Genomic DNA, 553576 nt, shown 5'->3' with positions numbered 1-553576 from the left:
GTTCCTACGTTTTTCTTGCTGTGTATTTCGTCGTGACAAAACTGTCTCCATTTGGGGCTCTGGAATGGCTTCCTTGGCGAACGAACGAACGAACGAGTTGAGCTTGTGTTCGCTTGGCTAATTAAACATTTGACAATTATTAATACATTTCAAATGCTTGCAGCGAGAACGAAAAAAGAACTGAGCAAATATTTAACAGCTGCTCAGCGCTCACACTCACGCACCCACACACACACACACACACACACACACACACACACACATGCCCATGTGTGCAGCCATACATATCACCACTCACCACGCCCCCTTTGTGCCAAGTGGGTCGACGCCTTCCGAGTGTTTGCCACTGCGTCATTAAAAGCGGGAAATGGTGGCAGGATCACTGGGAAAAGCCTCAGTTTTCATTACCAATTGGTATTTGAATCCAATGAAATTACAAATTAGTTCAAAGTTACCGCATTAATAGGGAACAAATCTCTTTTCAAACATTTATTTTCAATTGAAAATACTGACGACTACAAATTATACCGCCCTGCGATTTCGTGCAGTGTAAGGCCCAAGAGAGGTAAGTTTAGAGAATGGATGACGGCTTTTCACTTCTGTTTTTATTTTCATCGCATTCCTATTTGTTGTTGCCGCCATTTTAATTGCTGTTGTTGGTTCTGTTTCTTATTATTATTATGCTAGCCTTGCCTTTCAGCCCCCACCCAAACCCCCTTTATCGCCACCTCATGTTGTCTTTCGTTCGCATTTGACTGGTAAAAATTCCTGGCCAACGAGGCGTATGAGTAACAATTCTTATGTGCACTGCTTGCAAAATATTAAATATCCTACATTAAGTCACATGACAAAAACTCTGGTTAATTAATAAGTTTTTTCACTTTGTTATTATATTTATAGGTTATTTCAATTAATTTTTTATTTAAATTTATAGCCATGTGTACATATTAAACCAATCCAATTACCGTGTTTTTGCCAACTTGAAAGTTTGATTTTCGGTGGCAACATTACGAAGCTAATTTACCTGGGCCACTTGGAGTTCCGTAATTTCCTGGCTCATACCCATTCCGCATTATTGTTTTATCTGCTCGTTTCCATGTCTGTTTCCATTTCCGAGAGTCACTTTTATGGTCGCGCTCTTTTGCTTGACTTGACTTGGCCCCGCTCCAAGACCGGGCCAACAGCAAGGTCACCTAACCACCGAACCACCGAACCACCGAACCAACCAACCGAACCACCCACAGCGACCAACACCCACATGCAACCACATGGCCACCACGCATGGGCTTAGGCACACTTGGAGTCTAATCAAGCCCAAAACCTAAACAACAAAGGCCCTGGACTGGACACTGGTCCCTGGGAGGAGTGAGGTGGCAGGAGGGAGCCGGAATGTGCGAGTCCGGAGTGGGTGGTGGGCTGGTGGCCAAAGGACAGGTCGGTCCTCTTTGTCAAATGTGTGTCACGACCTTACGCACAAACGGGCGATGACAACTGCCGTGGCGATGAGACGCCGCCCAAAACGAGGCTTAAACGTTGAATTAAGCCAGCCAACAAAAATGAAATAGAAAACCAACGGAAATGATATATTTTTATAAAGGTTCAAAGGAAAAGGCAATAAGCCAGCGGCTAAGAAAACTGAAAAGGTCTTTGCGTTAAACTAAATTAAACAAATTGAAATGCATTTTTGTTTAAGCCCAACAATTTCTTGCATTCCAGCCACATAAAAATTGTGCAAAATTCAGCTAAAAGCATTTTGAGAAAATAATTTGATAAAATTGATGTGCCATTAAAATTGAATTATTAGTTTTAACTTTAGATAATATACGATCATATATGTGTGATAAATTGAATTGTTTAATTAATCACAGCAAAATGGCAAAGGAATTTTAAATTGAATACAATACAGTCGGGTTGGATAAATTCCTCTTTGACTGATTTGTGATTGAGGCTGAAAATTAGGAGCGCACACACACAGGCACACACACACAGCCGCACAGGCGCAAGGACACCTAATAAAAGAAATCAAATATTCAAATATGCTGCCATTTTCCCCACTTGGCTTTTCCGCCACCCAGTTTTTCCGCCAAGCCAGGCAAGTGTTCAACCGCAACTAAGATGGCACTCAGATCTTAGACGTCTCGACCGCATCCTCGCCGACTTTCCTTCTGGCCCACACAAGTGTGCCATAGATCCTGGCAGAATGTTAATCCAATCCCAAATGCGGTTGCTTTGTAGTATCTTCGGTGAGATGGGCGTTTTGGGTGTCGGGATGTGTTGATTTAAGCTAAACAAAATCCAAAGCCATGCACGGCTTAACCCTCGAATGCCCACGATTTCAAATATATGCCCGTGTGCTAAATTGTTTTAATACAATACAAATATTGTTTTTAGCAATCATAGGACTTAAAAAAAGAAAGTTGATTTTGATATAAACAAATTGGAATAACAGCTAAAGTAAACGTTAAAACCCGAATTTGTATCTCTTCCTGTTTTTTTTTTGTCATAACAATGGAAATAATTGTGCGAATACGGAATGTCATACCTCGCTGAACTCGTAATAAAATTGTCTTTCAAATGGCATTCTCAGTTAAAACGGTAATTTTTTGCCAATTTTTCGCAAAAAATGATGATGTTACCCCTTAAAAAAAATCAGAAAAATTGAAAAAATTTAATTTTTAAAAATTGACAAAATGGTTACAGAAATCGTTTATTTGGATTATTAGCTGTATAAAACAGTATTTTTTTTAATGTGTGACCATTTTTGGCCAAGTTATAGAATATTAAATTCCTCGAAAAAATCTTAATTTTGCCGAAATTAATCCGCAATTTTTGAACAAAAAATAATCCTATTTTTGTCCATAGCAATGAAAATACTAATCCAAATACTGAGTGCCATACCTCGATGAACTCGTAATAAAATTGTCTTTCAAATGGCATTCACAGTTAAAAATGTAAATTTTTGTCCGTTTTTCGCAAAAAATGATGAAAAAAATTACAAAAAATCAAAAAAAAATTGAAAAAAAAATTATTTTTTTAAATGAAAAAAATTGTGATAGGAATCGTTTATTTGGAACATTAGCTGTTCAAAACAGTTATTTTTTTGTATGTGCGACGATTTTTGGACAAGTTAGAGCAAATTGAACTTTTAAAAAATATAAAATTTTTGCCAACATTTTTTCTGTAAATTAATAAACGAGTGATAGTGATCTTTCATTTGGATCATAAGCTGTACAAAGCAGTCGTTATTTTGCCTGTGTAATCATTGCACTAGTAAAAATGGCTTGTTATTCTGTGCAGTGATTAACGGGTTAAGCGAATCTTCTCTTTGGGCTCTTGCTAATGAAATAGTCCCTTGTTTTGCTGTATGTTCGTATGTGTTTGTTTTTGCAGACCCAACAAACAAAAGCGGCAGGCGAAAAAAGGGTTACTCTGCTTCTTAGCCATGTCTTTCTCTTATGGGCCGCATTAAAATTCAAAATACGTTCGCCAAAAGGCAAAAGCCAATTTCAACCTTCGCTGCCTGACAAAATTCATTTGGCAATCGGCAGCGAGGCAGGTCCGAGTTTTTCGTGGGTGGCTTTTCCGTGGGGTACCGAGGGTTTTCCGGAGTTTCCCGAATTTCTCCAACTGAATTGCGGTGTCTCCGCCTCATGCATAGTCAACAAGCGAATGGCTGCTAGTCCTTTTCCGCAGTACTCCGCCACATCAACATTCTTCGCATCACACTGAAAGAAAATGTAAGATTAATTCCAATTCCTTTCTTAAATATATTTTTTCAAATGCCACTACAAATGAAAGTATACTTCATGTTTAAATGCATAATTTGAAATAGATTTATTGTATATTAAGGAAGTACAACTTTTCATGACTTTTTAAAAATGTTTAGTCTTCAAATGGAACCTCTGATTATATAAAAATGTATATTTCTTCGCCACATTAAAGTCAAAACTTTCAGCTCTACCTATTATGAAATTATTAAACATTTTTTTCATTTTTTTTCCGTGCACCTTCATCTTTTTTATACCATTTTGCCTCCTTTGATTTGCCCTTCTGATTCGATTCGTTTGCAGTCCACCAAATTGTTTGGTTCGTTTAGTTTTCCCTCTGTAAATGTAGTCAGCTGACAGCTGTAAGCTAAAAATTGCACGCACCAGCGGAAATACCAAGTGTTGAGTTCTCAGCAGGAGTAATTTCGATACGAAGTAATTTACGTATAACTTTTACATAACTATAATTACTATAACATTACTATAATAACCTAACAAATAATTGACTGCGTTGTTGGCCATGAAAATGTAATAAATAAATGAATATATTGCGCACAGATATTGTTACACAGAAGACTTTTAGGAAAAAAAACGAAAAATTCTTACTTATAACTAATATATTGATCATATATTTTATGTTATTTTTTTGTACAGGGTATTCGTTGGTTGCATCTTCATATTCTAGATAGTGCATGTGTGTGTGTGAGCAGGCTTATCTGACATTTACGCATTGCAAAAAAATAAAAGCGGAGGCGATGAGAAAAAAGTTGGCTATGCTTCATGAAGTTTTGCCATCAATATTCCGCCCACCGCCCTCTTCTTGCCCTTTATACCCCCCACTCCCCCCTCCGCACCCATCACCACCCTTGCAAACCCGTAACCCCTTGAACCCGGCATATATTTACGCGTTGATTGTGTGAGTGCCGCTGTCCAGACTGTGTGTGTGTGTGCGTGTGTGTGTGTGTGTTTGTGCGTGTGTTATGAACACGTTGTGGCGATAAATTTTGTCATGCTGCGTTATTGAACCCCCTGAACCTTATAAAAATTTATAAATGTCAGTAAACTGTTGAAGGTCATCAGGCAGAACTACAAAGATCTCCCCACCAAATAAACTGATGAGATCCCCGAAATCCCAAAACGTGCGTAGCCTGTGGCCCCAAATAAGTTCATCCGTGAATGGAAAACTATGTGGCATCCTGGGGGAATGAGTCTTGAATATAAGTACATCATTCTTACTACAAATTATACAAAACAAACTCTTTTATTATATTTAGAAGTCGATCAAAAACATATTTGAATCCATAGGAAAGCCAAGGCAAAAAATCACTTGACAAAAAGCTAGCGAATGGAGGACACTCAATTTCATTGTTTGCCGGCCGCCATGGAAATCGAGTAATTTCTATGCAAAAGTGACCAGAGATATTCAATTTGCCGAGGAGTGGCCGAGAATATCCAGGCACTCCTCGGACGCCCGGGAAACCTTTTACCCTCTCGGAAAAGCCAGCCGGCTAAGCTAGTTAGAAGCTATTTCAGAACACTATAAATATGGAAATACTCACTTTGGTGCCGCAATGCCAGGCAAAAAGAGCAGAAAAGCGTTGCGAGAAACATATATACATATACACTGGTCAACAAAAACGGATCAACCATTTATGTAACATTATGCATTAAATATTACTGACCTGCATTTAAAAAAAAAACCCATTTCAACTTTTGAATTCCCCTCAGTAAATGCTTTTGAATGATCACACATTTCGGCTAACAATTAGCCGTGTCATTTCTTTCTCTGTGGTTCTAAGTCCAGCGCGGATTGCCGGCCAACAGGGAGGACTGGACTAAAGAGGACACGGATGCGAATGAAGATGAGGATGGAGATGGGTATACGACACAGCTGTCGCACCACGCCACTTGAATGCGCAAACACAAAGACTCGCATATGAGGCGAGGTCGGACTTGGCTTGGATTTTGGACCAAGTTGGGTTCACTTTTTGAGCAGGACCAAGAAGACTGATGGCGATGAGGACGAATGAGCTGCGACTCGAACACAATTCGCCGCGTTGGTCTTGGCGTCCTTGCCGGAATCCTCTTTAGCTGTAAGCTGCCCGGAAGACTAGGATAGCCCAAACAGCTGATTATACATGAGCATACACGCTGAGAAAATCGTGCACACTTCTTGCATCAACAATTGGATATTTAATATTACTAATAACCAAATACATACCAAACATCATTATACAATAATTACACTCTTAATTGTTCTTTTGTTTCTTTTGCAACTTGTTTGACAATTTAATTACTTACTTACGTACTAAATAAAGTTACTCTTTTTAAAGTGCTTTTTAAAGTTATATGTCTTTTGAACTGCCAACAATACTACTCACATACGTTTTCGTGCCCAACTGTTAGTGCAGGAGCTTTGGACCTCTCACATGCTAGTCTCCCCAGAGGCTTTGGTTATTACAAATGGTCGGACAGTCAGTTCGGAGTCCTCTTCCTGTTTCTGCGTTCCTGCAGTAAATTTTCGCTCTTACTTTTTTTTCGCCTGCACATCGTTAAAGATGTGAAACCGCCTGCTAAAGCTCACTCAAGTGAAAAATTTGAAAACGTCCAGTAAAATGAAATGAAATGAAATGCGAGAAAGTAAAAACACACACAAGGCCATTCGGGCAGGCTGGCCAGGATACAAAAAAAAAGAAAAAAGGACGAGAATCAGAGTCAGTGGCCATAAACGTGGGCTGAAGAGCACAGCAAGCGGAAGCTCACGTACGGCATATTAAATAAATTGGCATGGCTATGTGATGCGGTAAGAATCCACGCTCCAAGGCACCAAGGAGAGACCAGAAATCCGCCCAAGAAAATTCCACCGAAGCGGAGTGATTAGACGGCAGTCATTAAGGGGTTCACCGCAACTGGGCTTAACTACTAGCCCAATATATTCGGATTCACTGGATTTTACCACTGCAAATTAACATTATCGAATGTTGGCTCTGACTTGACAAACGATACTTGATATATTTTTTTTCGGTTTTTTTTTCATTTTTTTTTTCTTTTTTTTGGCAGGACTAGAGCTTCAAGACCCCACTCAGTCCGCTCGAGTTCAGTCCATTCGAGGGCCATCAATTGACGCAGAGAGCAGCAAAGTCAACTGGTCAGTGCAAACAACAAAAAAAAAAAGGTTGGGAAAAACTGGTGAAAAGCCTGTCCTCAAAGTCGCAACGCCGATGGAGTGAATACTCTGGGGAAGGAAATCGGAGTATTATGTTTGCATATCAGGAAAATAACTATTCAATCAATAAAGCAGATTCATATAGTTTTAATATACAAAAGGTAAATTTAAAATTCCACTTAAAAACACCTTGGAATAGTATTAGAAACAAATCCAAAGATTGAGATTACTTTTCAATTCTTTTAAATACAAATAAAATATAAAACATAAGGCATTCAATATTTTAGCATTGATCGAAAACTTCTTGAAAACAGCGCATATCCTGCAGGGAAATTCAGGATCGTGAGCGGAAAATGGGAAAGTGCGCCGGGTGAAGGCGGGATGAGACAAATCGGTTTAGCCTAACTGCACTGACAGCCAAACACAAACACACTCGCAGCGGCGCACAATTGAATTTATGTAAGCCAGAGTTCTACAAGCGAAACACAAAAAAAAAGGAAATCGGCGAGGAGAGAGGAAAGAGTTGGGTGTGGGGGGGGAGGGGGTGGCGAAAAGCAGGAAAAGCCACGTGGAAGGGCGGGCGAAAATTGCGATGAAAGGGCGGGAAAAATGGCGGGCACACGGAAAAAAGTTCAACCGTTCGGAATCGGTGCCTGGGCATTTGTGTTATCGGTAATTATTTTGCCACTTTTTCAAGTGCTCTCACCACTTTCACCCGCCCGCCCGCCACTTGCCCTGCAACTATCCCCATCTCGCTCCCGCCATTTGCCATTTGCCATCCCGCTCCCACCCACCAAAGTCGCCACTCGAAGTAGAGTTGAACTAAGCTTATTTACCCATTTTTGCTAATGGCATGGGAGGAAACCCATGGCGAACAGACAGAGGCGGAGAAAGAAATAGGTAGATGTGAATGGAAAGAGAGAGAAAAAGTGGTCCACCGGCTGTAGTAATGCGATAAAACTACACTGTGCTACAGTGGTGAAGATTTACTAAGAGGAAGTCATATAAATCTATGGGTTAAGTTCCATAATTTATGAAGCTTGCTATAAATTCAATACTGCTTTGCATACATAGTCTCAAAGACCGAATTAACTTAGTAATTAATCTGTAAGTCAATTTTTTTCCTTACTATATTTACTTTGTCATTTTGGCTCACTGTGCTGGTCCTTTGTCCTTTGCCAGCTACTTGAATGTTTGCTGTTCCCAGCCAAAACAGAATGCAACTGCTAACATATTTGACCCAAGTCGAAGTCCCCCACCCCCCTCGAGACGCTTCGCCTCCTTGAAGTCCGACTGTGGTATGCGTTTGTTTGCAAACTTGATGAACTATGCTATGCACTGGCCTCTTTGTCTTCCCGCTTTACCCGCTGCCCTTTTCTAGTTACCAGCTCGCCAACCCAGCTGCCCTGGCCCATCAGTCTCCCATCCGGCATAGTTGGCATCACATAATTTGGAATGACCCAAGGTCAGGCGTTGAAATATGAACTCAGTTGATCACTTACAGCGCTTAAGACACGAAAAACCAGAGGAATTCCAGCATAATTTATATTGAGACAAATTTCTTTGCACAAGAAGTGCACAGTGTGTAGTCATAAATAATAGTATCGGTTTAAATAACTTCAATTTTATTGCAATTTAACTACTATATAGTTAAAGTAAGAACCTTGAATATTAAAATGTGCTGGATTTTTCTTTCAGTGCACCAAAGCTATGTGCTGTAATTTTAATTTTCCCACCCAGCATTTCGGTTAATCTTCGCTGTGTTTGTATATTTTTTTCTTTTTTTTGCGCACTTGTGTCGCACTTATGTATCATCATTTGTTTGGCTCTGATTTAATACTAGCAATGACACAATGTTGACGCCGGCCGAGGACAGGCAATTTAACTACGTTGTCGCCACTGCAGCGCGTCAAGGACGTGGGCATGACAGTCGGATGGTCACCCGGCCTTACAGTCATCCAACCATCCAACCATCCAAGCATCCAGCTATCCTGCCATCCGGCCAACGCCTCATCATCGCCCCTCAGTCGTCATTCCGTGTCCCATTAGGCGTGGGCCTTTGTCTTTGCTATCATTATCAACACCCTGCCATGTTGCGTTCTTTTATTTTTCTCTCAGCTTACTGCTTATTCTTCATATTCGCAGGCACAGTTAAAAATAAAATGCGGCCAACGTTGCGTATACGCAATATCAGCATTGAATATTAAGCATACGCAATGTTGAAACATTTAATTCCTTATTGTCAACTAGAACTATAAAGTAATAATTTATACTGTACATTTGTTATATATGTATATATTTTTAGTATGAATTTTCTTTCACTGCATCTGGTTGGTTTATGAGACATTTTGTTGTTGCTTATTTTGCTTTCGCCTTCGTTTTCACTCAGTTCAAGTGTTTTGCATTTTATGCTTGGCACAAGAATCAAGTGGAATGTGAATGGCCAAGAGGGTGAGAACCTTAAAAATACCGTATTTAAATGCCAATCATGTGTGAATCAAAACGTGTTAGATGGGCTATAAGATCAAGTTGAAAGTTAAACACGAAATAGCATATAATTGCTTATATTTGCCAAAATGTTCAATTACTTTAATCGAATTTAATGCAGTTTTATAATTGTTTTATAGTTAGCAAAGTAATTAGATGCACAATGTTTTATTTCTATTTTATGGTACCAAGTCTTTAATACCCATTTAATACCCAGTGTGTAAATAAACGTTTGTTGCCGCGTCTTCGTCATTATCATCTGTGCTGCATCACGACAGTTGGCGTCCTTTTTCAAAAATTAAACACAACGCTGGCCATGCCACGCCCCTCGGTCGCCCACCGCCCCCATTTTCCGACAAGGCTAAACCAAAAAAAAAAAATCATAGAAATAGGAATCAAGACTCAAGAGCAAAAAGATGAAATGAAAATAAAAAGAAATGTCATTTATCACAATATAAAATTGTATGCTAAATAACACGGAATGACCTGAATTAGAAGCACAAAAACCTTTATGAACAATCTTATGTCAGGTTAATAAATCAAATATTTTACGATGATGTACATATATACTATGGTAACTTATAATTTGCTATTCAAAATATTTAGAAAATATATTTACTCTTAGGCATTTTATGGAAGAGCTAAACCTAAAATATGTGCCAAGGTAAAACAATCAATTTAATATCGTATGTATTTTCATGGCCAACTGCAATCGGTCGAAAAAAAATTTCCAAAAATTTCCAATCAACATATCCATGAAATTAAATGTCAAGCCGAAAAATCGAGGTACCCCAGCCGGAGCTCCAGATTATCAGTTATATTTTAGATCCCAAACAGTAAACACCGTTCAGCGGAGCAAAATTTTGTACAACTTTTATTTGGTCAAAAAAAAAAAAATCGAAAGAAAAACTGTTTCTTTTTCACCACTTTCCCAAATTATTTGTATTTAGGATTTACTCAACCGCAACTCACAATATGTCGAATTCGTTTTCGTACTGGAATGGCCAGCCGTTGAATGCTCCCGTTTATCCGCAGATGGGTGACTTCATGCAGCACTCTGCCGCTGGAGCAGCCGCTCCACCACCACTATCAGCAACAGCAGCAGCACCAGGATTAGGATCAGCCGGCGGACTAGGAGGTTGGCCTAGCCAGGGCGCAGCTCAGGCACACTCCATGCTACCATACGCCGGAGGAGCCGGTGGCATGCCGGCTGCCATGCCGGGTGCCATGCCGGGCGTCATGCCGGGTGCCATGTCGGGTGCCATGCCGGGTGCCATGCCGGGTGCCATGTCGTGTGGCATGCCCATTACAGGAGCCCAGCATATAGTGCCGCCACCCGTGGACCGTTCAATATATGGAGACATACCCGGACGAAATGAACCGTGCATCGACAATGGCGAAGCCTTCTGCGCCTACAACGGCATGGACATGAGCATGAACTACGGCGGAGGCAGTGCATCCAAGGGTGGCTTCTGGTAGGATCGATGCCACGAACAATGACAGCACGAGCATCTTCACCGAACGACTAAAGTGAATCGCATATGGGCCATATACATACACAATTAGTTTTCGAACCAAACGTCCGTTTTGTGCAGCTCAAACGACTCGTACTTGGCGAAAATGTATAAAATAAATGTCATAAATCCATAAGATATGAAAATAATCAGTTGGCACAAATCGGTGGGTGGGTTAATTGCATTAATAAATACAGAGATGAGTTAACGTGCGGCAAATTGAATGTGAGAAGAGCGTTGTAAACTCAAATCGCATATATTTTATATGCTAATTACTAAATAGGCAAAATGTGATGTATGGCAAAGGTTACTATTGTTATTTTCACTCGGCAGTCAAATATTGAAGTTTTATTTTTTATACAAATAATTAAAGCACAAATCAAGCTTACATTGTAAATATTTCGATTTTTCTATTTAGTTTAAACAAATCAAATTTAAATAACTAGGTGCAAACCATTTATAAGATTAATAGACCCAATTTTCCACCGTATGATTATCTTGAGCACTTCGTATAAATATATGTTCTTGAGATTCGCATTGTAAAGTACAAAAAACAATACAAGTTTCATCGTTTCTAACTATGCAAATACAACGCCTGCCGCCCCTTTTGTCGTATCACAGGGCGTGGCTGATTGTCACAGTGATGAGATGGCAATTTCTCAACACGCTAACGAGATGCACTTACAAAAAAATGGGTATGCCCATTGGGAAATTATTCTTAAAAAAAGATTCGATGATTTATACTAAAATTACATGAATTTAGCATAATCGTAATGTTACCAAGTCATTATATATTTATTCTATTGTTTGGCTCGAACTTTTCTCTCAGTGTACTAGGCTAGAACTCGTTTGGAGAGCGCACGCAACCATCGCAGCGATATATAAAGTGGATCTTCTGGCCGAGATTCGAGTAATCATCGTTGAAATCGCAATCGAAAATCATGGAACGCTGGCAGAATCGCGTGGCCGTCGTCACTGGCGCCAGTTCGGGCATCGGATCGGCCATAGCCAAGGATCTGGTCCTAGCCGGAATGACGGTGGTGGGTCTGGCCCGACGTGTCGATCGCGTCAAGGAGCTGCAGAGGGAGCTGCCGGCGGAGAAGCGCGGCAAACTTTTTGCCCTCTACTGCGACGTGGGCAACGAGAGTTCCGTAAACGAGGCCTTCGATTGGATCATCCAAAAGTTGGGCGCCATCGATGTGCTGGTCAACAATGCCGGCACCCTGCAACCCGGCTATCTGGTGGACATGAATCCGGCCGTAATGCAGCAGGTATTGCAGACGAACATCATGGGCATCGTGCTGTGCACCCAGCGAGCGGTGCGTTCCATGCGGGAGCGCAAGTTCGACGGCCATGTGGTGCTCATCAATAGCATCCTGGGGCACAAGACCATGACGGCCACGGAGGGCGTGGCGCCCGATGTGAACGTCTATCCGCCCAGCAAGCATGCAGTTACAGCGCTGGCCGAAGGATATCGCCAGGAGTTCTTCGGCCTGGGCACCCGCATCAAGATTACGGTTGGTTCGCTTTCCATTTTCCACTTTCTTCGGATTGAACATTTTTCTAACCCCTTTTTGGCTTTTTCCGCCAACGTAGAGCGTCAGTCCGGGCGTGGTGGACACGGAGATCGTGCCGGACAGCATTAGGGAGGCCATCAAGGATCGAATGCTCCACTCCGAGGACATCGCACAGGGAGTGCTGTACGCCATCGCCACACCGCCACATGTCCAGGTGCACGAGCTGATCATCAAGCCACTTGGCGAGACCATGTAGGCGGAGGAGCTTCAGGAGCTCTGTTCTTTTTTTTTTTTGTATTTTTCCTCTTCATCTTAATATTTTTGCCGTGACAGAAAATATGAAGCACCATATTCACACAATTTTCGTAGACAGTTTAATATTCACAGTTAAGCTATACACGTTGCAATAAAACTATTTAAATTTAAATTTAGTAAGTCGGTTTAATTTACTTAAATTTGAAATTGAAATTCCCTGTCTTGAGCAGTAACAACACATGCAATGAATGCGATAAATAAATGGGAATGCATTTCCATGGGTAAACGGAAAATTGAAAATCCAGCCGTAAGTGAAAAAGTATGGTAAACATATATACGTATGTATTTACTATATAGGAAATGCGAGCAATGGCAAATGACTTTCCGCATAATGGGGCTGGCTGGCAACTAATTGCCAATGGCCCTAATGGCTTTAATTGACAATTTTTGTTGTTTTTTCTTTTTTTTTTTTTAGCTGGCCAAAAAAGAGCACAATTGAAATTTGACACAGAAAAGGCGAGCAATAAATGGGAAAATAAGGCAAGCAAGCCATCCTGCACAAATGGAATTCTCTGTGGTCAAAGAGTGTCATGTGCAATTGGGCATCTTCGAGCAATAGCTTCATTCGAGGAGGAAACCGAGTCATTAGAGCGTTCCGCTTCTTCCAGCTTCCTGTGCACTGGGAAAAAATACTAATCGCTCTGCGAATTTTGTTCGAAGAAAAACCAAACTGCTATGAAAAGTGCCTGCCTGAAACTTGGCACAGCAAAATCGAATATTAACAGGAAATGCCCAATGATTATTTAGACTATTTATGTTACAGTGTATTTCTTGCTGCCGGCCACACACTTGATTTTATTTGCGCTTTTTCCGAGTTGGTGTCCGTCCGGAAACTCAATTTGTCAGACAAATGCGATGGAGCTAGCTGCAGCAGGAGAGCATAAAACAGGACCCCAGTCGCTTCAAGGACAATGGAGCATCCTTGGCCAAGTCTATTAAAGCCAAGTAAACACTGCTCTCAATGAATTGCAGCTGCAAATTCCAATTGACTTCGATCAAAAGATGACCGCACTAAATAATTAAATGAAACAATTTCCTCGGCCTTTTCGCTGGCAGAAAATGTCATTGGGAAACCTAAAAGGAATGTGTTTCGAATTGCTGAAGTTAGAAAATGTAGCATTATTAATTGCAGTTGTTTTTTAACGTTAATAGGTAATAATAAAATGAGAAAAAATTCCTTAAATATGCGTAATTCATTTAAATAAATATTTAAATAATACTGGCATTTCTATTTGGGTAAAAATCAAATATTCCTAGCCATGCAAATGGCATGCAAATAATTTATTGGCTTCCTCATGGACTTGCCCTCCCCCTCCCCCTCGCCCACGATTATTCAGCCATTTGTTTTTCTTGCGAAACTTGAGATTGATAAATTTTCATCCTCCGCGCATTTATTTGTTATTTGTTTGCCTCGTTCGTCTTTTGGCCGCTCTTTTATCAAACTTGTTTTGATGGCCTCGACAGCTGTCAAAAGTTTTACATACTACCCCCTTCCAGAGACTCCAATCTACACATCCCGAGCGATTCCGCATCCGAATCCAATTCCAATTAAGCTGTCATTATGAAAACTCAGCTAGAAAGACGCGTTCGTGTTGGAAATGAAAAGAAAAAAAACAACAGCTTGGATGGATATTATTATAATTAGCTGTGGGATTATCGCATGCTTATCAAACGCAAATTGATTAATTGGTTTAACGATTCAAGCGAAAAGAAATGGGTTCGCACCTAAAAAATGCAATATATTTAAGATTTTGCACAAGAATTTATGTATTGTAAATGCATTTTGTTCGATTAACCGATACACACATCTCTGGCATGCTTAATTATTATTAGATTTGTATAGAACCAAACGAAAACAACAACAAAAATGAAAAATGCAACTTAATTACATTGTGTAAAATTTGATTTGCATTTTATTCGCTGCAGCGCCGTCTGTGTATGCATAAATTATTTGCCAATTTATTCGCTGTCCATCACAAAAAAACAAAAAAAAAAAACAAAAAGCCAGCGCAAATCGAAAAAAAGTGCAATAAAATTTAATGAATGGCAAATTTAAAAAGCTGGTTAATTTTTATCAAATTACACGTCAGAATGCATTAGATGTTTATTAACTTGTTCGCAGTTTACATGGTAGATCTAGTTATATATATAGTGGACCACATTAATCCATTATGCATACTGAAAGTTACAAAAGTGGAAAGTACATTTTAATTTAATCAACAAATTACCAAAGATACATTCTAGCATCCATCTGTAATTTAATTTAATATATTTACTTTAAATATGCACCAAATTGGCGGATTTAACTTGCAGTTATATCAATTTGAAATGCCCAAAAGTGGCATAAGTATTGAAACTCATATAATTTTAATATGAAAAGTATCTTTGATACGAGTTTGCAACCAGCTCGCGGCATTTGGCAGCTGGTGCAGCAGAATCCTTTGTTACTGTGTGGCACACACAGTGAAAAGTAGATGGTAAATGTTAGATGGTATGGCATATGGCATATGGCATATAGTATATGGTATATGGTCTATGGTACGTGCAGGAGGCAAGCCATCAAATCGCAAAAAGGAAATCAAAATCAATGTCAATATTTTTTTGAGCCAAATCGAGGCTGGCAGAAAAGGCGCTAAGTCAGGCTGGGCAATAAGGAAAATGAGCACGTGCGAGGGAAAATCCAGTGGTGGGAGGAAGGGGATGGAACTTGGCAAAACTGTCGCCGGGCACAAAGGATGCGGGCTGAAACAATAAGTAAGCCAAAGGACCCAAAAGGGCGCAGAGATTGAGGTAGAATGGCGTCATCATTTATCACGCGCTCTCTCCAACACACACACACACTCAAGCTCACACACATCCTGGGAGAAGGTCAAGCAAAGTGTTATCCTTGGAGCCATCAAGGCAATGCTGGCAGGGAAGGGCAGGGGAGCCAAGTCAGCTGCCAGCTGTTCCTCGCGGTCCTTGGATCCTTTCGATAGACGCATGCACTCGGAGCAAATAGTCAGAGGAAACTGGGAGCAATGGGGAATTGACAAACAGGTGGAGCCACCTCATCATCACTATCCAGAATCGCTCACCATTCACATATTAAATACCTTACCATAAGGCCTATTTACTCATTACCCAATTGCTGATCACATAAACTATACTACTTATACTAATTTTAATTAACTTCCTCTTCATAGCTTTAAATAGTTATCAGCATAGATGTGGTACACAATTTAGCCAAGTGTATAAAGGGGGTAAAAAAATGATTGTAGAAATCACTTTCAAAATGAAAATACCTAGCTGCATTTTCTTTCTCGTTCAGACGAGCCTTTCATGACTAATAAAAGTGCAGCTTATCAAAAACTATTAGGTCCCCTTCGTCACTATGCAATATATTGCATCTCAGAATTTATTCAGTAACTCACAATTGAAACAACCTTTTGTTCGATTTATTTTTTTGTGTTTTTGGAAAATTTATTTAAATTATTTTACTTTTTTGTTGCAATTTTCGACGCTGATTTGTTGTCTATATTTTGTGTGTGTTTAATTTACATTAAGTTAGTTTTGTGTGTGTGTGTGTGTTTGTGTTTTTTTAGCTTTGTTCTTTGTTTGGGAGTTTTCGAATACCGATCAATTTGTTTAAATAATTCGCTTGCACAAGGTTTTTAATTTGCTCTGGGTTTTCTTTTTATATATTTATATATAATGTTATACAATATATTTAATATAATTATTTTGTATTTATACATAAAAATAGTTTCTGTAGCACAAATCATTCAGTTAATTTTTTCCGTTTTTATGTATTGTTAATTATATATATTTTGCTTTTTGTGGTTGCTTCTGACGACACACGGCATAGAGCGAGAGGCAAAGAGTTGAATGCGGTAGGAAGAGCAGTGGAGAGGATATGAAAAATTGTGGAAAATTGTGAAATATTATGGAAATTATATCTCCAGACGAGAAGAGCATACATACATTTGGTGGAATACATATGGCAAAAGGAAAGCTACTTCTCGTTTCGAATCATATATGTAAGTAAATCATAGTAAAATAGAGTAATCTTCGCCTGGCGATATGCGATCCAGCCTTGGCCTAACTTGGTCTCCTCGATCAGGACACATGCATGCGTACCCGCTCGTGGTGCACGCTCGTTTAAAATGGCTTAAATAAAAACTGGCTTTAAAATAAAGACGGACTGCGGTTGCTCTTCTGGGGCGGATAACGATAGAGTTCTACATTAAAATCGAAGGGATTGAGGCATAAAATTAATTACAATGGGCTTCGTTGGTTGGTTGGTTGGTTGGATCGTTTGGAATAGGTTTGGATTGTGCTTGGATTTGAAACAAAAGCAAACTTAAAATGTGCACACGACAATTGAGGAGCGCCTCAAAGTCTCCTGGTATAAATACTAATGTAAACGTCTCGCCTACCGAATCGACACAAGTGTGAGTGGGTGTGTGTAAATAATTAATATAATTAAAAAGTACATACAGGCTAGTAGCAAGCCATACTCATCATCGCAGGGATCTTGAATCGTGTTCGAATCTCTCGTTTGTCTGCCATTTGTTAATTACATTTTACAGCTCATTAAATAATTTATTATACAAATGTGTGTGTGGACCCGCGAACGAAAAAAAAACCTACTTCACTTTATACTTATCCTTAGTGTTATCATTATCGTTACCATTATCATTATCATTATCCTCTCTCTCTCTATCTCTCTCTCTCTCTCTCTCTGTCATCTCGCCAAGGCCCTTTAAACACATGCAGAGCGGAGCTAGCTGCGCTGGGAGGAGCACAACAAGATGCCTCGCAGACAATTTCCCTCCTTCAAATAGAAAACATTTTTCCTAAGCTTATCCATTAAGTGGCGAATGTCTCAACTCTTGTTCAACGTTATGTTTCTCATTCCTAGTTTTCGTTTTGTTTAGTTTTCCCTTGGTTTTTTTTTTTTGTTAAATTTCTTATCGAAAGTGTTTGAGTATAAAGCAGAAGGCTCGTAAAAAGAATCACTAGTGGCTATGGAACCCATCAAATGAGTACCTTAAAAGTTTTGAATTGGTTATGAAGAACAATCTCTGGGCATTGATCACGTTCCGTGGAACAACTTAACAACTTAGAAGCTAGCCCCTTGCGAAACTGATAAAAAAGCCCGTACACCAACTACCGGACCATTGAATGATCGAGCACTGCTGTTCCCAATGATGATCCCTTTCGCGGCTATCCAGCTATCCTGCGACTCTCAACGAGTCTCTACGAGTCTCTACCCTTCACTTGATGCTTAAATAACGTTCTCATGTTGTTGTGGTTCTCTTGTTGCTGTTCTGCTGTGGTGTGTGTGTTGCTGCTCCTGGTTGACTACGGCTCAACACTCACTCTGCGACATGTCAATCTCTTTTTTCACACTGCGCGATAATCGATCAAGCTCGGCGGCCGCATCTGTGCGCACGGCCAGCTTTTCGGGCGTCATTACTGCATCCGTACCGTTGGCAGTGCGACCCGGACCCGCCGGATTACCCGCTCCGCCGGGACCTCCGGTACCCGGACTGCCCGACTTTTTGTGCAGCAGCGAGTTAAAGAAGTTGGCTAGAACGCCTTCGGCGCCGGGCGTTGCTGGCGTCAGCTTGGGATCAATCTGAAAATGGGTCCACGAATGAGCTAATTATGTACTTTTGATGTGCATTAGGCGTACGTACCTTTTTGGGCGAACTCTGTCCGGTGGTGCCGGGCGTTCGGGGTCCGCTCTTATTGCTGCCTACGCCCTGCGATCGCAGTGGTGACTCACCGCGCACCTGGTCGCCCTGCTTTAGGATCTCCTGCTGGCGTGCCAGGAATGCCTGCTCATCCTCCGTCTGCACTTCCGCCTCGCGATTGGAAACCGCCTGGAAGAGGGGTAAAATATGTAAGTTATGCTTCATAGCATTTTAGCAAATGAATGAATGAAGTAACGTACCTTTCTAGTTGGTGGCGATTTGATAATGTCTGTGTAGGGATTCTCGGCCTTGACTCCATGCATATTCTCGTATAAAATACTAATCTTCTTCAGGCTATCCCAGCCAGCCGGACTGTTGGGATACAAAGATAAGTAAATTGCTTATTATGGCAAACTAGTGCAAAACAGAGTAAAGGGACACCCACATGAGTACCGCATCCTTCTCAACGACTAGCGCTGGCGTACGGAATGGTAGACCATAAATTCGATGCGTCAGATACTTGTAGAGGACATCACAGTTCTTGTCTTCCTTGACGCTCGTGTAGAAGAGCGAAGTGCCATGCCGCAGGCAGAAGTTACGTATCCACTGCTGGATGAAGTCAAAGTGCTCGTCACGATACTCGTACTCCTTCTCTAGCGTGGTCATGTAGTCCGTCTGTAATGGCAAATCCAAAGATTAAAGATCACAATAGTTTTCAATATTTCCATGCCGCACTCACCTTTGTGACCACAACAACGATGTCGAGGCCCAGATTTGTAATTAGTGCATCCTCCGTCAGCGGCAGCAGGTCATCCTCGTCGATCGAGTTGTTGCGCATCGTCCGCTTGACGGGGGAGCCTGGATCCAGATCGTCGCCCACCTCACAGTAGCTCTGCCACGTGGTGGTCAGTCGCTGGCGGGCCGCCTCCTTCTCTTTGGCGTCCAGCTGCAGGCTATCGATGTGCTGGCCGAGGACCTTGATCCAATGGTTTAGCTGCTCCAGCCAGCCCCACGGCTGCGTCATCGAAACGGTGAGGATGACGAGTGTGTGTGCATAGTTCGTTTCGTTGAGCGCATAGTGTAGCAGGTTTGTGTGTCCTGGATCACCGTCCAGGACCCAAACGCCTAAACGCGTCATGTCTGCAATAGAAGCAACATAAGATCAATTACTAGTTGCAAAACATGAACAGATATCAAATCACTCACCGTCTCTGTACTCATCCTTGACATCAATGTAGGCATACTCCAGGCCGGAACCCTTCTTCGGATCCTCGACGCCCTGCAGTTTGGCAATGAGTGTCGTCTTTCCGGTGGCATTGTCGCCTAATACTAGTACAGATTTGTTTGATGGAAGTTTTGTGCTGCCCTGTGTTTGTACTTCATTCAATATCGCCGACCTGTAAGAAATAAATTCGAAATTTATCAATGCAACTTGCTTAGTTTGTTCAAATTTAATGAGTGGGTTGTTCAGCAAAGTAATCCCCCGAAAAACATAGTTTGACCTATTGAAAAAAGCTATGTTCCTAGTCTTTCATATCTCCAGACTTCTGGGCATTGCCCGAAGTACACTCATTTTCATAGCTTTTCCGCTGACACACGTAATCGTATCCAGGTCAGAGCTCCGTCACTCATTCGCATTTCCCTTTTCGCAACATTCCGGCCATCAAGTTAATTGGCGGACCACCAAATGGAGCCCCCCCAGCACCATTATTATATGCTCAGCCACGCCTCTCAAATTTATACCCCCCCAAAAGCCATTCGTGCTCGATTTTAGTGTTTCGAAACTGCGTCAATATTTGATATATAGTTTTGCATGCGATTTTCGAAACGTTGCTAGACAATGTCTGGCAATTCAATTAGACCAATTAAATAATTTTTCAATTGTTGTGGATGTTATGGTTAGGAATACTGCTGCTCCAGCACAATGTCCGGTCCTGTCCCATCCAGGACATGCAAATCGACCACAGAATGTGCTGCTGTTCCGCGCACGTTGCCGCCGTATCTCCCGCTTTCTCCACAAGACTACGACGACTATGACTATACTATGGGGAATATCGATTGCCCAACCGAGCAGCACTTTTCGAGTTCGTGGCGATTGTTTTGTTTTGGTCGGTTCCTTTATTGAAAGCGGCGCTTTCTCATTTACGTACGAATATGGCACAGTGGTTCGGGATTTATTATTTCACATACATATATAAAGACATAAAGAGTGTGTTTAGTTCACTCTATTCTTGTTGATACATGGAATGCCTTTTAAATATATACTTTTTCATTAAATAAATTCCATCAAATCTTATTAGTTTCTACCATTTCCTATCTAAATTTTCGATTATTTTCGAGAACCAATCAAAACCCACAGCCTTCCATGCAATTACCCTTATCCTTTCCCATTGCGTTGACCCACTTTGGGACAAAAGACCACCTGCGTGCCACTGTACAGGCAGTGGTAAGTGAACGCTTTAACGTTCTCCATTTGGTGGTGGCTATTTGGTGGACTCCTTCGCTGGGGCAGAGGTGTTGGCTGGGGTGGAGTGCTAGCCCGTTGGCATGGTGCACGCGAAAAAGCCAAACGAAACGTAAAATTTCCAGGCAAACCTCCTCGCTGCCTGCGAGGAGTCCATCGAGAACTGTTCGTCGCGCTGGTCGAGAGTTGCACAGTTTTCCTAATATTAACATATTGGAGTATTACGATCCAGGATGAGTTTGCTATTGAGGCGACGTTCGCGCAGCGAGACACGTCCTCAGGCGAATCCGGCGGAGATGGCCAAGCAGCCGGCGGACTCGGACAAATCGGACAGGCAGCAGCAGCTGGCGAAGCACCACCAGATGCGCCACCACCAGCCGCATGCCAGTGAACAAAGTCTAAACAAACTGGGCCTGGTTTCCAGTGGCACCAGTGGAATGGGCAGACGCAAGACATCCGCGGAACTCATAAGTGAGGCCAAGATGTTCCTCGGCGAATCGGTGAACGCCGTTCCACTCTTGGCCACCGGTGGTGCTCGTTTGGTCAGCACTCGACGACCCATTACGCCCCGTGAATCCGGACGAGTTTTGTACGGCAAAGTTGCCCTGGCTGGGCGGCCACCAAGTGCCTTTTCGTAGGTTACCCATTGCTGGATTCCATGGCACAGTCATTCATCCGTTTCCATTCTTCTTCTGGCCTCACATAGCATGCGTTATCTGCAAAACGAGAAACCATCGACGCCCCGCCAGTTGCCGGCTCTATCGGGTTCCGTATCCGCCACACCCATGCCCACCCGGAATGGAGCTCTGCTCTGTCAATCCAGCACTGAAACACTGATCGAACTGCTCAAGCAGCACAGTGGTTTGAAGGATTGTAGCGACGAGACAGTGCAGCACATTAATGCGGTCAGTTAGTATTTCATCATTTTGTTCAATAGAGCAAGTGGTTCGACTATTAATTGTATTGCTCACAGATCCTCCAGGAGCTTTATACACGCGTGAGAAAGCAGGAGCGCAACTACAAGCGTGGCTTCATCCTAGGAGGACTCTACGGTTTGGTGGAATGCACTTCACCACGCGTCCTTTTGGCCGTGGCTCGCGTGGTTTTGGCTGTGAGTCATCATCCATTTAGACATTCCACTCTGGATTTCCCCATGTTATTTGATTACTTTCAAATCGCTTTAGCTTCGGGTGACGGGCAGTAATCTCACGGGTGCCTGCAAGCTGATCTTCAAGGTGGCCAGGCACGAGCAGCATGACGCCCTTTTTCACGAACACGACGTGCTGGAGCTGCTCATCGATGGTTTGGGACACGCTTCGCCACTGGATGAGCCAGAGGCTTGCATTTATGCCTATGGTTGCATACGCTTCCTGACCGCCAGCAGTGCCCAGGAGCGCGATGATGCCCTCAACCGCAATTGGATTGGTTTGGAGACCTCCGGCGAAAGTCAATCGCTCCCCATTCCTGCTCTAATGCCTCCCGCTCTATCGGCCATATCGACTTCGCTGTGTCCCAGGAAATTGACGGGTCAGCAAACGTTGGTGTCCCGCCTGGCTCGCCATGGCGCCGTGGAGCTGATGATCCTGCACCTGCAGATGTTGAATGAGGCGGGAGCCACCAAACGCTTACAGGGTCCACCGCTACACACTCTCTATCAACTGTCGGCGGCCATGAGGGCTCTGGCAGATGTTTCCCAGCAACAGCAGCGTCTGCAGCTCCAACTGCAATTGGCATGTCCACATCTCATTCGAGCGGCCGAGGTATCCATGGGCGAACTGGAGGTCCAAGCCAATGTGGTGCGCACACTCAGGTGGGTTTCCATCTCATCCTTTTAGCGAATGATTTAACTGAGTTGTGATTATTACAATTTTTAGTGTGCTCTCGGAGGACTCTGATTGCTGTGAAACGCTGCACAACTATGCTGCCAGAATTGGCCTGCTCCTGGGTCCCTCGTGTGCCGGAGGTGGGCAGTGGAGTGAACGTCTCTTGGCGGTTCTAAGTCGTTTGGGCTACATGCTGGGCAATATACTGGCCAAACACGAATCCGCGCGCATACAGGTGGGGTTTTTAACTACTTTAAGTCACAGTTTGAAGTGGAATAAGCTCAATTTACTATTCCATTTTAGTACTTTCACAACGATGTGGCCATGGAGTATCTTCTAAATGTCCTGGAACAGCTGAACGAACGCTCACCCAGCAGTGTGGCCCATTTGGATGCTCAAATCAAGTTAATACGAGTGGTGGCCAATATGAGTGTAAATCCGGAGGTGGGCGCAGGCTTGGGCAATGTCCGTTCTTTGGGCGCCGTGCTGCTGCAGCTTTTAAGCAAGACCAGCGAGGAGTTGACCAAGAAGAAGGTGAGTTTGTGGTGCATAATCCTAGCCAGAAACTAATAGCTTTGCTTGCTTATCTATGGTTTAGTCGCCGGAACAGCAGGAGCTTCTGCATGCCACCTTGGGAGCCCTGCACAATCTGTGCTTCTACCAGGACAAACAGGCAGCTGTGCAGCCGTTGGCCGAGGGATCTCTGCAGAGTCTGATCGACGATCTGTCCGCCTCGTTGGCCAAGGTGTTGGGCAACTGTCAGACGTCGGTGACCAAAGTGGAGCTGGCCCGTGTGTTAGGTAACCTTACGAGGAACGAGCAGGCGCGTCGTTGTTTCTGTGCCGCCGGTGGATTGCCACTGATGGTTCAGCAACTGACGAAGCAGGCAGCTGGCCAGGATTATGAGCTGCGCACCTGTGCCATTGGTGTCCTGGTGAACCTCTTGGGCGATGGCGAACAGCGAGGTCCCTTTCTGCAACTGCGCGGTGCCGAGCTGCTGTCGCTACTGCTGCGTGGATCCCTGGAGCAGGAGGATTGGTTTCTGGCCAACATTGTTTGCCAGGCCCTCTGGAATCTTCTCATCGACGGCCATTGTGCGGCAAATCTCTGCCAGAGTAGTAATATACTCGATGAAGTAAGTGATCTGCTGGCCGATTATCTCGATGAGGATCGATTATCACCCGGCGATGACGATAACGATAACGACGAGGATGATCCGGAACGGGAAGCTGAGGATTTGGATGCATCGGATACGGATCCGGAAGCGCACGATGCCTTGTGGGAGGATTTCGCACTGGTCGCCACTGATTTGCTAGAACGCATCCAAAACAACTTCGATAGGCAGCAGCAATCGCTACCCCAAAATGCCGATAACGAAGATGATAACGATGTATTTATCGAGGAAATGTAGTATCAGTTCGTTTAATAGTTTTTAGTGTTTCTATGTGGTTTGCATCATTATTCGATAAATATCTTAAAACAAATTATTAAAGCCAATAAAAAATGTTTCGAAATGACATGCCCTTTGTAGCATCATTAACAAGTAAAACATTGATGTTTATAGGATTTCGAAGCGAGAACTAATTATATGCTCCAAAACATAAACAATGATGATTATCTCAAGTTCTTAGTGTTTCGAGACACTATGCTACAAACTTGGGCTTTTTAATGGAAACCTAATGTATTCGAAATGGATCGAAATACAATGCTACTACCGATATTTTTAAGACAGTAGTTAGTTTTAATTAGAAGTACGGTTTAATTTGAAACCTAAATATCAAATGATTTCTAAAGAAATCTCGATTTCCATCGATTTTTTGGACAACTGCTATTCCGTATTTTACTGGTAAATTATGTTAACTAGTGTTGTTTAAGCCAAACGACATATTCAGGTGATGACAACATCGTTTGCACTCACTCACACACGCACACACCAGCTGAAACCAATACACGCACATCTTAGAGCCGAGTTTGGATTCCAATTGGAATCGGTCTTATTGGCGGACGGCCCATTAAGCTGGGTTTTATTTATAGGTATGAGTGTAGAAAAACTGATAAAGCGAAAAAAATGGTAAACGCTGCCCTCGATTTGTTGCTTTTTCTTGTTGTTCAGTGAATTTATGAATCATCCCCGCACATTGTTGCTCTTTTCGCCCTCTCTCCCCTATCATTTTCCTCTCTGTTTTTCTTTGTGAGCCTCTTTATTTCGCCTACCGCTGTCTTTGTCGTTTTTTTATAATACTATTTATTCGCGCATTTTGTTTAATAATTAATAATCGCTAAAAAGCTTGCAAATCTCTTTTTTGCAACATTTGAGGTTAAGTAGAGGAATATTGGTAGAAAAAGAAATGACAACATGCCAATGAAATCAGCTGGTTTGCGGCTCCAAAAAATAGAATAAAAAAAATGGGAGTTGCCGGCTATCGGAAAGCAAATTACAAAGTGTAAGACGAAAAATTGAGTAGTATTAGTTACCAACGGGCACAAGTTGAAGATAGTAATAGTAGTAGTAGTGGTGGCAAAAAGCAACTAGCGAACGTCATTTTAAAAGAAAGTTATCAACAAATTGAAGAGAAGTATGGAGCGCCCTCTCCGAACTTTGTTTTTGTTTATCTTCTCAGATTCTCTCGTTTGAGATTAAATTTTATTGCACTTTGCATATTGGGTAGTTATTTGTCGATATCATATTGTAATGTACAGAGTTACATGCTCTGAAAGTTAAGTATTATTACAATAATGGTTCAAATTTCATATTTTTCCACCTCGAACTACCTACCTACTTATTTGTTCTATAGTTTCTGTTTTTTTGGTAACTGATCTTATATCTTGAGTTATCTTGGTGCTTGCATTTTGGGGGATTACGCATATGTCAATTGGGGTTGTGTTCCCTTTTTGGGAGGTTTACTTGCTGAAGTAGTCGCTACTACTGCAATTGCACTCACCATAGGTTCTCCTTTTCCGCGGCCGCATCCTTTTTCTTCATGGTAAAGGATGATGTCAGCGCATTCGTTTGCGTCCCACTGTTCATCGCCATGTTGTTGTTGGTGCTGCAGCTGCGGTGCTCCTATTGGAACGCTCTCCACTCCTGGCTGGGTCCAATTGGGAAACGGGATGTGCTGGCGCTGCAACAGAGAGTGCTAAAGAGAGAGAGGGAGAGTGGAAGAGAGGGAAGATGAGAAACAGTTGGCAAACAAAAACAAACACATGCGCGACAGAGCGAGACGGCTGCCAGGTGTCGGCTGCATATGATTTAGCAGTCTATTTAAATAATTTTACTGCAAGGCTGCGCACTTGTATTATTTTTGTTTAATTCTCTATGCATTTGTCACCACGCTCTCTCTCCCACCCACTCTCACTTCCAATTCTGTTGCTTTAGTTACGACGCACAGCTGCTGACAAATTCGCAAAATTTCCTCTTCTACTCAATCTATCTCTCTCGCTCACTCTATTTTCTTTCTTTCCTCCTTTCTGATTGCCCACTTTTTTTATTCCGTTTCCTACGTACGCAGTTTCTCACGCTCTTCGCTCTCCTCTCCAGTGAAAACTCGCGCCCTGGATTTTCACGCACGTCCTCTCCGCTGGACAGCCTTTCGATCGTTTCAATTAGACAAGGCAAACTTAAATAATATAATGTATATTTATGTGGAGAAGAGCCGCGTTCGTGTGCGTTTCCACTGGAGTTTTTTCAGCGCCGTTGCGTCGTCGAATCTGACTGCCTCTCCTCTTCACTGCTCTTCTTCTTCACTTCTGCTTTGCTTTGCTTTTCCTTTCGCACCAATTATTCGTGTAAAAATACTGCAAAAAATACCGATACCAAATGGTGACCCGGGTATGGTCACACTTGGCACTAGCAGGTGCGGGAAATACCGTTCCCACAACAATCACTTTTGTAACTATTCTGTATTTCTTTTTGTACTTTTCTCCCGGCGTTTATTTATTTATATGGCTGGTAAAATGATAGCAAGAGGGAACGCTTTAGTGGAGGTACTGACTATCAGATACCCGTTAAATTACTTCGAATAACGAGTAACTAATAATTAAAAAGTAAATATTCCAATAACGATTTGACGCTGCTCATAGATGTCGCTTTAATCTCATTGTGAACTTTGATCGCATTTCCAGCAGATGGCGCTGTGGCAAAGCTACTATTTCTGGTATCTACTAAAATTCTAGCATTTACTTATGCAAGCATGCAATAGTATCGATACTATCGATAAATTAATCTAGCTAGCATTATTTTGGAATATATTTTTGAAATAATTAATCGTTGATAAAATTGTAATTTTTGTATATATGTATATACATATATTTATATTAAATAACGTATTTATTTATTTTTGCAGAGCTTTTTACCTTTTGGATTCGCTGGAATTCCAGCGCCTGGTAACACTAATTCACGATTAAACTTCCTTGACTTAACATTTACATATATTTACTATTATTCATTATTATCATTATTGACTAGTTAGTAGGCGAAATAAGAAGACGGGACCATGCAATTTACGAGCCTTTTACTGGCTGTGATTTTTCTCATAAGTCTGGTTTCAATCGATGGTGAGTTCGTGTTCTCGTTGAAGTCTTTTGTTTAAGTTGCATATGTGTTGTGTGTGTGTGAGAGAGATATAATTCGATTTTCACATGGGGAAAACGGCGAAATCAAATTAAAAACTAACTTTTTCCGTTGTATTGTTATTTGCTTAATTGTTCCATTTGCATATTATTTAAAATTTTCATTTTTAATTCACTTTTAGATTTAAACGCTCAGTAAAACCATGTTTTAAATTTTAAATATTTGAACTTTCAATTGTAGGCCTTCTGCGCCGCTGCTATCAGTGCCGATCCCGTGGCGAACTGGGCAGCTGCAAGGACCCCTTCACCTTCAATGCAACGGACGTGGAGCAGGAACCGGGAGTGGCGGCCATCCCGTGCGCCAGCGGCTGGTGCGGCAAGGTGATCGAGGGCGGCGGCACCTATGCCATCGACGACTACGACCTGGCCATCCAGCGGATGTGCGTGCAGCGCGGTCCGGACGACAACATGGATCGCTGTGCGGACACCATCTACAACTATAAGAAGGTGTACATGTGCTTCTGCCAGGGCGACCTGTGCAACGGCGCGAGGAGCTGGTCCAGTGCACCCCAGATGATCCTCATCACCATGCTGCCGCTGCTCGGCTCCTGGCTGCTCCAGCGGATGCGAAACTAGACTGTTTGCTTTCTGTGCTCTTAGCCGGCAATGTGTATATACATCTTCCAATACTCAGCAACACTCAATGTAATATCAACAGTTCGATAAATACAAACAATTTTTTGTTATTACTTAAAATCGAATGTTCTTGCTCTGCTTAAGATTTTATTGCCGTTTACTCGTGCATTTTTTCGTATCATTTTTCCGATCGCAAATAAGGTACTTACATTCAATATGTAACCATTGATTATGGCTATATATGGCATAGATCCCGACTTCGGGTCAATCAGCTATCAGTGGAACAGACTCGATTGTTTGCGAAAAAGAAACAATATGAATATTATTCATATACCTAATTAAATCACTCCTGCTGCGTAACACCATTCTCTTTGTTTGCAAATAGAATATCCATTCGTTTTAATTAGTATATTTATAAAATAAGAATATAATAATCATTTATATAATCATATAATCATTTAAGTAATAATAAATTTTAATATAAAAACACGAACTCAGCATACCAACTAGGGTTGATTCAAATATATACAATCCTTTATGCAAGAATGAGAAACATTTAACATCAATGGCTCACTTGGCAACGCACTACTTCTCCAACTTATCTTTTTCGCGCAAGCATGGGGGGCAGCGAGAGTTCTGCAGCTGCATCAGCTGGCGATTTTTGGTGAACTCGTGGCAGTCCATGTGGTATAATCCGCTGCACAAGTGGCAGTACATCGCTTCGGTTTCTGGGAAAAAAAAAACAAGCAAAACAATAAAATATTAATAAAATCATTAAATGGGTAATACGAATTTAAGAAAACCAACTCAACAAGTTTGTGGTTGGTGGATGACTCACCCACACGACGTTTGCATTCACGGCACTCGCGGCATTTGCGGCACTTGGAGGCACCGCCGTCTTTATGCTGACAGGCTGATGAAGACGCAGTTCCCGATGCGCCAGATCCTCCTCCTGCGCTGCTCTTCTCCGAAATCTCGTCCGGCGACTTGCTCTTGCGTGTGTACGTCCTCTTCGAGTTGGCCTGCAAACGTTTTTCCGTCGGCGAGAGCAGGAATTCGGACTTCTCCTTGGTCTTCTTCTGACCACGAACGCCCATGACTAACGCGTCCACGGCATTCAACTGCTGGCCATAGTGAAAATCCACTCCGCTGGCATTCTGAACGGTGCGACGCTTGCGCTTCGAGTGGCGCTGACTGAGCTTCTTGAGCACCTCCGGCGAGTAGAGCTCAAAGAGGCCGAGGAACGTCTCCTGGCCGTACTCCTCCGGCTGGGTGCGGCTCTCGCGCGGCTCATCGCGCCACTGGGCGGCGGATGCGACGCGTCTTTGCTGCTCCTGCTGCAGCTCGGCACTGGAATCATCGGAGCTGCCGGATGACGATACCGCTGGCTGCGACTGTCCACTGGATGTGGGCGTTGGCGAGGATTTCCTGCACGTGTTTTTGCTCTTCGCGGTATTATTCTTCGCCATCCCCTGACTAGACATTTGTGGGATGGTCTTCTTGGCTGCCTGATTGGCGGCAGCATTCGTTGGCTCCAGCGATGGCGGTGTCCCCTTGCCATCGCTGGTTCTGTTCTTGTTGCGATCGTTCTGCAAACTGGTGATCTCCAGGTCCTCCTCGTCGTCGAACAAACGTGGCTGCTGCTTCGTCTTTCTGGCCCTTCTCAATGCCTGCTGCAAGTTCTTGCGACTCTGGGCCACAACGTGAAAGTTTACTGGTGGAGATTCTGCTTGTGGTGATGGAGGTACTTGTGACAACTCAGCCACTACGGTTTGGGTTATAGGCGCCAAGGGCGGCGGTGAGCTGCGGCTGATATTCTCTCGCTTGGCCGGGGTCGAATCCAGCGACCCTTTCATCAGCTTCGACTTCGATTGTGGCGGCGGCGGTGGCACTGATACTGTCGCCTCATCGCCTTGGAGCCACTCTGGCTCCGGCTTAACGGCGGCGATCTGCTGACCCAATCCCCTAACCGGCGGAGCCAGCATCAATGGTATATTCTCATCCAATTCGCTGAGCTTAAGCGGCGGCATACCAGAATCATCGTCCTGGCTCAGCAGGAAGTGCTTGCGAATAAGCATCTCCTCGGTATCACGAGCCATCACCGACTGTGGCATAATCTTATAGTTGGGATCGACGATCAAAGGCACTACCTGGGCGGAAACGTACTCATGGGCGATGTCCGGCAGGAACATGATGTTGTTCTCCTTCAGCTTCACGGAGAATTCCTGTAGGCTATCGTTGAGGCGTAGCAGAAGGAACTGCTGCTCGGCATTGATCTCGTACACCTCCTCCTCCAGTTCGTCCAAGATGCGACGCATCTGCACTGGATCCTAATGACGACAAGAACGTGAGTGTCACATTAGGTGTGGCTGGGATTGTTAGGTGGAAGCTGCACAGGTGCTAATGGCCATTAAAAACGCTAATGACCACAAGCACTGAGCAAAAAAGGGAATACATTTCAATCACAAATGAGGTTGAGATTGATGGATAAGGATGCACGTTGGAAAAATATTGAAATAAAGCGGCATTAAAGAATATGCGCATTAATGCTGTTAAGAAATCAGCAATATTTGCTCATATAGATGATGGATTTCGTCATATACATAATTCTCATATGTCTTCTTTTCAAAAAAAAGTGAAAGTAATTTCGAAAAAATTCAGAGATGCGAACGTGGTTCCTTTGGAAATGAAAACATTTGACCCAATTTTTGTGCATTATTAGTTTTGCTTAAAACGCAGTTGCCTCTTTCATGTTTCTAACCCAACTCTAGAAAATTATCGCGAGTACATCAGTTTCTTTGAAATGAAAAAACTAAACTAAGTACTACGTTTCATAGCTTCATCTACATACAGTTCTTTGTTTTGGTTTTTTTTTTGGTTGTGTGTAGTGGGAGGGGGGTTGGGTGGTGTTCTACGGGCGAACACCTTCACCCTGGGGAATCGGGAATTCTCGTGGCGTAGAGAACAAAGGACAAAGACTTGCAGTCTTCTGGCATTAAACCCACCGCATCCGCCTGCTCATCGAAGACCTCCGAGACCAACTGCGTAAGTGAGAGAACAGAGACAAAGGAAACAAATTAACTGGTGTTCGCCAAGGAGCCATGGTGCACTTACCGCGTGAACCTTGAGGAAATCGCGCAGCGATCGCTGGCAGTAGATGATGTCGTTCTTCAGCTCCAGCGGCAGCACGTAGTACTTCTCCATGTAGTACCTGAACTTGGCGTACTTGCGCTCCTTATGGTACTTGCTCATCTTGTTCCGATTATATTGACGCTATATATATAACGACGGTTATCGTACGAATCACGCACGCGACTGATTTCGGATGCGTTGCAATTGATGCACTTGTGGGAATTTTGGGCAAATTTTCGAAAGGGAGTGGGGTGGGAATTGAAACCGAATGTGGTTAGAAAATGTGATAGATTGATCACTACATTCGTAACTGATATCTGGCCGAGGAACTTCGCAATTTAAGATAAAAATGTGTTGCATCAACTGGTGGCGTTGCCAGATAGATGAATACATGTGCTCGTTCTCGTAGCGAATTTTTAATCTTAATATGCGTTTAATTATGAATTTGGAGAAATAAGGACGATGTGCGTCAATAACTTCGATGACGGAACGGTGGAATTTTTGAACATGGGGAAGTTTTTTAAAAATTAATTTTTCGTTATTTAGTGTTCCAAAATGCACGCAAGACCATCAAATTAGCGTCGATGAGTTAGAGTCGATGGCGGAACGGTGAAATTTTTGAACATTGGAAAGTTTTTTATTATTTTTTTTTTTTTTATGGGTCAAAATATGAACAAGCCTATACAAAAAAGTACCCATGAAAGTCATTTATGTTTGGTGTTGTTGACAGAGCGTGTTCCGGAATGCCGTGCTTATAGGCTTATGTAGGCCTAATTAAGTAATGATCCTTAAAAAATTCATCAAAAATTTATCTACAGTTTTGCAGAAAATCGTCTACAAGTGGAAGGAGTTTAAATGCCACCTTCTCCAGTACTACAGCCAATAAATATCATGAACCGCCCTATTAACGATAAGAGTTCTCCGCTGACTTTATTTTATTATTATTTATTTTATTACATTGCACTATTATTTATATTTATTATTTAACTCAGCTCACAGAGCGTATTCCGTCGTACGGCATCTCAAAAGTTTCGTAATTTTATTTATTATTTATTCAAAAAGTTTCATTACAATTTGATAGACAGTTTTTTTTTTTGTTACTACACGTGTTCTGTATATCTACTAAGCCATATATTTAATATATTATATTAAATAATTGCAAATGGTGTGGATGGTATATAAGTAAGCGCCAGAATTTGGAACCTCTCTATGCTCGCACGGTCACACTGGCCGATAACGAAAACATCGAGGCAACAGCTATACTTCATTTATCACTCAAATCTGGCAGCACTGCATTGTGTTTCGGCAAAAAAGAAAGTTGTGGTTTTCTAGGAATTTCGAGCAAAATGTAAGTAGAACTACAAAATGGGCTTTAAATTGTGTGCAAATTCGCTGCCAGCCTGGCTAATTCGCCACCGTGATGTGAATAAGTGCTGTGCGGCATGACGCCAGTGACGCCCCAAATTCGCATGCAATATGGACGACGGCGTCGCTTCGCCTGGAATTGTGTGCTTTATTCCCGACCCAGCGGCTTTTGCTGTCTGTCCACCCGGCCACCGCCCACCCGGCTTCCGGCCACCAAGTCCAGCCGGTTAACAAGCCCGATTGCCGGCTAGAGTTGTACAAAACAAGTGGCGTATAGAGCTTCCAGAGATTTCGCTGACAAAAAAAAAAGAAAAACGACGTGGTGCCGCCTCGTGCTGTTATCCCTCCTTTTCCGGCTCATGGCAAGCTCTGCAGTGGAAAAGCGCCGTCCAATTGGGACTGTCAGCTCCTCCGTACGCCACACCGAAGCAGGACAAATGTCCTTGTCCTTTGGCCATCGGAACATTCTCGCCGACTGCCATGCCATTCGCATTTTGTGAGGTTAAACATGAATCGCAAAAAAAAAAAAACGGCAATGAATTTGCTTCATGTTTCTTCTGCCGGCGGCGACGTCGGCGTCGTCGTCTGTCTGCGTCTGTTCGTCGTCCGTGTGCGTGTGCATGTGTGGGTGCGTATGTGTGTTAGAATTCGATTTGTTATTTAGAATATATAAATGCGATTGGCGATTTTCACGTGAATCGCGACTGCTGCGCTGTTCGCCAGCCAGCAAATGAGCTAAGAAAACGCTGCACTATTTGTATGTCGGCATTTTTATTTTTTGGCGCGCTTCGCAGCGTCCACAGGTTCTCACCAATACGAGTGCATGCGTGCGTGTGTGTGCTTGTAATTTGCCGGCGTTACAGGCGGCACTCAAAATAAGGAATTTTCCTGCTTTTATGGGCAGCACCAGTGGTGTGATGCGCAGGAATTTCACAATCTTGCCATCCTTAAAAAGTTACTCATTTCAGTCTCCAAAAGGAATGAGTCATCAAATGCCTTTTTCAGCGTTTTACGAAATATATCCATTCAAATTATTCACCTCATTTCAAATTGATGAAACTGATCTTGATTCATGCTGAAAATATGGTCATCTTTATTGATGAACTTGGTAGTTTGCTTTAATTCTTTTAAAAAGTACTTCTATTTGCTATATGGCCATTTCATTCAAAACCTATATTTACCAATATTTCTTCTCTATAACTTCTTAAATTTGTATATATCTTTGATTACAGTTCGCAGTAAATCATAAACAAATGTTATGCTATATACAGTACAAACACAATAACGCGATCAAGTTTCTTTAGTATGAAAATTTTGTTTACACTGCGCTTTTCTTCGAATGTTTTGAATGTCTCCAATTCTACGCTTAATATTCCGAAACTTATGCCAAGCGTTTATGCGCGCTAATTATTTGCGAACAGAAATGTCAGCATTTATTATTCACTTTGGTTTCCTATGCTCGGGTTTAAATTAGTATTACCCAGGTCAATTGTGGGTCAGAGCCGCCGTGGGTTTTCCGGGTCTCCTTTTGTGTGGCAAACTGTTTTGGGCTGCGCATAAACGTGGTGGGAATGTATGTGTGCGAGTATGCAGAGTATATCCTTCCGCCTCCCTGCCGCCTTCTTGTTGTTGTTGTTGTTTGGTGCGCCTGGCATTTCTGCTTACCTGCACACACAGCCAGCCATACCCTGTGGCCATCTCGCTCTGGCTCGGCATCTCGGCCTTCTTATCCTTGCGGGCTCAGCGGGAGCGGCAGCTGCAGTGTCCTTTGTCGTTATCCTGCTCGCTCCTCGCCGAACAGCTGGTCGCCGTCCTTGGCGGGCTTTGACGCATCCATTGTGCACGTCACATTTTGGACGGCTCGCAGGACGGGCAGTCAGTCGCCTGGCGCTCGCCGAACCAACAACATCCTAGCCAACACATTCCGCTCCTGTTCCTGTTCCTGCTCAAGCTCCGCTATATATATATATATTTAAATATATAAAGTAGCATAGTAGTTGCAAGTTGCTAACCAGCCAAACGCAATTGTTCCATCTGCAGCTCACCGTTCCAGAAATTTTGCATTAACGAAGATACCGAGTGCTTAGAAGGATGGCTCAGGAAGGTCAGGATATACCCACATTCAAGTGCGTGCTAGTCGGCGATGGCGGCACCGGCAAGACCACCTTTGTCAAGCGGCACATGACCGGTGAGTTCGAGAAGAAGTACGTGGCCACACTGGGCGTGGAGGTGCATCCATTGATCTTCCATACCAATCGTGGCGCCATCCGTTTCAATGTGTGGGATACCGCTGGCCAGGAGAAGTTCGGCGGGCTGCGCGATGGCTACTACATTCAGGGCCAGTGTGCCGTCATCATGTTCGATGTTACCTCGCGTGTCACGTACAAGAACGTGCCCAACTGGCATCGCGATCTAGTCCGCGTCTGCGAGAACATACCAATCGTCCTCTGTGGCAACAAAGTCGATATCAAGGATCGCAAGGTGAAAGCGAAGAGCATCGTCTTCCACCGAAAGAAGAACTTGCAGGTAAATAAAGAAAAGCTGAACTTTTATTTGAAATTTTGTTAACGTTATTGTGCTTGTGCCTTCTTTTTTGTCAAACAGTATTACGATATTTCTGCCAAATCGAACTACAACTTCGAGAAACCATTCCTTTGGCTGGCGCGCAAGCTGGTTGGTGATCCCAACCTGGAGTTTGTCGCCATGCCAGCCCTGCTGCCGCCCGAGGTTAAGATGGATAAGGATTGGCAGGCGCAGATCGAGCGTGACTTGCAGGAGGCCCAGGCGACCGCACTGCCCGACGAGGACGAGGAGCTATAAGCCTATTTGTAGTTAACTTAGAGCGAAATCCGACTTGCGCGAAAACACAAACACACACACACTCAAACACAAAACCACAACACACAACACCACACCGAACATAGAACACTGAATCACAGGCACCGTATGAAAAGGCGTGGCAAGAGGGAATGAAGGATTACGGATTAGAGGAAGTAGCATTAGCAGTAGTGTACTATCCGTACACTATTGGATTTGCCAGCCTATGTTCTTCGATCGATCGTTGGGAAAATCTACAAACAAGCCCTTCTTAATACGTCGATTGTATTTAAATTTTAGATCCCCAATTCATTAATAAGTCGGTTATAATTGATTTTTTTTTTGTTTGTTTCCTTATACGTTGGCTCTTGGAAAAAAAGGAGTAAGTAAGTAGTATTGTCATTAAAGTGCTAAAGCAGCAGGCAACAGCAACTTAATCGAAAACCAAGAGAAATAAATAGTCGCAGAACGTATTTTTTTAAAACTTGCAACACCAATGTTCTTTTCCACCCAAAAAAAAAAAGGAAGAAAAAACCAAGTTACTTCAACAAAAGTGTGAATGTTAGAAACGAGCGAGACGGCATGCTCGGAGCGAGCGAGAGCGCAATAGCTGGCCAATGAACTGAGTCCCCCCAAAGGAAAATTAATACTATTGAAAAAAGAAAAGAAAGGAAAACACTGGAAACTATGAGAAAATAACCTATAGACAGGCCGCCGAATTCGCATCCACATGTTATTAATCTAAGAACTAAAGAAATAAAAAATAAACGTCGAAGAAAAAAAAACTAAACGAACGGAGCTGGATTTGCATTTGAAAGATGATAAGGAAATGATGCTAGATTATAGTTATCGCATACCCTGTAATTGAATGGGTAGCACATATATTCCGTTAGCTAATCGTCTACTGTTTACATTTCTACATTTGAATACACTGTTCTTAATGAAACTCCTCGGATTTAGGGACACTTGAGGCAGCAGGCAGGGAAAACTCCGGTGAAGCGATCCTTGTTGCCGCAGGTGACCTTCTGCTGTCCACAGCTGAAAAAAAGATATTGTAGATGGCTTGGTTAGAATCATGTGGAGATCGGGGCAAAGTTCAGCTAGGAAATATTTTGTTTTCTTCATGCAACCTAAGTTGCTAATTAAGATCGCTGTCATGATGCACTTACTCCTCCACGATGGTCTTGAAGGTGTCCGTGCAGATGGCCCGCTTGAGGCACTTGCCATCCTTGCCGAAGTCCACGTAGTCCTGTCCGCGTCTCAGCAGCGGCAGATACTTGAGAAAGATGGTCTCATCCTCCGAGTTGCGGTAGGAGCACACGGGTTCGCTGGCTACGTACAAGATACATATGATTACATATGACATATGGAACAGTAGTAGGAGATCCCATGGCCAGCTTACCCGCATCGACGGTAGGCAGCAGTGCCTGCGGAAGCAGGAGCGCCAGCAGCAGCAGGACGGCCGCCAGCAGCCAAATGGATCCGCAACGGTTGTGCATCTTTGGAGCGCGGTGACGAGACTGAACCGAGAGCTGGCCCAGCCCGTTGCCTATTTATAGGTTGCCCAAAAGAGCCACTTGGAGCGCGGCTCGTTTGCGAATCAGCCAGTCAGTAGTCAGTGGTGATTTGCATTTTCAGCTGCTTGATTGAGTGGGATTCCGCGAGCACTTGCTAATTGCTTAATTGCCAGGGAGGCGGACTGATCAGATGCGTAGTTTCCACAGAGAGTGTGCTCTTCCAGATCGTACAAAGGTGTCCAAATGGATCATCGTCTCAAAGGGAACAAAATTAAATTAAAAATTAATCATTGCCGTTTACTAACATTCCGTTTTGAATTTTGAGCACAAATCCCAAAAATATCCGCATAAAATGCAAGAACATACAAAAGTTTAGTTTAAAGCAAGATCATTAAATTTATTATAAATTATTTCTATTTTATATTTATTATATTGACTTTACTTTTCCACAGTGTTTTTGTGCGTTTCTAGGCTGATTTTAAAGCAACAAATTTTGTGGAGAACCTACTTGAATTACAATGAACTTATCATTTGGCTGAAAATATATACAATGAATTTCATTCTTTGGGTTTTTGTTAGAATAGATACATATATATTTCCGGCAAGAATATCAAAAACATAGAACAATAAACCTATCAACATAAATACGCAATGAACTTACAAGTAATATTTAACAAACATTGTGCCAAAATAAAAATGTACAATACTAGGAAGTATGTTTTTCTATAATAATACTTAGCAGCCAGGAGTCTAAGCTAGATGTAGTTGCTCTCGGACTCCTGGCACACCAGCTTGGGACAGCATTCCGGAAAGGTGCGTCGCATATCCGAGGCGATCCTGCACTTCTCCGTGGGCACCAAATTATGGCGACCGCAACTGAAGTAAACGTAAGTAAATATGCATTAAAAATATATATTCATAATAAGTGTTTTTAACTTACTAGCTAATTTCGAGGACATAGTCTGGTCTGCAGTAGATGGACTGGCAGTAGCCCTCGCGATTGATGGGCTTGTAGGACTGTTTCTTGGGTATGGCCTGGTTGAGCTCCTCGTAGTAGCACTGGCCAGGATAGTCTGGAAACATAAAGCACATAAACGATCATTATCTGGTTGGAACTATAGTACTATATCCCTTTGATTGATATGATATTACTACAGTATCTAAGAGACATTATAGATACTATAGTATCTGGTAGTCATTATAGATACTATAGCATCTGTATATCTGGAATCTATAATATATTCCTTTGATTCATATGAATTTGTTCATATGATATCATTTTCTAGTATCTAGTTTTCACTACAGTATCTAACTACTATCTAGATAGTATAGTATGAATACAGTATCCATTTCTTAATGACCTGGATGCACTGCATTTCCGCGGTAGGTAAGATCCGCCCGAGCGGCTCCACAGATGCCCAGGAGCACCAGGAGACAGGCGACTCCGGCTCGCATAGTCGCCGAATGAGCGGAGGAGCTGGAGGAGGAGGAGGAGGTGATGGTGGTTTTTTTCTTTCGGGGGGATAAGCTAAGAGGCAACACCACGATTGCTCGAAATCCAAATCCGACTTGGCTGTTGAGCGCTGCCCGTGCGACTGAGTCAATTACAATTAATTGTTGTTGCTTTTATATAAAATTAATAATGAACCATGTGCCGTACTACCACGAGTATGTGGCACACATGTGTGTGTGTGCACAACCAGATAGCGATAGCATCTGTGGCTTTTGTTTGCCGACCGACTTAAGGCGTTCGCTTTGCGCCGCCCGCCAGCTCTAGTTTAAATTAAGAATTTAAATTAATTAAGCCAGCCCTGAAAGCGAGAGTGAGTTCTGGCGGGGATCGGCCAGCAGCGGAGGAGTGAAGTTGGCAGGCGGAATCCCCGACAGCCAAGTGACACGGTTCGAGAAACTGTGGCAAGGTTGAGCGGTAATCACGGCACGCAAATAACTCTTTTGTGCCACCGAATTTTGGGCCAGCTACACTTGGAGAAAGCGGACTGTCAATTATATTCTATAGAATAAAACAAAGTAGTTATATACTTAAAATGCCTGCTTAATCCTCAATCCTATGTCAAATCTTCAATTCAGATGTATAGAGATATGTATGTACTATGTACCCCATTCATTTATCGCAGTGTACGCTGAGCACACAACACTTGATTCCCGCGTACGTAATATGTACCTAGATACATTTATGCAAATTTAATGGCACTCACGAGTGCAAGTGCATTGTGATTTCGTCTGGACTGTATTTGCATTAGTTAATTCCGCCGTGATTCGATTGGGATTGAATGGAATGGAGTCAAGTCCACGATTCCCACCAGAACTCGTAAGTTAAGATCTTCTAAGCATAGATCTTCTATAACAAATCGCAAATTAACCATCTACTTAAGGTAGATACAGGATAGATAGTTAGTTACAGTATATATAGATAGATAGATAGATACATTGTAGATGGATAGATACAGTATAGATATATGATAGATATATGATAGATATATAGTTACAGTATAGATAGATAGATTGATAGATATAGTATTGATAGATAGATATATACAGTATGAAGTGATAGATAGATACAATACAGATAGACTAACTAATTATGATAGATACATTACTTGGTATGCAAATTGGTAAGATTGTCGTATTACTTCTTAATTACATATAAGCTATAGGTATAGTTATTAACTTTTGCTAAAAAGTTGACTACATTTTGGGTTCCTCTTCTATTAATCCTACTAGAATTTCCTGAAATGGTTTACCCAACTAATAATTAGTTACCCAGCTCCCAAATGGCTTAACCAATATTTGTTGATTGAAAAACTGAATTACTTTTGCAACTATCCCATGAGTGGAATGGCGAATACCTGATAGCATTTGCTTGGTGCATACTTTCCTGGTCTAGGCCAACATCCTCGAGTGTCAGCAAGTGCGATAACGTGGTGCGCCACTTCCTCCACTTCCAGATGACGAGAGCAAGGCAAACGCAGCCGAAATCGGAATCACGAGAGCGTTGATAGCCAGCTGATAAGATGGATGGCCCGCCGCCTATAAGAGATGAGTTCCGGTGACGACCCAATGCTATTCCACAACGAGAGCAACCATGTCCGGAGCAGCTTGGATGTCCCTAGCTTTTGTGGCCTGTCTGCTGGCCGCATCGGTGGACGGCAATGGGTTCAGCACCCAGTATCGTGGTCACACGCAGCACCCTAGCCTGGCGGAGCACTGCCTCTACGAGGAGTTGGACCTGGCCGTTCCACTCAATGGCTACGTTCTGCCCTCCGGTCAGCAGGGCTACTGCATTCGCTTGGAGTGCACCGATGACTATCTGCTGTTGATACGCCAGTAAGTTTCGAGATTTGATCGCATGCCCTCACTATATCCCATTTCGCCCAATCCCTTCCAGCTGCGACAAACAGCCATGGCCGCGACCTGGCTGCCACCTCTCACCCAACGACTATGATTTCAAGTTCCCCGAGTGCTGTCCCCAACTCGAGTGCTCCGACGAATACTAGATACAAGATACTAGATCCAAAAGCATCGATCTGTTCGGAATTACTATTTCTATTTAAACTATAATCCATTGATCTTGTGGCAAAGTTAGCCAAAGTACTAGTAACAAGTATAATCTTTAGTTAAATAAAAACATATATAGTTTAAGAAACTAATGATGTTATCACTGGAACTGCAGCTGTTTCGCCAGCCTCCGGAACGAATCTGTATGTAACGAGAATTTTCCACCTATTTGATAAACCCGAGGACCCCTGAGACGCAATCGCACGGGAGCACAGGGATCTTGACCTTTCAGTCTAATCGCTGGCGCACCCCGAAACAAGTGGAACTATATAGTCGCCCAGCCGAGCGATCCGTTGATCAGTTAGCTACATAATATGAAATCGGTCACGTTCGTACTCTGCCTGCTCGTTCTGGGCGCCCACTCGCTGCTGGTGTTCGCCGGTAAGTGGATGCAGTGCATCGTCGCCACAAACCATTCAATCCCGCATGTTCATCTTGTTCATTCGTAGTGGATTGCGAGATCGGTGGGCATCAGTTCAAGACCGGAGAGAAGTACACGCCGGAAGGTCGCTGCCTGCAGTACACCTGCCAGGCACCCAAACAGGTGACTGCCTTGGGGTGAGTAGCTTCTACATGGATTGATGACTCCTTGACTCACCCACCTTGCCACTTGTGGCCATCCAGATGCCCGGCCATCGCCTCCTTGAAGCCCTGCAAAATGGAAGAGGATCTGAGCAAACCCTATCCCGGCTGCTGTCCCAAGTTCAACTGCTGACAACGCCTCCCTCGCAAGTCGAACTGCAAATGTGAAATGAACTATGAAAACTGAATATATAACTATAGAAACATACATACCTTAAATGAGAGATGCAGTTGGATGGATGGTTATGAGGGGTTCATACATAATTAGAATCAAGTTTGCCAGTTCTGCGTTTACAAAAACCAAAATAGCGCATTTATTTCGATTTCGATTTCGGTTTCGGTTTGGTATACATGCTTGAACTTAGTCGTATTTGCTCTCATACATATAGTAAATAATGTGTATACATATATAAATATTCTCGTGTCAATTGCCACTAATTCACCATTCACTTGGACATGCACACTGTTCGCTTGCATAACAAGTATATATGTATACATATATCTCTGCTTAACTACATCTACATATCTGCATTTGTATAGTTCTCTAAAATAACGAGGAGCAGCTTTATCCGGCAGTGACAAACTCGCACAAATCCTGTCCAGATACATCCGTATCTGCATCTGCATTTGTATCTGCAAATCCTCGACGGCGGTTGCCATTAGATACTCGTAATTGATTGCATTCACTAACGCAGACACAGGAGCAACTGGGTCTTGCATTAACGGATACAAATTAATGGGTATACGGTAGAGATACACAAGTCCAATAACTTGGGCTGCAGCTATACTTGTAGCATTGTCGATTTAACCGATTGTAACCTGAGCTAGTCTAAACATTCTTTAACTATGGTCCGGCGGCCCGAGGGCCATTAAGTTGATGTGGGCTTACAAGTTAGTACAAATTGCTACACTTTAATGCTTAATTGGGACAAAATGGATCTTTGCGTTTGCTATATGTCCGTGTTTTTTTTTGTTTTTTTTGTTTGGGGGTAATTAACCTAGATGAGGCCGATCCTCGCCTCCTGGTCCATTTCACTCCGGGGTCGCCAGCTGCGGCGCCAGCGACTCCTCCTCTCATTGGCGCGCCGCACGCTCCGTTTCCATGAGGCATTCGCGCACCAGGATGCGGGCATGGACAATGCCCCGCTTGAGACGCTCCGTGGAGCTGCGCGAGCCCGTGTACGTGGGCCGGATATCGCGGCCCATCTCCTCAATGACGGCCAGCAGCTGGGCGTACTTGGTCAGCCCATTGCCCGGGCCCACTGAGGGCAGGCTGGCCGTGGAGGTCAGCGGCGTGGTGATATTGGCCGAAGTTTGGGTGGTCACCACCACGGGCGAGGTGGAGGGTGGCGGGTACTTTAGCTGCGATGAGCTCAGATTCAGGCCCATGCTCTGGCCATTGCTGCCAGAGGAGGTGGAGGAAACGCCGGCACCGGAATTCCGCTGACCACCATTGCTGGAGCACATGTTGGCCAGCGAGAGGGCCGCAGCGGCGACGGCTGCCGGCGTGGCCGTCGTGTTCGACTGCTGCTGGAGTAGCGCCAGCTGGGCCTGGAGGAACTGCGGGGAGTATTGGAGGGCAGCGACGGCGGCGGCAGCTGCTGCTGCATTGGCCGCTGCAGCGGAGCTCTGCTTGCTGGACGAGCTGCTGTAGTCGCTGGCGGAGGAGCGGTCCCGCTCCCGCTTGCCACCGCTGCTCGTGGAGTAGTCGGTGGCAGCGTTGGATGAGTTGGATCCGCCTCCTCCGCCAACGGATCCACGCGAGTGGTGGATGGCCGATATCTGGATTTGGGGCTGCTGCTCGCGCTGCTCCCGCTGCTGCTGGTAATTGTAGAAATTCTGCACTTGGCTGCGCGGTATCGGTGTCACCGTGACGTCACTCAGCTTGGACTCTACGGCCTGGATATCCATGATGTCCATGGTGGCGCTGGGCGATGTGGTGTCTGGAGTCGATATCCGTCGGTTGTTGTGGTAACTTAACTATGTCCACCTTTCCGTTTTCCTGGCACACAAAACTACTAGTTTTTAGCGTTTCTTTTTTGGTTTATTGTTTTTTGTGATATGATATCGATATCGATATCAGGAGGCGTTATTACGCTTTCCCTTCAACGCACAAACAAATACACCCCCACCAACAAAAGTCGATGGTTCGGATTATAGTATCGATAGACAAGCGCGATGCAAAGTGCCCACCTATTCGCGTCTCGAATGTGGGTGTTTCCACTGTACAAGCAATTTGTATACATGTGGAAAGCTCTTTGTCCAAATTGGTAAATGGCTAAATGTTTTTGAAAAAAAGATAATTAACAACCATAAAACTACAAGAAAATTACAAAATTTAACCCAAGTGCATATGTATACATGAATGACAAAACGGTAAAACCATGCAAATGAATAACCATCCACGTCGAATAATACCTAGTTCACCCTGATAAGGCACTCCCAATTTGTCTTATTAAACAGCTAATTTTGTTAGGGCTTAAAAATACCCAACGTTATGTATGTCTAGTGTTGTCTAGTTTCGGGGGGCGGAAAAGCCAATTGCACACAAATATACAAAGTATTGCCGAAACGTTGATTCTTTCAATAAATAAGGCACATTTTAATGAACTTATGCTTATGCCAACAAAAGCGGTCGCTTATTTTTATTACTTATTGATATAAATTCCAAAACAGCTGACATTTTTAACGGTTACTTTGCCTAGTGTTGGCCAAGACATCAATCTTAATAATAAACTCTCAAGTTGTCAAAATTATACTTGTATTTCTACTAAAAAGTCATAAATATACCCAAAAACTACTTAGCCAATAGTAACCCTGCTTAATATGGATTTTATTCACTTATTAACACGCCAATTGTCTCACTTTTCAAACACAACGGCTGATTGCCAGCACTGTTTGCGCTGCAGTCCAGTGCTGCGCAACGCGGCGGGGACAAAAAACAATGGCGAGGCGAAACTAAAAAATTGTGTTGCTGACATCTGGTCGCTTGCAAAACTATTTCTAGCAGATTTTGTGATATTTCGTTGTGATCGGTCGATAAATCCGCCAGTTTTTTTTTTAATGGAAAGTGCTAACACATTGTAGCGGTTGGGAAGATAGCAGGAAAGGTGAGCGAAAGGCAGAAGATTGCGAAAAATTCAATTAAATTTCCGCGACCGTCTGTTTTCTGCATCGGTGTGTGTTTGTGTTTGCTCGCAAGTGTGTGTGGGTGCTCTGTGTATGACGTAAAGCGATAAAGCAAACGCATTCCCCCCACTCCTTGCATATGTGTGTGTGTGCAAGTGTTGTGTTTCTCTCTCATCAGTTTTGCATCTAATTAGGAGCGGAAAGCATTGATTGGCTGCCAAACGCCGCGGTTTGTTGTTTTTTTCGCTGCATTTCGGCCAAAAGGCTTGCCGCAGCTGCATATGTGTCGCTATGTGTGTGTCAGTGTTGCACAGTGCCGCCAGTGCCCACAAAATGGGCGCACAACAACAAAAGCAGCAACTCGGTTGGGATTTTCGCGATCCTACGCTGGCTCGGAGCTCCCCTTTTCCTATTTCCAATTCCCAGCCAGCGGGCTGCCGTTTTTCCTTTTTGTTATCCGTTGCCAGACGCAACGAAAACGACAGTTGGCATTTGAATTCAGCACAAACACACATACTAACGCCGACCCGCAAGCAGCACACACACACACACTGGGACACTCGAAAAAAAAAAAACAGACGCTGTCGGCGACCTCGACAAGCAGTTGGGTTCGATTTAGTTGTCAATGCCTTGAATTCGGTTCGGGGCTTAGTTTCCACAAGTTTATCGCTCGTCAAGAAACAACGAAATAAAATTATTTTCGACCTAAAAAATCTGACTAAATTGTGTTTTTTGTTTATGTATTTATTTAGGCACATTTTGCACACCACAACGTAGTTACTACATCTACGACTAACGGAACTCCTCCTGCAAGCAGTGGAAGTTGCTGTCCATCAAGCAGTACTCGGAGTTAACGCAGGATAAGCCGGGAGAAAGAGAAAGAGATCGGTGGAGAATAGAGATATACAGGTGGAGTCAAAGAGGAAGGATCATGGACATGATTACGGTGGGGCAGAGCGTCAAGATCAAGCGGACGGATGGCCGCGTCCACATGGCCGTGGTGGCGGTGATCAACCAGTCGGGCAAGTGCATCACAGTCGAATGGTACGAGCGCGGCGAAACGAAGGGCAAGGAGGTAGAACTGGACGCCATACTCACGCTCAATCCGGAGCTAATGCAAGATACTGTCGAACAGCACGCCGCCCCGGAGCCCAAGAAACAAGCCACCGCGCCGATGAACCTCTCGCGTAATCCCACACAATCGGCTATCGGTGGCAATCTCACCAGCCGTATGACCATGGCCGGAAACATGCTGAACAAGATCCAGGAAAGCCAGTCGATTCCCAATCCGATTGTCAGCAGCAATAGCGTGAATACAAACAGCAACTCCAACACTACGGCCGGCGGAGGTGGTGGCACCACAACGTCGACGACCACTGGATTACAGCGTCCACGGTACTCGCAAGCTGCTACCGGCCAGCAGCAGACAAGGATCGCCTCGGCGGTGCCTAATAACACATTGCCCAATCCCAGCGCGGCAGCCAGTGCTGGTCCGGCGGCACAAGGAGTCGCCACTGCGGCCACAACCCAGGGAGCTGGCGGCGCTAGTACCCGGCGATCGCACGCATTGAAAGAGGTGGAGCGACTGAAGGAGAATCGCGAGAAGCGACGCGCCCGACAGGCCGAGATGAAGGAGGAGAAGGTGGCGCTGATGAACCAGGATCCGGGCAATCCAAACTGGGAGACGGCGCAAATGATACGCGAATATCAGAGCACGCTGGAATTTGTGCCGCTGCTCGATGGCCAGGCCGTCGATGACCATCAGATCACAGTGTGCGTGCGCAAGCGTCCCATTAGCCGCAAGGAGGTCAATCGCAAGGAGATCGATGTCATTTCGGTGCCGCGCAAGGACATGCTCATCGTGCACGAGCCGCGCAGCAAGGTCGACCTCACCAAGTTCCTGGAGAACCACAAGTTTCGCTTCGACTACGCCTTCAACGACACGTGCGACAATGCCATGGTATACAAGTGAGTATCCAATCCAAATAACAAGCTCCAAAACAACTCCATATATGGTCTGTTTGAATTACTAGTAGTGATTCTAAACAAACGCTCGATATGGTGACCACACATTCCAATGTCTTGGGGAGGCTTCTTCAATTACTAATGCGTATCCTTGCTAGCAAACGGCTTTATTTCAATTGAACTGAACTATAGAAAATCTTATTTCGTTATAGATGACCCTCTATAGCTATCATTCAATCTTAAACCTAATTTGTTGATGCAGTGGAATCATATATAGTATAAAGCAGCATATCCTTTAAAGAAATCATTGCCCCATTTATCAGATTTCCATCGAGTAACCAAATGTGCCAGTCACTTTTCGAGCTCGTTTCGTTGGCGCATCTCTGTTAGAGCGACCCATTGAGTCATGCCGACAGAGACGGCAACAGAGCCACACACATGCATCATGAAAGCGGTTGCTCCCGAAATAGCCAAGTTCGTTGAATGACTAACTTGGAAGCCCCAGACGCTTCACCTGCCCCCGCCCGGCCACTCCGTCCGCCGATCTGCACACGAGCTCTCTAAACCCAATTCTCCAGCGGAAGAGATTTCGAAAAAGTAACTGCCTTGTGGCCCGGCATTTGTCCATTAGCAATTGTTTGGCTTCAATTGAATTAAAGCTGCTACGGCTGCTGCTGCCCCTTTCCTTTCTCCGCCAACTTCTTGCTTAGCTTCTCTTTCCGGTTTTCGCACTCGTATGTATTGTGTGGCTGTCGGGAATTGGTAATGCCATTAGTTGCGTCACGGCAATCGCTTAAGTATAGCCCAAAAAGTATACCCCATGAGTAATATAGCCCGGCATTAATGCACAAAATCTCGCCGATGATAACGTAGTCTCGTGTTGACAAATCCAAATGGGTGAATCAACTGCTGACATCGTGCGTTATCAATACTCAGTATTGGCAGAAAACAATGCAACTTACACATTTATTGATTACATTTCAATATGCGTTCCTTAATTAGTCGTATGTATAATTCTTATCGATAATCATTTTTACTAAGCAACTGCTAACTTTGAATGCAAATCGATGTATTTATCTATGATTAATGCTAAAGTCTGAAACACAACAGTCCATATAGTATTGAATGCTTGCATATAGCACATATCTGCATTGAATAACCATGCTAATCTATAATCTTGCACTTCATCCGCGCAGATACACAGCCAAGCCGTTGGTGAAAACCATTTTCGAGGGCGGAATGGCGACGTGCTTCGCCTACGGCCAGACGGGATCGGGCAAAACGCACACCATGGGCGGTGAGTTTAATGGAAAGGTGCAGGACTGCAAGAACGGCATCTACGCCATGGCGGCCAAGGATGTCTTTGTGACCCTGAATATGCCGCGTTACCGCGCCATGAATCTAGTCGTCTCGGCCAGTTTCTTTGAGATTTACAGTGGCAAGGTGAGTGAGACAACATACAACTTGGCATGATTATCATACTTAGCTGTATTAATCGATCGTTGTGTTGTTGCCATAGGTCTTCGATCTTCTGTCCGACAAGCAGAAACTGCGCGTCCTGGAGGATGGTAAACAGCAAGTGCAGGTGGTGGGACTCACCGAGAAGGTGGTCGATGGCGTCGAGGAGGTACTGAAGCTCATCCAGCACGGCAATGCTGCCCGAACATCCGGCCAGACGTCGGCCAACTCCAATTCGTCGCGTTCGCACGCCGTTTTCCAGATTGTGCTGCGGCCGCAGGGCTCGACGAAGATCCATGGCAAGTTCTCGTTCATCGATCTGGCGGGCAATGAGCGGGGCGTGGACACTTCCTCGGCCGATCGGCAGACGCGTATGGAGGGTGCCGAGATTAACAAATCGCTGCTGGCCCTCAAGGAGTGCATTCGTGCGTTGGGCAAACAGTCGGCCCACTTGCCCTTCCGTGTCTCCAAACTCACCCAGGTGCTGCGCGACTCGTTCATTGGCGAGAAGAGCAAGACGTGCATGATAGCCATGATCTCGCCGGGACTTAGCTCCTGCGAGCACACGCTCAACACGCTGCGCTATGCGGATCGTGTCAAGGAGCTGGTGGTCAAGGATATCGTCGAAGTTTGCCCTGGCGGCGACACCGAGCCCATCGAGATCACGGACGACGAGGAGGAGGAGGAGCTCAACATGGTGCATCCGCACTCGCATCAGCTGCATCCCAATTCGCATGCACCGGCCAGCCAGTCGAATAATCAGCGTGCTCCGGCCTCTCATCACTCGGGGGCGGTCATTCACAACAATAATAATAACAACAACAAGAACGGAAACGCCGGCAACATGGACCTGGCCATGCTGAGTTCGCTGAGCGTAAGTATTTGCATATTTCTCACCTAGAAGTTACACACAAGGCCATAATATAATATATATTCTATAATATATGTTATATAGCTTAGTAGGCTTAGTTTAGGGCATTTGGCATTGTCACTCACTTCCGTCAGTCAGCATCTAGTCCCAGCTCAGTTTGCAACTCCCTTTAGTTCGGGTTACAAGTTATATGTTATAAATACATGTCGATACCATCACCATCCAACACAATGCTCCAGCTAGGCAAAGACAAGGCAAAGGCGAGAGCACGCGATAGCCACACGCCAAATGTGGCTGTTTACACCAATGTACAGACCCTGCGATCCGTGTACAGCATGGTCAGCCAGGCGGCAGGCAGGAAAGCTGCTGCTGCTGCTGCCACCTCGATTCCCATGGCGCAAGTCAAAGATCACGAGGAACCGTCACGCGTTTGGAACTGCAACAAGCCCAAGAAAAAGGAATATAAAACATATAACGTCTACTCCAAACAAGCGGACAAGTTAAGCGGCGAAGAGGGATCCAAGATGGGCATTCGACAGTGGGTCCATCCCCCGTATCCCGTTCATCGTGAGCGCAAGAAGCGCGACGGCCCGGGCAACTACGAATCCTTCTATGTGCCCTACGAACAAGACGATGGGATAATAGTGAAAGACAATCCCTGGACCGAGACAAAGGAGCTGGCAGTGAATCTACGTAGCCGATCATTTAAGCGCTTGCCGACGGCGGGCGAACGGTATGCGCTAAATATCACCAAAATGGCCAGTCTGATTGAGAAGGTCAAGTCGCATCCGAATCACGACGGTGTGTCGAAGGCTGCGAGGCAGATGTGTCCGTTGTTGCCGCCGCCGCCGCAGTTCGCCGAGGATCCCATTGATTCCGGGCGGCGCTTCGCCCTGCTTCGCTCACGAACGGAGTTGTGCTTCTCGATTTTGGATTGCGATGACTTGCTGTACAAGTACGCGTGTCATCTGCCCTTTGTGCGCGATCCATTGCAGCCAGATGCCGTGCGGCCAAAGATGAAACGATTGTCGTGCTCAATTGGGGGGAATTCGTGCACCATACTCAACTAGCCATCAATGATCTTATATATTTTATAACTTGTTCTCGTTGAATTCCAGTAAAATTCACGTGTTCCCCTTTGGGTCATACTCGTATGGAAATAAGTATAGGGCTTTTTCCCCATAGACAGATCCCTAATGAAACATACAACCTATAATGTTCATTTATACACACTGCACATTGCCATTTTGCAGGAACACGAGATGTCCGACGAGCTGATTGTGCAGCACCAGGCCATCGACGACCTGCAGCAGACGGAGGAGATGGTGGTGGAGTATCATCGCACCGTTAATGCCACACTGGAGACCTTCCTCGCCGAGTCGAAGGCGCTGTACAATCTGACCAACTATGTGGACTACGACCAGGACTCGTACTGCAAACGGGGCGAGTCGATGTTCTCGCAGCTGCTGGACATCGCCATCCAGTGCCGCGACATGATGGCCGAATATCGCGCCAAGTTGGCCAAGGAGGAGATGCTGTCGTGCAGCTTCAATTCGCCGAATGGCAAGCGTTAGTTCATTCCCGCATTCGACCCGTTCATCCACAATCACCAACAATCATCCACCACACCCAACCAGGCGTACACTTTACATTACAAATTCCCTCTGGCTTCCCAATGGACGTGTCTGTCGTGCAGTCCCCTAAAACAATCTCTCTATCACCTTTGCCCCAAACCGTCGAGTTTATGTCGCTGCGAGTTTATGGTTTATTAAGTTTTTAACTGATAAATAATAGTCGAGAGCCTATATTTTACAAACGAACTAAGCACGGGAACAGACCAGATACCACAGCATTAATACCATTATGAGAGCAACGCAAACCAATAAAAAGGAACTCAACTGAAAACTGAAGACAGGCTAGGCTGGCTGGCCACGACTTTGTTTGGATTCGCCGTGAACTATGATTATATGAATATAATTGTAATTTCAGCGCAGTCGATACTCTAATTGTGTAAAAGAAAAAGACATTTACTATACAATATATATATATTTACTACTTACAAACATACGTTCTACTCTAAACAATGATATGAGATTCCATTTAATTTTTAACAAATAACCTTATGCGATTCGATTCGATGCGATTTGTTTCCCTCATTTTTGTTCATTTTGTAGAATTACTCGACCAGAGTTGTTTGTTCATGCCACGGCACAAATCTACTAGTTTTTAAATTACGAACTAATCGCGCATTGTATTTATTTAAAGGCCACAAAACTGTATTTAATTTGTATTAATTTATTAAAGTACTACTGCACCAAATCCGATTTACATACGTATTCCCATAGCCAGTAACTATTAATGATTTTCACACGCAAACCGAACTGCAATCTTAGACAGCAAGTGTTTTTTTTTGTGAAACTTTTTATGCCCCTTCTTTATAAATTTATATATCTACATATAAATTATTTACATTATATTTTTTTTTGTCATTTTAAGCGACTTCGGTGAAGAATTTAAAATGCAAACTGTTTTTGCTATACGATTATTATGATTTAGAGATGATTTGCATTTCATTTTGTACTAATATTTATTGCATATATTTAATTATGTTTACACGACTAAAAACTAAACTATCGAAAGCAAATCAAACGAAACTTAACCAAATCATGGATTTCCACACACTGCTGTTTGTGCTGCGATAAAAACGAAACAACAAAGCAAAATACACTGAGAAAAAACACACACACAAATCTGTTCCAAATAGCGGAGAACCTAGTATCGTAGCCTTAAAAAGAAAAGTAAAAAAGAAAGCAAACAAAGCAAACTAAACTAAATCGAAAATGTGAACGAAACATACTCACGTGCTTCTCCTAAAGTATTTATCCAATCAAGACGTTTAATCTTTTTGTTATGGCATTTCCTCAGAGCACTTTAAAAATGAAAATACTAAACAAAACCCAAGGCAGGCGAATGATAATGATAAACCATTTTTTAATCCACCAAATGCGAGTTTTTAAAACAATGTTAATATGGCAAAACCAACTGAATGAGTGCTTCGATATTATGCGGTATAAATAATGAAAGTGTTAGGACTTGGACTCTAATAATGTATTATTAAATATAAATAATAAATTATATTGTAATGAAACGTGAACATACACAACTAAATTTAACATTAAAGATGTGTAAAGCAAAAACAAAGGACTCTTCATTTATTTTCGAATGGGAACTAGTTTTTAATCATAAAAACAGGGAATCCTCTAACTGCTGCCCTACATTTGAAATGTATAAGTTAGCTTGGAACTACTGTATTTGCATTTCATATGAATAATAGACTTCTAGTGAAATTAATATTGCTTATTGTTTTTTTTTTTTTCAAATTGAACTATTTGTATTTAACGGTTTTTCGGCTTTCAAAAGTGACAGCTTTCGATATCGATAACGCGCGTAGCTATCGAGCGCGCTGCCATCGCTAGGCAAGTGACGTGGAACGTGTGGCAACTTTTGATTTGATGCAAATGCAATGCGAGTAGAGTGCGTTGTTGTTGAAAGTGACGACGGATCGGAAGCGTAGCTAAAATGTTGGACTTTGTGGTGATATTCACCAAGGGCGGAGTGGTGCTGTGGCACTCGAACGCGTCCGGTAACAGTTTCGCCTCCTGCATCAACAGCCTGATACGTGGCGTCATTCTGGAGGTAAGTGCATGCACGGATTTGGTTGTGAATGCACCAATGGACACTAATGTGCTTTTGTGCGGCTGCAGGAGCGCAACACAGAGGCCAAGTACTACGAGGAGGACCACCTGGCCGTGCAGTTTAAGCTGGACAACGAACTGGACCTGGTCTATGCGGCCATTTTCCAGAAGGTGATCAAACTGAACTACCTAGATGGATTCCTGGCCGACATGCAGGCGGCCTTCAAGGAAAAGTACGGCGACATACGTCTGGGCGATGACTACGACTTCGATCGCGAATATCGACGCGTGCTCAGCGCCGCGGAGGAGGCGTCCGCCAAGCAAGTGAAAGCACCTAAAACCATGCGCTCCTACAACGAGTCACAGAAATCGAAAAAGACCGTCGCCTCGATGATACAGGACGACAAGAAGCCGGTGGAGAAGCGGGTGAACATCCAGGAGGCCCCGCCACCATCCAAATCACAGCCGTCGTCGCCACCGACGGGCTCCCCAATGGACAAGATCATCATGGAGAAACGGCGCAAGCTGCGCGAAAAGCTCACGCCCACCAAGAAGACCTCGCCCAGTGATTCCAAGTCCAGCAAGCCCGAGAAGGCCGGCAAGAAGCCACGCGTCTGGGATCTGGGCGGTAATTCCAAGGATGCCGCTCTGCTCGATCGCTCCAGGGATTCGCCCGATGATGTGCAGTACCAGAACATCAACAGCGAGGTGAGTACTAACTTTCACTTTCCCCGAACGCGACTCGCATTCAAAGTGAAATCACGAACTCATTATTATCATTTTTCATACTCGCAGCTGGTGGGCACAATGCAGGGCGTCATCCGCGACTTGGATGTGGAGAGCGAGGACGAGGCTGACAACGAGGATGCATCCTCTGAGGGGGAGGCCGAGGAGCAGGTGCAGTCAAAGAAGGGCAAGCGCGGTGGCCTGCTATCCTACTTCAAGGGCATTGTAGGCGCCAAGACCATGTCGCTGGCAGATTTGCAGCCGGCGCTGGAGAAGATGCGCGACCATCTGATATCGAAGAACGTGGCCTCTGAGATAGCAGCTAAGCTGTGCGACTCGGTGGCCGCCAGTTTGGATGGCAAGCAAATGGGCACATTCGACAGCATCGCCAGCCAGGTGAAGGAGGCGCTCACGGAATCGCTGGTGAGGATACTATCGCCCAAACGGCGCATCGACATCATACGCGATGCCCTCGAATCGAAGCGCAACGGCCGCCCGTACACGATAATCTTCTGCGGTGTCAATGGTGTCGGCAAGTCCACCAATTTGGCCAAGATCTGCTTTTGGCTGATCGAGAACGATTTCAACGTTCTGATCGCCGCCTGCGATACGTTCCGAGCCGGTGCCGTCGAGCAGTTGCGCACACACACACGCCATCTGAACGCACTGCATCCGGCGGCCAAGCACGATGGACGCAACATGGTGCAGTTGTACGAGAAGGGTTACGGCAAGGATGCCGCCGGCATTGCCATGGAGGCCATCAAGTTTGCCCACGATACGCGAGTGGATGTGGTGCTTGTGGACACCGCCGGACGCATGCAGGATAACGAGCCGCTGATGCGTTCCCTGTCCAAGCTAATCAAAGTGAACAATCCGGATCTGGTGCTATTCGTGGGCGAGGCACTGGTGGGCAACGAAGCCGTCGACCAGCTGGTCAAGTTCAATCAGTCGCTGGCCGACTACTCATCCAACGAGAACCCGCACATCATCGACGGCATAGTGTTGACCAAGTTCGATACCATCGATGACAAGGTGGGCGCCGCCATCTCCATGACCTACATAACCGGCCAGCCAATTGTGTTCGTGGGCACGGGTCAGACGTATGCCGACCTAAAGGCCATCAATGTGAACGCCGTGGTCAATTCCCTGATGAAGTAAGCCAGCCGTCGATCCGGCTATCCTTCCAATGCTCCTTGTTTGCATCCACTCTTTTCACCGAATCAAATATATGGCTTTTGTCTAGTTTGTTGTTGCGTAAATGGAATGCTTTGCCCACTGTTGGCTGTTGGTTCGTTTAGGATTAAGGATCGCTTGGCACTTCGATTACAAGTTGTTTTGTTTTTTTTTATTTTTTTATTAATGTTTATAACTTTATGCGTACAAAGAAGAGTTTAGTGTGTTGGGGGAAAAAATGGGGCGGGAGTAGTGTGTATGAATTAATATAATCTATTTGTAGAACTCGTGCTCCTGCTCGTCCTTCTTGATATTGTTCTTGTAGCCCTTCTCGAAGTCCTTGGCCAAAACGATGTAGCGATTCTCACGCACCGCGTGCATGCCCGCCTCTTGGCAAATGGCGTTGATATCGGCACCGGAGATCTTGTCCGGCCGCGCCACAAACTCCTCCAAATCGACATCCTCGCTTAGGTTCATCTTCGAGGTGATGGTGGAGAAGACGAGTCGCTTCTGCCGGCGATCGGGCAGCGGGAACTCAATCTTACGATCCAATCGACCAGGTCGCAGCAATGCCGGATCGAGTGTGTCCGCCCTGTTGGTAGCCATGATCACCTTAACGTTCGTGGTCTGATCGAACCCGTCCATCTGGTTGAGCAGCTCGAGCAGAATGCGCTGCACCTCGCGATCGGCGCCAGTCTGCGCATCGAAACGCTTCGTGGCAATCGCATCGATCTCGTCAATGAAGATGATGGCCGGCGCGTTCTCCTTGGCCAGCCTGAAAACGTCGCGCACCATGCGCGGTCCCTCGCCGAGGTACTTCTGCACGAACTCCGAGCCGACGACGCGTATGAACGACGCCGTCGTATGATGGGCCACCGCCTTGGCCAACATGGTCTTGCCGCAACCGGGCGGACCGTACATAAGCACGCCGCGCGGCGGATCGATGCCAATCTGCTTGTACAGCTCGAAGTGGGTCAGCGGCAGTTCGACTGCCTCGCGGATCTCCTGCTTCTGCATGTCCATGCCACCAATGTCCGCATAGCTAACGTCGGGCTTCTCATCCGGCTGCAGCATCGAAATGGAGCTATCCGCCTCTGGTGGCAGCACGTCCACCAGCGCGTTGCTGTGCTTGTGCAGGGCCACCGAGGCGGAGGGCTTCAGCAGCTCGCGATCGATGGTGGACAGGATGCGCACATAGTAATTGGAGCCGGTGGTGGAGCCCACAATGCCCGTGTTCTGATCGACGGCCTCCAGGAACTGGCCAATCACCAGCGGCACCGACTGGATGCGCTTCACCTCCTCCTGGGCGTGCAGATACTCCTTTTTCAGGTTTCGCTGCTCGTCCTTGATGTACTCCTCCTGCACTTCAATGAACTCCAGTGTCTTTTGCAGTTTCTACAACACAATGGCCGCTTAGATGGGTGATCAAATGGAAGACCAGTGGACGACTCACCTTGTAACGCACGTAGAGATCCTCCATGTCCAGTTCGTCCAGGGAACTGTGCGCATCTTTTAGCTTCAAGTCGGAGAGCTCGTCCTGGTGGAAAAAGTGGAATTGGGAAAGAGGTAATTAGTACGCATGCCAGGCGGCGCAGAGAGGCAACTACGCACCTTTTCCGGTATCAGTACGTCCATGTTGTACGGCATTCTTTTCGTTCAGCAATGAGTCTCGTTTTATTAGTTTGCGTTTTCTGCGAGGCGACCAAAATGACTCGTCAAAAACAAGCCAGCAGTGCGTTGTGGTGGCAACCCTGTCCGCAATCGATTGTGATCTATCGATGGGGCCATTTATCTATCAAATTGTGCTGCTCTTTCAATCGGTTTTTTTTTTCGATATATACTCTTTCTGATAAGAAAGCAACTCCTCTTTATTGGACAATATCCTATACCAGTTAGTCTGTAAAGCTAAAATGTTGTATACAAATAAATCTAATATCACATGTCATGTTTCTCACTTAATATCCGGAAAGTATTTTTTAATACGTTTCAAAGCATCTGGTGATGGGAAAAAATCAGCTGTCTGATAATTGCCCGATATATACCAGCTCTGATTGGAACAAAAGCTGATAACAGATTTATTACTAACAAAAACTATTTCGAATGCAGATCGCTTATAAGTAATTGATAAAATCGCAAGTTATTCTAAGCAATTCACGTAGAACCATGCCAAAGTATCGCTGCTCGAGACGCAACTATCGATAGTTCGAGTACCTTTCTCGCCAGCGGGTACAAGTGTGTACACACTGGCAAAACCCGACCATTTTGACGCGATTTCGATTTCCCATAAGAAAAAAAAAGAGTAGAAAAACACACACATTTAACATTTCGGTCGCTCCTGCTGCTTCTGTGTGTGCTATGTGTGCGTGTGCGAACGAACCAAATATATACACACACGAGCGCTGGTAGGACAGTGAAATCGAATTTGCTGTTTATATAGCACAATTCGATGGCTGATAATGCCGCCGCCGTCGCCGAAAAATCGTTTCCCCAATATCGCTAGCATCAGAACGGGAAAGAGAACGGGTACGAGTACGATTCCGATTCCGATTCCGAGTACGTTTCCCACAAAGTATCGTTGTCGTTGTCGTCGTTGTCCTGCTGCCGTGCCCCGCCCCCTCTGGCCGCGCCGCCGCCCCCTCTGCGCCGTACGCACGCATCGATTTGGGCTAAACGTTAGATACCTCCTAACGCAGTTGTTAGGGTGGAAAGAACGGCCAGGGAAAATTGAATGCGCTACACTGGTGGTCGAGCTGCTGCAATGCCGTGCTTAAATTTAAGTGCAAGGCACTGATACGGATCCGTTGGCGCTCCTGGTCTGGTCCGTATCCAAGCGAAAAGAACAAAATATACAAGAAAAAAACAAGAAACAAAACAACAAAACGGAAAGCAATCCCGTGAAATCCCGGAATACAGTGCAATACAACGAACCGAAACACAGAACAAAACGAATAGAACGAAACAAAACGAAACGTATTTAGATACGCAGGAGAGACCAAGTCGGGATATCCAAGTGGACAGTGTGGTCTTGTGCAGTGGAGTGGTAGTTATGCTATATATAGCTGTTGGCCAAAACAATAGTGTCCGATAACAGAGCGAGATCAATTCGAGGAGTTGAAAATGTTTATTGTATAATTTCCAATTGAGCAGGTGTGCGTGCGAGTGTGTGTGCGTACGTGTGTGTGAGTAGTTTTTGTTTTTCGCTGCTTCTTCTTGCGGTTTATTTGTCAACAAAAAGAAGAAGGAAGAACGAAGCAGTGTGCGTGCAGCAGTAAATTGTTGTCCGCACACCCCGCACTGCTTGCAGGAGTGGCGAAGCAGTTAACTTGTGCAACGCAACCACGGACGACCCAGTGGCCTCCACATGAAGACCATGTCGCGCTTCGGCCTGCGCCGTGGCTTCAAGTTCTCGGAGGAGCAGGTCAACGGCAAGAATCCAATTGGACCGGCAACGGCACCAGCCACGGCCGCTGCCTCATCTAATCCGCGCAAAAAACGACAGACCCGGCAGGAGGAGGATGTGGACGCGGAACAGGAAGAGGTGGAACCGCACGAGGATCAGCTGGAAGCGGAACAAGAGCCGCTCTCGCTGATCTGCAGCCTGCCGCTGGAGCGGCTGCCCCGTTTGGTGGAGAAGCTGCATCAGATGACGGAGGAACGGGAACGAGAACGGGAGAGGGAGCGCGAGCGCGAGCGGGAAGAGGCCGCCGGCCTGGGTGGAGCCGCGCACTCGAAGGTCCTGTGTCTGTACTGTGATAGGAAGTTCGCCTCCGGCAAGCTGCAGGCCAAGCATGTGGACAAGTTTCACACCGAGCGGCAGGAACGACGCTGCAGCGGTCGTTCCACCAGCTCCAATTCTCATCCCGCCGGCGGCTTCCCCGGCTGCCAGTGGTGTGGCCAGCAAGGCAATCGCCGCCAGGCCACGCCCCCGCAGATCTGCCTGCCGGCCAAGCATTTGGAGCAGCTATTCCAGCACCTCAGCGAGCAGCATGCAGATAAGTATTTCGCCTGCCAGCCGTGTCGCCTGCGGTTCCAGGACGCAGATCACCTGTTGGGACACCAGCGCCAGCAGCATTCGCTTCATCATCCGGAGGATGGCCATGCCACCAAACCGGGTCTGATGGGCGCCGACGAGCCGGTGCTCTTTCGCCTCGGCCTTACCCAGAACCGTCTGCCCAGCCATCGGAATCGAAACCAGCGCAAGGAGGAGGAGCCGCCGCCCCTGGCCACGCCCAGCAGCAAATCCCGGAGCAGCAGTCGGGCGGCGACGCAGCGACAGCAACAGAATCAGCATCAGCATCAACAGTCGCAGTCGCATCAGCAGACTGCTGCAGCGGGTAACATGGCTCTGCAGGAGTCTGTCAATCCGGATGCAGTCTTCCGGCTGCCAGCCAGCATGGCCTGCGTCTCATCATCCGCCTCCGTCGCCAACTCAGTGTTCGATGACAAGTTCTACAAGGATGTGATCTCTAATGTACGGCACAACCTCCAGAATCACCTCGACGGACGGCTGTTCACCTCGTCTTCGACGTCCACAACGTCAGCCACATCGTCGTCCGCATCCCATAAGTCAGACCTCATTATGCTGCACGGACCCAGTCAGCTGGGGCCTGGCGGCGCCTCCTATCCCACTCTACTGACCGCGGATCAATTTGGCGGCACGGGGGAACTGCTACCGCTGGCCAAATTCCGCCGGAGACCGCACACGAAGCACAGTTGGAAGTGGAAGTGGGACTACGTGAAGAAGTTCACGCTGATCAACGAGGGCGGACGGCTGGTCAAGAAGCTGAAGCAGCCAAACTACCTGGGACTGCGCGATCTCTCCAAGTTGGACATGTGGACGCAGCTGACGATGCGGCAAAAGCACGATCTCTCGCTCTCATTGACGGAGGAGCAGAACCAGGAGCAGCGCCGCCTGCTGGAGCAGCTAAATCTCATCCTGGACCACCGCCTGCTGCCGCACATCATTCTCGAGCAGAACGAACAGGCGGTCATCAAGTGCGAAAACGAGGAGGAGGACGAGGGCCTGGACTCGCATCCCGGTGACGATCTGCTGCCGCAAACGTTCGCCGACGAGAGTTTTCTCTCCCTGCTGCAGCTCCAACCAAGAGGCGGGAGCAGCGAACAGGAACGACAGCGGGAGCGGGACCAGCGAGAGCGTAGCAGGAACCAAAAGGCCGTCGTGCTCAGCGGCGAGTGGGCACGGCCGCGTCTCTATTTGTGCATCTGTTGCGGCGCCAAGTTCGACCAGCGCAAGTCGCTGGAGGAGCACAAGACCTTCCGCCACTCGCACATCTACGCCACGCACTACGAGGTCGTGGGACGCGAGCTGCTGGCCGGCAATCTGTTGCGCCACCTCTTCATCCCGAAACGGGCGCTGGGTCGCTTTGCCGCCGCGAGCAACTGCATCCGATGGCCGCAGATTGCGCCGGCAGCCACAGTGCAGCAGCCCAAGCAGGAGCAGGTGCAACCGGAGGAGGAGACCAGGTCGTCGGCCTCGTCACGCTCATCATACGAGGTGTCCACACCCACTCCGCTATCGGCACTGGAGCAGCAACAACCATCACCTGCTTCGGGATCGGGCAATGCGTCTTCATCGTCGTCCTGTTCGCCCAGCTCATCATCCGCCTCCACGCTGCTGTCCACCGCCACCCGCACCTCGATGTCCAACTCCACCTGCACCTCCTCCGCTGCCACCACGACGGTGTCGTCCACCTCGTCCGCTCCTTCCAGCTGCACCAAGTGCGGTCGCAAGTGCAGCGGCCTCATGGATCTCTATCGCCACATGCTGGACTGCTCCGGCGACTATGTGTGGTCGCTGGCCAAGAAGCGCAAGTATCGCTACTACTGCGGCACCAAGAAGCGACGAGCCTTCTCCAAGAAGCTCAAGCAGCTCTCCGCCCGCAAGAAGGAAAAGCTGGAGGTGGAAGTGGAGGAGGGAACGGGCGATGGCGATGGCGATGCCGAGGTAGATGGCGATGGCGAGGCGGAGGCGGAGGGCGAGGAAAGCGTGTCCAGTTCATCCAAGTTGAAGAACTCGCCACGCCAAAGGCCCAGCGATGGTGAGTATGCTGTGAGTTTCCAAGTTCCCTTGCACACATTTAAATATTACCCAATTTGTAGCTGAATCCATTCGGAAAATGCTGGAGAATCTGCCCGCCAAGCGCATCTGCAAGAAGATATTTCCCGTGGACAATAAGGCCAAGCGCAAGGCCAAGAACAAGGCGAAGGCCAAGTCTATGGCCAAGTCGCTGGTCAAGTCGAAATCCAAATCCAAGCAGCAGCGCAGCAGCACCAAGAGAATCTACAATCAGCACCTGCTGCGCACCACCAGATCCCGTTCACGTTCATCTGTGGTGGCCACCGGCTCCTCGGCCGCTGCTGTCGCCGCACAGCAGCAGCGCAGTCGCCGCAAACAGAAGCAGCAACAACAAAAGCAGCAACAACAAAAGCAGCAGCAGAAAAAGCAGGAACAGAAGGCCAAGCTGGAGAAAGTAAAATCCCCGCCAGAACCGCCGGCAGCAGTCGAATCGGATCAAATGCCAGCCAAGACGGAGGCCAGAGCGCCCGCACCGACAGTCACTGCCAAGTCACGATCTCCCGCTGAGGAAAAGCCATCCCTGCGTCTGGAGCTGCCACAAACTCTTCCGGAGGCAGCCGCTCCAAACGTCTCCGTTCATGAAACGGAGCCCGCGTCGCCCACGCCCAGCAAGCAGCTAATGCCCACACCGCCCACTACTCCAGCGCCGGCCACCAAATCCCCGCCAGCTGCTGCAGCCGTTGCTCCACCCTTCTGCGCCGCCAATCGACAGACGACGCCGAATTCGACTGTTAAGCGCAGCAAGAGGATTAGCGATTGCATAGCCATGCTCACCGGCAAACTGGAGGAGAAGCTCAAAACGGAGCAAGTGCCTCCGCCTGGGCCGCTGCAAAAGGAAAAGGAGAAACCCCAGCAGGATAGGCCGGCTGAGAAGCAGGACAAGACACCGCAACCAGTCGATCACCAGTCACCTGCTGCCGCTGTGGTCGCCGAAAAGGAGCGGGTGCAGCCAAAGACGCCCAAACGCAAGGCGGTGTCACGGCGCATAATCAAGATGGATGCCACACCAGAGACCTTGGCGGAGCCGATCCAGGAGCGGAAACCAGTTGCCATGCCACCTGCAGTTCCACCGCCTGCCGTTGCTCCAGCCATTTTGAATGCCGCTCCTGCTCCTCCAGCGCTGCAGCCTCCCATATTTGCCAGCATGCCAGTGGCAGTGCCAGTAGTGCCTGCGCCAGTTCCTCCGCCACCAGTCGCAGCAGCAGCTCCTCTGCCAGTCGCTGCCATTGTTCCTCTGCCCGTCGCTGCACCTGCTCCGCCGCCAGTCGCCACCGCTTTGGTTCATCCACCGACGAGACGAACGCCCACCAAGGCGGCGGCCAAACAGATGGGTGCCCCACCACCAAAGCCACCAGCTTCGTTGGCCGCCCTCAAACAGTATCCTCCGCTGGAAGCGACGTTGCCAGTGCCGCCTACGAATTCAGCGCCGCCCGTTCCTGTCGCAGTTCCTCTGGTGCCTGTGCCGGTGCCTGTGCCTGTGCCGGTGGCAATGCCGTTGGGCATGCAGGGAATGCCAGTGCCTGTGAATGTTAACATGCTGCCCAAGCTGCCGCTGTATATGACACAACTGCAAGCGCCAGCGAATCCCAATCCCAATCCAAATCCCGCACCGACAGCTATGTTCGTGATGGCGGATCATCAGCCCCTCAATCTGACCAGTCAGCGCGGAGTGCTACAGAAGCCATTGATATCCGGCACCACGGGTGACCCGGGACTCGTCGGACTGCAGCATCATCGTGCTGGTGGCATGCCCGCCAGGCGGCAGACGATCTGTGGATTCGAGGCCCGGAATTTGATTGGCTTGGACATGGAAATGGAGCCGCTGGATCTGTCAAAGAAGTCGAGCAGGAAACCGTCACCGGTGCCGCCGCCGAGGATGCAGCAGGAGTTGCCGATGCCACTGGTGCCACTGCCCTTGGTGACGAATGCAAATGCGCTGGCGCCGCAATCGCAGCCAGGTGGTGCACCACTTCCTACGCCAGTTGGTGGTGCTCCAGTGACCTGCCAGCTGCCCATGTCGGGAGTGTCAGGAGTGCCAGGAGTGCCGGCACCGCTGGCCTCGCACTATTACTCCAATCTGGATCTGCTCAAGATTCCACAGGTGCGCAATCCCGGCACTGGCGTTGTGGTGCCCTCCAGTGGGCCACCAGCAGTGTCGGCGTCCGCAGCGGTTGCAGCGCCCGTTCATCCCGTCAAGAGTTCGGGCGGCAAGAAGCGCTCCACCGAGGGAACGGGCAGCTCCAAAAAGGATAACGGAAAGGGACAGGCCAAGGCGTGTCCTCGCATGGATGAGGTGGTCAACAATCATATCGACGATGCCATCAACTCGGTCATCATGGCTGTCCAGGCGAGTTTTCCGGACGACGATGAGGAGGAGCAGCAGGCCAAGAAGGAAAAGGAAAGAGAGAGAGAACGTGAAAGGGAGAGGGAGAAGGAAAAGCTGGAGGAACCGCCTCTCAAGCCGAGCAACTGCATCATGCCGTTGCAAGCCTGCGCGGAAGTGCTCCCCTCCGCTGTCCTGGAGAAATCCCAAGCTGTAAATGCTATTCCAGCCATTGTTGCTCCTCCCGTTGCTGTGGTGCCAGTGGTACTTGCTCCGCAGCCTGTGCCTGTCAAGAATCTGACGCCCAAGAAGCGTTCCATGCGCTCGCGAACCATCGACTGTCGCTCCGCCCTGCTCGCATTGGAGGAAACTCTGCCGGCGGCGTCCTTGCCGCAGTGCATCCCGCTGCCGGTGAATGGCGATGCGAAGGAAGAGATGCCATCGCTGCCGGATCCAATCCCAGCTCCCACACCCGCTGTCGTCGAGCCCCAGCTTCCCGTTCAGGTTCAAGGTCCAACAACGAGTCTCAGGGATAAGAAGACGGAAACTGTAATGCCGTGCACCAATTCGACGACCATTCCGACAGCTACTCCGCTAGCGGAGTCTCCGGAATCGCCGGATCCTGTGCCCGTAAACCTGCCACAGGCGGAGACGTCCGTTCCGGCACCAGTGCCCGTGTCCGTCATCTCGGTGGCGCCCGCCGTGCTGCCACTACCAACACGCACAGCGACACCACCGCCCACCACGATGGCCGAGACGAACTGCAGCTCCCTGATGGAGGAGCACAGCAGCAATCTGAACAACAACACCTCGTCGGGCTTCCACAGTCTCGCCCAATCGGAGCAGCCGATACCAACGGCAGCGACGACAGCTGAGGAAGCGCCGCCGGTCAAGGAGGACGAGGAGCTGCCCGCCAAAAAGAAGCAACGTCGTCGGCGAAAGAACGAACTGGCCGCCATTGTGGCCGATCAATTGCTGGAAAGCTTTAAGATCGACAATGCACGCAGGGATAACCTCAAGAAGCTGGAGAATCTGGCGTACGAGAAGAGCGAGGATTTGCTGCTCACCGGAATGCTGCTGATGCCCAGCACCAAGCGGAATGCAGCCCTAGGACCATCATCCGCGGCTGCCGCAAAGCTGGCGAAGAAGGAGGCGGCCGACACTGTGGCGGAGTCACCAGCCAATTCGCCCGTGCGCGGCAGGCCGAAGCGTCGCCAGAGTTGCTACTATCGAAGGGGAAAGGCTGGTGGTGTTGGTGGCGTTGGCAAGGCCACCAATGAGAATATAAGTCTGCTCAAATCCTCTCTAGAGTCCTTCTCCATTGGCATCGAGAAGCAGCTGCTGGCCAAGGAGGCCAGGGAGGCCAAGGAGGCGCAGCCGGCGGGTGGAAACAATCAGGCCCAGCTGCCGGTTAGTTCCATCCTGCGGCCCAGCATCCTGAGCAGCGCCGTTGCCAGGGAGCAACAGCTGACGAGGCAGCAGCAGAGTAAGCTGGATAAACAGGAGCAACTGCCACCGGCGGCCACCTTTAGTCGAGATCCGCGGCTTAACAAGAACATACACAAGGAGCAAGCGGACCACAAGGCGGCGCCCAAGGAACAGTCAGCGACGGCGACAACAAACGAGAATCCCGAGGAGGATGACAACTACCTCACGGAGATTGCGAAGAACGTTAACGAGAAGATCATGTCGGCCACCACCAACGAGGACTTTGAGTTTGCCCACGACGAGTTCGATGGCGAAGGTGATCCCGACCAGGATCAGGATCAGGACCAGGACAAATACTATCGCCCGCCCACCTCGATGAGTGTGCGTAGTGCTCCGAATCTGAACGATGAGCATTCGAACTTCGGTTCCATGTGCGACGACAACACAAACACCGAGGTGATGGACATGGATCTGGACGATGAGATGAGCGTGTACACTAGCTACTCGCAGGATCTGGGACGTGGCGGTCGCGGCCGCCGGAGAAGGAGGCGTAGGAGTGTCCTACTCACGCGTCGTCCCAAGAAACGGACGCAGCGCAGCGAACTGGATGCCGAGAAGTTCGGTTGCAAGCTGTGCGGCAAAAGCTTCTTCACCGCCACCTCGCTGTCCAAGCACAACATGACCCTGGCCCACGTGTCCAAAGTGTCCGCGCAGGAGTACCTGCAGTCGCAGACGGCGCCGTCTAGTCCGCAGGATGGGCACGATCTGGAAAACAAGAGGGAACGCCAAGCGGAGACCATGCTGCAGCATCAGGAGGAGCAGCCGGCGGCAGCTCAGCAGCAGATGCGAGCCTCGGTGCTCATGGTGCCCGCTCAGATGGCCCATCAGGAGAGGGAGCGGGTGCGGGAGCTGCAGAGGGTCCAGGAGCAGGAGAGAATGCAGCTGCAAAGGGAGCAGGAGCATCGCCATCAGCAACAGCAGCTGCAGCAGCAGCAGCAGCATCAGCAGCAGCAAGAGCAAGTGCATCATGTCATCACGGAGGCAAGTCTGCGGCTGCACGACAACCAGCACAGTCCCACAGCTCCGACCGCCTCTCGTCTCAATCTCAATCCCGACGAGCGTCTCTTCTACGAGTGTTGCAATATATTGAAGAGTGCAGAGACGCCTCGTCCGCATCCCGGCGGTGGAGCCGGTCCAGCCCCCACATCGGTGATCGTGACGGCGGGCAGAAAGCAACCACCGCCGCCTCCAGCATCGCCCTCGCCATCTCGGTCGTCCTCGCTGCCGCCACCGGCATCACCATCGCCATCGCTTCCTCCGCCCGCATCTCCATCGCTTTCCCTGCCACCGCCGGCATCGCCATCGCCATCACCCTCGCCGCCGCCACCCGCCGAGGCAACTGCTCCGGCGCCAGTTCCTGCTGCTGCTCAGCCAGCGGCTAACGTGTGCCACCAGCCGGTTATTCAGCAGCTGTTCCGGAACCCGCCAGCAGTCACCCCCACCACCACGCCCACGTGAGTTACCATAGTTGCATATAGCATAGCACATATCATTCATCCTTGAATCCCCCTCCATCCACAGCAACCACAATCGGCTCTCGCCCAGCTACTCGGCTGTGTCGCAGTTTTCGGCCACCACGACGTCCCGCTTCAAGACGAAGGCCGCGATGAAGGGCTATGAGAACGTGAATCTGCAGATGGACATGCTGGAGCTGGCCAAGTCGGGTCGTGGCGTCTGCAAGCTAACGGAATTGGCGGACATTGCGTTGGGTAGTGAGAAGCCCGGTGGCGAGTTTCTGCCCCATTTGCCGCCTGCACCGGCGGCTCCAACGGTGACATCACTACCGCCAGTGAATCAACAGACGCCGACGCCAACACCCACGCCCACGGGCACGCCAACAGTGACGCCAACGGGACCGATGGAGCAGCAACAGAGTTCCACATCCTCGAAGACCATCATGCATGCGTCCATTATCAAGGCGGCGGCGGGTGTGGCCAGTTCGGCCACGCTGCCACCGGCATCCGGTAGGATTATCATACCCGACCGGCCGTTCAAGAATATTGGACTGGAGGAGAAGGCGCCCATAACGTTCCAGAAGCCCAAGACGTGCGTCAATCTGCTGCAGGAGCAGGACAACAACAGCGTCTCGACGGCCAGCTACTCGGATCGTGATGACTACGACTTCGGAACCCTGAGCTGCGATGGCGATGTGGATCCAGAGCCAGAACCAGAGGTCAGAGGTGGAGTTGTAGCCGCCGGGCGAGTGGCTCAACCGCAGGCAGGAGGACGTGCCGTCTCCACGTCCAGTTCATCGTCCTCATCATCCTCGTCGGCGGATAACAGCCGGACGGGCAGTCGGAGTAGCAGCAGCAGTTCCAGCCGCGCCACGGCCAAAACTTTCGAGAACAAGTCACTGATCATGGGACGGATATTTAAGCACGCCAGCAGTGCCAAGGCGGCGCCAGTGATGGCTCCATCTGCGGCACTGCTTCCGGGTCCCAGTGTGGTGCCCGGAATGGCGAAGATCAAGGCGTTGCCCAAGAACCAAGCGAATCTCGACCAGATCTTCGATGAGCTGCGTGGCGGTAGCGGAGCGGCCAAGTCATCGGAAATGGAGGCTCCACCCACAATGGTGCAAGAGAACTGGGATCGGCATCATCCGCAGCAGCAGCAGCAGATGCAGCCACACCACCACCACCATCATCATCAGCAGCAGCCGCAGCATCATCAGCACCATCATCACCCCCACCACCACCATCATCAGGTGGAGCCCATGGCGGCGCCAGCAGCACCGGCAGCGCCGGCGGCCATGCCAGCACCCAGTGCATTGCCACCGGGCAGGAAGCCGAAGAACTCCACGGCCAACACGGCCAAGAAGCCAGCCAACAAATCCGCACCGACCAAGACAAAGGGGAAATCAAAGGTGGAAGCCACTGCACCTGCTTCCTCCTCGTCCAATCGCAAGCCACGCAAGGATTTGAGCAAGCTGCAGTCCGAACTGGGCATGAGTCACGAAGAGATCGAGCAGCTGATCGACGAGGGACAGCGCAAGTCTAAGCGTCGCTGTGCCACCAATCGTCCCAAGAAGCTGGTAGAGACTTGGAGCTCCGATGAGTACGAGGAGTTCTTGTGCACCAAGGACATCATAGCCCTGATCGAGCAGAAGGAGCAGCAGGAACAGAAGCGCAAGCGCAAGACCAGCGAGGCGAACACCCAGCCGGAGCCAGTTGCTCCGCCAGTGGCCAGCAAGAAAGCCCAGACGCCACAGGCGACTGCAGGTAAACGAAAGAATCGCGCCAGCGAAAAGAAGGCTGCACCTGCCGAGCCGGAGCAACCAAAACCACGTGCCAGGCAAAGGAACCAGCCACCGCCGCCAGCACCAGCACATGTGCCTCCTGTTGTCCAGGCACCGCCAGCGCCTGCGCCAGAAGTGCTAACTCCGCCTGCAAGGGGAAAGTCCAAAGCAGCGGCCAAGAGCAAAACTCCAGTGACCAAGGCGACAAACAATCGCAAAAAGCGATTTAATGAGAAGTCAAGGGTGCAGGAAAGTAGGGAGGATGAGGAGGAGGAGGAGGAGCAGGAGCAGGCGGAGGTGGAAGTTGAACCACCAGACAGGACGCGCAGCTCCAGGCAGCAGCCTAAGGTGAAGGCCAATGAAACGGAGAAGGAACCAATAGCGCCAACACCACCGCCACCAGCACAACCACCACTGCCCGCAGCTGCACCGGAAGCGCAAAGAGAGAGGAGCAAGGTGCGGCAGCACGGCAATCAGCAGCAGACACTGCCGCCTGCACCGCATCCGCGGAGTAGCTCTGTCGCCACCCCCAGCAGCACCACCAATAACAACAACAACAGCAGCAGCAGCAATAAGAATCTGAAGGCCAAGCGAAAATCGCAGACCAGCCGCCAGTCGCCGGCGCGCAGAAAGCGGCCAGCCAGCGAGAAGCAGCTGTACTACTGGAGCAGCTCCAGCGACGATGAGTTCGGACGCCTGGACGACGAGACGGAGGCCGCTGACGGTGAATCCCGCGGCGCTGGAGCTGGCAGCGAGCAGCGGGATGGCGAACGAACGGAACTGGAGCCGGAGGAGGCGTCACCGTCGCCGGGTAAACACTTCGAGGAGAACGAGACGTACCAGAAGCACGGCTGGATCGTGGGCGATTCGCACAAGAAGCTCGTGAAGCTGCTGGCCATCGCCAAGGGCAGCAAAAAGGTGGACAACTGCGGTGTCAAGCGGCGCACGCCAAAGCGCAAGTGCTAGGAGTGGGTGGAGCAGCGTCACCAGACGTAGCAACAGCTGGCGTAGGAGCACAGCACAGTCTCCTCCCGCCAGACAAGTCATAGCCATAGGCCTCGAGGGGCGGAGTCGGCGCGGGCAGCCGACGACCCATCGCCGCCATCGATCACATACGTACTGCCATTGTGTCATCGTTAATCGTTAACGCCGGCGCCAGGAGGGGATCAGGATCAGGATCAGGATCTGGTTCGGGATCGGGATCAGCTGGAGTAGGAGCGGCAGCGGGAGCACCCACTTGGCAGAGGCCACCTCCTGGCCCCGCACCCATTAACCGTATGCGGAGTATATGCAACATATTTTTCTTTCTTTTAAACATCTAAGCGTTACATTATTTAGGTTTTTTTTATTAAATGTATTTATAATTAATAAACAAAAGAAACAAAAAAGCGAAAGAGCAACAAATATAAATTTGAGCACAACAATTCAAAGCGGACGACCGATCTTCTCATTTGGGATGCCAGTAACCCAGTAGCGAACCGCCAGAGATACAAGCCGTCCAGGTTTTTCCTCAATTTAACTTCGGATTTATTTAATATATTTTACAACTAGCGGTATCTTTACATATATAACATGTAAAAAAAAATAGAGTTAAGGAATAGTTAAAAAAACGTGGAGCACAATGGAGGCGACGGCGTGTGGCGGAGCGAACGCTGCAGTCTCGACGAGCTCACACCCAGCCGGTTGTGTTGGATTTGTGTGCTGATGTTGCGCTGCTCTTGCCAAAGGATAAATGCGAAGCAAAACAAAGTTCCATCAAGGATTAGAATGCGTGTCAAATGGTGGGTGATGTGTCTCCGGCTGGATGCACCGATGTAAGAGATATTGGTGGGTCTCGCTCCGACTGCTGATGACTGATAACTGATGAGCTGCTTTCGCCGCCGACCACGCGACGTCATCGTTCCACATCGTGACTTAAACAGTATGCTGGTTTCGGTTCTCATCACATCTCCCTCCCCCTCTCCGGCTGTCGACCAGTCAGTGGCAGTCGCTTACATCATGCCACCCATGCCGCCCATGCCTCCCATGCCGCCCATACCACCCATGCCGGGCATGGCAGGAGCGCCATCCTCCTTGGGGATCTCGGTGACGACAGCCTCGGCGGTGGTCAGCAGTGAGGCCACACCGGAGGCGTCTGTGATGGCGGTGCGCACCACCTTGGTGGGATCGATGATGCCCTTCTCGATCAGGTTGCCGTATTCGCCCTTCAGCGCATCGTAGCCGTAGTCACCGGCCTGATTCTCCACCTTGGCCACCACCATGGCGCCATCAACGCCGGCGTTCTTGGCAATCGTCATGCATGGCATGCGCAGGGCACGACGCACAATCTCCACGCCGAGTTTCTGTTATGAGATTTCATAGACATTAATACACGAATAACAGAAAAGAGAGATAGATAATCGTACCTGATCCTCGTTGGTGGTCTCGACACCCTCGAGCTTCTCAATGCAACGCAGCAGAGCGGTGCCGCCTCCGGGAACGATTCCCTCTTCGACGGCAGCACGGGTGGCGTTCAGGGCATCATGGACGCGATCCTTCTTCTCGTTGACCTCCACCTCGCTGGAGCCGCCAACGCGCAGCAGGGCAACGCCGGAGGCCAAGCGGGCCAGACGCTCCTGCAGCTTCTCCTTCTCGTACTCGGAGGTGGTGTCCTCGATCTGGTCCTTGATCTGATTGGCGCGACGGAGCACATCGTCCTTCTTGCCCTTGCCCTTCAGCAGCAGGGTGTCGTCCTTGGTGATCACCACCTCGCCGACCTGGCCCAAATCGCTAACCTTGACGTCCTCCAGCTTGACGAGATCAGCATCATCGCCGAAGACAATGCCGCCGGAGGCGATGGCCATATCGGTGAGGGTGCTCTTGCGGTTGTCGCCGAAGCCGGGTGCCTTGACGGCAGCCACCTGAAGGCCGATCTTGAGGCGGTTCACCACCAGGGTGCTCAGGGCCTCACCATCGATATCCTCGGCAATGATGACCAGCGGCTTGCGCTGCGCATTGGCCAGCTCCAGAGCGGGAATGATGCTCTGCACCGATGAGATCTTCTTCTCGGACAGCAGGAGGAGGGCATCTTGGAACTCCACCTTGGCGCCCTTCGAGGAGTTGATGAAGTACGGCGAGATGTAGCCGCGATCGAACTTCATGCCCTCGATAACCTCCAACTCATCGGTGAGGGTCTTGCCATCCTTGACGGTGATAACGCCATCGCGTCCCACCTTCTTCATGGCCTCGCTGATGAGATTGCCGATGGCCTGATCACCGTTGGCCGAGATGGTGGCCACCTGGGCGATCTCCTCGGGCGTGCTAACGGGGCGCGACATGGTCTTAAGGTTGTCCTTGACGGTCTCAACGGCCAGCATGACACCGCGACGAATCTCGACGGGATTGGCGCCCTTGGAGATCTTCTCGAAGCCCTCCTTGGCAATGGCGCGAGCCAGAACGGTGGCCGTGGTGGTGCCATCACCGGCCTCCTCGTTGGTATTGTTGGCCACATCCTGGACCAGCTTGGCACCGATGTTCTGGAACTTGTCCTTCAGCTCAATGGACTTGGCCACAGTGACGCCGTCCTTGGTGATTTTGGGCGAGCCCCACGACTGCTCAATGATCACATTGCGACCCTTGGGGCCCATGGTCACTGCCACAGCATCGGCCAGCACATCGACGCCCTGGAGCATCATGGCGCGCACCTCGGGTCCGAAACGCACATCCTTGGCATAGCCGCGCATGGCCAACTGGCGGCTAATGGAGGAGCGAGCAAGCGAAACTGGCAAACGGAACATCTGTGGAAGAGCAGAGAGGATTGGTATGATGAGAACTGGCTGGTAGCAAGAGATGAATCAAAGCACGTGTTCCGCCTTGGGCAGAACTAAGATGCGGTTTCTTTGAGTTGTTTACCCCGGAGTTTCTTAGTTGATAAGCTTCCAGCGGGTCAAAGGTCAAAAATCTTCGTTCTTGAATGTGAAATTGGGAATACAACGCGTGAGCACTGTTTAACACACGCAGTTCGCTTGACTTTTCCGATAATCAGAGCTGTAAACTTCTCAGATTACTGACAGCAAAAGCCAATGGAATGTTATTTACACGGATACTTATGGAAATTACATAAACGCACAATGCTCCAAAAATTGGGAATTTTCAAAGAGTTATAAAAAAAATAATATACATTTTTTTAATAAAGCTCAATGCAAAAAACTCATTATCAACATAATCATTGAGCTAATTTATGGCATATAACACGTGGATTAGATAAATACAGATGTACATACATCTAGTTTCGGTTTATAAAAATTACAATTTTCGAAAATTACATAAACTAATTAATATCTCTGTGAGAATTGCATAAGCAGAAAGAATGTTTTTTTTTTAGGTTGTTATTAATGTGAATACAATAAAATAAAATATAAGACGAATTTAAACAGTAATCACCTATTGTTTCTATCTAATTTAATGATGAAATAGTTCTAAAAACACAGGCAACATGAGATATTTACATGGATTCTGCTCATCCTTATAAACATCATTATTTTGAATTGAAAAATTAAACCAAATCAATGAGTTTAGGTATTACTGATAGTATTATGTAAACTAATTCGTTGCAGCAGCGAGGCTCCACTGTACCGGCCAGGCCCCCTCATTCCAGTGCCCACCCCCACCCCCCGGGGAACGAACAACATCTTGGCACCGAGCATTCCAGAAGAAACGATTTATGTAACCAGCACTTGGGCAAAAGACTAATATGTAGCTCCCAAAATGGGAGGGAATGTTATTCAATGAATCAAAGATTTCCGCAAACGAGAGTGGAAAGAAAGAAAGGAAGCAGGGCAAGCAGTAGCAGCACATGCAATGCCGTCTGATAAATGTGAAATTGCCGGCAAGCAGTGGAAAACATGTGCAACTGAGTTTCCACCAGCTTTCCAATGTGCGCGCCCGTATGCGTGTTTGTGTGTTTTGAGGTGGATTTAATAAATTCTTGTTGGAATGTAATCATTTACTGCACAATGCAGACATCGTTTACTTTTCCAGTTATCAATGAACAGAACATTCTGGAAACACGATTTGCCGGCTATCGGCCAGATTGTTCGCTCTTATATAATCGCCAATGGGACACACACACTTGCACACAAACTTGAAATGCAATTGGGCAAATGGGAATGGCTCTGGAAATTGTTTAAAAGTTTAGAACTTACTGTGAATTAAACTGGTACTGCGAATTATTGACAAGACAGTTAAGCGAACGCTTCCGATTCTATTTGATGTGAAACAACAAGCCCACTTCACCACAGTTTACTCGCTTCGAAATGTGCGCACAGGCGGTCCGAACTTCCTAACCTTAATGTGTATCGGTGTGACCATTCGTTGGCCATCGAAAATAGCCGGCGCTTATCGATTGCTTGCGTCGGGCAATCGAATATTATCGGCAGCCATATGGGGGACTCGCATTCAAGTAATATTTATAATAAATTGAGCTTTCGCCGATAAATAAGTTTTCTGGTTTCCATAGAAAAGAAAACAATTTAATATATTAATGTATTAACAGCAAATATGCAAATCCAACGCAACTATTAATAATCCAATTATATAATAATGAATAACTATCGCAGCAAGCTTTATACGTTATGCTAGAGATGTTAGATGCGGAAAGCGATAGTTTCGCGCCTAAGTTTTTTTTTTTCAAAATGAAACCATACATATGTATATTTTATTATATAGGTTTACTACATTTTTCGACCATACTATAAAGTCTAAGTAGTTACAAACTGAATCCTTTGCTCGATTGCAGTCGTAATTGGCCCGGTGGAGTTCATGTAGTCCATTAAGGCGTCCAAGTCGAAAGGACCAAACCTGGCAAAAAAAGCTTTTTAATACTTTATTCAAAATCAACATTGTTTAACATGCTTACTCTGGATCTTCTGCATTTTCGCTGATTACGCTAAATCCGTTCTTCCCATTCGCCAGGTACTCCATGACGACCACGCGGTACTTGTGCTCCAAATCGAGTGGAATATACCTGGGCACCAGGCACTTGGAGCATCTTACTCGCACACTGAATACTCGCTGATCGGCGTTCAAATCGTAACGGATACGGAGACCGGAAACCTGGAGGAATCGGGAGGAACGCGGCGTGGCCGAACTGGCATTCATGGGCGCCACCACATGCTCCAGCAGCTCCACAATGTGCTTACCACGCAGACTGAGGGTCACCAGTCTATTCTGCCATGGGCACATGGCAAACAATTGCTTGTAGGTGATGTCTGTAGTGATATACTTAGTCTTATTGTTCGATTAAGGTATACATGTTGTTTTCAGGACTCACTGCCAGCTGGAATAGGCACTCGAAAAGTTCCCGTTGATGTCAAGGCAATGGTCACGTTACTCCAACTCTCTTCAGACGACGATGAAGCATCCTTGACAAACTGAAGATTCTCATTGGACTAGGTCAGTTGCAAGTGGGTTGAAGCCACCACTACTTACCGCATGAAGCATAGCATCGGTGAAGAAGTTACCCAGATTGCATTCCCCACTGCTGCACTGACTCTGCTGGAGATTCACGCGACTCTGGCCCACTGTCCGCTCGGCAATGGGTTTCATCTCGAGTTGCCAAGGCACCATGGCTTGTAGAACGATATCATCTTTGGGAGATTTTAAATGGTATATGATTATATTATGCAACCATTGCCTCCAAACATATTCCCCAGCATCAATAATCTTCCAGAGAAAAGATATGTTTGTGTACTTTCCCTGATAAATTTATTGTGGAAAATGCAATTATTGCACATTATGGATATAATACATATGTATGTATAATCAGTTGAGCACTGTGATGCGTCCCTCGAGGCCCTGGTAAATGGGATTGATGTGATTGCTGTACGAGATTAGGGCATCCAAGTCCGTGACTCCCCACCTGAAATCAGTAAATAATCAAATGGTATTACAACATGGGACACAAGATGAGCTGCCTGTATGTACGTACTGGAGGTCAGTGCCCTCGGCGAGCATGGTGTAGCCATCGCCACCAGCCTGCAGGAAGTTGGGCGATGTGAGGCGATAGAGCTTGTCGGATACCAGAGGCTCGTACTTGGGCACCTCGCAGTCCGCACAACGAATCGTTACGGATATGACACGCGATCCCACCGGCTTCGTGTAGTCGTACTTCGCCCGGATGCCCGAGAACTGCAGATTGATGTACGATCCGGTCACCCCGTTCTCGAGGTCCACTTTGCTCAGGGCCCACTCCATGGCCTCCACTATCTTGCTGCCCGGCAGATTGTAGGAAACCAGCGTGTTCTCGAAGGGCGACATGCTGACTATATGGGCGTACGTAAGATCTGAGGGATACATTCAATTGAAGATTTTTAGAGGAGTTTTTGCTATAACGCGGTCAAAAACGATCACACAACCAAGAGAATGACTTTTTTGTGCAGCCTATGATCCACATAAACGATCCCGAAATTCGTATATTTATTTCTGGAAAATTTTTTTTTTCGAATTTTCCGATTTTTATAATCTTAATTTTTTTGCGAAAAATGGACAAAAATTTACATTTTAAACTGTGAATGCCATTCGAAAGGGAATTTGGTGACGAGTTCAACGAAGTATGACATTCCGTATTTGGATTAATAACTTCATTGCTATGAACAAAAAAGGATTAGTTTTTGTTGCAAAATTGGGGATTCATTTAGCCGAAATTATGATTTTTTCGAAGAATTTAAAATCCTATAACTTGGCCAAAAATGGTCACACATTCAAAAAAATTACTGTTTTATAAAACTTATGATCCAAATAAACGATTCCTGTCAACGTTTTCATAATTAAAAAAAATTTTTTTTTTTTCGAATTTTCTGATTTTTTATAATCATAATTTTTTGCGAAAAATGGACAAAAAATTACATTTTAAACTGTGAATGCCATTCGAAAGGGAATTTTGTGACGAATTCAGCGAGGTATGACATTCCATATTTGGACAAATAACTCCATTGATATGGGTTAAAAACTAATCAATTTTGGCATACAATCGGCATTCTATTGTTTGAAGAATTTTGAAATTTTTTAAGAGCATTTCTACTGGAAATTGGCCGAAAATGATAACATAGCAAATATAATTTTTTGTGCAGTTTTTGTCTTAAATTACCCTTCGGTATACCTATATTTTTATTTATAATAATCAATTTTTTTGTTTTGTGTTTTCTGTTAACGTTTTTTCGAAAAAAGCAAGAGAAAACTTCAAATTTGAATGCTACTTGATTGGGAATTTAATAACGAGCTCAACGAGATGTTCCACTCATATTTGCATCATTTTGATCCAAATTATACTTAATACCAAATCTGCAAGTCGAATTTTCTATTAAATTCCAATACTTACTGCCTCTGTTGAGCGGCACACGGAGTCCTCCGATGTTCATGAGTCCGGCGGATACATTCGTCCAAACCTTCTCTTCATATGAAGCCATTCCGACGAACTGCAAGCGAAAAGATTGCATATACTTGATCCATAGAAGGTTTCCCCAACTTACAGAATGAACCATGGCGTCGCAAAAGAAGTTGCCCAAGTTGCACTCTCCGGCGGCACAATCGTCCTTGGTGAGATCCACCTTGGTGTTGCCGACCACCACCTTGCCCGTCTCGTCGATCACCTCCTTCCACGGCTGCATGGCCACCAGCACTTCCTCATCTACGGGGAGCACAATGCACAAAAACACATCAGATATACAATCCTTCTGCAATCGAGGACTTTCACATGGCACACGGCAAGCAAGAGCAACTGATTTTTCAGAGTGTAAAATTAACTAGTTGCACGAGGAACTTATAACTTATAGTTACACAGAAAACAAATCACTTGTAGTTCACACAAAATAACAAAATTAAGCACTAGTAAAAATCAAGCACTGAAATAATAACATAAAAACAAGCAAATAAGGAAATAATCGAGGGATTAGTTCTTATAGATAAACAACTTGGGAATTATAAGGCCGTTCGAGCAGTAGAGGTACAGTTACGAATTGATCTTAAGAAGCTAAGATACCCTACTGACTCAATCGTACTGACCTTCTGGCACGGATTGGTCCATGTAGAGCGGATCACCCTCGTAGTCCAGCACATCGCCGTTGTCATCGAAATAGACGATCAGGTTGCCCACGTAGCGGGCATAGGCCGATGCCTGGACAATGAGCACGCGGTGGCCAGAGCTGTGGATAACCTCGGTGGGATAATCACCGGATGGCGTGTGTGGCCCAGGCGGATCACCCGTGTAGAGGAAGGTGTGCGAATGGGAGCCAACGATGACGTCGATCCAATCGCCGGCATTCGCAGCGATCTGCTGATCCACATCGTAGCCGCAGTGGGAGACGACAATGATGATGTTGGCACCCTGGGCCTTCAGCAGCTGCGCCTCCTCGCGAATGGTGTCGCTCTCGTTGCGAAAGATCACCTTACCGGTATTGGCCAGATCCTGCAGCACAATAATATCCATTCAATTCATATGGCATCTGGATGGTGGAATCACCCAAACTCACGTAGGTTGTCTCCAGGATAACACCAATCACACCAATCTTGCGGCCCGATCGCTCGATTATCATCGACTTGTTGTACTTGCCCTCCATGGTGGGCTCGTGGGCGCAGTCCATGTTGGCCACCAGCATATTGGTGTCCACCGTCTCTAGGAATGGCACCACGCCCTCCACACCGTGATCGAACTCGTGATTGCCGAGGGTCTAAAAAGGGTTGGTCAATTGTGGATATCAAGCAACGCATATGGATACCATCACTTACCATCACATCGGCGGGCAGAAGGTTCAGCAGCTGCTGCGTAACGTTCCATCGACCGATGTTGTACCACAACGTGCCCTGAAAACTGTCGCCGGCATTGATGTAGATGGGATTGAGCTCCGCTTGCTCCTGAAGCAGACGCTTCACGGTGTAAACGGTGCGCGGATAGCCACCGATGCACTCCTCGCCCTCGTCGCAGGTGCCACCGGAGGTGTCCGTGGCCTCGAACCTGCAAATGGAACGGATCGCAATCGAAGCGGGGATTAGCTCTCGAGATGGCTAGTGCTCGTCGAATTGCCATGGCCCATCGTCCGTATCGTTATCGGGATCGGGAAATCGTCAAATCGGCACACGAAACGAAATCAGTACGTGGACCTGATAGTGGGCCATGGTTTACGGCCATGTGATGGCCATAAAACGATCCAATCCGATCGTGCCTCACCTGGCGTGCAAATCATTTATGTGGATTATGGCCACGGGAAAGCCCTCCTTGTCGGCAGCCTCCGCGGATGAGCACATGACCGCCATCACCGCCACCACCACTACCAGCGACCATGTCAGTCGATTGCAAGCGGTTGCCATTTTACTCCAACGCACCAGAATCTGCACCTGCACTTCACCTCACCAGAAAAAAAAAAAAACAATTAAATTCAAGTGTAAACACATCCAGCGCGATGGCTGTCGATAAGGCAACTGAATGGCCAAAATAGCGAAATCTGAATGGGCCTCGCGCACCCGATCCGATCTGGACTGGATTGTGGGTACCCTTCCTCCGCTGATAAGCCAAGTATTTGCGTTATGCATAACCTGTACATGGCGAAAAACTGGGTCATATTGCTCCGTACCGTAAACAGTGCAAAAACGGATATTTAGCCATATTTAACACAAATAAACTACTTATTCGAAATGTTCTTATGTTACCATACAACAAATATGGAATTTTAAACATTTATTTATATAAGTTAATAATTACAGTTATCGATTTGATTTTGAAGATCGCAAGCGACCGTTTATTGCAATTTATCATTTGAAACTAAATCTAGCGTACAAAATGTTTCCCTAAGTCCCTAGCAATCAAGTGAAGTCGTCGGCAGCGGCGCAGCAGGCGTCGGCCGCGGCGCAGCGCAGAAGTGTCGATGTCGCGCTTAACCGTTCGTTGGCGTTGATGGCAGCGGAGACTATGTGGAACCACAAGATGTTAGAGAATCAATTGCAGGGCAATAACTCCTCCCCTCTTAATTGACGCTTGTCCTCGAGCGGTCATCATAAGGATGGGATGTTTTTGAGTCGCATCGTTGGTGGGGTGATTCGTGGTAGTTTGGGCACAGCATTAATGGTTTGAATGCCAGGTGTTTATTGTTGCGTGCGTTCGAGGTTTGTGCAACTCGGATGTGTTCTGCATTGACAACTTGATTGCTTCTATTAAAATTCTGGTTTTTACTAAATTACTAATGAATTTATATCTACATATTTTTAGACCATTGGAACCTTTGCAGAAGGCATTGATTCCGTACATTTCGTCTTTAATTGGTAAATTTTATTATTATTCAAATTAAATTATTATTTATTTATTATTATTAGTTTCCTTTACTGATCATGTTTTAAAATATAAGAAATAAGGAATTAACTGATTCAATATGGAGATTTCAATGGCATTCAAATTGTAGTTCCGTTGTGTAAAGCGAGAACGTGTGAAAGTTTTAACATTTATTTGACCGTCAAGGCAGAAATCGGTATATTGTTTTCAAGTAGGCTACTGGTCTCATTCAATTTAAACTCGCTCCGCAGAAACGCATTCACAACGCAATCTCTTCTTTCACGAGCCCAATCTAATTCTGCAAACCTATGGCCAACTCGTCTGTCAAAGTCGAATCGTTTCAAATTTAATTCTCGTGGTTACGTTAATCAGTATGTTTAATGTTTCTATGTTCTACTTGTCTATCGATGTGGCCACAGTAATTATTCTGAAGCAATCATGATCTTATGTTACTTTTATGTACTAATTTCCCTGATTCTGTTAATATTGTGGTACTTCGGTCTTCCTTAACTAGTTCCTTCCTAAATCTACTTGATAACTTAGAACCTAATCTTGTATTAACCCTAACGAAAATTTCTTGCCCTTTGATATAGGTTTTTATGGGCTTTCTTGTCCGGTTGTGGTATTCTATGTCGGTTTCCTGTTTTTGCCTAAGTCGGTCTATATTGTCCAGTCTAGCTTGTTCATATTTTTCTGGAGCTACGGTAGCTATCCTGCCGAAGAACACCTCTAGAGGTCGTTTTTTTGTGACAGAATGGACAGTGTAGTTATATTCATAGATGGCCCTATCGAGAAGTTCCTCGAAGCCCCTATGTGTTCCATCTCCTTTCAAACATCTCATTATTTCAGAGAGTGTGGAGTGAAATCTTTCTATCTGTCCATTTACTGTACTCTTATACGGAGGTGCTTTGTAGAGCTCAATACCCAGCTGGTCTGTCAACATGAATTTGATAGAGGCTGAGTTGAGGGACTTTTCATTGTCCATTACTATTAATTTAGGCACTCCATAATAAAACACGATATCTCTTAGGGCTTTCCTAATGTCTTCTACAGCTTTGGATTTGATAACTCTTCCCATGGCCAGTTTGGAAAATTTATCAATCGCCGTGAGCACCAGATGTCGTTCTGTCGAGTAGATGTCAATATGAATAATTTGTCCGGGGTATTCTGGCAAGGGAGTTTGTCTTATTTCTGGATGCGTGGGATGTCTGTCATATTTAGCAGTCTTACACACCAAACACTGATTCACGATAGCCGAAACTTTTTTCCTCATTTTAGGAAAGTATACTCTTTCGGACAACTGAGCTTTATTTTCCACAGCATTTCTGTGTGCTCTGTTATGTGTCCTAAGTATTTCTTCCTCTTGTTCGGCTTCGTTAACAAGGTCTTTGACTTTGCTTTGGCAGAATCTAATCTTGAAACCCTGAAAATGGATGGGGTAGAGAATTTGAATTTTCCCCATTACATCCTCGGATGTGAAAATTCCATTAATCACGGATGGGTTAAGATATTCTTTCAAATCTGACAAGAGACTATCGGGTGTGAACAAGTTGCGATCTACTAAATGCCTTTGAAATGTCGGGAATGGAATGCTAAATGAGTAGTTCTCTGACTCGGACTCCCTGAAGAAAATTTGATTCTTGAATGCGTTTATCGGGGCTTCAACGCTAGGTATCAGCCCATGGCTCGAACTGTCAGAGCTGTGCATTGTTGAGGCTACTGTGTTAATTTGTTCGACTGTCGGTCCTCTGGACAGAGCGTCGGCTACAGTATTTTCTCTGCCTGGCTTGTAGAAAATTTCGTAGTCATATTCCTCAAGGTATGCTTTCCATCTCTTAATCCTCGCATTTCCATTCCAACTACTGAGAGAATGGGTCAAAGGCTGATGGTCAGTAAAGATTTTCACCTTTGCTTTACCGTAAAGGTAAATTTTTAGCTTTTTTAGAGCCCAGATAATGGCTAACATTTCCTTCTCATTCGTGGCATAATTTTCTTCCGCCTTCGAGAGTGTTCTCGATAAAAATGAGATGGGTCTGTTCTCTTGTGAAAGAACAGCACCTACTGCGAAATTGGAAGCATCCGTTGTTAGGTGAAATTCTTTCTTAAAGTCCGGGTAGTGGAGTATTACGTCTGGAGAAACCAAGCTGCTCTTCAATTTCTTGAAGGCTTCTATTGCTTCGCGATTAAGGGAGACGGATTTTTTTGACGATAATGTCCTGGAAATTCGACCATCCTCCCCTCTCAAAAGCGAGCTAAGTGGTTTTGCTAACTTAGCGTAGTTAGGAATAAATCGCCTGTAATATCCGGATAATCCCAAGAATGATCTCAGTTCTTTGAGTGTCCTTGGAATTGGAAAGTCTGAGATTGCCTGTACCTTGGTTGGGCTGGTTTCAATGCCCTTGTCGGACACGACGAAGCCTAGGAACTCCACTTTTCTCTTCATGAACTCGCATTTATCCAACTGACATTTCATGTTGGCTTGCTGAAGAGTTCTGAAAATAGTGTCAAGGTTCTGGTAATGTGTTTCATCATCTTTACTAAAGATGATGATGTCGTCAATATAAATGAAACATATCTTACCGATATGTTCGTGAAGAATATCGTCCAGTGCGCGCTGGAAAATTGACGGTGCATTTTTCAGACCGAATGGGAGTCGTGTAAACTCATATTTTCCATTATTGATGGAGAAGGCGGTCTTTTCGATATCAGATTCCTTTAAAAGAATCTGATGAAACCCACTTTTCAGATCGAGCACTGAGAAAATCTTGTTGTCTCCCAATTGGGCCAACACTTCATTAATGTCAGGGATAGGGTATCTGTCCGCTACCGTTACCATGTTAAGTTTTCGATAGTCAATTACCACCCTGTATTTTTTCTTGCCAGAGGAGTCGAGTTTTTTTGGTACAATCCACACTGGTGAATTGTAAGGTGACCTTGAGGGTCGAATGATTCCATCGTGTAAAAGTTCGGAAATTTGTTTGTGTACCTCGTCTTTAAGAGACATTGGGTACTGATAGAATTTTGAGTATATTGGCGTATCCGATATAGTTCGGATTGCTGCCCTTACACTTGTTGTGTAGGTTAGTTTTTGATTCGGGTCTGCGAAGAGACCTGGATACGAATCAATTATTTTATTCAATATCATTCTCTGTTTTATTCTCGGACTAATTGTGCTAACAGCCTCGAACTGTTTTTCTTTGAGAACAACTCTTTTCCCGTTTTCCAGTGTCATGGTTAGGTTCTTCAAATCAATTTGCGCTCCCATTCCCTTCATTGTGTCTTTGCCAAGTATGGCGTCAAAAGTCTTCAGCGTTGGTAACAAAAAAAATTTTATTTCGAAATCGAAAAGGCTTGCTCTTTTGTAATGCGATATTTTTACATCACCGCCTGGAGTATCAGCTATGTAAGGCTTGTTATTTGGTATCGCGTTCGTCACCAAATTGGGCCGGATGTAATTTTTATTAGAGCCTGTGTCAATCAACACCCTTAAAACCTTTCCACTCCCCACTCTACATTCGAAGTATGGTAGTGAGGAGTCTTCTACTCTAAAAAATGCAACACGTGGTCTCGTTGTTCGCTGTCCAAATTGTCTATTTGTCCATCACAGTATTCATTTAGTGTGCCGTTTATATTGTTCTGGGTTTCATAATCTTGCATCGACCGTTGATAGCCTGTCATGCTTGAACTGGACCCAGTTACTTCAATACTTGGCTGTCTCATGTTCACTGTTTGGATGTTGTAGTTCTTTTGTCGTTTGTTTATGTCCGAGTGTGGTCTATTCATATAATTAATGTTTCGCGTCTGTACACTGCCGTCCACGTCCATTGGTTCTGGTCTTGGTTGTGGTTTGGTCGCAAAGGGACGGGGTGGGGCATTGTATTGTTGCCATTGCTGTTGATAGTTTTGTCGGGGTGGAATGAACGGTGCATTACCGAAGTTAGACACGTGTTGCCTTGGCGCCGGGAATGGCTGGCCTAAATATTGTGGAGGTCTCCTCATGGGATGTCGTGGAGGGACCGGTGGAGGCTGTCGATGGCCAAAGGCATTCGACGGCTGAAAATTGCGGGGTGCCGGAATGGGTTTTTCGTTTCCTCTGAAACTCGACTGTTGACCCTTATTCGCCGCATGGTTTGACCTGAAAGTTTGATTTTCAAGTTTAAGGCAATAATGTAAAGCTGAGGGGAGATCAGCTGGCTCTTTTATTGCCAAAAGGCGAGGTAAATCTCCTCGAAGGCCTCTGATAAAAGTATCCAGAGCTTTTTCTCTGTACATTTTTGTAACAAAGTGCTCGGATTCTCGGCTCATTTGCATGCAGCCGACTTTATTTAGAATAAGCGACAGATTTTTGTAGACGTCTTGGTGGAAGTCTTCCACCGACTGCTGGTGGCCTTGAACCAAAGTTGACATTTGGTATTCCAAGGTAGTTATGTCCCGTTTATCTGCGTAATGCAGAGTGAGACATCTCGACATGGCCTTCCAGTCCAGCGGAATGCTGTAGGACTCGAGTGCCACATCAGCACTTCCAACAATTTTATTTCTTATGGTATGAAGTATACCATAATATTTTGGAGTACCCACAAATGGGGTATAAGTCTCCATGATTCTATCAACGCTCTTTTTCCAAGACCCGAATTCTGCTGGATTTCCAGAGAATTCCCTGATCGATTTTACGATATCAGGCACCCTGTCAAAGTCCGCTAAATTATTTCTGTATTCGGGCTCGACGACCTGGTCGCTCACGTCAGTAAAGTCAAGAGTATTGTTGTTCATTTGTTTTATCAATCCAGGTAAAACTTGGGCCACCGTTTGGCCAATTAATGCTGTCAACTGTTCGACACTCATGTCTACGCGATGCTGTTCAGGCAGGTCGTGTCTTTCTGAGGGCACCGGTCTTTCGTTTGAACTAAAAGCTGATGGTCTTATTATATTATTAGGATTTGCCATACTGATTTTTAATTCGGACAACACCTGCACAAAACAAGCCTAAACCAATTTGAACTTAACAAAAGTTGTGGGCAGAAAATATGGAATGCGTGTGTATGTGTTTGCTTATTTATCTTTTGTTTTTGTTTTTTTATTTTTTATTTTTATATTTTTTTTTTTTTATTTTTGCATGCAATAAATTTTAGCTCACCGCGGTTATTTTGCTTTGAGAACAGTGTACCAGAAAGGAACAGTAAATAGGAAAATTTTCCTTTCAGAAGATCTCTAGGAACTGGGTTGAAAATATAGTATTAATAATAATATCAATAATAATAATAAAATAATAATAGTAATATAATAATAATAATGTAATAATAATAATATAATAATAATAATATAATAATAATAATATAATACTAATAATATAATAATAAAAATATAATAATAATAATAATATTATAATAATAATATAATAATAATAATATACTTAAAATTTTTTTTTTTTTTTTTTTTTTTGGTATACTTATGTTTTATTATGGGTGGATGCCTGAATTTCAAATTGCTGATGTTTTTTCCAGTGTACTTTCCAGGTTCTTGTAGTCTCTCTGCCTCCTCTTCGGTTGTTTCAGCTTCAGCTTCTTCGTCGTCAACGTGTTCTTATTCCTGTTCTTTTTGGCGGGCTGCTGCTGCTGCTACGGCTGTGCTGTTGTTGTTCTTTTTTTTTCCTTCTTGTCTGCACTTTGGTTCACGCAGCCGTTCTCTGCCGTTCGTCGTCTTTACCTCTGCCGTTACGTTTTGGGTTGCACTGTTAACTGTTATCCGTGTTGCTCTTCTGTAGTTCCGTTATTCTCGGCGTTCTACTTCTACTTTTCCTTCTCCTTTTCGATGAAATTGCTGTTCTTCGTTTTGCATTTATTTAACATAGAATTGTTGCGGTCACTCCTCCTGGCTGGGTGAATGTTGTCCTTTTTGCCTGGGCTACTGGGGAATCCACGTCAGCACTCCAAAGAAGGTTTTCTGCGGGCTGGCCTGACAGAAACTGTGATCCACCAATGGGCAATGCTATGCCGATAAGTATTTTCCTCTTCCGGAAAATCTGTTTTTTTCTCAAACAATTTTATTTTATAGCCGACCGTGAATTTTGTTTGTTAATAACTCGCGGGAGTTTCTTCGGCACAATTTAACCAACGAATATTTTTTAGCAAAATTTTGATTTTGCTCCGCGACTTAGAATTTTGTCTTTCGTTCGCGTTTATTCGCTGGTCCCTGTTCGGGCGCCAGTTAATAATTACAGTTATCGATTTGATTTTGAAGATCGCAAGCGACCGTTTATTGCAATTTATCATTTGAAACTAAATCTAGCGTACAAAATGTTTCCCTAAGTCCCTAGCAATCAAGTGAAGTCGTCGGCAGCGGCGCAGCAGGCGTCGGCCGCGGCGCAGCGCAGAAGTGTCGATGTCGCGCTTAACCGTTCGTTGGCGTTGATGGCAGCGGAGACTATGTGGAACCACAAGATGTTAGAGAATCAATTGCAGGGCAATAACTTATATTTTAATGCTTGAAAATTCGATTTTCCTGGTAAACCAAAAATTTTATTTCTAATTTACAATATAAGCTTTGAATTGATTTTATTTACAATTTCCTCTTTAAATTACAAAGTTTTTTTGCACTGTAGCACACTTTAGTATCCTGACTACAGTGTACCAAATCAGGTTTAGTCGGTTTAGATAAAACATTTGGTATGGTAATAAAGAAAGATAGCCGCAATTTCAAGTTGAAAAGATTTTGTTTTAAGCAAATCAAAACAATGAGGAATTTGTTTGCAATGTGAGTTTTGTGCACATTACTCATACGCCTCGTTGCCCGTTTTCTTTGTCAAGTGGCCAGCAAACTGGATAGACTACAAATATCCCCTTACTGCTGGCACTTGCTTGGGTATCAAAACACACTTAATGATATGCACCTATAGATCGCCGATAAGCCAGTATGGCTGAGATATGGCCAAACGGATACGACGGTCGCTATTCCGGTGATACTCAACTGCTGACACATGTTACACATGCACGGCACTTGATGTATGGTATGAAGTGGAGTGGAGTGACCCTCCTCCTACAAGCGATCGTTTATTACGTTCTGGGCCAAAATAAAATATATATATGGGCGTGGGATCTGGACAGCCATCGCACAGCCATGTAATAAACAGGCAATCAATTTGGTTTATAGCGCCAAAAGCGAATTAGTTAAATTACAAGTAGATGGAACCTCCCTTTTTAGCGAACTACAAGGTTTAGTTTAGATTACACTCGATACGGACCCTTAACATACGTTATCCTAGAAATATTCGCATATTATTGGAACTTACTTTAATGCCACAAGGCAATCCATTAGATGTATATTCATTCGTATCAGGTTTATAAGACGCTAATAAACCAGATTTCAATCAATTTCTATCCGATAAGCGTGCTTTTACATCAGCCAAAGTACTTAAGATAATGCAGATAGTGAATCAAATATAAATAAAACCGCAACTTGGCAATAATCCGTACAAGGAATCGGTAAGCTATAGGTTCCTGAAAGTAAATATATAATATATAGATTCCCTCCTTTACCTTAACCATGCCAAAGGATCTGAATAAGAGTCATTTTTTTTGGGGTATTTACCCGTATGACCATGGATTCGATTGCCGTGGTGGGATGGATCGAAACTGGTCACGGGATTGTACATATCCGTATAAAATAGTACAATAATTTATTTCATTCTCATTGACAAATAGATTGAGAGCTCGTCGTGGATTACTCGTAGGTATAAAGCACACTATGCATGTAAGTATTATGTTTGTCTGTATATAAGATGTCAGCGCAAGTATGTATATGTATATATATATATGTATTATATGAAGTGTATATATATATATATACACATATACTATAAATTGTATATAAATATAATGTATATGTAATATGTCTGTGTATAAGTATCAATGTATTAAGTTAATTGCTTAGCGTAAAGCACAGAGAATTTTGATATGAGAATGACTGAGAACATTCCAGCAAGCGGTGCGCTCAGAGATCGGATACGGGCTCCATCGGGACCTGGGATCTATGCAGCACCTAGCATCCTTCTCCATCTTTCACTCCAACGTCCCAGTTCGCTGGGTGAACGCAAAGGCAACAATGAGAGAAAAATCGGCAAACAAGTGACTAGAAATGATGATAACTCTCCCTGATTCGAAAGTATGTTGTGTTGAGCATTGGTCGGGCTGAATAGGTGGAGTGGGTCGCCGCCTACGGGTTTAGTGAAAGACATCCATGAACGGAAAGTAGGCCTGCTCCGGCTCGAGCAGATCCACGAGGTAGCAAACGGTGCCGGCCACACCCTCGTACAAGCTATGCGGACGATCCGGTGTGCGGGCGCGCAGCTTGAACTCGGCATTGGTTAGCAGCTCCATAAACTTGTGCGCCCTGTACAGGTACCTCATCTCGTTGGTCAGGCGGAACAGGAGCAGGAAGACATAGCCATTGCCGGCGACGCCATGGCAGATGCCCGGTCCCTTGCGCAGGAAGCCCTTCTTCCACACCATATCCGCACAGCGACGCAGCGAGGCCAAGTACTTCTCCTCCTTGAAGATCAGATAGGCCTTGGCCAGCACATAAACGGCGCCGGGTGCCCCATGGCACCAGTGCACCAGACGCTTATCCCTGCCGGAGCGCAGATCCTCCAGGGCCACCGGAAAGTTGCCATCGCTGTCCTGCAGCTCCAGAAAGAAGTCAATCGAGCGCTTGATGTCGCGCAACTCGGCGGCCGGCGCCGAAATGGGAAGCGTGCGGAACCACGGGCTGTCCAACAGCATGTGCAGAATGGCGCACAGGCCATGGGCCGCACCCAGGTACTCCGTGCCATGGTATTGGTACATTAGCGGACACGGCGAGTTGTTCTGCTTGCTGTACTCGCGGCCGCTGGTCACGATTAGCTGGCATATGGATACCAGGTCATCGTCGGTGATCTTCTTCTCCGGCAGTACATCGTTTAGCCAATAGCAACCGGATAGATAGCCGGCACGTCCAACCAGCACCTCATCGCAGCCGTATTTGGTGTGCATGAACTCCTTGCTGCACGGGATGCCCGACTTGAAGTTGGCCAAGTCGTCGGAAAGCTCCTCGGTCTCCTTGAGCGCCTGCGATATGGCTGCCGAGACGGCATAGATACCAGCATTGCCGCACAGAAAGGAGTAGCGCTCGGCGGAGCGCTTCTTGTACCGATTGGCATTCACCTTGGCATTGCGGATGAAGGAGGCCGCGTGATCCAGTGCCGGATAGAGATCGCGTGTCTGCTCGCAGCTGTTGAGCTTCCAGAACATGAAGGCTATGCCGGCATTGCCCACATACAGATCACCGCGATTGTCCTCATCATCGCTGTTCGGATGACAGTGCTCCAGTATGGCGTCCACATAGGTGCAAATCAGATTTTTGATGTGCTCCTCGTCGCTGGCGAAAGGTGTATTCTCCCCGCCGGCGAAATCGGGAAAGGGATTCTTCAGGTAGCGGCGTTCCATGGCAAACTCCTGGCCAGGATCGATGGTCAGTTGGCCGGTCTGCTTGACGTCTGCCTCTTCCACTGGACGACTTGCAATGGCACCAGCTGAAATCGTGCAAACATGCGGTATGTGGTGAGTGCAAGTTAGGAAATCGATTTGCCGGCTTTAAGGGCGCGGTCGGGCGTCTGGCAGCCACCACCTCCTCCTCCTCAAACACTCACCTGTCTCAGGTGGAAATGGCAGTCGTGACTTCGTCGAGCACCTTCTGGCAATGGGACGAAGCTGCGGATTGACCAGAAAATTAAATATATGCAGTATTTGGCTAACTTTTGTTGTATTATCACCGAAATACGAGTTGTGTGTGTTTGCAGGGACGAGAATGTTTGTCAAGTGTGTCTATGAAGTGGAAAGTCGGCGTGGGTGTTTTTCTCACAGCCACCTAAAATCCGGAATCTTGGCGCTTCTGCGGGAGAACTTATTTTCGAACTGTCGACCGGCTCGACTCGAAATATTTAAACAATTCTTGACAGGAATGCTTAGGTCCTGTCGAAAAAAGCTGAATGAAACATCGATTGCATATCGATACATCCCTAGAGCCCAATTTCACTTTGCCATCGGTTTTTGAATTAAAAAAAAAAAAACAGAGCTTCTGTACGACCAATAACAAATATTGCACGAGGTAAATTTCTAACTAATTAGGTAATACGGCAAACGATCCGTAATAAAAGTAATTAAGCTATCGATAACAACGAACCCAACTGCTATAAATATCGGTTAAAAGCTAGCTACATTTATCGCTATCAAGCTTAAAATTGACTAACATTTTAAATTGATCTTAAAAAATGCTTTCTTTTTAGAGATTGTATATAATATATGGACAATATATTATTTAATTTCTAGGTCTGGAGTGTATTAAGACACTAATTGAAATTAGCCAAATTGAAACACAAAGTTCGTACATTTTGCTTCCTAACTCGATCGGTTTATTTTAATAACAGTATAAATATGTATGTATATTTTAGAGGGTATAATCCTCGCATCACATGTTCGTCTCCAGTGCTCACTTCCTGCGCTGACCACCACTCAGAATGGTAACGATGCGGATGAATATGTTCAGCACGTCCATGTAGATCGACATTGAGCTAAAAGATAGAACCAAAAAGTATAGAGTTTCAGAGCACGGTATGGATGAGGAGTGAACTTACGCGTTGATTGGATCGTAGGGAGTGTAGCTGTACTGGGGATAGACCTCAGCGCGACGGACCATGCGCTGAGTGTCATAGAGCAGGAAGCCACTGAAGAGGACGAGGCCGCCATATAGGGACATGGAGGCCAGACCTGCGAAAAGAGAGTTGAATGGGTTAACTCCGCTTGACAATTCATAAAATATAATGCGAAGTGGTGCTAGCCCCAGTGGAACTTTCTGGCAACTCACCTGCGCCCAGCGCCGTGGTGGGCGGCAGCCACATGGATGCCAGCGAGGAGGCGAACACCACGCCCAAGCCAATGGCCAGTGGGCCGCCCATGTAGAGGAACTTATCGCTGGGTGCACACGCGGCGATCGTGGACAAGCCACCAACAATGCCGCCCGTGTAGAGAGCGGCGCGCGTCAAAATCGGTCCGCCCATGAAGCAAATGGGTGCGATCACGGCGCCCAGAATGGCGCAGTGCACCGCCCAGGCCAGATGCTTGGCTCCCAGACCCGGCTGGTACTCAATCGAGCGGGCAACTGCTCCACTACCAATGACCAGCGCCAGCGAAGCAATGGTCGCCTAAGCGATTAAAGGCAAATGAAGAGGAAGTGTTATGTTCTGTTGTGTCTGTTGGTCAGGTAGGCGGCAAGAACTACGAATTGTGCAAGAGGACTCACCAAGATGCCGCCACGCGAGGCCAGCTCCAGGAGACGGTGCGAACGGAAGGTGGCTGCTGCTGCGGCCGCGGTGAGAACGCAAGAGCCACCGAAAAAGGCATAGGTGCTCTGGATACGATCGCGCACAAACTGGGGCCACATGCTAAACGGAAAATATAATCTCAGTTATTAAAGTCCCTGTATTTCGCAAGTGAGAGACTCGTGCTATCACTCACATGGCATTATCCGCGATGCTGGTTTGTTTTCCCAATCCCACGCCGTAGTAGCACAGGGCGCCCAATCCCACGGCGGCTGCTCCGGCGGCAGCGCCCTTGCCCATGGAGTATGCTGCACGCCAGAAGAGTACAATTAGACGACCGATATACATAGATGGGGGATTACACAAGAGACTTACCATTGGCACTTGGCGGACCCATCAGTTTCTCCTTCAGCGAGGGAGCACGCATCTCTTCGACGGGCTCACGGGTGCGAACCACCCTGCGGGCGTAGGTGCGCACCGTGGAGAGATTCAGATTGGGATTGGCATTGGCCCGGAACAGCTGGGCCGGAGACTGGGCCAGGATCTTGATAGCCCCGGCTGGACGGGCGGTGGAAAGTGCTAGACGCAGCAACATTGTGTTGTTGTGGTGAAATTCGGTTAGAGGGCAATTGGTTGTCCTTCGGTAAGTGCTGCTTGATTCGGATTCCTATGTGGGGCACTAGCGTTTCTTCCAACTGATTTTAATTGCTCACTGCGGCTTTATAATTTGTTGATTCGTAGAAATTGTTAAATATTTTACTGTCTCTTGTGCTTTATTATCGATAAGTGGTGCAATCGTTATTCGATGTCTGGCTACGTGATAACTAAATGCCTATCGCAGACGGCCACAAATACCGCTAATATCGATATTATGCTAAAATATAATATTGAAAATCCCGAGAAAATAAATAGAAATATAAACTCAACGATCCTGAAGTAAGGAATTCAAATCGTAGCCCGTTGTCTGAGATAATTTATTTGATAAGCTAAGCAATGCTATCGATAGGGCGCCAAGTTTGAATAGCGAGTACAGTGGAAAAAATACACTTCTTTAGACAAAAAAAATGTGAAATTTAAATTTATTTAACATATTCAAGTATTCCGCAATAAACTCCATTTGTATTTGTACACATTAGATCTGCACTAAAGACTAAGTAGTCCTAGGAACAGAGTACCAGTTCACTTCTCACACCTGATACTTCCTCGCCGACGCCGTGTGAATCTCGCCACGAGGGGGTGTCCGCCCGTCGATCACTATCATCTCAGTGAGATGGGATGATCGCAGAGTACCATAGTGGTCATATATGTTGGTCTGCTCCAGAGTTCCCCCCGAATTCGACTCGTAGCTCTTGCACTCATACAGTGGGCAGCATCGGGGATATTCGGCATGCGGGTTCGTCGATGGAACTGGCGTGCAATTGCCCTGCGTCAGTTTCGGCACCTGGCAGCTGGACCATGGATGAGTACGATGATCTGTTACCCGATGCTATGGCATACTAGTACGGCACGCTTACCTATCCTCCCAGAGTTGCAGCGTTTCCAGGCATTGGATGCGGACGCACTGATCCTCTCGCGTGAAGACTTCACCGATATAAAGCTGCCGACCCGTCAATGTATCCATACAGTACTGCTGATTGTACAGATACGCCGAGGCTATAGGGTGAAAGGGAAAATCAACGTATATTACTGGAAAATATATGTGTTATTTGGAAAAATCGTACGTCGATAAGGAATCGCTTGGCTGCCACCGATGATCAATGACATCATGGCCACTAAATAAATCATGCTGCTAATTGACTCCATTTGTGAAAATTTGCTATTCGAAAGAACTGAGATCGGCGGACAGAATTTGGCCCGACGTTTGCAAAGTTTAGCGCACAACTGAAGTCCGTTCGGTTAATCTTCGTTCATTTTTATATTAAAAAACCTAGAGTACATTGTTTATTTGTATGGAATCACACACTTACGACATTTGCGCGCTTTCTCTACAATAAATTTAACAAATTTTACTCGGATCTGTTGAATGTTTATGCGTACGAGCCTGCGAACAGTGCGTTTCATAGGTGTTAAAACAAATGTTTATGATATTGAAATAGATCTCAATACCGTTGAAAAATTCCCTTGCTTTGCCAAAAATAGATTCAATCATACAAATTTAGCTATATTTTCAGTTGATGAGCAACATCATTTACATCTTCAGACTCTTACGCCTTATAAAGCCATCAACTTTCAGTTTATATTACTAAGTGAATTTCTGTTAATTATTGGATTGACAGTTTCGGAACGCAACTTACGATGCTCTGCTTATCGCGCTACAAAATAAAATGGAAGGAAAACGATTAATAGCAATATGCAAAAAGAAACAAATATCGATCCATATTTTGTGTATTGTATATAAGTCCGTCTGACCTGCCTAATCAGCATAATAATATATACCTATATTCGCATGATTGAATCCACAAATATAGAAAGTACTTTCATTGGCATAATTCAATTAATAATAATGATAATTATATCACAAATAGAGCAAAATGTATGCAGAAATTAATAGAATACATCGATTTACTGCTAGAAAATGCAGATTTTATTAAAAATTGTATTTAAGTCGACTGTCTCAGTAATTGTTTGCTTCTGATTTTGAATTGGTTGTACCCATTCTCTTGACCGTTGATGTATAAAATTGTATAAACATTTGAGTTGAGATGCAAAGAATTGTTTACGTTTCGATGTTTTGGTTCGCGCCGGACGATCATGATCATCCAATGCCACCAAGTCCATTATGCAGACAGTCGGGCACTGGGGCATCGATTGGTGGTGAATCATCCAAAAACAGTTCCCAAATCGACACAATACACCATTTAATATAATATAATTTTATGTTACGTTAAGCAACCAATTGAATTGCTTTACAACGTATAAACTAACTCTAGTTTCTCTTCAATTGTCGATATAAATAAAACCTTTTACTCAATAAACTGAAAAAGACTAAAACATCAATGACTAAACTGAGAGAAAGAAATAAATATTTTTATGCAAGACCAATTTGTAGTGCTACAAAATTGCAAATTTCACTACAGTTCAAGATTGAAAAGAGTTTGCATGCAAAATGTGCACAATACGTCAATCAGAAGGTGAATTTCCGGGGTTGTCCCTTTTTTTTTCGAAAAAAATGCGAAAATCTGATTTTCACGTGACAGTCTGTGAAATAGGTATGTAGCACCTAGTCCGCCGGCGAATCCATTGAGAATCGCTCGGGTTGATAAGCCGCATCTTCCGTCAAGTGTGTGTAATAAGTTTGCCGTCTAATCAATTCCAGAATATTTCAAACGATTAGTACGAATTCGATGATCCCAGGCGGGAGATTGGATTTCCACAGATTATTCGGGCCAAGAAATTGTGCGCACGAGTGCAGTTTGGATGTCTGCGGCACATCCTTTCCGTTGGCCAAAAAATCCATAAGCGAAAGGGATACTTGGACTTGATGGCGGAACCGGAAACGGAAGCTGTCACGCAAGCCTTTCACTCGCCGCTCAATTTTTCATCCCGCAGTGTCAGTTGTATGAGTCACGAGTCATGTGTAACCGGAAAATTGCCTACTCTTGTGTGCTTCAAATGCTCGGAAAATGCTTTAAAATATTGCATATTTCTTAGCTTGCGAGTTTTTGATTCTACAGAGTAAAAAAAAAATACCTAAATGTTTGTGTAAATCAATGAAATTAATAGCTTAACTTGTTTTCTTCATATTTCTCGGTTAAAAAGTTATGGAAATATGATATTTTGTAGTTTGATAGAAAATTTTTAATGAAATTTCTATGACTTTCCACATCTCGTTTACTTTTCATGGAAATACACTTCTATTCACCCCAATTGATGACTTTATTTTCTGATTGTGTGGGCTAGTTCCCTATTGAATTCAATTATTTTCAAGCGTTTACTGCTGCTTGCGATCAATTAGTTTAATAATCAATTTAGGTGTGCTGTTAATGCTTAGCTAAATGTAAAGAGTGAGTCAGCTAAACGATTTAAACAAATTTTCTGCCACGTTTATTTGTTGGCGAAAAAGCGCGTTGATTTGCGCTATTCATGTGACGATGTTTAGAGTAAATTGAGTTGTATTTTAAATTATTTCTGTTAACATTTGTAAACGAATAAAGTTTTTTTCCATTGCAAGAAGTTGAAATTTAACCCTCTTTGGATGTAAGCTTTTCAATATATTTAGTCTTAATAAGTCTAGCTCAAAAATAAGTACTATAATTTAATAATTATATACATTTTACATAGCCTCGGCCCATTACCTTAATTTTAATGATACAAAGATGTTACTATGTAAGTCGGAAGCTTATTAAAAACCGAAAATCATCAAATCAACTAGATGCACAATGTTAAGATCATGTTTTTATTAAGATTATATTTTAGATAGATACTCTTGAGGTGGCATTGGTTTCTTGAGATGGAAAATACATCTATCTATCTATGTATCTATAAGAACTTAAATATCTGGCGGCCTGCTTGCGATCTGCGATCAACCGATTGAGTTGAGCTTTGACCCATGGAAAGAGGAGCGCGGTGGGCTATCTACCCATGATATCCAGTTTAGGGGTTGCCCTGCCAATGACGTCATAGTTGCTGCGTCAACGAAAAAGAAGATCAATGGTCATTTAAGATCGGTTCGGTTCAGTTCGGTTCGGTTGCGGTGCGCTTCGTCACTCATCGTTCATCGCATCGTATGGTATCGTATGGTATCGTATGGTATCGTATCGCATCGCATCGCTTCGGTTCGGTTTCAGTTCCGTGCTCAAGTTCTCCAGCTGGGGGGTTGGACTTGGACTTGGAGCTTGGGGCTTGGTTAAAAAGCCGCCGCTCGCCGGCAAATCAGTTCTGCTGCGATCGCGCCACTGCGCACTACGTAACGCTTCGGGAATCGCACATCCAGATCCAGATTCAGATCCACATCCAGATATCTGTGACATTTTGTCGAGTGAGTTGCGTTCTCAAAGATACAAGATACATCCGTGCGCGTATGTGTGTGTTTGCATGAATTTCGGCTCTTTTAATACCCTTTTTTTTTCGCGTGCACTAAGTGTTCCTATGTGTGTGTGTGTGGAGTTGCTTTTCAGTTGGGGCCGCAACTGCAACAATAAAATGCAATTAAGCCGCTCAAATCAACAATAAATTGAATTAAAGCGCGTGAACAGCGCTTAACAACTTCAACAGCGGCGATTCGAGCGAAATGTGGGTGAGAGTTTAAGGCTCCATCGGTTTTGACTTTCTGATTGTACAAATATGTATATATATATACTATAGCATACATACCTTCGACTAATTAATGCAAAACGCTGGCCGGCAGCTTTTGCATAATATTCTCTGAATAACTTTAATGCAATTAATCCCGCTGTGATCTTTCGTGTTTTCACTATTTCGCGCGGTTTATTCAATTTGAATTTCAATTTATTTTCGGTTTTTCTGTTTCATTTTGTTTATACATATATATATTTGTTCGGTCTAGTCTGCTCATCGGGCGATTTAATTAACATTTTCCGTGCTGCTGTGCTGTTGTTGTTGCTGGTAAATATGAAATTAAAGTGCAATTAACTATTATATATACATATATATATATATACATATATATATGTATATCTATGGTTTTGCTGAACTTGCGGACAAAAGGGATTTCCGTTTTTGAAAGTGCGACTCCGCTCGATTATTCTCCGTCCGTCGAATGTGTTTGCATCTTAATGAGGATAAATTTGTTATGGCCACTTCCCGTTCGCTATTGTTGTTGTTGTTGTTGTTGTTGTTGTTGTTTTTGCTGTGGTCGGTCGAAGGGGGCGTGACTTATTGGCCATGCATTACGCCATGTTAATTGAAACTTGTCGCTTGGCTAGCTGATTATGCAGACGCCATATTAATTGGACCATGGACCATGAGAGCATGGACCATCCATGTCCTCTAATCGAAATCCCGGCGACATTTGGATGAGTTGGGCGGTGGAAGCTGGCCAAACCAGTTACGGAGATCATTGGGATTTTGGCTTATCGATCCGGACTTAGATTGTGTGTGTGTGTGTTTGTGTTTACCCTGTTTATCTCGCCGGCAATGTGCGTTGAACCTTTGAGCTGCATCTGAAATAAGTAGAATGCAATGTAGTTAAGCTTTTTCTTGGGGTATATTCACTTGCCTACTTATTTTTATTAATTATTTTCCAAATATATCAAATATATATCAAATATATCAAATATATTATATACATCAAATTTTCAAATATGCAAATATCATTTAATGCTATTGGTACAGCTATTAATCAACTATACATGTAAATTGTTTATGCTTGTTACACTAAATTGAGTAATAATCCGGAAAACTCATGATAATTGACGGTTTGACAAAAATGATAGTAATATAGCATTTTGCAAGGGCAGAACTGCCACTTTGTAAATACAGTGATTGGAGTATCTATTAATTAGACAAAACTTGGCTTGCTGATATACTGCAAATATTTGTAAATTACTAGGTTCGGGCCTTTTAGCAGCTTTTTTTATGCCTTTAAATTGCAACTGCAATGAATTGAAGTACAAGAAATAAGTCATTCTGTTTAATGGAAAGTTAACGAGACTCATTTCTCAAATTCGCTAAATAAATTATATAAAAATGTATTCATATATTTTAACATTATATGACATAATGTTGAGTAAAGGGTATCCGTAAAATATCACTTGCATTTAATTTTTTGTAACTGCCTCGTTTGCTGCTTCTCGAATTTGCATAAAATGGAAATTAGTTTGTGTACTTAAAATTTCCAATTGAATTGGTTTTTTGACTCTGCTATTTGAAATCTGATTTTTATTTGTGCGTTGTTCAAATTCACCCCTCTCTTTCTATTTCTCTTTTGATTTACACTGCGGTGGTCACTGTGTTGTGTGTTTCAGTTTCGTTTTCAGTCAAATGCGGCACTAAAATGTTAATTCAGCCAAAGCAAACAACGATTATCGAGTGAAATAGGAATCGAACGCCACAAATCGCGAACTCGGGGTGAAGATCGAGTGCCTCGATGACTATGTTTTGGCAACAAAATGTAGACCACCAGTCGGATGAGCAGGACAAACAGGCGAAGGGTGCGGCGCCCACAAAGAGATTGAACATCAGCTTCAATGTGAAGATCGCGGTGAATGTGAATACCAAGATGACCACCACCCACATCAATCAGCAGGCACCTGGCACCTCCTCCTCCTCGTCGAACTCCCAGAATGCCTCACCCAGCAAGATTGTGGTCCGCCAGCAGAGCAGCTCCTTCGATCTACGTCAGCAATTGGCTCGCTTAGGCCGCCAATTGGCCAGTGGCCAGGATGGCCATGGCGGCATATCCACCATACTGATCATCAATCTTCTCCTGCTCATTCTACTCTCGATCTGCTGCGATGTCTGCCGATCGCACAACTATACGGTGCACCAGAGTCCCGAACCCGTCTCCAAAGACCAAATGCGCCTGCTGCGTCCCAAGCTGGACAGCGATGTGGTCGAGAAGGTGGCCATCTGGCACAAGCACGCCGCCGCAGCTCCGCCAAGCATTGTCGAGGGCATCGCCATCAGCAGCAGGCCACAGTCAACGATGGCCCATCATCCAGATGATCGAGATCGGGATCGTGATCCTTCGGAGGAACAGCATGGCGTCGACGAGCGAATGGTCCTGGAACGCGTGACCAGGGATTGTGTGCAGCGCTGCATTGTTGAGGTGAGTTCTAGATTTCTAACATTACCTAAGTTTTATATTGTATTTACATACATTGTGATAATGCACATTTCGTGATGGTGTCAAAAGAGCATAAAACATGCATAAAACATGCATAAAACATGACTTTCCCCAGGGCAAAGCAAAGAAAAAAAAGGGTAAAGCGACATTCGGGTGCGAAATGTTTATTTTTCCAGTTTTGCTTGTGTCAACGATATAATCAAAAAACAATCTAAACAAGTGCAACTCGAGCTTGCTAACTCATCACGTAGACCAAGTTATATATTCCAACGATTATTTATTTATTTTTTTTTTGGCTTGGTTTTTATTTCTCAGACATTTAGCTGACTAGCTTATTGAGTTGAATGAATTTTCCAACCATTCCAGTGGCCATTAATCGCTCACTCGCACTCGGCTAATTAAATTATATGTGTAATTGAAGATCGTCGAGTTAAGTCGGTGATTAAACATATGTACATACATATGTATGCATGTGGGCTGGATGAAGTGACATTTCAATTTGCTGAAACAGAACAAACAGATCGGGATTAGAATCTTGCTCATTATTTGGGTTACCTCCTCGTCTCGGCTCGGCTTTATTGCAATTTGCATACTGAGTGGGTGTGTGTTTTATCTGGCTTTTGTGCCATATAGACATGTCACATGTCACATGTCACATGCTTTGCACAGAAAATCATCACCATGGCACCCATAGTGTGTTATATGTTTATTTCATACATTTTTATTTACGCACGTATATTTTTCATTAATTCCCCCACTAGTTTCATGTCCTGGTGAGCTTAATTAAAAATGCTTTTAATTAGGCAACCGATTGACTTGTTTTATTTGCTGCACTTTGTTAATGCTTTAATTGCGGCTAAGTGAGTGCAGAGGTTTTTGTAATGCGAGCTGTGAAATGCGTCAAAGGGGTGATGAAAAAGTGTGCCTTTAATTAATTATAAAATATAGATAAGGGCATATACATTGAGATATGGTGTCAAAGCTTTGGAAACTGCTAAACATATTGATTTACAATTACAACAATCTGGGGAATGTTAATACATATTAAGTTTAAAATACTAATTTGTATTAATGAAATTGATGAGATTAATGTTTCTTATGGAGGTAATTACTCCAAGATGCCCAGTATTTCCCCTCAACAATGCAATTTACCTGCTAAAATGCTCAACTACATACACATGCTATATAGTCATCACTTCAGCTGGCACATAAGTACACACATGTGTACATACATCTTTTGCAGTACAAATTTGCGGACTGTAATTACTATATTATCGCAGAGTGTGTAATCGGAGTGGGCCGCATGTAAATCAGTGACTTGGCGGGTACTTCATTCATTAGGAAAGCGCCAATTCAGTAATCCACAATTCGACACTCCAGTTACACAAAGCCCCATTGCGCCAATTAAAATTAATGATAAGCGAGCGCCATCTGGCGTTCAGAAGGCGAGTGGATTGAATTTAATGATCAGAGAGAAAGAGAGAGACAGAGAGAGCATTGGTGTATCCATCAAAAATCAGTTGTTCGCTCATATGTCATGTTAAATTATATATTCACTCTTAAATTATAATTTGTGTCGTTTAACTATTTAGTTCAGCTCTCATGCTGTACACAATTGCCATTTTAATCGATACCTTGATTACGCATTTCAGTTCTTCCTATCACTCTTTTCTAATCGCTTGAGCTGGTGATGATTTAGCTCCAGGAATAAACTAGACCAAACCAAACCTTCATTTTCCAACCAGTAACTGAATTTCGCATAGCCTAGAAAGGCGAGGCGAACAAAAGAAATTTTATTAAGATGTTTTGCCTTGTTGGAATCGAGAGTGAGCAAAATGTTTAGTCAATTTAAGTGTACGGGTACGTGTAGGCAGTGCTATAATTGCGGTGCAGTTAATAGCAGTGCTGTTGAAATAAAAAAATATATTGTTAACCCAAAATTAACAAATATGTATGTACTTCATTCGCACTCGCGGAAGTTGGGTGGCTCATGATTAAGGTTAGTTTAAAATATTAAAGAGACATAAAGCCTATCAATTTGCGATAGAATACAGTACTAAGGCTTAAAAACTCTTTTATAGGTTTCATAATTAATTGTATTTGCAATTAAAGTACTATTAATTTGGGCGCTGCTGTGCGTTCGTAAGCACACAAGTGTATTTTCTTTGGCTCGCTTTTCCAGAGCCTGACGGCAGCAACAACAATGGGACAATAATGGTGTCAATAACACACCAACCCAGTCTGGCGGCCTTCCCTCCGGCCCCGCCCCCTTTCTAATGTGTGCCTGTGTGTGTGTGTGTGTGTGTATGGGTGTGCCTGTGTGTGTGGGTCGGTTTCCGAGTTAATGTAATAGAAATTGTACAACAAAAGATGAGCAATGACGACATGAAAACCCCCAACGCCAATTAGTCTCGGGCCCCAGGCTCAATCTTTCGTCTCCCGGGGGGTTCTTCACCAGCTTCACCAGCTTCATGGATTTTTTTCCTCGTTTTTCCGCTTGGCGAAGGGAGGAGCTCTCTTTCGCTGTGTGAAGAGCTATTTCTGTTTGTGAAAAAGCCAATCAAGCTAAATTAATAAAATATTACGTAGAACTCTAAATTAAATTGACGCGTGTGCGAATCACAAAAAAAAAAAAAACAAAAATAAAGAACAAAATGGAAAGTGCAAGCACCAGAAAAGTACACACACTCGTGTTTGAGTGTGAGGAAATCCAAATCCACGGCGGGAAATCCCCTTGTAATTACTTGTCCATTTAGCAAGCTGGAGCCACACAATTAACAAAGTTGGCCACTTTAAGGAGTTTCCAAATGGCGCAGGGGGCAACTCAAAGAGTGCCAAATTGGATTTTAAGTACTGGCTTTCCATTTTTTTTTTTTTTTTTTGGGTAAAGGAACTCAAAGGATTGCGGATTTGCGAGATACAAACGGAAGTAGAGATTTGACTTGAGCTCATGTGAAGTTTAAAAGAAATATTTAATGACCCGTGGGATTTTGCTTAAATTTATGTACAACTTGAAGATTTACTCGTAAAAAAGGTTAAAGTTTTCTTTAGCTTACAATCGAATCTCAGTTACAGTTTGTTAATATCTATACATAACTTTTTATGACTGCTAGCCCTCTTTAAAGATACTTTTTATTAGCATCTGGCAAATGGGTTTGTTTTGTATTTAAGCCACAAGCATCGAGTTTTGCATGGATGACCCCGTTTTAAGCCGGTAGCCCTTGATGGCTCAAAAAGTCTAGTCTATGCAAATGGCTTCTAAACTCGGTAGATCTTCATGGCTCACGTGGCCAAAACGAGTTTCGACCAAATTTATGCAGCATCATTGGTTCTCGGAAACCTAATTTCAATGCAAAAATAAAACGAAGGAATACATTATGTGTGTGTGTTAACAAAGCGAACTTAATCGAGAGTATATAACATATTTGTGTTCATTTTATTAGCGAGATGCTCGAGGTCTCTCTCCCTGCTCCACAATGATAATTGATCGAAATAATTGAACCATCGGCATTGGCACAGAAATCGCGTTTATATGGCCATTGCTATATTGTTTTATATATGCACATATATATGTGTGACGACTTCAGCTTTTTCCCACGCAAACTCACCGCAACTTCCGTTCCCAAGTGACCAAAATAAAATACTAAATGCTTTCACATTTTCATTGTAATTATTTCCTTTCCCCTTTTCCAGGAGGATCTGTTTCTGGACGAATTTGGAATACAGTGCGAAAAGGCGGACAATGGCGAGAAGTGCTACAAAACACGAGTAAGTCGAAGACATTGGGGAGCCGGCATTGAAATGGGATAGGATCGTTAAGTCGGGTAATCCGATACCATTGTTCGCGCTCTGGATTAACCACTCCAGTTACCAGATCAATTGGACACGAACTCAAAGTGCATAATCCTCTGCCAGTCGTTCTCCTTCTCCAAGCAACTGAGGAAGCCATCGAAGAGGATCTTCATGAGCTCCCTCTTGCTTGTTTTCGATCTTGTCGTCCTGGGCTCCTTTCCCATTCCTTTCCCTTTCCTTTCCTTCTGTGGTAATTTACACTTGACCATCAATGAGTGGTTTTGACTGCAAAGTAACTAAGAACGGGAATTTTTGCGCAGCGGGTGTTTTAAAGATACAAAAATATATTTAAATGCTGCCAAATTGACAGATATTCTATTCTGATATGTTCTACCCGGTTTCCTTAACCATTTTTCGCCCTTTTTTTTTTTGCAGTGCACCAAGGGCTGTGCCCAGTGGTATCGCGCCCTCAAGGAGCTGGAGTCCTGCCAGGAGGCCTGCGTAAGTTTTAGCTCATCACCAATCATCCCACCCAGAACTAAGTACCCAGCTCCCATTACACAATCCATATTCAGATCCAGTTTGACCCCTTTCGTTGTTGTCTCCCCTTTTGGCCCGTCCGCAGCTGTCCCTCCAGTTCTACCCGTACGACATGCCCTGCATCGGTGCCTGCGAGATGGCCCAGCGGGACTACTGGCACCTCCAGCGACTGGCCATCAGCCACCTGGTGGAGCGGACGCAGCCGCAGCTGGAGCGAGCTCCTCGGGCGGACGGACAGTCCACGCCACTGACCATCCGCTGGGCGATGCACTTTCCGGAACACTACCTGGCCAGCAGACCCTTCAACATTCAGTACCAGTTTGTGGATCACCACGGCGAGGAGCTGGATCTCGAGCAGGAAGACCAGGATGCATCCGGAGAGACGGGTTCCAGTGCCTGGTTTAACTTAGCCGATTACGACTGTGACGAGTATTATGTGTGCGAGATACTGGAGGCCCTGATACCCTACACACAATACAGGGTATGTTTGTTTTGCATCATTTTCATTTTTAATATATTATTTATTTATTTATATACATTTCTTCAGTTCCGATTTGAGTTGCCTTTCGGCGAGAATAGAGACGAAGTCCTCTACTCTCCGGCCACGCCCGCCTACCAAACGCCACCCGAGGGCGCGCCCATCTCGGCTCCGGTCATCGAGCATCTGATGGGTCTCGACGACAGCCACCTGGCTGTCCACTGGCATCCCGGTCGCTTCACCAATGGACCCATCGAGGGTTACCGCCTGCGTTTGAGTTCCTCGGAGGGAAACGCTACAAGTGAACAGGTGAGAGATGGTCATTCAATCATTTCAATTATCCGTAGTAAACATATATACATATACATATATTAGCTGGTTCCGGCCGGACGAGGTAGCTACATCTTTTCCCAGCTACAAGCCGGCACCAACTATACCCTGGCGCTGAGCATGATCAACAAACAGGGTGAGGGTCCGGTGGCCAAGGGATTTGTGCAGACTCACTCCGCTCGAAATGAAAAGCCTGCCAAGGATCTGACAGAAAGTGTCCTGCTCGTCGGACGAAGGGCTGTGATGTGGCAATCGCTGGAACCGGCTGGTGAGAACTCCATGATCTATCAATCTCAGGAGGAATTGGCTGATATCGCCTGGTCAAAGCGGGAGCAACAACTGTGGCTGCTCAACGTCCATGGAGAGTTGCGCAGGTGCGAAGGATTAGATATATAGACAAATTATTTAGCTAAATCCGATGAAATCTTTTCAGCTTAAAATTTGAATCCGGCCAGATGGTGAGTCCAGCGCAGCAGCTCAAGCTGGATCTGGGAAACATATCCAGTGGAAGATGGGTTCCTCGCAGATTGAGCTTCGACTGGCTGCATCATCGACTGTACTTCGCTATGGAGTCGCCAGAGCGAAACCAATCCAGCTTTCAGATTATCAGCACAGATTTGCTGGGTGAATCAACGCAGAAAGTGGGCGAGTCCTTTGATCTGCCCGTTGAGCAGTTGGAAGTGGATGCCCTGAATGGCTGGATTTTCTGGAGGAACGAGGAGTCGCTGTGGCGTCAGGATCTGCATGGTCGAATGATCCATCGCCTGTTGAGGATCAGGCAGCCCGGTTGGTTCCTGGTGCAGCCACAACACTTCATCATCCATCTAATGCTTCCACAGGAGGGTAAATTCCTAGAGATAAGCTACGATGGTGGGTTCAAGCATCCACTGCCGCTACCACCGCCTTCGAATGGAGCTGGAAATGGACCTGCATCCAGCCATTGGCAAAGCTTTGCCCTGTTGGGTCGCTCCCTGCTCCTGCCCGATTCTGGTCAGCTGATCCTGGTTGAGCAGCAGGGTCAGGCAGCCAGTCCCAGTGCCTCATGGCCTCTAAAGAACTTGCCCGACTGTTGGGCCGTGATACTCCTGGTGCCGGAAAGCCAACCACTGACCAGCGCTGGAGGAAAACCGCACAGCTTGAAGGCCTTGCTGGGAGCCCAGGCGGCAAAGATCTCGTGGAAGGAGCCGGAACGCAATCCCTACCAATCGGCGGATGCAGCACGCAGCTGGAGCTACGAACTGGAAGTGCTTGATGTGGCCAGCCAAAGTGCCTTTAGCATTCGCAATATTCGTGGACCCATCTTTGGACTGCAGCGCCTGCAGCCGGATAATCTCTATCAACTGCGAGTTAGGGCAATAAACGTGGATGGAGAGCCGGGCGAGTGGACTGAACCGTTGGCTGCCCGCACCTGGCCACTGGGTCCACATCGCTTGAGATGGGCCAGCCGGCAGGGAAGCGTCATTCATACCAACGAGCTGGGCGAGGGCTTGGAAGTGCAGCAGGAACAGTTGGAGCGACTACCCGGACCCATGACCATGGTGAATGAAAGCGTGGGCTACTACGTCACTGGCGACGGTCTACTGCACTGCATCAATCTGGTGCACAGCCAGTGGGGATGCCCAATCTCGGAGCCACTGCAGCACGTGGGCTCGGTGACTTACGACTGGCGGGGCGGAAGAGTTTATTGGACGGATCTGGCCAGGAATTGCGTGGTGCGCATGGATCCATGGTCGGGCAGTCGGGAACTGTTGCCCGTCTTCGAGGCCAACTTCCTGGCATTGGATCCGCGTCAAGGCCACCTGTACTATGCCACCAGCTCTCAGCTGTCGCGACATGGTTCCACGCCCGATGAAGCGGTCACTTATTATCGTGTTAATGGGCTGGAGGGAAGCATCGCCTCCTTTGTGCTGGACACCCAGCAGGATCAGCTCTTCTGGCTTGTTAAAGGCTCTGGTGCACTGCGTTTGTATCGTGCGCCCCTGACAGCTGGCGGGGATTCACTGCAGATGATCCAGCAGATTAAAGGCGTCTTTCAGGCTGTCCCGGACAGTTTGCAGCTTCTGCGGCCCTTGGGCGCACTTCTTTGGCTGGAGCGGAGTGGCAGGAGAGCTCGCTTGGTCCGCCTGGCTGCTCCTCTGGATGTCATGGAGCTACCGACACCGGACCAGGCCTCTCCTGCCTCCGCATTGCAATTATTGGACCCACAACCATTGCCTCCGCGGGATGAGGGGGTTATTCCAATGACCGTGCTCCCGGATAGCGTGCGTCTGGACGATGGCCACTGGGACGACTTCCATGTGCGCTGGCAGCCATCCACTTCCGGTGGCAATCACAGCGTCTCCTATCGTCTGCTCCTCGAGTTTGGCCAAAGACTACAAACCTTGGATTTGAGCACACCATTTGCCCGGCTGACCCAATTGCCGCAGGCTCAATTGCAGCTAAAGATCAGCATCACACCGCGAACCGCGTGGCGAAGTGGAGACACCACTCGGGTGCAGCTCACCACCCCGCCGGTGGCTCCTAGTCAGCCTCGTCGTCTGCGCGTGTTCGTGGAGCGCTTGGCCACTGCCCTGCAGGAGGCTAATGTGAGTGCTGTGCTCCGCTGGGATGCGCCGGAACAGGGTCAGGAGGCGCCGATGCAGGCGCTGGAGTATCACATCAGCTGTTGGGTGGGCTCAGAGCTGCACGAGGAGTTGCGCCTCAATCAGAGTGCCCTGGAGGCCCGCGTAGAGCACCTGCAACCGGATCAGACGTACCACTTCCAGGTGGAGGCACGTGTGGCTGCCACGGGAGCGGCAGCGGGCGCAGCTAGTCATGCCCTCCATGTGGCACCGGAGGTGCAGGCGGTGCCACGCGTACTCTACGCCAATGCAGAGTTTATTGGCGAACTGGACCTGGACACACGGAATCGCAGGCGACTGGTGCACACGGCCAGTCCGGTTGAGCATCTGGTGGGGATCGAGGGAGAGCAGCGATTGCTGTGGGTCAACGAGCACGTGGAGCTGCTCACCCATGTCCCGGGATCAGCTCCAGCAAAGCTGGCCAGAATGAGGGCCGAGGTCTTGGCACTGGCCGTGGACTGGATACAGCGTATCGTCTACTGGGCGGAACTGGATGCTACTGCACCGCAGGCGGCGATAATCTATCGCCTGGATCTGTGCAACTTTGAAGGGAAGATCCTGCAGGGCGAGCGGGTGTGGAGCACTCCCAGGGGACGGTTGCTGAAGGATCTGGTGGCCCTGCCACAGGCGCAATCTCTGATCTGGTTGGAGTACGAGCAGGGATCTCCGAGAAATGGTTCGCTCCGGGGCAGAAATCTAACCGATGGCTCGGAGCTGGAGTGGGCAACGGTTCAGCCGCTAATCCGTCTGCATGCTGGAAGCTTAGAGCCCGGATCGGAGACCTTGAACCTGGTGGACAACCAGGGCAAGCTGTGTGTCTACGATGTGGCCCGTCAGCTGTGCACGGCCAGCGCTTTGCGGGCACAGCTGAACTTGCTGGGCGAGGACTCCATTGCTGGTCAGTTGGCCCAGGATTCGGGATACCTTTACGCCGTGAAAAACTGGAGCATTCGTGCTTATGGTCGCCGGCGCCAGCAGCTGGAGTATACGGTGGAACTGGAGCCGGAAGAGGTGCGTCTGCTCCAGGCACACAACTATCAGGCCTATCCGCCCAAGAACTGTCTGCTCCTTCCTTCATCCGGCGGATCCCTTTTGAAAGCTACCGATTGTGAGGAGCAGAGATGCCTATTACACTTACCCATGATCACAGCCTCCGAAGATTGTCCACTGCCTATTCCTGGCGTTAGATACCAACTGAATCTTACGTTGGCCAAGGAGCCGGGATCCGAGGAGCACGATCATGGGATGGAGCCCCTGGGACAGTGGCTGCTCGGTGCTGGGGAATCGTTGAATCTTACAGACCTGCTGCCCTTCACCCGTTATCGCGTGTCTGGAATTTTGAGCAGCTTTTACCAAAAGAAGTTGGCATTACCCACCTTGGTGTTGGCACCACTGGAGCTCCTTACCGCCTCTGCCACGCCCTCGCCTCCAAGGAACTTCAGTGTTCGTGTGCTTAGTCCCAGGGAACTGGAGGTCAGCTGGTTGCCGCCGGAGCAGCTGCGTAGCGAAAGTGTCTACTACACGCTCCACTGGCAACAGGAACTGGATGGTGAAAATGTCCAGGATCGGCGGGAATGGGAGGCACATGAGCGGCGACTGGAGACGGCGGGCACTCATCGATTGACTGGAATCAAGCCGGGATCTGGGTATAGCCTGTGGGTTCAGGCCCATGCCACGCCCACCAAGAGCAACAGCAGCGAGCGGCTGCATGTGCGTAGTTTCGCCGAATTACCCGAGTTGCAGCTCCTGGAACTGGGACCCTATTCTCTGAGTCTCACCTGGGCGGGAACACCGGATCCACTGGGATCGCTGCAGCTCGAATGCCGATCGTCGGCTGAGCAACTGCGTCGCAATGTGGCCGGAAATCACACTAAGATGGTGGTGGAGCCATTGCAGCCACGCACCCGCTACCAGTGTCGCCTGCTCCTGGGCTATGCGGCGACGCCGGGAGCTCCACTGTACCATGGCACTGCAGAGGTGTACGAAACTCTGGGAGATGCGCCCAGTCAGCCGGGCAAGCCACAATTGGAGCACATCGCTGAGGAGGTTTTCCGTGTCACCTGGACGGCGGCCCGCGGTAATGGAGCACCCATTGCTCTCTACAATCTGGAGGCACTCCAGGCGAGGAGCGACATTCGCCGGAGGCGCAGAAGAAGGCGCCGCAATAGCGGTGGATCACTAGAGCAGTTGCCGTGGGCTGAGGAACCGGTGGTCGTGGAGGATCAGTGGCTGGACTTCTGCAACACCACCGAGCTGAGCTGCATTGTGAAGAGTCTGCATTCGAGCAGGTTGCTCCTCTTCCGTGTGCGTGCGCGGAGCTTGGAGCACGGATGGGGACCTTACAGCGAGGAGAGCGAACGGGTGGCGGAGCCCTTCGTTTCGCCGGAGAAGAGAGGATCACTGGTCCTGGCCATCATTGCGCCGGCTGCCATCGTTTCCAGCTGCGTTCTGGCATTGGTGCTCGTTCGAAAAGGTAGGTCAGAAGCTTGGGACTTGAAAGGCAACATATTGTATTGATTATATCCGTTCAGTTCAAAAGCGACGACTGCGTGCCAAGAAACTGCTTCAGCAGAGCCGTCCCAGCATCTGGAGCAACCTGTCCACCTTGCAGACGCAACAGCAGCTGATGGCCGTCAGGAATCGCGCCTTCTCCACCACGCTGAGTGATGCGGACATCGCTCTGCTGCCCCAAATTAATTGGAGTCAACTGAAGTTGCTCCGATTTCTTGGCAGCGGTGCTTTTGGTGAGGTATACGAGGGTCAGTTGAAGACGGAGGACTCCGAGGAGCCGCAACGAGTGGCCATCAAGGTGAGTAGTCTTCGGTAGCCGGAAAAGGGGCAACTTTTGAACTGCTTTCGATCCTCCAGAGCCTGCGCAAGGGAGCCAGTGAATTTGCCGAGCTGCTTCAGGAGGCTCAGCTGATGAGCAACTTCAAGCACGAGAACATTGTGTGCCTGGTGGGAATCTGCTTCGACACCGAGTCCATATCTCTGATTATGGAGCACATGGAAGCGGGCGACTTGCTAAGCTACCTACGTGCCGCCAGGGCTACCAGCACCCAGGTGGGTTAAGTTTTATAGGTGGTATTAGTTTAAGTTTACTAAAGATTATGCCCTCTAGGAGCCACAACCCACTGCTGGACTCTCGCTCTCCGAGCTCCTGGCCATGTGCATTGATGTGGCCAACGGCTGCAGTTATCTGGAGGACATGCACTTTGTGCATCGCGACCTGGCCTGCCGGAACTGTTTGGTCACGGAATCGACGGGCAGCACGGATCGTCGGCGCACCGTGAAGATTGGTGACTTCGGATTGGCGAGGGACATCTACAAGAGCGACTACTACCGAAAGGAGGGCGAGGGCCTGCTACCGGTGCGCTGGATGTCGCCGGAGAGTCTCGTCGACGGGTTGTTCACCACACAGTCGGATGTGTGGGCCTTTGGAGTGCTCTGCTGGGAGATCCTCACACTGGGCCAGCAGCCGTATGCGGCGAGGAACAACTTCGAGGTGCTGGCCCATGTCAAGGAGGGCGGACGGCTCCAGCAGCCGCCCATGTGTACGGAGAAGCTGTAAGTCTATCGTTGCTTTCAATTTCATCATTTTCATTCATTACTGAGAGATTAATTCTTTGATTAATCCTGTCCACCAGTTACTCCCTGCTCCTGCTTTGCTGGCGAACGGATCCGTGGGAGCGACCCAGTTTCCGGCGCTGCTACAACACACTCCATGCCATCAGCACCGATTTGCGGCGCACCCAAATGGCCTCGGCAACTGCGGATACGGTTGTCAGCTGCTCCAGGCCGGAGTTCAAGGTGCGATTCGATGGCCAGCCGCTGGAGGAGCATAGAGAGCACAATGAGCGGCCGGAGGATGAGAACCTGACGCTGCGGGAAGTGCCGCTCAAGGATAAGCAACTGTATGCAAACGAGGGAGTCTCGCGACTTTAGAAAGGTGACTCCCATGTCCTTCACAAAGGTCGTCTCAAAACGATTAGCTTTCCATTTAATCTAAGTTCTAAGTTTAATATGTACGAGAATATAAAATGGTCGATGAGGATGGCAAGTTTGTATTCTATTTCAGATTAAGATACTTTTTTTTTTCTTCTCAGATACAGGAATTATGGGCAAGCGCATTGCCTATAAGTTTTATTTGCACCGCTATTTATTTATTTTCTTTAATATTTCAATTAATGGATAGACTTAAATATATTATAAAATTTTTGGTACTAGCTAATGTTTTTTAATGTTATTTTTTAGCTGTAATGCAAGTGTTTGATATCCATATTTTCAACCAAATTGAAATTGTGGTGCTCTCTATTTATTTACTTTGCAGTTTTATTAAATTATATTTTTATATCAGCGACTTGGGACGGCGTGCCCGAAAAATAAAAAAAAAACTTCTTTCGAAAGTAATTTTCATTGTAATTCCCAATCTAATGCCACTCACGACTATGCTTAATTTTATTGAATTTGCCGAGTTTTTAATGCGTGTTGGCCAGAAAAAGTTTGCTTAGCCCCGTCTTTTATTTTCATCATTTTCCTTTGTGTTTCCTTGTTTTGGCACGGCTTTTCCCCGCGAAAATACAATCAAATTAAATGTAAGCGTCGGTGGAAAAGTTTGGCGATACTTCGGCCAGGGAATAATGGCCGGGTTTTGGTAGGCCTATAAATAGAGCTGAGTTAAGGTAATGTTCTTAAAGGTCGCCCTTTCAACTAATCACCGCTGGTGAAGGAATTCTGAGCGGAAAAAGTAAGGTGAAGGGAAAACACCTGACCAAGTTTCTTCCTTGCACGCACGCACGCACATCCACATGCACACGCACCACCCACATACCCATTCAACCACCACCCACTCACGCACCACCCACTTACTCACAACCATGGCCATCCATTTACAAACATGCAGATTTGTCAAATGTTTTGGCAAACTTTTTCTCCCCGCATCGCATTACACAAAAGGCTTCGAGAAAGTGGGTTTTTTTTCGGGGAGGAGGTTGGTGGTGGTGGGGATAAATCAAAAAGTGTAAATAGCAGAACATAAATCGATTACCTTGTGGGGCTCTTGTTAACCCACGAAGAACGGAACATAAATAAACCATTTTTAATATGCGAATAAGCAGCTTAACTTTGTGCAATACCCTGACTTTTGGGTGACAGCAATTCGTCAAGGGATTGCACGCTATTATTGGAAATTCTTCAATCCACTGCTGGCAGTTACTATGTTTCGATAGAAAATGTTAACATTTTAAAAAAATTATACCTACATTTGAGAGCGTATTTAAATTGCGTTTAAAGTCGCCTTTATTTGCCAACAATACAGCTTGGTTTTTATATTTTTCCCCTTAGTTATTGCCATTTGCGTGCTTTTACCTTTGGTCCGGAATTTTGATTCGTTGGGTGGGGGCCAGTGAAACGGGAGCTGCCTTCAAGGTGACTTGCCATTGATTTCGTTTATTATTATGGATGTTTTTTTTTTTGCATTCCCTTACTTTTTTTTGAATGGCAAGGTGCGCCATGCTCCACGTTCCTTGCTCTTTGAGCTTTGAGCTTTGGAGCGCGGCAAGGATTTAATTTTATGGCCCCCGGGAGCGTCGCCCCGTTGACTTATTGTGCTGATATGATTAAGTGGTTCGCTGGTTCCGAGCCGCTGACTCCGGCTTTATGACAAGTGCAGGATCCGAGAAGATTGGCCCTGGAATCCCGACGTCCTGGGTCCTTTCGCCAGTCGATGATGCATGCGAGTTGGTTGCCTGTATAGCTTGTCAAAAAGTTTCGGACTCATCCGGCCATAAAAATGGTGACTCTTTAAATTTCGCTTAGATTCGATTTCATATGATTTGAGCCATACAACTCGAAGTTTAGTATACCATTTAAAATTTCTAACCCAGCCCAGCCCACGGACTGGTGAAATTGATTGAAATTAGATGAGCTTTTCATAATACAAGACCTAAGCCGCAGGTTTTCCCCTAGCAGCCATCTACTAGGATGTGTGTGTGTGTGTGCGTGCGTTTTCCATTAAGTTAGACCCGTTTTTCCCACAACCCGATGTCCACAACTACCAGGTAAAAGTTTGTCCAAGTCGTGTACTCCAGTCCTGGCTCCATACGCCATACTCCGCCATACGCCTGACTTAGGACTACGAAGTACGGGCCACGCTAATATCCCTCAAGTTACCACCGACTTTGTGCCAAATTGGTTATTAAAAGAGTCAACTAGTGCGAGGCAGAAATAAATTGAGAGGCAACAGCGCAAGGAATTCCCTCGCACAAGCAGTTCGAAAATAATAATAATAATAATAATAAAAGAGGGCAACTTTGAGGGCCATCAGTATGTGTTGCAACTGCTTTCCGATATTTCTTGAGGGCATTCGGCGAGCGTAAGTATTCCCAAGTATTCCGACAATGTGTTAGCCTTAAATGCAGTGGTATTGTATTTTATGTGAGCTTTTGGCTATCAATGACTTTGAGAAAAATTTCTAAAGTTATCAGCTTTCTCGATGAATGGTTTTTGGAAAGGATAAAAATATAAGGAATTACTTAACGGAAGTATAATTACATTTCCCTGATTTAGCAATTATGTTTCAAGGTGCAGTCGCAGTAAATGTTTTTTAAGTAACAGCTATTATTGTTAGCTTAAGAGCTTTTAACTCATTGACTTGGAAGTAAAGCGCAGCATCAGCCTGATTAAATTAGTAGAAATAGCTCTCGCTGAAAAGGTCATTATCAGGAAATGTAAAACGTGAACATTTCAATTACACCATTATAGGAAATAGGACATAAGGTGTGCATCCCTCTCTTTCACTCTCTCCCCAATCTAAAGAATTGTCCTGGAAGAAGGTCATTAGAAGCTTTCGAACTAATTGAGTAATTTGCTCACCTTGATTGCTTTCTAGGCTAGTTGTATGTGTATGTGTAGCTGTCAGGACACTCGGCACACGGACACGTGCAGCACACACACACACACACACACCCTTGCATCTTACCTGGCGCACACACACATACAGAGCACCTCACACTTACACACACACACACATGCTTGCGCCGCCATTTGCTCGTTCATTATTTCGCACTAATTAACGTTTCGCGACAAAAGGTGGCGCTTTATTTTTACAACTGCAACTGCGCTTTACTGCTGCTTCTCGGCTGCAACAGTTGCTGCACTGAGAGAAATGCTGCCAAGAGAATCAGAGAGCAAGCATTTAAAGTGATTGAGTGAGCTCTATGAATTATACACAATTTTGCTAGTTAAATAAATCAGAAATATATATTTAATATCTCCAACCTATACCTATTTCAGTTGGTTAATAAAATATTCTATTATTATTATATTAAGCGTATGCGATTTTTTCGAGTGTACTGGTGCTGCTACGGGTATTGCTGCCACTTGAGGAACACTCGAGGGGGCGGGCTTCGCCTTAATTGCTGTTTATGAGCGGGTTGGCCCAGTAATTAAACAATTTCTTTTGGCCCGGCGAAAACAGTTTCACTAACGGCGCCAAGTGGTTTTTGTGTTGCCCACAACTTGGCTGCATCTCAAGAAACACGAAAGCCACCCACGAAAACACATCGATTAAAAAAAAAAAAAAAACAAAACATGGTGCTTATTGAGAAGTACAAGATGACAAATAAATTAGCAAATTGTTGATTATATGTACGTTGCAACTAAGAAAGATTCATTGCATCCTTGGCTTCGGTGGTCCTCTTCTCCCGGTGGCTAATCCTGCATAATCCCAGCTAATCCCACTAGACCTTCTCCGCCGTATTCCGCTCGATGTAGTAGGGTGCCGCTCCGATTTGCTTGCACTTGTATCTCAGCTTGCAGCATTCCGGAAAGGGTTCACCCGGAGAGATTCGCTCGCCTCGGTTGCAGTTTTCGATGCGCAGTTTGCCGCAACTGTAAAAAATTTTAAATTAATAAAATATATGTATATATATATTACAAATAGAATTTACAATTTCATAATACAAGATTTTCATTGAAAAAGGTAAACTATTTCGCTGTGGAATTTTATAAGACTAAACCTTGAGATTAGAATAAATCCCGCCAACTGATTATGATTCAGGCAAATGGGCCACATTCTAAGGAATGAGGTCTTTGAATTTCAAAGATTGCTAAAGGCTTGCTTAAAGAAACTCAACGTCTTGTTAACTTTGTCATTGCTAAGAAGTGTTACCAAAAAATGAAAAAAAAAAACACTTAACACCTCAAGAGCTAAAGCCATTTCAAATCTGGGGCAAAACTTTTAGTTTCCCTCAATTTAGTTTTTTGTCTACTATCCTAGCAGCCCCCTTCAACCAAAGGATGTGAAGTCACCCCTCGCCAACAGCATTAATTTAGCTTTCAACTCTTTAGCTTGACCTAGAAATTACAGCCTCATCTTTTGCGCCACTTGGCGAACTCGAAACTCAAACTGAAACTAACTAGAAACTCGGTGAGAAGTCGCAGTCGCAAGTGGTTGACATAGCGTCATCTTCGTAGTTGGGTGTGCGACTTATCAGCGGCTGGGATGTGCCATAAAGTACACTCGCAAAAAAAGCTTGTTATTTTGTTAAAATTTGTTTAATTATATGGTAAGCTTAAGATGGAGTTAAAGCTCAAGTTTGGGTACCACTTTGACATTGCTTAAAAGATCTTCTAGCAGCTTGCAAACAATTTTCCCACAATATTTATACTCATGATTTTTTCCAGTCTATATGTTAGATGGTCCCGTGACCGGGTCAAGGTACTCTGGAACTCACCCCTCGATAAGTATTGATCCATCCTTGTTGCAAGTCAGTCGCTGGCAGGGAGCGATGCCATTGTTGACACCCAGTTCCAGGACGTCACCGCGGTACATGCACTTCCCGGGATTATCTGATCATAATATGAACAGAACATATATATAAATATATAGAAATATATTGAAATATATATATGGGAAACACATATCCGCTCACCTGCATCCGGTGGAATTCGTCCCGAGTAGCCGCTCACCTGCGAGAGCATCGAGAAGAGCAGGGCGCCTGCGATTACCAATGGTATCAATGGATTTGGACTGGCGTAGCGTTCCGGATGCATTGCGACCGCCTTGGTGTTCGAAACTGGACTGAATTGGTCCCGGACTCCGATCGGCGTTGTCTACACAGGGCATACTTATAGAGATTGCCGGACTGAGTCGTCGCCGTTCCGTTTAAACTGAAATTCATCAATTGTTTCGATTCAATATGCTCAATAATGAATGGGGGAGTGCTCAATCAATTAAGATTAAGAACTGCCAAGTAAGGAAAGTTACTTCAGGGACGCAAGTTCAATATTATCAAATTTCGGAATTAGGTACAATCTAAAATCATAGGGTATCCCTTGGTCGAACCAGAGGCGTTTGTTTGCTTTTCTTGTTTTCGGGTCTGTTGATTATTGTGTATTACTATTTAATTGAAGACGCCACTCCGCGCGGCAACTCATCTCTTGATTCCATTCGCTGGCGAGCGTGGCGGGGTCAGGCGGTTTATCAAATCGGCTTTTGGGGCGGTGCCGGCCTTTTATTACAGCACTTTACTGGCTTAAATTGTTCTAGAATGTTTGCACAATTAATGGCAAAAGCGGGACAGAGAGCGGCGAAATCGAGCGCCGCACTTGGAGATAGAAATTGAGATAGGGATAGAGATGGAGTGCCGACGCGCTGATGGCTAGGGAATCACAAATCGCTAATCTAGGGATGGCGAAATACACTGCAACTTCAGCTTTTTCCCAAACTGTTCGGTCTAAAGTAGTTTTTCGGGGAAATTTGGCTTAGTTTTTTTCAATACGAATGGAAATACTTGTCTAAATACGGAATGTCATACCCCGTTGAAATCGTCAAAAAATTTCCTATTGACTGGCATTTATAGAAAAAAATGTAATTTTTTGACCATTTTTCGCAAAAAATGATGATGTAACCCCTTAAAAAAACAGAAAATTTTGAAAAAAAAATTTTTTTTTCAAAATATCAAAATGGTTATTGGAATGGATTATTTGAATCATTAGCTATATAAAACAGTAATTCCCTTAAATGTGTGACCATTTTTGGCCTAGTTATAGGGTATTAAGTTCTTCGAAAAAATCATAATTTTGCAAAAATGAGTTCCCAATTTTTCAACAAAAATTAATCATTTTTTGTTCATAGCTATGAAGCTTTTAATCCAAATACGGAATGCCATACCTCGCTGAACTCGTCATAGAATTGTCTATCAATTGGCATTCACAGTTAAAAATGTAAAATTTTGTCCGTTTTTCTCAAAAAATTATGATATAAAAATTGAAAAAAAAAATGATTTTTTTCAAATTAACAAAATGGTTATAGGAATCGTTTATTTGGATCATTAGCTGTATAAAACAGTCATTCCTTTGAATGTGTGGCCATTTTTGGTGAAGTTATCGCAAATTGAACTGATCGAAAGTATCATATAAATATCATATATCACCATTTTTAGCCAAGCTATTAGTAATGTTATCTTGACTTAGTAACATTTTCGATTTAGTCAAGTCTGAATAGAAATCATTCTAGTCCGTGAACCAAAATAGAATATGCACATTTAAAACTTTGAAGCATAAAATCTATTTTAATTAATCTGATTTTCGCCACCATTCAATTAGGGAAGGACAAAGTCGACAAATGTATTGGCCAGACTTAATTTGCGCATTTAAAGAACTAGTTCGGTGGCAAATCTTAATGAAATGCATTCGTTAGCTTAACCCGCACACAAGAGCAGACAAATGTTGTGGCAACTTGTGCAATCCAATTGAGACGAGTCCCTGCCCCTTAACTAACCCCTTATCCATCCATTCGCACAATGTTTGCCCTGCTGGCTATTAAATTTTTAATCAAGTTAAAGTGTTGTCAAACACTTCATTCAGCCAGTTCGTTTCATTCAACTGTTCAACTCGGAGTTCCCATTTTTGGCGGCAGTCAGAAACAGCAGGCAGACACGACCCAGGGATATCAGATATATGTGTTATGTGGTGATATGGGAACATGTAACTTGCCGCTCGTAACACTCCACCCATCCCCTCACCCAAAAAAACCACCTACCACTCCCCGACGACCTTCTTTTTCCGTTCATTTGGTGTCGTGTTAGTTATGCATGCATTCATTCGTTCATTCAGCGACATTCATTTCGTTTCATTGCATTTTCTTACAACTTTGCACTGGCGTATGGTGGCACCACCGCCACCCACTAACCACCAACCATCAGCAACCCAGAAAACCGCCCACTGTAAGCCACAGCGGCATAACCGCATTGTAGGAACCACTTCACCCACTATCGCTTCCTTTGGCTGCCGCCAATCCCTGTGGACACTTGTTCGTGTACTTCCTTTTTATGATGTAAGGCTTTCTTTGCCGGTTTCTTTTTGTGCATGCTACCCCTAAATGATGGGTTGGGTATAATGGGTCCTCAATCAAGTCAATCCATGTATATAAATTACTCTTTCAAGCTTTATATCGAAGTATAAACAGCCTGGCGTAACTCTTATATATTAATAACTTCTAACATAAATCAAATTGGAAATAAGAGCTGATCACTACTCGCACGGTATTGGATATTCGAACCCGAAAATCTTGTGAGTACTATGCCTTTCCTGTTCGCCTTTGTGGTAAATGAAATGCAAATAAATTGTCAACTGCAGCTAAATAAAATTTTAATTTATAACGGGGTTTGACTAGCTTTCCATTGTACAAAGGGTGGAAAATGGGCGAAAAGGGGGCGGAACTAGCGAGGGAAATTCTGCCCCAAGAAAGGTGAATGCTGCTGAAAAACCATCTGAGTAATTGAAACGGAAGAACGATTTCCTTTGTCATTTGAATGCCGTAAATATTTATTGAACTCTGGGATTTTCCGAAAGCCGTAAACGATGTCTTAAGCAACAAATAAAACAATATGTACGCCAATGCATATGGTATTGCATAATATTTAAAATTGAATGTAAAATGACTGTACAATTGCAAGCAACAATCTATTATTTTTCGAATTTCCAACAAAGGAAACATTATTAAATATATCCTTGATTTTGTACTTGACTCAGTGGAACTGTATCTTTGATAGATATCGATTGACCAAGGCCTTTTGGAAAACCAAGAATTACCCACCTGTTTTCGGTCTGCTCGCTGGTCAGCAAAGTCGCAACTGCAGGCGTTGGATGACCAATTGACCACAAAGTGCGGGTTCGTAGCCCCCCTATTTTTGATTTTTTTTTTTCCCCCATTTTTGGACTGGACTTGCACACAGCATGAGCTTCACCATCAGTTTCAGCTTCAGCTAATTCGCATTTGATTATTTAAATTAGCGAAATGAGTGACAGGCAAAGGCAGCGAGTGAGGGAGGAAACACGCGCTCAAATTGAATAGTTTGTGCGGCCGATGTCCGAAAAGATCCAAAAATAAATGGCATCTGGGCATTTTGGTATATGGGCATACAGATACATATACATACATATACAGATGTGGAGCGACCTGGAGCAAATCGGACCATCGAGCAAATCGGCAGTGCTTTGTTAGACCGCCGAACTGCGAGACCAGCAAAGCCAGCGAATTCAGATTTCGCATTTTTAGAAAATGTATTCAGTGCAGGGGCGACATTCGCAGCGGCAACGAAAGCGACAGCCATAGCATACCCATCCATCTACCTATACACTTGCACATTGTCACCTGGCACCTGGCACCCATACATACGCAGATCACCAACACAAACGCAGACACTGTTAAAAAGAGAGAGTGCGGGAGAGAGAATTCAAGAAAGTGATCAAGAAGGAAAGCTAGAAAGGCGGTGTGTGTGCGTTTGTGCGTTTGTGTGTTTGTGAATGCACGCCGGAAATGGCCAAATTAGTGACTTACATCTTCATCGTCAGCTCCCTGGTCCTCTGGTACCTCCTGCTTTTCGGTGGCAGGGGCGTCAGAGGCGTGGAGGCCACCAACGGGCACGGGGGTCAGCTGGAGGGACGGGACTTTCATCACCATGGCGGCAGTCACCACATTCGCCGTAAGTACACTGAGGGGAAAACCCACCGGATGTCCAAAGTTACCAGGAATTATGAAATGATGCAAGTGCATACCCATAAATTCGATTGTAAACATTCAAGAACTTTTTATTCGCTATAAACTTTTACTAAAATAGTATCTAAACGATAATTCGATGCTTTGGTTTAATCAAGTCCTTAAAAAGTATTTTTAATTCTAATTTTTAATGTTTAAGGTAACATTAACCATTGCTGGCGCCGTTACGATGGCTACAATCTGCAGAACACTGTGGTCAACAAAAAGGAGCAGCTGAAGAAGCCCTATGGCATATTGTGCAACTTCAAGTGCACCTGGTTCTTCACCGTCAGGTGAGTTCGGCGAACTCGTTATCCAATTGTTTATGATTCATTTCTAACGCGAATTGTTGCAGCTTCCCCACTTGCGAGTTCATCTACGATTATAAGTTATCCTGCGTGCTGTTCACTTCACTGCCCGACTGTACCAGCGTCCAGTGTACGCTTATGAATTACTTCGATTAACTATGTTAGTGTATCTATTTAAGTATCTTTTTTTTGATAGCCTAAGTCTGATTAATACTAGATTTTATATGGACATGTAGTGCGATTTAGAAAGAAAGTATTATTAAATCAAAAGACCTAATTTATGAGAACGAACGAAGTTGTTTATTTCAGTATGAATTCTAGAATGATTTGTAACTTCTGGAGATGCGAAGGATTGACTTGTGTGGAGACTCTTAGATAAATCGACTAACCATTGTCTATGCCAATTCTATATCGAATCGGATTCATTTTATGCTGGTTACATATTCGGAGTCAAAGTTTATCTCACTTAATGTTGGCGTAAGGCCAAAGAGTCAACAGTGTTGTTCGCACTCCATTTGATGGAGAAGTTGAAAAGCCACAAAAGCTATCAATGGACCCATCCGTGCTGGCCAAACTTGCCACGCCCCCTATTCGGAGAAGGCGAGCCACGCCCAATTACCTGGCCACATACCTGTTAGATGGCCAAAAAGCAATCCACTTTTTGTAGTAAACAAATTTGAAACACTTTGTTACCGACGTCATTTTTTCCACCAGCTTTCAGCCCGGTTAAAAGCGATATATCCGCTTAACTTGATGGCTAAAAACGTGGCTTAAAAGGGGAAAAAGGGGAGCGGAGAGAGATAGAGAGGGGTGGGGAGGGGGGTGGTAGAAGTTAACCAAACTTGGTTAGTCCATGGCAATGGCGATGCCTGTACCTGAACCAAAACTTCTCGCCCCCGCCAAACAGCCGCAAATAAATCGTTCGACATTTATAAGCCAGTCAAAGTTATGCCAAAGCGTTTCCTGAAAATTTGTGTACCTACCTACCTACCTAGCGAGTTTCTGTGAGTTCTCAAAGGAATGGATGGGCAGAGGGTTGTCAGGTGCTGGCTAAAAATAAGATAAATTATGTGGCTGTAGTCAATGGAGCTGTTAACTCGCGCACCTGCGCCGGAGGCCAAAAGGGTTCGCACTCTCACCATTCAGCATTTCACCATTCCGCCCAAACCCTTTGACCAACTAACTGCTCCAGCAGAATCATTGAGTGGGTTTTTCGAAATTGAAGAGGGGAATGTGGACGAAATGGAAGGAGAGGAGAGCCACCAACTCACACGCCTCAATTTTGGTACGGAGCAGATGGGGCCGCACTTTAATGGAATCAAACGAAATGGCATTGATCGCTGAAGGCCAACGGACCCGCACCCGCAGAATTCAGAAGATCAACTCGATTCGGCTTGGTTTGGATCTGTCAGTCAGACCGCGTATTGTCCGAGTATTTGTAACTGGGATTTGGGTCGTGGTCGTTGTGCGTTGTGAGTTGTGCGTTTATATCACTATATAGATACATATGGATGGGATTGGATCACTTGGGGAAACTACGCGTAGTGCGTAGTTTGCTTTATTGCATTTGGTGCGTTGGCGGTGGCGGTGGCTTCTATTTCAATGTTGATTGGCAAATTACGGCAATTTCTGGGGGCTGGGAATTAGATTATTTTTAAATAGTTATAAACAAATTAATTGCGCATTACGAGTAAATTGTGCAACCATCTCTTGGGGCAAACTGTAAATGGGCATTGCGTAGTGCCCATGTAAACAGATTATAATCAATTATGGGAAATCTGAAATATGCGTACGGAAATAATTCTACGTTAGTGAACCAACATAACTTTTTAGCTAACATATTGAATTATTGAAAATATAGGATATGTAACATAATCTGAAGTGAGAATAAATCAATTTATGTAGAGTTCACTTGTAAATGTGATTCAAAGCGTAATTTCATCTTGAATTTGACATTGTGTATGAATTTATGCGATTGATTGACTTATTAACTGATTATTCTAAGCTTAAGTGACCTGGTAAATAGATTGGCCATGTTGCATTCTTTGGGTTTATGCACTCATAGCGCCCCGTCCCATTTCGCAGACAGCCCCTTCACCTGATTTGTCACACAAAAGGTGCTAACCGCTGCAACTACAATCCCATGAGATCCGAAACTGAAACCGAAATGGAAACCGAAAACGAAACGGTAAACGGGGAAGGCAAAGTGTGACTGACTCTCCCTATTGCTTTGAGCATATACTGAGAAAAACAGGAGCTAAGTAAGGGACTTACTGAATGTCTGTAAACATGTCAAATTCAAATCTCATTTTGTCTAATAGTAACAACTGGCGCCCAACGTGGGGCACCTCTGGTGATGATGCAGTGCTCTAGCTATTCTGCTATTTATATGGCACAAGGTAAAATCTGATAAGTAATACGTTTTTCTCCGTGTGGTAATCACATACAGAGCAAGAGGTGCAGAAAATGTAGAAGAAGAAGGAGGCAGATGGGGTCGCATACCCACACAACGGCATGCGATAATTTATCAATTGGCATCAATTTAGGCGCACAACAGCTCAAACTCGTGGCATTTCTTTGCCGTTTGTTTATCTGTATCATTCCATGTATACATATACATATACATATATATATATATATATATACACCTTTTTTCGTCCCAATCTGTTTCGCTGGCCTGGGTGGCGATTTTCGGCACACTCGCGACATCCATCGCTGGCGGCAGTTAAAACCGCGCCGAGACAGCCACGTATCGCATTCGAGGCATCCGAAGGCGTCCAATAGCCACTAGATACATGGCAGGCTCAGGTTCCGAATCAAATTTATCTACAAATTCTGGCCCAGAATTCGATTCTGATTTTGGCGGCGGCGGTTGTGTTTACGATTGTTGTGCAATGGCCAAATCGATAACAGAAACGAGAACCACAAATTCTACGGCGGCAACCATAACTGCAATACACACTCGCAAAAGCACCACAACAATCGCATTTGTTCTGCTGTTAATCCTCTGCTGTTTATGTGATTACAACCATGGAAGTATGTAGTCCCAACCACCACCTCCATATTCCTTTTTTTTTTGTTGTTTTGATCACGTTCTTTTTTTCGAGTGGGTGTTTGTGGTGAAAATTCGCTGGTAGTTCATATTGCTTATACGCCATGTGGCCAAACAATAATACATAATAAATAAACTGACTTATCTACTTTATTAAGCTCCAAACTAATACAACAGAGAAAATAAACAACACAAACACAAACCATAAATTGTGCTATGATTCGTTTATGTTTTTTATCAAAGTGAAAACCAATTTAAACAAGAGTTTAACTTCAAAAGACACAATGCAAATGCGTAGTACTTCGAGTAAATTAATATCGCAGTGTAATTAACTTACATTTTATTGTAAGATATAAATTCGTATTTGATGAATTTGAAGACTCCTTTCTAAACTACAACCGATGTATTTAATAGAATTTTTATCAACGAAGAGAGTGCTCTTGTGATTCAATATTTCCTATAGTCAATCAAAAATAATCCAGCTGAGCTTCAGTTTTCTGAATACGATATCAAAGTACTTGCACCCCACTGCTTCGAAAACAAGCATTTTATTTCGAATCGAATTTGTCGAGTATCCCAAAAGAACCAGAAAAGTGAAGTTGAGCAAATGAGTTGGGGAATGTTTTAGGCTTAATTGGCAGTCGATGTCCTTACGCAACAAGGACCCAAGGCGCAACCAGATTAGTCACTACCATACTCACATATATATACATTTATAGCCCAATACAATTGATACTGGTAAAGGATAAGTTCTGATTCAAGTGTTACCCATTTTCAGGCTGGGCATCGCAATGCTGGAAAAAGCACAATTCCGGCTCGATCCAAACGCCAGATGGAGAATTTAAGCGACCCTTTGGCATACTCTGCACATATCGCTGCTTTCTCTGGTTTCCGCCAATGTAAGTTATACAATCATTCAACCCACCCAGTAACCAGCCATAAAAACACCACCAAACACCATCACACATTTGCCATTGAAATGCCCAGCCAGCACTTGCAATTTGCAATTTATGCATGCCTCTGTTATTTTGTAGTGTGAATTGCATTTTAAAATAAACTTGTTTGGCTTTTGCTTGGGGTTTGCTTTTCGGACTTGAGCTTGGGGCCTTCATGCACGTACAATATACATACATACATATGTACATATATATAGTATATATATGTGTGGCATTTGAATTGCATAACAATTAAAATTGCTGGCAGCATTGTTTCGATTCGTTTTGGCTCCTTTTCATGCTGACCTGCCTTCGCCATCGCCATCGCCATCGCCATCGCAATCGGAATAAATATTTTATCGTCGATTTCTTGCAAACCACACCGTGCAATGCATCACCTTACCATTTTCATCCTGGCTTCATTGGCATCCAAGCATCCTGGCTTCCTTGCATTCTGGCACCCCATTGCATTCAAAATGGCTCGTTTGCCGGCATTCATTGTTTGTTTGCCTTCTGTTCGACTTTCAGTTATCCGTACTGTGAATTCATATTCGATCTGCGCTTATCGAGGCACTTCACATCCTTTCCGGACTGCTACGAGATTCGCTGCAACGAGACCTTCTCCTTTTTCGGCAAGGAGCCCCATTACTGACCTCCACCACCTGGAGGGTCAGTTGCTCAGCGTGTGAGCAACTGACATTCCACATCCCCTTCCTTTTTTTTTTTTTTTGAGTACTATCTGTGACTAAGAATTGTATGCTTCAATAAATATGGGTTACTGCATAAAACAATGCATTTGTTTGTCTTGTTCGAAAGTGTGAATATAAAGAGCACTTAACGTTTTGGTTTGGAAAGAGTTGTAGTCGCTTTGGTTATATTGTAGATTGGTTGGTTTGTATATAAATTATTTGAATTTCAGGTGAACAGTGCCCTGTAATCAGGCAATCATTGGGACTGATTGCTTTAAAATCGCACATCTCCTGGATGCTGGTGATGAATGGTCCTCGCTTTCTACTCAAAGGACTCGAGATCCTGTAAGAGGTGTTCATCGCCTTGGCGCCAAGCTGCAGGCAATTTCCATCACTTTCGTTTTCGGCTGGCTTTTAGCTTATTTCCGGTTTCGTAATAAAGGACAAACAAACAAATAAACAAAGGGCATGGGACAAAGGACCAGCTACAGATACTGGATGCTAAACACTGAATACCGAATACGGAATACTGGAGTTACACCCGCCCCCCACACACACACACACAACCTCATTCAATTCACAAATATTTGCATACAAATTAGCATTCTAATTGACTCGGGCCCAAAAATAAAGTAACCAACTGGGCCTTGGGGGCGTGGCCTGACGGGGGCGGACCATGTGATTGCCAAAAGTGTCCGTGTAGGGGGGAAACGGAAAAGGAGGCGTGGGAGCAGCGATATCTGTTGTCCATTGTCTTGGTTTTCATCGTCCATGGTCCCATGATTCCATGGTTACCTTTACACGCCTTGTGAACATTCTATACTTACCGAAATTAATCTATTTTATGCCGAAATCTTTAAAAAGTTTTAAATTAAATGGTTCTTTTTATTATTTTAGATTTTATTTCATGTTTTATTGGTTACAATCATTAAATATTTAATAATTCTTTTGTTATTTTTTTATTTATATTTTTAAATTATTTTAATAAATTATTCCCGGTGTATATTGAGTCCCCCTCCCTCTTTTGCTTAGCCGCTCGAGTTAATTGTTTGCTTAGTGTCATAAAAATACAGTTTACGCCTTCCACAACAACACGTACAGGTGGCCCCCATCCCAACGCACCAAGGAGGAGAAACCACTGCTCCCCGGGTGGTTCGTAAACTCTTCTGGTGGCCTAGCAGCGATGTGGCTTAGTGGAATTGGCCAAGCGGAATGGGACTGGAATGGGATGGCATGGGATGGGATGGAAGGGGGAATGGAAAAGGAGTGAGATTGGCCAGGAGATGGAGGTGGAGCGAGTGGATAACAGCCACGTGCAAACAAAAGGTCGTCGCAGACAATGTTGTCGCTGGAAAACTTTTAACTTTTACAAACTTAATTGTTGCCTGCTCTAAATATATAACACAGCAGGATCTACCAGTTTTCGTGGGCGTTGGGGGTGGACATGGCACTTTGGTGGGTGGAAATCGCCTTTGTGAACTGGCGTTTCTGAATTTATGGCACTCTGCCCGCTTAAAGTTATGTTTAATACTTTAACAAAGGTATAATTAATAAGAATATTTTATGGGCGAAAGCTTTAAGTTTCTTCAATTAAATTAGGAACAACCCATTTCGATCAAAACCTAAAACTTATGCTTGTGAGCGAAATGACAAACCTAAACAAAATGCAATTTTTCAGATTTGATTAAAACAAATAAATTGAATCACAGCATTTCATTAGAATACGCACAACCCAATTTGGCCCAAGCATGTTTACCACGGCGTATTCGTGATATTAAGAACGTAACTTCGCGAACAAACCCGAAATATGATTAATTTCAAAAAACCGCCGCAAGTATCCACATAAAGTGCATGGAGTGAAGACCTAATAAATTAAATTAAAGCGTCTCCCTGGTGATTTCTGAATGGCAGCTTCACCTGCGTACTTCACAGCGCAGCTAATTCTGGCGTTTTGCCGTACAACCCGGCGTATACGTGACATGGGCCACGACTTTTACCAGAAGAATGGGGAATCTTCCGCAAAAAGCGTCAGCTTTGAATAATGCAGGGTAAATTCGAAACTGAAGTTGTTGCAACTCAACTACGTCAAATAAATATTCAGAATGCAATTACGCATGGAATTTGCTAGCACTTAGCGTGTCGTTTTGCCCACTTGCTGCATTTTTGCCCTCGCACTCTGCCGCACTGCTGAAAACTTATTTAACTTTTTACGATGTCATTTGGGGAAAGTTTGTAATCATTTTCGTTAGTGCATGCTTCAAAAATGGCAAGAGAAAAGAAGCCATGAAATTATTTATACGATTTTCAGACAGTTGAAAGTGTACGACCGAGTATAAATAAAGCCCTGCTGCCCGTCCCTTTACTTTCCATCCCTTTCAATCCGGAGTGGAATACGAAGTACCAAGCAGCTAGAGCCGGGGAAAACGCCAGTTTTCTTCAACTGCCAGTCGAAGTTTTCGAAAATGTTGTTTTCCACTTCTCCCGCGTTTACTCGCACTTTACGTTTTTTTTTTTTTCCTTTCATTTTAACTTGTGGATCTGCGCCAAAGTTTTGTAGTATTAGTGCGTGCAGCGATTCGAGGCGGCCGAGTTGCAACTTTTACTTTTCATCCCGCTGCAGTTTGTGGTCGTATCCTGCAGCTCAGCTCAGATGCAGTTCCAGTTATCCAGTTATCCAGTTACCGGTTCCCAGATGCCGCGGGCCAACTGCTGAAAGCAGCTGCCACAAAAAAAAAAAAAAAAATACTTTGGGGCTAATCCCAAGTCACAGTCCTCGTTGATAATTTCCGGAATGTGCCGCGAGCACATGTGGCCCAAGTAAGTGAAAGAAATCGAGGAAAGGGCAGCAGTTTTCTCACAGTCAGGTCTAGGAATATAACTCATGGTCAACAACACATAACCATATACATTGTTATCGGAATATGCCAACTTATATTATTTCCTTGAAATGCAAACCATTTTGATAATTGGGAAGGTATTTTGCTAGCTATTTTCATTACCGAACACAATACTTTCAATAGTTTTCCCTAGGAGTGACAAACAAAAAGCAGACGCAACTAAGACATTATTTTCTAATGCATCGTTGACGTTTTCCTTTTTGCACTTCTGCAGTTCTTGCGTCTTGCATGGGACAGCACAGGAAAAAAGCTTTTAAGCTACTTAAGGTTGTTGGCAGGACGATGTTGCCACAAGAAGCGAGTTGGGGATAAAGACCCAGCTAATGAGTTGACAGACCACGCCCCGCAAAATACAGTCGCAAAAAGGGAAAACAGGCAACGGAAATGGCTGGGGTCAGAGGGCAAAGGACATGGAACAGATGGTCCTCGAGTACTCGCATTTCCGAGAATGCAACGAGGAACATTCCTCGACAAATGGGTCAAAGTGAGGTCAACCCCACAATAAATCAGCAAAGGACTTGTTTATCAAAATAAATTCTACAGAAGCAGAAGATTGAAATAAACATGAACAGGTTGTTTTGGCAAAATATTACCAGATTTTAGTCTCCAAATTATATTGTTGATTTATACCATTTTTAGATACATTGCTTTTTTTTATCAATACTAATTTTATAATTTATAGCTTTGCTAATGATTTCAGGCATTTTGTGATCACTTTCAAAAACAATCACAGCCTAAAACAAACAGATCACCATTTCCATGGGCTATTGCTGTTCTAGTGGGTCACACAACTTGCACTTGACATTATTGCGATTGCTGGAAAACAAACGATTATTATGACAAACTGTTTGGGTCCAATCTGGGTTTGTTTTTCTCGTCGCACAGCATCGCCTCGCATGTACTTGGATTGGAACGGTTTGGATGTGACGGGATGGGATGGGATGGGATTGGCTTGGATCGGGGGCATTAATCATGGGCGAGAGCTTGGGGCATGGACATGGACATCGGCCTGGGCAAAACGCAAAATTTGCATTGCAATTTTATTCTTGATTTAATCAAGTGCCGTGGCACAAACGCCAATTTAACTACCCACACACTACCCTCACACATACACAAACGCTCACACACACCCAAACATCCGCAGGGCAATGAGAATGCCGTCAGACGTTGCGTATACGTAATGCTTTTGGTTTGTGTAGCATTATGGGATGGTGTGAGCTTAGCGCGTAGTTTGCACCCGCCAGCCGAGTCACCGAGATGTACCAGCTGGAGAAGATCTGGGTCCTGCTGTGCCTGGCCCTCGTCGGTGTCCTTGGCTTCGGCCAGTTCCACATGAAGCACTATCAGCTGCAGCGTAACTACAATACGCAGGAGGATTCCGGCGAGAATGACAATAGTGTGCTGCGTGAGTTTTCTTCTTCTTAGATTCCACTCGATACACAGAGGAAAAAAGTTGGTAACTTGCAAATATGGGCTGGCCATCTTGCTATTATGCATTTATTCTAGCAGTTTTTGAGTTTTTTGAATATTGATACGTTTATTTTTTTCCATGCAGGAACCTTTCGCCGCTGCATGTGGGAGCAGTCGAAGTTTCTGCCCCGCCGCCTCGTCCTTTTGAGCCTGTGCTCGAATCTCTTCTGCGAGAACAATCACATAATGCCCCGTTCCAGGTCTATTTTCGTAGTGGAAAAAATGTCTAGGCCGAATGAGTAGTTGACCAATGCAATTCTATATAGCTAAGCATGTGCACCCATGCCCACCCTAACCCAACCTAGCATGCCCTAGAAATCCACCCTCTCCCCCCATGAAATATCCCAAAAAAACGCCCGTTGAAGGGAACCTGAACTAATGCCCTGTCTCTCCCGCTGTTCTGTGTCTCCTCCAGCTGCCTGGACATCCTGCCCGAGCAATGCGAGCAGGGCGATGAGGAGGAGCTGATGTACAAGCCCTTCCCCGACTGCTGTCCGGTTTATTGCAACCTGAAGCGTCGGATGCAGCGCCTGCGCACCATGCACTTCCGGCACCGCCTGCTGCGCAACAAACAGGACGGCTCAGCGGGATCCGCTGGCGGTGGATCCGCTGGTGGCGACGGTCCCAATAACTCGCTCCTCAGTGAGTTTGTCTACAACAACTACTAGGATGACAGGATGGTTTTGCTCGGCAGGATGGCCAACTAGGACGACGCGACGAGGACAATCCAGCAAATCAAATTATTCTGCGATTTGTGAACCAACCGGTCAAAATGGACAAAAAAGGAAGTCGCGTCACCGCAACACTGAGCGGAAGTGGATCCAAAATCAAATTATTTGGATTGTGTTAATCTCAATATGTATGTAGGCTATAATTTAGATTGTAACATATATAAGCTGGTATTCATCAAACTGAGCACAAAAAAAAAAAAAAACACAATCAAATTGTTTCAATGTTAAACTAATGAGCAAAAGTTTTTAAGAACATATAATATAATATTATATATATTATGTTTCAAGTAACTAGCTGCTATCAATGTGAAATTAAGTTATAATTTACAAGTTGCTTAACGTTTTTGTGAAAGTAAACAATCAGATTTATTATGTTCTGGAGTTTAAGGTTCCCATTACGCACTTTTTCTCAGTGGAATCTCTCCAATATCCAATTGAAACTGTCACTCGTTTGGAATTCGTCTAGACAGGCTCTCGAAAGTCCAAGTTGATGGACTTTTTTCTATTGCTATTTTGAGGCCGTGACCAAGTAGCTGCAGCCCTTTTTTCCCAGGTTTCCTTCATTAGGGCTTTTTCGGAGTCTCAAGAGCTGTGCTCTGCCCAAACTGCGATTTCTTATTTTTTTTTTTTTTGGCCAAAGTGGGCGGTGAATTGTGGTGTGGTGTGGCGATATATCCTGCAGCAGTGCTTCCTGTTTCCGCTTATCGTTTTAACACTTTTATGGAGCAGATGCAGCTGCAGAGCTTCGGAGCTTCGTGCTGGTGCCTTTGTCTTCATTTTTATCTGCAAACAAGCAATAAATTTTATTTTAATAAGCAACACTTTTGATAGCCAGTGTCGAGCTGAAAGTTCCTTCTCCTTCTGCCACTCGTTCCCTTACCATCGCTTCCCTTCCTGTTTCTGCACTTGTTCTGTGGCTTGTCCTTGTCCTGGCAGTCGCTGCCATCCTGGCTGTATCCTTGCTGTGGCGCAGCAGTAAATACAAAGGATACTTGGCATCATCGGCTCACGGTTAGCTGCCATAATGTTGCGGTACAAGGCAGGGGCGTAGTAGTGGTAGTAGTGGGGGTAAGAACTAAGTAAAGTGTGCAAAAAGATATTCTATTGTAAATAAGAACTATAATATTTATTATTATAAAAACATTAGCTTAGAAAATATCCCCAACATAATATAAAATCCAAAGACATTGAATCCAATTGAAACTAAGGACAAACTAAATAAAGGGTTTATAAAAAGATTAAATGAAATTGATTCACAACTTTATTAGCGTAAATGGCAAGGTTTCCCTTTTCGACCGATAAACGGATTGCATCTGCCTATCGAGCACAACTGTACCTTGTCGACCTTTTGTTTGAATAGAAAAACAGGTAAACGAACAACATGAATGAAAAGTGAATGGAACATTGCAAACAATTGCCAGTCATTTGGCTGGATCCTTTTGCTCGGTCTTTCTGGCTGCCACGTCAATGTCCTTGGCTTTGTGGCAAAACATTATCCCAGATCCAGTCCAGACCCAGACCAAGACCCAAATCTGGCATCCAGAATCCAGAATCCAGCATCCAGAGTCCTGGGTCCTGATAATCCCCCTGGACCATGTTGGCCACCCACCGCCTCGTTTACTTTTTGCGACTATATCCTGGGATATATACGTATGTATGTATATATGCTCCTGCTACCTCCTCTCCCGACCATCGTCTTATTTTTTATGTGGCTTTATGCGGCAACATCTCATTGTGCCCCACACGCGTGTGTGCCTGTGTATGTGTGTGTGTGGCGCCTTGTCGTCCTTCTTGCTGCCATTGTTGTTGCAACTGCAGATGATGTTGTTGTTTTTCTTACTTTGTTGCACTTTGAAGATTATTGCACAATGCAATTTATATTTATCGTACGCTTTTAGTTCTAGCCGCTTTTTGCCTAGATTCTGGCGTTGCAACAGGGCATATGCATTGGTGCATCAGATTTGAGCCGAGTCCTTGGAGAATCAAGACTAATGACTAAAATTTTAGGAAATGGTAAGCTTATAAGCTTCACTGTACATTTTAGCCACATATATATTCCAATAATTCTGAAATAATCATTTCGATTTCAAAGGGTATCCAATCTTCATGCCGCGCTGGCCTCTTTGATGTTTTTGTTTCATTTATGTCCTTGGTGATGTCATACACATACATGCTTCGGTGCTCACATATACTTTTGTACATGCTTGTATGAGCCTGGTGATTTGTGGGGCGTGTCACAGCCCCTTTTGTCGTCATACCTGCAGAATAGTGCAGTTGGGCGTATCTACTTTATCTGCATGTGGCCACATTGTGGATGATTATAAAAATTCAATGCATTCATAATAGTGTTGTTGCTTCTGACAGGAGCCATCCCAGTTCAGCGTTTTTCTTCAGGACAATGGATTGCAAGTTGCAAGTTACCATCTTAAATTCCCGACATTGTTTCGTCGATTTGATGTATTGCAATAATTTAAATGTCTGAGCACCATGGTGACCTGCGATGAATCGAGTGAAATGCCAAAATGTCCATTAATTAACAGTGGAATAGAAGAAAGAGATTCGTTTCCATTCAATGACAACTCATCCCAGATTTCTCAACCCAGGACTCCAGTTTTCTTTGTCTCGTTTTTCCGTCGATTTTTTTTTTGTATTTTTTTTTGAGCGTACAATTAGGCGGCGCGGGCCTTTCTGGTCTGAACTCAAAACTGTTGAGTTGTCGGGAGCACTTCGAGTTTTTCCTTATTGACATTCTTCAACAAAAAATGGCCAAGGCGGATGAAAAGATGGCGAAAGATTGAGTGGGAGAGGGCACCAAATAACTTTAGCACGAAGTTGAAGCGGAAGTTTGGAATCAATAATGACGAGACAGATTTGCTGTGAATGGTTTAACTCTGTTGGTTGGGGGATGTATGAAATGGAAATACGATGAAATCTTTAATGAATATATCAAAAAGAAAATTTGCAACCACCTTTATTGGGCTAAAGAAAGTCCATATTTCATGTTATTCCTTTGAAAATCATATATATTTTCTAATTAACCCATACCGGACTATCTGGTATTTTAATTTTGAGATACATTTGGTGTTAAAATAAACTCAGTTAATTTACAAATAGTCTAAAGAGCCCCTTTTGACTAGCAACCCATTTTGCTTAGCGCATCGGCTGCAGCCTGTCCCATTGCATTTTCCGTAGATCCTTCGGGTTCCATTAGCAGGATATCCCTGCTGACTTGGAGCAGCTTGACGACCTCTTTGAGTCGCCGCTGGAACTCCTGTCGTGAGATCTGTCCGCTCTGGAATGCCGACTGAGCCAAAACCATTACGGGGGCATGCAGCTCGTACATGATGAGTCCTGCGATGGAAAAACGTTTCCTAAATATTCCATGATCTGTAGAAGGAACACCCACCTCGCAGACGGGTCAGACCCGGATCGAGTACATCTACGATTTCCAGAAACTCGCGGCAGTAGCTCTCCTTGCGGGCAATGTCCTCTGGGGACATCTGTGGCAGTAAGTATCCTTCAGTTCGACCGTAAATCTGGCACAAGGAATATTTGGCCGAGAGCAGGAGGTAGTGATTCGGTCGCAGGACATCCCGATATCTGCAGGACAATGATCGATTGGAAGTCACGAAACAAAAGGAAAGTGGTAAGATATATTATTATCCTTCTGCTTTAAGTCTTGTTCATGCGTAAACCGATGAATAAATAATAAAATGAAAGGAAAGAATAATTCAGAATTATAATGCAAAATATTAAAACTGTCGCACTCGCATTAGAGGTAGCCATATTTTTTTTTCCATTTTGTTACTGATCGATCGACCGAATTGGGCTAAAATGATTCTTCAAATTAGTTAAAGCATTTAGATATGTATGTGAAGATATTTTTAAATATATGTATGTATATTAGAAGTATGCCTATGACCCGTGAATGCAGACGCACCTAAGGAGAAAGTTCTCCAGTCCTGGAATATCGTGGACATCAATGTCCTCCAGGTCGTTGTTGATACGATCCAACTGGCGCTCCACTTCCGTGGCTCCCATTTTATGGGCGCAACGGTCGCAGCTAATTGGAGTAAGATAAGTATAGGGTTACTGTACAGCCCATCTGGCCCAAGGACATCGCTCAGTGAGTGGGGTGGGGTGGGTCAAAATTTTGTGAAAGGATAAGATGCCATAAGATTATGGCAGATTACGTTGACCCGCCCATCACTGCCCACCATCGCGACTGCCCGCTACACTACTCACGCCCAGTCGCCGGTCTGCTGCAGTGGATCCACCGCTCGCACCGATCCCGTCCGACAGGTGGCGCACACGAGGGCGCTGCAGTCGGTGCCCAGCTCGCGGGGATCGGAGCAGCGCCGGCAGCAGCACCAGAAGAGCTTGCCCTCGTGCATGAAGGCGCGCCGCTTGAGTGTGCCCTGCAGCGTGTACGCATAGCTGAGCGTCAGCGCTTCCCGCTCGCGCACGCGCCGCGAGGTGCGCAGCAGGATCTCGAAGGAGCTCGGGTCGTCCGTGTGCGCCGTGTTCGGTGTGCAGTCGTGCGCGAGCAGGAAGGCGCTCGGATATAGCGTCCGCGCCTTGGCGCCATTCTGGCCGATCTCGAAACAATTGACGTCCAGTATGCCGCACACCTCGTGCACCTGTTCCGCCTCGAGGTCCTCCAGCTGCCAGGTGACGCGCAGTCGCTGCACCACCTTCTCCTCGTAGTGGCGCCACAGCACCGCGTTCTGTCGTCGCTCCTCCGTATGCGATTCCATGCGGGCGATCAGAGCGAACTGCTCCGGATCGTGCTGGCGCAGGAGGAGTATGCGAACGATCATCACCAGTTCGTAAAGGTCACGCACTTCCGCCGGACCGGCGCGTTCCGTCAGCAGTTCGCCGGCGACCGCCCGTCGTTCCGCGTACAGTTGGCACTCCGTTTCAGTGTGACCATGTCGATGTTTGAGGCCAGCGCAAGTGCTGCCGCAGAGTGGCCAGGCGCAGCCGGGACAACGATATTGATCCGCCTTAAGGGACACCGGGTGATAGCAACCCAGGCACACGGGATCACCGCTCACACACGGCCCAATGGCCAGTGGCTCCTCGCGGATCAGCGTTTCGCCCGCCTCCAGTTGGCGATTGGCCACCAAATATCGTCCATATATATCGGAGTGTTCTACGCGATATGGTAACTCCTTCTCCTCCGTTGGCGAGGGACTCTGCTCCTTGTCCTGCTGCTCCTGCTTATCCTTCGACTGTTGACCACCCCGCTGGTGTCTGGCTCTGCTGTTGTTGTTGTTTTTGTGGTGGTTCTGCGGGGAGCACAAGCACAAGAGATGAGAGCACTCATTAGTGGCGGCTTCCGTTGCTAATTGTATTCTAATTGCTGTCCCCTGCTCTCGCTCATTAATCACCAGTTCGGCCCACTGTCAACCCCCAAAAATGGCTCGCTGACCAGCCTTCCATCTGCCCATCTACCCAGCTATCCAACTGTTCCGCTGTCCCAAAGTTCCACCTTCCCACGCCCACCAGCACACGCCCAGTTTCGGCCGTTGTCAACAGCTGGCAATTAAATGCCACTCAGTTGGCCGCAACAGGTGCTTGTTTTGTCTGTTTTGCACGCCCACACATCGAGGTGTCCCAATCGATTTGGCCCAAACGCACTTGCATCGAGTCGACATGTTCGAACATTTCATATCTTGGCTGGCTTATTAGCCACCTGCTTAAACCACGAACTTAAAATGTCTAATAACCTTTCCCGGCTAATAAATGTAACTCTATATTCTTTATACTTTTCCAACATAATAGCTTAGATTTGTGACAGACACTTCTTTGGAATGTGCTGTTCGAAACTAGTCGCATTACATTTTGCTTGAGATTTTATTGTTTGTTGTGAAACGCTGCCAAATTCTACTTTTAGCTCGACAATTGCATTCGATGCATATGCAAATTAGCTTATTCCATATAATAAACACTGGATTGTTGCCAATTTTTCGCAATGTATTTTTAAATTGATATTTCTGGTGATCTCAATGCGTGCTTATAGTCATGTAATTATTTCATTATACTGTTTTATAGACTTATTCATTTTGAGGTTTTGATCTGGTTTGCTTAAAGTATTTCGTAAAACAAACAAACAGGCTATCTTTTAATCATGCTGTTAATGGACTCAGGACTTACACAAATAAATCTGTACAAATTTATCGGACAATTAAAAGCACTGGTTAATCCACTATAAATTGATTAACTTCATTTTAATACGCTTTCCGCGGGTATTTTAATATTATTTGCTACCTGCAGTTATCTATATAAATTATATGCAAACAACTTTGATTAATGTTTAAGGTAGTTTGCTTATAGAGTTATATATTGTTATATAGGGTATATGCAAATCTGCTTGGCATAGTTGATTTCCTTTCTTGTTTAACATTTAAAATGCCATTTCGACATTAAAAGGCTTACAAAGCTCTCGTATGCAATTGAATCTGATTACTTCACGGATATTTGATTTAATGGAATGTCTTCGGTAATTGGTGGGATATTTCCTTGGCTATAATGGATGCGAATGCAAACTGGCTACCGGGATATCCAATGATGTATCGTCGTTCATATTGTGAGCTCCTCTAACCGATCGGATAATGATTCATGACCACCTCATGTGTGTGTGTGAACTATGCTTGTGTGTGTGTGTGGAAAATCAATTTCCATACTTCTGGCTTCTCTCAACGGCTGCATATCGGATTCATTCATATCCGACTTATTTATAGGCGGCGACTCTTTTGAAAATCGCCGAGCACACATTGCGTTTCGTTATAAATAAAACAAAACATAACAATGTGGCATCACACCACCCCAATCGCCCCAATCGCCCCAATCGCCCCAATCACCCCACCACCCGGCACAGTGGTTCACTCTCCGATTTCCTTTTCATCACCACAACAAACAGGAAAAAACTGAAGGAAAAATGTCGGGGAAACAGCGAATACAGAATATCCAAAATAGATTTCTGTTGTTTTGTCGGGTGGTTGTGGTCTTTTAGGAATTCTCATGCGACTTGGGCTCCGATTATAGTGCACAATTCGAATGAGAAGAGCTTGGGATCGCATCTCACTAGCCAGGTCAATAAATGCCATTCCACATGCACATACACTGATAAATAATCCGTACAGGGAGAACAAATTCTAGAACTCCTAGAAAATCTTTCGAAAGGAAACATGGAATATATATTTCTTTAAATATCCATAGATTGCAAGAGGCATAAGAAACATAGACCACATCCGTTTCTTTGTGTGTATGTAATGTGCTTTTCATTTCACTGTGACTATTTGCAGTTGTCTCTGTGGTAAATTAATTTTTAATTATGCATTCGCCCACGAACTGCCACGCCCCCCTCCCCTCCACCACCCAGCGCTACCTGCGGTGTTTACTTTTTTTCTTCCCGGCATCGCTTTTATTTGTATTTAAATTTGATTTTATTTTATTTCCGCGGCACAGCTTGTTAATTGATTTTAATTGATAATTTTAACGCGGTGCACACGAGTTATTCAAAAGGCCGTTCGCATTTAATAGATATGTTTAACAACTCGTCAATTAATTGCGCCGTGTAAATCGCGTCGGATAAATGTGTCAGCAGATTGCACTGGGAAAACCAAACAAACAACCAAATGGGAAATGGAATTCAAGAATCGAAGATAACAACAAATAAAAAAAAAATATATATATATATATATGTGTGTATATATATTTGTATATAAATAAAAACTCTGGCCACGCGTTGTTCGAACCGCGAGGCACAAATTGCAACTGTCGAGTTGTCGTCGAACGTCGGACGTCGAAAATCGGGAGACGGCGCTATGCCCAACTTGTTGGCACACATTCAAATTCAAAATTAACAGACCCGGCCACCCCTCACGCACACACATACACACGCACATTGTCTCACACACTGACATACAGTTGGTATATATATTTTTAAAAATTTATGATATTGAAAACATTTTGGCCACAAGTCCACCGAGAGACCCGCCATCTGATTAAAAGTTCGCCGTACTTCAATGCCACTGTCAAGATGAGTTAAACAGCTCACATACATATAGACTCATTTAGATATATAGATAAATATATTTTTTGGGATACATTTCGAATTTGTTTGGGTCCTCGGGCAGCACAGAAATAAATCAATTTGATTTCGATTCGACGAAACACACAAATTAAACAGCACTATTAAATCGGAAGAATATTGCATATTGCATTGGCTGAAAAGATTGAGATACTATGCATGCACACATATTTTGATTTATTTTAATTTCTCAAAAATATGTATATCTGATCGCAAGAGATTCATATAAATTCTAGATGTCTAAATTATTCGGAATATGATTTAAATATAGCTCATTTTTTAGTGCAGCTGCATGTGTGTATATTATGCGGTTAATGCGTTGTACAAAAAATAGAGAATGTCAGTCCAAGCAAATTAAGATTTTCAGATATTTTTTATCTACTTTCTAGCAAGTCCAATTATTCCAACCGAATATGTGCAACTAATCAAGTGCTTTCACGTGAAAAACCCTATCCAAAATAATTACAGAAGTATTTGATTTCTGGTATTAAGGTCGTATCTTGCAATTAGCATTAAAAGCCAGTCGGATAAATGGGAACACATAGATATGACCTTTGGTTTGTTGAGATCGAAAAGCCTTGGTTAACAAGTCGTATTTTGAGTTTGCGCCCATGTCTGGCTATTTAATAATTTACTTAAGCCCGAAAGCCTTCAGATGTGGCCCAAACACATACATATAGAATATTTGCAGATATGCAGGCCAAGTGCCATCACCTGCATCGATTTGAAGGCCTTTCTAAGCCATAACACAAGCTACTACCCAAAACCACCCACTAAACCAGCTAGAAATCTGTGTTGTATCTGCGGGGCTAAGTTTTGATTCTATTTGGCCATGAAGTGTTTTTGGGAGTGCGGAGTGCAATGATAAATAAAATTGCTTTTCGACCAACTCGGTATGGCTCGAAATTCTGGCTGTCAGTGGCAACTTAAGCCGACTTAACAAAGTCCCGGGTCTGTTTCCAGTTGATATTCCCCCAAAAATGCTGGCGATTTATGCAGTTTTGTTTTCATGGTGTGTCAAAAGTGTTCATAGAGTCGTCATCGTTATATCCATATACCCCGCACATCACCTCCTCATTCTCTCTGCCACCTTTGTTGTTCATCTTTATGTGCGAGGGCATTTCAATTAGTTTTGAAACGTTGCCGCCGGCCAGCTTTTTAGTTGCAGTTGATGATGCTTCTTTTTGCTGCTGCGAATTTTAATTGTTTTTATTGCTTTTGCCTGCGGGCAGAAAAAAAAATGGAAAAAATTGAGAACAGCATCGAAAATGATCTAGATTCGAATAACAGCTGGAACTGGGCATACCCTGCAGTCGGTACAAAAAAAAATTGGTATTATTATAAATTGCAATATAAAATCCAACAAATTAAAGGGTATACAATTTTAAATTATAGTAAGTGAACGGTATGGCAAGTATAAAAAGAGCCGCATCAAATTCGAGCAGCTTTCTGAAAAACTTTAAGCAAGCTACATTGTAATTATATTTTTTAATATTACCTTGCCAAATTATGTTTAGCTAGAAGTTTTTTTTTATTCAGCATTATTAGCTTTTCTCTATGAATATTAATTAAGAGCCACAATTAATCAAACAAAACTGATTGAAAAGCGAAAGGTCAACGGTTAGATAATTACCGAACCTATTATGCGTTATTAGTTTGCATAGCGTAATTTTTGCAAACATTTTGCGTAATTTATTTGGAATTGATGTCCAATTCACTGTGATATTTGCATAAATTAAAGGATGTTTATTTTCGTATTAAGTCTAAGGACTTAAACTATTTGAGGGAATACCCTTCGATGCTGCTGAGATGGAGAAGGGCAGCCGAAAAGTATGCAATACTGAATGGCCGCAGGTGATGCATCATGATAGTGTGGGTGAGAGTGTGTAAGCATGTGTGTGGGCGCCATCTTCTTTGGTCGTGCACAAGTATTGGTGACTATGCCGCACGGAATGACATTAAATTTGCATGTATTTATGTACATAACCTCGCACGCGTCCGCTTTGTTTATGATCTGGAGCGGAAACGAGACGCATGCAACATCCATGGGAGGACTCGCTTCGACATCCTTCGCCTGCCACGCCCCTGCGACGCCCAGGAAACACTTGCCTCACTTGCCCCCCGGAGGCGCGCCAAATGCGCGACACCCAAAAACAAAGTGAACCCTTCGACAAAAGCGGCCGAATCGGAGGCCCATGTGGATGTGGACGTGCAAGTGGATAGATAGGTTTGGAACGGGATGGGATGTCCTGGGGCAGTGGCACAAGTTTGCCTATGCGGCAAATATTTGCCACTCTGCTGGGGCAGGGGGGTTCAAGCCTTTGATAGACGGAGAGAAACTGGTGGAACGAAGATTGCTATCAAGTGCAAATCTTTAATTAAGTGATGTGAACTTGGATAATCTTTTCCGATGTTTGGTACTCAAATTGCAGTGTATATATTTATTATGTACTTATTTGTGCAAAACTTGTCTCAATTTCTTTCTCTGCACAACGACTGAAACTGTGTATTGTTGTTGATGACTTTCAGTGTCAGCATAAACGTCACTCCAATCCCGCCTGTTGGGCCTTCGTTCTGCCTTCTTGTCCTGCCCACCCACCAATTCTGCTCCTCCAAATCTATGCAAGTATGTCGACCCGAATTCTGGGTTGTCTGGGTCGGGCCCAGTTAACTGCACTACCCAATTTCACACACACACTCAGTCGAAAGGACCAGAGTGCCAAGTCTAACATTAAGTTGGCTGTAATTGACGCAGGTAAATGCAGTTGCAATCGCATTCGCATACGCATTCGTCTTCGGTTTCCAAATTTCACATGGCTCGCCAGCTCTTTATTTGGATTAATCTGACACATTTCGGTGCAATGCATTGCATTGCAATGGCAACGCTGACTCACCACTGAATAGATGATTACGATCTAAAGGATTCTAATCATTTCCTGTAATGACAGAAAGATGCAATTTGTAGTGCAGGGAAAGGCATACTTGCGTCATGTAGTAACGCTGTAATCGAGATGAAACTCTGAATAATACAAACAAGAAAATACGACTTTGGGAAGGGTTTGCTTATTATAACCTTGCCTAAAACGTTCGTAGAAACAAACTGTTTGCAATTGGGATTAAGAAAGCAAACTCAACGAGGTATAACATTCCATATTTGGGCCATTATTTCCAATGTTTTGATCAAAATACCGAATGTTTTTTTCACCAAAATTAGGAAAATGATTTTGGGTAAAAAACTGAATATTTAAGTTGGGTTTTTGAGTATAACTTGTCCAAAACTGGTCACACACCTAAAAAAAGTACCTTTTTTACTCCTAATTACCAATTCTAACCATCCATATCACTTTTTGACGGACTTCGTGAAAATAATTTTTGGCCAAATTTTCGCATTTTTTGTAAGGGGTAACATCATAAAAATTTGCAAAAAATTGAAAAAACCTAGATTTCCCAAATTTGAATGCAAATCGATTGGGAATCAAAAAACAAACTCAACGAGGTATAACATTCCATATTTGGGCCATTATTTCCAATCTTTTGATCAAAATACCGAATGTTTTTTTCACAAAAATGAGGAAAATGATTTTGGGTAAAAAAATGAATATTTAAGTTGGGTTTTTTGAGTATAACTTGGCCAAAAATGGTCACACACCTAAAAGAAGTACCGTTTTTTACTCCTAATTACCAATTCTAACCATCCATATCACTTTTTGACGGACTTCGTGAAAATAATTTTTGGCCAAATTTTCGCATTTTTTGTAAGGGGTAACATCATAAAAATTTGCGAAAAATTGAAAAATCCTAGAATTCCCAAAATTGAATGCAAATCGATTGGGATTTAAAAAACAAACTCAACGAGGTATGACATTCCATATTTGGGCCATTATTTTTAATGCTATCGACAAAATACAGATTATTTTTTACCAAAAAACCCAAAATAAATAAATTGCAGAAAAGTGATATTTTTCATGGCCAAAAAGGTTACTTTTACATCAAGGTAATGCATATCTTGTTTTTAGTTACACTTGCATTTAATGCTATACCTTAGCCTTTGCTTTTAATATGAAATCACCTATAAAGGTGCTTTAGAGTGTGCATCGTAAGCAAGGACGACCGTATTCAAAATGTTGTTGCATAATTTCCGTGGTCCTTTGGCCTGCCTCATTGTAGCTGGTTTTATTCGGACGCATTATCGCTGTCGTCATCACCATTTGTTGTGGGTTATCGCGGCAGGTTGTCGCCTGATATTACGGCCATATGGCGATGGCCTGCAGCTCCGAAAGGAACTCACCACTGAGCATAGAGGTCCTTGCAACCGAAAGGATGTGGGAAGCATGTGGGCTGGGCTAGGCGGCTAGTCTAACAAGTACCGCTAGCAACAAACGGCGCAGCGGCGGCGGCGGCTGCGGCGTCAGCTGCGGCGCAACTGCAGGGATAATGCCGAGCGGTTCCGAAGGATAATGCCGAGCGTAGCCGAAGCAGCGACGTCGCTGCCTTAGAGGCTTTATAATTCACCACGCGACGAGAAGAAGGCACAGTCGTCGACCGGCTTTCGCAGCGTGCGCATCTCGTGACCGGCAGTTTTTTTTTGCTCAGTGTATCTTAGCCGAAAGTTTACCAACCGACCAAACAACCAACGAACGTAAGCCAAACGCTGTCAACACGTGTGAGGACTTCTCTTTTTGTTTACGTGACAAGGATCGCCAGTTGTTGTTGCTCGTGGGCGGCTTATTGGATTTTGATATGGAACAGGATGTGGGATAAGACCGCCGATGTTTTGTATTTCTTTTTTTGTTGAGTGAAACTTGAAACGCTTGTGCGCGCGAAAAGGAGTGAAAAGTTATTAATCATTAAAGGACATTTATGTCGCGTGCTGTCACACACACACACACACACACGCACACACAAATGCACACAAGGGAAAATATTTGCCGCAAATTTAGTTTGCCTTGTGGTTTTCTGTCCTTCTCTTTTGTTTTGGGGCTACGGGTCGTCGACGCTTACGAAATAATTTATTTGCCCTCATGCAGACAAGCAGCGCCGCATAATATTTATTTTTGTACCCTTGTCCCGTCCGAAAGTCCATAGAAAAAAACTCATCAAAGTCCTGCGCCAAATTTAAAACAACGCGGCAAGTGGATGTTTTGTGAATGAGTGGGCAAGTGAGTGGGTGAACAAGTGACTGTGAATGAACGAATGAATGAATGGCCGAGTGCAGTGAAAAGTTGTGAATTTTGTAAGATCTCCAAGTGCAAATATTTAAAAATTAGACAAATATTCCAAATACTTGCACTCCTTATTACTATTTTATTGCAATTGTCTAGCAATCACTCACAACTTTCTCAGAGACAAAGTTACCTCTTGAGATTTGTATCAACGGAAAATTGATTCGAATTTCGATTGGGTCAGTCGGAATCCTCCGTGCTCCACGCGATTTTCAATTCACTTTGCACCCATCGAATTCACGCGCTGTTATCCCCACTTTCCCGGCTATAAACAGACCTGGAATCACTCCGATCGAATCCGAATCCCCGCCAGATTGAGTGCGACTGTTTAAATCACACGGCGCACAGTGCAAGTGGAGCGCCACTTTACGAGTGGATTGAATCATCCGGGTCACATGGAGACGTGAAGGACTTATGGGCATCGCGAGTTCCTCCGGAGGCACAAAACGAACCAGGACAGCACGGAGGAAAAAATCCTTGATTCTGATTTACGTGTATAATTTTTGCATATCTTTCGGATTATACGGAGATTGCTATTATTCAATGATAGACTCATTGTCTTATTCCTCGGATAGAAAGATTCAAGTAATTGCTGCTTTAACATGCATTGAACAGAATGCAGTTTCAATCGTTTATGTGTAATTTCTGCAAGTGTAGGATTTGCGACTGGAAGTGGAACTGGATTGGACTTGAACGCCCCACTTGGGTGCTGACACAGCTGTTAATATAAATTCTCGCTGTCTGTTGCGATTCGCTTTGGCAACGATTTATGAAAATTGAAGTCTTTGTTTTATTATCCCGGACACGGCAATGGCAACCAAATGGAGGCGGAGATGGATTCGGATTCCGATTCGCAGTTGGAGCTGAAGTCGGAGTAGGAATTTGAATCGGAAGTGGAGTTGGAGGCACGTCCTCCTTTGTTGCCATTTGCTCAATATTTTATGCAAAGCAGCAGGGCAGCACCCACAACGCCCCTCACTTTTGGCGGCATTGATTTACAGGCATAAGGTAGCTGGCTATAGTATTACAGGTCACCCTCCCTACGAATAACCGACCTACTTTCCCACGATTTTAGAGTCAAGTCGAGTCGATACGAGTTGAGTTCATATTTGTGTGTTGTCGATTTTTGTATGTAATGTCTTTCGTGTTGTTTGTTTTTTTTTTTTTTTGCCGTTTGTTTGCCTTTTGTTGGCTTTGATTTGGCCCCCAGAAATTTCGCTCCATTCGAATTGCTGCCCATAATTCAATTTTAGTTTTAATTTCCGCTCTTGGGCGTAAATTGCATTTGCATACTAATGCATCACTGGGTGGGTATTTGAGTTTTGGCTATCTGAATACATGTGTGTGTGTGTGTGTGTGTGTGTGCGTTAGTGTATGTGTGTATTACACACTAGTGTATGTGTGTATTACACATTGTGTAACACAGCACAAACTCAAATTCAACAAATCAAATACGCAGGGTTAAATCCGCACATAGACCGCATTTCGATCCGATTCGGTGAGACGATGTCGTTGCTGCTGCTCCTTTTGGCCGTCATCCTGCCGCAGCGGCAGCTTCTGCCCTTCGTATCCGGAGGGTCCTGCCGGGAGGCGCAGCTCTGCTGCAACGGCCGCGACTCGTCCTGCGTCGTCCAGAAGGCTCCCATCAATGCCATCATCGAGGATCTCAGCGACAAGCCCTGCTACTGTGACCACGCCTGCCTCAAGCTCGGCGATTGCTGCGACGACTTCAAGGATCACTGTGGAGGTAAGTGGTATTATATGTTGAATATATTGATAGGATTCGGTTGAGAACAACAAAGTACAGAACAACTAAGTTTTGGACAAAAACTGTAGAACTCAAATCCATCAAATAATTCCCACAGCTCGTGCAAAACGAAAAGAGTTATAGTATAGAAACTATATAGAAATTCTATGAATTCAGAGGCAACAATAATGCATCCTGGAGGTTCCACAACAACAAAACAACTATTTGGTAAATCCGTGTGGCTAATACTTAGTAACGAATTTGATTTGATGATTTATTTCCCATTATGTGCAAAGTTTTTATTGATTGGACAATGTTTATCTCGCCCACTCTTTGCATTTCGGCCCATTTTCCCGAATTGAAGTTGCAATTGAAGGGGCTGAAAACCAATTTTGCAAATTGCAAAACCAATAAACTCGCTCGTAGATCTCAAATTGGATTGAACAGCGTAATTATGATGGTAATGATGGGCAAGAATTGAAATATGCAGCTGTTCTTTCCTTTTTTTTTTTAGATTCATTCATTATAAAAGCGTAGACTTAAGTGATGGGCAAACTAAATATACAATGTGATGGGGTCAGATTGTAGTCAAAATCCCCGACCGACTGCGGTGTTTGGGATGCATATGTAGTGGGCATAGTGGGCATGTCCTGGCCGACAGACATACGCACCATCTAGGACTACTGTGGTCGTAAAAAGGCCAACTTAATGGCCATATCCCGGGCTAAGAGTCTGCATTCATGGCTCGTTGGGTCCACATGGCCTCCCTGCCTGCCTGCTCCTCTGCCCGTGTATACAGACACAATTTGTTCTTTTGCCCTGCTTTTGGTTTCTTTATTTTGTTTTTTTTTTGTTTCTGTTGGTCTTTTCTTTTTGGAAAGTACAATAGCTAAAGGGCTTTAATTTTATTACATACGGCAAATAAAGTCAACGAACATGCGGCGGCCTTTCCCAAATTAAATAAGACGCAGACACGAGAGAGATAGGCACTCGGTCTGAAGTTGGAATTTTTCGTGCCAGCTGCGGCTACAAGTTGAAAGATGCCAAAAAAAAAAAAAAAAAAAACAAAAACAAAAAAAGAACACAAAACTCCTAGCCAAACAAAAAATGAAAGTCCCGAGCAAAAGTGCGAGGACAACTCTGGCGGTCGGAGAGGGAATCTCCAATTCAAAATCCGGAGCTGGTTCCGCCGCAGAAGGCGCCACCGAAAGTTTACTTAATTTTGCATTAAATTTGACTTCACCCGTTTCTCATTCTCCAATTTAGGAGTCTTTAGGCGCCGAAAACTGAAGTCCATCCATCTGGCAGCCGGAAACTGCCATAAGCACGGATCCGTTAAGAATGCAGCTGCAATGGCAATGATTTGATTTGTCCGTGGGATGGTGAGGTTCTTAGGATAACTTTGAGAAAGGATACCACCTCGACATCCTTTCAAGAAACATGCGACTGACTCACACAAGTGCCAGAAGCAAAATAAGATGCATTCTCACGGATACACTGAGGGGATATTAACTTTGATATAACTTAACTTTGATATGATATATTATAATAATATATTAATAACAAGCCAATTAGCTACAAAGTGATATGTTGTGTATGAATTAAAGCGATAAGTTAAAAATCCTTTCTTACTAATTTAATACCCTGCTGAAAACAATTAATTGCAATTAACTTAAACAACATGCCTAAGGTTTTAGCATGTGAATTTAAGCAAGTGTTTAGCAATTTAAGTGGGGCTTATTCAATAAACCCTTAATCGGATATAATAGGTTTTTGAATAAGTTCTCTTTAAGTCCCAACCCCCCAACCGAATTTCTGTGCGCTCCTTCAGACTGCCTCTTTGTTTTTATTTTATTGCCTCATGGTCTGCCCGGCTCAAGGATTAAAGTTGAATGTCTATAACTACCAATTAAGTTGGTTAACATATAGTATAATAAACATGTGAAGCGCAGACAGGCAGACAGCCAGACAGAGAAAGTAAAGCGAATGCGTATGATGCTATAAATGTCAAGTTAAAAAGGAGCGGGGTCGTAAAGATCCCGAGCAAAGGGTCCAGGGACTGGAAACCCGGCCTCCGGACTCACAGATCCTGATAATGGTCCATGGATGAGCATCCAGCCGCTGGCTGGCAGTTACATATGCTCCACTCCGCCGGCGGCTCAATCAATCAAAGTCGTCTTTGTGTGTGGGAATAAATGAATGTAACTATGGCAGATAACATTCGCGTTACGTCTATTGATTCCAAATCGTCCTCGAATACGTACATACATACATATATATCCATCCCTCAATCGTCCATTAATTCAGCAATGTGGGAGTGGTGGTATTGGTGTTGGGGCTGTTGGTGGTGGCGTTCAACAAATGGTCAACAAAACTGTCGACCAGCCCATTCATTAGGGCCGTGGCAAGCAGGGCCAACCCATCAAACTCCCATAATTCACGCTAATTAGTTCGACGAAAGGCAACAGGCGAAGTGCTGGTGTCCTGTGTCCTGCGTCGAGGATATCCTGCACTTCTATGTTAGTTTTTTCCCCATTCCCATTCGCAGCCCTCGTTTTTTATTTTCGTCTTTCACGCGTAATTGATGACAACCATTTGAATGTGTCGGTCCGTCTGCTTTTCTGTCTCGGCCTTCGTTTGTGCGACCTTTTGACGTCAGTTGACCGCATAAAAAAGTTGTAAAAACTAACTAAAGAGCATTTGAGTTTCAACGGTTAACAACCATTTTTGGGCAGTTGGAGCGTACATGGCATATAGGAATTTAATTGCTGTATTTAGAAGACCTAAAAAGGCGAAGCATTAATTAATTAAATGCCATTAGCAGAACCTTAGTTAGAGATAATAAAATTAATTTCATTTTGAATAAAATAAGATAAAAACTATCTATTTCAGTTATCGCTTAGAATTGTTAAACTTTAGTTAATTTTATTATTCTTATTTATAAAAGGAAAGCAAACAGAGCGAACAGAGAGCCCACCAAGGATATTTTCATTATCCTTGCCAGCAAGTGAGTCCTCAATCTTCGTTTTTCGTATTTCGGTTTTTGGGTTTGTTATTAAGTAGGATTAGGGATCACATCGCTTGAGCGATGACAGTGATCAAAACTTTCGACAAGCCCATCGGCCCGTTGGCAGGAACAAAATTGACAGCCAGCTGGGCGTAATGAATGGAATGGCTTTCAAAATTGGGATTTAAGTATTAATTATAATCAAACTGCCAACACTCGTGACGACGTGCAAACAATGGGAGGGTGGGTCTATGCGGAGGCGATTTGGCATAGATTTTCGAGAAATGGAGGAATGGGATGGCTTGTGCGGGGCTTAGTGTTAATATTGTAATTATGTATAATTGAAATGTTCGCAAAATGCCATACACGCGACTAGCGATAAGCGGATGGCCATGAACCAAATATAATACTTGGTCAAGTCCTTTTGGGCTCCGACAAACTTTGAGCAGCTTATTAATTTCATTTAGCGTCGATTAATCGCACTCGATACTCATCAATTTATGGGCCATGTCAGTTGGCCCAAAGTGCCTCGTTCTGGGTTAATTGCCATTATAGAGATTATATACATTCATACATTATAGACTCGTTTTCGCATGTTATTGTCGTAGTTAACAAACGCTTTGACATGCAGCTTACATAAATTTCAAAATCTCATGGGAAGTGTGTGTTTTTATTTGAGGGGCATTCCATTGGGAAAGTTTGTTTGCTCTCATCGGCGAAGTTTAAACATGCTGCGCAAATTAATTTGGTTTCCTATGTGAAATATGTATAGCAATTTTTTTTTTACTTACGCAGGACATTAACAAAACTTGCTTGTCACTAAATTAAGATGTTGTCAAATGCTTTAAATTTAAATTAAATGCTAAATTAGTTTTTATCTAAAAATCTTAAGAGTGCATATGTAATTAATTCTATTTAACGTTGTGTCACCTTCAGAGTCGTCCCTATTTTCCAGGGGGATCCTGTATCAGGATTAAATTCTGCGATATCCGCTCCTCTTAGCTAGCTCCCATAACTAATAAGCCGAAACTATTGCGACGGTAATAGAACGGTGATGGAGCACTCTTGACCTGGTCGATGGGGTTCTGGCCTCTGGGACTTATGCCCAATACTACCAACTACACAGCGATGACTGGCCTCTTTTTAATTTTTTTTTGTTTCCTTTTCTTTTATATTTTGTTCACCTGGGCCGCCGGGTCGCTTACTCACCTTTTGCGTCTGTGTCAATGTTGATTTTTTGCAACTTGCGCTGCCATCGTTGCCAACGACAGCCAAAGTCAAACCCAATTTAACAAAAAATCAACGTGAATGTAAATTGAAACTCGGGCTGACTGCTTCGCATTCGAGGGCGGCGGCGCAAGGACCCGGGTACAGCAGGACACTGGGACATTGGGACATCGGGACGCCAGGACACGACACTTAAGCCGGCGAACTGCATCACTTTTGGTCCGATCCCTGGTCCTTGGCCGCCCTTGCGACCCCTTCACGCACATCCCTTTGCCGCTGAGTGAGTGTGCGTTAAAAAGCAATTTCTTGGCTCGTATGAGGAGAGGATGATGATGGTGCTGGTGGTGGTGGTGGTAGAGCCTGGCGCATTATTGCCACCACCCATCGACATGCACACCCACATCCGTATCCGCATTCACATCCATTTCCACATCCAGTGGCACTTGCAACAACCTTTCTCCTTTTTTGGCATAATAAATGATGTCAGATTAATTAAATCGGCGACAGTCGCTGACTGCAAAGGAAGATGCATGTTTGTTTGATGGGATTGCTGGGCAGAGCTGGAGCATCCTCTGCCCCCCAGTATTCACATCCTTGTCCTCTGTGCCGCTTATTCAAAAGTGTCTCAATTGCACTTGAAGTCGGATATGAGCGCGACTCTGATTAAAAGCAAATTTTATATGGATTTAATTAAAGCGAACAGTGAAAAGCGAAAAGGTTATCCGGCACACACGATCTAACCGGCTGTGGGCGGAGTAGACCATTCCGATAAGCCATGTTCCCCGGCCACTTGGCCCCAAAATGTATGCTACGTTTTTTTGCTAGTTTCAGTTGGTGTAAATCAGCACTTTTAGTTTTATTATTGGTAAATAGAATTTTGATAGTAATTCACAGGGCTATTTCGTAAATAAATAAATGAAACATATGATTGATTGTTTATTTGAACATTACAAATAATTTACCATCTTTGAATTGGATAAAAAGCGGGGTATCAATAAAACGAAACCACATCCACAGCTCGTTTCACATTGTTTGGTTCGGCAGACGCTTAATTGGGAATTTTCCTTAGCAAATGCTTTGACTAATGAGTTTTTGAGCAAGTGGGCAAGACAAAGGAAATGGGAAATGGAAAGGGCATGGGCATGGGAAAAGCAGAGAGTGAGAGTGAAACAGAGAGCTGGAGAGAAGAAGAAAAAGAAAAGAAAGGGAAAAGAAAAAGCAATGACAATGGTAAGCAGGGATTGAGCTGGCCAAAAAGAAAAGCGGAGCAGTGTTTCCCGCCCTTTCGAAATAAAAGTCGGCCGGTAAATGCACAAACACACTCACACACACGTGTACAAAGCGAAGGCACACATATGTAAGCCCACGAACGACCTTGACTAGGCACACACACACATACACAGACACAAATCTGTGGATGTTGTTGTCCTTTTTGGAGCCAACTTGCTCTACTCTGTTGGCCCACATATTGTTGTTGGCGCAGTTGTACTTGTAATTAGTCCATGTTACATTTGAAAGGATATTAATTATTTTGATGGCGTGCCAGTTCTAGGTTTTCCCACCCCTCCTCCCTTTTTGACATCTGGTCCCCACTTGCAGCATCCCCATTAAGTGACCCACTTTCGGGAAAAATCCACACTCTGCCACCCCTCTGGGGACCATGTAGTTTTGAGCATTATTTTCATTAGTTTCGTTATTCTGGCTTCCCGCTTCTTACTTATTTCTTTATTCGGTTATTTCGGCTCCATTTCCGTTTCCGTTTTGGCCCAGCCTCGCGTTGGCACTCGGCCAGGATGCCCGGGAGCAGGTCCTCGAGAGCACGTTATCCTGCCACGGAACTGGGCCAAAGTTAATTAGGCAAAGCACATGTGCCCGCCAAATCACTGACCAATACTAAAGTGACTAAAGTATTGGAGGAAGACTTTTGTAGAGCATTCAATAGCCATTAACTCGGTCTTTAAAGTATAGATTTTATTTGATTTTCTTTTTTAAATAACCCTTTAAATAACCTTTTTATTTTTCGGTGGACATTTATGGCAAAGTTAGCTTGCATGTGCGTACTACTTTCAATTAGCGAACAAAGTATTTATTGTGTATTCTTTCGGGAAACTCGTTGCGCCAAGCAATCAGGCAGCCAGCCACTCTGGCTAATGGTCTTTTTATGTTCCAGATCCTGCGTCCTGCGTCCTGCGTCGTGTGCCCTGCTCCTGATTGCGATCCCTGAATCCCGATTCTGTGCCACATGCGAATATTACTTATTTGCATCGCACTTGTCATAACATGCACCACCTACAAAATTAAAAATCCACACCGCAATGGCGAACGCAAACAGAGCGGGATGAGTATGAATGTATGAGTGCATGAGTCCATGAGTCGTCCATGAGTGTATGAGTGTATGAGTGGATGTGTTTGAGTGTATAAGTGTGTGAGAGTGCGGTTGAGTGGCGGTGCGAGATAACGATGATAACGACGAGTGCCAGCAAAAACACACGAATAATTGTTACTCAATCGCAATTGGGCAAACACTATGGCGCCTGCCAGCGAAAATGCCACGTTTCATTTGCACATCCCGAACAATTGGGCAAACATTCGCTATTCGATTCGAATCAAATGGATTCGATTCGTTTCCATGCGGCTCCAATCGATTCGAGGCGAATGGAGCCAGCAGTTCGACGGGGACGCAGGTGAAAGTAAACGCACTCAGAAAGTTATTAATTTTAAGCAAGTGCTCTACGGTCTGCGAAATAGCAGTGTTATTATGAAAAACATTGCTCACGTGCAAATAAGTAATTTTCGTTGATTGAAACTTAAAATGCAGAAATGTTCGTGAATTATTTATATATGAATTTCGATCTTTCATTAAAAGGAACTGAAACTTAATAAAGTCCTTGGAGTAATGCTTATTTTGTTCAATAAATATTTCCCTAAGAGTATTTAAACGTGACCTGTAAAGTTTTACCTACTTTTTTTTCAAGTTTCCGCTTGCAGGTCCTTTTGCTCCTTTGGTTTTCTGGCTCTCTACTTTAGATTCCAATGCTTTTGTCGAACCAAGACCACATTCCTCCTGCCGTCCGACTAGATAACTATTCAAAGTTCTTTTCGCCATCACATTTCCCAGCTGCCCCATTCTAATGAGGTGCAAGTGGCATTTGGTTCGCACTTCTTAGCCTTGGTAGCCCATCAGGCTCTGTCATCGCCACGTTTGAGTGCACAGTGCTCCGTCTTGCTCTGACCTCGGTGTAGCCGTCTCTTTCTCGACAGCCTAGTTCCGTCTCTTTCGACGGGCGCCGTGTCTTTGCCCTTTTGCACTGATTCCTGTTGTTCGAGAGCAACGATGCGTGGTTGCCGTGATAAAAATAACCGAAAAGTGTCGCCCCAGACACCGGAGTGCGAAAAGAAATGGATGCATCCTGCAGGATGCAGAGCATTCAGTTGGGGGAATCTCGAGTCTTGATTGGGAGTGTTGCAGCCAAACAACTGTGCAGATCTCATTAGGCGAAACACTCGTATTTGGCGATGCAATCGTCTGGATGAATAATTGAAGTGCCTATTCCACCCACATTCACGTTCACATTCACACCCGCATCCACAACACTCACATCCTCCATGCCGATGGATAGCAATAAAGTTGCCGACTCGACGAAGTCGCATTAATCATTCGCATGTGTGGCACACTTTCTGCGGCAAGCGGGACAAACAAACTCACACACACTCGCTCACACACACACACACTTGAGCCGGCAAATTGGGATGCGGCATTAAATTAATTGAAAACATGCTCGGATTATGTTTGCCCAACCTGCGAACAGCAACTCAGCTCATACAATGATGGATAGAGAGATGCGAATGATGTGGAGTTGGGAAGAGATTCGAGAAACCAGGAGGCGAAATAAATGATGGCTGTCTGTGGGAAAGTGGCAAGGTGGCATCTCAAGACAAGCACAAGTACCAGAACGAGATCAAATGAGTCATCGTTGCCAACTGCCAAAAGTTCATAAGGTTATCCACGTTTGACTTGACCTTTGCTCAAAAGTCAGCCTCATCGTCTACTCACGGTACTTATATATCTGTAGAATGTAAAATAAAATCAGATATAATTCCAAAGGGCTTAAAATATATTTATTATTTCAAGACTCTTAGTACTTATATTAATTTTAAACTACCACCATATTCCAAGAGGATTTGCTCATGTGACACTCTTGCTGCAAAGTTTTCAATTCGTGAAAAGTTGCCATGCTCTTAACATAACTTTATCCTGCTCCTTAATGCGCGGCAAAGAGAACGAAAGGATAACCAGCGAGCATGACTCGTTAATGGGGAAAATGCTATAAATAAGCAATTTTCACAGGATGCCAAAAGGGAAAAGGTCATCTCGGGTAAGTCTTAGCTGATTAATCGGCTGGAGCATCTAAACCGATATCGAGCTAATTCAGCAAAGTGACTGCCCAAAGTGAAAGGTTTACAATTAGAGCGAGTCCAGCGAGAATGGAGTGTCCCCAAAGACCTTTCGCCCATGAATCGAACCAAATTGTTGGTAGCCGGGAATCATGAGAGCCGATCTGGCCATCTGCCCCGATTCTCGCACTTTTAATGGCCAATCCCGTCGATGAGTTGTGGAAAATCACGGAGACCACTCCGCTCCACGGGTCACCGTCGAAGGTTGAATGGGGAATATTGAAATGAGGCGTTGCTGTTGGGGGAAAAAAAATATGCCCAGTCAGCCATCTGATGCTCGGTTGTCCCGATGGCCAACTGGCCAGCAAATTTTCACCAGCTGCGTGACGTGGCTGGCCAAGATGACCCAACTCCCCTCCTCTTCACCAAAGACATGGACATCTTCCGCCTCCGTTCGCATCCTTTTGCCCCGGCTGCCCAGCATTTTCCATATATTAAAAACATCAAAATGCAAAATAACGTTCAGCGAGGAGACACAAAAAGTGGGGCCAGAAAACGAGCCAAGCTACCGATAAACAAGTGGAAGCAAGAAGTCCTGGCCAAGGACAACCAGGTTACTCTACAAAAATTCAAGATTTATAACATATAACTTGGTTGCAACAAAATGAATGCAAATCCGACAATTTAATGCCTAATAATTGTATGAATAAAGACGTTGTTGCTAATAAATACGGTTACATATTTTCCTTACCTACATCGTAATATATATCTGAGAAAAGTTGAAGTTTCCGAAAGTGCAAACTAACTTGTCCTGCCTTTGAAGCATACTCAATGCCAAATCCCTTTGACCACAAAAAGTTGCTTTGTGCTGACCGAAAAATCGAGGAAATGGTTACGGCAAAAAAGAGTGACCTTTAGGACGAGCCTTTATATCATACACATATCCAATTAGCATAACATAATTCCGGCTTTGGGGAGCTTCGAAGTCCAACCGCATGGCACAACCGATGGACATCGCGGTGGCCATGGGAGGGTGTGCGTGTGTGAGCGAATGGCTTTCTACATATTTATTGTATGTTTACATAGCAACAAAAAGGAATAAACACCCCGATATTCTCTATATATATATATATATGTAGATACATACCTACATATACATATGGGGAAATACACACGCTACCAATACTTTTCGACCATCCTTTTCCGCAGTGCCATTCTTGCATCTGCAACGGCATTTTTATGCAAAACAACTGTTTGCTGTCAGCAGCACAGCGGGCGTCGTCAGCAGTTGAAAAAAGGGGGCTTCCAGGGGGTCTTTCCAGGGGGGCGGCATTCCAAAGAGGGGGGGAGGGGCTTAAAGTTAATGGGAGTGGTGCGTTGGTAAGGGGGTGGTAACTGAATTGGCCAACGCCGACAACAATGCCAACTTTTGCCCAGATTCGCACTCTTTAAAGTGGCCAATTTAAAGGGGATGCATTCCTTTGGAAAAATTTTTTGCGAAATTCATTAGGAAACATTCTTGTTATTCTTAATTATTCTTAATGATCTGAATGTTACAAATTTCCATATACACAGTTGCAGTGTTGCAATTTTTGGCAATACAATCGAATACTTCGATTTTATCACAGAGAATCAAACCATTTTCTATGCAATACTTCTCAATTTTTCCCCAATATTTTGCAATTATTTGCAATTTGTATATAAATAAAAAGTTGTGTATGGGCATTTACATCTTCAAATATTTATCCCTTTTGAATAATTGCTAGAATCAGACATCAATGTTTCCTTTTGATAATTCGCCCATGCGAAAGCGCCTTTTATTGGAACAAAACTGGCTTTCAACTGTCATTTACATGCATTTGCAAATATTTCATTTCATTTCATCATTTTGCCTATTTTCGAATGCCGCAACCCGGGGGGGAAATTCTACGGAAAGCGGGTGGAAAATTGGGGAAAGGGATCAAAGTGTCGGGGAAAATTGTGCGAGTAAAATACGAGCTGGGGCCAGTTGCACATGTAACATGATTGTAATTAATTTCCCAATGTTGCCTTTTAACATTAATTTGGCTTATTTGTTTGCGAGGCCTGGTCTAGCAGTGTCACGCCCCCCCCCCCCACACAAAATACCCCTCTTTCCACGCCCCCCCTCTTAGTTGCCCGTCGGAACTATCAGGTATACGGACTTGTAGCAATTACTGTGGCATGTCCTGCCAAACGCCGAAAGGTCCTTTGAAAATAAATATCTGTTCAGAGATATAACCTCTTGCCATCACCTCCTGTATGTCAATAAGTCCTTGTTATGTAACAATAAGAATATTATATACCTAACATGCCTATTGGCCACACAATGTTGCTATAGACAAATTAATTCTGAACTACCTATGCAAATTCAATAGAGCGTTTCTAGGTGTCATCATTGGATAGTAAATATGTGCAACAGGGCTAAAAGAATGTTAAATGTTTTGTTAGTTAATGAGCAAAGCGAACTATTCCTATCACTAATATTCGTAATTATCTTTTTCGATTATTTTTCACATTTTCAAAAAAGTTAGCACAGCTAAAATAAGAACTGTTTTGTACTGCTAATAAGCTCTGCTAACTAACTATACTTTTTCGATTTGCAAAATTATAATAATTTTTGCATTTTGCATTAAAATTTGCGAGAAATTAAAACCTCCAGGTCTGAGTGTGTTTTTGGTGTATTGTGTTAATTGTGGTAGACCAAATACAAATTTTTTAAAGCAAATATTGGGAATTTGGCTTTTTGGATGTATGATAAGTAGTCGTCCAGGTTACCATAATAATTTCCTATTGATAAAATAAACGGAGTATTAATGAGCCTAAGGTATAATTCCACTCCATTCACAGAGCAAACCGTATTGAAAGGAAACTAATCCATTTCCAGTGAATAGTTGGGAAATTGTCGATCCGGTCTGCTTCTCGGCGCCTTTTGGCCTCACCAATGCGTTTAAGCCTTCGTAATTGGCTGAAATGTAAGCCAACGTAGACGGGCCATTAAGAGTAGGGAAGTAGGGAAGTGGGGGTTGCACATTAAAGAGCTTATGCTAACAATTAAATTATTTTAAGCGCTGCCAAAGCAAAGTACACACAAAGCGCATAAAAACATAAAAACACACACAAAATACAAAAACACGAACACTCACAAACACACACACACACACAGTTGCTGTGCAGAAATGTTTCCACTGTGCTCGTTTCAAATAATGCGCATACGCAGCGTTGTACGTTGTACATTGCTGGTAAAAACGCGGCCAACGTCAAAGGCAAATGGCTCAAGTGGTGGGCGTTTGACAAGAGCGGGCGTGGCAGTGGGCGGCGGGGGTCCTAGCCATTGGGTTCATGGCCAAAGCAAATGTTGTCCCAACCCTCACATGTGTGTGTTTGTGAGTCTAATCAATTTGCTTGGCTTGGAGTTTTCCTCGACATTTCTTTTTGTGTGCTCGTCTCGAAAAAGTATGCTACAGTTTGCGACACACACACAACAACAACAACACACACAGGCGAAACGAAGAACACCTTCTGACATTTATCGCGACCCCCCGCCCTGCGAATCACACGGTCTTAAGCTGATTTTCAACGTTAATGATAAAAGTTTTAGCGCTTTAAACTCGGTTTGTGCGGGGTTTTTTTTTGGAGGAGGGATGAAATCCAAGAGCAATCTTCATCTTCATTGTCACAAGCACTCGGTGATACGCAGAGAAAGCTCGCATTTTGTTCCCAATTAATTGTTTACCCTTGTCAGTCAGTCGTCACTTGTCCTCGTCGTCCCTTCTCGACTTTTCCGCACATTTGCCACCATCCAAAACCCACGTCACGAGTGGGAAAATCGTATTTGTTTCGATGGCTCTCGCATTTTGTTTTCATTCGGTTTTGTAATGGTCATAAATGACTCTTGGCCTCCACTCTGCTCCGTCTCGTAACGGAAAATCCACAGCCACAAGGCCATCCATCACCAGATCAGAATTGAGACATCGGCTTATGCTGGAGAGATTTGCTAAAAGTCCCTGGTATGCGTTTTGAGATGGATGACTGAAAAGTTGCCATGGGATTGGGAAAATTTAAAGAGTGTAATGATATCCGAATGACCTGTAATCACAATTGTGTTGGTAAACCGAAAACTTATGTTGCATAAAAATTAAAACAGAAACCAGTTGGCAAAAGATGACTACCGTGCCTTATCCATACTTAGCTGCATCTTAACCCATTTGTTTTTGGAACGCTGCCCGCTTTCGAAATCCACTTCTACCAGGTTCCGGCTCCAATTTCAATTAGTGCCCGCATGGGCGAAGTCCAAAGTACCAAGTCTGAAAGCTGATAGTCGAAAGTCCAAAATCTGCTGAATGGCAACCAGACGGCCACAAAGCTGCCAGCAATTGCGATAAACATCTGCACACATCCTGGGGCATCCCAGCAGCATCTTAGTATCTGAATCTGTATCTGTTTCTGTATCTGTATCTGAATAAGTCTGTGCATCTGTATCTGTATCGCAACATTTGTATCTGTGGTTGTGCATCCCTCTTCATTTGATTCCGTTTTGGTTTCGCTTTTGCGGTCTGTGGCCAAAACTTTATTTTGCTTTTTAATTTTTTTCTCTTCACCCTTGATTTTTATTTTTATTTTTATTTTTCTTTTCTTTTTACAAGAATTTACGGTTTGGCAAAGGGCGCCATGGCGAACATGTGTAAATTTGACAGTTAAATAAACGCCAGAGTGTGTGTGTCTGCTATAAATTTGCGGTGCAAAGATTAAGCTGTTTGATCGCAAAATCAACAGCCACATAAAATGGATTAAAAATAAAATGCACTTTTTTATTGCGCAACCGACAAACATCTCTATAATTTGTACACACACACACATACATACGCATGCCGTGCTGTCTGTGTATTGGTCATGTGCCAGGATATCGGACAGGAATCGCACTCTGATTGCTTTCTGTGGTGTCCATTTAATGTTCCTTTCCGTCCGGAAAAGGGATGTGCAAAAATGTCTGTGGAGTGGGTCGAAAAAGCAGCTGCCGATTGCCGGACAGTGTGTCAAGCCGATAAGATATCCAAAGGGTCCGTCCAATTCGGGTCCGTCTGTCATTATCGGGCAGCAAAACGAGTGGCAGCCACAACTCACCGACTCCCAGCGCCCTCAGTTCGATTCCAATTGAAATTCAGTTCGAAATACTGACAATTTGTGGTTTAAAATACCCAAATGGCACCCTACTGCTATGTGCGGCAGATACGAGCGACATAATCACTAGCTATTAACACCATTCATTGGCATGGGATACATCATATAATTAAAGACATTCTCCCGGGGATGAAAAGTCAAGAGACGAACTTTTGACCAAATTCCACGATTTTAAAGGGTTTATCCTCATAATTCCGCTTAAAGTTGTTCCAAGCCTAAAATATGAACTTTTTTATATTGATAATAAATATGGTTTACCATCCCTGACACTTTCCTGCTGATTTTCAAAAATGCATTTTTTGACAAATTTTTGCATTTTTGGTAAGGGGTAACATCATCAAAATTTGCAAAAAATGGTCAAAAATAAAAAATTTAAGTTGAGAATACAGTTCGATGGGGAATTTTGTTACGATTTCAACGATGTATGACATTCTATATTTGAAAAATTATCTTGGTTGCTATGGAAAAAAGAACACTAATTTAAAACGCGTAATTGGTAATCGCATTTTTCGTTCATAGCATAACTTTTCCCAACCATCTGGTATTTGAATGAATGTATTATTATGGAAATAACTTTATTTTATTTATAGCAGAAAGAATGCCAAAGCGTTTATGATCCAAAAAATAAGCACTACAATCAGATTCCCCGGAAAAACTTACCTCTCGACAGTTAATCCGTCTTAGTTGAGCAACTGGGAGATTGCAAAGCCAAACAGTCGGACGGCAAGTTGAATGCATAAATCATGATACGCTCAACTCAACCGATTCCTTCCCTTACCCCCCCCTGGATGTTATCATCTGCGTTGCTGTTATCATTATATACAAATTTACATAATTTGTGTTTATATTTTTGCCATCTGCACTGGCAGTTTTTTTTTTCTCTTTTTCCGGACGAAACCGAAACGAAATGCAAAGCGGGGAGGCATTTGATAAACATAATCAAAGTGCTCGAGAAAATAACAAGGAAAAATTTGATGCGAAAGTAAGGAACTGCTTCAGTTGCCTCCGTTTTCCCATTTTCCCCATTTCAGCAAAAGTTTTTCGCCGAATTAAAAACAAAAACAAAACAAACAATGATGAGACACAGAAAGTTGCTGTAGTCAAAGTTGGGAGACATAAAACAAAGCCGGTGCTGCTAAAATATGTTTACTATTTCCACTCCCCTCGAGCTGCGCAAAAACTGCAACCAGATAGCCCCCAAAAAGGGTAAAAAAAAAAACCAAGAAAAGCCAAGAAAAACCTTAAAAAAAAGCCGAGAAAATGGGGGGGGGGGGAATTATGAAAAAGTTTTGGACATAGCTTTGTCAATTTGATTGCATTTCAGCTGGTTGTTTGCGAGTGGTTTTTAGCTTGTGGGCTGGCATGCAAATTAAAGATGCACTAAAATGTCTATGGCTAATGAAAAGTGCTTTTATATGTGGCCGGAAAATTCCGTCAAAAGCCTGATTAAGGGTAAATCTTGGGCTCGCAGATTGGTTGCTAAATGGAGTTAGCAGATTGAATTGCCAGGCAACGTCACTTACATTCCATCCTAAAAATCCCCTGTCTGCACTGCGGAAAACTTATTTCATTATATTCAATAAGACTCTTACGATTGGGTCGTTAAAAAATTAATTTATTCTAATGCTCAAAAGATGTAGTATGAAATGAGAAAACTGTATGCCATTGATTGAATTGTACGAGCAAAGAGCATTAGCAAAACAATATTTTAAATAATTACTTTCATATTTCATTTGCTAAAAATCACTTTGAAATTCTTAAACGAATTTTGGTCAAATAATTATCGCATACAACATAATCGTTGGTTTTCCCTGCACTGTCTGCATTTTTGATTACAATTTCTATGCACTTAGCACACAACTAAATCTGTTCATTTTAAATCCTTACCATGATTGCACTCTCGACTTAAGCTTTGTCTTCTTTTCCTCGTGGCAAGCCAAATTCAAACCGTAAGTGAAAATTATGAATTTATCAAAAGCTGAGCACACGATTTTCAGCCAAAAAGGCAAGGGGAAATCTGAGTCGGATGTGAAGTAATGCTGTACTACTTTATGGAATAGTACGTATGTATTTATGTTCGCATGGTGAGAGGGACACAGATACAAATCGTAATCCAAAGGCAACGAAAAATCCGCATAATAAAGTGGATCCGCATGTATCCGCCAGTGGAATCTGTTGCCAGGATATCCAGCTCCTCCTAAGCCTTGGTTTGTCACTGCCGGAATGTACCACGAGCATGTGGGTATAAGTTGGTGGAGCAGCAGAAGCGGCGGAAGCTGTGCAAGCTGCTGGGACGAAGGACGAGGCAATTCTCATGAATATTATTACGCATACGCCCCGTGCGCCCTGTTACGTATACGTTGGTTTTTGCAGCGAATTGAATGCGGATTCCACTTTAATGTGCGTCTAAAAAGCGCCCCATAAATGGCAACTATTTAACTAACTTGAACTTGCAAATTGAGGCTAAAGTCTGGGCCAAGAAAAAAGCGAAAACTTTTCACTGCCCATTGCCAAAACAAGTGTCAAGTGGTCAGACAGACAGACAGATAGACAGACGACAGACAGTCGGGCAGAGAAATGGAGAGATGACTGGCGATGAGAGGAAGAATGAAACTATAAACTGTTTTTGAAAGAGCTTCATCAAAATTTATGTGTTAGCCAACGGAGAGGAGACAAAGTTGAAATGAAATTTGCGCCAAAGAACAGGCATCCACAGAAAGGCAGGCATTCAGACAGACAGGGCAAATTCACGCAGACAGACAGACAGACAGACAGAGAGGAAAAAGGACTCAGACGGAGGAGCAGACTGCATTGAAGGACAAGGTGTTGACGGCTCTTTCCCACTTGTCCTTCGGCCCGCCTAGAATTATAACCATTCCCCCATTGCGGCATATTTCATAGAGATATATTTACAATAAAGTGGCCGGAAGTCGGGATCGGGATAGGGATTGGGATCGGGATTGCGATTGGGCGGAAGCCCGATGGTATGGAATGGAGTGGAGCGAAGTGGACTGGACTGGAATGGAATGGAGTATGAGGGATCCGTGTAGGGGGACATGCAGCGCACAAACTGGCTTATTTATTGCGCTCATCTCAATTGGCCACTCGTCGTGGGGGAATGCAGCCCAGATCCAGTGACAAAAGCTGAGAAACTTTCTCCTCCGGCGCACATCGTCGTAAACTGAAGAAATATTTGAGCTACTCCCTGGAAATACTTACCCCTTCTTTGGCCGGAGCAAACGGATTGGTGATTTATCTTGCTGTAACAGCAGTGCTTTCTATCGCAATAAAAAATTAGATTTGCTTAGAGATGATGTAAATTCTTAACTAGGGTTAAGTACTTGTTTAAACACAAATCTTTGGGTCTACAAGGGATGAACACTAGTTATATTTGTTAAGCAGAGACTAACTTATATAAATCCCCTGCACTATAAAATAATTGGTATTTCATAGAATTTAGTAATCTTTTAGAATCTAAATCATAATACTGGAAGATATTCATTATTCGAACTTGTAATTGACCAGAGGTTGCATAATACATGTTGCTTATTCTATATGAGTACTGAACAATGACAAGCAGCTTTCGTGCTACTTAAGAGCTAAGACATCAGCTGAGAATAAGGTTAATTAACCCCAACTTATCCGCGCCATAACTTCAAATCCGATACTTCGCATTCGCGAACTTAAGCATACCTTCTGTTTATATGCGCCTAAATCCTCGTCTTACAGCTGCAATTCAAGTGCCAGTCGGATTTGGATGAAGGGTTTTGTGGATTGTGGAGGGCGGCAGAAGCTGACAAATGCGCCCAAGGTGGTTGACAATGCCTTTTCTTCGCCCCTTTTATTTCGGCACTCGCAGCCTCCTGCAACCACCTGGCCCACTTCCACATCCGTTCTGCATCCGTTTCCGCTGCTTTGGAAGCAAACGTTGCTCATCTTCGCCGGTTTCAGTGGGCTGTGGTGGCTATACCATCTAGTACCACCTCGAAAATAAACGCGACGTAACCCAGAGAGTGCCATAATCATCGCTCTGCCGGCGGCGGCAGTTTATTGTGTCGCCTCGCACTGACTTTTTATGATTATTGCGCCAATGTCTCATTCGAGGAGAGCTCCACTACCTCCTCAACCTTATCCTCATCCTCCTTCTCATCCTTATTTCCATCGCAATCTGCTTCTACTGCTCATCCTGCAAGCCCCACTTCTTCATTTCCTCTGTAGTTTTTTGCGCTTATGTTTCTGGACGTGTCTGCTTTTGGGTTTGCGTCCTGTTTTCCCAGTTTTCCCTGTTTTCCTTGTAATGTTAAGTGAAAAGAGCGGGAGGGGGGAAACATTTTCCCTTTCGTTTTGTTTGACTTCATAGCAGTGAGCTGTACTGTGCATATTTTAAGTCCCGCTCTCAATTGCTGGTAATTGTGGATGCAACCTGAAGCATTTTGAATTCCTCGAATGAAATTCGGAAATATATTTAAGAGCTCGTTGAAGAACCAAATCCTTTGGCTGGTCTATCCGATAAAAACATGAAGCTCTCTAGCTGATTCAAATAGAATGAGCAAAATAACGAACAGGCTTAAACAACAACATTTGAGCAAGCATAAAAAAAATGTTGAACATTTAAATTGAATTTCCGCTTAAGCCAAAAAGTCAATATCGGAATAAAAGAAATACCAAAAAAAAAAAAAAAATAGAAAAATAAAAAATACAAAAGTAAACAACCCGTGAAAGAGCGAAAGAGATAGAAATGCGGAAAAAACATGTTCCAAATGCGGCGAACATTTTGCAAATATTCTTCGCCGGAACAACTGTCGAATGTGGCTCAAAAATAAATAAACCAGGCAAAAAAAAAATGGAAAAATATAACATTTGAGTTCACAACGGACAATACGGAAAGCGCTTAATTTAATCAAATTTGGCATGCGCTTTAATAAAATATGTCAATCCGCAGCGGAAAACGCGATTGCAGGTCTTTCCATATAACGATTAGCGCATATTGATGCAAAAAAAAAAAAAAAGCTACTGTCAAGCTAAATATCCGAGTGTCAATCTAGCTAAGATAATCCTCAACGGCAAAGCCTTCACTTTTCACTTTTTCTATGTGTCATATATCGGAGTCCTCATATATGCACATAAAAACGCCATGCACTTTTATTAAAGACTTGGCGTCAAAATTCAAATGGTCTTAAATGATAGTGACAGCGTGATATTTGGGTGTCAGTTTTTGCAGAATAATGCAAATAGATTAGCTGTGAAATCGGATTAGCAATATAATAGATATTTCAGTGATATTTCGTTTAAAGTTTGGGTTGAAGTTCCATCTGATAAATATAATATTCCTATGAAAGGAGCACAAATATCTTATCCTTTTCAATTTTCATCTCTGTTCACCTTCTTTCGAATTTCGTTTGGAATTAGATGCCTTTGTTGTGGCCAAATCTTCGAATGTCCTTCGAATGGGAAGAGCTTGGCTTAAAATTTACAGCGCGTCAACGGGTAATTGTTACTTATTTACACTCGGAGACATGAACGTGCATACTAGCAAGGATATGTGGGACATGCAGACAAATGTACATTAAGACAGTCGTCCTTCAATGCCACTCAGGCGGGTCAGAGGTGGTATAGGGAGTGAAATCAGAACAAGGAGCGAGAAATGGAAGGACATGCCAGTGCCAGAAGGATTTGCAGCTGCCTTTGCCCCCTTGTATTTTACTTTATTTTTTTTTTTTATCGATTACACAATGCATGCAGTTTACCATTTATCAGGTGAGCTACACCAACATACATATATGCACATATATATGAGTGTGTGTGTGTGCTACGTTAGCTACCACAATTTATGCTGTAATCGAAAAAAAGGACATAAATGGCAGCGATAAATTGAGGTTAACGCGCCAAAGTCACGTTAGCGCCAGGAGAGCAAAGAAAGGCCACACGAAAGTCGAAATGGCCAGCAGAGCAGAGCCAGCACTTGCCCCGTCTCTTTCGGCTCACGTAGCGCCCTCTCTTTCTCGCCAATCAGCTGGCCTCCTCTCTCTCTCTCTCTCTCTCTCTCTTTCGCCACTCAAATAGCCCTACCTTTTCTTTCTTTTATTCGCTTTTGGTTTGAGTGTTTTTAAGTGAAATTATATTAAGTGTGCGGACGCTGAAATTTGCATGCGATATTCGTGTTGCCAGCCGCTCTATCTCCCCCTCATCCGTCCCTCTCCCACTCGCTCACGCTCTTTGCCAGATTTTCCCGATTTTCCCACTTTTTTTTTATTTTTTTATTATTCTCATTTTATTCCGTTGGCCCGGGAATTCATGAAATTTACTTTTGCCAATTGGTTTGACTTCGCCCTGTGCACCAACCAACATTTTCACCTATATCCAAACATCCATATATAGTAGTTTTCAATATTGTATTTTCTTATGTGCATGCATACGTGCATGTTTTTCGGCCAACTGTCCATCAACGAATTGACTTTTGACTGATCAATTTTGTATATTTTGGCATATTCGCCATGCTCCATTTTGCATATGTAACAGTTTTTCATCCATAGGGAAAATATGGGAAATATGTATTTGCCTGATTGTGTTCGTTCCGCTGGTTTTTGCCCAATGCTTGCTGATTTAACAAGGGCAGATTGTCTTGGAAACAAAGTTCAATTCATTTTGAATATCCCCCTTCCTAGAAATGCCCATTCACAAATCCTTAATGATCATTATAAATTAGGCACTGCCAACAAATAAATCAAAATTGTTCTCAACAAATTACCGATTTACTTTATTTTCCATTGGCCAAGGATTAATTAAAATATCATAGCAATGACATTTCGAGCTGAAAAGACGTGAAGTGTGTGCCATATAAATTGCATTAAATAAATGCTGCCAACGATTCTGATAAATATCGCTTCGGCATCCATTGATATGAATGAATATAATTAATTAATCAGTTTACCCCCACTCGATGGGGCCAATTAATCACCGGAGTTTTTGGCATTGGAAAGTTTCATGGCTTAATCCATTTTCGGAAAACTCACGCTCATTTACGGGTAATCCGTTAACCGCTCGAAGCGTTCGCTGAATAATCGAGGTGAATGCCTACTTTTTTTGGGCTCTTTAGCTATAGTGGGTGCCTACTGTACATGCATGCTATACATATACATATATATATATATATACTATATATGTTTTGCCTGTCAGTCGCTGTGCGCCGACTTTTCATGCTGCTACTATTTGTGTGTGTGTTTTTGTTTGTGTTTGTATTGGTTTTGTGCAGCCCCTCTCACAGTTTTGTTCACTCCACTCACACAACCAAAACACCCAGACACCCAACCACCCACACACTCGCACACACAAACACATGTGTACTGGCGCATTATTGAGTCGATTTTGCGGTTTTTGGGCAAAAAGAAGCACAGCGAAATAAAATAAATAAGGGAAATGTGCAAAAAACCGACTTAAATATTTTATAGACCTTGCGCCGGCAGTTGAAAGTAGCATCCTCGCTGGCAGAAATGGTGGAAAAATTATAAACTTTAGTACATGGCGCCCAAAAGTTCGTGGTTCGCCACTTTGAACACTGGGTGATTAATGGGCGTTACGGCTGAATGGCACTGAGTCAAGAGGTATTAATATCGGCGGTTTAAAAACACTTTGAGTGCTTAAAAATGCCTATGAGCAATCGCATTATGAATGAAAATAATTAACGAGTTAAAGGAGAAATTAAAAAGTATCTTAACAAGCATTTCGTGTGGTTCAGAAAGTGCATCTATGGAGCTGCAATATTCGAGCGGCTTATATGACCAAAAAAAAAATCTTCGAAAAATACCGCATTTAACCCCAAATAATAAATTGTAATATCATGTGAACTAAGTCATTTGCAGAGCTATTCAAATTTAAATGCAGATAGGTGGAAAATGGATTTACATGATTTTTCTCATCTCAGATGTCCGAATTTCCCATTTGCGACAATCGGGTGTCCGTGCTTTTGTTTGGCCAACTGCAAATTTCATTACTCGACCTCCAATTTTGGGTTTGTGTGGGTGCTAATACACTTATAGACTCTCACGCACACCCACTCATACACACACACACACACACGCAACCTGACACTGCAAATGTCATAAGTGTAATTGGGTTTTCCGAGAGAGAAAAGCAATCGGTGGGTGGAGGGCAGGCAATTGTATACATATTATGTATTATGCTGCTGGGTGGCTTGCTGCTCGTTAATTTTCACATAATACACCCAACCCTCTGCCCAAAACAAATCGTATTTATGCGGAAGTTTGGGCAGGGAACTCTTGACTGTGGTTAAGCTTGCATTTGCAGCCATTACATTAATGCCACTTAATTGGTTCGCCTTGAACATCGATTACTCGCACGCACCTTAATCCATATGATAAACGCCCAACCAAAACCGAAAACCGAGAATCCCCCCAAAAGCCCCAAACCCCCCCCCCCCCCCCCGAAACCGCCAAGCCGAAAGCCCAAATCAGCCAAAAACCGCCCGCCAATTCCACACACCATAACCGTAACCACACCTCATCGGCTTTGACTTGGCTAATTGCGTTTCGGAGATTAATTGATTTATGACGATGGCGATCCAGCGGCAAGTGGTCGAACATTTAATTGGCCTTAAATTCCTCGGGTTAAACACAGAAAAACTCCAGATCTCGATTGCTGAAAACCTAATGCCAGAAGATGAATACAAAATCAAAGTCGGGCAAATATGCCAGCTATGTGAGGACGACAAAAGACGAAAGGCAAATGTAAGGACACTCAATTAAAGGAGCCATTCATGAAAACTGGCACATTGGCTGGGGGTAGAAGGATTTTTCCTCTATGCGCGTGTGTGTGGGTGTGTGTGGGGTGCGCCAACTGTGGCACAGGATTATGAATTACTAATAGGCAAACTGCTGGAATTTTCGCACGCCCAACACCTTGCAGCCGCCTCTTTTGCCTCAGCTTTTGCTCAGCGGTGTGGGATGTTGACGCTTCTGTAATTATGTCTTGTGCGCTGGGGAAATTCCCCATCACCAGCTCTATCTATTCCCAAGCCACCCCTATATCTATGTAAATCCCACCCAGCGACTTTAAGATTTAAGGGAAAATCGGTACGGGGAATGTCGGCTAAAGTAATCACAGTTAAGTAGCGTTAAGCCCATCGATATTGAATATCTGGCGGGGCTAGTTAAGCGCTTCGCTTCGCATGGAGTTTCAATTATTGAAGTTTCCATTTGGATTAAGCCAAGTAGCTAGAGACGTGATTAAAAAAGTTTTTGGTCTACAATGTCTGGAAATATTTTAAACAGCGTATTTAACAGCATAGTGATGACGTCCTGGCTCTAGGAGAATTTCATACAATATTTCTTCAGATTTCAATCAGCTCTGAATGACTTTTTAAAGTTTGCAATCGGATTAAGCGAAATCTTAGCTATTTTCATAAATTTTGATTCGACCTTGGCGCCGGAAAAGGAATAGTATTATCTTTCGGTGAGTGTGTAATCAGCCAATCAATCAATCTCTCAATTCGCTAGCGTAATCATAGCCATCCTGGGCCCAAAAAACCAATTGAGTACTCATTGTCGAGCGTCTTTGGGGTTCTCCGCCCATGGCCACGCCCCCGCCATATCGGGCACATATTGAATGGCCAATCGATCTGGGGCCCAAATCTTTGGCCTTACCGTCTTACCATCCACGCTGTCGTCGTCTGCCAAATAGCAAATAGGCTTTCATTTATAAGCCAATTGTATTTCAATTGAATTTATCCCACTGTCTCTGTTCTTCGTTCTCTTCCCTCTTCCCTCTTCCTTCACCCCGCCACGCCCCCCTCTGGGCGGTTGAGCTCTATATACGTGTGTGAGAGTGTATGTGTGTGTGTTGGATTTTTGGGCGGAACAGGGGCGGCATAAATCAAAGATGGCGTTAGCCGGAAGCGATGAATATACAAATTGTGCATTATTCCCATCCGATTTCCGATCGACAGATAGCCCAAAACGAACAAAACGCTTGCCACTGGCCATTTCGCATTGAGTTTGGCTTTAATCGCCATGTCTGGCGATATGCCTGTGCATTTTCCCTGCTCTTAGCCACAATGGGACAAACTTTTCGAAAGCAATTTTCAATGTGAACAGCTGAAAAACATCCGATGGTATTGCCCATTTTGTTTACCTTTATTTTAGGCACTGAAAGAAATGCAATGCTGTAACCAAATACAATGAAAGGGTGGTTTATTAAACCAAACAAATACACTTAAAGTATTGTTATTACATTAAAAAGGCAAACATGATTCATAAAAAGGCCATAACGGAGTACATTTTTATTCAGACATTTTGTCATTCAAAATGGCCCAAGGCCGACGTTTTCTATGAGCATAAAATTGCTAAGTGATCAGAAGCATCGCCTGGGGATGCGAATAAATTTGCCCACTTATTTGCAGTGCATCACTTCGAGCTCTGTGTGTTGCAAGTTAAATATTTGTTGGAACGGTCTCTGAATAGTTTTCCCTCTTTCTATGTCCAGTTTTGACAGAGGGCTCAATTTAAGCTCGCTTCGGACGCTCTCACGTGAGGCAGGAAAATCAATCTTTGACAGCTTTTCCACCCGCCTGTCTGGCCCTCCTGGGGATTTTGTCTCCGACTCTGTTTTCCTCCTCCATTTCGCTTTTCTTGTTGTCGCATTTTTTTTTTTTTTTTTTGCTCTGAAGGACTGGCCAGCGAAGGAGTTGCCATATTACGTATACGCACGTTACGTATACGCAGCGTGGACAAGCAAGTTGACGAGCTTCAAGGGCAAAGACAGGTTTCGGGTGGCAATTTGTCAGCAGCAATGCATTTGTGATGGTTCTTAGGGGTTTTATTTCCCCCCCCACCCCCCACAATTTATTTATTTTTTGTTCTTAAAAATATAAAAAAAGACGGGGAAGAGGGAAAAGGCTTGTCCTTGTCCTGGTTCCGGTTTTTGTTCTCAGCTCTTCAGCTGCTCAGTTTACATTTTTAAAATGCAATAAATCATTCACAGCTCTTTCACTTACTTAACGAACTTTTACCAGAGTTGCCAAACTTTACGCTCGGCTGTGGGTTGCCCTGTTTTGCTTACGCGTTCTTGTCGGTTTGATAAAACGCTTTTGCTTTCGTAAAGCGAACGGATACGGATACAGATACGGATGCGGATGCGGATACGGTATGGCTATGGCTATGGGGAAAAAGTTTGCTATTAACCTTTTCGCCCATGCCTCTGTATTTGGCTCCTTCGAGTGGCCATAAAACATGCCAAAAATAGCAATTGCCATTTGCGGGCGTTTTAAATTTATTTTACGCACGTGAAAAGCCAGCTAAAACCGGTTTCAGTTCGGTCGGTTTCGCTCCAACGAGGAGCTGCTGTACTCAAAGGGTCCCCGGAAATTAGCATAAATAAAAAGGCTTGAACGAGAAATACGGTTGTGAATTATTGCAGAAATTGGGTAATTGATAGTCGGGACAGAGAGTTGGACTTGGACCATCATCGGCACCTCGATAGTCGATAATTAATGATTTCGTTGGAGTTCGGCATATGTCATTAGATCAAAATGGATTCATAGATCCATCAGAGGTCAGGGGTCAGCGACCATGGGTAGAAGCAACTAAGCTCCACTCGCCTTATGAGGACCGACGATAACACACACAATTGGCAGCAGCTTAGCAAATAGTCCAAGCAAATAGAAAGCAAATAGAAAAATTCTCCCGGGCATCGCGGGTGAGGGATGGGATTCAGAAGGAGAATGCCCTGGACAATGGCTCGTATGTATGGATAGCACGTTGCCGGGTCCGAACCAGAAATAGAATCAACAAAGGCGGCTGAGATAGTGACGAGAGGCAGCCAGAGGGGTATGAGTGCCCTGTAGAGGAAGCTGGTGCTCATTAAAGCGTTTCAAGATCTGCGGAACATGAGCTTGGGGCATGGAGCCAGGACGAAGGAGCCAGGACCAAGGAGCACCTGCTGTGCCCGGTGGCACTGAAGCGTTTAAGTAGCTTCGTTTATTTCTTATTTATTTCGCCTCGTTCTCCCAACTTTTCCTCAATGGCTAATGTATCGGTTGGAGAGATTTGGCACTATGTATGCTTCATATTTTTTGGAGCTGCTAATCGCCTGATTTCCCCCGATGACTGTTCATTGAGTTTTATGAGATATATGTTCTATTATTCCAAACTTTAAACACACTTTTAGCCAGCAAATTGATTGCATCGATGAGCAGGTAGTTAAATGAACTTTTGCATATTTCTAATATTATTAATATAGTAAACCACTTTTTGTTAATAACAATGTTTACCATTACTTCTTACACTTAATGGTATGCATTCTGTTTATTTTAATCAGCTTACCGATAAATGTGACTACTGACTTTCTTCAGTGACATTTCAATCCGCATTTCGCTTGTCAGCATTCGTGCATTGACAGTTCATCTGTTCGACGCTTTTCCAGCTTTCCCTACTTTCCGCTTTCCCCAGCGCTTTTTGTTCCAACTCCGTTAGCCATATTACGTATACGTACGAGTGACAGTCGCACGCGCAAAGTAAAGAAAAGGGCCCACAGCTTGCTTTGTCTTGCTTCCAGTCGAAGGAATTCGCTTGGAGGCGAGTGTAACTGCACAAGGAAAAATGTTCACATAATTATCTAATGATTTATGATGATATTTTAAAAACATTATTGTAGATTAAAAAATTGAAGAGAGTAGGTATTTAATAAGAACATATAGCTCCAAAGAATTATTCAATACATAAGCGTTTCAATATAGTAGCTACAAAGTGAGTGTCACTTTGGACCTGGAATCATATGTATCTGTTTGAACAGAGGGAGTCCTTCCTGTTGACTCGTTACTTGATGTTCCTTAATGAGTCCCCATGCATGAGGAGCAAGACAAAAAGTCGCAAAAATGAAGCAGGAACATGTGCGAAAAACCCAAAAAAAACCAGGGAGTCTAGCGCTGGGAATTGCGAGTGTCGTGGTGTTTCCTCCAGCAGAAGAGAATTCCAGACATTTGTCACACATGCTACGCATTCGCAGCTGCATTCGCTGCTGCACTGCGACAAATCAGTACTCTGTTTATCTTAGTAAGAATCGTTTTATTTGTATAGCACAGATGTAAATGAAAACAACAAAGTTTTATTTATTATGCAACTCTTCGGGTTGTTTAAAGAACACGATTTGTGTAGAGGTATACATTTTTTCTCACAGTGCAATGTCGTCGTGTGGAAACATGGCGAATATTTGTGTCCAGCGAGAGCCAAGAAAAATTGCTTTGGTCCAATCCCATTTGTAGACCCATCCCATCATTTTTGGACTCGACTCCGTCGAGTTCGTCATTCAGTCGAGTTCAGTTCATTTGCTGCGGAGTATGAGGATGCGGATGGCCATCTCCGGATCTCCGGATGAACTGGCTCCGTTCTGGGGGACATTGTCTAATAGATGACGGCACTTTGCTTAACAAGCAGCCGCATTAGTTTATTTACTGCCATCTCCACCCAGTTGGTGCTGTATGTGCCCGGCATTTATATCAAGATATTTCGCCACACTGCTCGTTGCGATGACACAGAATGCGTGTAAATTGTGTGATTATTGTAAGTGGACAATGTCCTTTTTTGGGCAGGGATATCATCAGGCATTCATGCGGCGATGTTAAGCGCTTAAAGCAGTACGGACTTTAATTTGTAAGGCCATTAAAACCATCATTCCCACACACGCACACACCCACTAAATAATAACGTAAATAAATTTTAGAGCGAATCTGCTTTTCAAATCTCTGAGGCGCAATCGTTGGCAAACATTAAATTCTCGTGCCGAGAACAATGGTGGAGTCACGCACAAGGACTCGCAGGATGGGATGTCCTGGCACTAAAAAGCCAGGCGGCCCAGGCCAATCAAAGAACAGCCAACTGTAACAAATAACCGCCAACAGCACACAAAAGTGTGCTTTAAAAACCATATTTGGCCGGGCCCAAAAATATTTGTAATAAATTCGATCTGAAATGGGGAGTGCGAAAATGCCCTTTTGAACGGAGTGTACTTCGAATTTGTAATATATATTTTTTACTTTGTGTATCAATTGAATTACAAATTATAGCTAAACTTCTTAAAATAAATTTTTATCTGAGATTTTCCTTAGATTAGCAGAGAGGATTGTCAATAAAAGTATTATTATTTGAATTACGTTTATAATAAAACAGTAAGCACACATTATTTTAAAATATAAAGCATACATTACAATCAAAGTACGAGGAAGGGAATTCCATTTCTCGGTAATGTTAATCCAATACACTTATCTCATTCACCGGAATTAGTTTGATTCAAGTGCGTATATCACATTTTTATATAATAAGTGTCCCTGGAGCAGAAAAGTGATGAAGACCATGAAGGGCAGGAATACGGATAAAAACCAGCCGCAGGTCCTTCGGCAAGTGGCGTAAAAATGCTGAACCTTTCAAACGGTTGGCCAAAAGGGACAGCGGTCGCATTTGCGATGCTTCACTGATTTTTAATGATTTTTAATGACGCCCTTTCAAGCCCTCCAAACCACAAAAAAAACCCACTCCCACACAAAATTCAGCTGTGGCCCAAACTTTCGGCACAAATCCTGCAAGGCCAGGACAGAAAAGTGAGATTATCCTTCCAAAATTCGAAACAGTGAATGCTCTTTGAATGTGGATGTCTGTACTCCTAGCGATTTAATATTGTGGTCAGGAGAATAAAAATGTATATATTAATCTGATTAGGTGGGGAAATCAGCCACTAAATAATCCCATTAAAAGGGCAGGCGCCCACGGAAAGTTTGGAGACTCGACGAAAATCGAATTAATAAATAAGTAATGAAGGAATGAATATCCCCAAGCCCCTGTAAATCGATAAATTAGTCATCAATCCATTTGACATAAATGGGCAAGGCATAAATAAGCAGCTAATAAAAAAAAAGTGTTTTAAAAAACCGAGGAAAATCCCTTTAAAAAGAATGGTTTACTTAGAGAATAAATCAATAAGCTACTTTCCTGTTCAAGTCCCCGTTGAGCGGTCAATATATATATATTGTAGTATGTGTTTTGGATGGTACTTAAAGGCAATCTCCGCACTCGTCCCGCCAATTTGTTTATGTAAGCAAACTTTTCACAACCACCTCTTCCGCTCACTCTGTTGTTTGCAAAATATGAAAAGTTATTATCTTTATATGGGGGGAAGAAACATGGTGGGGCAGAACGAAATAAACCAATGCATGAAGGACAACAATCGCCGAACTATTCAAATATATATATATGGTGGCTAAGTATAGAATGTACATACATGCACGCAGACACTTTATTTATTTACATTCCAGCCAGATTGAAAGTGACATCACAAAGTTTTGGGGCCAGAAGTTTTCTAGTTGGTAAATGGTAAGTGGCAAACGGTTTGGGTAACAGGCAAATTCCTTTATTTCGCATACAAAACAAAATTCTCAGCTGAAGCTGAGCTACTTTATTAGCGGTAACAAGTTTTCTAAATAAGTACGACTTTTGCAAAGAAAGCATTAGAAAGTCTTGAAAAACGGGTAGGAAATTAAGTTTTTCCCCATTACATTGCTACATTTAATTGCTTGCACATGACATGCAATTTTTTTTCGCCAAAATCAAATTGCTACTGCAAATTCAATCACAAACTCTGGGACTGAGTGTATTTAAATCTGCGCTCATAGAATATTTTTTTGGGTGCTGGAAAAAGAGTTTTCCACTTTGTTTTGCTGCCTGCCTGTCGCACCAGACAAAGCAAAACAAGACAATAAACTGGCAAAAGCATAAGTTTTTAGCTTTTGGCATAACACATTGGGGTAGCGGAGCGGAAAACTAAAGGACTGCTGGGAGTCGAGTATTTTCAGGGCGGACCACAAAGAGTCTGGCAAACACTGAGACAAAGATACCTGTAAGACAAAGATAACCAAATCATAATATGATTTTAATATTTATCTAAAAATAGATAATAGATACTTAACATCTGCTTAAGTTAGAAAAAGAAAAATTTCTAATAGTTTATGAACCTGCATTTTGAAAAGTGTAGAATCACCTACCTTTGACTGCATTTTTCCTATTTTTTTCCACATTAAAGCAGATTGAAGATTTGAGAGCAGCGAACATAGAACTATGCAGTTGAAAGCTTTTAGGTCAGCATAATCGAATCCTGGACTTTGAAAATCCATTTCAACTGTTTCTACGCTACGACTTGCCGATAATGCTAATGGAAAAATCAATCTGCGATCTCAATTGTGGCAAAACTCAACAAAAACCATGGCTGTTTAAATTGCTATATTTGCGTTTTGCCAATGGCAAACAAAAATCTCACCATTTTGGTTCGACAAACAAATAATCTGTAACTGCGTTGGGCGGTGCGGGATGTGGTGGAAAATATTAGTAAGTATTACAGTTTACAGATTTGCGAATTGGCCCATTGTTTTTGCTCAAAATGTTGATGTTGTTGTTCTTGTTGTCCCGCGGGAAATGAAGTCGCCGCATTTTAGATGGTACACAAAGTGGAAAGCTTTCGTTTTGACAGCCTGACTGGCAGTTGACTTTCCTTATTTGATAGCGAATTGCACTTTATTTGTATTTATTTGGCCCGGCGACATTTTTATTTTCGCCAGATAGATTTTTGCATCCATCTCTGTCAGGCGCGCTGACATTTGTCAAAAGGAAGCCCCCAATCCCCGCCAGCCCGCCATCCAACATTGACAAATGAAGCCGCATTCTGCTGCCATGAAATTTGAAGAGCAACATTCAGTTTCAGTTTCACTTGCAGATTCTGATTCTGATTCCGATTCAGATTCAGATACAGATACGTATACGAATTCCGGATCTGAATCCAAGCGCAGAGTCACACACAATGTCGCTGCGACGAAGTTGCCAACGTGCAACAAACAAACCGCAAAAATCCATCAAACCAAGGAAACCGCAGCTCGGAGAAGCCAAGTGGATGTGGCGGTAACAAAAAGTGGGCGTCGCAGTGGCATTGAGGGTCGTAGGGGGCGTGGCAGTGCGTGCGGAAGTGGAAGCGATGCTACAAATTGGCAGGAGCAGGTGGCACAAGCACCGGAAGAAATCGTTATAACACACTTATCTTGAGTACGCTATGACTTAAGAAGGAGCAAACTAATATTAAGTGTTCGATCTACTTTCTACATTTTTAATTACAAATTCATTGTATTAGATGATGCTGTGTGTATGAAATTTTCCAAAGATCAAATATTATATCTTAGTGTATGGCATTGCATTTCTTTATAAATGTATATCTCACACAGAGTTTTAAATTGGTTTGTTTTTGCTCCGGTACGTTGCGGTACCGCTTTACCTGTTTCAAAAAGTAACTTCACTTTAGCAGTTAGAGCAGTCCTTTTGCCAGAGTGAAAGCGAGTTGTTGGGAGAAAATATCTGTGCGTGTGTGTGTGTGGCAGTGGGTGCAAAGTGGGTGGAAAATGGGTGGTTCGTTGGGTTTGCTGGTGCGAAGCGTGTGATTTGGCTCGCCACAAAACTGGCAGCGATTCATTTGGCAAATTGCACGAGATTCGCGTCGTCTTCATTAGATGTGCGCCCAAATTGGTTAAGTTTCAGATTCCGGAGTTTCGCCATTGATTGGTTATCGATTGCATAACTCATAAGCACGGCTGCAGGCTAAATTCAAATTGGTTAAAGCTTTAAAATGCATTCAAATGTTAACTTATAGCATTTCTTCATTGCCATACGATTTGAATGAAAAGCAATTAATGCTCAGCTTTCTTTAATGTCCAAACTATAACCATTTAACTAATATTTCAAATAATTCTGACATCTGGCTTATCTCTTTTCTTTCAGGTAAGCCATTTAATGCGAGACATGCGGCAAATGTCTGAAAACTATATAGTACACTGGAAATTAAACCGGAAAACAGTCGGCCACCGCGGGGACAGGCACTCGATTAATTTAATCAAAAGTATTATAGAGCTTAAGCTGCGGGAAAGTTAAAGCAGAACCGTCTCCAACTTGATAATGCAAAAAACTTTTCGGTGGCACCGACCCCACCCACCTCCCCCCCCACACTACTTTTCATAATCATCACCATCCTAAACATCGTTATCATCGCGCGGCGATTATCATTATTATCATCCATCGCGAGAATGCTGAAGATACTTGGATGGCCCTGCATATTTAATCTGCACTCCGAGATGGCGAAAAACTTTTTTGCACTTTATTAAAACGGAGCGCAACAATGGAAATGGAGCTCAAGGGGCAGCAGTTGAAACTGAGAATAATGCCTAAAATTGCCTGCCAACGAGATGGTCCGTCCCCTCTATCACCACCCACCACCAGTTCGTAGTAGTTGTGGCACTCTGGCGGCAAACAAACATTTTCCCTTTCATCGGCGTTGAGAATGACTGCACTGAAAGCTAAGTGCGGTGATCTATGCCCAAGCTGTGAAAGTCCAGGCGTTCGCAAGTAGCGAATTTCTTTCCAGTGCAGCCACCGTGTGCTAATGGAGTTGAGTGGCCTTAACAAGCGCGCCCCAAGTGCTCTGCATTTAGAGCCAAGCTTGTGGCCACCTGTCTGCCAGCAACCCCCGGTTAGCACCTGCTCCACTCACCTGAGACTCGACGACTGCGGCAAATGGCGTCAATTTCATTCTATAATCAAGAGGCCCGCTTGCTTAATTACCAAATGAATTCGCCGACAAACCAACCGCTCCCGATAAAATAACACCCCATTGACAAACATACAACATGACAACTACAAACGGATAACATATCGTAGGGTTCTGTTTGTGGATGAATTTCTGAGTCAGGAAAGATACTCCACTTTCCACAGATACTAGCTATGTATCTTTTAAAACACACAATTAAATCCGTGGATCTTATGCTATTGAAAGCACGCAAAGTGGAGAATCTAAACTGTATAAATAATTATTAGGCTACATTTCAGTTCATTACTCATGATTATGATAGGTACCATTAAGGCCGTATAAAACTATTCCAGTCTGTGTCCTTGTTCTTATTTATTGCATTGCCCTTAATTTGCATAGTTCCCTTTGGGCCGCGGATGGTCTATATAAGAGGGGTCGCACTAAGCCCGGCTAAACTATGCGGCTTACTTGGGCATTAGCTGGTCATTCGGTCATTTGTCGGCTGCCCAAGGAGTTCAAGTGGATTTCTAGCAAGGCGACGAGCAGCTTTGTGGTTCCATCGGCACAGAAATTCCGCAAATCTTGAGCAACAATCCCAGACATTGAAAAATGGTCGTGGAATAAGCAGAGAGAGAGTTTAGCTTTAACTAGAATATAAAATGGAAAGCTAATCCTGGGCTATGCATAAATTAATTACTTGCCATCTATGTGGACTATGTGGCTCGTTGGCTCTTTTAATATTCCCAGCTATTTAAATGAGGCAAACTCATGTGCATGTGGCATTGATTAGATCCCGACGTGGCTCCCAAACTCAGTTGTATGTTTTAACATGTATGCACCCCTGTAGTTTTTGGCTAATGTCGGACATTCGTCAGGACCCGGATGAGGAAAAAACTTGGCCGAAACACCAGCGAGCTTATTTATCTTTGCTCGCCGGTCTCGGCTTCATTTGTTGGCCATTTAATGGCTTCATTTTCGTTTTGTGCCTGCTTTGTTATAGTTGTTTTTCGGCTTTATCAGATTACAAAACATTAATTTAATTTACTTTACTTTGCACTGAGCTGAGCTGAGTTGGTCGTTTTGCTGGCGCTTTTTGGGCCACCGACACGATGCGCCGCAAAACGACGCGAAATTTAATTAAGATATAAAGTGAAATAATTTTTTAATGGCATAGAAAACGCACACAAAAGCAGCACCAACGAGCGGGGGCATTTTGAATTGATTTCCCAACTGAATTGTAGCCTCACGTCCTGTCGCCCATTCCTTGCTTCACGATTTTCCCAGGACTTTACAGCTTAATATCATAAGCGCCGGCGGAAACGGAAATGGGCAGCACGAAACGAATAGCGATTACATTGCTCTTTCGTTCGCTCCTCTTCCTTTTTTCCTTTTTTTTTGTTTTTTTTTTTTTTTTGCCCAGGTCAGGGTGCCAATTGATGGTGGGAAAAGGTGGAAAGAGGTGGGTCAGGGTTTGCCATCCTAGTTCGTTCCCAACAACAATTACAACTTGTTCCGCGCTCCGGCGAACCGTCTGCATTTGCGGTCTAACCCAGACACGATGGCCACATCGCCCACACAATGAGGGGAAACGCGGAAAATGGCGAAAGGGGAGCAACGAAAGGGGTCGTGATGTGGGCGTGGCTCGCGCATGCTGGCTTTTAATTAAAATTAAGCAACGCCAACGGCGGCCGCTAAAAACATGCAAGTGCAATGCATTTGCTTATCATCAGAGATATGGATACACTGGCACAAAAATCACTGATATCGGATAAAGCCGCAAGCTATTTAAAATACGATCTCCATGAAAGCTGAACGCATAGTATTCTTATTTGAAAATGAAATTCCCGCTTAAAGGTTAGAATATTCAAATATATTTCCATATTAAATGTTCATCAATTTAATGTAATTTAAGAGAGGCTTCCTTCACACTAGACCTTCGAAATTCATTGAACTTTTGCGATATCATTGAGTGCCACTTGGCGGCGAAACAAAAACAGTTCCTGGAAATATATTTGTGATGTATCACTTCTCGTTTGCCCCCCTGGCAATCAGCACAAATCGATTTTGGGATCTCACTTTCTTTTTTTTTTTGAGTTTCCTGTGGGTGAGGAGGAGAAATTCAGTTCACACAAGGCATTGGCGTATGGTCGATGGCAATGACCGAGCTCAGCTTGCGGTGCGGCAAACTTTTCAACGTAATAGACTGCCTATTAAAACATAATTTTGACAAGGGAACGGTAACCAGGAACGACAGCATTTCGAAAATACCGAAAGTAACACTAGCTAGCATCTAGCATATAGCGACAACAAAGTGCTTTTATCATTTTGCGGATCCCGCATTAATTTGATTAGTATTTAATATCGCATTATAAAGTGATACAAATTTTGGGCCGCAAATTGAAAGCGAATGGGTGTGGGAGCGAAGCAAGTTCCACTTTTGGTTGGCGACCAGACAATGGGGCGTATGCGCAATGTCGGTTTTAGCAAAGTTTTGCGTTTAGTTTATGGCTGCTGCAAATATTATTTGATATTCAGATACAGGTGGGAGTGGGGAGAGGTAGAAGGGCAAGCCTTGAGTCACGCTTAACTCCCCAGAGCGCCGGAAAGTTCGTCCTGCCTGCCCTGTCCTGTTTATCCTTGCTTCAGTGTATTCGTATTCGTGTGAGCATGTCGCACATATCCGTAACTAATTAGCAACATGACTCACCTGGGACTACACTCAGTGCACTGTCTCTGTGTGTGAATGTGTCTCAATGTGTGAGTGTGTTTGCTACTGTGCGTGTGTGAGCTCCGGTGTGCGAGTGAGTGTGTGTGTGTGTGTGCTCAGTTGATAACCCGCGAAACGCTTTTGTCTGCGATGAGAAAATGCTTACTTGGCGCTGGGCTGCAGCAAATGAATATGACAGCAGCAGCAAGAGCGGCAAAAAACCGCTAATTAGTTGAAAATAAATAATGAGCCAAATGCGGGCTATCCGAAAAGTGTGAGCGATGAGCACGAGCGGAAAGCCAAGAAGAAGAAGAAGAAGAAGCGGAAACGGTGGCGGCAGCGGAAGCGGAAACGGAAGAGGAAACGGAAACGGGAGCGCCGGTTTTTCTTTTTTTTTTTCTTTTGTATTCTTGTCACCCGAAACATGTTCAACTTCAGTACTCAATTCCAAAGTTGCCTATCCGCTTGCCAACTGCAGCAGGTCAAAAATATCGCAAAGGGTATACAAAAATATGTCAGAAACAAAAATAAGATTAAAAGGGCTTAAATATAACATTTATGTAAGTGAATATTTGTTACCCGAATACGTGGATCTCTGATAAGGGCTGTCATATACTGTATTCTTGACCAAGTGCCAGCAGTTTTCAGCAACGAATGTAGACATTAGATCTCAGGATTGCAGCTCATTTCTTGTGTGTCGCCAAAATTTCCATTTGCCCATCGAATTTGCATGAGTTGGCTCAGAATTAGGCCGGCTTATTCGTACGCGCTGAAAATGACAGATGCAGGACATAGAACCGATTGCGAACGTAGATACAGACACAAACACAGATGCGGATACGGATTCAAATTCAGATTCAGATACAGCTGTCAAGTTGCGTTGCAGATTTCGAGCGGCTAAAACTTTTATCGGGCAAAAAGTTTCTGTGTTGCTCATTCAGATTCAGATTCCGATTCCGCTTCTGTTTCGGCGTTTTCCACGCTTTTCTGCGTCCCCTTATCTCTGTCCTTTATCCCACATCCTTTTTTACACCATTTTTTTGTTCTTTGTTAGCCACGTCTAAAAGCATGCAGGCCATTTTTATGCAAATCAAAACCGCTTTTAATCTCTTTAAGCAGCGCTATACGTGCCACGAGCCAGAAATATGACACGAAAGCGAAATGGACACGTAATTAAAACCGCACGGTAATGGACTTAGTTGCCCCGGGGCCAACTCCCAAAAATCGTATCCATCCGAAAGAAGGAAACTATTCGAATTTGCCGTTGTGCACAGAGGGAATCCTTTCGCGGCCTTAATGTGCTAAATGCTCCCTGGCCATGCCCACTTCGCCCACTGGTAGGACCACTCGCACTTCTGCTGCCGACAAAAAAAAAAAGGGATGCGCCAATAGCCGTCTAAAACTATTTCAATATAAAATTCATTTCGTTTGCAGCGTCAGAGGCCAGCAAACAAACAGACCGCACAGATCGAGTGGAAAAACAGGGGAAAGCTGGAAAAGCTGGCAACTGCGAGGGGGAAAATCGAGAAGAGGAAAATGGAAAAAGGGAAAAGGGAATGCGGCTGGGACGACAGTGCGAAATGAATGAAAACGAATGAAGCCGAAAAACCGCGCTAAAAGTTTTCTTGTTAAGACCCAAAAACTGACGCTTTAAGCCATTCTGCACTGCAAGAAAATAGCTAAATTAATGCTAATGAATTGATAGGATATAACCATTTGGTTATTATTGTAGATAGATTATGCAATGTTAAATATTTCAGTTGACATATATAATCCCTGATTTTAAGGAATATTTTTTCATTTAAGCATTACTAATTATTCGAGTGTATTCTCGGTGTCTACCTCCTACTTGCTCAAGAGTTTGAGTCATGCTGGCTTCAATTGAAAGAAGCCGCCGAAAACGGACACTTTCCTGGAGACAGTTCCTCCGGCTGCAAGTGCAATTAGAGCCAAACATAGGTCGGAGCTACAATGTGCCCATGGCCATGATGTTCCATTCTATCCATATCTAACATTTTCAGTTTGCCGACTTAGACTACAGAGGAAACTTCGAGCTGGAGTATTTTGCATTTGAATGCAGCTTGTTAGTGAAGGTGTCATCGAGTTGTCTGAGTTTGTCTGATGCTGTTCGGTAGAGCGGAAGCAATGCCTCTGACTATTATGCGTTAGGAATTGCTCGATAAGTGGGCTAAGTTGGCAGATAAGTGCCGTAGAGACTGCTTTGATACCCACTTCGATATCAAGCATCAGTTTCATCCTGATTCGTAAAGCTAATGGATTTTAATTAACGTATGCTTTCAGTGCAAGTACTCAAGACGTTTTACTTACTTAAAGTGTTACGTCTGCATAACTTTTGTCAACATATGCATTTTATCCATGAAATAGTTATATATTAAAGTCGTATTTATGCACTCGTTCGTATGATGTCTTGGGTCAGGGCATCCGTTCAGTTCCACTTCTTCCTTAGATTTTCCCCAAAGGACCTTTTGCCGGCAACGCAGCTGGAAAATTTGTTTCTTATGCTTTGCAGTAACATAAAAATGAAAATTTTATTCCCTCCGTAGGCTGTTCCGCCGATCGATGGCAGATATGCCTGTCACACTAAGTATATCAAGTGTAATCAAGTGCATATATGTCTACAGATATACATATAGATATACATGTATGTATACTCGTATTTGCTTGTGGGGACATGACTTGGATGTTGGCTACATTTATTTAAATCCCAGTTACAGGCCATTTGTCGTATTAAATAAAACTTATACGGACATATACGAAAATGCGGCCGGAAAAAAAAGGGACACGAACGGAATGGACAGCGGAAAATAGTGGAAAGGGCGGAAGAGCCGGGCCAAAAGACGACGCAAGAAGGAGGTCGAAAGCAATGTAAAGACAAAGTGCCGGCAAAATGAAACGTGCAAAGCAAATAAACACATAAAAGTCTAAATTTAATGCTAAAAGCTATTGAAGCATGTTTGGGTCCAAAGAAAAAAAGAAAAAAAAAATGGAAACAAAACCTTAAATCGACGAAGAGACTGGGATTCACGGAAGAGGTAACGACGAGTGCTGAAATATTCGGCACAAAGGACCAAGGACCAAACAAAACCAAACCAAAACAGACTTGACATCAACAAATCGGTCGGTCGGTCGTTTGGTCGGTCGCTTGTTGATGCTTCTTTTTAGCGTTTTCCAGTCCTTTCAGTCGTCCTGCCCTGCTTTGTTTACACTCTGCGCTCTCCGTATTCCATAGGCGACATTTTTTATGGTCCTCATGGTGGGCCAACATGCGTCCCGATAAGCGAAATCAAATGTCAAAGTGAGAATGTAAACACTCCCAAATGTTCCGCTGGCTGTGTGGACGGACGTGCTGCTCCGCTGTGGGCTTGTTGAGGCAGTCTGTGTTAGCCGCAACGTGTGAGTGATACTAGCAATGTAAATGCCATAAACAACGTGTTTCTCGCACAATTGATAACGCAACTTGGGGGGGATGCATAGCCATCTATAGGTGATTTAAACACGCAACAAAAACATATCAACCATTTTTATATCTTTCGAGCAAGAAGAAGGTTCTTATGAATTTTTTGTAGAAAGCAAATTATAGCTAGTAGCTTGAGAAATATCTCGAAATATGTAAAGCAATAACAATTGTGTGTTGCTAATTAAGATTGTTAACATTGTCTCGGAGCTCTATTATTTGTCCAATTACCTATGCTCAATACCTATGCCAAAAATTTAAGTTTGAACACAGAATAGAAAAGAATTCTGTTACAAATTCAACGAGGTATGACATTCCACTTTTGGACAACTATTTTTAGTGCAATCGAAAAAATAGTGATTATTTTTGCACTTTGTGCATGCTGCTGGCCAAATATCCAAATTGATTGCGGAGTATACTGAAAGTGAAACCTTTTTAAACTCGACGGCTGCGGATTCAATGTTAAACTGAAGTATTGTTCCAAACAGGCTCAACTGGCATTGATTCAGAACATTGATTGCTCATCAACACTAGACCTAATCCGATGTACCCATGCCCTTCTTCAATTTTTGGCCCACAGCAAATAGGTGGTGAAAAAGCAATTCCAACTAATTTTTGAACAAATTTGCTTGCATAATGTAAAGTGACCATTTGAATGCCACCACAAACAAACAAGCTAGATAAACACACACAGTGACACAACTACATGTGCACATGGACATTCCGGAAATTGGTTTCATTTGGGCCAAAGGTTTGTATTTGTTGGTTGGCCGGCCAGCTAGCAGCGGAAAAGCAGCCAAACAAACAAAGGAGAGCTCAAAAATGGGGGAAAAAGACAAAATATCTAAAAGCAATAGCTGGGGGGTGGTGGGCACAACAAAAATAATGAATAAAAACACAACAAAAAATACAATAACGCATTTTTACAAGCAATTAAAACTTGAATTAAAATTGAAATGTTTGCAGTCATTACAATCGGTGGCAAAAACGCCAAAGAAAATTCCCCTCGGTCTTGCGTATACTTAAGCCCATTTAATTCCACGAAAAAATACGCAATTTTTTCGGTCCGAATATCTCAATTAGCGAAATTAAAATTCGAATCGCGTTACAATAACGGAAATTGTAATTAAAAAGTGAAAACTGAAGGTAAATAAAATCAATCTGTGACTAACCATCACATATCCGAAATTTATGCTGGTCACAATGAGTTCCTTAATGGATTAAAAATGTTTTTTTTTTTTTGGTTTGATTATGAAGCAAATAGTTGTTAGTTGTAACATACCTAAACATAAAACATGTGTATGGTATATAAATTGTCATTTTTTGGTCGTTTTTTTGTGGCAGTGCACATCCAAACGATACCATTTGTGGTTAGCACAACGATCCAGCTGCAACTGTCTGGGTCAACTGCTTTCAATTGGATTCCTCGTTATTGGTCTATGGCAAGTGCTGACAATTATCCACCCATGGGCACCAACGTCCATTTTTTTTTTTTTTTTTTTTTGGGATTGGCAATTTGGGTCGCTGGTGGGACGTTGGGACGTTATGGTGGTTCGACATGGCCGCTAATCCCCAGGAAATGGCCAACGCCAACTATTAGCGAGTGGCAAACGGGCTAGTTAGCTGGGCTTTAGCTCTAGCTTTGGCTTTAGTTTTGGCATTGGCATTGGCTTTTGGCCATTTCCCATCGCCCATGTGCCCGTTGGCTTCTGGCCACTTCAATCCACTGGCAATTCGTCGTTGGGTGTGAATTGTTGGGGGAGGGGGGTGTTCTGTTCCGGGGGCTACTCCCTTTCGGATTAATTGCTTTATGAGCTGCAATAAAAGCCGCAGCGGCTGTGCGCCAAACACCAAGCCCGAACCCTCATCCTTCGATCCTTCGAGCTTGGTCGGTTGGTCAGTTTGGCATTTGGTGAACTGCAATTAGCAGCAAATAAAATAATTTACGATTGTAATGACCAAAAATTCCAGTACAACCGGGGGTGCGAATGGGAAATTGGAATAGTTGGCCAAAAGCAGGGCGCAGCCGTTGCCATGTTTGTAATAAAAACAAATTGCCGGCCGAAATGAAAAAAGAAAACAGTTGGCTGCCAGCATTTGACTTGTGATTTTTTTTGGCTAATCTGTAGCTTATTAAGCCACTGGATATTTATAGCTTGCACTGCCAATAAGTGAAAGTATTAGCTAGAAAGTTACAAATTAAGTTAAGTTAACTACAATGCGTACATAAAAAACTAACAAACTAGATACTCAATTGGATTAGTACTACTGTTTAAGTTTAACCCTCTACTCCAAGGTACAAGTACCGTTTTCCTAAACTTGGTTAAAGTTCTTTGAAAAGTTCAAAACTGAAATTAGTTGACTTTGTAGTTTCTGCCCTCTTATTTCCCTCAGTGTGGCGTTTCACGTCCCTCGGCACTTTTGTCAACTGGTCTCAAGCGATTGCTAGAAGCGAGAAAAATGTTTACAGCAAATGAATATGAATGAGTTGCAAGCCAGTCCTGAAGTCCTGGCTAGACCACACACCCAATCCACCCACATCCACATGAACTGCTCAAACAACTTTCAGCTCCATTCAACCAACTGCACTTTCTATGCCCGCCAGTTGGTAATACACGTAAAAGTGTTGAAAAGTTTAATAAATCACAGCCGGACCGGCCAAAGGATTTGACCTTTTTTCGAGCAACGAGTCGACTTGCCGAATACCCAGCAAGTAGAACTGGCAAATACTTGCCTGATTGATTGATTGCTCGATTATTGCGATACATTAAACTCGGTCGCAACGCTCGATCGCTGTCGATATTTATCGCCTCTCGTTGCGATTTGCGATAGGGGTACACTTGTGGCCACACAAATGGTACTGGTACTGCTTCTAGCGAGGAGGAACGGGCGGGGTGGTTTTGGGGATTTTTATGTTTAGGGGTTCCGGGGTGCCGAAGCATGCATAAATAAAAATGTGGCATGTTGGGTCAGAAATAGCATGACATTTTGCCAGCCGGCCGACACAAAATGGTGGCAGATACACAGCAATGGCCAGCGGTAGCATAAAATGAAATGTTCAACAAAGGGTTGACTCCACAAGACCCACGGGAGAATGTCTCCCCGGGGGTAGGACATTAGAGTAGAGGTTGGCGGGTGGTGGGCGGTGGGCTGGTGTTCGGTTTGCAAGTGGGCAAAAGTCCAGTGAGGCATAAAAATCAATAAAGTCAACGCCAACGCCCCTTGGCTCCGCTCATCTTTGTGTTGGCTTTGTCGGTCACCTGGTTAAGTCATCAATGGCCAGGTACGTAAGCAAAGCAGCCACCCAGCCACCCAGTCACCACCCACTCTACCCCCAATGCAGCCTTTCAGCTTAGCAAATTTAAATTGCTCAACAATTTTCCAACTAACAAGCAACCAAAATTCATAATCAAAACTGCCGGAAAAAGGATAGTGAAGTGGTGAAAAGCTGTAGGGGAAACTAACCCGTATGCACTGTCAATAAATGTGAAGTTTCAATGGGCAACAGGAAGATAATACAATAAAACATAATGATTAAAAATATAAAGATTCAAGACTTGTTTTTATACATTTAGCAAGCCATTAGGCTATGCAACACATTTAAAACTTAAGAAATATCCATAGGGGAAAGAACTTTTATTAAAATAGAACTCAGGTGGGTCCCCTCCGCACTGGCGTACTTGTCTCTGAAGAACCACTTCGCATTTCCCACAGTGCCTTTTCATATGCGACCATCCTTTTGGCAAATATGTCAAAGTTCCGTTCCAACAGCCCCTCATTCCGCACTCTCCACTGTCAATTGGCAATTGTACAAACATTTTTTCTCCTTTTATAATGCGATGGTGGGGCTGGCTGCTGCTGCTGGTGGAGATGTTTGTGGGATTGGACTGCCATGGGTCTCCATGAGGTTTGGGCACATGTTGTTGGGCTCTTCATTAGCAGAGAAATGATTCAACTGACATGCAAAACCCCGACCCTTTTTGCCCTACTGCCTTCTGCGGCTTGTTAGTGTCCATCGCACATCGCACACAAAGAGCAACAATTTGCAGCACCGACTGAGAGTGGATCCTTTTCTCCTTTTTAGGTCCTTCACCGCCAGCCTTTTTTCCATCTTTTTGTTTTTTGTTTATGCCCGTCGACCGTCGACAATTTGTTGTGCTTTTTATTAGGACAATGGATGGAGAGGATGAGATGTGGGGGCTGTCCAACGAGTCCTGGCATAAATGTTTCATAACTGTGGGTTTTTTTTGTAGAGGGGGCGCAACGGCTGCTGGCCATTGAGAAATTATTGGGGAACACTTGGCCGGCGGCACACAAAACACACACTCCTTACGAACCCCTTGTGGGCTGCACTGAAAACTGTGAGGGTCCGTAAATAACAAAGGATTCATTATAGTAAATTATTTTAAAGCATTAAAGAATGCTGCTCAATATTTGATTCTCAGAGAAGGGAAGCACAATTTATGAGTTTTGTAAGGTGTGTTTAAGCATCTTTTCATTCCATAATTTCTAGTAGTGTATTATACCCCATTTCGGCGTTTGTTCTATGCAAATCGTTTGTCTTGCACCGCCTGTCAGCACAGGAAACTCAGACCCAGTGGCTAGTTGGCGCAGTGGTTATTGACTTGGTCCTGACCCTCCATTAAGCCCCATTAAGGGGCCGACCGATATTACAGTATGTTTATAGCAGCTCAGAGGCAGGGATTTCAGTTTGCCCGAAAATAAATATAAAATCGCACACTTTCGGCCATAAATTTGGGTAATTTAAGGTAGCAATTCGGGGCACTACAAAACTGTGCAATCAAGTGGTGAAAAACATCTTTGTCATTAGTTGGGCGCAACCAACTGAATCGGAGAGGAAATAATTATAAAGTAATTTTCTCCCCAACATCTGTGCTATCCCATTGATATTTACGCAACCCCACTGAGGGGAAATCCCCCTACCACTCACTAATTTTGAAACATTTTACAGTCAATTGATTGGACGAGTCGTCCTTGTAGTTCTGCCAGTCCATTTGGCCAGTCGATTACATTTGACTGCCACTGTCGCACTGGGGCACACAGTGTCTCCCAAAAGTGTGTTGCTGCGGACAGTTTTGAATATGCTCGTCGTGGAGAAATATGCTGGGGGAAAAAAAAAAAAAAAACATAAATTGAGCGCATAAAAATCAATTTGCCGTAACCGCATCGAGGCAAATAAACTGAGCCCAGTAAAAAAGAAGATGGAGGAATTTCTGTATCCTTGGAGCATGGTTATTCCGAACCCGGTTGTGAATACGCATCCGGTTACCCCAACGCATGTTGCTGCATAAAGTGGACGATGGCAATCAGAGCTCCGCTTATTTGCACACTTTTCTGGCTACTTTGCATACTCGTAACGAAAGTGTGTGTATTAATAACCTATTTATGCCCCCAGCAGTAGCAGATCCGAATCCAAATCTGGATCCGAATATGGGTCCCAGGAACGGTGGTCGTACGGACACCTAAAAGTCCAGCGAAATTTATGCGAGCTTAGAGTGTAATCTGCCCCTCAATGATTTATACGCCATTAGGCACTGAGAAAAAATAGCACATATATTTTGGCCAAATCAAGGCGCTTTTCCGTTGAGATAAACATTTAGATCAGAGGATTTACTTAGTGAAATCAAAGGACCTACATTTCTTTATGCCAATGACATTAAGGTGATGTATAACTTTTTTCGCCGTGCACTCATTGCTCGAATTTAAGTGGCAGCAGGAGCTGAGCCAACTTGTAATAGTCGTAATAATAGCAATAATAATTTGCACAACCCTTTCGGCTTTTGTCGATTTTACTGCTCAATTTGACGACCGGCCAGGGGAGAGAGAGCCAACGCAAAGGAGCCAGCTTCACATCCATATCCGCATCCAGGGTCCAGAACTCAGGATCCCAGAAACCAGAAGCCAGGGAACATAAAAGTCAATTGTCTGCAACAAATTGAACATTTTTGTAGCAGCTCCCACTCGGGTTCAATACATTAAGCTGCACTCGTCGGATGGAAATGGAAGATTTTTGGATGGAGGCGGTGTCGTATTTGGTACTGAATATGAAACTGAAACAGAAGCTGACGGCCTGAGGTTTATCATTCGCATTTTCCGAGAAGGGACATCGATGACGTTACATTGTCATTGTTAAACTTTTGATCCAGTTATTGGTACTTATGGGGTTTCCACGTCCTTCAGATGGGGCTACTTTTAAACAGGTGACACATATAATCATCTTAAAAGAACATGCCGTTTGCAGAAAATAAACTGTATATATACATTGTTAAATGGTTGTGTAAAATGTCACAGAAAAGTTTATATAAAATATTTATTTTAGCAAAATTTACAACACGTGTACTAACCGTGCAGGAATCGTGTTTAGTAATTGACTAAAAGTTCACTGGTTAACTTCAAAAATTAAACTGGTTCGCGGTCGTGTAATTCAGTTCATAGCCCCGTGAAAGCCATTGCATGTCGAATTCTCCCAAGTTGTTGATCAAATTCCGCCTGTTAATGGATTGCAAACTGGTGGCGCCCAAAAGGCATACGAAATATCTACATTGGGGGACGCATTCCCATTTATTGCGACGCGTTGGTCCGTTGGGTTGAAAGGTTGGCGTGGTGGGGCATGGGATTTGGACACCTTCGGGTTGGTGGCTAACACTCGGTGGAAGCGCAAAAAGCGATTTTGAATTTTTCATGCTTGGTATCGATTTGGGTACGGTTTTGAATGGGGAATGGCCTGACCCTGGACTGGACTTGATTTAGTCTTTGATGCCCAAACTCATTGCAATGCATTCAACTGCTAACTTCAGCTCGCCCCACACACTCGAGTCCCGAATCGAAAATTTTCAGTGAGTATATGGGGTAGATTTCCCACAATTTGTGCGGCAAATGGACCATCTGGGTGCGGATGCGAATGCGGATTGTGAGCTGGTCTGAGCCGTACTTAGCTCATTGAGGGCCAAAGTCATAGCCAAAGCCAAAAACCCCAAGTAGTTGGCCCATGTTGCGGCAATAGTTGGTCAAATTAGTTGCACACTCGCACTCGCAAGTTCGAGCACAAAGTTAAAGTTTTTTTGGGCCTTTGTGCATGGCCAACAAGTCTATTAGGCAAATTGTAATTGCTGACCTAATCCAGAGATTCCACTCGCCCCAACCTACCAAATGTCGAACCACCAACATCGAATATCGATGTTTGGCACATGTTTGCTCAGGTTTCATTATTGTGCAAATGCATTTGGCTACTTCCGACCACTGACCACTGGCCTTGGAAATCTGCCCAAAAGCTGGCCAACCCACATCGTACATTCCATTTTCACCTCCTGTTTTTGTTTACTTTCTGGCTATGTGGGTGTGCAATGCAACTATCGATCCAAAGTAAGAGATCCTACTATGATTTATATCCATTCGGTTAAATGTTACCTATAGTCGAAAAACCCAATATTCATTTTTTTGCCAAAAATCATTTTCCTAATTTTTGTGAAAAAAACATTCAGAATTTTGATCAAAACATTGGAAATAATGGCCCAAATATGGAATGTCATACCTCGTTGAGTTTGTTTTTTGATTCCCAATCGATTTGCATTCAAATTTGGGAAATCTAGATTTTTTCAATTTTTTGCAAATTTTTATGATGTTACCCCTTACAAAAAATGTGAAAATTTGGCCAAAAATTATTTTCACGGAGTCCGTCAAAAAGTGATATGGATGGTAAGAATTGGTAATTAGGAGTAAAAAACGGTACTTCTTTTAGGTGTGTGACCATTTTTGGCCAAGTTATACTCAAAAAACCAAACTTAAATATTCATTTTTTTACCCAAAATCATTTTCCTAATTTTTGTGAAAAAAACAGTCGGTATTTTGATCAAAAGATTGAAAATAATGGCCCAAATATGGAATGTTATACCTCGTTGAGTTTGTTTTTTGATTCCCAATCGATTTGCATTCAAATTTGGGAAATCTAGGTTTTTTCATTTTTTCGCAAATTTTTATGATGTTACCCCTTACAAAAAATGCGAAAATTTGGCCAAAAATTATTTTCACGGAGTCCGTCAAAAAGTGATATGGATGGTTAGAATTGGTAATAAGGAGTAAAAAACGGTACTTCTTTTAAGTGTGTGACCATTATTGGCCAAGTTATACTCAAAAAACCTAACTTAAATATTCATTTTTTTCACCCAAAATCATTTTCCTAATTTTTGTGAAAAAAACAGTCGGTATTTTGATCAAAAGATTGAAAATAATGGCCCAAATATGGAATGTTATACCTCGTTGAGTTTGTTTTTTGATTCCCAATCGATTTGCATTCAAATTTGGGAAATCTAGGTTTTTTCATTTTTTCGCAAATTTTTATGATGTTACCCCTTACAAAAAATGCGAAAATTTGGCCAAAAATTATTTTCACGGAGTCCGTCAAAAAGTGATATGGATGGTTAGAATTGGTAATAAGGAGTAAAAAACGGTACTTCTTTTAAGTGTGTGACCATTATTGGCCAAGTTATACTCAAAAAACCCAACTTAAATATTCATTTTTTTACCCAAAATCATTTTCCTAATTTTTGTGAAAAAAACAGTCGGTATTTTGATCAAAAGATTGAAAATAATGGCCCAAATATGGAATGTTATACCTCGTTGAGTTTGTTTTTTGATTCCCAATCGATTTGCATTCAAATTTGGGAAATCTAGGTTTTTTCAATTTTTTGCAAATTTTTATGATGTTACCCCTTACAAAAAATGCGAAAATTTGGCCAAAAATTATTTTCACGGAGTCCGTCAAAAAGTGATATGGATGGTTAGAATTGGTAATAAGGAGTAAAAAACGGTACTTCTTTTAAGTGTGTGACCATTATTGGCCAAGTTATACTCAAAAAACCCAACTTAAATATTCATTTTTTTACCCAAAATCATTTTCCTAATTTGTTGTGAAAAAAAGAAAAAAAAAAGGATAGGTAAAACACGGAATTTAGCATTCAGGTCCCCCTTACAAAAAAATTTTTCTATTGAGTTAAAAACAAAAAGCCTGCAAGAGTACTGAATTCGTCGAAAAAGAAAAAAAAACATTGAATCCTTTACCTAAGGTAATAATAAAGAAATTATCAAAAAGAATAATGATTATTTGGTTTTATATGCGAACAACAGATCATTTTAATTAATAAAATATGTCTTTTTTTTTATAGCTGCCCATTTTAGCAGTATCGAAAATTCATTTGAATTCTATTTATTCTTTGCTCGACTTTTTTGCCAAATTCGTTGAGAGAAGTTTGTGTCGAGGTCGTCTAGGTAATTGGACTGCCAGGTGGACTGCCCTCCGTGGTTCCCGCTGCTGTGGCTAGCAAATTGTAATTTGCATTAAGTGCTGGCACACTTCCCCGCCAAAAACCCCCACAAAAAAAAGAAAAGCCATTGCCATCCGCACGCATTTGCAATTGGAACAGCCGTTACGTATCCGCCGTGTTGTCGTCGACGGCTTGCAACTGTTTTTCCACCCCACTTACATGCTAGCTTTTTGTGTGTTTGAGCCGCTTTTAGTACACCACAGCCCCCACAACTCCGTATCCCCCTTGAAATTCTGGCTGCTGCAAAGGGCTATTATAACTTTGTCGTGCTGGAAGCCAGAAGCCAAGCCAAAGTAATATACTTTAGCACATGGAGTGTCCAGAAAACAAAGTTCAGCACAGGCTAAAGGGTCTGAGCTGGCAGCATATCAAAGAGTTTTATTTTAGTTGCTTGTCAGGGATTTAATTAAGTGCAGCTATGCCATAAATATTAAGTGCTAGAAAAATGCAGCTGCAATTTTCGCAAATTTAATTTCATATTTCTCAACGCCACATTGCCGAATTTTATCCTATTGTTCAGGTGAATCGTCTTTCTTTCTATTCACTGAGCGAATAAATTGCGGGCCCCTTTAAATCGGAAACATATACATAAAAAAAGTGTGACAAGGCCTTGACTAAATGCATTTATTAAAAAAATATATATATATATATACTTACATATGTATTATCTGTTATTTAATTAGGTATGAAGAAGAACAAACTTAAAATTAATTTGGCTTCTGATGGCTTATCTGCTATTTTTCGGTTTTAGCTCGAACACATTACCTTGAATTTAAGAGGATTTGACCTTCTTTAAATGAATTCAGAAGTCATTAGCCTATTATATGCATATCGTTTTATTTTGTAAACCATTGTAATGTCGGACATTTCATATTTTGGGGCGCTGCCAATTGGTTAGTTGGCAAAGTGGCAATTCATTGAGGTGGCACGCCAATATTTGCCACATTGTTAAAAACCTTACTGCACACTGCACACGAGCAAATGAAATACGACTGCCATACGACGGCCAACTCCACAAAACCCAAAACACCCATACACCCATAAACCAATATAGCTCCAAATATATTACCATTTGTTGCGTGAATGGCTGAACGGCTGGCACACGAGGCCAATTTTCGGCATATTGGCAGTTGCCCAACTCAGTCGCATATATAGTATATATACATATATATGTATGTACATATATTAATTGCCATATTTTTCGGATGTGGTAGTGAACGGGGGGGGGGGGGGGGGTTTGGGGAAAATGTGTGCAGAAGTGCGTATAATTGTAATCTTGAATGCCAAATCGCTGAATGGCAGCCCGGCAATTGTAATTCGTAATTGAATTTAGCTGCGTGAATTTATTGCACAACAATTAAAAAACAATTTGATGATCGATGAAGAATGGCCGCTGGTCGTTGTCAAATATTTTGGTTAAATTCTTTTGGTTCACGTGAAGTTTGGCAACCAATCACGTGCCACAAAATTCTAAGGGGGAATTTTGTGGGGTTACGAGGCAGCGGAATTGCCACAAGGACAGTAACTGGAACTCCTCAACTTGCTGCCACTGAACTTCGCAAAGCCAAAGTGTTTGGGGCAAGTTTCGGTTATTGTTATGACAACAGTCGATGTTCTTGCGGCTGCATTAGTGATGGCAAATGTACTTACAAGTTGCGAAACATTCATGGCAGTTGGTTTTTAAGGGCTTACTGCACCTGTGATAAAACATTTTAAATTCGGTTGTATTTGTTATTTATTCTTTAAATTCCATATAAAAGATGCTCAAACTTTGTCGCTAGATATTTGTATCTTAGATTAAAAACAATAATTAAATTTTCTTCACTATCGCAAACTACAATCCTTATTCCCATTTCGTTTACATGACAATATCGGTTATTGAAATATCTTAGGCTAAAAACTTTTCCCGTATACCGCGCAACTGCGTTTCTGTCTTTGTGGGCCGAAACTTTTGGCAGTAACTGTTACTGCCGGCTGCTTTGTTCTGCGGGATTAGCTGTGAGGCAATGTCGTGCGAATTGGCCCGACTTATGCAGAATTCTGGGCAATAACGATAATGCAGCGGAAGCCGATTACCGGGGTAAAGGGCCAAAAGTGAGTGCCAACTGCCTTTGTTACGTAATTAGAGTCGGGCCGAAATCAGAGTTCCAGCTGTTGCCGCATTTCACTGTCCATTCTTTGCTTATCTGCGGCTCTTGAGTTTGTCAAAAACAATTGTTTGACTAGACTTGACCGGGCCCAAAGCCCACACACACACTTTCCTAAGTATATATACAATATATATATATCTATAGATGTAGCATAACACAATGGCGTGACCAAAAAACCGGAACAAAGAGCTTCAGCATCAACACACTGAAAAAGGATAAAGATAAACGGAATATAACTAAGGAGCTGCTTAAAATACGTTTTACAAGAACTTTAATATGCTAAAGTACGCTTTATGGTACTTACAAATATTACCAAGTGGAATTAGCTTTTCATAAATGGCCATTATGTGCTCTTATCACTTTTTATACCTATGAATATAGATGTCAAATTGATAAGCCATTTTTTCGAGTGCACTGTGAGCCACGACAGCCGCATTTGACGCCATTTGTTTTACTTCGCTGACCACAAATAACCATGGCCCGATGCTGTGCTGTTTTGGCCAGCTTGCAGCAGCATTTCGTGGTCCAAACATTTTGCAGTTGCCAACGCGTCGCGTCGCTCAACAACCGTTCGTTGTTTGCCCTTTGGCCACCGAGCGAGTGGCGTTTGGTTCCCTCCGGAGTTTGCTGGTCAGTTGGAGTCCCAGTCCCAGGCGCATCTAGCTGACCCACCACACGCCCACCGTCGACAGTGAGTTATGTTGTACATATGAGCCCCAAGGAAATACAGACCCAGCGGCAGCAACGCCTGCAGCACGGCAACATGCAGCAACATCAGATGCAGTAGCAGCAGCAGCAGCAGCAACATCAGCAGCAACATCAGCAGTCAGCAAGAGGCATGCAGCAGTAATGGCATCGGCGACATCGCAGTGACAAGTACTCAAGTCGGGTGCAGCTGCTGCGACTCGAGGATATTTGTGTCCTTGCTGTTGAATTCTGAATTCTCGTTTAAATTCGACATATTGCTTTAGCTAGATGCTTAGATCTTCGACAGGATTTACTATAAGCCCAGATTCACAATACAATTTGTTACTAGCATAGTTCAAAATTTAATAAGGTTTTCAAACAACTAGAAACTCAATCATTACTTTATCCATTTGTCATTGTCCAGATTTTTCAGATCTATAAACTTAATTTAATGATCTGCCAGCAAAAGTGTTGGCTTAAATTACAGCTGACGGTGAATTAAATCAAAGTGTGTCACTATTAAGACCATCAACCACCAGGCAACGTAGCTGCCATCATCATTCGCACTCTGAGTCCCATTTCCATTTCCGTTTCCACTGTCATGGCCATATTCATTACCATTTTCAGTCCGGTCAGCATGGCAGGCAAATTTGCCAGCCTGGGCAGCCAAATGCCAGCCAAGTGCCAAGTGGCAGGACGAACAGGACGAACAGGACGAAGGCATTACGCGCTGAACTAAACTGGCTGCAACCCGACGGCTGAAAGCAATGGACCTGCTGCTGCAACAGCTCCTCTGGCTGCGACTCCTCCTCCTCCTTCTCATCCTCTCCAGCTGGTGGCCATCTAATTTTCAGCTCCTTGTCGCCGCACCACAACAATCAAGTGGCATGATTGCTAAGCAGCATAATGCCATTTATTGCCACAACAAGCTGCGCAGTGCCGTTGAATCAGTGCTGCACTGGCATCGAGGAAATGCTATTTGGCGGGACCGGAAAACAGTCCGCATGATTGACTCTGATTGAACCATACGACTAATATTTAAGCTCATTGAATATCAAATGACGCGCTAAATTTCCGTTGCAACGGTAATAAAGTTGAAGTAATATATTTACTTTCGATATGTGCAAGCTGCATCCTCAAAATTAATTTAGTCATATTGAAAATATTCTTAAGAAATTCAAACCAACTGAAAGCAAAGCTTTAATTTCAACGATCGTCTTGAAGATACAACAAATGTAAGCAGAAAAACTATGTTCTTACCCTTAGAGAGAAACAAAACATGTTTTAATTAAACATGCCCCTATTAAAACCTCTTTATTATCAAAAAAAAAAAAAACTAAAAGAACATTTCCAGTGTAAGCGCGGATCTGGCTGCACTGTCTATTTGGTCCAAGCTCCGTTTTCCTTTGCGAAACTTTCCGCATTCGCATTCATGGGCTCCTCCACAATATGCTAAACGCGCAGCTATCGTGGATCGGGGAAAAACCGGTGGGAAAATCTTGGGAGGTGGCAGTGGAAGTGCTAAGGAGCCGTTGCTGGAGCCAATGCAATCATAATTTTAACTACTTTAGTTTTATTCCACCCCCAGCCAGTCAGCCAGCCAGCCAGCAGCGGCAGCTCCTTCTGCACTTAGTTCTATTATCCTGGCGCTTTGTTCGCGAATGGCGCCTTCGTCCTTTCCGCCCGAGTTTCTTTTTCCTAATTTCGCGCGGCCACAATAAAAACCCAATGGCATGGGGTGCCAACGACAGCCGGGAGTCGATGTGAAAATGAAAATGAAAATATAAATTGCCTTTGTGCACTGCACAAAATGACCCCCCATAGAAAACGGGCAGCCTGGCTATCGGCAAGATTAATTGCCAGCAAGGATAATTTGGTGACAGGCGATGAATAAACATTTTGCAACCAGCATTAAATTAAAAGAGAACCCGCATTAAAAGCCAGAGTAAAAGCTAAAATTATGGCTCAAAGTGAAATAGGAAGCGTCTTATTTGGCTAAGCAAATATGGTATTGTTGTCTTGTAATTTACAGCAAAATAAACGAAGCTTACATTTCATATTCTCATTTAATATTAAGTGGTAAATACATGGACTAATTTTGCCACAAATTTCTTCCCTTGGAATGTAAATAAATTGTTATATGTTTGCATTCCAGTCATGAATCAATTTATATATAATTAACAAACATTGTGCAGGAAGAGTATTACAAAATGGCTTGAATTATTTACCATAACGATTTTTTTTTTTCGCTCAATGCAACAGCTAAACTTCAATTCGTTTGCGGAAAGCTTTTTGTGGCTTCATTAGCGCCTTACTGGCGTCTCAGTGGGTCAGTGGGTTGGGGCTCAAGGGTCAGCGGATTGGAAATGGAAATGGGCATGGGGATGAGACTTGGGTGTTTGATTAACAATAATGCTCGGCAGCTACCCGAGGGGCAAATGGAGAAGGCACAAAGCCAAAGCTTTGGGCAGCGAGAAGCGAGATGCGAAAAAGCGCAATCAAGGCGTATGGATTTTAATTAATTTTCCCTGCTGCTGCATTTTTAATTAAAAAACTTGAGCGTGGCCGGGCATGTCAAATGCAATTTGCCAGCATCCTTGTCTATTGTAGGCTTAGGCTTACATATTTCAAGGATATTTGGATGGCAAAATCTTTGAAATAGAGCTAGTTGTTCATGTATTTAAGTTATACGGATGCAAACTGATGCTGACTGATATCTTTCTTAGTAAGCTAGTAAACATAAAGCCAATTTACGAATGTCCTTTTTTCCATTTCAGTGCTGGACTGCCAGGTGGGCGATTGGGGTGCCTGGAGTGAATGCGACCGAAGTTGCGGCACGGGCATGATGACGCGGAACAGGCAGATCCTGCAAGCGGCTCAAAATGGTGGCAAGCACTGCCCCACGTTGCAACAAAAAAGGAGTTGCCAAGGATACCGATGCCATGGACACCACGACAAGAAGATATTGCGAGGTGAGTGGAAATCCCTTGTCTGTCGGCAACAAAGTCCATTTTCAGGAATTAAAATGACTAATATATATATTAAACGTACACAAGAACTGCTTCGGTTTTTGCTTAATATTCTTTGTTCGCATATAATTAATTTTCATTTTGAATTTCAATTTATCAAGGCAACAGTTAGTTCAAAACGATAAGCCACGTTGTCAGGCTTGCCTCTCACTTTATCCTTCAAACTTTGGACGTCATAAACACGCTGATTTGATCATCGCACAACCCTTGACCCCCCACCTTGCAGGATATTCGGGATACAGGATACCTTTTGTGACGACGCCACATTGCAAGGGCAAACGAAGATTTGGGGCAAAAAGCTTTTGCACCTAAACCAGACTAAGTAGACTGACAGCGGCATCAAGGACCTCTGATGCACTCCCGCCATTCATTGTTTTTTGCTATGGGGGTGGGGGTGGGTTTTGTGGGTGGTTGGGTCGGTTTTGAGGGGGGCGTTTGCAGAAAGTTGAAACCCTTTCAAATTGCCTTTTGCATGCACACACACACAGGCAGGAAGCGCAATGCATATCAGTTCTGTGTCGACTATGCAATTTGCTACATATCTAACCACAGTAATCCACTGCATAGGGAACCTTATAATTATTTAAGCAAGGACACATTGCGTAGAGAAATTAACTATTTTTAATTAGCAGCAAACATATAATTTCTTACTTAGATCGCACAAAAAGGTATCATCATAATTTAAATCAACTTTAAAGCTATTCAATATTAGGAATTAGATAACTGAAAGATCCCAGCTAGAACTAGAGAAGCTAGAAGCTATTTCAAAGTATTAGATGTTTTTATATTATCTGACAGCATTATTTTGCAGATACCTGATTATTTCGCTCAGTGCACTACCTTCCGCTCATCGAAAAGCCAAGGCAAAAAACGGATCTGCCAAACTCCAAACAAGAAAGCCAGAGTACGTGAAAGAAAGCAGCAGGAGCAGAAGCAGAAGCTGCTTTCTCTGCAGGAGAAAGGGCGTAGAAAGTTGGGCGATGAGCGGTGGGTGGGAAAACTGGCAGTGGCAAAAAATGTCATATAGCCCATCCCCTCCAGCTTCACCCCCCCCCCCCCCTCAATCCAAAGCAATTTTCTGCAAGTGGCTGACATAAAAGCCATATTATATTTGGCTAAGTGTCACCGCCGGCTTAAAAACACAGACAAAGGGGGTGTGGGGTGGAGAAAACTATTAAAATATCGCTGCGAAAGTTTTTGTTTATGTTTTGGGTCGCCTGCGCTCCATTAGCCTTGGACGTGCCCACCCACTATGCCACCCACTTTGCACCCAACTCTTGTTTGGATTTAGTTTTGCCTTCTGGTTTGCCATTTTTGTTATTTTTGTTCTCAGTTTTTTTTTTTTTCTGCTCGGCACATGTGTGCATCGCACAACTCTTTAAGCGTTTAATTAAAACTTTGATTGCTGCCATTAAAATATTATTTAACAGCGTGCAGAACGAGAAGAATGGAGCTGCCAACTGCATAGATGAATGCGTCTGATTGGAGCAAGAAAATGGAGCAAAAAAAGGGCATTATTAATTGGAGCAAGGAACAACATTGTTGTTAAACATTATTACATTATTATATATGGAAAACCGGCACTTGGGCACTTTAAAGTTAGTCATTCGAATAGCTGAAAGCCATTAAATGGAAGGAAATTGAATGTGGCAAACGTGCCAAGCTAGAAATATGAATATATATATTCATATATATATATATATACCTTTGCCATCAAAAATTATATGCTGAGTGGCATTTCTAAGGTGCCAGCACAATTTATGGTTGTATTTACCTGTTTGTGCACATAAAATTAATATTTTATATTTAAACTGCTATTCATATTATTTTTGAATACCTAATTTTTAATTTTACCTACCCAAAGCCAGCCCATTTAATTAAGTAAGTTTATTATGGACTGCAATCAATTAAAAATATTTACAAAAACAAAATTCTAAAGGGATGTGATTAGCGCAATGTCCCCTATAATTTATGCACTTATAATGTTTTACCGAAACTATATATGCAAAATAAAATCAAACCCTTAATAACTTGCCTAAAATATATAAACATCACCTTAAATTGGCGAACTGATGTGGAATGGAATGAAAAACTATCAAAAAAAAAAAAAAATGCGGTCATCGAAATTCGGAAATTTAGCTGTTCGTTAAATTCAATGTTGTTTTTAATCTAAGCCCGCTTTTATATAATTACATATTTAATTATATTTATAATCAGAACGTGGGCTCATGCTTATTTTGAATTAATTAATGAGTTTGATAAAAACTTCTCGTGCAGTCGGAAATTTTTAGTCACGACATAATATCTCGTTTCAAATGGATTGACAAATATAAAACGTAAATGTGCATAATTATGTTGATTTGTTTGTTGCACAGAGAGGCAAAATGAATGGTCGCTTTGTTCGAATGTTTAAAATATTATATGTTTTGAAAAGGTTCATAAAAATGCAGATAAATTCAAGCTTATGTCCCCACAAACAAGTGGGCAAATGAGCTAAATTTTGGCTGAAACACAAAATCGTAGACGACAAGATAAATATCACATTCCAACCTGTTTCATAATTGGTCCGCAATTACGTATATCCTGGCAAACACATACATTTGCGGTGCTCAGGGTATCTGGGAGGAAATGTTAATTAAGGCGTTTGCTCCGCTTCCTTACTGTGAGTGTGTGCATGTGTGTGTGTGTCCGGCTGTGGGCATATCCTCGCATATATGTATATGCATACACATACATTGACGCGTGTGCTTAACGCTCATAATGCGCTTAAGCTGTTTATTGTTTTTAGCACTTCCCCCGGCTCCCGCCAGCCACGCCCCCGCCTTCGTGTGGGCGGAAGTGCGGTTGTGTTTATGCTGCAAATAGCCGACAGACAATCGCCGCAGGACTAGCGAAAGAGAAACAGATACGGATGCGGATGCGGATATATATGTACACACATATATGCATACACACACACAGTTGGAAAATCGTCTTGTGTTTCCCCCACTAATTACAGGGCATTAAAAGCGTCGCTTAAGCCAAATGTTGCGGCAAAAATCAAAGAACTGCGCATCTGTGGTTTTTAGTTGTGTTAGAGAAATGAACCAAACGATTGGGAAAGTCTATCTGTGCGTTTGTTATTACCCACTTTATTTAAGAATGCAAAAAGTAAGTAACTTTCGCAAGTAGCTGGGATTTTCATAAACCCCCAACTTGTATGTGAGTATGTATGTATAGCTACTCAAGACAAATTCAATTTGCCGCGTGTTCACAGGGAAGTCGGAGCTGTGCATCCTTACGTTTCCTATTAAAAATTGTCTAATTCCACCTTAATTGCCAACAAACAAGCTGTGTGTGTGTGTTTAAGGGCAATAATAAAGGTAAACAGGGCGTGGCCAGAAGGACAAACAGGTTAAAGGTAAAGCAATAGGACTCACAAGAACATCCCGAAAACCATAAAAGATGTATGATCAGAATGCCTATAGAAAACCGAAAAACCAAAAAAATTAAGCGCTAATTGCCATCTACATAATTCATAAGCTCTCGAGCTCAAGTTGCACACTATTTTCGGAAGTTTTCGGCTTTCGCCTTACTGCTTGAATTTTGCTTCAATTTTTTTCCTGTTTTATCGTGCGACATTTGCCACACGTACACGTACTTTTCGCTCTCACTGTGGCCTTGCTGCCCGCTTCCCCCCAAAAGCTCAAGGACCCAAGAGCCCCTACTTTCCGCCAACCACAATAATGCGCCGTGCTCATTAACGTTATAAAAATAATTGCTCAGCACTCACATACACAGTTTCCATGTCCTAAATTCCAATTAACTGGCGTTAGTGTGTGTGTGCGAGTGTGAATGTCAACTCGGCTGCTTGGCCACCAAGTTGGTAATCGTCCGGGATGAACGATGAAGTGCCAGCGCCACACTTTTGGCCAGTAGCCAATCAGTCGAGGAATGTGGAGTACCCTTTATACAGATTGCAATACACATAATTGAAAAGGGACTCTGCGCAGCTCTTTTTTTTTTTTTGTATCTGCACTCAAAGCAATCTAATTTGCATTGTTTATAAAATGCTAATATACCGGTTCCAACATATTTTAATCCAATTATGCATCTCTAATGGACTGAAAGTAAGATTTTTGATCTGATCATATGCAGCAGCACCTGCTGTTCGGTTTGAAATGGATAACTTTTCCATTTTTGCGTAGCAAAGTTTTTTCTTGAAGTTAATATGCCCAAGGCGAAGTCAAAACGGAAGGACCTTGAAAGGAATAGGCGGCTGAAGCGGGATGAGGGGCAACAATATGGCATTTGATTATGCAAATTCCCATTCTCCTTACCACCCCTCCCCTCCCCCTCCGAAACACACACACCCCCAGCGTTTAGCACTTGGCTCGTTAAATTTGCATAAGTTGCTGCGGCGCCTAAAATTATGCAACGCATATGGACCAGCCCTGAAATAACAGACACCCTCCCTCGTCCAACAACTCGCACAATTTGCACAGAGAAACTCGCTGTGTTTGTACCAAAATTCCATTTGCAATCGAAACCTAGTCCAAGGCAATTCTGTCTCCGTTTACCATCTTGTACACCATAACGCCATACACCATACACCATACGCCATAATGCTATTGCTCAATCTAATGGATCATCCATGACTTGCCGCTTGTTCTAGGAGCTATCCTGCGATCCTGTTGAATAGCCCATTATAATCCTTTCGCTCGACCACCACTGAACTTGTACTTTTTACAGCTTCTGATCTTTGGTAGCTAATAGGATAATGCATTGGGCGATGCATCTCTGTACTTTTGCAGCAGCCAATGCAATAAAGTGGAATAGAGAATTTCAGGATTGGTAACATTCATTACAAACGTCTAAAATGAGCACGGCTTTCCCGCAATCCTTGCTGGCATCCGTCTCTGACTGACATGGCAATGGTTTCGCTGGGAGCACCCCTTTCTCGATGCGGCGGAGGATCCTTTGAGTGCTCCGGAGTCACTGCGCAAACAGTAAACAAATCGCACACGTAAATTATATCGGGTAAACACAGTAGCGAATCAAAGGAGAGCAGTGCACTGCGAGAAAAGGAATTATATATATATATATGATTTTAAAGCGCATAACTTTCAAGTTTGCTATGATCTATATTATTTATTTGAAATATGTAACAAGCTAATTCTCCCTGACTACCTTTTGTGCCACTGATTTCTTCGAGTGTCTGTGGCATGTGGCATCGTTCTGCACCCGCGGCACGTCGGGTCATCCAAGGTGTTGGTGCTGCTGTTGTCGCTGGCTCCGTGACAGAAAGGGACTCGGGGCAGTAGGGTCTGGTTGGAATGGCAGTGCGGTTCGCATTTCTATGCAATCTGTGGTCGGCTGAGGGGCGCAACCAGGTGGAGGAGGGGGAGGAGGAGGAGCAGCAGCGCGGATCCAGCTCATGCTGTTTGCGTGGCTTTTTTATTTGGTCGCCTGTTAATGGCATGTTTTGATTCCGCGCTGGAGGAAACAAAAACCAAAAAAAAAAAAACAACAAGCGAGAAAAGAAAAAGAGCAAACGACAGGGCAAACAACAAAATGGGGGACACGGAAAACGTAGCATACTCCCAGGCGCTTCGGCACGCATACTTCCGGCTTACATACAAGTGTATATACTATGGGTTTTTCGGGGGAGTGAACAGCAATTGAATTATGGCAGTGTATGCGTGCGTTACGAAACAACCACAACCTTGAGCTCTTGGGATTCCGAGCATTGAAATTGATTTCCCGCGAATAGCAAAAGATTTGCCCAAAATAACACAACATTCTCCACATTATTCTCTTTCAGAAATGGCCCTTCTTCTGCCAGCTGCACTCACGCACAATCATCATGTCAACGAGAGTGGAGATTTGCGGCACAATCTGCGCACGCGCTACCGCGACACCTACAAACACAACCATGATCAGGAGTAAGTATACGCACCGTTGTACGCAATTTTAGAGATATTTTAGATAGTGCATTTTAGATAGTAAATGAAGCACTTAAATAAATAAATTAATTACCTTAACATATGATATTGTGCAGCACTCTCAAGAATATTGAGTAGAATGGTTTATGCATCGCTTAATTTTAAATATCAATCGATATATCAAAATTTAGCTGGCAAATCTACCAATTTCGCGTACAGATGGCTCTGGCTTGTCGTTTATGGGAAAACTTATAGCTCAACCCATGTGATTCAGCCTGGACATTACGACTTGGGGGATTTGGGTGGGTTTATCCCAAATTTGCTAGCCGTTCAGTTTTTATGACGCGCGATATGCAAAATAATTTCATGTCCCGAAGGAAAACATGGCATGGCGGTGAAAAAGGATGGAAAACATAAACGCTGGCAATAAAAGTCCATCATAAAAAACCAGAAAGTAGAAGGGGGGGGGGCGGAATTTTCCCATTAAACTGTTCTAAGCTGGCCCTGATTTGACGCGTTGTTAATTCTTTCGACTTCTTTCGTTATTGCTCGGCGTTTTTTGTGCCGTTTGTTTGCCTCCTTTGATTTTTTTATGTTTTGCTTGGCCAGGTTGGCCAGCCAGCTTGTGTTTTGTTGGTGTTATGTGCGTTTGATCCAAGTAGTGCCTGCGACATGTCCTTAAGTGTCCTTGATATCCTATTTGTGGCGTGGCCAAGGCAAACACGGGCAGACAAAACAAACAAAGGAACAGTCCTTACTCTGCTGCATCTCAAAAGCCCTCTTATTTTATAAATTTCATATTTTACTAGACGCCATCTTTTACTAGTTTCCAGCCAATTTCTTTGTGGCTTCTGAATTTATTTCTTTGTGATTTTTTGTGTAAGGATTTGACTTGTTGATGGCTATTCACTTTCTATATGTATTGAGTTTTTTCCATGGCCAGATATGCCCAATGTTCTTACCTTCTAAGAGGTAGCTGAAAAATCTGTCCAACATCTTCTGCTCTCCCATTATGGATGCCACAATAAGCGCACATCAATCACGTGCCGAATTCGGACAGAAGCGTTCTTTTTTTCCAAGAACCTCCTGAGCGGTCCTTTTTTTTTTTTGATGTTTTTATGTTCCCACTCTCCAGCCAAGTGTGCTTTTGGCCCATCAAAAGCCGTTTATTGTGATACGACTCGCTTTTGTTGTTTTTGTTATTTCCCGCCGTCGAAAAGTAAAATTAAATCAAATCCGCATTTTATTATTTTACGATTTTTCATTTTGTGCTTTGTTTTTATTTTCTTTGACCATCCTTAAATTTTGTTTGGATTTTAGGTTACATTTGGGTTTCATTTTCTATTACAAAGATGAACAGATTTTTGATACGACGCAAAAATGATCTAATGTCTAGTGATACCAACATTTAATTAGGTGGCGTTGAAACTTTCTTGAATGGGATTTAGCAGTAAACTTAGCCCAAGCCGATAATTTACATTTTCTCTTTTCTGAACACACACATATGTGTATGTTTGTTCGAGTATATCCTGTCTTCTACTCTAGCCTTAATTAACAGAGGGGTCGTTTGATGGTTGGTCAGGACCAAGGACGAAAAGGAAGTCGAAGTCGAAACGAGTTTGCTCATTGAAACGGATGGATTGTGGCTTATATCAGTTTGCACTGGCACTAACTCGAAATCCATAAGTAAATCGGTAAACATGGCAAAATGACGAATGGCCAGCAAGGAGTTATGGTTGATTTAGAAGCTGAATGAGTTGAAGATGCTAAAGATAGCTAGCTGCTTAAATTGAAAACGAACTTTTGATTCAGCCTCTAAAAAATAACATGTTCTTATTTCCGAATTCAAGTTAAATAACGCTATTAAGCAGCTAATTTGTATGATGCCGTAGTAAATATAGTTACCCAGATTAAGTCTACTCCTTTTTCTCGCCCCCTTGGCAACAGCCACGCCCCCTTGAACAGCCTCTCTGGTGATTTGTTAACTTGCTGGAGAAACTTTTATTGCTTTGTCAGCGATTTGAGGAAGAGGAAGAGAACCGCAAATTATGAATTATACACTTGAACAACAAAAGCTGCGACAGGCGGCAGATGAAAGTGGTGGGGAAATAAATAAACATATACATAAATTACAGCAAAAGTGCGTGTGATGGGGGGGGGGGGAGGGTGGTGCTGGGTAGGCAAACAGAAAAACAAAAAACAAACGAAGATGGCCCAAACCGAAATAAAAATAAAAACAATAATTCGCCACAATTTAATTTACATAATGACAGTGTCAAGTGGCGGCGTCTGTAAGGTGAAGTAGGTGGCTGGGTGGCTGGGTGGCTGGGCGTATCAAAGGCAGCTCAAGAGGGCCAGAAAGAAAGAAATTAAAAAGGGCGAAGATGGAGCAGGATGTGGCAGCAAAGACAAAGAGGACAAAGGAGAGTGGGCCGTCGACCAACAACAGCGTTGTTGAAAATTCACACTTTTTTAATACGATAAATTTACAAGGCAACTGGGAAATCTGCAGTCGACAGCCGTGTGTGCCACGCCCCCAACTGCCGTCGTCGCCAACCACGCCCACTGTCTGCGCCTACGTGGGGCAACAATAAAACGTTTTAAGCCCAAATCCCCACGAGGATTAGCCTGGACCGCATAAATTTGCCAGCAGACGCGAGCAAACAAAGCGGCCGAGGAAAATGCCAACTAGCCAGGGACGGACTTTCCACTCGCATGTCGCTGATTTTTCCCTCCTGAAAAGTGAGGCAACAAGGCAACAAAGAAAAGTGAAGTGTGAGGACCGCAACGATCGATATGTGGTACTCTAATGCCAATGTACGAAATGTACATTTCGATTGGATGGTCAAAATGTTGGCACAGATGAATGATACATGGATTTTTTTGATTGATTGCCATATTGTTTTTTATATTATTTAGTTGCTCATTCATTTTATTAAATGCAAGTTTGGAAATTTTAGGCCCAACTTTGCCCGCAATCCGCTCCCAAAAAAAAAGAAAGATGCCTGCTTGATTGCTCGCTCCTGGAAATTAAAGACAATGCGTCTGCGAATTGACAGATTTTACGATTTCATACCCATGCCCCACACCATTTTCACCTTCCTCATTTGCATAGAGCAGGTGCGTCGGGGTCGTTCTTATTGCCCAATCCCCCACCTAATATCCTCGTTCCATTTCCTTGGCAGCCCCAACACATTCGCATTTATCGCGCATTCTGCTGTTGTTGTTTGTTGCATACGGTTGACAACGGAATAAGAGCCATAAAAATGCGTTAAAGCTGCTACTTTATTTTCATTACGACAGAACCTCTTACACGCACATATATAAATATATATATATATATATATATATATATATATAATATGTATATACTTTTATATGTTTATACACCCTCTTTGTGCCCGTTGATCTATGCAGGCGGCTTTTTACTGAGAAAGGAGTTTGCGGATTTTTCTGTTTGTCCGTCTGCGGCTGCTTTGCATACTTTTAGGGGCACTCAAAGTCGGCGGCTTTACAAATTGAATTATGCACTTAATGGCGGCCAGCTGCCAAGCAAAATGCGGCAAAATGTGGCCTGACTAGCTGGGTGGGTGGTTGGCTAAAGGTGGGTTAACTGAAGATTCCAGGACAAGGCTAAGCATCTCAAAAAGGGGCCAAATGAAATGGTTAAATGGAAAAATTCCCATTGAGCGACGGAGCTATTTAAACGAGTTTTTTTTTCCAGACAAGGACAGTCCGTTTGCCATTTTCAAGGGCCACTCACTGTCAGTTTTCCATTCAATTCTTATAGATATTGAGTTTAGAGTAATATATTTTTTTTACAAACGCTTCAAATACATTTATGCACTTTGATCCACTTTCCATTTCACTATAGCACCATCCTTACTATTATCGCCAGCATTTTCCGTTCGTTATTATGGCATTTTTTTTTTTCAATTTTTAATCGGAAAAGCGAATGGCAAAGGAAACAATCACCTCTGCACCTCCGACACTTTCTTTCCATATCAATTATTTGGTCGAAAAGAAGAAAACAGGGAACAGAGCAAAAGCAACGAGGAAACTAGAATGTTTCAGTCTAATCTACATGCCGACAGCTTTATTTGCACAAAGCTTTTTGCTTTTGCCTCGCGGTGGCCAGCGATGCGCAACTGTCACAGTAATCCCACCAGCCGCGCCCACCCAGATACTCAACGCCCAACCACCCCACTGTGGCGCCACCAAATCAGCTTTTGCATTGACTAAGCATGCAACAAGGTTTTCCGAGCTGCGGCCAAATCTGACTTTCCTTCTCCCAGCAACGCCGTTCTCAATCATCATTAAAACGCAAGAAAGACCGGGTGGCTGGCCGGGATTGGGCTGGATACGGCTGGGTGGGCCAGTGGATGGACGAAGATGGATCACGACGACAACAAAGACAACCAGCGTCCAGCGGAATCCCTTTAACATTTCCCTTCGGAGGCGACTCACTCAAGCGCTGCAAAGTGCTTCCTCTCACTTTTTGGCCGGGCAAAAAACCAAGACCACGACGAAGACCAAGTCCGAGTCCAAGAAATCCCTCCTGGCCTGCTGCCTGTTGCTTAAGGCATGCACCGGGAAAAAAAAGCATAGCAGGAGCTGGTCAGAAACACAATTAAGTGTTTTTCAAAGTCAGTTGCCTAATTCCTAAATTAAAATGACAATAGTTAGGAAAGCCTTTCTATAAAATATTAGCATAAACTGTGAAAGAATATTTAAAATTATCTAAGAGAATGAAATTTTGCACAGTGTTTATTCAAGTCTAAATTGCAATGTCGCCTGGCCCTTTTTGTCGTCGCCATCGTTTTCGTTTCCGGCATTGGCGGTAGGCAAATGGAAAGCGAGTGTTGTGCAAGGTGGGCGGCGTGAGGGGAAAGGGGCGTGGCAGCGGGACATCGTGTGGCCATCCAGCTGTGAGCCAACTTTGTGGAGCAATTATTTTTAGCACAGCTGAAACGGCGCTTACTTCATCTTGTTACCAGCTCTTGTTTGCCTTTCATATAAGCGAGTGCAAATACTTTTTTAAGTGACTGTATGCCGCCGACCGATGTCGCTGTTCTTGTTGTTGTTGTTGCTGTTGACAGTTGTCGTCCTTTGAAGTGGCAAAATATTTGACAAGAAAATGACTTTCCCGGACAGAGGGAAGGGCGACCAGAAAGAGGGTACCAATTGTCGTTCCGTGTATATGTTAATGTTTTGACCGCAAATTTGCTGGCCAAGCCGCAAAAGTTGATCCATTGTGGTCCCGGCACAATTGCCAGTGGTCTAAATTTGTTGGAGGGTCACTTTTCATGCTGCCATTTCAAGGATGATAAATAGCTGGATTCCCTTTTAGATTGAGAGCAAACCAAGTGCCTCATTCTGAGTGAATTTTGGTGTTATTTCTGTTTTTCTATAAAACTATGAGCTAAACAACATTTTCAATAATTGGGTGTTAACAATGTTTTTCAATTGCCCGTATTGATTTTTAATAAAGACATTAATATTGCACATTATAAGTAATTGAATTTAAGTTTGTATTTGTTTTATTTAATAATCCGAATTCGTGTTTAGTCATTATTATGGCCAATTAACGCTTTCAAACGTGATTTTTGCCATAACTTGGCCCAAAAAGGTGGCACAGCTAAAATAAAGACTGTTTTGTACTGCCAATAAGCATAGCTAACTATCCCTATCACTATTTTTATGATTCCCAAAAATAAAAATTTTGATAAATTTTCACATTTTCGATAAGGGGTACCATCATCAAAATTTGCGAAAAATGGCAAAAAATTAGAATTTCCAACTTTGAATACAGGTCGATAGGGAATTTTGTTACGAATTCAACGAGGTATAACATTCCACATTTGGACAATTATTTTTATTGCTATTGAGAAAATACTGATTATTTTTTAGCAAAAAATAAAATTTCCCAAAAAACGGATATTTACATGCGGGGTTTTCTCCATAACTTGGTCAAACAATATATCACCGCTAAAATAAAGACTGTTTTGTACTGCCAATAAGCATAGCTAACTATCCCTATCACTATTTTTATGACTCCAAAAAATCAAAATTTTGACAAATTTTCGCATTTTCGATAAGGGGCATCATCAAAATTTGCAAAAAATGGCAAAAAATTAGAATTTCCAACTTTGAATACAGGTCGATAGGGAATTTTGTAACGAATTCAACGAGGTATGACATTCCACTTTTGGACAACTATTTTTATTGCTATTGAGAAAATACTGATTATTTTTTAGCAAAAAATAAAATAATATTATGGCTAAAAATCGGATATTAAAAAACGGTGTTTTCTTCATAACTTGGCTTATTTACTTTAAAATAAAACCAGTTTTGAGCTGCTAATAACAAAGCTAAATATCAATGTTACTGGCAATCATAAAAATTTGCGAGAATTTTATAAATATTTTAAACGCAACTCACATTTTCACAAGTGCAAGATGTTTAGTTTAGTCGAGCAATAGTCTAAAGATTAACATACCTTAACATTTAAAAACTAATTATGAATTGTTTCATAAAAAGGCCTCGAATGAAATTCAACTGAATGTGGTAAATTGTTGATGGGACAGAATGACCGACTGACTGAATGAACTTAATTCGTTTTTACTTAGCTCCATTAACGCGCTCAATCAAATATTTTCTTTGATGTGTGACTTTAAAATGATTATAATGTTTCAATTATTTGTAATTGAATTACTGTGCTTTTGCATTTTTTGATTTGTGTGCACTTTAAAAGGTTAATCAGTTAATAAATTAAAAATTCTGAGCTTTGTGGTTCATTTTACATTTTATCCCTTCATTATCCGTTTATCGCTGACAACTCGTCACATTTTTTTTTTTTTATAAATCAGTGGGCTTTTAGAGCGAATTTTTAGCCAAGACCGCCTTCCTGGAACTGGCTAATAATAAGTGGCTATTCCTTCGCTCACCGCAAGCCAAGCATAACAATTGCTTTTTATTTTATGATTGCCGTGGCTGTAGGACCTCGTCCTGCTGCTGATTTTGCCTCCGTTTCCTGGCCAGACAAATACCCCCGGCCCAAAAATTGCTTGTCTTTAATTATGTTTTGGTCCTCGAGTTTTGTGCATTGCCTTGTTTATTTTTATTACTCGGCGCGTCGTCGGCGCCTGTTTATTTACATTAATTTTTTCAATTTACCTTTATTACCCGGGCGCAGAGGGTCCTTCGGTTCGCTTTATGCCGGGACTTAATTAAGCTTTCAGCTGTTTCCCCTGCGCCTCGCACAATCTCCAATGGCGACTCCCATTTTAATACAAATTCTCTTTATTTATGACTCGGCATTGGGGGGGGGGAGTCTTGTTTTCTGCGGTCTGAGTGCGACGTCAATTTCCATTTCCGCTGCATCCTGGCTAATCTGCCTTCATCATTGGAGCAGCAGCAGCAGCAGCAGCAGCAGCCAGCGTATATTAGCTATATATGGCTATATCCACGAGTTTCCCCTCTTTTTTATTTTTGCCCTGGGGTTAAGTGGCCTGGCTTTCCGGTGGGTGGGAAAGTGGTAGGTAAAATCAAAAATGCCCCAAAATGTCGGGCACTTTTGAAATTTCCTACGCAATTTCCGTTGTCAACACCTTGACAGCTGTCAGACGCACACACAGACACTCTCGACACTCTTGCACACTTACACACGCACACCCGCACACCACACACTCAAAGGCACTTGTCAGTTCGATTTTTCGCCTGCCATGTTTGTTTTTGCTCTTTTTTGCCTAACGGAAACGGAAATTGTTAGGCTTAATAGACAATTCGCATTTCCTCTTCCTTTGAAGTCCTGTATTCAGCAGCCCGCTTCAGTCCGCACAATTGCACAAATCAGTGCTCCTGCTGCTGTTTCTGTCTACTTTGCGTCCGTTGATGGAATCTGAATCTGAATTACAATAATTGTAATATTTAACATCTCAATGGCCAGCCAGATCCTTTGCTCCTCTAATGAGGCGTCACCGAAGGACATGCATAATCAATGAAGGACCAAACGGACGAATGAATCGCTCAATGAGCGACTGAATGAGTGAATACCCAAATAAGCGAGCGTTTCGAAGGCGTAGGATGCAGATTATGAGGATGGATTAATTAATTAAGCATTATTTAGCCAGTGAAACCGATTTCATCTTTAAATCTATTTGAATGTTTTGCAAATTATTAAGATATTCGCATCTCTTCTTTGTATAATTATTAATAATTTGCGCTATTCTTAAACTTTCTTTATAGATACTGCGTGGAATTCGAGGTAATAAAATCATCTAAAGCCTGCAACAAGTTGCCGCCATATAACCTGATGACAGAAGGTAAGAAAAATCAAAGTAACTAAAGTAGTATTTAATATTTATGCAATCAAATGTGTAAAATAATATTTTGACTGTCTTGTGTTTTATTTTCCAGGCGATCGCATCACGGTGCGCTGTGACCTTGAGGCATTGATCCAAGACTCAGCCGGCAGCTCCACCACCGCCAGGACACCACAAGGACCCACTACGCCGTCCACGACCACAGTTTCATCCGCAGCCTCTGCCTTTGGCCAGCGTACGGATGACCTTGAGGAGGAGCGACTGCAGCGTGAGACCAGCAGCGAAGAGGAGGCGACCAATCAGGATGGCGAGGCGGAGGAGGAGGATGAGGAGCCGGAGCAGGATGAGCAGGATGACCTGCAGAATGCCCTGGACTCGGACAGCAACGAGAGTACCGACTACCGTCACCAGCGGCAGTCGCAGATGTCGCAAATGTCGCACAGCCGCCGGACAGCGGGAAAGCGCAGCGCTGTGCCGGCCACGCCCTCGCCCACGCTGCCGCCCACCTACCATTGCCGGGGGGAGGGGCTGGCCGGACGCACGACACGTTGGAGCGCGCTGCCGGCGCCGTCGTGCCGCGGCAAATGGCTCCGTCTGACCGTCGGTCCGCCCAAGAAGTGCGGCCACGCCCAGTTCATCTTCGTCTAAGGCGACGTGGTCATGCCGCCCACTCAAGTTGCGGTGTCCATTTTTTTTTTTCTCCGTGTAGGTTATGGTGTACGGTCTCCCCCACTCATCATATCATATCATATCACCCGCGCCCCTGCCACGCCCCCTCACTTCCGGCCCAAAATCAATAAAGTACCCCATCGTATGTAAGCGTTTAAACATTAAGCCAGTGGATTAAGAAGATCATAGCATATGTATGTATATGTATGTGTGATGAGGTCAGGATTTTTTTTTTTGTTTGTCTCGCTAGAGAAGAGAACCGGAAATAAAGGATACACTGCCAGTGAAATATAGGGTATATATGGAGGAATATCACATATTTCTGAAGTTTTCGAGGGGTTCTACAATTTCGGACTACTAACTTCTGCTCTCTTAGATACTTTATAAATTTAAAAAAAAACTTCCAAAGACTTATGATCTCCTCCACACACATGATATTCATCATATAACCATATTGATATCACGGCTGCTGTGGACTTCCTTCGGTTAGCATTTCTCTAATTAGTTAAGGAAACACTCGCGTGTAAGCATTTGGGCTCAGGACCCAATCAACAACTCAATATAAATGCTGGGGGTCTGTGAAGACGCTCGGATCTCGGATCGGATAATACTAGAAACTAGAGACTAAGTCATCAAATACCGCATAACATCTACAGTGAAAATGGAGTCGAGCTGCGTAGTGAAAGAACCTATATATACATGTATGTGGATGTGCACGAGTGTATCTGTCTAATCGTTAGTTCCCCCCGACTCGCAAGCATATAGCACACACACGTTCTACACATAACATAACATATATGATACATTTGTCAAAAGCAAATGATTAAGGCCCACAATTTTTGGTTACCCAACTGGCAGACAACCCTCTGGAGTCGGAATTAACGTTTGGATCTTAGTATTAATCTGGATTTTAGGTACACACGAATGTCGAAATAATTATTATAATTATAATTAAACCAATAATGAGATCATTCAATAAAGAACGAGTATAATTTTAAAGTAAACCAATGTTGTCTTTGAACATTTACCAATCTAGAGTCTTGAGCCATCCTGGTTTATCTACAACTTGTTTGGTGACTCGATCGTCAGTGCTGCACAGTGGGTCGAAAGTAATTGTAAAATAAAATAAAATAAATAGTTTTTGGGCATATAAAAAGAAACATTTAATAGTTAATGCTATTAAAGCATTTAATAGATTGGATATGTAGGCATATAGATCTTTATAGTATAATTACATTATTAATTTAAAATTGTTTCAGATTTTATTTATTTCCTGATTTTGTGGTACAAGTTTTCCTAGTTTTCTTCTTTTTCAAAGTGTAGAGTGGTCCATAAAAACCATATCTGGACCCACTGTGCTTGAGTACTCAGCTGTTTTGGGTTTACCGGTTGACCCAATTACCACCAATGGTCGGTTAGGTGCCTTTCAGCGCTCTTTCTCTGGCTTTGCCTCTCGGCTTCGAGGCTTGAGTTCACGGTGAAGGCCAGAAGAATGACAGAGAGAAGAGCGAAGACTTGACTTGACTTGACTTAAAGAAAGAGTCGAGAATCGGCCAGAGGCAGCTGGTCCGACGAGGCGGCTACTTGATTAGTCCCAAAGCGATCGCAGACCGAGACGGACCGACGACAAGAAGCTGCAGTCTTAACCGTTAAAAGTAATTCTTTTGCATTTGCATTCTTCAAGTTTCATTTCTTCTCGCCAGTGGTGATTCATCAAGAAATCGGTTGTTTGGTTGTCGGGTTCTCTGTCGGCGGTGTGATTCCCGTTCTTTTTGGTTCGGCCGCGAAGAAAGTTGTCTTCAAACATGTTAATTGCGACGAGGGGCCGTGGGCCGTCGATTTCTTTTAACGGTCTAAGTTTGGCCAAACGAAAACACTTTTCGTTTAAGCCGATAATCGAAAACATCTAGACATTTGACAAGGCCTACACTTAGGTTTTCTTTATTCAGTCATAAAGTTCAGCACATTAAGTTGGTTTAAAGTCTAAGAAACTTTTTTTGTGAAGAGGTCGTTAGATCCGACTTAGATGATCTTGCTTTTTATGTACACATAAAAGCCATTATTTGCAGGGAATTTTAACGGAGTAGTCAAACGTATAATATTAATAATATTATATTTATTAATAGAAACAACAAACACTTATTATATTATTATTAAATCGGACTTAGATATGTTGTCAGACAAAAAGGCGGCTCTCCTGCTGGTGACCGCGATTACCGCCCTCAAATTGGAGGAAATGAATGCCTATAGACGCAACTTCGATGCGCGGCAAAGTAGTAATTCGAATATTCCACTCTGGAAACAGCGAGTAAGTTGGAGAACCTAACGTTCATAATTTTCTCGAACCAATTCCGAAAATATTCGATTACCTAAGGCCTGTGAGAAATCACAGAAACAGCGGCAAAATGCACACTATGTTTGCGATGAAAAAGGTGACTTCAAGTGCCTTCCTGGGTGGCAGGGTGATCTTTGCCAGGTGCCTATGTGTCGAAGGGGCTGTGACCCGATGAATGGTATGTTTACTCCTTCAGATGATTCCCTATCTTGTGACCCCTGAACTCACATTCACACAGGTTATTGCCAGCGACCCGGTGAATGCAGGTGTCGCATCGGATACAGCGGCGAACTCTGCGACAAGTGCATTCCGCTTCCAGGTTGCCAACATGGCGGATGCACCAAGCCATTCGAGTGCATCTGTAAGCCTGGCTGGGCGGGACTCTTCTGCACGGAACGTAAGTAGTTACCGGAAAAGGATAAGCCTGATTACAATCTTACATTTAAAGAACGGAGCATTTAGAGAAGGAGTTAAAACATAGGGAACTAATATCGTTTTGGGGGTTGTACTTGTTATATGACATTTCCAATCAAATCAAACATTCCTAACTCTGTCCAATCCGATTACTCAATTGCCTGTTTCCTCCAATCCGCGCGCAACCAAAGCAAGTTGCCGTACCGGATGCCACAGCACCCGTGGATATTGCGAAGCGCCTGGGGAGTGCCGCTGCCGGATTGGTTATGCTGGACGCACCTGCTCCGAATGCGCCACGATGCCGGGCTGTCAGCACGGCACCTGCAACAAGCCACTGGAATGCCTCTGCCTACCCGGATATACCGGACTACTTTGCCAGACGCGTAAGTCCTGCAACCACCAAAGGAATCCGCCATTCACCCTACTAATCCCAAACTCCATTCCGCCATTCCAGCAATCTGTGACCCAGATTGCAGCAAGCAGCACGGATATTGCCGCAAACCTGGCGAGTGCCGGTAAGTAGGAGCAGCATTTCAATAAAGAAAATGCAGAAAATGTGGTTTCGGCAAGCTGGAGTGCCCCTTTTCGGATAAGTCAACTATTTTTATCCTTAATTTAACATTCCCAAGCATTATGGCTCAGTTAGCTAACAGCAAACTAACAGCAAAACGAACCCATATCTGTCATCAATTTTCACGGACATCCCCTTCTTCTCCAGCTGCAAGGTGGGCTGGACGGGTAGCCAGTGCGACAAGTGCTTCCCGTATCCGGGATGTGCCAATGGGGATTGCGAGGCGCCATGGGAGTGCAACTGCCATCCCGGCTGGGGCGGAATGCTGTGCGACGAGAGTGAGTATATCCGTATATGTGACCATGCCAACGGGAAATTGACCGAGTTGACCCACAGAGCTCACCTACTGCGTGGAGCATCCGGATACGTGCGAAAACGGGGGCAAGTGCACATCGCTGAGTCGCGAGGATGGGAGCTACCAGTGCCAGTGCCGGCAGGGATTTCTGGGCAAGAACTGCGAGATACGCGATGACTTTCTGCTGACCTCAGAGGCGCCACCGCGAATCACACCGCCCACACCCGCTGAGCTCGTACTGGAACTAGATGGCGAACTGGACCAGAACGGGCAGCAGGACATCGGTGCAGGTGTGCCCGATGACAGCGAGCCAGGAGGCGGGCTGGTTGGAGAAAAGTTGCCAGCGGGTAACGAGCCGGAGCGGCGGAAAAATGACACGGTAGCCAACGTGGCAACCGCAGGAACTGGAGCTGGAGCAGGACCCATGAATTCACTACCCGGCAACAGCAACGCCACAAGGACGACATTGGTGGTGGCAACTGAAACTGGCAGCGACAATGCGACTAATGAAGCGTTAAGCGCCGTTACAACGAGGCGTGCCACCCCGATTCCCCTCACATCTGGCGAAAAAACCGTAAAGGGTAATGCAACAAGCGTGTCGGTAGCGACAGGACCTCAGCCACGCCCCCCGCTGCCCATCGTCGCTAGCCAGGAGCAAACAATAGCAAATTTGGCGCCAGCTGGAACAGTAACAGTAACAGCAACAACAGCACCAACGGCTACAACAGCCGCAACATCCGTGACCAGCCACAAGGATAAGCCAAATGTGGCAGACGAGGAGGAGGACGAAGATGACGACGATGATGAGGAGGATGAGGATGGCGAGTACGATGAGGAGGAGGATGAGGACGAGGACGACGAGGAGGATGACAGCGATCAACTCATACCAAATATTATATAGTTAAGAACCTGACAAATGACAAGTAATCCCTCTTATATATATATACACATTGTTCAGTTAAGGGCCCACATATGCAGCATCTCAAAGCAATTTTTTTTTTTTTCTGAATATTTATTATTAACTAATGAATGAAACATCCAATTAAAAAACTCCATCCATTGCGATAGATATACATATATAAATTGTATTTATTTATGATAATTTTAGGGATTAAGCTAAGCAATTTTCGATTTAACAAATGTCAAAAAAAAAAAATGATATTATTAAAGTTTGCTAATCTTAAGTGCTACAAGAAATCGTTGAATCGAAATATGAATAGGGGACCAGAGGATTGGACTCAGAGCCTGTGGGAGTTCAATTCCTGCACTCGGATTGCACTTGGTTCGCTTAAACTTAAGACAAATGGGGGACTACGAGCTCGGGTTTGAATGGGGATCTATATGGCCATCTTAGCGCCACCGAGTTGGGGGTAGTACGATTGGATTGGGTATCGAAAATTGGAATATGGAAACCAGCACATCATAGACATCTAAACATACATATGGACTCTTGCATATGGGCGTTAATAAATATATGTAGTAACTGGTATGGGAGACTTACGAATCGACAAAAAAATATGTAGAAGTATGGGAGAGAGAGAGAATGACTCAATACAATATCGATACGAATAATAATAATAATAATTATAATAATAATAATGGGTATTGCAAGAGCGAGTAGCTAAGCAATCCTGGTTGCCTTAGTTGAGCTCCCGCTTGTCGCGCTGACTGATCTGCGCCATGGTGATATACTGGCGCACCAGGCGCGAGATCTCGTGGGCCTGCTCCGTTTGGACACGGATCACGCGCTGCTGCATCAGATTGCCCACCTTCATGTCCAGGAAGAGGGCGCCATCCTCCGAACGAACCTGCCAGAATATATTTTCAGTAAGCAATACAGTTTGCCATTGGCAGGCAATTTCAACTCCATACCTTTCGCGTGGAAATGACCTCCATGAAGCTCCAGTGCTGCAGGGTCTCGTGTGTATTGGGATCCAGGAAGAGAACGCCACGTCGATTGAGCGCCAGGATGAGATCCCGCCACATGGGACTATGGTTATCCTCCACATGCGGACCCTCCTCCGCCCAAATGCGCTTCACTGCGAAGAAGCTGCTGCCGAAGAGCGGCCAGGTGGCCAGCACGTTGAGGAACTGCGCCTTCACCTGGCCGGGACTTAGGTTGGCCACCTGCGGCCACGCCGACTGAACGAGACCCACCCACTGGGCAGGTCGGATCTCACGGATACCCAGCGCCGGCTTGGGCAGCAAGAATTTGATCTCCTTCATAGCGGGCACGTGACTTAGATCGGCAGCCCGATGGAGCAGGGCAGCAATTCTGGCCATATCCCTGACCATTTCCGGTACGGGCACCCCATTGCCGGGCAGTTCCAGCAGCAGACCCTCCAGATAATCAGGTGCCACCTGGTTGAAGAGCACCTCCACGTAGAGCGGCATGGGAGCCGGTTCTCGTTTCAAGGCAAAGTGCCAAACGGATCGGCAGAAGATCAGGTAGAAGGGCTGTCCGGACTTGAGCAGCTCGGTGGTCACATCAAGGATATACTCATCGGCGGCCAACGGCATGGTGAACGCATCACCCTGGACGATGCAGTACAGCGAGAACTCCTGCTGCTCAGCCTCGGATTCCACGCCCAGGAGGGCGCACAGTTCGGCAATGACATCAGCCACCACGGTGGAGCAACGGGTGTTGACCACACGCTCCGCTCCGCCGGGCAGGCGGTAGATCTGTCGCCTGGCTGAACGTCCAGCGGACACGGCCGTCACCTCCTCCACACTGGGCACATTCTTGCGGCCGCCACAGCGGGCCGTCTTCCGGAGATTGGTCAGACAAACGGCCGCAGTGCCGTGACAGGAACGGCGACGATCGGAGGCCGCCGAGGTTAGGTGCTCCATCAGGTAGGGACGCAGTGCGTCCGAGCAGCCAAAGTATGCCGCCAGGATGCTGAGCAGACGCCAGGCACGCTGCGAGCTATCCGGACATGGTGACCGGTTGGCCGTCGTCTGCTTCATCAGCTGGCAGTAGACCTCGTCACGCAGGGCCAAGTATTTGTGACAATGCTGTTAAGGAAACATTTCGAAAAAATGAGTTAAATAAGTTGAATATTATTATTACAATATAATTATCCGACTTGAAAGTCTTCTTCCTTGATAACCATAAATCAAAAGATATGTGTTTAATACGGAAGCTGATAGCTTAGTTTGTTCAAGATACAACTTAAGAGACTTCCGATTGCTGACTTTATATAACAACTCTTCCTGTTTGCAACTCAAATCAAGTTTTGCAAAACTGGAACTTGTCTCCTTTATCGATATTGCTACTTGGAGTCCACATCCTTTATCTTTATACTATATAATAACCATATATGCTAAGTACTCTCGTACTCTGACTTGCAAAACGATCTTCATTTCCCCAGCGAATTTCTGACTTTGAAATGTCCACATCCAAACTATTTCCGGTTCGGGTGCTTAAGTCGAATTTCTAGGGCAGCAGAACGGCCTGCGATTCTGTTGTCGCCCGAAACCAGTTGCACATATCTGTGGGATCACCTCCAAGACATCGGATTCCAACCGGTTTGGCTAACCCAGAATCCAGAATATAGAACCCAGAACTAAGAACTATGAACCAAAAAGCCGGGCACAACACTCACCATGAGCACAGTGTAGACGCACTTGACCTCGGTGAGGTCGGGATCCAGCGGTATATCACCGCAGTAGCGCAGGATGCAGTCGAAGCACTCGAGCGCCAGTGGCGCCAAATCATTTGGAAGTCGGAGGAGCGGCAGGCGTATGGCGTGGCCCTGCCACTTGACCAGTTCCGCATAGGAGCGGTTCGCGGCGGACTGGTGCCGCTCGTGGTGGCGGTCAGCGTCCCTCAGTTGGCTACAAAGGAATCACAGATATACACATTAGAATCATGTCTCTTGGCCAAATCAACCCATGCCCCATCCCACTTGAAATAGAAACTCACTCATTGCGGAAGTGCTGCATGGCGAACTGGAGCAGCGAGTACTTGGTGACCGACGGTGGAGTGCCACCATTACTCTCGTCCTGCAGATAGTTGGCATCCAGGTCGTGATGCGGTAGGGACTGTGATTGCTGCTGTTGCTGCTGCAGCATCTGCTCCTGGTGGTGCACCTGTCCGTTGGTCAGCGAGGAGGGCTGTTGGCCAGCATTCGATTTTCGGGCGGAGTGCAGGTAGCTCTGCTGCTTGAGGAAGCGCTGCTGTTGACCCTGCTGCTGACCCAACTGCTGCTGCTGCTGCTGCTGGTGATCGGTGGCCATGTGCTGCTCCTCCATAGCGTCCTCCAACTGCTGCTGTTGCTGCTGCTGCTGATGGTGCTGCTGCTGCTGCTGCTGCTGCTGCTGTTGCTGCAGGTGATGATGCAGTTCCGACTGCTGCAGCTGCTCATTCTGTCGTGATCCGCCATCCACGCCGTGCTCGTTGCGCTGGGCGTGCGCCTGGCGGGATTCCAGGCGCTCCAGCGGCACATTCAATGTCTGGGCGGCGGCTCGGGCACCCGACGACAAAGTGGAGGCCTTCGATTGTGACTGCAGGGGGAGAAAGGATCAAATATTTTATTATTTAAATCTTCTTACTGTTTGGAGCAATCTTTAAGCTCTTAAATAAGTATCCTTAGACTATATTGAATATAATATACCTATATTAACAATATAGGTATATTGTTAATATAGGTATGATGATCAAACATACATATATTACAAAATCAATGTTACCATTAGATCATCAAGGTGTTTTAGACCAGGATAAGTGTTTAATTATTGTTAACGCTGCGGTTTTTAATAGCTGATTAATCAATTTGCAAAAAAGATGACCGCCAATGTTTTACACAGAAATAACTTTCAAACTCAATTGCAAGATGGCATGTTCATTTGAGCTAAAACACTGATAAAAAATAATGCAAAAAAGAAATAAACTTTTCTGTTTTTGTTGTTAATATCAAGGCATTTCCTAATTTTGATTACAAGAATATAACCAACAATGCAACTCAATTAAAATATTTAAATACACAAATTAAAAAATGATTTATAATTGGTTGTGGAAGTCGTAAGTATAAATTTCGGTTGAGATGCGACTTAAGGATTACAAATTAGTTTCGAAAGTCGACTTTTCTGGCGATTACAATTATTTTTTTCCCGTGCAGAGTTGAGAGAGGCAGCAATTTGTTAATTGACTTGCACCGTGCAACTTGCAACTTGCAGCCCGCCAATCGCATATATATTGTATTTTTTTTTTTTAGTTTTGCTGGCCATGTCAATGGCATGTGAAAGTTGCTGGGTGCCTTTTTGGCCAACTCGATGACCAGCAACCAGTTGCCGCCGTTCGGCTGCCATTTGCTCGCATTGACGCCCATCCCGTTGCTGTGCGGGAAGGGGGCGTGGCCGATGATTTATGCTCCCATATTGCCCGGTGACAGCTGGCGGGGATTGGATATTGGCGATCGTCGGCGATACGAGCGATTTTGGCAACGAAAGTGTTTGCTGGCATTGGTGATTTTTCACTTTTATTGCTTGCATTCAATTATTTGGTGCAATTTGTTGCAATTGCTTTCTTTTTTTTCGCTTTTTTCTTCATCTTTCCTGCACGCCCCCACAGGCACGCAGCCATAAATATTTGGCTATATAGATAAGTACGAACATATACTCGTATATACTCGCAACCAGCCCACAATTGCATTTTGCACGCTCATGCGAGAAGAGATTAGTAAAAGTTGTTGTTTATGAAAGCGGAAATCTTTCACCAATCAATCAACTTGCCATATGTGAAAAATTATGCGCATTGTTCAAATTTTGGCCAGCAACGTGAAAAACCACTGCAGGAAAATTAAAAAAAAAAAACACACATAAAATCAATACGAACTCATCATTACACCCAACTGGTTGTAGATGAAGATTGATTTTGGTATTGCAACTATTTTTTAATCAAACTAAAATGCACCAAAGATGCAAAGATGCAAAGAGAGAGAGAGAGGAAAAGTGGATTAAAAGGTGATATCATTTCCAGAGCTACCAAAATCAATCTGACGACTCGCTTAGTCAATCAACCAGTAAGTAAGCATTTCCATTTCTTCATTTTCGGATGGCTATCAATATTTCATGGCAGACCAACAGGTTTCTAAACATAACAGCGGTTTTTAGTTCATAAATTATGCATGATTTTCGGCCATTTCCCAGTCACTATTTTCAGATTTCTTAACTGCGTCTAGAAACCACAAAAAGTAATGTAACGAAAGCAAGTTGAGTTACCATACATTTTCACGCATCTCTGTTTTTCTGTGGTTAATTTCATGTGCAATAACTTTGGGCCAGTTATGTTGCTTAATATACTCCAGAACGGTATTACTCTTTACCAAAAAAAAAAAAAAAATGAACAACAAAATCAACTATCTGCAAGTGACACAATTTCTTTACCAAGACAGAGCTAAGAAACATGCAACTTCATCAATGGCGTGGGTGCACCAACATGCTCAGCAGGATTCATCGTTAAGTGCTAGACATCCAATTGAGATCGCCTTGGGAAGCGGAGCACCCACGTCCAAGTGCCTAATCCCGGCCAGAAGCTTTTGGGGACTCGTCTGGCTGTCTGGATGCAATCGAGAAGACTGTTAGCTGTTAGCTGTCAGCCAAAAAAATAAAAAAAAAAACACGAAAAAACGGGGCCAAGTCTTATGTTAACAGCAGAAATGGGTATGTGGGTATGGTACTATATTGTAGCATACTAGAACTGGAACCGGGCTACCAACTGGGTCAGATGGCCTGAATCGGTGGACTCTAGATGCTCCAGTTACCGTGGCACTCGACTTGCAGCGCGATAATTCTCGCACAGTCACAGCAAAAAGCACTCGCACACGCATGTGGTGGGCAAAAACAAGAGTTAAATTTGGACTGTAATTTCTATGTGACCGCTAAAACTTTCTTTTTGGCTGGCTAGCTGACTGACTGGCTTTGTGTTATTTCATACGAATTTCATCGTATGTGCCGCGGTATTTCTTTTGTTTTGCCAGAGCTTTAGTTAATTAAAAATTCGAAATTAATGCCAGTTGTCCGTCCGTTTTGGATGGATTTACGGCGGACCAAACTGCAGCGGATGGTCGAAAGAAATTAAAGTAATTTACTATTGGCGCAGCTCGAAAGCAATAAAGACGCACAATACGAAACAACAACAAAATCACACAAACACACACACGAAAAGAGTGTAATTAAATTATTGAAATCAAATTACGGTTAGATTATAATGCGGTTTTTTTCATGGCGTTCGTATAGAAGTATAATAACCCGTGTTGTACTATCGTACAGCCTGCATCTTTGTGGGTCACCATCCATCCAGCCATCCATCCATCCAAGCAAGCAAGCCATCCCATTCAGCAGTTCTCATTGTCTTTAATCTTGTGTTTTTATGGATCGCACACCGAGTGGTCATCGAACCCGAACTATAAACGTGATGGCATCTTTTTGATCCAGCACGCTCCTCATTTTCCGGGGGCAAGAAAGTTCGCCAGGGAATTTAGAACGTGCAATACGCACATCCCAGCCCATTCCCCGTGCTCAACTCGATTCAACCTCTTCCAGTTGGACAAGATCGATTAAACACAATCAGGGGATTCATTAAAACCACTATTCAGTGAATCGAAGACTTCGGAACATTCTCTACTTTTAGGGGATATCATCCGATATAGGTACATAAAACGTCGGATTCCTACTAGATCTAACTTTAAAATCAAACCTATATATCATATATATACCATATCAATTGGTATGGAAAAGAAAGAAAAGACTGCTGATCCATTGGGAAATTCAATGAGTGCCCGAAAAAGATGATTTCCCTACTCCTTCTTGTTGCCTACTAACAATGTTGACACAGAGGCTACCGTAAAGTGGAGACCCCGACTTCACTGTATCACTCAGTCTTATATAATCGAGACCCGAGATCGCCACTTTACCCGCTAATTAGCCCACCAACCAGGTTGCCCAGCAATGAGCTTCGTGATGTAAGAGACTGCTCAGTGGGCTGATGGGTTGGTGGGCTTTAGACGGTTTTGTGTGGACGGACAGATAGACGGGCCAAGACGGAGTGTCTGGCCACGCTAATAATGCGATTATGTGTCGACTTAATAACACCGTTAGACTTGAGTACCACGATCATTCATCTCACACCCCGATTACCTCCATAACCGAAGCTTTGAAAACGGGCCCATGATTTGTGGTCTTTTTACTTTTTGTGTTTTTTTTTTTGTGGGCCACTGAAAAGCGTTAATATTTGATTAACTACTCGTTTGTTTTTACCTCCGAAATTGGGGGAAAAATTGTATATAACCGATACAATTTAAACGGTTTGATAGATATAAGTAAATGAAAAGATTTCGAAGAAATTGCGAAAAACATTTCCCTGACTTGTAGTAATAAAAGTACTATACCAAAAGGATTCGATGTAGATACAACAAAATTCCTGAAAATGTTACCTCATTGGAGTTCATGGTCTCGAATCGCGCCAGGATCTCCTTGACCGAGATCTTTGACTCCGTTGGCTCCTCAAGAATGGTCTCCATGCGACTGACGGATCCACTACTGGCATTGCTGACCCGCCGCGTCTTATTTCCACCTGGGATAAGCATGGCCGTAGATGCCAACGGATTGTTTCCGCCTTGAAAGGCAATCAAATTGGAGGTGGTGATGGGAGAAGGAGCAGAAGCAGGAGCAGGACCAGGAGCTGGAGCAGAGGCTGGTACAGAAGCCGGAGCTGGTGAGCAGCTGGAACTGGAGGTGGGATGTGACTCCATGTGGGGCATATCCTGCTCCTCGTTGTTGTTATTGTCATCTCTTTGGCTCATTTGCATCTTGAAGTTGAGCTGCTCCTCCAGACAGCACTGCTCGCACAGACTGCCGGCGGAGGAGTTGGATGTGAGGGTGGCGGTGGTGCAGCACTTGTACACGATGTCCTCCTCAACGCTCCAGGCATTGTCGTTGGCCATTCCGAGATCTCCGCCAGATCCGGATCCACATAGATCCCCGCCAGCCTCGTGCATTCCCATCGAGGCGCAGCACTGTTCATTCAGCTCCCGAATACTCTCGTTGGTCAGCTGGTCGAGATCACTGCGTCGGATGTGCTGCTGTTGCTGCTGCTGCTGATGATGCTGGTGGAGCGACTGCATCTGCATTTGGGCATGGTGCACCTGGGCCGCTGTTGTGCCCGTAATGTGCGCTATTTCCGCATCATCCGAGTCCGTATAGAGCATCTCATGCTCCTCATCCGTCAGATTGTTCAGGGAGTCCAAGGAGGCGCATTTGCACTCCTGTTCGCCATCATCTTGAGCTCCTCGATCCCTATCCCTATCTCTATCCCTCTCTCGATTCGGGTCCTGATCCTGCTGCTGACCCTGCTGTTGCAGCAACTTAAAGTTGTTAACCTTGTCGTGGTGCATTTTGCTAATAAGCGACTCCACCTTGTTGACAATGCTGCTAAACTTGTGGGGCACACTCCCGCCACCGGAGTTCAGTTGCACCGCCTGGCAGGATGAGGATTTGCTGGCCCGCACGCTCTGTGACATCCTTGGCAAACGCTTGGCTCCGTGCTCCGAAGTTCAGGATCAGGTGGCGACTACAGTCACGACCATTGCCATAAGGCCGCCGTCTCAGTGAAAGTTAATGCATTGCGATGGACGGCCTGCAGGCTCTATATTGCACCATGGCGAATGCTCAAATATATTGTTTGCACAGCGGTTCGGTTCGTGCAAACAAACAAAAAAAAAAAAAAACAAGAAAAACAGAAACAGCAACAAAAAGTCGTGGAAAACGCGGACGTCGAACGGCGAAAAATGAAAAGCGAACCGCAGCGGCCAGAGTTTCCCGCACAATGAGTGTTGAATGGAATGGATTCGATGGTCGAACACACACATCAAGCCATACGTATACGCGATTTTTCCTGCTATTGGTTGTAGTTCATATTATTATTTTGTTTTTGTATTTATTTCTATTTGTATTTTCTTATTCGATGTGTGGAAATTGGCAATGCAGTTAAATGCGTGCCGTATTTGTTACTTTTTCTTGTTATTTTTTTACGCTTTTCTGCCTCAATTTATTTTAATTTGCCATTTGCAGTTTGTCTTTCCACTTGATGGACTGGCGAAAATCCGCCGATCGTCGCCTCTGTTTTTTGTTATATATATATATATATATATATATATATATATATATAAATGAGTTATCTCTGTAAGAGCAGTTCGAAAATATAATTGGAATCAATGCTGAGTTGCGCGTTTTTCAGCCACCACGGATGGTTGGGCAAATTGTTTGCCAATCTACGATCGAAATGAAGTAACCATTATAATAACAAGCCATTGGGATGGACAATGGGAGTGCATTTCGATCCAGTCATCCAATATTTTGGTATTACTACATTGCCTCTGTATAAATTACATGTGTATATGATTTGGCAACTAATCAAATCGAATGAGGATCAATATGATGGTAATAATTTATACACCAAATTGAAATTATGATAAAAACAATGCAGGTGCTTTGTTTAGTAAGATATAAACAATTATTATTGTATATCACAAATAATTAACACCACTCAATGAGCCTGCTTTACTCATCCGATTTCACTGACTTTTTAGCAACAGCTCGCTAACTGTTAGAAAACCAACTTTTTGGAAAATGGTAATGGAAAGTGCATTTCTCCAAACGGATTGTCTGTTATCTTTTTGAGACTTTTTCGAACTGAACCCACAAAATTTCGGTGGCTTATCTGTAGTCCGGTTATGGCCATTCAATCGAAACCACTTGTTTTGTCATCATACATTTGTTTACGATATTTTCTGGGTCAGTCAGGGCCAGCATTGTTTTGTATTGGCCCATGGGAAAAGCATTTTAGCACAACAGAGCACAAATAAAAAAAGAAGAAGCTATCGAAGCTTAAACTTGGTCAAATCGAAGGCGGCAAAAAGGCGAAAAGAATTCGAGACGAGAGCGCGCTGCGTGATGCCGTTACCGCACATTCGTAACAACTAACGACTGAAAACTAAAAGCTAAAAACTGAAAACTGTCTTGGCTGAAACTGGCCACTGCAATCTGGTCAAAATGGAAAAGAGCCAACTGGCCATTTCACTCGCAGCCGAGCAGAACAGAGAGCAGAGCAGAGTGGCAGAGCCGTGGAGCGGCTTTAAGCCAAGTTAAAAGCCAATACCAAGACCAACTGAGCGGAGTGAAAACCGAAATCTCTTGGCTCTCGACTCTTGGCCAAGCCGAGCGTAAAGCCCCTCCGGAGAAAGAGCGGGAAAGTCTTTCTCCGGCTGCGATTCCCATTCCCTGCTGAGCTAACTGTTCCGACTGCTCTTCGACCACTCCAAACTCCTCTCCACATCTGCCACTCCGATTGGTCAGATGGGTCAGTCTGACTGGGCAGCTTTGGCGTTTAACGAGTTTTCACGCATAAAATGAATTGAATTAAGAAACAACTTCAAACGGCAAAGAGCTGATGGGGAAAAAGGAGTGAAATGTGGGGGAAAATGGAAAACATTTTGTTGATCAAACAAAATCTGAATGCACAACGCGTAGCGGAAATACCCTGGGGAAGTATGATTAAAGAAAGTTTAGTTCCTAACTATGCAAAACTAACTTAGCATTTTTAGTTTTTTAGAATAACTAAAGGGGCTTTTAATGGCTTTTTTTTATCAATAAAAATGTACACAAATTTCACTTTGAAAAAACGTTTCGCTGATAAGCGTAATTAATGATTTCATCAAATATTAATAATGAAATTTGAAAACTCTTTACCAACATCTCATTCAACTTTGATTGGCGAAAAGTGCATACCCGTTGCAAGAGTCAAACGAAAAGAGAAAAGAAAAGTAAGCACTACACCTGAAGCTCCATACGAGTGATGGACGTGCGCCAACTATGAATATCAACCATGCGCAGATGGTGCTTATATGGCGCTGGAATCTCGCTGGAGCCACTGAGACCCACTGAGCTTCAAGGCGCCGAAAAGAAAACCAAACCAGGTAGCTTCCAAGAAACAGGCCTCCGATATATCAATGTTTCTATAGCAAAGATACAAGACCAAGGACACACTGACTAAGACGACTACAATTGATTTATTTTTGGACGGAAAATCAGGGGAACATGGTATTGCCATAACGCGACATTTACGAGCGGAGTTTTCATCACAACTTGAGTAAAAAACGTCGCACAGCAAAATTAAGGACTATTTTCAGCAGCTAATCAACAGGACTAACTATCCCTATCACTATCGGGCGAATATTAGAAAAAAAAAAATTTTAACAAATTTTCACATTTTTGATAAGGGGTACCATCATTAAAATTTGCGAATTATGACAAAAAATTTGAATTTCCAACTATGAATACAGTTCGATGGGGAATTTTGTTGCGAATTCAACGAGGTATGACATTCCACTTTTGGACAATTATTTTTATTGCTATTGAGAAAATACTGATTATTTTTTACCAAAAGAAAACAACAAAATAAAAACATGGCCAAAAATCGGATTTCTCCATAACTTAGCTAAAAACGTTATCACCGCTGAAATGAAGACTGTTTTGTGCTGCTAATAAACATAGCTAACTATCCCTATAATTATTTTTACTTTGAAACGTTTTATTGAAACATTCTTTCTCAGAAAAAACAGAAACAAGCCAAGCTAAATTTGTCACTTCAGTTGAATCGTTTTACATATTAAACCAAACCGAATTAACGATGAGCCAATACGACTATCTGTTTAAGATTCTCGTCCTGGGTGACATCGGCGTGGGCAAATCCTGCCTGCTGATGCGTTTCTCGGATAACCGATTCACCGAGAAACACGTGTGCACGGTGGGCATGGATTTCAGGGTGCGCAACGTGGAGTTGGCCGGTCGGATGGTTATGCTGCAGATCTGGGATACCGCCGGCGATGAGCGCTTTAAGTCGCTGCTGCCATCCTATTATCGCGGTGCCCATGGCATACTGCTCGTTTACGACATAACGTCGTCCAAAAGTTTCCGAAACATCGATGGCTGGCTGAAGGAGATACGGCGCATGTCTTCGGAAAGTGTGAACGTCATGCTGGTGGGCAACAAGTGTGATGATCTGGATAATCGTCAGGTGCGCATGGAGCAGGGTTTCAACTATGCCAATCATCGGGCACTCGGCTTTTATGAGGTTTCCGCCAAGAGTGGCGCGAATGTAAATGACGTATTCAACATGTTGTCAGTTGGCATATACAATCGTCTTGTGATTCATACCCCAAATCGCTTGTCAGGTGGGCAAGAAACGGAGGACACTGCAGAGCCACCGGATGAACCAATCAATTTAGCTGGCAAAGATCGGCAGAGGGCCAAAGACAGCAATACCTGCTGTTAAGCATCTCGACTTCATTTGACATTATTATCATAAAAATAATATTTTAAAATTTCTATACTTGCACAACAAGCTCCGTAAACTTCTTGCCCAATGAAAAAATAAAACATTTGTAATGTGAAACGGGAAATTTGCGAAAAATTAACATAAATAAAACTTTCCCAGTTTGAATGCGTATTTTGTTACGATTTCAACGATGTATGATGATGTTCCACTTTTGCACAAGTATTTTTATTGCCATCGAAGAATTGCTGATACCCACAACTTGGCCAAAAAAGGTTGCACAGCTAAAATAAAGACTGTTTTGTACTGCCAATAAGCATAACTAACCATCCCTATCACTATTTTTATGATTCCAAAAAAAAAATTTTAACAAATTTTTACATTTTTGATAAGGGGTACCCATCATCTAAATTTGCGAAAAATGGCAAAAAATTAGAATTTCCAACTTTGAATACAGGTCTATAGGGAATTTTGTTACGAATTCAACGACGTATGACATTCCACATTTGGACAATTATTTTCATTGCTATTGAGAAAATACTGATTGTTCTTTACCAAAAAAAATAACATAATACAAATTGTGCCAAAAATCGGATACTTACAAACAGGGTTTTCTCCATAACTTGTAACTACTATATCAATTTAAAAATAATGTTCCAATCGCAATTGATGGACCTATTTAAAAGTAGACTACTTTGAAACATTGTGTTGAAACATTCTGTCCCAGAAAAAACAAAAACCCAGAACAAGCCAAGCTAAAATTGTCACTTCAGTCGAATCGTTATACATATTAAACCAAACCGAATTAACGATGAGCCAATACGACAATCCGTTTAAGATTATCATCCTGGGTGACAGCGGCGTAGGCAAAACCTGCCTGCTGATGCGTTTCTCGGATAACCAATTCACCACAAGACACCGGAGCACTGTGGGCTTGGATAGAAGGGAGTGCAGCGTGGAGTTTGCCGATTGGAGGATGGGGAGGATGCTGCAAGTCTGGGACACCTCCGACGACGAGCGCTTCAAATTGCTGAAGGCGACCCAATGTCGCAGTGCCCATGGCATACTGCTCGTCTACGACATAACGTCGTCCAAAAGTTTCCAAAACATCGATGGCTGGATGAAGGAGATACGGCGCCTGTGTCCGGATAAGGTAACCGTCCTGCTGGTGGGCAACAAAAGTGATGATCCGAACCATCGCCAGGTGAGCATGGCGCAGGGGTTCAACTATGCCCATCGTCAGTCAATCTGCTTTGAAGAGGTTTCCGCCAAAAGTGGAAGGAATGTATATGACATATTTAGCTCGTTGGCAATGGACATATATACATATCGTCGTGTACATTGCAACCCGTTCAGCTTGACATCTTGGCAGGAAGAGGAGGACGCTGCAGAGTCACTGGATTAACCAATTAATCGAGCTGGCGCAGATCGGCAGAAGGCCAATGACACCAATACCAATCATTTGACATTATTATCATTAATATAATATTTTAACATTTCTATAATGTCTACAAGCTCCGTAAACTTCTTGCCTAATGAAAAAATAAACTATTTGTAATGTGAAACGGGAAATTGGCGAAAAATGTACATCAATAAATTACAACAAAAAATTACGAATTCAACGATGTATGATGATATTCCACTTTTGCACAAGTATTTGTATTCCCATCGAAGAAATACTGATTATTTATTAACAAAAGAACAAAATAAATATGACGTCTAAATGTGATATAATGCAACGGGATTTCACCCCATAACTTGGCCAAAAAAGGTGGCACAGCTAAAATAAAAACTGTTTTGTACTGCCATTAAGTATAGCTATTTATTTTTACTACTATTTTTATGATTCCCAAAAATAAAATTTTTTAACAAATTTTCGCATTTTCGATCAGGGGTACCATCATCTAAATTTGCGAAAAATGGCAAAAAATTTGAGTTTCCAACTTTGAATACAGGTCGATAGGAAATTTTATTACAAATTCAACGAGGTATGACATTCCACATTTGGACAATTATTTTTATTGCTATTGAGAAAATACAGATTATTTTTTAGCAAAAAATAAAATTTCCCAAAAAACGGATATTTACATGCGGGGTTTTCTCCATAACTTGGTCAAAAAATATATCACCGCTGAAATAAAGACTGTTTTGCACTGCCAATAAGCATAGCTAACTATCCCTATCACTATTTTTATGATTCCCAAAAATAAAAATTTTGACCAATTTTCACATTTCATCTAAATTTGCGAAAAAAAGCAAAAAATTTTAATTTCGAACTTGAAACACAGATCGATAGGGAATTTTGTAACGAATTCAACGAGGTATGACATTCTACATTTGGACAACTATATTTATCGCAATCGGTAAAACAATGATTATATTTTACCAAAAAAAAAAAATAATAATAAAATTAAAATATTGCAAAAAATCGGATATTTACAAAAAACTATATCACCTAGCTAACAATCTTATCAATATTTTTTGGGTTTTCGGTTTCAACAGATGTGGATGGATACTCAATAAATTATAACATTTAAAGGTAAAATATCATACTGATCAGTAAAGTCAACCGTTTTTATGCTTGAGGTGATATTACAGCTTTTGTCTGCGCGATATAAAAATAACACTTTGAAATTGCCCAGCTGCCGTATTATTATCTTGAGGCCGTAAAAACATTAGCAGTTTCATTAAGGCCACGTTATAATGACCGATGCCAGCAATTATTCACGCAATTAATGCAATTATTTTTCTATTTACGCGAAGTAAAGTCGCATACAAAATAATTGCTATGCCAAAAATTGCAATTGGCGCAAGACGTGTTTTTTTGTGATTTATAAATAAATATCAATGTCAACATATCTTTTGAATTTAATTAGCAAATTTAAATTCGTGTAAAATATATATTTATGTGATATCAAAACATATTTCTGCAGTCTTCGATTGAAAAGCAAATATAATTCCTGCTATTTAACTATCAAACAGTCAAGCTTGTCTTGTGAGCTTTGAATGCTTAAAAAATATTTCTTGCATACTTTTGGTAGGCAAAAAAAAACTAATAAAATGAACTAAAAACAAAACTTGCAGATTTGTGAGATTAAATAATCATATAAAACATTTGTCAAATAAATCGCACTTACCTTGCGGAACTCCTGGACAAAAGTGGTGACCATCGACTGGATGGCGGCGGCGCGGGCTGCATGGAGTGCCAGATGCTTTCCATTCCTCAGATTGAGCTGCAGTGCAGCAGGACGCGGCAGGGTGACTGCACTCTGGATTTCGCCAAAGGAGATGGCCTGCACCACGATCAGATAGTCGGCATCTCGACGAGCCAGGTAGAGTCCACTGTGCGAGACGCCCATGATGCTAACATCCGGATAGAGCGGCGCTCCTTGTACGGCGAACAGTCGAGCGAAATACAGCGGCCAATCGCGAGCCATATCCACCAGATGCCGCTTGACCAGGGCACGCACCTGTCCTCCATTTCCTCCACCGCCGGCTCCCGATCCGTTTCGATTGGACAGCGTGTCCACACTCACGCCATGCCCGTGCAGCATGTTCAGGGCGGAGCTCTTCTCCTGCGGCGTAATTCGCAGGCAGGGAGTCACCCCGAAAACGTCGCCCAGCACCTGGGCAAAGAGCAAGTCCAGCGCCACCGGTGGACCGATGGGTTCGTGTGGCTGGAAGACCTCCTTCCGCACGCGCAACTTCCACGGCACCCGGTTGTAGGTCAGGCATGCAGTGCTGCCCCCGGAACCCGATCCCATCAGAACGCCAGACACCACACCCAATCCCGGGCTGGTCGACGAAGGCGGTGGCACCGGAGCCGGCACAATAACGGGCGGCGGCGTGGTCATGTGCATCGAGTCCAGCTCCTCGCGCATTCCGGAGCTGGCCGAGCTCTTGCGCTTCCGCTCGTGTTCGTACTTCTGGGCCATGTGGGTGCGGAAGGTGGCCAATCCGCCGGTGCGGTCCTCCCGGCGATGGCCACCGGTGGTGTCCATGCTAGCCTGGATGACACGCGGCGGCGCCGGCTGGTAGACCTTATGGCTTTCCCGCTCCCGTTCCACTTGGCGAATCTCGTAGAGACGCTCGCGTTCACGCTCCCGCTTCTCGCGCTCCTTTTCACTGCCACTTCCGGAGGCGGGTCCCTCCACTTCCGCCCGATCCCACACCGACTCCGAGTAATCCTCACGATCGCGACTCCTGCTTCGGCTGCGAGATCTTTCCCGTTCCGCCTGCTCCCAGGCGGCCACCGCCGGTGAGGAGGAGGCTGAGTGGTCCTCCAGATGCAGATGGTGACTGCTGATCATCTGCTGCTGACGCACTGCACCGAATGTGTCGCGCTCCTGGCGCTGAATAAAGGCGGGCACATGCTCCTTGACCACCTGACTGCTCGAGGTGCGATAGTCGGGCTCCGGTTCGGGACTCCTAGCCGTTGGCGGACTCTGGGGAGCTGGCGGCGGGGCAGGTGGCGCCATGCTGGGTGGTCTGATGGGTGGCGGCGGAGCCGGCACACTTGGAGCCGGTGGCAGTAGCACTCCAGGCCAGCCGCCCGACGGCGGAGCTGGTGGTGGCGATAGTTTGCCCTCCATCCGCTCGATCTGTGTGCGCACCGTTGCATGGGAATCGACTACTCCACCAGGGCCGGAATTTCCACCAGACACGCTGGCAAAGAGTCCACCCAGCTGCTGCTGCAACATAAGCTTCCGTGTGTCCTCCAGTTTGGCCGGAGCTCTTTGCTCCGACTTGGTGGAAACGGTTGATCTAACCGAATGGCCAGCAGTTACTTGCTCCAACCGCTGTCGCATCTCGGAACTGAGCTTAAGTTTACCCACACTGCCCGGCGGCGGACGATCCGCACCGATCTCGAAACTCTTCTTGGCCAGCTTTGTGGTGACCACACTCTGCATCGGTTGTCCCACATCCTGGGTTTCGCGGTCTCTGTCCCTGTTATTCACCGCCGATGTGGTTGTCGTTGTGGTTGTCTCCAGTCGGATGCTACTCCTCATTAGCTGACCACTCATGGGCGGCGGTGTGGGACTCTCGATCTCGAACTCCTCCCACTCGATGGCCGTGGCCGAGGCACCACGTGCTCCAGGACCCGACTCCATCATACCTCCATTGCTGGTCATCTGATGATGCTGAGCCTGTGGCGTCGTCTTGCGCTGGTGCTGGCGCATCTTGAAGGCGAAGAAATCCTCTTCGGTCTGGAACTGGGGCTCATCCTGGGGCGGTGGCCAGCGCCACTTGCCGATACGCACGGTCTTGGCCCTGCCGTAGGGATCCAGGAAGTGTCGCGTCTCCGAGGGATCCTTGCATTCCAGTGGCGGCGGCATTGGCGGCGGTGGAGGTGGTGGCGGTGGTTGCAATGACTCCATCACCACCAAACTACTCCGGGTGGCCTTCATGCGCATTGGGGATTGCGGTGGCGGTGGCGATATAGAAAGGCTACTCAGGATCGGAGGAGCTGGTGGCGGCGAAGTGGAGTTATTGGCCGCCGCCGCTGCCGCCTGCTGACTAAGCAGCGTCTGCAGAGCTTGATTCTGGGCGAGCAGTTGCTGCTGGATCTGCAGGTTCTGGGCCATTGCAGACTGCAGGAAGGCGCGCTGCACCTGCTGCTGATACAGTGCTGGACCTGACTCCGTCTCGCCGGGCAGCTGCATCAGTTGGTGGAGCAGCGGATCGGCTCCATTACTGTCCGTGCTGCCGCCTCCACGGATGCTAACAGCTAGGTGCTCCTTGCTGGTCAGTTTGTCTAATCCCTCGGCCACTGGAATAGGTTCAAAGAGCTCATTAATGTAGTCATCTAGATCCTCGATTTCCGATTCCTCATCCCTCTCCTCGGGTTTACTGGCCACTCCTCCACCCTTGATGATAGCCGCCAACTGATCCTTGCTGGTCAGCTTCTCCAAGTTCTGGACGAGTGGTATCGGTTGGAATATATCGTTGATGTAGTCATCCAAGTCATCGATTTCCGATTCCGCTTCATTTTCTTGTTCATAGCTGCCTCCTCGGATGCTCGCTGCCAAGGATCTGGCATCAGATAGCTCATCCAAGGAACCATCCAGCACTGGACTAAATAGATCGTCCAGGAACTGATCCACATCTGATGCCTGCGATGGGACCCTTACCCTCCTCACATGGGAAGCCAAGGATGGAGCCTCACTCGTATCGGACATGGCCGAGGACCTGGTGGCATACTCGGCCTTGTCCGCATATTTACTGGAATGCGAACCATGGGAGGCAGCATGGGATCGGCGTCCTGCGTGCTGGGACTTCTGGTAACGAGGACCCGTGTCCTTGCCGACTGGAGCCAGCCGCTCCGCCGAGTGATAGCGATCGTTCAGGCGACTCTCCGACAGACCCAGTGTGTGCAACGGCTCCTGGGAATCGCAATCCGTTGGCACGGGAACAATATCACCGGCGAGCAGGTCATCCAGTGACTTGGATCGCGACTTCGCCTGACCCGTACTCGATCCCTGACCCGGTCCCGGACTGGGCTCACGTTCGAAATAGCGTTCATTGAGCGCCGAGCTTCTGGAGAGTAGCTCCCGGCTGCTTCTTCGTTCCCGCGGCACATCCTCCTTGCCACTGGAAGTGGGTGGAGCTGGTGGCGGAACCGCTGGACGTTTAACAGCATCCGGCAGAGTGGTTCTTGCAAACTTGGCGCCAGAACGCAATAGATCACTCCTGGGAGCAGGAAATGCGGGGCACAGCTCCTTCTCTGCAATCAAATCCATCACGTAGTCTAGTCCACAGCTATCGGTGAGCTGTTGGCCATCGTCCAGCACCAGGGTCCATCCACGACTGGCCACGCCCAAAGATGAAACAGCTAAAGCTGCGGCCTCCTCGCAACTGGTCCACGAATCGACGGCGACCGTTTGACTGGCCTCGTCCGGCAGAGTTAGCGGTAGTGCCATGTCGCATCCTCTGGTCCAGGCACGCCACTCCAGCCAGGCGGGCACGAAGCTCCGACAGGCGCCAGCGCCCACTGCGCCGCTCGACGTTCCACCGCCCTGCTGGCGTAGCAACTGGCGCAGCAGTAGTGGACGCAGTGACTCTGGAGCCTCATCGTCCACGAATCTCATCAGATATTTGCTGAAGGCAGCACTGGGCTGGAAGCAGCACAGACACTGTCCCAAAAGTTGCCACAGTCGAGTTGCCTCTCCGGAATTGGGCGGCAGGCCATGAACTTGGTTGCACAACTGCACCAGAATCTCATCCCGCAATCCTCTGGAGCTCAAAGCCTTGTGCACAATATAGTCGGCCAATAGCTTTTCCTTGGCGCCTTCCAATGCTTTATCGTTACTCCAGCGAAGGATAAGCTTGAACACGGCCAATGCATCCTGGAAGTCCTGATCCCTCGAGGCAGCTCTTGTTAGCAGGGGAGCAGTGATGGGTTCCCTCCGCGGCTGCAATCTCAAGCCATTGCAGTACACGCTGCTGAATTTTCCAAACGAAAACTGACCCAAATCCTCGGGCAGCTGAACTGCCGACGACGGTGGACCGGGAACTGTGCCCAATACCTTGACCAGATGACGATCACCGTGCGGCGGTGACCAGCCCTGCAGTTTGGAGTAGATGAATGCCAATTCGGCTGGTATGTCCAGGTAGCTAAGTTGACTTCTCTCCAGCACGGCCTGCTTGGCCTCCCGTGCCTCGCGAGCTCGCTGAGCTGCCTCCCTGGCCTCCTGCCTGCGTCGGTGATCGGATCGCAGTTGTTGGACTCTCCTCCTCGCCTGGCGTCCTCGCCACAATCGCTGGGCAGTGAGTGCTCCCTTGCGGAGACGCTCGTACCGTTGCTGTGCCCTCTGACCTCGCCAACGGGCCTGGAGACGGGTGGCGGCCGCCTGGCGACGCGCCAATTGCCGGCGGACAAGCATACCACGCACATGCCTCTGGACACTGACCGCCGCTCGGCGCAGACGCTCGGTTCGTCCACTTTCCAGAGCCCGATGCAATGCCTCGCGCAGGAAAACCCGCGTAGCTCCCAATTGATAATCCGGACCTTCCACACCAGTTCGCGGCATGGCCTCCAGCAGAGCTCGGCACAGCTCGCGGTAGGGTGTACCTCTGGCCAGAGGCGATGGCAGCAGGTGACGATAACGCTCCACAAAGTGCTGGAAGCGCAAGCGCACCGGATAGCCTCGCTGCCGGATCTGGATGGTGTCCAGCATGCCCAAGTAACGAAGTTGTTGCAGCACACACGGCATATCCATGCGGAGGGCGTGCTTCTCCTGATTCGGTTTGATGCAACGCACGAACCATGGATGACACCTGCCCATCGATTGGAGCAACTGCTGCAGTGAGTCCGCAAATCTGGCTGCTACCGTTGGGGTTCGCGGCTTCATCGTGACGAATCTTCCATTGCTGCCCTTTGGCAAAGTTTTTCCAGCGTCTCTCTGGGCACGAAGCTGTTTGGTCAACTCACCCACCAAGGGCAGCCGGCTGGAGGCCAATAGCTCCAGGACATCACCCCTCAGCGCATCGCGATTCTTGTCCAAGAAACCGTCCACACAGTACCACACCTGACCCGCATAGTGGGTCACCCCAAACTCCTGGGCACCGATCCGCGGACGAGCGTATAGCTCGCTCAGCGCATGATTGTAGTGGCACTTCTCCAGGAAACTCAGATCGGTGGCACGCGGGAAATTGGACTCGTCGTCCAACAGATGGCAAATGCCCACCGGCTTCTTGGCCAGTAGATGGATCACCGGCAGATTATCGTCCCAGGCCAGCGGAGTCCACTCCAGACGCTCGCGGGCATACTCCGCCTGCTCCAGCTTAAAGACATGCTTATTGAAGTACAGCTGCAGGTTCTCATTCGCATAGTTGATGCACAGCTGCTCGAAGCTGTTCTCCGCCAAATCCTCGAACCCAAAGATGTCCAGGATGCTGATGCGATGGGCATCGTGGGTTCCGCCCTTCTGAACAATCGAATTGATCCGCGAGACCAGCCAATTGAAGAGTCCCGCATAGAGAGCCTTGGCGAAGGCATCTCGGGCATCCAATGCCTGATCGATGCCAAGTGGCGTGTGCAATCGTTCCGCTCGAGCTTCGGTGGTGCGACTGGTTAATGCCCGATGCAGTCCATCCGCGCTAATGTGCAGCAGGTGGGCGGCCCATTTGATCTCTGCATCGGAACCGACCTCCACGCCCTCCTGGCCGTGTCTCAATTGCCGGCGATGGAAGTACACGTTTCCCAGATGAAGAACTGCCGCCAGGACACGCACGATGCCCTCTCGCTCGCCCTCGGAGACTCCAAGAACCTGCATGGCCCCTTGCAGTGACTCCCAGTCCACTCGACCACTGGCACAGTCGGTGGCGCCCTGGTTCAGATAGAAGTACTTGTCCGCCTCCAGCAGACCGTACTTGGATCTCTCCGTTTCGGATAGTCCGCCTAGGAGTTCGTAAAACACATGGTAGTTCCGTTCGCCCGGCGCCTGTGTCACGATACGCGACTTCTCCAGCAGGTACTGCGTAATCTTGGCGCCCACGATGGCGCCACTCTTGAAGTACACCTCCAGATACTTTCCAAACCGCGAACTATTGTCGTTGCGCGCGGTGCGGGCATTGCCAAAGGCCTCAAGAAGCGGAGCAGCCTCCAGGATCTGCTCGGTGATGACTGCTGAGGCGGATCCACCGCCGGGCACCACGGCCGCCAGGTACTGCATCACCAATTTGGTGGACTCCGTTTTGCCGGAGCCACTCTCACCGGAGATGACTACCACCTGCGGCGATGGTAATGCGGCATGTGCAGCCGCTCCGATAGCAAACAGATGCGGCGGCAGGGATCCAAGTGGTCGGCCGGCATACTGCTTGGCCACCTCCAATCCGTAGGCATCCGGGAACATCTTGTACGGATTCACCGCGATCAGGATGCTGCCGGCGAATGTGTAGATTAGACCCTTGTCGTAACGCAGACGAAGATTCCACAGCAGCGACGCCTCGTGCAGATCGTCCAGCAGGGTCATGTCCTCCACACCGCTGCTGCCCAGATCCTGGCGAGCGCGCAGGCTGCCTTCTCCTGGTTGCAGGGCGAATGTTTGTGGCTGTAATTGATGAAATGAAATTAGAAAGAGTTCAAGCTTAGTAAACCATATATAAAGGCGAATCCCAGGGGAAATCCTCTAAAGAAACTCTATGGAACATATCTCTCACATGGCGTGCTATCACATCGCTGCAGAGCGTGGACAGTCGCTTGACCACTTGTGGATATCGACACTTGAGGCGACGCAGGCGACTGGAGGGCAGAGCCGGATGTTTGGCCGACAGATTTGGAAGATCTTCGAAATCCTCGAGACTGGCGGGACGCTGACGACGCAGGACGTGCGGCGAGAGGAGTGCCAGAGAGGGCGATTGGGCTGGACTGGGAGTCACCGATCCTCCGCCGCCGCGTTGCCACGGCTCCAAATGAAACCGTACGATGCGCATCTATTGACGAACACCTCTTTAAGTCTCAACTCCCACTAATCCCAAAGCGACAACGTTTCTGGGCCAAATAATGGGCCCGAAACCCGAATCCACAGCGAGATCAAGAGATCAAGAACTAGTATCACAAAAGACTTTTGTGGCCGAGGTCTCGAATGCAACTGAAAGGAATCGGAATCTGGCGGCTTCATTGCCACAATTTCCCCAAACGTTTCTAAAACGGTTTTCGCTGCATCCAAACACGTTCTTTCAAAACGATGGAAGATGGGGGTTTCAGTATGGGTATGGGTTGTGGTATGGCTATAGTAGACCGGATCACATCGAACCCGGCCAGACCAGATGACACTCCTGTTAGCTACCGACTACTTAGTAGTGTGGGCCACCAGAACGCCACAAAAAAATAATAATACGCAAGTGGTGAGAGGAGGAGAGGAAAAGCAAAGAAGGAGAGAAAGAAAGAAAGAAGACACCCGATCGCATTGATATTGATGCAGTCTTTCGATGGCCATTCAATTAGGCGGCCAATGTGTGTGGGGGACTTTCTCCCCAAAGAGACGAGAGGCCCAACCAGTTCAAGTTCGATGGCTTGATGGGTTCTTGGGCACGTCTTTAGTCTTCGAGTCATCGAATCTTCAGTCTTCGAATCTTCAGCCTACCGTCTTCAGTTTTTAGCAGCTTCGTGTGGGGCAGGGGATGTTGTCATCTGATAGTTGGTCAAAACAATGCCGTGAAATACCTTCTTTGGATCGCTGAGAATGCATTCGCCTCGGCAACTTCCCCATTCATATCGATGGGTATCCGTATCAATGACAGCATCAAATTATATGTGTCAATTGATTGAGGGAATGGCGCGCAATTGTTTTTTTTTAAATGATAACTAAAAGTATGCTTTAAAAAACCTACGCAAACTTAGCTGTGCATTCCTCAAGAATATATATAAGATATATATATCCCTACAGCTTTCAGGCTAAAGTTGCTGATTTAATGCTGATTTAGCACAACTATTATGATTACCTAACCAATGAAAAACAATATTATATGCTACTGAATAAGACGTCGACTCAAATGCCAGTATTTAATCAGAATTTAATTTATTTTAAAACTTGCTTAACTGCAATCTGTAAAGAATCTCACAGATCCAAGAAACTGTTGAAGGAATAGCATTTTGTATTGTTCCAGGCAACAAAATAACCGATAATTGATCCACATCCACGATTACGCCTCCAGAAGCGGATTCTCATGGCCCAGTGGCCGATCCCAGTGCAACACATGTGCTACCAACTGGTTCTCTTGTGCAACAGGATACGAATCACATGTGGCAAGTTTTTCTGATTCTGGTACCGCTAGACCAAAAATTACAAGCACTGTGCAGAGCGCAAAAAAATTATTATATTTGCTAAGAAAGAGAATAACAAAACAAGAGAGAATGCTATAGTCGAGTTCCCCGACTATCAGATACCCTTTACTCAGCTAGTGTAAATGGACCTAATAGCTTTTATAGTTCGTGATAAAGCTAGTTTTTTTAAGGTGCACCTGCTATTTGCAAAATAAAACACGAGGAAGGCGCTTTCAGTGCCCATTTGCTTTCTTTATATACCTAAAATTACAAAATAAACATTTGGGTGCTGCAAAATAAGCGCATTTTTATGCAGTGAAATCGGACATTTGCCAAATGTTTATCTACGAATAAAGAGTGCCCACAAATGTTATCATCAAGTTTTGATTTTCACTTTTAACGCGAAGAAACCGTAAAGTCGAGTGTTTGGACATTGGCACACCCTTTAAAGAAATTGTGTTACTATTTAGTATCGCCGTATGTATCTGAGTATGTATCTCAGTGTCTCTCAGTTTAAGATGTTATAAATTATATATTTTCATGCCATGTTTTTCTAAATTTTGCTCCACTGTGCTGTCAGTCGACGACTTGAGACTAATTGCCGTGAGTTCTCAATCTTGATACCGCCAGCTCAACAGCTCAGCAGCTCAGCACACGGTACACATCTCATAATTGCAGCGAGTGGCAGAAAGGAAAAAGGAAACGCTGCCGCTGGCAGTTGCAATTAGGTGCATTGCACAGATGGTACAGTGTACACTGTACAGTAGGCACACGTGCCGATGGTCGAAAAAGAAATCCGACTGGGCATCGTTGCCCAACACACTGTTCGTATTTTGTTTGCTCCATGGTTGCCCATGCCCAGCAAATCGGCACATAAATCCAAGCGAGCACATTCCATAAATTCCGAGACCCCAAATAGCAGACCAACCTGCTAAACACTCGAGGGTAGCTCGTGGAAACCGAAATAAATAAATAAATATAAACTGTCGGGCAAACAGTTCATGTCGGGTGAAAATAGTGAAAAGCATTCATGGGCCACGGCGAAACCGAAAACAAATTGAAAATTCAAACAGTAAGCTACGGAAACCGAACCAAAAACGAGACGTTGGTGCAAACTCGCACCTTTTTACGAAGGGTGCGAAAATGCACTGAGAGAAATGCTTCTTCGGTTTAAGTAGCAACATAGAGATAGGGAACTAAAACTAATTTATAGCATTCCCATTTATAGCTATTTTAGTGCACTTACCTTGCCTTTGATGAGCGCCTGCACGACAATCACCTGGGCAGCGCGGTGCACCTCCTGAATCTCGCCGGGAATGGGATGTCCCATGCCCGGATCGAACCAGACCAGATCACCCTCGGCCCAGTCCATGGCTCCGCTAAGTTAGCGTTCTCTGCTCTGGACTCACTATCCTCCGGTCAGTTCAGTGTGGCAACGATACTCTTCCCGATCTTCCTCTCCGGCGCTTCCTCTTTAGTGTTGACAATCTGTGGAACTCACTACTGATGGGAGTGGTGCGGTATGGATGTGGTCTTCAAACCGGTTGATTCATTGCTGCAATAAATATACGAAATGGGAATTTACTAAGTAAAATTTACAATTTTTCTCTATCAACACCCAACAAAATTAAAAAAAAATTCGTTTAATTACGGTGCCTTTCTATAAAAATTCCTCAGTCTTTTGCATTATAAAATTGTTGCTTATTAGAGTTAAGTCCAAAACCCATGGGTGTGATTTTGATCGTGAGCAATGGTGACTGTTTGCAGTCAATGACGCGAAGGCCGCTTTATTAATGAAAGTACAGATTTTTCGCTATTTCGCATCTATGTGAATATATATATGCATATATATATACATATATATTTTTTTTTTGTCTCTGTGGAAATGTTTGCCAACCGAAACCGGGGTGCAATGAAATGCAACGGCGAAGGAAAAAGAAAAAAAAAAAACTAAATCGTGAAGCGGTAACAATGACAGTAGCAACGTTTGCATCGTTGCAAAAGATCCGAGAGAAGCAAACTTATTAAATAAAGCTCGTCAGAAATTCACGAATTGGAAGCTGCAGTGGTGAAGGGACATCCCAAATTGAATTAACCACAGATTTCAATAATCATCAATGCAGTGAGATAAAGCTTAGAGGTTTCAAAATAAACGTTATTTATTCGAATGGAAAATTCTTAAAGGCAGTGAAAGCAAGGTAAACTAGTATACATTAATTTATTTATTATATCTAATGAGTTCACGCTGCTAAAAGTATTTGGTTCTTTCGTACCTATGATAATAATCTAAACCAGAAGCAGTTCAATATTAAGAAGTCCAAATGTTCAAACATGACTCGCATTCACAATTGGCCAATCGAAACCAACCACAAGACAAGATCCTATTAAAAGCAATTAATATGCCAGAATGCGTTTAAAATTATGATCGTTTCAAAAAAAAATATATATATATAAAACTGGGAACGGCAGCGAAAGAAGCATGAAACATTCAAGTTCATTAAGAAATTTCCAAAAAAAAAAGCAATATCGTAAAATATGAAATGCGAACGCCCAAAAAGCCCCGAAGTATATAGGTTGGCCAAAAGAATATTAAGCAGATGCGGCAAGACCGAAACAGAAAAGTGGGAAAAAATGTTATGATGTTGCTGTTGTTGTTTTTGTTTTGTCTTTGCCTTTTCTCAGGCAAAACTTTCACCTGATTTGCGGCAAATGCCTTTAGCACACACACAGACATAAATATTTATGCCCAAAACAACAGAAACATCAAATGAAAATAAAACAACGACGGCAGAAAGAGAGAGAAGTTGTCGCAATTTGATTTGATTTGATTCAATTCGAATTGATTCATGCAGTTGTGGCTTAAGTGAGTCAATCGGATTTGGATTTGTTTAACTGGAAGTGGATTTGGAGTTGAAGTTTGGGCCTGGCCCAGTAACGAATCTGTGCGATGCCAACTGGCCCGGCAAGTGCTCACGAATTAACAGAGTCAATAGAGGAACTTGTTTTTCGAGACGAAATGGCTGGAGGGAGGCTGACACTCCGTCAGACATTTTCATTCAGCTTGCCGCTTCATAAGGCCAACACGTACGCACCAGCCCTCTCGTTCCGTCGTGCTTTTGGGGCAACATGTCATACACTGAGCGAAGTAAAGACTAGGAATGATGATGAAAACAATAAAGTAATCCCCATCACAAACAACCCAATATTTTATTAGAACTATCTCTTCTTATCTGTCACAATGTATTGTAATTTCCATGTTATTGATTCTAAATTTAAATTTTCCACTGTGTAATAATAACAAAAACAATGACTAAGGCAGCCAGCAAAAATCTTGGCTAGCTACGGGTTCGACCGCATTCCAATGCTAAGACGTCGCTGCCTGCAGTCCATGTTTAATGCTAAGGTAGCAACAAAACCAAAACGGCAGCAAACCAAAATAGCAACAACAGCCTCGGCATTAACATCATGATTGTGCGACAGAGTGTTTGTGTCTGTGTGTGTGTGTGTGTGCGTGTTCGTAATCAATGAGCAAATAACCAACAATGTGGAATAACAATCATAAGAATTTCATTTGCAACTAAGTGTTGGATAAGTGAAGCCAGGTTTTTTTGCGGCATGGGTTGGGCACTTCAGGTTGGTAACGGAAGTTGCGCAATTGAAGGCACTTGAATTGAGATTCATCTCTCAATCAATAGATTAGTTAATATAGTTCACTGAAATAATTGATTTATACACTTGGACTTGGAAATCACGCAAGTTTGTCGCCTAAGTCTTTTGTTTTGCAGTGCCAAGAACTGCACACCAGCCCGAAAGAACATAATCCTTAATTCGAATATATAGCAAGCATACAAAAAACAAACAAGAAGCTACGCAAGTTCGTTGCCTAAGTCTTTTGATTTTCATGCTCTTGTAGGCCAAAAAATCCAAAATGAATAATAACTTCTAAAGTTGGACAACAGACTCTTTTCTTATTTTCATCTCGGCAAGGAAAATATTTCTGTAGGAACTGCGTTCCCATGAGACAAAATCGGATTCTTAAGATGATGTTTTTGTTCGATTTCTAAAATGATTTGTTATCAGCTATGACACACACACACACACACACATACGTATATAAATACCAGACCGCACCTGCTTAAATGCTTAAATGTTAAGTTATGCATAAGTTGATGTCAGGTGTTGCTGTGCTTGTGTATGCGTGGCTAAAGAAATGTGTTTCTTGTGTCTCGACAGCTAGTTTCTCGTAGTTTCGAGGGTATTGATACATTCTTGGCATAGCTGAGAAGTCGGAATGGCCCTATAAAACATGTGGCTAGATGAAACACATGGAGCGGTGGCAGGAGGTGCGGTTTTTGGCTGCCACGAAGTGAAACTCGATAGAGTGTTTTGGCTTTTGTTTTTTTTTTTTTAATCTAAACAACACCTCAACATCTCGCACACACACAGCCAAATACGATCTTTAATTATGTTGCTCTGGCTGTTTAATTTTACGTTTTCGTTTACGATTTCGATTTTGTTTTAATTGAGTCGGTTTGACGAACTGCAATTTGCAATTCGAGCTGCAATTAATTTCGGTTTACTTCGGTTTACTTTCAAGTTGCGTTTTTGTTACCCACTTAACACATTCGCTCGCAGCAATTATGCATTATTTATTATTTATTGTTTACTGTTTTTATTTATTTGAGTCTATTGCTATTCGATATGCAAGTTGCTTTCGTTTTAGGTGCGTGTATTGTTGATTGATAGATAATGATAATGAACATTTAATTATTGCTAAATCCACATGCGTTTGGATTGAAAGGGTTCACAAGATCTACTACATTAAATAATTAAAAATGTTTAATCAAGAATAATTTGTACCTACAAACTGGAGCTGATGAACGATATGGTCTTAAAAGGCCATATCCAATTTAATGGCCGGCAAGCTTTCGGTTTCTGGTATCACACAGTTTCCCAAAGTGGATCTGGCATACCAATCTGGCTTACAGAAAATTACCTCTCCGTATCTGGCTTAAAATCGAGAGGAAACATACGCGCGATAATCTGCAATCCGCTGGCCTGTGGCTTCGCTAAAAATACCTGGCTAATTCAATTTGGACTGCAGTCCTCCCGTTCTCCCCCCTTCCCCTCGAGCCCAGCCATTTCAATTAAACCCAACGGCGACGTCAACAACGTCTGGCTGCGACTGGCTGACTGACAGTTTGACTTATTGGCTAAAAGCTTTGGCCAAAAACAGTCAACAACAGCACGCACTCACCGCTCTTGACTAGGCTTGTCTAGGGAGTGACTAGTCATATATTATTTTGCTGTTGTTGCAGTAAGCGGCTTAATTGCCCTGCTGCTGCTGCTGCTCACTCTTCGTTCGTTCGTTCGTTCGGTTTTTTTTTCGGGTTGGACAAATAGAAAATTTCATGTAGAAAGAAGAAATATTTAGCAAGAAGTTGAAGTCGGCGCACGATTTCACTAGCACCAGGGCCAAAACCAAAACCAAAACCAGAGTCAAGCCAAATGGTATAAGCCAAGTTCGAGCTAAAATGGCGACACACACACAGGCGCGTGCAGAGAGTAAGCCAAAAGGCCAATAAACCTTTGGTAAAAAAAAAAAGAAGAAAAAAATATGCGCGCCATGTTGCCAGCTTTTGCTCATCGATCACAAACAGCACACACATACTCACAGAGAGACAAGCCCACAATACAGCAGATAACTTTATGCATGCAGAAAACAAAAAGGGAAATTTTCAAAAGTCTATGCCGGAGACAATTGAAAGTGGCGGTGCATAAAGTATTCTAACAATCAACCAAACTCAACTCAACTAAAATCGAATCAAATCGTTGGTGTCAGCCGAAGGAGTGCCGCTCGATTTGTTTTTTGCAATCGTTTTGCGTCTATGCGTTGCTGCCGCACCCGCAACATTGATTGCTGCAACAAGGGACGCCAGATGCACTGAGGGAAAATATAAATTAATTCCAAAGAATCTCATTTCATCAACCAACTACTGGCATCCTTAAACTGCAATGCCTACTTTCAATTGAAAATTATACTTAAGCTTCAAAACTAATGTATCTGTAGTTTGATTTTGGGCTTCTAGTGATTTTTTTTTGTGTGTACCAATTGGAAGTACCAATTGGAGCTGGGAAACAGCTGCGTCTTGGAGGCGTTGCGGAATGTGAGGCAGGGCGGTTCGTGGCCAAAAAGGTATTGCAATACTTCAAACGGAAATCTGACGGAGGTGCCGCCGCCAAAGATGGTACTTTGACTCCAGGGGCGGCATATGTGTATGTAGGTTAGAAGATATTGATTTGGAAGTCAATTACATTTTTAGAGCTAAACGAAAATCTAAAAACGACTTGCCTAAACACACAATTCCATTCAGCCAAGCTTACATATTTTCTATAAATACACTTGCTTTGCTGAACTTCCATTGCGCGACTTTCTCAATCCGAACTCAAAACTTAGCCCACAAAAATTAAATACAGCCTTTTCGATTTCATTAAGCTTAAACTAAACAAAATTTCCCAGGCGAAATTGATTTTTGATGCCTCCAATTATCGCATCATCCAAATCGATTAAAACTTAATAACAGTGTGTAGGGTTTCAACCGAAAAACGAAATCGATGACGACAACAAAAGAAGTATCTGTCCAAGATGATGACGAATATGCGGGAATTTGCCGCGAAAACCGCACGAAAATAAATTAATGAAAAACGTAAATTAAAAATTTCACTCAATGGAGATCGGAGATCGTTTTTGTTGTCGCCTATGCTGGCTGTGACTATTTTGTTTAAATAAAGTAAAAGTCAATTAACATCTTTGTCGCATTAGCATGAATGTGAGTGATTGTGTGAGCTGGCATCCGTGCTTGTGTTTGCTTTGGCTTTTGTTATGCATTTTTAGCATTTGTGGCTCGCTTTTTTCTTTGCCAGCGTCCCCAGCATGAAAATGAGCACGAAAGCGAAGAGCAAAAAAAAAAAAAAAATTATCGATAGCAAAGTGGGAAAAAGTTTGCTCTAGGAATATCAGATACTCTTGTCAACCCACCGAAAGTCAAAGGGATTAAATACAGATTTCTTAGAGTTTTATTATTAGTAAGAATATTGCATTGAATCGTTTGAAATAAGGAAATGCTTCAGTCACATGGCACCATAGAAAACCAGTTCAAAAATCGTCGTTCCCCCATAAAATCACTGAACTATGGCCTTTGCCCAAAAAGACCTTGATAAATTCTTAACGCTGACCCTCTTGGCGATGCAACAGTGGAACCCTAATAAAATCACCCTCCACCAGGGTATGGAACTATACCAGCGATAAGAAAACACGGCAAAGAGCTGGGAAAACAAAAGACTCAGGCAACGAACGCGAACTCGGGAGAGAGGCCAACTAAGAAGGGGAATAATATGGGGGAGGGGTGGGGGTCTCAGGGCGTTGTTGTACGGAAGTGGCACGCATACACCAACACAAGCACACACACATGGATATACTCCAACACACAGAGACATTCGGACCTGGCCAAGTGGCCACTCTGCTGCGGCATTCTTCGATGGCCGGAACCAGTTTTCTTTTGCTCCACCACCAATTTTTTATTTTTTTTTTTTTATAGCATTTGCGTCGATTTTTTCTTTATTTTTTTCTGGCTTTTTGCACGCCTAACTGTTTGCGATCGTATACCGTTGGCAGCGCAGCGTTCTTGGCTTCTTTTGGCTTGCCATGATTTGCCAAAACGTCGCCGATCGAAACCAAACTAAAGCCAAATCCAAAAAGCGATACAAAACGAAACGAGACGAACCGATCGTAGGGATCGGTAAAAAAAAGAAACCGAATTATAGCATCGAGAACCACTCGAGAACCGTTAGGACGAGCTTATGCAACTGCATCGGATCGAGAATCGGAAAATCGGAGGATGGGGCTGCCCAGGTGCCGTTATACAAATTGAAATCGATCGCCTTTGGAGACGAGAACAGGTCTTGATATCTATTGGCATCTGGACCTCAGGTGAGCCCGAAAGAATCCGAACGCGAATCCAAAAAGTTTCATAGTTGCACACGTGCAATTGGCTAGAAATCGAATGTATCTTCGATGAGCTCACCGCAATACCGAACCTTTATTACCTCTATAATTAGCCATGATGGGGGTGGCTCAAACTCAGAGTGCTGATTGTTGCTATTGGCATTGACATTGGGCAGTCTGATTGATTAATTAACTGATTGTGATTATTTTTTTTGGCGATTTCAATGGGGAGTTTTTAACATTATACAAGTAATAAATTCTTTCATTCATTCTGAGTTTATAACTCGGAACAGATTATAAATGATCACTACAGAGAAGTGTATGAAAAACCAAAAAAAAGAACGAATCCCGCTTAATAAGAACACAACTTTTTTGAATTTTTTGGTATATAAAAACCCTACATTCATCGAAGATAAATTTGGGCTTTTCAGTAGAGTGACGATCCTGAAAGTCCTTCAATAAAAACGATCTTTTAATGGCGCCTGGCAATTCTGGTCTTATTGACATTCTTCTGCTATTATTGTTGTTGTTGTAGACCAAGATTCAGATTCTGATTTGAATTCCGAGAGAGTGAGAAAAAGGTTACTGCTATTTTCGCTCTCTCTCGCTCTCTCTTTTGAGCGTGACTTACTTGCTTTGTTGTTGCCTTGCGTTTCAGATAACCGTTCTGTTCTGCCAGCGTGTGAGTTTGTGTTTTATGTTTTTTGAGCTCTTTCTACTGCTGTCTTTCTCCTTGCCCCCTTCTGTCTTCTCTCGGTTTCTTTTGGCGTCACTTCGTCACCGCACACAGAACATTAGAAGAGGAAGAATTCTGCTACATTTCATCCGTAGTGTCTTCTGATACTCTCTTCTCTTTTCTTCCCTCTTTCTCGCTGCTTCGTTGTTTGTGATTCTTAATATTTTTTTTTTTCTATTTAACGCCGATTTGCTTGTTGCGTTGTTTGTCAAAAAAGTGTCGACGCTTTTAAATTTCGGTTAACAAAATTAGAACAAATAATTGCACGGCACTTGCGAGTTGGGTAACGAAAAAAAAAAACAAAACTTAATTTGACCGCTCAGTATGTACATAGGTATTTGTATAGTTGTGGTTGTAATCCGTGGCACGCCGCGCACCAAAAAAAATGCTCAACAAACTCCTCCGGCAGTCAAACAGCAACTGAAATGGCCGAAACCACTGGAAGTCCAATGGAACTACGGTCAACTCAGATCACTTGTTGCCGACAGAGAGAGCACAACAAGAGCGCGAGAGAACGAGAAAGCGAAAGAGTGCAACTGCAGGGTTGTCAAAGGCAATCGCCTATTGGAATTTATAGGTGGAATCGTTGTCAAAGATACGCAGTCAGTTACTTGCCTCTGCGATCTTCAAAGCCATGTTATCATGAAAAAACTTATCGGGATTATCGAGTCTTATCGATTTCTCCAGCAAAAGTTATCGGAATTTTACTTACAAAAACAGAATTCGTTGTCCACATAAAGATTTTCTTACCCAGTTGAACTCGTTATAAAATTTCCGATCAATCTGTAATTCTACAAAATAAATTTTAAAGATTGCCAATTTTTGAAAATTTCATTAATCCCTTTTTACCCCTTATTAAAAATGCGAAAATTGGTCAAAAATTGGACTTCCAAAAATCAGCGGAAAATTAAAATGAATGGTTGACTATTAGCAGTACAAAACAGTCTTCATTTTGGTTGTTTCAACTTTTTTGGCCAAGTTATGAAGAAAACCCCGCTTGAAAAAATCAGATTTTTGACAAACTTTTTTTTTTGGTAAAATATAATCAATAGCAATAGGAATTGGTGTCCAAAACTGAAATGCCATACCTCGTTGAATTTAAAACAAAAGTTTGTATGTTTTGTGTCCATTTAAAATCATTCAAATATATTCGTAAAGTAATATATTCGTATTCAAATATAAAAATAAAAAATATGAGGCTATAATCTTAAAAAAATCGAAAAATCAACATTCTTCAGAATAGAAAACTACGCCATGTACGATATTTAAAAAAAAGTATGACAACTCTAAGTGAGAGAGAGAAAGAGCCACGCTTTGTGGCTGAAAACAGGTTTTCCATCTCACGCAAGTTCATTTTTTAAGTGCGAGCAGTGTGGCCAATTTGATAATATTAACAAAAACACTACATTTTTCCTTACCATCTGTTATTAAAAGCGAAGCTGACTGATATGAAACTTAAAAAGATTCGATAGCCTTGTCGACATCGATATCTTTTTTAGCTATGCAGCAAACTGATTGAAAGGCCCGCGAATTTGAAATGAAAATGAAAATATTATAATTTCACACATTAACTTTATTCATTAAAGCGACAGAAAAAAAATTCTACGATGACTACGAGAGGCACAAACGTTAATCGCTGCCTCAAATCTCCGGATAGGCGCTGCCAATGAGGTTCTTTCCCCGGTAGCGCCACGAATAGGTGACAATGCCGAACTTGCTATTGCCCAAGGACACTGGACAGGTGCGATCCGGTCGTAGCTGGAAGCAGACGGTGTACAGGGCGAGCTCCAGTTCCGGAGAGGTGCCCACAAACACAGTATTCACTGGCTTATTGAGTCCCTGATGCGAGAAACGGATCTTTACGATTTTTCCCTTCTGCAAAGGATTACAATATTATTTTCAGTTGCATATATTAGTTTCGGATTGACGTGCACATTTTCAGATATGTACCACTGTGTTCCCTAAGATTTTAATAACATACGCCTCGAGGGATCACTTACCGTGCCAATGTCCTGCTCCTTCATATATCCCTTGTAGTCAAAGCGACCGTCCTTTTCCTCATCGCCAATATAGACCCAGTTGTGGAATCCGATAATGGTGCCGTCCTTCACCTCGTAGACAAAGACGTGCTCGAAGCCGGAACTGCCGATCTTGCCCTGACCGCGCGAGTACTGTGTGAACCACAGCTCCTTGACCAGATCGCGGTGGGTCTTTGGATCGGGACTGACGACTCCCTTTTGTTGGAGGAAGAGCATGGCCTGTCGCATCACCGGCGTGGCCATCACTGCGTCCAGAAAGTCATTCTCCTCCTTGCGCTCGTTGGGCGTCACATGCTCGTTGACATGGGTGTCGTGCTCGTAGTTGTTGAACAGCAGCCGCATCTTGACGATCGTCGGGGATTCAAGGGCTTTCGAGTCCACAGTCAAAAGTCTTTGGAGAAAAATGTAACAAGAGGATTTGAGGGATATTTTAGTATTTGTCTATGTATCTATGTATGATCTACTTACGGATTGGGTGCCTCATCTGCGCTGTCGATGGAACGCGTGCGTCCCTGCAGATTCACTTGGATGTTACCGATCTGGCTGTTGCTCTCCTTGGTGTACAGTAGCTCCGTCAGCTGGCGGATTTCGTCATCAGTGGCCACCGAGTTGCCCGACGACTGGAAACCGGGTCGCACAGTAGTTGTGCCGCCTCCACCACCTCCACCTCCGTCCTTGTGTGGTCCCACAGACGATCCGTGAGCGGGAGTGGGCGTTACCGAGGAAGAGAACGAAGGCGTTGGTGTCGGGGTAGGCGTGGCCGCCGAAGTAGCCTTAGTGGGCGGATGCACAGGATGCTGGGGCGTTGGCAACGGTGATTGCCAAGCCGAAGGAGATCCCGGTGTAGGCGTTGGCGAGCCTGGTGGAGTTTTGGGCGCGGGCAGAGCTGGGAAGTCCTCTTTTTGGGACGGCCGCCGAGGTCCTGGCAGTGCCGGGAAATCCTCCTTCTGCTGCGGTGTCTTACCTGTGGTGCTGGTGATGGGCTTCGCGGTGGTCGTGGTGCTCGTAGTGCTGCTTATGCCCAGTCCAAAACCAGGACGTCCTGTTCCTGCTGGTGCCGGTTGTGGACCGCCACCGTAGCTAAGATCGTAGCTATTCGGCTGCGGTTTCTGTGGCCGATAGGAGGCGAAACCAGGCAGAGGTGGCTGCTGAGATGGCTGCGAGGGTTGCGATGGATGCGATGGCGTTGCTCTGGTGCTCGATGGCCACTGAGGTGGCGTTTGAGGATTTTGGGATGCGCCGAAAGGTGACGATCCCGGCGTATCGGGTCGCGGTCCCAGCGGCATCAATGGAGCATGCGAGATGACCAGTGGCGGTGGCTTGTTGGCTGCCGTGGGTGTAACCACCACCGATTTCGGACTGGTGACCACCGGTGGAGCAATCGTGCTGGTGGTAGTTGTAGTGCCATCGCTGCCAAAGAACTTCTTGAATCCACCAAACCAGCTGGACTTCTTGGTTGTCGTCTCCACCGCGTCTAGCGGATCCGGGGTGATCTGTACCTCGTTCTTGTAGGCATCTAGCGGGGATTATGGATCGGAAAACAATGTTATGACTACCTGCATGGGTTTAGCCATTTCGCCTACCTGACAAATGAAAGTGCCCGGCCAGAGTCAGGCACAAAAACACTGCGCTCAATGCCAGGCAGCGCATTTTGCTCGATTTATTAGCACTTTGCCTTGGCGTACAACAATTTTTTTATTTCAATTTCGGCTTTTTTCAAAATTCGAAGACTGCTCGACCAGCTGAACGAAGACTCGGCAAGCGACTGACGAGAGACTCCAGTTCGCCATCCGCCTGATCTTCGCGATCGCAGCTGATGTTGCTGCTGTCGCCGGTGTTGCTGTTGTAGCTGCCGCTGTTGTTGCTGCAGCTGCTGTTGTTGTTGCTGCTGTTGCTGCTGCTGCCGTATGAGCCGCTGTTGTTGTTTGTGGTTTTATTAATGAGCTTACGACGCGATCGTCGGCGGCGTGGGTTTTTGCCTCTATACAGGTACTCTACAGCCACTTCAATAGGCTATGTTAATTTTGAAAAATTTGGGGTTATTATAAAAATAACCAATAAAAATAGCATTAAAAGCTATTAGAACTTGGAAAGGAAATGAAAGAGATATGCACTACAAAAAGGCTTTGCTTAATGTAAAATATAATCATATCTCTATCTCTATATCGAAACCCAAAGATGCACACATGTTACTGACTAACAAAACTAACTACTAACTAAAACAATGTCATTGTTACTTTATTTTATGAATTTACATTCATATGATATTTACCTATCTATTGTATATTAATTGTAGATATAACATTTAGTAATTGAAGTCGTAAGAGCTGAATCAACCCAAAAATCGCCGGTAAGTTCAGAAGCTGAGTTCTGAAGGGACCTTCATCAGGGGCTGATCGAGGGTTATAGTTCATAATTACCTGGACAGAGCTCTAATTGTCAAACAAAAAAAGACTCGACCCGACCGAACGAAAATAGTCGCAGGCATCCAAGCAAATGGGGGGTAGTCCGAAATTGTATTTGCCTTCGGAAATGGCTCACGTAAGCGATTAAAGCGAATTAAGCTTACATAATGCCTTGGAATTCAGTATTGTTCTGTTCTGTTTAATTCTGGTCTGGTTCCCTTCCCTGGCCCTTCCCCCAATGGAAGACGACTCTATATAGATGCCGATTCCATTCCCCGACCCATTCAACAAAACTAATTAATTGCACTGCTTGCGAAGGAGTGAGCAAATTGGCCTAGCTGACCGTCCCGTTCTAATAAATAATAATGAAACTGAAAACTCAGTGCTTAAATCTGGGGCTTATCGCCCGAGAAAAAGGCCACTGGCAAAGGTTATGTTTTTGTGTGCTCTATTTGAGCAAACAGCGATAGTCGATTTGGAAAGCTCACCAAGTTCCAATTGCAAAACTTGAACGTTTAGAAGACGATAAGCAACCTACATGTGATCTATTTAAAATTCTAGCCATTTAATAATTAATTATGAATTTTGTATGATTAATTAGGTTTTAAAGTCGGGTACAAAATAAGTGTTCGAAATGACAAAGCATTTTGGGTTCTGATCTCTAAACATTTTCTTTAAATGGTTTTGCATCTTTTTATCTTAACTACGTAACACTTGATGTGACCTTCTATGCTGAAATTAATGGTGCGAATTTGGTAATATAAAAAACTATTAATTATGATTATCCCAAAACAGGGTATTATAATCTTAAAGATTAATTATAGTTTCTCAAAATTATATATTATTTTTTTATAAAATTTGTATCTATAATAATAATGTTTTGACTATTTATATATTGAGACCCATTTAAAATTGGTATTCAAAGCTTTTTGTTTAAATCGGTATTTTGTAATTAAAATTCACTTATACCATTATTATTTTGACAAGTATTGCCACACAATATTATGGAATTTAATTTGCTAACGAACTAATAGAAACGAGCGAGAAAGACAACCAGAATATATATGGTCTACTTTCAGGCTGCTGACTCACACATTCCCATAGAATTTGTTTATGTCTGAAATATGAATATTTATTTTGTTATGTTATATGTATTATATGTCAGACATAAAGAAAAGGAACACATCAAATGTGATAACAAAGACTAAACAAGTAATTTTATTACACCAAAACGACAAAACAGTAGGCAGAACAAACAACGCATAGCCAAACATTGACCAATTGGATACCCTGCCGATTGTCAGACACTTTTGTTGATCAGTTTCTTGCGAATGGTCTCGTCCAGCGGTGGAATCGCCTCGCGGGGAATCAGAAAAGTGGACAGATTGAACAGATCCAGAAACACCTTGTACCGATCACTGAAACCAAAAAAAAAACAAAGGGAGAACAGTTGGAGTTCATTGATCCCCGATATAATCACATCTGCGATGATCACCTGAGAGTGGAGCGCAGATATTGATATCCAGACGAGCCACCAGTGCCCAACTGTTGGGATCCAATCATGCGTTGCACCATGATCACGTGATTGTCTGCGGCGGGAATAGAAAGTATTTGGTTAGGAAAACCAGTCTTAAACATAAGATATATTTATAAAAGAGTATCAAAGAATGCAATACTTACATCTCCACTTGGTTATTAACGAGTCGATGTCCATGAGCAGGGTGAGCAACTGGTGTGGCTGGCTGAATCTGGGTTCATCCCTATAGAAGGTGATCATGATGGCTCCCTGGAGGGCACGATGGCTAAACCGGCGATCCCCACGTCGCACCAGTGCATCGTGCACTGCCGGATCAAAGATGGAGCGATACACCTCGCGTCGCTTCTCAATGTCCATGAGGCGGTAGTTTTTCGCCTTCTCCACGGGCTCCTCCATGGCGCTCTGTACCTGCGCCTCCAGGAATCGATCGACGCTCTCCTGAAACTTGGCCCAGAAGTTGAAGCCACTCTCCTCCAGTCCGGGCGTCCTCTCCAGCCATCGCTGCACTAGCTCCAGTAGCGAGGGATCTTTCTCCGAGTTGCGAATCGAATTCCGCGCCTCCTCGTCGCTAAAGACATCCGAGTACTTCTGGTTGTATCTCACCCGCTGCTCTGTCAGAACTCCCAGCTTGTTCTCGATCAAACGGAACTGCAGCGACTGGAAACCAGATGCGGGTGCCAGGTACTTGCGGAAGTCCATGAAGTCAAGCGGGGTCATGGTCTCCAGAATGGGCACTTGGTCCACCAGGAGCTGTACAAAGGAAGTTATAAACGGATTTTGGTAAGAGATTCAGAAAGCACTCACTTTTAGAATCAGAACCACTCGGTTCAGTCGCTTGACAATCTCCAGCGTCTTGGTTTCATCGATGACCTCTGCATCCAACATGTCTCGTATGGAGTCGAACTCAAAGATGATCTGCTTGAACCAAAGCTCGTAGGCTGTGGCGAAGGTACTTAAATGCCTTTGAGTGTTGTCATCAAAGTTGTAAACCTACTCACCCTGGTGCGTGATGATGAACAGATGCTCATCGTGCACGGGTCGCTTGTCCTCCTCGGAGAGCATACACTGGGCATCCAGCAGTTTGTCCAGCATCAGATACTCTCCATAGATTTTGCCCACTTCCGTGGTTAATGGCACCGCCGAATCATCGTGATCGTTTCTGTATGGGTTTGAATTGAATCGCAGAACTGAAGATCGATTGGCATTCCTGGACAGCACGTGCTGGTGCTCACCCGTTTCCTGCATAGGGACAGCTCATGGTGCACAGCTCAGATCAGATCGTGACTCCTCGAGCGGCGGATGCTGGCGAACTGATCTCCGCCAGCGGACCGGAGATGAGACCCCAGCGAACCGATAACAGAGCGAGAGAGCTCCAGTTCCGACTGATTGCACAGTCGGTGATCTGGGCGATGGGCACTGCCAGATAGGCTGGGAATTATCAATCACTTGAGGTGAAAGTGCGGCGCACACAAATATTTTCCTGAATGGAAGGTAGTCTACAGTAGTACAGTTCAGTGAGAAATGCCAAATCAGAGTTACCTAAGGTGTAGTTAAATAACTGAGAAATTAACATTTTAATTTTTTGATTAACATAGTATAATAATAAATAAACCCTGCGTAGGAATAAAATTGAACATGGCAAGTATTGTTTTCTAAGTTAATGTGGGGTCCAATCTTATTGGTCCTTGAAAATAGGTCAAGGTTGTATAAAAATAAATGGAACCAATTTTGATAATTCAAAACTTGTTTTGATACAATCGCACCATATGCAAAAATAGGTAAACAAACATTTCCATACAATCAATAATTTGCAGTTCCCAAAACCCAAAAAAGAAAAAGAGCTTTCATTCACTTGCTTATCGTTTTTATATTTTTCATATATTTCTGGTTTTCCCTTTTATTTAAAATGTATTTTTGAGTCATTGGCTCAGTCATATACTTGTTGAAATTTGTTATATACTTGTGCCGTTCGCATCAATTCTTACTTCGATCCATCGCTTACATAATCTTGGTTGTTTCATCCGTTTTGTTTGTTGTTAATTACTTTGTTTTATTGGATTTGTTGCTGTTTGCCCCAGCACATACATATAGCGTAATGTCGGGGCATTAATATCCGACCTTATTTATACTATTTCTTACACATTTTCTGTTGTTGGTTTTACTTGTCTTGCTGCATATCCAAAATCGCAAAATCAAAGTTCTCAAAGAAATCAATTGAATAGGATACTGTCGATGTGTGTCTAAATATATATATATATTTATATATATATATATGTATGTTTTGTTTTTCTAATCGGTTTTTATTATATAATTTTCAACTACTTTTGCATAGAAAAAATTGAGTTACAAACGCAAAAGGTACGGGGCAATTTCATGCGATTTCTTTGATTTGGGATTCTTGCAATGTGCTTGGAATTCGTTCAATGCCATTTATGTATTACATAAACATCTAGTATATATCCATGTATATATATATATATGTATGCCTGTATGTATATATATACATATATATTTATTTATAATTTATCGCTTTACTCTCGCTCGCTATCTGGCTCTAACTGTATTTATATAATATGCAAATCGCGCTGCGTTTTCTAGTCAATTTCTAGTGTCGGAATCTCTCAGTGGAACCGCAAAAAAGTTCAACGAAAATATATAACCGAAGAATAAACAAAAAATAAAAAAAATTTGAGTATCGAACACCTAAGACCACGCTTTAGTTATCCTTTATAGTTAATCGTTAATCGCTCTGTAAATGTCTGTGTATTTAAATCTATGACTAAACTGTTTCGTTATGCGCGCTATCTCTGTTTGTTTCGGCTCTCGCCATCTCTGTCTAACTGGCCGACCAACTATCTAATTCGCTTGCGCGCTCTCACGGAATTGCGTTGTCATTTTTCATCATTTTTGGCTTCCGTTTCCGGTCAGCGGTAATTTCACTTTAACATTATTGCACTCTTAATTCGTGTTTGCTTTCAATAGTTTTCAATATGTTCGTTATAGACATTAACACAATATCTGAATCGAAATACATTATGCATATTTTATATATGTATGTCTGTATATCATCTTAATGTTTTGTATGCGTGATGCATGCACTAATGCACTTACATCTATGCGTATGTTTCAGTGTGTAGACCTATGTTTTTTTTTTTTTGTTTTTAAGAGATACGATATTTCGCTCGGTTCAACGTGACTTTGTGTGGTATCTTCTAACATTTTTCGTATGATTGCACGATTTAAATGGTAACTCTATCGACTAGGTGAGATGACTGGGTGGTATGGGATGATTGAGTTAGGTCTGGGATGCAAGTTTTTGGCACTGATGCTCTCACTTTGGGAGAAAGGCGATCGGAGATGCGTGGTCTTCCCCGCAGATTTCAAGGCAATTTGTTACGTGCTTAAAAGTATGCCTTAAGTTGGGATGATCCCCGTTTCTTGCATACTTTTAGGCACAATCGTCATGAAATCTTCCCGGGTTTTAACATATGTACATCTCTTAGGGTGTGGAATGTGGAAGATGTGGAATGCGATGCCGGCTGATCGATCTACAATACAAATGAAACCCAAACAAACTGTAGCTCACAAAGCATAAGTACACATAGATGTGTGTTCGTTCGCCTATAGATTTTACATGTACCATGCTAAAACATTTCTTAAGCGTAGAAAACCAAAAATTGTTGAAAATTTCTTTTAATTTATTTTACATAAAGAAAAAAAAAATAATTAAAACTAAATTGTATATAAATAAAGCCTAAGCCTAAAAATAGTCCTATAATTTCGATACTCATAAAATATATATATGTTTGTTTTTATATAATACTCTCTGCTAAGAGAACTTTTGGAGTTAGCAACAAATTGCACTACATTGAAAATACCTTATAATATCAATTCAATGAAATATAATTAATTATGTATAATTTAGTTAAGCATTCGCATATGTAGATATATAATAATGTATGTTAGTTATTAAATATATGTGTTTAAAATCAAATGCACTTTTCATTGAGCAAAACTCGGTTTCCTTGGCTAACAGCTCTTAATTAACTCTTTCTTGGTTTTGTTGTGTTTTTGTTGCGGTTGTTGTTGTTGTTGTTTTTGCATTACTAGCACCCAGCATGTCCATGCTCGAAATAAATTCATGTGATTTGGTTGTGTTTTGGTTTAGATTTTCATCCTTTCTTCACTACACTCGACTAAATATTAATACCTATTAAATAAAATCCTCGACGACAAGGCTGAACTTAAACATTACTTTTTGGAGCATTGCATAACGTGGAGTGATTCACTTTGGATCTCGTTGTTGAAGCTGGTTGTAAACGGTGCAACCGCTGTTTCGTTTCCATGATGCACATAGTATCAAAATTATTTTGATGCCGCTGCATCGTTTACCACCAACTTAAGATGTTTAGTTTGTTAATTCTATTATAATGGGCGTATTAAGAACCTCAAGAGCTTCGAAACCACCTCAAAAACGCTTTAAAGTGTGCTATACACTTCAAAACGAATTTGTATTGCATCTATCAAAGAAACTTAAATGATTTGAAGCTTTGAAGGATCGTAGTGACAGACCGTACTTGAGTATTTGTGACACACACGTCCACCGACACAAAGATACTGACAACACGGTTACACGGATACAGATAATGATAATCATACTGACGCGAAAACATATACGGGTACGCTTACAGATACAGATAGAGATACAGATAAAGATACAGATACACTGGATAAACGGAAGATCAAACTGATTCAAAAACGCTCGCTAGGGTCAACTGAGGGGCAACTGAAATCAGCGGATGGGACCTGATGGTAACTCGAGGACTCAATCACGGACTCGGTTTCAAATTTGGAATACCGGGGGGCGGGCGCTCATCTGCCGCCCATGCCACCGCTACCCAAATGCACTGAAGTCGCTGACATTTCGACAAGTTGACACTGGCGGCGCTCGACAATGACCGCCGCTGGCATCGACTATTCGAGCGCGGGTCATACGTTCATCGCATAGTACACGGATCCCTGGGCCTGGGCGCCCACACCCACTCCTCCGGCGACCTGTTGCTGTTGCTGCTGCTGCTGCTGCTGTTGTTGCTGCTGCTGTATCTGCTGCTGCTGCTGTTGCTGCTGCTGCTGTATCTGCTGCTGCTGTTGTTGTACCGCTGCTGCTGCTGAAGTTGGCGACACCATGGCATTGCAATCGCTGTGCGATACGGCGGCCGCTCCTTCGGGCACTCCGCGCTCGCTGAATCCTGGCATTCCGCCATCCGGTCCAAATTGATAGTGTCCCTGCATCAAGCGCTGCTGCTGCTGCTGTTGCTGCTGCTGCTGTTGTTGCTGGTGCTGCTGCTGGTGCTGGGCGTAGTGGGCGGCATGGCCACGCCCACTCACCACATGCAACTGCATGCCGGGCAGGGCATAGCCAATGGGCACACGAATCGTCTGCTGGGTTACCTGTTAACGGGTAGAAAGTAAATAGTGTTAATAGGTTCTGCTCTCCAAATATTATCAAAAATAATCAAAATTGTCGTCAAAATAGTGGATGTATATTCGGTATTTTGATCAAAAAAATGGAAATAATGGATCAAATATGGAATGCCATATCTCGTTGAGTTTGTTTTTTAAATCCCCATCGATTTGCATTCAAATTTGGAAATTCTAGGATTTTTTATTTTTTCGCAAATTTTGATGATGTTACCCCTTACAAAAAATGCGAAAATTTGGCCAAAAATTATTTTCACGGAGTCCGTCAAAAAGTGATATGGATGGTTAGAATTGGTAATTAGGAGTAAAACGCGGTACTTTTTTCAGGTGTGTGACCATTTTTGGCCAAGTTATACTCAAAAAACCAAACTTAAGTATTCATTTTTTTACCCAAAATCATTTTCCTAATTTTTGTGAAAAAAATAGTCAGTATTTTGATCAAAAGATTGGAAATAATGGCCCAGATATGGAATGTCATACCTCGTTGAGGTTGTTTTTTGATTCCCAATCGATTTGCATTCAAATTTTGGAAATCTAGGATTTTTCAATTTTTTGCAAATTTTTATGATGATTACCCCTTACAAAAAATGTGAAAATTTGGTCAAAAATTATTTTAACGGAGTCCGTCAAAAAGTGATATGGATGGTAAGAACTGGTAATTAGGAGTAAAAAACGGTACTTCTTTTAGGTGTATGACCATTTTTGGCCAAGTTATTCTCAAAAAACCCAACTTAAATATTCATTTTTTTACCCAAAATCATTTTCCTAATTTTTGTGAAAAAATATTCGGTATTTTGATCAAAACGTTGGAAATAATGGCCCAAATATGGAATGTCATACCTCGTTGAGTTTGTTTTTTGATTCCCAATCGATTTGCATTCAAATTTTGAAAATCTAGGTTTTTTCAATTTTTTGCAAATTTTGATTACAAAAAATGCGAAAATTTGGTCAAAAATTATTTTAACGGAGTCCGTCAAAAAGTGATATGGATGGTTAGAATTGGTAATTAGGAGTAAAACGCGGTACTTTTTTTAGATGTGTGACCATTTTTGGCCAAGTTATACTCCAAAAACCCAACATAAATATTCAATCAATCTTAATTTTTTCACCATTTTCACACAAATTATGATTATGCAAAAATGATATGCAAAAATTAGTTCCAAATGGATTTTCGAAAAATTGTCATCTGTTGTCAAAGTGATGACAAAATCCGTTCAAAGTAATTGAATACCCGATTATACACTATTTGTACCATGGATATACCTTATTTGTAGCAACTTCACTCACCTGCTGGTACTCAAGGATGTTTTGGCGCTGGATGTGCGCCAGCTTGGGATCGCCGCTGCTGCTGGCGGCGAACTGGGAGTAGGTCTCCGCGTTGTACGGGATGAGGACCATGGTCTGGTGGTAGTTGCGCAGCGGGGGAGGCGACTCTGGCCGCCGGGTGGGGCTCCTGGCGAAGTGGCTGCTGTAGCTGCTGTGCTTGCTCTGCTCGATGGCCGTGGCGGTGGCGGTGGCCGTTGCCGTCGCCGTGACACTCTGACAATTTTGCGCAGCTGCAGCAGCGGCGTACAGCAGTGACGCATCATCGGCACCGCCGGCGGACGTGGCACCCTGCTGGATCATCGTCTGGCGGAACATGGTGCCGGCGGGCAGGGTCTGGTAGTAGGTCTGCTGTATGGCAGCCGCATCCATGGGGAAGCGCTGCTGTTCCCCGGTCTCGCTGTAGAAGCTCCACGTTCGCTGCTCCGTTTTCTGCATCGCGGCGGCCATTTGTTGCTGCAATTGCTGCTGATGTTGCTGATGCACCGCCTGCTGCTGCTGTTGCTGCTGCTGCTGCTGTTGTTGCTGCTGCTGCTGCTGCAAGTTCTGTGGCACATTCTGCGGCGAGGGATTCTGCTTGAGCGTATTGGGCATGGCATAACCCTTGACCGCATGCTGCACCGGCTGGCTGTTGACCACCGTGGGTATCGCCGCACTAAGCTGCTCCTGCATCTGGGCCAGGATCTCGTTGGTCGAACTGAACTTGGGCTTGATGCCCCGCACCGAGGGACGCTTGTTGAACCCATAGTCGTTCTGCTCGTCATCGTCGCTGCTGGCCTGCGATTGACTGGGCTCGGAGCCCGCTCCCGTGTACCGTTTCTTGAGCTGCTCGGTCCGCTTGGCGTCCGCCTGGGCAAAGGCGGCCAGTTCGTCCTGCTCCTGCCGCCCGGCGGCCTCCTGACCCGGTGTTCCGGCAATCACATCGGGTGCCACCTTGCGAGCATCCTCTCCGGCACCAAGTCCTCCTGCTACCACACCACCTCCGGCGCCAGCCAATCCTTGGGCCAATCCCTGTGCCGCCATTGCAGCCGCATGCTGGGCAGCGGGATCTCCAGAGGCGGCAGCGGCTGCAGCCGCTCCCAGTAGCTGTCCCATATTGAAGTCAGCTGCCGCAGCGGCGGCGGCATAGTGGGCGGCATGCGCATGCGTGTGGGCGTGGCCATGGGCATGCGGATGAGCCGCAGCTGCAGCGGCCAATGTGTAGTAGGAGGATAGATCGTCCTTATTTCCAGCCACACAGGCGGTCAGGGGGGCCAAAGTGGAGGAGAGGAACTGGCGCTTCGGCTCCGTTTGGCGGGGCGGCGTGCGGTGAATCTGCGTGTGCACCACCGGCACCTGGATGCCCATGCCCAAATCCGGAGCAGCGGGACAACGGCACTCCTGCAAAGAATATAGCTTAAGAACTTTGTATGAGCTAGAAAGGAAGAGCGCTCACCTGTGGAATGATTACTATGGGATTCTCCTCCATCTCCATTATCTTCTCCTGCTTCTTATCGCGGTTGAAGATGTCAGCGATCTTCTTGTAGGCCGACGATCCGCTCGAGGAGCTCGACACGGAGCTGCTCGGCGAGAAGCTCTTCTCGCCATTGACGAACTTGTGAGCTTGTCCAGAACCAGGCACCGGATTGGGATTCTCCTCGCCGGCGGGACTGTTGCGCTGGGCCAACTCATCGGCACGTTCGGCCACAGATTCAGCATCCTCGTCCACAGCTCGCTGCAGTTCCTCGGCCAGATCCTCGTCGATGTCACAGGTCAGCTGCTTGATGCGCTCCTCCAGCGAAATGTCCGATTTGACAGCCTTTTTTCTAAAGAGAAAATAAGTTCAATGAAATTACTTAGTTACCTTGTGAATATCTATCACTTACTTAATCAGCGATCGTCGCAGTATATTGCGCTCCATGCTCCTCCGCAAGGTGTCGGAGTCACCACAGCTTCCCGGCAGGTGTGTGACCAGGCAGCCAGCCCGCTTGGACTCATCGAAAGCCCGCAGTGCCTCCGAGGTGAGCACTGGTGCCTGATGAGCCGAGACGCTCGGGAAGAGTTGGCGCACCGCCGAATTGGGACGCAGGGCGTTGTTGAAGAGCGTCGAGTGTTTCTTGATCGGGATCAGCTCGTTGATCTGATTCTCACTGTCGTCCAGATCACCGGCCAGGGATTGAGCATCGCTATCGGTGCCGGCATTCGCCTGATCCTCGGTCACAAAGCGCACCGAACGCTTGGTGCCACCGCTCTCGTCCTCTGATGTGGTATTGTTCTGGTCATCCGACTGCTGCTTGAAATGGAAAACATGGAATATTAGTAGATATCCCTCGACAGGTAAGCCCACTTAGTAACTCACCTGTGAGATCGAGTCCTGCTTCCATAGCTTGCCGCCCTTGAGAATGCCGCTGATCTGCGTGGGTGAGGTCTCCTTGGGCGGAATGGGTGGCGGTTTCTGTGCCTCGAACTGTTGCTGTTCCGTTGCAGATACTGATGCGGATGTGGATGTGGATGCGTTTGACGCTGCTGCTGCTGCGGCGGCTGCTGCTGCTGCTGTTGCACTCGCCTTGGCCGGCAAGGCGGGCGGTAATGCATCAGCTCCAGTGGCGGACGCAGCTCCAACCGTTGGCGCGGCAGTGCCAGGTGCGGGGGCGGATCCAGCGGTTGCCACATCCTCGTGCGCCTCGCGGATGATCCGACGCTCGGTCACTGTGGTCATAGTGGTAATGGTTTCAACAACAAATCGCTTATTTTTCGAGGACTGATGGCTACTGATGGCCGTAGCTGGAACTGGAACGGGGACCGGGACTTGGGCGACTGTTCCATGGGCAGAACTGGAGCCTGAGCCGGAGATGGATCCGGAACTGGCCTTGCTACTGCCCGAATCCTTTCTAGCTTTCATCACTACACGTACAAGCAGATAGCGCCACGCAAAACCATTGGAAGGCATTGTTTTTTTTTTTTGTTTTAAAATTGAGAATTTTTATTGGAACATTGAGATCGATCGATGTCGACATGGAGATCGTGAATAACGAATGCTTGATATGTACACGATAATCGAATAATTAAAGAAGCGAATTATGGGGCTGATACTCAAATACTATACATATCTTGAATGGAATCTTATTTTTGAGGTAAGGCGTTTTATGAGAAATATACACACATTAATAGCATTTTAATTGGGGAAACTGGATTCAAAAGCTTAAGCTGCAAATTTATAGCTTCTATTGGTTGTCCTTTCACATTTTCTCGATCAACATATTTTCAAAATAATTATAGCTAAATAAGCTAATATTATAATAAAGTTTAGATATGTGTCAAGCATTTTGGGCATTTCAAAGCCGTTAATCGTAGATTTCTACATTGTTTTGGGTTAAAATGAAAAAAACTCAATGTCCAATGTTCAATGGCCAATGCTCGGATGGGAAATTTTTAATAGACCTTGATGGCATCCCAATCGAAATCGAAGATCGAATATGAAATGTGCATTATGGCCATGTTGCGCTTGCTTGCTGTGCATAAATGCATGATAAAGCCAATATGAAAACTTGGATTCGGATTTGGATTTGGATATGGATAGGTTCGGGGCTCTGGCTGATATCTTACCTCCAGTGGGCGATGGCTTGTACTGCGATTGCAGAACGTATTTGGGCCGCTCCTCGCCGGCGATGATCTCCTTCTGGGTGATCCGGCGCTCCGGGGAGCTGGTGTGCAACGGCAGAATGGCCACAGCGGGCACACCCAGCGGTGTCATCTCCTCCGGACACTGTGGGGAGCTGCATTCTGTAATGTGAAATGAATTAATTAGATACAGCGAGTTAAAGAATGATAAAAGTCATAAAGTGTTTGGCCATATGTTTATATTTCAACCATGATAAAGTTATCATAGTTATTATTGGCATGAGTTAGCAGTAAGTAACATGCTTTTATTCCAAGTTAAGTTAGCTTTCAATTATATAATTAATACACAGATAGGGCTTAAAGTGTGGACACCTATGCATGGCTACCTCAAGTTACTATATCACATCAAATAAATGATAAATTGGAGCTCAGATTCGGGGAACTTCCGCCTGTTGCTTCTGTAGCGGAAGTGCGCTTGAAGGATCGGTATGGGCATAGCTTTTGAGTGGCCAGCTCTCAGTTTTCGAAGTTCGAAATGTTTTGGGCATTTGTATAGGGGGCAATCTGTGGGCTTGTCGCTGTGGGCTTGTCGCATTCGCGGTTCGTTAGGCGCAACAATTAATGAGTAGTGCTCCCTACGGAGCGGGAAGAGGAAAACCCCGGCAAATGCCTTGCCCGGCAAAAAAAAACCAGAATACGAATATAAAATAAACAAAACTCTCCCCTATTTCCCCCCTATTTTCTGCCGCTTCCCGTTTGTCTCTTTGACAGCCAATAAAGCGTGACCACCGACATTAATGCAAATGCCTGCCATACGAAACATCCTTTTAGGGAGTTAGCTATCCGATTCGATTCGATTCGATTCGAACCGAAGTCAAGTTGCCGTAAATCAATCAATAGAACCGATTCGATGAAAATGCGGGCGACTTGGGCAAACAAACCCCGAAAATGCCATTCGAATTATTTATGGCGCAAACCCGAAACTTTAGCGATTTCATTTGGTTGACTAAATGCTTTCGTTGCCGATACGGCGTCACCATGGAATTATACCAATAGTTATGGTATTATTATATGGCCAAAGTGGCAGTCGTTAGCCATTGATGGGCATATCGGATATACCGAAAGGTGTTTTTTATTTACTTTGATTAATTGCCAAGTTGGAGCTGAGTAAAAGCTAAGAATATTTAAGTAAATAGTGCCGTGGACGCTGAGCAAACAATTCCATCATGCAACCATTTCGAGTCCAATAACTTTGACGATGTATACATATACATACATACATGTTAAGGACCTTGGAGTTGTGTATATCTGTTGTGTGCTCTTTTTATTGACACTCCACTGTCCACTGCCTGTCTGAACGTCTGTGAACCCGACTGCCCAGCCAACAAGCACTCTCCCCCAACCCATTGGCCATCCAACTTTACCGAATTAAATTAACTAGAAAATTACAAGAGCAAGTGCAGCGAACCAGCGGCGGCGTAGCAGGAAGCATTAAAAATGGCGTCCAATTTAAAGGACCCCGAGGCCGTTGGTCGCAGGACGAGAAGCTGCTCCCCGAGCCAAGCTGGGCAGGATGTCAACGGGCAACGAATGTTTGCATAAATAATTCATAATTAGATTACACAAAGGCAAACGAAAGCGTTTGTGAATGAAAAGAACGCAACGCGTCCTCGTTCCCGCGGGATTCCCACTAATTGCATTGCGGCATGGAGTTGGACTCGGAGTTGGAGTTCTAGTTGGATGTGGATGTGGATGTCGATGGTGTCATGTACCCCCACAAAATACGGCATCTAGTCATGTATAACAGAGCTCAAATACGGTCGTAACCCTTGATTTTGTGCTCTATGTGCAAACCAACCAACAGCTGTCACATGACAAGTTTCACAATATATGTAGATGGAACTACTACCCATGAGGCACCGTTTTCTCTCAGTGCAGCCACTCACCTGCTTCCTGGAGCTGTTTGGCCGCACATTCGGCGCACTCGGCACACTCGGTGCAAACGCCCTGGAGGTCCTCCTCCGACTGCTGCTGCTGCATGGCTCCATGATGCGGCTGCTGATGCGACTGTTGCTGCTGTTGTTGCTGTTGTTGCTGCTGCTGCTGTTGCTGTTGCTGTTGCTGCTGCTGGGCAGTGCCAACGGGCGGGGGTGGTGGCGGTATCTGACCGCTTGTGGTGTTGCGGGCGGCCAGCATTGCGGCACGCTGCTGCTGCAGCCGCTGGATGACCTGCAGCTGCTGCAGGTGCTGCGCCCCAAAGATGTGACCGCTGAGGGCGCCGCCGAGCGTGTTCTTCAGACTGCTGTCCTTGTAGCCATCGGGCGGACTGAGTGCCGCATCGTCGACGAACTCAATTGGCGGCTGGTATTTGGGACTCTAAGACAAAAACAAAAAAGGATGATAAACATAACCAAATTAGTCGGAGGTGGTCAGGCTAAGTGAATAATGCTCGTAAGCCGAGTTGCATCACCGCAAATTAAGCTAATTGAGTTGTTTGGTCGTCAGCAGCATCGTGTCCTTGCGCACATGCACGTACGTGTATGTGCATCCTATATGCAAGTGCTTGTGCATGGACAGGATCTAAGCACTGGGATGACGAAGTGGGCGCCATAAATCAGCGTTAAGCCCGTGCTTTCTGCTCCTGCCACTGTGTAATATATCCATGCCCCTAATGGCATAGTTAGTTAGCCGCATAGCTGATGGATATATTTCAACTGCTGATATGGCGAAGCCTACAATGCGAGTGGAGTGCAACTAAAGGCGATAGGACACACTTAACGATATGGGAAATTACTTATTTTCATTTTCAGTATATACTTTATTTTATGAAAACCGGCTCTATACTTAATATACCTCATACACTCCACAAGTAATCTTTTACCTTTCCATAATATATCATTTAATATGACACCAGCAAGTAATGCACATAGTTCCCTGTAATCTGTGCACTTTTCCATCTGAAGAAGTGTCAGCGGAAGTAACAAAAGGCCAGGAACTTAATTCCCATGGAACAGTAGGAAAAGCTGGAAAAGAGTTGTGCTGCACATGTAAAAGTTGCCAGCGATTTCGAACTCCATTCTGCCGGAATTCCCCCGGCAACTGCCAAAATCCTGTTTATTTGCAACTGCAGCCAGCTGCAATGTCTAGACAAGGATCTCACTGTTCTTCTTCTATGCATTTTCAATTTTTTTCGTATTTTTTTGGGGTGATGGGGGGCGTCGGTAGTTCTGTCATAACTCTGCCTTGAGAGGCGAAAACTTTTGCATAAATACGCCGTATTCTTTCTCCGGCCAAGGATGTGGCTAGCTAACTGTCTGTGTGTTATGCAACGTGCTCGGCAAACTTGTTACACACACTAAATGCATATTAAACTCTTCAGAGAGCCCACACACTCACACCAACGCACACACCGACGCATCGAGGAAGGGACATGCTCAAGAAGCGCCAAGTCAAGTGCATTGGGCGCCCACACTGAGGAAAATAAACACAACAAAAAGTGGCCAAAGTTTACCTAGGCAAAGCGAGCAAGAAGTGAGCTACAAAACACTAGAAGATTAAAAAATAACAAAGAATACATTATACTTTTTAGACACCTTTCAGATTGTGAAGCTTTACAGCTTTTTATAGCCATTCGAAATACAGTACGACCTTGCTTAAAAACTGATCGATCACATTACTTTATAAACCCATCAAAATTTCAAGAGATTTCAACTTTTTAAAGTCTTTTATTCGCATTCCTAAGAGGAAAGGGACACCTTCATATGAAACCCATGGGATTCCAGAAATGAATCTTTCTTTTTTCGCGATGCACTCTCGGCCGAGGCTCTCAGACAGGACCCTGCCAGGACATCAGGACATGGGGACATCAGAGGCGGGGCGAAGTAGATAAGCAAAAAAGCGGCGCACTCAAGTGTCGCTTATGTGGCAGCAAATTGAAATTTAAACGCAACTCGAGGGCCGCTCAGGATCGATACGAGTGTCGAGGTGAGAGTGGCAATGATGGCATATTGCGGTATGGTTTGATAAGGGGTGGGTGTTGTGCGGGTCATGTGGATGGATATAATGATTGCTGGGATGCTGGAAAGGAAGGAATGTCCGAATATTGGCGGCAACTTTCCACCATGTCCTTAACACATATAACCAACGCCCCCCACACATGTTCATCACGATAGGGCGCAATTCATAAAACAATCTATCACACAGTCTTTGCATGGGTTGCTTGGCTGGGCGTTTTCTTATTTCCCATAAACGGGTGGGGATGGTGGGTTGGTGAAGTGAGTGTGGGGCTCGACAACAATGTCACTGGTTGTTACTGCAGTTTCGAGTTACTGGCACAAGAAAAGCATTTTGTATAAAAGTTCTTAAGTGATTTATACACACTTGCCAATAGAGAATGCGAGGACAAACGCGTAGCTATTATGTACGTACGTACACCCATACATCCTGACGACTAGGATGTGTATCTCAATGGATGATGTGATGTAGAAATGTGGGCGTGGACGGGGTGTCCTGCGGCTTGACTCCTACTTGACTGCCACTTGGGCGGGTGAAACGAGGACACTGTGGCTGCTCTGATGTCCTTTTGTTTTCTTTAAATTCTACATCCCCACAAACCTCCCCAAACGCACACACTCACACACATACACTGTGATAATACACAAAAGTTGGACAGCGTTTGGCGTAATTAACATGAAAAGCGGCTTGGCTAAGACGAAGGCCCATTTCCACATCCACCATGTCACACTGCTGGCTGGGAGATAACGAACAAATCGCTGAATTGAAAAGGAAAATAAACTTCGGGCTCCTCCTAATTGCGAATATTGTGCGACGAGGATGTATGAAAATCTCAGAGTTTTTGGAGTGTTCTCAAAAGCAAGAGAGCCAGTTAAAGTTCTCGTTCCTAAGTTCATTATTATCATTATTTTTCCCAGAACGCATAGCACATCAAATCACGAAGCTGAACTAATTTAAATACCAAATCATAATGGGAGGAGTACAAATCGATTTAAGTGGAAATGGTGCGTACTTACAATTTGCAACCTATTAAAAAGCTGCCTTGATTGGCCTTCCGAGTATTCCAAGACGAGACGTTACTACTTTCCCACTTTGCAGAAAGAATAATGCAGTTACATGGGAAATACTACGTAAATATATGAAAATCAACCCGGTTTGAAAAAAAAATTCAAATTGACAAAAGCACGTCATCAGCCGACGAAGAGCCCTGCTCCACAGCCAACTGGCAGTTGCACACGAAGTGAGTGTAATAAACCAATTTAAGTTGGCGACCCCCAGTGAAATGGGATAGCTAAAAGACCGAGGTCCGTTTCAGGTTGCCCTCATTAGCCAAGGCAAAACGATGGCCCAGACCACCACCACCACTAGCTACAGCAACCGGATCGAAACTCAAACCCAAACCCACGTCCATTCCAAGTCCAAGCCCAGCTAAGCAACTCGAACTCGACGAGGTGGGAGACAGCTAATCGGCTTATACTCGGAATCGGACTGGTTGTCCGGAAAGGAAATGCAATGGGCTTCTTGAAGGCTGAAATCGGTAAAATTGCAGCTATTACTCATATCGATTCTGTGGCCTATTATGAAGTTAGAAACGCATTAATAATCCAGTTAAAATATAAGTCACATCCTTGGCTACCCTAAGCACTGTCGAATAACAAAGAGAACTAAGCCTAAAACCTAAAAGGCACTACCCACTGAGATCCTTGGAGATCCCGTTCCGCCCAAGATCCTTTGGGCGCACTCACCTGTGGCGTCCTGCCCTCACCCGCTTCGGCAGGATTGACGGCATAGTTGCACTGGCATCCCTCCTCGCAGCACAGACGCACCAGCTCGTGCTCGCCGCAGGTGCATGGCTCCTCGTCCTCCTCGTCATAGGCGCAATCCTCGCGTATCAGGATTATGTAGTCCGCTTCGAAGAACTCGTTGCGCGTCTCATCGAAGACGACGCGATTCTTGCGTGCCGGCGGCGGTCGATTTGGCTTCTTGAGCAGGCCGCGCAACTGACCATTCACCTCGCGCATCTTGTTGCCGTTGGTCAGGTGGGTGGGATGTGGGATGATTCGATAATCCGGGCGTTCTAAATGGGCTGCTGTAACGCTAACGATGCCTCTGGCGGCGCAATTGGACGTGTTCTGATCCCGACTGGCTAGGCACTCATGGCACTGGCAGGCTCTTTCACAATCAAACTCTTCCTGGCTATCCGAATTCGAATTCGAATTGGAATTCGTATCGCAATCGGAATAGCTTTCGTATAGCAAGTACTCCTGTTGCTCGCTAACGAATTCGGCCAGCAATTCGTCGTAGCACTGGAAACTACTGGTGCCAGCGATATCCTGCTGTTTCCGGTTCCGGTTATTGCTATTCAAATGATGCCACTGCAATTGGCGGGCGACCTTTAGATACTCGCTAAACCGCTGCACATCGAACTCGCTGAGCGATGTACCAAAATCACCGGCCTCCTTGCAACTCGGCTGCGCTGGCACAAAGGCAGAGCGCCTCAAGCAATCCTCCGTGGAAGCGACGTGCTCCTCGCTATCCGTTTCGATTTCAATCACCACTTGGTCCTGGTTCTGGTTTTGGTTGTGGGTCTGCTTTTGGTTCTGGTTATGGCTCTCCGCCTCTGCCTCCTTCTCCGCCTTCTCGATCCTGCGCACTGGGCACTCGGAGTGCGTATTCAGCACGAAATGTTGCTCCTTGGGATTTTCAGCTGTTTGTCTGTCGCTGTTGTCTGTTGTTTCGCTTTCATTTGGCAATGGCGCTACGAGAATGGCATCCACATTTAATTGAATTGCACTTGGGTCCGCGATAATTGCTGCAATCGCCTTATTGTCTACGCCTTGAGTGGATTGGGTTTGGGCTTGGGTTTGAGTTTGGGTTCGGGCTAGCTGCGTTTGGCTGGAGCACTGGAGTTGGGGTTGTTGGCTGGTATCGCTATCGGTATCTGGGGGTAGTTTCTTTGTTATGCTTATTGTTTGTTGCTCCTGCTCCTGCTCCTTCTGCTTTTGTTGTTGTGGTCTCAAGGATGCCTTTACACAATCAATGTTACTACAACTGGCCACGCGTCCCTGAAAATTATATTGCAGTCGCTTTAAGCGCTGACTGGCCACAAAATCCTCGCCCAAATCGTGCTCAAAATCGATGAGATCCTGCTCAATACAGCTTGTTGCTACTGCTGCTGCAGTTGCTCCTGCTGCTGCTGCTGCTGCTGCTGCTTCTGCTGCTGCTGCTGCTACTGATGGTACTGTATCGCCCACCAAGGACTCGCAATCGATGAGCTTCTCCTCGGATGTTGCACTTAAATCGCTGGGCTTTGACTGTTTGCCGTTGTCATTGCATGTTGCTGCTGTATGTGGGATGCTGCTCCTCACGTAATCCAGAGGCCAGGAACTTTTTTGTGGGCGGACAGCAGCAATGCCAGCGACATTATCAACGCCACCACATCCAGTCAAGGATGAGTTGCTGCTGGCTGGTGGCTCGTGGGCTAGCTCGTGGGTTCGCTGGTTGTCGTGGGAGCAGGGAGGGTACTGAGAATATGGCAATGACAATGGCGCCTGCCCCGCCTCCTGCTGCTCCTTTTTGGAGCTTAAGGTTGCTGCTGCTGCTGCTACTCCTACTGCTGTTGCTGTTTCTACTGTTGATGCTGCTGCTGCTGCATCTATTTCAACACTTTCACTGGGATAAAAAAAATGATGGGGCCCGCGAGCAGGCAACGCGCTTTGCCTGATTTTTTGCACAAATTTTTCTGTACGTCGCGCGTCGTCGTCGTCGTCGTCGTCGTTGTTGGTATCGTTGTCGTCGTTGTGACTGCCAATATCGTCGCCAGTTTGGCCAACGTTTTGCGACGACTTTTCGTTGGACTTTTGGCCACTTTCTGTCACGTTGCGTATGCCACAAGGACTGGGGCAATTGATTTCCACTGATTTTTCACTGGACTCAATCAATTTGCACAGCTTTTGGCCAGAATTCGTTGACGGTTGGCTGCTGCTGCTGCTGCTTGCTGACTTGTGTAGCTGCTGCCTCTGCTGCTCAGCTGCGACGACTGCTGCTGCTGCTGCTGCTGCCACAAGGTTGGCTTTGAAAAGCTCACTGCCAATTGTAGGTATTGAGCAGGCGCTGCTCCCCCTCTTGCCGTTGTTGTTGTTGCTACTGGTGCTGCTGCTGCTAACTGTCACATTGGGTGGTTGCAGGTATGCGCCTGCGCTCACGCTCTGCCTCTCATGCTCGAGTTGCGCGTACTCACATTTCGTGGCCACTTCCGTTGCTGAGTTGTCGCCAGTGTTGTCGCTGTTGCAGCTAGTGTTGCTGCTGTTGTTGCAGCTAATGTTGCTGCTGTTGTTGCAGCTATTGTTGATATTGTTGCTGCTGTTGTTGCAGCTGGTGTTGATTCTAATGTCGCTGTTGTTGCTGCTACTAATGTTGTTGCTGCTGTTGTTGCAACTAGCTTTGTTGCTGGTGCTGCTGCTGCTACTATTGTTGTTGCTGTCGCCCTTGTTGTTGCCAGTGTATTCAGCACGCGCACGCGCCTCCACCGCAACTATCGCCGAATGGCACTGCTGACGCAGCTCGTCATGGACGGCAGCAACATTGTCGCGTGAGTTGCGTGCTTCGCATGCCAAGTGGCCCGAAAGCCCGCAGTTTGGGCCTAGTCCACCGCCAGTTGTATTGGCCATAGATGATGCTGCTGCTCCAACCGCCTGATTATCCTTGCCACTGGATCTCATTTTGCCACCGCCGCATATCGGCTCATTTGCCAATGCCAGCGTCAACATGTCCACAATCAGCATGATCGTGTGGCACAAACCATGGACGTAAATGTGGGCTATCAGTTATTCCAGCTTATGGCTGGGAGTTTTCACTATGGCCAGTTCCCACCAATAAAGGAACAAAGCCGCCCAAAGAGACACCAGTTGAATTTTCCGCCTTCGCTTATGCTTTGCATAAATTACAAGAAAATTTCACACAAACACACACACACACACACACACACTCGCAAACGAGGGCCCGGGAAATTTCATTATTGTCCGTGGCACTTGTCGTTGGCGAACAGGTGCGCAGGGTCACTCGAGCGCATCCTGTTTGTCCCAGGACCAGATAGTAGTCGTTATTATCTCTTTTTTTTTTTTGCTGTTTTTGTTTTGGGGGTTGACTGTGGTGTGTTGAACGTTACGCGCCACTGCAGCCAAACAAAAAGCCAGCAAAACACCACCGGCACAAAAAAAAAAACGGAACATAAACAAAATACGAACAAAAATTATCAAGCTATTTATTTAATTTTCTTCCCGTTTTCGGTTTCTTGGTAAAAAATGGGTTGGTTTTTTTTTTTTCTTTCTTGTTAAGCGCGCGACGCACGTCCGAACGCGAATCGTGACGGAAGTCGACTGAGCAAACGCAGAGCGACTCGGCGACAGAAAATTAAGCCGTCTTCGTCGCGATCTCGGCCTTTTTCTCTGCCGAGCGAAGCACAGTGGGTTAAAGTTCTACAAAGCCTATAAGTAAATTAGGTGGGGTATGTTCAAAGGAAGGATATTAACGAGCAGGAAAGGTGGTGCACATATCAAAGCTCAAGAGATAATCAAGATATTTAAATCTTATACCGTTTGAAGGATGAAAGCTATTTTGAGTCACTGGTAATCTTTTTTTTACGCAAAAATTTTCAAACAATATGAAAGCTGCCTTCTCTTCAAACTCGACCTGCATATACTTTATACCCATTTAAAAGAATTTTTTTTTTTAGAAACTTTTTGATAAATGCATCCCACTGTGCTGTTTCGCTGTCTCGGTGGCGCATGCGCAAAAAAACCGAGCAGAATGACGAAGAAAGGTAGCGGAAGAAGCAGAAACAGAAGCAAAGGTGGTTGCTGCATGTAAGTCGAGCAACGGAAACGGGTGTCCAGTGATGCCAGCCTAGCTACCTTTCCGATCAACTGACAAAATGCTTCCCATAACTGATAGTGAACATAAAGCCTGATGCAATTAGAATAAGCTGAATTCAAAACGACTTTGGAAAAGATTCAGCTGACATATCTTCTTCGAATTGAAATGGAATGCAAAGAATTGTAAAATATGAGGAAGAGCATATACTCTGCTCTCTGCACATTTGGCTACCTTTCAGTTGACATCGCTGATGGGCGTGGGGGTTAGAGTGCGAATGGCAATGTGGGGAGACTCTACCTTTTTTTTTTATTACGTTGGTGCGGGGACAGAGATCGCATGTTCGTTGGCCTGGCTTAGAAGGGAGTGAGCATTACGGATTTACTGGGATTTCTTTTTAATGGCCGTAAGTCGCACAACACTTCTTGGCGGTTACTGGCGATTGCTCGGACGCGCTCATGTCATAAGCTTGGGAAGTGGGAAGTGGGGATGGGGATCGAGACGACGATCGTGATCGTAATGAAAGTGATTAGACAAATTCGTTTCTACATGCTCGTGTGACGATAATGATACCAAATCACACATGCATACTCGTATAAATGTGTCATCGTGATTACCGTGAGATAGAATCGTTTTCTTGGTGTTAACAGAACTCAGTCACGATAATGTGATATGATCTGGGTTAACTATCTTTATCGAGTTCCAATTGAAAGATATGTATGTATCTCTGCACGAATGAAAGCCAAACGAATATTTGCTTACCAAGAAATAGACTTGGATTTTGTAAAATATTTATTATGATATTTTCAAATTTTATTATGTGCTTTTAGTTTTTATGTATCGTAAACAAATATCTAAACTGTTTTTAATGTTCATTCATGATGTAAGGCCCTATTGCCCATTCGGATGTTCCCAAATCATAATTAAATTTCTATAGGCGGCTTAAAAAGGGTCATTACATGGGGTGTTAGCAAGACAATCGACCATCAAGTGATCTGATTTGGATCTTTTCCATGGGATCGCGTTGCAAGTGCCCTCGAGACTGCTCGCTGTACATGTATAAGTATATGGTATATATAGGAAAGAGTTCCACGTACTTGCTGTACTAACCTCATCCCCGTATAAAACATACTCATTACCCCGGCGAATTGGACGGTGATGTGATGATGTTCATGGCTCCGATGATGATGATGAGGATGATGATGACAGGGGCTTCTTCGGATTTTTTATGTAGATGAAGGGTATGGTGGGGGGAGGGGGTAGGGGTAGTGTAAGGTGTTCAGATCGTGTGTTTTTATTCCGGGCAAAACTTATTACTAAGTAGGAGCAGATCGCGAGCAAACTGAATGAATGGAAAATTGTGGGAACAATGGAACGTTTGCCGAGCGTGAGAAATTGCCACCGCCGACGCGTCAGTGGCGGCTGCTGCTTCTCCTTCTTCATCATTTACTCCGGTGGTGGTGCTAGCGTTGCTGGTGGTGCTTTAAAGCCAAAGATCTTGGCGTATGGAACTGGAAGCTCCATGGCTGTTTAGCACACAATGCCGCCATAAAAGGTCGCCGGTATTTCCGAGACTCGGAAAACTCCCAGGCCAGAAACGCCATCTATCCATATGTATTTACTATATATACTAGCATCGCGGATTCCATGGAAGTTGCGCAGATCTTATGCCAAATTGCCGTCTTTAAGTTGACTAATTTTCATTTTGGGCCGCTGCATTTTCCACTTGCCATCTGACATTTTCATAAGCAAAGCCCTTCAGATATATATGCGCATAATTCGAATGCGATTTAATGCGAACTTATGTACATACATATGTATGTATGTATGCATGAATTTTCCTCGTCGACCCGCGATTTTCATGTTTTCAAGGCAATGCGAAGCGATTTGACGATGGGTCGCGCGGTTCAATGTCTCCGCTTTTCCATGTCTCCATGTGCGTGACTCGGCACTTTTGGCTGGGGGTCAACTGGCGGGAAGATCATGGCTTTAATGCGACTGACTGGGCAATTATGCAATTGCAGTGCAGTTGCAGATACTTTTCCATTTTAAATCGATGGGAAAGCCGCTTATAGAAATTAACAAGTCTAGGAATTTTCTTTGATTTTTACAAATTACGAAGTTATAAAACGATAAGAACAATTGGAATTGGTACAATTTTTATGGTTTTTTATCGCAGCATAATACCCAATTAAATTTAATACATAAAGGCCTAACCATTTCCGAAACACGGCTAACAAAATTCGCTGAACTCGCTCACTTTTGGCGCACTTCAAAACGACAAAGTGAAAACGTGAAAATTAAGACCCGGGCGAAACGAGATCATTAAGTGAGTTCCCCTTAAATGGAGGCCATAAAAATGTTGTCGGCAGAACCGAAAAATGTAGATGTAAGAATTGTCATTAGAAGGAAATCGCTTACAATGTCTTGGCTTAAATCTCGCCTTTAGGCCTAAATGAACACTGAAAGAAATCGGCAGACAATTGAAAATGCAATGCAAGCAAATGTGTGCTTTTAATAATTTACAAATATAATATTTTGAAATATAATAATTTGAAATCTTCATTTTTTTCCCACCACTTAACATTCTAACTGGTTGAAAGCCAATGATTACTCATCATTATTATTATTATTATTATTATTATTATTATTATTATTATATAATTATTATAAACAACTTCTTTTTTGACCCGTCCCGCATTAAATTCACCTAACTGGCTTTTAATTGTCCGAGACGGTGGGCAGCTGGAGGAGGAGTGGCGTCTGTTTCCCTATCATTTCCAGGGCTCACATGTCTCCTGGTGTCGGTGACAAAAAACAAACAAAGAAGCTAAGAAACCAAGAAACAAACCTCAGTTTTGCCATTCCGAAGTGGCATGTAACTCTATTTACGACTAAACAAGAGTCGCCCTTTGTTGTAAGCCGGAAAAGTTGGTGTGTTTACCTGATGGCCATCATGATCGCTATCATGATCACGGCCTGAAATTTCCTGGTAGCTGCAAACCGAAACTCATCTGGCCAAAGACGCCACGAGCTCAGCTGGCGACAGTAATTACCGAGCCAAATGTCGAGCGCATTCCACGGACTTCCTACTTTAAATATTGAAATTAATCAATCAAAGAAGAATGAGGTACATATACCTATCACCATTTGAATCAGAATTTCCGAATGTAGGAGATTAATTTGCAAAATGCGAATAGCTGCCATAAATACATGGCAATCGCATTTTATTATTTACATACATATATGTATGTACAATGTTTATTTGGATATATTTTAAATATATATTTCATATAATGGATATATTGTGGAGCATTAATCAATAATCATTAGGGTTTTAAGATCACGTTACAAAAATTAATTTTGAAAATTAATTAAGTTGGACGAACTGTTCGATGATGGCGAGGACTAGAGTCTCCAGTTGGGATGCGTTCATATCTTGGATGAGTAACAAAGCCGCCGACAAACTGTTATTATGCCGCTCCAAAGTTGTGGAATTAGCGCCATTCAATGCTAACCCAGAGGATACATTGGGCAACAGATGTCCGGGTGGGGTCACCACATCTTGGCGTCGCGAATTGATCAGCTCGATAAGATTTTCGGCTAAAGTCGAGGTAGAAGCGGCAGGGCTGTCGGCGTTCCGATCCGATGAAATTGACTGAATACCCTGAACCTGTTCGTGCACAGCCTGCGGAGTCATCGTAAACTTATGAGCCTGCTGAACCTGCTCATTATGCCAAATCGGCTGATTCTTTTGCTTCCGAAGCGCATCCTGAGCTTTTTGAGCCTGACGCACCTGACGCAAATCGGACGGAAAGAACAGAGGCAAGCGTTCACCATTCACCAACACCGATCTACTTCTAATTCGAGCTAGTTCGTCAATATTTTTGGCATCCCCGCTAGCGAATCTTTTCCTTTGCTGCTGCTGGACCTGACGGATCGTCCGATCGCACTGTTCGATCATATCGCGGTATGCCATGTCATCGGGACTGCAGTTGCTTAAATCCAAAACAGGATTAAGGATCGCACTCCCTACGTCCGGGTAGTAATCGTATCGCAAAGCGGATTCCAGCTCCTCTTCGGCAACATCTACGTTGTCCAGCTTCTTTAGATTCGGCAGCATTCGTAGCACAGATGCCCGATAGTTGGAGCCAGCGGCAATAGAGCATGGATTGTCCAGCAGCCAGAGGGATGTGAGGGATTTGGCATTGACTAGATATTTCAGCTCATCAAAGTCTGCTATCTCGTTCTGGCGCAAGTACAGCTCCTTCAGTCGAGTGCATCTCACCAGGCTTTTCAATGAAGTGATCTTGTTCATGCTAAGCGAAAGGACCTCCAGGTACGGCATCTTGAGGCAGAGACTTATGTCATTCAGGCCGCAGTTACAGAAATTCAACTTCAAGGCCTTGGCATAGTCCCTGCACCTGGACATGCTTTCCACCATGTGCTCTGTTAGTTGCTTCTCCATCTCCGCGAGCTATGATAATTTCTAATGATATGGGGCTTTTAGAGTAGAATTAAATTTTGATTTTTAAGGAAAGAAGAGTTTGACAAAGAAGTGTTAAAATATGTTTAGAAAAATTTCCATGAAAATGTTCTGTACAAAATCGGGTCGAGTATCCGATGTTCTCGTGAACAGAGTATGGAGCGTACTGACTGATGTGTGTAGATCCTCGCTTTCAAATGAGGGTTACACATTTTGCAGGGGCTACTTTTCATAAAAAAAAATTTATTTTGCTAAGAAGTAAATTTTTTCTTTAAATCATATGTAGTTGGCGTAAACTTCAGATTCTCTACTTGGCCAAGACCTTATCTCATTTTCTCATTCATTCGAACTGAAGGCCAAGAAGCCTGCTGGCAAGCGGGGCTGTAAAAAGACATAAGATTGAGTATATTGTTTTTGGTAATACTAAGTTACAAACCCGTACGCTTACCCTACGCTTAAGGAAATTTAGCTTATTGTACGTTAAGATCTACGAACTGAATCGTGTTAAGTTCTTTTTATTTTTATAAATAGATGCCCGCTTATATCTTACAAGTCTGCCAAAAGACGAAAACTTCTTTATCAATCCATCTTTATTATATGTATGTATATATTCGTTCGCAATACGAAGTCGTAGTAAATTTGTATTTGAACGCAAAAGGAAACTAGATGAGATTTATTTACAAACTAAAAAGGGAATGTATGGATGAAATACAAATTCCTCTGCTGGTGCCCATCGAGGAACTCGTTCAGTGTGACTTCAAAGTCAATCTCTATATATCTTTAATTAATTTTTGCCCTTTCCAGATCCTTTCGGGAGCTCTTACGTTCTTACACTCACTGGGGCCGGTAAATTTCGGCTAATTGTAACAGAATACGTCAAATTTTAGGCGTTAACAAGCTACGATTCAAAGTAACTTTGAATCTCGCGGCTTATCAATAAATTTCTTCAGCTGATGGTACCGATAATATATCGAGCTCGATTCATATGCTGGTCACACTTTCGCGCCATTTGGTATCGGAGGTGCCAATTTAGCAATTGTGTAGCCATATGCCATCTTTGACAGCCGTCTCACAACGGCATCAAGTTGCATATTAGAGTTATATATTTGAGGTTACAAATATCGTTTATTTTTTACTTGGAATTTATGTTTTTTAGTGTCTTGACATACAATATATTTTATCTATATATTAGAGAGTTTATATATTAGCTATTTTAAACATGTGACCTAGCTACATTTTAAAAGCCAGACTGCACAACACTGCCTAGCGTTTGTTGTGAAATTTACTTACCTGACTTACGTTGACGATTGCCAGTGGCCATGGACGAATCCTCGAGAAAGCACATGGAGGACTGCTTCCTACGCAGTCCCAGCGACATCCGTACCACGTGAGTACGCCGCTAAACTTACATTCAGCTTTTCTTACATTCCCAATCCCTGACCAAAAGCAACGTGCCCGCGGCGCCTAAATCGCAGGCGGCTGACAACAAGTCTCGGAAAACGGAGCTCCACGTCCTTCGGCTCAACGATGAATCCCGCCAGATGACCATGGACACGCTGCGCCAAATCCACGGCCCGGAATTCCAGCTGGACGACATCAGCAAGTACAAGGATCGTGGACGCGGAGGTCATGGCGTGAAGCACTCCTACTGGCAGGATCGCGGCACCCTGGTGGTGCAGAGTGTCCAGGGCGTGAGCTCAACGCGTGGCAACGACAGTGATGGTGATCGCCTGCGCCGATATGCCTTGGCCAAACTGGAGAACTACGGATTTCAGGCTGTCCACTGCCTTGAAGCTTATGAGCACTGCTCCGGCGACACGGAAGCCGCTCTACTGCTGCTCTACCGTCGCTATATGAGAATTCCCGATGAGGAGCAACTGACTCTCGAGCCACCCAGCGAGCAAGAAATACTGGACATGCGCGCCGACGAGAAGGAGGCCCTGGAGTCCATCTTCGATAAGGCGTACGAGGAGCGCGAGGCGAATCGCGTGTGGAACCTAAAGTTTCGCATCGACCATCTGCTGGCCCACAGTCCGTCGGAGGTGCGAAAGGCCAGGGAGGCGGTCCTGGCCGCCGCTGCTGCTGCTGCCCAGGCGGCGCTCGACAAGAAGAAAAAGCCTCCTCTACGTTGTCGCAATTTCGATCGTGACGGCACCTGTAAGTACGGTCCCAAGTGCCGGTTCGCTCACCTGCCGCAACAACCCACTGAATCGGACACGACCAAAAAGGGTAAGTGCTGTGGAAAGGCTTATTATTAACTTTACTTCACTGAATAGCATACTCCTTCAGATAGCGTTGACGAGAACGATAACGAGCTGTGGTTTCACGTGGAAGTGCGCTTTCCGCCAGGCAGTCGCTATCCATATGAGGCGCCTTTCATCTACCTGAAAACCACTTGCCACGACATACCGCACGAACTGCGCCTCCGGTATGCCCGCCATCTCTACAAGGAGGCCAAAGAGATATGCCGGGATGGCATTCCCTGTGTATACAGCATATGCGACCTGCTGCAGTCCAATGAACAGCTGGCCGGACGACTAGACACGTCTGCTTTTCCCTCGCCCAAGCGATCACTCTTCTACGATGAGCCGGCGGGCGGTGGAGTGAATCCGGATGCCGAGCATCATCAATCACCGAAACCATCGCACTACGCACGTGGTCAAACGTCGCGAAATGATGGAGGCCACCAGCGAAACGTGGAAGCGCAGACGAGAGAGAACCGTCGCCTTTTGCAACAGTTCGTGGAGCGACGAAAGGAAGAACGCTACCAGAAGATCATTGATGGACGAAAACAGCTGCCCGCCTTCGCCGAAATTGAACGTATTCTGGCGCTAATAGAAAGTTCGCCGGTAGTGGTAATATCTGGTGAAACGGGTTGCGGCAAGAGTACCCAAGTGCCGCAGTTCATTTTGGACAATTGGTTCTTCCGCGCACTTCAACTGCCAGCAAAGGAGAACTTGCCCCACGTGGAAATCATCTGCACGCAACCGCGACGACTCTCAGCCATCGGAGTGGCGGAGCGAGTGGCTGCCGAGCGTCTGGATCGCATTGGTCAGCTGGTGGGCTACCAGATCCGACTGGAAAACAAGGTGTCGCAAAGCACGCGACTCAGTTTTTGCACCACGGGCATCTTGTTGCGGCGACTGGCCTCGGATCCGCTACTAGGAAGCGTTACCCACGTCATAGTGGACGAAGTACACGAGCGATCTGAGGAGTCCGATTTCCTACTGCTAATTCTCAAGAATCTGCTGCGAGAGCGCAAGGATCTAAAAGTTATTCTCATGTCGGCCACGCTCAATGCCGCCCTCTTTTCGGATTACTTTGGCGGAGCTCCCGTGCTAGATATTCCTGGTCGAACGTTTCCAGTACAGCAGCTCTTTTTGGAGGATATCCTGGAGATGAGCGACTTTGTCATGGAATACGACACTAAGTACTGCCGCAAGCTTAAAAAGCAGGAGCAGGAAATACTGGAGCGTGAGCTGGAGTACGCTGATGTGCAGGCTTCGGGAGAAGCGCCAGGCAAAAAGATCAAGGATGAAAAGCTAACTCTGGCGGAGACTTATCAGCGATACGCGGGTAAGTGACTGCATACGACCACATAAATTCAAGCGCCTATAATTTCTCTGTGATATTCCCCTTAGAATATAGCAAGCCCACGTGCAAGAGTATTTACCTGATGGAGCCCATGACTATAAATCCAGAACTGATCGAATCCGTACTGAAATACATTGTTGAAGGTTCTCACGATTGGCCGCGCGAAGGAACCATCCTCATCTTCCTGCCTGGTTTCGGGGAGATCCAATCCGTGCACGATTCCTTGCTGGACAATGCACTCTTTTCCCCACGCGCCGGCAAATTTATCCTGGTGCCATTGCACTCGGCCCTTTCTGGCGAGGATCAGGCGCTAGTCTTCAAAAAGGCCCCGCCCGGTAAACGAAAGATCGTGTTGAGCACAAACATAGCTGAGACATCGGTGACCATCGACGACTGTGTGTTCGTGGTGGACTGCGGCCTGATGAAGGAGAAGTGTTTCGACTCAAACCGCAACATGGAGTCACTGGACCTAGTCTGGGTGTCTCGTGCCAATGCAAAGCAGCGCAAGGGTCGTGCCGGCCGTGTGATGCCGGGTGTGTGTATCCACCTATACACCAGCTACCGCTATCAATACCACATTCTGGCCCAACCGGTGCCAGAGATCCAGCGAGTGCCACTCGAGCAAATTGTGCTGCGCATCAAGACGTTGCAAACGTTCGCCTCACGCAACACGCTCTCTGTTCTGCTGGAGACACTGGAGGCGCCAACAGAGGACAGTGTACTAGGTGCATTGACACGATTGAGGGATGTGGGCGCGCTCGATGCAGAGGATCAATTAACCCCGCTTGGTCATCATTTGGCAGCCCTTCCTGTCGACGTGCGCATCGGCAAGCTGATGCTGTATGGAGCGATCTTCCAGTGTCTGGACAGCGTGCTGACCATCGCCGCCTGCCTGAGCAACAAGTCGCCCTTCGTAAGTCCGCTCAACAAGCGCACGGAGGCGGACAAGTGCAAACGGATGTTTGCACTGGGCAACAGCGATCATTTGACCGTCCTGAATGCGTATAGGGTAAGTTAACCTCTCACAATAATAAAAGGACATGCAATTATGTATACTTATATCAAACAGAAATGGCTGGATGTTGCGCGAAGGGGAAACTATGCAGCCAGCAGAAACTACGCCAGTGAGCACTTCCTGTCGCTGAACACACTTGAAACGATAGCTGATCTCAAGTATCAATACCTGGAGCTACTCGTTTCCATTGGCTTTGTGCCGATCGATGTGCCGCGTAGGCGCAAAAATGCCTGCGACAATATACTGACACTAACAGGTATGCATGTGGTGGCAAATAAAACGAAACAGAATAGTTTAAAAACAATGCATTTGAATCCTTTGCAGGTGTGGAGCAGAACCACAACGGTGATAACAACAGGCTGCTGACCTCGCTCCTCTGCGCCGCCCTCTATCCAAACATCGTGAAGATTATGACGCCGGATCGCGTCTACATCCAAACAGCTGGTGGTGCTGTGCCGCGTGAGCCGAGCCACCATGATCTGCGCTTCAAGACGCGCGGCGATGGTTACGTGAAGATTCATCCGTCGTCGGTTAACTCGCAGGTGTCCGTCTTCCAGGCGCCGTTCCTCGTCTTCCAGGAGAAGGTACGCACCAGCGCCATCTACATCCGCGACTGTTCGATGTTGCCGCTCATCGCCATGGTCCTGTTTGCCGGCAGCGATTTTAAGGTGGAGCTACACGATGGGGACTTCCTTTTTCTGCTGGAAAGCGGTTGGATTATATTGAAGGCCCACGATCTAGAGACTGCTGAGATGGTACAGTGCCTGCGGGCGGAGATGATCAAGCTGCTCGAGGAGAAGATTCGCGATCCGTGCCTTAATCTGCTGCACCACAAAAACGGCTGCCGTATGATCGCCAACATCGTTCACTTGATTAGTAAAAACAGCTGAGAAGCCACTTATTTCGCAACCATCCAAATTTTGTGTTAGAGCTGTTATAGCAAATATTAAAAAAAAAAAGAAAGCCTGTAATATATAAACGCCAAACGAGACAAATAACGATTTACCGAAACGATGGCTTTAAAATGGGACAACAGGAATGGATTTAACAATAGATTTCCCATCTAAAACGATATTCATTGAGTAGAGAAATTTTATCTGCTCTATAATGCATCGATATTAATTGTATGTATTCCCCCACACCTCAATAAACGATCATTATTTATAACATGTGTGCTAAAGCCTTCATATTATTTGCTCTCAATCAATTTGGCACTTGTAGCAATAATTGATTGATAAGTATACTATATATATTTCAATAATGACTCAAGTAAAAGGATTCCGAAGAAGCAAGTTGATTGATACAACGCAGCTCTCGTAGGAGTCTCTCATTACCATCTATCATCAATCATGCAGATGATTGATTGATTCAACCGGAAGGGCGCCCAAATCATCACCAGGTGTCAACCGCAAATCGATCATTACTGTTGGGTTGTCCACGCCATAAAACGGCGGCATCCAAGACGATAATTTTTGGAGAACCGGGGGCCTGCCTGGTGCCCACCCCATCAATTACAATTCGTTTGAATTTATTTAAATACACTCGGATTTGTGGCGGCCACTTTGGGAAGACAGTTGAAATACCGGGGCGGTTCCGTCGATACATCAAAGCTGGTTAGCATTTCGTGGCTGCAGCGTAATTAATTAATTATGCTTATCAACATTGGCTAATGCAGCTCGTATATGTATTTTACGTATGAATCAGTTGCCAATTTGAATAGGGTTTACGATTCCGATTCCCCGACTCAACCTTGAGTTATTTCTCTCTTTCGACTTTGGCCCACTGCGGGAATCTTTGTACTTCTGTAACGAAAACTAGCACTTTTCGCACTGAGGCAGCTTTATCTTTTCAATTAAAGGCTCCAGCGATCGAGCACAAATGGGATCTTTTAGCACCTCGTTGAGTTATATTTGCCCGATCTGATTTGAGGAGCAAACCCCATCGCATTGAGTGGATGGTGGAGCTGGTCAAAGACGATCGATGACGTGGGAAATACGAGAAATAGCCCAATATAGAAAATATACACGCATGCCTTCCGGGGAATGCGGGTAATGAAGAAGAACACTTGAAGAAATGCACAAATATGTATTATTGCCTAATTATTTCGAAGAATACCTTATGGGTATCATCGCGCTGCTTATCGTTTCCCATTAAATGATAACATTCTTTATATGAATTATATTTGTAATCATATAGATATCTTATTTTATATCACAAATAATAACGATTTTTTATTGGTTCATTAAACCTCTTGAGCTTATTGATTCATTCATTTACACACAAGACAAAATCCTAGAAGTCATGGTCCGCATTGTTCTACATTTTAATCTGAAAACCGTAGATCACAGCGATGATCGTGAGTTGTGATTTTTACGAGCGCCGGCTCACAGTGGGCCTTAAAACATAACCAGAAGAGAAATAATATTTGAAACAGATATTTTTTAACATTATATACACTCACATTGAGTTTTCCAAACAAAAATGTATTTAATGCGTGGGTATTTGAAATTTAAAAATTTTCAATTAGAATTTCTTGCAGTGCAGGGCTTTCGGGTTTTGGAGAAGATTCCCATTCTCATATCCAGTGCAAAGCACTTGTTATCAACACTATCATTGTCCCCGGCGATCCGGAGCCCCCCGGGCACCGGCTATCTCCATCTCTGCGCTCTCTTGAGCTTTCTCCGCTCTTTCGCAGTCGCCAAATCCGAATCGATCTGGGGGAGACTGCAAAAAAAATGTGGAGCGTGAGCAAAAAAAAAAGGGGGGCGAAAAAAACGAGGCGATAACTCAATTCTGATCGTCAAGTGTCAGGCGGTTTGAGTTGCACTTACATTGATGGCTCTCACATCTTGAGTTCCCTTCGATTCGGCTCCCTAGGTATTCCACATGCACAGTGGGCCACAAGATCCTTTCTGAACTTTCTGAATTTTTTTTTTTTTATATTTTTTATTATTAAACCTAATTGTCTATTAGCTATGAGTTCATAGAAGGATAATATAAGATCTTCGATCTCTTTCGTAAGCACCTTGAAATCAAAGAACACACCAAAAACCTATGCTTACCACTCAACTCAAGTGATCTTGAACATGGTATTACTGAACATATCTATGGGTACCTAGAAATCAAATTCCCTTTAACCATCAATGCCGATCGACGGGGGTTCTTCTTTATTGACAATGGCATTGACAGTGAATACTTTCCACGATGGCAGAATCAGGTGGTTTGAGCCCCAAGATCAAGGTGGGATGATGGTGGGTAGTAACGTGCTACCAGGTGATTGTTTTGGTGGCTCGCTGGTTCAGCGGGTGGGTGTGGATCGGTCTATTGGGGTGGCTCGTCTGCCGTTTGACGATTTAAGTTTGCGCTCGGCTAGTGCCCGTCGTAAAGCACTAAAATCCGTAGACAAATTATTTACGTTGGTTGCGATTGTGATTGTGGTTGCTTCGGTTGTTTCTTTTTTTTTTGACAACGCACGTTTAGGTGTGTGTTTTTTTTTTTTTTGGGCTTGACGGTTCGTCGGTGGGCGTGGCAGTGGCGATGGCGTTGGCGCCATGGGTAAGGTTTTTATGCGCCCAATTTTGGGTGGGGATGTGGCCCATGCTCCGTAGATTCTAAAAAAGGTCGCTGGTCAAGCTGATCAGCAAAAACAGAGCACACAGTGGGCCGTGAGAAGTGATCCTCACATCCGAAGCACACAATAGCAATAAGAAATAGTGTCTTTGATCAAGATGATTTAGTTAGTTTTCAATATATGAATATCCTTCCCACCTATCTATCTATCTATCTATCCTATCCTTAGGTTTAACCATTTAGATACAATAAACGTTTTCCTTAAAATCAAACCATTTGCAATAAAGATTACTGTAACAAGAAATACCCAATGAGTGCACATTTTCTTAACCGTAGATATCTTTTACTAAATTGGGTTGTATAAAATCGAGTTTTTGACGTTAATTAAATGGGCATGTCAGGGTCGAATTTTATGGCTTATAGGAAATGTTGTTGAAATGTTATCAATCGAAAAATATATTTTTATTGTTATATTCAATGATTCATAGGATGGAATAGGGAGCTCAGAAAGTTTTATAGAATTATATAACAATTAAGAATTTTATTAATATATTAAGTTTAACATAATCTAATTTTCATTAAGATCTTGAGATGTGTTGTTCAATCCTGGCGACGATTTGCTCCACTGTACTAAACCCATATTCCGTTGGTTACTACACAGTATCTCTTTTTTGCGACGATCGATTTTGGTTGGTTTGAGGGGGGGGGGGGGTGGTGTTGGGTGGAGGTGGAGGGAGAGGTTGGGGGCAGGCAGTTAGTGGGCTGAGCACTGCTGGCAAATTTCGTAGTTGCCGTTTGTCGATCGGCATTTCAACTTGATTTAGTTTAGTTCAGTTCCGTTTAGTTAGTTCAGGGCTGGGGGTGGGGCTCCCCCACCCGCACACTCGAAAAAAAAGCCACTCACACACCTCTTTGAGTGATTCCCAACAGTCTTGTTCTTGTTTTATGAGCGAAGAGCTCAATGTGAGTGAGCACTGGATTAGAGATCACACGTACAGTGCACACAACCCCATACATACACATCTATAAGTGAACTAACTCACCGATCGGCAGTTAAAGGAGCTGGTTGAATTGTATTAATGCCGCTTGTTCGCTTGCCGTGCGCTTTTGAGCTCTTCGCTCTGATTTCTTTTTATAATTTAAGTACCGGACTCCGAGGAGAGCTCGTTTTGAAGTAACCAATTGGTAGTAATGTAACGGTGAAGCTCCTTCCGGAAAAACGGGAAACGGGCGGAGAGAGAAGGCGACTTTAAGTTTAAAGCTCGGCTGGAAATTGTCGAAAACGAAACGGAAAAGCGAAAAAGAAACCGAAATAGCGGTTAGCGGGCAGCGACGTCGACGCCTACGCCTACGCCGGCAGAGACTGGAAACCGACGTGAGCTTGGAGCAGAGCGTTCCATTTAAATCAGAACGGTTACGGGAATCGAGAAGCGACGGAGCGATCGTCACCGTTAACAAAAAGTGTCAACCTTCCATTTTTCACATCAAATTCAGCGAGCACCGGTAACGGTAACGGTCCTGCGACGCGATCGCCGCGAGTGTATATTTTTTTTTTAGCTCAGTCTTCAGTGTTTCGCGATTCTCTTTAAAAGAAAAAAAAAATAATAAGTCAAAACTACAAACCACACAGCGAAAGGCGAAAGCCAACGGTTCCTGCGAGTGTTTATTTTTTTTTTCAACAATTTTTGATCGTGGGTATCCTGAAAGTGAAGCATAAAAGTTAAGAGGATCGGAATGGAACGGAAAGAATAATTGCAAATAAATGAAAAAGAAGGAATACCAGAAGGAATTCAATTTAATATCAGTGCACTTGTAAACAACACACATTATCGCCAAGCCACCCAACCTACAAATCTCTTCCATCCGTGTGACTGTCATTAATTTTTGGTGTGGTTCCCGTGGTCACCTTGCACGGCGTTATCTGAGTGGGCCACGAAGAGAGGAGCAAGAGCGCGATCCATTGCACGCCCGGAATCGAAACGATTACATATAGTGCACAGGTTAGAGTTCTTCTGGGCCCAATCTAAACGATCGGATTCGCATGTGCGCCCCACTTCAGACGCGCTGTCTACACTCGCGGAAAAAGTCCATGTGCATCTCTTAAAAAATTAAGTTCGATTCTACATTTACAAAAATAGTCTTTTTCTTACATATCAGAAATCTTAGCCAAACTCAATGATACTATCACACAAGAACCTTTAATGACATTAATCTTAAACATTCTGTTTAACTCGGATAGGTTTTGTTTTTTTTAGAGTGTTTTGTCAAAATCCGGTAAATCAATCAGTGCCGCACCTCCGAAACGGTATCTGTAGTATGAATGCATTTAATTAACGAAATTGTTTCACAGTGCAAAAGTGTTTGCTTAACTGTTGTTACCATATGCAAAAACGTTTTACGTACGCCCGCTACGAATGTACCGTTAGCAGTAGTCAGCGCAAATAACGGCAACCAGTTATGTATCTGTTATCGATCAGTCCGATTGGCAGAGGGCTCAAGAATGTTAGGCCAACATCATCCATCATGGGGCATTTGGTTATAAGCAAATATGGCCCAAACTATAGATCCGTTCGGTTCGTCAATCAGTTCAGTTAGTTGGTAACTCTGTTAACTCGGTTGCTGGATAAAGGCCAATCGGCAATACATGTATAGGAATGATATTAAATACTAAATCCATGTTAGTGAAATATTTCCAAAATTAATCGTAATGTTTAAAATTAATAACAATTTTCAAAGTTAAAAAAATACATATATGTATATCACAAAAACTATATCACTTGCAGACAAACACAAAACGATAGAAAGTCATTATTATAGTTTCAAGATTTGCAAGCTAAAAATTAAGAATTCTATCCAATCTTTTATGCAGTTATGGACACATAACTGTCGCCTTTAATTGCCGTGTATAGCTCGAAGCTCTGACGTAGTCTTATCAAAGGAAGGAAAACCAGAAGCACCAACTAAGACGATGACGAGACTGACGGAGGAAACGAGACATTGATAGATCGCAATTCAATTAATCATCTTGCCGCGCCGGCTTGTAAAACAATGTCATCATTAGCACCCAATAGGCTCATCAGGCCCGCCTGGTATTTCCACCCAGATTTTTCAGACTCCGGACACAATGCTTGCGATTCTGTGCCTTATTCGACACCCCTCTCATCCCGCCCTAGATTTTTACTCATCTTTCTCCGGGAAGAATTGAAAATTGGAAAAGAAAAAAAAAAAAAAGAAAAATAACGAAAGAAAAGCACAGCACGGCTTTTGACGCTTGACGACTTTTGCGATTATTTACTAAACGTGTTCATTTTGCAGTTGCTGCTATTTATTATTGATTATACGACTATTTAGCGTCGGTATATGTAAATATTTTGTTATTTATTAATTTTGTTTCACATAATATACGACCGTAGTCCGTACGACTTCCCCGCCAATTCTGCACGTAACACGGGCTTCTCAGTTCTCAATTCTCCGTTCTCGATTTTTAATTTTTAATACTCTGGGGATGCACGTGCCCCTGGATCGTTGTGATAGTGATCTAGCGATCCTTCGGCGATCTATCCAAAAATACCCAACGATCACCATGAACTGGAGTATGTGGGCTATCAATTAGTAAATGCTTTTATTGTCATATTAAATGTTCTGTTGTCTACACCACTTGACGTCAAACATTGACTTAATTCATTTACATGATCATCGAACATGATTATCAGGGTTTTATTTGGGTTCGTCTTGGGTTCGGTTCGATAAAGAGTGGCTCCATTTTATGGCTTTACGACGGGTGTGTTGTGAGTTGTGAGTGGGGGTGTTTGTCTGCGAAATTTCCACGGGTCTCGTGAAAGTTATGAGCAAGCCTATACACTTTTGGGATTAATATTAACCTTCTGCCATATTTGGTATTTTATGAAATAACGATCCTAATTTACTGTTAACCCGATTCGATTATCAGTTATTTCCGCAAACTTTTTGGCAGAATTTTCCACTCCAAAAGAATTCCAAGAGGGCAAGCCCAAAAAAAAAAGAAACAAAAAAGGGAGGAAAAAAAAGCGTTAAAAAGATCGCGTTTGGGAACACACAGCGTCATCGAAATGTTTGTTCGGAATAAATAAAAACATAAAAAAAAAAGGAAACACAATAAATGAAAAGACTTCCATTGAACGGCGTCATCGCCAGCCAGTCAGTGCTCGAGGAACGAGCCCAATAGACGACTTTTTATTTTATTGTTAACAAATTATTGTAGTCGCCGTAGTTGCTTTTTAGTTGCCAGCGGGAATACAGGCAATAGCCAAATAGCCATCATGTAGCGAAAAAAACAAAAAAAATAAATAAACAGAAAAAAACACAAGACTACTCCATAGATAATTTAATAGAAATTATACAGTAAGAAGCGATAATAATAATTAAAACTGTTGCAGAACAAAAGGCAGCGTAGCGTAGAATCGTTATCAGCGATCACTTGACTTGAACAACGGGAATAAACAATTCGAATTGTCCCAATGTAATCAAGCGTGTAATGAGAAGACTTTACCGATACGCGGCGATAGTAGATCAGCGTTGAAAATAGAACCAATAGAGCCCATAGAACCAACCCCCACCTAAGGAAGGTATCGAAAGACCAAAGCAACTGAAGGAAGCATAGTAGTATAGCTCGATTAGTTGATTCACGTGAATTGGCGGGGGATTCCACGCGCGTAAAGTCCACAGGAACTACCCCAACATGAACTCATTAGGGCGAACACGCTGGCAATGCCATCTTTATCTTTATGATATTGTAAGAGTCACAAATCTGCACCCGCCCATTGATGATGATGACTTGAGCGGCCGCCAAAGCTTTTATCTTTATGATATTAACTAAGAACTTTCACCATCAATTACCAATTAGCCACCAATCACCATCGCATATCTTTATGGATGGCTTAAGACTTGCAGTCCACGGACATAAATAGTATTTAACACAGGTGATTCAACAAGTACTTTCACAATTGTCTTCAGCTATGACAACAGGCTCTTTGGGTGACTCTATAGCCTGTCTGTACGTTTCTCCAATAACTCTAATCACTGGGAACTCTAATGAGTAAGTAGAGTTCGCACCAAACTTATGACACCTGATGATTTTGAGTTTGCATTTGAGTATTTGGGCTTGTCAACTTCGCTCTGTGTTTTGCATTCGCGATCGCTAATTGGCAGCCAAGTGCGGTCGGTCGATTCACATGGCGAGTTTTAGGTTGACACAACACCCACAGCAAGCACCACCCCCCTGAATACCCCTGGCCACCTTTGTGATCCCCAGACATTCGCACACACTATATTTTCGTAGATAAGAGCCAACAAGATGGGGACCTGAACTGCTGGGAGGGCAACGTCTGCGACGGTCGCTAATCGTTAGCGGACTACTTTGCACCGCGAGAAATCGTGGAAAATTAGCGTTAATGCCCTGTTCTGCCCCGAGCGATATGATTAGAAGTTTCAATAGGTGTAAGCCTCGGAGCCTCGATGACGTCGCCAACCTGGCGATGGCAACTCCAGAAACGATCCAGCGATGACGATCATTCGGCTAAGGAGGCCACTTTTGATACGAGCTGCGCGTGGTTTTGGCCAAGAAATGCGGCCAGGGGAAAACGATCAATTGCAACGAACACGGCGGTACTGTACTTCGCAAAAGGGCTTAAGCTACCGCCTAGAATAATAGTTTAGATGCGGTTTTATGATGGCACTTTATTTGCAATGAGTGTTGGGAGATGGCTAACACATATACATACATGTATGTACATACTAACATGTATGTTAGATGGATTGTCTTGGGGATGTGCCAACGCATAACGCATAAGACCCGCAACTTTGGGCGGAGGGCATGGAACCGTATAGTCCGGTATCTCTGCTCTCTCCTATCGTGCACATATAGACAACAACTAGAGCGACTGGCCAGCACTTGGACAATCGCAATCAAGCTTCGATTAGCGGCGATACAACCATAAATAACAACAGACAACACAAGAGCGGCGCGATCACACCGAACCCCCCCCCCCCCCCTCCCCATCCGAAAAAAATAATAATAAAATAAAAAATACACTGATCCACTGATATTCCGATTTGAAAACAACTTCCCATTCCGATCCGATTGCGATTTCTTCGTTACCAAACTGGAATCTTTAGCTGTATTCGCTGTCCTTTCAGGTAGTGCGACAATCCGTCGAGCATGTCGCCGAATCGATGGATCCTGCTGCTCATCTTCTACATATCCTACCTGATGTTCGGGGCGGCAATCTATTACCATATTGAGCACGGCGAGGAGAAGATATCGCGCGCCGAACAGCGCAAGGCGCAAATTGCAATCAACGGTGGGTGAGCTACCAAAGAAATCAATAGTATTGCACTACTCCCTCTATATCCACTAGTCATATAGTCATAATTAGCCGCGTGATCCGCACCAGACGATCCATGAGCATGTGATCCCGACGCCGACGAACCCAACTAAATAGTCGCCCACGACTTTGATAGAAAGTCTAGAGCCATGTCCGCGAATCTTTTGATGCTTTGACACCCACATGTTGAGGTTTCTCGACGCGTGGTTCACTTTTAGTATAGCTTAGAGGTATTATCTTACAGAGTCGTAATATTTCAATGGTTAGTAAAAAGAAGAATTAGTTTCAAATGGGTTCTTCTTCTGGAGTATGTAGGGCAAAAAAAAAATCGCCTAATTAAAGATATACATATCCTATATATATATATATATATATATATCTGGATACGTATTTTATTTTTGGCAAAACGTGCGTAAATGTGGGAGCAAAGTGTGAGGTTTACGAATCGACACGTCTGGGGCAATCACAGGTCTGTTTGCCTTATAGACAACGCGACCTCTATATTCGATCAGTGTGAATATATATATATATATATATATATGTGCGAGTATGTATCGGGGTGTGAGAGCGATTATATCTACGCTAAATCGAGCTAAATCGGCAGTCTCGGATGTATTTATTTTAATGCCTCTTCAATTGCAATAAATCCGGATTTAAATAGCACATAAAGTGTGCTAATTATGCAAATAAATAACCCATAAACGCTCTAATTAGTAACCATCGACCCAAGACGTGTGTGGATCGTAACGGATTGAATCAGAGGCTAACCCGATACACTATCGTCGTACAGCTCAACTCTGGTCAACCTAGGTCACTCCGGTTGAATGAGTCAAGTCGTTCGATGGTCAATCGATGTGATATGAGATAGGCCCAGTTAATACCCTAGATTCTCACATGGCATTAACTATGTGTCTCCGTTTTGTTATGCATATTCAAGCAGGCAAAGCCAGTGGACAAAGTCACCATAATCACTCCTTAGCACTTCAATTGGCTATGGGCTATGGACGATGACCACAACCGTGTGCCGATGACTTTCAAGTGTCCACAAACACGGTGAGATTAGGTTTGAGCTGTTGACACCTGATAAGGTGACCGGGCCAAATGACACGGCCAAGGGATCTTCCACTAACAGAATTCCCAGGAATGTGAGTGATCAGTGATTCGGAATGTGGGGTATATTACTTTAAAGTTTCGCCCAGAAGATATAAATGATTTCCTTCATTTTGAAAAAGCCTTGAATCTGTAGGCATTGATTACTGTTTTTTTTTTTTTTGTTAGCATTAACTAAATTAATAACTTGATGCACTTTGCAATGAAGCTCATTATACCACAGCTTAATATGAGGGGTATTAAAATGAATAATTTATTTAAATAACTTAGGCTTTATATTCGCAAAGACTTGTCGCAAATATATAGCGAAGTCAGCACGATATTATAATGCAAGGTCTATTTTAAAGCGATGAGTTAACTTAAAGACAGGAAATGAGAATTATGGACATTAAATATTTAGAGTGGCATATTAATTAGTGTGGCTTTCATTAGGTATTATAAAAAAAAAGAAAAGTATTTAAAAAAATAGGTACTGCTACTCTTCAGATGATTTTTGTATTTGAGAATGTTTCGAAATCTCGAAAAGATCGTAAGATCATAGTGATCGTAGGGACCTAGCTGCATCTGCATCCACTGACCTCGACCTCAGTTTGTTTAGATGGACTGCCAGCGGACTTGCTGCCTCGCTTGGGAGAGCTTTAATTAAATTAATTTATCAATTTGTTTGCCACAAACTTTTCCGGGCCGCACTCAATCATCGAGATAATCAGTGTAAGCCAGAGAGGCGAGTCGAGAGGATTTGCAAGAATTTGAGATAATGATCGACTTCTATGAACAAATTGCCCGCAATCAAGATCCACAAAGGCGATTAAATTGTTCCCGTTCGTCTGTGTGGCATATACTACTCTATATGGCTGTTGTTGTAGCTGTTAATCTCTGAATTGCCCCCAATTGTGTCCCGTTGTGATCAGAGATCAGCGATGAGAGCTTGCCAGATGACAGATGCGAGATGAGATGGGATGACACCCAGATGACTGCAAATCCCTTTGTTGGTGGCCACTTGCCTTCAGAGTCCGGACGCATTTATTGAATTATGCAATTCGTTAAAAGATTACGAGGAGTAACTCAAAAATTGCTTGCATTTGCACAAGGCTCAGGGTTTATTGAATGATTGCACTTGCATTCGAGCAATCTGCCAAATAGTAAGTAGAATGCTCTCTCGAGACTCGAGTCCGATAAACTTGGCCATAAAGGTTAGACAGCCGATCATGAAAATCTCAACTGATAGGTGTATGGCACTTGGTTTTGATAAGGAAAAACGATGGACGAACAGCAGTGATTAGAGAGCATCCGTTCCGATTGGAACGGTTCTCTAGACATCAATCAATCTGGGAATCAATCAATTAGCATAATGGCCATTCAATAGACTTTGTCATTCAATAGTTGAATCATTCAAAGATCAAAAACAAGTGATAGATTACAAACAAAATTTGATAATCTCTATCTATTCATAGATTGTGTAATCGTTTTTGTTTCAGTTATATCAGAGCTGATTGATAATCGCGAATACTTGAAGATTGTATATTGTTGGGTCTTGAAAGCAAACTGGGGGGTTTATTGACTCAATTTCAATTGATTACTTCCCATAGTTAATACAATCACTTCAGAATTATTGCATAATCTGTGATATCGTTCAATGTCTCGTCGTTTAATTAATTCCCAGAAATCAAAACCGATCGAAAAAGCTCTACTTCTTACTACTGACCTACAGCAAGATTCGCTAAACTCATTTTCCGGCCACGATCTCAATTTATGTGCCTGATAAATATCTTTCAATGAAACCGACTGGTGTCGTTCATCCAGCGCATTTCAATTACCCGGAGCCGCATCGTCCGGGTCAGGTCATGAACGTGGTGATTGCCTATGGCGATCTGAACACTGCGAGAAAAACAATGTTATGTAAGGTTTTCCAATTCGGAATGTTTTTCGAAGGTTGCATTATTACAATACGTATATAATTAGCGATCTCTATAGCATAGTTTTCAGCAGTTTTATTCAATTCGATTCAATCACCATAATCAAATCCGAATGGCAATTGTTTCAAGTGTAATAAATAGCACGATGGGGGAATTTTTTATTTAGGTAGCCACTCCACTCAGTGACGATCGATGATCACCGGATTCGTAACGGATTTCTTTTGTGTCCATTGTTTATGGACATCGGGAAGCGGAAGGTCAGCGCTCGGTGGCACATTCACATCCGGATCGGATTCGGTTAGACACGTGAACCACAATGGCGGAGAGCAATTAAAATTGATTTGATTTCACGCTCAATCGGGCATGAAAGTGCACTAATTCCATGCTATCCCCCAAATTTATTTCGCTACAGAATATCTGCTGGAGGAGCTGGGCGACAAGAATACGACCACACAGGATGAGATTCTTCAACGGATCTCGGATTACTGTGACAAACCGGTTACATTGCCGCCGACATATGATGATACGCCCTACACGTGGACCTTCTACCATGCCTTCTTCTTCGCCTTCACCGTTTGCTCCACGGTGGGATATGGCAATATATCGCCAACCACCTTCGCCGGACGGATGATCATGATCGCGTATTCGGTGATTGGCATCCCCGTCAATGGTATCCTCTTTGCCGGCCTCGGCGAATACTTTGGACGTACGGTGAGTGGGGAAATGTAATTCAATATGTAACCATAAATCATATATGTATATTGGCTTCCTCACCAGTTTGAAGCGATCTACAGACGCTACAAAAAGTACAAGATGTCCACGGATATGCACTATGTTCCGCCGCAGCTGGGATTGATCACCACGGTGGTGATTGCCCTGATTCCGGGAATAGCTCTCTTCCTGCTGCTGCCCTCGTGGGTGTTCACCTACTTCGAGAACTGGCCCTATTCCATCTCGCTGTACTACAGCTATGTGACCACCACAACAATTGGATTCGGTGACTATGTGCCCACATTTGGAGCCAACCAGGTGAGTTGCCCTCAAATATGTTTAACATCGAGACTCCGTGTAACTATAGTATATCTTAAATTTGCCATTAGCCCAAGGAGTTCGGCGGCTGGTTCGTGGTCTATCAGATCTTTGTGATCGTGTGGTTCATCTTCTCGCTGGGATATCTTGTGATGATCATGACATTTATCACTCGGTAAGTGTTGGGCTGCATCAATATCCATTGCATGTCCTACGTTTCGTGTCTTTTGCATGATCTAACCATCGAACAATAATCAACATCATTTAACATTCGCGCATTCGGCATGAACAGGGGCCTCCAGAGCAAGAAGCTGGCATACCTGGAGCAGCAGTTGTCCTCCAACCTGAAGGCCACACAGAATCGCATCTGGTCTGGCGTCACCAAGGATGTGGGCTACCTCCGGCGAATGCTCAACGAGCTGTACATCCTCAAAGTGAAGGTAAACGATTCCCATCATCCATGTACATCACACAAATGGGCTAGCACTCAGTGTTTCAAAATGGGATTGCACTTTAACTTGGGAATTTTCAAATAATATTAGAAGCTTAATTAAGTCATTCCATACTTTAAAATAGTTATCCTTATATTCTTATACCTAAAAATTTGAAAAGTTTTCACAAATAACGAATTAATAACCATTAGGTATAAAACATTGCTAACAAGCTAAATATACATATAAGCGGAAAATTTAATATAAAGATTAAGGTTGATTACAATATAACTGGGCAACCACATTAACTATACTATTATTAACTATATAAAATATTCCTTGATATGATTATGCACTCGTGTCCAATTGTGCACCACCACACGGGGCTAACTAACCATTGATCTTGCAGAGAGATTTTCACTGGGAGTACCTTCAATGTTTCGTGTCCGACTAAGCGGTATCCTCGTATCCACGTTCCAATTAGCCAGTATTCTTAGACGTTAACCAAAATCTTAAATAGCCGCTGTTCTCCGTTCTAGTTTTGTCGAAAGGGAAATAGAAAGAAGCCGAAAAATAAGGCTAAGACTGAGCAGAAAAAGAAGAGCAGCCGATGTAAGTAATACAACCAGAGATTTCCAATGGACCCACATCGAGTTTATATAGACAGTGCTAGCCCAAAATCAGTCCGACAATTGGATGATTAACTACTGCCCACGATGCAAAGGTCGAACACTAATCTAAACTATTCTCTTTACATGTACGACACCAAATCAACATTCTACACTTTTTGGAACTGCAAATATGACTACCAAACTTTAACACACATGGACTGGAAATCGAAACTCTTACATTACATTGACTATACATATATGAAACCGAATTTGTTATATCGTATTAATACTATCAGCCTGTGTACACCGATGTAGATATCGCCTACACACTGCCACGTTCCAATTCGTGTCCGGATCTGAGCATGTACCGCGTGGAGCCGGCTCCCATTCCCAGCCGGAAGAGGGCATTCTCCGTGTGCGCCGACATGGTTGCCGCCCAAAGGGAGGCGGGCATGGTACACGCCAATTCCGATACGGAGCTAAGCAAACTGGATCGCGAGAAGACATTCGAGACGGCGGAGGCGTACCGCCAGACCACCGATTTGCTGGCCAAGGTGGTCAACGCACTGGCCACGGTGAAGCCACCGCCGGCGGAACAGGAAGATGCGGCTCTCTATGGTGGCTATCATGGCTTCTCCGACTCCCAGATCCTGGCCAGCGAATGGTCGTTCTCGACGGTCAACGAGTTCACATCACCGCGACGTCCAAGAGCACGTGCCTGCTCCGATTTCAATCTGGAGGCACCTCGCTGGCAGAGCGAGAGGCCACTGCGTTCGAGCCACAACGAATGGACATGGAGCGGCGACAACCAGCAGATCCAGGAGGCATTCAACCAGCGCTACAAGGGACAGCAGCGTGCCAACGGAGCAGCCAACTCGACCATGGTCCATCTGGAGCCGGATGCTTTGGAGGAGCAGCTGAAGAAACAATCACCGGGTGCCGGTCGCGTCAAGAAGTTCTCCATGCCGGATGGTCTGCGACGTCTGTTTCCCTTCCAGAAGAAGCGCCCCTCGCAGGATCTGGAGCGCAAGTTGTCCGTGGTCTCGGTACCCGAGGGTGTCATCTCGCAGCAAGCCAGATCCCCGCTGGACTACTACAGCAACACGGTCACGGCGGCCTCCAGTCAATCCTATTTGCGCAACGGACGCGGTCCGCCACCGCCCTTCGAATCGAATGGCAGCTTGGCCAGCGGCGGCGGCGGGCTAACGAACATGGGCTTCCAGATGGAGGATGGAGCAACCCCGCCATCGGCATTGGGCGGTGGAGCCTATCAACGCAAGGCGGCTGCTGGCAAGCGCCGACGCGAGAGCATCTACACCCAGAATCAAGCCCCATCCGCTCGCCGGGGCAGCATGTATCCGCCGACCGCGCACGCCTTGGCCCAGATGCAGATGCGACGCGGCAGCTTGGCAACCAGTGGCTCTGGATCGGCGGCCATGGCGGCAGTGGCCGCGCGTCGTGGCAGCCTCTTCCCAGCTACAGCATCGGCATCATCGCTGACCTCTGCTCCGCGCCGTAGCAGCATATTCTCGGTTACCTCCGAAAAGGATATGAATGTGCTGGAGCAGACGACCATTGCGGATCTGATTCGTGCGCTCGAGGTAGTGCACACCCATGCCGTGCTTGATGAACAGCAACAGGCGGCAGCGGCTGGAGGAGCTGCCGGTGGAGGCGGAATATCGAGGGGTAGCCGCAAACAGCGCAAGATGGGCAATGCTGGACTGGAGCCACCGCAGCTGCCGCCGATCCTGTCGCTCTTCGCTGGCGATCAAACGAGGACACTGCAGGCGGCGGCTGCCAATCGGCTGTACGCGCGTCGCTCCACTATTGTTGGCATATCGCCCACTGGTGGAGCAGCCACCGCACCGGCAGCCAGATCCCTGCTGGAACCGCCACCCAGTTACACTGAGAGAGCCGCAAATCAAAGCCAAATAACAGCCGGTCCATCGAATGCGCCAACTGTTCAGAGCAAATTCCGTCGTCGCTTTAGCGTGCGACCGACTGCTCTGCAAATTCCACCGGGACAGGCGCCGCCACCAGGTGCCAGTTTGATGGAGCAGTCCTCACAGACGGCGCTCCAGCGACGCCTCTCGCTGCGACCCTCGCCACTGGCCCGCGAACTGTCGCCCACGTCGCCGCCCGGAGGAAGTGGAAGCGCCTTGCCAGCGGGGGCCATCGACGAGTCTGGCGGAACGTCCGCTCAACGGCTGCTGCCCTTGCCCGCCGGAACGAGACCCAGCACCAGCAGCACCCACTCGCCGCTCTCGAGGATCGTGCAGATCTCGCAAGCACAGCGCAAGAGCAGCATGCCCAGTGCAGCGGCCACGGGATCGAGTGGTGCCCCCGCCGAGAAGTAGTTAGGTTTCCTTGTCCGAAAGATGTATTACCTGTATCGTATACATATGTATTTCCACGTCCAGCGGAATTGCTTTGCCAATTTCACAGCATGTATGCCACAAAGTCGATAAGGCTGCCAAAAGTCCTTAGTTGTTATGCTAATGTTATCCTTAAACCTATTTACATACGTATATCCAGTTATCCTAGTTGTATGTATTGTTAAAACTATCTCTCTATCTCTCTCTCTCTATTGTTATCCTGTATTTATACCCATATACCCTAATCTATATATCTATATATATATTCTTCTATGTTTATTGCTAAGAAGGCGCTTATATGAACAAAACGATCCGCATGTTTTCAAGCATTCAATTGGGACCGACAAAGGATCTCGAATTGTGTGTAGTTTCATTTAGCTCTTAGAGGGACTTCATTCCCCAAAACATTTCATATGCTGTTATATAATAAAGATATTCTGCAATAATGCGTACATTTCTAATTGATTGATTTAATTGAAATTGAGTAATTGGTCGAAATGTATTAACAATAGAATAACCAATTGAGCTGTTTTGAATTTGAAACGCTATTTCATTTTTATTCAAACAGCTTTAGATAAATTTGTCATTTTCACGTAATTTATTTACGTATCAAGTTCAAATCGCGCGCTCACTTATCGCTTTCTATCGATAGTTGTCGCCAGCGTGCAATCGTTACCACTGGCATTTGCTGTTCGGCGGCCAAGGTCACACTGCACCCGGATTGTTTTTGTTGTGGCTGCGCTTATAAATTGCTGGATATTTCCATATTAGTGCTCATTTTTTGTTGTTCCCGCAAGCGAATTTGTCGATTCCCCCGTTTAACTCCAACGACTCCCCGAGCCAAGTGTCCCCACTTTGACAACGACGCAATTGTGATTTGGCAATGTTTTTGCTGACTGCGTTACTGTGCAACAACAAACACAAGTAAATACAAAACGGTAAAAATGCAGAGACTGCAATTCGCTCTGCTAGCGTCGCTGCTCCTGCTGGTGCTGCTTCTTCCGGGGATTAGGAGCACTCCCATCGACCAGGACGTCGACATTGTTCACTATCAGCCGGAGCAAGTGCATCTGTCCTTTGGAGGTGAGTGCGATCTTCTTTACTTTTCGCATTATGTAAATTGCTCACCTGCAGCGTTGCATTAGTGTTAGAATACACTGGGAGAAAAATGATAGCTTGGCATATAAGTTTCTAATATTACAAATCTATCACGTAGGAAAGTTTATTTTATTTACATTACCTTACATTGTACTTACATTTTCCTTTATGTGTATTATCACATATGGTTTTGAAAAACATTGATCGTATAGTACGCAATTCCAGAGGCACTTATCGAGTGATATCAATACTTGCTTTCCAATCCCGCCCAGAATCATTTGCTACATAAAATGATTATCAGTGTCGTCGCCCCTATAAATGGGATGAACAAATGCAAATGCACCCACAATAACGGGCGCAATGCATAGTTATATTTAATTGTAGTTAATATCTATACGATCGTTAGTTACAGCCTACAAATTACAACAAGGTAATACCTAAGGTTTCCCCAAATATTGTATAAATATAGCTTTATATTAATAATCGAAAGTCCCATAAAACTCCAAAACTGATAACATCTAATTCCGAATTTTTGGAAGCAGCAATAAATTCAAGCTTATTTAAGGCCTGATGAGGTGGCAGGTCAAACACAAAAACATTAACAAACAATTTAAGTATGCCACTGTGAATGTGTTCGTGCACAATGCTAAAATTAATCGCTGTGTAGTGCGATTGGCGAAAAACTGAACAAGATTAAAAACGTCAGCCGCTCGGCCAGTCTTTTTTGTAATCAGGTGATTCCCCCCCAAAAAAAATAGCATTATTCCGCCATATTGGGGTTCCACTGTTGTCTACGACAACGCGGGCATTGCAAACTTCAAAACCCTGAAATGCAACCCAAAGATTGATAGACTTTGGCTCCCTGTGGGGCCTCATATTTGCCGATACGGTCGATCGTCATCCCACCGGCCATTTGGCTTTGTGTTCTAGTTTCTAGTTTCTGTTGGGTTGGCGATAAGGATGAAGCAAACAATGGAGCGTCGCTGCAAAGCAAAAATATCAGGGTTTTATTGGACAATAACATTTGGTCATGAATGACTGGACGACCCTGCACCCGTTACAGATTCAAATTCAATTTGGCACAAGCGATGCTAATGGGATTGAAGTTATTCATTAAAGTAACCAAGTAGCACTTGTTTCAATCAACTTTAATTATGCGAATCATTATCGTGGCAAATCTGGAATTCGAGTTCATTGTTTATATTATACTATAAATCTATACATTTTCATGTTTAGTAATCAGTATTAATGCCAAATCTAAATGATATTAGATGCCGGATGGGGGCTAATTGTTTGTTTTCCTTTCATTTGAAACGTACCAACATTGGACCAACGAAATTGCTCAAGTTTGTTTTTCTTTTACTCTTCCCCGTTTCTCGATATCCGCTTGTCCTCTGAAGCAGAACGCACCGATAGCGAGATAGTCGTCACTTGGTCCACGCGCAGCCTGCCGCCGGATCAGGAAGTGGGTGCGGTCAGCGTGGTGGAGTACGGTCAACTGGTAGACGGACAGGTCAGGCTCACCCAACAGGCCCGGGGAAAGGCTACTAAATTCGTGGACGGCGGTCACAAGCAGGCCACGCAGTTCATCCACAGGGTATGCATAGAGTATGCAACCGATCAAACGATTCAAGTAGATTGATGTGAGAATGTAAGAGGAATGCAACCTTGAATCCGGCTCTTAGAACCAAATTAAGAACCAATGAGCCAGGACTGCTTGCACTCCATCTCTTAACAATCAATCGATCCACCTTGACATCGCAGTTGATGTACCAGAAAGAGAGAGAAAAACTTATTGTTTACTTTGCTTAGGTGACGCTTAGGGACCTGGAGCCAAATGCCACATACTCTTACCATTGCGGTAGCGATTTTGGCTGGTCGGCCATCTTCCAGTTTCGCACAGTGCCCTCGGCATCCGTTGACTGGTCGCCATCGCTGGCTATCTACGGGGATATGGGCAATGAGAATGCCCAATCCCTGGCCCGATTGCAGCAGGAGACGCAGCGCGGCATGTACGATGCCATCATCCATGTGGGTGACTTCGCCTACGACATGAACACGAAGAATGCTCGCGTGGGGGATGAGTTTATGCGGCAGATCGAAACGGTGGCTGCCTACCTGCCATACATGGTGGTTCCCGGCAATCACGAGGAGAAGTTGTGAGTAGCTAGTAGAGCAGAGAGTAGAGTGTTTTTTGGTAGAAGCAGGATCTAATTGTTGGTGTTGCAGCAACTTCTCGAACTATCGTGCCCGCTTCAGTATGCCGGGAGGTACGGAGAACATGTTCTACAGCTTCGATCTGGGACCCGTGCACTTCGTGGGCATTAGCACGGAGGTCTACTACTTTCTCAACTATGGTTTAAAGCCGCTGGTATTCCAGTTCGAATGGTTGCGTGAGGATCTGGCCAAGGCCAATCTGCCAGAGAATCGGAACAAGCGTCCGTGGATCATCTTGTACGGTCATCGACCCATGTACTGCAGCAACGAGAACGACAATGACTGCACCCACTCAGAGACTCTCACGCGGGTGGGCTGGCCATTTGTACACATGTTCGGATTGGAGCCGCTGCTTTACGAGTTCGGCGTGGACGTGGCCATTTGGGCGCACGAGCACTCCTACGAGAGACTCTGGCCCATTTACGATTACAAGGTGCGCAATGGAACGCTGAAGGATTCGCCGTACAATGATCCTAGTGCCCCTGTGCACATCGTCACAGGATCCGCCGGCTGCAAGGAGGGAAGAGAACCATTCAAGGGCAAAATACCCGAATGGAGCGCTTTTCACAGCCAGGACTATGGTTACACACGGCTCAAGGCTCACAATCGAACACATATCCATTTCGAGCAGGTGTCCGACGACAAGAACGGCGCCATCATCGATGACTTTTGGTTGGTGAAATCCAAGCATGGAAGCTACCGAAACTAAATAGTCATTCCCAATCTGAACCATAACCTGAGCCGAATCAATTCAAGCTAAAGGAGTCTCTCGAGGCATTACACGCATCAATAGCAACAGGCAGTATTAGTAGCGCACATTCGCCTCGACCTGATTCGATCACAAACTATAGCAATAAGCGTGGCACATTCCTTATCCAAATATCTCAACCCAGCCCGAAACAAACTACAGTTTTATACTTAGCCAATTTAACAAACGCAGCATTTACACATATGCAAGCGCTTTTAAGTGTGCATTTAACATAAGCTGATAAGAACGTAAATGAACTTAGTTTCTTATCTCTGTCGCATGTTACTTGATGTTCAAAAACTGGTACTCGGTAACTGCTGTCTTAAGCAAATTGTTTTTAATGTGTATGGGATGTACTTGATATACTTATTAGGATCAATGTTAAAGGACTAATGGATATGCACCCGATCGGTTTTTATTATCAATAAGTACATGAAATCCGATTACCGGGTTTATTATAGTCACGGCAATCCGATTGTACACTGATTGTTGTTTAAATGCCTAGTATCTTTACAATAAATGTCTTGAACTTTTCATTGTGCTTATTGTTTTGGGATAAAACAATTCAATATCATAAAACTGGGAACAACTCAATTGAGAATTCAACGATCAATCAAATGGTTTGTGAGTGAATCCATTAATAGTTGACTTCATCTTGTAGACAAGTGTTGTAAATATGTGACATGCTCAGTGTTAAGCTCCTAGTTAATCAGTGTGCTTGTGCAGAAACCGTGCTCGACATTGTCGTCACCTGGAACACGCGCGACAACACCAACGAATCAATCTGTGAGTTCGGCATCGATGGACTGCATCAGCGAGTGAAGGCGACGCAAATGCCCACGAAATTCGTGGATGGTGGAGCCAAAAAGGCCACCCAGTATATACATCGTGTGAGTAACGACGCAGCAAGAGTCGCAAACGAAGGCATCTAATCCATGAACCCATCCGAATGCAGGTGACGCTGTCCCACCTGAAACCGAATAGCACCTATCTCTACCACTGTGGCAGTGAGTTGGGCTGGTCCGCCACCTATTGGTTTCGGACGCGATTCGATCACGCCGACTGGTCGCCCTCGTTGGCGATCTACGGCGATATGGGCGTGGTGAATGCGGCATCCCTTCCAGCGCTGCAGCGTGAAACGCAGAGCGGCCAGTACGACGCCATCATCCATGTGGGAGACTTCGCCTACGACATGGACTGGGAAAACGGAGAGGTCGGCGACGAGTTTATGCGCCAGGTGGAGACCATAGCCGCCTACTTACCATATATGGTGTGCGTGGGCAACCACGAGGAGAAGTAGTAAGTGCTACACCACAAGCCAATTGCGATGATGATAATGATGATGACTGATATAAGGACTTTTCCCTTTCAACCCATAGCAACTTTTCGCACTACATCAATCGGTTCAGCATGCCGGGTGGATCGGATAACATGTTCTATAGCTTCGATCTTGGACCGGTGCACTTCATCGGTTTTAGCACAGAAGTCTATTATTTCACTAAGTTCGGGATCAAGCAGATCGTGATGCAGTACGACTGGCTGGAGCGGGATTTGATCGAGGCCAACAAGCCAGAAAACCGGAAGAAGCGTCCCTGGATTATCACATACGGCCATCGGCCCATGTACTGCAGCAATGACAACGGAGATGACTGTGCCAATCATGAGACAATCGTTCGAAAGGGTCTGCCCATGCTGGATTTCTTCGGGCTGGAGCCACTCTTTTATCAGTACGGCGTAGATATTGAATTGTGGGCACACGAGCACTGCTACGAGCGGATGTGGCCCATGTACAACTACACCGTGTTCAATGGATCGCTGGCCGAGCCGTATGTGAATCCCGGTGCACCAATACACATCATTTCGGGAGCTGCCGGCAATCACGAGGGCAGGGAGCCATTCTTCAAGCGCATGCCTCCGTGGAGTGCCTTCCACAGCCAGGACTTTGGGTATCTTCGACTGAAGGCCCACAACGGCACCCATCTACATTTCGAGCAGGTGTCCGATGACAAGAAGGGCGAGGTCATCGATAGTTTCTGGGTGGTCAAGGACAAGCATGGACCGTACCAGTCTGATCTCAACTCAAAAACTTTGTGATATTTTATGTCGTCATATACTAAAGTATTTTAAATTCGGGCACAAATTCGAATGATTTATATTCGCAGCAATCGGACCAAGAAACTATCCTCCTTCTAAACATATATATTTTAATGAAATGTAATTACAGTTATACGCTCAAATAAAACAACTATGTATGAGTGGCAATGATTGTGGCCTACTGATTCTATAGTCTTAAGTACGAAATTCGAGGGGAAACTGTTTTTAAAACGAGATGGTTTTAAATATAAATTGGGTCTTTAAAAGTGAGAATAATCCCAGCTAATGAACTTTGTTGTAGACAATCTTCGTGATATTGTGGTGACATGGTCGACTCGAAGTTCCCCCAACGCCTCGGTGGTTAAATTCTCGCGGAACTATCTAAAAGACGAGCCGATAATGGTGAACGGCACCTGGCAGCGATTCGTCGATGGTGGAAAGAAGGCTCGCACTCAGTACATACACAATGTGGAACTGAAGGATCTGGAGCCGGACACGCGGTACGAGTACAGCTGCGGCAGTCCGCTCGGTTGGTCGGCGGTGTTCAATTTCAAGACGCCACCGGCGGGTGAGAAGTGGTCGCCCTCGTTGGCCATTTTCGGTGACATGGGCAACGAGAATGCCCAGTCGATGGGCCGACTACAGCAGGACACTGAGCGAGGCATGTACGATGCCATCATCCATGTGGGTGACTTTGCCTACGACATGGACACCTCCAACGCTGCCGTGGGTGATGCATTCATGCGCCAGATCGAGTCGGTGGCTGCCTATGTGCCCTACATGGTTTGTCCGGGCAATCACGAGGAGAAGTAGTAAGTATTTGATGATGCCGGTGTGTTAACTATTCAAACCTAACTTACTTTGGCCCATCACAGCAACTTCTCCAACTATCGCGCCCGCTTCAATATGCCCGGCGAAACGGACAGCTTGTGGTACAGCTTCAACTTGGGACCCGTGCACTTTGTCTCCTTCTCCACGGAGGTCTACTACTTCCTCAGCTATGGCTTCAAGTTGCTGACCAAGCAATTCGAGTGGCTGGAACGTGACCTGGCCGAGGCCAATCTGCCCGAGAATCGGGCCAAACGTCCGTGGATCATCACCTACGGTCATCGACCGATGTACTGCAGCGACGACAAGGAGTACGATTGCAATAGCCAACTGGAGACGTACATTCGCCAGGGTCTGCCCATGCTCAAGTGGTTCGGCCTGGAGGATCTGTTCTACAAGCACGGCGTCGACGTGGAGATCTTTGCGCATGAACACTTCTACACTCGCCTGTGGCCAATCTACGACTACAAGGTGTACAATGGCAGTGCCGAGGCGCCATACACTAATCCCAAGGCGCCCATCCAGATCATCACGGGTTCCGCCGGCTGCAAGGAGGAGCGCGAGCCCTTCTCCAACGATTTGCCCATCTGGAATGCCTACCATAGCAATGTAATTGAATGACCTGCTTAATATCAAAACGGAATACTATAATTCTATAATCTCTTTAGGATTACGGATACACCCGCTTGAAGGCACATAATGGCACGCATCTTCACTTCGAGCAGGTGTCCGATGACCAGAACGGCGCCATTGTCGACTCCTTCTGGGTGATCAAGGACAAGCATGGCGCATATCCATCGCCCCAATGAGATTACATGCATATATAAATATATACTTTCTAGTTAAATGACGATTATGATAATGTATTTTTTTGTAGCATCTTTTAATAAAAATAAAGTTAGAAAAAAATATATCGATGAAAAAAAATAAATTCCACTAGCTTAGATCTTGAACGTTGGACCGTGCGGTGTCTAGTAGACGGTTCCCGAGATTCCGGAACCGTAGTTATAGCCCGATCCGATGGGCGGCACTCCGCCCAAAGCGCCCAAGCCGCCGCCCACCACGCTGTTGCCATAGTTGCTCGTATAGTAACTGGATGGATAGCCACCAGCGCCGAATCGGGTGTTGTAGTACGGATACCCAGTGCCGGCTCCAGCGCCCAGCCTGCTGTTGTAGTATGACAGGGCGTATGGATTCGAGTTGTAGGAGCCACCATAACCACTAAGTCCCGATCCATAGCCACCAAGAGCGGATCCATAGCCACCCAAAGCGGATCCATAGCCGCCCAGAGTGGATCCATAGCCTCCGTATCCGGCCACTGCAGCACCATCTGGGGATTGAGAAACAGCGTTGGTATACTACGAGTCTTCGGCAAGAGATTGAGAGTCTTCTTTCAAGCTCACCCTCACCTAATCCACCCAGAGCTCGCGAGCTGTACGGATTGTAGTAGCTGTCCACGCCAACGCCGACGCCACTGCCGTACGCTCCTCCATAGCCGGCTCCCAGGCCAGAGGCATAGCCGCCGTATCCTGCGCCATATCCGGCGCCATAGCCGCCGTATCCCGCGCCGTAGCCCGCTCCGTAGCCACCGTATCCACCAACATAGCGCTTCTCCTGCTTCTTATCCTGCAGCGGGGCATAGCTGCTGGCGGCGCTCACCTGATCCTCCACGGCCACCGCATCCGGTGCCGATGCGGATGCCACCTGCTCCAGGTCAGAATCCGCCGCGTCCTGGGCATAGGCACTCAGCACCAGACTGGTTGCTATCAGGATAAACTGCGCGAGGATAAAGCGTCACCAAAATGTATCATATTCAAAAGATTACCACTTAAAACATATTTCAATAAAGTGAAAAGTACTTTTTAACAATAGTATTTTGTTTAACAAATTCTCAAAAGCAACATAAAACATATTCAAAAATGTAATAAAAAAAATGTAAAAAATATGTATCAACTTTAAACTAAAATTTAAATACACTTTATAATTTAACAATGAACATCAAGCATTTGGAATACAATGCTTTCAAAACTTATTATTCACTTTAACGAACTGTGTTTTTTAAATCATTTTCTAGTTTTTGGGAAATTATAATCCACGAGAGATCCTTTGGCGAGTCCTTACAAAGCACTTCATGTTGTGGCTGCCGGTTTGTGGTGTTCACTGCTTTCTGGTGGCTAACTGCTCCTTCAAGACTATGATGCGCACGCGCCGTTCGACACTTGTCTAATGATTCCCCACCGGGCCGGCAGTCGCTTTTATACCCGCCGAGCCCACTTCCAATCCCAGCGAACTCGAGCCGCGAAGTTGGACGCAACTGTTGCATCCCAGAGATTCGTGTCGCCTTGCTTGCCACCTATGTATGTATGACGCATGCCACTGGACAACGTGTATGCTGATGGGTCTTGGCTTAATCATCAAACATATTAGATTGAATTTATATCCTGGATTAGATAGTTTCCAGAATCAGATGAGCTCTACTTAACCCATTTATGGAACAACTCTGGATCAACTTAGATTGCTAATATTGTATATTAAATACATATTTATAATCTTAACTCTTTTCTTGAAGAAAACAATACCTTTCGAATGATCTACTTATGAAAAGCTGGTTGGGCGTGTTGATGTGTGATCACACATCATTATGAATATTCCCACGATCTGGGGGATCAATTATACCGCCGCCGCTCAGGAGAAGCAATAACAATGATGACAAATGCTAATTGAATCATTAACTTGACCCTGAAACAGCTAATTGGTCAACATAAAACGCGAAAATGCCCAACGATTGCAGCTTTGAAAACAAAGTTTAAAAAAAAAACGTAACAGCAATCATGCGAGTCCAGTTGAAACGATTTAGTTAGATAGATAAATATTGCGGCTAGTACGTGACTCATTTCATGAACAACAGTATCGAATTGGGTTTTCACTTTCCAGCGCTTATTTAAGCCAACTGAAATTGTTAACAAAACATCGCAGAGAAGAAGAGCCAGGCGGATCTGAATGCTTGAATTTCGCCAACAAAGGTGGCAATTGTTAATTTCTTAGAGGCTTTTTGGCCAAGTGCCTAAGCTAAGTATCCCCATTCCAACCAACATTGCTGACACATTTTCTAAAAAACCTAACGGATTGGAGTCGTAACTTCGATTGGGTTGAATGGACTGAATTAGGTTCTACCAATCTGGGCGATAGTTTTAGCATAAATTCAGGGGTATTCCACATTTAAGTACATTTAATCTATAGAGTTTAGTACAAGAAACTAAAAAGTACTCAGATGTTTCAAATAACTTTAATAATAACTTTAGCAAGTGTTTGAATAATAAAGTAGCATTTAAGAACATAACGATCTATATCCGTTTGCCATTTTCCAAAACTGCAAAACTGTAGCTTGTATCTGTGCAGTTGAAGTTACGTGTGCCAATAGCATTGCGATACTTATCCACGGATATTTACGAAATATGTCAAAATAGTTGTCGATGCCATGCTTGTGGATAGCCACATAGTATATACATACGCTTGTCATACCGCCCATATGAGTGGGTTCACATTGTTCGACCCGGCGGGCATGTGAAAAGTGTTAACTGATTCGACTGACTGTATGGATGGATAGATGGTTGGAGGGATGGATGGATAGATGGAGGGATGGATGGAGGGAGGCAACCGAAGCTACTGCCGACTGCTATGAGTTGACTTGGCCATGGGTGCACTTTGGCGATGGCCTGGGAGTTTCTCGTTTTTTTTTTTCTTTTCTTGTGCTCTTACCCCACTGAGACAATGGTTCTTTAATGCCGAGGCCTAAAAGCCCATTACACGGGCAGCCCGTGAATCTCGCGGTAAGTGGTAGCCTCCATTTCTTGGCCAACCCGCGCACACGGGGCGTATGAGTAATCAAGGAAAAGCAAGCACGGTGCAAAAATCAGATTTAGAACTTTGTCAGTTGAGATAGAGCCAGTTAAAAGCATAAAAAAATGTGGAGCAAAACTAGTATAGTGATTTTTTCAAATATCATTTAAGTTGCATATTTCATCTCAGAATTTTAAGACCATTCTAATCCATTATTGTATTCAAGAGTTTTTCTATCTTTGTATATCACTCAGTTCATGTTGTATCTTTTCCATTGAAGTATACGCACCTGTTTTTCGCAGTGCATTCGAAGGGAAGAACCAAATCCCAGATTAGACAGGTAACATTTTCCCCGGGGCGTTGCCATGATTCGTTGTTCTAATTTGCAAAAGCAAATCACGCTCGACGGTGGCAGCAATCTTGCATCATTCATGCCAGTCGCACGCCCACCAATTATATTTACAAACAGATTTAATTATAATTGAACAGAGCGGCTTGGTTAACTGAAAGCAGAAAAACTGAAAACTAAAGCGATCCAAATGCAGCTTTAAAAAAAAAAAAACCGCAAGCAAGGTACATCGAGCAAATGAAGCTGAAAATTATGATGATGCTGACTATGATGACGACGATGATGATGATGATGGGAACTTTGGGGTGGCAGTGGGTCGAAGTGGGCTGCATCTGGGTGGCTACCTTAGCTAATCTCAGACCTGGAGACAATGGTGTGGCGACAACAAATCCACAACAAAGCAAAACAAAACCATGGCCTTTTCCGCTGAACTTGCACTTTGCATAATTGCATATTACCATCAGCCAAGACCAAGAATACTTCACACGATTATCCATCCATGTGCATTGTGCGACTGGCCAAACGACAAAGTCAAGTCCCTCGCTCAAGCGGTGACCACCACCCCCATAATGGATCGTATCCCCAAGCTCCAAGCGACCTTGACCTAAATACTTAAATAATGGTAAATAATATACACCTTGTCTATTATTGCTCCACTGCAGATAATGCAACTCTCTATCAGGATACTTTCAGTTTGTCTTCAGAGTGCGATTCAATTACTATTGCCTACTCTACAGCGCAGTCCATGAAAATAGCACCAATTGAGTTACATATGCATATCAAGGTTGGGGAGATGAATGGGGTTCGGCTCTCGAAATGAATCATCTGCAATTGATTAGACGCGTCTCGTGAATAACTAGATTCGATGTCGCCAGCGATGAGTTCCAGTTCTCATTCACTTCGATTGAATGCGAAAAAAAAACAATGAAAATAGTTTGAAGATGCATGACATATCCATAAATCCCCAGACGAACGAGGCACACATAAATCGCAGCTAGAGAGACAATGCCAGGGGCAAAGTTGTAGAATCAACCCATTCCAATCAGAATCAACCCATTCAAAATGCATTTTCGGTTTGAATGCTGTAAAAAATATACATATACAAATATATACAGGACTGGGTCTCTATATATATCATGTATTCTCATGTATATATCAGTTTATTTAGTCTTCTTCAAAAGTTCTTTGGCGAGCTGCCCGCGGAGCTTCCCTCGTCAAATGGCACCTCGCCCAATCTAACTACTTTCTGTAATTTATTCATTCCTTTTTTCTCATTTTTTTTTTTTTTTTTAATTTTTTGGTTTTTAAGTTGTTGTCATTCTTTTCGTTTCATTTGATTTGATTTTTTTGTACGTTCTTTTTTGTCAATTTTTTCTTTCGATTTGTACAAAGAATAGTGCTGAAAGAAAATTAGGTATAGGTTTTATATATGATTACAATTAAGTTAATATCTGGGTATCTCTGCTCTGCTCTAATGCATGTGCACGCGCGAGACAGAGACACAGCTATTGCGATGGTCAGAGATAGATATAGGTGTCAGCGAGAGAGAGAGAGAGAGAGATAGTTGTCAGAGAGCGAGATAGAGGACTAGGGAATGTTATGGAATAAGGAACATTGGGGGTACAGTTGCGTTCGCCATCGAAAAAAGTTCCAATTGACATTTTTAGGTTAGTTTTAAATGATGGGTATAACACGTGATGGGGAATTGGATTGGGTTAGGAACAGTAGTTTGGCGTGATAACAGGGGCATAAACAATAAGGGGAGGAAAAAAGTTAAGTTACAAACTATAACAAAATCAAACTATTTGTCTAGGACTAACAAATCAAAAATTTTTGGGCGTGTAGAAACAGAGATATTATCGTTCAAAATGCTTAAAATTATAATAAATAAATTTACGGATAGGTTTCGTGCACACATAGAGAGTAACTTTCTAGGTACATATATAGATAACTAACATCGAATAGTGTTTGCATTTCTGCTAGTCGGTTCTTAACTATACACTATACACAGGTAAAATGTATTGGCGATTCGAACTGAAAATGTAAAGCTGGGAAAATGCGGGGAATATTAGATGGTGTTGTCTTGTGTGTGTGTGGGGCCCAGTATCGAAAACTAGTGCCCCGAAAATATAATGCACTTATACACTAAATAGGCATTGATCGCAACGCTCCAAACACTCCACTCCACTCCCGATCCCGCAAAAAACTATACATATATATGGTATATCACACATAAATGACGAATCCCCAAGTAATCTAATCTATTTGACTGAGAATGGAGCGTTGGAGCCTGATCGCAAACCGATTTAACTAGCACTTAATTCTAGTATTTGATTTTAAAGTTTTAGGTTTGTAGTTTGGGGTGTACAAAATAAGAAATTTTTGGGGTAAAACGATCGGGTGGGTAAACAAAATTATTACGAGTATGTTTTGGTGATCTGTGGGTTGGGCCGTAATGGATAGTTGTTATATATCGTAATATATGTATATGCATAATAATAAGAATAATATAAAAATAATCACAGACTCGGATTTGCAAATTGGAATCATTTCAATTTTTGTTTTGTCATTTGCTTGCGCTATTTCGTGTTTTCCACTACGAGTGTTCAGTTTGTTTCGACTTGGTTCTTAAAAAGCTAAAATCACTTGGAATAATTTTTAGATGTTTATACAGTTATGCTGCCGCACGCTTTTATGTGTGCACGTGGTATAATTGGTTTTTATTAATCCATATATTATATCATATTGTGTGTAGCATTACGATTACTAGAGTTATACGTATGTATATACCTAGGCATATACGATTTCTTTATGCGCTTCCCATTAAATCTTATCATTTTCTAGCGTTGCGACCCCTTTTCATCCTCAACAATTACCTTCGCCACACATATTAGATAAATAGATAGATAGTTACATTTGTATCTCTTTGTGTTGTTGTCACATGAATAAATGTGCCACTTACATCAATGCAAAAGTCAAGCTTGTACCGCATTCGGATTCGATGCGTTTTTAATAGAGCGATTTTAGTACATACATTTCATGTCATCTGCATTTGCGATATACCTCTACCTTTTCTTTATCTAGTTAGCTTAGTTACAATAAAAATGACTCATATTAACGTATTCGTTCATTAGCTTATCGACACAATTGGGGTTTCTCGAGTGTTGCAATAGTGTGCAAAGTACAATGCTTACTGTCCAATTACAATGGTTCTTGCAGATCTCTCTATGACTTAAGTATATATATATATATATATATATATATATATATTTATATTTCTCGGGAGCGGGAGTGGCAATAATTTAACAATCTCTTTAGTCTAGGCATTTCGCATTATCTTCGACGCAAATAATCTAAGTGAAGTTTATGGCTGTTGTTCTAGATCGGACAATATGTTCTCAGCTTTCGTAGGAAAGTGTGTGGTATGTTTACATAAATGTGGCTAGCCGAATAGTTCGATTGTATTATGTACAAGTACTTAGTATTACTAGGTATTATCCATCATTGCTCATCATCAATTCTGCGGTTCACCAACGAAGACTTCATTCCGCTGATTACTCTTTAACTGGCCAGTTTTTTAAGTGAGCGATAAGTGTTATATGGTAAGTGGTATGTGGTATCCTATGTACTATGCCATTGTAATTTATGGTTTGATCATTTTGCATTACCAGTTTATCGGTAGCATTCTATGTGTCTGCGTTTTCCAGGCCATTAAGGTATTGCTTTGTGTGTACAAGTACGTTACATGCTGCAATATTTCAAGTTTATTAGTTAAACTAGTTCACAAGCTAACATAGTTTCGTATGTGGTTTATAGTAGTTACAAAGAACACAACAGGACAGACAATAAATTTCATTTACAATCAACGGGGCACAATGTATAAAATAATTCAAATAACTAAAGGTAAATTTAAAGTAAATTCCTAAGAAGCATTTGCACTTCTTAACTTCTCTTTCTTTCAATAAAATCTTTGTAGAATTGTCATCATAAAAAATAGACGCTCAGCTTTTGTGCTTAAAACTAAATTGAAGTATTTATAAATAAATATATACACTTTATGTATATATATATAAATGTATGTAGAGGTGTAAATATTTTTCACTTGATTACATAGGCTAAGGGCTATGAGCATGCACATAGTATGCACATTTGGGTCCTAGTTTGTGTTGCTAAAGTTATATACGGTAATTGTTTTGTTGTCCAGGTCAAGCTTTAAGCATTCCACTTTATCCTACGTTTAAATACAAATAGCGATTAAGAAAACGAAGCACGTTTTAGTCATTGATAAGATTTGTACACTTAAAGCTAAATGAATTTGCATACCGCATGGAGCACGGGGTAGAGACCCTCACGCACACCCACCAATTACATGACATCTAGATATATGTATAATCCGCTATTTATAAAGAAAGCTCAACTATTTATAACTTTTTACCTTAAAGCTAAAGTACTGCTTACTGCACTACTCCCCATCATCGTCGTACATCTATAATCGATAATAGTTATAGAAAACTATATATTCTTAAACTAAATATTCTTATCAATCGTGCTTGAGTACGATGCGGGCGGGCGCCTTGGATCGCTGCTTGTGGCTGCTCCCGCCGCCTCCACCGCTGCTCCCTCCTCCTGAGACGGCCACACGCTTCTCCAGCCTATCGAAGATCCCTCCGCCAGATCCCGAGCTGCTGCTGCCGCCAACGCTTCCTACTCCACCTTTCCGCTGCAGTGCGCTATCCTCTCCACCGCGCCTCCGATCCCGCTGCCTGCCGCTGTGCGACAACTGCTGCTGATCTCCTCCGCTGCTGCTGCTGCCATTGCTGGTCGGCTTGAGCACCACTCGCCGCTGGTTGGAGCTAAAGCTGGGCGCTGATGTCGAGCTGCCGCCACGCATCGCCTTGTGGTTCCGCTTGACCACCAAGGGCTCCGGCGTGGCCGATCTTTTGCTGCTCGCCTTCTGCGGCGGCGGCGATGGCGTGGCCAACAAACGATCCTCCTCGTCCAGCAGCAGGTCATCGTCATCATAGTCCAGCTCCACTTCATCGTCGCTTGGCGTGCCCAGGCGCAGCTTATCGCGCGGCTTCGGCGGTGTGCCGCCGGCCACAGCTCCCGATCCCAATACCACCGTTCTCGCCGGCGCCGCTGCAGTCTGATGATGCTGCTGATGATGATGATGATGCTGCTTAGAGGATGGCGCCAGGTGATCGGTTATACTGCGCTTTGCCTCTGGCGCTATCTTCGCCGCCGTTAGTTGCTTGCGCGCCGCCTGCTGCTGCTGCTGACCTTGGCCTGCCTGAGCATTGGACTGCGATCCCTGTGCCTGCCTGCTGCGTACGCTGCTCGCATCCTGGTCGTCGCGACGCTTCAGCGAGATCACCTTGCGCTCGCCGGCTGATGCGGTTGGCCGATGCTTTGACGCTGCAGGTGTTGGCGCTGCAGATCCTTGTCCGGCGGCCACCTCCTGGTCGTCGCGGGCTGGCGAAGTGTTGTGCTGCTCGGCGCGTTTCTCCTAGAAAGTTTAGTTCGTTTGTGGATTTCTCTTGCTTTCGGATCGCTACAGTAAGCTACATTATTGTAAGGCTAGCTTCGGCGGCCGAAGGATCAAATGCCCTTGCATACACTATATATTTTACAAGATTACCTACACATGCTTTATAAAAATCTTTATAAAATTTATATATTTATTTTATTTTTATTAGCTGTTCATAATATATATTTAGATTTGCGATCTTTTTGGGCTAAATATGGTTAAAAAAAACGCTGAACAAACGTAATTTTAATAGTTTTTACCTACAATTTTTAATACAAAATAATCAATTTTTTTGCTGTAACATTGGAAATAATTGTTCAAAATTTGAATTTTACACCTCGTTAAATTTGAAATAAAATTTCCTATCGATCTGCATTCGAACATAGAAACTTTAATTTTTTGCCAGTTTTCGCAAAAAATTAAACTTAAAAAAATATGTCAAAAATGGATTTCTGAAAATCTGGATTAAAGTTACTTAAACACTAAACCTTGTTTATTAGCTGTAGAAATCAGTAATTTTTTAAGTTCTGTGATCTTTTTGGGCCAAGTTCTTATTAAAACTCCTCTCAAACATATCGAATTTTTGCCAAAACTACTTATGTATATTCTGCTCATATTCTAAACCAACCAGCAAGGGCATCAAAATACTATGGTACAACCTGCACATTTATAAGCTAATAAAATAAGTAAGAGAACAAGGACTTACCTCGTGTAGCTTCTCCTCGGCTGCGCGCCGACGCTTCAGCTCCTTGTCTCGCATGATTTTCTCGCGCAGTTGCTTCTGCTTCTCAATCTCAAGGCGATAGTTGCGGGTCTCCTCGTCCTCGTCGCTGGGCTGCATTCAAAATGTGATATTAATTCAGAGCCAGAGCTGACATTGCATCACTGATTCCACTTACCATACTGCGACTGCCTGTTTCGGAGGGTCGGCCGCGCGGCTCGCCAGAGAATGGATTCCGGGCAGTGCCTCCTCCGGCCGAGCCACTCCTTCGTCGCTTGGGGGGCGCAGCTCCGCTGGATGCTGATCCGCCCGCTCCTTGAGCACTGGCGGTGCTTGCTGCGCCACGATTCTCGTCTCGATCCCGACTCGATGCCCGTCGGAATCCACGGTTTCCAGCCGCCCGATTGGCGCCATATCGTTCACGATCTCGCTCCCGATCCCTTTCACGATCCCTCTCGCGCTCCCGCTCCCGCTCGCGTTCTCTTTCCACGCGCTTAACGGGAGAGTAACTGCGACCACGAGAGCGACTGCGGCTACGTGTTCGCCTCCGTTCGCCTGCCTGGCCGGACGAGGCGGCTCCGGTGGAGGAGCCCGACGACGGTGGCGAGCGTTCCATGCGTCGCTTCTCAATGTACTGCCGATTCTTGTTGATGAACTCCACCTGCTGGCGCAGCAACTCGGCCTCGCTGTTAATGGCGGGCATAAAGTGTGTCTCCTTGATGAACTTGTTGGTAGCCGCTTCGACGCCGCCCTTGAAATTCGGATTGATGAGCACCTTGCTGACCCGGGGCACCGATGATGAGCCCTGCTGCTGCGGCGGTCCATTCGGCTGTTGAGGGGGCTGGCCAGGATTGACGGCCTGCTGTAGGGGATTGCCCGCCTGCTGCGGTGCTGGCTGCTGCTGTGGCGGCTGCTGCGATTGCTGTTGCTGGGGCGGCGGTCCTCGCATTCCCATGCCATTGGCATAGTTCGGCGGTGCGCCGGGCATCATGTGCGGTGGCAGCGTTTGCAGTGGTGGTCGCTGCATGCGCGCATTGTCCCCCTGCGGTCGCCAGCCGTTGTGAGGCCGCATGAACTGCTGCGGATGCTGGGGTGGATGTCCCTGGTCGTAGCCGTACGATGGCGGGGCATTCCGATACAGCGGCGGACGCATGCCCGACTGTTGCTGGTGCGGCGACTGGTGTTGCTGATGCAAACCAGGTCCCGGTCCCGGACCCAGAAGTGCTCCATTGCGATAGCCACCCGGATTGGGCGCATATGCCAGCGGCGGTGGTTGCAGCAGACCCACACGCACCTGCTCGTGCGGATGCGGCAGCAGGTGGTGCAGCACGCCTCCGTTCGGATTGTGACTGTGGTGCATCATGTGCGAATGCGTGGGAGTGTGGAGGGGAGAGGCGGGAGCGCTGTGTGGCTGTTGTGTGTTGGTCGGTGCTTGTTGTGGTGACTGGTTGGGTGGCTGAGTTGCCGGGTACTGGCCTGGAATTGGAATGAATGTCGGATTGCTCAGTGTTTGCTGTTGTTGTTGATGAACTTGATGGCTGGGATGGGCTTGCGGTATGGACAGGGTGAGCGGGGTTACGGGAACGGTTAGTGGGAGAAGGCAGGCGGCGGTGGGAGCAGCACCCACTGGCGTGCTCATCAGAGCCAGGTGCTGCGGTGGTGGAGCATTACCCGGCATGCCATATCGCTGTGGCGGCGGTTGCATCCCGGCCATGCCCATGCGCTGCTGCTGTATGCCGAAACTTGGCGACGGATTGCGTAGCAGATGGTGGCGCGTTCCAATTCCACGCGGCGGCTTGCCCATCTGGCTCTGTTGCTGCTGCTGCTGCTGCTGCTGGCCATGCATGAAGCGTCCACCTCCGCCCACGCGGGGTTTATCTGCAATTAACAATTAATACACTCATTAGGTAAGGATTTGACAAGGAAGACTACCCCTCCCGTTGCACCCACCTCCATGGCCGTGGAGTCGCCGCTGCTGGTGCTGGTAGGGCGACATGTGTGCGTGCTCTTGCTGCTGCCTCAGATTGTTGTCAGATCGCTCGCTGGCCGTCTTGTAGTTGGTGCGCTCCTCGCGCTCTTCGTCGTCCTCTCGCGGATCTGAAATCACAGAGGCTGAGCTGGCGCTGGGCAGGCTCTCTTGGGATGAGGCCAGTAGCGAGCACAAGCCCAGTCCTCGTTCAGCCTCACTCTGACTGCCAGCGTTCTCAGCTTGTTCCTCGCTGTTGCCATTATTCTGAGTCGCCTCCTTTTCGGCGCAATCAGCTGGAGGCGCCTCCTCCTTAGCTTGCTGTTGTGGGGATTCCGAGCGACTGGCTGACACCAGTTCCTTCGCTGGCTCAGCTGCCACAGCCGCGTGGGCTGTGTCAACATGTTTCTCCACCTGAGCGACTAGAGGTTTCGCAGGAACAGGATCCGGAGCAGGAGATGAAGCTAGCTCTGGTTGCGCCCTTAAAGTTGGTGCTACCTCTGCGGTGGCCGTGGCTGCAACAGTGACTTCAGTCGCTGCAGTCGCATCTGCCTGCAATTGCTCCTTGTGCTTGCGCTCGTGCTGTCTAATCTGCTCCTGGGCCCACTCCTCGGCCTCGGCGCGCATCTGCTGCTTCACCTCGCTGGTGACATCCTTTTCGAGCTCTGTGCATGGAAGAAGGATATCCATCAGAAAACGATTCAACTATTGCAGTGCATATAGAACTCACCTTCGTCCGAGAGTAGCAACTCATCCTCATCGGCGCCGAGCAGAGCTTGGTCATCGATGTCATCGCCCAGCTCGTAGTTGAGCAGGTCATCGCTGCGGATGAGATGCAGTTAAGAAATCATTAATGGGTTAAGGAGAAAACCAAGGTGAGACTTTTCTATCCTTCGAGGTTCCATTGAAAAAAAAAAATATAATAACCACACGCACTCAAACACATACACAAGCACAGCCGGGGGGGCATTCACACACATTCGCACACATACGTACACACCTACGCAGCTTGAAAATGTTATACACATGCATCGCCAACCCCCCCGCCCCGACAATGCTTTTTGCATGCGATTTTCTCAGTGCCACCAATCGAACGCTGGCCAGGATTGTTGCCCAATCTTAGGTGGCCACCATTCATCACAGGGTCACCCACTTTTTCGCACCCACCACTTACTTAATGTCCGACATTTTTTCGCCAGGGCAGCTGTTGACACTCGGCGGCGCGCGTGTGTGGGTGTGTGTTTTAAAGTAGAACAGGGACTGTCTACGGACGCGGCGCGGTGTTTTATAACATTTTGAACAGCCGTTTTGCGATCGAATCGATCTGAGCAGTAACGCGCGCTTTTCCACTGAATAAGTAGGCACCCGAAAGGTATGCGAAAAGTTCGGGTCTTTTTCACACGCAGTATTTTTTTTGAGGGATGCAATTGGTATTAGTGGTGGCAAGTACAGCGATAGGTATGCGTTGCTATCGGTATATATCGATATCAATTTATACTACTTACCATACCATTGGTACTAACATTTACCATATTAGACACGGTAAAACAATTATTTTCTTATAACGCATTATACGCAATAGAAAGTGAGTAGCAGAAATATACTCACTCACTATATATATATTTGATCTCCAATGCTTACCGATGTGGCAATGCTGTCGCCTAACAGCACCAATTGGCCAGTGTTGCAGAGCGCACGAGTTTGATGTACAGTTTGAAATTTACCGATTTAAACATAGCAACATTGCGTCCATACGTTCTGATTCGAATTGAATTTCATGTTTACTTACATCCAACCACACACGAGAACACGACACAGAAACAAACAAAATAAACACAATGCTATCTAGCGAACACAAAGCAAGGATACTAGCGCTGACGGCCGAGCACTTCGACGAGCTGCACGCAATGTGGTCGCGAATGTTTGAGCCGCAAGCCTGCGAGGATTGTCTCGCCCGTCTTAAGGATCACGTACACACATTCTACACGGATCTCCGCAAGGAGACGAGCGACAAGGAGCAGGGTATACTCAACGACATAGCCGTTTTGCGCAACGAGGCCAGCGGGCTAAGGCGGCTGCTTCACAAAGCGGTGGACATTGGCGAGCGGCCGGACGATGTGCCGATGGAGATCTGGTACATTAAGCTGGAGAAATACATCGAACAACTGCGCAAAGAGCTGGTCAGCCGACGGGCAGAGATCAGGGAGCTACTCCATCAACAGCAGCAGCTCTGCGATGAGCTGGGCGAACAGCCGCTTTCACTTCTAGCTGATCCCCTGCCGCTGCCCGAGGAGATGGACCCCTTTCGGGAGCACCTAGCCCAGCTGCGCGATCAGCGAGTGCAGCGCCTCAGGGATATGGACGAGCTGCGCCAGAACATCAAACGAAACATAAAACTACTCGAACTTCAATTGCGAACGGACTCGGAAAAGCGGTTACTCAATGCGGATAACCATAAGCTTACTCCCTACGCCTACGTGCGCCTGCAAGAAATGGACAAAGAGTTCGCCGACCAGGTGCAGGATCTAATCGACCGCATCGACGAGATGCGCGGCAAGATTGAATGCCTCTGGCAGCGGCTCAGGATGACCGACGAATACGCCATGCGTCGTGTGCGCGAAGCCACGTCCTATAACCAGTGCACCTACGACATATTGCGCGAGGAGCTGGAGCGCTGCCAGGCGATGCGGCAGCAGAATCTGATTGCCTTCATCGAGCAGCTGCGCATTGAGATCAACGAGTGGTGGGATCTTTCACTGAAAAGCACCGAGGAGCGCAGGCGCTTCACCACCTACTACTGTGATACGCAGACCGAAGATGTTCTCGAGCAGTTCGAGAAGGAGCTGGACAACCTTAAGGAGTTCTACAACAGCAACAGGAAGATATTTGAGCTATACGCGAATCGAGGCGAGCTATGGACGCGCATGGAGGCCCTGGAGGCCAAGGCCAACGATCCAAATCGGTTCAACAATCGCGGTGGACAGCTGCTCAAGGAGGAGAAGGAGCGCAAGACTATCATGTCCCGTCTGCCCAAGATCGATCAACAAATCACCGAACTGGTGCAGGTCTACATGAGTGAAACGCACACGCCGTTCCTGGTGCACGGCGTGGATATACTGGAGCGCATGTCGGCGGACTGGGAGCGGCATCGACAGTCCAAAAAGCAGCCCTCCGCCCAGAAGAAGGATGGCAGCAATACGAGCGGCCAAATGAAGCCGCCAATGGTGCCTCTTACGCCCAATACGCAGAAGAGCAACCGGGGCATCCATGGATCCACATCCTCGTTGAAGAAGACGCCGACCAAGGCAAATGCCAGCACCACGGCAATGAGCACAGGGAATCTGCACAAGAGACGGCATCCACAGCATCACAACACCAATAGTCCACAGCCGGCAGCAGCGGCCAAGCGAAATCTAATCGCATCGCTGGAGTGCAACAATGCAAGTCGCAAGGTCTGTGTGAATGGGCAGAAGCTGCTCAAGTCGCCGCAGAGGAAGGTGCGCGTGCTGGAATACTCGGTGCGTCGGGGCAAGGGATCCGGCAGGCCGAGCACAGGGAGCAGGAATCCCCAGAAAATTCGTCCCATACCAAAAATCCATGTGCGTCCGCCGTCCGGCGAGGAGAACGAGAGTCCCGACGAGGAGGCGGTCGTGGCCATATAATGGAGCTAGACTCTAATCACATCCAATGGCAATCATTTCGGCAACTGATCTGTGTTCTATATCTATTACCTGTACTGAAGTATTTGGCTCGCAATTGCAGACTCATCGTATTTATATGTATACACATATGTATAGTGTTAGGGCTTTTCCTAGCGCAAAGACTATCTAAATTTACAACTTTAAAATTCTTTTAACTATTTTGCACTACCTGTGACGGCAAGAAGTAAATGAACAATTGTCCACATTTTAAATTTTTAGTCAGATAAAAACGCTTGTTTACATTATAAATTACTTGATTTCAATTTTACCAAAATATACATGTGTGGGAAGGGTTTTCTAAAGTCTGTGGGATGTTTACTAAGCGCATATAAGAGAATATAATACGTTTTTAAGGAGCAAAATAATTAAAATAGATATTTTAATTTGCTAATAAACCAAATAACGAATTTTAAATATTCAAAAAAGTGGCGTATGCTCCAGCCCTGGTTTTACCAGAAGTTACCGCCGCGTGGCAATGCTGTCCCACAACGCGGTGGCAACACTCTTGGCCGCCATTTCAATTTGAATTTACCGAAATTTCTGTCTAGCGTCATCGATTCATTCAGTTCGAAATTTCGTGCAGTGATGCACTCTAAATAAACCACTAAATAAATCCGCACATTCCCGAGCAATCCTGCCCAGCGTTGTGGGTCTGCGACACAACTGTCAAGTTAACTCAGATATGCTGGTTAAATAGTCCCCAAGTGAACACAACGAAAAAACAAAGCCAGTGAGCATTTACGCAAGAAAAGAAATTTTGAACAAAAAAAAAAAAACACAAATTTCACAACGAAAACGGAGAAAATGAACTCGCCGAGCGCCATTGCGGTGAAGGCCCAGATCCTGGAGATGACGGGCGAGCACGTGGATCAGTTGCACGCGATGTGGTCGCAGTTGTTCGAGGTCAAGACCTGCGGTGAGTTCCTCCTCCGGTTGAAGGACCATGCGAACAGCTTCTTCACGGATTTGCTCAATGAGTCGCGCGAAAAGCAGCAGGCGATCCTCAACGATATAGCCGCCTTGCGGGCAGAGGCCACCGACTTGACGCGCCTACTCCACGAGCCGCTGGACATTGGCGAGCGGCCGGAGTCCATGCCGCTGGTCGTCTGGGAGCTGAAGCTGGACAAAAGCATCGAGCACTTACGCGATCAGCTGGCCAGGCGGCGAGCGGAGATCTGTGAGCTTCTGCTGCAGCAGGAGCAGCTGTGCGAGGAACTGGGAGAGCTGCCTCTGCCACTGTTGGCGGATCCACTGCCGCTGCCCGAGGAGATGGACGCCTTTCGGAATCGCCTGGGCCAGCTACGCGATCAGCGAGTGCTGCGCCTCAAAGAGATGGACCAGCTGCGCCAGGCCATTAAGCACGACATGAAGCTGCTTGAGTGCCTGCCCCAGACGGACACCGAGGAGCGTCTGCTCAACCAGGTGGATCACTGCCTAACGCCGGAGACCTTCGAGCTCCTGCGCAACATGCAAAAGAACTTCGCCGACCAGGTGAAGGAGCTGAGGGAGCGCATCGACGATATGCGCGAAAAGATCCATGTGCTGTGGGACAGACTCCAGGAGACAGACGAGTATGCCATGCGTCGCGTGCGCGAGGCTACGACCTACACTCAACGCACCTACGATGTCCTGCGGGAGGAACTGCAGCGCTGCCAGGCCCTGCGACGCCAGAATCTGAAAACCTTCATCGAGCAGCTACGCATCGAGATCAAGGAGATGTGGGATCTCACACTTAAGAGCCAGCAGGAGCGCAAGCGCTTCTCGAACTACTACAACGACTGGTACAACGAAGATCTGCTGGAGCTCCACGAACTTGAGCTGGACGACCTCAAGACCTTCTACAACAAGAACAAGGAGATCTTCGATCTGTACGAAAGCCGTGCCGAACTCTGGTCGCGCATGGAGGCGCTGGAGGCCAAGGCGAGCGAGCCGAATCGCTTCAACAATCGTGGCGGCCAGTTGCTCAAGGAGGAGAAGGAGCGCAAGGCCATCACCTCCAAGCTGCCCAAGATTGAGCAGCAGATCACGGAACTGGTGCAGGCATACGAGGCGCAGGAGAACACACCCTTTCTGGTGCACGGCGAGAACATCCTGGAGCGGATGGCCGCCGATTGGGAGCGTCATCGCCAGGCCAAACAGCAGAGCTCGGCGCGCAAGAAGGCACCGCCATCGGCCAGCAAGATAATGCCACCGCCGGCAACGGGCTCGACAGCTCCACGCACGCCGCGCACGCTGCGCAACATGTCGACCCTTTCCAGCTCCACCATGTCGCTGCGCAAGACGCCGTCGCAGCAGCACCTCCGTCCACTAAACATCACCAAGAGTACGGGCAATCTGCACAAGCGCCTGAATCCGTCCGGCCTGCAGACGGGCCCCAAAACGCCCAACGCCAAGCGCAGCCTTATGAACACACTCAACTCGATGAAGGCGTCGCCAGCCAAGCACCTGCTCGCGCCCAGCCAGCAGCATAACCAGCTGAAGAGCACCAAGTCGCCGCTGAAACGTGTTCGCGTACTGGACAACACACTGCGACGCAGCGGCGGTATGGGCAGGCGCAGCATTGGAACGCGTTCCAGCAAGAAGGCGCGCACCAAGTCCAACGATCAGAACGCCCCACCCGACAGCAGTGACTACACAACGGACGAGAATCCCGAGCAGGGTGTCAGCTATGACGAATTTCAGCCGACCAGTCGCTCCTCGATGCTGCCGCGCCAGCGTCATCAATTGGCCGTGCCGCGAACTCGTCGTGCGGAAATGAATGCCAATCTGCCGGTGCCGCGGGAAAGCCTGATGATCGTGCAGCCGCGCAGACAGTTCTAGTTCCACTGGAGATTGACTAGCTTAACGCGTACCTACTACACTATTTCATAACAGTTGGAGTTTCTTGATGTATTTTAATTTTTTATTTTCTGTTTTACGTTTTCAGAATAAAATTTATGTGAGTTTTTTCGCTTGACCACAAGACTCGAGTGTATTTCACATTTCTTTCAGCATAATTCGTGTGTAAATTTCAGGAATTGGTTGTACATTTGTTAATAATTTTTTGCTAGTTTTCCACCAAAAAGAAATAGCTGTACATTTCGATGTTTTACTATGCTTTCACGATTTATTTGATCATCAACTAAATTTGTTAATTGTTAGAGGGATGGGGAGCTATTTGCACTTTAATTTTAATATACTAATATACAACTAAATTTGTCAATTGTTAGAGGGAGGGGGTGCTATTTGGACTTCAATTTTAATATACTAATATACAATTCAATTTGTCAATTGTTTGAGGGAGGGGGAGCTATGTGCAATTTAATTTTAATATACTAATATACAATCGCACTGATGCAAGCTTTATAAAAAGATTCCAACCGCCTACACTGTAGTAGAGCAGTTCTTATTTGACTATTAAATACATATTAACACATTAAAATGGGCGGCACGTGTGGTGCCTGCGCCAGTGATGAACCCTTCAATTGGCCAGAGCCCGGTGCGGTGCAACAGCTCCTCCCAATTCGGATACCGTTTATGTACAGAGGAAAGCTTAAGTCTACACTGGAATAGTTTGATGTTCGGGATGAGTTGGAGCCGTGTGAAGCCCAGGAGGAGCAGGAGCAGTAGCAGAATCACGCACTTCAGCATCGATAGCTATTTGCCCGCATCGCTTCCGCTCTGGCTGTGCTGGCTGCTTCCTCCTTGGTTGTACATGAGATGCGCTGTAGCGAAAACGACAGAGATGGAGTATGGTTATGACAAGGATGATGCTATTCCCTACATACCCATAACGGCCGGCGGAAAGTTAAAGGCGCCAAACGGAGCAGGCGTATTCACTGCCGTGGGTGTAAAGTTGGCTCCATCGAAGGTATTAGCTGGAGCTGCAGCTGTCGCATTGTATGTACCCGGCGAGTGAATGACGGTGGTCGACGATGTGCTCTCAGCACCGCCAGCTGCAGTCGCCGCAGCCGTCGCCGCCAGCTGGGGATCGAGTTCATTTGGATACCGTGCCGGCGGCATAACGACGGTGGTCAAATGCGACTGACCGCCATCGTCTAGCAGACCCGTGCGCTGCAGTCGTCCCGTCTTCGTCTCGATGTGCTTGTTGTGGGCGCTCATGCAGTGATTGCGCATATTATACAACTGCAGGAAGTAGGCATCGCAGTGCGGACACTTGTACCGCTCGCCCGTATGCCGCCGGATGTGCGCCTTCAGGTCGTTGCTTTGCGTGAAGCTCTTGGGACACTGGTCGCACTTGTACGGCCGCTCGCCGGTGTGCGTGCGCATGTGGATCGTTAGATTGTACGCGCGGTGGAAGCTCTTGCCGCAAGTATTGCACAGATTAGGTTTGGTGCCCGTGTGGTAACTGCAAGTCCAGGCAAAAATCGTTTAGGAAACAAAAAAAGAAAAAACAGCGGATAGCAACAGTGGGGATAGTGGATTCATCACTTACCGCTCATGGACCTTGAGATCGGTGGCACGGGGAAAGGCTTTGACACAGAAGCGGCACTTGTAGGGCTTCTCACCGTTGTGGCGTCGCATATGCACGCGGAGGTAGTCGTTGCGGGCAAAGCTGTCGCCGCAGATGCAGCACAGGAAGTTCCGCTGCCCGGTGTGGGTCTTTTCGTGCTCCCTCAGCTGCGCTCGCTCGCGGAATGTCTCGTCGCAAGTCTTGCAGGCGTAAAGGAAGTCGGTGTGCAGCAGAGTGTGCTTGCGTAGATAGGTCTTACTGGAGAAGCGCTTGGAGCAGTACTCACAAGTGTGCTCCGCCAGCTGCAGCTTCAGTTCGCTGCCCGGCTCCAGGCCCTCACCGTTGTGTTTGCTGACCTTGTGACGCTCCAAGGCGTCCAGGCGCGAGAAGGCGGCCTCACAGAGCGAACACTTGTGCTCCTTGTTGCTGTGTAGGCTCTGCACATGCGCCTTGAGGTGGTCGCTGCGCGCGAACGCCTTGGGGCAGTGCGGGCAGTTGTGGGGCTTCTTCTCCAGGTGCGACAGCTTGTGGCGCAGCAGGTGGCAGTGGCGCGAGAAGGTGCGCTGGCACACCTCGCAGCGGTTATCGGGATTGGGCTCGTCCTTGTTGCGCCGCCGTCGCCGCCTGCCGGACTTGGCCTTCTTCAGCGGCTTTTCGCCATCCAGCGGCTCCTGTTTCAACCGGAATTCTCCGTCATCATCATCCCCAGCGTCCTCCTCGTCGTCGTCGTCGTCATCATCGTCAAGGTCACTGTCATCGTCTGCAAAACCATCGAACCGCTCCTCATCGCTAAGCGGCAGCTCTCCGCTGACATGGAGCTTCATGAAGTCTTCCACTCCCATTGGCGCCTCGTCATCGCTGCCCACAAGTTGATTCTCTTCCTTAATGCTGAACTGAGAGTCGCCGATGGCAATGTGTTCGTCTGAAGAATGATAAATGGGTTCTACATTTCTCTGTTTATCTAAGCATACCACACTTACTCTTCACAGTCCGATCGATGGAAGTTTCCGCTTGAGCTTCTGCCTTCTCCCGCCGTCGACGCTTCTTCTCGAGCTTTAGCTGCATGGCCAGGTCGACTTCTTCCGCCTCCAGGCAGGGTTCCGGCTTGATGTGCAGCCACAGCGTTTGATTGGCCCCATTGGCTTCTTCGCCATCATCTTCGTTACTGGAAATGGGATTCGTATTGCACTGAAAGGCTTCCCCAACGACTTCATCTTCGTTATCCTCCTCGTTTAACAGCACCTCCGCAGAGACCAGCTCATCTCCGCCATCGCTGTTCATAGTATTCTCGTCCGCCGGCGGCCAGGTGCGCAAAAGATCCTCCTCCACATCCCGGTGCTGATTGCGTATGTGGCGCAGCAAATGATCCCGCCGGCTAAAGGTGCGTTGGCAATGGGCGCACTGTAGACGTGCGGTCTGCTCGTGGCTGCGCGCCAAATGGCTGCGCAGCTGTCGGAGATGCGGGAAATGCTGCGGACAAAATTTGCACTTAAAATCCTCGGATGGCAGGCCATCTGTGCCAGCCGACGTGGCCTCCTTGGTCGTTCTGTGCACCTGGTTGCGGTGCAGCCTGAGCTCCAGGCTGTTGAGGAACTGGTCGTGGCACATTTCGCATGGCAGCAAGGCCACCTGATCCGTCTGACTGGCCGCCTCGGCTCCTCGCGCCTTCAGCTGGGGCGACCGGCCCAGCAATGCGACCAGCGAGCAGTAGGAACGCTCCGCGTGCCGCTTGAAGCGGTAGGCGTTGCGGGCCGCCTCCACGCAGGAGCTGCACATATGTGGGGGCATGCCGTCGTTTCGCTCGCACTGGTGCAGGGTGCACTCGTCCAGGATGCGGGCCAGATTTGCGTCCTGCTCGACGGGCGTTTCGTTGAAGATGAAGTGTAGCTCCCCCTCCAACGATACATCCTTTAGGCACACGCGGCAGACGCGCTCCGCGTCCACGGTGTCCATTGTGGTCAGGGGCTCTAACTGGGAAACCAACTTGCTGACCGCCGGCTCAGTTTGCGCCTCCTGGCACGAACCCAACTCCAGCTGCGGCTGCGGCTGTGGCGTTGCCATGGCTGTTGCGCGTCCTTCGATCTTTGCTATTGCATGTGGGCATCGACAATTAGCACAATTGCTGCTGAATTTTCATAATTTTTCTTTTATTTTAACAATACGAAGCGTTTGTTGTGCTCGCGAGTGCCGTCATACTGGGTGCGCCATTTGTTGTGTTACCGAGTTCGGCCACACTGCGTAAATATCGATATTTTTCATGTTGCCGATAGCTTTTTTAAACCAGATTTGCATTTTACAAACATTTTCTAAACATTAAATAAATATATAAAGAAATTCAAAAATAATTGTAAAATCACAATATTTGGAGTGTTTATTTATTTTCTCCAACCTTAATAGCTCAACAAATTAAACGCTCTCGAAAAGATTATCAAGGTAATTATTATTTACAAGATGCGATAGTTAACTAAGGAATGTCATTTTAAGGTTTCAATTTCTTTTCCAGCACCCGCGTCCACAATCAATGTCAACTGCCCTTTGGTCGGATTCACCCACGCAGCGGGAAACTTCTTGTCCAGATCGACAAACACACTCTAAAAAATATAATAACAACAAAAATAAACCTTACAAATGAAGTTTTTGAATTGTGGTTAAAAATATCAGATTTCTTGCTCATATTCTTTTCCATCTTATCAAGCTAAAGAGACCTCACCTTGACGACACTGGCTTTTGCGGCGCCCGTAACCACGAAGGCGACATTCCGTGCCTTATTGATCAGCGGCAGGGTGAAAGTGATCCGCTCGGGAGGCGGCTTGGGCGAGTTCCGGATGGGGATAACCAGGCGCTTGGTCTCCTGCAGGGTGGCTGGCTGCTCGGGAAAGAGGGAGCAGGTGTGGCCATCGGGTCCCATGCCAAGCAGCAGCAGATCGAAGCGATCGACTTGACTTTTGACCTTCGCCTCGTAATCTGCGGCGCAGGCGTCCAGCGGTTGGCTGGTATCGGCGCGGACGAACTGGGATTCCTGGATGCAGGGCAATTGGGTTAGCCACTCGGCCCTGTAGGCACCATAGGTGGAATCGCTGTCATCCAGGCGAACATACCGCTCGTCACAGAAGAAAAACACCCATTTGGCCGTTTTTAAGTTGCACGATTTCAGGGCTTTCGTTAGCAACTGGACGAGGGAACCACCTGTAAGCGAAACAAGACACTTGACTTTGGGAGCACAAGTTTAAAGATCGCACCTGGCAAGGTCACCCCTCAAGTTTGGCTTATCACAAGCCAACCCACTTGACCTGCATGACCTGTGCGTTGATCCTTACCCGAAAGTCCCACGCTGAACTTATCATGTTTGGCCAGCGCCTCCTGGGAGCAGCGCTGGAGAAGATCGCCCAGGGCCTGGACAAGTTGCTCCTCCGAAGCGGACGGGATTACTTTTAGCGCACCCTTTTTCTCCGACATATTGCTTGATCTGATAATAAAACTCGACTCGACTTCGATTTGTCAGTAATCACCATTCCCTCTCTCAACTATCGATTACCAATTTATGAAATACATTGCACCGTTTGCGACAAAATGAAAGTAAGTAAATCTTATACGAAAACATTTCACTACCTCTATTCGTAAAATAACAACTTATTTGATATTGAGCAAAAAAGGAGTGTGTACGTGTGTGCTACAACTATATAATATTTAAAGTAAGAATGAGGTAACTCTCTTCAAAACAGTCCAATAAAATAATATTGCATTCTAAAGTTTAACTGCAACAAAACAAAAAATAGCCAATAATCTTTAGATTTATCGCGGTTGTTCTGCGCTAGAGTGTCATCACTGATTACGACCTGTGCGATAGTTGGCCCGCCATCATCGATAGACCTGTCAGAAATTAAGAAAACAATATCAACATCAAGCGAATATACTTCGCTCGCTACATATTTCTAGTTAGTTTTCGTAACTTTTTCGCTTTGGTGGCAATTAAATCAAATTTCCTCGAAGAATAACTTGTAAAAAGGTCGCAAACATCCGTCCAGTTTCTGCCAACCATCGGCCACTGGCTATCGAAAGAAGATCGCTAGTGAATTAAATTTCACAAAATTGCGTTGTACTTTGGCCGTGGAAATTTGCCAAAAAACAGCAGCTACTTTGCTGCTATATTAGCAAATAGGTTCAGGAAGTCGAGAAAAATTTTTCCAGAAGTTGGCAGCAGTTTGTGTGAATGCAAAAAATACATCGCACATAGTTTTTTGCCCTCAAGACAGTTTTCTCAGTAATAACAACAGCACCCACACAAACACACAACACCACTCAGCTAAAAACGTGCTGAAATTCGCATATCTTTTTGTTGCATACGTTTTTGAGTGAATATTAGTAAGATGCCCAAACGCGGCGGTGGCAGTAGCCAGCGGTACAACAACAACGTTGGAAATGGCGGCGGACGTTACAACGCTCCCGAGGATTTCGATGATTTTGGTCAGTACACGGGAGTGCAAGAAAATGAACCCTCCAGTAACCTAAATATAATGTATTCCTATAGATGTGGAGGATCGCCAGCGACGCAAGGATCGAAACAAGCGGCGCGTCAGCTTTAAGCCCTCCCAATGTCTACATAACAAAAAGGACATCAAGCTGCGACCCGAAGATTTGCGTCGATGGGACGAGGATGATGACATGAGCGACATGACCACGGCCGTTAAGGTGCCCACCAACCCCACATGTTATCCCTATGCACATTTCTAATCTAATGTATAATTAATTCCAACAGGATAGACCCACCTCCCGACGTCGGGGATCGCCCATTCCGCGCGGCAAGTTCGGCAAACTGATGCCCAACAGCTTTGGCTGGTACCAAGTCACGGTGAGTTTGGACTACCATGTCATATAGATATCATAGCCGCAATGGCCCAGACCAAAATCATGTGATTTAATAGTAGTTTTATTACTAAGCTAAAGAAGCAAAAGCATTCAGTCCTCCAGCACCTGTTAGATTTATAACGTTCGCCATTATACAAATTAATCGACTGTTCTACTGGATGGCTCTTCTTATGCGAAGTACATATATGTTAAATGTAGTTTTAAGTATTTAGATTACTAACGTCACATAAAACTTCCAGAAGTTTGCTCCAGTGCTCTACTAATTTCCCGCCCCTACATAGAACTACAAACCCCAGACTGGTCCATATAGATACCAGATTTACGACAGCAGTCATAGAACTATTTTTGGTCTCCAAGAACATCATGTGATTCGTCTGATGGCTTTTTTTTTTTGTTATTGGCAAAAGATCGCGTTGAGGGAGCAAAGTATCCGGCAAGAATCGCATAAGTTACAGCGAAATGTTGAGACTTATTTGTTTATTTGTACACTGCTTCCAAAGCTCCAATGCCGACTTGCCGACTGGGCTCTTTGTGTTTATTAATTAATTTCCCTCGTAAAAATCGTAAAGCAAACAAGCCAAAGTTGGGCCGGGGGGATACCAGCTCTACACAGCTAACGACAATCGGGTACTACAATTACAATTGCAATCCGACGAGCGGGCAAATAAATATTTATGGATGGCTAAACACAGTCGTCCACAGTACCAGCCACAAGTGTTTGTCGGCACGAGCTAAAAGTGCAATGAAGTCGAGCCTTTGGTGGTTTGACAGTTGCCATGACCCTCACCTAAATGGTTTCCCATTTTAAGGGCTTGCGGGCCTGCGGTTGGGTTATCCTTCGCCTGGTTGTCACCCTATCCAGCCGCACGTGGTGCAACACAACAGGTCGCTATCTCTCGACGGGGTCGTAAATGCCATAGTAAAATGCCCAATGCTGACTCTCCACCAACAAAAGCTTGCGGTTTCATTCCGTTTGGGCCTTTATTTCATCGACGGCCGGCAGACGGTGAAGACGTGTTCCAACGTCCGACGCCCCATAGAATATATCGCTTGAATCTCAAGAGGCCCGATTAGGGGCAACTTATCAGTTTGGAGTGATTAGATGTGCGACTAGGGTTCCGTCGGGAAAATCAGCCTAACACGTGCCCCACTTAAAACCCGGCATCTGCAATGGCTACTTTGGGCGCCTGGGACTACACGATCCTGGCGGTGGTGCTGATCATCTCCGTTGCGATTGGCATCTACTACCGTTTCGTGGGCGGCAAGCAGAGCACCACCACCGAATATCTTCTGGCGGATCGTTCCATGAACGTGGCGCCTGTGGCCTTTAGCCTGATGGCCAGTTTCATGTCGGCCGTCACCATATTGGGCGTATCCATGGAGAACTACCAGTACGGTACAATGTTCGTCGTGATCAATCTGTCGTATGTGTTGTCCACGCCGGTGGCCGCCTACCTCATCATTCCGGTCTTCTATCGCCTAAAGACGGCCAGTGTGTACGAGTATCTGGAACTGCGGTTTGGCTATGCCACCCGATTGGCCGCCTCGCTGAGCTTCTCGCTCCAGATGGTCCTATACATGGGCATTGTGGTCTATGCGCCGGCTCTGGCCCTGGAAGCTGTCACTGGACTGAGCCAGGTCTTCTCCATCGTAATTGTTGGAGTCGTGTGCACGTTCTATGCGACGCTCGGCGGAATGAAGGCCGTACTCATCACGGACATCTATCAGTCGCTCCTCATGTTCGCCGCTGTCTTCAGTGTAATCATCTGTGCCTGGGTGAAGGCGGGCAGCTTGGAGGTGATATGGCGCGTGGCGCAGGAAAACGGACGCATCAATCTGACCAACTTCAGTGTGGATCCAACGGAACGTCACACTTGGTTCACCCAGATTTTAGGCGGATGTGCCACCTATTTGGCCATCTATGGTGTGAATCAAACGCAGGTCCAGCGCCTGATGGCGGTGAAGAGTTTGAGTGCCGCTCGAGCGGCCCTGTGGTGGTGCCTGCCCATTCTGTGCCTGCTTAGTCTGAGCACCTGTTTCTCCGGTCTGTGCATCTACTGGTACTACCGCGACTGTGACCCGCTGCTGGAGGGTAGAGTCAACTCGCGCGATCAAGTGATGCCGCTCTTTGTCGTGGACACGATGGGCGAATACACCGGTTTGGCTGGCCTCTTCGTTTCGGGAATCTTTTGCGCCAGCCTCTCCACGATTAGTTCGATAATCAGCTCGCTGGCAGCCGTCACCCTGGAGGATTACCTCAAGCCCTTGGTCAGCTGCTGTGCCAAACGCACGCTCACCGACCGTCAGACCTTGTGGTACTCCAAGCTGTTGTCCCTATTCTTCGGAGCCCTCTGCATTGGCATGGCCTTCATGGCGGGATCAATTGGCGGACTACTGCAGGCGGCACTGTCAATCTTCGGCATCATTGGAGGCCCTCTGCTGGGCCTCTTCACGCTGGGCATGTATGTGACCAAGGCGAATGAAAAGGGAGCCATTGGTGGGCTGCTCATATCGCTGGCGTTCTGCTTTTGGATCGGTTTCGGACAACCGAAGCCACCGCTGGTCAGCTTGGATATGTCCACGGCTGGATGTCCGGTGGACAGGAGCTTTGCCCGCGACATTTTCCTCAAGACTGTGATAGCGGTGGCCGAGGAAGAGCATTACTTTTACCTGTACAGGATTAGCTACATGTGGTACGCTGCTTTGGGCTTCCTGATAACCTTCTTTGGCGGATGGCTGTTGTCCTGGCTGTTTGCCCTGCTGAAATGGGACAACAATCGACGCATCTACCAGGATGCGGACTGCACGCTAATCAAGCACGATCTCTTCGTGCCGCCGATAGCCAAACGTTTGCAACGGCGACAAATGCCGCTCCTGGTGGTCACCGGCACCAGTTCGGAGATTGGCGGCATCACGACAGAGAGCGCTACGGCGCCGCCGCGGCTGGACGAGATCGAGTGGGAGAAACACAAGGCAGTGGCGTAACTGAACACATCACCTTAGTAGTTTTTTCTTTTGTTTTTTTTTTGTAGCGCCGTTTTGACCTTAGTTACTCTCCATTAGCTATCACTGCAAGAAATAATAACTTTGCTGTACAATAATACGGTTTAGTTTATTTGCATTTCTATACGAGTCTAAAAATGAGGCAAACTATTATTTGAAAGAATTGCTGCTGGAATTACAATGCTCCTTATAATGTTCTAAAGAAAGTCAGGTCGGAGAATATCATATAGTTGCCATAGTATGTATATCTGCATGGGTCATCCCACTTCGTTCTCCGTGGAGCGTACTACTAGCCTTTTTCTCTTGTCACACAAAATATATATATATATATATATGTATATATATATTAAGTGAACTTTGGCTTTAAATAAACGAGCTTACTCATTAAGCAACTAAATTAACGCTCATCGATGGCCTGATTGGGCTGCTCCTCCGGTCCTTTGGCATTGTAAACATTGCGATTCTGGGACAGATGCCATAGGGCTAGCAGGCGGGCCAGCTCCGTGTAGGTTAGCTTGCGCAGATCACGTCGATCGGCCAGCTTAACTCCGGCGGCCTCTAGCTCCTCCACCAATGTGACGGCATCGTATTCATCCTCCGGATTCTGCTCATTGCGTGGCGCAATTTTTCCGACGAACTCCGACTCTGGCACCGCTTCGCTCTTCACCATGCGCTGCATCTGCTGCACATGCTGCTGTTTATGCTGACGTTGCTGACCCAATGGCTCGTCGACATCTTTTAGCTCCTGTTCGGGATTCATGGGCAGCGAATTGGCCAGGCTGACCATGCCGAGGATCACCAGGAAGATGACCGGAATATTGTTGCACCCAATGGGTTTCATGTTTACGTCCGACTGCTAGTAGCTTTGCTGTGGCACTGCTGCCCGCCTGTCGCATGTCGATCGATCGTGGCCTGGACTCGACTCTCGGGGTGCGCTCCAATTTCTATCTGCCTTCCAACCCGCTCGTACGCTCGCTCGGCTCCCTATCGCTCACTCGAACGCCCCGTGTGGCAGTGCTGGCTGGCGAAGACATTCGCTTTCTTCTTCCAGCATTTGGCTATTATTTTTTTTGGTTACTTTCGAATGCCATGGATTTTGGCAAACAATGGTGCCATTAAACTGCAAGTAAGGCGGGGATATAGATTCTTTTACTTCTAAAACTATATAAATTTGTAATAGATGAGCAGTGAGTGTTTTTAAAATGTATATTTTATTGTATGTTATGCAAAAAATGTTCCATTTAATTCAATACGCTGGAAACGAAGCGCAGCACTGTCGTTTGGGGGGCTGCTTTTGATTGAAAAGTCAGTGTGTAGGGTCGGTTAAATTATTTTATCTGCATATGCAGCACATACACTATACTATACACTATACAACATCGACCCCTGGTACATATGTTATTTAATTGTCTGGCTGGTGCCTTTTGTATTTTGTATTTTGTATGTAGTAGATCCCGCATTTCGTCGTTTTTTATTGTGTATTTTTGTTGGCTACGTTTTTTTTTTATTTTTTCTGTCCGCCTCCAATTCAATTTATCTGCGCAGTTTGTGCTCACTCGGTTCGCCGTCTTCTATTTTCTGCATGTTGGTTTGGCCTAATCTTATCAGCTCTTATTCATAGCCAATTGAACGAGTTGTAATGGTCGAGAGTTTTTAATAATTTCTAGTAGATATGGGTTAATGGACGACGCGCCCCGCGTTAATCAGTCGCAATGTTTCCTTGTGTACCGAACCAATCGGTCAGGCAATCTTAGGTCTAAGAACTTTGTTTGATTGGTCAAAATGTGAATGATATTATTCTACATTTACATGTTCATATTTCACACAAACAATTATTGCTCTATTTGCAACAATTCTAATGGAATACAGTTGAAAAGCAACTAGAGATACCTCGTCTAGAGTTTTAAATTCTTATCGGTAATTGGGCTTATTTAATTACTCACTGCTACAATTACTTTGCCTGCCTTCAGGCGTTGCTAAAAGCTTTTTTTTATAAACAAATTGCAATAGCATAGTCTAACTTGTAGTGCATGCCGAATTAGTGTCAACAAAGAAATTATTGTTAAATATATTGCGCTATTATGTGTTGAATTATAACGATTTGACAAATACACGTAACGACGTTCTTGAGTGACAATGGAAATTGAAAAAAAGTCGAGATTGTCAAGTTGCATGTAACGTGCGACGAAGTAAGTATTGATAAATGTAAATTCTAAATGGAAAATCGCAATTGTCAGTCTTATTTGCATTTTCCTAATGGTTTCACATCTGGCATGCGAGCAACCTACATACATATGTATGTGCTATGCTATATATACATACATATGTATATAAAGTGTTTATAAAATAAATGTACGTGCGAATGGAATGGCCAAAACATTCCACTGACTGATCGTTGTTAGCTTTTATTAGACTGCAAACACGTGCGCCAGCCCGCTTTGGTTAGTTAGTCATTTTTGGTTGAGAATGAAAAGAAGAAAAAAAAAAAACCCAGAACTGTCAGCAGCGTTGATAACCGTGTTGTGGGCCAAACACAACTGACTGACTCACTGTATAGGATAGCTCCATAGCCAGCTATGGGAGGTACCCTATCAAGGGCACCCAATAGCAGCAACCAATCCACTTGACTCTCTTTTGTGTGCATCTCCTGATGTCATCGACCAATAATGCGTTGGATCGTTTCCCTTCTTATCGCTAGCCAGTTGAACTGGCAGATTCCGCCGATTCCAACCTGCGCTCCTGCGGATTCCCACCTTGCCAATCTCATATCCCACATTTATACAGTAGATATGGGATGAGCGAATCTCGTTGAGTACTAGTTTCTACTCAGAACTATCACCGATCACAGAACAGTTAAGAACTTCTATTTCTAACTATGATTTCGTTTCTCAATACATATTTTGAAACAAATACAAGTTTGATGCAACAATTGTTAAACATTATTCATAAAAATTGCATTGAACAGCGAATATTATAATCAAAAGCAAAAGCAGCACTTATTTAATGATATTTGTAGATAGTTAAATAGTTATAGATGCATAGCTTTAAGGTTGTTCTATATGAAATTATCCCATTGAATGCAAAAAATGCAAAAGTGATTGATGATTTCCTGAATCGAAGCCACTTTATAAGACTGTATTTGATTTGAATGAAAGCCCGAGTTTGCCTTTTAATTTAAAGCCAAGTGCAATATTTAGCGATTCAACAATTTATTACGATATTGAAATTCAGGCGCATAACAATTAATAATTACTCGTTAACAGCTTAACTTGATTCATATTCATATTCACATTGTTCGTATGTACATTATCTTTTTATTATTTATTCACACACTCACAACAGACTCACGCACACACTCACGCACACATTGGCATTGAAATGGTTTCAAAAAAAAAGGTTTTGGTTCTTTTCACGTCAGTTAATCTGATGGCAGCTAATCCTGCTCCTGCTCCTCGCTGGTGGTGGTCACCGTCTTCTCCTGCCGCGTGGTGCTAGTGGTGGTGCGTGTCAATGTGAAGACACCGGTGGTGCCCACCTCATCCAGCGGCTGGGCAATGATTGTTGATGTGGTGCTCTGGAAACGAGGTGTTAGACATTTGATACTACATATATTATGAGGAGGGTGTCGTACGCCATTCTTGGTCTCCTCGGGACTCCACGAGCGTTTGTCATCCAAATCCTTTGAGCAACAGCCTCCCATTCTTTGGTTTTGTGCGTATATAGAAATACGTATTCGTTGTATATATGGTATAAATGGTTTGGTTCGGAATGCCTTTATTTTTCGTTCTATATTAATGTATATCGGGGGCCAGTAACTTGTTGCTGCTTCATCGGCGCACGTCTGTCAGCGAATGCCGGTGTTCGATGTGGTGTTCACTTGTTAGCCAAACGAACGAACCGAAAGCCCAACCCAACCCAACCCAACCCAAGCTGCGCCGCCAGCTGTGACTGCGACTGCGACGCCGGAGTTGGGTTGTCATAGCTATATAGCTCCATATCAATTCTAGAAATATGTCTCAGCCAGCGAGCCAGCCAGCCAGCCAGTACTCGCATTCGGTGTATATTGTATTGTGTTGAATACAATAAGTATATGTATAGCTCCATGTATGCCTGTGAGCTGTACAAACAAACCATTCACATTCCAAACAACCAACCAGCCAGCCACCCACCTCAATGCCCCCGTTCGAAACTCTATGTTCCCGAGAATGTCAAATCCGATCTGATTCCCGCTTTGAAAACAGTCACAGTCATCATCTTTATTTTCAAATGGGAACCACTGGCCTTGTCGCCTTAACGGTTCCATTTGCCCATCGAGCAGGTGCAGCGTGTCAACTCAAGGCTGCCATTGTTGTCTGTGGCCTATTTGGTGGCACTATTCAAAGTTGCAACGTGACAACTAATGTCAAAATCCTTCCAAGAGGATTGTGTGCTATGATCTTCCTTTGGTTCATTTAAAAAAACCAAATGGGCCATTAACAGCTTAAATTGGGCACCCTTATATAGAGCTTTTAACTAATTAGCAGAATTAGTCCCAAAAAAAATATAAATAAATACCTTTGTAGTTAGGACCAAACTTTATTTAAAGATCCTATGACACATCAACTTTGCGGGGAAATTCAAATACACAATGGTTGTAAATTAATAAAAACACAACAATTTGTCATTTTTGAATGCGATATCACGAGGGGGTTTATGTTGTTCGTATGTTTTAGTCAATGGAAAGTTAGGGTTAACCATATCGAGGCAACCAATAGACGCAAAAGAGCCAAAATATACATATAATCGTATACAGCTAATGCCCGTAATAAATAAATTTATCGCATTAATGCGCAATGAATGAGTGGGCTAGATGTGTGCTGTGACTGTTCGCGGACTTATCTGCTTGATACTGTTGATATGAATAGGGTCGAGTGGATTGGCATGGTTTGTGGCATCATCGGGATGGATAAGTGGGTAGTGGGTGCTGGGAACTATGAGCTGGTAGCTGGGCAGCTAGGCAGCATTCACACGATCATTATACGCATACGACCCCCCTATCACTGTGCCCGAGTGTAACCGAAGTGATCCTATAAATTGAATTACCTACCACTTATTCCAGTGAATCTCTGAAGCACATAGCACCATGGTCATATATATGGCGCACATGTGTACGTACATATATATGTATGTACGTCTGGATGCGATGCAGTCAGTCCGATTAGATAGCCATCGACCAATATTAATAATAATAATAATAACATTAATAGCCAAGTGACCGATATTGCGTATCGCTGACCTTCGGTGTCAGAGGAAGTGGTAACTCGTTTCCACTCTCTCCTCGTTTTGCATCCACCTCTGTTTGCCGTACACTCACTCATATCCGGATATAAGTGCACGTAATTAAATCACTGAAGGCTTGAATGATAAGACTGCTCCGCCCACAAAAAAAAAAAAACGTTGCAATTAGGTGATGAGTTCCACGCATAGCTCTGCTCAATGGCATGCCAATCAGTAAGGTCATATGTGTACACATTGATAGAACAACAATATTATACATATTATATAATGTATATAGTAGAAAGTGATTTAAGTTCAGAGAAGATTTCAGTAAGCTAACTGAATAAAGTCAAATATTATTGCTTACATCTACAGACGTGTACGTGATTCTTCCTATTTTTAGACATTTAGAGCTATCTCTCCGTTTTACACACTCCATTGGATGATCTATCGCAGAACCAACACGAAATATGGAGCACTGCTGGCAAAACATGAGTTCATGAGTTGGCCGATGAGATAATTTCGGTCGCTGCTATCTGTGCACCATATAAGTTTATATAATAATCGACAGACGACGTCTAATGGTTTCCCTTTTTCCGCATTTTTCTTTTTGCAGTTACAAAACGCCCAGATATACGAAAAGGAAACACTCTTGAGTGCTCTATTGGCAGCGATGTCGCCACATGTCTTTATTCCTCAATATTGGCGAGTGGAGCGAAACTGCGTAATCTTCTTTACGGACGACTACGAGGCAGCCGAACGCATTCAACATCTGGGCAAGAATGGCCATCTTCCAGATGGCTATCGTCTGATGCCACGAGTACGCAGCGGTATACCACTAGTGGCCATCGACGATGCCTTCAAGGAGAAGATGAAGGTCACAATGGCCAAGCGTTACAATATTCAAACCAAGGCGCTGGATCTTTCCCGTTTTCATGCAGATCCGGATCTTAAGCAAGTTTTCTGCCCACTCTTTCGTCAGAATGTGATGGGCGCTGCCATTGACATTATGTGCGACAATATACCCGATTTGGAGGCACTTAACCTGAATGACAACTCCATTAGCAGCATGGAGGCGTTTAAGGGTGTGGAGAAACGCTTACCGAACCTCAAGATTCTCTATTTGGGGGATAACAAGGTTAGTGTTGATTGAAGATAGTCACTTTATCAATAACTAACTGACGACCATTACCTTTTCCAGATACCATCTTTGGCCCACCTTGTAGTGCTTCGCAATCTGTCCATCTTGGAACTCGTTTTAAAGAACAATCCCTGCCGTTCCCGCTACAAGGATTCCCAGCAGTTTATCAGGTATACTATGGTGTGATTCGTTGATCTTCTAACTTTTCTAGTGGATGCTGCCGCATATTCGACGTGGGATTTGTCGCGTCTGGAGTTACAGAGGAATTAGGATTACCACATTTCCATTGTTCTGTTGTCTCCATTCCTTTTCTTTGAAGCAAATGCGCTGCAGAATTGGGGACCAAGGTCAGGTGTTGCCTTCGTCCAAAGTTTAAAGCAGCTGAGCAGGCAAAGGCATTTGGGAAATATTTTCCTTATCAGCTGTCTTAAAGCCAGGACAGATCGTATGCAGCGGAATGGATTTTGGGCAGAGCAAAAAAAAAAAAAAGAAGAAAGAAAAAAAAAGATTTGAAGTTAAAAAAAAAAAAGAAAAAAAAAGAAGAAAAAAAAAGAAAAAAAAGTACAAGCAAAAAAGGCCCAAGCCAATTGCAGTAAACTTTCGACGATGTGGCAACGCTAAACTAAGAACGCAACTGTACTTTTGACACACACACACCGGCACCGTTCGTACTTCCAATTGAGCAGGCGGACGTGCAGCAGTCCCAAAGCGAATCACATTAACGCATTAACATCGACAAATATAAATTATTTTACGAATAACAAATAATCCACCGAACCCACCCACCGCGCACCCCGCTACAACACACACACGGGCGCACGCATGTAGCCACTCCACGCCAGCGCACGCACGCATGCGCATGCGCATATGCAGTTGTGTACGTGCCACATCTAATGCTGCGTGCCCTGTGCGCGCCGTTGCGCCTTGCATTGTCGTGTCGCCGCTTGTTGATTTTGCGGTGGTTGCCAAGTAGTGGAGGCAGAGTGGAGTGCATAGGCTCACCATTCGGGTGCGCAGCGTCCAGCAGGAAGCAGAAACGACTACCAAGACGAAGGACACACCACTGACTGACTCACGTGCTAACGGACATTCTGCTGGCGCCAGCGGCCGGCGCGTTGTTTTGCCAGTCGATTACAATTTACAATTAGTATTTTCGGCTTTGTTGGGCGCATGAGCCGCCTGCGGATGCGACGTGCTTGAACATGACGAGACGAACAGAAGTTACACAGCAGTCAGCTTTGAAAGCCACTTTTTGCTTGTGGCCACTGAAAGAAAAAACAAAAAAAAAAAAATGAAAAAAAGGAAAAGAAAAAAGTGTTGATAAAAAAAAAAAAACAAAAAATACAAAAGAGAAAATACCACAAAAAAGATGCCCCGGCACAATGCACTGCTCAATTGTACTTTTCCGCTGTACTTTTCACATCGAACTATTGAAGGCACAACAATGGCCAAGCACCTAGTGCCTCTGCCTCTTCAGCTGATCAAAGCTCCGCCAATTTGTGTGTGAGCCGGTCGAGTAACGGTGAAGCTATATCAAAGATACAAACATATATACTCCGCGTGAGAAGAAGAAGGAGTCACATCTGGCCACTGACTAATCTGCAATTCCTGCAGCGCATACATCCTAAACCTCCCCCCCCCCCCACCAACGCACAAATTTAAAAAAAAAACCCCCATTTAATTATTATTTCTCGCTATTTAACTCGCATATCTATCATCGCCTCCCTGTGCTAATGACAACAAAAATACGGCCGAATGTCCACTATTTACAGCGAAGTACGTCGCAAGTTTCCCAAACTGGTTAAGTTGGTAAGTTCTATTTGTAAGTGCCCCTTCCGTTAGCAAAAAGATGGGAATTCCATAAAAATCGTATACATATTCCATGGATTACATGGATCTAAGGTTTGGAATATCCTTACCGATTATTTGGCTCATCAATTCCCATCACAGCTAGGCAATCACACGACCATAACCAAATTAAATCCCATATAGGACGGAGAGACCCTGGAGCCGCAAATCACATTTGATCTATCCGAGCAGGGACGTCTTCTCGAAACGAAGGCATCCTATCTGTGCGACGTCGCTGGTGCCGAGGTGGTGCGCCAGTTCCTGGACCAGTACTTCCGCATATTTGACTCGGGCAATCGGCAAGCTCTGCTAGATGCCTACCATGAGAAAGCGATGCTCTCCATATCAATGCCTTCGGCCAGTCAGGCGGGCAGGTGAGCATATTAGTGCTTGATAATAAATGAATACCACCAATGCATTAATCGCATTCATGTCCTTCAGATTGAACAGTTTCTGGAAGTTCAATCGCAATCTCCGGCGCTTGTTAAACGGCGAAGAGAATCGCACCCGAAACTTGAAGTACGGACGCCTGGCATGTGTTTCCACATTGGATGAATGGCCAAAAACGCAGCACGACCGACGCACCTTCACCGTCGACCTGACCATCTACAATGTAAGTAAAGATTTCAAATTCTATTAGCTTGAACTAAATGCATCTCTTCCCATCCAGACTTCAATGATGGTTTTCACCGTGACGGGATTATTCAAAGAGCTGAACGACGAGACCAACAATCCCGCCTCCATGGAATTATATGACGTTCGCCACTTTGCCCGCACCTACGTGGTGGTGCCACAGAATAATGGCTTTTGTATCCGCAACGAGACGATCTTCATCACAAACGCTACGCACGAGCAGGTGCGAGAGTTCAAGCGATCGCAGCACCAGCCTGCTCCCGGAGCTATGCCCTCCACTTCCAGTGCAGTGACCAGTCCTCAGGCCGGGGCAGCGGCGGGTCTGCAGGGTCGTCTGAATGCGTTGGGCGTGGCCACTGGACCGGTGGCTATACTATCAGGAGATCCGTTGGCGGCCACCGCACCGGTTAACAGCGGCAGTGCCGCCATATCGACAACAGCAGTGGCACCTGGCGCCCAGGATGAGAGCACTAAAATGCAAATGATTGAAGCCATGAGCGCCCAAAGCCAAATGAATGTGATCTGGAGTCGGAAGTAAGATCCAAGTGGCAATCTATCAATAGCTAGATAAATAAGTAAACCCATTTCTTCATTTAACAGATGCCTGGAGGAAACGAATTGGGACTTTAACCATGCCGCCTTTGTGTTCGAGAAACTATTCAAGGAAAACAAAATACCGCCTGAGGCTTTTATGAAGTAAATCGCATAGGAGTTTCCGTAGGACAGAGCCGCGTGCCACATCCACATAATCGAATGCTGTTTTTTTTTTTTTGGTTTTGTAATTAAATTTTAAAATTATTAGAGAAACCTCTATATAATAATAATAATTAATATTATTAAGCTGCGAAGTTGTGTGCACATTCGGGCAGTAGCAATTATTATCCCAGCACTGCGGGCAATGTGCATCAACGATCACAGTTCTTCGATAGATTAGTTTAGCTCTCTTTAAGTTCCGTCCGCAGATCCGCTGGTCTACATTGAGGCCAGGACGAGTCTGCGAACGGTAGTCCCTTTAGAGTTAAAGTTGTTTTAGATTCCTAAGCCAAACACCTTCAAACACACACAACACGACAACACTATTAAACGTAATGCAACAATGTTGTCGAATCGAAAGAAACCCAATTTTTATTTTAATATATACGACGATACCGAAACCAAGGCGATGGTCGAAAAGCATGGATCGCGCCAATAATTCTATATTCCCCGCTTTCCCAGATCCTCGACTCGCCTTACATTTTGTATACAAATACCATAGAATAAAAAGAAACATTTTGACCACTGTAAAAATTTTGTAACGACTCGGAAACCAAAATTACCTTTATTTCTTAATAGAAAAAAATTATTCGATTTACAATACACGCTTAGCCGTAAATTCAATTGAATTTAAGTGTAAGATATATAAAAATTATATACATTAAGACAAAAGTGTAGATTCATAAATAAATTTTTCAGAATAGAATGTGCGTTGTATTTTACTATTTGTTGTTCAATGGAACCAAGTGAATTGGAGCTCACAAATATGAATCATTCGAATATTTTCTTATGAATTGAGTTTAAACTGCAACGTAAGAATAACCGACAATGCAGTTTTTAACGGTAGGTGTCGCCAACAGGAAACTGACTCGAAATTGCAGCTAGGTGGCGCTATTAAGCTATGTAAGTAACGTGTCGAATATGTACTGGCGCTAGATGGCGCTCTGGCCGAGTAAATAAGTTTTTTATATCAAAATAGCAATTTAAGATTACAGTATTGTTTTTATATTAAAAAAAAAACCATTTAAGAATATTTATTTTTTAGTATTTTCAAATAATAAAAGCAGGTAATTTAAAACATTCTCGCAAATAGTAAGAGAGTAAGAAATTAATACAGAAAAATTATTATCTGTAAAGTTTAAAGTTTTTTATTGAACTTCAATTAAAGTTGATTTACTATCAATGGCTTGAAATTCGTGTTTAGATACCATCTTCTTGGGCTATGATAATATTTAAATAATAAATAGACTTTGAGGGTCAACGAATATTTCAATGGCCATAATCTGGGAAGTCGAGATTCTTTTATCTAGCCTACGTCATTAATGGTAACCAGTTCGGGGCGCCTGGGAGCAACTCCTTGGGCTCATTGTCATCCTTCGCGCTTAGACGAGACAGCGCCCAAATATCGAAAGTGTCTGGAAATAGGGCCCATAGTTACCAGGACCAGGACCTAGGCCCATTGTGCGAATGCCTTTGAGAGCGACTGCCGGGGCAGGGACAATAAAGGAGTCGAATAACAAAAAGCTTTTCTAGTTTCACAGCTTTCCACACACGTAGCCGGATTTGCATTGTCTGCGGTGTCGGCTCCTCGGTTTTTGGGCCACAGCTGTCCGGCAATTGGGTGGGACTGAACAATTGGTCAGCAACTGGTTGCCATTGGTGGCGACCACTGGTCAGTGGGCAGCGTGAGAAGCGGCAGGCGTCCAGCATCCCAAGTGAAAAACCCATGGCCAGCTGGCCCACTCTTGTGGTCCACACAATGGACACGGAATCGAGCTACAACCGGGCCCCCTTTTGTTATTCAAGATTAGCCCAAAACGTGAAGTGGTAAATGGACCAGGAAACCAGGAGCTGACCAGGATGCCAAGCATCTGTCGGTCATCTCGAATGGCGCCCAAAATGGTCAATCAAGTTCAGCTAGTTCTAATCTTCAGCTGCCTTTTGCACAATACAATATTTGTAAGTACATTTTTCAATGATGGGGCGAAACCGGCATAGATAAAAATTGGAAAGGGGGTTTAGCATACTTTTGTTACTATTTTTTGAAAAAAAAAGAGCCCTCTCTTAAATAACGAATTTTTGCAATAAGACGATTTCCGGATTTTCCTTCAAAAACAATCACTTTTAATCGGTATTTTGATCAAAAGATTGGAAATAATGGCCCAGATATGGAATGTCATACCTCGTTGAGTTTGTTTTTTGATTCCCAATCGATTTGCATTCAAATTTTGGAAATCTAGGTTTTTTCAATTTTTCGCAAATTTTTATGATGTTACCCCTTACAAAAAATGCGAAAATTTGGCCAAAAATTATTTTCACGGAGTCCGTCAAAAAGTGATATGGATGGTTAGAATTGGTAATTAGGAGTAAAAAACGGTACTTCTTTTAGGTATGTGACCATTTTTGGCCAAGTTATACTCAAAAAACCAAACTTAAGTATTCATTTTTTTACCCAAAATCATTTTCCTAATTTTTGTGAAAAAAATACTCAGTATTTTGATCAAAAGATTGGAAATAATGGCCCAGATATGGAATGTCATACCTCGTTGAGTTTGTTTTTTGATTCCCAATCGATTTGCATTCAAATTTTGGAAATCTAGGTTTTTTCAATTTTTTGCAAATTTTTATGATGATTACCCCTTACAAAAAATGCGAAAATTTGGCCAAAAATTATTTTCACGGAGTCCGTCAAAAAGTGATATGGATGGTTAGAATTGGTAATTAGGAGTAAAAAACGGTACTTCTTTTAGGTATGTGACCATTTTTGGCCAAGTTATACTCAAAAAACCCAACTTAAATATTCATTTTATTGCCAAAATCATTGTCCTAATTTTTGTGAAAAAAACATTCGGTATTTTGATCAAAAGATTGGAAATAATGGCTCAAATATGGAATGTCATACCTCGTTGAGTTTGTTTTTTGATTCCCAATCGATTTGCATGCGAATTTTGAGATTTAAAATTTTTCACATTTTTGGCAAATTTTTTTTCGCATTATCAAAAATGCGAAAATTTGTTTAAATTTAATTTTAATAAAATATAAATAATAGTGACAGGTATGGTTACCTATGTTTATAAGCAGTGGAAAACAGTCTTCAGTTTAGCTGTCTCACTTTTTTTGGCATATAATACAAATCGTTGGTAAAATCAATTCCAAAACTGGCAACCCGTTCAGCCAGCAAAATGGGTATTAAATGGGTATTATTAAATAAATAAATTAAAATAAAATTAAAATGGGTGTCGCAGGACACGCGTTGCATGTGTATGCACATACATATGTACATACATACATACATATTTCCATTGCCTGACAAAAGTCAATGATCGCACGGCTGCTGAAACAGTTGAAAAATGAGAGGAACGTGAAATCGCAATCGAGCTCAAAAGGATCTGGCTGGCAGGAGGAGGGGGGTCGCCTAATCCGGCTGACGCTGGATCAGGACACGACAGGACATTCGCAGGATAGGGTGTGTGGGCACGAGGATTCGCTCGTTCATTCGGAACATTTTCGGCAATTACCGAAAAATAAAGAAGCGAATTAATGCAGCGCCCGTGTTTGTGTGTGTGCGTGTGCTTTGTGTGCTCAAGGATCAAGGGGTAAGGACACTCTCAGGACACTCGGCAGCGACTTTTTTTTTTTTTTTTTGGGTACAGAGCCAAGCCGAAAAACCAACACAGCCGAAAAAAAACGCGGTGTTTGCACCTGTCCCAAAAGGAAGGACGAGCGGGGGGCGGGGCGGAAAAGGAGGAGGCGGAGGAGGAGAGAGAGGAGCGCGAGGAGCCGCAGGACGACAGCCGGGCCAGCGAAATTAAGGATAAGCAGTGCAGTGCAGGATCCCGAGGATCGCAAGGATCGCGCGGATCGACGTGGCTCGTGCCACTCAAAATTCCAGCTTAATTTCGCCGCCATCCTTCGTCTTTTGTTGTGTGGCCAAAAACACAAAGAACACATAAAAAAAAAAGAAAAAAGCAAAAACGAAGTAAAAAGCGGAGAAAATAAATGTTAACTAAAGGTGGTGGTGCAGTGCAGCCAGCAACCCCGTTTTGCCACACATATGTATGTGGGTGCCAGTCCCGCCATGCGATCCTTGATCCCTTGATCCTCTGATCTTACCCTGCAAAAGTATATCCCATCCCATCCCATCCGATCCGATCCTAACGATCCTATGCGCCGTTAAAGCTTCGCGTGCGGCACTCATTGTTATGCATTTTAAATATGAATTTTTATGGCCGCCAGACATGCAACCAGAAGCCCTTCGCCCCTTATCCTTATTAATTCCTCGTGATCCTGCCTCCCCCTTTTTTCAGCTTGGGTGTTCGCATTTTGTGTGCATTTTGTTCGTCGACTAAATGCCCGTTAATTCGCAGCGTTAATGAGGCCAAGCGTCGCCAACGAGTAGTGTCCCCGGAAGCGTCCTGGTTCCATGTCCTGGGTGGCCGGCATTCTGGATACCCGGAATGCAGATGTACCCTAGTCTCCCTGAGCTATTTAATTTTCGACTGCTTATTATGATTATGGCGGGGCCCTATTTATTTTTATAAACGATAATAACCAACCAGCGTATGCAATCCGCCGCTGACACCTTCCATCTCCAGGATCAGGCGATCCCGATCGTCCTGCCCAAGATTGTCGGTGCAAGATAGTGGGTAGAGTGAAAGGATAGGGACATGCGAGGCTTTGCTTAAACCAAGGAATATTGCACATGAATAAATAAGCAAACCTCCTTAATGACTTTGCATATATTTCAAGACAATGAGTTTGAAGATATAATGAACAGATTATTCGTTAATAATAATCTTTAAAAGGTGAGCTTTCTTTTTTTTTTTTTACTTGCTAAACAATAAGTGAAATAGCATATTTAGTTAACAATGTTGCAAAGTAGCCAGCACATAAATATTATTAAGACCACAAATTCGACAATTCCCAAGCTAATGGATTATTGGACAATGGGGGAAATAATTAACGCATTCGCTCTTAATTTGGGACATCCAAGGTGCAGTTGCCCAAGTTTCTGGTTTCTGGTTTCCTGGCTCACGTCCAGTGTATCCCACATTAATTGGAACATTATCAAGTCGCTCCTTAATGCTCTGTTGGCTTAGTTCCAGCTTGCCACTTCAGCAGTCGAGCATTATCGCCCAACGGGATGCCCCATGGTAGCAACGGTATCGCCTCCGGGTAATGCCCCATATTCGTGTTTCTTCTGCACTTGGGTCCACCACCACCACCATCATTTGGCAATTTAATACCCCAACTTGGTCAATATTCACTCATTCTTTGTGTGCACTGCTGCATATTGAAATTTTATGTATTAATTTCTTCTTGCCGCTTTTCTGTGCACAGCGGTTCCATCAATGGCTTGTAATTGAGCTGACAACATTATCGAACTACGCCTTTTATTGCCCCCCCCCCCCCCTTTGCCAACCGTTTTTCGAAAAAAAGTGCAGTCTCAGCTTTGCCCCCTCTTCCCCACCCAAAAAAAAACAAAAAAAAACAACAAAAAACGCGTGCATAATTGCTTAATTTTTTTTTTTTTTTTTTTGGGGCGAGTCCCGGTTTTGTTTGCTTCTCAGGTGGCAGGTGAGCCAGCGAACCAATGACGCGTGCCCTTGCCACAGGTAAAACGAAGCTGCCGGGCCAGCTGTCCTCTCCTCTCGATTACGCAATCACAACACATTAAGCGCTGATTAAGACACTTGGGTGCCACTCACTCGTATGCAAAAAAGGAGCGAGGATGCCAAAGAAAGACCAAAAGACTGGTTAAATGGCAAACTGGGAGACACCGACACAGATCGGATTGCACAGGAGATTCTGCAGCAAGTACACTCGAAAAAAATAACAAAGAGTTATGCTTTGTCCAATAGAATGTTAATCTATCAATCAAATTAAATTAATATCTTAAGAGAGAAGACAACGAAAGAAAGAAAATGCGAATTCTGCAATCTAGCTAAACTGCTTAAAACACAGATATATCTGCATATTGATTGTATCCGCTTTTATAATCTATATTAAGACTAATATTGTTATTATTTTCCATTAAATTTCATATACATAACAAATATTTTTTTCTTGCTGCTTAGCATAATAATTAAAGAAAACCCCTTTTTGTTCCAGTTATGACTATGCTAATTCCTCGCCTCGTGATCACGATGCAGAGGCACACGGATGGGAAAGACAAGAGGAGGCTGCAAACAGGGCCGAGTTGCAGCGATGCAACGTGGAAGTTGCAGTTGGCTGCAGGGGTTGCCGTTGCCACGCGACCGAACTTCTCGCTGCCCCTTGAAATGCAATCCTTTATGCCCTTATTCCCTTTATCGCTGTGTTTTCTCCTTGATATGATAATTATGAGCGCGGAGTCGAGTCAAGATTACGCGGATCGTGTTGCAAGGGGAAAGGGGGACGCAGGACAGCATCTATGTGTGGCAACACTTGGTTTTTAATTCTTGTTGTTTTTTTTTTGTTTGTTTGTTTATTTTTTTTGGTATCTCTCCCAGGTGCAATACCGTTAAACGGGGAACCGGGAACCGTTAGCCGAGTTGGCCAACAAGCGAGTGAGAAATGGCCAGTCTCGAAACTGTGGAGTGAGCCGAAAAACCAACAAGCACAGGCAACGATCTGCTGCAGGTGCAGCTGGCGACGAGATCAAGGATCGCCGATTGCCGATGATAGGGTCTTCTTCTGTTTGCCGATCTCGCATTGCCTGACCCCCGAATAAACTCATACGTACATATAAGAATATATACATATATGAACCAAATGTCCTGGTTGCCGAGTCCTGTGTCCTCAGTCCGCGATCCATGGTCCCGAAAAATCCCCAAGGGAGAGTGTGCCAACGCGGGCAGACAAGCACTTTCGCTCGCAGGATGCACGTTGCATGCCGCACGCGCTTTCTTTGCCACATCGATGCAAGGAGCGGGGCGGCATTGGAAGGTCCTGCCGTGAGATTGCCATCATCAAATCAGCCGCGTCCCGAATGCTCCGTGTCTCCGTGTCTTCGTGTCTTCGCGTCAGGCAGAACTTATTAAAAACGCATTGAGGTCATCGCACCAGCAGAAGAAGCATACGAAGAATCGCGAGTAACAGTAACAGCAGAGGGAGAAACTGCAGAAGAATGCCCCGAAGAAAGCCCATCGATACGAAGGGGTCCCGAAAAAGAGTGATTCCTGAACATACCGCAACTGTACCCAGTTCCATAAGAACTTACATTTTATGATATGATATGATATGTACAAACAGCATTTTGGGGCTTTACTAAAGATTTCATATCGAAACTAGCGAGAAACTTAATTCTTCAGATTGCCAAAAACTCTGAAGAACTCTGAATAAGTTGCATCCTTAAGTTTATTCACTTCAATTGCGATGACGTCAGCGCCAGGCAAAATTTGCGTTGGACGCAATAAACAAGCAAGTTCCGTTAAGATTTCAAAGTACGCACTGACTTTCAACTTTCAACCAACCCCCACCACGCAGCACGCAGCACCCAGCCACCTTCCACTGGCGTTCGTCCTTGTCCCACGACGGGACAATGTGTGGAGAGGGGTGGAAGGGGGGGGGGGGGGGTGATGCCAGAATAGAGAGACACACAAGGGTTGCAATCTAATGAAATAATAATAATAAAAAAGTAAATAAAGCAAGGGGCGAAGTCAACGGAACGCAGCCAAATTCGATCCTCGACGTGTGGCGTGGGTGCAACAGAGATGGCAAGAGTGGCAAGCGCGTAACGGGACACCACCACCCAAAAGCTGGAAGACAGCGGACTGGAACGTTCTCTCCCCCAACCCCTTCCATGCCAAACCATTCCCGTGCCAACGCACTCGCGAAAATAATTGAATGTAATTTTAAATGATGTTTGTGATTATATTACAAATGAAAATTGGGTTTCTTAGAAACATTCGAAAAGTATTAAAAAAGAGAATGATGATCTGCTTGTTTAGCCCCATCTCAAAATCGCTTCATTTCCTGCTTAGAAGGTATCTAATAGTCGCGACACTCGACCATTTTCATTTACTGTGCACTAAATACCATAGAATCCAAGCCAATGCGATCCCAACCATCCCAAATCGAAATGGAAAATCGCAGCATGGCAACGCACAGGACGCACACACAAAAATGCGTCGCAGTTGCCGCTGGGGGTGGGTGGTGGCTCTTCCTTTCCCATTTCCATTCCCTTTCCCTGCGCCTTTCCCTTTACCATTAGCGTTAAACCCTCCCAGCTCGTATCCTCGTCCCTTTTTTTTGGACTAGGCTAGGGCTAGAGCCCAGACTGAGAGTTCAGAACTCACAGCCAGCCGGCTGTAAACATTCCTGACAGACGCAGGAACGCAGCAACGCATCGCAACCACACAGCGCACATTCAGCAACAGCGATGGTGGTGGTGGCAAGCAAATTATGAGATTTTCAGGGGTTCAACAGCCTCCTAGAAATGTACGGGACAACTAAAGTATTCCATCAATGCATTGAAAGAATTCTTCAAGTCTGCCATCAGAGCTATATCTATACAATGGTACTACAAAATAGATCCCTAAGTATATGCTAATATAGATAGTCAGAGGTAGAAAGATGTATATCCTTGAAAGATCTATCTAAATGATTGTTGTATCTTAACAAATATGGCTTGAAGTTAAAGAACTTAACAGTTCGTTCGCCTTACTTCTGCACTCCGTAATCTTCTAGTTTAAGCTTAAAGTTGCAGCTCAGCATTGAGATCTTGGATGGAAAGTGCATGGGCATGGGCCTGGAACCACTGCCATTGTGCACCCATGTCCAGGGGCGTAGGGCCACATCCTCGACCTTGTCCTTGTCCCGTATTTTGGGGTTGAAAAACTACGCAAGTTTCGCTCGAAATTCGAAAACGGGACGCAATCGCTTAGTGTGTGCGTGCGATATGGTATGGGTGTAGACTCTCTGTGTGTGTGTGTGTGTGTGTGTGTGGGCTGAGTTGGGTTGGTAACAGTCGGATATATATGTACATACTTATATATATTTTATGTTTGTTGCTGCTCTGGGGTGCGCATCAGATTTAGCTGAACGAAGGAAGGAAGCATCGACAAAAAAGAGGAACGGGAAAATGTAGGAGAGCAGGAAGTAGAAATTTCGTTGGCAGCAAGGTCAGCGAGAGAGGGAGATGGCAGGAGTGAGGGAAACAGAGATGGAGAAGGCACAGTCTTAGATCGAAACACGATTGTGAGCTGCAGACTTTTCCAAGTCCCCGGAATCGCTATTCGCAGCTCACTTCCCTCGTGTTAACCTCATTGCGTCCAATCTAGTTGGAAAATCCCGTTGAGGTATCAAGTACTGTTTATAGAAATGTATCTTTCATAACACTATCATAACAATTGAATACTACACTCTCTAACTCGTCGTTCGAAAACAAACTTATGATTATAAAGGCCATAGTAACAAAGAAGCCGCAACGCAAGTCGTAAAATGCATTGCATACTTTCTGGAGTCGAAAAGTGCCACAATTAATATATGCAATCTAAACAATGGGATTGGGAAAAGAAAATAATTTATATAATTCTATTATAAGCCAAAATAATAGCTTTATTGATATCTATGCATAATCGCAATTTACAAATGCCAATAACTTGGCTCACAAGTGGCAATCGTGAGTGGAATCGAATTCACAATTTCCCCGAAAGACATTTTCCGTTCTCTTGTTTTCCTCATGTCTTAAAATTATAGTCTTGCCTTTTGTCAAGCAGCTGTGGCAGTTTGAATTTTCCTGACATTTTCACGAGCCAGTAGACAAAACAGACGGGGCGATAAAAGGGCGCAAAGGAGAGCGAAGAGGAGCGGAGAAGAGAGAAAAGTGGAGAGAAGAGCGATGAGCGAAGAGAGAGCGGGAAAAACGCTGGCGTCTCTGCTCGGGCCACCCTTGTTTTCAGAGTTTTTCCCCGAGTTTTCCGCTTGGTACTATGAGTTTTCGCTTTTCACATTTCACACTCACCCCCGTCGCAGCTGCGTCGACGTCAACGTCAGCGTCAGCGTCGACAGCGCTGCCAACAGCTAGCCGGTCCAAGCCAATCAGATGGAAAATATTCGTTTATCCGTTGCGTTTTTCGATGTTTTTCCTTTTTGGGTCGGGAAAACCTTTTGCATAGGGCGACCAGCAGTGCAAAGTACAGGTCCAACAGCTGGCACAGTGATCACCAGATGAAATAGAACAGATCAACAGAAATCATCGATCATTAAATCGGAATAGAAATGAAATTAGAAGTTAGCTATATAAATATGTAACGTATCTAAGCAAGGCCTAAAATGTATGTTAAATATATTTTGATTACCTATAGTAACTTAATAATACATTTGGCAATGTATACTGGCATAAATTAATAGTTAGCTTATTCGATTTCTTAACCTTAGATCATTTATAGTGGTCGCCGACTTTTTAGAGTGAGTGTGGTGTAAGCCGGCTGCTGCCCTTTAAAGCGGATAATGTGTATAGACGCTTGCACACAGATACAGATACGAGTACAGACACAGATACAGATACAAATATGCCAAGGAGCAGGGTCAGCCATTTTGGTTTACAACTTTCACTGTTTTGGATGGGTGGGAAAATGCGACGCCAACGCCAACGCCGCTGCTACAGCGCCGCGGCAGAGGTCCTGAGAGCAGAGCAGAGCTGAACAGAGTTTTCCTCGCATTTTCATCGGGCGCTGAGCAGACACCTTGGAAATTGGGATCCGTATATCCGGCAGGCAGGCAGTTCACTCGTCGCCGTTGCGTCAGTTCGTTCGACTCTCGACTCTCAGCTCACAGTTCGCAGTTAAATAGTTAATAGTCAATAGCTCACGCCGAACAGCTATCGAGATATTAGTGTTTTGGATTCAGATTCAGATTCAGATTCAGATACGGATACGGATTCAAACGGCGCCGCCATTTGTGATTTTTGTTGTTTTTTCTTGTATGAGCAAAAAGTGACAAAGCACAAAAAAAAAGAAAAAAAAAGATAAAAACCAGTGAAAAGCCAAAGGAAAAGCGCAAAGAAAAGTGAAAAATCATCATAAAATAACAAACAAAAATTCGACGAGAATTCTTGAGGTTTACCAAATACACCAAAGTGTAAGTGTAAGAAAGAGAAAGGAGATACCAACCAAGCCATAGAGAGAGAAGGTGAGGGAGAGAGAGAGTAAGGGAGTGGGAATAGGAGGGAGTGTTTTTCCAGCCTTGCTTTGTACGCACTCACTCACGCATCTGCTGCCGTCTCGCTCGCACCCACACAATCCAACGCCCACCCACGGCAACCCACACACAGAGTTGTCACCTACACAAAAATCAATAACGAAACCCAATAAAATAAAATCCACAACGACAGCGAAAACAAGCCCAAAAAGAAAATGTTACTTCCTGTCTAAATCAATCAATGGAAAAATCAATTGCGAACTCATTAAGGATGCTAGATTTTGATTCCAAGTAATTCTTATGGCATTTGAAAACTAGCTATAGATTGCATAAAAACTAGATTTCTTAGGGATTAACTATAATTTTCTTTTAATGCTTTAGGCTATGGACGGTAATAGGTTATGTAGAAAGTATTGTAGTATTGCAAATATAACCCATTATTGAATATCCCAAATCACACACACCATTGGCTTTGCTGTCAATCGCAAATGTCTAAAAGCCCCATACAAATTTCACTTTTCCCACTATTCAGTTTCAAATTTTTTCTCGCTCAATATAAAAAAAAAATCAAAAATTTACCCAAAATCAAAAATATACACTCACACAGTCCATAACAAGACAAGACACCGGAAAACAACAGGCAACACACCCATATTAAAGCCAAAAAAAAAGGAATCTAAGAAAGGCCAAAGGAAAGGCGAAAGACCAGACAATTTTGTTTAAACTACGTACTAGGTAGAGATATTTATAATCTGGAGAATTCCGATCAATTGGAATATTGTAGCCCAGAGAATATCGATCCTCTCGAGAAAAATTCACCGACCTCACTTTCCAATTCTAAAGCCTGAAATCTTGATGTTGAACCCACACAATTGGCAACTTAATTGAATCAAGAGCCTGCAAAGGACTGAGATCTCTGGAGCAAGAATCAGGCACCTTTATCTCAAGCAATTTCAACAGACATCCTATCCAAATCTCGAGAATAAGCAGTGCACTTGCGTCCCATTGAAAGTGTAAGTATCCTTTTCTGTCAGGATATTGAAACGGGTCCTCGAAAAATGTTACCTTGCTATAGTTCCGTAACGAACTCAATATATTGATTATATTGATATTGATAAGAGGATAGAATGAGGATATTATTCCTATACTATTCCTATTTAAGATCTCTTCTCTACAATAGTCGAGATTCTTCTAAGCAACCAAGATCAATTAAAAACCAATAACTTAGCTAGCACTCCGCCACAGTTCCTGTGTCTGTGTCTTTCATTCATATATCCGATGATAAATTCCCAAGTTTTCTTTATGCCAACTCCATTGCAACATTGTACAAAGTACAGGGAATGCTCCACAAGTGCGATTATAAATTGTTCAGAATGTAAGCGGCAATGATTGCGGAGGCTTCTCTGTAGTTGAACGCCGAGGTTGCGTGTTTGGCGTCTATTTTAAATGTCGACAGCGCAAGATGCGCGTGGCATGAATGAAGCGTCTGTCCCGCCTTTCAGACCAACAACCACCGCCCCCCCGCCCCCCCAACGCTTTTTGTTGGCCCCCTGCTCGTCTTCTTCTTCTTCTCTTCCTCATTCTAATCTGGCTCGTCTGCTTCTAAATTTAATACATTCTCAAGTGAGGCGAAATTCATGGAAGATGCGAATAAAATCGGATCAATTTTAAAGTTCAACAGCCGCTGAAAAAGAGAGAGTGATATATGTATATCCAAAGAAATTGGGAATTGCAGCGATAGAGATAGCAATATGTCGGTGGGGCCAGAATTAGAAGCAGACTGACAAAGAAATAGGTGCCAGTTTGGTCAAATTCCTTAGCGTTTCGCAATTGGGAGAGGGTGGTTCATATCGTTTAGATGCCAAGTTGTAAAAGGCGCAATGGTTCGTAGCTTAAGGATATTCTTAAGGATATACCAAACATGTTTCCTAAGTCCCCATACACTTAATTTTGCCTATTACATCGCTTAAATTCTACATTCTTTTGATAGTAAAACTCTCGTTTTAATCGCGAGTTAACCCTTATTGCTTTTGTAAGTTCTAATGCTTCGGTTTGAATAGATTTCATTCCTTACAAAGCTGCCTTTTATCTTAAGATACCAACCACCCCCAGTATTAAATAAAAAAAAAGGGTGCTCACTTCAGTCTTATGTAAGGGCTACATGCATCTTACTTTTGGGGATGTTAGTCCACCACTAGCAGCGTAAGTTGGAAAGTTGGAGTATTCTCAGATAGCCATCAATCTGCACTCGCACTCAGTATCCGTCGATCGTCTATCTCGTTCTATTTGAGGCAACTGTACCTCGTTAGCGCGCTCCTTTGACGCGGTTTGTCCTTGAGGCAGCTCTCTAAGAAAGCTTAGGTAGGCAGACGGGCAGCTTTCGCAGCTGTTGCCTGCTCCTCGCTGCCTGGCTGCCGCTCATCCGTCTGCTCCTCCCTTGGGCACTCCTTATCTAGTCCTTAAAAGGTGTCCTGTAGCCAAACGAGCTCCTCGAACCCCATCCCCCTTCGCACGGCATTCCTCATTCGATTGTTTTATGTCCTGTTCGTCGGTGGCAGTCGACTGTGTGCGGCAGAGTCAGGATATCGCCGTATAAATATAAATCTATTGTGATATAGTACATAGTCATATGGTTTGCCATTGATTAAAGTTTTCTTTTCATTTTCACCAATCATTTTCAATTTCAAAGCTATCCACTATGATTAAGAATGATGGTCATCATTAACCTAAGTTAACTTTTCATATAAGTTCTTATCTAAGAGCCACTACTAGTGCTATTCAATGAAACGGAAGCCACAAGGAAATGAAATCACTTTCCCAAGAATCCTGCACGAACCCTTTTTTGCATGCATCCTTCCGGTTCGTGTGCATCTCAATCACATTTGACTGCGTTCGCCATTGCAGTCGGTAGAATTGTAATCAACCACTGAGCCACTGAACCACCGAGCACCACCCGAAAACCCCAAACACCCACCCAGAGGCTAAGTGGACGGACTCAAACGGACGCATTCACATAGCTTTCGACGATTTTATTCGCAGGACTAAGGTTCTTCCTCCCCCCTCCCTCATACTAGCACTCCTTCTCTTTCTCTCTCTCTCTCTCTCTCTGTCTCTTGCACTCATTTAGCATGCATGTGTGGGAAGGGGGGGGGGGGCGGACAGCGTTGGGTTGTGAGAAAGTGGGTGGTTAGGCCTTCTGGCGTTGCATACTTTCGAGGGGTTGCTGTGCTGCACTTTGCTGCGCGCGCGCCATTTTCCATTCGTTCAGCGTAAAATGGAGCAGCAAAAAGTGCAACTGCAACAGGCGTTCGCCATTTGCCGCCGGTTGCAAAAAAAGGGTTATGCAAGGGGGAGGAGGGGGATAGAGGTGGAGGTCAAGCCCGCCCACCACGGGGGTTATAACCTTTGGCAGGATGATGTTGCAACCGCAGGAGTCGCCACCCCTCGAGAGAGCTAGCTTGTTTATGGCCGATGTTGCTGCTGCTGCTGCTGCTGCTGCTGCTGGCGGCGGTGATGGTGGTTGTGTTGTGCTGTGCTGTGAGTTGTGTCGATACCCTTGACGCCGTTGCACTTTTGTTGCAAATTGCTGGCAAAGGACACAAAAGCTTTACAAGCTTCGCCACCTCTAATTGGCTTGTCGCGGCTGAAAAAAAAAAAAGGAATGGAAAGGAAAAAGGAGGAGGATGCCGCCAGGAAGTGGTGTTCAGTGCTCAGAAAGGATTCAATCGGATTCAAGTGGCTGGCAAGGGGTAGAACTAATTTAAACCATGTACCAACCCAAACAGCCTACCCGCCGCACCCTTGCATCCTTGCATCCTTGACCACCCCTGTATCCTTCCGGCGCGAGATGAGGCCTATTAAACGTCAATTAATGTCACCTTCAACAACTGCAATTGCTGCCGCTGCATCCTGCATCCTTTTGCTCCTTTAACCCTGGACCCTTTCCACCTTCCCGGCCTCTACCCTCCCGATTCTGATTGCGATTCTGTTCTTTTCTGTTTTGATTGCGACGCGTGCAGGGACCTTTAAGATGGCAGTGGTGGCGGGTGGGGAAGTGGTTTGCTGGCTGGCGTTCAACTAAAGAAGGTCAGAGTGCAGTGTTGCATGCAACAAGTGAGCTGACAGAACCAGACGACGTCGACCTGGGCGGGTTGGACTGCATCTATAGAAGCGATGCGGAACGAGATTTAAGCTGGCTGCATGCAGCATTTTAAAGGCATTTCAACACTTTACGTGTGATGATTATATCCTCTTTAGTTGCGCTTGAAAGGAAAACGAGGATTCTTCTTAATAGCCTTATATATGCATACATATGTAAAGAAGGTTACAGCTATGTTTATTTTAATTAAAAAGGTTTTCTCATTGAAATATATGTAGATAATATATTATAATATATATATAATAATTATAATCTATTGGTTATAAAAAATGTATGTCATAAATCTGACTTATCAAAGTAGTCGATTTTAATGCTTTATTTCTTCTCAGCTCAGAAAAAAAGGTGAATTTTTTGTTTATTTTAGAATGTTTAATGTGTAAGATTACTGAATGTAATTTAAACAAATTGTAAGCCAATTGTTTTACTGATTGCAACAGTGATAAATGGAATACCTTTTTATGTTGAATTTTTTTAGGGCTGAATGCAGAGAACGTGACTGTTCGGAAGGTCCTTGGCTAGAAAGTTTTGCCGCTTGGTCTAAACTTTTCACTGCTAATCGCAGCTTTGGACTTGAACTTGTCGACCAAGGACATTGTATTAGCCTTGCCCCTAAGCCATCTTCCTCTCCCCTCAACTAGGATTCTATGTGAAACTCGCTTTTAGTGTCCTTCCACATCTAACACAATCCCCCCATTCCACTATCCTAACCACCTCTTTCCCCCCCCCCCCCCATCCTCCTTCCCCTTTGGTTAACGCTCGCATTTCGTTTTTCAATTTTTCGGCTGCTTTTTGCGTTGCTTTTTTTTTCTTAGAAAAGAAAAGAAAAAAAGGAAAAAAGCAGCAGCAGCAACAAGAACGCCGGTATACAGAGCAGCTATTGTGTGCTCGCAGTTCACTTCCTTTTGCCGCTTCCTTCTTCCTTTTCGGTTTTCAGTTTCCAGAGCTTAAGCGCCGTCGTCATCGCCACACTCACACACACACGCGTGCACACACACACACGCACACACACACATGGACACCTCGTAAGTTTATACGTGTTTGTGTGTGTGTATTCATGTGTGTCTCGTTTTTTGGCAACGCCAGCGGCGCAGTCCGCGTTGACGTCGACGCCGGCAGCGGTTTAAAAAAGAGCGAGCGAGAGCAGTGCGTTGTGCATCTCTCTCGCACGCGCTCCTTTAAGTTCAGTTACTTTTGGGCGGTGGAGCAAGGTAGGAAGAGTGGGCAGGGGGGACTGGAGCGAGGGCAACACACGCGCGTCTTTTCTGAGCCGCTTTTTCGAGTGAGTTTTTCTTTGAGAGGAGAGTGTGCCGACAGGAATTCCTCATACAGTCCAACTTCCATAGCTGGAACATCCAGAATCCAGGATCCATGCAAGGCATCTTTCACTCACGCATATCCTATATCCTATAGAAAATTTAGACTACTTTCGCAAGTATTATTTTCTTTTCCTAAGAGAAACTTCAGCGAAATCTTACATTTATGCAGATTATTTGATTTTATTAATATTCAAGCAAATACTAGAACCTGTTTTAATATTCTAACGACAAACATAATCCTTAGGACAAACAAAATGAAGAGCTTGTTTTAAAAATTTCTCAAAGAGCCTTTATGTTATAGACTCTGCGAATTCTATTGGTCCCGTTTTCTAAATTTAAATGCCAAAATACTGTGATCTGTGACCACAGCCCTTTTAACCCGTATTAGTCTTTAAATTCTATCTCTTAAATATTTAATTCCAATTCAACGAAGTTTAAGTGAAAGTTACTCTTAAAATCTTTTAAAATATTTCTAAAGTACGTTTGTGTAAAGAAGTCCTATTTCTAATTGGCTTTCAATGTAGGAGTGCATCTTGTTTAATTAATATTTCAGAAGATCCTACCTTTTCTAGAACTGAATAATATTCTATTGTACGGTATGAATAATATAACTAGTAACTTATATTTTAAATAATAATGTGATTTTAAATAATAATCACTAAAGAATTTTCTGCTTTATAATCATTACCGTGATAAATTTCTATTAAGAATTAATGCATAGATACTATAACTGAGCTATAATATCTTAGGATCTGCGAATGGCGGAGCTTTTCTGATAACCCAAGTGAACTAAACCACCATTTTAGATTTCATCCGTCTCATTGTTAGCTTTAATTACTGCTTTTATCAATTTCCGAAGAGCGATGGCAGCAAGAAGAAGACATTGGAGCCACTCAACACTCCACACACGCCACCTCGCTCGCACTCGCACTCACTCGCTCACCTACTCACTTACCCACAGTCACTCGACTCAGAAAACACTCGCCGAAAATTTTCGGCAATCCGTAACGCACACACACATACAAGTGCACGCGGTTTCTTGGTGTTTTGCCTTTGCCTTTTGCTTTTACTTCTCCTCTCCATTGCCATGCCCTTGTGTGTGCGTGCATTTGTGTGTGTGAGTTTCGCATTGGTGTGTGCGTGTGTTTTGTATCTGTGTTTAGGAATTTCGGCAGCGGAGAAAAAATGTAATTTTCGAGTAAAACAGCGTCCGTGCGCTCGGTCGGCAGTTTAGTGTCTGAAAACGCTCCTAACTGTAAGCAACGTAGCGTCGCGACTCGCGGGCTGCCCCAAATAATCACAAGAAAAAAAGAATTAAAATCAAATAAAAAGCAGACAGAAAGAAATTGTACAAAGCCAACAAATAATGAAAAACAAGAGAAAAAATAGCCAAACGAAAAGCCCCAAAAAATTAAACCAGAAGAGAAGAAGCAGCAGCAGCAGCAGCTAAAGCAAAACCAAAACCAGCAGCCTTGAATCAATTTTTTCTCTGTGCTACACTTTACTTTAATATTTTGTGACCGCCGTACCATTTTTTTTGTCATTTCACGTTTTGCGCGCCACGGATACTTAGATACACGGGTATTATCCGTCGGAAAACGGAAACGAAACGAAGCAACTAACGAGTCCGCCGTATAAACTATCATCTCCACTGAGAAAAAAACCCCCTCCCTTCCCTTATAAAACCAAAAAAGAAAAATAGAAAAGAAAACTAGAAGGGAAAGAAGAAGAATAAAGAAAAAGGAATGGGATGGTGAATAACGGGGGCTTGTAGGGGGTTCTATGTGTATTTTTTGTTGCTGCTGCTGCTACTTTTTTCGTGGCATATTTTTTGACTTTGACTTTAATTCGTTTGCCTTTGCTTTTTTCCTCTGCCCCTCCGCGCTCTTCTCTCTGTCTGAGCGTGTGTTTGTGTGTGTGTGTGCGTGTCTGTGCGTGTGTTGTCTCTTTTTTTTCTTATTTTTCTTGATAACATTTTCAATTTTCCGAAAGAACAAAACAAAAAGTGTTTTCCCGCATTTCAAACCAAACAAACGCAAAATCACACCAACAACAAGAGGAATTTTTGTTTTTTTTTTTTTGAAGGCATTCTGACATCATCTGCAAAGCTCCACTTTCCACTGCGCGAAAAAAGATACACCAAAAACTAACTTATAAAATTAAAAATAAAGACAACAACAATTGTTAAGCTTCAACAGCAGAAAAGAACAACACATTCGACAGCAACCAATGAAAAGTAAGCCAACAGACAGCAAGAAAGAAAGCAAACGACAGTCAGAAAATGTCCGCAATTTTGGGGCCGTATGCGAAATAGTTAATTTTCTTTTGCCTATGTACTTATTCACCACCAAAAAACGAAATGAAATAAAACAAAACCAAAACCAAAAAAATGCCAACAGCAACACTCGCGCACACACACAGCCATGAGAGCCAAGATCAAAGTCAACATGACGAAAAAAGCTCGCTCTTTTTCTTTTTTTTTTTTTGGTTGGCCGCTCTCTCCCGCATAAATCTCTTCTACTTACTTCTAATGCCCCCGCACCCGCGCCCGCGCACTCTTTCTCTTTCACATTTAATAACACACTCTCTCTCCCGCTGATGACGAAAGCAAATAGCCGAAAAAGAAAGCTGTCGTTATGCCGGCCGGCGATCGCAACAGCTGTTAATGTTAGCCCTTGTGTGGGCGTGCTTAAACCCTTAGCGCCTCTCTCACTCGAAAATGACCCCACAGAACTAATTGCATTTTCCCCGTCTCTTTCACAGATAACTCTTTTTTTTGGCCCAATTGACACCAAAAACAAACAAAAACCACATACCACTAATGTAACAATTTTTTTGAAGCCCACAAAAAGGACGAGTAAAGCAAAAAAAAATTAAATCGCAACGCACAACCAAGTTTTCGAAAAAAAAAAAAACAAAAAGTTTAAATTCAAATCGTAAAAGACAGTTGCGAAGACCCGTGAAAAAATTTAAAATAAGAAATGCAAACGCGACTTTAAACCCAAAACCACTGACAAACGCTTCTTTCACACCGGTTCAGCAAAGGTCAGCGAAAGTTTCGACTCGGCAATAATAAACGAAAATTACCAAAAAATATTGAAAAGATACAGAAAAACCTAATTACAAATCGTAAAATCCGTCAAGGATATGAGTAAATCAAGTAATTGAGCGCGCTAAATTTAAAAAGTTATCATTCCACACGTAACATCCGAAACGATCAAGAGTTAAAGGCAGGAGTTAAACGAAGACAAGCTTAAAAATACAAAAATATTGAGATATTTCAAAAGCTCCGATTCGCCGCGACCCAATCAAATTCTAAAGTGTTTGACCAGCGATTTTTGCACAACTTCGGTTTCAGTCAGGCATACAGGGATATATATATATCTAAAGTGCATATATATCCGATCGATCGACTCACCAACGTCTAAGGTAAACCTACAAGAAACAACACACGCACACCAAAAAACCGAAAAGCAAAAAAAAGAGCTACTGAAAATGGCATCCGAACTGGATCAATTCGCCGACCTGGAACTCTCAAAGGAGGATCGTGAACAGATCTTCGATCCGCCACTGGATCGACAGCAGTTGGAAGGTGCTGGCACCTCAAGGTATGTACCCCAATGCAACTATACTATCATTCCTGTTTAGAACAGATCGAATAACAGATCGCACAAGGCCTTTCTCTATCCAAAACTCCAACACCCCTCCCACCCCTGAAAACCTTTGAAAACATTCTCTCCCCCCCCCAAAATACATACATACATATATTCCTCCATCTTTCATTGATCTTGTTGTAGCTTTTTGTAGTTTTTTTGTAGTATGATGCTTTTTAGCTTTTTAGTGCGGGTTTCGAGCCACAACCCACCCACCATTCATACATGATGTACCACCTACCCTACCAACCACTTAGAAATCCGATACTCTTACCCCTGCATCAAATCGAATCAAATAAATCCAGACCAGTTTAGATCAGTTAGTTGGGTAACTACTATTTATCCAAGTTGGGCGAAAATGGCGACCAATGGTCCTTATATACGCCTTGGCCGCGATTCGATGCGCCCCTCCAAGGTTTTGGGCATCAAAAAAAAAAAAAAAAAAAAAAAAGTGGAAAAACTTAAGAATATTTGAGGCTCTCAGGAGTAATGGGAAACCCGGAAGGCAAATAAATGAGCTACGATCCTCGGGCGGGGAATCTGAATCTAAATCTGAATTTCAATCTGAATCTGAGATACTGCGATCTGTGATCTGCAATCTGCCCTGCACACAGGCAATCCACAATTGCACAAATTATCACGCCAAATAACATGAAGTTTGCCCCTCATGCGATGGCCCTCCTACTTTTTTGCCACCCTAACACCCCCCTTTTGGACATACAACGCTGCTAAATAGCAGCTAATTTCCTGTGATAAATTGGGCATATCACCGGGAGACAGGATGCCAAAAAAAAAGAAGGGAATAAAAAACTATGAAACTATGCAAAAGCAAAAAAAAAAAATAGCTCTCAGGGAGGACCTTAGGATGCTGAGGATCCTCCGACCCTCGTCAAGTTCCCCCCTCGAGCCAAGCTCAAGTGGTGTAAGTAAACACTGAGCGGCATGGAACAAGCTGAGGTAGGCGAAACCATCATCATTGTCACATAAAAAAGCCCCGGAAAGCGCAGTAGCCACTACCTGTCTCGCCCCTCACTGTTCAACCCAACCTCTATGTTCCCCGATCCTACGATCCTACGATCCTCCCAACCTTCGATCCTCTGATCCTTAGGATTTCTCGGCCAACCCCCGATCTGACAGAATTGATATACTTGCCGCACGCTGCTCAAACAGAAGCCGAAAAAAAAAAAAACGGCAATAGCATCGGAAAGGAATGGTTAGGAGGAACTCACTTAGCATCCTTCTGGGCAGGATCGCTCCTTCGAGGAGAAGGAGGTGCAACAAGATCAATGAAGGACAGATCGAAGTTCGACCTAGCTCAGGGGGCCAAAAGATAATGTTTGTGTTGCACCTCCTAAACAGATTATATTTCTTTCCCCCTTTTCTTTGTGTTGTGCTGATGATAAAAGGGAATCTTAGAGAATAGTAGCATCTACAAGCCCAAAAAGGATTATAATAATGTTCAAGGCACTAAGAACTTTGAAAGCTTTGAAAGCTGCTTAAATCAAGGATCAGTGCTATGTGGATTGGACTTTAATTACACATTCCGTTTCAATTGAGTTCCAAACGTTCTACGATTGACATAGCATCTTATCAAGTACCTGAAACTATAATCCTAATATAATAATGGTATAATCGATATGAGATTTTAGATCTTATATTCTTGCGGAAGATTAGTCATCATCATCTGATGTACCTGTAGTAAACGTTGTAAGAAGAATCGAATCGGATGTCTTAGGATGATACATTTCTCAGATTTACGCTACCGGTTCGCCCACAAACCTAAGATGGCTCTTAAGATGCGGATTGCGATGCTTCAGCGGCACAGCTTGTTGCGTGTTAAGCCGCTTGTTGCAACAACTGCTAAGCCGGTAGGCAAAAAAAAAAGGGAAAATAAATGAAATGAAAGGAAAGGAAAAAATCCCAACTAATTTCCTGCAGGAATGCAAAGTAAACAAAACAGCAGCAGCAGTATAGTGGTGGCAAATATACGAAATAATATGAATCTCCGGGGCCAAAATGAATCTCACAAAACAGCAGAAGCATCAAAGGCAACGAAAGACAACGAAATCTTTTTCTGTAGCAATTGGTTTAATCCGCCAAAGGAAACATGCCGCTGCCACAGGAGGTATATCTTTCGCCAGCTTTGATTTGCTTTTTCGTTGCTTTTGCTTTGCTTTGGCACTGCCTTTGGCTCTAATTTGGACGCGGACTTGGTCGTGGTCGTGGTCGTGGTCGTGGTCTTTGGCTTGGGATTTTGCTTAGAACCGAAGGGTTGACCCAGAACGCCAGCGATCGAGAGATGAGATCTCATCTCAGGAATCTGTTGGTTCGTTGTTTGTGTGTTGGTGATCTCATGATCAGGTTTCTCAGGAGAGTTGGCGGTTGGAAATATGATTTTGGCTGAGTTTAGGGGCTTTCCTGCCAGCTTCATTGTTTTTTTTTTCTTTCTTTTCTTATATATCTATATGTGTATATTTATATATATATATATTTATATGATTTTGCCCCTCGTGTTTGTTCATTTTCTAGTAGCGAAACGCAAAACACGTTTCTCATATTTCCAACTCGCTCTCTTTTTGCTGCGAGTGCGGGCTCAGACATTTATAACTATACAAGAGGCTTCCCTGCTTCTAATGTTTGTTCACTTGCGGATGAGGAGGGGCCGGGATGAGGAGGCTGCTTGCCAATTTGTCCTTTGCCACTTTGCTGTCTTTTTTTTTTTTTGTCTGCCACAGCTTCTAATCGCAACCCTTTGCTGTTCACCATCGCCATCTGTATCTGTATCTGCGTATCTTTATCTGCGCCTCTGCCACTTAGCCGTACACTGTAGGGAGCTGCAGACTGTCTGGAAGCCAGCAGCAAATTTGATTCCCATCGATTATCAACTCGCTGGGAGTCCTTCGTGCTCTGCTTGCTTCGGCGATCCTGCTGATCCTGCTGCTGCTCGCCTTTTTTGATTGACAGTCAAATTAGTAGAGCTCCGTGGGCACAGGAGGCCGCCCGTGTGTTTGTGCCATTCCATTCAGTTTGGGGGTAGCATTGGATGCGATCTAGCCAAGCTTAGAGCAACAGCTGCTCCTTCTCAAAGAATCGAGGCCTGACCTTGGTTTATCGCTCTCCATTCATTCCGATCGCCCCCGCCTTTGTCGTCAGTCCACAAAGCCAGCCAAAATCGAGCCAAAAACCCGATTCACATGAGACCACGCTCGTGTGCTCATATATAGAGATGATCATGCACTGAACCAAACCGACATAGCCTTCCATAACTAATCTCTATTAAAGTTAAAAGAACCATGGTTAGATCTTTCAATAACTTGGGTCTAGTTAAATACATTTTTCCAAAATTTGCAGATGTCCTGCTTTCCTTTTCCCAGTTTTGCATAATACTAATGTATATTTCGAAAAGGATGTTATCATAATAAGGTTATATTTGTGAATTAAAGTCACGCGTTGTTGTCCTCAGTGTACCTACGTTGTATGAAATCAAATGAATGAAATCAAGTACTGTGGGATTTGCGGGGGAGGCGGTCGGGTACACTTTACCTACATTTGTCCAAAAACAACAAAAATCTGCTGTGGCCCATATTGGGTTTGTTGGGTTAGTTGAAATGTTGTGCGAAGGGGAGGGAGGATGGGTAAGGCGTGGCCCGCCAAATTTCCGCTGCTACGATTTACGAATTGCGAATTGCGAACTACGATTGCTGGAAGTTGAAGTTGTGGCACAGCGGAAGAGCAGAAGGACACCGACTTTGGCAAATCGCTTCGGACAGCAAACAGGATGCACATATTTTTTGTTGAACTCCTACGCCAGGTAGGAGGACAGGTAGTCCAGAATTTGTGGTTCTGTGTGTACGTGGGAGTTCAGGTACAAAACAAGAACAGTCTTGGCCTGCCCTAATTTCAAGGTGATGCTGTAACCAGGTTAAGCATTTAACAGACACCTTCTTGATTCCATTTGGAAGGGTTTCACTTAAAATCGATATTGTGATATGTATTATAAAGACCCTGCATTCGAAGCATCTTTTAAGAAAGATTTAAATGTGACACTTAAAAAAAAAAGCAAATAGTCCTTCCTCCTTTGCATATCCAGCAGCATTGCATTCCGGAATAGCACGCTATCGTTAATCGAAAATCGATTATGTTCCATCTAATTTCGAATTATCCTCCTTCCCCAATCTTCCTCAGTCCATCTCGTTCTTACTCTCTTGCGGCAAATTCTTGCTGTTCTTTTCGTCTTCTTGTTCTTCTTATTTTCTACCACATTTTTGTGTGCTCCTTTTTGTGTTCGTGTTCATTAGAAATTTCCAAGAATTCGAACGACAACGCACACATGCTCAGCGTTGAGACTAAAAAAGAGAATAGCGAGGTATGGCAAATCTGAAGATTCGTGTTACTGCCGGCTTAGTTTTCCAAAACCAAAATCAAGAAAAAACGAACACGAAAAATAAGAAGGAGCCAAAAACACACGTACGTTTGGTACATGGCGAGAGAGAGAGAGAAAGAGTGGCAAAATTGGAGCGACAGAGATGGCGCGAGAACTTCTTACTCTAACGTTTTATGGCACCCGTATTGAACTTGAAAATGTGCATTTGAAATACCTTTAATCCCAGATGGTATTGCTAGAACCGAGAGGTACAAAAGTTTTTATGAAATATTATAGAGAGGAAGCAAATAGGAATCATAAATATACTATTTTTTCATTCTTTAAACGCACCAATAATAATTTAAAACTATATACATACATACATATGTATTTATACATACCATGTAGGTGGAATATAACTTTTCCGACTTAATGTGCTTTGCGATCCTATAGTGCTATTGTCCTGGGATATTGCCATCGACCTGCGGGCACCGTACTTTGGTATAGCAACTGTTGTTCCGGTACACGTGGCAGGAGGGCGGGGGTGGAGACGGACGAGGACACATTTCCAGGACTTTCTTCCTCCGTTAGGACCACTTTCTTTTCGTTTTGGCACCAGCTGCCAGTTGCGATCGGCCGGCAGGACAGCAAGAATAACAAACCAACCCTTTTTGTGTCTTCGAGTCTTCCCGCTGATCTTCGAGATCCCCGTGATCGTGGCGTGTTCTTCGACACGCAGGTAGGACCTCGAAATTAGCTGATAGGGTCCTGTTCCCGATCTCGATCCCGATCCGATCCTGTCCTCTTCCTGTCTAGCCCATTGTTTGTTTTATTTGTGCGCCACCGTTCGTGAAGAAAGCATTTCACCGATGGCTTAAGGGTTGCGAATACCCCCATTACCTTTTCTTTCCCTTTATTTCCATTTGATTCGATTCGTTTCAATTCGATTCGCGTTCAAGTCGACAGCTGCTGAAAAAGCTTTGCTCGGTTTCTTCGGCAAGATGCAAAGCTTGGCGAAAGCTTTCGCGATCTTTATATGCGTGCGATATTATCAATTATGTATAAAATAATAGTAACATAAAATTGGTTCAGTCTTTGGCCTAATAAGTATTTTTACTTTTAAGTGCATCTCCGTTCTACCGACATTTTTCTGCACGGTCTATGTGTATAATTTCCAAACACTTTTTTTAATGCAGCATTTTTTAACATAAAAGCCTTTTTACATACCGATGAATAACATTCATGAACATTCATCATTTTTTATTGTTAAAATATTTCTTATATTTCGCACTATCAGCGATTCGCTTCACTTTTCTCTCCTCTTAATTCTGTATTAACCTTAAGCTGGTTGTTGCCCGCCTGTTTACAACTGTTTTTACCGTTGCTTTCGCTTGATTCCGGACCTTTTGCGGTCAACACATGTCAAAATAAATTTTTCAAAAAAGATTTTTACTGCAGAGAGGAAACGCTACACTCGACTGCGTAAAATTAGGACTAGTATTTGGTATTGATCCGATCTGTAATATTAAAGTTATTATATTTTAGTCAAACTGTTTGGAGCTTTATCATATAAAACCATATCTAGCCAAAACTATATATTTGTTGCATATGTCAATGAAATTGCCTTCCTCTTCACTTAGTTTAGATTCAAGATAAGCACTATGTTGTCTCGTATTTTCTTTAAGAAAATATGTGAACATTTCCTCTTTTTGTTTTCTAACAAGATCACTTGACTTTAAAAAAATGTTAGACATCATATTCAGTGAGTATGTCACTCCGAATCGCTTCTATCTGGCAACGCCATTTAACGTAACCACCTAACGTGGTCATTTCTCCTTCTCCTACTGCTGCCGTCTTCTTTTCGCGAACAACAACAAACCCGAACCCGAAGTTGGAGCTCGGCTACCGACTCTCGCCTCTCTCACTCTCTTCGAAATTCTTATTTGTCCACATTCACATTTTCGCGTTCCCGTTTGTTGGGTGAGCTCAGTATTTAAATACTCTCTGCATTTTGCGGTCATCTTATTCGGAAATACGCGCGGCGTAGTTGCACAAAACCAACAAGAACAACAGCGACGGAAAAGAGCAACAACTAAAGCAATAACTACAACAACACACGGCTAATTTCACAAATCAAAAAACTGAAACGGCAAAAATTATAAAATATTATAAGTGCGCGTGAGTGTTTGAGTGTGCGTTGTTTCAGTTATATTTTTTTTTATTTTCCCCTCACACCTTGCTCTTCTGTGCGCATAAAATTCAAAAAGTATTGAAAAGTTGTAAAAAAAAAACTAGCGCCTTGCGTTTCGCTGCGCTTTTTTTGTTGCTCATACGCATTTGGCATTTAAAGACCAATAGCAACAACAACTACAGTGAGTGTGAAGAAGAAACGAAAATAGGTGTCTCAATTTTTTTCCTCGCCCTGCTGTTTTTTCTGTTTCGTACATTTTTTGTGCAGTTCTGTTTTTTTTTTTGTCCTAAAACGGTTTATTACACGCACACACACTGTTGAATTTCGCGAAAAGAGAAAAACGAAAATCTTGGCCGGCTTTTCTTCTCCTATCACTTCTCCATCGCCCTGGAAAACGTGCATGTGTTTGAGTGTGAGTGTGCGCGAGAGTCAACAATAAAAATCAATTTAGATAAACTGACCTACTTCCCACTAAACTCGCTAAACGCAACAGTTGGCAACCCTGCTATGCTTGCCGCTAATTAGCCAAACACGTTTTTTCCAGTAAAAAAAATATATATAACGGTTCACCGATATGTATCGATAGTCTGTCCCGAGATCGATTGCGCTGCATTCTATCTATGTGAGTGAGTCATTTAAAAAGGAGGCGGGAAAGGAAAAAATATAAAACACCAAAAAAAAAGAACACGCCGCGCATTCAGAAGAAATCAAGAAAAAAAACGAGAAGAAGGAAAAGAACAGAAAGAATAAACCAAAATCATATCAGCAACAGCAGCAGTTTTTTTTTTGCCCCTACTTCCACACAGTTTTTTGTGTGTGATTAACAAGTGAGCGCGTGGATCGGGAAAGTGAGACGGAAGATGGTGGGAGGCGTAACAGGAGAAGTGGGAGGAGAGCGACGGAGAGTGAGAGTGAGCGAGCGCCCCAATCTCCCTTCCGCCGCTTTCGGTGCGTGTGTGTGCGTGTTATATTTGTCATAAACGTGCTCCTCCATCTCTTCCTCTTGTTTTTGCCTTAGTTTTATTTTGCGAATTGTTCGAATAGACAAAATCGAAAAAGTTCATACATACGAAGGCAGAACAAAAAAACAACCAGAAAAAACCAATGCCAAATTGTGTGAACGGTTAAAAAAACAGCGGGAGGTGAGAAAATCGCAAAAATAATAAAACCGAGAGAATAGATCGCCTTTTTAGAGATAAGAGTAAAGTTTTGCTTTTGCACTGCAAACACAAAAAACAACGACAGTAAGAAAGAAACTCAACAGTCGGCCAGCTCAAACAATCAAACACAAAATGCACAGCAACAATAATAGCAGCAGACTCAACAACAACATAAGCAACAATTATTATCAACAAAAACAATCGCTTATACGCTATTTGGATCGGTGAGTTTAAAAGCGTGTAAACCATTGCACCCCCCCCCCCCCCAAAAAAAAAATACCCACATTTCCATGGTAAACACTAAATACTTTAAGCGGCTCAAATACCACACTTTTGAACCACTGTGCGCATATGTGTACTTCAATTTCAATCATGCCCAGCAAAAGGTGCGAATCCATCAAAGTCATATGTTGCGTATCTAGATCACATTTATAAGACTCCCAAACACGAACCCCCCACCCCCTCCTCTTTCGTCACACACAATCTGCAGATCTGGATTTATCTGGCACACACATAAGATTTATTGATCATCACTCTTTCTCCATTAAGTTAAACTGGAAGAAAGTTGTCTTCATTTTGTCGTTCAACCTTAATTTACTGAAACATTTCGATTATTGGGTTGGTATACAGTTATAACAATCGTATGTAGTAATTTTGTATATTTGCAAGAGTTTGTTTTTGTTGCAGATGGTTTCAGCTATGAAAGCTCAACTGTAAGTCTCTAGCGATTGATAAGATATGGCCTAATTTATTTATTTAGGTGTTTAAATGCCAAAGTGGGAAGCGCAACTTTGTTAACATTATTTTCATGTTGAATTTTTTCTTTTGAAAATATATGCTGAAAAGCTGTTTTTCGATTTTCAAATGGGTATGCAACATAATACGACTTCATTTTCGCTTTGTTTGTTTATTTTCTCTTATTGGCTGGTCACAATGTATATGGCTGGGCCACGCCCACCGTTGCACTCGGCTTTCGACCAACCAGCCTCCGCGCCCCTTCATCTTTTTATTTTTTGACCACCCTTTGTCGTTTTGTTTATGTTTGCATGATGATGGTAATCGTCAAAGCACAAATAAACCAACAAACAACGAAATAAATGGCAATTGTACCCATGCAGTAGGAAGTGGAGCAAATTTGTCATGGATACGAATGTTTATTATACAATTACGGCAAAAGTAATAACACAAAAATGTCAAAATACGTGATTTCTAAAGTTTTTATTTTTTATGAGTCACGAAAGCGCTCTGAGTTTGATTCAAATAATCTCCAATCTGAGCTAAAACATTTTGAGTGTAAATGTTGTTCATATTGTGGTGTGGGATGCTAATTTTGTGACCGAATCTGTATTCCCATGTGTTGCATTGTGTAAAATCGCCATGCCAAACTGATGGTGACAGATTCGCGATGTTTGCATCGGGAGGCGTTTTGTTTGTCAAGTGATGGGCTTCACTGTGGGTGTTGCATTTGCCACTTGGTGGAAAAGCGTTGGACAAGGGGTAGATGTTGGGGGGTGGTCCCCACACTACTGTTCACCAATTTAGGTCAAACCAGCCAGCAACAATGCAATCGTTGTGCTTTTCGCTGCTATATTCGTTGCACCACTTGGGTTTTCCTACCCTCTTTCACTTCTTTTCCTATTTGTTCCTTCCTTTGACGGAAATACCTCTTACACTAAAACTATATGATATTTTTTATAATATTTTATGTTCTGGAGCATGTTTATATGGTAGCTGAAAGTCTGATTTTAAGCATATCAAATAAATTATTTATATATTTATATGCTATTGAAATGATTAATATCCGTTTTAAAGCGATGTGTGTAATATTCCCTAATTCATCATATTGCCATATGTTTTTCTTTCTGTGCAGCTGTAAGCTGAAAACAAGTTTTTCTTTTCCATATGTTGACAAAACAAATTCCTTTGGCACTTTATTTTTTCCTATTTTCACCATGGTCGTTTCAAAGAAATGATGGAGGGGGAAATGCATAGATAAGCTTGGCAAAAGAAAATGCAAGAAAACTAACCTTAGTCTATGCGATCGCAAATGTGTGTGTTTGTTTTTCCCGACAAGCAGCAACTTGTGGAATGTGTCATGAAAATAGAACAACAACTACTCACATAAATGCATATGCTACAAAACGTACATCACACTCCCATGCATATATACATATGTGTGTGGCACATGCGTCATTCAGTGCAGTTTAAATACCAAGCATTCATTTATTCATGAGACAAAAATAAAGTTGCAATCAAAAAGAACGGAACAAAATCAGCCAGCAGATTTCCGATTTTTTCATTCATAAAAATTATACAAAAAAGAATGAAAGAAAAACAAAGAGCATGGGATGAAGGCAACCACACAACGCATTACACACACACACACACACACACACACACACACACACACACACACACATGTCCACGCAATGCAATGTGTGTACTGATAAAGCAGCATCTGTGGGTGATTGCATGAGTGTGTGTACTAGTGGGAGTGCACAGTGCACCGCCTTTTTATATGAGAGAGATAAAAGCTAAAAGAAGAAAAGAAAACATACCAAAAATAAATACGCGAGGGCGCCGCATGGCGTACACAACCATACATACAAAGTATATTGATTGGATTTGGCGGTGTATACATCTTTTGTGTGCATGTGCTACAGCCGTGTTAAAAAAAATAGTGACAACTACAGCCTTATCGGTTGCGTATGATTGTATTTAAAACTAGGTTCATATTACCCTTTTAGATAAAAATCGGATAAATAAACTTTCTATTTAATTGTTTTGTTTGACCTTTTTTATCGAACTCTAATATATAGATAATTATTAATTAAATTAATTATTAGTATTAATTAATTTTCCATTAAAGTGCTAGCGATAATTGCAAAATACCTATATTTCCGCACGCAACTGTTTCGCATTAAGGTCGCTCTTTGATAACAAAACTAAAAAAAACGGCAAGAAAGCCTTACCAGGTGTGCGCGTGTGTTTGTGTGATTGCGCCAGAGGTCATTTGCTTAGAATCGGTCACATGTCAGGTAAAAGAAACAACATTCACACATACACATGTGTGCACACCTGGTTATATGAAAACAACCACGGCATAAAACAAAAACAAAAATGTAAAATTGTTGCACTGACTAGTGCCTAATGAGTGTGAGTGGGACAGAGGCAGGGCGCCGTAGTGAAGAGTGATAAGCGGGAGCGGGAGAAAACGATGCGCTCTCCTCTCTTATTGGATGCAGCCGGTGTACTAGACGCAGAAAAACGAACAACAACAACATAACGCAACGTCAACGAACTGCAACTTGTCATTTGCATTGAAAAGAGCAACAAAAATAACAACAAACCACATAGGCAGATGTTGTGACGCATGCTCAGCAATTACAGTTAGCCGACACAGTTTGACAGCCACTGGATGGAAGGAATGGGAATATCGAAGTGCAAGATTTTCAGTTCAGTAACATGAAAAAGACGAAGAAGGCGACGAGAAGAAATAGCAAACGGTGGCAAAATGTACACGTTTCGCATGCGCTTCCTGGAAAAAGCGCAACAGCGCCCAGTCGAGAAATCGCCTGAGAAATGTGCTGGCATAAACGAATAAAAACAAAAATGAAAAAACCGGTCAAAGCTAAGCGGGAGTGCAGGGAGTGTGGAGAAAATAGCAAACAACTCTTGTGAATGGCAAACGGGATTGGAATGCTGGAATGTCGGAATGCGAATGCATCTTTCACCTATGTATGCTCTCTCGCGTGCTCTCTCTTCACTCTGCTCAAGTCGTAATTTACAGTTACTAAGAGCAGATGATCGCTATGTTAATTTATATACAGCCAAACTAACGAACAAGCATTTGTTAACTTACATTTATTTGTCTTGATTTTTGGGCGTCCTCATTTTGTTTGTCGCACTAATTTTTTGAACACAGCTGTACATAGTTGGACATTCCTGCATTCGGCTTGACAGCTAATTAGGGATCATTCATGAAAACGGAGTTAAAGCCACGAGCAAAGTGTGTGAGAACCGAAAAAATGTAAACTGTTAATTAAGAAAAGTGCCAGACTCACTAAAGCAAACGATTTTACGCAGGGGGAAGAACGAGAAACGAAATGAGCCAGCTCCACGCGTCTTCTCTTCTTTTTTCAATTTTTTCTCGTCTCGTCTTGTTGGCTCTTCTCTCTTCTATCCCGTCTTATTCTCTTTTTCCCCCACTTTCTTGCCCCATTGTTGTTGTTTCTATGTGTGTTTTTTTTTTGTTATCCTGTTGGCGACGGGAGAGAAATCACTTCCAAGAAAAATAAACACGATATTAAATGTGCAACATTCCAGGCGTCGTTGGCGTTTGCCCTCACCGTCGTCTTCCTCTCTCGTTCTTATTTTTATTTTACTCTTCTTTTTTTGGACTCTTCGGAGATCAACAACAACGGGAGACAATGTTAAAATCTAAAATCGGAATTGAAAAATTTCAATAATCTTCAACTTATTTATGTTACTTATAACATTACAGTATAGACTGTAAATTTAAATTAATAATTGTAATAATATCGTAAACCCCAATAATATGCATACCCTCTTATTTCTGTGTAAACAAATTGCTTGGTCATTTGCTTTTGCTCTTTCCCATTATTATTACAATTGAATCTATAAAAATCAGACATTCTTAAAACACCACCTATCTATGAAATTTTTTTTAAAGTAAGCAATTGAATTTTCTGCGGGTAGGAGTATCACATTGGCAGATGAAATGAATAGTATTTCTCTTAATTTTATGCACTCCATCACAATTATGATCCTTGTGCCCTGCTTCGGATTTTAATATATTCATTATTGCACAGCATTATTGCAAAAACGCATACAGCGTCAAGATATTTGCATTCTTAACTTCTGTTTTGCATCTGTTGGCCTAACTTCCCATCCCAAAAATACCCACTGCCATCCTAATGATATTCATATACATATATGTAAATTCGAACCCAAATCATTTGTAATCTCGCTCGCTAAAAAAAAAACTCCTTAAATGCTAGTTCGCTGCTTGATCTCGCTCTGTCTTTGCGTTCATCTTTATCTGTATTCTCTCAGTGCTGCCAGAATACGGGTGAAGAATCTAAAAATTATAACGAAATATTATTCAAGCTACAAACAGTCTTCATAGTTCTAGACGGGGTTTTGTTCTGCAAGATTTTTGACTGATATTAGAGATTTTTCGAACTATTTTCGCTTCAATTCTGGCACCACTTGTTTAGCTACTCGACATTGCTCTCTTTAACCGACTGCTTTCTCCTAACTACTGCTACTACTACTACTACTACTACTACTACCACCACAACTACTTACAACTTTTCTTTATTCGCGCATATATTTTCTTATCTAATTCATTTTCCCATTTTCCGCCCAACTCACCCACTTGCGTCCCCCTCCTCTCTTGTTTTTGGACTTCTACTATCATCACTACCACTGCCACTGCCACTGCCACTTACTTCTACTTACTACAACTACTACTATTTTTGTTTCTTTTGTGTTTGTTTGTTTTTCTTGTTCTTGTGTGTTTTTACGCTATTTTCTTCACAGTGTTACGACATCAAAAATCTTAATAAGCGGCATACCGATGCAAACACGTTTCGAAGACATCGAACCGCTACTGAAGCCCTATGGCATCGTCAAACAGTGTGAGGCTATTTCTAGTAAGGATCAAAATACTCAAACAGTACATATAACATTCGAAAATCCTGAGCAGGCGCAAAGGTATATACTCAAAACTACTCATCTAAAACTACTACTATTCACCTAAATTCAATCTCTTTTAAGGGGATTTGCAGATCTCTCATGAAAAACCATTGATTTCTATGAGGTTTTCCATGGGAGTCTTGTTTTGGGCTTAGATATACATAGGTAGTTGCATATCGTTGCATTGGGCGGGGATGCGAAGATTTGGGGGGCTATATTTATTGGGATCTGTGCAGGATGGATGCGTTGTGTGTGGCTTAATTACCTATGTACCTACCTACCTATATTCCCATATTTAGTTGTTTCTTCCATCATCTAAATTGGCCATGGTTATTCCAAATTTTGATCAAGATTTTGCCAAAAACCATTATTATGTGAAATGAACTTTTATTGATTCACATGGAATTTGTTTGCAGTCAGTTCTCAAATTAAATTAAATGTGAAGGAACATGATACACCTGGATAAATTCATGTAAATACAATTTCATTAAACTAAACTTTGCTGATTTCATACCATTTCCATGAATGTCTTTTAATTGGATCGCTAGCCAAGTGTTTAAAAGGTGCAGACATGCATATTTTTGTAAACTGAATTTTAACCGAATTGCTGCATGCCTTCACCAACATGTGTATACTTTATTGGAGTATGAGACATGGCAAATCTAGATAGGATATTAGCTGAAATTTTTCATAGAACATTGCATTGCAGCTGAGTTGGTGGCGAAACATACATGACTAATCAATTATTCTCCCAACAATTCCTTCGCCCACACAGAGCTGCTGTTGGTCTGAACGGTGTCGAGTTCGAGGGCAGCAAGCTGCATGCCGAGCAGCTGGACAAGAACCAGCGGCGTAGCCAGCGTAACCAGCGCAATCCGTATCCGGGTATGCCCGGTCCCGGACGCCAGGCGGACTTTCCGCTGCGCATTCTTGTGCAGAGCGAAATGGTGGGCGCCATCATTGGTCGACAGGGCAGCACCATCAGGACGATCACACAACAGAGCCGTGCTCGCGTCGACGTCCATCGTAAGGAGAATGTTGGATCGCTGGAGAAATCGATTACGATCTATGGCAATCCGGAGAACTGCACCAACGCCTGTAAGCGCATCCTGGAAGTTATGCAGCAGGAGGCCATCTCTACGAATAAGGGGTAAGTTGCTGTAGCTTCTAAACGATATTATCAAATATTAATATAACTAATAGTGAACTCTCCCCGGAATGCAGTGAAATTTGCCTCAAAATACTCGCCCACAACAATTTGATTGGACGAATCATTGGCAAGTCGGGCAATACCATTAAACGGATCATGCAGGACACCGATACGAAGATCACTGTCAGCTCTATCAACGACATCAACAGCTTCAATTTGGAGCGAATCATTACGGTCAAGGGATTAATTGAGAACATGTCGCGTGCTGAGAACCAAATTAGCACCAAGCTGCGCCAGAGCTACGAGAACGATCTGCAGGCGATGGCGCCGCAGAGCCTCATGTTCCCCGGTCTCCATCCGATGGCAATGATGTCGACACCGGGCAACGGCATGGTCTTCAATACGAGCATGCCGTTCCCCTCGTGTCAAAGCTTTGCCATGTCCAAGACTCCGGCTAGTGTGGTGCCACCGGTCTTCCCCAATGACCTACAGGAAACCACCTATCTCTACATACCCAACAACGCTGTCGGCGCCATTATCGGCACCAGGGGCTCGCATATCCGAAGCATAATGCGCTTCTCGAACGCATCCCTTAAAATAGCCCCCCTCGACGCCGACAAGCCGCTGGACCAACAAACGGAGCGCAAGGTGACGATTGTTGGCACACCGGAGGGTCAGTGGAAGGCGCAGTACATGATCTTCGAGAAGATGCGCGAAGAAGGCTTCATGTGTGGCACGGACGATGTGCGCCTCACGGTTGAGTTGCTTGTGGCCAGCTCTCAGGTAAGTTTAAATTTTTTCGATTTTTAATGAGATAGCTCTTTTTCCGTTTAATATTGTTTCAATATAGTTTCACTTACATGGTTATTTAGTTTACAACGGATGGTTATTAAGGAATCTTTGAACCATCAGAATCAGACCTGATTAATTCTAACTTTTCTAATTGCCAATCCAGGTGGGCCGTATCATTGGCAAGGGTGGCCAAAATGTGCGAGAATTGCAGCGCGTGACGGGCAGTGTGATCAAATTGCCCGAACATGCCCTTGCACCGCCATCCGGTGGAGATGAAGAGACACCAGTGCACATCATCGGACTATTCTACAGTGTACAGGTAAGTGTCCAAATGCGTACTACTGCATGTTCTTCAACGCAAGCTAACGCCACGATTACTCTCATTACAGTCTGCCCAGCGACGCATCCGAGCCATGATGCTTTCGACAAATCCGCCGCCAATAACCAAAAAACAGAAAGCTGCCAAAGAACAATTGCAACAACAGCAACAGAGCCTAGCCGGAGCCGCGTCCAGCGGTTCCCAGCAGCAACAGCCACAGTCGCCATCTCAACAACAGGCACTGCCGCCGCAATTGCATCATCAGCCTGTGTCGTCGGCGTCGTCATCGTCGACGCCGCCTGCACACCATCAGCAGCAGGCGTCGACGGCAGCGACCTCACACCAGCTGCAGCAGCAGCAGCCATCGCCGCCGCCACCTGGCAATGCAACTGCGGCCGCAGCTCAGCAGCAGCAGCAGCTGGCGAGCTCACAACAGTAAGGAGGAATCACCGTTAAAGGAGAGCCGGCGCCGCAGCAGCAGCAGCAGAAGCAGCAAAAGCAGCAGCAGCAGCAACATCAGCAGCAGCAGCAGCAGCAGCAGCGAAAGCGCCAAAAATAGCCAAGGCAGGGTTTTCTACTGTTGATACTACCTCCACAGCACACCCATAAGATTCAATACCCCAAGACCCAAAAGCACCCACCACAATTTACAACCCTATATAACTACAAGCTAACCGTAGGCGCCACCTTTGTGCTGGCACAGGCGACGGCAAAAGTAAGCAAGCAACCTGGAGCAGTAACATAAGCAAAATTTTACGCATATAGAACTGTAGGGGAACCACCACATCAAAAAGTGAGCTGCGTGAAGAGCTCTACTAGTTCATAGCAGTGTATTTCGACTTTAACAAGATCAACATAAAACAGCAGTCACACAGCAAGAATAACAATAACATAACATTCTTCATTTGCATACTAAGAAATAAAGAGAAAAAGTTAATAGAAAGCAGCGCGCTATCGTTCATAGAAACCACTAAAAACAAAACCCCGCCCAAAAATCGAAACTTTGTGTTGTTGTTCTGCTAGTTGTAAACTTTTGCGTCAGCTGAGAATTCGGTACCGCCTAAACTGTTGTGAACGTTTTCAAGGCAGTAGGAGTAAAACCTTAAATATTCATAATTTGTACAAGTAAACCATATATTCAACAACAACAACACAAAGAGTCAAAGTAACTAAAGAGAAAACCCCTTAAACTAACACTAAATTTGATTGCAAAAAGGGGAAATAATGGATAATGAAGGAAAGTTTAGTAGTGTATGCGTTATATTTTTTTTAAATATATTTAACTATAAAACGTTTATTTTTAATTATTTTTTTTAACAAAGATTTAGTAAGCTTACATTTAAGTGGAATGAATAGAAGAGAAGTGAGCAAAGCGTAAGAGAATGAGATTGAGAATCAATTTAAAACAAAAAAAAAATAAGTAGGGACAACCATTTCGTTGATCCCAAAACTACCGAGAATTACACAAGAAGAAAAAGTACACAAGCGAAAATAAGAATCAAGAAATATTCAAAAAAAAAAAAAAAGAAAAACAACAACAATACAAACATACATACATGGAAAACAACAAAAGCGTCAGAAAACACAAAAACATACATATTTTGAGCCCACATCCGCAACATCAAATGTGAAGAAAGTTTCAAAAGAAGCTCTCATCTTTGGGCCATAAGAAGAATGTGTATAACAGTTGATAATGTTATGTGTACAATGTGCAACAGTTGATGCAACTGTTGGCGCCCCGCTATCGTTATACATAGTATAACAGACCTCAACCGAAAACCCAAACCACCAAAAAGAAACAACTATCTATGTATACAATATCGTTAAGAGCTATACTGATGGATCAGTGTGTATATTGGGACTATATATTGATAGAAAGGGATATGGATGGATGGAACAAGAAACGCCAGCGAGAGCAATGTTTACTGTACTGTACAGTTGTAAAATAGTTTTTTGCGATGCCTGAAACGTTGTTTGTATAAATGAATGGATACGAAAATCAGTCCCTTATTATGCGATGGAAAGAGTTACATGAAAAATTGTTGAATTATACTTAGTGCAGAAGCAGCCGAAAGAGAAGAAAGCAAATGACGGAGAGTGGATAGGAACGCTACAGCAAATGCAAAGAGCGAGAGATAGTGTTAAAGGAACTATTGTAATGTGTTTGCCTTGAAATGAAAACAAAACTAACTAGAAATGAAATGACGGTGCTGAAATGTTAATTTTTTTTAATCGATCGTTAACGTTAAGTGTTACGTTATAACGTTTGAGCGTGTATGAGAGACAAGCTGTTATACATGGATGGGACACTGCACTACATACATACTAAATGCAAGAACATAAACCAGCCAATCCGTACCCAAAACAAAGTCTAAACTGATAGCCACAACCAAGCAATCAAAACAGAAGGATGCATTTCGTAGAGATTGTAATCGTAGCGTAATCAGACAATATATAAACCATTCTCGTAACCGTATTGACCAAACCCCATAGTTAGAGACCGGAACCCAAGTAACTGAATCGGAGCAACAACAATCAAACTACAATTTACTCCAGCCAAAACAAGCAGCAATAGCAATAGCCCAATTTTGTGTTGTTTTGAGATAGCTATTATCTAATTTGTAACTATACAGTTTTTTTTTTTTTGTAACGTAAATATTAAACTAATTGATATTCCATAGAGTTAGCATTACGAAATAGTTAGACGGACAGTCGACCACATCAAATCAAAGCCCTGAAATCCCTAACGATCCAACCCTTTTGTTTGTATAACACTTGCTTCGGAGGCAGACAGTTCTAAAACAAAAAAAAAACACACACACACTAAATGAAGAAAATTAAGGCAAATTCAACATTTCGGCAAAAAGAAAATCTAAAACACAAAACATTTCGGTCAAAGAAGTAACAACAAAACGAAAACCTTTTTGAGCGGCACATTATTTTGGAACAAATGACATTGACAAAATTTATGGACAAAAACTCAAAGCCAACAAGAAGCGTATACAAGCTTTAGGACAGCCCAATTTTTATGAAATATCACATTTTCTTTGTTCTTTTTTAAGAAGAAACAAAAGAAAACAAACAGAAGCAGAAAAGATGAAGAAATTTGAAGAAGATTGAAAAAGTAATTAAAATACCTCAATGTAAGTGCATTATCTTCTACAAAAAACAAAAAAAAAAACAAAAAAACGATAAATAAATACAAAATAATAACAAACTTGAGGAGCGTAAAAATGGATACAAATGCTAAAACATCCTAATGAGTAAAAACAAATCATGAAGAACCACTCCTAAAAATTAAATGTATATTATAAGCAACCAAATAACAAAGCATAATGTTGAGAAAAAACAAACCATAAGAATCTAACCGGAACCGGAAGCAGAATAAACAAGCTTTGGCGAAGTCATATCACCAAATCGCACCGGAAATAAAAACACATCTTTAAAAAGACAAAAACAGGCGAAAGGAACTTTTTTCAAAAGTTACCCATAGCCAAAATCAAAACCAAAACGAATCCGAATCCGAACACGAACCGAATCACAGCAACCAATCAAACAATCACTCACCCACCAAAAGCCCTACGCGAAATAGTTTTGGGTCGAACTCGAACTCCCCACCCAGACCATATGTACCATACCAACTGAAGCAGATCAACCAAGAACTGAGGGATATAGGAGATATAGGAGCCAGGAAGTGATTAGGATGGGATGGGAGGTGTATATAAGAATGTTGCTGGGCATTTACCATTGATCTTTATATACGAGTATCAAGCCGCCGCTATATATGTGTATATATGCGATATATATGTGTATGTTGAAAATGCGTGACATTATGTTTTGTTATACTTGTGAATCTATATATGTATATCTATATATATATATGTATATAAATGTAATCAATTTCGCCACTTGTTTTTAACGAATAATTATTCAAATTAACAATACCCTTTTTTTTAAATTTTTTCAAAGGAAAAAGAAATGTCCAAAGTTGTCAATATAAATACCTATACATATACATATATATCTATATATAGATATGTGGAACTATGCTTAAATACGATATTTATAAAGAACAAACGGAATTTTTCTAAAAGATTCCAAAAAAGGAAAGAACAAAGAATTGAAAATTATTATTCCAAATGCTGAATCAAAGAAAAGTCAGATCGATGAAAGGGACGAGTTAATAATTTAGCTATAGCTCTGGTTTATTTTGACAGGGGGTTTAACACGATAAACATAAAATAAATGAGGATAAAGATCGAGGTAACAACTAAAAAACTTGTGAGTTAGCGTGCGCGTTAAAAACGAAAACAAAGATAAGAATAATGATAATGATGTAGAAAGAGAACTCAGTTTGAAGAACGAAGAAAGAAAAGCGATTGTGAGTTGTGTGAAAAGCAGAAACGAAATTATTTTTTAGTATTTAGAGGCTATTTTATATCGTTATTAAAGCAGGTAGGCAAGTGAGGCAACGGTTAGGAAAAAAAGGAAGTGAAGGTTAAAATGCCAGCAGTGAATGTGGAACAATGAAAGGCAGTTGAGCAAGAGCAAGTTAAATTTTAACACAACGGGAAATCGAAATCGGAAAACGCAGAAATTGTGCAAAATTCTAAGAAACTATCTAATTTGGCATGAGGGTAGCATTTTATAAATCCCAGAGTACAGTTGACACCAAGTGTACAAAGCTTTTTGAGTACAATCTACTTACAAGGTTGCCACCATTTCCAAATATTGCATTCTCGTATAATACAGTTTCAGTTTTCCAACAATTTTCCTCCCACCCTTATGCCGATTTTGTGCAGTTTTTCTTCTCCGCGAACTTTGAAAAGAATTGTCCCGTTGAGCAAAAAAAAAAATTGGAAAAATGAAAAAGAATAATGAGAAAAGTACTTTTTTGTGTTGTAAGTTGTGCCAAGTACTGATAACGTTTAAGGTGTGATAAACTCGTTTTTAAATTTAACAACTATTTAAACTATAAAAACTACTTACTAAAACAAAACAAAAAATTTAAATTAAAAAAAAACTTATTTTAAAAAATGCTTTTGATGTACATTTTATACACAAACACACACACACTCGCAAGAACCAACATTACAAAAACACACACCAACCCACAAAAGTACTTTGACAGCCGATTTCTTTGAATTAGGAAAACAGGAATAAAAAAACGCTAGGAAAAACATCAGAATTTGAATAATCACCGATAATACGAACAACAATTTGCTTTGCTACAGGAATTCAGATGGCATAAGTTAGTTTTGATTTGTAACTATAATTTAACATAAAACAAAAACAAGCAAGTTTGTACTCTTTAAAAATGCAGTGAAATGATATGATATGAATGAAAGAAGAGGTAATCGATGACGATGAAAAAAAAAAATGATAAACTCTTTTTACAAACATAAAAAATGTTATGAAACACGTATTAAGGAAGAATACTTTTTTAAAAAGGAATATTTTTTTATATATGTACATATATATATAAATATTTACAAATGAAAACTAAATGAATGAAAGAAAGAGAAAAACGTTTTTAGCGGTACAAACATGAGTACAAATCAAGTTTTATTATTTTCGAATACATTAATTTTTTTTTTTTGTCTATTATGAAAGGGGAGTTTTTACCTATCGGAAGGAGATTTCTTTAGGCATATACATAAAATGAAGCGAAGTTGTTTTTTTCTTCAATTGTTAGGCGCGTAAAAATTAAAGAGCGAGACAGCAGCAACCAAGTTAGGTAGCCAGACAGAGAGAGAGGAACGAACAGTTGATCAATGAGACATTCTATTAAAGCGAAGATAAGGATTATCGATAGGGATAACGATATAAAGCGAGTTTAACCATAAGTCAAGCTGGACAACCGAAAAACCAGGAGCAGGAACAGCAAACATAGAGCAGAACGAATCAGAAGAACAGGCAGAGAACCGTAAGCCGCGCAGAGAAAGCAAGAAGAAAGCAGAGCAAATAGCCCAAAAAACCAAGCCGCCACTCACACAGTAAAAAAAAAAGGAGAATATGACAAATAATTGAAAGTCGCAAGTAATAAGAACGTAAACTAAACGAAGAGGATTGAGCAATCCTCGGGATGATAAAACAGCACAAGTTTTAATCAATTCAAATTGGGGGTTCATTATTTTTTTTTTTAGTTTCGAAAAGAATATTGGACGCAAAATCAGCTAAAATCCAGAGCAGACGGAAAAGTTAGTCAGAAAAGCAGACAGAAAAGATCTAAAAGGAAACTAAAAAACCAACTCACCCTGAAATACGACACTAAAAAAACCAACCAACTAAAATTTGAAATCACGCGCAGAACGCATGGAATGAAACAGCGGAACGCGTGGAAAACGCAAGCGATTCGCAACAACTAAAGGTACAAGAAATCAGCAAAAAGCGAGTAAAACAAAAATCGTAAACTGAAAACTAACTAAACTAAACCGAAACTGAAAATAAAACATTTTTGAGAAGAGAAAACATGAAATAAAACTTTCAACATTTACTATATATTTTTAGCATTTAAGATCCAAAAGTGGAAAATAATAAAAAAAAACCTATTGTGTCAGCAGTAAGAAAATGTACTAAAAAAGTTTACACATACAAAACACACATTTAAAAAAAAAACACAAAAATTTAACAAAATGAAACCCAAAAAAAAAGCGATAAGCATGAACTAAAAACACCCAACAACCGAAGGGAAAATGACCCCAAAAATTTTGAAAAAAACACACACCCCAAGAAACACTAAATTCTTTATGTAAAATTCGATATGGAAATCCCTATTCATATTGTATATGTACAATAGCAACAACGCAACATCAAAATGCATTAAAATGTTGTATGATGTAGACTATGCATTGGAACGAAACGAAACGAAACAAGAAAAGAGGATAGAACGGAGAGGATAAGGAGAGCAAACGAAACGAAAAAGAATGAGAGAAAAGCGAAAGCAAAACTAGTTCAAAGAGTCTCTTTACCCCCGAACCACTGAGCTTTGTTTGTTTGTTTTTGTACATTTCAAGCATTTTGAATATACATATATGCATATATATTTAATAGACCTTATTTATACATACATTTATAATTTTTTATTGTTTCGATTTGTAATAGATTATATACGGTAATCAACTGGAGACTGAGCTACAACATATATTTAGTTACCGTTATATTTATTGCAGAGACACACACACATACATACACTAACACCAACCCCAACACCCTACATGCAAAAAAACAAAAAAAAAACACCCATTCACCACCACCCACATGCAACATCAAACTATATTCTATAACCAAATTCTAACTAAAAACCTTAATCTATAAAAAAAATAAGCATGCATAACGCTATATAAATTATAAATCGATAAGCCTGGCGTTGCGTAGTCAGTTTATTGCATTTTATTTGGCATATTGAAAAATGATTTCCGTTTTATCTTCCGTTGATATCTTACTACCCATATGGGAATCAATCTACGATTCCCGCTTATTTACTTTGATTATTTTATAATTTTGTTGTTGTGTATATCATTTTGCCGCCCTCGTCAACCAACCAAACACTCCACTTCCATATTCCTATGTCCCCATAGTCCCTCCAAATCCGAACCCCACATCCAGCCACCCAATCAATTCCATTTAATCAGACCTCCCCCCTTCTCACTTCTCCAGCGCCTGGTTTGCCTGTGTGATAGTAGTTTATAATTAAAACCATCCGCTGGGCACCCAACTCCCCTCATGGGACCTTAAGCAGTCCCCCCCCCCCTTTCACCAGAACCCTAACCTGCACACATCATTTTTTCAATTTTTGAACGGCGAGCAAACTATATAGAAACCACTTTACACATAATATACTAAAGCTTAAAACAAAAAAAAACATAAAATTAAAGATGAAAACTTACAAAAAAATACCACTATTTTTACATTAATTATTTTTAAATTTATCCTTATCTTTACCTAAATTAGTTTAGAGCTTTTTTTTGCGTCGTCTACATTTTACTGTTAAGTTCATTTAATCTACACATAATCTACATGAGGATGATGTGACGACACCAGATGTATCTACACTGTACATTGTATCTACATTACAGAGCTAAAATATCTATAAATATTATAAATATAACAAAAAAAGAGTAAAATATTATTAAAAACACAAAAAAAAAAACAAAAATAATTCGTTCCTTGGTTGTTTTTATTTTCGTTGTAGTTCAGTATTTTTGATTTTCAGTAACTGGTTTTCCTCTCTCCTTTCCAAATCGGCTTCGATTCCGAAATCCTATAATCCCGATCGTTTCGAGAGGCTTTCGATGTTGTCCCTGTACCCAGACATACATATATTAATGATCCGTAACCCCCTATTCAAACAGTTGTCTAAATTATTAATTTAATGTGAATTTGAGAAGAGCTAAAGTCGTCAGATAAATTCAAATAGCGTGTGAGTACATACATAGATGTATACCTAACTAACAACACCGATCATATATATGGAGTACACTAAACTAACATAACCTAACGTAAACTAAAATAAAGAATAAATGAATGAATTAACTACCTCAGCTTTGAATATTTCTATAGAAATGTTATTAAATGTATTTGAAAAGCGTAAGAGATATACAAATGCAAGATGCCGCCAGATCGAAAGATAGTTAATAAAAAGAAAGACAGATGGAACAGAACAATGTCAAAGAATACAAGTTTTAGAGCTGCATTTATATAGTATCAGATCGATAAGGAACATAGTAACAAAATCGTAAAACAAAACCAAAAAAAATATATTAAGTGTACGTTTTGCATATTCCTATATAGTTAACTAAACGTAAAAGCAAGATGGGTAAACATGAATACTACTATAACAATCATTTTGCGTCCATTTTTGTTGTTTCCTATACAAGAAAAAATTAAATAAAAACAAAAACAAACCACAAAAAAAAAAAATAAACAAAAAAAAAGCGAACGAATAAATCACACAAATAGGATGAAAACAAAACTATATTCCCAATTACATTGTATAACTGTCTTTTAACCACAAGCAAAACGCTAACACAATCGGTACACGATAACCAATATACTATACATATATCAAATATCCACTCTGTGTATGTTTTGTATCTGCCATGGAATATGTACCCGAAAGTAATCTAGATAACCACGTAAAGGACATAGGACTCGATGTCTAGATGTGTCGTCATAGTTTAGAGGCCCCAGTATTTACTAGCCAGTACTTTGCATTTGTTTGCCTTTATCTTTTACCTTTACCATTGCCTTTAAATTAACCCCTCTGTCCAACCAACGAAATTCAAAAGAAAGGGTTCTTCATTTGATTACCATACCCCTCAGCACGCCCAAAACTCCTAGTATTCTGGCCTGTCCCAGGGTGCTGATTCAAAAACTAGAGATATACATAGGTGTATACATAACATACTAATCTGCGTAAGATGTTTTCCCCATTTCGGTGTAACTAAATGTTAATATTGCTAGCGCTCAATACGAAATTACCGTATACAAGACCCACATACAGCAAATAAAAAGACACAAAAGCTTACTAAATTGTATCCCAAGGCCAAGGAAAATATTAGAAAACCAGATATACAACTAACTCAAATACAATTTTGTGAACATGTGAAAAACAAATCGAAAAGAAATTTACTCAATAAATGATTTTTCGTATATAAGAAGTGCATTTTGAATCAAGTTTTGCGATTATCCTTTTCAACAACGTTTTAAAATTAAGAATATGATATTTTCGAAAAACATTTTTCAGAATAACTTGGCCAAAAAAGGTGGCTCAGCTAAAACGATGACTGTTTTGTGTTGCTTATTAACATTGCTAACAATCTGTAACACTTTCAAACCGAGTTTCAGGAATAATTTTTTTGACCAATTTAAGCAATTTTTCATTAGGGGTACCATCATCAAAATTCGACAAATTACCGATTTTCTCATTTTCGATAACCAAATTTGCAAAAAATGGCCAAAAATTAAAGTTGCCAGACTTAAATACAGTTCGATGAGGAATTTGGAACGATTTCAACGAGGTATGAGATATTCCAATTTTGGACAAACCTTTGATTTAATATAAAAAGAAAACTTTTGTTTTTGTAAAAAAAAGAGCAATTAAAAAACCGCGTTAAATGCAATACATTCAAACTAGTTTTTATCATAGTTTGGCAAAAGGAGGTCGTACAGGTCGTTGTTAATTTCCCAAAGAAGCGTGCAGATTAATTGTAATGAATCCATTATTAAAACATAAAATAGTCTTTAACTTTTGTGTAATTCAGAACTCGCAATAATATAATATATAATATAAAATAATATAACATAATGGGAAAGTCGATGTAAAAATATTTTTAAGGTATTAAAAAATATCGATATTGATGCTTCAATCCCCGCTTGCCTTAATTTTATAATAAAACGTAATATACTGGTTTTAATTACATCAAAAATAGCCATATTTATTTATACTAGCAAAAGTTACCGACAAAAATATCACGAATAAAAACCGAAATCTAGCTGAATATCGATAGATCGCCGAATAAATACCAGTTAAAGCAACTATCGATATGCGGTATTTTTGCAGCTTTCATCCCCAAGTCACTGGGCCCTCGAGACCCCCACCACTTTACGAATTTCATTCGCCAAGTGAGCACGCGGCTTCGTCTGATTCTGCAAAAGAAGTTTTTATTCTGTGACTTTTGTGAGAAGTTATCAACTGAAGGTATTGTGCTATTTTCTATATCTATTACATTTGCGAGGCTCTTTTGCTTAACAAGAAAAGAGACGGTGTGCCCCGTACCTGCCATTGATTTTTTTTTACCCATTAATTCACGTCACCTTGCGCTAGATTCTGTAGTTATGTAATGTGCTAATTTTTTTATTGTGTCGGTGTTGGTTTAAACTAACGTTTTTTTTTGTATGTTCGACAAGCAGTTCCGGTTTAACTGCATCGAAAAGAAATCCCGAAATGGGACTTGAAAATACCCGAAAAGTGCTTACATAACCCTTGCGAAAAATAATTGTGCCGAAATTGTGTTTGCCATCAATTAAACACGTAATAAATTGGGCGTATTAGCAAACTTTTCGGTATTTTATACCCCCAATCCAAAGTTCATTTAGAATACCCAGAAAGAAAATGGAAGAAGCCACGCTGGATCTTTTTCCCATCTATTTCCTTCCAATTTGCAACCACGCTGGAACTGCCAACTTATGCAATAGCAACGAGTTGGCAGGCCGGCTCGTCTGTACGAAAAAATGTTGCACATGAATTGCGATTATATTTCAAAGAGAATTGCACTTCTCTAGAATCAAATTGGCCTGCATTTGCACAAATATATTATTATATACACCAAATGCAGGCTATTCTATAGTAAAACGCGTGGCAATTGATTGTTCTACCGCCCAGTCGCACATGAGTGTGTATGAACACACAGTTGCGAATAAATTCCATGTGCCACTAACGCCCTCTCGCTCACTCCCATGCCAGACACCAGCTGCGCGTGCAAGTACTTATCGGGTGTGTGTGTGTGAAGAAGAGAGAGAGAGTTGGTTTTATTTCTTAAGAGTAATGTAACTATTTCTCTTTGGTTGCCTCCCTTTCTTTTCTGACCTGCTTTCTTTTATTAAAGATAAAAATTCATGCGAAAAAAACGGGTTTCCCCAGTGTTCTCATTTCTTCTATTATTATTCCATTCCCATACCCCTTAAACCCTTTCTGACGTCAATCGTTAATGTACGTATAGTATTCATGTGATTTATTGTTTATTGTAGCCCTTTGTGTGGCCTTTTAGTGCGATTTTGCACTTGGTTGAGATTAGTGTTTATTATTACATATCCCTGGCGAATCACATTTCCAATTCTCGCCCAGTCGGCGGAAATTTTCAGTGTGATTTTCAAGCCGATCCACGCCCTGTCCTAAAACCCCGATTCATCGCACACTGAGCCATAAAAATTATAACTTCGCTGCCGTTTAATTTTGGCAATTAAGCATTTTTGCAGTAACTTTGCAACTGCATTTTTTACGCTCTCTTTTTTGATGGGCAACTAGCTCTCTTTTATTTTTTATGTAATTTTTGTGATAACGGGACCTTGAAAAAGTGTCGTAGACAGTTATATAAATTAACTGTATTAGCAGAAGTGTTTATCTAATCGCTTCACGCATTTTTTTTCGAGCGCCGCCCCTCTTCCGCCTGCGTGAAAGAGACGAAGCGTGAGAGAGAGGGAGAGAGCGGCAGGTGGACGTCAGAAAGCAAAGTCACATGCTAGCAGTGCTGCCAACCCTATCTTTAGAAATAAAGCCAAATGTTATTAATAGCTTAGCAATTAAATAGCTACAAACAATTAATAAAACCTTTCAACTCTTTTCAACTTTTATTTTTATAAAAATTGATAATAGTTTTGGTTTTTGTATTTGAATAAATTGTTCACTGCTGTATATTGAAGTTTTCTAAGCCAGTCCAAGTAGTTCTTAAAACTGAATATCAAAGATACCCCAATTTTGTTGAATAAGGAAGACATGTATTTGGGTGTAATAGAAGTACACTATTCAATCTTCTAGAAATCTAGCTAACAACTAGCTAAACGGGACTATCCGTCTGCTTCGCAGCTGACTTGTCGGCTATTTGCCAAATGTAAATGTTGTGCGTACATTCATTTTGGCAAGCGTTTAGAAAGCGCCGTCGAAAACCTCGAAAGGGGTAAATGAAAAACAATTGGCCATATATGCATTTTTGGTCATGGCCAAAACGAAACAAAAAGTGTTTTCTAATGAGTACAAGTGTGTGGTACAATACTTCCTCTTATGCAACGAATGGCGACATTGAATTCTTGAATTCTCAGCACTGATAAGCGGCGATCTCTCGCCCTCTCTCGCTCGCACACGTGCTGTTGCCAACCGCTAGTTTTTTTTCGGCTCTCTCCGAATTTCGCATACTCTGCATATGCATATAGAGAGAGAACGCTCTCCCCCTCTCTCGCTCACGCTCATCTGTTGCTGAACTTGACGATGGCGGCGACTGCGACGCCGACGTAGGCAGAGCAGGCTAGCTGGCAGATTTCGGCGAAAGGAACTTTCACAAGCAATTCAGTTGCCGTCCGGTTCAGACTTCTGACTTCCGAGGAATAAGGATAAATTTTTTTCGGTTTTGTGCTGTGATATAGAAACACAAATACAAATTGTACGTATGGCAAACAAATTGGATATCAATTATCGAATCGAATTGAGCCATAGCCCATTTAACAAAATACGCGTGTGGTTCCTAATGCTTTTATTATTATTTTTTTTTTTTAAATCAAATCCAACCTGAGCATTGAAAGAAAATCTGCCTGGTTATGTAAAACAACAAAAGAGTTGAACTTGAATCATTCATTGAACAATTTTTTTTCTGGTGTGTGGTGGTGGTCTTATGCAATCAATAACAATGAATTAAGAATAAACTTAACACTGGATTGTGGATACTACTACGACTGCTCAGCCTTCGGTGGAAGCTTTCCACGTGCAACTGTAGAATTTTTCCAGCTGAGGCTATTACATCACGAGCCTTTTAGCTCTCGGCTCTCTGTGGCTGTGGCCGAAGAAAAAGCTTCACTCTCTTTCCAGCCAATCAAAAGTCTAACACGATTAGATAACGGTTGTTATTTCAAAGAAAGAGAACAGAAGAGAAACGAAACAATGGCAAAGCACAGTTCTCTTTGCCAAGTGTGTTACATAAAACCCTTGTCAATGAAATGCTGATTTAATTTCGCTAAAATATAATTTAAACCACACGGCTAACGCAGAGCGGCGGCTGCTCTTGAAAGTCTAAAATTAACAAAACGCGCTTCAATGGCGAATGCCAACTGCCAAAAAAAAAAACCGTGGCCTCTATAGCCATCTTGCTCACACCCACTCAAATGCCCATATATATTGGCTTTTTCCATTGAACTTTTTCAATTCAATTCTTTTCTTTTTTTTTGTGTGGTGTGGCAATTATGCAATCCCCCAATCTTTACTCAATGAAAACCAGTAGACTGCCGCTCTATCCAACTAGAACTGCAATTGATTTATGTCATATTCTCTAGATAACATAAATTAGATAAGCACTTATGTATTTATGTATGCCACGTAATGCCATGTATTTTACTTAGTTTTCAAAGCTAACTGGTTAGAACTTAATTTTCCAACAGTACTTATTTTATATCGATTTAAACCACCACGTGGCAACCAGCCGGCCAATAAAACTTTTCACCTTTTTTGCACAAAACCAGTTTTACCGGCAACTGCCAACACGCATACTAACACAAACAACAAATAATTGTAACCAAAACGCTGATGTTTCCATAAACCATTCAATATTAACCCCCTTTAGCATTAAGTTTAAGTTGCCATTTATACTAACTGTGCATGTTTTTATTTGTTTCATTTGTCGCTAAAACCTTTTTACTTCACCCGCAAAAATGTTTTGTAACCATTTGTAGTGCTGTTCAAAAAAAAAAGTGCATGTTTTTCGGTTTCGGTTTATAACTGTTCAAAAAAATAAAAAAAAAGTGCATGTTTTTCGGTTTCGGTTTATAATTTAATACATTGAAAATTTTCACATTTTCATTTGGCTTTGGGCTATTCTTCTATTGTGCCTTTTTTTGCACCCGTGTAAACAAAGTGAATCGTACATCCACTATACAAAAATACCGTAAACGTATATCGTAACCATTATGCAACGCACCATCACCCGCATGCCATGGGGAATATATCAGCATCCATAACATCACAAAGGTATATCATCATCGGTATCACCAAGTATCACCATCAGCGATGACGGAACTGTCGAGATTAATCAGAGTTTTGGCCAATTGCACGATGTGTTTACAGCAAAATGGGCAAGGATTTCGATGCTGTTGGATTCGTCAAGGATTTCGCTGCCGGAGGCATCTCCGCAGCTGTCTCCAAGACTGCCGTCGCCCCCATTGAGCGTGTGAAACTGCTCCTGCAGGTTCAGCACATCTCGAAACAAATCAGCCCCGACAAGCAGTACAAGGGCATGGTTGATTGCTTTATCCGCATTCCAAAGGAGCAGGGATTCTCGTCCTTCTGGCGCGGCAACTTGGCCAACGTCATCAGATACTTCCCAACCCAGGCTCTGAACTTTGCCTTCAAGGACAAGTACAAGCAGGTGAGACTTTGCAGTCTGCATGTTAGCAATGCGAGCGGAAAACACTAACGCCCCGGTTGCTATTATGTGTGTAACTTAGGTCTTCCTGGGTGGCGTGGACAAGAACACCCAGTTCTGGCGCTACTTCGCCGGCAACTTGGCCTCCGGTGGTGCCGCTGGTGCTACCTCTCTGTGCTTTGTCTACCCCTTGGACTTTGCCCGTACTCGGTATGTTGGTATATTTGCGAAAAACAAAAAAAAAATGTCCAATAAACTAACGTAATGCTTTCGCTACGAATTTACAGCTTGGCTGCTGATACTGGCAAGGGTGGTCAGCGTGAATTCACCGGTCTGGGCAACTGCTTGACCAAGATCTTCAAGAGCGACGGCATCGTTGGATTGTACCGTGGTTTCGGAGTGTCCGTGCAGGGCATCATCATCTACCGTGCCGCCTACTTCGGCTTCTACGATACCGCTCGCGGTATGCTGCCCGACCCCAAGAACACACCCATCTACATCAGCTGGGCCATCGCCCAGGTTGTGACAACCGTCGCTGGCATCGTGTCCTATCCCTTCGATACCGTGCGTCGTCGCATGATGATGCAGTCTGGTCGCAAGGCCACCGAGGTCATCTACAAGAACACACTGCACTGCTGGGCCACCATCGCCAAGCAGGAGGGCACCGGTGCCTTCTTCAAGGGCGCCTTCTCCAACATTCTCAGAGGAACTGGTGGCGCTTTCGTGCTTGTGTTGTACGATGAGATCAAGAAGGTCTTGTAAATTAAATTATTAAATTATTCAAAACAAGCAAAATACAACAACATACAACAACAAAACAAAACAAAAGAAGTAAAACTAAACACTACCAGCTAATTATGTTAGATAACTGAATGAGAAAAGCTAAAACAACAGCAATAGCAACAGCAAAGGCATAAGCTAAGTTTGATCTGCAACCAACACCTCTTACCACGAACAACGGCAAGCAATAACAGCAAGAACCCTTCCTTCCTCACCCCGATATAATTATGAAATTATATTATTTATAAAAACTGGGAACTAATTTACGGAACGATGGCCAGCGTCAATAGAACAACAATACTACAGCAAACAGCAATGCTCGGGGCAGAGAGAGGATGCGACTCAGCACATGAGACTAGACCCACTACACTGAAAGACGAACGAACATAGCGACGATATCGATTAGTATTGTTAAGTTTGGGTTAGGCTATATACTATAGATCCAGTCATGTTGCTGGGTCGTCCCACATCTCCCCAGCCAAATCAGTGTTATCGATCGGATGCAAAGAATCGAACCGAAGACCTGTAGATTCTTTCGCCTCCGAAACGACAAACCAACAAACAAACTCAACTTCGGTTGGTTTAAAAATATATAAAAATTGATAAAAATAGTACAATGTTGTGTTTTTCTTTCTGCGCACGTACATATGTATGTATGTATATCGATCTTTCATATTTCGACTTGAACCCAATTATTGCAATGAAAGTACATATGTATTTGTAATTCAAAAATTATATTAGCATACTTACACAGACCATTTGTGCAGTCAACCAATTGGTCGTCTCAATTTAATCTTCGGCAGTTCGAAGCTAAATTATTATAATTATTTTCTGTTGTTAAAAGAGGAAAAAAACGTACGCTCATCGCTTCTAAAATTGTTGGTCAAAGTAGGCCACGATAAATACATCGAATGTCATTTCGACCGACTGGCACACAACCTCGTTAGCCAATCTCAGTTCAGATCTCAACGTTGTAACATCAAAATTAAAAATTGTAAAAAGTGAAAGTCCGTTTTTATCCTTTTTTACCAACCAACTTTGAAGCTAAACTAAATCGTTTTAAAATCATTAAACAGTAAACTAACATGGGCGATGAAGGCGGTGGCGGTGGTCATGGCAAGGGAGACCTTAAGTCTTTCCTCATGGACTTCATGATGGGCGGCGTTTCAGCTGCCATAGCCAAAACGGCAGTGGCTCCTATCGAGCGCGTGAAGCTCATTCTGCAGGTGCAGGAGGTTTCCAAGCAGATCGCGGCAGATCAGCGCTACAAGGGCATAGTCGATTGCTTCATTCGCATTCCCAAGGAGCAGGGCTTCTCGTCGTTCTGGCGCGGCAACTTGGCCAACGTAATCCGATACTTCCCAACTCAAGCCCTTAACTTTGCCTTCAAGGATGTGTACAAATCGGTTAGTTGTTTGGACAATCCTTATAATAATCATTTCACATACGCCTATAACATATAAAACATAAAACATACTACAGGTATTCCTCGGGGGCGTGGACAAGCACAAGCAGTTCTGGCGCCACTTTGCAGGAAACTTGGCCTCTGGCGGTGCAGCAGGTGCCACATCTCTGTGCTTCGTTTATCCACTGGACTTTGCCAGAACCCGGTAAGTTGATTCATTATATACACATTCAATTGGTTTTTTCATTTATACACATATACATTAAAAATTGATAATTTTGAGTAATTGAGGAAAACAATTCGAACCTTTACATACTTACTATAGTCGTTCAAAATAATCGATGTCCAAATGAGATTATACATTAAGACGCTTTTTCTACAACTGCATTATTCACCCACATGAACTGTTTTCCCCATTTGATTTGAATTTGATTTACTTTCATTGGATTCGATTTTGTTATTAACTATTTATTACTATTCCAATTCAATCTTCCGCCGACAGTTTGGCCGCCGATGTGGGCAAGGGCGGCAATCGGGAGTTCAACGGCCTGATCGATTGTCTAATGAAGGTGATCAAGAGTGACGGACCCATCGGTCTGTACCGTGGATTCATCGTGTCGGTGCAGGGCATCGTCATCTACCGAGCAGCATACTTTGGATTCTATGACACTTGCCGCGACTTTCTGCCGAATCCGAAGAGCACACCGTTCTATGTGAGCTGGGCGATTGCCCAGGTGGTCACAACCGTTGCCGGTATTGCCTCCTATCCCTTCGATACTGTGCGTCGCCGCATGATGATGCAGTCTGGCCTGAAGAAGTCCGAGATGGTGTACAAGAACACAGCCCATTGCTGGCTGGTGATTGCCAAGCAGGAGGGCATTGGAGCCTTTTTCAAGGGCGCCCTATCGAACATAATTCGCGGCACGGGCGGTGCTCTGGTTCTCGCCCTTTACGACGAGATGAAGAAGTACTTTTAGCCCCAGTGTGCCGCCGTTTGTGGTGGGCCAATTCGATCGCCAGCAGCAGCAGCAGCAGCCCCGGCCACAGCAAATGTCACACCACGATGGCGTAGCACCAACCGAACACACTGTCCACCTCTTCGTCGAGGAGGACTTGCTCCCACGAGCCCAGTAGTAAATTAATAATTTGATTTGATAGGTCGCCCCACATGGTGGTCGGTCCCTCATTTCAGATTGTGTTCACTTTCGCAGTGGTTGAGAAAATACAAATAATATATTGAACTCAAATCTTTGTTGTGCGCTCTTTGTTTGTTTTCATCATCGCGTGTTTTTTGCTTTTTGGTGCATGTGTGTGTACGGATTAGGGTGGGCCACATCTAACTAGGATCTAATTATCCTCTCAACAAGCTAAGCTAGTCGTTATATTCAACTATATGTGAAGGACAAACAAAAAAAATTTAATTAATTTACGTATATTATTTTGTCTCGATTGAATACATTTCAAAAAAATTACAAAATCATTATATGTACGCCATGAAATGATAAAAGGTTATGTACTATATGGGCTGCCCACCCTACTCGTTTTCGTAGATATGGTCTTGTGCGGGTGGATTTAAGACTTAAACGTTAGTTAGCCATTTAAATAAAAATAACATTAAAAACAGAAAGCCATGTCGCTTTCCATTGTCAATCTGCTGCATACGTTAATTAACAACAAAAAACAAAAGTACAAAAAAAAGAGGCAAAATTACAAGTACTCGATCTGCACTTATTCTGTAAACAATTAGAAATAACTCTAGACTAAGATCCAGTCACTGAGTTGGCTGCACTTAGTGGGTAGCCCCGGACCTGTGGGCCAGGAACAGGAAGTACGTGCCCGCCGCGTAGGCCAGGAAATTGAAGAGTCCAAAGACACCGGCGGCGGTATTCGAACCGGAACCCTTGCCCGTGGCATCCGACCATCTGGCCAGCTGGACGATGAATCCGATGAAGTACAGCAGCGTCAGCACAGCGGTGGTGATCAGCTCCTGTTGGGCAAAACAAAGTAGCAGTTGGGTGGGTTAGTTCATACTAATGATCCAGAGCAGTTAGTTGCCATTTGTCACTCACCGAGAATATCCAGTTGACGGCCACGTTGAGGGCCTCGCGAATGCCCAGGAAATAGGCGGCGATCAGCAGAATGTTGATGATGAACGAGATGACGATGACGAACATGAAGAACGAGGTGGCCGAGGCCAGTGGAGGAGCTGCCAGGGCCATGCAGATGATGCCCAGCACCTGGTGTGTATAAAAAGATGGGTAAATGTGTAAGTGTACAAGGTCGCAGTAGAAGCAATAATATACGAGTAGTTTTAAGATTCAAGCGCCATCTGTCGCATTAAATCGTAATTGTGCAGTTTTATGCAATGTCTATTTAGGGTAAAGTTGAATGCATATTTGAGATGTATAGATTGCATAGCATCTTATATTATTAGTTGTAATACATATATGTATAGTCACCCAGATCGTGATCTTCCTCCAATTGAGAGGCGCCTCTTCAAGGTCGTGATTTCGAATCTGGAGTGAGCATGTCGTGATGTCACCTTCAATTGAATGCACGCCATGAAAAATTAGAGGCTGTGCTCAGAATGTCGCCTTGTTCTCCAGCTAATTAAGCGGTGAATTCAAAGAATGCCACTGCACAGATACATAGATACATATGTACATAGATACATATGTAGCTCAGATTTATTTGGAAATGTGCTTGTAGTAAAATGGCTCAGAAACAATTAGGTACTCCATTTTACTCAACTTAACTTAAGTTTATGTCATATTTCAAACAAACTGAGGTAACAGTATCCCGTATCTATGAATGACTCAGTATATATTACCAATAACTTGTTAATATATGTATACTGAACTATCTGTAAGTCATTTTCGAGAACCTTATCGCATTTCAAGCAAATTCGCAGGGCGATTTCGTGAGTTAGGAACACTAAGATCATAAAGCTGGATGACAGGTGCCGATGATGACACACATTCGTGGTTGTTTTAGGCAATTAAATGGCAATAAGCTTTTGGCGACACAGCAACAAAATAAGAAATCAAACAGGTGTGCGCAGTCAGTCGACTTGAGCATTGTGTTTTTGGCTAAAACAAAAGGTACACGAAAAGTGAAAGCTGAAAGTTGTAGCCCAGGCCAAAAGCGACCTGTTGATAGCAACATCTTGTTGTTGTCCCCTTTGTTTTTTTTTTTGTGTGTGTTTCTTATTTGCTATCTGGTAAACAATTAACTGCACAGCAGCCGCATATCAAAGGTTGATTGAACTGTCAGCGATTTGTTGAGATTTGTTGATCTTGGATCTTGGATTCATGCATTTTCCAAATGGTGTTCGTATTCTTCATTTGACTTATATACTTTTTTTTTTAGCCTCGCACTTGTGATCCACAAATGTTGTGCGTCACTTTTCAAAAATAAAAGAGCCAGAGAGAAATTCGTCTGGGAATTATACGAATTTTATCTTTTCTAAGCATAATTTATGGCGGGCTTTTTATTTTTATTTTTACTTCTGCGTATGCATACATAAGGTATATATAACGACAAGATTGGCATATATATACACATTTGTATGTGTTAATCAGTTCTTATGTGCACGGTTGGAAAGTTCTTATAACCATATACATATAACCATAATCTTTAGTTCCATGGCAACGATCAAATTGCCTTGTGGAGCATGAAAAACTGCGTAGAGAGTTGGGTGCATCTGGGTATATCGATCGGGGCAGCAACATAATTATTTACTTTTCGAGCGAAATTCAATGACGCGAAACGCCACTGAAATGGATCGAGTTCTTGGCCTCCGATTATACGGTCTACGGTTCCTAGCCGCGTCTGCCTCGTCTGAAGTTCAATGGAAGCCACAGAAATTCTAGTGGTCGCACATAAACAACAAGATCGTTAGATTACAAACTTCCAACTACATATGTATAAATAATGTTCTTTCTTCGAAAGCTTAAAGTTTAAACAATACCTGTAAGCTAATATCCTCGCAATGTTTAACAAATATTCCAATTGTGGTGGTACAAATATATATATAGTTCGAAGTTAATGGACAACCATAACTGGATTATCTAATAGAAGGATCAATGCCCTTGAATTGTATACATACATATGTATGCCCTCCCTTTTGTTGGCTAACAATCTGTTAACAGGGCCAAGACGGAGCTTCAAAGATGAGCTCACTTTCCTGAGCGCCGTACACTTAGTCAGCGTCAATTACCTAAAATGTACCCAAGCACACAGTTTGCAAACACACACGTATTTGCATAGCCATGTGCACTTAGTGCAGTCCGTTTCGCAGCTGTAAGGCAAGACGCTAACTGAAACTTATAACTGAAAAGGGATAAGATTTGAGGTTTCAGAAAAAGTGCGCCCATAAGATAGTAGCAATATACAATTTATATTTCCGATAGTTTAAGTTAACTGCTTTCGGCTACAAGCCAAACAGCCTACGTTTATGGCATGCACTGTACATGATGCCACAACGATCGATCGCATTTTCATCAACAAACCGCCAACAAACGCCAGCATCTGTCTAAAGTGACTTTCGGCTCGAATTCCCCAGATCTCTTCGCCTCCCCCGCATTTTTGTGGTTAACAATTTCTTGAATGACACCCCGTATTTGTGTCATAATTTCCGCTTTTGGCTAAAACATTCGTATTAAAATTAAAATCCACGACAATGCTACAATGCCAAACAATAAGAATGCCGTCGGCAGCTTCCAAAATACACGTCTTACGTAATTAGGCTATTATAAAAAAAATATTCTCGAACGGCAGGGACCGCGACCAACAAAACTTAATAATAAATCGTTCTCTTTCCGAATTTGCATATACTCGTAGATATTCCGATGTGTATGTACGTATATATGTATATAGAGCACACTTGGCCATGGAATGCATATATGCTTGGGGCATCGCGTGAATATGTATGGTAAGTAAATTGAGGCAATGCTGGGTCCAAAATGCTAATTGCCAACGATAAGATACGAAAGAAGCGTTATATTTCGGGGGCTTTGTTGTTGTTGTTGTTGTTGTTGGTATGATTTGGGACCACTGGGCGGATGAGTATGTGTAATGGTCCGTGGGCAAATTAACGATCGGCAGTCAGGTGTCAGGAATCGATTGGCTTATCAGCAGGAGCATGGCTACCGAAAATATCGTCGGTCTGCTCCTCTCCGCTCGCAAACAGGTGGTCGCCACATTATCGTCCACTTTGTTCGGATAACGGTGCGTATGAGTAACGAGCGATTAGCTATGGCACTCAATATATTCGCAGAATTGTTCGAAATGAGTCACAATCGGTGAAAACAGTCAAAACTGCAGTCAAATTCGAACTATAGTACCAATAATCTAATATAATTTAGTTAAGCTCAAGAAACAAAAGTCTTAAAATAGATAGCCATGAAAGTGGTCAAGTTTCCCGCCATTTGGCCCAATTTGAATTATTTATTTAACGGGCTTAATACCTATCAATTGGCATTTGGGAAACGAGCAGCTGCAATTACGGCCCTGTTTTTGTGGCAACTCTCAAGTGGAGCACTTTTACATATTTCACACTGCGCTGAGACGACTATCAGCAGACTATCGCTTAAGGGTACCGATAAGATTAGTTGCCACAAAAATATCCCAATCGACAGGCACACCGCTAACCGAAAAAGAAAATTAACTAGCCATTGGTGAAATCAAAGCATATTTGAATGACAAGTATTTGCTTTCCTTTTTTGGTCAGATTAGTATATGAATTGGAAATAAGTCCTACCAGAACATCCGCAAATTACTTCGTCAGCCGTCAGCTAAACTAGCTTAGTCGCCTGATAATAGCCGATTTTCAGAACAGAAAATCAATATATATAAGTTAATAAACGACAGCTTATTGTGACGGTAATCATATCATCGAAGCACCCAGCACTCCTCCCATTTATCCGCTATTGATTTTCTCCGTAACAACTGACGAGCGCTTAATAATGCATTTTTCATGTGGGTCCCAAGCACTTGTCGTTATCCCTTGACCTTGTGCCCACCAAGCGTTGGCCCATTGAGAATAGAGAAATTTTTGCCTGAAAACTTTCTACACCTGAGCAGGTGATCCATCCGAGCGGTAGTTGAGTTACCCCAGTGCCCACTCATATAATTGCGAGTACCTTGTGTTGGCGTCGCATACCGATTGCATCGCCCACACTTTAACTTCATTTTGCTGCGGATTTGTGGGAAAAAAGATAGATCATACATAGCTTCGAATACCAGGCCAAATGCGTTAAGTGTTTAACGTCTGTGGAATACAAGAAGAGGGCTATGAGTTGACCACATGGCCATGGAGCTCACATGTTTGCAGTTCCTACAACTTGTCTACCCCTATCTTATCCGTCGTAAGTCTAATGAGATCCTGACATATGTACACACAAAAGGGGCAAGTGCACAACACACTTGTTGTCGGGCATATTGTATACATATTTGTGTAATTGAGTACACATCGAGGCTCTAGGGTTTCTTAAGTCTCGAGATATCTCGATAAAGAATGGTGGCGGAAGGCAAACTCTAGATAAAACCGTTCAATTTATGACGATAAGAGTGCTATGAGGAATTCTAACTTTTCTCTACAACAATTATCCAACGTATATTTTAATATTTCCCTCTGAAACTTTATGTTTCGAAGGCTCTATCAGTTTCGAGGAAATACGATAACAGCCAAATTCGGAAACTTATGTCTGAATTTAGCATTCCACAAAATAATGTATGTACATTATGGTACTTTTTCAACATAATCGCATTCCTAAGTTCTATTTAAACCGACATTTATGCATATTTTAAATCTAAGAGTTTAGAAACATGTAATGTACATAATTTTGATATGTTTGGAAATTTGGCCCAGTTTTTGGTTTCAGTTTTTAAAAGACTTCTACTCAAGTGGATCGTATTCAATAGTTTCGAAATATCATATGTTGCAATATTAAGTATTAGATTTTCATTTGTTTTATAATGAATTATAAAAATATAGTAGTGATATATCTCAGCTAGTTGTATGTACTCACAAACTCCACAATTTTGATGATGCCCGGTATGGTGCGGAAATAGTCGATGTTGAGGCGAATGGCGCTCCAGAAGCCGCCACCGCTGCCAACGGTCGGGTTCGCTCCACCTGGCGGTCCGTTCGTCGTTGTTGTTGTTGTGCGCTCGATATTGACAACGGTCTCGACCATATTGTTGCTGTTTATAGTTTGGCTTGGCTTAGTTTCAGTTTCAGTTTCAGTTTCAGTTTGGCGGGCAAGTTTACTTTATTAGCTGGGCACAACAACTATTTTTAAACACTTGTCGCGATTTTTGTCACAATAAAATAAGATGAGAAAAATAACCACCGCTTTCTATATGTTCGCTGGTCGATCGGCAGCTACCCTATATATCTATATCTGATGTATATGAACGCGTGTGACGCCCTCGCGCGAGTTACCACCCCACCCCCTAAACCCCCACGCCTCTAATTCTCAAATATATATATAGAGATATATGCCGCGTGTGGTGGGTATATTTGGGTATGTGGTGAAATGTGTGTAGTTTAGTATCTGGTAGTTAACTGTAGCTATATATCCATGAGCTGCGCTGCGATTGCTTTGGCGTTACGTTGCTTTGTCCACGGCGGCCGCTGGTCGACTGAACTGAACTGCGAGCTGAACTTGCCGCCGCTGCAGGCTAACGGTTAACCGCACGCCGCTCCGCTCCACACTAGCGCACTCACGCTCGCTCTCCCACTCCCACTCGGACTTACACTCACATTCGCGCTCTCCCAGTTAGTTAGTTAGTCAGTTGGCTATTTAGTTGCGCGCGCCCTTTGACGACGCCCCTGCAACGCCCTAAATAGAACCACCCCCCACCCCCCTTAGTTGCCACTCCCCGCTGCTTGTGGGGCAAACTAGTTTGTTGCGCCTGCGCCGCTAACTGTTATAATCGGCACAGTGGGCCAGATTGACCGTATTGTGTGATTGTGTTCATTCCAAAATAAAAGTAAAACTATTAAATAAATACAGTTGTCTAGATTTCTCAATAAAACATTTACATTTTATTAAAACCATCCGTACAAAATATGCAATATATATTATTAAATCATGTAGACAACGCGGCGTATGAGTAATATTTTCTTTTTTTTTTAGTTTTCTTCAAGAACCCACAAATTCCCGTTTGGCTAGCACTGCATTTCGCCATCTCTTTCTGATTCGCTCGCTGGATCGGCGTCCCTCTCTCTCTTCCCAACGCCCACTGTGCGTCGCAACTGGTTTAACGTTCTGATTCGACTTTTATGGCTGCCGCTGCAGCACGGCCGTGGGTCGCCTCTGATCGGAATTTCAAAACAGTGGAGCGTGTTGTGGATGTTGGGGCAACAGTGGGTGGCATGTGTGGTGCACAGTGGTCACACACGGCACAATTCGTGGTTGAAATGTGTGAGGGACTTTAAAAATTTTATAAGAAACCGATTGGTTTGCAAGTGAAACAATAAGCGGTGTTTTCATTTTTTTGGTTAGCTTTTATTTGCGTGCAATACAAACTATGACAAAATTTGCCTAATAAATAGAGCCTAATTTTTGGGCCGCTCGATGAGCCTAAAGACTACGAGTTGCGGATCAAATGGATTGATTTGGACAAGGACATGGACCGGACATAAGGCTAGACAGTACAGATTTATACTATGCGATCGGATATCGTATACAATTTTGGTTCAGCTGCTCGGAAATCGCATTCGAGTTCGCGTTAAACATGTGTGTGTGTGTGTGGTGTGTGTGTGTGGTGTGTGTGTGGGTGGGTGTGTGTGTGCATAGAATTCAGTTATATTGCTTATATAAATAACTCTGCTGCCTTGCAAACATAAGGAATTATTTTTGGATCACAATAAAATTATAAAAACATATATCTATATATATATATATGTATATACATATAGTATATAACGAAGGTAATAACGCAAAACCAATATGCAATGCACAGGTTTTGGAACCACCAAGCATTGGGGCACTGGGAAGGACTAGATAACAAGAGCAGCACGGTCTGCAAAATATAACTAAGCGCGGAGACTAACAGCTAACAGACCACAGGAGTATTTCAAGTACAAAACATTATCGGCCGCAGCGGCGATCAGCTCAGAGCGTCTCCCTGGTGTCAAGCTCAACCAATGGCGGCACTGGCTCCAACTCCGCACTCTGGCTTCTGCTCCTACTTAGGCTGGGACTGGGGTTGCTCCTTGAACTTGGACTGGTGTGGTGGCTTGCGTCTGCACTGATATTACTTGGCTGATTTTGTTCATGGTTGTTATGCGGCGACGAGGTTGCCGGGGTCAGAGGAGCCGGAAGTGCTGGCGTGCCGGGCGGGGAGAGTGCTGGCGGAGTGAGTGGGGCAACGGCCACTTCCCTTGTCTGTGGCGGCCAGTGGATGGACCTTAAAACGCTTTGGCTGCTGCTGGAGGAAGTGGAGGGACTTTCAGCATGGCCTGAAGCCAACGAGGATCCCGAGGTAGAGGCAATATTGTCATCGTCAGTCTTGGCCGTCTTCTTCTCCTTCTCCCTCTTCTCGCGCTCCTTCTCCATGTCGGCTATCTTCTTTAAGTAGTTTTTGTCCTGGGTCGGACATTCGAGGTGGACGCAGTGGAAGATCTAAGAGCAAGGAGAGCATTAGCTTATCGGACATGTTTTGTGGCGCTGCACTGCTACGTACCTCATTCGCTGTGTTGCGTGTGCCCACAATGCGGATATAGACCACTGGACGCGGAGTAAAGTGAAAGTTCTGCCAGGAGCGGGTCCTGTCGTTGCGGCGGTCCACGACCATTTGCCATTCCTTGCGGTTCGTCGAAATTTCGATGTAGAAGCTGTAGGTGCGATCATCGCAGTCCCACAGCAACAGCCTCATTGAGCCCAAATAGTAGGGTTGGCCCAAACGGACGACGATCTCGCCGCTGCCCAATTGGTGGCAAGTATATCCCGAGTCCCAGTCGTAGCGCACATAATCGCCGTTGATAAGCGCGTTGCGGGTGCGACTCACGCCGTCCGTCACAATGGCGCTCATCTCTACGGTGGCCACGTTCGTCTTGGGCGCCACAAAATGGTTAACTAAACGCGGCACCTTGGCCGTGTGCATGGCTTCCAGACCCACAACATGGAATACCTATATATTAATGGAAAGGGAAAAAGTTAAAGAATGGGGAAAGTTTGAAGAGATCACTGCTGACTTACCCGGTTTACAGTGTTCTGGGTGCCCACCAGTCGAATGAATCTGACGGGTCGTGCTTCGAAGTATAAGTATTGCCAGGAGCGGCAGTGGTAGTCGCTGTAGTCGACCACGCGATCCCAATGCTGCTGGTCGCCGGACACCTCAACGTAGTAGGAGTACGCCCGGCTGTCTCTGTCCCAGAGCAGCATGCGAATGTGATTGATCATGCAGAACGTGCCCAATTCGACCACAATGCCCGCATCTTTGCTGTCCGTAATGCAGTGGCGCGTATACCCGTTCTCCATGTCATAGGTGGTCACATCTCCATCCAGCAGCGCGTCGCGACACTCTCCCTGGATGCAGCGCGACAAAAACGTCTCCGCGGCCACGTTTTCCTCCGGCCAGAGCGCCGCCCTGTAGGGCAGCGCCTTTGAAGTGCTGCGCTCGTCGATGGCGTCGAGAATCTTGTCGGGATCCAGGATGCCCGAGGGACGCACCACCTGCAGCAGATGCTCGAGGTTCATCAGTGGCAGGCGGACATAACTAACCACGGACTTGAAGTCCACGTTGCTATTGAAGCGGCTCCACTTCCACACGGCCAAAAAGATCTGCACCTCGGGGGCGAAGAAGCAGTCACGCCGTAGTACCTCCTCCAGCGATTCCTGTAAGCATTACATACTCTTAGTGCCAACTTTACCAATTGGTTGTGAACTTACCTTGGATAGCGTATTGAAGCTGTTGTGCAGCAGCAGGTCGCCGGCATTGCGATCCATGAACATTAGGCAAACCTCGGTGAGTTCCTCTAGATTGTATAGACGCGCCGCATCAAGAATCATGCAGACATTGTCCAAGGCCAGATACTGGCGTAAATAATTCGATATGGCCATCTCCAGATCCTGGAAACCATACTGATTGGCCATGCCCAGCACATCGATGGTGGAATCCTCGTCCAATGTGGACAGCAGCAGTGTGCCCGAGTAAATGTAGCGCAGCAGCACCTTGAACGCTTCCAGCGGCACCTCAAGCGGTATTTGGCGCTGTGTGGTCTCCGCCATGCCGCCGTACAGCAGCGCCCGGAAGTATTCGCTGCGTGCCGCGAGTATGACGCGGTGGGCGGGTATGCGCTCCTCCTCGACGATGAACTCCACGTCCGCGTACTGTTCGTTCATGCAGAGGCGCGCCATGTCCGCTGAGAAGCGATCGCCCAGATCGACCACGTCGGTGTAGTCCTGCTCCATGGCGCCCTTCTTGCCGCCGCCGGACATCTTATGGTGTCCCTGGCTGCTCATCCTTCTCTTTTTTGTTTTTCTTCCGTGCGATGTGTATTTATGTGTGTAAGCAGCCAGAGGGAACAGTTGACAATTAACGTTTCGTCTCGCCTGCTGCGTCAATCCATCGATGACAGTTAGTGATATCGATAATATCGATGGCACAATAGGGATTCTTCTATTGCGGCGAAAAACTGTTATATGTGCAGTGTGACCGTAGGTGTGTATACCATTTAACGCGTACAACAACCATATCGACAGCCGTCTGCTAGCGAGCACATGAACCACATGGTTGCATCCGATAACATTTAGCGAATACATGAACCAAATGGTGTCTGTCTAATATGCCACCACTATTAGCGCGTTTCGGGTTGGTGTCTCTGCGCGCTCACTGGTCACACACGGTCAGTCTAGCCACAGCAGTTAGCGAGTGCAGTCACCACAGTGCGAGTGCTTATCGATAAAACCAGCAAGTCATCGATTTTTAGACCGAAGCGCTCTGTCAACTGCTGCGCACGGTCACTCTACACAAGTATTTCGTACCGTTTGTACGAGAAAACAGAGAAGAGAAAAACACAAGCTCAGCAACGCATCGATATTCGGCACAGTCCCAAAAGCAAACGAAGTGATAGAAGCTGCGTTTCTTAGCCAATTACCTCTTCATTGCAATCATGAAGTTCCAATACAAGGAGGAGCACGCCTTCGAGAAGCGTCGCGCCGAGGGCGACAAGATCCGTCGCAAATATCCAGACCGTGTGCCCGTAAGTACTCAAAAATATATATATAAATGCATATAGGTATAAAGAGACGTGTGTGTGTGTGTATATATGCGTGCGAGTGTGTGTGTATGTGCGAGCTTCTGTGTATGCGTTTGTTTTGCGTCGTTTTTTTTCTCGCTCTTTTTTTTTGTGTTTGCACCGAAGAAAATCAATACTGCGCATATTGGGTATTTCGATTGTTATTACAATATTATTGCACTGGCACATCAGGTGGCTGGGGAAATTTGTGCGATGGGTATTGCATAAAGTGCATTTTGCATTACTGGTGGGGGGAACAGGCGACAAGCTCTCAAAAGAAATTCAAACGAAAATTCTGCCCCCTGCATACACACATACGCACGCATACACGCGCACACAGGCACACAGATGTCGACAGGAAAAAACAAAAGCAAAAAAAGGGAGAGAACAAAGCAGCCGTTTCACTTGCTCAGCTGTTGTGATGTTGTTGTTTTCAGTGCTAGATTTCATCTGTGCCACCTCTTCCTCTCCTCTATCCCACCCTCTGGCTACACAGCAAGAAAATCGCATATATCTATCTGTCATCATAATTTAGTTACAAGCAAAGTTTTGACCACCCCGTTTTTTTTCTGTGTGTGCACCAACCAGTTGTTTTCGATTTTAATTTCGTTTGTTTGTTGGCAAAACGAGCGAGTACTGCGCATAAAAAAAGTCACTAATACTCACTAATACACACTTATACTAGCGCTGCTTGTTTTGTTTTTCGCAAATACACAAAGTGCGACTGGAATTAGTCATAGATGCGCTGCTGAACACAAAACAAAAATAATAAAAAAAATGGAAAACAGAAAGGTTGAAAAAAACAAAAACATCTTCTGCTTCTTCTTTGTTGTTTTTCTGCTATGTATGTATGCATTTCACCACGTTATCAGCGAAAACTCCTTTCACAAAAACCAAAACAAAACCAAACGAAACGAAACGACAAACTGCTGAAGGTGCCCCAATCGCAGCGAAAAGTGCAGTTCTTGTTTTCGATTTTGATTCGGACTGCATATGCATATGTATATATGTACAAATATGTACATATGTGCGCTATATATGCACCCCCGAAATATTATTGCCAGTGTTATTTTAGTGTTTTTTTTTTTTGGCAAGTGCAGCAGTGCCAAATCACAAATCACATAACAGCTGAGCGAGGGGCAAGGCCAGCTGGTCGCTCGGACCACCAGCATATCCATATATATCCGAATTCTATAGAATATACTTAGTACATACATACGTACTAGCACATCTCATACTTGTGCCTTGAGTTCGGCCAATGACGATAACGAATTTCGATAGAACACTAGTGTATAGAGGGGTGGCATTCGCGACAAGCAGTTTTTGCCCATTTCGTATTCACTATGTTGGCACCCGCTTCCTGTTCCAAAAAAAAAAAATTGGACAAACCAGTTTGCCAATAATTTGGCTAAGGCTAACTAATGAGCCCCTGGCTAGAACGGATCGTCTAGTCTAGGCCAGCTAGCAATTATTCCAGAGCCAAGGAAATGCAGTAGATTCGTTACAAAGCTCACTTCAATGACCAACTTGGTCGTCTTGGTGATCAATTTGGCTAAAATGCTGTAAAATGTGTATGTGTTTTTGCATAATGAACAAAAAAAAACAGATGATACAGGTGAACTTGAATGTAAACAGGTGCTAGAAATCTTAATTATATTACAAAACATATACCCCTTGAAAAATGCATTGAATTTGGCTTAAAAATAATATGTGAACAAAAACACACGTGTGTGTAATTACACATTCCAACTTACGAAATTCCAAAATGCATTACGAAATTACTGACTGAAATTACGAAATTACTCATTTTCCTGTCTAAATATAATATGAGTCAGGCCAATAACAATCAGGTATAGTTGTTCGTAAACAAATTAGTTTTCAATTAATATTAAGGTATTTTGTACACTAGATAGCAAGCATCAGAATTCATAAGACTATAGTTTATGTTTTCGGCATTATCATATTCCAAGGTAGCACGTATTCGAGCACACTTGCTTCCAGCAATGCAAATGCCATTTGTAGCCAAATATGTGAGCCTTATTGGGCACGTAATCAGGTGCGAAATGTGCGCACATTAACATGCACAAGTAGCCCGCAACAACAACTCACCTCCTGTATTTCTTCTTCTATTTAAACCCAAAGGTCATCGTCGAGAAGGCTCCCAAGGCGCGCATCGGTGATTTGGACAAGAAGAAGTACCTGGTGCCTTCCGACCTGACCGTCGGTCAGTTCTACTTCCTCATTCGCAAGCGCATCCACCTGCGTCCCGAGGATGCCCTCTTCTTCTTTGTGAACAACGTCATTCCACCAACATCGGCTACCATGGGCTCCCTGTACCAGGTAATTACCACAATGCCCATTATTATTAGCCTTGCAATCGAATCACATACGTTCGATGTATTTTTATAGGAACATCACGAGGAGGACTATTTCCTGTACATTGCCTACTCCGATGAGAATGTTTACGGCATGGCCAAAATTAACTAACTTTGCTCCGGTCGGGATGCATCGGAATGAAGCCCCCCCCCTATACAGAAATCTATATATAAATAAAATATATTTTGTGTTTAGCATGCAAGCTTACAATATGGACGGCGAGTTAGCTAAACGAATTGAGGAAAACCGCAGGAAATGCCACATGAAAAGAACTTGAAATTGATCTGATACGCAGGGCAACAAAAAAAATCCACAAAAACCGAAAACTACAAAAACAATTGTTATGTGAACATTATTTTATATATATACATTTTCCAAACGCGTTAGTATTTCAATTAAACTCTGCTTTGTGTCCTACCCATTAACGAAACAACCAACCAACCAACTTTCCCCACAAAAAACAGATCTATTCACACCCTTTCTGGGCCATTTAATTTCCATTGCTGTAATTGATCCGTGCGAATGCTTTGTACTTTACTTTGTTACTTTGCTAATATTTCAATGAATTCACTATTTTTTTTTTTATTCACGATGCAACAAAATTCTGTGCATATTTAGTGTGTATGGTTACGAATAGGACTCTCTCGGTTAAGTGTACGGTAATTAATCTATTATTAAATAAACAAAAACCACAAAAATACACATGCAAAGGGTGTTTGTTTATTTGGATTGTTCTTCGTTTTCAGTTTGCAATCACGTATATCACGCTTAGATGATTCAGCGATAAGTGACAGGAAGAAGTTATTTTATACTGCTTTTTCTTTTGTTCACCGAACAATGAGTCCTTATCTTTTAAAAATGAAATGAGCTTTAGCAATGAGTGGGTGTTTTTTTTTATTCTTTGCTATTAGTAACAAAAGCATTTATTTATTTTAAATTGAAGGCGTAAAAGGTAGTACTTATGATACCATTCGCAACGCAAAAGTTTAAGTGTGCAAATTAAATTGAAAAGAAATCACTTTGTTTATTGTTTGCTTATCTTATCGCAGCAAAGGCACTTTGCTAGCCATTCAAAATTGCCGCCCACAAACGTTTTTATGGGCAGCACTGTCATCAAAACACAGCTGGTCACACCATCAAGTGCTGCAAAGCAATATCTCAAGTCAGCCATAAGGAGAGCATGTGCTAAAAAGGGACAGCTCCACACAATAAGTACGATTAAATTGCGATATATTTTTGGTAGTTAGTATTTTTGACGCATTTGGCGGACGACTGAGCACGTTTGAATTTCGTGGATTTTTTAGCCAATTTCACCATCTGGCAACACTGTTCGTTGGCCTCGCAGTTTTTCACCGAAAAGGTTTTGTAAAAACACCGTGCCAAACTGTCAGAGAAGCAGGTAAACTAAAGTCCACCTTGTCGGATCGGCCACTGAAAAGCCGGATTAAACAAACAACGGACACGTTACCGAACAGCTCGGAAAGGTGCAGAAAGGAAACATCAGATGAAAATCTATTAGCTGTTGCGAATTGTTTGTTTTTGCTGTGCTATTCGTGTTTTTGTTGTTGTGCATATGATTGTGTCTCTGTTGTTGTTGGTGGTGGTGTTGCTGTTGTAACTCGTGACGACGGAAATTAGTAACAAAGTGAAAATTGAGAGTTCAAAAAAGAAGAGAACCCCGAAATAACTGTTGTGTGGGTGCGATTGATTTTTATGCTTTGTCGTCTGGTTTGTTGTTCTTGCTGTCAGAGGGTGGTTGCAACGGAAAAGCAACCCACCACCCCCTGGGTTTTTGAACTCCAGCTTATGAAAAACAGCTGCAGCGATTGCCACACAAAAATTCAAATGTTTAAGTGAGAAAAGCGAAAGAGAAGTGAACTTAGCGCTTATTGAATTATGGCTAAACACGCTGACTAGACCAAATCGAAAGAACAAATGAGTGCTATAATAACAAAAGTGCCAGAAAGTGAAACAATAACAACAACAGCAACGACAGCAGTCGTGTTATTGTCCACTCAGCTTGTTTTTGTTGTTCGCTTTGTGGCCCTGTTTTTCGCTTCTGTTTTGCGCTTCTGATTCTGAAGTCGCCTGCTTCTTGTGCCGCCTCCCCTTCCTCCCACCATACATCCCTCCCTCCCTCTCTTTCTGACCGCCGTCTCTCTTTTTTACGCGCATGTGGATTCATTTTATTGGTGCTCAAGTATCGCATGATAATCTCACGCTACGTCCCTCGTAATTGTTGTTGTAATCGCTGTCGTTCTGTCAGCAGAATGTCTTTATTGTTATTGTTGTTGTTGTGCTTTTCCGCCTAACACACACTAACACGCGCACACACAGGCACACTTGCCGAAAAATTGAAGCCATTCTCGCCGCAAATCAAATTCAATTGAGGGAAACTATCAACTAACCCGCATAAAAGTGAGAAAAAAAACATACAGAGAAACAGCCGACACTTTTATACACTTCCAGTTAAAAAAAAAAATAAAACAGTCAGTAATATAAGTTATTAATATAATTACCCAACAATAAGTTTCATTACAAAAATACAGTTTTTATGTTATATTATTTGAGATTATCATGACGAGTTCCTACATTTCTTGAATAATTCGGTGTATATGTTTAATAGCAATATCTGCTAGTTCTTATCACTACTATAGTTTTCATATTTTTCTAAGCTGTGACACATACGTACATAAGTCGTATGTAGCATAATTTTTATATTATTTTTAAAGACCATTATTTCTTAGTTTGCCCTGTGAAATAATCTGACACCTTAACTGGGGATTACAAATTAGCCTACTATCAGTTGGGAACTTATCCCCTTATCAGTGCTAGTGAAAACCGGCTACCTAAGCGATCTCCAAATTATCATTACCCGTTGTGGCACGCCCGACGAAGCAACCTTAGAGTGGAACGTATATAGAGAGAGAGAGAGCTTCTACACCTTACACCATCACTCATTTGAAGCTTATCAGTTTATCAGTGGCCTACGACGATTTGAAATTTCAGTTTCATTTCCATTTCCTACATCGCGTCACCGTCGTGTGTTCAAAATTAATAAATTCTTTTCGAATCGCCGGCATTTACATCACTATTATTTTGTATTTTCATTGCAAAAACCGTGAAAAACACAGCCGCTTGCAAGCCAACCGCTTAAATGTCACAGCATTCGAAAAAGGAAACCACCAGCAGCAGCGGTAGCCATGCGGCCCAGAGCAATCGTCACAACAACATCGGCGGCGGCGGCGGAAACGGCAATAGCAACAGCATCAGCGGTAGCAGCAACAACAAGAGCCACAAGCGGCAGGCGGCCAATGGCAGTCTAAAGTCGCCACTCCTGACAATCACCAACATCAACTCCCACAGCCAAAAAGGCGCTTTGAAATCGCCCGTCAGCAAAGTCAAGCAGAGCAGCAACAGCAGCAGTAGCAACAGTAACAGCAAAACCCTCAGCGGGAGCAGCATGCAGGAGACCGGCTCATCCGCCACATCCTTGCTGGCCGCTGGCGGCAAGGCGAAGAAGAACCAAAAAGACAAGCAGCGCGAGCGGGAACGCTTGGAACGCGGCCAGCTGGTCCTCTGGCGTCGTCCCCTGCAGACCACCAAGTACTGCGGCCTCGAGCTGTTCACCTTGCTGCGCACGTGGAGCACCAGGTAGGATCGAAAGTAGCCCCATTTTGAAACCATTTAACCAACGCTTTCCTCGCAGATTGCTGCAACAGCGTCTCCTGTTGGCCACTCTGATAGTATTAAGCATCGTATTTAGCGTAATTTACAAGATAGACGGTCCCCATCAGTTGGCCATCGAGTTTGTGCGCCGGAACACCTGGTTCTTTGTCTACTGGTTGGGTCTGGGCGTGCTCTCCTCGGTGGGCTTGGGCACCGGACTGCACACGTTTCTGCTCTATCTGGGGCCGCACATAGCCAGTGTCACGCTGGCCGCCTACGAGTGCAATTCCCTGCGATTCCCACAGCCACCGTATCCCGATGAGTAAGTACATGTAGGTTCTCTTCCTCATTGCTTGATAACTAACTGCCTGTTCTTGCTTACTCCTACAGTATTATCTGTCCCGAGGAGCCGTACGACAAACATGTGCCAAATATCTGGTCCATTATGTCCAAGGTGCGCCTGGAGGCCTTCCTCTGGGGAGCGGGCACAGCGCTGGGCGAACTGCCACCGTACTTTATGGCCAAGGCGGCTAGGCTGTCCGGCTACGATCCGGAGGACGCCGAGGAGCTGGCCGAGTTCGAGGCCCTCAACGCGAAGCGTCACCAAAAGAACCTCAGTATGATGGACAGGGGCAAGCTATTCATGGAGCGCGTTGTGGAGCGCGTCGGATTCTTTGGCATCCTGGCCTGTGCAAGCGTGAGTGGTGAAAATCGCTGAGCGGCGGGCTTACTAGATTATAATTGACAGAAACGATTTACACTTTTGATTTCACTCGTAAAGTAACAAATGCACATCTAGATATTATTTTTAGTAAGCTTCAAATGCGCTTTGCTTTAAAGTAATTAGTTTTTAGTTTAGTTTGTTGATGCGACGGTCTTAATAACATTTGGTTTCATTCCCCCACAGATTCCCAATCCCCTATTCGACCTGGCGGGTATCACCTGCGGTCACTTCCTGGTGCCATTCTGGACTTTCTTTGGCGCCACCCTGATCGGCAAGGCGGTGATCAAGATGCACATCCAGAAGATCTTTGTGATCATCGCATTCAACGAGACGCTAATCGAGCGAGCCGTCGATCTGTTGGCCACGCTGCCAGTGCTTGGCCACAAGCTGCAGGAGCCGTTCAAGTCCTTCCTGAAAAACCAAAAGCAGCGTCTGCATCGCCAGCAGCGAGGAGCGGCCGGTGCGACAACCGGAGCTGGAGATTCGGGGAATTTGCTGTCGCGCATCTTCGAGACATTCGTGATCGGCATGGTGTGCTACTTTGTGGTGTCCATCGTTAACTCCTTGGCCCAGAGCTACCACAAGAGGCTTCACAAAAAGCCGGCGAGCCCAGTAGCTGCGACCACGCCCACTCGCCAGTCGACGGGGGCGAGCAAGAAGGCGGGCAAGCAGAAAGCTTTACGGGACTAGAAAATCAGTGGATCAGTCTTCTGTTGATCTTTTTCCCCAACCCTTGGTTTTCGTTTAAATTATTTTGTATATTGCGGCTTTCGCTCTTAGTCAAATGATGTATCTTATGTGAGTGTGTCGGCGAGAGAAAAGGAGACGGCGTGGAAGCCTGAGGAATTTACCATGTAGACTAGACTAGGGAAAAAAACAGAAATGAATAAGTAACGCGAGTAGCAGCATCCTATTTTAGAATGTACAACAAACAATACCTTAGCAATTTTCCGTGTGAGTTCGTTTAACTAAAGTAACGAAAGTGAGGGAGACGCAGCTAGTCGCGACTAATGAAAAGCAAATTGTGCAAAAGACAAACCAGCCAGAGTAAGCAGAGAGCGCTAAAAAAGTAAAAGATAAATAAATAATTATTATAATAATTATAAAAGGAAATATGTAGACAGAAGCAAAAAAAAAAAAAAAAAAAATAAATAAATTAAAAAAAAGATTGAACAAGTGCTGAAATATAAATGAATATGGATATAAAAATTAAAACTTGATGAATTTAAATGCTATTGGCGGGAAAACATAAAAAATTTAAATCATATACACTGATGATAAATCAACTATATATGGATATATAATCCATAAATCATCCATAGTCATCCAAAGTAATACTTTTTTCCAGCTACAAAAAAAACGTGCTGAGCAAGCAGCTAAAAAATCCAAGATAATATCAATTAACTTTAGTGGGAGTAAGGCCCAAAAAGTGAAGATAATCCACAATAAGAGCCGGGAAAAGGGGCTCGAAGTTCGTTTAACAACGAAATCCGTGGAATTGGAATAAGAAAATCCGTTATCAACACTTGGCCCACAGCTCGAAATCAAGCTGGCACTCATTAAGCCAAATAGCTGCTAGCCTATGGCTACGGTTCTATTGCTTGCCCCATCCTCTCATCCCTTCGCACTCCTCACTCTCAGTCTCCGGCTCGAAGGACAATTGCCGCTGCTGGCACGGATGATGAGTTCGGTGGGATGAGTTGGGTGCTGCGGGGTGATGATGCGGACGCGTTTCGAATTCCTAATCCTGTCAACAGTTACAGCTAACAAAAACAACAACAACAGCTGGCAGAAAGGCAAACAGCGATGACAACTTGCCAGAGGCAAAAATAAAAAAAAAGAAAAAGAAAACGGTGAAAGCCCGCGTCACACAGTGTCAACACTACACAACACAACACTCTTGTTTGGATGGACAAACTGGCAGTGGGACTGGACGAAAAGGACGAGACGTGCTAAATGTCAGCAGTCGTCCAGGACTTTGCACGTACGTTAAATATTTTCATTTAGCTGTCAGCATTTATTTAAAATGGACACACAGTGAGAGAAAAAAGGGGTGATGCTCCTGCACGAACAGTGGACAACCAGCATTGGGGATAGTACGGCAACTAATGCTGCATAAATTCCACTTGGCTGCGTAGGTGGGCGTGGCACCACTCGACCACACACACAGACAGACAGGCAGACAGACCCCCCCACACACACATACACGCAAACACGGGGGCCGCAGGACATGTACGTGAGTGGCACGGCAATGGCCTGTCGCCTTTGACATTAATTGATACACCTCTCCGAGGCGAGGCGCGAGGCAATGCCTCCGTTTTTGGGTCGTAAAACTTTCACCTTTCTCCCGCCTTCGCGGCACTTCAGCATCGCATTCACGAGCTGGCATTTCCACTCGTACCGGGACCCTGAGCCTCGGGGTAAACAGAATCTATGAAGAATTCTAGGCTCCAGCCGGAATGGCATTTTTGTAAGCTAAAACTCAGCGTTGTGCTGAATCCTTGGCTGCATGGAATTTTGCACTCTTTGTTGCCGAATTCGCATTGAAGAGGTGCCATTTTTTTTTTTCGGTTGCTCCTTCAACAAAACGCTCCACCGGGAGAGTATGCAATACAATTATGTTGCGAGACGCTTTCTTGAGAGCAAGAGAGGGCTATGCCTAATCCTGAGAGAGCGAGCGAGAGGGGGATAGACCGAGCCTTTCTACAGTGCTGAACACATGGCTATTTTAATGCAAAACAAAAACTTCTTGATCTATTATATGCAATCTAAAGAAAGGAAGTATATATCTGAACTTTAAAAATCAGATTTTTAAATTATAATGCAAACTGCTCACTTTAAATACTTTTTTTTTTATTAAAAACAAATGTAAATGTTCCTTTTTTTCTGTAATTTGGAACATACATTCTGTAATTCGGAACATACTTTTATATTTTCTAGCTATATATATGTACGTACATATATTAAAATGCCAAAAAGATTGTCTGCACCATTTGTGCGTTGGGAAAGGCGTGGGGCCGCGAGCTTTGCTTTCGGCCTGTGCGCGTGCAAATATGACAAAGCTCCAGAACCCGCACAGCGCTTCCTCGTTCCTGCGCCTCGCTCCTCAGCACTTTGGTATCTTCCTGCGCGTGGCCATATGGCCGTTGGCCAACCACACAGTGCAACAGGCGAAGGGGGCTGTGGGGGCGGCCAGGGCAGGACGATAGTTTCCAGAGATGGCATACGTTTTTATTTGTTCTTAAAGTTCTACAGTTATATTGACATTATTTTAAATTTGATAGCTTTTTTAATGCTTATAATGCTCATAACACGTAGTAAATGAAGCTAGTTCGACAGTCGAACTTCGGCTGCAATCGTTGTAAACCCAATAAGTAGGCAACAAAAAGCTGGCGATTAATAATGGCTGTCACTAGCACATCCCGTTACGCGAAAGTGCCATCCCTACCGGCTGCGATAACGGTAAACGCCAGCCTGTTTGGCCGTTCGCCTTCGAATCGCGTTGCGTCAGTCGCACACCAGCTGCTCACGCATTCGGACGTGTTTTCGCATCCGTTTCGCAACCGATTCGCAAACGCTCCGCAGCTCGGCGCCGACAACAACAGTTGGGCCCCATTGCGAACAACAGATACAAGTGGCCAGCGGACTGGAGTTTCGGCGGGCCGGAGTCTCCATATCCGAATATAATGTGACAGGACGACAAGATGGACTTCCAGAATCGCAACAATACGGCCAACAAGTTTGTCTGCCCCAGCGACAGGCAACTGGCCCTGCGTGCCAAGTAAGTACGGTGCATTTTCGCGCGTGCAGTGGGAACGGTGCGTTATCCTCGAAGGTGGCATTGAAATGCAACAATTGGCTGAGTGCGTCACAACAGCTGCAGCGATAAGAGTTTTTATTCTTTCCATTTTTTTTTGTGTGTGTGCGCCTTTGTGCCCGTGTGTTGCTGCAACAAAAACACAAGCAGTGACAAACATGACAAAAGCTTTAATCATAATTTAATTAACTCTGACTGTGTGTGCGTGTGGTTGCGGCTGATTAGCCGAAAGCCTAATCAAATCAAATACATGTGCGCGCTCACACAGCGAAATCCAGCGAGATGTAGATGTGCGTGTGTGTGTGTGTGCTTAGAGTGTCCCTGAGCTGTCAAGTAGATTCAAGGAAAGCCGCATGTGACCATGTGTTGTTTTTGCGCCAACTCTAATCATAATTGTTGCACGCTGACAGACTAATTAAATTTTAATAACGCTCAATTTTTTACGACTTTCGCAGCCAGTTTTATGACCCCACGCTGAGCCTCTCATTTATTTATTGCACTTGCGAAAAAAAAAACACAAACACACACAAAAACGAAATAAAAATCAGCAACAAAAAAGGCGCGGGCCATTTACATGATTCGGTGAAACACCCAAAAATCCTCCAGTTCCAGAACCAACGACTATATCCCCAACATATGCTCCGTGTAGCATACTGTTTGGGGCCAACCAACTCGACTCAAATCAATCCCAGCTGACTGTAAATGCGACTTGGGCGCATTAAAAATACAAAAAGCCGCACACAGACACGCACAGCGGGCGGTTTTTTTTTTTATTTAGTAAGTGGGTGGGTCTTAAGTGCGGTGTGGTGCGGTGGGGAGTTGAAGGTTGGCAGGTTTCAAGTGTGCAATTTACACTTCCGCTCGCCTGCTACATTGTAAGTACTCAAGCTCTCGCACACTGACAGACACATTAGGGTGGACCTTAGTTAATCGCTTCCTTGCTAACTACAGTTGAAGTTAATGTAAATCATTAAAAGCGAAAATGTTGCAAATATCATTATAAATTTTATATTTTAAGTGCATTTCAATAATGAAATAAAACTGGCAGTTTTATAACTAAATAACCATAGGGCAAACATAGAAATGTGTTCAAGCAACTAACTGGTGCCACACTGCGTATGAGTAATTTATGATGCACAAATGATTTGAAGTGGTGCATTTAAAAAGCAAAGAGCTTTATGGTTTTCAGTTTTTATCAATATGAAAAGGCAAGGATCAAGATAAAATAGTTTGCAGTTTCACTACAGCTTTATAAATAACTAATGTGCAAGTACAACACTGCGTAGAAGTGATATACCATATTTTTTTTTTTTGGTTTTCAAGGCTCTAAAAGAGTCACGTTCAGATTACTACTGAACGTGGAACGAGGGACCACCCTAACGCACAGCAGCATAGAAACAAAGAGCTTTCGACTTTGCCAGCCAGTTAGTGGGGTTACAGTGAGTTCAGGGTGGACCTGAATTGCTGACGAAGGGCGAGCTGCTGCTGCTCGTGGCATTGGCTCCGTACTTGAAATTCAAATTACAGCTCAAGGGAGCTGCCACACGCACCCAACCACGAACCGAGCAGATGAAGTGAGTGTGAAGAAGCTAAGAGGCAAGTCGAGAATTAACGGCAAGCTCAAAGCGCGGCCAAATGCCAGACGCTGCTCCACTCCATGCTTAACTATGCAAATGAGACGATCTTTGCCAGGCCACCAAATCTGACGACAAGCACTTTGACTCTTATTAAATTCATTCGAAGCCGCAAAGTCACACAGGCGGCATTTATTTGGAAATCATCCTTAAGCAGAGGCGGTGCTTAGAATGGCTGGGAAACTAAGAGACTCGCATCTCGAAATACATACTACATGCATAAGGTCATAAGGAAAAAGTTTTCCTTTTACCCAGAAACATAATAATGCTACAGAGACAGAGCGCATGGAAAGCGCTCTTTTTCCAATTCAAAGGGAAATTGAGCTACACGTTATATTTTCCTTTTGCTTTCCCTCGTTCTCCACCCTACTTCAATTTCACTTTTGAACACATTTGTGAATTGAAGGTAAATTGAGGCTTCTCTCTGTTAGGGACCGAGTTTTCATATTTGTTCTTCTGCACGAACTTTTCAATTAAACATATTGCACGGCGTTTTGAGGTGTTCGGAAATTCGCTGGAAACGTGAAAGTACCAAACACTGGGTATTGCAATGTAATTTACTTCGTGTTCAAATGCCAGACTTAACGTATTTCACAGTGAATCCCTGTTTATCCTTTGATAGATTACATTTCACGTTAGCCGAACAATTGACTTTGTTATGCAGCCATGTGTGAGTAAAGTTCTTTTCCATCCTTGTCTTTCCTCTGCAGCTGAGTTCATGGTCGAATCTCGGATGAAAGCGCGTTTGAGCTGAGTATGAAACTATCTGATTGCTGAAACAATAAACTCCGGCCTGACCATCCATCCATCCATCCATCAGGGCGCCTTAACTCAAGTCGCAGGACAAGACAGGACAGGATAGGAGGACATCATCCCTGTTGCTGTCCGCAGGACATGGGTTAATGTCACTCAAGTGGCTCGATCGGGCGAAACTTTGAGTGCCTGGAGTGCGGCTCCCTGTTTATTTGCTTACTCGGAGAAAACCTTGTGCCGCAGAGGCAAATGTTGATAGAGCACTAACCGAATTTGTAATTTAATTATTATGTTAAGGAACCTGCAAGGGCATTTAAGCCAACGCCCAGCCCATACGCCCCAAAAAAAAAGAAGGAAAAACGAACTCAACCCACACACGAACTGGGCGAGTAAGCGCACATGGCCACACAATCAGATATATGTACATATATATATATGTATATGTATGTTCTCATATATGCTCCACGTACACGGGAAGTCAATAAACCCGGCGTGAAGGCAACTCGCACCCACAGTTTCTCGAAAACGAAGCCGAATCATAACATGCCAATGGAAACAATCAGGAACTATGCAAATGAGCCAGCTAAGAGTTTTTGTTTTTGCCAATTACTATAGCAATTATGATTTCAATTAAGTCCAAAAGATTACACTCTTAAGTCACCTGGTTAGGTGTCGAAAGGTATGCTACATCACAGTTGTAGGAAGTTTTTGATTAATTGGTTTAGACTTTAAACAAAATTAGAGCTTGTTGAACATTTTATTATTTCCGTATTCAATTTGCTTGTTTAAAAAAAAGTACATTTATCATTTGTGGCTCCATTCAAGCATGGCTTTGGCGCTGGCAAACCCAATTTCGGACTCCACAGACTCCGCCGCTTTATGAGTAATGGGTGAAATGAGCCGAGCACTCGGGACCTAACAGCACGGACGAGTTAATTAACTTTGAACCTGAAATTTTTGGCCGAGTGGCTGGGCAACATGGAAACCGCATTAGGCGACCCACAACTAACGATGCTCATTAGGATTAGGTGCCCACTCGTTCCCAGACCAACCATTTTCGACGCCTTTTACGAATTTTCATAGAAGCAGTCGCTTAAATAATTCCACACCTTGCTCTTGAAAATCATAAAAACCAAATGCATCACAGTTACATCACAAATGTATTGTCCTTTGAAATTAGAATTCGTATTAAGTAGGAGCTTGATTCTACCATTTCACTTAAAAGGAATTATCCTTGAACCTTTAGGCATACTTTTGCAATTAATATTCAATGTAACCATTTATTTCCCTTGCAGATTAAAAGCTGGCTGGAGCAGTTCCAAGACCAGTGAGCCGCTGCGTCCCGAGGAGCAGGAGGCCATCATCTCGGTGATCCGGCGCAACGAGGAGATTGAGGTGGCCGAGCGGCAACGGGTTGGCCGCCTGGTGGAGCGCGTCGAGAAGATCAAGCAGCATGCCGTGGAGCGGGGACCCAATTGCTGTCGCCTGTGCGGCGACACCTTCGGTATCCTGCGGCCGCAGCGCATCCTGTGCGAGGACTGCCGCCAGTCGGTGTGCACCAAGTGCAGCGTGGACATTAACATCCGCTACCACACCAGCGAGCGGTCCCGCGAAATCTGGCTGTGTCGCATCTGCTCCGAGACGCGCGAGATGTGGAAGAAGTCCGGAGCGTGGTTCTTCAAGGGTCTGCCCAAGTACGATATGCCGCGCAGCGCCAGTGCCACGCCCATTCCCAACCCGGGACCCGGATCCATGGCAGGTGGGTGGCTCCAATTCTGGGAGGGGGTTTTCCCTGCGAATGTGGAGCGAAAGATAACGGGCACTGCCAGTTGTTGAGACGTGCTAGGAATTTAAACCCTTTGTAACCATTCCTCAAAGTTAAGCTGGAATCTCACCGAAACCTTCAGATATGCAGGGATAATAACATTAGTTTGCCAAATAGAATCATGCAAATGACTCAGATATTAAATGCCGCATGAATACTACATTTAAAGTCACTCGCACAGCTTGGTTTCATTTTTACACCACTGTGCTTTTTTTTTTTAGTAAATTGAAGGAAATGTTTTTTTAACTACCTACTTTTTATGTTGTCCGCAGTCAAGGTGAAACAATTAATTGGATACAGTCAGAGAGCGGTTTTCAAGGCCAGTTGAAGTATATGCATACAACACACATACATATATGCAACAGTTTTTATTACCCATTTTATATTTTAATCCCTCGAATGGCATAATCCCTCGAAGGGATTTTGATTAAGACCAATATTTCCGAATGAAACTTTAAGCCGAAAAGCATATGTACATAGGTGCAGCATAAATTATTTAAATTTCTTTAAACACATATGTATGAAACAAAAAAAAAAAAACACAAATGTTCTTGAATGCCAAACAAGTGAAATATTGAATTTTGAACACCCACGGAACCCACAAATGGCTTTAAAAAACAGCTAAACAATTGTTTTCGAATTTCGTTTCAGGAACATCATGAAACGTTTCCATTTCCATAGTCCAATTCCCAATAAATCGTTATAGACGCTTCTTTATGGTAACCATAATCAGAGCTTCAGCCGGATGGGTTAATATAAAGAGCCAATAAGTGTAGTTCGTTCAGAGTCATTAACCAATTTAAATTCTACTCCAAATCGGTGCGCCATAAATGACAATGAAATTAATAAAGACACAAGAATTCTTCTCGAGTTCCACTGATGTTTCTCCAATTCCAGCTCAAATTCATCAGTCGTCGATAGATATAATCTTTTATTCAGAGCAACACCACTAATTACCTTCGAGTTATCAACGACTATCGCTATTATCATCGTCCGCCCATCGCAATAATCGGTCTTCTATCTAGTCTATCGCTTATCGAAAAGATCGCAGTCTGTCAATCGGAATCTGATAGCCACAGTCTGTCAGGCGGTTTCCCTAATGTTTGATGATCAGTTTTAGGTGCATTTCGATTGCTATCGATACCGATACAGCGCAGTCATAATCGGCAATCAAATCACCGTACGACTATCGCTATTATCGCACGAAACAGAGTATCGGAATTGCACATCGGCCTATTGTAAAGGTATTGCCTCATTCAAATCCAAATTCAAAACGAGTTAGAGCACTTGTGTTATCGAGAAAATCGACAAGCCATCGATTGACGTCTATTCGCTAATCGCTCATTTTGTATCTGTTATCGCAGGCGACACGCGGGCCGTTCAAAGCTGTCATGCGACGCCAACACGACCGGCGCGGGTGAAGAAGCTAACGATCCGGGTGAACGACAGCAGCTCCAGCAGCAGCGGGCACTCGGAGCCGGAGGATGAGGTGGACACCGGAGTAGGAATAGGCGTCGGCGTTGTCGGTGGTGGCATGGCCAAGGGCATTGCTTCCACTCGTTTGCAACGGGAGGATAGCTTCCGGCTGAGGGCATACGGCTCCATACGCAGCTTTATCGACGGCGGCGAGCGGAAGTTGTCCAACTCCTTCTTCTTCAACCGCCAGCAAAGTCAACGGCCATCGGAGTGCCCGGAATACGACAGCGTCAGCATGTCGAAGCTGAGGCGGGAGAGCAGCTTCCTGCGGCGCGGCTCCGTCAGCTCCTCCTGGTCGATTAGCGATAGTTCCGGCTCCGGATCGAACAACTCCGGCAACTCACAAACGCAGTCGCAGTACCAGCAGCACCAGCAACAGCTACAGCAGCACTGTCGCGATCCCCTGCTCGGCTGGCTGGAGATTGCCATTAGCTATCGTGAGGCCTTCCACAGCCTCGACTGCACCATGGTGCGTGCGCGGGATCTGCCCGCCATGGATGCGGCCGGATTGGCGGACCCGTACTGCAAGCTCAACATCATTACGCCGGAGGCGCACACCAAGTACACGCGATGGCAGCGCACAAAGACGGTGCACAAGACCCGCAATCCGGAGTTCAACGAAACGCTGCAGTTCGTCGGCGTGGAGCCCGAGGAGCTGGGTAACTCGCTGATTTACGTGGCCCTTTTCGACGACGACAAGTACGGCCACGACTTTCTCGGCGCGGCCAAGGTCTGCCTTTCCACGGTGAGTTTACCTGCACTGCAGAAAAAGAAATACTGTATATATTTTTACAATTTTAAACTTACCTAATTTTAGAGCCCTGAAAAGCTAATTAAGCAATTTCTATATTAAGCATAATCCTTTGAGCTTAATCTGCATATAAATTGAAAGCGCAATTCTAGCACATACTAGTTTTTTTTTTCCGTGTACAACTCGACATCCGTTAGGAAGCGTAATTGCTTATAAGGCCTTCCGGCAAATTCTGCTAACCAAGTGAATTTATGCACAAACGTTTTGGCACAAAGGAAGTCGGTTAATTTAGTAAAGCTAAGTAGATTCTACAGTTGGCTGCTTTTCGTTGGCTTTCAACTTTTTTGGCTAAAGCAACTACTAATTGGATTTCAAAATATTTAAACTAGCAACTAAAGACGCAAGTCTTTAATGCTGAAAAAGGGGGTTATGTAAATGGCCGTTTTAAAAGGGTTTAACCATTTGGTAAATATCTAGACACGATTAAATGTTTTTGGGAGACCCTTTTAATATTTGTAGTTCCTAATATTAAATGCGATTCCTTTCCAGGTGCACAGCACGTCGCAGTACCGGATTTCGGTGCCACTCGGCGTGGAGGACCAGTACAGCAACGCGGCGGAGATGGCCCAGAACTGGCCCAATGGCAAGATGCTTCTCTCGCTCTGCTACAACACCAAGCGAAGGGCGTTGGTGGTGAATGTGAAACAGTGCATCAACCTGATGGCCATGGACAACAACGGCAGCTCCGATCCCTTCGTCAAGATGTGAGTTCTGGGCAATTCCAGGCAATTCCCTTATGATTACAGAGATTACCTTATCCAATAGCCAACTCAAGCCGGATGCGCACAAGAACAAGAAGCACAAGACCAGCGTCAAATGGCGCACGCTCAATCCCATCTACAACGAGGAGTTCTACTTCGAGGCAAGTCCGCACGACCTCAACAAGGAGATGCTCATCCTGACCGTGTGGGACAAGGATCTCGGCAAGAGCAACGACTTCCTGGGCAGCCTGCAATTGGGCGCCCAAAGCAAAGGCGAACGCCTGCAGCAGTGGCTCGACTGCATCCGATTGCCCGATCACTTCCACGAGAAATGGCATTGCCTCGCCCCCGACAATCCCGCCCACTGAGTAGCCCCATCCGATCCCAACGCCAACCGATCCCCAGTCCAATCGATTCGATCTTATCTCTACCGATATGGATGTTTTTCCTGTAGGACACATTTGAACGAACTGATTTCTCAGCGCAGTCAAGGAAATATGAACCATATCTTTTACGTTAAGTAGTTCAGGAACATATTAATGCTAATGCTTTTTTCATTTCTATAACTTTTTTAACTTTAAACAGTTAATAATTGAATACTTTGTAATTTTAAAGATATAAACTGCATGCTTTGCTAGATCGAATCAACACTAATTGGTAGCTCAAAGGACGATTTGCATTAGACTAAGCTGAGAAATCAGGTCGTGGAAATGAGGCTTTAGCTCCAAATATACACATATATATATATACTTACATATACATACATATATATTATATACATATATTTTTGATAAGCCTGAATGGGTGTGAGCAAGCAAGAAGAAGCTAAAAAGAGCGAGAAATATTGTGTGTTTTTGAGTGAATGCTTTCCAAAAATCTCGTACGTAACCCCAATTTTCTATGTCTATACTTTGGCTCTTATCGGCATTTTTGTACACTGTATATAGCTTGTTTAAGTGTCCTTACCAAGGGTTAACCAACATCAAAATCTTTTCGATTCATTGCTAAATTCAATCTTTAATCAAACGTATACTTATGTACTTCAATATATCGAAATATATACATCTATATTCTCAAAAGATAACTAAACATCTGATTTATTTTATTAAATGCTCCCTGAACTGTATACTATCCTATTGACCAGAGCTTTTTGTTCCTTTAGCAAAGCTTTTGGCGAAAAACAAACTTGCGCATACCAAATCGGCCAACAGCCAGAATCCCAGTGTCCACAATTGATAACAACGACCGAAAACATATTACATTATTGGGCGAGCTGATAAGGTCTATACCCCTTTCATAGAGTGCAGATAAGGTTGACCTCCGAGGTATTAAATTAAAAGCCGCTTGGAGATACTTTTCAGTTAGTTTCAGTTCACATTTAATAAGTTTGGCAGAGTTTTAAAACTTGAAGCTAGCTTCGGTATAATAGTAAACATCCAACACTATACAAATAGAGATTAACATCTATATACATATAGCGTGCAAAATAAGTAAGCGGCCAACCAACGCGTTGCGCTTTAGATATATATAGCGAATAGTTGAAGATTATATACTTTCTATACAGATCAAGTAACCTGCAAACACTTATAATTAGGATTCTGTCTACCAGACAGATGGATTAAGTATACACATGTATTCGGGCGATTCGAGGTAACCTCCACCGCCATCAAAAAGGGGAATCTACATTGGAATCGTAATCTTTAACGTCAGCGATTCCGATTAAACTTAACCTAACATTGGAAAAAATCCAGGGGAAAAGGATGCGCTATTCGAGCGCTCGATTCTCTTTTCTTCTCTCACTTGCGATCGAATAGGCGGGTGTAGTCGAGCAGTGGGCCTGCTGCAGATCGGTGGCGATGCTGTTGCTGCTGATGGTGTTGCTGCTGCTGCTGCTGCTGCTGGACAGGGGCAGGCACTCCTCCACTGCCCGTTTCCGTCGCAGCCATCGTCGTATGTTAGAAGAGACGCTTCTCGTAGCTGAAGAGGCCATGGACATTGCCTTCCAGTTGAGCGGAATGGGTGCGCTTCATGAAGCGCAGTTGGCCATTATAGATCATATCCCTGCGGAAATTTAACATGCGGAGATAAAGATTAGTTTCATGTTCTTTGGAATTAGGTCCATGTTAGCCTACCTCAATTTATTAATGGAGTTAGCACCGATGTCCTGACAACTGTGCTGCAGTCCGCACTCCAAATAGGGTAGATAGCGCAGCACACTGCCCTTGTCCACGATGCTGCCACTGACGCCCTGTGCCACCTTCATTTTATCCATCTCGTTGTGGTAGTAGCGCGACATGGCAGCGCCCTTGGCATCGCCGCGCTCCATGGCCTCCAGGGAGCCCATGCCGCGGTACTTCTTAAGGCGCACTCCGTCGGAGAAGAAGTACTCGCCCGGTGCCTCCGATGTGCCCGCCAGCAGGGAGCCCATCATTACAGCGCTGGCTCCCAATGCAATAGCCTTCACAATGTGTCCAATGGACTGGATGCCTCCGTCCGCGATCACTGGCACTCCGAATTGGCGAGCGTACGTGGACACCTGGTAGACAGCAGTGGCCTGAGGACATCCGCAGGCCATCACCTCCTGGGTGATGCAGATGGAACCGGAACCCATGCCCACACGCAGTCCATCGACGCCGGCATCAATGAGATTTTTGGCCTGGGCACGTGTTACCACTGTTCAGTGAATAAAATAAATATTTTGAATTAGTGGAAAATTTGCAAGTAACAATAAATTAAAATCACTTGATTATAATCAATATAATAATTATGTCAATTAACTGGAAATCTGTTTAAAAACTTGCACCCTATCTTTATTTCAACCCAATTGTCATTTCGTGATACTAAAGATAACAATATGTTTTACTCCAAATCATGATTGCTATAATAATAAGTACTTCATCGCGACGTAATTAGCCATAGATAATGGTTAAAAATAGTTTTGAAAACGTGAGTATATCAAAATGTGATACTTTAAGAGCATTGAACTTAAAAACATCTCAAATTCATACGGACAAGCGAATGACCTGTGTATACTATATGTGTCTTCATTTTTGAAATACCCTTTTACGTAGTGTTCTGGTACTTACCATTGCCACCAATGACCTGTAGTTCGGGATAGGTCTCCTTAATGTACTTGATCATCTCCACCTGGTAGACGGAGTTGCCCTGCGATGAATCAAGGATGATAACGTCCACGCCGTTGGCCACCAGCAGAGCCAGGCGCGCCTTGTCCTCCGATCGCGTTCCGATGGCAGCGCCGACGAGGAGCTGCTTATTGGAGTCCTTGGAGGCATTCGGGTAGGAGCGGGCCTTCTTCAAATCCGTGCGGGCAATCATGGCCACCAGTTCGCCGGCCTGATTCACAATCGGCAGTTTGCCCTTCTTGCTCTTCTCGAGAATAGCGTTTGCCGTGGGCAGATTGATGCCATTGGGAGCGGTGACCAGTTCGGTGGTCATGATGTCGGCCAGCAGGACCTCCGGCTGGTTCTCGCGGAAGTCAATGTCTCGCGACGTGACCATGCCCAGCAGCTTGCCGCCAAGTTTGCCGTTCTCGGTGACCGGATAGCCGGTGAATCCGTTCTTCCGCCGCGCCTCCAACACATCCCCCACCGTATTCGTGGGCGACATCACCGAGGGGTCGCGCATGAAGCCGTGCTTGTACTTCTTAACCTTGTGCACCTCCAACGCCTGGTATTCCGGCGTGCAGTTGTGATGGATGATGCCAATGCCACCACACAGCTGCGCGCGGGATTCGAATGGATTTGGATGGTGTGTGAGCAGTGGATAGAAACATTGGCGGTTAGAGAGGCGCATAAGAGTGTTGAGTTACAACCACAGGCTAGCACAGCTCAGGCGAACCCGCCAGCGGTTCTGGGCCGTATATATATGTGTATATATGTATGTCTAGGGATTCATTAAAATCCGATACTTACCGCCATGGCGATGGCCATCTCCGATTCGGTTACCGTGTCCATGGGCGAACTAACCAGCGGTGCTCGCAATGTCAGCGACTTGGTCAGTGGCGAACTGAGATCGACCTCCTCGGCGGTGAAGTCTATGTAGCCGGGCAGTATGAGAAAGTCGCTGTTTTTTTTCGGGATTGTCGGGAATTTCGGATGGGGGCAATGACATGAGATTTGGATAACGACTTTTGCAGAGGCTTGATCACTACTCACTTGTAGGTGAGTCCCTCACCGTTCTGGAACAGTTCCTTACAACTCAGCCCATCCTGCAGCTCGGCATCGAATCCGGTGGTACTCTTTGTCTGGATTGCCGGCGCCGCTGAAGACGACGTCGATTCCACAAAGCCGTTCACCTTCACCTTTGTCGTGCTCTCCATTTTCCGCGTGCGTTCAACCCAAACAAACAGTCAACAAACAACGGGGAGCTGACAATAACAAGCCGTATAGAGATAAAAACCGCCTGTTTTGGGATCTTCTCCTGTTGCAGATTTCTTTTTATGGATACAGATTCCTCTCGAGCTTTTGAGACGCAATTAGCAGGGGGCACATACACAAATGCGGCAGTGAAGAAGATGCACGGCACACGGCGCAGCCAGACAATTGGGATCAAAAGGAAAAGGTTAATTGCATCGATCGGAGGGTGATTCGCAATGGGAATCGGCCCGATTGGCTGGCAAGCCAGCGAGCACATGGTTGGGCCATCTTACCAGTCCGCTGGAGTCCAAGTGCCGCGTGTGCTGCGCGAATCGAGTTCGTGAAGTGGTGTGGCCGCCGTGCGGCCGCTTAAATATACTCGCTGGACCACCGGGAAACCCACTAAATATTACCACGATACGCTTTGGCCTTAATCGCGCTTTCCATGGCAGCCACACTAAGGCGCTTTCAATATCGACTATGCAATTTATTAAGCATATTAAACAATAATCATTACATATTAGCCTGAATAGCCTGAATCTCGAGCAATATCCATTTCCTCTTTATTTAATCTTTAAAATATGGCAGCGAATTAGCTTCTTTCCGCTTAAAGCTATTGCTGCACTGCGATACTATTGCTTACAATGCCAGCTATCGATAGTAACGATAGTAGTGTCACAGTTAACTGTTTCATGGCTGGCTTCGTGCACAGCTCACCGAGACTATCGATAAATATCGCATCTGTGTGGCTGCACACCGAATTCGTAATACACCAAATACCGGTACCGTACTCGATGGCATTATTTAGGAACTTTCCCATCGCCGCGGCAAGACTGAAATCGACTGGCCTTTAGATGCTCTTTGGCGGTGGGCGCCGCTTGACTTGCCAGACTCTCCAGGCCGAGTGTGTGTGTGTGTAGTGGTTGTGCTAGCAGAGCTGTTGCAGAAACTAACTGGGAAAACACAAGATAGACGCGTGTGCGGCGAGCAGTAGCTAAATTGAACTGAAGTGAACAGAAAATATTTACACAAAATAATAGAGATACAACTTCGGAAAAGCAAGCATACAACACACCGGGACTCCGCAATACGGGTTTTTTATTTCGTCTACTCTTCCGTACCTGGGCAGAGATTTAGATTTATCGCCTCCTCCACCCACTACTTCATCATCGACATCACCAGTGCTGTTGTTGTTGCTGTCGTTCCGCCTTCGCTCTCACGTAATCCGCCCCCGCACCACCTCGCCCGTCGGCCAACCGGCCCACAAACTAACTGACTGATAGACCAAAAATCGATTAGCGGACTCTCTTCCTCTTCAACATCTTCGGCATTCGTGTGTGCGTTGCTTTGCGTTACGTTACGGTTACCGTTACGTCGCCCGCGCGTGTGTGTTGGTGTGTGAGCAAGGTGTGGTGTGTATAGAAAATCGATTGGCAATTTGAACCGAAGAGCGCTATCGTCGCCGCAGTCGCCGCGTGTGTGCCGTTACGCGATTTTCAACAGCAGCCGCGCAGTAATATTGCTTTTATTTTTTTGCCTGTGAGTCCTCCTAAGTGAGTGCGAAAGAGAGAGAGCGAGAGTGAGCTCTCTAAAACCTCTGCAGAAAATAAAAAGGAAAAGAAAAACACCGGACATGGATAAATCAGCGGCCACGAACTCGGCCACTGCCGATGGCCAAAACGAGGCAGCAGCAGCAGCCGCCGCCGCAGCAACAGCAGCTGGGTGTGGCAGCAACAACAGCAGCAGCACCAGCAGCAGCAACAACACTGCAAACAGCAATAATGCACTGCAGCGTTTGGCAACAACAACAAGTGCCGTTGTGGCATCCCCGATGACGATCAACCTGAACATCAGCACCACCACCGGCGGCAATTTCGGCGTCAGCGTCGAGCCGCACATCAGTGTCGAGAGTCTGAAGAAGATCATCGCCAAGAAGCTGAAGGTGGCCAAGGATCGCATCTGTCTGCTGCACCGGGAAAAGTGAGTACCCCTTTAGTATTTTTTTTTAATTTACGTTACATTTAAAAGAAACTTGGCTTGAACTGTAATTTTTTGGCAGTCAAGTTTTTTGTTGTTTGTTACTAATTTAAAAATTAATAACAGTTAATATGGCTTAGATCGCCAATTTTTATGTTATTTATCTGAACATTTTCTTTTTGTTTAATTGACGAGACTAATGTTGAATGTTAAATATTACTTATTAATCTATGCATTATATTTGTTACATAAAAAGGATTGTTAAGGTTTAATAAGCCTGTGTTTGGACAAGTGTGTCATTTGCATATTGCCCAGAATATCTTATGATTGTGCCAATGAGGTAATATCAATAAACCAGAAATAACTGATAATGCAAAATGTTTCGCAAAGAATATTATCTTGAAAGTCAGGTGAAAAGTTAAGTGTGATATCTTTTATAGAAAAATTCTTGAGGAGTGAATAAGTCCTGTTCTAATTAATCCTTGCGTTAAGAAAATCGTATGGCTTCGGTGAAACGCCTTGTATGTTGAGAGTTTTCTTTTTTATATTTTTATTGGATATCCTCTTTTTTTCGAGCTTTGTTTGGTTAAAATGCTTTTGATTATCTTCTTTCACCGCTCCACCCCCCTCCACAGAGCTCCTTCTCTAACCCCTTTGTTGAGCTTTGTTAGAGGGAGAGATATAGAGAGAGAGCGAGAGAGGTGTGCGTGTCTGTGTGTGAGCGTGTTTTTTAGTCGCTAAGCTGCCATTGTTTAGTTGATTTGCTTGCTGTTCTCGTTATTATTATGATTATTATTGATATAACCTCCAAAATAATGGCATGTTTGAAGGGTTAAGCACAAAGAGCTTGAGTGTGGTGGAGTCCTTGTGTGGAAGGGGGGGGGGGGGTGTACCAATTGATCTAATCACACACATACACACGTACACACATGTACACTTAGTCTGAAAGCGATTTCATAATCTATTTGTTATTATACAAAACAACGCAAAATAAAAGTAGCTAAATGTGCGCATAACACAAAACCGGCAAAAAAAAACGGTACAACAAAAAATACAAACAAAAACAGAAGCAGTGGCGAGGCGAGGCAGAAATCAAAAAGTCAAAAGAAGAAAAGAAAAAGAGAGGGAGGCAGCGCAGCCAGCGTCGACGTCATTGTTCCAACTAGTTGCATTGTGCTGTTAAAAGTCAAATGTTAGCTGCAACTGTTAATGTGAGTGGAGTGTTACTGTTACTGCAACGATTGCTGCTACCAGTTTTGTTTTATTCTTTTATGTTGACTTTTTATATGCGTATTTAAAAATACTATCATCGTACGGATAAATCAATTGCATATTAGCGGCAGAACTTAGTTTCAGACTGGTAAATCGGGCAAAGTAGGATTTTGAAAAGTCAAAAGTGATTTTTTGAAGGGCCTGCATTCCTTTGGCTTGGTTTTCGTACATGCATTGCGTGCAGCTGTGTATTGGTGCATTACAGAGGCTTCGCAACAATGCGGGCTTCTCTCTCCTTCTTGTCTCCTTCGCTTTTTCTCTCTTGCATCCCGCTCTCTGCTCGGCTGCGTTTATTTCTGCAAATAGATTTCTAATTGAGAGGAGTGACTGCCCTTCCCCTTTTTTTTCTTCTTCTCCGTTTCTGCCTGATTCGCCTTTGTCTGGGCCTTACTAACAACAACAAAAAATCGAAAAAAAATGCTTGACTGATAAGAATTTCACTCGCTTCTTGTTCTTCCCTGTGCCTCCTTTTTCGCCGTGTTGTTGCATCTGTTTTATGCCACTTTGCAGCAGGGCAACAAAAGCAAATGGGCAATGGCGTCACGGTTTTTTTAAACTCTCATCTCTTTGCCGCTCGTTTTTTTTTTGTTGTTGCTGGTGCTGTTGCCTCCACTTGAAGTTCTTTTTCATCTTCCTCTGTGTTTTACACGCGTGTGTGTGTGTGGCAGAGATTTTTGTGCCTGCTTCTCTTTGTTCTGCAATCAAATTGCTGCTTCTTCTTCTTCCCCCACCTCTCCATCTCTCTTGTTCTTCTACTTTGATGATGTTGGCAGGCTGCGCTTATCGGACATTCGGAAAATGGACTCTTCTCCTCGCCTCTTCTACTTGCTTTTATTCGTCTGAATGTCATATGTTGGCTTATAACCCTAAATGCAACTACTACAACAGCAAAAAGCAGAAGAATGACAAAAAGCACAGGAAGAAGAAGAAGAAGCCATATATGCCACCCCCGCCAAATAATATATATATATATATATATATATGTATATACATACATATATACAGAGTGATGCGGAAAAACCTACCACCTAAGCCTAAGCAAAAAAGCCTTTCGGTAAAAGCTTATTCACACCACCAATTCCAATCCCAAAAGAAAGAAGAAAAAAAACACCCGCAGAAAAAGCCGAAACAGAAGTGGAGAAAGAAGCCACCACCAGCTAGAAGAGTAAGAAGAAGCAGCATCAGCCAAGGCAAAAGAAGAAGCGAACACAGAAAAAAATATAGCCTTATATTTAATCTCAAAAAGAAAGCATCATCCACCTGTAAAATCTATTTATATACTTCAAACCAAATGCAATTTAGCAATTTTGCGTAAAAGGCTATATATACATTTTGGTTTGACTTCCTCTCTTTACTAAAATTGTTTTCTATCTATTTTACCTTTCAATATTTTAAAATTGAATTAAAAGGCTTTAAAAAGCATGCTTTTAACTCTATTTGATCGCAATTAATTCGATCACCATATCGCATCGGTTTTTCTTGCCGTGTCTGGGCAGCGAAAGGGCAAAAATGTTGCACACATCAGTGAATGGGAATGAGAATATCGTGCTGCATGCAAAGTCACCACCATCCGAACTAGATGTTAAATGAATGACGAGAGGCGTCCGTCCAAACACAACCAAACCCAAACGCGAATCTCCAGGTCACCAAATCCACTATCCAATAGCACTGGCATGGAAAAAAGGTGGACGCCGACCACAGAGAAACTGACCAAATGCTAAAAACGATGGAAAAGCAAGAGAGTATCCATTGGAAGGTGCAACTCAACCCTACGAAACCACGTGTTTTGTGATGAAAATGTAAAATATCTGATTTCAAACATATTTTTAAAGCATTTCTACGTTTTGAATAGTTTAAATAATAGTTAATATTAAATTAGAAGCGATAACATATGCCATTTTAAAACAAAGGTTTCAAACAGGTCGATAAAATTAAAATTTTAAACACTCTATCGAGCCAGAAAGTGTTTTCTTCTTTAGATCCCACATTGTATCTAATTTCTGGTCATTTTTAAAGACGGCCTCCTAAAGCATTTTAATTAAATACGCAGCAATGCCGTAGCTAAAACCCATTATAAAGTTATGTTCCTTTGTCTTTAGCAATATGAACCAACCCTTTTTAACACGTGGTGGTGAAAGAAACCTGAACTGAACTGAACGCAACTGAACTGAACTGTTTCCATATAAACAAGAAACCGGATTTCAAGTCCAACCAACACAAATGTAACATAACACTGATGTGCTAGTAACACAAACGAAAAGCTAATTATATAGATGCTCTCAGATTAAACAATGAGATTTCCATCTATCAGAAGCAAAGTTTCAATTAGGTAATACCTATTAGGAAAGTACGATATAATATGAAATTTGTACCGAGTGCCGGGTGCGCATAGAGGAGACATAATGTCGTATCAGAATAATGCAAACAGATTAGATGTCCCCATTCCTATCAGGGTTTACCCCCGTACCCAACGTGCCCCCTCGAACCCATCGTTCTATTCCCGATTAGTAGTAGCGCACTACCAAGGTGTGTGCTCTATGGTTGTGTTATGACATAAGTCCAAGTTGGCGCTCCCCACGCAACCCCCCGTCCTCTATATAATACATACATATGTACATACATACATATGTCACCTTAGGGTTCTTCAGATAGAGCTACGTAATTGAATATGAAACGCAACGCACACGCAAGCACTACCTATGATTTCGATGGCCCTGGGGCCTTGCGTATTATCAATAATAACTTAAAGACAATAAAGCGAATAGGTGGGGGGGCATCGGAAGTACGAAAAAATCGGGGCCTCTTTGACCGTGGCGACGTCATCAACAAGCGGCGCGTGTGCTTTTTTTTCACAGTCTAACTTGTCTAACTGGAACATAGTTGGTATAGCTATATAATAATACATCGTTTTATGAAATTAAAAAATATGTTAAATTAAAAATTTCGTAAGTTCCTGTAATGTTTTTATTTGTCACATGTTGAGTTTTGCCCTATTGACGCGTGTTGAGTTGAGTTTCTTGGGCCAAGTGGTGGATTTTGGCCGCGTTTTTTGGGGCTTGCCTTAGTGGCTCTCTCTATCTATCTGCCTCTGTCTCTCTGCCTACATCCGTCTCGCTCTGGTAGTACTGCTTTTATGGTTTCAGTTACGAAAGGTTCTTAAATTCACGGCAAGCCGAAATGATCTTTGTTATCTGACATGTTTGATCAAACTTCACTGGGTTGGGTTTGTTTTGTCGTCATGGGTTAAGGGTGAAAAAAAACGAGGCAGTTTTCTTTGTTGGCCTGTGCTGCGCAGTTCTTCATTGCTTATTTTTTTTTTATTTCCATTTTTATTTATTTTTTTACGTTGTTGATTAGGCGGCGAGAAGAGGAGATCTTGTTTGGAATATGGACAAGCGTGCTTTGTTCGCTCCGCTGCTTTGCTGCTTCGCTCATTGTTTGCCTCTTGTCGTCTCTTTCTGTCTGTCTGTCTGTTTGTCTCTCTGTCTCCCTGTCTGTTTGTCTGCTCTCTGTTTGCCTGTGTTTGTTCGCCGCTCGCGCTCTCTCTCCCTCTCTCCACGGAGATTAGGTTACACAAGACTTGCTCTGCTCCCCCACTCCCCACTTCCTTGCTCTTTCCCGCGCCGCCAACTTGGCCGCTTCGGTTCCCCACTTCAATCGAGTCTTCCGCACTTTTAAGGCCTTCTCCGAAGCAAAAATATACAAAATTGATTAGCAGATTGCCAAATTTAGAAGCGAAATGGATCAAAACTAGTCGAAACTGTGGAAAGAAGAATACAACAGCAAGTAGCTAGTTCCTAGTTGAAACTTTAATTATATTTTGTTCTTTGCAGAAATAAATGCACAGAACTAAAAAGTATTCTTATCTGCATAATACGTTAAAAAAAACGAACACACGCGAAATTACTTTCTTTAAATAAATATTAATTTCTAATATTTTCGATCAATTTGGATTGTTATTTCAAGATTGTCATAATGCGCACTCATTTTTTGGAATTTAAAATCATGTTGGCATGGCTTTTCGGTCCCGGCCTAAACGCAACATCCTTTATATTTCGGTGGTGTGCGTGTGAAAACTCGTTTCGTTGCTGGGAAAGTAACGTCACACAGATACAGATACAGATATGGATACAGATACATATGCAGAGAGTCAGAGTCAGTCCACCACCGCCGGCTCACATCACCTGCCTTCGCATTTCCTCTTGCTTCATCTCTGCTCCACCCTTTCATTTCCCTTTCCCTGCTGACCTCAACCCGCACTCACCACTCACTCCCCCCACCTTCACCTTTGGCCAATTTCCAAGCCCCACAAGTGCCGCCCCCTTTTTCCAAATGGCCCTTGGCTGCCATTTTGTACCCTTCGTTATTTGCTCAATCCCAATCCCTAACACCACCCCCCCTTCACCCCCACATTTTACTCCCCATTTGTTTATGGCCTCAGGCCTTAGCCTTGGCTTTGTTCGGCGCTAGATGGCGCCACGCCTCAATGCTTCTTTTTCTTCGCCGCTCCTGCCCCTGCCTCCTGCCCCCTGCCTCTTGCTCTTGCTCTTGGTCTTCTGCTGCTTGTTCATCAGCGTTTTTCAGCGTTGCTGCTGGCGCATTCAATAAATTTTCCCATCACTGCAGCGTTTTTCCACCCACTGAATTATTAGAATAAACTGAAAACTCTCGGTGCAACAAAGTTGCCGGGCATTAAAAATAGAAAGCATCACAGAATCGGGAGGATGTGTGCGCTTGTTCGTTTGCTAGTTCGTTCGCATTTTGCTCTGCTTCGGTTCAGTTCGCTTCGGTTTAAATGGTGAATGAATGGGATGGTCTGGTGCCATACACTGCGAGAAAATCACAGTCTCAATAGTTATTACTAAACTTGAACAAGCTGAATGGCTTAAGACACGAATCCTTCATATTAAGATTTCCTTTGCTCGTAATCGTATGCACACCATTTAAGAATCATTAATATTTCCAGCTTTAAAGCTGCTGTGGTTTCTTGTGGTGCATTTGATGGGTTGGTCTGGATTTTAGTGGGTGGATGGGTGGTTGGCTTTGCTCTGCTGTTTTGGGTGGTTGGTCGCCGTCTTTTAAGTTTATTTAAGGTGCTGCGGTTGTGTGTATCTAATGCCTATGCCTAGTTGGGTGAGCAAGTGTGTGTATTGGTGTGTGTGTGTGTGTGTGTGTCTGTCTGTGTGTATCTGCAAGATACAAAATTAAATAGTGGCCAAATCTGAGCTAACGGCACGTTTGCATGTTTGCTGGTTGTTGTGCGGGGTGTTTGCGTTTTATATCTTGTATCTGGCGGATACTTGCCTTAATTGTGCCAAATTGCATGCAAGAGAAGAGAGAAGATCCACGAAAAACCCCAAAACATATTCGCCGTCTATTTATGGCCCAGACCAGACCAATGACTCTTTCTTCCTGCTGTTTCTTCAGTGGTTGGCTGGGTGATGTGTCAATGCACCACCGTCGTCGAGCCATAAGAAACAAGAAAGCCACCAACCACCAAAGTGCCGAGGTAGTAACGAACGCATCAAAAAATCATTGTTTATGCCCATAAAAAATGCAAATCGAGATTGTCGGTGATTAACCGAGATGCTTTAAAATATCCCTTCTTTTTCGTCTTTTTCGATTCTTTCACTCTTTTGGTTGTTTTCAACACCTTTAGCTGCAGTTTCAACGAAATTTTCAGCCATTAAAAGAGTGCTTAAAGTGCAAATAGACAAAGAAAGGAATAGACAAAGAAAGAAACTGAATATTTAACTGAATATTTTAGGAACAAAAATGCAAAAAGGGCAAGAAAGCGGTTGAAATGGGAAAACAGGAAGTTTCAAAACTAGTTGAGTTGGAAATATTCAGTGATTTTTTATGTGAGTCAAGGGAATTGATGTTACTCAGTTATGTTTTTTGGGTTGATAAAACTCCGATTCTTCCAACAAGGCATTTGAATTGCTCGATGTTTTCGTTAATTATTTGCAGATTGATTTTCTTTGTCGACTTCCTCTTTATTATCTATCCGTTTGTTTTCTCCCCTTCATAACGATTTCATTCAGCATTCGCTTGATTCTTTGATTCTGGCTTTCATTCACATATGCATTTGCTGTCAAATTGAGGGGGAATCTAAATAACATCATCATCATCATCAGCAGCTTCCTACACACACCGCAACAACACACTCATTCTAATTTTCAATTGCGCATACACTCGTTCAAACTGTGAATTCGATGCACAGAAAACAAATGATCCAATATTAATGAAATTTTGAATAAAATTCTCGAAAATAGTTTCTTTACATAAGAGTTGCGGCAAAACTCTGATATACATATATATATGGGCGACAAATGTTTATCCCATTGATTTGAAAGACGATACATTTTTCAAACTGCTCCAATTTCATTATAAAAACGAAACGTACGAAAAGTTAGAACACCATAAGCTGCACTTTGCAGTCGGCGTCATCCAATTGCATTTGGTTTCAGTGCAAAACGATCATTAAAAAACGCTGAGTGAAAAAACAACAACTTACGGCATCAATAACGTCATCGGACGGCATCGGCTTCCCTCTCTCGCAAATCGCCCGCCACCTCCCACCACCCACTTGCTGCCTTCGCGCTACCGCTTCCCCTCCCCCAACCCCTCCGCTCCGTTTTTTCTTTCCCATCAACAGTTTTGCTCGGCCGGCCGGCAATTGTTCTCTTTGCTCTTTGTTGCTAAGCTTCTGTGTGTGCGTGTGTGTGTGTGTGTTTGTGTGTGGGGGGGGGAGGTTTGGTTTGCTTGTGTGCGCGCGCAGCCCCACACACGCAAAAGCAAAAAAAAAAGCTGTTTTCGTTGATGTTCTGTTATTGCAGTTGTTGCCATCGTTATTGTTGTTGCACAGATCCAATGAATGCGTCTCCCCTTTCGGATACTATAAATTTATCTATCATACGGCTACAGTGATCTCTGCAAAAGCATCTAGTTCGTTCCATCTTAAACTGGTGTATTTTTGGATGAAAAATTATGAGCTATGGTTTATATTAGATATATATATTAGATATTGGATGATACGATTTCTCTCCCATTTTCTAGATTCTAGATTCTTTCAGTGGGCTATCATAGATCTATAAATTTATTTGTACTCTTCCTTGAGTTTAGATCATATTAAATAAAGAATCTAATGAACGTTAGAATTCTTTTTCATAGAGCTACCTCTGTAATTTTTAAGCACTTTCAGTATTATTTGCCCTTTCGCAAATGCCTTCCACTGAATTGCGCCGCATTTAACATAGTATAGTTAGTTCAGATGTAGTGTAGATAGAAACTTCTGAATCAATAGTTCGAAATTAGAAAAAGCATTTGTTGATTTCTGTGCTTGTAGAAGACGATTGAGGAGAGTGGGCGTAAAAGGGGGCGCGTTGAATTTTCAATGTGCGGGGGCGTGATGTTATTTTTGCTTTAGCTGCTTTGCTGCTTTGCTGCTTTTTTGCTATTTTTAGTCGCTTGCTGTGATTTCTCATTGTTGTTTGTTGCCGCCGTCGATCCTCCGTCTATCCCCCGCATATTGCTGCCACCCCCCTTTCTCGTCGATTCCTTTGTTTAATTTGTCTTTGTTATGGATGCTGCCTGTAGTCCCTCCACCGTCCCTGCTCTTCTAGCACTGCCACGCCCCCCCCTTTTGGCGCATGCAAATGCGAAGTGTTGACTCTACAAAGCTGCGATTCAGCTGTTGCCATCGATTTTTCAGGCCTCTCTCATAATAAATAGCCCACACCTCCTGGTTTTCCCCAGCTGGCTCAACCCTTTGCCATGGACTTTTCCATCACAGTCTTTTGCTGTGCTCCAAAACCAAATCGCTAAAAGGGGCGTTTTGGGAGGAGGGTTGATTTTATGCTGGTGAAACTGCAGCTGACAGCCTTGATGATGATGCTCACCTCCCACCGTTGGGTGGATCACAGATAGATACCGCTGACGATTATGCGGGCATTTTAATCAACAAAAACTGTGGATAAGCCGAGAATCGAGACTTATATTTATCTATCTTGATTAAAATCCATATTATTCTAGCGTGCTAAGCAAATCTATAAACCTATATTCATATCACAATTGATTGTCAGATAATAACACCTAATTCGTAATCCCCGTTTGGCTAAAAATGTACTAAATATACCCTAAATAGTATACACCCTAATTTCGGGCAAGGGTCTAACGTATTCGGGTCTAGAGCATATGGTCAACACCAGCTTCGGTCGCAGGGGCGTTCTAGGCCCACATCCTGGCTGGCCCTTCTGCCATTGCCCCCGCTCCCTTGTGGTGTGATGGTGGTGCAGCTTTTCGTCCGGAAATTAATGAAACTCATCAGCAACAGCGACGTTCGGTCGGTCGGCCGGTCGGTTGGTCGGTGGTTGCAACCCCAAGTTTCTTTGTGGGTGGTTCGGTTCGGCTGAAGGAGGAAAAGCTTCGCTCAAGTGAAAGCTGGTCTGAAAATTTGTGTTTTTTTTTGTTTCCCGTTGCCCCTCCCATCGCCCACCGCCGCCCTCTTTTGGTCTTGCCTCTATTTGGCCAAAGTGGTGGCTGCTGTGGTTGCTGGTGTTGATGATGGTGCACCAGGCTGTGGCGGTCGCTTTTTTATGGCCATGTGGGTGTGCCCAATTTTAGCCTACTATATACATACATAGATAGATGAATGAATATGTGCTTGTGCCGCCCAACAGTAATCAAAGTTAGGATTAGTTGACTTTAAAATGGCCTCAGGGGTAGCAATCGTTGCATTCAACCCCACAAAAAGAGCCCCAGTCAGTCGGTGGTGCAGGTCGAAAAAGAGGATAGGGATCTAAATGTTTTCGTTTCTCTGTGGTATCCATACCGAAAATTTAAACAACCAGAAGGGAAGCCTTTAAATGTTATGGCAGGGGTAAAATACTATTGTATGATCTTAAAAAAAAAAAAATGTTAATGTTAAATGCTCTCAAAAGATTGGATTTGTATCTCCCCACCCATTTTTTGGTACCTTTTTCGTAACACTACTGCATCCAATGGATCATCCAAGTGTCATTTGTGTATATTGTATCTTCATTCCCCGGCACACATGTACTTTGTATCTGTGAAAAAGTTGACGGCCCACTTTCAATCACACGTTGTTGCCGAAAACCCACCGAAAAGTGTATATCTACAGCTGGAGCGGCAAAGAAGCCTCTAAAATTCTATTAATTAACACGTTTCTATCTGCAGCTGTGCAGTCTGTATCTGTATCTGTTGCCACATGAGTACACAGTAGACGTAGTCGAGCAAATATGAGAAATACTTCCTCATATCTTTGGCAAATAATTCGTCAGCGTCGAAAATTATTCGGGCTCTCAGATTCCGCTGTTGTTCAACCGATTCTCGTTAAACGCGTTTCTACTTTTCCGATAGCAAGTCGAGTAAATGAAATGAAATTCAATAAAAATTCGAATGAGAAGTTGATAACATAAAAAACTCCATCAGCATAGCCGAAAGAGAAGAAATATTTCGAATTTTGTCTCTATTTGAAACTAGATTAGAGAACGAATCAAATTTATATCTATTCAACCTGGGCTGACATTTCCGTGTGAAAGAGACGGCAGATTGAAATCGAAATCGAAATTGAAATTGAACTTGAAATGGAAATGAAACTGGAAACAAGTGACCAAGCAAGAATAAAGAATACTGAATAGGTTATGCAATCGTTTAATGGTTGAGAGAATTTCGGTTTCCGCTGGACTTCTTTGCCGTAAAAAGGGTGGGAATAATGCTGGAATTTATGGGGGAGCAGCACTTTGACCGCATAGATATCAACCCTCTGATACGATGATATGATATATATATTCGTCTTGGTGGTTATCTTTTTCATATCTTTAGAGCGTTGCGTTCTTAGATTTCTATATGAAGGTTGCTGCGTACATACATGTACATATGTATCTATATAAATATGAGTTGGGTACATTTCGTTAAAACCCTATAGTTTCTTTTGGCAATTCATCTTGAACTTTTCGACCAAGAGGCTTTTTCTTGAATTTCTCTATTCTCCGTTCCTTTTCGGTTAAAGTGGCGGTGGGTGGGTGGGTAGTTGGTTGGCTGTTGGGCGACGCGTGTACAGTTGCCCTTGACTCGGCGATGGGGAGTCTGCCCATCAGTCAGTTAGTCAGGCAACGCCAGCCCCCGTTTACTTCCCTTTGTTAGCCCCAAAAATGTTGACCAGACATTTAGCTTTTTTTTTTTTTTTTTAGATACACACACACCAAGGCAGACTCTAATTCTTTTTTTTTTTGGTCACTCGTTTTCCCTTGGGTTTTTCTCAGCTTGGCGGAAAATCTCGTGCTCATTTTCAATGCTCGGTGCAGTTTTCAATGGGACGCTCTCTCTCGTTTTCTCTTGCTTCTTTCCTCTTTGCCATGTGAGGTTTTCTTCTTCTTTTTTCACACCCCCTCTACTATTTTTTTATACCCTGGCGAAGGGTATTTCAATAAGTTTTCTAGTTTTGTGGCTAAAAGAGATTAAATTTTTAAAGAATAAAATATTGAACAACCATAACCTCTAAACATTTGGCACGTAATTTAGCTTTTTTATATAGTCAGTTAATTCCAAATTTACTTTAGATTTAATCGATATATATAGGGGTAAACAGTTTGAAAATGGGTATAAATGCTTCGGGAGTAAGCTTGCTTTCAGTTTATTTCGTTGATTTCTTGTTTAGGCTTTTACCCTTGTGCACTGACTACGAAACCATCATGTGTAAAGGAGCAAGTGAGAGGATACAAAGGAGTGAGAGAGATGGCCAGAGAGTCCTTGCGTCGCCTGTATATGTGTGTGATGCTCTCTCTTGAATCCCTGAACCTTCTTTTTCTTCCTTTTCCCGTCCTCCTTTGAAGGCAGTAAACATGATAATTTACGCAGCATGCCCAATACACACATACACACAGACACACAGACACACACACACCAGCGCACAGCGTTTGCAATACAGCAAGGTGGTGGAATTTTATGACAACAAAGGGCAATTCACTTGGTTCCCGGTTTGAAATTACATAGCTGGAAAATGCCGAACGCCGATGCCCCCACCAAAGGCCTATTAAAGTATATATCCCTATATTCCGTCAATGGTTTGGCTGGAGAGGGGGGGGGGAGGTTTCGGTATTAAAGGAGAAGAACGAGGGAAGAGATCGTGTGAAGAGCGTGGTGGAGGAAGCATGCCATAGCACACCATATTACCCCTGATCTCTGCGGGTGTCACGCTTCCACCTTCTTATCGGCTACGCTTCAGTTACAATAGGGGTATTTCAGGTTTTTTTTAAGAGAGAAAGGAAGGAAGCTGGCTCTTGGTAGAAATCCGCTCTTTCAAATGGAACGAGGCACACATACATCCTTTGAACAATTAGGAAAAATGAAGAAAAGAAAATCTTTAATCATATCAAAAGTTCTTAAAACATAAAATGAGTTTTCTGTAGGAAATCTCGTCTAATCGCCAATATGTATGCAATTATTTTTGAAAACTTAAGATTGGATGGCATCTATGACAATATAATATGGTTGACTTTTAATTACAAAATTTCTACTGAATAACTGTCTGGTGAAATGGGAATTATAATAGAAATAACTGAATTTCCATAATAAATACTTGTTTATTCTAATTGCTTTATGGTGTAGAGCGTTCAACTTTGAACACTGGTTGTACAGTTTGATGTCTGCATTTTCCTCGCCGCAGCTTTCCAGCCTGTCTGTCTGGGTCAGGCCCCCCCCTTCGACCTGCGACCCCTCCCCATTCACAAATCGCACAACCACCCAACAACCGAGCCAACTCGTTTGGCCTTCGCTGTTGCTGTTGCCGTTTCTGTTGTTGTTGCTGTTGGCCATCGTCGCGTCATATTGCGTCGCTTTTGTCGTCGGCGTCATCTGCTGCCTATTGCGTAAAGTCACATACACACACAGGCTCGTTTCACACTCGTGAAACACACACAGCAACACCGAAACACAGACACCCCCGCAGACGAAAAGCCTAAACCGAAACACACGCCAAACACAGCCACACCTCAGCACACACACATAGACACACACACACAAATCCCATTTTCGAGGCTTTTTCAATCTAGAAAAAAAAAACGTAAAAGACTTTAGTGGGAAAGTTCAATTTAATAATGTTTGCTTTTATTTTGTCTATAATTTGCATAAAAAAATAATATTAAATAAAAACCCACCAATGCCCAATACATTGTATTCTATTTTCAACTAGTATTTGCAAGCCATTTAATTTTAATAATTTTTCCTTGTTAAATATATAAATAAGCAAAAAGGCCTCTTTAATGGGATATCTTCCATTTTGCCTTGCGGTGCTCTTTCTCTATCTCGCTCTCGCTCTCTCTTATTACGTTACGTTACTTACCGCTGTGGTGAGTTTCTGTTGCTCTGGCACCTGCAGCCGCTGCAACATGTTGCTGTTGTCGGAGGTGAGAAATCACAGACACGTTACGCGAAGCTACGCTAGGCTCCTTACGTGACGTAACGCTGTAGACAATGTTAGTTAAACAATTTCAAATACTAAGTCTAAGATATGAAATTTGAACTTCCTAATGTTTTTTTTTGAATTCATTAAACAACAAACGCTTTTGTCGATGTTTTTTCTTTAAAATGCACTATTATTTTATGCGGGAGAAGTAGTATTTTGTTAAAATTGCCATAAATTCAGTGCTTGGATTTTTGGGAGGGGGGTTTGTCTTTCGGTTATGGTTGTTTTTAGTTTCATTTTCCTTCTTATTCGGTATCCATGCGAACGTGTGTGCGTGAGTGTTGAAAGTTGAGCGTTGCGTGCAACCGGAGCGTTTGTTGTTGTTGCTGTTGCCGTTGCCGACGTGCCACGCCCCTTTCGCTGACCCAAATTCGCTTTTCGTGCCAGCCAGCCAACTAACCAAATCTTATCAATTCATCAATCATGCATGCAGTCATTAAACGCTCGCCTCGTTGAATGGTCGTTGTTTTTGTTGTTGCCGGGGTTACCGCATCGCCACCGAATTCGCCGCAACTCACTCGATCGCCTCTCTCTCTCTCGCTCTTCTTTGCCGCAACATGCAGCTGTGGTGAAAATTGTATCAATAAAATAAATTCGAATTATTTGTTTATTTTCTATATAAGAACATACATATAAATAATTGAATATCAATACTATTAAAGTTGATTTCAATTTTCTCCTGTGCCAGTGTGACCAGTAAAACATAAATTGCTCTTTAATGTTTAATAAGGTCACACCGGATTTGTTGGATTATGAAGCCCTTTTTTTTTATCATATATAATATAAATATAAATTGAAAGTGATGAATATTGTAGCAACTTTTAATGTAGCACTCTCCTCTTCTTGCCTATGCTAATGAAATTATCATAATCCGTTTTTAGTACAAGCGCTTAACAATAACTGTGTTGAAAGCAACTGTAGTTCAGCAGATAAAATATAGTCATTGTTAACTATTTCGTAGATTTGTCTGCTTGGTATCTCTTTGTGTGTTTTGACCAACTCTCTCATGACGAAAGATATCTCTTCGTCTGCCTGTGATGGAGCATACAATTAAGTAATTTTGAACAAGCGATCCCCTTTTTTCTTCTCCAGCCAGCCTTTGTGTGGCCCCTAGCGGTCGGCAAGGTTTTTTCCCCACCCAATAAGTGTACACTTTACATTTTTACATACATGTGTACATCGCCCCGCCACCCACTGCCCACCGCCCACCGTCCACCGTCCATTGGTCGATTTATGTTTTCGGATCAGCGTTTTATTCGTTTCTGTTGTGGCTTTACCACTTTGCGTTGCTAGCCAAAACAAATGCATCGCCATCTATATATAGGCCCGACATTGATTATAACTGAATGTGTTGTGTAGACACACGTGTAAAATATACATACGTACATGTACATATATTGGGTTGCCATATGCCAGACAGACTTTCTTCGGTGCCGAAAAAACTAGGGTGGCAACTGTACATTGCGGTGAAGGCAAGACCAAAATTACAATAGAAATCACAGAGATACAGATCAAACTTCTATTCAATACAATATACTTATGTGAAAATTGTAAATAGTAAGACAGAAAATAGTTAGTCAACGGGAAAAGAATGTATGTATTGTGCAATTCTTAAAGACGCAATCCGTAATCTACAATACCGCCTTTGCCCTTTTAGAAATTCAGCGTGCAATGCACATTCATACATATGAGAATGCAAATAATGGAAATACAATTCTTATTGCAGTTAATTCTCGAGACCCTCTCGATTTCGGTTTCTCATATTTGCATTATAATCCAAGTAAACGGAATTAAACAAATATGCGGCTGAATGTTGGTTTATTGTTTATTTGTTGTCTGCCTGTTGGCGTTTTGTTATAGCCGCTGCTGCTGCAACTGCTACCGATGTTGTTGTCTCTCTTAACACCTGCGAAATGCAATGCCCAAAAATTAAAAAAAAAAAAAACGAAAAAGGAAAAAGGAAAGAAAAGAAAACAATTGAAATTCAGCAACTGAAAAGTGTCAACAGCATTTAACTTTTGACTTTGTTTCACTCCAGCGACAGACAACAACGACAAAAAATCAGCCATTACAGTGCAAAAGTGAAACAAAAATGAAATAAAACAAAAGCGAAACACAGAAAACAGAACGAAAAATGGAATGGAAATCAACTGGCTGGCCCCAATGATTTTTGATCCAAAAGCGGTGGAGAAAAGGCAGCAAACCTGTAAAGTGCTTGAACTTTTAATTTCTTACCTGTGCGCTTTTAAATTCGCATTTGCAAAAGTGTACATTGTATAAGAGAAACTGGGGTAAAAGGAAGGAAGAACGACTATAGCATTCTGATTTTGATAGCTATAGTAACTACATACTATATCGGAAGCTAATCATAATATAATCAAAATAATGATGGTATCGTCTTGAATTGTTTGTGCTTAATTGATATTGCACTCAAATCGTTTGCCGATTCTTCGAAATAATTGACTTCAATGTCGCAAAAAAGCGTAATTACGCATGCAAAAGTGCTGACAGCAGCAAATCAACGCTTTCAGCAAAAAAAAAAATTGCATTTTTATTTTTTTGTATTTTTATTTCATTTTTGGGTTTCGGTTTATGCGCTTTCGTCGGGCAAAAAGAAAGGGAGAACTGAGAACTGAGCTGATAAAAAGCAAACAAACCAAATTCCAAATTAATTGTATTATCCATTAAAACGGCGATATTATTCCAATTGTTAGTTGTGTGACTGCAGTGTAAAGCGATGAAACGAGAAAAGTTAAAACCAAAATTAATATTGAAAAAAAGCAAGGTGCGCGCCTTTTGTTATTTGAATAAACTCGAATCGTCAACTTTTTTCCGCTTCTCTTTTGTATCTTCTCAACTTCTTTATTTTCAAATTGTTTGGCTTTTAAAAGCGGATCTTTTGATTGTTCGCTTATCGTTTTCGACTGTTTAGATGATCTTTGTATATGCCAAGAAAACCGTTTATTGATTTAATGATAATATTGGCAGCACCCTTCTAATGAACATGATTACTATTCTTATTTTCTTTTTTTTTTTGCAGAGAACTGCAGGATGGCACGCTCAGAGATCACAACTTAATGGACGGTTCCAAGATCATTTTGATACCAAACGTGGAAACTGGTTTATTGGTAAGTCGACCGCATCCATTAAAAAAAAAAAAACAGTGCTACTAAATAAGTGAAAATCGAACAACGAGGCGATTGAATTTAATGTTGTTGTATATAAATGCAATTATATGAACACTCCTCTAATTACTGTCTATATATTTGAAATATATTCAAAGACAGTGGGGCTGGCCAACTGCTTCGTTTTGAAAATACATATTTAAAGAAATATTTTTTAAATTCCCTGAGTTATGGAGAAAGTACAGCTTAAACGCGATTCGGAATCAAGTTAATCAAAGTGTCAATTTAAGAGTCAAGCGCGTAACCCTGACCCCAATTTAAAGCCCGAATGAAGTCCGCTTGTGCGATACACTCTCTTTTCTAACCGCAATTTTATTCATTTCGAAATGAATAATGAATATGGGAAGATTAGATATTATTTACGTGAGGAATTTTAATCATTATCGCCCCCAGCCAAAGTGACTGTGACTAATTCGACTAATTCCGTTTCTCATTCGAATTCTGTTGATTATTGTTCATCGTTTTCTTGTTGCTTCCATCGATCGTCATTTGTCGTTGCCAAAGTTGTTTGACATTAATGAATTTAAATTTATTTACATATTTGTTTTTATTACACACACACGAACACACACTTTTCAGCTTGCTCGCCGTCCAACTGGTTTAGCCTACTTCGATTGCCATTCACGGGGGTGTTCACTGTACTTGTATTCCAGTCATAAAAGACATATTCCTCCTAAAGGATACACACATTTGAATTTTCAACTCGTATTGAAAAGCATACCGCCACTGATTTTTTTTCGCTTCATTTTACCTTCAATTTATGGCGCGAATACCGGCGAAACCTTTTCGGTCGATTGAAGTTGAAGTTGACGATCGCTTGACGATCGGCATGACAATCATTTTGTATCTTTCACCAAATTTGCTCAGCTTTTCAGCTCTCTCCCTCCTCCTCCTCCTCCTCCTCCTACTTCTTGTTTTTGGTCATTGTGTTCGAGTTTTGAAGGTTTTGGTTTCAGTTTTTTCGTTTTTTTTTCGGTCAATGTACAGTGCGTGTTTTTAATGAGAAAGTTTTAGCCAATTTTAATTTAAACGCCAGCGCAATCTAAAGGTCAAGTTTGCATTTGTATGCGCGGCTGTGTTGGTATGAACAAAGGGATTGGAATAATCGTCTACACTGCGGGGTAGAAAAATAGTAGTTAATGCAATTTAATTTTATATTCACACTTTTTGTATACTTTTAGAAGTTTTTTATGTAAGAAATTCGTTGCATAAAGAGTTTGCTATCTTATTTAGCTTAATGCTGAATATTGGTTCTCGCCTCTCTGCTTTTTATGCAATTTTTTTTTTTTTACTTTTCTTGTCGTGCTCTTTTTGCGGCGTTTCCTCAGTTTGATTTACTGTTTACCGTTTGAGTTATGAGCCGGGATTACTTTTTTTTTGTTCAACCTGGTTCAGGTAACTCCACACGGCATTACCAATCTCTTTGTTTGCAAATCCCGCGCGTGACACCGCTGTGGGCATTGCAACATGCTGCCGCAGCAACAGGTTGCTTGTCCACCATTTGCAACATTGTCAATGCGCTCATTCGGCAAATGCGCTATTAAATTGAATGCTTCACTTGGACACGATACATCGAGTTTTTGTTTCAGTCGAAAGATTGTTAAATTGGTCAAATTACATAATAAAAAATGATTTTAAGATCTCACTTTGTGCACTTTTTTTTCATTTATTAGAATGATATTTAAATCTTTGCTGTTTCATTTTAAATATTTCAATTTTTATTTAGTTAGTCTGCCTTGCCGCTTTGCGGTGACACCAATTTACCTGGTGAGGCAATCAGCTGTCTCACCTCAATCTGGCCAACAGTGCCACATAACGTTTATATCAATATTAGCGCAGCTGCTCCATTTCAATCTCTCTCTCTCTCTCGCTTTCTCTCTCCCTTTCTCTCTCTCGCCTGCACTCGAAGTCTATTATTTTTGCCTATTTAATAACATTTGTGCATTTTGTGTCATATTGCTGTTATTCCCCACCTTTTCCATTGTCTCCAATGGCTTTTTTTCACATGGAATTGGTTCAAGTTGCGCATGTGGAAAAAGGCATGAAAATGACGACAGAGATAGCTTGTAAACTTGTTAAAGTCTAGACTCAAATTTTGTCACTTGGGTGCTAGAAAAAGTTACTTGAATTTACTAGAGTTTGAAACCTTACATGCTACCGCAAAATATAGGTTGAAAATAACCACAAATGTGGATTACAAAATGGTTTATTCCCTTTATTTTTTGGAGTAACCATTGTTCACTTATTTATATATTATGCGTAACTTTGACGGACATTTGTTAGCCATATTTATTGCATTTCGTATTGCATTCAAAACACACGCGCTATATAAAAGTTCATGCAATTTTTTGTGATGTGAACAAAGAAATATTTTGGCGTGCTCGAGAAATCCATAAAAATTCCAAAGAGACGATTGCAAAGCCTAAATTTACATATGCTTATATTCGAACATTCTTATATACATATGTATTTACATATATATATATGTATTTGTACAAATGGGTGTTGATACATAACACTTTTACATCATCCGGCTACATAATTTTATTATTTGTTTGAAAGATTTATAGCCTAAACACTTTAGTATTGAAAGCTTGAGCTGTTGGGCTGTTCTCTTGCCAGAAAATTATGCAAGTAAATACGTTTTTATGGCCCTAATAATGCTGCACATTTTCTGGAAACAGTAAAATCAACTAGACAAGAATTTTTCGAAGAAAGCCGAAATTAAAACTCGAGTCTTTCTTTGTCTCAGTTGGTGAAAAAAGTCAATAAAAAATGCTGATTAAAATTTATTTACAAAACAAAATGAAATTGCAATGTACGAAGTACAAAAAAAAAAAAAATGTTTAAATAGCCAATTAACAATTTGCGTCTCTTTTGCATTTCAACTTTTTTTTTTTCAGCTGTCTTCTTAATTTTATTTTTGTTTTTGGCAATGGCTTTTGTTGTTTGTCGTGCAAATTTACGAAATAAATAACACGGTGAGGGATAAAGGAACTGCAATTAGAGGGGGTCGGTCTGCCAATTGCCAAAACTCCAGAAAGGTGTGATACGGCAACACTGAGAGAAAAGAACTAGAGCTAACCTTTGGACTGCAAATGGTTCTTCTCAATTCTTCCTCACTTCACTATTAAGCTATATATTTCTATATGATACTCTCTGAAAACAGTTTTTCACTTAGGAAATCTTTTTTTTTTTTTAGATTCCCCTCTGATGTTTCGATTAATTTGTTCTCTGCCAAAGAATTTTGTGTGTTATTTTTTATGTGAAAGGAGTGTCTTGCCTGAAGGAGCATTGTATTCGCATTCTATGCCCCTCTGCGTCCGTTCGCTGTCCAGAATCTATATCGCGCTGTCCTCTGACTCACGATGCTTGAGTATTGTACTTTATTTCACCTTTTTTCACCTTTTTTTTTTTATTTTTGCCACCTCATGCCATTGCCTCCTAATTAGCAGCACAGAGTAGCCGAAAGTGGCAAGAGGCAAAGTGAAGCGAAACATTGCAATTCGGTAGCGACTGCTTGTCAACCTGGGACAGGTGTTGTTCTACCTCCTGTCCCCCTTCTTCTGCCCCCTTTCGCCCACTCGCTGGGTTAAATGTGTGTTAACAAGTGACAGGTTGATTTGATGGAGACATCTCTCGATTTATTGACACCACTGACTGAATGGCCGAGTGAGTAAGCCAGCACAAGGTGACCGCTCTTGTGGGTCACCAAAGTCATTCGAGTATATCTAGAACTCAATCCTCGATACCATCTAAGCAAGAATAATGCAAAGTTATTTGCCAATTATCTGGGATCAACACTGCACACAGCCTAAATGCATATATATAAATATATATTTATAGCCATTTGTCTGCCGCGACATTTGCATATTGCTCCAATTTTATCTTGACACATCGCAGACAGCCAAAAATTCAGCTGCTATTAGCAGTAATAATATTCTGTAAAGTTTATTATAGCAAATGGGCAAAAAAAAAAAGAAGGCATATTATATACTCGGCAACAAGCGGTCATATGGGGAATATATATATATATATATAAATATATTTATTAATGGAGAGATGAGTGAAATCCCCCTACACTTTTGATTTTCATAGTTGGCTCCGAATGGTGCTCACATGTTTGCAAATGTTTTGAAAATTTGCACATTAACTCTATTAGTGTCTTGAAATAGGCAGTAATAGTTTAGAAAACATCACATCGATTTTCAGTCATTCTTTAATGATATCATATCCCAGTGGAATGGAATGGAGCACCTTGCGAACTGTTTTTTCGACAGCTCAATCATAATCCCCGCAGATTTGTGTCATTCCTTTATACTTCGTATGTTTTCTGCACCCCGGGGGCCACCTTTTGTGGTTTTTATCATTATTTTCGATTTCGTTGCCAAGAGAAATCGTTGAAATCGACAACAAACAAAAGTCATCTGCAGAAAATACACAGAAGAAAAATCACGAGCAAGTATGGGTGAAAAAAAAAAATAAATATAAAGATCTGCTTTTTGTTGTGATATGCTATTAAAATATACTCTGATCTATAGTTTATTTAATGCTTTAATCATAAATAAAACATATTTGCTAGTCTTATGACTAGTACAGACTAGATTTGATTAAAAACATGACACTTGCTGTCCATCGTATTGCGTGTATACTGTATACTGTACGCAGTGCTGGCAGCAGTGACAATCAAGTGGGTGGGCGTTGTCAGTTCCACCGTGCACCATGACCGACTGTGACAGGGAAGGAGAAATCAAAAGGGGATTCCCCCAGCAAGCTCCCCCATCACCCATCACCCATCCCCCAGAAAAACAGAAACACCCACCACCAGAGCGACTCATCCCGAGTGGTTTCGTTTCGTTTCGTTTCGATTCGATTCGTTTTATTATTATTTATGTCGCTTAAATGATGCGCTGGCGTTTTCCTGTCAAATTAATTGCATTTGCTTTTTTTTCGGACTCGAGACTTCTTTTTGGCAATTCTCAGCCGTGATGGTCAGCTGCAGTGGGGGAAATGGAAAGAGGGGCTGTAGTGAAGGCTGCATAGATTTATGAAAATGATTTTAATTGCAAGTCGTCGCATAACAACGAGCCAAAAGACAAAAGCGAGCGGCAAACAAAGGGCGAGCGATGATAACACGACGACGGGTTGTGGAGAGGCTGTGGCATGGTATGTGCTGTGCTGGATCGAGGATGGTAATGATGATGATCCCAATGCCGATGATGATGATGATGATGATGGTGGTAATGGGGTATGACAAGTAGAAGAAGCAGATGCAGCAGACAAAGTAACAAAGATGCGAAATCTCATAAAAAGCCAAAAAATGATATGGTTATATATGAGGAGAAGAACGGCCGGCGAAAATGATGACAACAATATGAACTGCTGCTGCCTTTTGGTTGCCCCAGTGCATTGGGTGTGACCACTCGAATTTATGCGTCCTTTGTATGTTTGGCCACCAAAAGGAAAAAAAAAAAAATGAGAGAAAAAAAAGAAAAACAAAACCAATATGCCAAAAAAGAAAGGAGCAGAATATGGCCAGAAGAGAAAGAAACGGAAAACGGCAATGGAAGTGGCCAAGAATGAGCAACAGATGCCAAGGAAGCCATGGCGTGCGCAGGTTATTAACCAGTTCTATTCGTCTTTGTCTGCGAAACTTGGCCCAACCAACCCAATCCTATCTCAGTCTATCTGCCTTTCTTCAATGAATTCGAAGAACTTATCTCGGAACACACTTGACTTTGACTCTGTGGAATGCGCAGTGCTATCGGGAATGTTGGATGATGCCTCATTGTCGAGACGCTACCATTTATCCGGTGTTCTCCATACCGATGATCATCATTAAGAGTGGCAATCATGGCGCACAACACGTTATAGAGAACTTCTTTTGGCAAAAGGTCTTGGTGCAAAGTAAATAAATCACAGCATTCAACCGAAGGATACTCCCAACATATATGTACGTTTATTATTAAGTACCCAAACCACAATGTTCTTTATCTGAATTTCGAAAAATATCTTCATTAATTGCCGTTGTCATCGCAGCAAGCAACCTGTGTGCTTCGTGCGATATTATCAATACCGGTACCAAAAACATCTTTATCAATCCGCAATATCTTCATCCCGTCCAGCATTTAGATTGCAATACCTCACCTTACTTACCGTCTTTCCCGATCCCAGTTATCATCCACTTGAAGATCGCGTTGATGTGTCAACAAGTGGTGCATGGCATTCTTGTTCTTAAGTCAGCGGAGTGAACGGAAATACAAGAAGTTCAGTTTAGTCACTTGATTTCCGTGAATCCGGTTTATCTTCTTTTGCGGATAACAGAACGGTTAACAGAGCTGTTAAAAGTGAAACGGAAGTAACTGATATATATATACATATATGTATGTATCTTGAAAACAAAAAAGAAATCTGTTGATTGAAATCGGACTGCGAACGCGAATAAAAGTGAAAAAAATCCATTGATAACATTCCGAAAGTGATTTACCTTTTCCCCACATTGCTGCTCAAGCCACATAATATTTATTTCTATGTGCATACTCATTTATATTTATCAATTCTGTGAATCGATTGGCAATTCCAGAGCTGCTTTTTTTTTTTTTTGTTTTTTTGCCATTTACAAGTGGTTATAATTAGTTTCGCTTTAATTGCCATTGGGCATGAGTAATAATTGGCAAAGGAAATCACCTGCCGTTGTTGTTCTGTTCGTTCAGCGGATTTCTATATTGCAATCAGCTCTAATCGAACTCTAAGGTATATTTGCACTTGTCGCCCCTTAAGTTGTTTTCAGTGAAACTTTGATGATTACAACTATTGTAGACTGGAAATAAAAATGCAGTTCACACTCATATATTTATTTAATATTGAGCTGAGTGAGGGGAAACCCTTTCGCCAAACAAAGGAGAAACTATGTGGGATTCCATACAGTTAAGACCGATCGTATTTATTGCAAACACCAAAGCAAAGCTAAAACAAAAGCGCGACAATTGACACAATGGCCAATCTGCCATTTGATAGCTTAATTTTAAAGCCAAACCAATTGGCCAGAGTCATAAAACGGGTTACGTGGTCAGGTCCAGTGCTTTGGAATACTGTCGCCTTTAGATAATGTAGGCATATAGGGCGTCATCGCCTGGCGCCGGTCTCTTTTCTTTGTCTTTGTTCCCGGCCCCGCCACTACACTGCAATAAAAACTACTACCCTTGCGTAGGTGGTACATACATAAATATGAAGGTGGCTATCTGCCTGCAAGGCGTTTGCTCTTATCAAAACGCCAAGCGGCGCGCAGTTTGGCCAATTTAATTTGTTACACATTGTCAAGTGTTTTCCCGCCCCGATGAGTGCGGGTGGTGGATGATGAGGGGAGTGGTGGGGGCGGTGGGAGCGGTGGGGAGCGGTCCACCACTAACATGCGAAACTTCCATTGAAAAACGCTACGCAATAAAAATAATTTCATGGTCAGCAAACAAGCACACAAACTCACACACACACACACACACACACTCATGCAAAGATAGCCAGCGCAAAACTAACGCAAAAAATTGCTTTGTCCCCAAAATGTACAAATATTTTGTTGTTTTCTTTGTATAGTAAGTACTTGGTTTTTTCAAGTGCGCATTGCTCCCGCTTGTAAAAAGAAAAAAGAAGATGAAAAATTGCACGATAGGATAAAAGTTTAAATTAAATTGTCAAGTTGAAGAGGAGACCTCTTTTAATAGTTAGTTATAAGATACTTAACTACACTTTATGCTATAATAGATATCAAGAACAAAACATCAAGTTGATATGAGATCGCATAAAAAATCGCATTTCGATTTCGGTTTCTAAAATAAATCTAGCTGTGTTTTTAAAACCATAACCATTTGCATTTTTGGTATGCGATCCAAATCTAGGGCTACGAATATGATGTATTAGTTACTTTGGGCTGCAAGCCACCGAAAACCGGTTGACCAAAAAACGTTTTCCCCGACAGCCAAAGAAAAAAAAATCCAACAACACAAAAAAAAAAAGACTCAATTTGCACAAAGTTAATAAATTACAGCATTGACTGCCTTTGTTGCGCTTTTTGGTGTTGCTCTTGGGTTAAATTTTTTGAAAATTTCGATTTCGCTGCGACTGGTGACGTAAGCTGCGTGCTGCGACGTCAGTTGACCTTGGTACACTTAACTCGACTCAAAAGCAGCAACATCATGAGCCATGAGTAACAAACCAACCACGTCAACAAATAGGCTCGACTCCAAGTATTCGTTTGCCTCCATTTCTTTTACAAATTTTTTTTTTTGTTTGCTCGGTTGCTAGGCTGGGGTTTTTTCTTTCTTTCTTTTTTTTTTTTTTTTATTTGGGAGGGAAACTTGGCGAGGTTGCATAAGGTTCATGCTGCGTCAAATGGCAAAGGGAAAGTAGGCAGCGCCATCACCATGATCACCATGATCATCATCTCGGTGGTGTCCATCCATCCACAGTTCAGTTCATTTAACTTTCGGCTAAAAACTGAAACTGAAGCGAGCTTTTGTCGCTGACTTCATTTGAATATTATTGGGTCACTGTGTCAGAGCAGCGCAGAGTCAATAAAAATTAAAACATGACCCCCTGCACCCCCTGCACCGCCCCATCCCCCCATCAACCCCATTCGCACATGTGGTTACTCACTTGCTGGCCACAAACAAAGGACAGCTGTGGTCAGCAAAATAGAGAAACAGATTTTACACTTATCCCAAATGCAAGGTGAAAATGAAAAACTTCTTGGTCCCGTTGAATGCTAACAAATAATGTGCTGCATTTCTTGTTCCTTTCAAACACTAGTAATTGATAATAATGTTGGAAAAGCTCATAATTTAAAAGCTTATACTAGCAGCTTGACCGCAGTTGTACGTGCATATGCAATGGAAATGATTAATTAACCCAGACCCAGACCTCTAAAAACAAAAATCAAACTTGGAACCGAGTCTTTATAGTATATGCCCATACATACACTGCCTTCTGTTTGTTGCTCTTAATTTTCCACAATTACCGTTCGTTTCGCGTTCCCGTTTTTCGAAACGCTTTTGTAGTTTATTCTTGGAAAACCTTTTTTTCAAACCCTATATTTTCATTTCGTAACGCAACTTAAGGCGTTGACTTCAACGCCTGATTATTTGTAGTATTTGCAAATATTTGAGCGGAGCACAAAGGCGTCGCATTGAATCACGTAGAATGGCAATCAAAGCCAGAAATGCTACGTTCTGAAATAAAAAGGGGGTTTGTGAATAGTTGGTATAGGTCGATAAAGAAAAAAGGGAATGACTCTCATCTGATTGGAATGCGGTATTTCTTTGTGCGACTTAAATATACGTATAATAAATAAATTAGAAATCTCTTATGGAGAATTAACCAGTAGGCTATTAGCTTCGATTCGATTCGATTTTCTCTTTAAACGAATAACTCCTTTACTCATCCACTGATCTATCTATCTATCTATCCATCTATGCAGGCTCAACGTCCGGAGAACACGGTTATGCAAGCGCTGGAATCGCTTAACGACGCACAGGTTAATGATTTTCTCAGCGGCAAGACACCGCTCAACTTGAGCATGCGCCTCGGCGACCACATGATGCTCATCCAGCTGCAGCTGAGCACGGTTAATCCGGCGGGCGGCGGTGCTGCCACAGTGGCCCCAGTCGCCGGTGGTGCGAGTGGCTCAAGCATCAACGCAGCGGCAAGCACAACATCAACGGTGCCTGTAATGCCAGCTGGGACTGGCTGTTCCGGCGCCAACTCCACATCATTGTCTTCGTCGGCGGTGCTGGCGGCGGCGGCCGCTGGAGTAGGCGGCAGCACTGGAACCAGTGGCTCCGGCACTTCCTCATCCTCATCCTCAACGTCATCGTCATCCTCTTCGTCTTCGTCTTCGTCGAGAACCCGCTCTTCTGGCCAGCGATCGAGTGGAAGAATCGGACATGGCCACGTGCACAGCCATCAGCATCCGAGTCTGCATGCTGCGAACTGGCATGGCTTTAGTCACGGACATGGACATGGTCACAGCCACGGAAACGGGCATGGACATCATCATCATCACCATCACCACCACCATCATCACCATCATCATCACAACGCTTCGGCAGTGGCTGCGGGCAGCGGTGGTGGGATGTCCTCGCTGCGCAAGATGTACGGCGATTTGCCCAGCTCGTCTGGAGCATCTGGCTCTGCTCCAGCAACTGGCACTGGTCAGTCCCAGAGCTCGTCAACGCTAAACGGACCCGATCTCACCAAGCTGCTAATTAAGGGCGGCATTCAGAATATCGTGAACAGCTTCGCTCTGAAGGATGCCGGCGCCAATGCTCGTCCTGTGGCCAATGGAGGATCCGGATCGAGTCCAGGGAAGCCTGTGTTAGAGCAGTCGCCCATCAAGTCGCTGTCGAATCTCGTGTCCAGTCCCATCAAGATGACAACTATCAAAAACATTCCCCTGCCCACGACGGCTGCCACAAGTTCCAGTTCGAGCTGCAACTGCAGCTCTGCCGCCCCCAGCTCATCCTCGTCCACTTCCAGTGGAGCCTGCGCAACCGGTGGCTGCCAGCAGGATCCGATAGCGGCCAAGCTGACCTCGTGCTTGTGCACGCGACTACCCACACCGTCAGTGGCTCCACCGGTGGCCACTTTGGTGGCGCCTGCTCCGGTGGCCAGATCCGGATCTACCAGCTCACCTAGCAAGTGTCCCGAATCGAGTTGCAGTGGAGCGAATGCCGGATTTGCAGCTCGTTCGACTCTTGCGGGCACAAGAGTCACCTTCTCTGGCAATTCGATGCTGCACAAGACGGGCAATAATCGCATCACTAGAACCAAGCATCGTCACTACCACGGGCAGGGCCACGGTCATGGACATGGAAATGGTCACAGCAGCAGTAGCAGCAGCAGCAGCAGCAGCAGTAGTAGCCACTTTTTTAATCACGCCTGCGCCGGCAACCAGCCATCGGTTAACGCAGCCGCCTTTGCTACAAGCTCATCATCGTCTTCCTCGTCCCCGTCATCTTCCTCCTCTTCCCCCTCGAAGCGTCGCAAGCTGGAGCAGGGAATGGGAGCAGGAGCGGTAGGAGCAACGGCCGCAACCGCAACAGCAGCGGCAACGGTGGCACTACCAGCCAGCACCAGCGCCACAACCGCAGAGCCCGATGACTCGCTGCTGGGTGTGTCTGATACTAGGACTCTCGCTGAGGCATCGAGAAATCTTACCCAGACATTGCGTAAACTCTCCAAGGAGGTGTTCACCAACAAGATCGATTTATCCGGAGCCGGCGTGGTGAGCAGCGGTCGCAGCTCAAGCAGCGGTGCCACCTCGAGCGGAGCAGCCAGTGGTGAGGAAGCACCGCGCAAGAGCGGATCGGGAGCCGTGATCGAGTCTATGAAGAACCATGGGAAGGGGATCTACTCTGGCACCTTTTCGGGCACACTCAATCCGGCACTACAGGATCGCTTTGGACGACCCAAACGCGACATCTCAACGGTGATCCATATTCTCAACGATCTGTTGAGTGCCACACCGCAATACGGACGTGGTGCACGCATTAGCTTCGAGGCCCCGACCACTGGATCGGTTTCGGGATCTGGTTCGGGATCCGGCAGCAGTGGATCTTCCTCGACTACTTCCTCTGGTAGCGGGCTGCATCACGGATCGCGTAGCAAAATGGTAAGCAAATCTAGTATGAAATATTTGGTGATGCTCATTATCCACTTGTTTTACTTGCAGTACTCCTCCAAGCACCACAACTGCGCCAAGTGCAACAGCCGCGCCCAGCAGCAACAACAGCAGTCGGCGACTCTGGCCTCTGGTAGCGGAGGTAGCTGCTCTTTCCGTGACTGCCCGAGCTACCACTCCTCCTCCGCTGCCACCAAGGCTTCCACCAGCTCGAAGTCATCGTCGCATAGTTGCTGCCAGACTGCTGAGGCACCCAGCTCTATGACCAGTCAATCCAATGGATGCACATGTCGCTACCGCCGCGATGATGGACAGGGCGAACGGGAGCGTGAGCACACATGCCAGAAGTGCACCGTGGAGCTGGCCAACATGAAGACCCGCTCAAAAATGGATCAGCTGCGCTTGGTGATGCAGCAGCACAAGCAGAAGCGGGAGGCGCGTAAACTGAAAAGTGGTCCCTATGCCACAGCCGCCTCCGCATCCGCGGCGGACAGTCTCTCCTCCATCGCCGCTGGTGGAACAGCTGCTGTTCCGATGGGCGCGGCCGCACAGTACAGCGCCGTGAGCGCCCTGGTGGCTACGCCCCTGCAACCAGCCGCTGTGCCCGTTCAGACGGGGAAAGCTGCACCCGCGAACAGCATCACTGGCAACAGCAGTAACGCCAATGTCAACGGCAATACTTCAACGGCACCTGCAACAGCAGCAACGTCAGCAGCAGCAGCACCAACAGCGGCGCCGCCCAGCGAAGTGTCCCCGAACCACATTGTGGAGGAGGTGGATACGGCGGCCTAAAGGCAGCAGCACCATCAGCTAGAGCCACCACCAGCCCCGCTGACTTTATCCTATTTTGTAGCATTTACTAGTTTACGCAGCAGCAACAAAGAACGAAGAGCAAACAAAAGATGAAGATGATGATGATGCGCAGGATCCAGTAGAAGCAGATGATGGGCAAACAAAAGAAACTAGAACCACAACTAAAGCTTAAATTAATCTAGAGTTAGTGCATAACAACACCAATTCTTCTGTTCGAACACCCGCTCGTTTGGGTTTCCCACCTCCACGATGGGGCAAAATGGAAATGGAAGCGCCCGGAAATTCGATAAGCTGTTAAATTAATTTTAAGTCCCTAAAACACACCCACTTCGGTGCAAGCCAATATTTCGTTGGGAGCAAATGAAGTGAATGAACCAGCTTCTGGAGGCGAAATCCTTTAATGTTTTTGTAAATTAAATTTAGTGAAATTTTTTGTGTACATCCCAGGCGCACGCTATGCCGTGCAATTCACAATTTGAATCGTTAGCAACCAGCAGCGTGAGCGGAACGGAAATAGAAATGTATGAAAAAGGAAAAGAAATTCTTATAATGGAAATGATTAATATAGAACTCAATGTAAAACACACACACAGACTATGCTGAATGATTTGTAAGCCAAAGCGGTGGCAAATTTTGGTAAACTAAAATGGAATTTAGATTTAATTTTAGATACACCAAATCAAATCTAATACAACACACACGATCACACACACACACACCTGGCTTTGGCAGCTTTATGTTATGTTTAACTTTAATAACCGACGGCGGGCTGAATGAAAATCTGCACCAGCGACTGCGATGTGGCGCTTTAACCTAATTTGCCTTAATAGAAAATCGTTTTTCACCTATTTTTTTTTATATATACTTTATCACCAAGAATGTGTTTCGAAACGCGCCGGTAAAGACGAGCGACGAATTGAATTTTGTTCACCTACACCTATACTATTGAATTAGTTAGTAAGACTATGTTTTCTATTCATTTTGCAATTATCATTACACTTATAATTACCAATTGGATTAGTTAAGTTGCGCAATGGAAGCGTCTGAGAAGCAGAAAGTAACGCAAACGTAGTTGTATAGTTTTAATTTAAGCCCAAGCAATTACTTTTTTTGTCCTACACTTACTATTATAACCCAATTCAACAAATGCAATTAGATCTAGGCGAGTTTAACTTTTAAACTTTTGAGTTGGTTTCATTTGTCTTTGCCTCGTGTGCACCACAACTACTTGATTTCAATAAATGTTTAGTAAATGGTTTAGTTAACTAATTTTGTTTGCTTATTATTTTGTCGGATTTTTGGTTACCACATTTATTTCAGCTTTTTGTCGGGCTGCGTCTTGTGCAATACAACATATATAAACAAAACAACACTCGTAAACGAATGAGAGAACGAATGAGCAAGTGAACATCAGGATTTTGATTTGATCGACTCTTTAGAAATGATGTGCCAATTGCAAATACAAATACATGTGCGTATATATGTGGAACCCTAGTAAGAATTGTAAATTATATAAATAGATATATATATATATATATATCTATACATAAATATATCCTCCCCTCTCTCACACACACACTCGACACGCGAGGAGTATCCAACTAAAAAAACATTTTATCTAAGAAAATCCGAACTTGGCACACATTTAGCATGTGTTTGCAAGTCGTAGCTATTTAGTGATAAGTCAAATTATGTGCAATTTATACAAAAGTTTTGTTTATGTTTCTATAGTTTTCCCTCTAACACCCTACGTATATATCTATTCATAAAGCTTTCCATCTATATCTACATAACGAATTCAGTAGTTATAATAGCATTAGGAGACACATAAGTTCGATGTACGATAACAAATATAGGATTAGGCTTAGGCGAAGGGCACCAGAAGCAGGATATATATGGATAAGAAGGGAGAAATGAAGGATCATTGGAATGTGGAAGGGAAATGACGGAGGAACTCTGAGAATGGACATGGATGATGACATTGGGTGGCTTTGTATGGGCATTAATTTGGTTCAGATGGGATTTCGGTTAGATTGATTGATTGATTCGGACTCGGTTGGATAATTTCAGCATATCTGCGTGATTTTCTAACAAGTACAAAAACACAAACGATGAGATTTTTTACATATATAATATAGTTCAAATATTTACACGCCCCCAATTCACTCGATAAGAAATTGAACCGAAAACATATGCGCAACATTTGCTGAAAACGAAAAACACACAAACAATTATAAGATCTATGTGAAAAACAAATTTTGAATTGTAAACTAAATTAAATTTTTGTCACATTTATTTTGAATAGTTAAAATTTATCCAAAAAAAGCCCCAAGCCCAAAAAAAAAATCGTAGATATACTCACAATAATATAAATACATATATACACATATATTTTGGAATCGACATTTTGCATCTTTTTTGTTGACGTCTTCATAATCTTTAAAGAGATTATTATTAAATTAATGAAATTAGCTAAATTATTACAGGCCCTTGAGCTAAGTAACAGTTGAAAACATCTAACTGAAAAAATTAAAATGTTTCTCCAGTCACGTTCCCCACAAAAATGAACAAAAGAACTAAGTGAAAAATGTATAAAAACGATGTAGAAGATCCTGAGTATTGGAGAAAATTTCATATAATAACCAATAGGACTTAAGTGGGTTCGGATCGAACGAACTTAGATCAATTTTAATGCAAGCTTCTTCAGAACTTTAAGGCAACCAAAAGATAAATGTCTCTATCTCCAGAAATTGGAACTTTAAAAACCGATACATAAGCGCCATCAAAAGTTTGAAAGCAAGCAGAGTTGTATGGAATAAATTTCAATGGCGGAAATGAATGCAGCGGAAATGCCGCCGACATTTTTTTTTTTTGGAAAGTGCACATTAACACACACGCAATTAAAAAAGAACGTACGAATATGATGCAAATTTGATGGGAAACTTGTTCGCCATATGAAATCTAATTTTTATTGTTGTGTGTAATGATTAAATATTACTTATATACACGAATATATATATATACATATATATATGTATATATATATGCATATACATATAGACATACACACATTGCCATAGCCAAAAGATGGAAGAACGAACTTGAAGAAGTTGGGAATCAATTTCTAACAATTGCATGTATAAAATGATACAAAGTAAGCAAATGAAACAATGCAAGTAAAAGTATTCGTCAATAAACATTATTTCCAAACACAGTAACCGAAAGGTAATAAGCCTATTAATGGGACTCATCTAGTTTTGGATTACATGTTGAGAGTAAGTTTACAACTTGGTAAAGTAAATGGTAGTCCACGTAGTGACGAAGGGCACCAGGGGAGTGTGTGTAATGTCCCATACATTTCCCGAAATTCAAACAAAAAAATAAAAACGCAGGTATTTTTTTCATTTTCTGTTTATTATGCTCAATTTTTGGTTTTATACTTTTGTTACGCATGTGATTATATATTTTTTTATTTATCCATTTTGTTTTCGGTTGTTTTTTTTTTTTTTTGGTTTAGTTCGCCTTTACAAATAATCATCGCTATGATCGATCTTATATAATTTCTATGCAATTAGCCCGTTTTTAATAAATATTAAATATATTCATTAAATTTGTAATGCGGTTTCACATTCCATATAAATAATGTACACCAAAAAAAAAACAATTTATTAAATATTAGTTGTTGTATGCATTTGTTTTGGTTTCCCTTCATCTCTTTGGTTTGCTGAAGCATTTTTTATGTGTTTTTTTTGTATAATAATTTTGTTTATGTTTTTTTTTTGGGCGTGGGCGTGGCCCTTGCCAAGCAGCGGAAAAGAGGCCAAATAGTCATTCAATTCACAAACATCAAGCAAATGCCCCGGTGCCGTTATATAATTAAATCATAGTTAATAATAGTTCTTTTAGTGACTGCTGCTGCCGGTTGCTTGGATTGCGATTGGGGGGCCAAATAGCGAGTATTTTACACATACATATACACACAAAGAAATGCAATTTTCCCATTCTGTCTAGCTGTCTGCTTGTCTCTATAGCTGTCTCTATCTCTGTTCCTGTTGCCGTCTCTTTCCGTTCGAGTAGCTCTAAAATGCGAACCCAGATATACGTTATTTTAAGCTAATCCGTCTCTTTCTATTTCTTATGGCTTATAACGGGGGTCTCTATGTCAATCTCCCTACTCCTGCTGTTATCCTTTTTTTTATTCCCTTTTATATCTATCAACTTGTTTAACGAGTAGTAGCACAATTTTTGGACGAAGATGGTTGAAATCGAAGCGTCTAAGTGAGTGTGAGTGTAAGTGTTTGCTAAACTAAATCCTCTATGGGGGGTATATGTTCGTATTTGTGGGGGTGTAAAGCGCTCCTTAATTTACACATGGCATACATTACGATCTGGCTATATCCGTTTAATAACTATCAAAATTCTCGGCTATGGGTGCGAGTAGAAAACGAAACGCTGCAGTTACAATATCCATTTTCATTTCCATTTCTCTAACCATTTCCCATCTGTCCTAGGCTTTTCCACATCCCCCCCCTCTGTCTTTTTTGTTTGTTTATATAAATATATTCGGGATGGTGCTATATAGTGTGTGGATTATATATGCAATATCAAAAGAGCTGCCTGTCTCGTATCTGAATTCAAATCTTGTTTGGGTTTGTTTGAGTTGCCATGGTTTTTGTGGATTTCTTTTTTTTTTTTTTTGGTTTTTTACAATAAGTATGGGTAAGCATATATGGGGGTTCTGTTACTATAGCTGCTGTACTCTCTGACTAATGTCGCGGTTCAACTAAGCTAAGGACGTTTTCGCAAAAAGGTCATTCTGTTCATATATATTTATGTATGTATATATGTATGTCCTGGCCGATGGCCCAAACTCACACACATTATTAACTATTATTACTAAGCTTTGCAAAAAGGCGTGCTATGTGTTTGTGTGTGTGTTAGTTATCGCTTCCTCTTATTTGTCGTAGTAGCTGATCTTAACTTGCCTCCGATCGAACTTTGTCTAGTATTACTCACAAAAAAAATCGATACACCTGTGTGTAGTATATGTTTAGCATATATATATAGGTACACACGCATATACATACATATATTTACTCTTTCTTCCACTTTCTTTCTCTATATGTATAGGTATATATACTAAATATCGTAATACCCTTGTAAGGTTGTGTTTTTTTTATAGTTAACAATAATCGCCATTTATTACTCTCCCGCAGGCTTAAATATATATGGGATTTTCCTGGCCAGTGAGCAGGCGGAACATGGACGTGGGCATCGTTTTCATGAGTATCTGAAATGCATAAATTAATATCATAGATACGAGCAATTCGAATATATATACCTCTCCCACTGAAGTGGCCAGCAAGTTTACGATCTTCTCGTGGGGCACAGCCACCACGCTCTGGTTGTTTATCTCGATGATGCGATGACCCACACGAACCCCACCCCTTTCCGCAATGCCACCTCGCAAAAGACTGCAGATCTGCAAGAAAATTTATAGATATCGATATATATATATATATATATATATCGTTTTAACTCACCACTCCGTTTTGGACGCTGAATCCCAGCTGGTACTTGGTCTCCGGCCGCTTGATCTTCACCTCGACGACTGGGGCACATGGCACCACCGTGAACTTGACAACCGTCTGGTTCTTGGTGTTCTTGATGTACGTCTGGCAGGTGGAGAGCGGCAGACCCACGAGGCTCAGTCCATTGATGGCGATCAACTGGTCGCCGATGTTGAGCTGTCCACATCGGGCAGCAGCTCCCGAGCTCATCAGATTTGCAATTACCACGGTGGGCAGCATTGAGCCCCAGCCGCTTTCCACGATCACCACGCCCAGAATCTCGCCCTTGGCCTTTGGAACGACCACCTCCTTTTGCAACTCTTTCTTGGCAAAGATCTCCAGTTCGTCGCCGAAGATCTCCTGACTGTTGAGCACCTCCTGGTAGTCCATCTCCTTGACAAACCGATGATCCTCAATGCCATTCGCCTTGAGGAACTCCATGTAGGCCACCTGAAAGGCCTGACCAATCGATTGGGCAATAAATTGCGCCTCATCGCTTTCGAACACGTGACAGATCATCTTGGGCGTGCGATTCGGTTTGGGTGCATCATCGATGTCCTGGGGAACGAAGCGGCGACGAGCCATCAGAACCACCAAATCCCCGATGTCCGCGATATAGGAGATGGTGCGCAGGGCGTGATCCATCATGATCTCCTTGAGGTCCGTGTTCAGAACCATGATCTTCTCCGTCGATATAAACAGATCCACCTCTGTGCTGGGCTGCACATCGCCATCGGGTGCCTGGAAAATGATTTATTTTGTTTATATTAACTAATTACTATACGTAATGGTTTGTGGAACTGGAGAATTGGCGGGATCTCCGGGAGACAAGCTTTGATTTTGGATAACACAAGAATTACAGCGGGCCAAATGTGTTGAATCCAATTTAATTCAAGGCAAATCAGGCAAACCAGAGGTGGGTGGTTGGGTGTTTTGGGTGGGGGGTTTTTAGGAAGGTATTTGCTCTAGTGTTCCCATTACTTACCAGCGCCTAAAATGCGAATTGTTTGGATATTTATTTTATATAGATTCGGTTTTGTTTTTATTTGATATGGCGATACGTGGTTTCGTTAGCGTGGTTGGTCATCGCGGATGCGGAGCATTTGATGTGGAGGAGGTGATGCATGAAAATATAACAGTAAACAGTTAATGAGTTTCTTTTTTTTTTAATCTTTTTTTTTTTTTGGTCTCAAGTTCGGTCCTTCAATCAGCTTAGACAAGGTCGCTTGCTGGGTGGGCTAGTGGGTGGCAGGAGGTGGTGGTGGTTTCGGGCAAATCAAAAATCTGAGATCAAAGGGATCAAAAATAGCTGATAATTTTGCTTCATTAGTGCAGGGGGCAACTAGAGGAGCAATTCAGGCGATTGTCACAATCTAATATTTACTCAAATATAATTTAATCTTGAAAATTAAAAACAATAAAAAAAATCATAAAAATTTCAATTGTCAATGTTAAGAATGTTGAATATTAAATAATATTTTGAAATTGTCATGCTAGAGATTTTTCATTTCAAGGTGTTAAACAAATATGTTAAAAAAAAATAAGGAAAGCAATATTTTTAAGATCTGTGGCAATCTCTGATCTGGATTTTCTTTAGGGATCACAGGATTTCTACCCACTACAAACACAGAACGGATCACGGCACAAAAGAAACTCTAGCTGATCGAAGCAATCGATCGAGTCGGGCGAGCATTATTGGTTAGGAAATGTCGGAGGATACTCTACCTTTATCCTGGAGACGGCTTCCTCCGCCTGCATCATTCGCGTTGATTTCGTGGGCTGACCTTCGCAGACCAGCTGCGTGGAGCCCAAGTACTTGGCCCTGAAGAGAACGCCCTCGATGAGCACTGCACCGCCTGCAGTTGGTGAGACGGATGAGAAGATGAATGACATAGTTAGAAACTCAGTTGGACAGGAATCGATAGTCATAGAGTACATGTCCAGTGTTAGTTGATTAGTGTGTATGTGCATGTGTGGGCTAGCAATTTTGTATAGAAACTGATCCTTTATAATTTGGAATACTAAGCCTAACTTATTGCGTTGGTAATATATATCGATCGCTTAATCCATTACTCAGAACTATAAATGAAATAGTTTAACAAAACTTTTTTGTATTTTCAAGCCCTTATCACTAATCTTTAAAAACAATATAGAGGACTTTCGGAATGGGTATTTTAATACTTTAGTTTTATCACCTAAAAGCCAAAATTCCTAACTATTTATATATTATAAAGACAGAACCAAGCGAAAAAAAATGACTCCTTGTTTCGTGTGATATTGTTAGTGTTGTATCTTAGATACTATTACATAATGGAACTTTATCTTACAAAGTATTGTACACACACACAGACACAGTAAAATGAAGAGTAGAGTTTGGTTTATTGATTTGGTTGAACGAACGAACGACGCATGCAAAAATACGCAAATAAATATGCGAAAGAATACAGAGAAATGATAGGTAAAAAATATATATACGATTAATACGGATTATCTTGATCAAAAATTGGATTGCAGATAATAGGATTATCAAATTACACATTATACAATACAATTTCGTATTTACGCAGCCACGATTGAATTTTGAATTTGCTCTGCTACGCTTTCGAAATTTAGCGTTTCGTTGTTTGCGACAATTGACAACGACAACATCTAATGCACACCGACAACATGGCAGGCCACAAGAGTATATATATATATATATAAATAGTATATATATGCATATGGATATACGGATATATGGTTATTTGGTTATATATAGGAACAATCAAACGAAGGATAAACCCAACGCATTTACCTTCTTTGCTCTTACTCTTTTTCACTTTTTTCTCGCCGCTGTTGCTGTTGCTGCCGGCGCCACTGCCGCTGCTGTTGTTTCCGCCGCCGCCGCCGCCGCCGACGTTGTTGTTGGCGTTGCTATTGGCCACCACAGCTGCATTGGTTCCCGTTCCAGATCCGGCTCCCGATCCTGCTCCAGATCCAGTGCCCGATCCTGATCCCAATGGCATAACACTGCCACCGTTAATGGTTCCAATCTCCTGCTCGCTCAGCTTAACGGCTCCACCCGGATTGGCCATTTCTGCAGCTGATCTCTCCGAGCCACCCCCGTTGCCTGGACTTCCCAACGCCGGCGTACTGGCCACCACCGTTGCCGAGGTGGCCGCCACAGTTGAGGCTACCACATCCACGCCGCCGGCACACAGATCCCCGCCAGAAATTGGCATTTTACTGAGCGATTTCTCACTGTGCTCCGACGAACTCCGCGATAAACTGCGCTGGACCATGCCGCCAACCAAGTCGAGCAGCTTGCCACCATTACCGGCACCCAGAGTGAGACCCAATCCCAATCCGGACTGACCCTTTGGCGGAATCGGGGGCGGTAGCTCCGGCGTGGAGCTGAGCAGGGCATTGTAGCCGTTGCGCGTCTTAGTGCTCGGTATCTGCTGCTTGGGCGAGATCTTCGAGAGCAGCGAGCGCGGTTTACGATCCCAGCTCTTGTTCTCATCGTAGTAGCCCTGGTCGTCCAGCCTCTGGTGGCCTAGCAGGCGGTCCGTCTCCAGATCGGTGTCCACGTCCTCCTCGTCGGCACTGTGGTTCTTTGAGTGGTTATCCGAGCCGGATTCCAGCAGATCCTTTCCAGCACCGCCGTCCAAATGGCGCGATAGCCATACGGGTGAGTTGGGGCCAGGCGATGGAGATCTTTGCACTGCGGATACGAGGTTGGTACGCTCCGGAATGGGCGGTGGCATGCCGCCGTTGGCGCTGCTGCTGCAATTGCTGCCGGCGCTTCTGGTCTTTCCACTTCCGTTTCCAATTCCATTGCCGGTTATCGTCGAAGTGGGCGAACTGCGCTGCAGCGTGGAACTAATGGCCGCCGCCAATGGAGTGTGCTTGCTGCTTGGCTGCAGCAAATCCACGTCGTTGCTGCCACCGGCTAGACTGCCATTAGTGTTCACAACGCCACTGGAGCAGCCATTATTGTTGGGCTTTCGATGTGGCGCCGGAGCGGGCGGAGGTGGCGTCATCTGCACCGTGTCTGGACGGTGGAAGACTCCTAGAAGTAAATAAGGATAAATAAATATATTATATGTGAGAGGGATAACAAATGTGACACCAATGTGGTCAAACCACTTACCGATCGAGTAGAGCGAATCCAACTCTGGATCAATGTTCTTGAACACTTTACTGTGGTTGCTGGGACTCTGATCTAGTGACAATGTCTTTGGCGGATGGGATTGCAGCTGCGTTTGACACTGCGACTTCGCCTGCTCATTGTTGGGACTGGCCACCAGTGTGGCCACCAGGTGGTGACCCACTCCGCCGACGCCGCCATTGCTATCCGTTGTCGTGGAGGCGGTGGTGGTCTGGTTATTCATGCTGTTGAGGCTGTGGTTCGTCGAGATGCGCTTCATGTCCATCAGCATGGAGATGCCTCCACTGCCACCAATGCTAGTGCTACCGCTTAAGCTGGTTGGGCACTGGCCACCCTGGTTGACCGTCGACTGCTGCAGGTTCTTCTGGTTGTTGTTGTTGTTCTCGGTGTCACTGGTGTGACCGGAGGAGAGGCCATCCTCCAGGACCGGCATGGCCGAGGCATAGAACTTTGCGTAGTTTGAGCAGGAGGTCGACACCCCGCCATTCATCTCCCCTGAGAGACCTGGAAAATCGAAAGGGATTTGCTAAAAATTTCGGGTATTTCAAATTGCCGCACTTACTGTCCAGATCGCCGCAGTTGGAATCGTAGTCGGTGGTTTCCGGCGAATAGCGGTAATTGTGACCTCCACCCGGTCCCACGCCTAATCCACCGCTCACGCCCACGCCTCCGCCATGTCCGCTGCTCGTGCTCAGCAGCTGGTTGTGATTTAGCCCATCCTGGTCGGCATCCCGCTCGCCGCTGCTCCGACTGGTCGAGTCCAGGAAGAAGTCAAAGTCCCGCATTAGCGGACTGCCGCTATAGTGTCGTCTCGCCCCGCTCATCGGCTGAGCGGTGAGCTGTGCCTGCAATTGCGGCTGCTGTCCATAACCACTGTAAACAAGGCGCTCGGAATCGATGTGGCCGGATTGGGGAGGCGCCTGTGCGCGGTAGTTCTGGTCACGATCCTGTTCCAACGGCTCGTCCTCATCCTCGGCCTCATCGTTTTCCTCGTCGGCATCGTCGTCGACCTCCTCGTCGTCTTCGGCTTCTTCCTCCTCGGCCAAATCCTCCTCGTCGCGCTCAAAGTTGCTGTGGAACTCGTACTGGATGTCCTTGAAAAATAATATATATATATAGATTGTATAAAATTCAGAAAAATAATTCTATGAAAATTGTGTGTTGTAAAAACAACAATCATCTTCATCCTACTCACAATGCTGTCCACATCGCTACCATTTTCCATGATGGGCTGCTCGTCGGTGGAGGGGCATTTGAAAAACTCCTCCAGCACCTTGCGCGTCTCCGAGAACTCGTAGAGATAATCGAAGGTCGATGATTTCGTGTGCAGGCTCAAGGGACCCAATCCGCTGCCCGCTGCTGTTGCATTTCCGGTTGCTGTTCCGTTTCCGCTTCCGGTTCCGTTGGCAGTGCTGCCCGCCACTGCTGTCGGTGGTGCTTGTGCCGTTTGCGGTGGAGTGCTCGCCCGGCTGGCCATCTCGCCTGCAGCGATTCCAATAGACAGACCCACTGCCTCCGGAGTGGTCAGGTCGGATATGGTGCCAATCTCGGACACATCGTTGCTGGTGTCCTCCGCATTATTGTCGCTGCTCAGCGGCTGTTTGTTGGTATTGGAGTTGTTGTTACTGTGACTGCTCATCAGACTGGCAAAGTGCTGCTGCTGATGTTGCAGCTGTTGCTGTTGTTGCTGCTGATATTGCTGCTGCTGCAGAGGAGGGGAGCTGCTCCTCGGGTCACGACTGGGCGGCGAGATAATGCGCTGAAATCAATCAATTATTTATAAATAAAAAATGAAAAAAATGAAAAATAATTGAAGAAACGAACCTGCGGAAATCCAGGACGCACGGGATAGTTCTGGATGGACTGCTGCGCCGCGTGCATCTGGCCGGGATTCACTGGATTAGGAGAGTGCGGAAGCAGGGTGCTGAGTATATTGTGGGAGCTGTGTGGATGGCTCTGGGCCAGAGCAGCCAATGCTGCGCGGGCGGCCGTCTTCTGGAGCGAGGTAGCCGTGGAGCTCAGCGGTGGTACAGTGGCCATGGGCACCTGCTGTTGTGGTTGCGATGTTGCTGTTGCTGCAGCTGCACCTTCTGCCGCTGCTGGTGGTTCGCTTTCGTCCGCTGCTGCTGATGCCGCCGCCGCTCCAGTTGCCCCCAAATTGCTGGTGGTAGTTACACCAATGCGTCTGGGCGAGCCCTCGTACTCTGCGGATAAAAGCGATTAAAATACGAGTTCAAGTGGATCCAGTTATTCGGAATCAGGCTAACAAAAAACGATGGACTATACAAATGCCCGGTCAAATATATATTTCCCACACACAGGTACTTGCACAACATTCAATATCTACAGGGGTAGATTTAAAAAATAAAGGGATTTATGTTCAAACAAGTGGATGATGGCACAGAATTTTACAATTTGAATCCTTTTTTTTATAGGCAGCAGAGGTCAGCAAAAATTTTTCTGTAGCGCTCAAGTGGCTTCAGTTTTGATTCAGCTACTTTTGTTAACTGACAGACAGAAATTTTTTCAAATAATTCAAGTAGCGGATTTTCCTATCAAAAGTGAATAAAATATTTATGGCGAGACCCTATACTTTGGTAATAATTTTGGGGATTTTTTTTTTAGTAAATATAGTAATAAATGTAAGGCAATGTACCAATGATGCCGTGACGCGACTCCACGGCCAGCGTGTAGCTGCGCTCCAGCTTCCAGGCGTCCAGCTGGTGCTCCCTGTAGACATTGACATCCGAATTCTGACTTTGGTTCGTATTGTGCATCTGGTGCTGGGCCTTGTCCGCCGGCTTGCCGTGTTTGCCGCCCTCCTCCGCCAAAGTTTCGGTCGTAACGCGCAGATCTGAATGATGAGAGATGGGGAGAAACAGAGCTCGGATGAGGGGCAGTGGCAATGACAGGGGTTGGCGTATCAGGGTTTTGGGGGTATTGCTCACTGAACAACTGCTTGGCATGCCAATTAATTGCAATCAATTAAATTCCACTTTGGCGCGCTTCCTACGCTTTGTTCGCCACCCCTCCCCCCCCTCTTTTCACCCTTTACCCCATGTTTCTAGCGATGGATATTCCCCTTCCGGAATTCACGCACTCTGGTGTTTTGGTCCGTTTCATACATATTTGCAGTACACTTCATTACGCATGATTTGCAATTCAATTACCCGGCCCATGTCCATCAGTCCGGCATTCAGCCAGTCGGAAATTGGTTTCGCAGTCTCTGCCACAAAAGGCTCTACCGAGCGAAGAGGCAGGCGGTGGTCCTTCGAGCCGCAAATTGCTGCAGGCACGTGCAACCGCATAGGGGTGCTACTTCTACGAAAGAAGCAAAGCTTGAAATCGTGTTTCGACAAATGTAAATAGAGATTACTGTGCCCCCAAAATGCAATTCAGTAATACAAAATTTGTTTGTTTGTTAGTCTGCCTATAAAAAAAACTACCTGCTTAGTAAATGATTAAAATTCAGTCTTCCAACTAGCCAGTTTTTCTCAAGCATATGCATTGGTACTTAAGATGTGGTTTCTACTTACGCTGCCAGCTTTCGTTGGGATCTGCATTTCCATTGACCAGGCGATGATCCCGATCCATGTCACGCTCTCGATCCCTCTCCCTTTCCCGCTCCTCGCCGTAAACGTGTCGCTTCCGCTGTTGCTGCTGCTGCTGCTGACCCGCCAAATGGCTGAGGTGGTTGTCCCTGGCCACCTGCACTTCCTGCAGTTGCAACTGCTGCTGTTGCTCCAGCAACAGGTGTTCTCTTTCCCGCTCTCGTTCCCTTTCTCGCTCTCTTTCCCGCTCTCTTTCCCGCTCCTCGCGCAGCCTCAGTTTGCGCTGCTCCCGCGGCTCCCAATCGCCGGGATGCTGATCCAAGGATGACTTGCTGCCATATAGATAGTGACTGGCTAGCGGAGTTAACCCGTCGGCACAGGGATTGCTCCTGGCAGTTGGAATCTGTTGATGTGGTTGTTGTTGCTGCTGCTGTTGTTGCTGTTGTTGCTGCTGCTGCTGCTGCTGCTGCTGATGTTGCTGTGGAAAGCTGCGATTGACTGGACTCCGACCCACCCGCAGTATATTTTGTTGCTGCTGTTGTTGCGGGCGCTGATTGATTCCGTAAACCTGCTCCCGCTGCTGGTGGTAAGCTCGTCTGGCTGAGGCATGCAAATGTTGCTGCTGCTGTTGTTGCTGCTGCTGCTGCTGCTGCTGCTGCTGCTGTTGTTGTTGTTGGATTTGCTGCTGTTGTTGTGGTTCCTCGGAATACTCCGTGGGCGAGTGGAGCAGCAAACTGGCTCTTGTCGGCGGTGCCTCCCAGTAGTTCTCCTTGATGAAAGGATTCTGGCTCCCGTTGCCGTTGTGCAACTGTTGCTGCCTGTTGCTGGCGGGCAACGCACTGCTGCGTTTTCGCGGCATCTCCGTGTAGCTGCCGGGCCCACGCCTACTATCGCCCACCGTATGGTAGTAGAACGAGGCGGGATACTCGAGCACCTCGCCAGCCGCTCCGCTCCTGCTGTGCTCCACAACTGACTCGCCCGTGGTGTCCTCCTCCTGTTGCTCCTGCTGCTGCGTCTGGTGTTGCTGCTTCGGCTGCTGCTGCTTCTGCTGATGCTGCTGTTGGTGGTGGTGATGATGGTGGTGGTGCGGTGGTGTGGGCGGCGTGAGTGGTGCACACAGAAAGGGATTCGTGGAAATGCGTGGCGTCACCGAGGACAGCGATTCGGAGGAGTGCGAGGATGCTGAGTGTGGCGGTGGCGATTGCGTTATAATGTTCACGCTCTTATAATAGCTGGGCGTGCTGCTGGTGGGCGTGGCCTTGGGCGGCGGCGGACTAACACTGACGCTGGCCAACGGTTCCCCAACCGCTCCCGCTGTCGTAGGGCTGCTACTCCGGTTGCTGTTGCAGCTGGAATTCACGTCTGTGGGGTGGACATGTTGCTGGTGCTGTTGTGCTGGTTGAAGTTGCTGCTGTTGCTGTTGCTGCTGTTGCTGCTGTTGCTGCTGTTGCTGTTGCTGCTGTTTGGGTCGGCACTTGGGGAATAGCAAGCTGATCTGATCGTTAAGCGGCGGAGATGGCGACAGCAGAGCCTGCGACAGGATCAACGGCGGTTGCTGTTGCTGCTGCTGCTGCTGCTGGTGTTGCTGGTAGCCAATGTTGTTGCTGCTGCTGCTGCTGTTCGTGTTGCTGGTGTCGCAATCTAGCTCCAAGCTGCCGTTCAGTGCGTAGTAGCCGCGTTGCTGGTAGGGCAACTGCTGATGCGGCTGCTGCTGCGACTGGTCCTGCTGCTGCTGCTGCTGCTGCTGCTGGTGGCTGTGATGGTGGTGGTGATGGTGATTACTGCTACTAGTTGTTTGTCCAGCAGCCAGTGTTGTCAATGTTGTGCTGACCATTATTGTTGCCAATAAACTGCAAGTAAGCAATAAGAGTAACATTAGAGTAATATAAGCGCTGTGAATAAACATCGAATAGGCAACTTAAACACATTGGAGCTAGTCCACAAGTAGCTAGTCGTACTATGTCCACCATGGTTCACGTCCTGCTGGCAGTTGTTTTAATAAATGCAGGCACAATGTCAACCTTTGTCATGTCCAAGTGGCAACAGGGCGTGACAGTAACGAGTTCTGTCGCCGTCGCAGTTGCCCCTCGATCCGTCCGGGTCACGTTTCATGGCATGGCGGCATGGCAACTGGACTGGTTGTGGGGAAAACCAAAAACAAAAAAAAAAAAAAACAAATGGCCGCCATAAGACGGGCAAATATTTAATTGTCCACCGACTCACCCGAAAGCGAAAATCGACATGCAAAATGTGAAACACGCGTGCAGCAGCCAATCAATGTCATTGAACGATTGCCATCGGTTTGTTGAATTTAAAATTTAAAATTTAAAATACCCGCCCGCGATGGTCGGGCATTTAAGTTGGATTCAATTTGCATTTGCTACGAGCTTTTTGTCATGTGGCATGCAAATGAGCCGCACTGCTGGCTTTTTCGGCACTGGACAGCATGTGCAACTTGGGTAGGGCAAACAAAAAAAAAAAAAAGCGTCAGTAATATGTTTAACTTTGCCATTTTTTTTCACACAGGTTATATGCAAATAACCGAAAGTCTGGCGAGGAGTGGAAAAATCAATTGAATAGGAGTTTTTAATCTGATTTATTTGGCTTTTTTATTTTTTTAGGTGCTCTCAAAAGTAGCTGAAAATTGGGTTTCCAATTGAAATTAAAAGTATTATAAATTACTTTAACATTTATTTGTCCTACTATTTCTACCGATTGAATGACGTGTGTAACCTTCGGTTGCCTGCCCCAAAAAGTGGCCTCTTAAATCGCTTTAAGCTGCAGAGCACACATATCCCTTTTTGGGATCCCAAACCACTCCATTTTCGCATTCCATGGCCACACAAAACTCCACCCACAAGTTATGCTAATGCGTGCGGTGTGTGCGGGATGTGTGTGTGTGTGTTTGTGTGTTTGTGTGTGTTTGTGCCCGGGGCCTAAAATATTTTCCCAACAATCAAACTAAAAATTTTTGAAAAGGATTAACAACAACAGCAGAAGCAGCGGGAGCCACAAGCGAAACGGGGGAAAAAAGTCAGAGAAGCGTAGAAATATACACAGAAAATAGGGGGATGCGTTTAAAGAATTCAAAGTTTTGCTTGTGATAATAATATCTAAAGCCTTCCTGCTTACATTTCACAGGGTTATTTTCAGAACTAGATTTTTTTCCCCCATTCAACACATATTTAATGTAGAGATTACTAGGTTTTTCTCTCTGTGTAGCAATCTCACGTACAAGTGGGGATAACCGAAGCGAGCAGTGAGATATGTGAGCCGGATCCTGTTGGTCCTGCTGCCATTGCTCTTGCTGCTGCTGTTGCTTCTGCTGTTGCTGCTGCTGCTGCTGCTGTGCGTCTCGCATCGCTTTGTGCACTCGCATGGAAAATATGCTTTCGTTTTCTGGAATCCCACACACACAACCGGAGAGCTGGCAAAATGGCGGGGAGGTGATGGGGTAGCAAGGAGTCGGGAAAGAAAGGACCACTGCGGCAGCAGGACTCTGAGTTTGCTTGGCGCCCAAGACGAAACGGGGGTGCTTCATAACCGAAATCTACACAACAGCTAACATGGTCTAACAGCAGCAACGACAGCAAGAGTCGCATCCGGATGACGAGAACCATAACCACATTCTTCATTTCCCATCCCGAAATTCAGAGGATGCGGGCCAGAGCAACATTTTCTTTGGGGCTTCACATGACACGCACACGGCTAGATGGGCAAACATTTTCATTGCCTCCCAGTGGCAAGCAGTGGCTTCGAGATAGTCTGTTGTCAGAGGAATTGGCGACAATAAAACATGGACACACCACGTGAGTTGCCTTTGAGCAATCGGATGAATTGAAGGATTTATTTGCAGATCCAGCTATAGAAATACACATTTTATACCAGATCGTTGCTTGGGTATTTTTCAACCCTTTGTTTTCCCTAAATATCTTGATAAAACTATTTTAGATCAGCCATCTATCGTTACATTTTTCTATCTAATAAGTCGCACAGTGGGTCATATTTTTAAACAGCTTAGAAATTCAATTTTATGTCATTTAAAATTTAAAATATCTACAATTTTTCAATGTTTAAGGTGCAAGGGTAGTTACGTTAGAAAAAATATTGAAGTTGTACAGATATATCTAGGCTAAAACAACTTAAAGTTCCACTGTAAGTTGCCTCCCATCCATGTGCTCTGTTTTCCCATTCCATTGATATCCTTGCACCAGATGCCCTGGGTCTTCAGCCTCATCCCGAGCACCTTTCTCATGTCCATGTCATGTTTGGTACTTTTTTTTTTGGTTCAGGCCCTGAAATTTGATGCATTGGATGTGCTTAGGCAGACTATGACAGCCTGTGAAGGGATTGCGATTGGCACTTCTTTGATTTACTGGGCCCTTTGTCCTTTGAATGTCAGCAGGATCAGAGGAGTTCTGACCCATTGTCCCAGGATCAGCTGCACATGAACGCAACAAAAATGAAACAAGAATTTCCATTCCAAAATTCAAGAACATACCACTGTTATATTTGTTTTAAAGCATATATAATTAACTTTTAAGCAACGACTGCCTATTATATGGTAATTTTGAATGCATAATTATGCTACAAATTGGTGTATACTCGATATTCTATGGTTTCCTGCTTTCGTGTGCCCTCTTGCCTGCCTTCAGGTGATGTTAAGTGCGGGTCATAAAAATTTCATAAATTCTTCAGCTGGCTCAGCATACACACAGGCATGCACATCCTCCTGCGCAACATCGTCCTCATTCTCTCACCCACGGCGTGACTTTATCCCTCATCCTTGTCCTAGACCTGGCACAGCTGCATAATTAAGTTGCCAGGACGAATACGAATACGAGGACGTGGACGTGGGCGAGAGCGAGGTGTGAAGGTGGAGGTGGTCGGTTGGGCGGTGCGTCCTTGGAGTTTTATTAACTTAATGTCTGCTTAAACGATGCGTCGCTTGCCGCTCTTTAAATATTTAAAATTAATTCAAGCCCATTCCCTCGACCGGTGGCGCAATGAATCAAAATCAAAATCAATTGCCGGTGCCCACAGTTTGCCACTGATGTTGACGTCGTGCTGCAGGTAGGGTGTTTCCTGGGTGGTTCCTGCTGCTCCAGGTTGCTGGTCTATTGCGGTCCTGGGGCCTGATACCGTCATTACGGCCACATTGCGGCAGGACACCAGGCAGGCAACGACGTGGGCAACGGGTTAGATGCAATTACCTCTGCCTATGATGGCATTAATTATGCAAAACAACTAACGCTGCCGGAGCCACGGGCTAGTGGGTGGCAATGGGTGTTCCCCGAGCACGGAAATCCCTGTGTATGTGTGTGTGTAGATTGCAAAAGAAAGACTTTTGCCGACTTCCTGGCGATTGCATGTGCAGTAGAGCAGGGCTCGCCGTAAATGAAACATGCAATTTATTTTAACCCAAATCGTTGCCTGTTCTTTTCTGTAGCCCGTTATGCAATTACTGCTTGGCATATTCCCTTTGGGGCGATAAGTACGGCTTTGTCTGGCAATTGAATGCTTAGCTCACGCATACCCAAACCCCCCTTCTAAAAAGAAGAGAAGAAAAATTCTTCTTTTCAGTGCTCACTTTTCCCCCCAAACTGTTTTCTGTAGCACACTGTTTTGGGCGTCCGCGTAGTTTAGTTAATATTTTGCAGATTTTCGCCTAGATGTGCAATTAAGCACGACTTTCGTAAGCGGTGCTCAAGGATTAATTCAATTATGGCTAGCTTTCGTGTGGGTAAAATTGTCGCTAAGCGGATTGGAGTGCACTGCATGAAAACTGCTGCAATTTGGGTTAAAAACCATTTTGGCTAAGAAAAAAAAAAAAAACAAAAAACAAAAACAAAGAGGCGGATGGAAAACCGAGGGGATGGTGATCAAATGCCGCATGACAAAGGCACGGGAAACGCGAAAGCGAAAAGAGAAAAGTGTAATGAAAAGTGAAAGTGACTAAGATGTTTTTCCCGAGCTCTTGATGACGTGGGCGAGCAGTAGTAATGTTGACAAAGCCAACAACAGCAATAATGGCGGAATTGTAACGTTTTCCCCCAAATGAAAATGGCAGCACGCGAAAATGGCGAGGAACTGACATTTAGGACGCGAGGCGGAACAGCTGGGGAAAGTTGGAAAATGCCGAAAAAAAACGGGGACAACGTGGAAGCGAAGAGGAAAACGATGACGAAGACGGCGAACAAGGCGAAAACAAACATGACGAACAGAACAACAGGCGGTGGCAAACAATAAAAAACCAGGCGGGTTGCCACCAAAGTAGTCTCCAGGGAAATGAAATGGAAAAGCGGATCCCAAATGCTCATAGACTTTTGCGGAAAATATCGAAAAAAAACCCGAGAAAAATAATTACTAATTTAAAGTAGAGAGAGAGAGAGAGAGAGGAGCAAACAATAAATAGGATTATCTTTGTTTGCTCTTCTTGTTTTAAGAAGACAATGAATTTATGATCAAAAAATTATTAAAGATATTTGTGCTTATTTTTTAAGCAGAGAAAAATCAGTTAAAATTCTACCAAATCGTTTGGCTGCCTCTTACGGTAGCTTAAATGTGCTAAAGGTATTCATTACCAACTTGTTTTACTTACTGAGAAAATACTTAAGAGGAAATTGCCTAAATCTGCGCACAAACGGGTCCAGGACCTGCTCTCAAAAATCCAGAACTTCTCATACCACCCACCCTCGAAAAAAAAAAAACACACACACAAATCAAATTTGTTGTAAGGCTCGTAACACTCGAGGGTTGACTGACTGCCTGATATGTTTTCGCCTAACTGACTAACTGACTAAATGACTGACTGACTCATGTCTCGAAAAGGTGAGTGAGTATATATGTACATGTTTAAGACGTATGTACATATGTGAGTGAGAAGTGAGAAGCTTTTCGGGTGGGTGGGTGGTGGAGCGTGTTGAATGGGTGTCATTGTCGCCGGTGGCAAATGTGTTGCTTACGAGCCTAAAGGATCCATTAATAAAATGAGTTGAGCATAAATTTCAACTGGCATCCGGGGAGGACATTTCGAGGGTCTCCTAATCGATTGAAAAGTGAATACTCCTCCATGGTGAATCCCTTTACTACAATCCAAACACCTTTAAGCGGCTTACGAAGACCCATCATCCGATTTATACTCCACGTCCTTCTAAATGGATCGTAAAATTTAGCTCTCGTCTTAATGCTAATATTATTTTGCCAATTTTTCGTCTCTGTTCGAGTGTCTATGTGTGTGTGTGTGCGTGTGTGTGTATATCTGTTTCCCTGACGATAAAGTGTTTTGGCTATCACCTGAACGGCACAGAGTCACCTGGCTACCCATTTTCCTGCCAATTCCGGAGTGACTCTTTGACATATCTCGGTGCGTGCTGAGCGGGTTTTATGGCACAAGTTTTCATTGGCTTAATGCATATTTAAAATTGGATACATTCAACATGGCCGAATCGTTTCTCCTACATACTCCTACGTACGTACGTACATATATCCCGAAAATTCCCCCATTTCAAGCCAGCATAATGCCGCTTTGAGCTTGCAGTATTTAAACTGATAGCGATGAAAGTTTTAGCACAATGTGCGAGAGTGGAACTGCACTGGCAAAAAAAAAAAAAAAATAATAAAAACTGCTAACAGATTTCCACAAATTTATTATTATTATTTTTAAATATATACATATACATATTTATTAAACACGTGTTATTGCGTTGCAAACGGACAGCTTGAAATACATCAAACGCCTGCTTTTAGACACCTTTTCAAATGATTTTCATTCCCTTTATGTATATTAAGTTTTTTATCGTTTCGTACATTTGTGGACACATATATTTGTATTTGATTGTTTAATTTTAATTTATCACATCAGCTTGATTACTTATTTCCAACCGCATTGTGTATTGACATACAAGGCAGATTGGCAAAAAACGTGGTCAATAAAATGTAAATATGGCTTGTATTGCTTTAAGCCATAACTACATTTTTTTCTCTCTGTTCAAAATGGGTCGGTGGAGTGGGAGTATTGGGTTTTTTTCTGGCTGGTTGCATTGGGCTGTGTGTGGGTGGCTGGTTTGGTTTGGTTTGGTTGAGTGGGTGGTTGGTTTTGCTTTCGCTGTCAGTCCATTATCAGTGGTGCTGCAGCTGCAGAAACGAGAACTCAGCTACAGCTTCAGTTGAAGCACATGCAATCCATAAAGTTCTTCAGTTTCGGGCGGAGAATTGCGGGGCTTCGACTAATGTGTTTTTAAGGTGCCCATCATCGAAGCAACACCCAAACCCCCTGACACACATATGTATGGTACATACATAGATACAGTTGGTTGGCTATAAGGGGATACTATACTATATACTATTCACTATATTGCTGCCATACTTCATGTTGGGCTTTAATTCGACGTCTACGGCTGTCGTCGCTGCCTTCAATTATTGGAATACTATTCCAGTCACGTCGCTGCGTTCGTGTCTGCCCTGTTTTCCTTTTGCTCTCCGATTGTTGCTATATGGCTATATGGCCTCGTTCCTTCTATAACTTTTCGTAACGATTTTTCTGCACAGCCCAGGCCAAATATAAAACAAAACGAAAAACAAAAAAATACCAAAAATAGCTGGCAAAATTTACAACAATCGCACGCCCCCAACGAACACACCCCTTTTACTCTCTCATGGCCCCATTGCAATTTGTGGGAAATTTTCAGAGACAACCCCCTCCCCCCACACCGTAATACGCCCCCATTTGAACTGTAGTTCCAGTTTCAGTTTTGCAACAACATTTCTGGTTGTTTTTCGAGGGTAATAAAACGTTTCGAATTAACGTTTTGTTGCTAGACAATTGGGACACAAAGGGAACGACGTGCGGGTTTGGCTCAATGGGAGCCTTGAGAATTCTTTATTAGCCGGATAAACTTTATTAAAGTGTGAGTTTGGTCAGCGAATTACAATCATGCTTCAAAGGACTCCTTTCCTTCTTCACATTGCCAACATTTTGTTAAAGGAATTTATATTTATATTTTACATGCACAGCGAGGTATTGTGTACTTTTACAAATGAAATATGTATTTTCCGTAGAAATATCTAGATTTTCTTTACACTGCTCATCAAAGTAAGGTATTTTTAAAACCCATAAAAAACCCATATCAATGGAAAACTTGCGCTGCAATAAATTGACTTTACTTCGAATAACGATGAATCATCTTACCATTAACTCTTCTCGTCTTCATTAGCAGCTTCCCACTTCATCCCATGTCGCTGATGGATGGCGCTCTAATGCTCCTCTCGCCACAAAAAAAAAAAAAAAAGAAAATAATAAAAATAAAATAATACCCAGTTGGCAGGACAATTAACACGAGTGAAAGCGAAGAAAGTGCTGACAGACCGGCGATGGACGTACAGTCCGAGTTAATGAAATGCTGGCGACGTCGACGACAATTGGAATAAATTGCTGGTTTGCCTTGGAAAGGCTCGGGAATCAAGGAAAAGCCACAGGCGACTTATGAGCGGGTGGTGGAGCGGGAGCGGGAGCGGGAGTGGAAGTGAGAGTGGGAGCATGTGGCGTGTGGCATGAGAGCCAGCGACTCATCAGCCAGAAAGCCACTTTATTCTATTTCCGTTTCCGACTGTTGTCGCCAGGCTCAAGACTATCCAACCCCAACCCATCCGACCACCCAGTCCATGCTGCTCCAATGTTGTTCTAGCCAAGCTGCCGAGTATGTAATGTGTTTCCGCTAGCCACAAACTGTGGCAGCAAGTGCGTGCCAAGCAGCTCCAGCACAATCCCAATTTCAATTCCAGAGTTCCAGAGTTCTGGAGCGGAGTCAGGCTCCAGAAACAGTCTGGGAATGCTGGAAAGTTTGGGTTACCAGCTATGAAATTCCCTTTAAAAAAGCATAAAATCATCTTCAATGATAATATGTTTGAGCATAAGTAACATTGTTCACACATGAACACGAATATATTTAAAGACTTACAATTTTGGGCTCCGTTCATATCTTATGTAAATGAATCGAGAGCGATAAATTATATTTAGGATTTTGTTATCTAAGGCGACATGGGTGCATTGCTCAAAAACATGTAATTTAAGTGCACACTACATGAGTCAGTCACTTGAGATCGTTCCCCGCCTCCTAAAATAGTCCCTTAGTGGGAGACCACAGATAAGGTCCTCGCCGCTCAAGATAGGCAGATGTGCCCGAGCGTGGGACCTCGATAAGGCGGGGACTATTTACTTAGGCCTCTGCGTAGGCCATTTACTTTAAGATGCGATTCTCATGTCACCTATTTAAACCGAAGATATTTCCAAATAAAATTAGTTTCTTACAAAAACTCAACGAGTAAAGTCTTCTTATTTGGGATTTTACATTTGGTCAATCGAGCCTTTAATCGACTCTGCAGTTTCCCCCTACCAAAGGTAAGGAACTCAGAGAAAGGCCAGCTCCTTTAAGCATCTTACAGCTAAAGGTAGCAAAAATAAGTGACTCTTGTTTCCCCCTACCAAAGGTAAGGAACAGAGTATAAATATAAAAAGCAAAAAGATACAAAAGAATCTTTTATGTTTTAAAACAAGCACCTTATAGTCTATAGCTAAAGGTTGCTTTGTGTACCATTATAAATTGTGGTAAGGCGTGCTTGAGGCCATACATCAGCAATTGTGAAATTAAAAAGTGCATAACAAAAGTGCCTTATAAATGCTCTAATAGCATTAAATCAGCTCATAAATAGAGTGCAGTGTATATGCCATAAGAGCATAAATTAAATAAAAAGTGCCTGAAAACAGTGCCTTATAAATGCTCTAATAGCATTAAATCAGCTCATAAAGAGAGTGCAGTGTATATGCCAAAAGAGCATAAATGCCGAAATAAATGGCTAAAAAACAAAAAATCTGACTGGACTACAAAAATAATAAAACGTGCCAAAAAAAAAAAAAAATCATCTTTAAACATCGACGGAGCCTTAAAGAAGAGAAGGAAGTCAAATTCAAAGGAGCCTCTACCAGCAGCAGAAGCAGCAACAACAGCAGCAGCAGAAGCAGCAACAGCAGTAGCAACAGCAGCAACAACAGCAGCAACAGCAGCAGCAACAACAACGACATCAGCTAAGTCAAAACAAGAATTTTCTGTTTATCCAAACACACATATATATATAAATACATATAAAATACATATACACGTACTATATATATTAAGAAATTACAAAAAATTTTCAAAATGATGTCAGAAAAGACTATTCAATTCCTTAAGAAGCAGTCCGAAATTATTTTGGAAATTAGAAAGTTGGAAGTAAAACCAACATTAACAGATGTAGAAATTCTAAAATTAAATGAGCTTCAAAAATGTTTCATTGCTAATCATAGCAATTTGTTAAAGATCGGCGTTGTCGATCATGAATATTTTAACGCGAAGCAGTATGATTTAATAATGATGGTGTTAGAAAAAATTAAAAATAAAAATGAAAAAATTAAGGGCGAGTCGGTAGAAAACACTTTCCCTAAATCAAACACTGTCCCTAAATCAAACCCTCCCCCTACATTAAACCTTGAAATGCGTGGTCACCCTGAAAAAGAGGGTATAGCACAAAACAACGCTTTAAAAGTAGAGCAGGCATTTCGTAATAATGTTGGCCAATTTCGAGTATATCTAGAAGATACGTCTAAACTAATAGACAGTAGTCCAGATTTCCTTAAAATAAGGAAAAATAAAATTGAATTTTTATGGCATAAAATAGATAACCTGATTGAACAGGTGAATAGTCATTTTGAGAGTTCGCTATTCGAAGAAGAAATTAGCGAACTTGAATTTGACAAACAAAATATTCTTACAGCCATTAATAGTCGACTCAGTGGCACAATAAATAAAGCTGAAATGTCGACGGTTGTTAAGGCGGAGGAGTTACCAACCCTGCCTAAAATACAGATTCCCACTTTCTTTGGTGATTCCAAAGAATGGGATCTTTTTAATGAACTCTTTACAGAGCTCATACATGTGAGAGAGGATCTCAGTCCTTCTCTCAAATTTAATTATCTAAAGTCAGCATTAAAAGGAGAAGCCAGAAATGTGGTTACTCATTTACTGCTCGGCTCTGGAGAAAATTATGAAGCCACTTGGGAGTTTTTGACCAAGCGATATGAGAATAAAAGAAACATATTCTCAGATCATATGAATAGGCTTATGGATATGCCAAATTTAAATTTAGAATCCAATAAGCAAATAAAGACATTTATTGACACGATTAACGAGTCAATTTATATTATAAAATTAAAGGCACAATTACCAGAAGATGTGGATGCAATTTTCGCTCACATAATTCTTCGGAAATTCAATAAAGAATCACTCAATTTATATGAAAGCCATGTTAAAAAGACAAAAGAAATACAGGCACTTTCTGATGTCATGGACTTTTTAGAGCAAAGGCTCAATTCTATATCATCATTCTCACAGGAAGTAAAACCTGTAAAGAAAATGATTAATAATAACAAGAATAAAAATTATAGTGACAATTGTGCATATTGCAAACTACCAGGGCATTATTTAATTCAATGCCATAAATTTAAAATAATGAATCCAGCAGAACGGTCTGACTGGGTAAGAAAAAATGGGATTTGCCTAAGATGTCTGAGGCATCCGTTTGGTAAAAAATGTATAAGCGAGCAGCTTTGTTCGACTTGTCGTAAACCTCACCACACGTTACTTCACTTTGCAGGTCATAATCCAGAAAAAGTGAATACGTGTAGAACAACAGGTCAAGCCTTGTTGGCCACGGCCTTGATTCAAGTAAAGTCGAGGTATGGAGGCTTTGAACAATTAAGAGCATTGATTGATAGTGGCTCTCAAAGCACAATTATTTCAGAAGAGTCTGCACAGATTCTAAAATTGAAAAAATTTCGGTCTCATACTGAAATAAGTGGAGTATCTTCCACAGGAACGTGCATCTCCAAGCACAAAGCGGTTATTTCGATAAGAAATTCTCCGAAAAATTTAGAAATTGAAGCAATTATTCTCCCAAAACTTATGAAGGCACTTCCAGTCAACACGATTAATGTTGATCAGAAAAAATGGAAGAACTTTAAATTAGCCGACCCCGATTTTAATAAACCGGGTCGCATTGATTTAATCATTGGAGCAGACGTATATACTCACATTCTGCAAAATGGAGTTATAAAAATAGACGGTCTCCTTGGGCAAAAAACTGATTTCGGGTGGATAGTTTCTGGATGTAAAAAATCCAAAGGAAAAGAAACCATTGTAGCCACAACAATAGAAATAAAAGAGTTAGATCGCTACTGGGAAGTGGAAGAAGAAGAAAAAGATGATATCGAGTCTGAAATCTGTGAAAATAAATTTATCAAAACGACAAAAAAAGATTCAGATGGGCGATACATTGTGTCAATTCCATTCAAGGAGGATGTCACCTTAGGAGATTCAAAGAAACAAGCGATAGCTCGTTACATGAATCTGGAGAAAAAACTAAAAAGAAATGAAAAACTTAAGGTTGACTACACTAAATTCATGAATGAATACATGGATTTAGGACACATGATTGAAGTGAGTGATGAAGGCAAATATTTTTTACCGCACCAGGCAGTGATTAGAGATTCAAGCCTTACGACCAAATTGAGAGTAGTTTTTGATGCTTCAGCAAAAACTACGAATAACAAAAGTTTGAACGACATAATGTGGGTTGGGCCACGAGTTCAAAAAGATATTTTTGACATTATTATTAAATGGAGAAAATGGGAATTTGTTGTTTCGGCAGACATTGAAAAGATGTACCGACAAATTAAAATAGATAATAATGATCAAAAATATCAATATATTTTATGGAGAAATTCTCCAAAAGAAAAAATTAAAACATATAAATTAACCACAGTCACTTACGGAACTGCATCTGCACCATATTTGGCTACCAGGGTTCTGGTAGATATTGCAGATAAATGTAAAAACCAAGTTATTAGTGCAATAATTAGGAATGATTTCTATATGGATGACCTAATGACTGGAGCTGATTCGGTAGAAGAAGCTAATAAATTAATAACATTAATTCCCCATGAATTGCAGAAAGTTGGATTCAACTTAAGGAAATGGAACGATTGAATAATGAAATTAAATTTATGAAAGAGAACCATCAAAAATTGAAAGATTTACATTTCCATCATATTTCCGGACATGCTGGATTAATTATTGCTTTAATACTAATGATAGTATTAATAATATATTTCATACGGAAATGTGCTGTGCAACAAAGAATGCAAGCAATAACCTTTGCAGGTCCGTTGCCAGTACTATAAATATCAATAGTAAATAAACAATATATAACAAATAAAAATATACAGTCCACTAATAGAAAATGTACTTCTACATAGAAAAAGCAAAATGTTTAAAATAAGTTAATTGAGTACAAATTGTTGAATTAAAAATAATATAAACCATAATTGTAATCCAATAAAATTAAAAGCCAGAAAAACTAGGCCCATTGAAATCTTAGTTGCAAAATAAATGAACATATATCAAATAAATACAGTCCACTACTGTTATAAATGCAACTAATATACTAATGTACATCTCAGCTTTGCTGGCCCTTTGGCAGAATGTTCACACATGAACACGAATATATTTAAAGACTTACAATTTTGGGCTCCGTTCATATCTTATGTAAATGAATCGAGAGCGATAAATTATATTTAGGATTTTGTTATCTAAGGCGACATGGGTGCATTGCTCAAAAACATGTAATTTAAGTGCACACTACATGAGTCAGTCACTTGAGATCGTTCCCCGCCTCCTAAAATAGTCCCTTAGTGGGAGACCACAGATAAGGTCCTCGCCGCTCAAGATAGGCAGATGTGCCCGAGCGTGGGACCTCGATAAGGCGGGGACTATTTACGTAGGCCTCTGCGTAGGCCATTTACTTTAAGATGCGATTCTCATGTCACCTATTTAAACCGAAGATATTTCCAAATAAAATCAGTTTCTTACAAAAACTCAACGAGTAAAGTCTTCTTATTTGGGATTTTACAAACATTTCATTTCAATAAATCCAGATCGGAACTCCATGAAAAGTTTATCTTACTAAACACAATAGCTGAAAATACCATAAGGTTTCTAAAGTCCTTTTTAGTACTGAAACTACAGACGTTCACTCAATAAAAATGGCATAACATGAACGCCCCGCAATTTGCATCCGATCATAAAAATTGTCGGGACTAGCACGTTTATCCGTACTAAAGCGATATATAACTTAACTACTTCTGATCCGTACGAGACTAGGGTATAAAAAGCATCAGAAAGGCGATGTAAGTCAGGAGTTTGGATGTTGCAAGTGGCTGTAGCTGTGGCAGTCACGCCAAGCCAACAAAATGACACTCAAAATGTCAACGTCACCGCCAACTGAGGAGCAGAAAGGAAACGGGACCAGGACATTGTATATGCACAATAATGATGGCTGCGCTCCATCTCGCCAGAAGTCTGCATTCGCCCACACACCCTATATATGTATATATATATATGTCGTATGTTCATATACATATACCAGTAGTTGCAAGCCAATCCCGTGGCACGCATTTTTATATTACATCGGGAATGAACACGTTGACGGAGGCGACGGCAAGATATATGAGTGTTGCATGAGGCAGCAACCAAAGTTCTTGCGAAATCCCCAAGTTGACACACTTGGAAAAATGTGTCTGGCGATGGTGGAATGATTCACTTTGCGGATCTCAGTCGTTTGCCATTGGGATTAGCAAGCGGAAGGATATGGAGTATAAATTCAAAATCATGCGGCAACTGCAGATAGGGAATGGATCCTCTTCAAAATGGCATATTTAACTAAACTATGTTGCAAAGATATATATTTGAGCTCATTAATAATTTTAATTAGACATTTTATATAAAATCTTCTTCGCAGTGCAGCAGCAGACTCAATTTTTGGTCATAGCTGAAGATTTCCAGATAATTTCTTGCAATATCTGAGATTTATGCAACCGAAGACAAATTGGACAAATAGTGCCAACAGCAGGGATAAACGGATAGACTGATGGCTAAAGAATGTGAAATCCGGGTTTGCTCCATTAGTCCACCCACAGTTTGACTTTTACGATTTCCCTATGATGGTTTGGCAGTCAAGTCCATTCGACTCGACTCAACTCAACTTAACTCAATTCTACTCAATCTGGCCAAGTATTTTCCAATCTACCACTAAATGCGCTTAATAACTTAAGACCCATTCCGTGTTTTGGACTTTCGCCCCTTCTGGGAACTCCTACTGCGTTGGGCATACCCATTGCATACTTTATGAGCAGGGATTATGGTCATTAAGGTGCCAGCAGCCGGCCAACTCACATATGGCCAGCAACAGTTGGCGCTCATTTCGTGTGAGTTTCGCCCGAATTTCGGGTTGGTTGGGAGTCGCACTTTTGGTTGGGGGTCCTGACCACAAAACGTTTAGCGTTAAGCCGGCAAAAGCGTTGGGTTGGGGCTCAATTATGTTTTTGGAGCCCCGAACTGAGAGTCAAGTGGATTTATCCTTGCTCCTCTGAAGGGGCAAAAATCTGGGAAACGTCATCGATGAGTCACAGATTGTTTGGAGCAGGGTTGAAGGTTGACTTCCCGTTAAGGGTTCTGTTTCGGGTTCGGTTTCAGTTTCAGTTGTAGTTGTAGTTGTAATTTTAGTTTTGGCTAGTTCTTGTTTTTCACGTCGCTCGTTTGCCAAATTAGTTTCGGGGGAAAGTTTTATTTTTAGACCCACCACCCACTCTCCGATTTTCATTTCCGATGCCATGTGCCACCCACAACAAAGTGACATGGCCACCCCAAAAATTATCTGACACCCCCCAAAGGGGCTGAGGGCGAGTTCAATGACACGACAACGAGGAGATGGCTGCCTATTTAAGTGTTAAGAGGGTTGGGCTGGCATGCCCAAGTGAGTGTCTCTGCTTGGCTTTCTCTTTCTCTTTCCCTTTCTCTCTGTCCCCATCTTTGTCTCTCTTTCGCGTTCTCCCTCTCTCTCTCTCTCTATCTGTCAGTCTGCCGCCGAGAACTTTCCCATTTTCATGAGGGGTGCCTGGTTTCGTCGCCATCGCTGATTGAGCCCCACAAATCGATTTCCATTGATTGATAAAGCTACCAAGGCAGCTGAATAAGAAGAAAAACTCTATGCTCAGAATGAAAGAAAAGCATTTAACGTGTAAAGGATTTTCCCAATGACATTGCCATACCATTAGACTTATTTTCCGTTCAGTTTGAAGTCACCTGAAATTGCTCGTTTGAAATTTGCTTAAATCGAGTCTTTGGTTTGACTGTTTTTTTTTGGCTTATGTAACATATGCGTTGCTTTATCTTCGATAAATAGCCTACGAATCGAATAAATGTAACTGGGAGTCATTAAATACCAAGAGGGATAAGGTCAAAAACTGTGTTCAACTCGTCGAACAATGCGCAATACTGATAAATCAATATTATAAACAAAATGACAAATAAAATGCCACGCGTAGTCCGCAATTGGAATTCTGATAAAAGATACGCAACACTCTGGTAAAACCTGGGGGAAATGAAGAATTCGAGAAGTGGGAGCCAAAGAAAAACATTGTACAAATATTCAGAGCACTTTCCACATTCATTTATTAAGCAAACAAACAGGGGGGAGTGGCGGGCGGTGGTCTTTTACACAAGCAGACAGCGGGGTGGAAAAAGGGAAAAGGCGGGCAGAAGGTCGCCCGGCAAGTGGGTGGTGTTGGTGGTGGTAGGCGTGTGGGCGGGTTTCGGCTAGCGACAGGCGTCAAAGGTCGGGCCCCTTATTTATTTCCAATTCCAATGCTGTGTCATTTGTCGGGCAAATGTATCCACAGCCACCCCCAATTAAATCGGGCAACGGGTGCAAAGTGTGAAGCAAAGTGAATGGTTGCAAAGAGTTTACATTATCTTGAGATGCTTGCGTCCCAAAGGTTTTCAAAACAAATCCCAGTGTGACAATAAAGGTATCCAAAATTGTGGGGTTAAGTAGGGATGGACCTGAGTACACGGAATGTTGTAATAATGTGATATTTATATAATCAAGATAGCACCGAAATATACAAACGCATATCTTTAAGCTATTTCAGAGATAAACAGCGTGTCTTATTATTTAATTATGAAATAATGCTCTAATATAAGGGAAGAACTGTCAGTGTATGATTTTATATTTTATATACATATATTTCAAATGTTATATTTTTAGCCCGACATCAATTTAACGGGAACATCACTTCAACTTTCCCAGAGGCTTTCAGAATGCCGTTGGGGTTTTTTCTTTTATTTTGCTTTTCTTTTAGTGAGCCAGCGATTTAAAGAGTCGCCCAAAAGACACGTACGAAATGCTGAAGCGGGAAAACGAGGAAAATCAATGGAAATTTATGTGACTCAAATATCAAACAATTTTATTTCCCATGTCCAACCGTCTGCCGCAGTATACATTGCGATATTTTTCACTTTTTGTACATTTATTTGGATCTCAGCTCTTCTAGGGATATGTCCATATACGAGTATATGTACGTACTACGCGAATGCATTGAAAATATTCCCAGAAGAGAAAAAGATAGCCGGTTTAAAATCGTGTGCATTGTGCATGCTTAATTGAGTTGTCCCCGTTCACTGGGCTTTTCTTTCTTTTTTTTTTCTTTCTTTTCTTCCATATATTTTTTCTTTCTTTTTTTTTGCGGATCCTGTTCTGGCGCCTTCAATGATGGAGGCGTGGTCACATGTGTGCTTCAAACAGTTTATCGTGGCAAACAGCACCGAAAAAAAATAAAAATAAATAAAGGAAACCCTACTACCCAAATCTCCCCAAAATCCACCCATACGAAAGCAATCCACCCATCTCTGTTGATTTAGCCCTGCAAAATGTCCTCGGCCCGTAAATCGCGCACATCGCTTCAGTTGATTTCCATGTCACTGACAAAACACAATTTGCCATCGCCTTTTGTGTACATAGCTAAATTCTGGATGGGCCACTGCATACTGCATGCAGGATAAAGGATACACCATACACCATGCACCGTGCACACAGGACATGCGAGACATGGAACACATCGTTGGAGGTTTCGTTAAAAAGGATTAAAGGTGGGCTGTTTGCAGTGCCCGACTGGCCGGCAAATAACACAGGACCAAGATGACATCTAATCTCGAGAAATCCAAGGGATGTTCTTGAAACTGGATGGTTATATTAATATGAAATATGAAAACCCTACCAACGGGGGTGCATTCGGGGGGTGAAAGCATTCTATTATCCTCGAGGCATTCTGAAGGAATCGGTTTTTCAGTACTAATCATTGAATGAGTTTACATACATGAAAAAGTCTCCCTCCTCTGCAGTTCGTATAGCTTTATTTCTGATTACAAAATGGAGGTGGACAGCAGTGTCAATTAAGTAAATTAAGACCAACAAAAACACTATAATCCTCACATTTAAATTATCCCCCAGCAATGTACCTTTAATTTACAAAAGTATTAATACTAAAAAGCAGGAAAAAAAAAACAATGGATGCAATTAAATTATAGCTCATGGAAATCGAATATATCCACGTATTCTAAAGTTACCCGGTATCAAAATCCATTTATTTTATTCCTTCAATGCAATTATTTGCTTTCAATGTTAATAATTTGATTCAATTTTAAATCGATTTCACATGGGATTTGTGCAGGCAAACGTGAACAAAAGCAAAAGGGATTTAAGGTCATACGAGTATCATATGTATATACAAATATATATATATATATGCAGCGTTAGAACAATGCCAGGACTATAATGCAACACATAAAAACCACAAAGTGTAGCAGCACACAACCGCAAAATTAAACAAAAGTTAAGGAAAGTTTAGGTAAACTTGGGTACGGCCCATAGAAAAGTCGGATGTCCTTTGATCGATGAAAACTCATTCCGGCCTGGCGGTTTTCTCAGTCGTGGTGGTATCATTAAATGCTGCCGTAACTTGTGGACACTTTCATCCATATTCATTAAGCTCCAAAAAAGGGGAGAAAGTTGCCCATGACAAGCAACAGTTACTCTTGGGGCTTTTCGGCCTGCTCGAAAGCGAATGAGAAACTATTTTTATTAATTTTACAAATGAACGCTTTGCTTTCCAATTCGATATGGCCCTGGGATGGACCGCAATAAGCCTAGGAATCCAGCTCCTACGGTCCTTCGTCCTCATCTGCTCCCTACTATTATATACATAACCACCAGCATCATCATCATCATCATCATCATCGTTTGGCGTCGTTAGTAGAAAGTTTTGCCCAAGCCGCAGAAATGATTGCTGTCGCCGATAAGACGACTGACAATGGCCGAAAGGAGTTTGGTTTGGCGGTGGTGGTCAGTGAAAAGTTTTCACTACTACTTTCGGTTTTAATTTCGCAAATTGCATTTGCCACTGTTATTTATTCAATCCACTCGCTGCTGTTGCTTTTTAAGGAGCAAAAAACAAGGAACGAGGAACTAGGAACCAGGAGCAGGTGCACAAGTGGCTTCGCCACCCGGATTGTGGCGGATCCTGTGGCAGTGGAGCTCGATTATTAACACGATTCTTGGTGCGCGCGACTTGTTACCATATAAAAAAAAAAAAATAAATATACATATTTATATACTTGTCTGGGTGGCACTTCAATCCTCCAGGTACTGATCCGATCCATGGTTATGCTCCAATCCACCCACCCTTCCAATCAACCTCCCCGTGCTCGTTGCCAGCTCTAATCGATTTTTGATGAGATTTTTGTATTCAATTTTGGTTTTGATAGGTAACGAGGAACGCATCGCGCGAAGGGTGTGCTTTCAGGTAGTTTTCTGAAGGGTGGAGAGGGCGCGCTTTCTTAGGGAGTTTCAGGGGGCTCTAGGGTGCTTCAGGTTGATTCAGTCGGGGGGTTTTAGCGCAACTTTCAGTTGCCTTAAAAGGGTGGGGGCTTTGTGCGGTTTGGATTTTATTCGACCAAAGAATATCAGCTAAGAAGTTTTCCGGCAGAAGATGAAAATGGAAAGTGGGGCCAGGAAGTGGAGGTGGGAGGTGGAGCAACTTACAGAACAGCGACCATGACAACGATGCCATTGACATAATTTTGCACCGTCTTTGTTTGTACTGCCAATAGAAAAAAAGGAGCCAATTGAAACGGGGGGTTTTTCCCGGTGGTGTGGCGATGTGGAAAAACTGATGGTGGGGCAACTAACCAAGTGCCTCGGGTAGTTAACTAAAGGCAAACGGCGCTTTCTTTCATTGTTTGGCTTTCATTCGCTTGAGCTCGAGTTGATTTACGCAGTTGCTCTCATAACTGGGCTAAGGTTTCACTGCAATTGACTTTCAACTGCAGTGCCCTTCTCCCGAGAAGGGGGCGTGGCTCCATTATACCTTCCAAGTGCTTTGGCTTATTTCCGAATTTCATGGGTTAACGAATGGTTTCTTAGTTTTTTTCTTGAAACATGAGTAGTTGCACGCAAAAGTTGGGTATAATGCAATGATTAGTTATATGATTATGATCATATGTGTGTCTATATTGTTATATTATTTTGTTTGCCTTTTCTGTGCAATCTTAAATCTTCTAGAGGGAAATCTTAGTAATGGCTTAACTAATGGAGAAATGGGTCACTAGTAGGTTTATCCTTTAACCATTGATTTATGCTGTCTTTTCAACCGTGGGCTTACTCTCTGTCTATCTCCCAATCCTATCTTGTTATCTTTCGCCCCAATTTTCCACAGATTTTTCCGAATGTTTCCTTTCTTACAGCGTCACAGTCTTAGTCTCGCATTCGTGCAAATCACATTAGTCGGCGGGAATCCTCGCAAAAAATCAAAGACCAGTGCAAGGCTGATTGAGCCTGAATATCGCAGATGTGTGCTGGGAACCCGTTACTCCATTTTCCTTAACCCTTCCTCCCAACTCGCCCTGGTCCTGGATCTGCCAATCTTCATTCGCCCGCCCTCCTCCTTATCCCCATCGAAATTGGCAATTTCGTTTTCATTTAACGCTGACGAAATGCATTTCCTGAAATGAACAGCGAGCAAGCCGGAGATGGAGACGCGTAGTAGAGGGGATTGGAAAGTGCAGGCTGGATGTTGGAGCATGCAGGATGTGCCCGGCACAGAAAGGACTCCACTGGCTTTGCGCAATGTCAAACGTTGCCGCAAGGACGGCGGCCGGAAGTGCACAACGGCCACCGGGCAACACTCAAGGGGCAAGGCGGTGAGGGCCATGGAGCAGTGGGCAGGTGGCAGGTTTACCAGGAGGTCACCTGCCAGGCACAATAAGTTTAATATATTGGCATGGACTTAAGCCCGTCCAGGTGCTGCTCTCCACTGCAGCTGAAGCACCATTCCGATCCGTATTTTCATTTTTTTTTTTTTTTTTTTGTACAGCTGCAGCAGCATAAGACGGCCAGCATATGTCCAGTGTCCTGGACTCCAGTTACAGGACACAGGAGTGAGCATTCAGGACTCTTAGCTCGGCGAAGGGCGTTGGGGACTCTGATGCCTGTCAGAACATGGCAACTGATTCAGACTGATTAAGACATTCTGGCTAATTCTTTTGCACCTGGTACACGACACTGAATGCACTTTAATTTGTCTGGACAGGACAGGAACCGAAATGTCGAAAGGTCAAAGGGAAAGTGGATTGCGGTGTGATGTGTAATGTAAGTGATATAATTTAAGCCAAACAGGACTTGTGTAACTTATCGGGACTATCTCTCTATTACACAAAATAGGCGTAAAATGTTAGAGGAAACTCAATTGTTATCTACTTCATCAAGGCATTCATGATTATATAATGATAGCTAATAGATTCTTCACATTTTTGACATGTACTGTTGTACAACGCTTTCCACAACTTTCAAATTGCATTTAAAGTTCCCCGATTTCTCCCCATTAGCCATCGCAAAAACCCTTTCCCAACGTTGTTCTTCAATTCGAGCGGTCTTCAGTTTCCCACCTGACTTTTCCAAATGCTAGCTTTAATTTTCCCTTCAGCGGGACTTGCGCAACTTGGTCCGCTTTATCGGAAAACATTGTCCGCTTATCTTTTTCGCAGGACGAAGCGGAAGGAAGATTTGTGTGGCTCAGCTCGAACTGTAACCTTAGTGCCAGTGCATTCTTATCCCGACCTATGCAGCCATTCCCCCGCAGTCCATCTCTGACCTCAAAACTAAATCGAAACTTGCAGTTGCAGGACAATCTCGGCGTTATCCTTCCGCTGTTGTTCCTTCCTCTGGTCGAAGTTTGTGCGGCTCGAATGCAACAATTCGAATAGAAAACCAAATACTTTTCAGATCACAGTATCCCCCCACCACTACTATTTCGAACTGTTTGTCATTGTTGTTGCCCATGTTTTGGTGCGGCAAGGGTAGTTACTTACCGAAAGTCCTCGAGTTACAACATGAAAGTAGTCGATGCCGGAGACACCTGTAAGTGAAATAAGAGCAGAGCAAAGAAGAAATACATTAGTTAAGTTTCCGACAAGTCTGCCAGTTCATTACACCCCTGGAACACCCACCCGACTACCCCCTAGTACTTAAAAAAAAAGTATTGTATTAATGATGCAACTGTCAAAGTTTTCGGGCCGCGACTGTACCTGCTAATGAGGCAGCACTCCCCCACTCGCCAGATTCTTCAGTTGCGGGCGCCCCTTATCTTTTCTCTTTCTTTTTTTTTTTTTTTGTGTGTGCTTTTCTCTTTTTGGTAAATTGAAAGGAATTAATGACAGGACTCAGGTGGGGCGAAATGGAGGAGACCACGTCAAAGACATGCCAAACATATCACGTAAAACATTAAAATCCTGGAGAGCTTGGCAAAATGAGATGGCCAAACAATGTTTGCTGTTGCCAAATGGAAATGTTGCTAAAGAAAATAAAGAGAGAAAAAAATGAGTATGGGAAAAGGGGAGAAGGGAAATGAATTAAATAAATAGCAGAGCGGGGGAAAGGGCGCTTGGTAAAGAAAACAATTAAAAGAATTTATTGCTTCAGTTTAATGAATTTTCAGCTTGTTTGCACGCACACACATACACATGCCAAAATGGGTAGCTCAGCAGTTTCATTCAACCATTTGATGCATGGTGGGCGGTAGTGGGTGTTAATGGGTGGTAGTGTGTGGCAGTGGTAACGGAGGTTACGGGTGGCAGGCCTAAAAAGACGCCACAGGTGTAAAATGCTTATAAATCTACGGACTGCGTGCGAGTGTGTGTGTATGAATGAGAATGAATGTTTATTGTTGAACATTGCTTAATGAAGTTTTTTTTTTTTTTTTTTGCCGTTTTTTGTACCTGCTCCCAGGATGAGAACAGCTGCTTAGACAGCAATTGATGGGTAGCCAGGATTTCATGAGCCACCTGAGCTCTTGAAAATCATTTAAAATGGTCATGATAAAACGCTTTATGCAGCTCCAATTTTGGTTTGGAATTTATGTGATTTAGGGCAATTAACAATGTTGCCAAAGTAGGGATAGGGATGTTTGGAAAATCAACTTAAACAGAAACTTAATTTTATCTAGTTGCACAAGCGTTCAGTGAAATATCCGTTAGACACTTAAGCTTAGTGACATCTATGGCATTATGGGCTAAGTAAAAAGGAGTGCTGATGGAAAAACTGCTGGACTATACAGCCGCCCCCGGCAATCGGACACGATGTCTCCGACATGAAAAATGGGGCGGAAAATGGGTGGAAAGTGGAGAGCGTGAGGTAAGTAAGCGGATAGTGGGCGTATTAGGTGAGGTCCTGGCTTCTCTTGGCTCTCAATTATGAAACAATAAACAATTTGCCTGGCTCTTCCCTGTCATCTTTTCCAGTCCTGCCCTTAATGTCCTCTGGATTTTCTTTTTTTTTTCCCCCTTATTTTCCTAGCTGCAAATTGGCTGCGACGCTTGTTGTCATCGCCATTTCACCGGAAGCAGATATTTGATAAATTTTTTGTGTCATCTTGTGTTTCATTTTTTTTTTTTTTTTGGTTTTTTGCGAGCACTTATAAAAAGCGAACAACAGTTCACTTTCCTGGGGGCTCATGCAAAAAATTTTAATTCAGCTTGGTTTGGCTTTTTTTTCGGCTTTTCTTTGCTGCGGCCAGGAGTGTCGGAGGGCATCGAGATTTCTGCCGACATTTTCCGTGGCATTTTCTTTGCTCTTGCCATCGGGCTGTTAATTTATTGCCCCCGGGGAATCCCCCTGCCCGCGCCACCTGTCCATTTTCAGCTTGGCAACTGTTCGCAGGGCAACGGTTAAGTTAACTTGGCCTTGCCAGCAATGTGTTGTATTGGTTATTGATTTGGCCCTCCTACTTGCCAGTTGTGCAGTAAAAATAAACCTACACATTGATTTCACCGAGCTACAAAAAAAAAAAAATAATGACTGAAAAGAGCAGTAAAGAAACTAGCAGCAACAATTGCAATTGAAACTTGGAATTGTATGGTAGAAATACGTGTTCAAATGCAGTGAACTGCCAGAATCGCATACAAATTTAAAGAGCTCTAAAGTTCACTGTCCAATTTAAAAGCGGTTATTTCATTGCCTAACAATGGAATTAACTATGTTTAATAGTTTATGAGTCATTATACTGCGGGAAAACGAAGAACAAAAGAACACGTATCCCAGATATATATATTCATATTCTTTTTTGGTCATTATTTTTGTTAAGAGTAATTTCTTTAATGGTTTTATTTTTTCCGACATCAGCCTACCAGTTTTGTTTTCTATTGAATTTTCCGTAATTCTGGCTAAGGGGCATATTTTTCTTAGAAATTTACGCAGTAAAATCCAGACCAAAGGCAAAAGTCAATTTCCCAAGGTTGTCTGACTTTGGCAAAAGAAAGGCAAAAGAATCGTTAGCAGAGAACAGCTCGTAAATCTTGGCACTTTTCACTTGGCACTGACCACTGGTTTCCTCACACTTTTGTGGCCTTAAATATTCATTTGTCGGAGTTGAAAAATTGAACGATTCTCGATTTGGATTCGAGAGCTTGTTCTTGTTGTTCCTTCATTTTTGGTGTGAGCTTAAAATTGCAATCTGCTGACGGCTAAAAGTATTCGCCGAGTGGGCGTGGCAACGCCTCGGATCCTTTGTGTATTGACCCGATATCGCCGTTGGCACAGGCACAGTCACATTGATGAGGTCAGGATATTAAGCCTTAATTTATGCAACGATTTCTTTGCGCAACGTGTTTATCGAGCGTCTTTCACAACATTGCCACACAAAGTGCCAGTTGGTTGGTCCTTTCGAGGAGGTAAGGTCCAAAAAAAAAAAAAGGGTGAGAAGACAAATGAGAGAAGGTAAAATGCAGGACGAGGCAGGACAATGTCCCTACATACAGAGCGGATCCATTAGGTGGAGCCAAAAGAGGATTTCCTACAGCTGAAATTCCATTTCACTGAGCCTCTTTCGGTGAAAAGTCAACATTCTTGCCTGCAGACTGCATTTTGTAGCCCATTAATATGGATTTTGAATAGGTTAAACACATTTACTTTGGCTTACAATCGTTTTGTGAGCATTTATTATGCTTTTCAGCAATCGTAAAAATAGTGGGGTGTTTCTTTTGGAAAGAAATATACATATATGTATTGGAAGTGTATTAACTGAGCTTTATATACAGTGTTTAACAATATTTTGGTTATCCCAAAATGCACCAAAAATCCGGTTAAGTTGGGCAGGATTTTATCAGTGGTAGGTAGATGGGGATTTGAATTGAGTTGGGGAATGGAAGCTGCACACATTGAGGCAGTTGGCAGATAGCAGATGGCATATGGCATATGGTTGAATGCCTGGATGACTTGGTGACGTGGTTGGTTGTCTGCTCCCATGAGTGCGGAATGTTGGGAGCAGGGAGTTGGGATCCAGAAAGCTAAGAGCTCAGTGCTCTGAGCTGGGAGATTGCATTTTACTCAAGTAAACTGGGGCGCAGGATAACAGACAAGAGGATGCTGCATGTGAATTTGTTGCTGCTGCTGCTGCTTCTGCTGCAATGTGGCAATATTGCAAGTGAGAATGCATCATTAGTGCAGGAAAAGCCACGTGTTGCTGGCGGAAAACTGCAATAACCCACTGGGAAATACGGAGTATACCACTCTCGAGGGAAGCGAAACGAAACCATGTGGCAAATGAGGCTAAAACACAAGCAAATCCAGGCAATGCCAGAGAAGACATCCTCCTCTCCGATTCTCCATATATCCATTTCCCCATTTCTCTGTCTGTATTTCAGTTTCTGTCTCCGTTGCCAAGTGACGCTGATGGATGGATGTAGATGGTATAGGACAGCAGTCAACGTTCATTTCCTGGCCGGGAAACTAATATCCAAGCAGATGACGAAAAAGATATACATTCCGGATTCTGTACAGTTGACAGAATTCGTTCGTCCAAGCGTATTTAGTTATCAATTGGATTGGACAGGACATAGCACAGGGCATTATATGTGGTTCTGAAACTAACGCTTACTTGAGCTTAATGCATGTTGTAATCCACAATTGCCTAACCATTTAGTTAGGCTAAAAAGTAGATGTTGTTTTAATCAAGTGGTAAAATAAACATGTTAGCTATGTGAAATTTATTAGGATGTATTTTTAGCATGTTTATCGACAATTAGTCACCACCCTGATTTTATAGACGAATTCAACAGTAGCCTTAGGAAGCAATGACTTTTTGCTTTAGCTGAAATCATAACAGTTTAGTTTCATTCCGAAAGGACCTAAACAAAGTTCAAAATTATACGTATTTTCCTTGCTAAAATTTTGTTTTTGTTTTTTTTTTTTTTGTATATAAACATGCCGAAACACACTCCATACACATGGCGCCAACCGGACTTTCCCGGTGATGAAAGCGACGTGGTCTGGAAGGATCCCACCCTGCTGGTCATCTGCCAGAATGCCGATGTGGCCAAGGCGATGCAGCCGCTCTTACACGCCCTGAAGCAGCCCTTTGCTCCTGGCCTGGTGGTCAGTGTCTTTGTCCACGAGACGATGAGGGATTCGTTTTGTGATCTAGTGCGCAACTCTATGGAACGAATGCATCACCAGGCGGCCACTCACTCCAGCTATGTCAAGGCAGTGGAAATGCTTAATTGCCTCCAGGCGGAAGTGGTCAGCATGCTGACGCCAGACGACATTCGTTTCCAGTTCAGAATGTCCGATGCTTCGCCGGTCATTGTATGCGAATTCGATCATAGTTTCTTTGGAGGATCGCGACCCAGTTCGGTGGTGACTTTGCACACTTTTCGCAATGCAACCGAATTACCCCGTCTTTTGGCCACCGAACGTGTGCCGTTTGTAAGTGTCGCCGTTTGGGGAAGCCATATGGCCACCGTTTATGAGGCGGCTTTGCAACTGGATATTTCAGTAGTGTATATTAACTGCCACGGAATATCCTTGACTCCCATCAAGAGCTTTCTCGACGCCGGAAAGCCGCACGTGGTGCTGGCCCATTACCATCATTTCGAGGTGATTCTCCACGGCGGCAAACTTCGGGCTATCGTGTATCCGGCTATTATTCTCAGTGAACCACCAGTCCGGGCATCGGCGGGATCGGATAAAATGCCCGCAAAGGAAAAAAAGCAGCGGGGGAAAGATGTCAAGAAACGGGCAGAGAAATCCTCGCCAAATCCTAGTCTCGATTGTTGCCACACTCTCATATTGAAATTGAATTAACATAGTACGCAGATTGGTAACATAAGATACAATTTTAAGAATAAATTTTGAAACATTTTTATAATTTTCATATCAGATCATTGATGCTTTCAATCTTATACAAGTATCGCAATATTTTGTACACTCAATTGGGATTTTCGAAGCATGTTGATTATTTATATCTTATAGCTGCTGCATATTACTGCCAAAAAGTACGAGTACGAATATATAAATCATATCTGTTCTGTGCACTTTATGAGGCACACATAAATCCGCCATTGGTTCCTTCAGAAACATCCCAAAGCCATAAACAACTGGCGACGCGTATGTAAGTGGGCGAGAGAACAAAAATAGTTCAAGTGCCTACATTCGGCAAGCCAAAGCACTTAGTCGTGTTGCACCACCGCCCACTTGCCACACCCACTGCCCCTTTGCCACCCACCATTCGCCACCTCATTCACAGGCAGTCATGCCACATTGCATATATCCGCGATTTTCGCAATGAGTTTCACTTAACTTTTGCGTCACTTAAATGTAATTTGTGGAACTTTTTGGCTCAGCCTGTCGGCTTTCTATGTGTGCGAGTGGGCGTGGCATATTCGCAGGGGCGTTGGGTTAACGTATGTATGTTTGTAAATATGTATGTATGCATGTTCGTATATGTATGTACGGCTGTTGTTGCCCATTCGATTGCTTTCGCCGGCGGCATCGCTTCGTTCGCCACTTTTGAGTGCATTTCAGTGTAATCAAGCGCTCACTTCAGGAGTCCTTCCCAGTCCTTTTCCAGCCAACAAGCCACCCAGCCACCCATCATCCCCTGCGAAAAAAACATACCCACTCCATTGCTGCTATATGCATTTTAGCATTTCATCATTTGTTGCCAGCTTTTTGCCTACCAGCTACAAAATTTGCTCCCCTTTTCTCGCTCTTTACATTTTTTTTTTTTTTAACATTTCGATTTTGTGAGCCTACACCGAGAGAAAAGCGGGGAACAGAACGGGTGGTTGGTTTTGTGTAGCAGGGGCAGGGAGGCAGTGCAGTTCTGGCGCATTGTTTTTATATTTTCGCCACCCTCTTTTTGGCGCCGCGCTGTGTGTTTGAGTGGCCTTTTAATGCAGCCGCTTAGCGAGCGTGTTGCAAGTTGCAACTCAAGAGTTGAATTGTTGCTGCCCATTGTTATTGTTATTGTTGTTGCTATTCTTATTGTTCGCCCTGCTGCTGGCAACGATATTCATTATTTATTTCACTGACCCAGTTAACCCAGTGCCGTCTGGTCCATGTCCTGACCCAATTTCCCAGTTCCAGTTTGAGTTTCAGTTGGCCAAATTGCCAAAGGAAAAGGGGGCGGATAGTCCATACTATCCACTTAACTTGGATCACTATTGGGGGTCAACTCTATGTCACTCGAGAAAAAGTTAATAAAAATTAATAGTTCAAAAGTTAAATGCATACCACGTTGAGTTTCTTACAAAAATTCCCTATCCACCTGTGCATGTTAAATTTTTTGCAAATTTTGATGATATCGAAAATTGATAAAAATAATCAGTATTTTCTCAATAGCAATAAAAATAATTGTCCAAATGTGGAATGTCATACCTCGTTGAATTCGTAATAAAATTCCCTATCGACCTGTATTCAAAGTTGGAAACTCAAATTTTTTGCCATTTTTCGCAAATTTAGATGATAATCGCAAAAAGATAATATGGATAGTAAGCACTGTTAACAAGTAGTTCAAAACAGTTATTTCTTTTTTGGCCAAAAAAATGATTCAGAGTATTGTTGGGGGAATGGTATTCCTCATAAAGGAATTTAATAGCTAGTGCTCTAAACCAAGTGCTGTAGAAAGTTATTATGGAGCGACAGAACGGCGTCAAATTGAGTGAAAGATATTGTATTAGGCAGGATAACAGATAGATCAACGGGACATGTCAGAAGATAGCTCTTCGGCTGATTACAAAAGGAGCAATGGAAGGAGGGAGTGGAGGGAGAGGAGGGAGAGGAGGAGGTCTTTGCAGTGCTTCAGGAAGTCAGGGATAGTTGAGGACAGACGAAGAACTCAGAAGTGAGCGGAATGAGAATGAGTGACTGGCAACAAATCCAACTGAATTCATCCATCCTTCCCGCTCTTTGTGATCATCCGCCGCCCGGGGCAACGAGGTCCTTCCTGGGACAATTACAAAATTTAGATTATGTTTTCGTTTTCGTTTTTTATTCCCCCTCCCGTCGTCTTTGTTGGCCTGTCCTGTTCCGTTCTGTTCTGTTCTTGCCACAAACAATGCAGCTTAAATGGAGCGGTGGCGGTGCAGGCAGGCGCGGGGGCATGGTGCTGATTGACAGGAAACAACGCCAACAAGTTGTTGACGGTACTGCCACAAAAAGAGGGGCGGCGCTCGGCGAAGGCGAAGGGGCGTGGCAGGAGGAGCAGCTGTTGCCCGAGTTGGTGCTGAATTAACTTGCATTGTATAAGGACAGACAAAAGCCCCTGGACGATGGCGCAAAACTTGAAGGAGCGACACTGGAATATACATAGTGAATGGGAGGAGCAAAATTCAGCGAGTAACTTATGCAGCGAAATGTTTGCCATTGTGCGACGGCGTTTAAAAGTTCTGCCACTGCCCACTCCCCTATCTCCTCTCACCGCCCAGCGCCTTCCGCCGACACCTTTCCAACTTTCCGACGACCCTGCCACGCCCCCTCTTTCCGGCGTCGCCACCCACATATTGCAGTGCATCTCGGAAGTTCGCACACTTCTGCTTACAAAGCACACAAAATTCGCTTCTACATGGGCTGCACCGCAAAGAAATTCGAGTTATTGTTGCCCATTTCATTTTTATTAAAAATGGAAGTTGCAAATTCGAACTTCTTCTACGGAGAACTAACACCTACAATTTCTCCAAGTCAAATGCTTATATAAATTTCAGAGACTGATGCTTGGATGCAGTGCAGCCTGCTGGAGATATCTGGCCGAGTGTTGGCCAATCCGGCATCCTCCAGCATGGAGGACCCCACCCTCTCCTTCCAAGGACTCTTCTTTCAATAGCCTTTCACTTGGATGGACTTTCGCAGGATGGGCGGTCGTTGGGTAGGCAGGTGGGAGAAGGGAAATGGGAGATGGGAACTTTCCCATGCCACCGGCCAGGTGGCTGTTGCCACTGTTGTACGGAAACACTACAAGGATAATGGCAGCGGCAACAACAACTGCATCCGAACAACAATGAGTGGCTGCCTCGGCGTCGCTGCCATGTTGCAAAAGTAATTCAATTTGACTTTTTGTTTTGAAGCTGTCGAGTGGCATGGGGCACGAGGGAATGGAGGATGAAGTGGAGGACTGGGTTTGGGATGCTGCAGCTCTCGAGGATTGGCAAGAACAACGCCAGCTGGCCGAGAAACTTTTCGAGGAGCGGTTAAATAAGAAATCGAGGAGGAGGAGGAGGAGACGAGGTCTTGGCCATGACGGTGTATAAGCTGCGCTCTCGTCGAGCGTCAATTGATTTAGCCATTGAGTTATTGCCGAGTTGGCAGCCCTCGCCTTGGGGCGGCCATTGCTTTTCCACATCCACTTCCGCTTCCGCCCACGCATTTAACCATGCCCACTTCAAGGGCGGCGGAGGTAGCAGCGAAGACCCTGGCAAATCCTGCGATGTCCTAAACAAATAATGTCAAGCAGGAAGGAAAGGCCTGCCTGAAATGGTTGCATTTTTTTTATATGCTATGTTATCCTTAAAAGCCAGTGAAATTTTGTTTTACTTTATTCGCGATAAGCAGGTAAAGAAAATAACATTTGTAAAGAAGCAACATTTTCATTACCACCCAATTATAATTTTTAATTTTTTTTATGAACTATTTAATGGGAAACCTCTTAATTTTCGTCATGTAATAATTGTGCAGTGCATATTGTCCAATCGTTTAAGGAACCTATTAATTAAGCTTATTAATTCAAGCACTCTGTACATTTATCTGACTAAACACACTTTTTGCCCATTTAAACCCGGTGCAATTAGTGCTACTGAAAACTGTTGTACGTGGACCATTGAAAATATGGCATAATGCTTTAATCTCCGGGCCTGCCAAATACCAAATGCCCCATACCAGGACGAGAACCAACCATATGGCGCCGCAGTCTATCATTGGATGGCAAATCACAGCTGGCCCCTATATTAATTAAATAATAATTTCAGCAATTTGGTTTTGATTACACTTGGCCCATTCTACATCCCGTTCCCATTCCCAGTCCCATTCCCATTTGCCATCGTCATAATGCCGCAAAACAACTGCTCAGCTGAAGGCGAAGACACCTTAAGTGAGTTCTCCCCTGTCGGCGAGTCCGATCCCCTGTGGCAAAATATGATTTGTGGTCAAGGCGGGCGACGAAAACGAAGAAGCCATAAGCCAAATTAACAATTAAAGTAAGCCAGGCCAGTGCGACCATGGACCATGGACCAGAGACCAGTGAGTCCAAAGAGACAGGACAAACAAACTGGAAGCTGGGAGCCGGGATCTTGGAGCTGGGGAAAAGTGAAATGGGAAATGGTAACTCGGAACTGGGAGTAGATAAACCGGAGTGAGTGGCAGGCCAAAACAAACAAAAGGACCAAGATACAATATACATGTTCGGGGTTTCGGGAATGGGAATGGAAATGGAAATGCTATGGACTATATAGCAGTAGAACTTTTGTAGCCCTGATTGCTGAAGTTTTTGGTGTCTCGTGTTTGTTGCTGCGGCGGGAAGGCCATAATAGTTACTGGGATTCCGGCACAATACGCCGAACACTTTTGGATCTCCAAACCAGCAGCCTTGAGCACTCCAGTTTTCCGTTCTGAGTAGTGAGTACTGCTTGCAGAGGCAGTAAATTGCATTTAAAATGCCATAAATTAAGAGACAACAACTGACGATGGCGCCGATGCCGAGATAGAGAGAGAGGTGGGTTGGTTGGGGCCATTGCAGTTTTCACTATTAAAATGCATTAAAATTGTTTTTAATGTCAGCTGCATAGACGCACAAGCACACACACACACACACACACACTTTACGTAAGCCACACCGGATAAAGGTCACACACATACACGGGCTTGAATGCATGCATTAAAAAAATAAATTTGAAAAAATAAGCACAAAGAGCTGGGAGGTCAACTTTACCACTTCCAACCCCCTCTGCTAATTCAATTTGTCATAATTAAATTACTTTAAGCCACTTTCCACTTTCCAGGACGTTTTTTTTTTTTTTTTTGCCCAGCCGCCTGCCCACTCTTGAAAAGTTTTGGAGGCCGCACTTAGCGCGCGCATAAACCTCAATTAAATGCTCGCTCGGAACAAAAGCGAATCGGAGAGCGGGAAAATCGGAGCGAGGCGGTGGGGGATGTGCGGAAAATGCGAATAAAAAATATGGTTGGTGGGCTAAACGCCGGTGGGTTGGAAAAGTGCAGCATGCTTTCGGGCGCATTAATATCGAATGAGAAATAATTACAAGTGCTTAACCAGGCGATTCCCATGCTCATTACATTGCGCTTGCTGGCCACACCCTCTTCGCCATTTGCAGTTTTCCCGCCCACAGCAGCCATAGAGAGATATGCACATATATGCAGACACACACACACACACACACACACAAAACATTCATAAATTCGACCAACCGTTAACTGGCAATGGCAACAAAATGCAAAGTACCATCCTTTTTAAAAAATTTTGGAGGGTGTCCAATGCTGTTTAATAGTGGAAAAATTCTTGGAAACGATGTGATGCAAGTCACTCATGCTTTGCAAAAATTTTGAAGCGACAACGATTTGAGCAGGCAAAATGTATATTAATCAAATGAAACACATGTCTTAGACAAAAAGCAATTATAAGTGTATTACTCATACGACATGTTGTCTAATCAAGCTTCCAACTATTGACTTGATTATGGGATGTTGTGCAGAAGTTGTTTCTTTCAAAGCGTTTGCCCAAATTGGCTTCAGAGATATTATTTTACCGAATCACAATTCATTTGTCGACCAACGCCAAAGAAATTTGATTTTAATTGGACAAAATGTAACGATGATTAATTTACTCGTCAATGGAGAATTAAAATGTTGCTGGCTTTGCAATAAACAAGTGCAATTTCGCTTTGCACGCATAAAGGTATCAGTTTACTGGAAATGACGGGAATGCTATATTGATTGACTAATTGGTCAATGACAAATGAAAGCAGAAAATTTGAAAATATGTTTGTCCAATTATAAAGATGGCTTTTGATGGCCACAGCCAATGAAATGGGAGAAACCACAATCTGCTGGGAAACTGTGTAAATTTATACACTTGTGTTGCAAGATGGGTCAAACACACACGGAAATTCATTGTTAGCTACTGGGTGGTGGGAAAGGCTGTATGCCAAAGAAAAACAACTTAATGAGGCTGGCCGATCTTTAAAATGACCGAAAATGAGAGCATACTGTGTTGGGCAAAATAAATCGTGCTTTGTATGCAATTTAAATGTGCACAAAAGCGTAAAAATTCAAGCCTCATCAGCTTAGCACTTAGTACGACCATTTACCCGGAAAATCTCTGGTAATTGAAAAAAAAAATCAATTAATTGGAATCGTGCATAATGAATGTCGGACAAACGTGTTTACAAGACCGAAAAGGCAAACAAACCGATTTCCGATGACAAAATTACTCATTTACAATGAAATTTTGACGCTACATATGCGAGAAATCTGCTATGTATATGCCATATATGTATGTACAATATGTAGGTATGGAGGCATGTGACTATATACAATTATGTATTTTATACATTGTATCCTCGGTGCTTTGTTCAGATGGCCAGTAAATCATTGACCGAAATTGGTGCGCTTCAGTGGAGGGCTGGGCAAACACGGCGTAAATTAATAAATATTAAAATGTCCAGCCATGTCCTGGAACTCTCCAAACTCGTCCTGTTTTCTCTCCCTGTGTGCTGACTTACTCATCTGGCACTTGAAAATGAACAAAGCGATAAAAAGCACAAAACACTCAGTCCGAAAATGGTATGGGAGATAGAGCAAACAAACTTCTGAGCCATTACACAACAAAATGGCGTTAACAGCGCAGCAAAAATGGTGAAAATCGTGATCGTACGGCACTAGTTATACCCTTTGAGAGTTTTTTATTTCCTTTGACATTTCCGCTTTGGATGGTGCTGAAATACCCAACTTTCTGTGCATGATGTGTGTGTGTGTGGGTGTGTGTGAGAAAACCAGGCGAAACAATATATAAACAACAATTCAAATGCAGAAAACACACTCAAACACTCACATTGCAATAATATTTTTACATTTCATGTTGCCAAAAGGTTTATCCAGCGAGCAGACGGAAGTGAAAACTCTCTAACGATGGCGATGAAAAAAGTGCAAAAAAAATCAAGTCCAACCACAGACGGACAGCGGAGCACCACGGGGAATTACCAATGGGGGTGTTGGTTGGTGGATGGTGTGCCCAGAAATATGCAATGATAATCAGAAATGCAAACAGAAAGTGGCGACTCACTCCTCAGTGCATGAGGGCCATCAGGATCAGCATTTGCATCCGCATCCGCATCACCGTCCACATCCACATCCACATCCACATCACCATCACCATCCACATCGCATCAACGTCAACATCAAGGGGCGAAATGCTGTTGGTTTTCCCATTGGTTACTGATGTTTCTGATTCCGCAGCTGCCGCTCCTGTTTGCCAGTCAATCAATGCGTCCACCCAACCACTGAACCACCGAACCACCGAACCACCGAACCACCAGTGAACCAGCGAGCAACTGCACCACCATGTGTGTGGGTAGCGCTAATTGTGATGGATTAATTGGCCAGGCCAAACTCAACCGCATTATTTAGCTGCATTTTAAAGGCCAATGACAATTGTGCTAATGGTCTGGCTGGCTTTTTGGCTTACAATGAGCTCCTGCATTGGGCAACAGGTCAAGTGGGTTCTTGAAACAGTTAAACTGCTGAATTAGTGACTCACAACAATTACTCGTAAATATAAACGATCAGTTTCTACTTATAATTACTGATTGTAGAAAAAAAATGCGAATCAAATTAGCTGATGCCGCGCTTTTATTTCCTTGACCTGCATTATTTACCAACTTCTCACTTACCACTTCACTATTTATTTATTTATTTACATGCAACATTTCAATTAAATTTCAATTTATTTCTGCAAGCTCATTGATTATGCATGGCAATTAATTTTATGCAATTTTCAGTATGCAATATTTTCAATTAGTCTGGCCAGTGGCAACCAGCCAAACAGGAGAACAACTGGACTGGATCCGGGTGGGGATTTGGGGCACATAGACAGCATAATATGCTAACTATCCTTTCGCTCGGTGTAATTAATACACGGCCGTGGGTGGGGTGTGGTCTGGCATTCCAGAGATTGGATGGCTTCATGGATATATGGCAAAAGGATTATGCAGTGGACAGGATGAGGCCGAGCCCGGCATACGAGTATTGAATGTCCGAGGAACAGACAATTAGTTGCTCATGTGACAAATACAAGGCCAGGGAAAATAGCAATAAAAGAAGGAAAAACTAAGACTGAGCGGGTGGTTGGCATCTGGCATCTAAAATTGCATTTAAATAATGAAAAAGACTGAAACAAAAGGCCTGTTAAACAAAGGCAAACTGCAGCCAAATGGCCAACAAAAGCTGAAGAGGAAGGAAGGAAGGAAACAACCGAAAGGTTGAATGGAAGGAAGAAAGGAAGGAAGTAGCTTGGCTCAAATCAAGAACATGTAAATACAAACAGGCCGATGTTTGACGCTTGGCTAGCCACTGTCCAAAACTACTGACCCCTGACCTCTGACCCCCTACATACATACATACATACCTCAGATCCCTGACCGAAATCCGCTTCAAATAAGAGAATTGTAAATTTCAGTTGCAATTCATTTATTGCGAAACATTATTCTTCTCTCTACTTTTTGGTTGCCTAGGGATGGATTCCTGAATAAATGATAGCTCAACTCTGCTCCCCCACTCTGTCATCAAATATGCCGCTTATTCGTATATCTATATGTGCAGATATACATATATGTATACATATATGGATTGTATGAACTGGCTGAAACTTGAGACTCACCTCATTAGCACTTTGTTTGCGTCGGCCACGCAGCGTATGCGTAATAAGCGGCATCACACCACGAAACACCAATAGCGATGCAAATAAGAAGCTAATTAGGCGCTGATTGATGCCTCTTCATGGCCAACAGCCACACAATATGCTAATGAATGAATGTTGGCGGCCTCTTGGCTAATGGATATACAAAAACCCGACACTGAAATGTCCCGAAAAGATAGCCAAGCGCTGTCAAAGGCGAATTGCATAACCATTTTAGATGCCTTCGAGGGGGCAGCTAAGCGCCTTAAGGCAGCTGCCTCTGCCTCTTCCTCTTTCTACCCCCACAGCAAATCCTCCCGCTCTTGCTGTGGCAACTCCTCCATTCATCAGCTGCCAGTTGTCAATTGTCAGTTGTCACTTGGCTGCCTCGTGTGGCCTGCTAATGCGATGCGTTGCGATGCGACGCGCATCTGAATGATGCAGCAACTGGAAATCGCTGGCTGCAAATGGCAACTATGTGTGTAGCATCAACTGGCATCCCGGATAGCTGGCAAACTGGCAGGACCAGATAGGCAGATGCAGCTCACTAATTGCCACCAAACGGAAGGAGGCAGAAGAGAGCGGGTGACGCTACCCATGAGATCGCGTTAGTTATGTTGTTAGGCTGGCCGGGTATCTGGGTATGTAGATGCGTAGAGAGGAGCTAAGAGTTTGGGACCTTTGGGAAAATCTATGGTTACCAAGAGTCTTTAATCGAAATTCTGACAACGCACTAAAGGAATTTTGCATACCTCGAAAGGTGCTCATGGAACGGAATGAATGAATATAAGCTGCACATATAAATGTGCATTGGCCTTATTATTTAGTTAAATACATTTCAGTTCACGGAGCAGAAGAGCTACATTTTTAGGGGATTTTTAATAACTTTGATTAAAAATGGCAAACAGCGTACAGAAAAACGGCTTCAAAAAAATTCTACAATTCCTAGGGTTAAATAAAAGTAACTAGGAAATTTGGTTACGAATTCAACGAGGTATGACATTTCACATTTGGACAATTATTTTTATTGCTATTGACAAAATAGTGATTATTTTTTACCAAAAAATAAAATTTCCAGAAAACGAATATTTACATACGGGGTTTTCTCCATAACTTGGCCAAAAAAGGTGCCACAGCTAAAATAAAGACTGTTTTGTACTGCCATTAAGTATAGCTAACCATCCCGATCACTATTTTTATGATTCCCAAAAATAAAAATTTTGACCAATTTTCGCATTTTCGATAAGGGGTACCATCATCTAAATTTGCGAAAAATGGCAAAAAATTTGAGTTTCCAACTTCCAACTTTTCAACGAGGTATGACATTCCACATTTGGACAATTATTTTCATTGCTATTGAGAAAATACTGATTGTTTTTTACCAAAAAAATAACATAATACAAATTGTGCCAAAAATCGGATACTTACAAACGGGGTTTTCTCCATAACTTGTAACTACTATATCAATTTAAAAATAATTTTCCAATCGCAATTGATGGACCTATTTAAAAGTAGACTACTTTGAAACATTGTGTTGAAACATTCTGTCCCAGAAAAAACAAAAACCCAGAACAAGCCAAGCTAAAATTGTCACTTCAGTCGAATCGTTATACATATTAAACCAAACCGAATTAACGATGAGCCAATACGACAATCCGTTTAAGATTATCATCCTGGGTGACAGCGGCGTAGGCAAAACCTGCCTGCTGATGCGTTTCTCGGATAACCAATTCACCACAAGACACCGGAGCACTCTGGGCATGGATAGAAGGGAGTGCAGCGTGGAGTTTGCCGATTGGAGGATGGGGAGGATGCTGCAAGTCTGGGACACCTCCGACGACGAGCGCTTCAAATTGCTGAAGGCGACCCATTGTCGCAGTGCCCATGGCATACTGCTCGTCTACGACATAACGTCGTCCAAAAGTTTCCAAAACATCGATGGCTGGATGAAGGAGATACGGCGCCTGTGTCCGGATAAGGTAATTGTCCTGCTGGTGGGCAACAAAAGTGATGATCCGAACCATCGCCAGGTGAGCATGGCGCAGGGGTTCAACTATGCCCATCGTCAGTCAATCTGCTTTGAAGAGGTTTCCGCCAAAAGTGGAAGGAATGTATATGACATATTTAGCTCGTTGGCAATGGACATATATACATATCGTCGTGTACATTACAACCCGTTCAGCTTGACATCTTGGCAGGAAGAGGAGGACGCTGCAGAGTCACTGGATTAACCAATTAATCGAGCTGGCGCAGATCGGCAGAAGGCCAATGACACCAATACCAATCATTTGACATTATTATCATTAATATAATATTTTAACATTTCTATAATGTCTACAAGCTCCGTAAACTTCTTGCCTAATGAAAAAATAAAATATTTGTAATGTGAAACGGGGAATTGGCGAAAAATGTACATCAATAAATTACAACAAAAAATTACGAATTCAACGATGTATGATGATGTTCCACTTTGGAACAAGTATTTTCATTTTAAAAAGAACAAAATAAATATGATGTCTATGTCTGATATAATCCAACGGGATTTTACCCCATAACTGGGCCAAAAAAGGGGGCACAGCTAAAATAAAGACTTTTTTGTACGGCTTATAAACAGATCTGAAGACCCTTGTCGCTTTCATGCTGATTTTCGGAAATCCAAAAATAGTTTTGATTGTGTGACAATTGAGTTACGACATTTAAGATTGGGATTGGGATAACAATCTTTTATTTGAGTATCCGCTTCGCCCGACTCCGCCACAGGATTATGTCCCGAATGGCCTGCAACATGGGGCGAAACTTGGTGCGCTGCCAGTGGATGTTATCGTTGCCCCGTTCCAGCAGGATCTTGATGAGCCGCTCACTGCCGTTCATGTCGCGTAGGATCTCCTTGAAGAACTTACTAAAGTAGAGCAGTTCCTTCGGAGTGGACAGACATTCAATTAGCGGTGTCATCAGATTTACAACCTTGTCGGTTGAGTTGCTGCAACTTTGGGCAGTCAGAAGAAAAATATTTTAAAATCGAACACTTGTCCTGCACTTACTAATTGCGTATGTTCTGCATATTGACGGACACGTACTTCTTGGCCAATCGATAGCCCATGGAGTTGGAGACCACAGCCTTGAATGTTCGCCTGGCGTTTTGCTTACGCACTCCCGAGCTCTCAAAAGTCCATATAAGGACTCTCTGCAGGGCGAAGACATTCCGCGAGCAGGCCAAGGCGGTCAGCAGTGATTCCTTTTCAGCGGCAAAATTCGAGCGCTTGTACATCGACTCGACCATATCCCGGTCCCCTTCCGTGCCGAACTTGACTGCCGTGCAGACGACCGTTTCCCGCTCTCGGATGGTCATCCATCCGCCCTTCTCCGGCGTTCCCTTCATGAATTCCCGACGGGCGAGACTCACACAGGCGGGCAGCTCGTACTCGCAGGCCAGCCTAATGATAACGGGTCGATGGGTCATGTTGCCCGAGGAACTGGTCAAGTCCGAGGATATCACCCGCTTGAACTGGCGCTCCAGCAGGAGACGCATATAGGTCTGAGACAAAGCAAGCACAATGATTTATGCCTTTAAAAGATCCACCCCAAAAGCCCCATAAACCCACCTTAAAAATCAGGTAGTTTGGGTTGCTCTTCGCTACGTTGTTGATACGCTCGAAGCTTATCTCGGTTGCTACCCAGACAACGAATTCATCCTCGTGCTCCAGATAGCCGAGAATGCCCAGGGCCATGTCATATTCGATATCGCCACTCCAGGCGAGGCTGAAGAGATCGTCGACCAACTGGGCGCGGTTTACACGATGGATGAGACGAAACTTATTGGGATCAGCAAGCGTTTTGTTGAGCAGCTGCCAGTTGCGGAGGTCATAGTTCACGCGGAATGGAGCCGTATGTTGGACATTGAACAGTATCCAGTCCGTAGGCTCCGCCTCCAGTTTTTCCAGTAGAACAGTATTAGATTTACTCGAAGGCTTAGAGGTCGGACAGGTGAGCCACCGGCTAAAGGAGATGATTTCCGAATGTTGGCAACTGGGGCACGTATAGCTGAGCGGAACCCACCAGCACGGATTCCTGGCCCAGCGATTTCGAAACTGCGGAGTTATGAAGAAACGCTGTTGACTTACGATAGCCGTGCGATGGTCGTAGTTCCGGGTGACGGTGACCAGGGGATATCCCGGTTGCCCTAGCCAGCATTTCATGATCCTAGTGATGTTCAGACCCTTGCCCAAGCGTCCATTACGGTCCACCTGCAGTTGCAAGAGATCCCAAAAGTCGGAGGATGTGGCGGTGCGATTGGCATAGACAACCAGATAGCGACGCAGTGCCGTCAGCCACGCCTCTTCGCCCATGACGCGGTGTAGCATCTCGAAGAGCACGGCTGCCTTGCGCTCCCCAATCTCATTGTACGCCGCCCAAATGTGGCTCTCATCGGGCACCGATGCCGTCACCAGATCCGTGTTAACATGGGCATCGTAGTCCAGGACCGAGAGGTAGAGCTGCAGGGCGTGCCGCTCCTGGTAATCCCACTCCGGACGCAGTGAGTGCACACCAAAACGCGAGAGATACAGTGCAAACACGTTCTTCAGCCAGATCTCATGCCACCAGGCGACGGAGACTAGATTTCCGAACCACTGGTTCACCACCATCATGGCCACCGCTCGTGCCACGCCCTGTTGATCGTCAATGGAACTCCGTTGGCTATCGTACAAAAGGGATTCCTCCGCAAAGGCTGGCAAGCCCCAGTTCTCTTTCGACTTAAAGGTGAAATCTGGCAGGGCCACCAAATCGATCTTCTTTTGCCGGTAGGTACTGTTAAAGAGATCTTCGTAGAAGGAGAGCAGCGGTGCCACCACCATGTTGGCGAACTCAGTCTGCGACAGTGCATCCGGACGTGCCCACGTGCTAATTGGACAATCCGATCGCTCGCTGGACGTGAAACCCGGCCTATCGAACTTGCTGATCATGAAGGCCACCAGGTACGTTTGCATCGGATGGCTCTCGACGAACTGCGTCCACACGTAGTCCTTCAGGCTGGCACTTCAGGTATTAAGACGATAGCATTACAGTACATTTGAGTTTCATTTTGGAACCCCTCTACTCACTGGCGAATGGTCCGCTGGACGGGCATGTTGGACAGAGCGCGGTACAGATACGGATGGGCTAGATTGATCTTGAATGGTGTCCTGAAAATGGGATCGTCGAAGCAGGGAAATGCCTCGCGTGCATGATTCGGTTCGAATTGGGTGGCCGCCAGCCATTGGGTTAAAGTAGTATTATGATCCACATAATTGCTGCTATAGAATCCAGTGTTGTCATTTCTCAAAACACTAGTAAATGCCACCCGCATTGAGTATGTGACGTTGACCTTGAGTGGTCTCTTTAATGACACAGTCAGTCGACTAAGCTTAATGTCCATCTGTATGCTGCTAACCGGCACTGAGTTGCCATTCTTGTCAGACAACGTCACCGCCCTTCGCTTGCCAATCGCCAAATCGTGGGCATTAAGCACTATTCTTTTCGTCGATCTCTCCGATCTCAGATCAATAACCACCGTACCGCCGAAGGGCTGATAGGGTTGATTGATCCGTGTCACGATGTCCACGCGATAGCTAAGCGGTACCAACCACTTTGGAAGGCGACCGACAGCGGTTTTGTTAGCTTCTAGGTGGAAAAACAGGGCGGTGAGTATTGTCAGGTAGCTTAGGTGCATGATTTCAATGACTGATTTACTTTGTTCATGTTTTTCAACCAAGTCAGGTGGTGTGTCTAATTGGAAATTCGTCAGGCCACGCAACAGAAACACAAAGTATTCGACCATTCTGATACCTAGCATATGCTTCATGAATACGTATATTTCGTATGCCAATATTCCATTAGGTTTTCTTATTTCCCCGGCAAACAAAGTCAAATGAAACATGTTGGAAAATTTCTGAAGCTCAAGTTATTCGATTACAAAAGCAATTCTCAAAGTAAGTAGATTTAATTGATGAGCAATAACCTATTTCTCGTATACAGTAACAGAAATATGAATGCAAATTATTACAAAACTTTCGTTCGTTTGAGGCAAGACGCAATAATTCGGGATGTGGACGGCTCGGTCCACTGATGGAATCTGGATCAGAATTTGTGGTTTTCATCAGTGTTGCAGATGGAACGCAAAGGAAATCCAATCGAAATCGTACCCATGAAGCAAAATGAGGGGCGGATTGTGGGCGTGGCTCGGAAGAGAGGGGGCGACAAACCACAGCACATTGTCATTAGCGCATGTTGGTTGCTCTCCTCTTTCACTCGTTATCTTGCGTGTGTGTGTGTTTGTCTGTATGTGTGTGTCTGTTTGTCTCTGTTTGCGTGTGTGTTTGTCTCTGTGTGTGTGTGTGCGAGTGTGTGTTTGTGTGGGCTTGGCAATAAATTTCCAATTTTCGTGCAATTTTCGCAGAGCGGCATGCATGCATACATACATACAAACATACATACATATATATGTACCTTTGGAGTCCGGTATTCGGTGTCCGTTGTCCGTTGTCTGCTGTCCGTATAACGGAGAGTTGTGTTTTTAGGGGCCAGAGCCTGGCGTACTCATAAATACATTGACCAATAACATAATTTTTGTTTGTGTTGGTATATTGCCAAATGACCTCGTTACCCCGGCGGGAAAATCGAGGCAGGAAAATCACTGCCACAACACGACACAAAAAGGCGACAAAGGCACCGAACGTGCGGCATATGTTTCTCTGAGTGAGTGGGTGGTAGTGGCACGACTTTTGGGGGCACTGGGCGTAGGGGGCGTGTTCCTGGGCCTAACGGAAGTCGGCTGAGACCCCTCCGACAGTCGCCGCTGCGGCATTATAATTAATGGGCATGATGGGCCATGCGAGCCCGCATATTCATACTACCGACCTTTCGTGTACCTCAGACCTTTCTCCGATTTCTGGGATATTAAATGTAACGATGCAAGTTGGCTATGAATACGACACGTAGTGTGTGCCACTGTCCACAAGGTGGCGCTCGTGTGGCTGCTGCTGATGATGATGATCACATGCTATTAAACCGCAATACAATAGCAATTTTCAAATAAATGATTTATGGCTCTGGACATGACACACACAGCTGTCGTCTGCGTGTGTGTGTGTGTGTGCGTGTGGACTGCTGGCAAATGCCAAAACTGCCGCAGTCCCTCAGTTGCTGCCCATAAACCATACAAAAAAAACCCAGGGAGGGACAAAAAAAGGGAAAGGAAAAACAGGACGAGGCTTGAAAGCCAGAAAAACTGAGAGCCAAATGCCCAGCAGAAGGTCGAAGGTGCTGACTGAGATGGTGGGGCTGCTTTTTTGATGCATGGCCGAGGGTTCATAAAGTCGATTTCCACTGGGCAATTGTTCGAAACTGCAGTCAGTGAATTAAGTCAGTTCAATTGTCAGCCAAGTAGAATTTCCTTCGATTTCCTTTCGCCGTTCAATAGGCTCCACTCTACTTTCGATGCTGATAGTGCCCTTATTTTCCAATCAAGGCAATATCGATCATGAGTGTATGGTTTTAGATATAGCAACTTGTATGTTTTCCGTTGGATTGCCTTTCGTCTATATTTATACCCATTACAGTATTGCTCACAGATTTTGTTACTTTTGATGGGGGAAACTTTACCCATGCACTAGATGTCTAATTTGCTATCGATTGATAGAACTGATGGAAGATTGTTGCCAAGGTGCCATTCACTTTTTCCATACCCGTCTACTCACATATCACGTATACGTACCGTATGCATATGTGAGGGATGGTAATCTGTTGATTTGGCCACTTGACATGGCACACTTAGCCAAATCCAAGGGGAAGATGAAGGAAACTGGGAGTCGAGAAAATGATGATTTCGTTCTGCAGCCGCTATTAAGTCATAACATTTATATATCCCCGTTTTATACCCTGACAAATCAGCGCAACGAGGTGGAAGGAAAAGTTGAAACGCAGAGAAGGCAACTGGAGCTGTCTTGGCCAAGATGGCAATGGGTACGTTCGTTCACCTGTCTCAAACACACACCGAGATATAGCCACGTTGATGTCTCCATTTTGTGTGCGTGCGATGCCATTGTTGCTTCTGTTGTAAAATTTAATGCAAAACTCGTTTATAAACACACAACCGGCCAAACGAAGCGAAAGAGAGAGAGAGAGATAGAAAAATGGAGAGGGAGAAGGAGGAAGGGCCATATTCAGCGGGAAGGGCAAACGACACCGTCATTTTCTGCTCAAACGTTTGCGTGACAGCACCACCCAGTACAAATGCTTCGCACCACCCAACTAACCAGACATAATTTCACCAACCAACCAACCCACCGAAGCCACCCACCAAGTTGGCTGCCATTTTGACAGATGCCAAACGCAAAGCGAGCAGCAAAGCCCAACAATTTTTATTTGTCTTTTTGTTGCTTAGCTTGGCTAGAAGGCAAATGGCCAAAACGCGTATCATATTGGTGAAATCCATGCATACCCTATAGATACGAAATTTAAAAAAAAACGTGAAATATAAAAATTCAAGTCTTAATTGATTGCTTAAGATCTATGCGCCAATAACTTTCAAATCAAAAACAATATGCTCAATATCCTATTGCCATAGGGTATATTAGGGTATTATAGGGTATACAAAACACCAGAGAATGTAACTTAAGGTCAAAGTTTACAGCACTGCCGTGGACCATCGTTAGTTGGTTTTTACGACTCGTAACGCTGCTGACCAACGACACCCGGACACCCCGGAACCCGGACCTTCGACCTCCCGAACCACCGAAACCTCCGGTAACCATAAAGATTAATACCGTAGACCCACCGCTCCATCCGGAGCGATAACAGTTGTGAGGTCATTGCAGTGGCTCGCAAACTGCGGCAATCGTTATTATTGCAATTTCATTAGATGGAAGCCACAAAAATGAAATAATTAATGGCGGAGTGGAACTGAAATAATTGCCAACGGTGCGGGTGGTTGGTTTCAACGTGGCGGGGTGATGTTGGGCGCCTAATGATTTATAATTTATGGAATTGAACGAAAAATTATAACAATTAAATGGCGAATTTCGATTGCATTGCCAATCTAAGCGGTCAATTAATTACTAATGGGATTAACAATTGGAGACAAAAGAGCTACTTAAATTTAGCAAATTGAATGAAAAAGGGAAGATAAACACAATCAAAAATTGGATACACAATCATTTTATGCAAAATTAAACCTTATTGTAGGGGATAAATAAGCATTAAAAGCATGGCTGTATAAAATCTTGCTTATTAGTTACCAATTTTCAAATGTAACTTTCTGTATTTGCATGCCAATCGATTATTATTCTGTATTAATAACATATTTCCTCGTTGCACTTGTTCATTTTGCAAACTTAAACGAAAATGTAACCCCTGAGTTGCTTTATATATTTATTTTTGATCCACTGCCAAGAGCCGGAAAACTGACCCAAACACGAACAGCAGTCGCACTACGACTATGTGGCCATATTGAGGCTACGACATAGAGGAAAAAACTCTATAAAAAGTTTTGCAATTGCTTAAACGTGCCGTTCGGGCCGCATCATAAACCAGGAGGAAACAAAACACGCCCACCCACTTTTAGTTTAGTGGGGACTTTAAAGCCTTTAAATTCGAATTGCATTCTCTAAATGTCGGGCATTCCTGGTTGATGGTGAGGGGGGTGGGGGGAGTCATAGTGCATGCTATGTGGCTGTGTGGGTGGGATTTTTGTGTTGGTATGTGTGCCACATTAGCCACATTCGGAGTTTCTGCATTTTGGATTGCCTACTTTTCGGGGCAGTCATTTTTGGGGTCCTAATAACTTACGGCTCAGTGGTAAAAGGCAACAACAGAAAAGTTAGCTGCATTGTTCAAGATTTGTTTCAATTTCCCCATGCACAACTCGGGCTTCCTTTTACACACACACATATACACACGTGGCTAATGGCTATATACACTCAGCAAACTGCTTTAATATGCTGACATGTATGTATGTACATGTATGCAAATAAGCAACAACAACGCCTTGGCATACAATTTCAAATGATCTAATGAAACAACAACGGAATGAACAACAACAAAGACACATAAAAACACCACACGAAAGTGGGCGAGGGACCGGGTAAATGGTGGGCGTGGCTGAGTGGCAGGAAAACCCAAGGAAAACTCCTTTCAAACCCCCACCTATCCTATATCTTTGTGTGTGTGGAGTGAACAAAAAAGTAAGGGATATGAAATGGATTGAGAATGAGCAGAAAAAGTGGGAAATCCACTAAAGCAGGAGAGGAAAAGAAAAGCACAACTACAATAGGAAAATAGGATGAAAAATCAACGGAAGGGGGAATTGCAGAATACAATTGAAGTAGAAAACAACACAAGGTACTCAATTCACCACTTCGCTGCATTTTACTTTTGATTTTCAGATTGATGTTTTGTTGAAGTCTTGCAGGAAGTACGTTTTAAGCATATTGATCCAGACTATATGCCTCTTAAAAGAGTTTAAAGTACTTTCTTATCCAGTTGAGTGCAATCGAACATATGTATTCCTTTGACTAGCACAACAAAATACATACACTGTTTTGTCTGGGTTTTGTTTTCCCAATAAAAAGTGTTACAATTTAGAGAGCTCTAGTGTCCAGGGAAATGGCAGCACACCCAATTTTCCCCGTGGCCCCAAGACAAATTTAATCAAATTTGTTGTCCCTTAACAAAACTGTGGAAATCTTGTTAAAATTTCGCATCGGTGAGTGGGCTCTCCCTTTTGGTTTTCTGTATCAGTAGCTGCAACTGTTTTACTGCGGCTGGGGCATGCAACGCCCCTTAACTTTTAACCCATTCCTGTCCCGTGTTCGCAGCCCTCTTAACCCATAGTCCACCCCCCAACCACCCATTCCCACCCAATCCAGTTTTATCAATGCAGCGTCAGGCGACGCTAAAGGCGACGACCAAAAGCAGTTTGCGGCCAAGTGGGACGGAGATGGAGCATCAGCGCCAGAGCGAGAGGGCCAGAGGAAGCTGCCTTGCGGCTGCCGGAAACCGCAGAAACCGCTTTAGCCGCAATGACTGCGCTTGCCATGTACCCTGCATTGCCACGCCCCCTTGGCCCGCAATACGCCTGCAAGCCCTTTTCAACATGCATTAAAAAAATACAGATATGGCGGCAGCTCACTGAGAGGAAAAAAAGAACGATTGCCCATTCGAAATAAAAAAGAAAAACAATTTGAGAATAAATCATGTCGGACGTGAAGAGGAATGCGAGAATTTAAAGTCCGAAATATGGTTTTTATTCGCCCATTTATATGAACAATTTAACATAATCTATCGTTCAATCTTAATTCAAGTGCAAATATTTATGCAATCACAATCATCGGCATTTTCATTCCACATAATTTATTTGATTCGATGTCATACAAAAAGTTGCACGTCTACTTGCCGTTCATTTAATTGTTTGTTTAAACGATGATTTATAGCATGATTTCTGAAAAAGTCACATTAAACTTATCGTTTATTGATTAAGACCTTGTTAAAGCTGGTGGGAAATATTTTCCATATTTTTGCACGATTTAAAACACTTTCGATGAGGAAACCATGATATACTAAATATTTGGAACACCGAATGAACCACACGCAACTTAAGTTTGTGTCAAGTTTTTTTCAAAAAATCGATAGTTCTAAAAACTTTATATTATTTCATGGCTACACGCAGAAAAATCTATGTGATATACAAGTTATGTGTATAAACATACCAAATTGTACATTTTGTACATTTATAATTGGTTCACAGTTTAAACTTGTCTTCAAATTTATAACGAAACATAAAATGTTACGAAAAGTTTTCTTTTGTTTTTCTTTTTTTTTTAGTGTAAGAAGGGAGAGCACGCATGCGATTTTCTCGATTCGCAATTGTGCAAATGCAGTTTTGGCCGTGACAGCTTCTTGCTGGTGGTTTTGCTTCATTGCAAATGGAGAATGAGATGGAAAATTTTGGAGCACTCAACAGTTGCACTACTTATGCCTTCGTTTATCCATTAACCTTTGACCCTGCCCCTCGCACAGTTTAACTTTCGATTATTTAAGCCACTTAATTAACTCGTTGCGGTTTCTCTTTCAGCATTCATTGTTGTTTGACGACTTTCTGGCCATGCCATGTGAATTATATTTAATAAGCTAGAGTATTGGGGGCCCATCCATTCACTCCATCCGCAAAATGTTCGCCAATTTGCCCGCCGCGTAACTGGAGCAGAAATTAGCACAGAAAAGCGGAGCTTCGAAATGAGTGGGTGGGGCTTAACAAATACGACATTCATTTTCACGACCTCCCTCCAATTTTCAGCACCCCCCTCTACCAGTCTATCGGCCAATTCAACGCGAAATTCACGGGTTTCCTGCAACGTGAAAACAGCCGGAAAATTATACGAAAAAGGACGGTAGCAGAGGGGTAGTGAAAGGGGGTGTGGCAGTGGGGGACTACTTCCGTCGGACGGCCAATTGCCACTGACCGAAAAATCGAGTAAAGAGAAGCCAAAGACAAAGTGCAGCCGAGAAAATTTGGGAAAGGGGTGACGAAGAAGGATAGATAGAAGGCAGTAATAATATTGGTTTAGCTTCTGCAGTTACAACATGGTGGGAAAAACTGCCAGAAGGGGTTTTCCCAAGACGTTGGAGTACATAAATTCTCAAGCGGACAGAAAAAATACAACGAAATGCGGAATATCTCCAACCCTTTTTTTCTCAAACACAACCCTTGAAAAACAACAGGGAAATTCCCGAAAGAAGTCATAGATAACAGATTCCTTACCATATCTTAGCATACACCGTATTTGCCATATAATTCACTCCCATAAATTGCACAAAAGGGCTGAACTTACCTGAAAATAAACAAAGGGAAATGGATTTCGATTAGTCAACATTGGTAAAAGTTTATTTATTCGAAAAAATACAAAAGAAAATCAAAGAGAAAACAGATAGGACATGTCATTCCGATTAAAGCGAAGTCAGGCTGGAGTTATAGAGTAATTTGATTAAAATACACTGATATGGTAAAAATAAAAGATTGTACGATTCACATGGCAACACGGAGATAGCCAGAAAAAATCGTAATTTTATAAATATGTTTACTGCATCTATGCGATATACTTGCCATGCAATTATTTTCTAATTTTACAATTACTATTATTAATCTACTATAAACAAGTACTTTTTCACTTTTCCCGACTTTAGTACTTCATTTGGTGATACCTATTTCAAAACCCAGGAAACAGCGTATAGATGTACGTATATATACATATGTAGAATTAAATTGTGTTTGTGTATGATTTGTTTATTTATTTGGTAGCCATGCAAATGAGTCTCCGGCTGAGGCACGCACAACAAACTGAACTTTTAACTCAACTTTCATGTAGGTGGGGACATTTCTAATTATTTTGCATTTTTGCAGCCTGATGGTGTCGGGGGAGAAAGGTGATGGTAGGGGAAAACTGCAGACAGGAAATTAAAATTAGAATGAGCAACAGAAATAATCAACAACGGTCACGATTTAATAGAGTAAAAGTTTATCTTCGCCTGTAGTTTATAAATTTATGAAGTTTTCTGCTGCATTTAAAGGATTTTCAACGGAAATGATATTAAATACTTGTATTTACCACTTAAGTAGACTAGAAAATGTTTATTAAATTAAATATTTTTCCATTTATAGTTTAATAACTGTTTACGTTGACATATTTCCTGTTGTCAAAGAAATGAAATTGTTCTATATTCTTCTACACTTGATTGTTCTTGTTGAACTTCTACAGAACCTCCGTTCTTTAATCAAAGCGACAATAGGAACAAATGTCCGAACGATCTGGGCCATTAGCCTGATTTGGCACTCATTGCAGTCAGTTTTGCACTGCAGGCGAAACAGATGGTGCCCAAACCTCATTATATCCTCTGGTCATGTGAATCTAATGAAATCTTATGACCAAAAAATGTGTCTACCAATTTGCAAAGCTGTTTGCGCCACTGATGATGCCACAAAAACAGTAAGCGACTGAAAAGAAGTCGAAAACATACATTCGCACACACACATACGCACACAAATATATATAAAACAAGGACATTTTGATATATGAGATAGATGAACGTACACATACATACATATGCGACGAACGTATATCTATATTTATACACCCATAGCCATACTCATCCTGTTTGTGTGCGCTTTCTATGCGTTATGATTATATCTTAATGAATGTTTTGGGGGCAACACATAAATCAAATTGCGAAAGCGCCACAAGCAGTTGGACAAAAGGACAAAAGACACTCTATCTCTCTCTCTCTCTCTTTCTCTCAGAGGAGCCTACGAAAACGAGGCAAGCCAGGGAAAATACTTGGTCTAATGGCCGCGTTGGGGAATGCAAAATCATAAAAGGATCCCATCTTTCTGCCAGCTCTATTTCCACTTCTCTTTGAGCTGCTTTAACGCACTTAGTAACACGACAGCTTGGCAAATGTTTGGCTTTCTGGTTTGATTTCCATTATGGTCACTCATCTTTTGCCCCGAAAACTCCAAGCCCCGACCACAAGGCACAAAAAAAGGAATACACAACAATCTGACTGACTAAAGGAATAGCAGCACAGAGCATTGCCTTTAATAAAGCTGTCAGTTTAGTTTGCTCTGCGAATGAAAGCGATCTCAACGATCTTTGTGGAGTTTATGGGTTTATTCAATGGCAGCGAAGCTCTCGAGACTCCGCATATAATTTTCCAAATCTTGGCTGTCTCCATTTGCAGGAACTTGCACTTAACCCGGTTAAATCCAGCACTTCCACTCCAGCAATCCCCTTTCACCCAAAAACTTATGATGATGGCTTTTCAGTTTTGGAGCAGTCTCGTCTAATGGAGCTCCACTGCTCCCACTCCTGCATTCTAATCCCTGCGACGCTTCCCACCCAACGATTTCCGATTTCGGATTTCCATGTCCATGTCCAGAAAAAGGGGGCTCGTGCTAAGTCTTCAGTCTGAATTATGCACAGCTGTGAGTTATTTAAGCGTAAACTATACACACAGCAGGTGGCGATGACACCACCCCAAGCCTTTCACCACTTTCCCTAGTTTCCCCCGTGGTTTCCTGCCTTCCTTCCCACTTCCATTGCCTTTCCGCAAATGCAGCTGCAAATAGAAATAAATGTCATTGTCCATACATACGTATGTATAAATACATATATACGAGTATGCGTCTGTACAATCTGTATCTATATTTCTTCAGTTCTGTTCCTGAGTGAGTGCGTGTGTATGCATTCAATGGATAAAAGTCTGGTATTGTCAGTTTTGTTCTTGCTGTTGCCGCCGAACAAATGACAACAAGTGCACAGAAACTACACGTTGGGTGGCAAAAAAAAAAAAAAAGAAAAAATGAGGGGGGTGGAGGGGGAAACAAGCCCACACAGAAAACTTACAGTAAGGAAGAATCAAAATAAATGAAATAAAATAAAATCAACAAAAAGTCTGCGGTAAAAAAGGGCAAAAAAAACAGCGACGTTTCAAGGAGGGCAAAAAGCATTGCGCGTGCAGTGTGGCAAAAAAATGGCAACAACTTTTAAAACTCATTAAAATTAATGAAAGCCACGCACTTCAAGCCCAGGCCCAGAAACAAGAGGCGCCGCAAAAAGGGGGCATATGAAATGTGTGAGGGGGGGGAGGGGGGATATTCCAGGGGTTATTTCAGGGGGCTTTTCACGGGCGGAGGCTGCTGAAGATGCACATGCAATGGCGCCTGTAATTATACAAGTGAGCTAGCATATTGCAACTGAATCTACCTCCCTTTCCTACTCGAATGGAATACGTTGGCTTGAAAGTTCATTAAAACAAATTAAAAAGCAAGAGAGCAAAAGGCAAAAATGGGAAAATTGTCGGGGCAAACGTGCCGGAAACTAGGCAATAGTGAGGTCACCACGAAGGGGGCGCGGGGTCACCAGAGGCAACTTGGTAGCGTGTCAAATGATAATGGCGAAGAAATGGCTGATGCTGCGGTCAGAGGGGTAGTAAAAACGAAGGAACAGGGGGTCACCACAAGACGGGCAAGTAGAAAAGTCAGCCTTGAAGGCCAATGTGTCAGGAGGTTACCCGGAATGGTGTGACTCGACATTAAGTACCAGAAACAGGAGCCGAAATGGGCAAACTTTAAGGTGAGTTTCTAATAAAACTGAAGATGGAAATGCGGAAAAGATAGCGTCAAAGTGAAACGAAAGGGCAATGGAAACTGGGAAAGTGTGAAATGCAATGAAGGCGCATAAAATACCTTGCAGCAACACTTTCTCAATTAGTTAAAACTGCACTTGAAGATGTGCAATACAAACTGAGCAGTGAAATATGCACAAAGTACAACAGCAGCGGGAGAGAAATGTTCAATTACTTTGAAATGAACAGTATTTTAAATTCGTAATGAATTTATAAGAAGAGAAGCGGAAATAATTCATCTTGGCGAAAAGAAAATTGCACAAAAAACAAAGATAAACAAAGAGGGGCAGAAAAATGTCTAAGTGGGAATAAGAAACCGTGCAACAGAACTGAAATGTCTTTAAATAAGACTTCTCTAATTGGTTTTAAATGCATTTCATTTTTTAACAACTGCAGCGAAGTAAAAGGAAGTGATTTAATTAGAAACGAAGAAAACGAACGCAAAAATCATCCAAGCGATGAAGCAACAACTCGGGGCAAGTATTTTTCCAATTAGTTAAGAACTACTTAATTGTTGCCCAGAAGGAAATCTCAACACGAAATTTACATAACTGCTATTCCCCAACGGATATTACGTATACGTATGGGCCCAATAACACACATACAAATACACAATTTTGTAGCACACACGCCACGTTTGGCGTTGTCTTGCACGTGGCACCAACACAAAGAACAAGTACAAGTACAACCAAAAATCAATCGCATAAACTAACCATAGGCAAAGGCCCCAACAGGGTCACACCCAAAACACCCAAAACACAGAGTCCACTTCCAATTCCACATCCACATCCACATCCACATCTACATCTACATTCACATCTACATCCACTTCCCATGCATAATCGAGCAACGTCAAACAAAATTTCACTTGCCAGACAAACAGAGACGTTGTCCAAAACTGACAATCAAAGGTGGCGGCAGGAAAGGGGCGGCGAAAAACGGGGGCTTTTGGGGGTGCCTACAACATTTTGACAGCAATCTCGCCAACACGCACACAAGCTGAGGGAAAATTCTCAGCTCAAAGCTGGCCACAATTACAGCGTGTGCAGTGTCGGGGGCTGGGGGGAGGGGTAGCGGCGAGGTAATGGGAACTATAATGTGTGCACTGCTTACCTCATTCAGCGCCCCAACCCATACCCTATACAACATCTAACCTATACTCCATGCATACATATGTATGTGTGCCACCCTTTTTTTTACTGCCTGCTGCTGTTGCTGCTGCAGGGGCAAAGTCAACAAAGCGCGTAATTTACATTTAAGAACTGCTGCAAAAAGAACAGGAAGCAACAACAACTGCCAACTAACACGAACAATGCATTTGAATCGTTGTTGCCGTTGTTGTTGCTGCTACTGCTGCTGCTGCCACTGGGGAAACAGAGCAAAGTGCAACAAATGGGAGGCCAACACTTGAAACTAAATTGTTTAATTATGATAATCAAGAGCGAATTAGACGTAGGAGAGTCTGGCAGCCTAGAAAAAGTGGAGAATCGGGATACATCGCAGCCATATGGCGGAGCATCAGAAATCGATGTGTCCAAACAATAAATTGTTTTTAATATTTTCATTTATGATCAAAATTTACATTTGTCCTTCAGTCCGCGCGACAATTATATGTCAAGTTATGTTGACAAGACCCACCAGAAGAATCTGATTTTTGACAAATGTTTTTATCCTGAATTAGTCCGTTTTTATTCGATAGCAATAAAAATAATTGTCCAAATGTGGAATGTCATACCTCGTTGAATTCGTAACAAAATTCCCTATCGACCTGTATTCAAAGTTGGAAACTCTAATTTTTTGCCATTTTTCGCAAATTTAGATGATGGTACCCCTTATCGAAAATGCGAAAATTGGTCAAAATTTTTATTTTTGGGAATCATAAAAATAGTGATCGGGATGGTTAGTTATGCTTGTTGGCAGTACAAAACAGTCTTAATTTTAGCTGTTCCAATATTTTTGTCCAAGCCATGCAAAAAACACTTTAAACATATCTTAAAAACTCAAGTTGAAATTCATCCGAATAGTTAAAAATTATTTTCATAAATCCTTGTCCGACCCCGTTTCCGTCAATCAATCAGACAAATAAGAAAATTAAATTCCGCATTGGAATTAATTCAAAGTGGTATGAGTGTCCGCAATCGCTCAATAACAGTTGTGCTTAAACAAATGAAAATAATACAATTATAAGCCGTCAAAAGAAACGCACAATTAAGATATAGCACTGAATGTAAATGTGATGCGAAAATGGCACAGGGACATTGCATAGGGTTAAGGATGCCCGACAGTTGCAGGAAGATGAGGGTTAAGCTGTCGGATGGGGGGTTCCTAGTACTACCTACAACATGCGAAATGCAATTTTAAAGCATACTTTGGGGGCAACGAGCAGAAGAGAATACTCGCATACACTTGTGTAACTACTACTAGTTTTTTCTTTCTATTTTTTCTAGTTGTGTTGCCGCCGTTGTTGGTGCTTTGTGGTGCGGCAGACGAGCGTGAATTTTAGCATAGTAATTAAAGTCTAATGGTTAACTGAAGCCGCCGCAGGCCCTCACACACGCGCCCCACACACACACACAATCACAAATGAGCAGAGTTGCAAGTTGCCGTCGCATGCTACGCTGGGCTTTAATTAATGTCAATGCTTGTTGACAACTCTGTATGCGCTGAAATGTAGGCAAGGGATTTATGCCCCGGGCCCCACCACAAGCGAAAGGGATATATAGGCAGATGGAGGGTCACTTGCAGAGTAGAAAACTTTTCGCAAAAATTCATCTAAAACTGCACACACACATACACACACGGACACGGCAAATTCAAAAAGATCATGGCCATAGAAAATGGTCAGACAAACAAGTGGATGCACATATAAGTAAGCAGCAAACATGAAAATGGGAAAAGACCAAAGTTCACATATGTTGCTCAGGATATTTTTGTGGTATTTAGAAAATTTCATAACTTCTTGGTTAGCTTCGACTTGATTACAATTTCCCTACCATTTGAGGTCTTTGTGAACGCTTCACAAATAACACTTGAAATCCAACTGCATTTGAGGCTAAGATAGTGTGAGCATATGTGTTTGTGTTAAAGTTTACGAAAGCCAGTTATGGAAATCGGACTACAGTTCTTAAGTTTCCTTAGCATTTTAGGCATTACAATTCTTAACTAATCAAATCAATAAGTATTATAAGTAGGATGTTAAAAACGCCCTTGGTAAACATAAACTTCCCGATGTGTCTCTACCAATAAGGAATCCATCAATTATTGAGCCCAACCTCATGAGCTCTTAATAAGTAATCTGTGCGTCAGTCAGTGTTCGATCCCGTCCTCCGAGAGATAAGTGTATGTGTCCGGGCCGGCACTTTACTTCAATCAATCAAAATGCACCTCAATCCCAACATAATCCACCCCGTTGGGATGCAATTTTAGCCATTCAGCAAGAGAGTGAGGCTGGATGAGATGAGCTGGGATACAAAGGGGCTTCTGAGCCGTATGGCATTCATTATGCAGCTCCGCAGTGGGTAACTGCAGTTTGTAGTGCCATTGCCGACTTTTGCAGCTCTGATTTATGCGCGAACACGTCGATGGAGAACCCAGGACACAGTACCACAGTACGAGAGCACAAGCCAAATTACAAGAAAGGAGGCATTTGTTGTCATGTTGTCGACTTTGCTAAGACAGAGCTTAGCTAATTGTGAAGACAGCAGCTCGGAGATGGAGAGAAGAAATCAAAGGCAAAGCCGGCAAAGTTGGCCAACAAAAACTCATTAATAAGCCGACAGCTGGCAGAGAAATGGGTCACAGACACAGACGCAGCATGATGACGCTCAGGATATTTCCAAGGATGAGAGGCTACTGCAGTAGCTTACTGTAGATTGCCGTGAAGAGCCTGGCAAACAGTTGCATTCTAATGAAGACACTCGCACACAGACACTGGCGAATCAGTGGGGCTAATTAGGCCTGGACGCCACGCCCTCCTCCTATTTCCCGACTCCAATTTCCTGCACTCCACCAAAGAGATCTCAGCTAATTTGGCATATTTTTTGTCTCACTGCTAGCTAAAATGAATTTAAATGCCCGGCAAAATTATGCCGGAGGAAAAGTTTCAAGTGAACTTCAAGTTAAGCTCCAAAGTGGAAGCCACTTCAAGGTGAATGGCCAGTTGCACCTTTAGAAGTCCGGTGACAATTGGATTTGAAATGGGAAGAAATATTATACTAAAAGATCATTAATATGATATATCCAGCTGTAATCTCACAAGCTACTAAGTATATATTAAGATATATGTGTAAAAATATACTTTCTTTTATTTTTGTTAGACCATAATGTGGTAGTAAAGGAATTCACTTTTGAGTAACTTTTTAATTGATATAACTTTCAAATAACAGTTTTAAATATCAATTATTTACACAAGCAGAATATCAGAGTATTTAGGGAGTATTTAGGTACAAATTGTTTTCAAGTCAGACTTTGATCTCCAAAAGTGGCCATCCACTTCCAGCCATTCGCTGAGCTCGAAGTTCCTGCAGGGTATAATGAATTTAAATGTCGCACGAAAGTATGCTACACCGAAATGACATTACGTATTCGCCCCGTTCCACAGGCATTACCCATCCGCCCTGTTGGCCGAGGGCAAAGTTTACAGTTACCATTTCTCGCAGGCCCCTCTCTTCCCTCATCCACTCCTCCTTTGCTTCTCCTTCTCCTCTTGTCCCTCTTTTATGCTCTGCAACTGTGTTTCTTTCGGCTGTTTGAAACATTCAAATTCATGGCGACGGCCGCCAGGTGGCGCTGCATGTGTCAAACGACGCGAGGCTCATTTCGGGGGAAATTGTGTGGGCGTGTCCAGGGATTGGGTATGGTCTTGGGGGTCAGGGGTGGTGCTGCGGTGCGGCGCGGTGCGAGGCGCATACAAACAACTTGCAACAACTTTGTGCAAAAGTTTTCCCGTCTCTTCGCTTGTCGTCCGCACAATTTGGATTTTCCTTCATTTTTTTTTTTTGTATGTGTTGCTTGCGCACTTTTTGGCATTACTTCAGTGCCACAGCGGCCAGGACACACTCAGGATACGCCCCCGCCGCCTTCGCGCATCCCCCATGCAAATAAATTCAAATATGCGCTCTGCGCCCGCAGGTTAAATAAATTTGCTTCGTCCTTTCTCGCTGGCTAGCATCCCCAACCCATTCTCCATTCTCCATCCTCATTCCCATCTCCATCCCCAATCTGCATTCCCGTCCTTGGCCGCCTCATCATCATCATCATCCATCCGCTGGAGGAGTGCTTCATCCGCAGAGCGTCCCAGTTCAGGTTTCGCTCTGGTTCAGGTTCGCGCGTCTCGCGAGGCATCTCTCTTCTTGCTTTGCTTTGTGTGTGCCCAATCCCGCACTGAAATTTATGTGGAATAGAATTAAATTTACACTGCTCCCGCTTCTGTTCCCGTTCCCGCTCCAGCTCCAGCTCCCATTCCCTTTGACGCAAACGAAGCTATTTAAACTGGCAGCGCGTGTTGCGGAACGAAAGCACCTTCGCAGGATCGCCGAAATAAACTGGACACGGTCCACGAAGCGACCTGCGAATGAATTAACTTCCAGCGGGACAAAGGGCAACGTTTGTTGGTCCCTGCCATGATTAGCCAGGATCCACCTATTTGAACAAAAGAACAAAGTTTACCCAGGTAAGTTAATCACTTCCTGGGGATCCAGTGCAACGTAGAATTATTTAAACCACAACAAATTTAATTTGGGTCTACATAAATCCAAGCGCGCTCACCACGCAAAATCTTCATTACTTTTTCAATGAATTTATTAATTCCACAAGTTAAATGCCATTTATCTCTTTTGAGAAAAGTTTAAATCACAAAGTTTATCATAACTATCCCTTTTTGAAGCTTTGAAAAAAGACTTTTAAATTAGTTTATTATTGCCTTTCCTCTTCAATTTCTTGCAATTGATATACGCAAGCCGGGAATAACTTATTCTAATTTATGGTGACCCCGCACGGCCTCGGGCATTTCCCATCCTCCCCCGCGAACACATCTCTCACCTGTTTGATATCGGAAAATTTACATATAAAACAGGCTGGAAAGGTCCCGGGGACTTACCCCTCATCTGGCCAACAACTACATATATACATAATAAACATCTCATCAACTTCTAAGCGAAGGCAAAAAAAAAAAAGGAAATGCGAGTATGAAATTGGAGAGGGAACCAGAATTTCGGGGTATGTCAGTTGAAATGCCACGACGGTTGCTGTGGGTTGAAATGGGCGGTAAAATTAGGCAAACGTCGAGAGTTCGAAAACCAGGCAAACATTTCACAAAATTAAACACAAAACACTCGCACAGAAAACGAGTAAAAATGGGCGGGAGAATAAACAGAGGGAAAAAGAGATAGAGAAAGTTACCCAAGTTCCTTTTATCGCTTTTTGCACACAACTCAAACACAATGCTGTGCTGATGCACAGAAAAAAAAAATAGGCTAATAAATTGAATGATTTCATTTAAAATATATCTTCTGTCAAATATGTAAGTCCAGATGCCATAACGATTTCGAATACGATTGTTTTAAGAATCGTTATCTATTGATTTAAGATAGAGCTGTGCTTTTTGCTCAGTGCAGTGGCCGAATAGTGCTGCAATCACTCGAGTTTTACTCAATAATCCGGAAAAGGGAGGCGATAGCACTAATCCCTCTAAGCACAAATGTGCCCACATATATGATGATCGATGTGAAAAGCTAACGCCGTACCGCATCTCTGCTCTCGAATGCGAATTTTACCCGCGTTTGCGAAATAAATCGATTAAACCGTCTTATATTTTCCATATCCACAACACCCTCCATATCCTCCAGCCAATCCCAATCCAATTCCCACACCCATACCCATACCAACTGCCTTTGCAAAAATGCCTGAATTTCCTCTGCAATTTCCATAACGAAAATGAAATGCCCCGAATGATGACCTACCTTCCCCCCAGTGTGTTTGCCTTGATAACTCTTCCTTTTCGCTGACCCAAAAGCCCGATTCATTTTTTTTTTTTTTGGGGGGGGGGGGTGGTTGTGAGTAGCGGGAAAAGCAACTGTTTGCACTTTGCGCATTTGATGAGTCAGTATACTGCCCTCGCTCAAATTTCAAAAACTATATCGAATTTTTTTCTTGTTTCTTCTCGGACTGGCATACTGGTTAATTTGCACGAAATCCGGGTACTTATTGTTTGTTTTCAAGCGTGAAATTTAAATCGAAAGCTGCTGGCTTTGCCCACTGTGCCGAGGTGGAAACTCAATCGCATTTGCCACCTTTCAATATTTGGCCACTTGCAGCTGTCACAAAATCTCCGAAACTATGCCAAAAATTTTGCCAGGACAATGCAATTAAGTTTCGGCCTCGACCACGTCCTGTTAAGTGACAGAGATACAGATAGAAACAGATAGAGATACGGATACAGATACGGATGCAGATGCAGATGCAGATACCGATTTGGATTCAGAGGCAGTATCTGCATATGCGTCTGCATCACCATCTGCATCTGAATCCGGCCCAATCATGTAATGGCATTTCTGCTGGGAATACAATCCAGTGAATGATTTATTGGACCACATGGACACACTATTGCTGGCACGAAAGCAATTGAGTTTTGATTTGGCAATTTTTGATTTCGGTTGCCGTTTGATTGCCGGACATCGAATATTATGGCATGGAATACCTAATGTTCAGATGAAACGATTTTCATTTCACTTTCTTTGACTGCCTTGAGTGCTATTTATGGATAGGTTATTGCTTTAGCTAGGCCTGCAAGTGTTACAGCTGCTTCTATAAATGGCATAAATTTCTTTTTAAATGTTACCAGTCCATTTGCTATTTCTGGTTCAATTTAGCAAATAATAATATTTATTTATTAATTAAACTAAGCCCCAGTTTAGGCATAACTTCTATTTGTACTAAACCATTTTCTCGTTGTTCTTTTGCGCTAAAATAGATAATTAGCCAAGTAACCAGAAGGGATGCACTGAGAAAGAAAGTTGGTCCTTAAGACGACGCCCCTTCAACGCAAGTTCAGTCGTTCATTAGCTTTGATCAGCTTGGAGTCTACCATTGGTTTTCCCAGAAAACCAGCTCCCCTGAATCGTGGCTCCTCTAAGGATGCCGATAAGGATGAAAGTGGGACGGTAGGGTATGCGGATTTTCACCGGTCGATGTTGCCTTGGTTATTAAACTGCTCGGCACGTTGCGGTTAGCCAACAGAACAGCGCTGACAACAACGACGACGACGACGAGGACTAAGCCAAATAAGCAATTTAAAAGCCACAATGTCAGAGGCAAAGCCGAGTCTATGGCCAAGTGGCAACTTGGCTGGTGATGGAATGGCGTGATGAGGAAGTGCCTCCAAAGGAAGCGTAACCGAATGCATCTAAATGCCAGAAAAGAGGGCCGACCATGACAATGAATGGAGGTAATAAAATGTAGGCGAAACATTCCACTTTTAACCTACATATTTTACTGCCACAACAAATAAGGTACCCGTACTTCAGATCATCGTTATATGCAGACAATATTACAGGGGCTTGCTTAAATTGCAAGAAATATATAACAATGCTTATTAAATATATACTATTTTACATAAAAATACGTTCTTATTGTGCAATTTTAGTAAGCAGACTTCGTTGACATAAGAATTTTATTTCTACAAGTATATGCATATATTAAATAAATAAACAAATAATTTTCGCTCTTGGTTAGAGAAGCAATGTATTTAAACCTCCTTAACGACCGAAACGATCATTATTGGTGCGAAATTCAATACCGAGTAAATTTGATAACCGAAGAAAACTTATTTTCACGGAATCTGGCCTATGCCATCCCCTACTTGTTCGGTTTCGGTGACTAAAGTTCAGCTAACATGTTTGGTGGGGGAAAAATCAATAAACGAAAATTGCTGAAAATAAAAAGGAGACGCATAAATATCATAAAAGGGCTCCTCCTCCTTCCGTTCGCCTTACCCTTGAGTCAGTATATATACAGCCGTCTCTTTCCTTTCATAATTCGAGCACTTTGGCGGAGGAAAGCAGCAAAGGACGAAGGACTTGTGAGGCAACTTTGCCTTTTGTTTTTGACGCCGCTTTTTCGCTTTTTATGGCCACCTTGCCGAGCATGGAGATAATAAGGGAATTGGCGGGCGAAGGTATCGCGGGGAGGGGAGCAGGGTTACAGGATTCAGGATACTGGATACAGGATACAGCCTGGGACGAGCAGCATTGGCAGGACACAAAGATCTCAAAGTTTTGCTTTATTGTTTCTAAAATGTGCTAAAGCAAAATAAACAAAAGAGCCGCCAAAGACAGATGCTCAAAGGAGGCGATTCCGAGCACGGGGATTCCTACAAAAAACTGGGCGCTGGCTGCCGAGTGGGTGGTACTGGGGAATTGAGCCGGATTCATCCTGGGCGTCTGCTGGATTCGGCATGTGTTCACCATAAAAAGTTGGCCTACAACCTTGTTGGTCCAAGGGCGAAATGAAAACATCAGCGGTCCCCAAAGTCAACCCGATACCTTAGCTCCCCCGAAAATCCACCCCGGTTTTCCAGGCCTTTTTGTTTACTTTTTTGTACCCAACTCTGTCAGCCTGTTCTTGGGGGTTTTTCTGTTTTTTTTTTTCAGAGTCATTCTAATGAAAACATTGCGTGAAAGTAAAAACTAAACATTAGGCAAACAATAAGCCAACAACTCTCTCCACACACAGAGCCATTCAAAACCAGGGAGATGCACAATAAACAAAAAGAAATAAAAGGAAAAAAGGGTCATCTCTTTTTGGGGGGCGCAAACAAAAACCCATCCACGTGTTTGTCATATGCAAAACAATGTGAGGTGAAGACCAGCTGGAAAAAAGGGGCAAAGTGTAGGGACTCGGCCGAATGGCGAGTGAAGCGAAGTCACTGAATTTCTGGAAGGATAAACGCAACTTTTAAGTTGGTTGGGTAGTTTTTCCTTTCCATTCCCTAAGCCGATTTGGTTTACAGCCAGTAAGTAGGGAAATATGGTAAATATGAAAAGTAAGGGCCAATTTGCGATACCAAGATCGAAGTCTCAAAGTTAAAAAGTCAGGTGAGAGAATCAGCTGTACATTTAGAAAATTGAAAACAAATAAATACTTAGAACTTTTCAAACTTATATCTTATATCTTATATCTTCAACCGTTTTGAAACGCAATTTAATAGGTAAATGTTTAAATTTAAACAAGCAATTTTATATTCATTTACAATTTCGGCATGGCTTTCATTATTAAGGCTTATAAAAACTCGGAAACCTAAGCCTTTTTTGATAGCAGTAATTGGTGAAGGAAACTTTCGTCAGACATATCCTGCATATCCTGCAAACAAAAATTGTGGCACTTCCTGGCAGGTGGTCGCTATACTTGGTGGTTTAGCTGGTGGTGCAATAGCAGCATTTCGTATTGGTTTTGGTTTCAAATCCTGCGTGTTTCAGTGTGGGTGAGTCACACACCACAACGAACGGTCATTCCCATTACCAAAATCCCCTCCCCTGTATCCACTAACTTTCAGCATTTTTAACCCCTCGCCAGGATCCTTTGTCCTCTTTGCCAGCGCTGTCATGTGTGACGCGTGGTTAAAAATTTGATATCCTTGAACGCCTAAGGAAAAACAATACCCAATACTACCATTGTTTTTCGGGCGGCACACAGCGTAGGGAATCTAGAATAAAAAGTAATTTGAGCGTAATGCCAAAGAGGCGAACTTGAAGGACGACAAGCAAGTCAATTGAGAGCTGCCCAAAAATCAATGACTTGTGTGGGTCAGGGAAGGATATATGTACATATATATATATATATATATATGTACAGACATACTATCTAGTATACATGTATGCCGGTGGTTGGGGAGCAAAAACTTTACTATCGACTATGTAATATAATTTCAGCTCGAAACTTGGACAGAGAGAGCTCTCACCCAGAACTGATTGGAAATCATAAATGAAAGGCCAGACTGCAGAACTTGATTTAAAGACTCTGGCCAAAGGTTCTTGGGATTCTTTCCAGACCAGCGCCTTCCCCACCGAAATTGTTCTCAAATTGATTTAAGGGGTGGCGGGGATAACTCGCAATTTCTATCTAATTTCACAACTTGCAAAGTCGCATAAACTTTTATTCCCTCTTCGGTTGCATGTGGCCATTGTTATGGGGCACGGTACTCGGTGCTCGGTGCACGGAGCACCCCGCTCAATTTGAACGATTTATATGCGTGGCGCGTTGCAAGCGAAACAGACACACTTGGAGTGAGCTAATACACTGAGCAAAACACACAACTCTTAAATGCAAGTTAACTGTTAGTCTTTTTATACTACAATCAAATTTGTTTTGATATCTGCTAATGAGTACTGAATCAAAAACACTATTACTATTGTCATAACTTCAGAAAATTTTTTCAAGTGTGAAACCGGGCAAGCGAAATGGCAAGCCAAATGACCAAAGTGCAGTGGAAATGGGGATAATGCAGCCAGGTGAACACACAATCACACACACAAACGGGTAGGCAGAGGGATCGCCTCAATAAATAATATTTCTGGCTCGGTTCGGTTGCAAGAACGTTGAAAGTTTTGTATGACCAGAGCATGAGGCGACATTGCTGCCAGGATGTTCCAGGATGTGCGAGGATGTGCGAGAATGTTCGTAGCCCTGGGCTACGGCTCCTTATTTGCTTTGTTGTTGTTTCTGTCACGTTTTTATGGGCAGTTGCAGTGGCATGTTTCGCATAGCGTGTGCAACATAAATTCACTTACCTGTCGCACACACATACACACATACAGCTAAAAGGCACGGGACTCGTGTGGCAGCCTCGTAACCGTTGCCTGGTTTATGGAAATTAAGCAGGTTTTATATCCTCGCAAACGGGTTGAATGTCACGGCGATCACAAATGCAGCAATATAGCTGCGTCACTTTTTTGTAGCATATTCGAAAAATGTTTTGAGTACGGATTACATATTGAAGCTTACGAATCATCAGGATATATAGCAACAAAAAAGATATTAATGGGGCTTTCCGTTGAAACGCTTTTCGAATTGTATGATCCATCTAATATCAACACATTTCTAGATGTTAAAAATATATTTTATCTTCGAATATTTTCTGTAGCAGCAGCTTAGCCCAGCTCAAAATAGAGCCCCCCGCCCATTCAAGTGCAATTCCCAGCTATCCTTGCATCCTTCAGTTGATGGCTCCTTGAGTGTATGTAGCACTTCGGAGCTTCCGGAGCACAGGATGTCCCATTTCGTTCGCTGTTGTTTTTGCGCCATTGCGCCGAGCACCAAGGCCATCGGCCCAGCATCTAGCCCAATATTTGGCCACAGCAAACATTTATTGCTCCAGCTTTAGCGTTCTGGGGTGCAAGCTGTGGAAATCGCCATACAAATGTGGCGAACAATAAGGACAACAATGGCAGGAACAGAACCCAAACAACAAAAACAGAAACAACAACAACGGCAACGGGCGACAATTGCAACGTGTCGAAGCGACGTTCATAGCATATTAGTTAAGCACACACACGAATGCATATCGGCATCCTGGGCACACGGGCCGTATGCGCAACGTTTTTCCACTCACAGATGCGTCGAGCCATATGCCAACATCCGGATTTCGCACGCACACTTATACACTTATACAGCATGGCAAAAAAAAAAAGGAAAATTTTAGATGGAAGTGAAAGAGCACGGCAACAAAAAGGGCACAAGAATTTATCATCAAAGGGAAAGGATTTTTTGAGGATTCCAACTTGACGAATATATTTAATATATTACAAAACTCAGAGCCACCACATTTAAAATTAACGTACTAAAAAACTCTATCCCTTTATTTGTTCATGTTACAATAAAGTAAATATTGTAAATAAAGTAATATGTTAAGTCAAAAATGTATAAAGTAATGTGGAAAGTATTTTTCTTAGTGCGCCGACTTAAAAACGAAGGCCCCAGCAAATGGAGCGTTATTCCCTGCCAGCCATAATTGTGATGTTTCAACGCAGGCTTTCCCAAGTTGAGTGAGCAGTGGGAAATGGAAACTGCAGCTGAAGTAGTGGTCCAATTACCAAGGAAACACAAGTTCAACTCGCCAGCTATTGTGGCCAATTAATGAGGATTGCGACCGTTGAAATGGAGACGCTTTGAGCGCATCAGAGTTCCCCAAAACTGCTCAGTCACTTTGGATTGCTTGGGGCCATCGATTTGTTGCTTAACAATCGGCATTATCGGACAGTGAATAAGCCAATTGCGACACTTGAAAGTTGCAATAGCCTTAGATAATTGAGGGAATTGAAGTTCTTGATTGACTGACTCAAAGAGCCTGGAATATATTTCGTAGCATTAGTATTCATCCTCGGTTGCAGTGCTGTTTTATTAAGCAACTTAAAGTCACAAAACGATTTGTGCATTGAGAACACGATCGGATTGGAAATTTATGACAATTTTTTAGAGACTTTTCAAGTGACCACAACTTTTGTTACATTTACAATGCTCAAAGTGCTGACAAAGTGGAATATTATTTTATTAAAACAATGCGATTACTCATGTAAGTCTGTGCATGTTTCGAGGAAAGCATTTCTTTCTTTAAAGTGGCCAACATTTTTAACATTTCAAAGGATTTCGTCAACAGTTGCAATCACAGATGCAGTTGTCAGTATTCGAAGTACATCCTTTAGTTGATGTTGATTTTGTTACTCTGTAGATTTTAAGCACGAGTTTTAATTTCTGTTTCATGGAGTATTAGCTCCCTTGCTGATTGTAACCCCAACTAGTCAATTAATATCATTGGTTTTTTGACTGGGTATCGGGGAATTGGCAAAGAAATTGAAGGATTCAAAATTAATTAGTGACAAGCCAATGCAGCCATCAAGCTAATGCAATCAGAGTAGAGTGAACGATGAATAGGGCTGTTTTGTGTTCATGGTGATGATGGTGGGAATGGGTGGCCAGGGTAAATACACTTCGATTAACGCTAAATTAGCTCGCGCTGAACTGAACCGATTGAACAAAAGCCGGAATTGTCAGTGGCCAATGGCGGGATGGCTGGGAAGGCCAGGATAGCTGGACAAGGATGAAAAGGATAGCTGGGCTGGCAGGATGATGACGCCGATGATGATGAGAGGGAGAGCGATGACGACAGCAACCAGGCTGGCGGCTAATGGGTGGCTTAAGCGAGTGGAGCCACGACAATCACCCAACCACCCACTCATCTTTCTTCTGGCTCTTTGTGCATTGTCAGCCCCATTGGCCATGGGATGGCATGGCGTCGAATGCATTTGGCTATGATTCACAATACAAAAGATGCAGCGGCGGCAGCAGGGGGCTGAATAAAACTTGTGGGTAGCGGATAAATAGATGTATAAGCGGGTTCTATCTATACAGAGTGCCCCTCCATCATACCACACTCGATTCTGTGTGTGTCTGGCAATTTGCTAGGCGCTCGCCCCTCTGAAAGCTGACAAAACAAGTCCCTGACCCCAAAAAGTAGGCAACAAAAAGCGTTGGCTGCTTTGTCAGCTTCCCTTATACACCCAAACCCCCCTGTTTATACCTCAAACACCCCCGGGCTATGCTAATAACCAATATTTTAGAGCCAAGCCGCCGTCTGCCGTTGAAATTGTCGCCAGGCCAGCAGCAACAAAAGCAACGGGCGAAAAAAACAAACTTTTCACAGATAGCTGAGCTGAGCTGAGCTGAATCATGCCGCAGACAAAGGATATGTGGGTATGATGCGCTGGCAGCTGGGAAAGGAAGTCGAGAATGGGCCAGACGAGTAGTACAAGGCATTAATTTAACAGGATAATTGAAAATGAATAGTTGCATGTGGCAAGATGTGTGAGGGGCAGGAACGTACAACATCCGGACATGCGACAAATCAATGCGGAACCAGGAAGGGACCGTAGATAATAATTTAGAGGGAATTTCCCTTGAGCCAATCGGGGATTTCCCAGACTAGCGACTGCTGCACCGTTTTAACGACCAGCTGAGGCTTTAAAGGGTTTATTAATAAGGGCAGCAGTGGAAATTATTCATGGCTTATTCAGAAGAGTTCAGTTCATTATGGAAAGTCAATAAAAACTATAGATGCCGTGGATATTCATTAACAGTTGTTTGTTAGCAGATGTTCTATGAAAAGATCCTTGAAGCCATTGCTGTGTAAAGTATTCGATTTACACAACTCCAAAATATCATAAACTCGTATACCTTAAACTTTAGGCGTGTAAATCATTAAAGCTAATCATTTAATTTAAATGTTTCATAACACTGCACTGCAGCCGAATTGATAGTAATAATCTCTCCATTTAACGGATTTCCTTTCACAAATAAACATTGAAATATTGACTATTCATAGCTTACCTTTAGCCACAAGCTCATATGCTTGGTGGTCAATGCGAATTTTGCCTGGGTCTGCGATTTCGATTTCGATTCGATTATTTGGTTTTGATTTCGGTTTTTGGTTTGTGTGATTCGTGTGTGGATTATTTAGTTTAAAGAGAATTTGACGTTAAGAATTGGTGATTAGACACACTTTAGGTTTGGAAGAATATATATATATATAAATATATATATATTTAGATTGGGTTAAGGTTTAATTTATATTGTTGTTTGTTTCTGGTAGCTGCTGTTTGGTTTTCTGTTCAGTTTTGGCTTCTGGCTGCCAATTGCGAATTCCAACTCTGGTTTAGTTGGCCAGTTGGGAATTCGAGTACAACAAAATTTAACTTGGCAAACACAACGAAGGAACGATGGAACGAACGCATCAAACGAACTTGGGAACTACGAGGAACGAGAAACGAAACGAAACGGAATGGAACGGATATTATGTAACTTTACGGGGATAACGTACAATAGAATGTGTAATTTTGATCCACCGATCGACCCAATCATTATGTGTGTGTGTCTGTGTGTGTTCAACATTCTCAAATTATAAATCGATAATCTTTAGTTATTTGATGATTTCTCGAGCATGCAGGTTGGTTAAGAAGCAGGCAATGGTTGAACATCTAATAGAAACTCAAGGATTTGGTAGAAATGGGGCTTCTATTTACAATCGGGACTCCAGCCAATCAGTGGAAGTTTTAACGAGTGCCAACGCACAGGAACCATCTTGAGAACTTCACTTTTTCAGATGTTATTCTCAGTCGGTCTTCCCAAATTTCAAGGACTCGAGTGGGAAAGTTTGTTTTCTTAGGCAGGAGAAGTTAACAGAGTGGATAAAAGTTCGATTCAAGGCATGTTAACTAGACAGAACAAGAAAGACAGACAGAGATGGAGCGACAGACAGAGACAGAGATAGAGTGAGAAAGAGAGAGGCAGACCGATATAAAGTATAGTTATAGTTCTTATTTGCTAGTATAAAACAAAAATGAGTGTGGTTTATTTTTAATAGTTGTCAACAGTCTAGATCTAAAGTGGTAAAAATGGCAAGACAAATCGGGTAATGATTCTATGGTTGCTTAGTAAGTTATTAAGTTATTTTTATTTTTTTAATAGAGAATGGGCGCTACGTCTTTTGATTTTTTATCGAGGAAATAGATAGAGCTACGCTAGAGGTTCTAGAGGGATGCTAAATGCACATATTACGGGAACGAACACATCTAGTAATGCATTTTTTTGGTGGAGCTCACATTTTTCAACATTTGACGACATTTTGGACAAGTGGACTCGGAATCTGGACTCTGCCTTTCTTTCTTTTACATTTAACTCTTTTCTTGTTATTTGATTGCGAAGTGGTTCAGATCGAGGCTGGTAGTTGGTGGTTGTGGTTCTTGGTGGTGGTGGTACTAGTGGTTGTGGTGGAAGTAGTAGTTCTAGTGGTGGTGGGCGGTGGCATTAGCTTTAAACTAGCGGGCGAGCGGTGAGCGTGAGGCGGTGGTGGGTGCAACGTTTATTTTATTTCTTTGGGTTTTTGTTTTTTCCTTAGCGTTCAGCGGTTCTCAGTTCACTTATTGTCTTGTATTTGCATTGGTTTTCTTTCTATTTGGGCAGTACGAAAACAAAATTAACGTAAACTGATTTGCCATGCCCCTTGGTCCTTATTATTATATACTTTGTTTTATCATTTTGCAGACAACGCACAACTTAAAAGCAAACTAAACAAACTGTAAGCGAGTGCCAATGACACCGGGATCAGATGAGGGGGGGTGCTGGTGGGGGTGGTGTCTCGGTGGTTTGTTGTATGGCTGCGATGACGTCGACGGCGACGGCAAGTGGTTGGAAATGAAGTTTTGAAGGCAACGTGGCGCAAAAGTTGAGCGAAGGGGGTGGGTGCGGTGATTGAGGGGGAGCGGCTGGCCAGGGAAAAAAAAACAACCCTCCGCTTGACAGGCGCTGCTGACTCAGAGCGAGAGAGCAATATCACTTGTCAGGAGAAACAGCAAAAAAAACGAGAAACTACACGATGAATTAACTAAAAGAAGACAAAATAAACACACACACACACACTTTGACAGAGCGACAAGCACACAGGACGGCAAATCGGTTAACGGTTAAACAGTTAGCGGTTCAACGGGACAACTCAAAACCGAAAGCGGAGATCGCGAAGAGTTGCAATCGGGGAATCAATTAAACAGCTGTAAGCACATAGCTTCGCATCACATGCAAATGGCCAGAAGGTTGAGTACAATAATACATATTAAGCGTGGGTTTGTGTTATTTCTTATTTCGCTTCCTCCTGCTGTTTGCACACTCATCAAAACACACACATCTACGCGCACGCACACTCGCACACGCACACTGGGCGCACAAACACTGGAAAAAAAAGTATGTGACTGGAAGAGTGGGGAGTCGGTATCCCATGCGTACGCCTTGCGAATTCGTGACTCGTCGGCAGCACGTTCAAAGAAGGACTAAAACTAAACCAAGCCAAACAAGACCAGCAACTGAGCGCTGTCTATGTGTTGGTCGATCGGAGGGGGGCTGGACAAAGAGAGCGGCAGTCCCGTTACGCGCTGTTAACGCAACAGCGGGATGATGTTAAGGTTAACCCTTAACTGCACTACATCCGTGACATCTGCTTTACTTAATATCATTGATTCAGCTGTTTGTATTTTAGTCCTAGACGATGAAAGAACTTCATTCAAAAAAAAAAATAGTTCCTCTTCTCCCTTAAGACAAAAATTACTTTCCTTGAAATAGTTACAATCAATAATTACGTAAAAATAATTAGCAAAACTTAAAGAATACAAATGAAACGTCTTTCTCCAAATCCAAAGACTGTTTTTTAAACATATACATTATATGTCATAAAGTTAAGTTCGAATTACTTATGGGTTAATAATACGCAAAGGGTACAAGTGTTAAGCTACCAAAGTTAACAGAACTTATGTATGTTAACCTAACTGTTTCCCATAGTCAACAGAGAGAACAAGAGAGGGAAGGAGAAAATTAAAGAGAGCGAGAGTGGCGCATGTGGGGAACGCGACAAGTGGCGGTCAATTTGAATTGACATTCAATTTTAGTCTGGCAATGTCAATTCAAAGCAGAAAGCAAATAAATATGTACACAATTAATTAATGAAACAAGATTTAAAATATCGCCTGCTATTTTTAATGAATACATTCAGATATGTTGCACAGGACACCATGCACTACCATCAAATTTTCTTTACAGCTTGACAGCTTGTTGGAAACATGTGACTAACGGAAGAAGTATTTCAGACTGGCAATGTTGTGCAGAGCACAGACTTTTGTCTGCAATATTTTGACATTTCGAAGGGCAAAAGAACGCTTGCACGATGACAAGGGTGAAGAGGAAAGTCAAAATAATAAAAATTTGTAAATTGTGAGGGCTCTTTCCAAACTTTCTCATTCTCTCTTTTCTCTCTTGCTTGAATATGGTACGATTGCCAAAGACATGTTGCTACTAAAATAGACACACACAATATGCTTGTACATGTGTGTGCGTGCGCTAAACGCTGGAGCATACTTAAGTGCGTTCGCACTCGATTAATTAGCAAATTGAAGCCATCCGACTTTGGCAGTTGGTCAAAGGCAATCGGCACGGAAATCAGCGCAACTAGCCACTGACAACTGTCAATAAGATGAGCACTTTACATAATAAGTACTCTCTCAGCCACACACTCGCACAACAACCCACATAGGGAACATACAGTGACACACACACATAAAAGAAACACGCACGAACACATTGGCAAATCAGGCGAACACGCGCGCGTTTATGGGCCGCAGAATTTTCGGGGGAAATTTAATTTAAGTCTCTAATTATCGAAGACAAATTCGGAAGAATGTATTGAAATTAAATCGTTTACATTTACCGTAAACGCCCTTAATATCCACGATTTTTACACAAATTCGGTTAGGTTTTAAATAATATTGTTTATTATCGTATATCTGTTTAATTGGCGTTTTTGGCGTGTTTGTGTGCGCACCGTATTGGTTAAACGAAGTGCTCCAAATGCTGAGAACACACTGAAACTAAAACGGACGAGGAACTTACGCTGAAGTCATGGCTTTGACATTTGCAAACGTGTTAACCTCGCAGGCGGGAGAATAACAGTACACGAGAGAGCCGATGAGCAAGACAAGAGAAAGGCACCCCTGCGCAGGCGCAGTCCCGTAATCGAAATCCACCCTACAACTTACCACTCAGCTGGTTGCAAGGGTGCAGTGGGTCTTCATTTGTGGCAGACAGGTGGCGCTACGAAAGCTTTAAATATCTTTATGGTAAAGCTTTAAATAAAGCTAAAATTGTTCATCCTTAAGCGAAGTTAACTATTTATAATACGGTACATTTTAAAAATATATTTCAGCTACTTTGATTACTGGTCAAAAACGACAATCAACTGACAACTTTCCGTATTCCACCCCAAGACCGT

General features: G+C 43.6%; 64 protein-coding genes, 7 long non-coding RNA genes and 3 other non-coding genes across 170 annotated transcripts, besides 5 other annotated features; 37 read left to right on the top strand and 37 right to left on the bottom strand.

Annotated features, from left to right (window-relative positions):
• Positions 1-10226: 10226 nt before the first annotated feature.
• On the top strand, positions 10227-11094 carry CG1394 (uncharacterized protein). Of its 2 annotated transcripts, none has more exons than NM_001298186.1 (1): positions 10227-11094. In NM_001298186.1, exon 1 carries the CDS (start codon positions 10396-10398, stop codon positions 10897-10899), a length of 504 nt encoding a protein of 167 aa, NP_001285115.1. In that variant the 5' UTR covers positions 10227-10395; the 3' UTR covers positions 10900-11094. The 2 variants fall into 2 exon arrangements, with proteins under 2 accessions (NP_001285115.1, NP_572696.1); NM_132468.3 differs by having other exon boundaries at positions 10227-11068.
• A 752-nt stretch (positions 11095-11846) lies between these two features.
• Positions 11847-12875, top strand: Antdh (Antennal dehydrogenase). Its single transcript, NM_132467.3, has 2 exons — positions 11847-12451; positions 12531-12875. The coding sequence occupies exons 1-2, from the start codon at positions 11876-11878 to the stop codon at positions 12705-12707; spliced, it is 753 nt and encodes a 250-aa protein (NP_572695.2). The 5' UTR covers positions 11847-11875; the 3' UTR covers positions 12708-12875.
• Positions 12876-16234: 3359 nt separating this feature from the next.
• Positions 16235-26484, bottom strand: Dlic (Dynein light intermediate chain). Of its 3 annotated transcripts, none has more exons than NM_167274.2 (8): positions 26240-26484; positions 25677-25871; positions 19654-19844; positions 19187-19587; positions 18893-19122; positions 18708-18819; positions 18451-18636; positions 16235-18389 (listed from the first exon to the last, which is right to left on the bottom strand). In NM_167274.2, exons 2-8 carry the CDS (start codon positions 25766-25768, stop codon positions 18120-18122), a joined length of 1482 nt encoding a protein of 493 aa, NP_727501.1. In that variant the 5' UTR covers positions 25769-25871; positions 26240-26484; the 3' UTR covers positions 16235-18119. The 3 variants fall into 3 exon arrangements, with proteins under 3 accessions (NP_727501.1, NP_727503.1, NP_572694.1); NM_132466.3 differs by having other exon boundaries at positions 17709-18389; NM_167276.2 differs by lacking the exons at positions 25677-25871; positions 26240-26484 and adding an exon at positions 20357-20452.
• On the top strand, positions 21145-24229 carry CG32668 (uncharacterized protein; the record flags this gene model as incomplete). The annotated part of the gene is made up of 7 exons (NM_167275.2): positions 21145-21545; positions 21618-21816; positions 21885-22022; positions 22096-22721; positions 22786-22969; positions 23038-23268; positions 23333-24229. 7 exons carry the CDS (start codon positions 21145-21147, stop codon positions 24143-24145), a joined length of 2592 nt encoding a protein of 863 aa, NP_727502.1. The 3' UTR covers positions 24146-24229.
• Positions 26485-26696: 212 nt separating the features above from the next.
• Positions 26697-26742: a mobile genetic element.
• A 172-nt stretch (positions 26743-26914) lies between these two features.
• Positions 26915-28421, top strand: rtv (retroactive). Of its 4 annotated transcripts, none has more exons than NM_001298185.1 (3): positions 26915-27012; positions 27078-27288; positions 27545-28421. In NM_001298185.1, exons 2-3 carry the CDS (start codon positions 27228-27230, stop codon positions 27937-27939), a joined length of 456 nt encoding a protein of 151 aa, NP_001285114.1. In that variant the 5' UTR covers positions 26915-27012; positions 27078-27227; the 3' UTR covers positions 27940-28421. The 4 variants fall into 4 exon arrangements, with proteins under 4 accessions (NP_001285114.1, NP_001259442.1, NP_572693.1 ...); NM_001272513.2 differs by lacking the exon at positions 26915-27012 and having other exon boundaries at positions 27078-27117; positions 27200-27288; NM_132465.4 differs by lacking the exon at positions 26915-27012 and having other exon boundaries at positions 27103-27288.
• Positions 28313-31582, bottom strand: Lint-1 (l(3)mbt interacting protein 1). Of its 4 annotated transcripts, none has more exons than NM_001298184.1 (4): positions 31054-31582; positions 30945-30980; positions 28778-30269; positions 28313-28667 (listed from the first exon to the last, which is right to left on the bottom strand). In NM_001298184.1, the coding sequence occupies exons 1-4, from the start codon at positions 31189-31191 to the stop codon at positions 28525-28527; spliced, it is 1809 nt and encodes a 602-aa protein (NP_001285113.1). In that variant the 5' UTR covers positions 31192-31582; the 3' UTR covers positions 28313-28524. The 4 variants fall into 4 exon arrangements, with proteins under 4 accessions (NP_001285113.1, NP_001259441.1, NP_001259440.1 ...); NM_001272512.1 differs by having other exon boundaries at positions 30701-30980; positions 31054-31461; NM_001272511.1 differs by having other exon boundaries at positions 30791-30980; positions 31054-31461.
• Positions 31583-32188: 606 nt separating this feature from the next.
• Ran lies at positions 32189-36053 on the top strand. Of its 4 annotated transcripts, none has more exons than NM_001298183.1 (3): positions 32189-32419; positions 34477-34962; positions 35041-35586. In NM_001298183.1, exons 2-3 carry the CDS (start codon positions 34528-34530, stop codon positions 35254-35256), a joined length of 651 nt encoding a protein of 216 aa, NP_001285112.1. In that variant the 5' UTR covers positions 32189-32419; positions 34477-34527; the 3' UTR covers positions 35257-35586. The 4 variants fall into 4 exon arrangements, with proteins under 4 accessions (NP_001285112.1, NP_001285111.1, NP_727499.1 ...); NM_001298182.1 differs by having other exon boundaries at positions 32325-32419; positions 34490-34962; positions 35041-36053; NM_167272.3 differs by having other exon boundaries at positions 32325-32419.
• A 42-nt stretch (positions 36054-36095) lies between these two features.
• Positions 36096-36785, bottom strand: CG15201 (uncharacterized protein). The gene is made up of 3 exons (NM_132463.3): positions 36656-36785; positions 36423-36585; positions 36096-36291 (listed from the first exon to the last, which is right to left on the bottom strand). The coding sequence occupies exons 1-3, from the start codon at positions 36750-36752 to the stop codon at positions 36210-36212; spliced, it is 342 nt and encodes a 113-aa protein (NP_572691.1). The 5' UTR covers positions 36753-36785; the 3' UTR covers positions 36096-36209.
• A 364-nt stretch (positions 36786-37149) lies between these two features.
• CG15202 (uncharacterized protein) lies at positions 37150-38364 on the bottom strand. Of its 2 annotated transcripts, none has more exons than NM_001258689.1 (3): positions 38132-38364; positions 37711-37843; positions 37150-37646 (listed from the first exon to the last, which is right to left on the bottom strand). In NM_001258689.1, exons 1-3 carry the CDS (start codon positions 38223-38225, stop codon positions 37526-37528), a joined length of 348 nt encoding a protein of 115 aa, NP_001245618.1. In that variant the 5' UTR covers positions 38226-38364; the 3' UTR covers positions 37150-37525. The 2 variants fall into 2 exon arrangements, with proteins under 2 accessions (NP_001245618.1, NP_572690.1); NM_132462.2 differs by having other exon boundaries at positions 37345-37646.
• Positions 38365-39069: 705 nt separating this feature from the next.
• CG15199 (uncharacterized protein) lies at positions 39070-40431 on the top strand. Of its 2 annotated transcripts, NM_132461.3 has the most exons (3): positions 39070-39099; positions 39737-40115; positions 40177-40431. In NM_132461.3, the coding sequence occupies exons 2-3, from the start codon at positions 39874-39876 to the stop codon at positions 40283-40285; spliced, it is 351 nt and encodes a 116-aa protein (NP_572689.1). In that variant the 5' UTR covers positions 39070-39099; positions 39737-39873; the 3' UTR covers positions 40286-40431. The 2 variants fall into 2 exon arrangements, with proteins under 2 accessions (NP_572689.1, NP_001245617.1); NM_001258688.2 differs by lacking the exon at positions 39070-39099 and having other exon boundaries at positions 39849-40115.
• On the bottom strand, positions 39667-41297 carry asRNA:CR44054 (antisense RNA:CR44054). The gene is made up of 3 exons (NR_073647.1): positions 41142-41297; positions 40949-41084; positions 39667-40894 (listed from the first exon to the last, which is right to left on the bottom strand).
• On the top strand, positions 40642-41143 carry ssp7 (short spindle 7). The gene is made up of 3 exons (NM_167271.2): positions 40642-40727; positions 40796-40904; positions 40971-41143. The coding sequence occupies exons 1-3, from the start codon at positions 40661-40663 to the stop codon at positions 41059-41061; spliced, it is 267 nt and encodes an 88-aa protein (NP_727495.1). The 5' UTR covers positions 40642-40660; the 3' UTR covers positions 41062-41143.
• On the bottom strand, positions 41216-43046 carry CDK2AP1 (CDK2-associated protein 1). Of its 2 annotated transcripts, none has more exons than NM_132460.3 (1): positions 41216-43046. In NM_132460.3, exon 1 carries the CDS (start codon positions 42846-42848, stop codon positions 42003-42005), a length of 846 nt encoding a protein of 281 aa, NP_572688.2. In that variant the 5' UTR covers positions 42849-43046; the 3' UTR covers positions 41216-42002. Both variants share the same exon structure in this region, with proteins under 2 accessions (NP_572688.2, NP_001259439.1).
• Positions 43047-43786: 740 nt separating this feature from the next.
• Positions 43787-51543, top strand: Klp10A (Kinesin-like protein at 10A). Of its 6 annotated transcripts, none has more exons than NM_001298180.1 (5): positions 43787-44038; positions 44810-46025; positions 47219-47465; positions 47542-48354; positions 49605-51543. In NM_001298180.1, the coding sequence occupies exons 2-5, from the start codon at positions 44989-44991 to the stop codon at positions 49923-49925; spliced, it is 2418 nt and encodes an 805-aa protein (NP_001285109.1). In that variant the 5' UTR covers positions 43787-44038; positions 44810-44988; the 3' UTR covers positions 49926-51543. The 6 variants fall into 6 exon arrangements, with proteins under 6 accessions (NP_001285109.1, NP_572687.1, NP_727494.1 ...); NM_132459.4 differs by having other exon boundaries at positions 43875-44038; positions 49605-50667; NM_167270.2 differs by having other exon boundaries at positions 43875-44038; positions 49605-50409.
• Positions 48493-49565, top strand: CG44385 (uncharacterized protein). The gene has a single exon (NM_001298181.1). The coding sequence runs from the start codon at positions 48582-48584 to the stop codon at positions 49419-49421; it is 840 nt and encodes a 279-aa protein (NP_001285110.1). The 5' UTR covers positions 48493-48581; the 3' UTR covers positions 49422-49565.
• A 274-nt stretch (positions 51544-51817) lies between the features above and the next one.
• Positions 51818-54028, top strand: SrpRalpha (Signal recognition particle receptor alpha). The gene is made up of 3 exons (NM_080148.3): positions 51818-52047; positions 52116-52754; positions 52842-54028. Exons 1-3 carry the CDS (start codon positions 51931-51933, stop codon positions 53928-53930), a joined length of 1845 nt encoding a protein of 614 aa, NP_524887.2. The 5' UTR covers positions 51818-51930; the 3' UTR covers positions 53931-54028.
• A 91-nt stretch (positions 54029-54119) lies between these two features.
• Rpt3 (Regulatory particle triple-A ATPase 3) lies at positions 54120-55804 on the bottom strand. 2 transcript variants are annotated; one of them, NM_001298179.1, is made up of 3 exons: positions 55557-55804; positions 55399-55482; positions 54120-55340 (listed from the first exon to the last, which is right to left on the bottom strand). In NM_001298179.1, the coding sequence occupies exons 1-3, from the start codon at positions 55590-55592 to the stop codon at positions 54219-54221; spliced, it is 1242 nt and encodes a 413-aa protein (NP_001285108.1). In that variant the 5' UTR covers positions 55593-55804; the 3' UTR covers positions 54120-54218. The 2 variants fall into 2 exon arrangements, with proteins under 2 accessions (NP_001285108.1, NP_572686.1); NM_132458.3 differs by having other exon boundaries at positions 55557-55674.
• A 374-nt stretch (positions 55805-56178) lies between these two features.
• On the top strand, positions 56179-68510 carry CG11122 (uncharacterized protein). Its single transcript, NM_132457.2, has 3 exons — positions 56179-60004; positions 60066-65307; positions 65375-68510. The coding sequence occupies exons 1-3, from the start codon at positions 57307-57309 to the stop codon at positions 68052-68054; spliced, it is 10620 nt and encodes a 3539-aa protein (NP_572685.2). The 5' UTR covers positions 56179-57306; the 3' UTR covers positions 68055-68510.
• An 86-nt stretch (positions 68511-68596) lies between these two features.
• Hsp60A (Heat shock protein 60A) lies at positions 68597-72423 on the bottom strand. Of its 2 annotated transcripts, none has more exons than NM_078560.3 (3): positions 72272-72423; positions 69494-70864; positions 68597-69430 (listed from the first exon to the last, which is right to left on the bottom strand). In NM_078560.3, exons 2-3 carry the CDS (start codon positions 70862-70864, stop codon positions 69080-69082), a joined length of 1722 nt encoding a protein of 573 aa, NP_511115.2. In that variant the 5' UTR covers positions 72272-72423; the 3' UTR covers positions 68597-69079. The 2 variants fall into 2 exon arrangements, with proteins under 2 accessions (NP_511115.2, NP_727489.1); NM_167266.1 differs by lacking the exon at positions 72272-72423 and adding an exon at positions 70980-71102.
• A 333-nt stretch (positions 72424-72756) lies between these two features.
• On the bottom strand, positions 72757-84632 carry CG42249 (uncharacterized protein). Of its 3 annotated transcripts, none has more exons than NM_132456.3 (9): positions 84600-84632; positions 77290-77467; positions 76851-77076; positions 76595-76792; positions 76128-76530; positions 73557-73714; positions 73399-73498; positions 72985-73336; positions 72757-72926 (listed from the first exon to the last, which is right to left on the bottom strand). In NM_132456.3, the coding sequence occupies exons 2-9, from the start codon at positions 77427-77429 to the stop codon at positions 72827-72829; spliced, it is 1677 nt and encodes a 558-aa protein (NP_572684.2). In that variant the 5' UTR covers positions 77430-77467; positions 84600-84632; the 3' UTR covers positions 72757-72826. The 3 variants fall into 3 exon arrangements, with proteins under 3 accessions (NP_572684.2, NP_001259438.1, NP_572683.1); NM_001272509.1 differs by lacking the exon at positions 84600-84632 and adding an exon at positions 77821-77868 and having other exon boundaries at positions 77290-77461; NM_132455.3 differs by lacking the exons at positions 72757-72926; positions 72985-73336; positions 73399-73498; positions 73557-73714 and adding exons at positions 73815-73986; positions 74056-74410; positions 75445-75541; positions 75596-75753.
• Positions 77808-84852: a mobile genetic element.
• A 909-nt stretch (positions 84853-85761) lies between these two features.
• On the top strand, positions 85762-91674 carry asRNA:CR45604 (antisense RNA:CR45604). Its single transcript, NR_123867.1, has one exon.
• CG2061 (uncharacterized protein) lies at positions 85958-88413 on the bottom strand. 3 transcript variants are annotated; one of them, NM_001272508.1, is made up of 3 exons: positions 88282-88413; positions 88064-88124; positions 85958-87946 (listed from the first exon to the last, which is right to left on the bottom strand). In NM_001272508.1, exon 3 carries the CDS (start codon positions 87858-87860, stop codon positions 86601-86603), a length of 1260 nt encoding a protein of 419 aa, NP_001259437.1. In that variant the 5' UTR covers positions 87861-87946; positions 88064-88124; positions 88282-88413; the 3' UTR covers positions 85958-86600. The 3 variants fall into 3 exon arrangements, with proteins under 3 accessions (NP_001259437.1, NP_572682.1, NP_727485.1); NM_132454.5 differs by having other exon boundaries at positions 86245-87946; positions 88187-88413; NM_167264.2 differs by having other exon boundaries at positions 86245-87946; positions 88064-88413.
• On the bottom strand, positions 88807-90695 carry CG2076 (uncharacterized protein). Of its 2 annotated transcripts, none has more exons than NM_001298178.1 (6): positions 90107-90695; positions 89928-90039; positions 89713-89854; positions 89278-89614; positions 89048-89180; positions 88807-88984 (listed from the first exon to the last, which is right to left on the bottom strand). In NM_001298178.1, exons 1-6 carry the CDS (start codon positions 90324-90326, stop codon positions 88903-88905), a joined length of 1026 nt encoding a protein of 341 aa, NP_001285107.1. In that variant the 5' UTR covers positions 90327-90695; the 3' UTR covers positions 88807-88902. The 2 variants fall into 2 exon arrangements, with proteins under 2 accessions (NP_001285107.1, NP_572681.1); NM_132453.2 differs by having other exon boundaries at positions 90107-90523.
• Vago lies at positions 90686-91615 on the bottom strand. Of its 2 annotated transcripts, none has more exons than NM_001298177.1 (3): positions 91453-91615; positions 91246-91384; positions 90686-91179 (listed from the first exon to the last, which is right to left on the bottom strand). In NM_001298177.1, the coding sequence occupies exons 1-3, from the start codon at positions 91532-91534 to the stop codon at positions 90918-90920; spliced, it is 483 nt and encodes a 160-aa protein (NP_001285106.1). In that variant the 5' UTR covers positions 91535-91615; the 3' UTR covers positions 90686-90917. The 2 variants fall into 2 exon arrangements, with proteins under 2 accessions (NP_001285106.1, NP_572680.1); NM_132452.3 differs by having other exon boundaries at positions 90798-91179.
• A 2931-nt stretch (positions 91675-94605) lies between the features above and the next one.
• On the top strand, positions 94606-109464 carry sev (sevenless). The gene is made up of 12 exons (NM_078559.3): positions 94606-94709; positions 96658-97460; positions 101172-101246; positions 101706-101771; positions 101896-102291; positions 102358-102597; positions 102664-102992; positions 103052-107712; positions 107771-108048; positions 108108-108302; positions 108361-108806; positions 108887-109464. The coding sequence occupies exons 2-12, from the start codon at positions 96780-96782 to the stop codon at positions 109182-109184; spliced, it is 7665 nt and encodes a 2554-aa protein (NP_511114.2). The 5' UTR covers positions 94606-94709; positions 96658-96779; the 3' UTR covers positions 109185-109464.
• Positions 101133-101614, bottom strand: asRNA:CR44358 (antisense RNA:CR44358). Its single transcript, NR_123866.1, has one exon.
• Positions 109465-112525: 3061 nt separating the features above from the next.
• On the bottom strand, positions 112526-114353 carry CG15203 (uncharacterized protein). 2 transcript variants are annotated; one of them, NM_001298176.1, is made up of 3 exons: positions 114173-114353; positions 113975-114089; positions 112526-113129 (listed from the first exon to the last, which is right to left on the bottom strand). In NM_001298176.1, the coding sequence occupies exons 1-3, from the start codon at positions 114291-114293 to the stop codon at positions 112979-112981; spliced, it is 387 nt and encodes a 128-aa protein (NP_001285105.1). In that variant the 5' UTR covers positions 114294-114353; the 3' UTR covers positions 112526-112978. The 2 variants fall into 2 exon arrangements, with proteins under 2 accessions (NP_001285105.1, NP_572679.1); NM_132451.3 differs by having other exon boundaries at positions 112808-113129; positions 114173-114345.
• A 174-nt stretch (positions 114354-114527) lies between these two features.
• Positions 114528-115045, bottom strand: lncRNA:CR45614 (long non-coding RNA:CR45614). Its single transcript, NR_123865.1, has one exon. It is a non-coding gene; the product is annotated as a long non-coding RNA:CR45614 (long non-coding RNA).
• Positions 115046-117734: 2689 nt separating this feature from the next.
• Positions 117735-118878, top strand: CG1537 (uncharacterized protein). The gene is made up of 3 exons (NM_132450.2): positions 117735-118228; positions 118442-118574; positions 118637-118878. The coding sequence occupies exons 1-3, from the start codon at positions 118063-118065 to the stop codon at positions 118743-118745; spliced, it is 408 nt and encodes a 135-aa protein (NP_572678.1). The 5' UTR covers positions 117735-118062; the 3' UTR covers positions 118746-118878.
• Positions 118879-121285: 2407 nt separating this feature from the next.
• Positions 121286-123360, top strand: CG1545 (uncharacterized protein). Its single transcript, NM_132449.2, has 3 exons — positions 121286-121625; positions 122420-122540; positions 123105-123360. The coding sequence occupies exons 1-3, from the start codon at positions 121484-121486 to the stop codon at positions 123226-123228; spliced, it is 387 nt and encodes a 128-aa protein (NP_572677.2). The 5' UTR covers positions 121286-121483; the 3' UTR covers positions 123229-123360.
• A 3988-nt stretch (positions 123361-127348) lies between these two features.
• Positions 127349-128734, top strand: CG1552 (uncharacterized protein). Of its 3 annotated transcripts, none has more exons than NM_001298175.1 (3): positions 127349-127567; positions 127718-127871; positions 128048-128734. In NM_001298175.1, exons 1-3 carry the CDS (start codon positions 127420-127422, stop codon positions 128298-128300), a joined length of 555 nt encoding a protein of 184 aa, NP_001285104.1. In that variant the 5' UTR covers positions 127349-127419; the 3' UTR covers positions 128301-128734. The 3 variants fall into 3 exon arrangements, with proteins under 3 accessions (NP_001285104.1, NP_727479.1, NP_572676.2); NM_167263.3 differs by having other exon boundaries at positions 127389-127567; positions 127718-127832; positions 128048-128551; NM_132448.4 differs by having other exon boundaries at positions 127389-127567; positions 128048-128551.
• A 2630-nt stretch (positions 128735-131364) lies between these two features.
• On the bottom strand, positions 131365-136149 carry SmydA-4 (SET and MYND domain containing, arthropod-specific, member 4). 3 transcript variants are annotated; one of them, NM_001272507.2, is made up of 5 exons: positions 135757-136149; positions 132609-133654; positions 132304-132426; positions 131770-131963; positions 131365-131714 (listed from the first exon to the last, which is right to left on the bottom strand). In NM_001272507.2, the coding sequence occupies exons 2-5, from the start codon at positions 133181-133183 to the stop codon at positions 131497-131499; spliced, it is 1110 nt and encodes a 369-aa protein (NP_001259436.1). In that variant the 5' UTR covers positions 133184-133654; positions 135757-136149; the 3' UTR covers positions 131365-131496. The 3 variants fall into 3 exon arrangements, with proteins under 3 accessions (NP_001259436.1, NP_572675.1, NP_727478.1); NM_132447.3 differs by having other exon boundaries at positions 135770-136149; NM_167262.3 differs by having other exon boundaries at positions 131770-132426; positions 135770-136149.
• Positions 136150-141003: 4854 nt separating this feature from the next.
• vex (vexed) lies at positions 141004-213183 on the top strand. Of its 2 annotated transcripts, NM_132446.4 has the most exons (6): positions 141004-141100; positions 143143-143430; positions 197014-197208; positions 203069-203189; positions 211437-211513; positions 211608-213183. In NM_132446.4, exons 2-6 carry the CDS (start codon positions 143190-143192, stop codon positions 212159-212161), a joined length of 1188 nt encoding a protein of 395 aa, NP_572674.3. In that variant the 5' UTR covers positions 141004-141100; positions 143143-143189; the 3' UTR covers positions 212162-213183. The 2 variants fall into 2 exon arrangements, with proteins under 2 accessions (NP_572674.3, NP_652466.2); NM_144209.3 differs by lacking the exons at positions 141004-141100; positions 197014-197208; positions 203069-203189; positions 211437-211513; positions 211608-213183 and adding an exon at positions 144697-145015 and having other exon boundaries at positions 143094-143430.
• A 587-nt stretch (positions 213184-213770) lies between these two features.
• On the top strand, positions 213771-216873 carry C901. The gene is made up of 8 exons (NM_132445.3): positions 213771-213837; positions 214351-214490; positions 214557-214695; positions 214756-214914; positions 215123-215314; positions 215386-215446; positions 215650-215780; positions 215839-216873. Exons 2-8 carry the CDS (start codon positions 214353-214355, stop codon positions 216696-216698), a joined length of 1680 nt encoding a protein of 559 aa, NP_572673.1. The 5' UTR covers positions 213771-213837; positions 214351-214352; the 3' UTR covers positions 216699-216873.
• Positions 216859-250065, bottom strand: Myo10A (Myosin 10A). 4 transcript variants are annotated; one of them, NM_001042804.3, is made up of 8 exons: positions 249534-249968; positions 242144-242452; positions 239292-239564; positions 232268-239182; positions 219723-220303; positions 219403-219634; positions 217670-218812; positions 216859-217605 (listed from the first exon to the last, which is right to left on the bottom strand). In NM_001042804.3, exons 2-8 carry the CDS (start codon positions 242267-242269, stop codon positions 217438-217440), a joined length of 9438 nt encoding a protein of 3145 aa, NP_001036269.2. In that variant the 5' UTR covers positions 242270-242452; positions 249534-249968; the 3' UTR covers positions 216859-217437. The 4 variants fall into 4 exon arrangements, with proteins under 4 accessions (NP_001036269.2, NP_001285103.1, NP_572669.2 ...); NM_001298174.1 differs by lacking the exon at positions 239292-239564 and having other exon boundaries at positions 249534-250065; NM_132441.3 differs by lacking the exon at positions 239292-239564.
• On the top strand, positions 228419-229296 carry Rab9Fb (Rab at 9Fb). Its single transcript, NM_167261.3, has one exon. It carries the CDS (start codon positions 228486-228488, stop codon positions 229128-229130), a length of 645 nt encoding a protein of 214 aa, NP_727472.1. The 5' UTR covers positions 228419-228485; the 3' UTR covers positions 229131-229296.
• On the top strand, positions 229875-230745 carry Rab9Fa (Rab at 9Fa). Its single transcript, NM_167260.2, has one exon. It carries the CDS (start codon positions 229942-229944, stop codon positions 230533-230535), a length of 594 nt encoding a protein of 197 aa, NP_727471.1. The 5' UTR covers positions 229875-229941; the 3' UTR covers positions 230536-230745.
• Positions 240977-241043: a mobile genetic element.
• Positions 250066-251192: 1127 nt separating the features above from the next.
• On the bottom strand, positions 251193-253506 carry CG2145 (uncharacterized protein). 2 transcript variants are annotated; one of them, NM_132440.2, is made up of 4 exons: positions 253261-253506; positions 252146-253193; positions 251639-252068; positions 251193-251513 (listed from the first exon to the last, which is right to left on the bottom strand). In NM_132440.2, the coding sequence occupies exons 1-4, from the start codon at positions 253325-253327 to the stop codon at positions 251280-251282; spliced, it is 1779 nt and encodes a 592-aa protein (NP_572668.1). In that variant the 5' UTR covers positions 253328-253506; the 3' UTR covers positions 251193-251279. The 2 variants fall into 2 exon arrangements, with proteins under 2 accessions (NP_572668.1, NP_001285102.1); NM_001298173.1 differs by having other exon boundaries at positions 253261-253449.
• Positions 253507-255273: 1767 nt separating this feature from the next.
• On the bottom strand, positions 255274-256933 carry v (vermilion). The gene is made up of 6 exons (NM_078558.3): positions 256852-256933; positions 256618-256778; positions 256424-256557; positions 255763-256369; positions 255578-255671; positions 255274-255500 (listed from the first exon to the last, which is right to left on the bottom strand). The coding sequence occupies exons 1-6, from the start codon at positions 256875-256877 to the stop codon at positions 255383-255385; spliced, it is 1140 nt and encodes a 379-aa protein (NP_511113.1). The 5' UTR covers positions 256878-256933; the 3' UTR covers positions 255274-255382.
• A 535-nt stretch (positions 256934-257468) lies between these two features.
• Positions 257469-275138, bottom strand: CG43901 (uncharacterized protein). 3 transcript variants are annotated; one of them, NM_001103478.2, is made up of 8 exons: positions 271783-275138; positions 267970-268399; positions 266009-266185; positions 264762-265306; positions 264289-264695; positions 263859-264228; positions 262388-263803; positions 257469-261070 (listed from the first exon to the last, which is right to left on the bottom strand). In NM_001103478.2, exons 1-8 carry the CDS (start codon positions 274819-274821, stop codon positions 260609-260611), a joined length of 6846 nt encoding a protein of 2281 aa, NP_001096948.2. In that variant the 5' UTR covers positions 274822-275138; the 3' UTR covers positions 257469-260608. The 3 variants fall into 3 exon arrangements, with proteins under 3 accessions (NP_001096948.2, NP_001259434.1, NP_001285101.1); NM_001272505.1 differs by having other exon boundaries at positions 259608-261070; positions 264762-265111; NM_001298172.1 differs by having other exon boundaries at positions 259608-261070; positions 264289-264692; positions 264762-265111.
• A 3955-nt stretch (positions 275139-279093) lies between these two features.
• On the bottom strand, positions 279094-280940 carry CG15208 (uncharacterized protein). Of its 3 annotated transcripts, NM_001298170.1 has the most exons (2): positions 280843-280940; positions 279176-280775 (listed from the first exon to the last, which is right to left on the bottom strand). In NM_001298170.1, exon 2 carries the CDS (start codon positions 280374-280376, stop codon positions 279279-279281), a length of 1098 nt encoding a protein of 365 aa, NP_001285099.1. In that variant the 5' UTR covers positions 280377-280775; positions 280843-280940; the 3' UTR covers positions 279176-279278. The 3 variants fall into 3 exon arrangements, with proteins under 3 accessions (NP_001285100.1, NP_001285099.1, NP_572664.1); NM_001298171.1 differs by lacking the exon at positions 280843-280940 and having other exon boundaries at positions 279094-280573; NM_132436.3 differs by lacking the exon at positions 280843-280940 and having other exon boundaries at positions 279176-280573.
• Positions 280941-281602: 662 nt separating this feature from the next.
• Positions 281603-286158, top strand: CG1582 (uncharacterized protein). Of its 2 annotated transcripts, none has more exons than NM_132435.2 (6): positions 281603-281781; positions 281842-282623; positions 282684-283970; positions 284036-284997; positions 285058-285259; positions 285328-285951. In NM_132435.2, exons 1-6 carry the CDS (start codon positions 281714-281716, stop codon positions 285891-285893), a joined length of 3867 nt encoding a protein of 1288 aa, NP_572663.1. In that variant the 5' UTR covers positions 281603-281713; the 3' UTR covers positions 285894-285951. The 2 variants fall into 2 exon arrangements, with proteins under 2 accessions (NP_572663.1, NP_001285098.1); NM_001298169.1 differs by having other exon boundaries at positions 281662-281781; positions 285328-286158.
• Positions 286159-287228: 1070 nt separating this feature from the next.
• lncRNA:CR44524 (long non-coding RNA:CR44524) lies at positions 287229-287716 on the bottom strand. The gene is made up of 2 exons (NR_123864.1): positions 287465-287716; positions 287229-287398 (listed from the first exon to the last, which is right to left on the bottom strand). It is a non-coding gene; the product is annotated as a long non-coding RNA:CR44524 (long non-coding RNA).
• A 440-nt stretch (positions 287717-288156) lies between these two features.
• lncRNA:CR45617 (long non-coding RNA:CR45617) lies at positions 288157-288644 on the bottom strand. Its single transcript, NR_123863.1, has one exon. It is a non-coding gene; the product is annotated as a long non-coding RNA:CR45617 (long non-coding RNA).
• Positions 288645-288931: 287 nt separating this feature from the next.
• On the bottom strand, positions 288932-289473 carry lncRNA:CR45616 (long non-coding RNA:CR45616). The gene has a single exon (NR_123862.1). It is a non-coding gene; the product is annotated as a long non-coding RNA:CR45616 (long non-coding RNA).
• A 181-nt stretch (positions 289474-289654) lies between these two features.
• Positions 289655-302851, top strand: Ork1 (Open rectifier K[+] channel 1). Of its 4 annotated transcripts, NM_001298168.1 has the most exons (8): positions 290085-290573; positions 294748-294911; positions 298374-298672; positions 298739-298990; positions 299062-299165; positions 299283-299430; positions 299961-300033; positions 300348-302851. In NM_001298168.1, the coding sequence occupies exons 2-8, from the start codon at positions 294770-294772 to the stop codon at positions 302387-302389; spliced, it is 3060 nt and encodes a 1019-aa protein (NP_001285097.1). In that variant the 5' UTR covers positions 290085-290573; positions 294748-294769; the 3' UTR covers positions 302390-302851. The 4 variants fall into 4 exon arrangements, with proteins under 4 accessions (NP_727466.1, NP_001285096.1, NP_001285097.1 ...); NM_167259.3 differs by lacking the exon at positions 299961-300033 and having other exon boundaries at positions 289655-290264; positions 300329-302851; NM_001298167.1 differs by lacking the exon at positions 299961-300033 and having other exon boundaries at positions 289655-290573; positions 300329-302851.
• Positions 302852-303011: 160 nt separating this feature from the next.
• Positions 303012-310311, top strand: CG1637 (uncharacterized protein). Of its 5 annotated transcripts, none has more exons than NM_001298165.1 (4): positions 303012-303490; positions 307197-307360; positions 307426-307769; positions 307850-308730. In NM_001298165.1, the coding sequence occupies exons 1-4, from the start codon at positions 303352-303354 to the stop codon at positions 308562-308564; spliced, it is 1362 nt and encodes a 453-aa protein (NP_001285094.1). In that variant the 5' UTR covers positions 303012-303351; the 3' UTR covers positions 308565-308730. The 5 variants fall into 5 exon arrangements, with proteins under 5 accessions (NP_001285094.1, NP_572662.1, NP_727464.1 ...); NM_132434.4 differs by lacking the exons at positions 307197-307360; positions 307426-307769; positions 307850-308730 and adding exons at positions 308866-309376; positions 309440-310001; positions 310061-310311 and having other exon boundaries at positions 303107-303490; NM_167257.2 differs by having other exon boundaries at positions 303107-303490.
• On the bottom strand, positions 310200-311621 carry CG2157 (uncharacterized protein). Of its 2 annotated transcripts, none has more exons than NM_001298164.1 (3): positions 311514-311621; positions 310796-311168; positions 310200-310722 (listed from the first exon to the last, which is right to left on the bottom strand). In NM_001298164.1, exons 1-3 carry the CDS (start codon positions 311523-311525, stop codon positions 310364-310366), a joined length of 744 nt encoding a protein of 247 aa, NP_001285093.1. In that variant the 5' UTR covers positions 311526-311621; the 3' UTR covers positions 310200-310363. The 2 variants fall into 2 exon arrangements, with proteins under 2 accessions (NP_001285093.1, NP_572661.1); NM_132433.3 differs by having other exon boundaries at positions 310233-310722; positions 310802-311168.
• Positions 311622-314658: 3037 nt separating this feature from the next.
• Positions 314659-323250, bottom strand: CG2186 (uncharacterized protein). Of its 3 annotated transcripts, none has more exons than NM_001272504.1 (7): positions 322970-323250; positions 322526-322617; positions 321780-322460; positions 321501-321707; positions 320008-321305; positions 319815-319943; positions 314659-319087 (listed from the first exon to the last, which is right to left on the bottom strand). In NM_001272504.1, exons 1-7 carry the CDS (start codon positions 322981-322983, stop codon positions 318122-318124), a joined length of 3387 nt encoding a protein of 1128 aa, NP_001259433.1. In that variant the 5' UTR covers positions 322984-323250; the 3' UTR covers positions 314659-318121. The 3 variants fall into 3 exon arrangements, with proteins under 3 accessions (NP_001259433.1, NP_572660.1, NP_001368978.1); NM_132432.2 differs by having other exon boundaries at positions 317325-319087; NM_001382048.1 differs by having other exon boundaries at positions 317325-319087; positions 320008-321707.
• A 241-nt stretch (positions 323251-323491) lies between these two features.
• On the top strand, positions 323492-325905 carry sofe (sister of feo). 2 transcript variants are annotated; one of them, NM_001298163.1, is made up of 1 exon: positions 323492-325905. In NM_001298163.1, exon 1 carries the CDS (start codon positions 323634-323636, stop codon positions 325455-325457), a length of 1824 nt encoding a protein of 607 aa, NP_001285092.1. In that variant the 5' UTR covers positions 323492-323633; the 3' UTR covers positions 325458-325905. The 2 variants fall into 2 exon arrangements, with proteins under 2 accessions (NP_001285092.1, NP_572659.2); NM_132431.3 differs by having other exon boundaries at positions 323492-325763.
• A 130-nt stretch (positions 325906-326035) lies between these two features.
• On the top strand, positions 326036-328459 carry feo (fascetto). Its single transcript, NM_132430.3, has one exon. It carries the CDS (start codon positions 326301-326303, stop codon positions 328314-328316), a length of 2016 nt encoding a protein of 671 aa, NP_572658.2. The 5' UTR covers positions 326036-326300; the 3' UTR covers positions 328317-328459.
• A 118-nt stretch (positions 328460-328577) lies between these two features.
• Positions 328578-332148, bottom strand: CG2202 (uncharacterized protein). The gene is made up of 4 exons (NM_132429.4): positions 330930-332148; positions 329932-330871; positions 329264-329844; positions 328578-329200 (listed from the first exon to the last, which is right to left on the bottom strand). The coding sequence occupies exons 1-4, from the start codon at positions 332008-332010 to the stop codon at positions 329133-329135; spliced, it is 2670 nt and encodes an 889-aa protein (NP_572657.2). The 5' UTR covers positions 332011-332148; the 3' UTR covers positions 328578-329132.
• Positions 332149-332370: 222 nt separating this feature from the next.
• Pgls (6-phosphogluconolactonase) lies at positions 332371-333467 on the bottom strand. The gene is made up of 3 exons (NM_132428.3): positions 333267-333467; positions 332660-333135; positions 332371-332540 (listed from the first exon to the last, which is right to left on the bottom strand). Exons 1-3 carry the CDS (start codon positions 333403-333405, stop codon positions 332424-332426), a joined length of 732 nt encoding a protein of 243 aa, NP_572656.1. The 5' UTR covers positions 333406-333467; the 3' UTR covers positions 332371-332423.
• Positions 333468-333812: 345 nt separating this feature from the next.
• Positions 333813-348153, top strand: sbr (small bristles). Of its 3 annotated transcripts, NM_079921.3 has the most exons (10): positions 333813-334413; positions 334478-334638; positions 334706-334798; positions 343691-344212; positions 344276-344385; positions 345988-346024; positions 346208-346437; positions 346505-346676; positions 346734-347230; positions 347297-348153. In NM_079921.3, the coding sequence occupies exons 1-10, from the start codon at positions 334317-334319 to the stop codon at positions 347394-347396; spliced, it is 2019 nt and encodes a 672-aa protein (NP_524660.1). In that variant the 5' UTR covers positions 333813-334316; the 3' UTR covers positions 347397-348153. The 3 variants fall into 3 exon arrangements, with proteins under 3 accessions (NP_524660.1, NP_001356941.1, NP_001356942.1); NM_001369981.1 differs by lacking the exons at positions 333813-334413; positions 334478-334638; positions 334706-334798 and adding an exon at positions 343426-343453 and having other exon boundaries at positions 347297-347610; NM_001369982.1 differs by lacking the exons at positions 333813-334413; positions 334478-334638; positions 334706-334798 and having other exon boundaries at positions 343426-344212; positions 347297-347610.
• CG32669 (uncharacterized protein) lies at positions 335824-338208 on the top strand. Its single transcript, NM_167256.2, has one exon. It carries the CDS (start codon positions 335986-335988, stop codon positions 337798-337800), a length of 1815 nt encoding a protein of 604 aa, NP_727460.1. The 5' UTR covers positions 335824-335985; the 3' UTR covers positions 337801-338208.
• On the bottom strand, positions 337910-338700 carry CG15209 (uncharacterized protein). Its single transcript, NM_132426.3, has one exon. The coding sequence runs from the start codon at positions 338657-338659 to the stop codon at positions 338216-338218; it is 444 nt and encodes a 147-aa protein (NP_572654.1). The 5' UTR covers positions 338660-338700; the 3' UTR covers positions 337910-338215.
• CG15210 (uncharacterized protein) lies at positions 341010-341675 on the bottom strand. The gene is made up of 2 exons (NM_144208.3): positions 341450-341675; positions 341010-341392 (listed from the first exon to the last, which is right to left on the bottom strand). Exons 1-2 carry the CDS (start codon positions 341516-341518, stop codon positions 341252-341254), a joined length of 210 nt encoding a protein of 69 aa, NP_652465.1. The 5' UTR covers positions 341519-341675; the 3' UTR covers positions 341010-341251.
• An 8124-nt stretch (positions 348154-356277) lies between the features above and the next one.
• On the bottom strand, positions 356278-356636 carry lncRNA:CR45624 (long non-coding RNA:CR45624). The gene has a single exon (NR_123861.1). It is a non-coding gene; the product is annotated as a long non-coding RNA:CR45624 (long non-coding RNA).
• Positions 356628-393036, top strand: Imp (IGF-II mRNA-binding protein). Of its 12 annotated transcripts, none has more exons than NM_001298162.1 (7): positions 356628-356730; positions 366812-367656; positions 380981-381154; positions 381912-382286; positions 382340-383069; positions 383242-383397; positions 383468-384908. In NM_001298162.1, the coding sequence occupies exons 2-7, from the start codon at positions 367544-367546 to the stop codon at positions 383834-383836; spliced, it is 1917 nt and encodes a 638-aa protein (NP_001285091.1). In that variant the 5' UTR covers positions 356628-356730; positions 366812-367543; the 3' UTR covers positions 383837-384908. The 12 variants fall into 12 exon arrangements, with proteins under 12 accessions (NP_001285091.1, NP_727453.1, NP_001162717.1 ...); NM_167253.3 differs by lacking the exons at positions 356628-356730; positions 380981-381154 and adding exons at positions 359088-359308; positions 359417-359586 and having other exon boundaries at positions 382361-383069; positions 383468-393036; NM_001258687.3 differs by lacking the exon at positions 356628-356730 and adding an exon at positions 359088-359586.
• lncRNA:CR45204 (long non-coding RNA:CR45204) lies at positions 384613-386567 on the top strand. The gene has a single exon (NR_123860.1). It is a non-coding gene; the product is annotated as a long non-coding RNA:CR45204 (long non-coding RNA).
• A 910-nt stretch (positions 393037-393946) lies between the features above and the next one.
• sesB (stress-sensitive B) lies at positions 393947-400012 on the top strand. Of its 5 annotated transcripts, none has more exons than NM_167246.2 (5): positions 393998-394099; positions 398016-398128; positions 398225-398525; positions 398605-398732; positions 398810-399912. In NM_167246.2, the coding sequence occupies exons 2-5, from the start codon at positions 398094-398096 to the stop codon at positions 399282-399284; spliced, it is 939 nt and encodes a 312-aa protein (NP_727448.1). In that variant the 5' UTR covers positions 393998-394099; positions 398016-398093; the 3' UTR covers positions 399285-399912. The 5 variants fall into 5 exon arrangements, with proteins under 5 accessions (NP_001285090.1, NP_727448.1, NP_511109.1 ...); NM_167247.2 differs by lacking the exon at positions 393998-394099 and adding an exon at positions 396447-396554 and having other exon boundaries at positions 398810-400012; NM_001298161.1 differs by lacking the exon at positions 398016-398128 and having other exon boundaries at positions 393947-394099.
• Positions 393998-401951, top strand: Ant2 (Adenine nucleotide translocase 2). 3 transcript variants are annotated; one of them, NM_176725.3, is made up of 4 exons: positions 393998-394099; positions 400379-400708; positions 400785-400912; positions 401210-401951. In NM_176725.3, the coding sequence occupies exons 2-4, from the start codon at positions 400388-400390 to the stop codon at positions 401682-401684; spliced, it is 924 nt and encodes a 307-aa protein (NP_788898.1). In that variant the 5' UTR covers positions 393998-394099; positions 400379-400387; the 3' UTR covers positions 401685-401951. The 3 variants fall into 3 exon arrangements, with proteins under 3 accessions (NP_788898.1, NP_001259432.1, NP_511110.1); NM_001272503.1 differs by lacking the exon at positions 393998-394099 and adding an exon at positions 400244-400309; NM_078555.4 differs by lacking the exon at positions 393998-394099 and having other exon boundaries at positions 400244-400708.
• On the bottom strand, positions 401924-408364 carry CG15211 (uncharacterized protein). 5 transcript variants are annotated; one of them, NM_001103477.2, is made up of 5 exons: positions 408279-408364; positions 408063-408113; positions 407739-408001; positions 402777-402944; positions 402127-402694 (listed from the first exon to the last, which is right to left on the bottom strand). In NM_001103477.2, exons 3-5 carry the CDS (start codon positions 407904-407906, stop codon positions 402497-402499), a joined length of 534 nt encoding a protein of 177 aa, NP_001096947.1. In that variant the 5' UTR covers positions 407907-408001; positions 408063-408113; positions 408279-408364; the 3' UTR covers positions 402127-402496. The 5 variants fall into 5 exon arrangements, with proteins under 5 accessions (NP_572653.1, NP_001096945.1, NP_001096947.1 ...); NM_132425.5 differs by having other exon boundaries at positions 401924-402694; positions 407739-408107; NM_001103475.2 differs by lacking the exon at positions 408063-408113 and having other exon boundaries at positions 401924-402694; positions 407739-408014.
• Positions 408148-408185: a mobile genetic element.
• Positions 408365-408750: 386 nt separating the features above from the next.
• Positions 408751-412368, bottom strand: BTBD9 (BTB (POZ) domain containing 9). Of its 2 annotated transcripts, none has more exons than NM_001272502.1 (4): positions 411612-412333; positions 410919-411557; positions 410404-410850; positions 408751-410342 (listed from the first exon to the last, which is right to left on the bottom strand). In NM_001272502.1, the coding sequence occupies exons 1-4, from the start codon at positions 412182-412184 to the stop codon at positions 409833-409835; spliced, it is 2169 nt and encodes a 722-aa protein (NP_001259431.1). In that variant the 5' UTR covers positions 412185-412333; the 3' UTR covers positions 408751-409832. The 2 variants fall into 2 exon arrangements, with proteins under 2 accessions (NP_001259431.1, NP_572649.1); NM_132421.3 differs by having other exon boundaries at positions 409206-410342; positions 411612-412368.
• A 198-nt stretch (positions 412369-412566) lies between these two features.
• Positions 412567-416027, top strand: Atg8a (Autophagy-related 8a). Of its 3 annotated transcripts, none has more exons than NM_167245.3 (3): positions 412567-412924; positions 415103-415300; positions 415370-416027. In NM_167245.3, the coding sequence occupies exons 1-3, from the start codon at positions 412835-412837 to the stop codon at positions 415445-415447; spliced, it is 366 nt and encodes a 121-aa protein (NP_727447.1). In that variant the 5' UTR covers positions 412567-412834; the 3' UTR covers positions 415448-416027. The 3 variants fall into 3 exon arrangements, with proteins under 3 accessions (NP_727447.1, NP_001285087.1, NP_001285088.1); NM_001298158.1 differs by lacking the exon at positions 412567-412924 and adding an exon at positions 413599-413752; NM_001298159.1 differs by lacking the exon at positions 412567-412924 and adding an exon at positions 414249-414575.
• Positions 416028-416491: 464 nt separating this feature from the next.
• On the top strand, positions 416492-420857 carry Tango5 (Transport and Golgi organization 5). Of its 6 annotated transcripts, none has more exons than NM_001298157.1 (5): positions 416492-416735; positions 418471-418990; positions 419046-419327; positions 419396-419702; positions 419913-420857. In NM_001298157.1, the coding sequence occupies exons 2-5, from the start codon at positions 418494-418496 to the stop codon at positions 420417-420419; spliced, it is 1593 nt and encodes a 530-aa protein (NP_001285086.1). In that variant the 5' UTR covers positions 416492-416735; positions 418471-418493; the 3' UTR covers positions 420420-420857. The 6 variants fall into 6 exon arrangements, with proteins under 6 accessions (NP_001285086.1, NP_727446.1, NP_727444.1 ...); NM_167244.3 differs by having other exon boundaries at positions 416668-416735; positions 418703-418990; NM_167242.3 differs by having other exon boundaries at positions 416668-416735.
• Positions 420858-423238: 2381 nt separating this feature from the next.
• Positions 423239-431828, top strand: Rph (Rabphilin). Of its 4 annotated transcripts, none has more exons than NM_001169244.1 (7): positions 423239-423510; positions 427229-427692; positions 428410-428577; positions 428656-429002; positions 429123-429979; positions 430535-430749; positions 430811-431828. In NM_001169244.1, the coding sequence occupies exons 5-7, from the start codon at positions 429293-429295 to the stop codon at positions 431112-431114; spliced, it is 1206 nt and encodes a 401-aa protein (NP_001162715.1). In that variant the 5' UTR covers positions 423239-423510; positions 427229-427692; positions 428410-428577; positions 428656-429002; positions 429123-429292; the 3' UTR covers positions 431115-431828. The 4 variants fall into 4 exon arrangements, with proteins under 4 accessions (NP_001162715.1, NP_001259428.1, NP_001259429.1 ...); NM_001272499.2 differs by lacking the exons at positions 428410-428577; positions 428656-429002 and adding exons at positions 425891-425934; positions 426001-426612 and having other exon boundaries at positions 430543-430749; NM_001272500.1 differs by lacking the exon at positions 428410-428577.
• Positions 431808-436403, bottom strand: ras (raspberry). 5 transcript variants are annotated; one of them, NM_001369990.1, is made up of 6 exons: positions 435416-435471; positions 434922-435227; positions 434679-434829; positions 433833-434484; positions 432879-433419; positions 432099-432807 (listed from the first exon to the last, which is right to left on the bottom strand). In NM_001369990.1, exons 2-6 carry the CDS (start codon positions 435083-435085, stop codon positions 432543-432545), a joined length of 1773 nt encoding a protein of 590 aa, NP_001356940.1. In that variant the 5' UTR covers positions 435086-435227; positions 435416-435471; the 3' UTR covers positions 432099-432542. The 5 variants fall into 4 exon arrangements, with proteins under 5 accessions (NP_001259427.1, NP_727441.1, NP_001356940.1 ...); NM_001272498.2 differs by lacking the exon at positions 435416-435471 and adding an exon at positions 436244-436403 and having other exon boundaries at positions 431808-432807; NM_167240.3 differs by lacking the exon at positions 435416-435471 and adding an exon at positions 436244-436403.
• Positions 435655-436397, bottom strand: lncRNA:CR44766 (long non-coding RNA:CR44766). Of its 2 annotated transcripts, none has more exons than NR_123858.1 (2): positions 436198-436397; positions 435655-436126 (listed from the first exon to the last, which is right to left on the bottom strand). It is a non-coding gene; the product is annotated as a long non-coding RNA:CR44766 (long non-coding RNA). The 2 variants fall into 2 exon arrangements; NR_123859.1 differs by having other exon boundaries at positions 436244-436397.
• Positions 435962-469742, top strand: stx (stuxnet). 2 transcript variants are annotated; one of them, NM_001272497.2, is made up of 4 exons: positions 435962-437102; positions 453899-453986; positions 463513-465705; positions 465766-469742. In NM_001272497.2, exons 1-4 carry the CDS (start codon positions 436756-436758, stop codon positions 466504-466506), a joined length of 3369 nt encoding a protein of 1122 aa, NP_001259426.1. In that variant the 5' UTR covers positions 435962-436755; the 3' UTR covers positions 466507-469742. The 2 variants fall into 2 exon arrangements, with proteins under 2 accessions (NP_001259426.1, NP_572648.1); NM_132420.4 differs by having other exon boundaries at positions 465766-467790.
• A 215-nt stretch (positions 469743-469957) lies between these two features.
• Positions 469958-553168, bottom strand: X11Lbeta. Of its 3 annotated transcripts, NM_167239.4 has the most exons (15): positions 551490-551588; positions 549097-549516; positions 503150-503196; positions 479784-481648; positions 478904-479101; positions 478072-478451; positions 477443-478006; positions 476810-477341; positions 476230-476751; positions 474892-476148; positions 473823-473953; positions 473083-473088; positions 472071-472838; positions 471869-472009; positions 470279-471817 (listed from the first exon to the last, which is right to left on the bottom strand). In NM_167239.4, exons 4-15 carry the CDS (start codon positions 481630-481632, stop codon positions 471746-471748), a joined length of 6420 nt encoding a protein of 2139 aa, NP_727440.3. In that variant the 5' UTR covers positions 481633-481648; positions 503150-503196; positions 549097-549516; positions 551490-551588; the 3' UTR covers positions 470279-471745. The 3 variants fall into 3 exon arrangements, with proteins under 3 accessions (NP_001259425.2, NP_727440.3, NP_001285085.1); NM_001298156.1 differs by lacking the exons at positions 473083-473088; positions 551490-551588 and adding an exon at positions 553016-553168 and having other exon boundaries at positions 474907-476148; positions 476810-477332; NM_001272496.2 differs by lacking the exons at positions 473083-473088; positions 478904-479101; positions 551490-551588 and having other exon boundaries at positions 469958-471817; positions 474907-476148; positions 549097-550731.
• Positions 489721-494799: a mobile genetic element.
• CG12637 (uncharacterized protein) lies at positions 507439-508472 on the top strand. Its single transcript, NM_132417.2, has one exon. It carries the CDS (start codon positions 507537-507539, stop codon positions 508413-508415), a length of 879 nt encoding a protein of 292 aa, NP_572645.1. The 5' UTR covers positions 507439-507536; the 3' UTR covers positions 508416-508472.
• On the top strand, positions 519062-519950 carry Rab9E (Rab at 9E). Its single transcript, NM_167238.3, has one exon. The coding sequence runs from the start codon at positions 519147-519149 to the stop codon at positions 519738-519740; it is 594 nt and encodes a 197-aa protein (NP_727438.1). The 5' UTR covers positions 519062-519146; the 3' UTR covers positions 519741-519950.
• CG2111 (uncharacterized protein) lies at positions 520234-523225 on the bottom strand (the record flags this gene model as incomplete). The annotated part of the gene is made up of 4 exons (NM_132416.2): positions 522609-523225; positions 521112-522543; positions 520551-521044; positions 520234-520495 (listed from the first exon to the last, which is right to left on the bottom strand). Exons 1-4 carry the CDS (start codon positions 523214-523216, stop codon positions 520234-520236), a joined length of 2796 nt encoding a protein of 931 aa, NP_572644.1. The 5' UTR covers positions 523217-523225.
• Positions 553169-553576: the final 408 nt, after the last annotated feature.

This window comes from Drosophila melanogaster, chromosome X, assembly GCF_000001215.4.
Source record: "Drosophila melanogaster chromosome X".
Lineage (NCBI taxonomy): Eukaryota > Metazoa > Arthropoda > Insecta > Diptera > Drosophilidae > Drosophila > Drosophila melanogaster.
This window is presented reverse-complemented; position numbering and strand designations above follow the sequence as displayed.

Excerpts from the sequence above, each read along its gene's own strand:
- C901 (NM_132445.3), top strand. The coding sequence starts at position 214,353 with ATGTTGTCAGACAAAAAGGCGGCTCTCCTGCTGGTGACCGCGATTACC. Across the intron at positions 214,696-214,755 it reads GGGCTGTGACCCGATGAATG|GTTATTGCCAGCGACCCGGT; the intron begins GTATGTTTACTC and ends ACATTCACACAG. Across the intron at positions 214,915-215,122 it reads GGGACTCTTCTGCACGGAAC|CAAGTTGCCGTACCGGATGC; the intron begins GTAAGTAGTTAC and ends GCGCAACCAAAG.
- CG15209 (NM_132426.3), bottom strand. The coding sequence starts at position 338,659 with ATGAAACCCATTGGGTGCAACAATATTCCGGTCATCTTCCTGGTGATC.
- Atg8a (NM_167245.3), top strand. The coding sequence starts at position 412,835 with ATGAAGTTCCAATACAAGGAGGAGCACGCCTTCGAGAAGCGTCGCGCC. Across the intron at positions 412,925-415,102 it reads AATATCCAGACCGTGTGCCC|GTCATCGTCGAGAAGGCTCC; the intron begins GTAAGTACTCAA and ends TTAAACCCAAAG. Across the intron at positions 415,301-415,369 it reads CCATGGGCTCCCTGTACCAG|GAACATCACGAGGAGGACTA; the intron begins GTAATTACCACA and ends GTATTTTTATAG.
- feo (NM_132430.3), top strand. The coding sequence starts at position 326,301 with ATGAACTCGCCGAGCGCCATTGCGGTGAAGGCCCAGATCCTGGAGATG.
- Rab9E (NM_167238.3), top strand. The coding sequence starts at position 519,147 with ATGAGCCAATACGACAATCCGTTTAAGATTATCATCCTGGGTGACAGC.
- X11Lbeta (NM_167239.4), bottom strand. The coding sequence starts at position 481,632 with ATGGTCAGCACAACATTGACAACACTGGCTGCTGGACAAACAACTAGT. Across the intron at positions 476,149-476,229 it reads GGATTCGCTCTACTCGATCG|GAGTCTTCCACCGTCCAGAC; the intron begins GTAAGTGGTTTG and ends ATTTACTTCTAG. Across the intron at positions 471,818-471,868 it reads TGGCCACTTCAGTGGGAGAG|ATACTCATGAAAACGATGCC; the intron begins GTATATATATTC and ends TATGCATTTCAG.
- CG1552 (NM_001298175.1), top strand. The coding sequence starts at position 127,420 with ATGTACCAGCTGGAGAAGATCTGGGTCCTGCTGTGCCTGGCCCTCGTC. Across the intron at positions 127,568-127,717 it reads GAATGACAATAGTGTGCTGC|GAACCTTTCGCCGCTGCATG; the intron begins GTGAGTTTTCTT and ends TTTTCCATGCAG. Across the intron at positions 127,872-128,047 it reads AAAATGTCTAGGCCGAATGA|CTGCCTGGACATCCTGCCCG; the intron begins GTAGTTGACCAA and ends TGTCTCCTCCAG.
- CG2061 (NM_001272508.1), bottom strand. The coding sequence starts at position 87,860 with ATGGAACGCCGCTACCTGAAGAATCCCTTTCCCGATTTCGCCGGCGGG.
- CG1545 (NM_132449.2), top strand. The coding sequence starts at position 121,484 with ATGGCCAAATCGATAACAGAAACGAGAACCACAAATTCTACGGCGGCA. Across the intron at positions 121,626-122,419 it reads ATGTGATTACAACCATGGAA|GCTGGGCATCGCAATGCTGG; the intron begins GTATGTAGTCCC and ends ACCCATTTTCAG. Across the intron at positions 122,541-123,104 it reads TTTCTCTGGTTTCCGCCAAT|TTATCCGTACTGTGAATTCA; the intron begins GTAAGTTATACA and ends TTCGACTTTCAG.
- Rph (NM_132423.2), top strand. The coding sequence starts at position 423,434 with ATGGACTTCCAGAATCGCAACAATACGGCCAACAAGTTTGTCTGCCCC. Across the intron at positions 423,511-427,228 it reads CAACTGGCCCTGCGTGCCAA|ATTAAAAGCTGGCTGGAGCA; the intron begins GTAAGTACGGTG and ends TTTCCCTTGCAG. Across the intron at positions 429,980-430,534 it reads CCAAGGTCTGCCTTTCCACG|GTGCACAGCACGTCGCAGTA; the intron begins GTGAGTTTACCT and ends ATTCCTTTCCAG.
- CG2157 (NM_001298164.1), bottom strand. Across the intron at positions 310,723-310,795 it reads TCTGGGTGGATTAGGTGAGG|ATGGTGCTGCAGTGGCCGGA; the intron begins GTGAGCTTGAAA and ends CTCAATCCCCAG.
- Hsp60A (NM_078560.3), bottom strand. The coding sequence starts at position 70,864 with ATGTTCCGTTTGCCAGTTTCGCTTGCTCGCTCCTCCATTAGCCGCCAG. Across the intron at positions 69,431-69,493 it reads AGACCACCAACGAGGATCAG|AAACTCGGCGTGGAGATTGT; the intron begins GTACGATTATCT and ends ATCTCATAACAG.
- CG15211 (NM_132425.5), bottom strand. The coding sequence starts at position 407,906 with ATGGTCGAGACCGTTGTCAATATCGAGCGCACAACAACAACAACGACG. Across the intron at positions 402,945-407,738 it reads TCATCAAAATTGTGGAGTTT|GTGCTGGGCATCATCTGCAT; the intron begins GTGAGTACATAC and ends TATACACACCAG. Across the intron at positions 402,695-402,776 it reads CCGTCAACTGGATATTCTCG|GAGCTGATCACCACCGCTGT; the intron begins GTGAGTGACAAA and ends TTTGCCCAACAG.
- Dlic (NM_167274.2), bottom strand. The coding sequence starts at position 25,768 with ATGGCGATGAACAGTGGGACGCAAACGAATGCGCTGACATCATCCTTT. Across the intron at positions 19,845-25,676 it reads GCGGAAAAGGAGAACCTATG|GTCGGCGATATTGAATGAAG; the intron begins GTGAGTGCAATT and ends TATTTCTTACAG. Across the intron at positions 18,637-18,707 it reads AATCGCCACCAACTAGAAAG|GCGGTTTCCAATCGCGAGGC; the intron begins GTACGTTACTTC and ends CCCCTCTTCCAG.
- sev (NM_078559.3), top strand. The coding sequence starts at position 96,780 with ATGACTATGTTTTGGCAACAAAATGTAGACCACCAGTCGGATGAGCAG. Across the intron at positions 97,461-101,171 it reads TGCAGCGCTGCATTGTTGAG|GAGGATCTGTTTCTGGACGA; the intron begins GTGAGTTCTAGA and ends CCCCTTTTCCAG. Across the intron at positions 102,292-102,357 it reads TACCCTACACACAATACAGG|TTCCGATTTGAGTTGCCTTT; the intron begins GTATGTTTGTTT and ends ACATTTCTTCAG.
- CG1582 (NM_001298169.1), top strand. The coding sequence starts at position 281,714 with ATGGACGAATCCTCGAGAAAGCACATGGAGGACTGCTTCCTACGCAGT. Across the intron at positions 281,782-281,841 it reads CCCAGCGACATCCGTACCAC|CAACGTGCCCGCGGCGCCTA; the intron begins GTGAGTACGCCG and ends CCTGACCAAAAG. Across the intron at positions 283,971-284,035 it reads GACTTATCAGCGATACGCGG|AATATAGCAAGCCCACGTGC; the intron begins GTAAGTGACTGC and ends TATTCCCCTTAG.
- Ork1 (NM_001298168.1), top strand. The coding sequence starts at position 294,770 with ATGTCGCCGAATCGATGGATCCTGCTGCTCATCTTCTACATATCCTAC. Across the intron at positions 294,912-298,373 it reads GGCGCAAATTGCAATCAACG|AATATCTGCTGGAGGAGCTG; the intron begins GTGGGTGAGCTA and ends ATTTCGCTACAG. Across the intron at positions 299,431-299,960 it reads TGTACATCCTCAAAGTGAAG|TTTTGTCGAAAGGGAAATAG; the intron begins GTAAACGATTCC and ends TCTCCGTTCTAG.
- BTBD9 (NM_132421.3), bottom strand. The coding sequence starts at position 412,184 with ATGAGCAGCCAGGGACACCATAAGATGTCCGGCGGCGGCAAGAAGGGC. Across the intron at positions 411,558-411,611 it reads GCTTCAATACGCTATCCAAG|GAATCGCTGGAGGAGGTACT; the intron begins GTAAGTTCACAA and ends TAATGCTTACAG. Across the intron at positions 410,343-410,403 it reads CACGCAACACAGCGAATGAG|ATCTTCCACTGCGTCCACCT; the intron begins GTACGTAGCAGT and ends CCTTGCTCTTAG.
- CG12637 (NM_132417.2), top strand. The coding sequence starts at position 507,537 with ATGCCGAAACACACTCCATACACATGGCGCCAACCGGACTTTCCCGGT.
- SmydA-4 (NM_132447.3), bottom strand. Across the intron at positions 132,427-132,608 it reads CAGCAGACCGGCGACTGGGC|CTGCGACCGTTGCGCCCATA; the intron begins GTGAGTAGTGTA and ends TACTCCAATTAG. Across the intron at positions 131,964-132,303 it reads CTGGAGAACTTTCTCCTTAG|ATATCGGGATGTCCTGCGAC; the intron begins GTGCGTCTGCAT and ends ATTGTCCTGCAG.
- CG15203 (NM_001298176.1), bottom strand. The coding sequence starts at position 114,293 with ATGCATCCGGAACGCTACGCCAGTCCAAATCCATTGATACCATTGGTA. Across the intron at positions 114,090-114,172 it reads ACGAATTCCACCGGATGCAG|ATAATCCCGGGAAGTGCATG; the intron begins GTGAGCGGATAT and ends TATTATGATCAG. Across the intron at positions 113,130-113,974 it reads GGATCAATACTTATCGAGGG|TTGCGGCAAACTGCGCATCG; the intron begins GTGAGTTCCAGA and ends AATTTTTTACAG.
- Rab9Fb (NM_167261.3), top strand. The coding sequence starts at position 228,486 with ATGAGCCAATACGACTATCTGTTTAAGATTCTCGTCCTGGGTGACATC.
- sbr (NM_079921.3), top strand. The coding sequence starts at position 334,317 with ATGCCCAAACGCGGCGGTGGCAGTAGCCAGCGGTACAACAACAACGTT. Across the intron at positions 344,213-344,275 it reads TCTATTTGGGGGATAACAAG|ATACCATCTTTGGCCCACCT; the intron begins GTTAGTGTTGAT and ends TACCTTTTCCAG. Across the intron at positions 346,438-346,504 it reads TCGGCCAGTCAGGCGGGCAG|ATTGAACAGTTTCTGGAAGT; the intron begins GTGAGCATATTA and ends CATGTCCTTCAG.
- Ran (NM_001298182.1), top strand. The coding sequence starts at position 34,528 with ATGGCTCAGGAAGGTCAGGATATACCCACATTCAAGTGCGTGCTAGTC. Across the intron at positions 34,963-35,040 it reads ACCGAAAGAAGAACTTGCAG|TATTACGATATTTCTGCCAA; the intron begins GTAAATAAAGAA and ends TTTGTCAAACAG.
- rtv (NM_001298185.1), top strand. The coding sequence starts at position 27,228 with ATGCAATTTACGAGCCTTTTACTGGCTGTGATTTTTCTCATAAGTCTG. Across the intron at positions 27,289-27,544 it reads AAGTCTGGTTTCAATCGATG|GCCTTCTGCGCCGCTGCTAT; the intron begins GTGAGTTCGTGT and ends TTTCAATTGTAG.
- CG42249 (NM_132456.3), bottom strand. The coding sequence starts at position 77,429 with ATGGCAACCGCTTGCAATCGACTGACATGGTCGCTGGTAGTGGTGGTG. Across the intron at positions 73,499-73,556 it reads CCGATGCTATGCTTCATGCG|TTTGTCAAGGATGCTTCATC; the intron begins GTAAGTAGTGGT and ends GAGAATCTTCAG. Across the intron at positions 72,927-72,984 it reads GAAAATGCAGAAGATCCAGA|GTTTGGTCCTTTCGACTTGG; the intron begins GTAAGCATGTTA and ends TTTTTTTGCCAG.
- Pgls (NM_132428.3), bottom strand. The coding sequence starts at position 333,405 with ATGTCGGAGAAAAAGGGTGCGCTAAAAGTAATCCCGTCCGCTTCGGAG. Across the intron at positions 333,136-333,266 it reads GTTCAGCGTGGGACTTTCGG|GTGGTTCCCTCGTCCAGTTG; the intron begins GTAAGGATCAAC and ends TTTCGCTTACAG. Across the intron at positions 332,541-332,659 it reads CAAAAGCCAGTGTCGTCAAG|AGTGTGTTTGTCGATCTGGA; the intron begins GTGAGGTCTCTT and ends TATATTTTTTAG.
- sesB (NM_167247.2), top strand. The coding sequence starts at position 398,094 with ATGGGGAATATATCAGCATCCATAACATCACAAAG. Across the intron at positions 398,129-398,224 it reads GCATCCATAACATCACAAAG|CAAAATGGGCAAGGATTTCG; the intron begins GTATATCATCAT and ends ATGTGTTTACAG. Across the intron at positions 398,733-398,809 it reads TTGGACTTTGCCCGTACTCG|CTTGGCTGCTGATACTGGCA; the intron begins GTATGTTGGTAT and ends ACGAATTTACAG.
- Ant2 (NM_176725.3), top strand. The coding sequence starts at position 400,388 with ATGGGCGATGAAGGCGGTGGCGGTGGTCATGGCAAGGGAGACCTTAAG. Across the intron at positions 400,709-400,784 it reads TCAAGGATGTGTACAAATCG|GTATTCCTCGGGGGCGTGGA; the intron begins GTTAGTTGTTTG and ends AACATACTACAG. Across the intron at positions 400,913-401,209 it reads CTGGACTTTGCCAGAACCCG|TTTGGCCGCCGATGTGGGCA; the intron begins GTAAGTTGATTC and ends TTCCGCCGACAG.
- Lint-1 (NM_001298184.1), bottom strand. The coding sequence starts at position 31,191 with ATGAGCAAGTACCATAAGGAGCGCAAGTACGCCAAGTTCAGGTACTAC. Across the intron at positions 30,981-31,053 it reads ATTTCCTCAAGGTTCACGCG|TTGGTCTCGGAGGTCTTCGA; the intron begins GTAAGTGCACCA and ends TCACTTACGCAG. Across the intron at positions 28,668-28,777 it reads TGAATGCAAACGTCGTGTGG|AAACCGAAGCGATGTACTGC; the intron begins GTGAGTCATCCA and ends TTTTTTTCCCAG.
- sofe (NM_001298163.1), top strand. The coding sequence starts at position 323,634 with ATGCTATCTAGCGAACACAAAGCAAGGATACTAGCGCTGACGGCCGAG.
- CG43901 (NM_001103478.2), bottom strand. The coding sequence starts at position 274,821 with ATGCTGATTGTGGACATGTTGACGCTGGCATTGGCAAATGAGCCGATA. Across the intron at positions 264,229-264,288 it reads CTGCGACGATCGCTGATTAA|AAAAAAGGCTGTCAAATCGG; the intron begins GTAAGTGATAGA and ends TTTTCTCTTTAG. Across the intron at positions 261,071-262,387 it reads ACATCCTTGAGTACCAGCAG|GTAACCCAGCAGACGATTCG; the intron begins GTGAGTGAAGTT and ends ACCCGTTAACAG.
- CG15208 (NM_001298170.1), bottom strand. The coding sequence starts at position 280,376 with ATGGAGAAGCAACTAACAGAGCACATGGTGGAAAGCATGTCCAGGTGC.
- Rpt3 (NM_001298179.1), bottom strand. The coding sequence starts at position 55,592 with ATGCCGTACAACATGGACGTACTGATACCGGAAAAG. Across the intron at positions 55,483-55,556 it reads ACGTACTGATACCGGAAAAG|GACGAGCTCTCCGACTTGAA; the intron begins GTGCGTAGTTGC and ends TTTTTCCACCAG. Across the intron at positions 55,341-55,398 it reads ATCTCTACGTGCGTTACAAG|AAACTGCAAAAGACACTGGA; the intron begins GTGAGTCGTCCA and ends ATTGTGTTGTAG.
- ras (NM_001272498.2), bottom strand. The coding sequence starts at position 435,085 with ATGGAGAGCACGACAAAGGTGAAGGTGAACGGCTTTGTGGAATCGACG. Across the intron at positions 434,830-434,921 it reads GGTGAGGGACTCACCTACAA|CGACTTTCTCATACTGCCCG; the intron begins GTGAGTAGTGAT and ends GAAAAAAAACAG. Across the intron at positions 432,808-432,878 it reads AACTCCATTAATAAATTGAG|GGATATGATCTATAATGGCC; the intron begins GTAGGCTAACAT and ends AAATTTCCGCAG.
- Tango5 (NM_001298157.1), top strand. The coding sequence starts at position 418,494 with ATGTCACAGCATTCGAAAAAGGAAACCACCAGCAGCAGCGGTAGCCAT. Across the intron at positions 419,328-419,395 it reads CAGCCACCGTATCCCGATGA|TATTATCTGTCCCGAGGAGC; the intron begins GTAAGTACATGT and ends TTACTCCTACAG. Across the intron at positions 419,703-419,912 it reads GCATCCTGGCCTGTGCAAGC|ATTCCCAATCCCCTATTCGA; the intron begins GTGAGTGGTGAA and ends ATTCCCCCACAG.
- SrpRalpha (NM_080148.3), top strand. The coding sequence starts at position 51,931 with ATGTTGGACTTTGTGGTGATATTCACCAAGGGCGGAGTGGTGCTGTGG. Across the intron at positions 52,048-52,115 it reads TACGTGGCGTCATTCTGGAG|GAGCGCAACACAGAGGCCAA; the intron begins GTAAGTGCATGC and ends GTGCGGCTGCAG. Across the intron at positions 52,755-52,841 it reads ACCAGAACATCAACAGCGAG|CTGGTGGGCACAATGCAGGG; the intron begins GTGAGTACTAAC and ends TCATACTCGCAG.
- CG15201 (NM_132463.3), bottom strand. The coding sequence starts at position 36,752 with ATGCACAACCGTTGCGGATCCATTTGGCTGCTGGCGGCCGTCCTGCTG. Across the intron at positions 36,586-36,655 it reads GCTGCCTACCGTCGATGCGG|CCAGCGAACCCGTGTGCTCC; the intron begins GTAAGCTGGCCA and ends TCTTGTACGTAG. Across the intron at positions 36,292-36,422 it reads TTCAAGACCATCGTGGAGGA|CTGTGGACAGCAGAAGGTCA; the intron begins GTAAGTGCATCA and ends TCTTTTTTTCAG.
- CG2186 (NM_001382048.1), bottom strand. Across the intron at positions 321,708-321,779 it reads GCGACTCCACGGCCATGGAG|ATAAACCCCGCGTGGGCGGA; the intron begins GTGGGTGCAACG and ends TGTTAATTGCAG. Across the intron at positions 319,088-319,814 it reads CCGAGGAGAAGCTACACGAG|GAGAAACGCGCCGAGCAGCA; the intron begins GTAAGTCCTTGT and ends TAAACTTTCTAG.
- CG11122 (NM_132457.2), top strand. The coding sequence starts at position 57,307 with ATGAAGACCATGTCGCGCTTCGGCCTGCGCCGTGGCTTCAAGTTCTCG. Across the intron at positions 60,005-60,065 it reads ACGCCAAAGGCCCAGCGATG|CTGAATCCATTCGGAAAATG; the intron begins GTGAGTATGCTG and ends CCCAATTTGTAG. Across the intron at positions 65,308-65,374 it reads ACCCCCACCACCACGCCCAC|CAACCACAATCGGCTCTCGC; the intron begins GTGAGTTACCAT and ends CTCCATCCACAG.
- vex (NM_132446.4), top strand. The coding sequence starts at position 143,190 with ATGTCGTTGCTGCTGCTCCTTTTGGCCGTCATCCTGCCGCAGCGGCAG. Across the intron at positions 143,431-197,013 it reads CTTCAAGGATCACTGTGGAG|TGCTGGACTGCCAGGTGGGC; the intron begins GTAAGTGGTATT and ends TTTCCATTTCAG. Across the intron at positions 211,514-211,607 it reads ATATAACCTGATGACAGAAG|GCGATCGCATCACGGTGCGC; the intron begins GTAAGAAAAATC and ends TTTATTTTCCAG.
- ssp7 (NM_167271.2), top strand. The coding sequence starts at position 40,661 with ATGAAATCGGTCACGTTCGTACTCTGCCTGCTCGTTCTGGGCGCCCAC. Across the intron at positions 40,728-40,795 it reads CTCGCTGCTGGTGTTCGCCG|TGGATTGCGAGATCGGTGGG; the intron begins GTAAGTGGATGC and ends GTTCATTCGTAG. Across the intron at positions 40,905-40,970 it reads AAACAGGTGACTGCCTTGGG|ATGCCCGGCCATCGCCTCCT; the intron begins GTGAGTAGCTTC and ends GTGGCCATCCAG.
- CG15202 (NM_001258689.1), bottom strand. The coding sequence starts at position 38,225 with ATGCGAGCCGGAGTCGCCTGTCTCCTGGTGCTCCTGGGCATCTGTGGA. Across the intron at positions 37,844-38,131 it reads CGGAAATGCAGTGCATCCAG|ACTATCCTGGCCAGTGCTAC; the intron begins GTCATTAAGAAA and ends TTATGTTTCCAG. Across the intron at positions 37,647-37,710 it reads TATGTCCTCGAAATTAGCTA|TTGCGGTCGCCATAATTTGG; the intron begins GTAAGTTAAAAA and ends CGTTTACTTCAG.
- v (NM_078558.3), bottom strand. The coding sequence starts at position 256,877 with ATGAGCTGTCCCTATGCAGGAAACGG. Across the intron at positions 256,370-256,423 it reads GAGTGGTTCTGATTCTAAAA|CTCCTGGTGGACCAAGTGCC; the intron begins GTGAGTGCTTTC and ends TCCTTTGTACAG. Across the intron at positions 255,672-255,762 it reads GTTAATAACCAAGTGGAGAT|ACAATCACGTGATCATGGTG; the intron begins GTAAGTATTGCA and ends TTCCCGCCGCAG.
- Imp (NM_001298162.1), top strand. The coding sequence starts at position 367,544 with ATGGCATCCGAACTGGATCAATTCGCCGACCTGGAACTCTCAAAGGAG. Across the intron at positions 383,070-383,241 it reads TGCTTGTGGCCAGCTCTCAG|GTGGGCCGTATCATTGGCAA; the intron begins GTAAGTTTAAAT and ends TTGCCAATCCAG. Across the intron at positions 383,398-383,467 it reads GACTATTCTACAGTGTACAG|TCTGCCCAGCGACGCATCCG; the intron begins GTAAGTGTCCAA and ends CTCTCATTACAG.
- Myo10A (NM_001042804.3), bottom strand. The coding sequence starts at position 242,269 with ATGGACTGGGCCGAGGGTGATCTGGTCTGGTTCGATCCGGGCATGGGA. Across the intron at positions 239,183-239,291 it reads GCGATGTGATAGCACGCCAT|CCACAAACATTCGCCCTGCA; the intron begins GTGAGAGATATG and ends CATCAATTACAG. Across the intron at positions 217,606-217,669 it reads AGGTCATTTCCACGCGAAAG|GTTCGTTCGGAGGATGGCGC; the intron begins GTATGGAGTTGA and ends ATATTCTGGCAG.
- Antdh (NM_132467.3), top strand. The coding sequence starts at position 11,876 with ATGGAACGCTGGCAGAATCGCGTGGCCGTCGTCACTGGCGCCAGTTCG. Across the intron at positions 12,452-12,530 it reads GCACCCGCATCAAGATTACG|AGCGTCAGTCCGGGCGTGGT; the intron begins GTTGGTTCGCTT and ends CCGCCAACGTAG.
- CG15199 (NM_132461.3), top strand. The coding sequence starts at position 39,874 with ATGTCCGGAGCAGCTTGGATGTCCCTAGCTTTTGTGGCCTGTCTGCTG. Across the intron at positions 40,116-40,176 it reads TATCTGCTGTTGATACGCCA|CTGCGACAAACAGCCATGGC; the intron begins GTAAGTTTCGAG and ends AATCCCTTCCAG.
- Rab9Fa (NM_167260.2), top strand. The coding sequence starts at position 229,942 with ATGAGCCAATACGACAATCCGTTTAAGATTATCATCCTGGGTGACAGC.
- CG15210 (NM_144208.3), bottom strand. The coding sequence starts at position 341,518 with ATGGGAGGCTGTTGCTCAAAGGATTTGGATGACAAACGCTCGTGGAGT. Across the intron at positions 341,393-341,449 it reads CCGAGGAGACCAAGAATGGC|AGCACCACATCAACAATCAT; the intron begins GTACGACACCCT and ends CCTCGTTTCCAG.
- CG2202 (NM_132429.4), bottom strand. The coding sequence starts at position 332,010 with ATGGCAACGCCACAGCCGCAGCCGCAGCTGGAGTTGGGTTCGTGCCAG. Across the intron at positions 329,845-329,931 it reads GATCTCAAGGTCCATGAGCG|TTACCACACGGGCACCAAAC; the intron begins GTAAGTGATGAA and ends CTGGACTTGCAG. Across the intron at positions 329,201-329,263 it reads CTTTCCGCCGGCCGTTATGG|CGCATCTCATGTACAACCAA; the intron begins GTATGTAGGGAA and ends TTTTCGCTACAG.
- CG1394 (NM_001298186.1), top strand. The coding sequence starts at position 10,396 with ATGTCGAATTCGTTTTCGTACTGGAATGGCCAGCCGTTGAATGCTCCC.
- CG2145 (NM_132440.2), bottom strand. The coding sequence starts at position 253,327 with ATGCGCTGCCTGGCATTGAGCGCAGTGTTTTTGTGCCTGACTCTGGCC. Across the intron at positions 252,069-252,145 it reads GCAGATGAGGCACCCAATCC|ACTTTTGACTGTGGACTCGA; the intron begins GTAAGTAGATCA and ends TTTTCTCCAAAG. Across the intron at positions 251,514-251,638 it reads AGGAGCAGGACATTGGCACG|AAGGGAAAAATCGTAAAGAT; the intron begins GTAAGTGATCCC and ends AATCCTTTGCAG.
- stx (NM_001272497.2), top strand. The coding sequence starts at position 436,756 with ATGGATAAATCAGCGGCCACGAACTCGGCCACTGCCGATGGCCAAAAC. Across the intron at positions 437,103-453,898 it reads TGTCTGCTGCACCGGGAAAA|AGAACTGCAGGATGGCACGC; the intron begins GTGAGTACCCCT and ends TTTTTTTTGCAG. Across the intron at positions 453,987-463,512 it reads ACGTGGAAACTGGTTTATTG|GCTCAACGTCCGGAGAACAC; the intron begins GTAAGTCGACCG and ends CCATCTATGCAG.
- CG1537 (NM_132450.2), top strand. The coding sequence starts at position 118,063 with ATGGCCAAATTAGTGACTTACATCTTCATCGTCAGCTCCCTGGTCCTC. Across the intron at positions 118,229-118,441 it reads CGGCAGTCACCACATTCGCC|GTAACATTAACCATTGCTGG; the intron begins GTAAGTACACTG and ends TTAATGTTTAAG. Across the intron at positions 118,575-118,636 it reads ACCTGGTTCTTCACCGTCAG|CTTCCCCACTTGCGAGTTCA; the intron begins GTGAGTTCGGCG and ends GAATTGTTGCAG.
- Klp10A (NM_001298180.1), top strand. The coding sequence starts at position 44,989 with ATGGACATGATTACGGTGGGGCAGAGCGTCAAGATCAAGCGGACGGAT. Across the intron at positions 47,466-47,541 it reads TTGAGATTTACAGTGGCAAG|GTCTTCGATCTTCTGTCCGA; the intron begins GTGAGTGAGACA and ends TTGTTGCCATAG. Across the intron at positions 48,355-49,604 it reads CCATGCTGAGTTCGCTGAGC|GAACACGAGATGTCCGACGA; the intron begins GTAAGTATTTGC and ends GCCATTTTGCAG.
- Vago (NM_001298177.1), bottom strand. The coding sequence starts at position 91,534 with ATGGAGTCAATTAGCAGCATGATTTATTTAGTGGCCATGATGTCATTG. Across the intron at positions 91,385-91,452 it reads CCAAGCGATTCCTTATCGAC|CCTCGGCGTATCTGTACAAT; the intron begins GTACGATTTTTC and ends TTCACCCTATAG. Across the intron at positions 91,180-91,245 it reads CTGCAACTCTGGGAGGATAG|CTGCCAGGTGCCGAAACTGA; the intron begins GTAAGCGTGCCG and ends TCCATGGTCCAG.
- CG44385 (NM_001298181.1), top strand. The coding sequence starts at position 48,582 with ATGCTCCAGCTAGGCAAAGACAAGGCAAAGGCGAGAGCACGCGATAGC.
- CG2076 (NM_001298178.1), bottom strand. The coding sequence starts at position 90,326 with ATGTTGCTGCGTCTAGCACTTTCCACCGCCCGTCCAGCCGGGGCTATC. Across the intron at positions 89,855-89,927 it reads AGCATCGCGGATAATGCCAT|CATGTGGCCCCAGTTTGTGC; the intron begins GTGAGTGATAGC and ends TTTTCCGTTTAG. Across the intron at positions 88,985-89,047 it reads CCCTACGATCCAATCAACGC|CTCAATGTCGATCTACATGG; the intron begins GTAAGTTCACTC and ends TCTATCTTTTAG.
- CG32669 (NM_167256.2), top strand. The coding sequence starts at position 335,986 with ATGGCTACTTTGGGCGCCTGGGACTACACGATCCTGGCGGTGGTGCTG.
- CDK2AP1 (NM_132460.3), bottom strand. The coding sequence starts at position 42,848 with ATGGACATCATGGATATCCAGGCCGTAGAGTCCAAGCTGAGTGACGTC.
- CG1637 (NM_001298166.1), top strand. The coding sequence starts at position 303,352 with ATGCAGAGACTGCAATTCGCTCTGCTAGCGTCGCTGCTCCTGCTGGTG. Across the intron at positions 303,491-304,905 it reads AGTGCATCTGTCCTTTGGAG|CAGAACGCACCGATAGCGAG; the intron begins GTGAGTGCGATC and ends TGTCCTCTGAAG. Across the intron at positions 305,103-305,317 it reads CCACGCAGTTCATCCACAGG|GTGACGCTTAGGGACCTGGA; the intron begins GTATGCATAGAG and ends TACTTTGCTTAG.